Genomic DNA, 576,716 nt, shown 5'->3' with positions numbered 1-576,716 from the left:
AGGATAGTTGTTCTTCCTCCTCTAAGGTTGCATTTTTCATGGCAAGACACCGAGCAGGCATCCAGGAACAATGTGTGGCCGAACCTGGGCATTGTTTGTGTGCTGCTTTTATTTGATTTGTAATGCAGGTTTTGCAGGTGGTGTCAATTTACTACAGGTGTAGGTGATTACATTTCATCTGGCCCGAGCCAGAGATTTTGGTCCTAATATAGAGATTCCGGCCGGGATGCAGAAATTATGGCACTGGTGCGAAAATTCCGCCCCAACTGCAGAGATTCCGTCTCGAGTGTGGCGATTCTTGCCTGACAGCAGACATAAACATATGACTCGTTAAATGACCTCTGTGAATAGCAAAAGTCGTAAAGTTATACTTTTGTTCCAGATTACCTTTGTGAATTGGGCCTGAAATTTGTCCAAGTTTTGCAAAAATTGGTAAACAAAGATGAGACTGCATTTGCCAAAATGAAGGGAGAGGCACCGCCCCAAGGTACGCCAGGAAATATTGTCATGACAGACAAAGGATTACATCCATGTCTGTGGCTTGAGCTTTGGCACACACTTACTGAGAAAGATGAGGACTTACAGTTTCCTTATTATGGACATTTCATTTGATAGTTTTAGAAAATATAAGAAGGAGACTATATGAAATTAAAGATCCTGTTAGAGCCAATATAATTGAGGCTTTATATACTTGGGAGCATATTGCTCTTCAGAAGGACAAGGAGAAATACCAAGGGACATATAGGAGAACCATGGATCATTATGCAGAAACTAGATGGGACACATAACAGAAATTATGGAGAGCAGATGTAATACAATGGACAAGACTGTATCTGGTGTGAGATGCTGAGGAAGATGCTAGAGGCAAGTGAGGAGAGAAAAAGAAGCCTTTAGAAGCAGACATAAGACAAGTATGAAATGAGAGAGAAGAGAGTGACATAGATGATGAAATTTTAAATGACTTATTGTTAAATTGTCTACTACCCTATATTGAATTGACAAATAGAGACCCTATGAAAATAAATACAGAAGGGGAACCGAATGCTCCCATAATGACTACAGTACCAAAAGAATGAATAATTATTTCTGCTGTAGGTGGGAGAACGGAAATGTCAGCTCCTATAAATCTGATCAAGTCAAATACTCTAGGTGTCTTAACTGCTCACATTATTGTTGGACCCATTGTACCCTTTTACAAGTCTGGGTTAGAGGTGATTACGATTCACAACTTAACTGTACCTACTGGATTAAATATGGTACATGGAAGTTCTTCCAAGTTGATAGTAAAACCAACGATTCATACGCCCATGGTTTTGAATCTGACTAATGATCCTGCTGCAAATTTCATTCATAATCAGAGACAAGCTAAAACGATGCAGAAAATGGAGCAGAGATGTCCAACTTTTTATTGTCCCAATCCAAGTGGAATTCCTCTGCTGAATTTTGATGCTCCTGATGAAACTGTGCCTGTTAGAACTGGGGTCTCTAGTTGGCAGAGGTAGGTACCACTGTCCAAATAGGTACCCTTGCTTCTAGTCAGGGTAAGAAGGATACACTCTTTAAATAACCCCTGCTCACCCCCTTGATAGCCAGGCAATGTGCAAAGTATTTGTACCAACACTCACAGTAACAGAGTGAAAACACCACAAACTGACTCCACAACAGTTTAGAAAAATATAGGTATTTAATCTAAACTACACAAGACCAAAACGACAAAAATCCAACATACACAGTTCAAGAATATGGTTTCAAAAGAGTTCTTAAGGTTGTGTTAAAATAATCCACAGTTGCGTCACGTTTTAGCCAACAGCACCTTTAGATGTGACAAAAGTTCCAAGTGAAAGCTGTAGCGTTGAAAAGCAAGCGATGCGTCACTCCTGAGACCATGGGGAGGCAATGCGACAACCCCGCAGGACGTAGCGGGCGTGTTGCGGTGACTCCGGTCTGTATAGGGAGGGATGCGATACCTTGTGGGGATTCCATTGCACAGGTTTCGGTGGAAGCTACTTGCAAAAGGTACAAAGCGACATTCTTCGGGGCGGCGACGATTTCCGGTGCGGCGACGATGCGCGGCTCAGCGGCGATCTTCTCCTCTCGTGGCCAATTGATGTGATAGCTCTATGACAACTCTCGCAGCGACGTGCTGTGGTTCGCAAGCAAGCGGTGTGACGATCTCACCCAGTGACGACAGGCTCTTCGACGATACTCGCAGCAATGGTAATCTTCCTGCACCGGACCGGTGCGTCCCGCAAGAGAAGGATGCGATGACTCTGGCAGCGGCAATAGGCGCTGCGACGATCTCGGCCTTCGTGGCGGCGGAAATTTCCTCACACTGACGGGGATGCGCTCCGCAAGCGAGCGATGCGTTAAAACTTGCAGAAAGTCTTTAAAATCTTGGTTTCCAGCTTCCCAACACAGGAACAACTTCCAAAGGCACCCCAACTGGCCCCAGCACTCTAGGAAGGACAGAACTCTCTCAGTCCTTTTGTTCCTGGGACATCTTAACAGGGAGCCAGCTCTTCTTCAGGCCCTTGGAGATTCCTTCAAGCAAGGTGACACAGCACAAAGCAAAGTCCTTCCCCTCTCCTTGGCAGAAAAGCAACTGCAGGTCAGTCCAGCAAAGCAACAGCAGGACAGTCTTCCTTCTTCAGTCTTTCAGCTTTCTCCTTGGCAGAGTTTCTTCTTGATTCCAGGATGATATAATTTTCTGTAGTCTGGGTTCCTGTACTTATACCTTATACCAGACTTTTATGTCCTACCTGTCTCCTATGGAAAGATATGATGGTAGCCACTGTAGCCAGCATTCCCCATGATAGCCTATGGTCAAGGTAGCCTTACAATAGTGAAAAACGAAAATGGCTGTCATTCACTACCAGAGCATGTTACCTGAACTAGTACATGCTCTACCTCTCACATACACTGCACCTTGCCCAAGGGGGTACCTTGGGCCTTCCATAGGGGTGTCCAATGTGTACAGAAAGGGAAGGGTTAGGCCTGGTCAGTGGGGACACTGGCCAGGTCAGCATGGCAGTTGGCAACTGCACACAGGCACTGCGGTGGCAGGCCTGAGACACCATTTTAAGGGTACTCATGTGGGTGGCACAATCAGTGCTACAGGTCCACTAGTAGCATTTGAATCACCAGCCCTGGCACACTCAGTGCACTTTACTAGGGACTTGCTGGTAAAACAAATATGCCAATCGTGGATAACCAATCACAATAACAATTTACACAGAGAGCATATGCACTTTTGCACTGATCAGCAGTGGTCAAGTGCCCAGAGTCCTATTGCCAACAACCACGGGGTCAGGAAAAATAAAGGAGGAAGTAGCAAAAAGTTTGGGGATAACCCTGCAAAAAGGGCCATTTCCAACAGTGCCAATGGGTATTTCAGTTACAGATAATTCCATTACCGAATGTACAGTCTGAAACGAGTACAGATTTTACAAATGGAAGTTAAAATTGTATAATACTTGCGAGCAATCAGGGTTTACTCCTCAAGAATTACAAAATGGTATCTTGAGCAAATGTCCATTCCAAAGTAAATCCAGCAGTATATAGTTATGGTAATTTCTTTTATTTATTTCAAATGTCAGAATTACAAATAGGTAATATCACAGCCAGTCTGAATAGAAGGCAGCCAACACCTGTTTTATCTCGTGGATAATTTGCACCGGCATCATCAGGGCTAATAAGTCATAATCAAGTTCAGTCCTCAGTAGTAAAGCATAGATTTTTGCAAGCACCTATATCTCAGTACTTCATACCTTAATTCCTCATTATCTTGCAATCCAACAGTCTGCAATTCATGCAGACAATGAGGAGAGTACTCCTCATGGTATCTCGGTGTAGGACACACATAGAAGTTGCAACTCATCATTTTTTATGTGATTGTTTAAACTTGGATGCTAATGACAAGGGTAACTCGTCATGGAGTGCCCATTCATTTCAATGGAAATTACATGAGGAGCCTGCAAGTGCCTTAGCATCCAAGTGGTTAAGTGCGGGTATAGACACCTTCGTGTACATAAACAATCATGCATGGTATTTTGCTGTTTCTACGTGTGCTGCTCAATACAGCACACATAGAAACAGCAAAAACAAGGAGAAATAAATAATTTCTCCTCATTTCACCTGTTTAAGACCAGGTTTTCCTTGCTCTTAATTTTGGCGCTGCCCCATATTTACGCCACCCTTGTACATAGGGGGCAGATTCAAAATCAATGGGAGTTGCGATGGTACGCCCACCACAACACCCATTGCCCATCCCTTTGACGCTAAGTATAGGGTGAAAGGGTGACCTATTCACAAGGCAACGTTAAGCCATGTTAAGTGGCTTACCGCCGTTGTGTGAATGAGGCGAAGCCCCCTTCGCTGCAGGAACATCATAAAAAGTGACGCTCTTGTTGTGAAAGGGGCTTGTAAATATACCCCCTTGTGTCCCTGATGTGTGATATGTTTGCAACAAAACCCAGGAAGAAGAACACAGGTTGTCACAAGTCATATTGGTAAATCAGCAGGTACTTTTAACCGAATGCAAAGGGACTTCATAGAGATTCCTCCTTTTAATGGCTTGAGATATGTCTGTATTCCAATAATGAAGAAAAATTTGAAGATACAAATAGGTATAGTGCCAAGGCAATCGTCTTAGTATGCGTACGGATGCTGAGACTATTGCCCTTGGCCACCATGCCTTTCAATGTTAACGTCTGCACTATTATCATCGTACTGAGATGATTGCCTTGCACTATCCCTATTTGTGTCTTAGAATGTTTCTTTATTATTGGAATACGAACATATAACAATTATACAATTCAGAGCCCTGAAGAAGTCTCTCTTGAGATGAAACACGTTGGCTAAAGGAATTTCTGAATATTGGATTTTAACAACTGTACATATTTATCAATAAAGAAGATTTTTGAGATTATAAGAAAAATCTGGACCTGTCATTTTCTTCAAATCATCATGGACACCTGATGTTTTATGAACTTTAAATAAGATTTATGATTGATGTGTGCTGATTCCATTCCTTTTTGTGATTGTTTTTGGGGGATCACCCCAATAGGAAGTGGAGAAGGGTGCACTTCCTGGTTTTCTAGCACCATCACCATACTGCTGAGCCACTTCAAGTGACAAGTGTGGGATCATTGCCTCAACCCTCTGTTTGTGTTTTGTTCTCTGGCTTGAGGTATGTTTTGGCTATTTTGTGTATATTCTCCATGTGGGTTGAAGCATATCTGACTCATAGGAATAGCAGTTTGACCGTGGCTAAGTTATAGTTACAGGAACTGATTCTGGCTTCTCTTGAGTCAGACCACTGAACTAATTATAACAGTGAGGTCCTAAAGATGTTAGATGCATCACTACAGGTTGAGCAGAAGCTTCATTGCAGTTACCAACAGGAGGCTTCTGGGTTGGGAGAGCAGATTAATGGCACATTGAAATCCAGACTGGGGAAAGTTTGTGTGTCTACATATTTATAGTGGCCAGATGCATTGCTTGTGTTGATGAGTTTGATAAGTGCACCCAATAGGAGGGCAGTATTATCGCCTCACAAAGGGCTCATGGGACAAGTGATGATGCTGATAGCGGTTCCTGCTAGGGTATTATTCAATATAACAGATGATCTTAATTAGGACTACTGCAAGGGCCTCACTGATGTGGTACATTCTGGTTGGAGCAGCTCCCCTTGCGGTCCAACAGGAGCAATGCCATGAGCTCAGTCTGGATGATTGGGTAATGGTGAAGAAGCAGGTGCAAAGAACGTACTTGGAACCTCTCTGGAAGGGGTCTTTTCAGGTCATCTTAGACAACAACCCCACTGTGAACTGTGGGGGTGTCCCAAATTGGGTACATGCAGCGCATGCTCGCAGAGTCCCAAGTCCCCTGAATGATACAACAGCGCCCGTTCCTAATGTGCTGGTGGTAACAGTGAGGCAGAGGGATTAGCTCAGCCAAGTTATTGGGAACGAGCAAGTTACTGGGACTGCACTCATTTGGCCTGAGGGGGGTTTGAGAGAGTCAACTGTAAGTACTGAAGGGTCACAATCGAGAGAGTTGACGAGTGGTATATAGATCAATGAAGGGGATAGTGCACTAAGAAATAGGCCCAGGCTGTAAATTCCGCTCCGCTCATGGAGTTTGTGGAATTTGGACCCTCCACACTCTGTGGAGGAGTGTGGAGTTCTTGAATTACATGTTCCTGGGCAAGGAGCGGAATTTTTTTCCACTTGTGCATGAGATTTGTTTTGACAATCGCGCCACAATAATCTCTGCCCTCTAGCGAGCTCTTGTGATACTTCATGCTTGCTTGAACGGCTACCGGCAATGACGGCACCTGATCCCGAACGCATTGCTCAAGGAGTTTTTGTACTTGAGAAGCAGCTTAGAGGCTTTTTGTGTGGCTTTTCTTCTCCAACGGGACATCGGAGCTGTTTATGTGCGTGAGAAGCCTTTTTAATCCAGCTAGAAGGAAGTTCCCCTGATAAGCCAACTTCCTGCTACTGTCCAGCAGGGCCCTCCCAGTGCTTTGTCCAGCTCCTGGTCACTTTTCATTTGTATTTGGAGCTGGAAGGATCACTCTCTTTGTCTACTGCATATATACATTTGGATTTAAGGACTTTGTATTGAGATTTCACAAGTAAGTTTAAAAACTGTTGTATAAGGGTGTTGTTTGTTTGTTTGGGGGCCTGCACCAAGATTTTATTTATACTTTTTTTATTTTTTAAATGTATTATAGTGGAGTGGCCTGCAGTTTCAGTAGGGGCCTAGTTCTTTTTTTACAAGTCATTTTTCTTGTTTTGTGAGGGAAAAATGTTGCACAGTTAAGTCCATTTTCTCCATGCTTCTTACCAAATTTGCAATATTCTAATTTCTATATAGAATAGTATATTATTCTATATACTTCACTACGTGGCCTACTCTGCTAATGGGCCATCTAGCCAGAAGGCCCAATACTAGGCATATTTCCATGAAACAACAGTTACTGTGCTATCTGTTGAATTGAAACATCATTTAGGCCATGAATGGTATTGGATTAAATTACACAAAATGAGATTTTTGGGGGAATTTCACATTTTGTTTCTGAAAAACAGTGTATAGATGGCATAATATATTTGAAAGCAAACACAGCAAGATGATGGACGGAATGCTGAAACTTTTCAACCTCTCACCCCCAGTCACAGATCTGGGTTTATTCCATTGTTCTTTTACTCACTACGACACCCCAGGTTGGACCCAGTCATATGGAAATCAGTTTTGACCCTGCTCCTCATGGGAACAGTCCAGCCTAAACTGCCTAGCAAGGTCCGCCATGGAGTGGAAGCAAGCATCCTGGGACCATTTTTCGGTTTAACCCCTCATCAGCCAGGATAGCTTGAATCCAGTGGAATAGGGAGCAACAGACCCACGTCTGAGCATACCATTGGCCACATAGGGCGAGTGTAGCAAACACAACAAGATGCTTGGCCACTTAGGGCAAACATAGCAAACACAACAAGGTAATGGACAGAGTGCGGAAATTTTTCAACTAGTCACAGATCTGGGTTTAATACATTGTTCTTTTGCTCACTAGGCCACCCCAGGTTGGACTCAGACATATGCAAATCAGTCTTGACCCTGCTCCTCATGGGATCAGTGCAGCCTGTACTGCCCGGCCAGGTCTGCCCTGGACGGGAAACAAGCATCCTGGGACTGGTGCACTTTAGACACATCAGCATCATTTCTTTGTATAATTATGATTATTAAATTTTTCCCTGAATCACATTGCCTGCCATAGGCGCACACTAACCTCCATTTTTTAAAAGATTACTATTCCATTTACCCATGCTGTTTCTTGAGAGTCACAGATGTCACCTTCAGAATGTATAGAGTTAAAGGAAAGAGCTCTATCTTTCACCCTAATGTGAATTAAATTATATGGTATGATTTTTTGGTTTGACTTTAAAATGGTTATTATTACCTAAGTAAACAACCACACTAATATTGCATTTTTCTGTACAATTTCGAACTGCAAACAATACCACGTTTCACATTAAATGTTTTTCTTGCTTGTTTGCTTTCAGGTGCACAAGAGAAGAGACATCACCCGTACTGGCAATCAGTCTTCCAATCTCTTCCGCATGTGCACCTAAGTGAAACTGCCAACTGAGAGCTTTAAGGTGGCTCGAAAGAAAGGTGCTTTTAAGAAAGTGGTTAATGAGAAGAAGCAGTTTCCAACCAGTGGCATGTCACCCCAAACCTTTTTTGGGCTACCACATTATGTGCCTTCTGCAGCAGGCTTCGGGGAGCAAGCTGGAGCAGCACTCTCCCGCATCAACAGCAGCACCCCAACCTAAGCCCAAGACCATGTCTGTCAGTTAGGCGACCAGTGCAATCCTGGTGACGCTGACGTGCACTGGCACTGTCCTGGATGATCCAAAATTCCCTAAAGCTGAACGGCGATAAGACTGAGATCCTGGTCTTTGGCAAGGACCAGGACATTTGGTCTAGCGAGTGGTGGCCTTCATCTTTGGGAATGTGTCCATCTCCCTCCCAATCGGCCAGAAACCTCGGCGTGATATTTGACACTACTCTGTCCATGACGCTACAGGTCAATCGAACAGTGGCCACTTGCTGGGGGGTAATCAAGATTCTTAAAAAAATCTTGCACTATCACTCTCCCCAAGCACGTAAGCAGACGGTTGGGGCACTAGTGGGTTCCAGGTTGGATTACTGCAATGCTCTATATGCAGACTCCAACAAGGGACTCATTCAGCGCCTTCAGGTCGTCCAGAACGCGGCTGCGCGTTTTGTTCTAGCCCTACCTAATGCAACCTCCGCTACAACGGCCAGAAAGAGTCTGCATTGGCTTCCTATACAACAGAGGATTTCTTTTAAGATCTTGTGCCTGGCCTTCAGAGCTCTTGTGGCTGACCCTCCAAACCCCCTGGGATCTTTGCTTATTCGCCATGTGCCCCGTAGAACCCTCAGATCATCTGAGATTAATCTGTTGGTGGTTCCCCGGGTTAGGAAGGTCCGGTGGGGCAGCAGAGCTTTTTCCGTCGTTGCCCCCAGGCTATGGAATTCACTCCCATTGGAGATTAAAGCCCAACCGTCCTTGTCCCTTTTTAAAAAAGCGCTCAAAACCTGGTTTTTCATCAAGGCCTACCAGTAATAGAACATACTTGCTCCAGCTAGTTTTTGGTTAGGCGCCTTGATGCCCTTTTGGGCTTAGTAGCGCTATATAAATTTGTTTTCATTCATTCATTCACTGAATTTGATTTGTTCTTTTTGCAAATTAGTACCCAATTGTTTCAGAAAACAGAGCAAAATGGAAAGAAGCCGACGCAAGCAATAGTACATCTTCCTGATGTTGGAACAGAATAGGAAGTTGAGCTTCCTTCCAAGCAAGAGCCTCCTCTTTTAGAATCATTTGCTCTCAGATCTCCAGCAATGAAAAGGAAGAGTACTACTCCACCATCTTCTCCAAGCCCCACTACTGATGATGATTATAGGGACATGGAGAGGACCCTGGCAGAGTCCAGGAGACAAAAGGAGAAGCAAGGGAAAAGAAAATGTACTGCAAGCTCAAGGGCCTTATTATGACTTAGGTGGTCTCAGAGTGGGGCCGCCATACTGCTGCAGCACTCCAAGATGGCCAAAGCCATTAAAGACTGCCCTACAGAGTACAACTTATTTTTACTCTGGTGGGCGGTTCTTTGGCGGTCCTACTGCAGTGCTTTTGAAAAAGGCACTGCAATGGAAGCGTCAAAGGCAGTACCTGCAGGGCATGGGCTGTCAAGTCTATGACCTACAGGAGCAAGGGGTGCATGCACAAAAGGGTGCACAACATGTGCCCCCCTGCATGCACCCCATAGCCCAGAGGCAAAAAGGGACCCTTTGTTTCCTCACCACTACATTTTCATAGTTGTTGTACCGCCATGAAAAGTATGGTGGTGAGGAAACTCTGAATATGCCCGCTGCGCCACCGCCAAGGATTGTGGATCCCTGGTCACAGCAGCAGTGGTCCCGTAGTGGCTTGTCCTCGGAGCCCTAATGCAGTGAGCGGGCTGCCAGGCTGGTGGTCTGCGGACCACCACCATGGGTTTGGTGGTCCATTGGACCACCAAACTTATATTAAGGACCTTCGGCTTATGGAAGGGGAGGATGAACAGGATAACGATGATGACGCAATCATTGTTAAATGTGCTACAAAGGAGTCTGATATTGCTATTCAACCTGCTCCAAGGAATGTGGCATGTCACCGTGCCTTACACGTAATTTGTCAGGGGGTTCCTTAGAGTGTTTTTACTGAGAAAGAAGTGCTAATTTTTATCTAACGATTCAGAAAAGGGGGTGGTGATGAACAGAGTGTCTGAATTAAGCAGACCACTCTTACCCAGTCCAAAGATCAGGGCTTGATCCATCACCGTTATTTATCTCACTGCCCCATCCCAGCTCAGAACCTGGCTATATGCAAATTAGTCTTTCCCTGGCCCAGTGTATCATGGGAACCGGGCAGACCAAACTACCAAGCCAATTCTTCACCAGAAAGGAGACAAGCTACCGGGGACCGGTTTCTGGCATTTCAGCCTCTTCGGCCCGGCTTGCTTGAATCCTGATGGAGCAGTGAGAAAGGGACTCATGTCTGAGTATACCCTGCCACACCTATAGTGGCCAAAAACGATTCAGAAAAGGGGGTGGTGATGAACAGAGTGTCTGAATTAAGCAGACCACTCTTACCCAGTCCAAAGATCAGGGCTTGATCCATCACCGTTATTTATCTCACTGCCCCATCCCAGCTCAGAACCTGGCTATATGCAAATTAGTCTTTCCCTGGCCCAGTGCATCTTGGGAACCGGGCAGACCAAACTACCAAGCCAATTCTTCACCAGAAAGGAGACAAGCTACCGGGGACCGGTTTCTGGCATTTCAGCCTCTTCGGCCCGGCTTGCTTGAATCCTGATGGAGCAGTGAGAAAGGGACTCATGTCTGAGTATACCCTGCCACACCTATAGTGGCCAAAAACGATTCAGAAAAGGGGGTGGTGATGAACAGAGTGTCTGAATTAAGCAGACCACTCTTACCCAGTCCAAAGATCAGGGCTTGATCCATCACCGTTATTTATCTCACTGCCCCATCCCAGCTCAGAACCTGGCTATATGCAAATTAGTCTTTCCCTGGCCCAGTGCATCATGGGAACCGGGCAGACCAAACTACCAAGCCAATTCTTCACCAGAAAGGAGACAAGCTACCGGGGACCGGTTTCTGGCATTTCAGCCTCTTCGGCCCGGCTTGCTTGAATCCTGATGGAGCAGTGAGAAAGGGACTCATGTCTGAGTATACCCTGCCACACCTATAGTGGCCAAAAACGATTCAGAAAAGGGGGTGGTGATGAACAGAGTGTCTGAATTAAGCAGACCACTCTTACCCAGTCCAAAGATCAGGGCTTGATCCATCACCGTTATTTATCTCACTGCCCCATCCCAGCTCAGAACCTGGCTATATGCAAATTAGTCTTTCCCTGGCCCAGTGCATCATGGGAACCGGGCAGACCAAACTACCAAGCCAATTCTTCACCAGAAAGGAGACAAGCTACCGGGGACCGGTTTCTGGCATTTCAGCCTCTTCGGCCCGGCTTGCTTGAATCCTGATGGAGCAGTGAGAAAGGGACTCATGTCTGAGTATACCCTGCCACACCTATAGTGGCCAAAAACGATTCAGAAAAGGGGGTGGTGATGAACAGAGTGTCTGAATTAAGCAGACCACTCTTACCCAGTCCAAAGATCAGGGCTCGATCCATCACCGTTATTTATCTCACTGCCCCATCCCAGCTCAGAACCTGGCTATATGCAAATTAGTCTTTCCCTGGCCCAGTGCATCATGGGAACAGGGCAGACCAAACTACCAAGCCAATTCTTCACCAGAAAGGAGACAAGCTACCGGGGACCGGTTTCTGGCATTTCAGCCTCTTCGGCCCGGCTTGCTTGAATCCTGATGGAGCAGTGAGAAAGGGACTCATGTCTGAGTATACCCTGCCACACCTATAGTGGCCAAAAACGATTCAGAAAAGGGGGTGGTGATGAACAGAGTGTCTGAATTAAGCAGACCACTCTTACCCAGTCCAAAGATCAGGGCTTGATCCATCACCGTTATTTATCTCACTGCCCCATCCCAGCTCAGAACCTGGCTATATGCAAATTAGTCTTTCCCTGGCCCAGTGCATCATGGGAACCGGGCAGACCAAACTACCAAGCCAATTCTTCACCAGAAAGGAGACAAGCTACCGGGGACCGGTTTCTGGCATTTCAGCCTCTTCGGCCCGGCTTGCTTGAATCCTGATGGAGCAGTGAGAAAGGGACTCATGTCTGAGTATACCCTGCCACACCTATAGTGGCCAAAAACGATTCAGAAAAGGGGGTGGTGATGAACAGAGTGTCTGAATTAAGCAGACCACTCTTACCCAGTCCAAAGATCAGGGCTTGATCCATCACCGTTATTTATCTCACTGCCCCATCCCAGCTCAGAACCTGGCTATATGCAAATTAGTCTTTCCCTGGCCCAGTGCATCATGGGAACCGGGCAGACCAAACTACCAAGCCAATTCTTCACCAGAAAGGAGACAAGCTACCGGGGACCGGTTTCTGGCATTTCAGCCTCTTCGGCCCGGCTTGCTTGAATCCTGATGGAGCAGTGAGAAAGGGACTCAAGCAAGGATTCAAGCAAGCCGGGCCGAAGACGGCTGAAATGCCAGAAACCGGTCCCCGGAAATTTGTAAATTTTTATCTAACAGCGCCAAGGAAATTGGGGGTTCAGCTGGAGGTTTCAGTTGTACAGTATGAGGCGCTCACACAGTGCAAGCAATAGTGGTGATGATGGACAGATTAGGAAAAGTAACGACGGTGCAAACAGTATAGAGGGAAACCTTAAAGCCTCTCTAAGGTGAACAGGCACGAAGATGCCCGGACGCTTGAAACAAATTAAACAACAGGTACTGTGCACACGTATGATAAAAACCGTATCGGTAATATGGTAGTTTTTTAGACAAAGAGAAACGTGGACGTCGTTGATGAATTGAAGACAGTATGTAGTGTTAAGTATTAGTCTTTATTTCTTTTCCTTGTTTAGCAAACGCCAGCCGACACGCGTTTCATCACAGGGTGAATACTGTGACTCATCAGGGCTGTAGAAGGCACAATGAATATCGGGGTGACGTGAAGTACGATAACAATCAAATGGAGTAGAAGTCAGCAAGTGTAAATGCTGAGTGAGGGGCCGCCGTGCAGTCAGGTACGAATGCTACGGGCTGTCCTGGGAACGGTGAGAATGCTCCTGGCCGTGGTGTGGCGGTGGATGAAGGAAGCCCGGTGGTGAGGAAGCCCCTCACTCAGCGTTTACACTCAGCCCCCTGCCCAAAATGGAATGTTTCAATCCAAACCAAAGTTGCTGTTCCATTGCTGCATTATGAAGTGCTGCAGTTGGTTGGACAAGCTTTGCAGTAAAATGTTGTTCACACAATCAACCTGATGACAGACATGTGGACCATTTGTCAGGCGACTGATTACATGTGTATCGCTGCATACTGGATCTCTTTTGCGGGGGTAAAGCAAAATATATTTGCAGGCTTTGGCCCTAACAAATGTTTTAAGAGCTTTCAGCACCATGCAACAGTGGGCATGTTCACCATACAGAAACCACATACAGCTGTAAACATCTTAGACACATTTAAAAGCAAGGTGTATGAATGGCTGCGACCCAGAGATCTCTTAATTGGGGTTGTTTCCACACACAATAGCAGTAACATAGCTAAGGCCATGTCAGACAGTGGCTATTTCAGAGTCCTGTGTTTGGCCTATAGAATCAGTCTGGTGGTGCAAGACTTTCTAAAAAAATAAAGAAGAAATATTCAGCAACATACTGTCGACCTGCAGAAGAATCTGCACTCATTTCAGCCATTATTTTAAAGCCTGGAAGCAGTTGCGGATTTGTTCAGCCTACTAATAGATCACCAGTTAAAGACCAGATACAGGAGGTGCCAACACACTGGAACTCGACCTACTACTATAGGAAAGTAGGATCTGCTTACTATGGTTACCCCTACTTTTTGCTGGTGTTTCACAGTTTTTTTTACATTAGTCTGGCTGGGGTCCTGCAATTCAGGACCCCAGCCTAGCTGCTTCCTTTCTAAAATGATTGCATGTACTTAAGGTACACTCCAGATTGCTTACTGGGCTAACCTTATGAGTCCCTAGTATATTGTACCTTAGGTACTAAGGGCATAGGTACCCATGAGGTCTACCAGGGGCTGAACCATATATTATGCATCCCCTGGGAAGCCTTCCAAAATGGCACCACAGGTCTGCTACTGCAGTCTGGATAAGGTGGTGCATGCACCCCTTACTAAGATATAGGTTACCTATATCTACCTTTAATCACTGACACATATGTTTACATTGGCTCCCCGTCAGGGAGAGAATTAGTTTCAAATCCCTATGTATCGCTCACCAGGCCTCCTGGGCCACGGGTCCATCAATCAACCTCTCCTTGATCACCCCATACCACCCGGCCAGACAGCTGCGCTCAACCCATGCCACTCTGGCCACTGTACCCAAAATAAAGAGAACTAGAGCAGGAGGCCGCTCCTTCTCTTTTAATGTGGCCAAGATGTGGAATGCCCTCCCTCAATACCTAAGGTCCAACCCAGAACTTACTTCCTTTCGAAAGCAATTAAAAACGTTTTTGTTTAATAAATAGATTTCTCTCTGGTCACATCATTCCTGGCATCTGTACCCCCGCTCTCATTCTTAGCGCTTGGACGCCTCAGGGCAACTACGTGCGCTCTACAAAAATTATTTTCATTTCACCTATAAGTCACTCCTATTGCAGGTCTTATCAATACTGAAGGCAGAGTGCTTCGTTTCTACCCCCAGTCCTGGCAGCAGGGGTAGAATTCCACCCTCCTAGAGGAAGAAGACATATACACACTAACCTAACCAGTAATAGTTTAAAAGAACCTCAGCATCACAAAATGGATGCTGCAGCCATGGACATGAGTCTGACCTCCTGCTGCTGGACGAACCTCCGTCAGGGAAGGCCAGGACAATCGGTTTCCTGTCACAGGGAGGTGTAACCACCTCCCAGACAGGCTTTAGTGCATTGGGGCTGGGTGGGTGCATTCAGAGAATGCTTTTCAGACAGTGCTGGGGGCACACTTGGTGTCCCTGTGCATACCCCAGCTCAGACTGGTTGCAGGGGCACTCAGCCCCTGCTCTGGTGCAAAACTGGACAAAGAGAATGGGTGTAACCACGCCTCTTCCCAGACCCTCCCATAGGTGGGTCCCCAGAGTATGTCCAACCCCCTTTCTTAGTATAAGTATGGGACCTCAGTCCTTAGGACTTCAGATTGCACCTGGACGAAACTGTGCAACATATATCCTGAAACTGTGACATTCTACACAACTAGAAGACGAAAGAATCTCCCTTGGAGTCAAGGAGTGACTCCCCTGTTCAAACAGGCACCAAGGAAGCATCTTGCCGGTCTGCATTTCCAAGGCTCCCACCGGACCCCGAAGTATTTGCGACTCAGGACACGGACTTCCAGACTTCTCAGAGGCCGACACGAGATCCCAGCAAAGCTGAGACCCGCATCCCTCACGAGTGACGTGGGGCCGGAACTTCTGGACACCATGGACAAGTGCATCAACTTCCTGAGCTTTTCTGAAGTTGTGCATTGGGCTACTTGTAGTCCAAGCCCCGAGCACCATCTGCACCAAAGATTGTGGGCCTACACTCCACAAGAGTCCCTTGAGCCTGCTTCTAGTATTTCTGCTCAAGGCCCCTTTGCGATCCCTGATCTATCGACTGGTGGGTCCCCACAATGGTAACTCTTCTTTCCTTTGGGCTTCCCTGGTTGCTCCAGGCGTGCCCTGACTCCCCATCAATTGGTGAGTTCCACAGACCTTGCTGGTCTGCACCAAAGCCAATCTTTGCTTTCTGCATGGGTTGCTGTTGCCAAGGCTTGTTGGGTCTAATCCGGAAACCGACACTGCAGCACTCGACATCCTTTATCCTTTAAGCTTGAATCCAGCTCCTGGTCATCCTTGACACCTCCTGGTCCTCGTGGCTGAAGAGTCAAGCTTCACCTTCTTCACCTGAAATCACCCAACATCAGTGGGCATCTGCTCATCGCCTTCCTGGTCACTGGCAAGCGACCCAGACTCTGTCCCCTCTGCTTTCAGGTTCTTCTCTTCCTTGATCCAGCCTTGGATCCACCCGGACACTTACAACTTGGTCGCCAGCAGCACTTAGCAGCAGATCGCCATTGAAATCGAAGAGGAAACCCGACACCAAAAAACACCTATGCACCCGGCTTCCCTGGGTGAGGTAACTTGAGTACTCCGGTGCTCCCATGGGTATTGACTCTAGAACCTACTAGTTCTAAAGGGGTTTGCTCCAAGTCCTCCTCTAAGTGTCCTTAATCTTTAAAATTCCAACCGCGACTTTCCCCATAGAAGTTAATGGTGATTCGTGGCTGTGTTTAGACACTGCATGCGTCCCCCGTGGGTCCCTTGTGTCACTAACTTGGGTGATTCCTGGTGGCCCCAGCGGTTCTAAAGGCTATATGCCTTGTCTCTATGTCAGTTGTGGTTCTTATACCACTTTCTTAATATATGGTTTGGTATGCCCCTAAGGCTCAACGTATATTGTGCTAATTTACTGTGTGCTAAATAAGTTTACTGAATGTACTTTTGCCTTTAGCCTCATAAATAGACTAGAGAGATGTGTGTAGACTAAATACATATATTTTGTATATATACCTGGTGTGGTTCTCCTTTCATTTGGTCATTCATGAGATTATAGACTGGTAAAACAAGCTGCTTTACATACTTAAAGACTTAGCCTGAAGGCTGCTCTCCACAGCTACCACTAGGATAGCTTTCTATATAGGTTGTCTTTAAACCTACCATCAATAAGGGTCGTTTGGACTGATGCAAGGTGCCCACTAGAATAGTGGACAGCAAACTCCAGCCCAACTTCTCATAATTACATTTTGCAACGTCTGTTCGGGCAGTACAAACAGATCAATTACTATGTCATTCAAAACGGAAGGGATGCTATTGGGAAAGCCATGACCATGGATGCAGACAATTGGGGCCTAGTCAAATACCTTGCACAGATGCTACTCCTCCTTGAGGTTTTCTCATGGGAAGTTAGCAAGGAGGACAGTATGATGGGCCAAGCTATCCCATTGTTGCATCTGCTACAGGACCAGATAAAGGTGTGATAAAGGTTTGACCCTGCAGATGTGAATGAAAACACAGAAGCGCATGCCTTGGTTGAGAGCTTAATCCTTACCTTGGCTTGTAATACAAGGCTGCAAGAGAACATCATCTTGGCTAAACAATACATCTGTATCAGACTACTTAATCCATGTTTTTTTTATTTATTTTTATTTTTTTATTTATAAAGTCCTCATTTGTGCAACATTTAAGTAAGGAGATATCAGGGTCCCACTTTCCCTTCGGAGGATTCCGAGAGTTTTCCTTCTGGGAAATTATGTGGCCCCTTACTTCCAATTACTATTTTTGAAGGTTACTCTTCGGGGTTGGTTGAGCTAGCCATATTGGCTACTCTATTTGGCCTTCACCCAGTTGGATTGTTGCTTGCACTAATCATCGGCCTTAAGGAGAGAGAAAAAAAAAAGAAAAAAGCCACACACAACCGAATCAGAGAGGACAACCCCACTTCCCTTAGAGCTTTAGCTGCCAGAATGATGATTCTCCCATAACTCCCAGAATCTATATTTTTTAGGAAAGGGTTTCTTCTTTTTATCTAAACTATAGATTTTTAGAATTGTCGTTAGCCACTCGCCCCTATTCGGTGGAGATGGGGTGATCCACTTTAAGCAAATCTCTCTCCTAGCCACGAGAATCAAAATAAACACCAGATTTTCTACATGTTTTGTTAGCTTAACTACTGGGGGAGAGCCAAATACCCCAAATAAAACTAGATCAATACTCACAGTTAGCTGCTTTCCCAGTTCCTCTTCGATAGTCTTACCCACTTCCTTCCAGAAACCTTCGAGATGGGGGCACAGCCAGAACATATGCAGGTCATTGGCCTTCATTAAACCGCATTTTGGACAGGACTTCACCGTAGATCCGCTGAATTTGGATAATTTTTCCGGCGTCCAATAAGCTCTGTGAGTGGTATACAAATGGTTTCTTTTTAATGCCGCAGATGTTACTATTGACCAGCATTTGTTCATTGATACTTGCCATAGGTAGGTGGTATCCAGCGTTGGCAGATCTTTCCCCCAAATTCTCTCTGGTATCCGAAATTCCTCCTCCCCTGCAGTTATGAGAGCCCAGTACCAAAATGATATTTTCTTCTTGAAGGGTTTTTCCAGCATTTTCTTTTCCAAAAGTATATTACCAATCTTAGTTTCTTTCACAGACTTTGCCCAGCTTAAAAGTTGGTAATACTTGAATTTGGATAGTGAGAAGTTCATGGTCTGATTCAGAATCTCCCACTCCATGATTTTGTTCTGATATAGCAGTTGTCCCCATGTTGTTATTCCTGCTGTTTTTCAGGGAGTTGAAAGGGAGTCCTTGAGGCACTCAGGTGTAGAAGGTGAGTTCCAAATTGGGGCTTTGTCACTGTGGAGTGGGATATTCACTGTAGATCTAATACAGTACCACGATTTAGCGGCCGCCCTCAGAGTCTTCAATTTAATTTTTTTTGAAGAATTTCGGGTGACCGAATTTAAAAAGGAAGTGGCTGGTGTTCCTTGTTAGCTTCTGTAAGTATATTGGGTAGTCTTCATAAGGGCCTTGCATAATTCTTATGTTTTTAAATTGAAATGCTCTGCAATATTCCAGAATATCTGGGATAGCTAGCCCTCCCTGGTTTTTCCTTCTCCTTATTTTAGTCCAAGCAATTCTGGTTTTTTTAGATGACCATATAAAACTTGATAACTCTTCCTGGATTTTCTTTATGTGCTCCCTATTGAATTCTAGCGGAATTGCACCAAAAATAAAAGTAAACTTAGGCAAGATTGACATTTTTAAAATGTTCGATTTCCCCAAAATCGTCAAGGGTAGGGCTTTCCATACATTCAATAATCTCTTAACTTCCACCTGTATCTTCTGGAGATTAGCCTGTGCTACCTTATCTAGATCTTTAATCAAGTCGATACCCAAGTATCTTATTTTTTCCTTATTATAAGGACTTTGATAGTTCTCGTTCCAAGTCATGGTTTCAGTCTTAGACTTGTTTATTAGGTAGCCCGAGATTTTCCCAAACTTCGTTAATGTTTCCTCAGTAGCTTTGAGGGCCTCCTTAAGATCAGAAGTGAAAATCATGAGGTCATCGGCATAAAGAGACACTTTTTATGCCAATCTTGATATGAAAAGGGGACAATATCTCGATGGTTCCTAAGACATTCCGCTGCAGGCTCGATGTATAGGTTAAATAGTAATGGGGATAAAGGACACCCCTGGCGTGTTCCTCTCTTAATCGATATTTTGTCAGTCAAATCCCCTTTTATTAATATTCTGGCCTTAGGTGCATTATAAATATTTTCTACCATCTTTGAGAAATTAGTTCCTACATCGAACTTTTTCAACACCTCACTTAGATAGATCCAATTAACTCTGTCGAACGCTTTTGCTGCGTCGACAGTAATTATCGACAAAGGTATTTTCTCACTTGTGGCTATGTCCACTGCTCCAATGAGCTCATGAGTTAGTTCTTGTAAATTTCTTCCTGCCACAAACCCTTTTTGATTAGAGTTAATCAGAGTGCCCACTACTTGTCCAAGTCTCTTAGCCATTATTTAGGTAAAAATGTTGTAATCGCAATTTTAAATCGAGATAGGGCGATACGACTCGCATTTCTTGGGATTTTTGCCTGGTTTTAAGAGGACTGTAATATTTGCATCATTCCATGACTCTGGGAGGCAGCAGTTTTCAAGAAAGATTTTATTAAAGAGTGAAGTGAGAGGTGTCACTAAGGTGTTCTTTAGTTCTTCCGTTGTGATTTTAGTGTTTAATTCATCTTTCATCACTTGTGATAAGTTAGGAAGATTTTGTGTGTCTAAAAATGTTTTTATCTCTTCCACTGTTGGATTACAATCCTCAGAGTAGAGTTCCCCGAAGAAAGCTGTAAATTCTTGCCTTATTATTTCTTCTTCTGCTCCATTAAGCTCTGGGTTACTAGGGTCTATATAGGCGATTGTATTTCTGGACCTTTCTGTTCTTGTCTTCCACGCCAGTAGTTTTCCGCAGCCTTCCCCGTATTCATAATGGGCGCACGAGTGGGAGCACTCATGGAGCTTATGCGTGACCAGATAAAGATTCAGTCTCTAACACAAATTTGAATGTAGAGCAGTTAGTTACATCCGTAATCTAAAGAATAGTAGCATACTTCAAAAAATATGAATTAAGGTAAGGAGCTCAAAAGGGGTCAAAAATAGAGCCCAAAAGAGGAAAGGGAGGCTTCCCCAGGGAGGGTGGGTGTGTCTCCCCACTTTTGTTGTTTCTTTTCTTTCACTATTACTTACATTTTAACACCCACATGCTAAAAAAGAAGAAGGGGAGGGGGGAACAAAAGGGGGTGGAAACACACAGGGGTGGGGAGCAAGATAGGGTAAAAATAAAAATAAAAAGAAATGTCCTCATAAAATATTTAGAAAAAAAAAAGGAGAATTCCGGGGGGTGGCAATACAGAAGAGAAAAAAAAAATGATTCCGAAGGCGAAATAAATTAAGATAACCTCCTGGAACGTAAATGGGCTACGTACAAACGTAGACGGAGAAAGATCTTCGAATACTTAAAATCAATAGATAGCGAGATAATAATACTCCAGGAAACACACCTTTTGAAGGAAGAGTGGGAGGAGATTGCGAAAAACCTGAGGTGGGTGGACTCATATGTATGTACTAATCAAGATTGTGTCACAAAGGGAGTTGCTATTTTATTTAAGAATTCCTTGAAAGTTAGGTTAGAATCCGTAAAAACAGACCCTAAAGGAAGGTGGGCGATAGCCAACATCAGAATGCTCAATCATTCTCTGTCGGTTGTGGGTTACTATGGTCCGAACCTAGATGACCCTGATCCATTGCAGACTCTGTTTAACAATTTAATCTCTCTACCAGGTTCGCTTATTATGGGAGGGTATTTTAATATTATCCCAGACCCGAAAGCTGACAGGTATCCAAGGGGGAAACAAGCAAACCTGCCAAAAATGAGAGAATGGCTGAAAATTTATAAAAGGGATCTAAATCTGATCGACATTTGGAAAGAAAAGGGAGATAAGATAGAGAACTTTACGTTTAAGAACAAAAAGTTAGGGATACAATCTAGAATAGACTTTTTTCTAATAGACCAAGGCCTGATGGAAAAGACTAAACAAGTGGTCTATCTACCAGCACATCTCTCAGATCACTCTGCGGTCCAATTGACACTATCATTAAAAGATGTAAGGAAACCCCCAAGGTAGACATTGGATTGCACGACTCTCCTAAACCCTGATATTGTCACAAAACTTAGGCAAGAAACTAAAAGCTTCTTTGAGATAAACAATGAGAGTGCCCCACCCCACATAGTTTGGGACTCATATAAAGCAGTGATCAGAGGAGCGATTTTGGGTCTTGCGTCACATAAATCAAAAGAGCTTAAAAAAGAGATCCAAATGATAGAAGATAAGATTATCGCAATAGACCAACAGATCTTAAAAAGACTCTGGGGGGAAGGAATTAGAATTAGAAAGAAGTAAGCTAAAAGATAAACTTTCTGAGACCCTGGAAGACAAAATCAGAGAAAGATGGGATTGCAGTAAGTTGGCCCTACTTGATCCATGTTACAAAAAAAGTTTGCCCACTTTCATTCCTTTATCTGAAGGGGATGTTTCAAAATACAAGAGGTGGATTATTGGGCAAGCTGGAGACCTGAAAGAAGAACAGCTGAAAATGAGAGTCCCACACGCAGTTCTGGGGTACCACCTTCAACTTCTAAATAGGGCAGTCTTGTCTTACAGCAGCCAGCAATACCATCAACCAGAACACTACCAACAACAACAACTGAAGGACCGGACTCAACCTCTGCATTGCATTAGTTTCAATCAGCAGGGCTTAAATCAATGCAGAAGCGATGGCGAAAGAGGTTGAACAAGAGCCAGCACCAATGACCTACCACAGGATGTATAACAATGGGGGGGCACTGGATAGTGCCCCTAATCTCGGCACTGTAGCTGATGTGAACGCTGAAGTTAATATCCCATTTTTCAATATAACTCCTTGTGCATCATCTTTTCCACTGTTATTCCGCATTTAATCATATATTCAATCTTTCATCATTTTACATCCACTTGCAAGGAAATGCCAATTTCCTATGCTTCTCATACTCCAGATGGGCCATCCGTGCCTCTTCATTCAAGAATACGTAAAGATGCCAATTTCATTTGAAGCAGTTTATTTAAAAACCCAATGCATTTCGGGCCTCCGTGGGCCCTTCGTCAGGGGTAACTGGAAAGATTAATTAAACAAAATTAATATGATAATACGTCACTTTTTGTCAAGGTAAAACATGTGCGTTATCATCTTTTCCCATGTTCAACCAACAATGTAATCCTGCACGCTATTCCCAGAGAGCCCCATGGTCGTCAACTCATATGCTACGGTGATATAAAACACTCAGGTGATGTCAATCACTCAAATCTCATGAATGCACCTAAGCTCAAACAGCATTAACTTATAATCCCGTCAGTGAACCCGTCACACTACCTCACCCCTCCTGAACCGTTAGCTATTCACTACATCACTCCAGTTAAACATTCCTTCATAGTACCCAGCTGCAGTGCACATTTAAAACAACAGATTTCTAGACGCTAATTTCCAGTAATGCACCGTGAATTCCTCTCATTCATAAGATTTACTTTAGACGATGTGCCATGTTAAATAAGCTTGACCTTTAGCTGCGTTACAACCCTCTCTCAAACATCCCGTCCGTTTCAGTAATAAATACACATTTGAAACTCCCTGTTGCTTCCCAATCTGTTCTGTTTAACCGCCCGCTAACGCCCTTGCATACCTGCTCCACTGACACCGATTTATTCCCTTCGCATCCACGGTGGAAATCTTTCTTGCTGCTGTAACCGTCTGGTATTTAAACCCTCAGACCGCCCCTGGTTCCTAGTATGCGCCTCCCATTAACTCAACAGAAAACACACCTGACGTTAGGCACTTGTTGCTGTCTGCCACCTATACTACAACTCCCAGGGTGCTAAGTTCCGTAAATACAACTCACACGTTTTTTAGAAAATCCAGGCTTCTTTTAAGAAAACATATTCAATACAGTATAAAATGTCAAATGTGAACGAAGTCCCATGTTAAATAAATCATTTCCAGTGTGCTGCCGATGGAAATGATTTATTTAACATGGGACTTCGTTCACATTTGACATTTTATACTGTATTGAATATGTTTTCTTAAAAGAAGCCTGGATTTTCTAAAAAACGTGTGAGTTGTATTTACGCAACCGTGGATGCGAAGGGAATAAATCGGTGTCAGTGGAGCAGGTATGCAAGGGCGTTAGCGGGCGGTTAAACAGAACAGATTGGGAAGCAACAGGGAGTTTCAAATGTGTATTTATTACTGAAACGGACGGGATGTTTGAGAGAGGGTTGTAACGCAGCTAAAGGTCAAGCTTATTTAACATGGCACATCGTCTAAAGTAAATCTTATGAATGAGAGGAATTCACGGTGCATTACTGGAAATTAGCGTCTAGAAATCTGTTGTTTTAAATGTGCACTGCAGCTGGGTACTATGAAGGAATGTTTAACTGGAGTGATGTAGTGAATAGCTAACGGTTCAGGAGGGGTGAGGTAGTGTGACGGGTTCACTGACGGGATTATAAGTTAATGCTGTTTGAGCTTAGGTGCATTCATGAGATTTGAGTGATTGACATCACCTGAGTGTTTTATATCACCGTAGCATATGAGTTGACGACCATGGGGCTCTCTGGGAATAGCGTGCAGGATTACATTGTTGGTTGAACATGGGAAAAGATGATAACGCACATGTTTTACCTTGACAAAAAGTGACGTATTATCATATTAATTTTGTTTAATTAATCTTTCCAGTTACCCCTGACGAAGGGCCCACGGAGGCCCGAAATGCATTGGGTTTTTAAATAAACTGCTTCAAATGAAATTGGCATCTTTACGTATTCTTGAATGAAGAGGCACGGATGGCCCATCTGGAGTATGAGAAGCATAGGAAATTGGCATTTCCTTGCAAGTGGATGTAAAATGATGAAAGATTGAATATATGATTAAATGCGGAATAACAGTGGAAAAGATGATGCACAAGGAGTTATATTGAAAAATGGGATATTAACTTCAGCGTTCACATCAGCTACAGTGCCGAGATTAGGGGCACTATCCAGTGCCCCCCCATTGTTATACTTTACCCTTACGTGCCTGTAGGGCTGGGCACATCGATCTCGAGCACGCTTGGATTAACTAAAGAAATTTGACTATTTGCGTATAAAATAGGTGTGCAACCTACCCCCACATTAATTCTACCACAGGATGTGCCAGGAGTATCTGGAGGATCCAGAAGAGGTCTACATGGATCAAAACTCCTCGATGTATTTGTATGGGAAGATGCGTCAATGGCCAGAGCTCAGTAGGCTGGCAATAAAGTATCTGGCTTGTGTCTGTTGAAAGTGTGTATAGTGCAACTGGTGCGGTTGTTACAGTGAGAAGGACCAGTCTCTCACCTCTAAATGAAGAGAGATTGAGCATGATCAAAACAAACCAACATTTCATACCAGACAATTACACCATTCCTGAAACAACAGAGGAGGAGGAGGATTAGTCAGATTCAAGTGTGTTAGCAAATTAACTTCTGGATGAACTCTACTTCCCAGACTGAGTATGCCAGTGCCCCCATAGAACTTTTTTGTTATTTCTCATTGAACTTATATCTTTGAAAAAAAGTAGCTAGTGAAACATTATTATTTTTGTATAAGATTAATGCGGCCCCACCATTCTTTTGTCACATATGTTGCCGGATTGCAGTTCGACCAGTGTGCATTGAAGAAGCCTCCCCAATTCCTTCATGACATTGGAGGCAATGCCTCCCTCCCTCACATGCCTATCCATGTTTGCATCACTTAGCAGGGAAGCCCCAGAAGATCATTGATGTACAAGAGTGCCAATACCAAATTCCAATGTGTTGTCTGTATTAAAGATGAATTGTGTACCTACTACTTAATCTACCCATGCTTGGATTGGAAGACGTAACTACAACTATTGCAATGGTGAGTGAGTGACTGTGAGTGATGATTGAGTGGTGGCAGGCAGTAAGGGAGGGTGTTGATTTGTAATTTGGGAACTTGATTGAGATGATTTGCAATGTTTAGGGCCTGAATGATGGGTGATATTTTTCCTAGAGGTGATTGGCCCTTTCACACTCAGGCACATTTACCAACAGGTAAATCTATCCATTTTTCCTGGTTCGTCAGAGACCAGAACAGTCAGCTTAGTTAATAAACAAAAGCTATAAAAAATAATGTAATTATGTTTCTCTACTAGTTCTTCAACCAAAGTGCACTACACATCTTTTTTCTCAGGTGATGACTGGGACTGAGTTACTCGGAATCAGGAGGAGGATGGAAGGACTCAGGGTGGGACTACCTCATGAACAGCTAGATGCAAGATGTTATCAATTTCAAAGGAAACCATGACCCTGAGGCCTAGTACTCAGCTATGTGGAATGGAGAGAGATGTACTGATTTGTGAAATGCTTCCGCTGTGTGTGGAGCGTGTGTATGCGTGTATTGCACTGGTAGAAAAAGTGAATATCTTAGTCCCTCTCTTGTTTTTTTTTGCTGTGACTCTGAGCAATGTTCCCTCTAATTTTTTTCCTCTGTGTGCGGCAGTGGAGGGTCTCTGTACGCTGCAACCATGGCTATGTGCGCCAGGAACCAAACCGCGCGTGTCTGCCAAATGGCACTCAAAACGTTTACTTTAAAAAGTGAAAAGATGGTGCATTTTCACACATACAGCGCCACAATAAGGGCCTTAAGGGCAGTTTGCAAATGTATTGTATTGCCTGTATTTTCATTGTTGTGTCTGTGACTGCTGTTGTCTGTCTTCCCCGCTGCCTGTACGTGGTCCGTGTCCTCTGCCCGGTCTTTCCTTCTGTACCCCTCGCTGCCCGTGTCTCTGCCCAGTTTCCCTTCTGTTCCCCTCGCTGCCCCCGTGCCTCTCTGCCCGTTCTGCCTTCTGTTCTTAGCTGCCCCTATATTTCTGTATTCTGCCTCTGTGCCATTAGTTTTTTGTGCCAGTCTGCCCTCTGTGCCACTCGTTTTTGTGCCCCTTTTGCCTTCTATTCCACTCATTTTTTGTGCCTTTCTGCCCTCTGTACCACTAGTTTTTTGTGCCTTTCTACCCTCTGTTCCACTCGTTTTTCCCTCATTTTTTGTGCCTTTCTGCCCTCTGTTCCACTCGTTTTTCCCTCGTTTTTTGTGCCCTTCTGCCCTCTGTTCCACTCGTTTTTTGTGCCTTTCTGCCCTCTGTTCCACTCGTTTTCCCTCATTTTTGGTGCCTTTCTGCCCTCTGTTCCACTCGTTTTTCCCTCGTTTTTTGTGCCCGTCTGCCCTCTGTTCCACTTGTTTTTTGTGCCTTTCTGCCCTCTGTTCCACTGTTTTTTTGTGTCTTTCTGCCCTCTGTTCCACTCGTTTTTTGTGCCTTTCTGTCCTGTGTTCCACTTGTTTTCCCTCATTTTTTGTGCCCTTCTACCCTCTGTTCCACTTGTTTTTTGTGCTTTTCTGCCCTCTGTGCCACTTCGTTTTCACCTCGTCTCTTGTGCCCTTCTTCCCTCTGTTCCACTCGTTTTTTGTGCCTTTCTGCTCTCTGTTCCACTCGTCTTTTTGTGCCTTTCTGTCCTGTGTTCTACTCGTTTTCCCTCGTTTTTGTGCCCTTCTGCCCTCTGTTCCACTCCTTTTTTGTGCCTTTCTGCCCTCTGTGCAACTGTGCTTTCCCCTCGTTTTTTGTGCCTTTCTGCCCTCTGTTCCACTTGTTTTTTGTTCCTTTCTGCCCTCTGTTCCACTCGTTTTTTGTGCCCTTTTGCCCTCAGTTCCACTCGTTTTTTGTGCCTTTTAGCCCTCTGTTCCATTCATTTTCCCCTCGTTTTTTGTGCCCTTCTGCCCTCTGTTCCACTGGTTTTTTGTGCCTTTCTGCCCTCTGTTCCACTCGTTTTCCCCTCGTTTTTTTGTGCCCTTCTGCCCTCTGTTCCACTAGTTTTTTGTTCCTTTCTGCCCTCTGTTCCACTAGTTTTGTTCCTTATTTTTGTGCCCCTTTTGCCTTCTGTTCCGCTTGTTTCCCCAGCCGCTGTGCCCCCTGAGGCTCCGCCCCCCTGACTGCTAACAGTGGCCTTTTGTTTAAGTATTGCTGTTAATCAGAGCCCCTCATGGGCTCTGATTAACAACAATACTTAAACAAAAGGCCACAGTCTGCCCCGCGCTTTACTAATAAAAGCGTAGAGACAGTTTCCAAACACAGCGTGTGCTAAAGTACGCGCTGTGTTTGGAAACTGACTATGCTTTTGTTAGTAAAGCGTGGGGCAGACTGTTGCCTTTTGTTTCAGTATTGTTGTTAATCAGAGCCTGTGAAGGGGCTCTGATTAACAGCAATACTTAAACAAAAGGCCACAGTCTGCCCCGTGCTCCCACATAGCCACAAGCCTAACCAGCCTCCTTACCTGCACTCCTCACGACCGCTCCGCCGCCACCCCATGGAAAAGTGCCTGATGTTTGCGCCGCTCGCTTCTTTAAAGCGGCCGGCGGAGCGACTCTCTCCCGCGACGTCCTGTGTGCGCGCTCCACGGGAGGCGGTGCGCGCTGATGTCAGGGGAGGTGTGCGCGCGCCCTAGAGGAAGCGGTGCCTCTGAGTCTTCTTGGTATGCTCCTCATGAAGCTTACCTTCATTCTGTGCTTCTCCTTAACTCTAAAATACAGTTTCTGTGTAACAATCCGCAGGCCTTCTAGTTTTCTGCATGAAACAATGGCGAAACCTGATTCAACACACCTGCTTACCTACCTTACCAGTCCAGACAGGCACCCTAGAGTGATGGTCATGCCTCACAAGAGTGCAGATGCAGCTCCTAATTTTGCAAAACAGTATAATTATTTTTAACAATTATATTTGGAGAACTGGGTGGGTGGGTTCACTCTTCCAAAATTTTATTTTCCCAACCTAGGAGACAGAACTTTTAGATATCTGATAACTTGGGTCGCGGGGTCAGAAGGACTATTACCAATGCATTTAACTGTACTGTGGTATAATCATTTCCTTCTGTAACAGATTGAAGACAATGATGTGCTGCTCATTGCCCAGATGAATGTTGTCGTTGTGTAGTGTTTGATTTTGTCAAACCTTTCCCCAAATCCCCTTTTCCATCCATTCATCAAACTCTAACCCTCTTCCCCCAGGCTGCGTGATTTATTGAGGTGTGGCTTAATTTACACCATCAGTGATCACACACTTGGTGGGGCAAATGTGGTGAAAGCAATACCAACTTACTCCAGGATCTTCTAAGCAATAGCCTACACTGGCCCCATTTACCCACCTCCTCATAAAAGTGATCCATATTTTAGATATAGAACGAGGAACATTATTCGTCAGCATTTTAATTCAGGCCTTGTTTTGCGTAACTATAAACGCTAACCTATGCTTGTCCACTCCAGACTTGGAGTCCATTTTTTATGACTTGAGGCATTCTTCACATTAGTTTTAATTAAATTGTAGCTCCCCATTGCTCAAGTTATTTCTATTGCTATTTTTTTTTATTTTCTCACAATTGAGAAATTTTTGCTGTGTCATCATGTAGTAGTCTGGTCTAAATTCTTTGTAAAGATTTGTTAAAACACACTAACTGAGTGTTTTTATTTCAATTTAGTTGCCTATTGGAGCTCAGCTGGGTGGGGGTGGGACCTCGCTTGTGAATTTGTGATGCCTTCCCTGTTATTGCTTCATCTATATTCAGGTAAGACAACTATGGTGTGAAGTAAACTAGTTAAGTTAGTAAGCAACTAACTGCTACAGCAAGTAATCATTTATCTAGGTTGATGTGGACAATATAGGTCATGGCAGTATCCCCCCTAATGGTCAAGATAGTTAGAGAGGTATATTAACTCTATAACTAAGCGGTAAAATACACTGACAAGCAGATAAACAGGAAGTGTGAAAACTAAAGGCAGCAGTGCAAAGTAACAGTGAAACACAAAAAACTACTTCATGCATAGATTTTGATGAAATATAATAATTTCCCCCCTTATTTTATTTGCAAAACCGAAATTGACCCAACTTCCAATGTCCAAAAATATGAAATGTCCAATGAAGCCATCAACACTCATTATGTGAACTTTGCTGAGTTGCAGATAGAAGAGGCCATAATAACTCAACCCCCACTGTAGCTGGTAAAGCTGAGGGGGTTCACGGTCATGAGTTGATGACGCCCTGGTAATAGCTAGTGAATATAATAGTAATTATTAATAAGCAAGCAATTATGTGACTCCCCATTGCCCGACCCTGTGCCACTTCTCCCCCACCAACTTACTCTCTGTCTGAAGCGACACTTGAGCTGGTGTCACTGGTGGTCTGTGTGACTAGAATAAAATATTACACATTATTTAGATGCCAGATACAACTCCTCTTATTTTTGTTAAATAAAACAAATGCTGCTGCAATACATCACTACAGTTCAATTAGCACTGCAGTATCTTCTAACAAAAATATCACTCTAGGCATTTGATTGTGTCACAATGTTAGACGAGCCAGGTAGTGAGACCAACTGAAAACTTTTTGTAATAGAGGGGCAGCTCTATAACCTATGATCATCATAATGACTCAGTCATTGAAGCACAATCAAGGGGTGGAATATTAGGCAATAAAAAATACATATGGTATTGGTTGACAAACGCATCCCTTTTCTAGCCATGCTGCACTGCTGGTATACTGTATAAAGGAATTACACAGTACACAACATTAAGGAGGGGTTCATGACCATGGCCACTCTCTCATCAACTTAATTGTTAGAGCATGAGCAGGAAAAAGAAAGTCTCCTCAACAAACATTCATGTTGAGTATTATTTAAAATGCTAGGTTACTTGGGCCTGCAATCGTCACGGTAGACAGTAGAGTATCAGAAATGTTTTCATAGTCTTACAGTACCACAAGATATATAGGAGAGAGGGGAAGATTATTACCAACAAAGCAGAAGATAAGTGAACTGGAGACTTGCACAGGCCAGAAAAAGTAAGCTACCAAAAAACCCCAAAAAACATGTAATAAGGAAAAAAAGATAATCCAGGGATAACAGGAATGAAACAAAAATTTAATCTGGAGTTGGAAAAAAAAGAGACAGTATAAAAAAATAAACAAGGCAACATTTAAAAGTAGCATAGTGGGCAAAGGGAAAAGAGCTAATTGATTATGCTTTGCACAAGTGAGTTTGTATCTCATCCTCATTGCCACGTGAAAGGAAGATGCCAAGTAAGGGTGTCAGAGCAATTTTATTTCTTGCCAGCAACAACTGCCTCCAGGCAGCAGCCCCCGTCCTAGAACCCAGCACCAACATTACAATACCCCAAGATTCTATCCAAAGCCCACAACAATCCTAAAACCCAACATTAGCGAAAATATAATAATAAATGATAGGACTTACTTGGGTTAGCAAAGCCCTTGGCAGCGGCACTGGTGCTCAGCGCCTCCTGCTGACAGCTCCTCCTGGACCCGTCTCGGCAATGTCCCTCTTCTTGCCCTAAGGTGCTGATGTAAGAAATTAAGACGATAAAAATATATATATTATTGATTACGTTAATCTCCACAAAAGTATTATGATAGGCAAACACAGTCACATTGTACTTCTCCAAAACAGATCGACTATAGTACTAGTTTTGAGTTTATTTATTTTATTTTAGGAGTTTTCTATCGCGCTGGCCAGACCCGAGGGTATTGGAGCCCTTCACAACAGGATATGCATAAGTCAGATAATGTGTACAATACACACAAAGATAAGCGTTCAGCAAGTCCACAGATAAAATATGCATAAAAATAAGCACTCAGATAGACCAGAGACGATAATGGCAAAGTAATATCCTGAGAGCTTCACGTAGCAGTGCCGACCCCATGTGAAAGGTACGTAATTGGTTGCGGGAAGGCACGGTTGAGGTAAAGGTCTTTTAGGTGGCGTTTAAACTTTAGAAAGGAGGGAATAGTTCTGATGTACACAGGAATGGCGTTCCAGATTTTTGGAACATTCCCTGCAAAGGAGCGATTTGCCATTTTCTGTTTGCGTGTTTTTAGGGGGATGAGAAGGAGGGAGTTTGCACTTCTGAGACTTCTAGATTGACCGTCTTTCTTGAGTTTTGAGGCTAGGTATTCTAGTTTCCCTGTGTGCAAGGCTTTGTGTGTCAGGCAGGTCATTCTGAAGCTGGCCTGCATTTCCACTGGGAGCCATTTTAGATCTCTGAGTGCGGGAGAAATGTGGTCAAATTTTTTTACTCCTGAGACCATTCTGGCCGCTGCATTGAGGGTGGTTTTTAGGGGTACTAGGAGGGAGAGAGGGGTACCAGAGAGGATCGCGTTCCCGTAGTCCAGTCTCGATAACACAAGAGATTGGGTGGCTTGTTTGAGATCCGCAGGTGGTATGTAGGGTTTGACTTTGTGGAGTAGCTTCAGATTGAAGAAGGCGCTCTTAGCAGAGTTTTTGATGTGGTTCGTCATGGATAATTTGTGGTCCAGGGTGATTCCCTGGACCACAAGGGTGATTTTACAGAGTTAGTCAGAGTGGGATTCGCGTTGAGAGTATCAATGGCTTTCAGCCACTCCGTCAATTGCGGGTTTTCTTCCTTGTTGGAGATGAGGAGAATTTCTGTTTTACCTTGATTGAGTTTCAGGTGGTTCAATGATAACCACTCTTGGACTTCTTTGAGAGTATTATTGAGTCTTAGAATGTCGTTGAGGGAGGAGGATTCCAGGTATATCTGGGTGTCATCTGCGTATAGATGGAAGGGGATGTTGGCTTTATTCAGAATGGAAGCGAGGGGTAGCATGTAAATGTTGAACAGTTGCGGGGAGAGAACGGAACCTTGGGGGACGCCTTTGTTCATGGGGAGAAGGTCAGAAGTGAATGATTTGATTTTGAATCTCTGGGAGCGATTCTGGAAGAAGGATGAGAACCATTGCAGAACCTGTTCTTCTGCACCAACTCTCTCTTTGAGACCCTTGATGAGAAGACTATGATCAACCGTGTCGAATGCTGCTAACAGGTCAAGGAGGATGAGTAGACAGCAATGGTCTGAGTCAAGGGAGTGACGGATGTCATCGACAATGTTAAGGATTGCAGTTTCGGTGCTATAGCCTTTTCTAAAACCTGATTGATGCTGATCTAGCAGGTTGATAGTGTCAATATGTTTGTTCAGTTGGCGGAGCACGCATTTTTCCAGAATTTTGGCCTAGAAGGGAAGATTGGAGACCGGTCTGAAGTTATTCAGGTCGTTTGAGTCAAGGCCTGGTTTTTTTCAAGAGAGGAGTTACTTGTCCGACCTTGAGGCAGTCGGGTATGGAACCTGTTTTTAGGGAGCTGTTTATGATTTCGCACCAGAGTGGAACGAGGGCGAATTTCAGATCTTTGGCCAATTGGGATGGTAGAGGGTCCAAGTTATGGGATGAGGGTTTCGACTTGGTGATTAAGTTAAGAATCTCAGTTTCCGTGATGAGGTTGAAGGCGGACCAGGTAAGTGTGGGTCGCCTGCTCGAGGTGGATTCGATTATTGTGAGATTGTTGCCTGGAGGATGTGGGTTAATGTCATGGGAAAGTTCGATCTTGTCGATTTTGTCGTTAAAAAAGTTGACGAAGTTATCGCATAAGGCTTTAGAGGGATGGACGAGGGAATTCGATGGTTTGGAGGTTTGTTTTTTAATGATGTCAAATATTTCTCATGGTCTGTTTTTTGCCTTATCGAGCGCAGTACAGAAGAAGTTGTTTTTTTGTTTAATGATATGGTTTTTGTACTTTCTTCTTGCTGATTTGATCTTTTCGCAGTGGCTGGAGGAGGGGTTCTTTCTCCAGAGACGTTCTGAGGCTCTGAATTGCCTTCTTTCCTCGTTGATGTCCTTGTTAAACCATGTTCTTGAAGGGATGTTCCTGTTTTTTTTCTGTTTCACAGGGGCGAGTTGGTCTAAGATGGAGGACATCGTTGTGTTGTAGTGTGCTGTGAGTTCTGCAGTTGAGAGGTCGTCCGGGGAAATGGGAAGGAGGGAGGATATTTTTTCTTCTAGGTCAGCAGTGCTGATCTGCAATAGGTTCCTAGACCATTTAGGGGGGTCTCTGGTGGAGGGCTGATACATGATCGGTTGCGATAGGTGGAAAAGGATTAGGTGATGATCGGACCAGTCGACTGGAAGGATGTGGTCTATAGTGACTGCATCCTGTTGGGCGATAATGGCATACAGGATTGCACCTTTGTTGTGGGTTTCTTTTGAGCAGTGTTGGGTAAGCTTGTTGTAGTGTAATAGGTCATTCAGTGTTTGTACTGGAACACTATTCTCATCATTCCAGTGGAGATTGAGGTCGCCTAAAATTATGTTGTTAGTGCTTCGGAGGGAGCAGTGGGCTATCAGGTCTGACAGGTGCTCCGTGAACGAGGTGGTGTTGCCTGTTGGATGGTACAGGAGGTTACAGTGTAGTACAGTGTTTTTGGCGGTACTGATGTTGTTGGTTAGACATTCAAAGGAGTTGTGGTTAATGGACTCGATTTCAGAGATCGATATGTTATTGTTGTGGATAATCACCACGCCACCGCCTATTTGGTCCTTCCTATCCTTGTTGATGATAGAGTAGCCTGGGGGTATGAGCAAATCCAGAATGGGGTCGAACAGTCGTTTAGCCAGGTTTCGGTGATGAAGGCTATGTCTTTGTCATGGCTGAGAATGGTTTCTGCCAGCTCTGTGGCATGTTTTGTGGCGGATCTGCAATTGATGAGCAGTTCGTGTTGGGCCTTCTTATATTAGGTTCAATGGGGATGTTGATGAGGAAGGGTAGTGGTCTGGGGGGTTTCGGGAGGGTTTGGTCGTTTCTGAAGCCGGTGATTACCTGGATTGTAGAATGATCGTCGCTAGGGGTGGTGTATAAGGTGATTGTATGACTTAACAACTACTGCCTAAACCACGACTTCTGGAACAACGAAGGCTAAACCACGACCATTAATTAACCACTACATTTTAAACCACTACTACCTAAACCATGAAAAAATTAGATTTAATGACACTTTTTCAATTTATGCCATTTTTTTTCTAAAATACTAGTTAAGATCTGTTTAAGAAACGAGCACACTGATCATATTCTGTTCGTGAATCGAAAGCATTTACAATTGAGAAAATCAAAGCAACACTGCCATCTCCTGACATAAACTGGTGAATTAAATGTAAACCAATTTCTTCAACAACCTTATTTGAAACTTAACTATTACGAATTGAATCATCACGTTATATTACTAAATATATATATTTTTTAATCATATTTGTAGGGGGAGACCCCTCACACCCCCATCTACCCATTTAAACATTTTCCTAGCACGTGTATTTGTGGGGGGAAACCCCCACACCCTCGATCTACCCTCAATCTCCTTGTAAAAGCATGCGTCTTATTTCCTGTCGAGTTGGGGGGACGGAGATGAGTGATGTAAGTCGTTGTAAAGGAATTCGTTGTTAATGAAGCTCGTTGATAATGAACTCGTGGTAAAGTGTTTGGTCGTTGTTTGGGATTCGTGGTTCAGGCTATTCGTTATTCATACTTCGTTGTTAAGGATGTTTCCCGTATAAGGGAGGTGGTCTAGGGGTTTTTGTGAGGAGTTGATCGCTTCTGAAGCCGGTGATTACCTGGATTGTAGATTGTTCGGCGCTAGGTGTGGTGTATGAGGAGGCCAGCTCGAGCGCTTCCTCTGAGGACATGGCTTCAGCGGTTCTGCTTGGTCTAGTGGCCTGGTGAGGGGAGGGGTAGGGTGTCTGACTAGAGGGCGGGGGTTTTGTGTGGCTAGGGCGAGTGGGGTGAAAAACGGTGGGAAAGGGGTGGGAGTGGGACTATCGTTGAGTTGCCCATACTAATCCTAAAATCCCTATTCCAAATGTTCTTAACAAAAACTACATTTGGAACAAATGCATTGCAGTGAATTATCTTTGATTCTATTCTCATTTTTTAACCTCCTCGATGGACCAAATCAGTCTCTCTTTTTTGCAATGCATAGATGCATATTGTACATCGCTGTGAAATAGCTTTGAACTATACGAGCTACATAAACAAAGTCACATAGAACTCTAACTTACCTATATCACTGATTCACTATTATAATAGTAGGACAGACGAGTCAGCAATGGCTTCTTAATTAATCAGCCAAAGCGAGTGTCGATTATGAGTACGATTAGGTAGCACTGAGCACCTGCCTAGCAGAAGCTGATCACATAATAACAATATTCTTAACGTCTGTAAACATAACTTGCCTCTGAGTGTGAGCTGCTATTTGGAAAACAAAATTATAGCATTGTAGACACACAACAAATAATTAATACTCATGAGCACTGGAATCTCGACACTGAGCAGCTCCTGTCACAGACAAGACTATCTGCCCAGCGGTGTCAGCTGCTGGACGGTGTAACGAACATAGCTGGTGCACCGCACCTTCCCCAGCGCACCAACGCTCCTGTAAGGGGTATCCACTGCAGGACCTACTGCCTTGCTGCCAGCATGAAGGGTAGATGGCACAGAACCAACAAAAATAGTGCTGCCACCTCCTCCTCGCTGAAGATTGCCCAGGGCTGCGCACCTGGGTGGTGGTGCCGCCAGCAAGGTAGGCGACCTTGGTCTGCCATGGTGCTGTCTGGGATAAAGATTAGAAAGGAAGCAGGAACAGGAAGGAAAGAAGAAATAGGATGAAAGGGGGAAAATAAAATACAAAAAGTCACAATTTTATTTTTAAACGTAAAATATGAAGACACAAAAACACACACTAATACAATAAATAAATATGAGGGGTAGATTAATTATGAGGGTGGTGAATTATAAAGATATCAAAGGGATCGAAAATTAGGCCCAAAACCATCAACAAAGTAGAAAACAAGATGGCCGCCCCATGCAAACCGTGTGGTGCTATTTGCCCATGATTTGGAATGCAAGGACGTACTCTGCATTGTGTTACACAACACAAATAGGTGCACTGGCAAACTCTGCCCACCCGTGGAACTCTGCGTAGTGCAGGTGAGTTTTTTGGTCACTCTGCAGAGTTCCACGTACCGCGACTCCTCAAACTCCACCCAGGCCTACTAAGAGTCCGAGTTGTACCCGGAGACTTCTGCCCCAAAAGAGGTGACTTACTGAGAAGCTGCCTGATGGCAGAACGAGTACCACTAACGATTCCTGGAAGTTCTGTGCCCTCAGAACAAAATGACACAGAAGATGAACAAACAGCTGTAAGGAGATCCAAAAGAGCAAAGATAACAAGTCAAAGGTACGCATCTGCTGAATAGACTTACCTGGCACCCAATGAGTGGGAACAGGAATTTCACACATTTTGTGCTAACAATATGTGTCAACCTAAACTTCCCAGAAGCGAACTGTATTATTGATTTGAATTTTCATTTGGAGGTATCTACTAAAGGACTTTCAGTTCAATGAAGCTGATATGAGAGTTTCTCCATATATGATAAAATGTTTGCCTTTGCCATAATTTCTTTGTAGTAAAGACTCTTGATAAAATCACTCAAACCATTACTGTTATTTTTTACTTTTCTTTAGTTAAATGGTCTGAATCTTGGTTAAACATGCAGTCTGATTCTGGAATCACTTACAAAAGCAAACACATATATATTGCAATTCTTTCTATTAGTGTTTTGATATCGGTTACAGTGCTTATTTTAATAAATTTGCCACATTATGTTTCTCTGAAAGATTCAAAGCTTACTGTTTTTTCAGAGCTACAAAAAGAAATGTTTCTGATTTAATTGACATAAATGACCACTTTTTACATAATGGTCCTTTGAAAATCAACTGTTGGTCAAATGTTTATGCTATGTTACTGAATGAGTACACCAATACTATAAATGTTGGTGATTGCTACATTTGTCTGCAAATACCTTTCTCAGTTGCTGAGGATGTGACATACCACCACTTACAGCTGACATATGAAATCTCTGGCAGTGTGCTAAGTAGTTTATTTTACGGAGCTGATCAAATGTTGTATTATTATTGAAATAAAGATCAGATATTTTCTAAAATTACTGTGCTTAGAATGTGCTTAGACATTCAAATCCGCATCCTGAAGTCTCAATCATTGAGGCTATGGGTTGTATATTTAGACCAACACAATCTTTTGACACGGTTTATATACTTCGAAATAAGCTGACCGGTGAATTAATAAGAATGGAAAAGAATGTTATAGATTTAGTAGAAAATAGACGAAATCATGAGAAAAATAGCATTAGTGTTTTCCCTGAGCTGTCTTCCTGTAGTCTGCCAGAGGAAAACCAAATTATAGAGGGAATATCTTCAATAGCTTTAGATTGGCAATGCAAAGGTAAACTTTCTATATATCGAAAGAAATCAAACGTCAATGCTGTTTTTGTAGAAGTTAGTGAATGTGAGAATACATTTGAAATGCATAAGAACTGGGAAGATATTAAGAAGGAGTAAATCTTATTTTAACAGGACTATATTATGTCTATGTAAAGATAGCCTATTATAAATTACCGAAAAATCACAAATTTGCTAGCATTCGCGACAAGAATTTGGAATTCTATTAAGGACACGGAGGCAAGGATTATGCTTCTCTATCTTTATTGAAGCTCACAGCAGCCAATGAAAATGCTTGCTTTTCATTAATAAAACGTTAAACAACTACACATCCCATCATGACTAGCCCCAAGGCACGCCCCCCTAGTCCATAAGAGGCCCCTGCCTGCCGTCATCTTCCTCTTTCTTTAAGGTGAACAGCTCCAACAACAACTTGGATAACTTGGTAACTCCTCCAACGTGGAAAAAATAACTTTTCAGGCTTATTATCCTTGCAGTCGTCGACGTTCAGTCACCCTTCTTATCTGACCCTGCAATAAAGGATATGAGACCGTAACCAACATAACCACTGGGTGGGCAAGCATTTATACATAACATGCCGGGTGGGATAATCCTCGCCTCCGTGTCCTTAATAGAATTGCAAATTCTTGTCGCGAATGCTAGCAAATTTGTGATTCTATTGCAGGACCGGAGGCTTCAGATTATGCTTGTTTAACGCTTATTAAAAACAACAGAGGTAATATCCCCCACCGGCTTATAATAGTACGTTTTGAAGGTCGATTCTGATGACCAATCTGCACTACGCATGATATCTTGTATACTGGAACCTAACTTAAATGACTTTGACGCCATGACTCCTCTAACTGAATGAGCACCAAAAATGGTGATGTCCACACCGGCTTCTTTCATGACATAACAAAGCCATCTGGCAATGGTGGCAGCTGCCACCGCTTTAAAAGGTTTTTGTATGGCAATCAATAACTGAGAACAGCCGCTGTATATTCCTCATAGATTTTCAAACATTTTACAACACATAACTTATCATTCTCTTGAAAAGCATTATAAGAAATATGACGAGATAATGTCTTGGTGCGTCCTGAAATGGAAAATGAAACTCCTTCTGGAGTAAATACTCTACCTGTAATCTCCAGCGCTCGCACGTCCGATGACCTCCTGCATGCCGAGAGGCAGAGTAACATGGCTAGCTTAGCTGACAACTGCTTTCTGGTTAAAAGTGAGTTTACCGGCCATTTGTTAAATAGTTCTAAAACCAAAGACACATCCCACAACCCAGTGTATTTGGGTTTCGGTGGGTTAGCCACCCTAATTCCTTTAAGCAATTTGCACACCACTGGGTGCTTGCCTATTGGTTTTCCATCCAGCTGAGCATGGCCTGCTGAGATGGCTGACCTAAAATTATTGACCGACCTATCGGCCAAACCCTCGGAAGCCTTATCCGATAAGAAATTCAGCACGTGGGGTAAGCCTGCCCCCACGGGATCCAGATGTCGCTCCATGCACCAATCCATCCAGTTCTTCCAGGCCGAGGAGTATCGCTTCCGCGTGGATGGTGCCCAGGCCTGCTTGATGAAATCACAAGTCCTGCTCGAAACACCTGGCAGCTGCCACTGTTCCCTGAAAGCCTCCAAGCCATCAGCTGGAGCCTGCCTTCCATTATCAAGGGATGCTGTTCCTGATGAGGGCCCATCAATAGCGTCTCCGATTCCGGGAGGAGTCTGGGTCGGTCGCAACCCCACTGCATCAGTTTGGGGAACCATGACTGTGACGTCCACCATGGGGTCACCATGACTACTTCCGCCCGTTGCTTCATCGCTTGAGACATCGCCCTCGGGATCAGCATGAAGGGTGGGAAAGCATACTGCGTCCCCTCCGACCAATTCTGGAGAAATGCATCCGTTGCCTGCGCCACGGGATCCGGTCTCCAGCTGAAGAATCTGGGTACCTGATACGTTAGTCTGGATGCAAACAAGTCCGTCCTGAACGGACCCCAAATTTTCTGCAGCCATTGGAACACCTTCGGGAGCAACTTCCAGTCGCTGTAGTCCCTGAGGTATCTCGAGTTCCAGTCCGCCACCTGATTGGACTGACCCGGTAGATATTCTGCAATTATCGATATCTGATTTTCTAGACAGTAATGCCAAAAGTCCTTGGCTATTTGCACAAGCATTGACGACCTCGTGCCGCCCAACTTGTTGATTTATCTCACCGCTGACACGTTGTCCAAATGCAGGAGGATACAACAAGATGTCTGCCTCGGGGACAACGTCCGCACCGCGAACGATCCCGCGAGCAGTTCCAGACAATTTATGTGAAGCGAAAGCTCCTCCGGAGACCATCTGCCACCTGTAGAGATGTCTCCGCAACGAGCTCCCCAGCCCCAACGGCTGGCGTCCGACTCTATTGTTATCTCTGGAAGAGAGCCGAAGATAGCTCGACCGTTCCAGGTGTCTACATGACCTAGCCACCATTGCATTTCGGTTCTCACCTCTTCTGTGAGAGGTATGCTGTCCGAGTACAACAGACCCTTCCGTAGATGTCTGATCTTCAACTGTTGCAGAGCCCTGTAATGCAGAGGGCCCGGGAATATCGCTTGCACCGATGATGCCAATACTCCTACCACTCTTGCAATCGCCCTGAGTGAAACTGTCTGACTGTTCAACAGTCTCCTGATCTCCTTCTTCAGGTCCTTCAGCTTGTCCTTCGGGAGGCTCAGCTGCGCTGTCATGGAATTGATCGTGAAACCCAGGAAGTCTATCACTTGAGTGGGTACCATGACTGATTTCCTGGTGTTGACTACAAAGCCCAGGTTTTGAAGCAACGTTGTCGTCAGAGTGAGGTGTCGCAAGAGTGTCTGCCAACACTGATCTACTATCAGGATGTCGTCCAGATAGATTATGAGGTGAATACCTCGTTCTCTGAGGTATGCCACCACTGGTTTCATCACCTTGGTGAAGCACCAAGGTGCCGAGGAGAGCCCGAAAGGCAGAACCAAATATTCGTACCATCGGTCTTTCCACCGGAATTGGAGATATCTGCGATGCGAGGGAAATATCGGCACAGACAGATAAGCGTCTTTCAGGTCCAGCCGGACCATCCAGTCTCCCACCTGCAGTAGATCTGTCAAAAGATGGATGCCCTCCATCTTGAAATGATTGTACGTTATAAACTGGTTGGAATCCCTGAGGTTCAAAACCAATCTGTTTCCGCCTCCCTTCTTCTGTATAACAAAGATATTGCTGCAGAATCCGCGAGGACCTTGATGGACCGGTGCTATTGCGTGTTTCTGCAGCAACTCTGTGATCTCTTCGTCTATAAAACTGAGATCTTGTTGGGAAAAATGGAGATCTGCCGGAAGCCCCGATTGAACGGGACGAGAATAGAACTCCAAGTGGAAACCCTGAACTGTTTGTAGCACCCATGCGTCTTGTGTAAGCTCCCTCCACTGCGCTAGGCAGTGCTGGGTCCTTCCCCCCAAAGGAAGAAGAGAAACCTCTGTTACTCTCACCTGAGTTCTGCTGGTGCTTGAAGGTCCCCCTGTTGTTATTCGTTTGATAACGGCTCCTGTCGAACCTCCTGCGGGAGGGGTAGAAAGTTCCACCACGGGTGGAGTCGTACTCGTTCCTGCCCCTGCCGAAGTCACCTCTTTGGGAACCTTGTGGACCTCCACGGCCCGACGAGCGGCCCCCGCCTCGTCCGGCCCTGTTAAAAACTCTCTGGCTGAGAGCTCTCTTGATGCCTGACTGCGCCTTGTCCAGCGCCGTAAAGGTCCCCACATATTTGGAGACATCCTTGACAAATATGTCTCCAAATAATTGACCCGCTGCTAGGGGTCCCGGCTCAGCATCTGCTAGCTCGGTCAAATTACTATCCATTTTCATGAGTACCGATTTCCTTCTCTCTGATGAAATGGCACAATTCGCGTTGCCCAGCAAGCAGATGGCTCGCTGGGTCCAACCAGCCAGTACGTCCGGGTCCACAGGAGTGGAACTCTCCTTGGCCGCTAGAGCCATCTCCAAAATCTTTGCCAAGGGACCGATTGCGTCCAACATCTTGTCTTGGCAGCCTGACCATGCCCTATCCAAACCTCATTTGGGGTCCTTCGAGAATTTCCTAAGGAAGGTCAAGAGGCTTGCGTCGATCTCTGGAGTCTCCGCTACTTTGTCGGGGATGTCCGGGCGAGGGCATTCCGACTTAAGACGGTTCCTGACTTCCCTGGGGAAGCTCTTTCGTAGGTTGTCGTGTATATATGCTGCCACCGCCTGGGGTGGCACCCAGTCCTGCGACCTGGGGTGCATGATTTCTGACGGATTGAAGGTAAAAGGAGTATTCACCTGCGCAATCTCTACCTGCGCTTTCTTCGGAGGAGGCTGCTCCTCCGAGGTGTCCGTATCTGTGCCTGTGGTAGTATCCGTGTCGGTGTCAGTATCTGCATGGACCTTGCGTTTTGACTTGGCTTTGGGGCCAGAATAGGAATGCTCCGCCGTGTCTGGTAGGGTAGCTAGGGCCTGTGCATGAGGCCATGTGGCAGTGTCAACTGAAGGTTGACTGGAAGTGGACGCTTCCGCTTTCTTCTTTTGTGGCTTATTATAGCCATGCCTCTTGGCAAAGCCCTCCAATTGTTTTCTGATTGGGCGAAGGGCTGAAGCTAGGGCTTGCTGCACTGTCTGCGGGACTGTAGTTTCCATAGCCCTATTAACGGACGACTGTACAGATGCGTCCAGAGCGATGACTAGATTGTCCTCAAGGACAGCCTCCTGCCGTCCATCAAACACCTCCTCTTCAGCATACTCTTCGTTATACTGTCCCCACTCTGCCATTGCAGGGGTGGCTTATCTGAATGCCCTTCAGGGAAGTCTAGCACTCACAGTTCTTTGGAATATTGTCTGGTCACAAGGAGGGTCAAGGGGGGGATCAGCCCTGAAAGCACACTCTAAATCACACATTTTCAACCCCCTTAGCAAAGCTGTAGTCAACAGGGGCCAGGGACCCAGGCCACACAAGATACAATGAGCGTGTGCACACTCAACAATTGGCCAATATATTATTACAACCTTTTCAGGCGTCAGTAACGAGCAGAGGGGCCACCGACATGCAAGAATGTTGAAAACGCTATGCAAATCTGTAATGGAATCGCGCCGCAATGTGCAGCCCAAACGTGACTGAAATCCTACTAGAAAGCAGCCCAATTTCAGCGTGTTTAGGCGCACGCCGCGGCCGAGAGCCACCCGGACTCTACACGCGTCATCGGCCTACTAGGGATGCCGAATGCGCATGCACGAGACGCGCTATACGGGGAACAGCCGGGGAAACAATAGAAGGCTCACTGTGAATGCCTCGGTGCCCGTCTACCCCCGGTCAGCGACCGCTGCTACCACGCGCCACTAGGCGCTCCAAAGCCACAGAGGAATGAAAACGAAGACGCTAGGCGCCGCGACGCTAGCGTTCGCGCACAACTCCCCCTGAGATGCTGGTAATCTTTTCAACAGGTAATTACAGTGAACAAACCTTTGCCCATAACATCTCCTTGAGTAATAGTACGATTTTAGCTAAAATAACATATAGCAATCGCAATTAACAATAACATTTGCCAACAGCAGAGGGAGAAACAACGTGCACTTAACTCTTGCTGTGAGCAGCAAAGAAAAAGGAAGATGGCGGCAGGCAGAGCCCTCTTATGGACTAGGGGGGCGTGCCTTGGGGCTAGTCATGATGGGATGTGTAGTTGTTTAACGTTTTATTAATGAAAAGCAAGCATTTTCATTGGCTGCTGTGAGCTTCAATAAAGCTAGAGAAGCATAATCTGAAGCCTCCGGTCCTGCAATAGAATTGGTATGGTAGATGTAATATGGGAGGGCAAGATGGTGTTAGTGTGATTTCACGTCGTCCAGCCACGCATGCCGTGCATCTCGACAATCGGCTACGCGGTCTGATCAAAGATGTCGAAACTGAAAAGAAGCAGGATGCGAGTGCAGCCGTTCCGCTTTTTAGCCCAGGGAAGCATGGAAAGCTTCTCTGACTGTGGGAGAATCGTTGCGCTTGGAAGAGCGATACATTCGTACATCTGCCGCCTAATCCTCTGTTACACTGTTTCTCTGATAATCGCGCTCTTTCTGGGTCTCTGCTGTCTCAGACATGAGTCCCTTGCTCACTGCTCCATCAGGATTCAAGCAAGCCGGGCCGACGAGGCTGAAATGCCAGAAACCGGTCCCCGGTAGCTTGTCTCCTTTCTGGTGAAGAATTGGCTTGGTAGTTTGGTCTGCCCTGTTCCCATGATGCACTGGGCCAGGGACAGACTAATTTGCATATAGCCAGGTTCTGAGCTGGGATGGGGCAGTGAGCTAAATAACGGTGATGGATCAAGCCCTGATCTTTGGACTGGGTAAGAGTGGTCTGCTTAATTCAGACACTCTGTTCATCACCACCCCCTTTTCTGAATCGTTTTTGGCCACTATAGGTGTGGCAGGGTATACTCAGACATGAGTCCCTTGCTCACTGCTCCATCAGGATTCAAGCAAGCCGGGCCGACGAGGCTGAAATGCCAGAAACCGGTCCCCGGTAGCTTGTCTCCTTTCTGGTGAAGAATTGGCTTGGTAGTTTGGTCTGCCCTGTTCCCATGATGCACTGGGCCAGGGACAGACTAATTTGCATATAGCCAGGTTCTGAGCTGGGATGGGGCAGTGAGCTAAATAACGGTGATGGATCAAGCCCTGATCTTTGGACTGGGTAAGAGTGGTCTGCTTAATTCAGACACTCTGTTCATCACCACCCCCTTTTCTGAATCGTTTTTGGCCACTATAGGTGTGGGAGGGTATACTCAGACATGAGTCCCTTGCTCACTGCTCCATCAGGATTCAAGCAAGCCGGGCCGACGAGGCTGAAATGCCATAAACCGGTCCCCGGTAGCTTGTCTCCTTTCTGGTGAAGAATTGGCTTGGTAGTTTGGTCTGCCCTGTTCCCATGATGCACTGGGCCAGGGACAGACTAATTTGCATATAGCCAGGTTCTGAGCTGGGATGGGGCAGTGAGCTAAATAACGGTGATGGATCAAGCCCTGATCTTTGGACTGGGTAAGAGTGGTCTGCTTAATTCAGACACTCTGTTCATCACCACCCCCTTTTCTGAATCGTTTTTGGCCACTATAGGTGTGGCAGGGTATACTCAGACATGAGTCCCTTGCTCACTGCTCCATCAGGATTCAAACAAGCCGGGCCGACGAGGCTGAAATGCCAGAAACCGGTCCCCGGTAGCTTGTCTCCTTTCTGGTGAAGAATTGGCTTGGTAGTTTGGTCTGCCCTGTTCCCATGATGCACTGGGCCAGGGACAGACTAATTTGCATATAGCCAGGTTCTGAGCTGGGATGGGGCAGTGAGCTAAATAACGGTGATGGATCAAGCCCTGATCTTTGGACTGGGTAAAAGTGGTCTGCTTAATTCAGACACTCTGTTCATCACCACCCCCTTTTCTGAATCGTTTCAGGGAAGCATGGAAAGCTTCTCTGACTGTGGGAGAATCGTTGCGCTTGGAAGAGCGATACATTCGTACATTTGCCGCCTAATCCTCTGTTACACTGTTTCTCTGATAATCGCGCTCTTTCTGGGTCTCTTGCTATATGCCCAGAGAAAGAGCAGGACACGAGCACAGCGGCTCTGTTTTCAAGCCCGGGGATGCGTGTGGAGAAGCATCAGAATCTGCTATGGATATGAGAGATATGTCGCGCTAAGAAGAGCACTCTACTGTGTCACTTGGTCCCTTTGGGGCTCACTTCAGGATTCTTTCTTACAACAAGAAGGCAGCTACAGAGGCTGCAGATGTCGTCCAGGGGCTCTAAAACCGGGAGAAGTAACAAACTAAAGGCCCCCAGCCCACATCAAAAAACATCACCCTTGGGGAGGCTGCAGCATCGGACAACTCTGTAAGAGGTAAAAGGGAAGCTAACTACTTAAAATGAGCTACGGGGAAGATTGGGGGTGGAGCAGGCCCTGGGGGAGCTAAGGAGGGCTCTCAACCAACAATTGTAGAAATGTTCACTGGACCCAAGGCATTACCTACTAACCCTGATACTGCTTTGTGCGGCACCCCAGCTCCCACACCCCTTGCATTGCTTAAACCCTGAATTAAACCCGGCGGGGTCTCAAGAAAATGGCATGCTACTACAAAAGAAGGCATCTCCTGGCAAGCAATCTATAGATCAAAATAGTACAGAGAGGCTAGTGGTTTTGATAGACTTACCCGCTAACTCATTTACTATGGCACTACCTTCTGAAGTCGCTGCTAGCTCCCTACACTCAGATCCTACCAAGACAATGGCTGACAGCGTTACTGAGCTAAACCACCTAGCAAAAGGTATTATGGACTACATCCTCAGAGCTCCAGTTCTAGCGAAGACATTAGTTTTGACCTCTCTAAAAACTCAGGGATGGTACAACGTCTGATGAAAAATAGAAACCCACCGAAGAGACGTAGCCAACTCAAATGGCACTATTCAGACTTGCAAATGTCTTATTCCCCGTGCGAAGAAGCTGAACATTTATCTATCTGGGAAAATGCCAAATCTGCAACAGCGACAGTACCCATGGTAGAACCCTCCTTATCCTCAATTCTGGCCTCAATTAAGGACTTTCAGGAAGAGCTTCACTCCGACAATCGTGCCGCTGAGGGGGCAGCCAAAAAGCTACAGGGGGGGGGGCTGCGAAAACTAAACAAACTATGCACTGACATAAGCGACTGGGTCAGCATGGTTGAAGGTCGTACAGAGAGCCTAGAAACGAAGGTAACCACTGTGAAGAATCAGGGATCTGCTCATGAGGCATGTCTGGCAGATGTCAGGATGAAGATGGAGGAGCAAGAAAATTGACAGCGCAGGAATAATCTCCATCTGCTAGTTATTCCGGAAGGAGTCGAGGGAGATGACCCAAGACGCTACATTGTAAACCTGTTACGCAAAACCTTTCCGGCACAAGCAAATTGGAATTGGAACTATGAAGTCCAGCGTGCGCAGCGCTTCCCCTTCAATCTTAAGCAGAACCGAAATGTCAGCAGCTCTTCCGTGGAAAAGCCCAGAGCTTTCTTAGTGTTTTTTGGGAACTTCCTCCTCAGGCAATTTGTGTACGATCAGGCCTGTCGGAACTCATTAAAGGGGGCCAATGGTGTGATGTTCTTCGCCAAACCCAATTTCTGTCACACAACGGTAGAGCGCAGGTGGCATCTGCGCCAATTAATCACCCTATTTGAACAACTAGGTGCCCAAGTGTTTTGTAATGAATCTTGCCAGACTAAAAGTTATTCTGAATGGGTCCACGCAGGTCTTTATGTCCGATCTTAAGGCAGGGGAGTATTTGGGGGAAGTTAAGGCAAAAAAGGGGGGCAAATAAGGACCTGCAGGAACTCTACCAGCATAAGGGAAGTCTGATACACTAGAGAAGTAACTCTTGTTTAACAACATATTTGTTCCTTCTCATATTTGTTCAATGTGGAAGATCCGTTTAGATTATGTTCTTCGGGGCTCCTAGGTTGTGGGTGACCCCTTCTTTGGGGGATAAATTTAAACTGTACAAGAATCCAAAGCCGATAATTATTACACACTATTTTAAGTGCAGCTTTGCGGCATGGAAACCTAACTGACAATCATCATTCAGGGTGTCCCTTGTTGCCCTATTTTTGGGGGAGGGTGGGAAGGGTGGGAAGAGGGGGGTCATGCTATGGTGGTGGGGTGGGTCACGTTATTGGAAAATGTGGTGATGCTTGGTGAAACTAAATGTTGAAAAAGAAGGGGAAAAAACTAAGTAAAGTAAAAGAAATAGGAAAAGGAAAAAATGCACACAAAAAAATAAGTTTGTTTTTCCTCTGGATGCTGTAGGATGTTCAAAATATAAATGACTTAAGATGTGTTCTCAGGATAAGAGCAAATATGTTAAACAACATGTATAACCAATGCTCTTTACAAATTGTGTCTGTTAATGTTTGTGGGTTAAATGACGCCCTGTAAAGATAGAAGGTTGCTCAGGGTCTACGCTCATTGGGTGCGGAAATAATTACCCTTCAGGAAACGCATGTAGAGGGATCCCAGAAACACCTACTGAACTATCTGGGGTATAGGGTGATTGGTGGTACCTCACAGGGTGCAAAGACATGAGGGGCTGGAGTTTTGTCTCAAAATAGACACCCACTGACCTCTAGTAGGTTGAAAACCGATCCTCTTGGTAGGTGGGTCATTGCAGAATGCCATCTTTCCCCTAACTCGAGTTTCACACTCGGTTCTATATATGGGAGCAACTCTGACGACCCCGGGGTTATCGATTGGATCTCGGGAGAACTTGCCCATTGGCCGTAACCACTAGTAATTTCCGGGGATCTAAACATCAACCTACCTAGTAATTGGGAAGCAACTGATCAATGGTCCTATACAGGTAGGAAGCCTTAAGTCTATCAGGCCCTACTTAATTTTATACAAACTCATGGGCTCAGCGACGTCTGGGCCACTTTAAAACCGATTCATCCAGGTTACACTTACCTCTCAGCTCTGCACCTTTCCCTTGCTAGACTAGATTATTTTTTTGTCTCCTCGTCACTACTCCAAAACTGTTCTATCGTAATAGCCCCACGTTTTATGTCAGATCACAATCCCCTCATCCTCAACATTAGGGGGCTGGGAATTAGGGGAGAAACTCTAAGCTGGAGCTTTGAAAAAGCCTTACTGTATGAAGAAGGTTACCGACTACAGATGCAGGGGTGGATCAAAGAGTTTTGGGAAATTAATATAGGATCCGCAGCAGTCAGAACGGTATGGGACGCCATGAAGTCAGGTATCCGAGAGGAGATCCTGCGGTACTCAATCTGGAAGAACAAAAAAAAATAAAGAACTACTAGTGAGGGCACATGACAAGATGAAAAGGGCAGAGGAAAAACTAATTTTAGCAGTCCAATCAGGGGGTGAAATTGAGAATGCTCAACTTGAAGTAATAGCAAGCAAGGCAAAAATAGGATCAATCTATGCAGAGAAAACCCCCATGAAATGGGCTTTTACTAGGGAAAAATTATATGAACGTGGGGATAACATTGGCCACCAACTTGCCCTCAGAATTAGACAACAGGTTTCTGCCAGTGAAATTGTATCAATTCAACTCAGCTCCGGCGAGATTACAAAAGATGCAAATAAAATTTGCAAGGCATTTTGTGAGTTTTACCAAAATCTGTATTCTGAAGACAAGGTAGGGCCTTTAAAATCAAGAGAGAATGAAAGTCTGGAATATTTGGACCAAATCACTCTAGCGGCGCTTAGCTCAGAAGACCATGATCAGCTTGAGGAAACTCCCGGATGGAACGAGATGTCTAAAGCTCTGGCAATCCTTCCGGACAGGAAAGCGGCTGGTCCTGATCACATACCGGTTGAGTTTTATAAAATATTCTCTCCCCAGATAAATACCCACTTCACTTTATTGGTAGCTTCTATTTTTAGGTCTCGCCTGTCGATGCGCATGCGCATCGAGCAAGCGAGACTATAGGGGCTCATCCAGACTTTATCTAACTTTCAAGGAATCGTGGCGATTCCTTGCAGTGCCCGTGACTTTTAAGCTCAATGCGCATGTGCATTGAGCTTAAAAGCGCGTGCACAGCCGCCCGCATTCCTCCGACACCTTTGAAGTGAAACTTAGCTTCACTTCAAAGGCCCGGCTTGTTCACACCCACATGCCGCTCTGCCCCGCTCCGCCCCCTCCCCTGAGTCATCCTGCCTGCCCCTTCCCGCCGTGTCGCATTTCTCCTCCCCCCTCCCCTCTCCCCTCTCCCCTCTCTTCCCTCCGTCTTGTTTTCTTTGATGCTGGTATTGCTGGCAGCGGCATTGCGCTTGGAGGGACAGCAACAACATAAAACTGACCATGAAGTTAATCACAGGACCCTGCAGCCGAAGGCTTCGTGCACTGAGCCCTCCCAGCATACACATAATTTTATCGCTCTCTTTCTCTCGCGCTCTCCCTACATCTATAGCTCCCCCTCCCTCTCTCCTGTCTTCCTCTGTCTCACTCTAACTGTGTTCCTCCCTCTGTCTCACTCCCCCTCTCTTTTTCCTCCTCTCTCCCTCCCTCTCCGTCTCGCAGCTTAGATTCACGTTTCTGCCTGTTTCACTCTCTCTTCCAACTCTCACCCCCCTCTCCATTTACTTACACAAATCTCGCAGATACCCCAAGCAGCGGTGCACGCAGTACCAATCCTTCTGTTATGCCACATCTCGCAGCTTAGATTCTTTCGCTCTTTCTTTTAACTCTCCACGTTTCTGCCTGTTTCACTCTCTCTTTTAACTCTCACCCCCCTCTCCATTTACTTACACAAATCTCGCAGATACCCCAAGCAGCGGTGCACGCAGTACCAATCCTTCTGTTATGCCACATCTCGCAGCTTAGATTCATTCGCTCTTTCTTTTAACTCTCCACGTTTCTTCCTGTTTCACTCTCTCTTTTAACTCTCACCCCCCTCTCCATTTACTTACACATATCTCGCAGATACCCCAAGCAGCGGTGCACGCAGTACCAATCCTTCTGTTATGCCACATCTCGCAGCTTAGATTCATTCCCTCTTTCTTTTAACTCCCCACGTTTCTGCCTGTTTCACTCTCTCTTCCAACTCTCACCCCCCTCTCCATTTACTTACACAAATCTCGCAGATACCCCAAGCAGCGGTGCACGCAGTACCAATCCTTCTGTTATGCCACATCTCGCAGCTTAGATTCATTTGCTTTTTTTTTTAACTCTCCACGTTTCTGCCTGTTTCACTCTCTCTTTTAACTCTCACCCCCCTCTCCATTTACGTTTCTGCCTGTTTCACTCAGCCACGCAACGCCACTCAGGCACGCAACGCCACTCACGCACGCAACGCCACTCAGCCACGCAACGCCACTCAGCCACGCAACGCCACTCACCCACGCAACGCCACTCAGCCACGCAACGCCACTCACCCACGCAACGCCACTCACCCACGCAACGCCACTCATGCACGCCACTCACACACGCAACGCCACGCACACATGCAACGCCACTCAGCCACTCACTGCCACTCTGCCACGCAACGCCACTCAGCCACGCAACGCCACTCAGCCACGCAACGCCACTCACCCACGCAACGCCACTCAGCCACGCAACGCCACTCAGCCACGCAACGCCACTCACCCACGCAACGCCACTCACCCACGCAATGCCACTCACCCACGCAACGCCACTCACCCACGCAACGCCACTCACCCACGCAACGCCACTCAGCCACGCAACGCCACTCAGCCACGCAACGCCACTCAGCCACGCAACGCCACTCACCCATGCAACGCCACTCACCCACGCAACGCCACTCACCCACGCAACGCCACTCACCCACGCAACGCCACTCACCCACGCAACGCCACTCACCCACGCAACGCCACTCTGGCACGCAACGCCACTCTGGCACGCAACGCCACTCTGGCACGCAACGCCACTCAGCCACGCAACGCCACTCAGCCACGCAACGCCACTCACCCACGCAACGCCACTCAGCCACGCAACGCCACTCACCCACGCAACGCCACTCACCCACGCAATGCCACTCACCCACGCAACGCCACTCACCCACGCAACGCCACTCACCCACGCAACGCCACTCAGCCACGCAACGCCACTCAGCCACGCAACGCCACTCAGCCACGCAACGCCACTCACCCATGCAACGCCACTCACCCACGCAACGCCACTCACCCACGCAACGCCACTCACCCACGCAACGCCACTCACCCACGCAACGCCACTCTGGCACGCAACGCCACTCTGGCACGCAACGCCACTCTGGCACGCAACGCCACTCACCCACGCAACGCCACTCACCCACGCAACGCCACTCACCCACGCAACGCCACTCAGCCACGCAACGCCACTCAGCCACGCAACGCCACTCAGCCACGCAACGCCACTCACCCACGCAACGCCACTCACCCACGCAACGCCACTCACCCACGCAACGCCACTCACCCACGCAACGCCACTCACCCACGCAACGCCACTCTGGCACGCAACGCCACTCTGGCACGCAACGCCACTCTGGCACGCAACGCCACTCACCCACGCAACGCCACTCACCCACGCAACGCCACTCCCCCACGCAACGCCACTCCCCCACGCAACGCCACTCACCCACGCAACGCCACTCAGCCACGCAACGCCACTCAGCCACGCAACGCCACTCAGCCATGCAACGCCACTCAGCCACGCAACGCCACTCACCCACGCAACGCCACTCACCCACTCAACGCCACTCACCCACGCAACGCCACTCTGGCACGCAACGCCACTCTGGCACGCAACGCCACTCACCCACGCAACGCCACTCACCCACGCAACGCCACTCACCCACGCAACGCCACTCACCCACGCAACGCCACTCACCCACGCAACGCCACTCAGCCACGCAACGCCACTCAGCCACGCAACGCCACTCACCCACGCAACGCCACTCACACACGCAACGCCACTCACACGCAACGCCACTCACCCACGCAACGCCACTCAGCCACGCAACGCCACTCAGCCACGCAACGCCACTCAGCCACGCAACGCCACTCACCCACGCAACGCCACTCACCCACGCAACGCCACTCACCCACGCAACGCCACTCACCCACGCAACGCCACTCACCCACGCAACGCCACTCACCCACGCAACGCCACTCAGCCACGCAACGCCACTCAGCCACGCAACGCCACTCAGCCACGCAACGCCACTCACCCACGCAACGCCACTCACCCACGCAACGCCACTCACCCACGCAACGCCACTCACCCACGCAACGCCACTCAGCCACGCAACGCCACTCACACACGCCACTCACACACGCAACGCCACGCACACATGCAACGCCACTCAGCCACGCACTGCCACTCTGCCACGCAACGCCACTCAGCCACGCAACGCCACTCAGCCACGCAACGCCACTCAGCCACGCAACGCCACTCACACACGCAACGCCACTCACACGCAACGCCACTCACACACGCAACGCCACTCACCCACGCAACGCCACTCACCCACGCAACGCCACTCACCCACGCAATGCCACTCTGGCACGCAACGCCACTCTGGCACGCAACGCCATTCACCCACGCAACGCCACTCACCCACGCAACGCCACTCACCCACACAACGCCACTCACCCACGCAACGCCACTCACCCACGCAACGCCACTCAGCCACGCAACGCCACTCAGCCACGCAACGCCACTCAGCCACGCAACGCCACTCACCCACGCAACGCCACTCACACACGCAACGCCACTCACACGCAACGCCACTCACCCACGCAACGCCACTCAGCCACGCAACGCCACTCAGCCACGCAACGCCACTCAGCCACGCAACGCCACTCACCCACGCAACGCCACTCACCCACGCAACGCCACTCACCCACGCAACGCCACTCACCCACGCAACGCCACTCACCCACGCAACGCCACTCACCCACGCAACGCCACTCAGCCACGCAACGCCACTCAGCCACGCAACGCCACTCACCCACGCAACGCCACTCACCCACGCAACGCCACTCACCCACGCAACGCCACTCACCCACGCAATGCCACTCACCCACGCAACGCCACTCAGCCACGCAACGCCACTCACACACGCCACTCACACACGCAACGACGCAGCAACAAACACGGAGGAATAACACACCTTTACCGCACGAACATTCACATCAATTTGGAAAAAGCCCCGTTGACGCATGTCAAATGCAACGCTACGTCACACAACGTAGAGCTGCGATTGGCTAAAAATTACGTAACGCTCATAATTACATCACCATCAATTAAAAAATAGAACGCTAACATCCCTTACGTAACAAACGTAAAGGGAATACATTGCGTAATACCCTTTACTAGAACAGAAAAAAAAAAACTTTTAATTACATACACTAAATAATTTTAGAAACGTATACACAAGCCAAGTGCGACCAAAAAACACGTACGGCAAAACGGAACACAATCCATGGCAACAAATACACCGAAATAGCAGCCATTGATAAAATAAAAATCAAATGCAAGAAGCCAGGCAGAAAGTACATGCGAGCAGAGAGACCTAATAAAATAATTACATTAGCTTTACAATAAGCAAATCAATAAACAAAAGTATAAAAGTCACAAAGACACGCTTCAATATTATGCAAATTAATTTGTCATTACCTGTCCATCGTAGCAGCTCATTCCCTGAAATAAAGAAAATATAAAAAAGAAAACACACAAAGAGAACATACACAGTGCATACATAAAACTTTTCACTACAACAATAAACAAACAAAAAAAAAAACTGTGCACGCACTACCAATCCTTCCGTTATGCCAGATCTCACAATCTTCCATCACACACGGAGCTGCTCCAGCACAGGCAACGGCAATGCAAGCTTCACTCAAACACGGAGCAGGTACAGCACAGGCAACAGCATTCCCTTACACATGGAACAGGTACAGCACCGAGAGCTGCAGTGCAATCTTCCCTCACACATACATCAGGTACAGCACAGCCGGCAGCAGTGCAAGCTTCCCTCACACACAGAGCAGGTACAGCACAGGCAGCAGCAGTGCAAGCTTCCCTCACACATAGATCAGGTACAGCACAGGCGGCAGCAGTGCAAGCTTCTCTTACACATGCAACAGGTACAGCACCGACAGCAGCAGTGCAAGCTTCCATCACACACGGAGCAGGTATAGCACAGGCAACGGCAATGCAAGCTTCACTCAAACACGGAGCAGGTACAGCACAGCCAACAGCAGTGCAAGCTTCCCTTACACATGGAACAGGTACAGCACCGACAGCAGCAGTGCAAGCTTCCCTCACACATACATCAGGTACAGCACAGGCAGCTGCAGTGCAAGCTTCCATCACACACGGAGCAGGTATAGCACAGGCAACGGCAATGCAAGCTTCACTCAAACACGGAGCAGGTACAGCACAGGCAACAGCAGTGCAAGCTTCCCTTACACATGGAACAGGTACAGCACCGACAGCAGCAGTGCAAGCTTCCCTCACACATACATCAGGTACAGCACAGGCAGCTGCAGTGCAAGCTTCCATCACACACGGAGCAGGTACTGCACAGGCAACGGCAATGCAAGCTTCACTCAAACACGGAGCAGGTACAGCACAGCCAACAGCAGTGCAAGCTTCCCTTACACATGGAACAGGTACAGCACCGACAGCAGCAGTGCAAGCTTTCATCACACATACATCAGGTACAGCACAGGCGGCAACAGTGCAAGCTTCCCTCACACACGGAGCAGGTACAGCACAGCATACCCTCAGACCCTCACCCTCAACACCTCACCCTCACTAACTTCACCCTTATCACCTCACCCACAATTCCACACCCTCACTCACCCTCACCATCACTCACCCTCACTCACACTCAACACATCACCCTCATCTACACTCAACATCACCATCACTCACCCTCAACATCTCATCCTTAACACCTCACTCTTAACACCTCACTCACCCTCACTCATCCTCAACAAGTCACACTCACTCACCCTTAACACCTCACCCTCACCCTCAATACCATTCAACACCTCACCCTCACCTTCACTCAACATCACCCTCACTCACCCTCAACGACTCACCCTCAGTTACACACACTAACACTCAAAAACGCAACAGCACTCTGCCTCTCCATCATTCACACTCTATCCATCATTCACACACTATCCATCTTTCAGAAACTCTGCATCATTCACACACTCACCATCATTCACCCAATCTCCATCATTCACCCAATCTCCATCATTCACCCAATCTACAGCATTCACCCAATCTACAGCATTCACCCAATAGACAGCATTCACCCAATAGACAGCATTCACCCAATCTGCAGCATTCACCCAATCTGCAGCATTCACCCAATCTGCAGCATTCACCCAATCTGCAGCATTCACCCAATCTGCAGCATTCACCCAATCTGCAGCATTCACCCAATCTGCAGCATTCACCCACTCTGCAGCATTCACCCACTCTGCAGCATTCACCCACTCTGCAGCATTCACCCACTCTGCAGCATTCACCCACTCTGCAGCATTCACCCACTCTGCAGCATTCACCCACTCTGCAGCATTCACCCACTCTGCAGCATTCACCCACTCTGCAGCATTCACCCACTCTGCAGCATTCACCCACTCTGCAGCATACACCCACTCTGCAGCATTCACCCACTCTGCAGCATTCACCCACTCTGCAGCATTCACCCACTCTGCAATTTGAGGAATGTTAGGCCATTTTCTTACACATAAAGAAATTTCAGGACGGAAAACAAGGGGGTCGACGGAGTATAGCATCAGATACGTTAGACACAAAAAAAACTTAACATCATTGACCTAAAAGGATGCAAGGATGTTAATCAGTCTTCGGGCCAAAAAGTAAATTTAATTCGTACGATATTACAACAATATTACACAAAGGAAACAAATACAAATATGTGGCAGGAAGCGAGGACGAGGAGATACAAAGACACAAGTGAAACAGGCAACTTTTTCGCCGGGCAATAAACAAGCACTATTCATCCGGAGAATGGGACGGTTTAAAGACAGTAGTCAACAGTTACACAAAAAACCGGACGCATACAACAATAGCACTTCTTCTCACGGAATTCCGTCTAATATAAAGCAAATATGACGAAATAAACAAAAATTCAGAAACAATCAAATTTTTCAGAGGGAAATAAACAAGAACGATTCATCCGGAAAATGGGACGCATTGAATACAATAGTCGAGATTTACACAAAAAAAGAAACGCTTAACACAATAGCATTTATCCAGACGGAATTAGTTCAAATACAATAAAACATATTACGAACATAGAAAGAGTCAGTCACAAAAATCTAACGAAAAATACATTAGTTCACTGTACATGTCGTTCATACATTGCTAAAAATACTACAGTCAGCAAAGACACAAAGTTTCATTTCATACTTCAAGTACGTCAATAACAAATTATCCGACTACTTCAGCATCACACAAAAAAATAATAAAAAAACAACTTACATCAATATATTACAACACATTTACCACTTCGAAATGAAACAAACCCCTTTTGTATGTCAAATTACCAAAAAAAGGACATTAATACATTACATTACAGTTTAACAAAACATATGCATTACACATCGCCAATAAAAAACACTACTTTATGTTACATTACAAACATTTACAAATATTACGAGTGAATTAAATAAATTTAGCAAGTATTTAAATTTTACATAGTATATATACTACATTACATTACATTAAAATAAACTTAGGAATACATTCTTACCTGTCAAACGACGCAGCAACACCACCGGGACAAGAACACGCCTTCCGCGCACCAACATTCTCGATCAATGGGGAATTCAACGGTTGACGTATGCAAATCGGAACGCTACGTCAAAAACGTCGCGCTCCGATTGGCTAGAAAAATACGTAAACAAAAAACACACACAACTCAAAAATAAACTAGACCGCTAAACATAGCAGACGTCGACGTGACGCTATACGTCGGCCATTTAAAAAAAAAAATAAAAACGAGACTACACAAACATGTTACAAAACATACACATAGTTAGTACAATACATACACATTTAAAATTACATACTAATATACACATAAGACTGAAGTAATACAAAGGGGACACCTTTAGTTACAAACAACACATTACTTAATTATTATTAACATATACACACACTCTTAACATCACCCTCACACAACAAAACTATCACACTCTTTCACACACGCTCAGTAACGCTAAAACAACCACGCAACGCCACTCAGGCACGCAACGCCACTCACGCACGCAACGCCACTCAGCCACGCAACGCCACTCAGCCACGCAACGCCACTCACCCACGCAACGCCACTCAGCCACGCAACGCCACTCACCAACGCAACGCCACTCACCCACGCAACGCCACTCATGCACGCCACTCACACACGCAACGCCACGCACACATGCAACGCCACTCAGCCACTCACTGCCACTCTGCCACGCAACGCCACTCAGCCACGCAACGCCACTCAGCCACGCAACGCCACTCAGCCACGCAACGCCACTCACCCACGCAACGCCACTCAGCCACGCAACGCCACTCACCCACGCAACGCCACTCACCCACGCAATGCCACTCACCCACGCAACGCCACTCACCCACGCAACGCCACTCACCCACGCAACGCCACTCAGCCACGCAACGCCACTCAGCCACGCAACGCCACTCAGCCACGCAACGCCACTCACCCATGCAACGCCACTCACCCACGCAACGCCACTCACCCACGCAACGCCACTCAGCCACGCAACGCCACTCACCCACGCAACGCCACTCACCCACGCAACGCCACTCACCCACGCAACGCCACTCACCCACGCAACGCCACTCACCCACGCAACGCCACTCACCCACGCAACGCCACTCAGCCACGCAACGCCACTCAGCCACGCAACGCCACTCAGCCACGCAACGCCACTCACCCACGCAACGCCACTCACCCACGCAACGCCACTCACTCACGCAACACCACTCACCCACGCAACGCCACTCACCCACGCAACGCCACTCAGCCACGCAACGCCACTCACACACGCCACTCACACACGCAACGCCACGCACACATGCAACGCCACTCAGCCACGCACTGCCACTCTGCCACGCAACGCCACTCAGCCACGCAACGCCACTCAGCCACGCAACGCCACTCACACACGCAACGCCACTCACACGCAACGCCACTCACACACGCAACGCCACTCACCCACGCAACGCCACTCACCCACGCAACGCCACTCACCCACGCAATGCCACTCTGGCACGCAACGCCACTCTGGCACGCAACGCCACTCACCCACGCAACGCCACTCACCCACGCAACGCCACTCACCCACACAACGCCACTCACCCACGCAACGCCACTCACCCACGCAACGCCACTCAGCCACGCAACGCCACTCAGCCACGCAACGCCACTCAGCCACGCAACGCCACTCACCCACGCAACGCCACTCACACACGCAACGCCACTCACACGCAACGCCACTCACCCACGCAACGCCACTCAGCCACGCAACGCCACTCAGCCACGCAACGCCACTCAGCCACGCAACGCCACTCACCCACGCAACGCCACTCACCCACGCAACGCCACTCACCCACGCAACGCCACTCACCCACGCAACGCCACTCACCCACGCAACGCCACTCACCCACGCAACGCCACTCACCCACGCAACGCCACTCAGCCACGCAACGCCACTCAGCCACGCAACGCCACTCAGCCACGCAACGCCACTCACCCACGCAACGCCACTCACCCACGCAACGCCACTCACCCACGCAACGCCACTCACCCACGCAACGCCACTCAGCCACGCAACGCCACTCACACACGCCACTCACACACGCAACGACGCAGCAACAAACACGGAGGAATAACACACCTTTACCGCACGAACATTCACATCAATTTGGAAAAAGCCCCGTTGACGCATGTCAAATGCAACGCTACGTCACACAACGTAGAGCTGCGATTGGCTAAAAATTACGTAACGCTCATAATTACATCACCATCAATTAAAAAATAGAACGCTAACATCCCTTACGTAACAAACGTAAAGGGAATACATTGCGTAATACCCTTTACTAGAACAGAAAAAAAAAAACTTTTAATTACATACACTAAATAATTTTAGAAACGTATACACAAGCCAAGTGCGACCAAAAAACATGTACGGCAAAACGGAACACAATCCATGGCAACAAATACACCGAAATAGCAGCCATTGATAAAATAAAAATCAAATGCAAGAAGCCAGGCAGAAAGTACATGCGAGCAGAGAGACCTAATAAAATAATTACATTAGCTTTACAATAAGCAAATCAATAAACAAAAGTATAAAAGTCACAAAGACACGCTTCAATATTATGCAAATTAATTTGTCATTACCTGTCCATCGTAGCAGCTCATTCCCTGAAATAAAGAAAATATAAAAAAGAAAACACACAAAGAGAACATACACAGTGCATACATAAAACTTTTCACTACAACAATAAACAAACAAAAAAAAAAAGTGTGCACGCACTACCAATCCTTCCGTTATGCCAGATCTCACAATCTTCCATCACACACGGAGCTGCTCCAGCACAGGCAACGGCAATGCAAGCTTCACTCAAACACGGAGCAGGTACAGCACAGGCAACAGCATTCCCTTACACATGGAACAGGTACAGCACCGAGAGCTGCAGTGCAATCTTCCCTCACACATACATCAGGTACAGCACAGCCGGCAGCAGTGCAAGCTTCCCTCACACACAGAGCAGGTACAGCACAGGCAGCAGCAGTGCAAGCTTCCCTCACACATAGATCAGGTACAGCACAGGCGGCAGCAGTGCAAGCTTCTCTTACACATGCAACAGGTACAGCACCGACAGCAGCAGTGCAAGCTTCCATCACACACGGAGCAGGTATAGCACAGGCAACGGCAATGCAAGCTTCACTCAAACACGGAGCAGGTACAGCACAGCCAACAGCAGTGCAAGCTTCCCTTACACATGGAACAGGTACAGCACCGACAGCAGCAGTGCAAGCTTCCCTCACACATACATCAGGTACAGCACAGGCAGCTGCAGTGCAAGCTTCCATCACACACGGAGCAGGTATAGCACAGGCAACGGCAATGCAAGCTTCACTCAAACACGGAGCAGGTACAGCACAGGCAACAGCAGTGCAAGCTTCCCTTACACATGGAACAGGTACAGCACCGACAGCAGCAGTGCAAGCTTCCCTCACACATACATCAGGTACAGCACAGGCAGCTGCAGTGCAAGCTTCCATCACACACGGAGCAGGTACTGCACAGGCAACGGCAATGCAAGCTTCACTCAAACACGGAGCAGGTACAGCACAGCCAACAGCAGTGCAAGCTTCCCTTACACATGGAACAGGTACAGCACCGACAGCAGCAGTGCAAGCTTTCATCACACATACATCAGGTACAGCACAGGCGGCAACAGTGCAAGCTTCCCTCACACACGGAGCAGGTACAGCACAGCATACCCTCAGACCCTCACCCTCAACACCTCACCCTCACTAACTTCACCCTTATCACCTCACCCACAATTCCACACCCTCACTCACCCTCACCATCACTCACCCTCACTCACACTCAACACATCACCCTCATCTACACTCAACATCACCATCACTCACCCTCAACATCTCATCCTTAACACCTCACTCTTAACACCTCACTCACCCTCACTCATCCTCAACAAGTCACACTCACTCACCCTTAACACCTCACCCTCACCCTCAATACCATTCAACACCTCACCCTCACCTTCACTCAACATCACCCTCACTCACCCTCAACGACTCACCCTCAGTTACACACACTAACACTCAAAAACGCAACAGCACTCTGCCTCTCCATCATTCACACTCTATCCATCATTCACACACTATCCATCTTTCAGAAACTCTGCATCATTCACCCACTCACCATCATTCACCCAATCTCCATCATTCACCCAATCTCCATCATTCACCCAATCTACAGCATTCACCCAATCTACAGCATTCACCCAATAGACAGCATTCACCCAATAGACAGCATTCACCCAATCTGCAGCATTCACCCAATCTGCAGCATTCACCCAATCTGCAGCATTCACCCAATCTGCAGCATTCACCCAATCTGCAGCATTCACCCAATCTGCAGCATTCACCCAATCTGCAGCATTCACCCAATCTGCAGCATTCACCCACTCTGCAGCATTCACCCACTCTGCAGCATTCACCCACTCTGCAGCATTCACCCACTCTGCAGCATTCACCCACTCTGCAGCATTCACCCACTCTGCAGCATTCACCCACTCTGCAGCATTCACCCACTCTGCAGCATTCACCCACTCTGCAGCATACACCCACTCTGCAGCATTCACCCACTCTGCAGCATTCACCCACTCTGCAGCATTCACCCACTCTGCAGCATTCACCCACTCTGCAGCATTCACCCACTCTGCAATTTGAGGAATGTTAGGCCATTTTCTTACACATAAAGAAATTTCAGGACGGAAAACAAGGGGGTCGACGGAGTATAGCATCAGATACGTTAGACACAAAAAAAACTTAACATCATTGACCTAAAAGGATGCAAGGATGTTAATCAGTCTTCGGGCCAAAAAGTAAATTTAATTCGTACGATATTACAACAATATTACACAAAGGAAACAAATACAAATATGTGGCAGGAAGCGAGGACGAGGAGATACAAAGACACAAGTGAAACAGGCAACTTTTTCGCCGGGCAATAAACAAGCACTATTCATCCGGAGAATGGGACGGTTTAAAGACAGTAGTCAACAGTTACACAAAAAACCGGACGCATACAACAATAGCACTTCTTCTCACGGAATTCCGTCTAATATAAAGCAAATATGACGAAATAAACAAAAATTCAGAAACAATCAAATTTTTCAGAGGGAAATAAACAAGAACGATTCATCCGGAAAATGGGACGCATTGAATACAATAGTCGAGATTTACACAAAAAAAGAAACGCTTAACACAATAGCATTTATCCAGACGGAATTAGTTCAAATACAATAAAACATATTACGAACATAGAAAGAGTCAGTCACAAAAATCTAACGAAAAATACATTAGTTCACTGTACATGTCGTTCATACATTGCTAAAAATACTACAGTCAGCAAAGACACAAAGTTTCATTTCATACTTCAAGTACGTCAATAACAAATTATCCGACTACTTCAGCATCACACAAAAAAATAATAAAAAAACAACTTACATCAATATATTACAACACATTTACCACTTCGAAATGAAACAAACCCCTTTTGTATGTCAAATTACCAAAAAAAGGACATTAATACATTACATTACAGTTTAACAAAACATATGCATTACACATCGCCAATAAAAAACACTACTTTATGTTACATTACAAACATTTACAAATATTACGAGTGAATTAAATAAATTTAGCAAGTATTTAAATTTTACATAGTATATATACTACATTACATTACATTAAAATAAACTTAGGAATACATTCTTACCTGTCAAACGACGCAGCAACACCACCGGGACAAGAACACGCCTTCCGCGCACCAACATTCTCGATCAATGGGGAATTCAACGGTTGACGTATGCAAATCGGAACGCTACGTCAAAAACGTCGCGCTCCGATTGGCTAGAAAAATACGTAAACAAAAAACACACACAACTCAAAAATAAACTAGACCGCTAAACATAGCAGACGTCGACGTGACGCTATACGTCGGCCATTTTAAAAAAAAAATAAAAACGAGACTACACAAACATGTTACAAAACATACACATAGTTAGTACAATACATACACATTTAAAATTACATACTAATATACACATAAGACTGAAGTAATACAAAGGGGACACCTTTAGTTACAAACAACACATTACTTAATTATTATTAACATATACACACACTCTTAACATCACCCTCACACAACAAAACTATCACACTCTTTCACACACGCTCAGTAACGCTAAAACAACATCTCCCTCATACACCATCACACACCTTCAGCCTCACACACACTTACTCACCCTCACACTAACACACTCACACACTCTCTTACGCAAATAACTTCACTCATCCTCCCCCCCTCACACCCCCTAACACTCTACGCGATTGCAGCCTGGAATCCCTGATAAATTTTCTTGTATCCGTGGCTGGCATTCAGTCATCCCAACGTAAACTGGTGCATTTGTCTTTTCTTTGCTGAAAATAATTTTCTATACTTCTATTGCATGATTGATTGAAATACTTTATCGGACAATCGTTCACATTCTAGATAGGCAACTTGTACATCACACCCCTCGATGCATTTCGGGTTCGCGCCTTGTCCTTCCTCAAATGGTAAATACTTTTAGGGATGAAAAGGCGCCGGGTCCTGCTGCGTTGTTTTCATTTATATTTCAGACTCGTGCTGTCAATGTCTCAACTACGCTTAAACACACAGGACAAAAAATGACAGTTTATTAAATGTATAATTCTGTTTTTATCAGCTCTGAAGTAGCCTCCCTACCGAGCGAGTGCTATTTTATAACAATAAATACAACACATAAGCTCACAATTTTTTTTGTAAAATGTACCTATCGCATTTCATTCTTTTTCACATATAAGAAGATAATTGGGCTTTTCACGGGCAATCAGTAAGACGCTACCTCACCCTCACTGACACTCACTCACACTCAATCACTCTCACCCTCACTCACCAGCAACACCTCACCCTCAACGCCTCACCCTCAAATCCTCACTCACCCTCACTCTCACTCATCCTCAATCACCCTCAACATCACACACTCACTCACCCTCACTCACCCTCAACACCTCACCCTCACTCACCCTCAACTCCTCACTCACCCTCATTCTCACTCATCCTCACTCAACCACCCTCAACTTCAATGACCCTCAACGCCTCACCCAACACCTCACCTTCACTCACCATCAACATCTCACCCTCACTCACCCACAAAACATCAGCCTCAACACCTCACCCTCAATCACTCACCCTCAACAATTCACCCACACTCACCCTCCCTCACCCTCAATTCCTCACCCACACCCTCAACACTTCACCCTAAACACGTCACTCATCCTCAACGCCTCCCCCTCCCCCTCACTCACCCTCACCCTCACTCACCCTCAACACCTCACCATCACTAACACTCAACACCTCACCCTCACTAACTCACACTCAATCACCCTCAACACCTCACCCTCAACACCTCACCCTCAACACCTCACCCTCAACACCTCACCTTCAAAACCTCAACCTCAACAACTCACCCTCAACACCTCACCCTCACTCACTCTCACTCACCCTCACTCACCCTCACTCACACTCACTCACACTCAGTCACCCTCACTCACCCTCACTCACCCTCACTCACCCTCACTCACCCTCAACTCCTCATTCACCCTCACTCATCCTCACTCACCCTCAACACCTCACCCTCACCATCACCCACCCTCAACCCCTCATCCTAACTCGCAATAACCCTCCCTCACCCTCACCCTCACTCACTCTCACTCTCACTCACCCTCAACACCTCACTCACCCTCAACACCTCACTCACACTCAACTCCTCACTCATCCCCACCCTCACTCACCCTCAACACCTCACCCTCACACAGTGCAATAGGTCTCGTAGGATTTTTAGTTACAGCTTTTACAATTGTTTATTGCTTTTTTGATTTGTAATTCTTTAGCATTGGCAAAAAAAAATAAAAATGCAAAAGATTTACAACAAAAAACCCATAAACAATTCTAAATGCACTAACTCTAATGCTGCGAGACCTATTGCATTTCCAATGCTTGTTTTAACAGCGCTCCTCCACCAGATTCTTGGTCTAATGCCAAGATAGTAGTATTCCCAAAAAAGGATAAATCTCCTCTCGGGATGGGATCGTACCGGCCGATAACTTTAATTAATTGTGACTCTAAGATATATGCCAAAATATTTGCATCAAGATTATCTCTGAGAATAGAGTCCCTGGTTTCTCAGGGGCAACACGGGTTCGTCCCTAAAAAAAGCACGATGGAACATATTCACAGGGCCATTACCCTCTTTGATGCAGCCCAGGTAGCAGGAGACCCGATCTCATTAATCTTGCTCGACGCTGAGAAAGCGTTTGATCGGGTTTCCTGGTCATTTCTCTGGGCTGTCATGAGGAAAATGTGCTTTGGGCCTAAGGCAATATTAGCCATACAAGCTCTTTACAGCAATCCCACAGCTAACGTAACAATTAATGTGATTCTGACGGAGCAGATAAAAATTTCACGGTGGACTCGCCAAGGTTGTCCATGCTCATCCCTGCTCTTCGCTCTTTATATAGATCCTTTTATTAAAGCGATTGAGAAGAATCAATCTATTCGAGCGATGAGCAGGTTTGGGCTAGATACTAAAATTATGGCTTATGCCTATGACCCGGCGATAGTGACTCCTGATCCCTGAAGCGCCATCAATGCCCTGGAACAAGAGGCCAGGAAGTTTGGGAAAATCTCAGGCTATGCCCTCAATCAAGGCAAAACCCATATCATTATCAACAATCAAATTGACTGGTCAGACTGCCGGGTGGTTCAGACTGCAAAATATCTGGGGGTCACCATAACTGCCAATACTGACCTGATAGTAGAGGGAAATTTGATCCCTCTGACCATAGAGACCAAACGGGCGCTTAAACATATTAAAAACTTACATCTTACCCTAGTAGGGAGATGTAATGTTATTCAAATGTCCTATTTTCCAAAACTCCTATATTTCTTTAGGGCCCTCCCTTTAGAAATGGGTAAAACAATACTACAGAAATTCGATACAATTTTCTCCGAATTTATTTGGGCATATTTTCGACCACGGCGCTCGTTTAAACTTCTCTCCCTTCCTCTGGGCAGAGGCGGGTGGTCGTTACCAAATTTAAAATGTCATGCAATATAGCGCAGAGCTGCTCCAAGATTATTCACATATTCCCACGGAAGGCTTACCATCACCTTATCATTTGCTTTTAGGAGTAGAGACCCCCGGATGCCTCTGGAGGCAGCTCTCCTTTGGTTACTTCAAACGGGTTAGATTTAAGACCTTAATGAGCACCTATATAGTTTTTTTTAACATTCGTAAAACTCTTGGGCTAGTTAGTCTGAATTACTATTCCCCTCTCAATAATAACCCTAACCTACCAGCAATCTTCAGGACTTCTTACTTACGCGAATGGCATCAAGCAGGAATATTAAAAATGGGTGACCTAATAACTATTGAAGGCATAAACTCATACTGTGCACTTAAAACTGAATTTCATCTGAGCGATCTGGAGTCATTTGAATATATACCTATAAGAGACTCCCTGACCTGTAAGACCGGGGGGACTGCCGGTTTTTCCAAGGTAGCTCTTAACGAAAACTAAGAAGTCCCCCCTTACCCAGGATTGGATACTTATATGATATATTAGTCGGCTTAATGCCTGATGATATGCTCACCACCGCTAACAAATGGCAAAGGAAATTGAATACTTCTTTTAACACCTTTAACCAGGCTGTGCAATCCGCCAAGAGCGATTTACTTTCCGCTAAACTACAGGCACAATGTTATAAAACTGCATTCTTTTTATATATCACACCTAGCAGAGTTGCCAAATGGGAAACGGGGGCCGGAACGCTATGTCCCAGATGCTCAGATTATGGCGCAGTGTTGATACATATGTTTGCTACTTGTCCCCAACTTACGCCATTACTGGGTCAGATAAAAGACTTCTTCAATAAAGTTTTGTCTCTGGAATTCCAGCTAACTCCCATCAATATTCTACTAGGTATGCAAGATAAGATTATTAGAAAAAATGGAGGTGCACTTATTTTTGTTGCTATGACAATATTACGCTTACGTATAGCTTCTTCTTGGAAGGACCCTAACCCTCCATTATTTTCTCATTAGTTAGCACGACTGATTTCTACCTGTCATATGGAAAAGGCCATTTTTTCCAGAAAGGGAAACCAAGGAAAAAAGAAAGGTCTTGATATCTGGCAACCTTATTTACTTGGTTTAGCTAGATTGACACAATAGGGTTTTCAAAACAAAAAAACAATAACCCACGATCTGTACTCTAGGTAGGATATATAATTCCGATTAATCTAGAAATATAGATGATACTTAAGTCTAGGAACTATGAGTACAAATGTTGGTATAATGGTATTTTTATTGTCCCTTCTCTTTTCCCTTTAATCACTGTTTTATTAACCTTTGAAATATTAGACACTGTATAGAAGCATTAGATTACTCGCCACCATGAGCCTACTCTGGTTGGGGGGTTTTAGTCACGGGGTGGGGGGGAGGTGGGGGAGGTTGGGTGGGTCTTGTTCGAAACTGCTTTTTTTCCTCTGTATTGTGACAAATAAAAATAATAAACAATTTTAAAAAAGGATGATTAATATGGGAATAGTTTTTCAAAAAATGTATCATGTTATGAATTTAAAAGGAGAGTTAATAAATTACAATTAGAGTGCAAAGAGAAGTGTAAGTGTGAGTGAAATAGTAGGTTATACTTTTGGAGTCCTTATACCTGCAGTAGGAGTAATCATAAATTCTCAGAAAATTGGAAAACTGTCAACTATTACTGATAAACTTGCCACAAGTACAACTGCATTGATGTGTCTATATACCTGAGAGAAGTAAACACCTGGGAGAAGACATTAAAAATATTTCTGATTTAAACAAAGACACGAAATACTTAAAAGCAGATGGTGTTTGGGAAACCATTAGAAAGGGATTATCAAGTGCTACCAATTGGTTGGGAGACTTAGGAAATGGATTAGTGGTTTCAATTTTGAGACCCGAAGTGGTGATCTCTTTGTGCATACTGCTGATGATACTATCAATTTCTTTTTGCAAATACCAAAGGAGTAAGAACCATGGCATAAAAAGAACGAGTACTGATCTTGCATTGGAAAATGCAGAATGCCATTTTTATGATGAAGTACAAACTTTAGAGGCGAGAAGCAGAAAGGTTAAAGACAACACTACCCTAATCAGTGATAAGATCTGATGTGATAGATGAATGTGATGGCTTGATTTGCTTGATCCAGTGAGAGCTTGAAAATCATAATATACAACACATTTATCCATAGAGAAAACGAAAAGTTGAACGTATACATTCCACAAAACAGATACAGTGATACATGTAACGCAGACAAGTGTAGTAGAAGCACCATAAAAGTGTGCTTCAAAATGTGAGATGAAGAAAACATACATCGGGTAATAATATTAAATATAAACAGAGTTGCACTAAATATACTTATTAATGGAGTTTACACTAAATAAAGTGGGCTAGTGTTTGATGTCTTTACTAATATACACCAGTTAGGTAAGACAGTGCAACAATATACAAACAATAAAGTATAAACTTAATATTTTACAGAACAGTATTAGTGATATTACTGTTTATAAAAACCTTCAAACAATATTAGAAATATGTTTTTTAGATCCATGCACTTATATGAATAATGCAAAACGTTGTGGTAGTAGGATATTTCTAAATCACGAAAAATACTCCTTGAGTGCGTGGATGGAAACCATGTATTTTCAACAGTAGACCCTGATGAGGTACCAATGGGAAGTCCTATTGTGAAGTGACCCACTAGGGAGTGGGGAAGGAAACAATTCACAATAGGACTTCCCATCGGTACATCATCAGGGTCTACTGTTGAAAATAAGTGGATTCCATCCACGCACTCAAGGAGTACTTTTCGTGATTTAGTGTTTTGCACACGGGAGGGTGTACTCCCTCGTGAGAAAAACATCTGTTAAATTATGTACAACTGGTAACGACAATTGGCATATCCCATCAATCATATAACCTCCTCCCTTCGTCAACAATGCTGTACAATCATGTTATGGTACATTATGTAATTCAACTATGCCACACCTGTCAATCACATAAGTACAACTCTTATGGCTTCACTCCGCCATATCACATTAATCTGTTTATGCAGTCAAACAATTTTATGAAGAACACCTAACGAAAGAAAAAACCCCAATGAAAGGGCAACGCAGACGCACTCAGATTGGAACAGTGCACAGACGCTGAGACACAGCTCATTAGGCAGACATGCACATGCAATCTCGCACTCTTTGAGATTTTTTTAGAAGCACTACATTGCATTGTGGACTTGGATACTATTCTATTTTTGGAATTCTTTACTAACTTTGGACTGCCTGGTCTGTAGCATATGGACTCCTCTTTGCCGAACTTTACCTATTTCCTTGAATTATGACTATGCTCGCAATGAATGGACATTTATTGAATCTTTCTATCCCCTTGGAATTTGAGCTGTTAGTCAAAGAACTATCTTTCTGCCTATTTTGGTGGTAGGTCTCTGTAATTCTGTGTCTATTTCTGATTTGAATGTTCGCTTAAATGCTTGGCATTATGATTTAAACTGATGTTTCTAACTGAGCCTCTTAAGCAATTGCTGATTGTGATGAATTTGCATCGCTAATACAATACCCAATTTATTCAAATATGTCTGAGCCTATTATTGTCTCTTGTTGATTCGCCATTTGATTGTTATTAATTGTGATTAAAAAGCTCTGACAAAACATCTGGAGTTGTTTTTTGATTCTGTGTAGTGACTTCAGAGTTATTAGCTTGTGTAATCTTTACTCGTCTTCACTTTTTTCGGAGGTTAGGGCTTTCAGTTGCCATTCTTTATATTTACAATATGGTCTTGAGAGTGGTGTATCTAAATTTAATATCTAACCTGTGAGTTGGCTGTCAACTGATGACCTCACTGCCTACTTCAAAAGAGAAGTGAAAGCTATCCTCATGGCTAAATTCACTTGAACTATATATATATTCATTGTATTTGTTTTCTTTATTGTTGTTCTTTGTATACCCTCTCTTTCCTTCAAATTATGACCTGTAAAGCGCTCTGATACTCGCAATAGTCTTGTTTGCGCTATATAAAACCTTCAAAATAAATAAATCCTAATTTCGATCCCTACTATCTGTGGAGATAGATTCATCACAGGAGGATTGCCTCTGTGGTAAATATATTTGAATTGATTGGCTAAACATAAAGAGCCCTGTACGGTTAGAGGAGTAATATGAAAGTAGATTAAGTAAGCATAAAATATAAAAATAAAATATCGTAAACACGCTTAGGCTGCATCAGTAGCAAGCATGGGTCTGCTCTTTGCAACCTTGTCCCTCCTGCCCTCGGGTACCTTCCTGACGATGCTGGCCCTCTTCTTCACCGTCTTTGCTCTACTCTATGAATTCATGAAGTGAGGGAGAAGTTGCAGCCGCTACCCTCCCGGACTCACCTCCCCGCCGTTCCTTGGGACATTTTACAGGCAGATGTAAAAAAATCTCCCGAATACTGTGCTCAGATAGGACCGGTAAGCCTAGTTTCAGGAAACAACTTTCAGTAAATGTGTCATGTTTGAATGTTTAATGTAATAATGTAATGCCTCATTTATGAGAAATGACGCATCGCTGCGTGAAAGCAGCGATGCGTCACTTCTCAGTGTGCACTCCTTACGACATTCCTGATGCGTCATATTTAATGTATGATGCATCATGTCGCAAGGAGTTACAGATACGTCATTATTTCTGACGTATCTGCATGGCGCAAAAGTGACGCTTTGCAGGAGTGTGTCACAAAAGTGACGCAACTCCAGCAATGCGTCTTTTCACATGGGGCTTGCCCATGTGAAAGGGCCTGCGTCAGTCTTACGCCTGCTGTGAGGCAGGCGCAAGATTTTGACGCAACAGCATCCTAGAAGTGACGCAGTGAAATCTCATAGATTTCACTGCGTCACTTCTACGAGGCTTTTTGCAGAGGAACGCCCCCCCTGCATACATTATACCTGACGCAGGTATAATGTAGCGCAGGGGTTTACAAAGTGACGCATCTGCTTAGATGCGTCACTTTGTAAATAGTGCGCAACAGAAGGCATGTTTTACGCTTCCGATGCGTCACAAAAAGTGACGCACCAGCAGCGCAAAACTGACGCAAGGCCTCGTAAATGAGGCCCTGAGCGCAACGAATGCCCGAGAGCGTCTTGGCGCTGTAGTGAAATGTAGGCATCCTTTACAATAATATATGGCATAATAAGTGTGCTATGAATTGGTATTTCTCGAACAATTACTGTAATTTAGTTTGTATTAAAAAAGTGCCTTCTGACGTTGAATGCGCCTGTAATGAGAACATTACGCCACCATCACGTGTAATAATGCGTCACAAGCGAATCGTGACTTCACAATGCCCTATTCTGTAACCAGGCGCTGGAACGGCGTCTCTCTAAGGGAAGAAAGTATTCAGCTGCCGGAATACAGTGTCTGTGCGCCTTCAGCAGGAGCGGTGTGAGAAACATTCCACATGTTGCTGGAGCCGAGAATCATCACCTTGACTCACAAACTGCGAGGGGTGAAAGGACAGAGAATTTACTGGAATCATCCGTGAGACCTGACTCGGGGAAAATCAACTGCGTGGTGGCCTAATGCTGCCAAAAAAGGTATGTAAAGAGTGGACAAGCGACAGAGAGATAGTGGAGGAGAGTAATAAAAAAAAAGAAAAACTGCCAAGTGGCTTCAAGTATTTTGTATCTTTTTCGGCTAGTGCTGACTGCTGAGTGCTGACCTCTTTCTACCCAACAGTATTCTGGAGCATATCGTTAATTTTCATAAGTTAAAAATAAGAAGAGCAAGCACTATTTGAATATGCCACACGACTTGCTGACAATTGCACTATTGGAACAAGGTTATTAAGAAAAGAGGGAGATATAATAGAATAGCCGGGACAGAGGGGTGAAGTATTATAAATGTATTAAGGAAAGAAGGACTGGATTTTTTTTTAATAATGGAAAACTAACGTACTGGAGGAGGGAGCACTAACACTCTAAAGAAGGGAGACGAGAGGCTATGTATTGCGACCCTTAAATCATACATTACAGAGATAATGCAAGTCACATCAGAGTTTTGTGGCCTTCTGAAGGCACCCTGCCTGCAGCCTCGTCCCCTGACATGCAGTGTTTTCCTATACTGTGAAATCTGGTTACTTTATTCCATTTGTTATCAGAACTAAAAGTTCTTCTTAGAGTGTGGATGTTCTGTGGCATCCGCACACACGCACATAAACACACACCCTTACCAGTGGCGGCTGGTGACATTTGAAAGAGGTGGGGGCGTAAAGTAATAATCATACTACACCGTTGCGAGCGAGCGAGCGTAGCGAGCGAGGCCGAACCCCCTAAGGAGGGTTCGGGGTGAATTCCCCCCGAGAAAATTTTGAAAAAATAGTGGAAAAATGGTGCATTTCCAAGCAAATTTGAGAAACCAGGAAGGTTAATAAAGCAATTGTCAAAGTGTTTTTTAAGAATAAAAGATTCATGAATTTTAATTAATTGTTCTATGCCAAATTATTGGTGGTTGGGGTGGGTGCACATTCTGAACATTGTACCGTATCATGTAGAGTGAGTGACCATAAACATAGCCCTAACTCTAAGCTACAAAAAATATCATCAGTTTCCTTACCTTGAACACGGTTGTTTGCTGGGTCGTAGCCGGGATGAAAGAGCAGCAAGGAGGTTGGGGCCTCTTGTTCTTTGTCCAAAAATTGCCCAAAAATGTAGGTAAAGGTTGAGGTTGTGACTTGTCAGGCTTTACCAGGTGCTGGAAATAAAAATATCACAATTTCTTTTTCAGACATTGGGGTAATCAAACAAAGACTGGGGGGGAAACCTAACGGTACAATTTTTACCTTGCAGTTTTCAATAGCTCACAGTTGTATGTTAGCATTTGTGTACTTACGAACGGCAAGTGACAAAATGATTTCTCTGACAAATGCAGTGACCCACTGACCTATTTACAGAATTTTATGATCTGCATCAGGTACATGTTCTTTGAAGCAGGCCCATTAACCTTCTGTGCTACCTTTCCATGAGTCAAAACTTCCATTAGACAAAACTCTGATCTCTCTCTTGGAAAAACATTAACAATATCCTTGGTGCAACTGCAAGTGTTGCATGGCTAAACATTTATAAGGGCCCAAAGGCGCGACATGTAGGCTGGCTATGCCAATGCTTGTTCTGTTCATTAGACTCGCATTCCAGTGCAAAAGGAAGACTCACGACATTGGAACTTATTCCTATAGTAATCTGTTCTCAATCTCACAATGCCACGATTAAGGCGTTAAAGCTGGATAATTTTTAATGGGGCTGCCCTTTCTTTAATGGGGCTGTGAGCGTCCCACTGGGGTCCCACTGTAACTGTCTGCCTGTGTGTTGATTTGGTGATTGTGTGAGTGTTGTATGAGTGTGTGTGTACCTGTGACTGGAGTCCCTGAGGCTGGGCACTCATGGTTTTGCCACCTAACCACCACTGCAGGGGGTTTGAAGAGGAGAGTTTGCATTGGGAGGATGTACCTCACCCCGGACAACAGGGTGTAATATGACCTGCAGCTCCACAGACATTAAAGTATACAAAAGTAGTAGAGACACTAGTACCATCAAGTGTTTTGCAATGGCCACTGATACATGATATTATTCTGTAAAAATCATAATAAAGTTATTGAGCTCTCAAAAGCAATCATTACTCTTGACACGTCCACACTAAGCCTAGAAATGAAGGTACAGAATTGCAATGGAACTAAGGGGCATATTTAGCAAAAAGTAATGCAACGTAGCGCAGAGCAGCAAGTCACCAGAGGAAGAGCCACTCAACACCCCTGGGACACCTTCCCAGGGCACAGTAACGCAATGCAGCGATTTGAGAGATGCATAGCTTGACAGACCCCCTAAGATGGCGACACTAAGCCTTGCGAAATACTGGTCTGAAGTACCTTTAAGTTTTCTCATTCCTTCAATGCACTCCAATAATATCACGGCAAAAGCGCAGTCTTCAACTTCAGCCCTGGGCAGCAGCCTCCCTGGCGGTTCAGCCAGCTCATAAACTGTGCTGTGCCTATTCATGACAGGAGGATAACACTTGCACTTGTAAATTTCAATTCTTATTTTATGTCCCTCCAGTAAACTCTTACGGCTGCCACTTGCAAGTTGTGTCCTCTGTGTCTGATCTCACTGGTGCAGCCTTACTCATGGCAGGAGAAGCTAGGGTCCGGGACAGTGAAATCCCTTGTATTTCTGTAGCCTAATAATACAGTTGCTGAGTACCTGTGCTTTAAAAAAAACCAAAATGTGTAAAGAGGCACTGCTTTCACTTCTCTGCCGGGGCGCAATACTTTTAATGTGGGAGTCAGTGCACAGAACGAATCAGTAGCAAACAGTGGGGTGGTGGGGGTAAAAGACTCGGAGGGAGTGAGTACCTTCACTTTCACTTCTAGCACGGATTACAAAATGGTAAATAAAAGTGAGGAGTTAGACTTTTTGCGCCTATCACGGGACATTTCGAGTAACTTTATTCTTTTGGGCCTCGTTAGGAGATGGGAAGTAATTCGACCTGTAATCCGCTTCAGCTGGTAACCGCAGGTGACGGACAAGTTCAGTTTACAAATTCTATGAGAACAATGTGCCACACGCACGTTTAGCCAGGAAGTAACCTACACTGCGCAATGTTTTTCAGAAACAGGGACCAGGAATAGGTGGAAATGTATACCAATGGATGTGCTAATGCCCGTGGGCGTGCCAATGCTCCTCGACCGGTGACGGTGCCAGTGCCACTACCCCTAGGCCATAGCTGCCACCAAGGTTTCAGATTGCTATGTGTGACATTTTAAAAATTTGAGTGAAATTCTCACCAGGGGTCGGTAATACAGCGCCCAGCATCACACACTGTGTCCGGATTCGCAGGCGCTGCAGTCAGCAGCACTGGGTGCTAATAGTAATAGGCAAGTTTTTTTGCAAATTAATACGTATGAAAACATTACGGCGTACGTAGCTAGTTCTAATCACGGGCCTCGCCCTCACTATTTTTTTTTTCTTTTGCAGAGTTTTACATAGCGCTAGCTAGACCCGAACAGAATCAGGTATTAGAGCGCTTTACATAGCACCAGTTACGGGACGGACATACATTAATTTTAGGCACGGCGGGGAGATTAAGTGAATTGCCCAGAATCACAGGAAGTTACCGAGACTCGAACCCAGTTCGAGCGCCCTAGCCGTTAGACCAACTCCTCTGTTGTTTATGGCACTTGTTTTTTGTGCTTTTTAACATGAAATGCATCCTTGCATCACAAATTGATGAAAGGATGCATTTTTAAGTTAAATATGTGCTAAATTACAGATTTGCATTTTGCCTCATTACATAAGTACAAAAAAATTCATGCAATTACACGAAAGCAAATTTCAGAAATTGCTCACACCCTATGTGTGTCATTACCAAACGTTTTACAAGGAGTTGACTTTTACAATGCTTTGTATTTACTACTATCTGCTGCTGAACCCTAAAAATCCCTTACCTCCCTTTACCACTATCTGCCTCTAAACCCTAAACATGCCTTACTGCTCTTCGACACTACCCACCCTGGAACCCTATAAACCCATTACCGCCCTTTACCTCTACCCGCCCCTGGGCCCTGAACCCTAAAAGTGCCATACATTTTTACTACTACCTGCCCCTGAGCCCTAAAAATCCTTTTAAACCCCTTAATAACCTAAGCAGTACTCAACTCTGAACCATAAAAAACCCTTTAAACCCATTCCTATCCTGAACCCTTACCTATCCCCTAATACCCAAATCTCCTTAAACTTTATAAATGACATAGTAATTATATCTTTAAAAAAACAGGTTCTAAAGTATCACATGGCAAAATACCAGAAAAAGGGCAGTGTGGGAAAGGCATGCATGGTAACATTCTACCCGGTAATCGCCAAATGGAAAAGACTGTAAACCCCTTTGTGTGTTGAGGAAAACACAAAGACGTGTTGCTTTCAGAGAACGCTTTCCCCTTGGCAGTGCTGTCCCAGGCATAGGTTGTGTAGCTCCCTGTGCTGCCGCCTTATATGCCAATGGTACCGAATTAGTAAACATTGCACATCCCACAGGTTTCGCCCGAAGCCACAGAGCTAGAGATACAGAAGCTGGTAATTATCAATGCGCGCCGCTGTGTACACGGACAGCCATGATGTGTTTTTTTCTCATCACATATGCACTGAAAGGCAAGGCAAGCCATTCATCACACAGTAGTTATCACGGACCCCCCTCCAGCCCCACCTCCATCTCGGAAGGTGAAACTGCACCAATGGGTATGAGAGGGACAACGAAGAGTGACAGGATATGTTTGGGCTCATTTCAGAAAATCAAAATTGCTGATTACAAGAAGAAAACACAAAAAATGTGGAAGCAAAAGATAACAGCCCTCAAGAAAATGAGACTGCCTTTATCGCACACCGCTGAGTAGTACGTCAAACCCCTATTGCAGAAGCAGCATCAACAATTGTTAGCAAAATAACCGGTGCACAGCCCATTCCATTAAAGCATTCATTGCAGGAAATGGCGAGGGAGCTTTCAGAAAGCTGCTGAAGGGCCCAGGGTGACCCAATGACCATACCGTACGTGGCATCTTACAGAGACCCCGCAGGCGCGCCGGCATTGCATTTTGTGTGGACTCGGTCGGACACACTCAAAGGGGCTTTCAGGCGAACCCTCACAACCAGAGATTCTAAAACTTTGCAGTGAGGCTATTCTGGCACTACAGATGTGTATTTACACCAACTCTCAGCAACTGGATGGGCCAGAGTCAAACTCATGCTGATTTAAAACAGGTGACGACGTGACCCATAGGTCCACCCCTATTTGGGGGATGCAGAGGGTGGGGGATATATTAGTTATTCGTCCCAGTCCCGTCGTGCAATTATAAATTAAATCAATAGTACAGTATAGACACACACACACACACATAAAATCATCACTCAGCATGACTCATGACTCATCTATTAAGTTACCAGCTAAGGACATTTTTTGTGAAGTAGTCGGGGTACTAGTGTACATAAGTAGATCACTCCCAGAGTCCCAGTCCCACGTCATCATAGTCGCTTGGCTTTATATAAAGTATGTTTTCTCGCTATAAACCCCCGTCTCTCTTTTAAGCGTGAGCTGATTCGATGCTGGTGTGCTGGTGCGGCAGTGGAGAGCGCGTCGTTATATTAATGTAAAAACAAAAATGATATACACAGCAGCCATTGGCCAACCCTTTTATTTTTGTACAAAGATTTCGTTTCTGGCGGAGACTGACTGTAGGCTCGACAGGGGAACCGGCAGACATGTCATAGGCACACTACCCAGTACAGACACTACCTTGTGCGACCTCAGTGGCCGTCTCCGGCCCTTTTAAATTTAAAACCCCGCGCAAGTTACCGGAATGTGTACTGTACACTTTCTAGCCTTTTGATTTTAAAATGGACTTTAGGGCTGTCGGGGACGGGGCGGACTGTCCTCACACCTGTGCCCAGGCCACAGCGCAAGATAGAAATACCCCCGAAGGGGCGGGTCATCATAAACCTCAAGGTAGTAGTACATTATTGTGGTGGTGGTGGCATAACTTACGTGGGTGGGGGGGACGCGGTCGGTCTCGATGTCAGACAGTCGCACGGCACTAGGTAGGTGAGGTCCCTCCACAGTGGGCAGGCAGGCGGTCCAGTGGTAGACACCAGTCAGTCAGTGTGTGACATACACAACACACACGTCTGGTGGTCACGAGTCGACGAGTCCGACAACAACAACAGTCACGCGCCCACTGACTCTAATATGACTCATCACTAAAGTTTCAGTTTCGTTTTGACTTACTTGTTGTTGTCGGACTCGTGGGCCTCGTGGCATGATTCCAGCACGCGCAGTGTGGCCAATCACCAACGACAATGCCTTAAAGCATTCAACACCCACGGTCTGCACCATCCTGCTGGAGTAGCCAATCCTGGCGCGGCGTTAGCAGCGCCACTGTGCCAGGATTGGCTAACGAGCAAACTGATATCTGCCCATTTTAAGACCCGGGCCCCGGGTACATGCCTATGTCGGACACTACTGGTAGGGGGGGGGGGGGGGGTGGAGGTCTCAACTGTGCGCATGCGCAGGCCAGTCGAAATCTCGACTACTCCGGCCTTTTACATGCGCACCCCTTTGCCTGTGCTCTGCCTGCCTGCCTGGCTGTGTCACTCTGACGCAGCCCCGCCCCCCACGCCGCCGGCCCACTACCCTTTGCAGTCCCGACCCTGTCGGGCTTTTCCCGGGCCTTATTGCGCTCCGTTTTAAATTAATTTTAATACTGACAGTCAGTGATACTGCAAATACTTTTTATTCAGTGCAGTCGTCCAGGCTAGTGGGGCAACGCCCGAACGCCCCCAATGGACGCACCGCCACTGAAATGTAATAGTGCGCGCGTGAGCGTTGCTGAATGCGAGTCTTGCTCCCAGAGGGAACGAGGCGCATAGGGCATTGCTTTGCTCCAAGCCCTGCGAGCCGAGGATGAGTGCGTCATTTACACGTTCCCATGAGGTGTCACGTGCCATGACATTTGAAGCTGTAAGCAGCATTTATATAGTGAGATGAATTGAATGAAGCATTAAACGTTACACGCTAGGTAGAGGTGCTCGAACCGTTTTTGGCCTGGCTAGAGATAGGTCTAGCTATTTGTGCAGTTGTGCATTTTGAATTGTGCTTTTGCATTGGTGAAGGGGATACAAAGTAGTTCCTCTTCACGATCGTACTCCCTAACACAAATGCATGCCTCACTCCTCCTCGAGAACTATGTATTCTGATTATTATTTCCAAAGCTTGTTGTGCCAGCAGAAGGTTTCATATTAATACAGCAGAAGTCGTCTGCGTGGATTTGTGTCTGCCTGGTGGCATGCATTACTACATTAAAGCCAAACCTATAGGTTTTGCCAGTGTTTGTTCAAATTGGCATTTTGAAATGGACAACTTGCCCTGTCTTGTATGCGAGACCAAACTACGAGAGTAAATTACTTTTAAGGTCTGTTTGAATTGCTTACATTTCAAGAGGCAACCAATCTCCTAGAGCAATCACCTTGGAGCAATATATGCTACTATGATACTAACAAAGGGGCAGATTTATGATGACTGGCGCATCCCCAGGGATGCGCCAGTCATCCTGCGCCGCTGCTCCGCCACCACCATGGGGCAAAAACGGCACAGATACGTGACGCATCTGTGCCGTAAAGGTGGCACATTGCTGGAGCTGCGTCGCGCTTGCAAGGCTCGGGGGTGCCCCCTCTCCACAATGCTGCGTCAAGACCTACGCCTGCTTCAAGCAGGCGCAGGGTTTTGACGCAGCATTGTCCTGAAAGTGACTGAGTGAAATCTCATAGATTTCACTCAGCCACTTTTAGGAGGCGTTCCTGCGCAGGAACGCCCCCCCTGCGCAGGAACGTCTCCTTATGGCGCAGGGCTTTACAACGTGACGCTTCTCCTAGATGTGTCACGTTGTAAATAGGGCGCATTGTTTGCGCCGCCGTTGCGTCAAATAAAGTGACGCACCGGCGGTGTACGGCCTTCATAAATCTGCCCCTGAATGTCTAACTATTCATGCATCACTACTGTTCCCCAAAACCCTCTCGTTAATTAGTTCTGCAAAAGTGTTGCTGACCAAATTGCACAGACTTTCAGCTTGCCGGTACGGTGATGATTTCTAGGTCCAACTCCAATGGTCAAGAATGGCTTATTAAGTTACTTTGCAACGTTAACAATGTTCTGCTTTCTGCGTGTTCAGCGCATTGGCACAATCCAACTGAGGGGCCGATTGCGATGCCGGTCGGAAAGCCTCTGACTACTAGTCGGAAGCTTTCCGACCGCGGTTGGAGGCTTTCCGACCGGCTCGGTTTATTTGCAGTCTGACCGCCTGATTACGATGTCAGCTGTCGGAAAGTAAACTGGCTGGTCATTCTGACATGGTTCCAACTGGCTCTCGGACTCTTCCGGCCGGTCAGAACTGCACCGTAATCACCTATGGACGGCATTCCGCCGTGGGAATAGCAATGTCGGCTTCACACAGCCTTTCCGTGCTGGCCTTTCTGACACCTAAAGGTGGTCAGAAAGCGACTTTGGCTTGCCTCCGCGGCCTGTTTGGTGGTCAAAGGGGTACCTAGGATACCCGCCTCTAAGACAATGGGCTGTGTGGCAGGCAACATGGGGTGCCTGCCATAGGGTGCAGGGTTTGACACACACACACCCATTTCTCCATAGGAGCCTGTGTTATGACCGGTTTACGGCCGCAACACAAGCTCCCATAGAGTAAAGTCAGTGTGCGACCGAACACTGTTCGGTCGCATCGTAATCAGGCGGTCTGAACCCCCGACTGCAGACCGAGACAGTATTGATCGGAGGCAACTCTGACTGACTTTGTAATAAGCTGCTAGGCAGCGTTAACTTAACAACTGTTACCATCAGCTTCTAGACCGTGATGGGTCTTTGGGCACTTGTGGTTGTCACCAGCCAAGGTTGATGAGATTAATACTTTTCTCACCATAAGTAATTGTTTTTCCACAAAATATGCAAACGATTTTGTATCCACCAAACTTGGTTTGTATGTTTGGGACCATCTCCCTTGCCTCTGGACCCGATGGAGTGGGTTCTTTGCTTGTTGAGGTTCTGGAAGACGATTGGGGAAGGTTTCTGCACAGTTCTCTCACCTCTGCTGCAGAATAGTTATTGGGGTGCAATCGTTGCATGTGGCGAATCATTGTGTGATTCCCAAATTAATATTTTTTGGCAGGGTTCCCCCTGGATAGTACAACGCCACAGATGAGACAGGTCACCTTTGCAGTGTTTACCTTCTTTGCACCCCTTGGGATTTTAAAAAACTCCCATATAAAGTGCTCCTTAGGTTTATATGGGGAATTGTCTTCAGGCAGGAACTGCCTTCTCTCATCCTCCTCCTCCTCCTCCTCCTCTTCTTGTTCACCACCAATGTGATGTTGTGCTGGTCCTTGTGGTGGTGGTGGTGGTGGTGGTGCAGATGCTCCAGCTGCTGCTGCTACTGTAGCCATTTCTCTATCAATAGAAGCGGGTCTTCCTCACTCAAAGAACAAAGTGAGAATGAGGAAAAAAGGTGGGGACTTTCATCATTTGGAAAACAAAACTGTTCTGAACCAATGAAAAGTGTTATTTTCAGGTCATGTCATGAGTGATGTCACTGACCATGTCATGAGTGATGTAATATATGACGTCATCAGCAGTGCATTGCATGCGCAAGTTATAGTGAGTCCAACTAACTATAACGTGGGAATTTCAATGGTTTTATACGAGTAAAATTTCCAGCTAACTATAACTGGTGTGAAACCTATGGTTTTTTAAGTGAATTTAATAGGTTTTTTAAATGCTAATTCCTAACTATAACTGGTGTGAAACCTATGGTTTTTTCAGTGAATATATATATAAATCTATTACTTTCCATGAAGTACAATGAGGGAAAACTTTTCTCAAAGTCCTGTTGTTGAATAATAATCAAAGGAAATGAGACCCTCTGTGAACAGGTCTTGTAACGAGTCAATCTCTTACTGGAGAAAACGATAATGTTCCTATCCCAAAAACCACTGGGTTGTGGTTTGCCAGCGGTGAAAACTAAACTTAGTTTATGATGCCATCGAGTAAGGGAGACAATTAGCATTCTGTGTAAAGAAAGATCAATAACATCCCATCACAAGAGCAGACGGGAAGAAGCTCGCCAACGGTAGAGATGTCCGAGAATCTATATGTTTATGAGCCAGAGAAAGAGATGCAAGGGAATCCTCTTAACAACACTAAGGCTGAGACTGTAGTCTCCGAGCGGCAGAAAAGAAGTACTTCCCAACCTACAAGGACAAATCAATGAGCACACTGGAGCGGTGAAGCACTCCCTTATCGAACCGGTGAGAGATCAACAGCGTCCTTTTAGCAAGCGAACCAAGTAAGAATTCCTGACGCTGTTCCGCGGTCCATCTTCTGTTTAATTGGGCTTTCCTTCTACCCAATGCGTCGATTCGCTAAGTACCTTGGGAATTGTAGTCCCAAAATAGTTTCGGTATACGTTCCTTCCTGTTTTGACATGGATTCCCTGTGCGCTTGTTAATGGGTCATTCCAGAGTTACTATGAAGCGTGCTTGAGGTAATGATTTTATGACAATTTGATGCAGTAAAACAAAAATGTCAAACTGCAATCCCCTGAGTTTCATAGTTTCCCTGGCTTTCCCATCAGTTGATGTGTGACTGGATTTCCAGGAATTCTTCTGTTGCAATGTATGCAGTTATAAAATTTCTGTATGCCAGTTTCAGAGGAACTACATGCCAGTTTCGGATCGGTCAGCATTTCTTTGATATTCTGACTTCTTGTGTATGCAAACAATGGTTCTTCATCAAAAAGATTTTTAAAGTCTTGTTCATGCTGCAAGAGTTCCTAATGTTTTTTGATGATCCTTTTTATTGCTGCCGATTTAGTTGAATATGTAGATACGAAAACCATTTGATACTGGGGTGCTTTATCACAGGGGTGTATGAGATGTCGTGTTTTCACTTTTGTCTGCACCAAGATACACATCCTGCAATGGCAGCCTTACATGTGCTTAGTGAGGGGTCCCTTAGAGTGGCACAATTCATGCTACTGCCCTTAGGGACCCTCTTTAGTACATCCGGCCCTAGGTACCAGGGGTAGCATTTACAAGGAACTTACAAAGGGTGCTAAAGATTTTGCCAACTGGGGGAAAACATTGTACAGTTTTGGGAAAGAGCTCTGGCACTGGGGACCTTAGCAGGACCCAGTGAACTTCCAGTTCAAATCACATCAGTTACCAGGCAAAACGTGCGTGTGACCAAGTAAAAAAGGGCTACTTTCCTACAGTAACCTTAGCCTGACAGTATCCTCCTATCAATGTAACAACTCCTAGAACAACTCCTAAACCTTATGACTCTAACCTCCAGCAGCATATGAGTGTTGAATGTCACCATTAATTCTGCATATCTGTTTATTGCTTCAGAATGACTAATGGATATGGCGTAAATTAGCTTGTAGTCCAAACAGAGAAGATTAATATTTCCTTCTTTAGTAAGGAGTCTTTTCAATGGTGCAATAACCTTGCTGCACACCCGTTGAACAGATTTATATATAAAACGAATTAGGGCACTCTTGTAGTTTATCCTATTCTAGTTAAGTGAAAAACGTCTGAAAGGTCTGCCTCTGGTCTCACCACTGGCTAATTTTAGACATACATTTAGGAAGAATTATCATGTCTTCATCCTTTCAATCTTGTTGCAGGAGTCATTACATGCACAGGCATATGGGAGAAGAACCGGTGCACCCACATGATCAGTAGGCCATCTTTATGTTTGGGACAGGCTTCTAGGTAGGAAACCCCAGGATTTCCTTCCCATGCCTCAGAATATACTGCATTTCACACTCAACTCTATAGATCTAGGCGCTTGTCTTTGGATTCCTCATCCTCTAAGATTGATCTGGTAGCTGACTAATTGCTAGATCTTCAACATGTTTTCATATTTCTCTGTGATCAGGGCCGTCTTCTTTTCCATCTAAATTCTGGCTTTGAGTCCTTCCTCCATCAGTGGTATGTGAACCATCCCTCCTCCAGGAGCTCTGAAGTGTTTTGGGTGTCTTTGCCAAGACAAGTGTGCAGAGGATAGTGACCTCAGTGTCTAAGAGTGCAATCCCTCTTCTCAGCAATGTTTGTGCACTGCTTAGCTTAAATCTGTGTTGCAGACTCCTACAGTCTCCATGATGTGTGTGTTGCCAGGGTGCCATCCATTGCTCATGGGAACATTGTGTCTGTTGTCTGGGTGTACAGCAGTGGAGTAATGTAGCTGCCCAGTATACCCACCTCTGCTGGTTCCAGAACTATCAGGCTCTGCCAAGAGCTCCCAACCCACAATTGCACAGACGCCTCCTTTTCAGATGCCCCTTTCCTCATGGATATGTGAGATACCTCATTAACTTAGCAGAGATCCCAGTTGGCCACAACGAAACCCATGTTTGTAAGAAAGAACAGACAGAAGAACAGGTATAATGAAAAGTCCTTTCCCCTTATATGTCCTGCCGATAGGAGGGCTCACAGGAATGTCCAAGAAACAGGAAGACTAGCAATTTGTATGTCTTTTCGGTGTCTAGCAGCACCTCATCAGTAAGTACTGGAGCAAGGAAGAGGCAACTGTTGGGGTAGTGTGCACCCAAAATAGTTATCACCAAGTATAAGAAAGGAAAAGTGTAAAGCCTTCCCTAACTTCACTCATAAACTAATCAAGCAACATTCTGGACAGGCATAGTTACAGAGTGAGTCATGCCTCTGAAACAAAATAATACTGAACTGTGGGTACTAGTATCTTTATTTGATTTTCATAGTAAAAACCATAAAAGCACATCATTTACAAACATTTAGGCAATGCATTCATTTTCAGGCAGGTAGTGGGCAGAGAAGCAAGTTCCACAACAAGTGTTCCTTAGTTGATGTGGGGTTAGATTATGATTGACATCTTTTCATTGTACCTTGGTCATAAAACAATCCCTACTATCTGTTTCTTGGTATATAGCTGTAAACTACACTGTAGCTCTTTATGTTTGCTATAGAACTTGCAGTAAAGTGCCTGGCGCCTTTGAGATCACACAACTGTAAGCAATAATTTTGAAGGTTGAGTATGTACAGTAAAATCTTAAAGTTAATATTTCCTTCACAAATACATAAAACAAGTTTAAAATGAATATTCCCATCACCAATACATAAACATCAAAGTAGTCATCAAGAACAAAATAGCAGCATAATTATTTGAGCCGTCACATGCTAAAATCACATTGTGGCATGTCTGGTATGTATAGACTGGGTGGTAGGAGCCTAGTATATTTCACAATAGAATCACTACCCTGGCCCTAGTGGTTCAGTGATTTTTAAGGCTCTACTTCGGGCCGTCCATGCGTAGAGTACATATCTGGACAAGGCATTCTGTGCTGTCGCTTATCAAGATTCTGACAATCTCTTCTAAGCGGTTGGCTGCCAGAATTTGACAGATTGGGATTAGCCGGGTCCTTCTTGTTTGCTTATACATGGGGCAGAAAAACAAGAAGTGGATTTCCGATTCGAGAACACCTTTGCACCCAGGACAACTGGTTAAGACATCAACACTGTTTCAACAACCAACGAAACTGTTAACTGGAAGGATGCCAAATCTAAGTTTTAAACAAAGTGATCTTGCGAATGGTGGCTCTGTTCTGTCCAAGAATTCTTCTTGCTGCCTTTTGTCTTTTATATTTAAGAATGAGATTGTTGATGCCCCTGCGTTATTCCCTTTTAACCACGGGTCCTCTACTTGGCTCCAGTATTTGTTTTTTAGAAGATTTTTAGAGGTTTCTTTGAATATTTCAAGGGGATAGCCATAGGTCCCTCACGCCAAGTTTGTCCAACCATTGCTTAACCCCTTCCACGCCGATGACGAGCTCAGCGCGTCATGAGGTACACCTCTCGTACGCTCATGACGAGCTGAGCTCGTCATGTAACGCGGTATTTACAAAACTTCAGCGCACAGCGGGAAAACCGCTAGCGCTGATGCAGTTAATGTGGGTTAGCCATTGGAACACTACCTTTGGTGTCCAGCAGTAGCATTTCTTGTAGTGATTCTTTCATTGGCAGTGGGGACTTATTTAACCAAACGCACATCCAAAAGATTAAAGGCCATAAGTGTATTACATGAGCAAAGCTCTTCATGCCCAAATCTAAGCGCATTGGTGGGGTGTTTCGAGTAAGCTTCAAAACAGATCTAATAAAATTATTTTCAGTTTTTTCGATGGAAGTTACGTTGATATGTCCCCACAGTTCTGCGCCATAGAGTGCATCCCCTAATCCCTTAGCTTGATATACTTGAATTGTGGGGACCCGTGGTCTGTCGATTGCCTTCCTTAAATTTTTGATTAGAGCCATCCCCACATTTTTGCAATGACAACTGGCTTTTCACTAGTTGTGGTGACCAAGATAGTGTGTTTATGAACAGCAACCCAAGATAATCAAATTATTTCACCTTTTCTAGTCTGGTTGAGGTTACTCTTAAAAGACTTGGGATGGTTAAAAGCCATGAATTCAGTTTTTTTTGCTATTCATTTCCAGTCCATGGTCTGTGCAGGCCCTCCCAAAATATTCTACTAGGTTTTGGAGCCCCATCGGTGTTTGTGAGATAAGCAGTGTATCATCTGCAAAAAGTAATGCAGGCACCTCTTGGCCTGCAAGCTAGGGTGGATCAGCCTCACAATCTATTGGTGTAGAGATCATGCCGCTTATCTAAAGTGCAAAGAGTGTTGGTGTGACAACGCACCCTTGCCTCACTCCACGACTCACCCCTATCCGATTTGTGAGCCCACCTTCATTCCCGCATCTGATTTGGGCATAGTTGTTTGTATTCAATCTCTTGATGATTTGAAGGAGATGGTTTGGGATCCCAAGTTTATTCAAAGCTGCCCAAAGCTTTCCCCATGGCACTAGATCAAAGGCAGTGCAGAGATCTACAAATACCACATTTAGTGCGCCCTTCTCAATTGTTACATATTTCCATAGGATAAGGAGGAAGAGGAAAAGCTGATCTAGGGTGCTTGTCTTCACTATGAAGCCTGTCTGCAGAGGTGAACATAGATCCCCCTCCATTATCCAATAGTTTATTCTTCCTAACAATTGACAGCAGAATATTTTTTGGGTGATATCTATAAGGCGTATGGGCCTGTAGTTTGCTGGGTCACTTTTATCTCCTTTATGAAAATGGGTACGATCTCAGCACCTAACCATGAATCTGATATTTCTGCCCCTTTTAATATGGCATTATATGTGTATTTGAGAATAACACTCCTTTTTTGGGGTTCTGATAGATAGATGTCTCATGGGATCAGATTTAATCCTGGGGCTTTCCCCCTCTGCGTGGTTACGATTGCATCAAGGGTTTCATCTGTGGTAAAGATTAAGTAATCATTGTCTGTTCCCGGAAGTGAGTCCTCTATGGGCACTGTGAGAAGTTGGCCTGGTATATGATGTTCACTATTCTAGTGAGCACCTTGCACCAGTCCAAACAACCCTTATGGTGATGGTTGTAAGTCAACCTTATAGACCAGCTATCCTAGTGGTAGCGTGGAAAGAACAGCCTTAGGCTAAAAGTCTCTTGAGGGCGTGTAAAGCCAGCTGTTTTACCATATGTAACCCCTTGAATACCAAATGAAAGGACACCACACAGGATATATATAAAATATATATGTATTTATTCACTAACAAACTCCTCTGAACTCTTTATGAGGTCAGAGGCAAAAGCACATAACAAGTTACACTTAGAAATACTTTAAATAGCACAATTTACAGTTAGGCCCTAGGGACGCGTAAAACCATATACTAAGTAAGTGGTATAAGAACCACAACTCGGGAAAACGAAAGGCCTAGGGCCTAGAGAATCGCTGGGCCTACACTATCTGAACCTTAGGTTAGGAGTAGGAGGCCCACAGGCGGCGCGTGCAGTGTCAGAACACTCACGCGAGAGTCAATAGAAAGTCAATGGGAACTTTAAAGGTAAGTAATCGAAGATTTAGGACACTTCCGGTCTAACTAGGAATGTACAACTAACAAAACTAGACACTAGGATAGTCAATCCCTACAGGAGCACCGAAGTACTCGCGTTACCTCACCCACGGGCTGCGGTGTCAAAATGTGTCGGGTTTTCTCGTTGATTCCTATGGAGCCTTGGAAGAAGATGCTGCAGGCGACCAGGAGGAAGATGTCCGGGTGGATCCAAGGGTGGATCTAGGATGAAGAGGACCTGAAAGCAGAGGGGACAGAGTCTAGGTCACTAGCCAGTGACCGGGTGGAACCAGGGAGGAACCAGACGTCGTCGAGGAGCAATCAGGTGCGGATGTGAAGCTTGTCGTTGCAGCCACGCGGACCAGGAGGCGTCGAGGACAACCAGGTGCTGGAGAGGAGCTGTCCCACGAAGGTTCTTGCAGATGGAGGGGTCGACTTCAAGATTGGAGCCAACAAGCCTAAGCAAAGGCAACCCACACCGGATACACAAGGAGCTTCTGGTGCAGACCAGGAGGGTCTGAGGTTCTTCACCTTTTCAAGGAAGCAAGTGCCAATCTGGAGAAACCAGACCAGCAATGGATTTTTAAAGGAATCGTCGTCACAGGGCTACAAGCCAACTATTCAGCAACCGGGACAACGCGTCGAGCAGAACACCAGCAGAAGGGCCCCACACAGATCTCGTGAAGTGTGGAGGGCTGATCTTCGGTGCAGGTGGAGCTCGGTGTCGGGGTGTCTCAGTCCCCAGTGCACAGCTTCGAGGATGCCTCAGAAGCTGCGCTGTTAGCAATTTGAAGACTTTCCAAGTTGCCTGGTTCCACGGATTTCGACGCCTTCCACGGAGCTCAGTGGTGCTGGAGTCGTGCAGTGGGGTCAGAGGAGTCCTGGAGTCAAGGTCTTGTCAAGCTCTGCGCTCCAGTTCCAGCGGGAACGGGACAAAGCAAGCCGTCGAGTTGCTGGGTGGTGCCTGGTTTCCCAGGGTGGTCACTCCTTGGCCACCAGGGAGATTCTTCAGTCCTCAATTCGGTTGAATGTCGAAGGGTCAAGAGTTTTGTTTCAAAGTTTCATCAGGATTAATCTAAAGTCTCCTGGGTCAGCTCCTTACTTTATACAACTAAAGGGGGCTGGTTTACTCACTAGTTCCCTCCTATGGGTGGGACCAGGAAGGGGGGTGGTTACACCCTTTTCCTTTGTGCAGTTTCGCGCCAGAGCTGGGGCTGGAGTGCCCCAGCAACCGGTTTGAACTGGGGTATGCGTGGAGCACCTAGTGTGCCCCAGGCATGTCTCATTCTATTCAGCCCTCCCTGTCCCAATACACAAAATCCTGTCTGGGGTGGTGCTCGCACTTCTCCAGGCAGGAAACCTATTGTCCAGGCCTCCCTCGCTGGAAGGACTCCCAGCAGCAGGAGGTCAGACTTGTTTCTGTGGCAGCAGCATCCATTTTGTGACGCTGGGGCTCTGGGTAACTTTAACCGGGATAGTCAGCAACAACATGTCTTCTTCCTCTAGAAGGGTGGAATGCTACCCCCATCGCCAGAATTGGCGAGGGGCTAGTATTCCAAAGCGTATAACACCTTACACAACATGTTTAGATAAAGCCAAACCAAAGTTAGCATTTAACCGCGAGGTTCATAATGCACTTAAGAGTATATGGTATGGCAATATCATAGAACAGCTATAAGGACATGGTTCCGAAAGCTGCAGACAGGCTCAGCTCATGCTAGAGCACCATCTCACACATAACCAAGCACTCTGCCTCCAGGATTGTTAAGGCCTGCCATAGGAGTGACTTATAGTTTACTATGTGTCTACATATAGGGTAGGTATAGGGATACTATACCTAAGCAAGGGGTAACCATAGTCAGGTATCCACCTTCCTACAGGCACTACACTATTATCCACTGGCCCTACATATAGATTGGAAAAGTGATCTTCCCAGGTCTGTGGTAGAATATGGAAGTCTTCTTCCACTGTCTGAAATCTTGATCCTTTCGCAATTAGGTGCCAGAATTCTCCGCTATTATTAGTGCGTGCTGCAGCTCGTAGATCTTGTTATAGCCCTATATGCCAATTCCTGTGGGCCTCATTTTGTGTGTTTTTGTAGGCCTTCTTTTCCATGGCTATCCTATCTCCCAGGCCGGACTTAATTGCTCCCATCAATGCTTGGTGTGCTGATTTACAGTTTTCGTTGAACCACTCATTTGTTTTGTTCTTGGTCTTCCTCCTTCCACTGTGGACTTTATAAATGAATTTATTTATGTTGTTGAATAGGGTTTTGAATTTGTCTACCTTGGCTTGCTCTTCCACTTCATCAAACTCTAGAGTCTTCGGAAAGTCACTCACCATACTGTACATTTGTGCCAGGGTCTCTGCACTATTCTCTATTTGTGGCGATTTAATACTCTTCCTATTATTGCTGGTAATGATATAATTACGTTCTATTAGTGGCTCGGATGAGCGTGGTGCTTCTTCGAGTTCTAGAGAGAGAGCATTGTGGTCACTATTGTGTTTTTCTTTAACCCACATATCTACAAGAGTTGACCATAGATGGACAAAAATCAAAAAGTAATCTCTTCTGGTTTTTTTCTGTTCGCCCATGTCAAATAAGTTGACTATAAATGCATCAAGTGGTTAGCCAGCTTGAGAGGCAAGGGATAGGCAAACTATGTAAAAATCCTTGTGTTTATCAGGATAGTGGAGGGCCTGGCACCTGATGAACAGTTATAGGAGGAACTGGGGGTATGTGTAGTGTCACATCATGAATTTTAAGCCTATTAGATCAGGAATTAAAGTAACTCTTGTCAAAGCACTACGCTACGCTCGCGTAGTTTGCGAAGTTTGCAAAGTTTGCGCACTACGCGAGCTGCACGTAGCACAGTGCAAACATGCGTAGCGTAGTGCAGCGGTCATTTTTTGCTTGCTAGCGGTCCTCAAAGTCAAGTTGGCGACCGCGAGCAAGCAAAATGACATCCTCGCGAGACTTTTTCCTTGTCCACGATCGCGTGCATGAAAATAAACCTTCCGGCGAGATTCTCAACGTGGGGAGGTCAGGTTTCTCGTTGGGAGTGGTCGCGCATGTTTGCGACCGCTCGCGACGGCCCGCGAAGAGAAACTACCAGAACGCATTGAGAAAGCTGCAGCTCGAGTAAAAATCTACTCGAGCGGCAGAAAAGTACAGCTTGCACTGTGCAAGATGCCGTTTTCAATGATTGCACAGTGCCGGATGCTTGTCCGCACTGTGCAATCATTGAAAACGACATCTTGCACAGTGTGAACATGCTACTACGCAGTTCGCGAAGTTCTATGCGTAGCTCCCGTAGTGCAAAGTGCACTTCGCGTAGCTTCGCGTAGCGCTTCTTCGCGAACTACGCCCACCCCTAAATTAAAGACTATTTCCAGGCTGAGGAGATTTACTGGTGGAAAGTTTTGCATCTGTAAGTTCTGTGAGTTCGTATATTTGTAGAATTAAAAGAGCTATTTCCATGATGGGTGATTCTCTCACAGGAGGTGTCTCTGGGAATATTATTGACAAACGGTAAATATTTATGCATATCAGTCTATGTAATGTAAAAACCACTTTATATGAAGGCTAGGGAATTTTTCAGTTGAATATCAACAATATCAATTGAAATTGTGCATTATTGCCGCTCATTTTGTCACTTATTTTGTGAGAATACAGATAACCTCACTTTTTTCATAGTATGTTGACTATCTCTACAGCTGGGTACTTGATCATATTTCTATAATTGGGAATCTTTCAAATTTAACATTATTTTATTGCTGTTTCATCTAGATTACTTAAAGTACAAAGTGAAAGCATTTAAAATTACTTTTATAATTCTGATTAACCACCAGCTATGAGCTATGGCATAAGAATTCATATGATTTAATCTGACAAATTATATATGTATCTTATAATTCATCAATTAAATAACTGATAAAGAAATTAGAGCTAAATAATCTGAAAACAAAAATTCCTTATTTTCTTACTTAAATCAATTGATATCCCATTCCCAAAACCCAAACTAAGAGGCCGATTACGATGGCGGACAGAAACGGGTCCGACCGCCATGGTCGCGGCAAATATACTCCCGACCGCACCGCGGATAAACCGCCGGTGCGATTAGGATATTTCCGCCATCACACACCGACCGCGCGGATGGATCACACCAAAGACCGCCGCACGTGGACGGTACCACAGAAACACCTTCAGCCGCGGACGCAACGCCCGCGGAAACAGGCCCAACCGCCGCCAGACCTGCGGCGGGACCGCCCGCACGATTAGGATAACCCCGCAAACCCAACGGAACTCACCACCGTCCACGACCGCCGAGGAAAAAATCTATCGACAAACAGAACATAACTGCGGAAGAACCAAACGAACATCACCTCTGCCGTCAAACCGAAACAAAAATGGTGGACAGAAGTAAATAGTAAACAAAAAAAAGGACACACACCTACCTGGAAAACCCACCTCCACCAACTCCACGCCCCAATGACACACCCCCAGCACAAACAAGATCATCCAAGTCTCCACACCCACAGAACACCTGACTGCAAAAAAACATTGGGACACAACCACCACACAGATTATTAAAGGAATCCCTCCCATCACCACAATCCTTTGCATCACAGCACAGCTGCAAGAAAGAGGCACACATCACACACAACTGATACACACAAACACACATACAACCTGCACACCAACACACCCACCACACCAATCCCGACAACACAATCCCTACATACCACACACCTGCACACCCAACACCGCCAACACCTTGCACATCACACACCATGGCCCCCAAGAAAAACCCAAAGTTCACAGAGAGTGAGTTGAAGGTCATGGTGGATGAAATCATCCGTGTAGAACCACATCTGTTCGGTACCTTAGTCCAGCAGACCACCTTGGCAAACAAGACCACAATGTGGGACAGGATAGTGACCAGAGTGAATGCTTCAGGGACCGTGCCACGCACCAAAAATGATATCCAGAGACGGTGGCACGACCTCAAGGCAAAGGGTGAAAGGCATCAGGGCCAAGAACCACCTGCGGGCACACCAAACTGGCGGTGGCCCTCCCATGGATCCAATACCATACACCCAATGGGAGGAAAAGGTGCTAGCCACAATGCACCCTGAGAGCCTGGAAGGAATAGACGAGGGAGTGGAGGCTGGTAAGTACAAACCAATGACCACCATCACACTGTAATGTCCTGCCTCGCACAACTGCTAAGACACATCTCCCAGTCTCCAATCCATGCATGTGGACCACACAGTCACCCAATTGTGAACTCCCAGGGCTCAAATGCACTCACCATGATCAACCACAAATGTAGCCTCCTACGTTCCCAGGCATGCATGTGGTCAAGCAGCTAACACTACAACTCCCAACAGGCCCCATGTCCACAGGGAGGGTGGGTGGGTGGGTTTGAGAGGGCAGCACTACAACTCCCAACAGGCCCCCATGTCCACAGGGAGGGTGGGTGGGTGAGAGGCCAGCACTACAACTCCCAACAGGCCCCCATGTCCACAGGGAGGATGGGTGGGTGAGAGGCCAGCACTACAACTCCCACCAGGCCCCCATGTCCACAGGGAGGGTGGGTGGGTGAAAGGCCAGCACTACAACTCCCAACAGGCCCCAATGTCCACAGGGAGGGTGGGTGGGTTGGGTGAGAGGCCAGAACTACAACTTCCAACAGGCCCCCATGTCCACAGGGAGGGTGGGTGAGAGGCCATCACTACAACTCCCAACAGGCCCCCAGGTCCACAGGAAGGGTGGGTGGGTGAGGGGCCAGCACTACAACTCCCAACAGGCCCCCATGTCCACAGGGAGGGTGGGTGAGAGGCCAGCACTACAACTCCCAACAGGCCCCCATGTCCTACCCCAGAGCTAAATGGAGTCCCCCCACCATGTGCTGACCAGTGCATCTCCCTCTTCACACTTACTGGTAGGTTGCCATCTTCACAGGGAGGGGTGGGTGTGAGGGGGAAGTCTGTACTCCAAATACAAATGTGCACCCTCCACCATCATGATTGCAGCTAGGAGCAACACAACACATGGCTACATAGTAACTCCATGGTGAAAATGTGACATAAAACATGGGACAGGTGAGCACGCAGTGCCTGCATACTGCATTCGTCGAACAACAAACAAGTACCATATGTCCACATAAGGACCCACAAATAACAGACCCTTGGACACATGGAAGAGAAGCGTCACATCTGCACACATCAAAGAACTTGCAAGCGGAAACTCAGACATGGTGGCAGTCCACACAATTCATGTAGTAGGCAGTCTGTGTAAGATGTGAGACTTGACATAGCCACAACAGCAAGTACAATGTGTGTCCCGACACAAGGCACATGGATGCAATGTTGAAAGCTTGTCACTAACATAAGGTAGACCATCCACATGAAAGAGCAACACATGCCTCTTATGACAGTGACTAGACCAGGTACAGTAGCAAGGTGAACAACACCAACCATGTCAAAAGGACTCCAATGCTACACAGAGTCCAGGGGTACCAACCAATAGCAGAACAGCACTACACATATCCAAGTATTGTCTCCCCACCTCCACACCACCATAATGCCCAGTACTGTGTGCCACACCAATGTGATGACATCAACAGCCATGTTCTGAATCCTTAGGAAATTGTAATGTAACAACAACAAACCTGTCATGTCCACAGCATTGATTTTACAAGTTTTGTCCCTCAGGTGACTGAGAACTGGCAGGAGAAGCCAGCAACCGCCAGCACCAGACGCCCCCATCCCAGCATGGACACTCTGGTGATGATTCCCAGGACACCTCGGATGCGGAGGGTGATGCCGGTCTGCATACACTCCCTGGGCCATCATTCTCCACGGACATCCCTGCCCCCACCACCTTGGCCAGTGGAACCACATCAACTTCTGCCATTGTGACCTGTGCAGCTAAACTCACTGACCCATTGGATGATGCCAGACCATCAACATCACAGGCTAGCAGGGAGAGTGGACGGGTGAGGACACAGGTAAGGACACAGGTTCCGGACAGGAGGGCAGGTGCAAGGCCTGGTGGGGGACAAGACCCACCCAATCCTAGGACCGAGACCCTGGATCTCATTTCAAGAGTGCATGCATCGTACGAGCGGTCCCAGGCACAGGCGGATCGTGCGCGCCAAGACTCACTTGAGACCCCCCAGCTGTTGAGGTCCATGGACAACCGTATGGGACAAATAGTGGAACTCATGGGCCAGCAAACATCTGTTTGGAGGGAGTGGTTATCCCGCAACACACCACCTCCCCCTCACCCAAGTAGCCAGCGGGACAGGACACCACCACCACCGCCATCACCTGAGGCCACTGACAGGGAGGTGTCCCCCGAACAACCTGCCCCCACAGCTGGGTCCACTCCGGCTCGAAGACAGAGGGGCCGTCCAAGGCTAGATCCGGGACAGAACAGTGGCAATGCACCAGCCACCCGCCAAAAGAGGGGCCGGCACTGACTTCAACATACCTTCAACATACCTTGAGCCTGGCATTCACTCTGTGAACTATCTTGCCCCACAATGCCATGCATTAGCACACAACTGTTGGACTAGGTTAACACCACACAATGTGGTGTCTACACGGTGTGATCATCTGACATGACCTTCAACTCACTCTTCCCCTCCACCACCATTTTGTAAATAGGTACTGACACAAATCCCCCCCTGTAAATAACCACCACGGAAACACTCAAGGCTGTGTGACCTCCTTGTTTTAAACACACGTTTGTCTTAGTAGTTGTCATTACCAGGTGCAGGGGTCAATGTTCTTCAGAATCATGGCTCTGTGGGAGTGACCTAGGGATAATGAGAGAACAACAAGCACAGGTCAGGAAACTGAATCACGCCCATCACACCACACCGTACTGCAACATCCCACAAACCACACTCATCACAAATTAAGCGGATCACAAGACACACATCAGGGAGCATTGCATGTACACCATCTCCCACACCCATTTGCGAACAGAACATACCAGAACAGGCAGAATTCACACACCACATCCACACATCACCAGCAAACATACATCACGCATTGAACACCAGCACAAGACGTACTTACTCACATTCAAGGAAAGTAGCGGTCAATGAGCTGACGTCTCTGGTCTACACCTTATTCCTCCCCACTATCGTCATCACTGGACGTGGGTGGGATGGGAGGCGGAGCAACCTGTTGGTCTGCAGGGTCCATGATGATTTCAATGTTCTTGCGCAAGGCCAGGTTGTGAAGCCTGCAGCAGGCAACCACTATTTTGCATACTTTGCTGGGTGAGTATTGCAGGGCCCCTCTGGTTTTATTCAGGCAGCGAAACCTAGACTTCAGAAGACCAAATGTACGTTCCACCACCCGACGTGTCTTCCCATGGGCCTCATTATAGTGCATTTCCCCTGGGGTAGTTGGATTCCGTAGGGGGCTCAGCAGCCACGGCCGGTTTGGGTACGCAGAGTCACCTAGGTGGGGGGATGACAGACACATACATCAGTACCAGTACTGGTGGGAACAGCATGGCACACATACAACACAGTAGTTATCACAGCACACTCACCTACAAGCCACGCACGATCTTGACACAGATTAGCCATCAGTTGGGGGACAATGCTGCTCCGCAGGATGTGGGAGTCATGTGTGGATCCCGGAAATCTGGCACACACATGAGAGATGATGTTGTCAGCCAGGCACACCACTTGCACATTGATTGAATGGTAGTGCTTCCGATTGCGATAGATGGGTTCACGTGCCTGGGGTGGGACTAGACCAATATGTGTGCCATCAATGGCACCCACTACGTGTGGAATCTGGCCCAGGGCATAGAAGTCCCCTTTCACTGCTGCCAAATCTGCTGGACGTGGGAAATGGATGTAATCATCCTTGTAACGCATCATGGTTTCAAACACATCCCGCAGTACCATGCTAAACATGGATTGGGACATCCCCCTGGCATGACCAACTGTGTACTCAATGTGCCCGTGGTGAAGAAGTGAAGTGCCGTCATCACCTTTGCTGTGGGTGTAATTGCTCCAGGATATGCCCTGCGTGGCTGCAGGTGCGGTGCCAATTGTGCTACTAGGTCCAGCAATGTTGGTCAAGCTGGAATTTGCGGATCACCTCCTCTCCTACCATGTCCTCCAGCACAGTGTATGGTCGATGCACATTAGGAGCCCTCCTGTGTGGGAGTAGATGTGAGCAGATGTCAATTGTACAACACAGCACAGCTGAACCACACTTGCACATCTTGACCAACACACCACAGATAATCCATGTTGCAGACACTGATTGTATGTGTGACGTGACAGAAATATAAGGCACTAGAGACAACTACACACACAATGTTCACCCACAAACAACATCCTGTGAGCAACTGTGTACAATGGAACGTTCGCACATGTTTCGAGCACAGCCGACATCACATGACAAAGTGCCCATGTGTGGACAAGCAGTACCACAGACACACATGGATGTGCACTCACAAGACAAACATGGAACACACCCTCCTTGTCTTCATGCACCCATGAAACCACCAACAATGCTGTGCATGCTCACATGACAGGCAGTAACATTCAACATACGACACACAGACACATACACTGAATGCATGTATCCCCCATCATTACTCCTTGCACACATAAAACACACACTCACGACTGGATCAAACTGTGGGTGCACAGCCTTAATGGACTGTGTCGATGTGTACACTTACAAACGTGTGATCTCAAAACCAAGATGTCACCACATTGCTGTTGCACATCTGACGCAATTTGAGGTCACATCACTGTCCTTTGACGACCACTGGCGATGTGAATAGTATGATTACACATGCAACAAATGGACATCGATGAGACACATGGACACGGCCCATTTACATAACATGCTGAGTGTAGATGCATTCCGGACATCCCCTGTAACACATGGACAACTATTATCATTAGATGAGTGCGAAGACATGCAGTGTGTCTACACACCGCGTCACGGCATGCCAACCGACACCACAGAAAATGGTCCTTACTACTGCAATCGTGCGTATCTTTGTCTGCATGGGGAAGGTCCATCTCGGTCACAAACCGCCAACCGCCTGTGCGCGCTACTGCGATGGTGCATCATTTGAAAATCAACACTCACTGGCATCGAAATGGCTGAGCGCGCATTCCGCGGGGGCGGGGCAGGCTAACAGATAAATTTGACTGTGCAATTGGAAATGGCAGTTGGTATCCCCCCATTCAGTCACATAGCGGCACCCACTGCCGGGTCCGTGCGGTTACCTACCGCAGGGTCCGGGCGGTGGGTGCCAATATGTGTATTGATGTCACCGTGGCATGGATGGCCATGGCCGGTTACCTACGGCAGGTGGTCTGGGCGGTAGGTAAACGGCCATGGCCATCCAATTCACGGTGACATCAATACACATATTGGCACCCACCGCCCGGACCCGGCGGTAGGTAACCGGCCATGGCCATCCATGCCACGGTGACATCAATACACATATTGGCACCCACCGCCCGAACCCGGCGGTAGGTAACCGCCCGGACCCGGCGGTAGGTAACCGGTCATGGCCATCCAAGCCACGGTGACATCAATACACATTTTGGCACCCACCGCCCGGACTCGGCGGTAGGTAACCGCCCTGACCCGGCGGTAGGTAACCGGCCATGGCCATCCAAGCCACTGTGACATCAATACACATATTGGCACCCACCGCCCGGACCCGGCGGTAGGTAACCGGCCATGGCCATCCAAGCCACGGTGACATCAATACACATATTGGCACCCACCGCCCGGACCAGGCGGTAGACAACCGGCCATGGCCATCCATGCCACGGTGACATCAATACACATATTGGCACTAACCGCACGGACCCGGCGGTAGGTAACCGGCCATTGCCAACCAAGCCACGGTGACATCAATACATATATTGGCACCCTCCGCCCCGGAACCGGCGGTAGGTAACCGGCCATGGCCATCCATGCCACGGTGACATCAATACACATATTGGCACCCACCGCCCGGACCCGGCGGTAGGTGACCGCTCGGACCCAGCGGTAGGTAACCGGCCATGGCCATCCAAGCCACGGTGACATCAATACACATATTGGCACCCACCGCCCGGACCCGGCGGTAGGTAACCGCTCGGACCCAGCGGTAGGTAATCGGCCATGGCCATCCATGCCACGGTGACATCAATACACATATTGGCACACACCGCCCGGACCCGGCGGTAGGTAACCGGCCATGGCCATCCAAGCCACGGTGACATCAATACACATATTGGCACCCACCGCCCGGACCCGGCGGTAGGTAACCGGCCATGGCCATCTAAGCCACGGTGACATCAACCCACATATTGGCACCCACCGCCTGGAACCGGCGGTAGGTAACCGGCCATGGCCATCCATGCCACGGTGACATCAATACACCTATTGGCACCCACCGCCCGGACCCGGCGGTAGGTAACCACCCGGACCCGGCGGTAGGTAACCGGCCATGGCCATCCAAGCCACGGTGACATCAATACACATATTGGCACCCACTGCCCGGACCCGGTGGTAGGTAACCGGCCATGGCCATCCAAGCCACGGTGACATCAATACACATATTGGCACTCACCGCCCGGACCCGGTGGTAGGTAACCGGCCATGGCCATCCAAGCCACGGTGACATCAATACACATATTGGCACCCACCGCCCGGACCCGGCGGTAGGTAACCGGCCACGGCCATCCAAGCCACAGTGACATCAATACACATATAGGCACCCACCGCCCAGATCCGGCGGTAGGTAACCGCCCGGACCCGGCGGTAGGTAACCGGCCATGGCCATCCAAGCCACGGTGACATCAATACACACATTGGCACCCACCGCCCGGACCCGGCGGTAGGTAACCGCTCGGACTCGGCGGTAGGTAACCAGCCATGGCCATCCAAGCCACGGTGACATCAATACACATATTGGCACCCACCGCCCGGGCCTGGCGGTAGGTAACCGCCCGGACCCGGCGGTAGGTAACCGGCTATGGCCATCCAAGCCACGGTGACATCAATACACATATTGGCACCCACCGCCCGGACCCGGCGGTGGGTGCCGCTATGTGACTGAATGGGGGGATACCAACTGCCATTTCCACTTGCACATTCAAATGTATCTGATAGCCTGCCCCGCCCCCGAGGAATGCCGGCTCAGCCATTTCGATGCCAGTGAGTGTTGATTTTCAAATGATGCTCCATCGCAGTAGCGCGCACATGCGGTTGGCGGTGTGTGACCGTGATGGTCCTTGCACATGCAGCCAATGGGAAGAGGTACCGTGGGACGCGTAAGCGATTTCTAAAAAAGTGGAAGCCGTGCACCGCCACAGCGGGGCCAGTCATTGGCTCATTTTGAATGTGGCAACCCGGGAACACCAATTACTGCTGACGTGTGCCACTGAAATCAGCTCAGGGCCCCATAAATATGTGAGTTTGTGCACCACACATCCACTGCTCCAGCCACTGCTGCCTGCACCCATCACCCCGACCTGCTGCTGCTGCCCACTACACCAACTGCTGCCGGCACCCATCACCTCTACCTGCTGCTGCTGCCCACTCCACCAACTGCTGCTGTTGTGCCAGTGTCCTGGACCTTGCCATGCCGAGAGTCGGACAGATCCGGTCCCGTCCATTCAGTGCAGAGGAGCTGGAGGTCCTTGTGGACGGTGTGTTCCGCCACTATGAACGGCTCTACGGTGCCCCAGGTGGTGAGTGCTGTGGGGAACATGTTGGTGTGCAAGAGGTGGTCCCTGACTCCTGGCCTCTGCAATCTGGGAGGTGTTCTGTGGGAGGCAGTGTGGGTATGCCCCAGCACCCTAGGCACGTTGTGATGTGTTCCTGGTTCTATCACTGACTGATTGACTTCTATGCTGCAAATTGTTATCTTTGGGGAGTCACAAACATGACATGTGTAGTCTTGCGGCTGTGCTGGGTCACAACCGATCACATATATCTTGTGGGTGTGTACCTCACCTGCCTTGCATGATGGAATAATGCCATATCGACCTGACCGTCCCATACGTTGTACTGTGCTTGGCTGCAGACAGATACCTGTAACTTCTATCTGTGTGAACGGTCAACTGTTCACTGACTTGCCCCCTCTTGTCTCCCATTATGGTAGGTCAAGCTGCACCATCGCAAGGCCGTGTGGAGAGCCATAGCATGTGATGTACGGGCAGTGGGGGTGTGCAAAGGCGACACACACACTGCCACAAGCGGTGGGACGATATCTCCAGGCTCAGCAAGACTGTGGCGGAGATGACACTGGGGATGATTCCAAGATCAGGCCGTCTTGCACGACGTACCATGACCCCTCTGATGCTACGTATCATGGATGTGACCCATCCTGACATGTCTGCACGGTTGAGAGGGGAGCAGCAGCAAACTAGCGGTAAGCACACTGAATGGGTCTGTGACTTGGGACTGCATGCATGTATTGCTGGTCAGCCACAGTAGTGACATCCGTGGTGTATATGGTGTGCTGTTATTGCATGTTGGTGGCATTAGCAGAGTGAGAGCTAGCATACATGTCAGCCAGCAGCACATACCAGTTGCATTGTAGTGCAGGGGCCCAGGACATGCCATTCAGGTCTGTGGTCCCATGCCATCACATGTATGGTGGGCTGCATGCACTTGCCATTTTTCTTTCATGTACATGTGTCACAGGGCCCACTAATTCTCTGACATGAGGATGTCTGGTGGGGTGGTTCATAAGCAGGATGAGTGCTACATGTTAGTCATCAGGGAAGGAAGTTTGTATTTTTTAATTTGCTGTACATGTGTGTGGTAATTAGGTATACCTCTTTTCACTCTCTTTCAGCTTTGGACAAGGGCACTGACACACATACGACGGAGATTAGGGGTGGCAATGCATCTGGATCTGAGATCACACACACGCAAACTGAGACTGAAGAGAGTAGGCCCGGAGAGGGGGACAGAACTATCCCTGAGGACTCACATGTGGAGACCCCACCGTCCTCATCTTCAGACAGCGGTGGTGAGTCAGCACTGTTGTTAGATACAGGGAGTGGACAATCTACAACTTCAATAGGTACACAGCACACTGGGCCCACACTGCCACCAACTGCAACAAGTACTGCTCGTGCTCGCCAGAGTAGGGAGAGCAGAGTGGCCTTTGGTGCAGGCACCGCTGCTCCTGCCCCTGTGACACAAACTGCCCTTAGTGCTGAGGCGGTTGATCTGCTGCGCCAGCTGTGTGTAGGGCAGACAAACATGATTAATGCATTCCTGGACCACGATAGGAAGTTGGGGCAGGTGGTAGCATTCATGGAGGGGATGAATGGTGATGTTGCTGGTCTCCACAGAACAGTACAGTCCTTATCCAACACAGTGTCTGCAGCCATTCAACAGCCACATGGACAAGGTTCTACTACAGTTCCCCCATCCACACCACTTACTGTCTCAGGGGAGAGTGACATTTCTGATCAGGCCTCATTTTCTGGGTATTGCACTAGAAGCAGGCACAGGCAGCAAGGCAAGCAACGGAGGCCACAGACACCATCCCCTAGGAAAGGGAAATCTTTCACAGAACACAACATCAGCTACTCTGGAGTTGGCACACAGGATCCTCAAGGGATGTTGGGGGACACTGATTCACAGGGCACACAGGCATACCCCTCAAAACATACTCCCAAGGCAAAGTCACATCTCATGGACAAGGCACACACCAAGGACAGGACACCACCCACGGACATGGCTCCTCCCAAGGACAGGGACACTACAAAGGACAGGGCACCTCCCAAGGACAGGGCACCTCCCAAGGACAGGGACACCACAAGGACAGGGCTCCTCCCAAGGACAGGGCACCTCCCAAGGACAGGGATGCTGCAAAGGACAGGGCACCTCCCAAGGACAGGGACACTACTAAGGACAGGGCACCTCCCAAGGACAGGGACACTGCAAAGGACAGGGCACCTCCCAAGGACAGGGACACTGCAAAGGACAGGGCACCTCCCAAGGACAGGGACACTACTAAGGACAGGGCACCTCCCAAGGACAGGGACACTACTAAGGACAGGGCACCTCCCAAGGACAGAGCACCTCCCAAGGACATGGAGACTACTGAGGACAGGGTACCTCCCAAGGACAGGGCACCTCCCAAGGACAGGGACACTACTAAGGACAGGGCACCTCCCAAGGACAGGGCACCTCCCAAGGACAGGGACACTGCAAAGGACAGGGACACTGCAAAGTTCTGTGACACTGCAAAGGACAGGGCACCTCCCAAGGACAGGGACACTGCAAAGGACAGGGCACCTCCCAAGGACAGGGACACTCCCACGGACAAGGCACCTCCGAGGGAGCAGGCAGATCCCAGGGCCAAGGCTTCTCCCATGGACAGGACATCCACCAAGGACAGGCAGCTATCACCCCTGCGTCCCCTGAAGCTGGTGTTAGTGAAGAAACGTAAAGCGCATGTGTCAGAGGTGGAGTTACCCCATACCTCTACTCCCATCCACATCCGGGTGATGCAGAGGAAGGAGTACAATGTTGTTGCATCCCCCATTACACATGATGCAGAGGGCAGAAGGCAGGGCCAGAGCAAGCGTCAAGCAGGGTCCAGCTCATCCCCAGAGGGCAGACCCCACCCAGCACATGATCCACCTTTGATGTGTGATGTTCCAGATGAGCCCGCACCACTTACCAGTCCAGTCATGTCCAGGGTGCCCTTACATAGCCCAAAGAAATGGAAACACACACCGGTGACACCTGACCACCCCAATGTCACTCCAGTACAGCTGTCCCCAGCTCCCAGAGCCACCCTGCCTCCTGGCCCATACAGCCCTGTGGCTCATCATTTCAGTGGCCCTAGTGGGTCAGCTGCAGTTCACTCTCATGTGTCAGATAGAGGCACTGTGTCTGTTGTTCGCTGTCATGCCTCATGGAGTAGCACTGTGTCAGTTGTGCCCTCTCCTGTTTCAGGTACTGGCACTGTGTGTGTCTGCCACTCTCATGTCTCAGATGCTGGCATGGTATTTGTTGGTCACTGTCCAGGGACATATCCTGCCACTGTGTCTGGGTCTATGGCTCATGTGTCAGTCACTACAGCTGTGGCTGTGTCTCACACTCCTGTATCCGGTCCTGGCAGTGTGTCTGGGTCTATGGCTCATGGGTCAGTCACTAGAGCTGTGGCTGTTTCTCACACTCCTGTATGCGGTCCTGCCAGTGTGTCTGGGTCTATGGCTCATGTGTCAGTCACTAGAGCTGTGGCTGTGTCTCACACTCCTGTATCCGGTCCTGCCAGTGTGTCTGGGTCTATGGCTCATATGTCAGTCACTAGAGCTGTGGCTGTGACTCACACTCCTGTATCCGGTCCTGCCAGTGTGTCTGGGTCTATGGCTCATGTGTCCGTCACTAGTGCTTTGGCTGTGTCTCACACTCCTGTATCAGATCCTGCTACAGTGTCCGAAACTACGAGGTCCCACAGTCCACCTGATTCTGTGCTGTAAGGTGTAGTTACCATCACTAAAATCTCATTGTACTTGATGTCTGGAATGTCCATTGTAACCACCCTTGCATTATTATTGTCCAGGGGACTGTCCACAGGACACACGTTCATGTGATGCCTCAGATGTACCTGCTCTGTTGTGAACACTGCCCTAATGCTGTTAGGATGCTGCATTGTGCCCTCTCATGTGCTGCCTCAGATGTACCTGCTCTGTGCCATGGACTGCTGATTCACTTTGCCCCTCTCATGTGCTGCCTCAGATGTACCTGCTCTGTTATGAACACTGCCCTGTTGCTGTTAGGATGCTGCATTGTGCCCTCTCATGTGCTGCCTCAGATGGACCTGTTCTGTGCCATGGACTGTTGATGCTCTTTGCCCCTCTCACGTGCTGCCTCAGATGTACCTGCTCTGTGCCATGGAGTGTTGATGCTCTTTGCCCCTCTCATGTGCTGCCTCAGATGTACCTGCTCTGTGCTATGGACTGTTGATGCACTTTGCTCCTCTCATGTGCTGCCTCAGATGCACCTGTTCTGTTGTGAACACTGCCCTGTTGCTGTTAGGATGCTGCATTGTGCCCTCTCATTTGCTGACTCAAATGTACCTGCTCTGTGCTATGGACTGTTGATGCACTTTGCCCCTCTCATGTGCTGCCTCAGATGGACCTGCTCTGTTCTATTCAGTGTGCATGCTCCTGCCTACTCACAAAGTCAACCTCTGTGTTGTGCAATAAAGCAAGTTAATCCCGTGTTGTGGTTTATCTGTGTCATTCCTGGCTGTCTCCTTGCATTGTTGATATATTGCTGCTGTCGTACATGCTGTGTCTGTCACTTTAACATGACCATTGCCCAGCACTGTTTACTTTCGTTTGGCAGGGGTGACAGTCATTACAATATGGCTGTGGACTGTGTAAGGGTGGGGGTGGCTCTCTGAGGCTTATTTTGGAACAACAGTGGCTTCCCATACACTGCAGGTTATGTGGATGTTTTTCATATGGTGCATGTGTCACAGTCATGATTTGTGGCTACCCAAGAGGTTGTTCAGTCTCGAATTTTACAGTCAACATGTCAGGGCTCATCGTTTGTGTGTTGGTTCTTGATGTGTGTGCAGCAGGGTTGATTTTTGTGGTGTGTGGTGTATGGGCCCCTGTCTGTTAGTGGGGTAGGTGTGGTGTTGGCCTGAGGGTGGGCCCTCATGTCTCCTTGTGTGTGCTACACCTTTGTGTGTTGGTGTGTGTATGTGAGCCTGGGAGCTGTGTGGTGTAGCCATTCCTGCCTGCCTGCCTAGTTGATTGTGGGTATGATATCCGTCGTCTGATCCGCTACGTTGCATTGTCCGTGGTGTGGCTGTTTGTTCGCGGTGCGAGTTCAGGGTGCCTGGGGTCAGTTGTAGCCAGGACGTTTTGCTTGGGGTGCATGTATGTGTGTTCTTGTCCAGACCTGGAGTTCTGTTGTGGGCAGGGGCTAGGACACGTGCCTGCTGTGTGTGTTGTGTGTTTGGGTACCTGTGTCGTCGTCGGTCCATGACTTGCTGGTGGTGGAGCACGAAGAGAACCGGGAATGCGTGTAGGGCTGGGTCTATGATGGTGGTCTGCCTGTGGTGGGTCTCTCTGCAATGTTTTGCCTCTCAGCTGTGGTGGTTCCGCCGTGTTCGGGCTGGTGGTTTTTTCCGCAGCGATTTGCTGTGTGTTTTCCACCATGGTGATTGTGAGGACGGCAGAGACGTCACTCCGGTAGGTGGTGTCTCTGGATTGGTTATGTCCGCCGCGGGGTTGGGTGCGTTTCCGCGGCGGTACACGTATTTCCGCGGCATACGGAAATTTGGCAGTGCTTCCCATCATATTATGGCGGACGGACTATCCGCGGTTTGCGGACTGTTAAATGCATTTTCCGCATACTACAGGCCAGCGGTCGTCCTTCCGTCCGCCACCGTAATCGACCCCTAGATTTGAATACTGCTAGGTCAGAAGCACTGGTCTCACCTATGTCTGTACACCATTCTTCATATGGCAGCATCTCAGGTATGATCCTTTTCCTCATAAATGACCATTTAGCGATGCATATTATTATGAAGACTAACAATTTATTAATGTCATTGGGAAATAAATATCCAGAGGCACAAACATCGTTCACAAGAATATCGTTTTTTGGAGGCAATTGAAGTAATATTATAAATAATTTTGAAGTTTTTAATTTTGCTTTCACTAATATGGTGGTTAGAAATATCAGCTTTTAGTTATTTTAAATGTGTTTTAGTTGATATATTAGTTTAGGTGTTAGTATTGTTTATATAAATATCATTAGTTGTTTTTAAAACATAGCTTATAATTTTAAGTGATTTTGATTTTTTTCCACATTTTCAATAGTAATTTATAGCATTGGAGAGGGTTGTTGAGCTATAGGGGAATATGGTGGGAGGTTAATTAGGTAATAATTAATTAAGAATTATTTAATAAATTGTTTTTAATTATTTGATTTATATTCATTGTGTAAATTATGTAATACTGATTAATTGTTTTGCAATTTGTGGGTGGCTGTTAGATTTGTATCAATATAAGTTGGAAAATTGATTTGATTGATACATGTAATAACAATTAATTATTTAATTGATTTTTAATATTGTAATTTATGTCATACTTATTTATTTAACTTATATTTTAGTTTTGGGCTGCTATGTTTGTAGGGGTGTAGGGTGAGAAGTTAATTAAGTAATACATATTTAACAATTAATATGAATAGTTAATTATTTACTTGGTTTTTAATAAAGTAAAATTAGAATACTAATTTATTTTACTTACATATTACTTGCGGGATGCTAGGTTTGTAGGGGTATAGGGCGGGAAGATAATTAAGCAATAATGAATTAACTATTATTATTTGTTAATTTTTTTAAATGTATAAGGTATGGAATAGTTATTTTTTTGTTATATTTTAGGTGTGGGCTGCTAGATGTGTAGGGGTACAGGGTGAGAAGTTAATTCATTAATAATTGAATAGCAATTATTTACTAATTGATAAATATTTTTTTATTGCATAGTAATTATGTGAATTGATTGATTGTTTTTAGGTTTTTTAATACATATATATCTGTATGCTTTTGTTATCAATAGTTTAATATTTTTCTAAAGTCATGGGGTTACTCATATATGTAATGTGTTTGAAGAGAAGTATTATCTCTACTCATTCTTAGACTGCACTAGGAATAGTACAATTAACCTCTTCACAGTTTAACAATTTCCCTACTGTCGCGCTGTTTGGAGTGGCAATAGTAAATTTCACCCCTCCAAAATTCAATGATTTCCCTACAGTTGCTCAGACTTGAGTGGTAATAGTAAATGTAACCCCTTCGAAGTCCAACTCTTTCCTTACTGTTGAACAGACTGTAGTGGGAATAGTAAATTTAACACCTCCAAAGTCCAACACTTTCCCTACTTTTGCACTGTCTGGAGTGGAAATAGTAAATTTTTCCCCTCCAAAATTCAACACTTTCCCTACTGGTGCGCTGTTTGAGGTGGGAATAGTAAATGTAACCCCTTCAAAGTTCAACACTTTCCCTACTGTTGTGGAGACTGGAGTGGGAATAGTAAACTACACCCCTCTGACGTCCAACGCTTTCCTAATTAGACTTCAGTGGGAATAGTGAATTTCACCCCTCCAAAGTCCAACGCTTTCCCTTCTGTTTCATTGACTGGAGTAGGTGTAGTAAATCAAACTCTTCCAAAGTAAGCATTTTTCCTACAGTTGCATAAGCAAGAGTGGGAATAGTATATTTAATAATCTTGGACTCCAATAGCTTTCAAACTATTGATTAAATAGATTTAATAGCATTTTTTTGTATTATTTGCCTTTATTATTTAATTAATTTTAATGCTTATAGTACTTTTTGTGAAGGTGTTTCATTTGATTTTCCAATTTTTAATATTTTATTTATTGTTTACATTAATTAGTATATTTTTTCCTAATAAATATTTTATATGTTTTCTGATTTTATTGCGTACGAATCGTAGCGTTTGTTCAAGGAGGTGTAAAGAAAAAAGGGTGGTCCCAAAACCCGCTTGAAATCCAATGCATTTTATATAGACATTTATATTTCACCTGGCTGCAAAATGGCTGAACATATTGTAATGAAATTTCACAGAAATGTACATTAGACTATGTAGATGATACATCTTGCTATTGCAAATGATGTTATTAAATGCTTATGAAGTTATAAGAGACAACAACTTAGTGATATCTTGTAGCACAATCCTACTAATAGGAAGGAAGCCCAAAAAATAAACTAGACTGCATATGTAAAGTTTCAGATTTACTACAGGAACAACTGAAAGACTATTGGAAAGCAGGACCCTTTTGCATTGTCCCCCACTGTATGCCCCATTTGACACCCCTGGATGATGGTTTTCTGATTATGCAAGAGCCCTGAACTCTGCTCTGGGCAGGCCCAGAGCCAGTGCCATGTTGAAAACACTCACTGTTATGTTGAACTCACAATGAAAATAAATACATGCATAAGGATACACTATGTGTTAGGGTACACCTATGATTGGTATGACCTGCCCTTTCGGTCCCTAGTAGATAATAGGGCAGGGGGATTAACACTACCTTCAAGTCCCTAGTACATAATAGGGCATCGCAGTTTAGAGGCCAGCAGCCTTTGTTGCAATTGCATGTGTGAACTGCTCAGAACCTGAGGTCATTTTAAACGCAGCCGTGTGTTGCAACACTGCTTTTAAATGTAAATTGTTACCAAACTCGACTTTGGTGGGAGAGGTACATAACAAGTGATAAACTACAATATTGTGGCATTTAAGGTACCCCCTATGTGTCCCAGGGGTGGAGGGTCATGTAATTATTAGGCAGGCCTCTATAAAAGATGGTTTATATTCCCTGAGGATAGAGAAATTGTACATTTCACTTTCCAATTGTAGTAAGGTGCCTCCCAAAATTGACTCTGGTGCTAGGAGCACTGTGGAGTGAGGATCTACACTATATTTGCATATTCAGGATCTCTAAATTCTCCCCTAGGTGTCCCAGGGATGGGGTCATGTACCTGTAAGCAGGGCCCTTATAAAAGATATTTTATATGCCCTGATAATGGAGAAATTACACATTGCTATTTCACCATTGTAGATACCTAGCCCTATAGGATATCATGGCAATAGTTGAATGCGTAACTATTGCTAGGAAGTGAATAAATGTCATTCAAGGACTTTGGAGACTGGTATTGATAAATCCAACACTATGCCATTGTTGAATTTATTCTAAAGTATACAGAAAATATGTTATAAGACTTTCTTGTCTGTAAGCCAAATTTCAGCCTTCCTCAGCATTCCTGATTGGTCAGAGTTAACAGGATAAGCCAGGCTGCTTTGATGAAGTGATTCGTGTTTCACCCAGGGAAAGGCTATCTGGAGGAGAGAGCTCTGCTACACTGGAATGCCAGAGCAGGGGAGAGGGGTCATAAAGCATGAAACTTCAATGAGAGAGTAGGACAGGCAGTGAAGGCCAGGTCCATCTACAGACCAGCCCCTCTGTCCCAGCCAGACAGCAGGCTTAAGGCAGGAATTTGCAGATGGTAGGGGGAGGAGAGCTATGGAAATGAGCCATACTGGAGGTTGGTTTAACCAGTTCTTGCTCCTCTGCTGAGATTTTCAGCCATACTGAATTTTGGGGGAATAGTGCTTTTCTGGGAGAAGATTTGCCACACTTGGAGTAAGTGGTCATGCTCTGGGGTGTTTCCCTGTACCTCTTTGGACAGGATTGCTCTTCTGCTTGACCCCAGAGAACAATGAATAAATATGTGAGAGGAGCAGAGCCTCTAAGGTCTGCTGCTTAAAACTAAGAGAAGAAGCACTACCAAGTTGGAAACTTAACTTGATTTGCATCACAAGGCCATGCATTCTGACTGACTGGGCCTGCTGCATACTCTGGAACTAGAGTCCTTTGGATGTACCTTACTTCAAGAGGAATACAGAGTGGACTACTTGCAAGGTAACATAGCTCACCTGCATCACGTCCACCAAGAGCCTCCAGCCTGGAGGGCATTCAGTAGACCTTTAAGGGGTTCGACCAGGTGCATAGTTGAAATTGTGGTCCCAAACTTTCTGAGAAAATCTGGGAGCTTCCAAAACCTTGGATTGTGTTTTAGACCCTTTGGAACATCACGGAGAATTCAGTAAGAAGTTTCAGAAGTTTGATGACGTTTGGAGCAACTTTGGGAAAACAAGTCCATAAGGTGACTAAGTGCTAGAAAGAGTTTATTCTTTAAAAATTCATATCTCTGGTTCACTACATTAGATTTTTGTCTTATTTATGTCATTTTAAAGACGCAAATATTTCCTATCTTTATAAATGAGTGTGGTTTTTATTGTATGCTGTGTCTTAAATATTTACTGAATTGGTGTTTTACACTTTACATACCGATCTCCTAAGTTAAGCCTGCCTGCTCACAGCCAAGCTACCCAGGGTGGAGCATGGGAATAATTTATTGAGACGTATACTGAGCACTAGACTGTGTTAGTGGCCTTGTTGACAGTGGTTGATGTATATTTACCACTACTAATATTCCACTTTCCAACAAAGACCCATTTATTGTCACATGCTAATAGAAACCTATAAACAAATAAATACCAAATAGAATATATCGTAAACTACATATGTTTTCTTTGCATGCTCTCTGTCTCACAAAATAAAACTGGCCCAACAAGCCAAACAAAAACATCTTTCTTATGCATCCCCGTGCAATAATATAAAAATTCAACCTAGCAGTGAGCTACACAAACTGCTATTTGGTGGACATGATAATTGGTCACTAGGAAAAAATAATGCCGGTTATCATGCCGTTACTCTGTACCCTTTCCACGCTCAAATTGTAAAGTGGGGATCGGATTATCTTCCACCCTAACTGAGAGTGTTACTCCGGGGCAATACGTATGCTTTCGCTACCTAGCACATGGATGGTGCATGAACAATCCTCATACCAACAAGAATTCTAGCCGGGATCTGCTACTGCTTCCCTTCGACATGATTGAATACACGTATGTGCATTATTGGTTTCTATAGTTACAAATCTACTTTTGATATCAAGCCTTGATGAAGTTCCTTTTGAACAAAGGAACTAAACGTGTTGGCTGTTTGCCAGTTTTTAAACCATGTTCTAAAGAAAGAAGATTCACGGACTCAATTTATTCTCTTGGATATTTTCTTGGTGCACCTTCCTTTTCAAAGAAGGAAAAAATAATAATCTCAATTTTGATAACAATGACTGGGCATTTAAACGTAGTGATATCTGTCATAGCAGTACTTTCATGAAATTTCATAAAATTGTGTGAAACTACCGCAGTAAACATATTTAAAAATATATAAAAATATTTAAGTATATTTCCCTACCTATTACCACTTTGATAAAATGATATCGGATAGGGACCTATTAATTACACATATCTAAGGTCCTAAAACTGAATGCAGTCAAAGCGTAGTAAAAAAACACTAGAGCTGCCTTTTCATTCTCTAAAAGCATCCATTACCCAATTACATACTGGTTTCTAATCGCCATGTACCACGGTATACTGCAAAGTTATCACTGCATACCATGGCCCATAATATAACTAAGGCCTAGCTGTATTATTTGATTGTAGTACCCTTACATCACACATGGTGTAACATGGGCAAAACAATACTTAAGTCAGATTTACAAAACAATGCTAGACCACCAAGCATGGCCCTGCATTAATTGGTAAATCTGGTGACGCGCAAGGTAGCACAATTTGCTCTGTTGTGTTACTCTGCACATCATAATCTACATTTCTGCTAAATTTCACATACATCCGTATACCATGCTACTGTAGCCACTCCACTATATGCTATTCCACTCTACGCCACTCTACTCTATGCGTCTCCACTGTGCAAGACTCAACTCTATGCCACTCCACTCAAACCTAATACATTGTATGCAATGCTACTGTACGCCACTAGACTCTATGCTCTTATATTGGACGCACCTCTACTCTATGCCACTCCATTCTATGTCACTCCACTGTATGTCACTCCACTGTGCGCTGCTTCACTATACGCTATTCCACTCTACACCATTCTACTGTACGCCACTCCACTCTACTCTATTCCACTGTATGTGACTCCACTCTGCGCCACTTCATTCTAAACTATTCGATTAGATACCACTCCAATGTACGCCACTCCACTGTATGCTATTACACTCTACCCCATGCTTCTGTATGCACCTGCAGTCTACATCACTCCATTACACACCACTCCACTGTACGCTACTCCACTATACATTTTTACACTATATGTTGCTCCACTATGCAACACTCCACTCTATGCCTATCTGCTCAACGCTATTGCACTCTACACATCTCCACTCTACGCCAGTCCACTCTCCGCTATTACACTGTAACCATCTCCACTCTATACCTCTTCAGTGTACGCCACTCCACTGTATGCCACTCTGCTGTACACTACCCCAGTAAATGCTATTCCACTCTACGCCATTCCACTGTATGACACTCCACTCTATGCTATTCCATTGTATGCCACTCCACTGTATGCCTCTCCACCAATAGCGGCTCGTAGTGGGAGTGCTTCTGGGCAGTGGGGTGGCAGGTTAGTAAACCACGGAATGCGGCCAAACGGAGTTAAGTACATAAATAAATATACAAAACTAATGAAATTACGCACGCTGCATCGCCATTTGGCGTTGCAGCGTGCCCAATGTAATTCATTTTATTTATTTATTAATGTACTTTCCTCCGTTCTGCCGTATTCCGTGGTTTACTAATCCCCACCCTGCCCCCCGCCTCACCGCCCCACAGCACTCCCACTACGAGCCGCTACTACTTTGTTATGTTAAAGATATTTATCAAGCGCACGTTCACCTCATGGTTTCTTGGCACTGGAGTGGAAGTACAGTAGCAGCAGAAGGGAGAAGACTAGTTGTCATATGCCTGGGAAAACAATCAGGTCTTCAGCTGTTTTCTGAATAGTGCACAGGAAGTGACCGACCTCAACTCCACAGGGAGCGAGTTCCAGAACTGGGGGGCTAAGACTGCAAATCAGGAGCCGCCATATTTCTTGCCTTTAAAGGTGGGAGTGACTAACAGATTCAGATAGGAGGATCGTAGGTTACGAGTGGGGGCACAATGTAGAATCCTGGACGAGATGAAGGCTGGACTATTGCCGTGGATAGCTTTGTAAATAGTGAATCCTAACTTAAATACACAACTCATGGTGACTGGGAGCCAGTGGAGGCTTTTCATCAGTGGTCTGACGTGATGGCATTTAGGTTGGTGAAAGATCAGTCTAGCAGCCTGATTCTGGACTAGCTAAAGGTGTCTGAGTTGGTAAGCTGGGATGCCTACATAGAGTGAATTGGCATAGTCCAGTTGGGAGATGACCAAAGCCAAGATAACTAAGGCCAAGGCTTCCCTAGACAGAAATCTGCTGTTCTTCTTAATTCTACCCAGTTGAAAAAACCCAGCAGAGACCACCGAGCTGATCTGAGCCTTCAAGGACCGGTCATTCCTTATCACTATGCCTAAACATTTGGCTGAACTGACCAGAAGGGGAGGGTCACCCAGGATAGAAGGCCAAAAGTTGGAGTTCCATGGATTAGCAAGCTGCCAGTGAGGATAAGCTCAGTTTTATCAGGGTTGAGCTTCAATTGATTTTCGTTCATCCATCCACTTATGAAGATCATAGTGTCTTGAAAGTGAGACACAGAGAATGGAGAGAGATTGATGTCAAAGACCAATTGAAGATCATCAGCATAATTATATATCCCAACTTTCCTTTCTCGCAAGGAGGAGATTAAAGGAAGGAGGTACAAATTGAAAAGAAGCGGGAAAAGGGAGGAGCCCTGGGGAACCCCACAAGTAAAATTCCATTTTCTTAGAGGAGAACTTGGTAAGACGTACCGATTGAAACTGGTTGCTGAGGAAGGAGGAGAGCCACTTCAGAGCCAGACCCTGGATCCCGGTATTGCTGACGCGGTCAATCAGAATTTTATGATCGACCGTGCCAAAAGCTGCTGACAAATCCAGGAGAACCAGGGCCTAGGTAAGGCACCAATCCGCCCCCCCTCTAAGATCATCCATAACTGTCAAGATGACTGATTCTGTAGAATAGGCGGGTCGAAACCCAGCCTGGTGAGAGTCCAGAACATGGAACTGTTCGACAAAGGAACTGAGTTGAGTCTCAGCGCCAGCTTCTTAGTCTTTAGATCATCAGAGAACCACCGCTGTGCCTAATGGGGTTTCAGAATCTTAGTTGACTTAAGAGGGGTGACGCAGACGCATGCGGAATAAAGCCATAACTTTAGGTTTGTTGCCTGTGTTTGATCCGGTTCCGGTACAGACGGGGCCGTAGTGGTTAAAAGGGAGCAGAGGTAATCAATGTTAGCACTAATTTCTGGACTTGCAGTTCTTTGCCAGTTGGGTTTTAGTGGGGCGTACATCAGAAAGAGTAAAAGAAATAAAATGATGATCGACCAAGTACAAGGGGAAATCAGGGGGGTCGAGATCATCAGGTTAGCTGTCCAGACTTGGTCCAGCGTGTGCACCTTTATGTGAGTCGATTTGCGCCCCTGTTGGGTGCAATTCATTCGGGACTGAAGATCTGCCAGTTCTGTTGAGCTGGCACTCTCCTGTTCGTCGTAGGGCCAATAATTCAAATCACCAATAATGAGAAGTCGGGCGTAGTTAATGGCTAAGTGAGAAATCAGTTCGCTCAGTGCCTGGGGGAAAGTAGGCATATTACAAGGAGGTCTGTAAATAAGAGCGCAAGTGAAAGATGACTGAGGGGATTCAAGTTTGAGAACTAACCTGTCAACAGAGGGAAAACCGGTAACCCCTAATAACTTAAACTGGTGATCCTTATGGATGATAGCTGCAACCCCACCCCCCCTTTTCCCTGAAGGACGGTTAGTTTGCAGGATGTAGTAGTTATCTGGTACTGCCGCTAAGATGTCAGGGGCAGACTCTTCAGTAAGCCATGTTTCGGTAAGAAGAATTATATCTGGCTTTTAAGACTGTAGAAGTTGAAAAATTTCGAGTTGGTGTTTCACCATTGACCGAGTATTCAGATACAAGACTAAAAGACCCTTTATTTTCTTGCTCTGGGAAGTATCGAGGGCATGCAATATTATTGGGGGGGAGCAGAGTTGTGCAGAATTTCAGGGTGAGTGAGACTCTGCTAAAGAATACCCGACTCATTTAAGCTGATACGGATATTATCAGCTATTTCATACTTTCCATGCAGCTCTTTCAACTCCCTGGCCAGTAACTCACAAAATGGGCATAGGGGCTGGCCCCTGGGCCCGTCCAGCCACTGATGGGCACAGACAGCCTTGCCTTTGGCGCGCCGGCAGCACACCCGCTACTCTCCACTCTACTCTACTCCATTCATTGCTATTCCATTGAACGCCACTCCACTGTATGCCATTCCACTGTATGCCACTACACCCTCCCCATTCCAGTGTATGCCACTCCAGCCTACACCACTTTACTATAAGCCTCTGTACTGTATGCTACTCCCCTATACACTATTCTAGCCTATGACACTCTACTATACGCCACTCCACTCTATGCTATTCCAGTGTATGCCACTCTACTATGCACTTGCCACACCATTCTATGCTAGTCCATTGGATGCCAATCCACGCCATCCCACTATATGCTATTTCGCTCTATCCCACTCCCCTGTACACCACTCCACTCTATGCCACTCCACTCTAAGGCATTCTACTCTACGCTATTCCGCTCTATGCTATTCTATGCTATTCTACTCTATGCCAATTCACTGTACTCCACTCTACACTATTCCACTCTACTCCACTCTACTCCATGCTTTTACACTGTACGTAACTTCAAACTTAGCCTCTACTGTATGGTATCCCACTGTACACCACTCCACTGTATTACACTCTACCCCACCTCACAATACACTACTTCAGTCAATTCCGCTTCACTGTACACCACTCCACTGTACCCTACTACACTATACGTTCTTACACTTTATGCCACTCCAGTGTATGCTACTACACTTTATGCTATTACACACTATGCCACTACAGTCTACACTACTCCTCTCTACAATATTCCACTTTATGCCACTCCACTCTACGCCAGTCCAGTGTACTCTCTTCCACTCTATATAAGTCCACTCTACAAAACTCTAGTACACTCTATGCCACTCTACTAGACTCTACTCCACTTTATCCCTGCACACTCCACTGTACAAATTTGCACTAAACTCAATGCCCATACACTCTATTGTATAACACTCTAATCCACCCTACAACTGTTTCCAACACTGTACCACACAGCACTCCACTCTACTGTTACTATAACAGTTTTCTCAACTTTATGCTATACCACTTCAATGTATGCCACCCCACTCTATGCTAACCCACTGTACCTTACTCTACTCCAGTGTTTCCCAAACTGTGGTCTGCAGACCCCCAGGGGTCCTTGTGTCAGAACCAGCCCTTCTCCTCGGAACTGGCCAGTGACACAGGAGCAGAATGTCGCTAGCTCCCAACTCCCCTTCAGGACTCTCCAGCCACACACAGTTTATAAATGCGTAGCCAGAAGAGCCCCACGGGGGAAAGGGGAATTGGACAGAGAAGAGAATGCACACAAGTTGTCTTCTTCTTCTTATTTCTTTCATTTTATTTTTCTTTTCTCTTTTTCTGCTCAACTGGTCGTGTGATTGCTGAAAAATAAAAGCACATATAATTCTCTCACTGACCTATTCTTCCTTTAGTATCTTTTTGGTATCTGTCTGTATAACCACTACCTACCCAGGAGCTATGTGCCTTTGCTTCTCTTCTATTGGCTTCTAGTTCTTCTATTCTGTGTCTTTAATCACTGTAATGTAAAGTCAAATTATTATATGTTCCTTCTCTAATTCTACTCTGCTCTTCTTCCCAATTTTCACTCAGGTTCTCACCTACAGAAATGAGAACTGCCGCCTTGTAAGTATTTCCTATTCTTCTTAACTTCTTTCTTCTCTTCAATATCGTAATTGTCGAAATACGCCCCCTTTTGGTTTTACCATTGATTCCGTGTGCGGACCCTTGCACACTCCAATATTGAAAACAACCCGAACAGGAGCGGGTCGGAATTATCACCGCTCCCCCGATATTATGATATTCCACACTATTTCAGCCCTGAAGAGTCATTGGGTTAACACCCTTACTGACGAAACACGTGTCGGCTGGTTTCTTTCTGTATGGATCTCCTTTGACAGGAGAAACATTCACATACTTATTAAAACAGGAATGGAAAGAACATTTGTGTGCGATCTTATCCTTTGGAGACTTTAACTCGATTACTCATATCGTTTCAATTTGTTGTGTGCGCTTGACTGGTCATTTTATTTATCATAAGGGTTAGCCTTCTCACCCTTGGGTTCCAGAGTTTTAGGGTTCTCTCTGAGCAAGCAGCACCAAACAACATTACCCCATCGTGACTACTCAACCACTACATGTTGTGCGCCATTATTTCTGAACACTGATAACCCTTCGCGGAACTGTAGACTGCACCATTGTTTCCCAAAATCTTTTGGGAGAGAGTCTTACACAGCCCCCTCAGTAGTGGACAGGCTCACTCACTTCACTTGGTATGCACCGTATGGGTACTGGTCTGAAAACATTTTCTAGTGCTGCTTTTGGTTTCCAGTCTGGCTCTGGCAGGAGCACGAGCCTCGTACTGCAAAAAAAAAACCAGACATTTAAAAGTTAGTCACTGGGATGCAGCACCAATCTTCCAATTAAATTATTTTGTTTTTTGCAAATTCTTTCAATATAAAATATTAAGAGGGATATTTACAACTGAAGTGGAGGAGGGTGTCGTTAGCCTCCTTGGCTTAACGACATGCTCCGCCACTTCTGAAATGCAGGGCTGCACCATATTTACAAAAATATGGTGCAGCCCTGCGTTTCCTCCTGCGCTGGTGCTACATTTAGCAGGGTAGCGCCAATGCAGGCACCCTTTCACCATAGTGCAAGGGCATCTGTGTGGAGAGGAAGATAGTTTATGTACAGGAAGGTTCTCCTTCCTGCACATACACAATCTTGAAATGCTGTTTTGTCACTTCTGTGTGTTCTGCTTAATGCAGCACACATGGAAGTTATAAAATGTAATTTTTTTAAAGATTGTTTATGTGCAGGACGGGTCACCTTCCTGAACATAAACAATCCAAGGTGTTTTGCTTTTTTCATGTGTACTGCATAAGGCAGCACACATGGAAAAAGCAAAATCCAGGGCGAAATAAAGCATTTCTTCTCGTTTCGCCAAGTTAGGACCAGGTGTTTCCTGGTTTTAATTTTGGCGCAGTCTCCTATTTACGCTGCCCTTGTAAATAGGAGGCAGTGTAAAAATCAATGGGTGTTGCAGTGGAACGCCCTCTGCAACACCCACTGCCCACCTCTTTCATGCTAAGCATTGCATGAAAGGGGGCGTTATTTGCAAGGCAGCGTTAAGCCACGGTAAGTGCCTTGACGCTGCCTTGTAAATAAGGTGAAGCCCCTCTCGCCATGGGAACATCACAAAAGTGACATTACCTTGGGGATAGGGGCTTGTAAATATGTGTGCACATGTGTGTTTATTATGTTCGAATTAATGTTTGAAATTTAAATCCTACAAATTGCTTGGGGGTCCCCGGCTTCCAGTGGTGACTTAATGGGGGTCCACAGGAGTCAAAAGTTTGGGAACCACTGCTCTACTCTATATATTTAGAAACATACCTGGACAAGAAACAGTTAACATGAATCTATGGGTGCACACCCGATTTCTAACAAACATACAATAGAATCAAAGTGTACTGATGACCAGAGAAAAAATCTTATTCCTTTGTTCTAATAAACAAAATATATGTCTTAATTGTTTGATTTTGTTAACATACAATGTTTAAAAAGAGATAGATATTAGAGTAAAAAAGTCATAACAATATATTGGACAGCTATTAAAATAGCAAACTAATATATTGTTATGACTTTTTGCCCGTGCACTCCAAAGTACAGCAACCTATACCACTAACAACACTTTTCTATACAACACAGCACACCACTCCACTGTATGAGACCCCACTGCAGTTTATAACAGTTTACTACCTATGCTACACTAGTACATTCCACTCCACTCCATGCCACTCTAATGCGCAACACACCAATACACTCTATTGTATTTTACTCCACACTATGATGGCAGGTGGAGGCACAACCGCGATGCTGGCGGAAAATGCTTTTTCCGCACGCCAGCAGCAGTCCTCACGCCCACCATATTAGGATGGCCAAATATAGCCCATTTCCCATCCGCCACGGTGCGAAGCGAACCCCCATCAAAGTGCGCCCGCCACCACGGTGGTGGGAGCCAATGGAGATCCACCGCTATGCTGAATGATGTCCAGTCCGCCGTACAAATCAGGATGCCCCAAACATCCAGTCGCACCGCAGCGGAGAAACCGCCCAACCAGAGACGGCGGAAGCACGACAGCGGCACGCGAAACCAGAGGCCCGGACCCTACCACCCGGTCATGACCGCAGTGGATCCAGCTATACACGTCTTCCCGGTTCTGTACCTGATACATTACCAGCAACTCATGCACCATCGCGGACGATGCAGCAGGTAAGCAAACACACGATCCCGCACACAACCACAACACACATCTCCTGGGCTAATATGGTGTTCTTGGCCACACCAGACACCCTGGTGGGGACAGGAAAATATCCACAAGTGTGCCCACACATGTCCTACCTGACACAAAAGCACCCCTCGGCATCCGGGACACCCATCTACCGCGATCTTAAAGTATTATCCCGGTCTCGTCACCGCAGCAGTGAAGCCGTGTGAAAACATGCGCACAATGCAGAAGGCAGGGCTGCCGCCATGCATTGGCAGTGCACAAAGACCACAGGGCCACACCTCCACCCTCCACACACTAGCCCCCATCAACATGAAGGGACATGCCATGTGCCCCTCCTGTGCTACCCCATGCACAATAACTAGCCAGGTGAGCCCACACACCAAACAACTAGGGAAGCAGCCACAATAGGTGTGGCTGCAGAGGAACACACAGAACAGAAGCACAGGGTCCGTGCAACCCACACACCACAACAACACCACACTCATGGAAAGGAAACTGAGTCCAAGCACAAAATGAACACACACACAGATAATGAACAATCCCCCAACTGTACACACAACTGCCAAGTCACACAGACATACCCCACAGTGACACACAGCCACATACACAGACCACATGCCAGCAGCAATGGAGGACAACAAATAGGAAAGCCAAAGTGAGATGCAAACAAATGGAAGGCCAAGGAGCCAACCACCAAGCATGTGTACACCACATGCAAGACAAGGAACATATAACAACACTCTCAGCCCATCAAATCACACATGGCTGGCACAGTGAGTGAAATCAAACCACAGTCATCTCAGTGCAACAACTCAGGGAGACAGCAAGTCAACCCATGTATAGGCACAGGGATGAAAGGAAGGGAATGAAGTCAAACAGTGATCAGCCACACATCAGTATCCAACTACTGGACAGGAGTATGTCAGCAGCACAACACACAGGGCCCATTTAACACACCATGACTGTCAAACACAAGTATGAACCTTCACACATACCCCCTCACACCTGCAGCACACTACACCAGTGTCAAACACACAGAAAGGTGCCAATAATATCCAGTCAATGCACTGACAAACAATCACACACCCTGGGGGGATCCACAAACATCACACACACACAGGAAAGCCTGAACCACATAACTCAATAAAAACACACACCACACCACAATAAGACCAAACATGACCTGTGCAGCAAAACTGTGGAAAGGCAATGGGAGCACAGAACCAACAGAAATACAAAAACTCATCAGTCAGGAACAATGCACAGACAACATACCACAACACAGACAAGAAGTGCATCAACACAAAACAATCATGGACACAAACTGGGAGATATGGGCCTACAAAGACACACAGATATACATACCACACCACCCTTCAAGTCAACATGGTGTCATAGTGTACCAAATGCACGCACATGCACAAGAATGACAAGAGACAGCTCAAATATGAGACGAGGAAACACTAAGGACACACCAAACACAACCACAGGAACTAGAATGCACCTAAGTACATGTGACAGACACACAAGTAAGGCACAACACACTGGCAAACACATCTGAATGAAACACGCCAACCAAACACTCACACTGGCATGCAAATACAACACCACACACAGAGCACTTGTCAACTGCAAGAGACAACACAGCCCAAACACTGCACACAGCCACATCGTATACACAACAGATGCACATGCCAAGAAATCACATAGCAAACACAGCAGCACATCAGGAGCAAAGTGCAGTTGATGTACATGAGACCCTGCACAGGCAAGTGGCGAACAGCAGTGAACAACAAGGCCAGTGACTAGGGCAAAGTGCAGTTGAGGTACATGAGATCCTGCACAGGCAAGTGGCAAACAGCAGGGAACAACAAGGCCAATGTCCAGGGAAAAGTGCAGAGTATGTCCTTGAGAAGCTGCACAGGTAAGGGGCACACATCAAGGTGAGTGGTCAGTCCAATGCTCAGAGTAGTTGCATGAGATCCTGCACAGGCAAGGTGCAAACAGCAGGGAACAACACGGCCAGTGGCCAGGGCAAAGTGCAGATGAGGTACATGAGATCCTGCACAGGCAAGTGGCAAACAGCAGGGAACAACAAGCCCAGTGGCCAGGGCAAAGTGCAGTCGAGGTACATGAGATCCTGCACAGGCAAGTGGCAAACAGCAGGGAACAACAAGTCCAGTGTCCAGGGCAAAGTGCAGAGTATGTCCATTAGAAGCTGCACAGGTAAGGGGCACACATCAAGGCCAGTGGCCGGTCCAATGCTCAGAGTAGTTGCATGAGATCCTGTACAGGGAATGTGTGTGACTGTACCCTGCCATGGTCAGCAACACAGTTAGGTTGGTATCAATGGGCAGTACAGGCACCGCTGTGGGTGAGACAGGTGTGTGAGGGGGACTACCACTCAGACTTGGCTGTCGGTCAGACTGGGAGGTAGCTGTGTGTCAGGGAAAGTCGGAGGACTGGACCCGGGAGAGTCACAGCTGAGGCTGAGGCATCACTGGGTTGGAAAGCTGGAGAGCTGCTTGGACCAGGTGGTGTAGTGGCACATGGAGGTGGAGTCATGCTGCCGTGAGACAGTGTGGGTGGGAGATTTATGAGGGGTGCCTTTCCACTTCTTTGGGATTCGATATGGCCTCCCTGTCTTGGGATTAATGGAAAGTGGTGGGGACACAACAGGCACACACACCACCAAAGCTGCATCTGGTTCATACAGTGTCCCTCCCTCTGGGGACATGCTGGATCCATCATGGCCTGGCCTTGCCATGCTGGATCCAGCATGGCCTGGCCTTGCCTTGGCCCCTCCATCCCCTGTTTATCAGGTGTACCCCCTACAGTGCCCTCCTTTTCCTGCTTCACAGGGCTTTGGATGGGAGTAGCAGTTGTGGGTGAATCTGCTGTGGAGTTCTTCTTATGTGTACTCTTAGCAGGCACCATCTTCTCAGTAGGCAGGGAAGCTGTCTGCTTGTCACTGTGAGACACTTTTGGGACAGGAGAGTCCTGGGCTGGGGATGCCTCTGAGGCATGTGACCTTGAGGCCTGCTTCTTGCCTTTGTGGCCCTTGGTATTGCCTGATGAGCTTTTGTCTTTGCGCTCTGGGGTGTCTTTATTTTCTGTAGGGATGGTGTCTGTGCCCTGGACCTCTTGGGCTGCTGCTGCTGTGTGCTGGGTGTACAGTATCTAGCTCTTGATGTCTGTGGTGTGTGGTCATTATCATCAGATGTGGCCAGAAGCAGGGGGGTGGACAAAGGGACTGGAGCTGGACTCTGAGATTGTGCCAGTTGAAGGGCTGCCATCACAGTGGAGGACACAGACTGGACAGTCCAGTGTAGCCCACCCATGTGTGAATGAATGCCCTCTATGAAAGCAACCACCTGTGTCAACTTTTTGGTGTGGTCTAGAAAGGCATTGAGGAGAGCTGTCTGGCCCACACACAGCTGGCGCATAAAGGTCCACAGACTCAGCACTGATGGCAGCAGGGGGGACAGGGGCAGCGGTGCCAGAGGTGAAGGATACTATTCCCTTCTTACTGGTGCGAACATGGACAGCACTAATGGATGTAGGTGGAAGGGTAGGCACTGTACGCTGTGTGGTGGAAGAGGAGGCTAAGTCCCCGTTCCCTGTGCCCGCCAACATAGATGCATCACCGTTGGCGTCTGATGACGTTGATTCCAATCAGACCAGACACACTAATAGCTCTGAGCACACCTAGGGCCCTGAAGGGGGCAAAGATGTACCCTACCACATGTTGCCACTGCCATATCTGGGTGCAGCAAAAGGGGATGACACAAACACAGATGACAACATAACTGTCCACACTTGCCATGAGCTTATGCCTTACACCATGTTGTACTGTGGGGCACAACTACTGTTGCATTTTGGTGTCAGAGGTCTAAACATCAACATACTGAGGTCAGGCAATGCCCACATTGATGAAAAAGCACACTCAGATCTGCACACTGCCGTGCCCTTACATGGTATTTTCCACACTGACCCAATGCTAACAAGACCTGAAGCCCACGGCTATCAATGCAGTGTCAATGCCCCTTACTCAAAGAACATTAGGAAGTATAGGTAGTGCAAATGCATGACAGCTGCACCCAACACAGAGGCCACTTACAAGACCCTGCATCACACTACCAACATCACATTGCCCAGCACTGGCACAGGCTGTGAACACATGCAGACACACACAGCCAAAGTCACCCTTCCAAGAATACTCATGCCTAGCTTGCTGCTGATGCTCCTTCAAACGTGCATACAGCTCAGGCTGTGTCACAGCCAGGATGCAAGCCATTAGTGGTGTCATGCTCCGCCCCTCCAACCTGCCTGTCCGAAGGAGCAGCCCCAGCATCATCTCCGCCACGTTCTTGCTCAGCCGGCAGATGTCATCCGACCTCTTGTGATAGTGGGTGCGACATCAGTTGGAGACACCCAGATCCCGCACCTTGCATGCAATGGCTCTCCACACGGCCTTACGCTGGTGTAATTTGAGCTACAGGCATGAAAGACAAGAGGTGGAAAACAATGTTATGTACCAACATCTCTCTGTACAGTAGCATGATAGTGACTCATCCCACATCCACAGATATATCTTTCAGAAACAAGAATGCATCTCACATGGTACCTAATTATGGGAGAAGCACATGTAAATGCATGCAGATGTGAGGGGGGACGCAGTACCTGCCCATCTGATACACATGCAGGATGCCAGCACAGAAAGCCATGTGTAGTCTGCCCACATCTACTGTCCATTTTTAGGTAGAGCAAGACATACATTATATAGCAACATGTGTTTGAGACTAGACTCACTGTGTCCAATACCGCGCAGCCCTCAATGTCCTTGCTCTGTGAATGGCTCACTGTGTCATGGATGTCACATTGAGGGACATGATCTCACAAACCCACATCCTTCTCACAGGGCCTGTTGTGTGCAATCTACAGGGCTGAGATGGCTCATTGATGGAGAGTAATGACAAAAGACACATCTGACACTCTGTACATTCAGGGGTGTGTCCTTGTCATTTTGAATGTTGACAGTGCAGGCCAGGTGGGCTCACGTTGAGATGAACAACAGGGACCCACACAACCATTCATACGAGCAATCACTGTCCTGACTCCTGCATTACCAACTTGCTGCGTCACTGTATGGCTGACAAGATAATACATGTCCCTCCAATCTTGATGTGCAGGCATGGAAACGTGTGAAATAGGGTACACCCCTTACCCCTGGAGACAGCATGTTAGGCAGTTCTTGACACAGCCCCACACTCTCAGCCATAAACTGAATCAGATCAACTACATGTGTGCCCCCCCGCTGCACTGTCACTCACACTGTTGAAGATTTACTACGACATTTGGGGCACCATAAAGCCTTGGATACTGTGTGAGCACCTCGTCCACCAGGACCTCCAGCTCCTCGCTGGTGAAGGGACTGGCCCGGATCTTCCCAGTCCTCGACATCACTGTGGCCAGGTGACAGGAGCAGTGGCCTTGGGTGGTGAGGGGTCTCAGGCAGCAGTCCCTGGAGGCAGCAGCAGGTGAGGGGTCTCAGGCAGCAGTCCCTGGAGGGGTCTCAGGCAGCAGTCCCTGGAGGCAGCAGCAGGTGTGGGGCTCTTTCCACACATATATAGCCCACTGGGGTTGTTTCAGTGGTTCTAAGCTTCTGCAATTGGTGGTCTAGGTCAGCCTTTTTCAAATGCATCCAATGACCGGCTCCGCGGTGGCGGTCCACGCCTACCCTGATGTTCAGAATTGCATTAGTCTACCGAGATTGCGATTCGCATTGGCTGTAAGGGCATGCTCCATGGCGGTGACACACTGCAGGGGCCAGGCGGGCGCTACCGAGGTGGTGCATCTTTCAATTGCATCCAATGACTGGCCCACGGTGGTGGACCACGCCTACCTCGATTTTCAAAATTGCATTTGTCTACCGCGATTGCGGTTCCCATTGACTGTAGGGGCATGCTCTATGGTGGTGACACACAGCTGGTGCCAGGCGGTAGCTACCGCGATTTGTGTGCCATGCATTCACATGAGTGACTGCGATTTGGGTGGTGGAGCATGCCAACCACCATTTAGGCATGTGTATATGGCTATCACTACCGCTCTTACGTTTTGGGGATTGGTGGTGACACATCGCTGGTGCCAGGCAGTAGCTACCGCAATTTGGGTGCCATACATTCACATGAGTGACTGCGATTTGGGTAGCGGAGCACTGTGACAGCACCTATGGACACATCATGCTGTGTCAGTGGCCAATGGGTAGGTATCAACAGTGCACAGTGGCCACATGATTAATGTCACATCATTGTGCACACATTGGCTATGTAACATTTACCATACGGCTGACTACACATGCCATGTTTGTGTATGTGATTTGGGACATTGACATGTGCTCCTTCACATGTAACTTGTGATATTGATGGGCATGTACACAGAACAGTGTTGTGATGGACTCTCCAATGGGTACACATGTCAATGTGTGAAGGTGCTTGGAAAATCTGAGTGTGTATGTCTCAATGAACAATGTGCAGATTTGACGGTCTACCTTTCTTGGCTAATGCACACACTTGTAGTATACGCACAGCCTGTTGTCATTGTGTTGTTGATGTGTGCCATGTTCAACTTACGCATGAATGTGTGGCATGTACAGCAGCTAGGTATGAGACAGTGGTGCAGGAATTTCACACATATGCTGAATGAGATACTCCCAGGCCTGCTCATGCTAGATGTGGCCATATCCCTTTGTGCATTCTGATAGTCAGATGTTGTTTCAGAGGTACTTTCTGGGTGAAAGAGGACAAGTGTACGAGTTGTGTGACTGAAGGAGTCCCGACATATAAACTGGTCTGTCACTCAAATGTGATAACAGTCATTGTTGGCGTTGTGTCAGTCAACATGTAAGATGTTGTACACATCTCATGGTGTATAGCATTGACATGTGTCCACTTTGATCTCAACTAGGAGGAGACCAAATCTGCATTGTCCATTCACAGTGCTGGCAGTCATGGAGAACGAGGAGGTCATCCGTAAATTCAGCCTGGATAGAGCGAACCTACAAAACCTATGTGTTATGTTGGAGCCCCACCTGCAGCCTCGCAGGACATATCCAACTGCTTTCACCGCCATGTCTAAATTGATGGCGGCCCGGCATTTTTTGACACTGGATCATTGCAGCACACGGTGTCCAGCGCCCCTGGGACACATCCTCCATGTTGTTGGTGCCATTGATTGCACACATGTTGAGCTTGTTCCACCACAGGCATGTGAGCACATCTACAGAAATCGTAAACATTTCCACTCCATAAATGTACAAGCGGTGTGCCAGGCGGATATGATCATCTCGCATGTGTGTGCAAAATTTCCAGGCTCAGCCCATGACTCATACATCATGCGTAACAGCATTGTACCACAGCTGATGGCTAATCTGCTTCCTGAGCGTGCATGGTTTGTGAGGGAGTATGCATAGTGAAAAAGCGTGCTGTGTGTGATATGCTGTCCTCTGCCACATTAACATTACAAGGTTTCTCTGTGTTTCTCACACCTAGGTGACTCTGCATATCCCAACCGTCCTTGGTTGCTGAGCCCACTGTGGAATCCCTGGAGACCAGCTGAAATACTCTACAATGAAGCCCATGGGAGGACACGTTGTGTGGTGTAGCGTACTTTTGGTCTCCTAAAGTCGCGGTTTTGCTGCCTGGACAACACCGGAGATGCACTGATGTAAAGGTGTGTCAGATTGTGGTGGCATGCTGCCTGCTCCACAACTTGGCCATTCGCAAGGAGATCCCCCTGCTCCTGGATGCTGATGAGCAGGCAAGGTCCCCGCCTACCATCCAACCTGTGTCCAGTTAGGAGGGTAGTGGAGGGTAGGAACGTGTTGACCTGCATCTACAGCTCATCACCCGCTACTTCACTTGAAGGTGAGTGACGCTGTACAACGGACCCATTGTATGATGATGTTGCTGTTGTTGTCAGGGTGTATGTGAGCTTTGTGACTGCAGCCGGTTGTTGACCCAGTGGTGGCTGACAATGTTTCTTGGACAGGGTAGTTTGGTACATCTACAGGTTGTGTATGTTGGCACTGTTGCTCATTGTGATGTGTGCATGATGGATTGGATTGATGGTTAGCGTTGTGTGATGTCTGTGATGTCACACCCAGACTAGTGAGTATTTTTCTGTTGTGTTTTCCTAGGTCCCTTCAGCCTCTCCTTGCCTACATACATCCAATACTCCTGGTACATTGCAGCCATGGTGGAGATGCACATACTGGAATAAACACAGATCAGAAACAACGGCATGTGTGTAAGGAGTATTTATTTACTATGGTGACATGAGAGGGGGTGAACATTGCACACACCAAGAGGGGTAGAGAGGAAAAGGGAACCTGGACAAAACATATGGGGGCACACACAGTGTTAGTAAAACTGCCCTCACTCACACACAAGTCTGTGTGTGACATGCTTCATCATCGGGTCTGCTTACAAAACACCCTGGCGTAGCCACGCATATGATGGAGCATAGGGGAGGGGGATTAAACAAACAACAGAAACCAAAAAAACATATATGGGTGAGTATAAAGTGCTACCAACCCTGACTGGGAACAGTGATATGAAGAAGTGCAGTGGAATGTGAAACTAAAACTGCCTCGTGGGTACTCTATCAATTTCTTTATTCCAGAGTCCCATGGATAGGATTAGAAATAGAACGGATGGGTTTATTTGTGAGAATATTAGGAACTCACATCAACCCTCCCTAGACTGCCAAAGTCAACATGTTTCGAATGAATTGAATGTGCCCAAACCAGATGGGCTGACTTCGAGCTCCTTGTCCAAAGAATCCCTGCAGTCAACATCCGAGAGTCGATGTTCTGGGGGGGAGACTGGCTCTGCAGGTTGCTGGTGTTGTCCTCTGCAGTCAGTTCTTGGTCACCTGTGGGTCAGATGGGAAATGGTCATTGTAGTGCACCCTGCAAGCTTTGTGTTAGCTGTGTATTATTCACTGTTTGTACACCACACAGTTGACTAATCATCACATTGTTTGTATATGCACTACTCTGCCTACTGACATGATGTTGCAATACATTCATTACTTGTCCATGGTGTGAGGTATCAATACATACCATGCGCCACGTGCATATTTTGTGATTACAGGGACATGTTGTCATCTAACGACTAGCACAAAATATTATTCCGGTGAAGCCTCTTTGCTGATTACTCTGCCCTGGCAGACGTTACATCAGAGCATGAACTGCCATTGTCATGTCATGCACACCTTTGTCATGTCATGTGCATATCTGAATTTGTACCAGCAACCATGCTTTTTTGTCATTATGTAGTCCTTGCTGCTGTTGCCCCATGGCACTTTCTCATGGCATTCAGTGCTGTGCATGATTGAACACAGACTTTCTTCTACATGTGAATTGGTGTGTCACACTTTGATTGCTGTGACAGTTACATTTGCTTAGCTGTCTGCACACTGTGGGTGGCAATAGGATCTGTGTGTATGTTTATGCGATGAGAGGGCTGGTGTTGTCATATGGCACCATGCTTTTTTTTAAAAATCTTTTTATTGAGAAAAGCCAATAACAGGTATCTTACATCGCGGAATGAAAGGATAAAGAATATACATATACGACGTAATAGATGGAGGACTATCGATAAAACCTACTCAAAAGCTACATCGGGTATGCAGCCGTATGACATTCAGAATAATCGAAACAAGTGCCGACCACCAACCCCACAAACAGGATAAAAATTGAGCAGCAGTCCAGGGTAGAAGGGAGGGGGGGGGGGCGCAGCAGTAAGAAGGTTCAAGACTACAGCCGCCTCCCGAATACAATAACTAATGATGCTACAGTTGGCTAATCTATGCTAATAATACCTCCACCAGAACCCATCCACCCAAAACACTAATTTGCGCCTTAATAAGACCACCTATATCAGGATATTAAAGGAGTTCAAACATAGAAACTACGAACACTAACTAGACGAACATCCCTCCTCCCACCCTGCACCCCTGCATATGGCTTGCGCCTGTCCCCAACTAGCAGTGTGCCTGTTGCCCCATCTAACTAGGTACTAAAAGTAGAAAATGTGGAGGAGGACATCTCAGTACGGGCTCCCGGTCCCCCCCTCCCCCCGCCAGAACCAAGAATCCCCCGGATAAAACCTACAACTCTATTAAGCAGCGATATAAACGAAACAGGGGAAACAGTAAACACCACCCGACCTCCCATGAACACAATGGTAGAGAATCCCACTTCAAGCCCCAACAATCAGTCTCATCCTTGACCCTTCTGATCAGCCATGCAAGCCCCTTCCGGACAGACTGTCGCCTCCGCAGGGTAGACAAAATGCAGAAACAGTTCAGCAAAGTTCCTTCCGAGGTGAGGCAAAGTTTTAGAGTCACTGGGAACTGCATCGACATCGACGATGTCCCCCACTGCATTGAATTTCCGACATCGTTGTCTCTGCGATCGTGGAAGATGTGTCGGATAGGGGAAGAACGTTTTTTTGTCCCGTAGACAGTTCCCACCAAGAGTATCCGGAAAGGAAGCACCAATGAATCCACACACAGTGAGCAATGATGGTGGGCTCGGCAAACCATAGAGAGCACCGAATTCACGGTCGTCGGCCATCACACTGACATGAAGCTCCGACACCCCTCGTGGCACAAGGCCTGTTTCTGTTGCAAGGACCTCCGTGGGTGGAATAGGCCGATCAGGATATTTCAGTGGATCAGGGTCCGGTCTCTCATACCCATCTCCATATGTGACCGCTTTCATTTTGTGGACAATGGACTCCACATGGGAATGTAGTGCCCCGATAGCTGCCAGGACAGTCCGTATCGACGGTTCAGATTCAGTCCGTCCCAACGTATTTCGTTCCGAGTCGACCATATTCGCGTCCCCCATAGACCCGGTCATCCACGGGGGAACCGGCAAAATTGGGACAGACTGTCACGGAGGGAGACACAGGGCGTACCAAGGCCGCTATCCACACTCCGCAACCGCAAGCAAAGACCCCAACCCAGCGGACACCGGCGGCGGCAAACCAGGTCTCCGGGTCAGGGACCTCCGCCCACAGCCACAATCGTGCCTCGTCAACCCTCCATCGATTGTAGGCTAGATCGACAACCGCCGTCAAAATCGGGCTTAGAAAGTTCTCCACCTCTAAAGACCGGACACTGTCGATCACCCACAGCCGATGTTGCTCAACTGGAGCCCAGCTGGGCCAGTACTTGAGTCCCCGGCTCACAAGCAGGTGTAGGCCCCAAACTGAAACTCGACATAACTTCGTCCATCAAGCTGGTAGAAATCTCGGGATTGCGCCAAAGTACAGCGTAGCAGTTCACACGCCCGGAGGCAGGGTGTAAATTCAGGATTAGTAGCAGGATCATCCGGCGGGGGCCGGAGGTCGGCGGAGCCGGGAGCCTAAGCGGCCATCTTGGTTGCTAGCGTAGCTCCTCAGGCACCATGCTTTTTGAAAGTAATGACCCGGTGCATGTACTGTCTACTTACCTGTTCCGTTTTCACATTTGTGTTGGATTTGTGACACATCTGTGTGTGTGTGTATGGTGGAGGCTTCCATCCTGCTCAGGGGTGGGACAAGAGAGCATAAGATGTCTACCCACCTGTTATTTTGAAGTGAACAGTGCAATGTCTGGCATGTGCATCTGATTTGGAGGGAGTGCTCCATCTAGATGATTTGTAGTACAAGGGGGCATGTCGGCAGTAGTAGTCGAGGCCTCACATCCACAAATCCCCCTCCCTGTGAAGATGGCTACCTACCTGTGAGTTTGGTTGTTGTACTACAATTTGAAAACAACACACAGGTGCACTACAACCATCCTGGATGAGGGTCAAACCGCAGCCCTTATTTAACTCGATCTTAGTGCCGCGTTTGACACGGTCTCTCATCAGATCCTCCTGCACCGTCTAGAGGAGGCGGGGTGGTGGGCCTGGCCTTGGGGTGGTTTTTCTCTTTTCTATCTGAAAGATCATTCCAGGTTTCGCCCCCCCCCCCCTTCCTCTCACAAGCTCATTTCATCAAGCAGGGGGTTCCCCAGGGCTCGGCCTTAAGCCCTGTGTTGTTCTATCTCTATGTTCAGCCCCTGGCTGGGATAGCGAGGGATCTTTGCTTGACCATGGTCTCGTACGCCAATGATACGCAACTAGTGGTGGCCCTCTCGGATGACCATACTCTGGGTGCTGTACAATTCTGGGATGGCCTATCGGCAGTTGCGCACTGGATGACAGCAAACTCCCTGCAACTTAATGCCAACAAGTCAAACGTACTGTTGGTGGGGAGGTATAAGGGGCTCTGGAGCAAGCATTGGTGGCCGACATCTCTGGGGACTGCCCCTACCCCCAAGTCGGTAGTAAAAAATCTAGGGATCTGGTTTGATTCCACCCTTGGGTTCCAGGAACATACCAAGAAGATCGCTGGTACTTGCTTCCGACTCCTCCGGGGTTCGAGGCCCGTGCTGGGCTTCTTTGATCCTTCTAACTGACAGTTGATAGTGCAGGCGACCATCCTATCTAGATTAGATTATGTCAACTCACTTATATTAGGTGCCAAAAAGGCTGAAGTCACTCGCCTGCTGCGAGTACAGAACGTGGGTGCCCAAGTCCTGTTGAGGCTCCCCAGGACCAGCTCTGCGTAAGGTGCCTTACCGCGCCTTCACTGGCTACCCATGCCCCAAAGGATCCAATTTAAAGCTCTATGACTGACCTTTAAATCTTTAAAGCTGTCTTCCCCTGAGATCCTGTCTAATCTGCTAGTCACCTATGTCCCTACTCACCAGCTACGTTCAGCGGAGCAATCCCTTGCAACGGTCCCCAGCGTGAAGCCCGTTAGGCGGGGGGCCAGTCATTTCGATTTCTTGCCGCTAAATTATGGAACTCTGTCCCTGTTCAGATTCAGCGGTTGGACTGCCTGCTGTCCTTCCGTAAGGCCATCAAGACCTACCTATTCCATACGATCCAGCCCTTGCTCTCCATTGGCACTGCTGCAAGTGCCAGAACGCCCCTTCACTGAGGCAGCTGTGCGCTATATAAAAGTACCTAACAATAACAATACCAATAACAATAACAATAAAGAATACATCGAGAGTTTTTATAAAATCCACGTCCAAAGAGTATTCTTCCAAAAATGTTCTTCTTTATTTCAATATTTTTAAAAACGTGATTTAGATGATCAAGACACATCCGACATGTTTCGTCAAAAGGACTTCTTCAGGGCAAGAAGAGGCTTTTATACTGTCATCATTGGTAAATAGACCGCATGGTAACCCAAGAGTGGAGTAACCAGTTGCTTACGTCCTTAATATGTTGAATTATAGGTTTTGATTAACACCCTAATCTATTGGAGGAAGGAAGAGTAGGAGGATAATAACTCCCAATTGAACCAATCCAAAGTCCCAGGTCAGGGAGCTAGGTGAGTTATGACAATGGTTGCACAGTTGCAACAACCAACCAGAATCAGCCGAAATCCTCTTCTACAGATCTACAATGGCTGCCACATGCTTCGGGTGGGAGGGGAGTGCTCCATCTTGCACAGCTGGGGAACAAGGGAGCATGCTGGGAGTAGTATTGCAAAGTAGTATTGCAGGCCTCCCACCCCCAAACAGCAAAACCTGTGGAGATGGCTAACTACCTGTGAGGTTGGTTGTTGCACTACAATGGCTGCCACGTGCTTCTGGTGGGTGGGGAGTGCTCCTTATTGCTCAGCTGGGGGACAAGGGAGCATGCTGGGAGTTGTAGTGCTGGTCTCCCACCCCCAAACAGCCCTCCCAGGGAAGATGGCTACCTACCTGTTCGGTGTGGGTGAACCATACAATGTCTGCAAACTGCTTCTGGCTTGGTGTGGAGTGCTCCATCCTGCTATGCGGTGGGACAGGGGGCATGGTGGGAGTTGTAGTGTAGACCTCCAACCCCCAAACAGGCATACCAGGGAAGATGGCTACCTACCTGTAAGTTTTTTGTGGTGATACAATGGCTTCCAACTGCTCCTGGGTGGGGGAGTGCTTCATCCTGCTCAGGTGTGGGACAGGGGGCATGGTGGAGGTTGTAGTGTTATTTGCCGGATGACATACAACCCTGTAAATGTTGGCAACCTTTGGGGTGATTCAGATGTAGTGTATGTTACATCTGTGGGACATGTGTTGGATATTGTGGTGCATATGGATACACTTGTGCCTCTGATATGTAGCTTTATAGTTGTGCTGGACAGTACATAGCAGTGTAATAGTCTACATTTTGTTTATACTTACCAGCCTCCACTCCCCCGGCTATTGCTTTCAGACTCTCTAGATGCAGTATGACAAGCACTTTCTCCTCCCATGCAGTGTCCTTGGTGGAATGGGAGGGCCACCACCATTCCCCTGAGCCAGCTCACAGTTCTTGCTCCTCTTCTTTTTGACAACACTCTTCAGGTCATGCCACCGCTTCATGATTTCATGTCTGTCGCGCGGGGTGGTCCCTACTGCATTGACCTTGTCGACTTTCCTTACCCACATTTGATTTCTTGTGGCTAATGGTGTCTGTTGGACCAGGTTACCAAACAGTTGTGGTTCTACCCTGATTATCTCATCTACCATGACTGTCCACTCACTGTCTGTGAATTTGGGCATTTTCTGTGGTGCCATGGTGTGTGATGTGCAAAGGGGTTAGAGGTGCAGATGTGTAAGAGGGGTGATGTGTATGGTGTGTGAGGTGCTGAGGTGCTGAGGGGTTAGAGGTGCAGGTGTTGAGATGGTGGTGCATCTTTGTGTGGTGTGAATAGGTATGGTGCGTTGACTTGCCTCTCCTTCATGCTCCGGTGTTGGGCCCTTCAGTTTCAGAGTATTGCAAAGGATTGTAGTTAGGGAAGGGGCTGGTTTTATGCTCAGCTATGTGGCTGTGTCCAAATGGGGTATTGCTGTCAGGTGTGTTGTGTGGGTTGTCCTGGGATTTGTATTTTTGTAGTTGCTATGTGGTTGTGTCATTGGGGTGTGTTCTGTGTTTTTGGGGGCATGGCTAGTTTCCTGTGTGCACTTTGTGGCCTTGTTGTGAGTTTTTTCTGTCAACCACCATATTTGTCATGGAGCGTCCTCAGCGGTGGCTATGCTACAGCTCTTCCACCGGCTCTCTCATTCATCAATGTTTGGGACAACGGCGGTCGTAAACAGCACAACGTACCGCGGTCACATCGGGGATATTCTAATTTTCCATGCGGTGTCTCTGACGGTATGGCAGCGGTTTGGTGATTTTCCACCGCGAATCCGACCGCCGTGGATGAATTTTAGTCTTCTCCGCCCACTACAGCCGGTTTTTCGTTGCCTCGTACAGCCACGGTTGGAATTTTTGGGTGGTTGATCCTAATTGTACCGCCGTTTTTTCCGCGGTACAGGCGATCAGTTGATTTCTGCTACCATGGAGGTCGGGGTGGTTTTCCGACCGCCATCATAATGGGCCCTTAAGTTACATCACTCCACCAGAATCTACTCCACTTTACGAGACTTTGTCACCCTCTATGCTACTATACAACAATCCACTCTACGCAGCTCCGCTGTTTCACACAAGTCTGTATTATTATTATTATAGGGGACTTATAAAGCGCATGGCTACCCAAGGGCTTCCCAGCGCTAGTGGTCGAATGCTAAGTTCAGGCAGGCCAGGCCTTAAAGATATTGCTTGAACAGCCAGGTCTTGATCTCTTTGCGGAACTGAAGCTCCCTATCAATCCATCTATATTCCAATGGTAGCCCATTCCACAATTTAGGGGCCAGATGGGAAAAAGATTGTCCTCTCCATTTTTCTCTCCTAACCTTTGTCTGTTTTAAACGGTCTTCCGTGCTGAACTGCAGCTGTCTCTTCGGGATATAGGGCGAGACTAAGTTCCTAATTCTTTTTGGGCCTTTATTATGCTGTGCTCTGTGAGTAATTACCAGTGTCTTGAATTTTATTCTGGCCTCTATTGGGAGCCAGTGTAATTTAAGTAAATACTTTCCCACTGATTCCTGTACCCGAATGTTGCACAGCAGTCTTGCAGCTGCATTCTGGGCCACCTGAAGTTTAATGACATATTTGGGTGCTCCCAAGAACAATGAGTTCCCGTAATCCAATGGCGAAGTGACGAAAGAGTGCACCACTGTCCTCCTTAATTGTATGGGAATTCTATCTAGGATTTTGCGTAGGCTTTTAAGAAGTCCGAAACACATTGCTGCAATCTTCTTGGCTTGAGTCGCCATCGAAAGATCTGTTTCAAGCCAGAAACCTAGGTTCTTTACTGTTTCTGCGGGAATAGGTGGTTTGCCTAGACATTCAGGTCTTTGATAGGTCTTGGTATTGCTTTGTTCCCAAGAAGTAAAAGCTCAGTTTTATCGCCGTTTAACTTTAAACAACTTGCTGACATCCAGTCTTTCACTTTTACCAAACAAGAGGATAGTCTCTCCCCATCCTTACAATTATTTGGATCAAGGGAAATGATCAGCTGTGCATCATCAGCGTATGAAGTCATGGATATATCAAATTCCAATCCGATTTTAGCAAGTGGCTCCACATTGACATTAAAAAGTGTTGGGCTTAATGACGAGCCCTGCAGGACGCCACATTTCAGGGAAAAGGTTTTGGAGAAGATAGTATTTTCCTGTACCTGAAATGTTCGATCGCTGAGAAATGAAGTCACCCACTTCAGTGCCGTCCCCCTAATGCCAATGTCTGCGAGCCTTCTGCATAATATAAGATGATCCACTGTGTCAAAAGCCGCGCTCAGATCTAGTAAGAGCAATGCGGCTGGTTTCCCCTGAATCAAAGATTGTCTTAGCTCCTCTACCACCACTAACAGGGCAGTTTCTGTGCTATGCTGAGCCCTGAATCCCATCTGTGAGTGGTGTAGGCGATGATTACTCTCTAGAAATTCTGATAAGTGTCTGGTAACGTATTTCTCCAATAACTTACCAGCAAGTGGTAGTAGGGAGATGGGGCGGAAGTTCCCAAGTTGTGAACGATCCGCATTAGCTTTTTTCAATAGGGGTTTTATCACTGCATGTTTTCATGCTGTTGGGACTGTGCCTGTTTCCAGTGACAGATTCATAGCCTCCAGTAAGGTGGGTCCAATAATGTGCGCTACTATTTTAAGAATATGCGGAGGTGCTGGATCCAACGGCGATCCGGACTTCACTGTCTCTAATAGGGTGTCAAACTCCTTCTGTTCCATACACGGGAAGTCAGTGACTACCTGTTGCAAGGGGGCTAGAGCAAGGTCAATTTCCTGTTCTATTGCAAAGTCTCCGTCCGTTTTGAAACAGCTATAAATGTCTGTGACTTTCGAGAGAAAGTATGAGGCCAACTTATTGCATCTTTCCTGTGAAGTATCGGAGGGACCGTTCTTAATAAGTGAGTTGTTCAGGGTCTTAATAACTGTGTACAGTTCCCTTGCCAAATTCTGAGCACCATTAATCTTTTCCTCATAAAATTTTGCTCGACTTGATTTAATATTGTCATGATAATTTTTGATAGCTAATTTATACTTCAGTTTGAGTTGGGATCATAACTTTTCCTCCATTCCCTTTCAATTTTTTAAAAGTTTTTCTTTAGCCCTAATAGTTGAGGGTTGAACCATTCTTGTGCTCGTGTTCTGGTCTTGGGTTTATGGGCGACCTTAGGAGCCGCTATGTCTAGGGATTGCGTAATCCAAGATTCCCATTGTGAGTAACATTTATCCACCAAATCCACCTTCTCTGAATTTGAACCTGCGGATTTTATTAGGATATCTTCCCATTCTACCGGATTGATCTTATCCCAACACTTTTTCATTATTATAATTTTGGAGGTGGTGTCTCTATATCCATTCCCTGATTTTCGTATGTTGAAAGGGATAAAATGATGATCTGACCATGGTACCGGTATGGGGGTGCCTACTGCCAAGTCAGGGTCCTTGGAGATTACCACATCCAACGAGTGACCTTTAACATGTGTGGCTGATAGTACCAGCTGAGTCAGTTGTAGGCTTTCTTAGTCTGTTAGAAGTCTCTATGCAACTCCATTCTATAACACTCTACTACCCTGTATGCCACTCTGACATTTTACCCCTTCACTTCACTGTACAACACTGTGCAATACTATATGCCACTGTACAACACTCTACTCCACTCTATTCTACAATACTCTAAATCAGTATACAATATTGTACGGAACTCTTTGTTTGCCACTGCACCCCACTTTAAACCACTCTACTCTGATACAGTACTCCACTCTACTCCACTACTCCACTGTTTGCCACTCCACTCTACATCACTCTATGCCATTGTACTCTACAACACTGTATGTCAATCCACTCTACCACACTCTCCAACACTGTACTGTACTACACACCACTCCACTCTACATAAATCACCCAGACTGAATGCCACTCTACTCTAGTGTAGTGTATATCACTTTTCAATACTGTACAACACCCCACTACACTATTTATGACACTTTAATCAACTGTATGCCATTCCACTTCACCCTACTGCACTCACACCACTATAATCTTCGACATGCCACTATACTCTATGACACTTTACTCCACTCTACACTACCCTACATAAGTGTTCTCCACCCCACTATACTCTACTCTCCGACATTTAATCCTACTCTCCACCACTGTACTCTACTCCGCTCCACTGTCTGACACTGTACTACAGTGTATTCAACTCCACTTTATAACACTGTACCACACTGTATGCCACTCTACTCTCTTCTATGCCCATCCAACCCACACCACTGTACTGCACTGTATGACATTTGATGACACTCCACTCATCTTCTCTCTATATGACACAATACTTCACTCTACAACATTTTCCTCCACTCTACTTTACGACACTCCACTTGACGATACGCCACTCTGACACTTGACTTCATCCTACTCAACTCTAAAACACTCTACTCCACTCCATAGCAGCCTACGACATCCTACTCTACTTTTTGACACGCAATTCCACTGTGCAGTTTGCTGCTCCAATCTATGATACTTGACTCTGCTATATGAGACACCACACCACAACAATATATAACACTTTACTACAGTGTACAATACACTACTACACTCTACTCTACTCCACTCTATTCCAATCTACAATCCTCCACTCTATGACAATAGACTCACTCTCCTCTACTGTACTGTACTACACTCCACATAACAACTCTCCACTTGCAACACTGGATGATTGAAACATATTTTTATTAAAAATTGTAAAAGAATCTGAAATCCAATCAGAAAACGGTTAAAGTTTAGTTATAGTTAGGAAAAAGTATTTTTCCTATAAAAATCAAGTTTAAACTACACAAACTTTAAAAATTCTAATGTTATAATTATACCCTATATTTACAATCTACCCTCCATCTTTAAAGTATTATAAGTAGTGGACCTTGTTACACACTGTTTTCAGCTCGCTAACGATTACAATTAGCACAGTCATTGTGGGGGGCTAACGTTGCACTGCAATTCAAAATACCATGCTCGATCTCTATGCCATTAGTGTGCAATTTGGAGACTGTGATGGGTAATCAGAGTGTATCCTCCCCTTCATATTGTGTGCATGCTCTTTCACAAATCATCTTCCTTAATGAGATGTATATTTTCTTTTTTCTTTATTGAGAAAAAAAGACATGTTACATAGACACACATTTGCAATCAAGGCGGTTCATACAGTGGTCAGGCTCTAACCTCTCCCAGAGCACCTAGTACAGTAGCGAGATAGTGACCTTGTTATATAACATTTAGACCCACAATGACGTCCTCTCTGGTCCGAGGCAGTGCACAAATCTCCCCTCTGTAAGAGTTCCACTGACCCCAGACTTGAGTCCATTTATTAGGGCATCCCCTGGATTCGTAGATAGATTTCTCGGTCACCATGCACCAGTCCATATCGTTTGACCAATCCACAAGTTTTGGCGGGATTGGAGCCCTTCAGAGCCGTGCAATATTTTGTTTAGCGATCTTGAACCCATGTGTCACCCACAGTTGCTCTTTAGAGTTCAAGTCCGTAGGGTCCCAAATATTTAACAGTGCTAACTTTGTGTTACAGTGGATCTGTTGCCCCAGTGTTTCCTCCATCCGGCCCACTACCCGTTTCCAGTACTCCTGGTTTAACGCACACTCCCAAATACCATGTATGAAAGTACCTTCCTGTCCACATTGCCTCGCACAGCTGCCCTATGGGACATAACCCATGTGAACCAGCAGAGGTCTCGACAAGTAGGACCTGTGAAGCAGCCTAAGCTGGTCCAATCTGAGCCGGGAGGAAATGGCCAGCTCACATGGGGAGGTCACCGCCGCCCGCCACTCAATGTCATCCAGACATGCAACATCGTGATCCCACCTAGCCCGCAGGCTAGTTAGGAGGTCCGCCATATTGTTAATGGGTTTTTTATAAACAAGGGAGATGGCCTTCTCCGGTAGATCACCGTCGAGTATCCTATCCTCAAATGAATTGTATATTTTTTTTAAAAACACACATTTCACATTTGTTCCTCCTTTAGCTAATGTACACTGTTCCTTATTTTTCTCCATTCCTCAAATTAAAAGATTTTGTAGTTGAGAAATTTAAACTACAGAAGAATACTTTCAATATTTGCTTGCATTCCGACACCTTTCAGCGAGGTTGAGGACTAGTCCTCAATGAAAACGGACTGGCTTAAAAGAAACAAGCAAATGCTGCATTTTCTTCAGAAATGTTCTTCCTATAATTGTCCAAAGAACTAAAGAACTGCAATCAGAACCTTAGCTTAAATGTCCAATTCCATATTTATTTCTTCTCCTTTTTATTTAGTGGGAAACAAATAATTATCTGAGACTATCGCTCACGATTCAACTTTCCGGGTGAAATCTAGATCCTGATATCAGCAAAAGGACCATTATAGTTCACTGTTTCAAAAACTGCCAAACAAGGTGTAAAGTTTTGAAAACATGGCTTCTTCAGCAGACTCTTCACCTCCAAGGTTTTTCCCAAGGGATGTTAATAATGTTTTTGGTATCTTTAAAAGGTGTTTTATAAATCGCGCACATCATTGTAGAAGACAAATAGTGCACAACTGTAGAGTATCAGAAGTAGTACTAAAGGATTACTCTTTCCCGAGCTCAGAAATCCCTTTGTGAATCGGCCCCGAAGGATCCAACTTCCTATTAGTGAAATTGCAAAGAGGGCACAGTCCTTTCTGTTTGTACTAATTACATGTGAATGTTTCCTGAATATTCCCATTTTAGACATTTTGGGGGCAATTTACAAAGGCATGTAAGAGTATTAGGATTTTACAATAGTAGTAGTACTTCACATACTCCTAAATCCCTTTGCGAATCAGCCCCATTGTATTTTAAGTGTCTTGAACTGCAGAACTGATAAATTGATTGGAATTTTTTAGAAAATGTGTATTAACGGTTGTGCAGATATGCAGAATTAAGTGCCATTCACTCTCGAGCAGTACGTGTGCTTTGGATGTGTGAAATTAAAACACATCTACTTGATTTAGCTGTAATTTAGCAGAGCTGTAACTTGTGGCCGCAGCCATCTTTTTCTCCTCATGCTAACATCACCAACAGGAGGGGCCCGTCTCTGAGGCTGAGATTCTTTGCGCTCTGGCACCCACGATGTGAAGTTTGTAAGTTAGCGTTCTCAACCAAAACTATTTGCATTTATGCTAATGGTGAAGGTCATTTCCTTAGTCTCATAATTGCAGCTGAAGCACCTGCTTGTATTCTTGTTGAGAAGTAACTATAGTAATCCATACTCAAAACGTATAGATTGTAGTGTTGCAATCTCTCTGAGAGTTTGTCATCACTGCGGATTTGAGGGCATCCCTTTCTCAGATGGCTCTGTGATTCATTGACTATTGCATTATTGTTATAATGGACAAACATACATGCCAACATTTTAGAACAGGAAAGTGGGAGATGTTAAGACTAGCCACTCCCACAATCAGGAGGGCAGCGAAAAGGTAGAGCTCCCCTGATGGTTCTGCAACTGGGTCGCACTGAGCAAAGGAAGTGGTTTATTTATGTTTTCATTCATTTGATTTATTAAGCGCACAAATTATCCAGAGGGGATTTCTTGGTGCTTGAGCAGCCCACAAAGGCCGCATTTCAATGGAGGTATTAGAAATCAAATAGCCAGGTTTTTAGGGATTTCTTAAGAGAGGATAGGTCTGAACAGGAATGTAACTGAAGGGGTAGTTGATTCCAATATTTGAGGGGCTAAAAAAGAAAAAGAGTGTCCCCTACCTAACTGTGCGAATACGCTTAGAGCGTAAAAGTAGTAACTCTACATCTAAGAGTTTGACCCAGAATGTATGGCTGCAACTTATTTCTGAGATACCATGGACTATACCCGTGTAAAGATTTAAAAACTAAACAAAGAAGTTTAAAAAGAGCATGATTTTTTTCATGGGAAATCAGTGAAAAGTACGTAAGAGAGGTTCAGAAGGAGAGAGAGGAGGAAGGTTGCAGACAAGACAGGCTACCGTGTTTTGCACCACCTGTAGCCAGGTAAAAAGGCCTTTATTCATTGCAGCCAGCGAATAGTTTCCATAGTCCAGGTGACTCACTATTAGAGCATCAACTAGGGATTTTCTGGTTTGCATAGGTAACCCATTGAAAGGCTTTCCTACACATGTGCATAACACCAAAACATGTCCCAGAGATTGAATTGACATGCTCAGTCATGAAAAGGTTGTCATGTAGGAGAACACCCAGATTTTTTTAAAAAATGTCAGTGGTGGGGTACGGTCCATGACCACCAGTCCAATGACCACCAATCCGTTGACCAGACTGCATGTGCCTTTCAAAGAGCAAAATTTCAGTCTTACTGGAGTTAAACTGAAGAAAATTAGCTGTCATCCAGAAGTCGATTTTTAACATGCTGTCCCTAATTTTCAGTTTGATCGATTCCAGATTAGAGTCCATAGTGATGAGAAGTTGTGTGTCATCAGAATATGTAATGGTATCAAAGCCACACGACCTGATAACATAAACCAGGGGAGCCACATACTTGTTAAAAAGAATATGGCTTAAAATTAATCCCTGTGGGACCCCTTTAACCAGGACCAAGGGTCTCGAATTAAAGAGATTTACTTGCAGAATGTGGGTTCCTTCCGGCAAAATGTTTACCAGCCAACCCAAAGCTTTGCCACTGACACCCGTCTCCCCAGATCTCTGGATTAGGATAGAATGAGAGATGGTATTAGAAGCCGCCAATAGGTCAAGAAGAACCAGCATAGCAGAATTCCCCAGATCTAAGGCAAGCCTAATAGTGTCCGTGGCTTGCACCAAGGCAGACTCCGTGCTATGTGAGGCACGGAAACCTGTCTGGGAGGGATCTAATAAGGAATGGGCTTCTAAAAAAGAAACAAGTTGTTGGTTTACCAAAGACTCTGTCACTTTCCCAAAAAAAAGGAGCATTGACATTGGCTTGTAAATTGGCCAAATCTGTAGGGTTTACCATGGGTTTTTTACGAATAGGCCTAACTTGAGCCGCTTTCCATTTAATTGGAAGAGCTTCCGAATTGAAATAAAATTTACATAGGTCCGTAATGGGAGCAAGAAGTATTGTGAAAAAAATCACAATAATATGAGGGGGTTCTGTCACCCGGTGAGGCACAGCGTCGAGCTAAGGGGGGAGGGGGGGGGGGGGTAAGCGCTCAAACACAGCAGCTGAAGTCAGCTACTGCAGAGAGGTAAGCCCAGGTCCCCGCGGAAGTGGCACACCCAGGTCTGAGTGCAGCTTGTGGTGCAACCTGACTTTTCACTCTATTCCTCATATCCCCATGGTTCGCCAGTTGCAGCTGGCCTCCATTGCTCGCAGCTAGTGGCCAAAAATAATGAACACATGTTGTCCTGTAGGGGCAGGTGGCATGAGTGCAGCAGCGGAAGAGGTGGCTTATCCAGGGTTCAGCACGGCTTGCAGCCCCACAGCACCACACCTCCCTGGACCTGCTCCCTGCTCACTCATCCGCTACTCATCTGCTACTCCCTCCCTTCTTACTATCTCCTGTATCGAGGCCAGTGCACAAGCATCAGCACGCTATAGCGGAGCTGGAGAAAAAAACCAATGAAAAGCAAATCAGCATCTTAGCTTCTCTGCTCAAGCCCCTGTGCTCCTCCATCACCCTAATGGCAGGCTCTTCTCCTTCTTCTTGCTCCGTTCTATCGCAAACCTGCAACACAGCAACCAGTCAGCTGCCAGCCAGGCTAGTCAGGCAGGAGCTCCTGGCAAGCTTGCCATTATTTCACACCTGTCGGAAAGTGTCTGTCTCCTACCCGCTTGCAGGGGCCTGGAGCGACTAACCACTCTAACCACTTAAATTGGACCTTAAGTGTCAGTCAACCCAGCCAGAACACCCCTGAACTCCCTGTACATTAGCTGGTCATCTGATCAGCTGCCCCATCAACAGTGTAATTTTGCACCAAGATTTTAATGGTATGGTAGGCAAGACAAGCTTGAGGCCTAGGAGTATCAAGGCTTGCACTACGGATTCCGTAGATATCAAGCATCCGACAATTCAGAGTGAATGTGATTCGGAACCACATTTGGACTCCAGCCCTTTAATGTCCTCAGTATTTCCCTCAGTTAGAACAGGGGCTGATTACCTGCTAACTCCTGAATCTGATTACTGATTTTTTTCAGAGGACAATAAACACAGTGTCAGTGGTCGGTGCTGGCCTTTCAGAAGCTACAACACGAGGGGCAGCAACTTACACAGAAACTGTCGCAGGTACTGTTGCATCTCCTCATAGGTCCTCAGAAGCACCATAAGCCAGAGTACAGGGATAGGGTCAGAAACAGATGGCGAATTCCCCTGCCCGGCAACCTATTGATGAGAAGAAAACACCAGTTAGATCAGCCACAGCTGTGAGCAACCAGGTTCCAGCCTCAACCAGTTCATCTAGATCAACATCGCAAGTCCCCTGACCCGTTCGCCCTCGCCCCTGACATGGAAGTTCTATTGCCTGCGCTTAGCCTGAACCCTGCTCAACTCCATGATGAAACAGTAGTTAAAGCTCTATGCTTGCCCGGGCCCTGTTGAGAGAAGGCTAAACGAGGCACAAGGTGGGACCTATGTTCAAACCCCTGTCATCACCACCAACCTACCGTCTTCATTTGGGGGTCCCTTTTCTACATCAAGGGCCAGATGTAGGAAGGCAAATACCGGTCGGTAACGGCCGATTTCGGCCGTTACCGACCGGTATTTGAAGATGGAGATGTAGGCCCACATGCATCAAGCGACTTTGGAGTCGCAAACGGTGCGAATCGCAAAATTCGTCCGTTTGCGATTCCAAAATCACTTTTTGGGATGCATGAAACAATTTTTTAGAAATTGCAATTTTATGCGATTTCTAAAAATGCGATTGCATTTAAGGAATCGCATTTTTGCGATTCCTTAAATGCAATGCATGAATGTTTTAAAAAATGCGAATTCGCAAATAGGAGGAGCAAATTAACACGAGGTTGACCCTCGTGTTAATTTGCGAAATCTTTCAAAACTGCTCAAAAAAGCATTTTTGTAAGTGTCATGTTACACACACACATGTCCTTTGGACATGTGTTGTGAAACTTGCACTTAAAAAAACATTTCAGGGGGGGCTCCTTTGGACCCCCTCAGCACCCTTGAAATGCATTAACAAACTGCGATTCGCAAAACGAAAATCGCAAAATGTTAATGCCTTCCCATTGATTCCTATGGGCCTTTTGGCCCATAGGAATCAATGGGAAGGTTTTCCTTAATTGCGATTCGCAAAATGTGAATCGCAATTAAGGAAAATTAAGAAATCGCAAAAATATTTGCAAAATGTTAATGCATAGGTATTTGCGATTTCTAAATTGCGATTCCTTAATTTTCGCAATTTAGGAATCGCAAATTCCTACAATGATGCATGTGGGTGGTAGAATCGATGTTAGAATACAGAATCGGTAATTTTACCAAATCTGTAATTTTACCGATTCTGTAAAATACCGAATCGGTAAAATTACCGATTCTGTATTTTGACATGTAGGTAGCACTGCAATCAGTGCTACAGGGGTTTAAGAATTCGTTATTTACCACCAACTAGAAGTTGGTGGTAAATAATGAAAACCCTTTAAAAAGCATTTTTTTTGCTTTCAATCAGTGCCATGTTGCAGACATACATGCCCTAAGGGCATGTATGTTTGCAACATGTGCACCCATGCACAATTGAGGGGTGCAACAGGGTGTCAAAGTGACACCCTGCCACCCTTCAATGTTTCCACCAATTACCGAATCGGTATTTACCGATTCGGTAATTGACATTCATTCCTATGGGCCTAAAGGCCCATAGGAATGAATGGTAATTACCGAATCGGTAAATATCAATTCGGTAATTAACGAATCATACCGATTCGGTAATGAATTCGGTAAAATTACCTAAATCCCGATTGCCAGTTCTTAAATACCGAATCGGTATGATTCGGTATTTAAGAATCGGTAATCTGGGATTACCTACATCTGGCCCCATGCCTCATAATTGAAATAGCACCCGAGGAATTTGCTCAAAGCTTAATTACATCCTCTGCCCACGCAGGGTCCAGAACTCAAGGCAACTAGCCTTTAAACAGAAATAAATCTTTCATCTCAATGACGTAAACGATGGACAATTGGTCCTCTTTGCTGAGCACCATTCAATCCCTGGCAGCCACCCTGATTTACCTCTCCAACAAATTAGATGTACAAGTTGTCATCCTCGGCTCTCTTACAACTCTTATCATGGGCATTGATAGGAAATTAGACACCTTGAACGTTCTGGTCAAGTGTGGGCAATCAGCGGTAGACCCAGCTGACACGCCCTTAAGGCCTCCGAGTTCATACCCATGCTCTCCAATCTTGAACAAATTGTTCACTCTACCTCAAGTCATGGAAGAACTGTGGCAGAACTTCAGATCACAGCTTCTGACTGTCAACCTCCCAGTAATGGAGTGTGACCCAAAGCATACCATTCTGGGTCCTGGTAGGACACAAACTGCACCAAAGGGCCTCCCTAAAGCCCCAGCAATGGATGCAAGAACAACCACTGCTCCACCACCCAGGAATGGACCTGCAGCTTTACAGCAGTCTCCTCTGCAGCCCATTGTAATATCACCCCAGCCTAGCAAAACATCCTCTCCAAAACTAAGCAAACAATCTTGTGAACGGCTAAGGAAACAACAGAACAAGATCCACAATGTGTCTACTACAGTAAGACAAGGGCTGTGATACCCCATATTTATTAAAGACAAATGCAGTGAAACCACACATTCTTTGGACCCAGCAGCGCTGATTAACGAATCCTCCATGAACACCTTGGCGCCGGAAGCTGCACTGCTGGAACACAAAGTCCCTCAAGCTTCTTCCAAAGTAGAAGACAGCCTACATACCAATCGGTATTCAGCATCTGACAATAGGAAGGGACAAGTCCCATTAATCACCCAAGGCACCCAAGAAGAGCTATCTCAGGCATGACCAAGAGTCAAATTGCACTCAGAATGCCTAAACAATCGTAACAGCACCCTAACTAGGGGACAAGCACTCACAGAGAACTAAAACAATCCTGACATTTCTCAGAAATCCAGCTTTAAACTGTCCATAAGAGCACCCCTAAGTGAAGTTAGTCAGATCAATGTTTCACCCCACCACTCTCCTCCTATGAAACTGAGCATATGGGACCCCCCGCCCCCAATTTCCCATCTGACTCTCTCAGCTTAATTAGCTGGTTCGTATACCTTAATAGCAATCAAGAGGGGCCACAATATTCTAAACAGGGGTAAGATTATTCCCCTGCTTCAATTGATCCCTTATCTACACCACATAAAATCTGCTGTTATTTCTGAGATTGAGCTCTTAGAGCCATGAGGGAAGCAAGAATCAGAACCCACTTAGGTCATATTTGCTTCTCCAGTCATGAGTTAAATCAATTCTGGTGAAACCTGCAGCTTTGGAAAGCTGTGGTGTAGAGGTCGAAAGAGTGAAGGTTAAAGGATATCCAACTGTGCTCTCTCGCCAGTCCACTCCTCCCACTTACTCCATCCTAAAAAGCGCACAAGGAGCTCAAGGCCTTAAAAACCACATCCAATTAATACGTACGGCTTCCCAGATCGGCTGGCCGGGAGCAATAAGTGCATACTGAGCAAATGGACCCAGGCAAACTGAAATCCTCTGAACGGACTTGAACTGGCTGCCAAATGCCCTTCGGAAAAGAATTCCCTGTGACAAAGTACCATGCCAACCAATGCCCAGCCAGGGCTAGACTTAGCCTATGCTCATGGTATACTCACAGTCTCACGCAAAAATTGGAATACAATCAAGTTGTAACGTTTTGGAGTGACTTTGATCTTCTCTTACTACAAGAAACTTGGGATCAAATTACTGTCCTTCTAACTGGCTATGTTGAGTATCCGAAAGCTGGCATCAAAATCAATAGACATGGTCTGGCAATGGGAGGTCCAGCTATTTACATTTCAACATCGCTGCACTCTTCGGCGGAGGAGATCCCTCTGAAAGTACCCTGGGCTCAAGCAGTCCATCTCAGCATACTCCACACTAACAAAAGGTACTCTGATTATGAACCAGTTGCCACCTGTGCAGTAAAGAGCGGTGGGGCCAGGTTAGGGGGGATTCAACCGACGACCACGAGGGAAAATGAAATAAAAAATAATTTTCCCTTGTTGTCGTCTGTCGAACCCCCCCCACTCCCCCCCACCTCCACCCGGCCTCACCGCTCTTACCTGCACTGGCCGCTGCTGGTATTAACGTCTACATTAACCCCGCCAACTCAGGGAAGAAGAAGACATTTAGGGACTTTAGTGTCCACTCTAACAGAACTTAAGCTAACATTTTCAACTGTAAATATTTTGCAATCTGGCGACTTTAATAGCAACCTGTTCGGAGGGGTCGATATATCATGAGGTCATCATCTTGGACATTGTGTGTGACATCCCAGCTCAAAATCTATCTGTGGCAACTTGTAGGAGCAAGCTGACAGTTTTTCCTGACAGAGTGTGATCCCTTAGGCCTCAGGCTCCTCAATGGGCACTTCAGCTGCGATACACCACCCAGTGGACAAGAGCTGCGGAGAAATTCACCTCCTACATTGACATTACCCTAGGTACAGTCAGATTTTTTAAACACATCAACAACTTCTCTCTAGGGGCCCACTTTGACAGTGACCATAGACCGCAGAACAGCTATTTCTCTGACTGCCCATTTAAACTGGAAGCCACTCTTTCCACCAGAACTGTAGTGTGCACAGATAATCTAAAATGGCTAAAATGGGTCAAAGATACCAGCCAGGAATCTCTGTCATAGGTGAGAGCTCAATGCAATGCATCCATCGATGTAAGAAACTCTCCCATTAGACAGTTGACAGGCTTCACCAATCAAATCCTTCGGAAATCTCAAGCCAATTTTCCTTCACGTGCAAAGCCATGCTATTCTTCTTCTAAATCTACAGAATCCCAGAAGGTTTTGAAAGGTGAATTTAACCGCAATATGCACATTCTTGTCCAACGGCCCTCCTCTCGAACCGCAAAATCCCCAACCGCAACGACTTAGTTTAATCTTTCTAGATGTAGGTAAATCTAATTTACCGATTCATAAATACCGAATTCTACCGATTCGGTATTTATGAATCGGTAAATTAGATGTAGATAAAAAATCGGTAATTTTTACCGATTCGGTAAGATTCGGTATTTACCGATTCGGTAAATACCGAATCTGTATTTGCCATTGATTCATATGGGCATTGAAGCCCATAGGAATCAATAGCAAATACCGATTCGGTAATCACTGAATCAGTAAAATTACCGAATTGACAGGGGAACAGAATGTCACTTTGACACCCTGTTGCACCCCTGTTTCAGGCTTGTGTGCCATGTGACACACATACATGCCCTTAGGGCATGTCTGTGTGCCACATGGCACAGGTGTACATGCACAGATGTGCATGTACACAGGGATTCGTTATTTACCATGTAATAGTATTACATGGTAAATACCGAATCCTGAAAGCCCTGTAGCACTGTTAACAGTGCCACCTACATTTGAAAATAGATATTCGGTAATTTTGGTAAATTTACCGATTCTGTAATTTTACCGGTATGTTTTCAACACCCCTACATAACAATGCCCAAATACGGGTCGGAAACGGCCGAAAATCAGTATTTTCGGCCGTTTCTGACCGGTATTTGGGCACCTACATCTGGCCCTGGTGCCTTAAACGGGTTTGGTATTGTCTGAGTTGCTTCTGCAATTTTGTACATTGCCTTTTAGCAATCAAATAAGCAGCAAATCCTGTTCTTCCGTTTTAACAACAGCTAGGCTCAATCCCTTTGTATCGAACTCATACTTGCTTGTACTCATAGGAACATTTTAACTTTGCACGCTGAATGCTTTTAATCTACATGTCTGTTTGTTGAGGTTTTTATTAACCGTACAATAAATATTATCTCTCTCATAGGCTATTGATTCAATTCAATTCATAAAGCTTTATTCGGAACGTTAAAAAACATGTCCATAAAAGCACATACATTTACAGATACAAGCATTTCTTTAAGAAAAGAAAAGAAAAACACATGATACATATATTATCCAGAGGGGGATGGAATAAATATTTAAAAAAGCTTAAAAACACATACTTTTCCTTGCGCTAATTGATTTAAGCAAAAATGTAGCAGTAAAAAAGCAAATGTCCTGGCTGTGCAAATTAAAAAGCAGTTTCATAGAGTCCGTGATTGTTCTCACTCCAAATCTTTTCAACATTGGCTTTAAATAAAGTTTCCGTAATTCACTATACAATTTGCATGATAAAAGAAAGTGCTTAGTGCTCTGTTCCATTATCACAAGCACAGGGTCCTGTGGGACGCAATTTAATATCTGGGCACGCAACAAGATAATGTACTGTTCCCATCCTCATTCTGGTTAGTACAAACTGATGCGAAACTCTGGTTACCTGTGACAAGTACGGATGAAATCCAATAAAATCATTCATGCTATTGTACAGTATACATGTGGATAATTTAGAATCCTCAAGACAAAGCCTTTCATTGCAATGATTCAAGAAAGTTATTTTCATATTTAATTTGGAGATATCGGAGGCACTGTAAGGATCATTGATCACATTAAGTACATAGATCTTTAGGAAGCATTCAATAATGTATTTAATCCACGGGATTTTAAGATGCTGGTCCAAAGAAAGGCAATCCTCAATAATAGCTCTATTCAATGAGGTGCCATCGCTCAACCAAATAGAGCGCCACAATAGTAGTGGTCTCAATAATATCATGTCATTTAAAGGTTGAGACCCTGTTTCCTTGTGAACCAAGGAGTTGGAGGTAGATTTGGGTAAACACAGGAGTCTTTTCAGGAAGTTATTCTCTTCTACCTGAAGGCTCCCTGCTGATGACACACCCCATACACCTGCCCCATAAAGGGCTACAGAAAGACATCTAGATTGATAGATTTTTAACATGTCTTTGATGCGTCTACTCCCCAGCTTCTTGGCAAATACAAAAACCCCATTAGCGCTCCTGATCATCTTTGTTTTGACAGATTTATGTTCGATATCCCATCGACCATTATTCGAAAAATTAATTCCCAGGTAGCAGAAGTTTTCAACTTTTTGGACTGGTTCACCATCAATAAAATAATGGGATTTATTTTTCAGTTTAGCTCGTCCAAGCCCGCACTCCATCACATATGTTTTGGATTTATTAATCACCAGTTTCCTATCTTTGATGAACTGCACAAAGCTGTCCATCAAACGTTGAAGACCTAAGGGGGTCCTAGACAGTAACACGGCGTCATCCGCATAGAGTAACACGGGTATGTTAAGATTGTTAACTCTAGGGGTATCCGCCGTGACTGTCTGCAGGACAGAATCCATCTCATTTATGAAGAGGGTGAAAAGCAGGGGTGCTAGAACACACCCCTGTCTAATTCCCCTCCCGATCCTGAACTTAGTCGTACACTCCCCATTAGGTCCATATCGGACACTGGTACTAAGCTTTTCGTATAGGCGGGCTAGGAAATAAATAATACCTTTGGGAGCCCCCATTTCTATCAGTTTGGTCCATAGTATAGCGTGGTCTACCATATCAAAAGCGCTGCTTAGGTCAGCAAAACATAAGTAAAGCGACCCTTGTTTGGCCTGGGTATATTTCCCTACCAAAAGCTCTAAATTCAGACACTGCTCAATGGTGCCACGCCCTTTTCTGAACCCATACTGACAATTAGTTAAAATCTCATTTGTTTCTGCCCATTCCTCTAATCTTACTAAGAGGACCCGACTCATAATTTTGACAGATGAGTCCAGTAAAGATATTGGTCGGTAATTCTTGGCATCTGCCCGGTCACCTTTTTTATAAATAGGAACAATTATTGATTCCTCCCAAGTAGACGGTATTTTACAACAAATAGCTGCATTGAAGATTTTTGCCAACAATGGACCCCAAATCTCCGGTGCAGTCTTGTACACGTCTATGGGTACTCCATCGGGACCCTGGGCCTTTCCTCCCTTACTGGCTCTAATACTGACCATAACCTCATCAATGGTGATGTTTAAGGCTGTAATAGGCCAGCCTTCTCCATTGGGGACAGGTCTATTACTCGTATCAAAAATAATAGAAAAATGTTGGATCCAAGATTCCATACTCACGTTAGATGTGAGTTCTGGAACCTTTTCATCTTTTAGGAATTTGCTATTTACCGTAGACCAAAACAGAGTGCAATTCTTCAATTCTGCTGCTTGGTTCAAATTGTCCCACGCTTCCTGCTGTAATTCGGTTTTTCTACGTTTAAGGATCAAATTATAATCCTGCCTAAGATTAATCACCAAGCTCCTATCTCTTGGTTTAACTGCCAAGGCATTTTTAAGATTTCTTCGGGCAATAGTGCACGCATGATCAAACCACCCCCTTTTATATCTATCATTGTGACCAACCTTTTTGGTAAACTTCTTATTGATGGTTGAATTGATTCTATCAAAGTGGCCAATACTGTCGACCGAGGTGTCATCCTGTTCTAGAATTGCCGTAATATCTATTATACAACTTGTGATGATGGCCTCAGATGTTATATCCGCTTTGTCTCCCTTCCACCTCAGCCTATGACCATTCCGTCTATGAGGTACAATATTAACAATACTACCTTGTTCACATATAGGGACACGGTTCCATATTATTACATCAGTAGTTAAACAGTTATGATCACTTAGCATAACATCAACCACCTTGATCACAGAGCATAACGGGGTAAGGGTTGAGGACATGCATATAAAATCAATAATAGTGTTAGCGCCCCTTCCTTTAAAAGTCGGTATATTCTCGCCCTCATCATTTTTGGCATTATCCATAATTTCCATATCATGGTCTATCAAGAAGTTATTCAGGGTTTCTCCATAGGAGTGATGGGGAAAGTGGACTTCAGCATCCCCCAAACAATTATACAGCCCACATAACTTCTGAGATGATAATGGGCATACTGAGACATTAAAATCCCCCACAAAAATAAATTCAAAAACACCATTAAAATTGTTGACACAATTGGTCAATGCCCTATCTAGTTCATTAATAACAACATGTCTAGTGCCATCAAATATGTTATTGTAGAAATTAATTAAAAGTATATTTCTACCCGCTTCTTGCGCTAGCCATAAAATTTGTGAATGGTCCCCCACTTTAACATATTTTTTCACCAGAATAGGCAACTTTACTGAAATCAGCATCAGCAACCCTCCTTTAGCTCTACCGTGGGTTGAGGCCAAGGCAGGAAGTTCATAGGATACAAAGCCATCAATGCCCTTAAAGTTTTTACACCAGGTTTCCTGAAGGCAAATGATGTCAAATAAATTCACAAAATCTATCCATCCCAACATATCCTCCTTGGCCACTAGGCCTGCAATATTCCAACTGGCAATGTGGCAAGTTACTCTATCACTCTCATGGCTAATAATAAGCGGTTCATCACTGGGTATGGACATGTTATCCTCTGAATTAAAAAGCTCTATGTTATGCATTATATTTGAGACATCTCCCCCTACTAATGTACACTCTACAATCACGTTATCATCTGATTCATTCACGTGGGTAACTACTGTTCCGCAATTATTACTAGGTACATCACCCCGGGAGGGGTCAGTCTCATGTCAATCATTCTGATCCAGAAAGCTCAACGACTGATACCTGTTCTGAATAGGGACTTGGTAGACCATCCCATTGACAGGCGGAGGGATGATACCATAGTTGGTAAGAGGATTGGGGGAATAAGCTACAAATTTGTTCCCCAAATTGTTCCCACCTATCGCAGAACTCATCGCATGCATCAGCGGGATAAATGTGCCATCATGGAAACCGGAACGGGGATTAGGCAACACAGGTCTATTTACAAAGGGTGGACAGGCGAAGTTACTTGTTACCCCCTCCCCGCAATCAACAGAGGGTGGCCTGCTAAGATGGTTATAAAAGTAGCCCAGAGGTCTAGCAACTACATCTGTCTCTGACTGCGTGAGTGAGGCTGCTCTAAGGAGAACAGTCGCAACGTGTTGCGGATGTTTAAAATTAATAATCACGCAGTCCCCCCCACATGTTTTTCTTGTATTACCAATCCAATTGACTCTTCTGATCGAAACAATTTGATCAGAGTAGCCAACTGGAAAACCACAGTGGCGGTTTAACCAGGAAATTGTTTTATTCTTCAAAGATTCCGCTGACTCCTGGGTAATAGGGACCTGGGTTAAAATTGGAACATTAGTAAGTACCACTACATAAGGTACACATTCAGGTGGAAGGTCAACTGGGCGCCTACATATCCGCATGGGTACACCATTCGTTCCCCTTGTTGCAGCGGGCAAAGATAAACCAGCTGATACCGGAGCTGCCCTTACACTATTTGGGGCCGGTATAGGTCTAACATCATTCTGTAAAATACCCGACCCTGAGCTTGAGCTTGAGCTTGTCGACCCAACGCTTAATTGCTGTAAAGGTCGGCCTGCCTCCTGAGCTATCATATGGCTAGGTATAGGTGGCTCATTGGGCTGTTGTTTCCTAGTATTAGAGGACGGGGCACTATTAGTAGATCGTAATTGTGGTAGCGCCCTGTTAGTAGTAGATACAGTGGTTACACACGCCGGCATTTTGAAATTAGATATAGATTTTTCCAATTTGCCGGCATGCTGATCCACCGCAGCCCTTAATCTTACTACTTCTGCCTGCAGATCATCGATTTTAGTTAACAGGGGGTCTACTACCCTATTAAATTTATCGTAAATACTACTCAGTAACAGGTCAATTTGGTCAGGCATAATAGAAACAAAATTGTCATTAGATAATGCCCCCATTTCATCGGCACTCTCCTTATGTAAGGCATCTTTTCTATTCTTTCTGTTAGAGTTATTTCCCCGCTTAGGTGCCATTTTCTTACAGGCACGCATATATTTAGTAGCCCTAACAGATGGTTGTGGTGTACCTTCGGGATTCTCACTTGGATCAGTTTCCACCCTGATTGAATTATCTAATGCCGTGGTTAGATCAACATCAATATTATCATGCTCCGCTAATGCAACAGTCTCGCTGACAATGTCAGTATCTGCAATAACTGCATTATTTACATCTGTAGATGGAATCGATGAAAGGTCTGGAACAATACTTTTCCCCAATGATTTCCTTCTGTCACAATTGATTCTAGACACTACTTTCAGCAAATAGTTATCGGGTAAAGTAGTTTGGACAGACATTTTAGGGTTGATCAGGTGCCTCAAATAAATGTTATTCAATAAAAACAAAGTTTCATATGTAGTAATCACCTACGGGTTCTCAACGGTCAAGCCAAGGGGGATGGCCCGGCCCGTCCTCGTTCGTCCCCGGACGGCCACAGACGGCCCCGCCCTTGTCCCGGGCTTCTCCCGCGCGCGACTCGCGTGGCGAGAGGGGTGTCAGCACTTTTCAAGCGCCTCCTGTCGCTCCCGGCGCGTCACGGGCGCGCTTGCCCCAGAGGATGCTGGGCAATGAGGTCCGGTTCGCGGGTCCGCCTCCGGCGTCCCCCGCAGCAAAGCCGTTCACCTCACGGCACCGCCCGATGGCGTGGCGGTCAAATCAGTGGTCCGCTGGTGTTCCCCACTGGGCTCCCGGGAGTCAGCCCTTTTCAAGCGCCTCCTGTCGCTCCCGGCGCGTCACGGGCGCGCTTGCCCCAGAGGATGCTGGGCAATGAGGTCCGGTTCGCGGGTCCGCCTCCCGCGTCTCCCGCAGCAAAGCCGTTCACCTCACGGCACCGCCCGATGGCGTGGCGGTCAAATCAGTGGTCCGCTGGTGTTCCCCACTGGGCTCCCGGGGGTCAGCCCTTTTCAAGCGCCTCCTGTCGCTCCCGGCGCGTCACGGGCGCGCTTGCCCCAAAGGATGCTGGGCAATGAGGTCCGGTTCGCGGGTCCGCCTCCCGCGTCTCCCGCAGCAAAGCCGTTCACCTCACGGCACCGCCCGATGGCGTGGCGGTCAAATCAGTGGTCCGCTGGTGTTCCCCACTGGGCTCCCGGGGGTCAGCCCTTTTCAAGCGCCTCCTGTCGCTCCCGGCGCGTCACGGGCGCGCTTGCCCCAGAGGATGCTGGGCAATGAGGTCCGGTTCGCGGGTCCGCCTCCCGCGTCTCCCGCAGCAAAGCCGTTCACCTCACGGCACCGCCCGATGGCGTGGCGGTCAAATCAGTGGTCCGCTGGTGTTCCCCCTATTGATTCATTTTGTTTTGCAATACCTACTTTACAGACTCAGCTGAAACGTGAGCCAGAGACTTCTTTCCACATTCAAGGCAACCACTTTGGCGATTCAGGACTGGTTGAATATTTACTCTAGAGTCCATGCACTCTTTGGCTGGCATGCTGAACTATGAATTTGACTACATCTTAAAGTTTTGGTAGCAGCCTCCCATAAGGGTCTGATCACGTTTGTGATAGTAATCGCCGAGAGATAAAACCGCATTCCTCTTACACGTACTGTGCGGTGTGTCCCTGCCATTACCATGCCATTTCCAAACAGTGACTGCAATTGGGCACCATCATACAGGTGTGGACTTACCGCACCTGTCGACTTATGCACTCTGTGATTACCGTGTGTTCCGCCTACTTTTGACAAGTGTATACATCAGAGTGCCACACTATGGAGAAAATTCAGGGAACATACTACGCCCAAGTGAGGAGTGTCGCGTCATCAGTGTTTACTTAAATTCATATTCCAAGCACTGTCTTTCATAAACACTCCCCTTAATAAATTTACCATTTTTATGTTCTGTGAAATACAGCTTTTTTTGTCACACTCCACAAATTCCATCATTATAGGAATGTTAGATTTCTCTATTTAGCTAAGGTATACTGTTACTTATTCTTGCCCCATCTCCGTAACATGCATAAGGTGGCAAAGAAATGTAAACTGCCATCAAAGCATACTTTTAATATTTGCTTGCATTCCGAGACCTCGCCTTTTAGAGGAGTTAAGGATCAAACAAGCTTGATGGTGCACTAACAACAAGCAAATGCTACATTTGTTTTTAGGAATTGTTGTTTCTAAAATTGCCCACCGAGCTGAAAATCGCCACTCATACAATCAGCTTAAATGTCGATTTTAACGTTTTTAATAACATGGGAAGCAAAGAAATATCATAGATTTCTTGTCAGTATTCGACATTCTGGGTGCAACCTGATTTTGGCATCAACTAAAGTGGACTCTTGCAATGCCCTCTTTCGAAGGCTATCATACAAACAACAATGTTTGAAAGTATGACTTTTTAGGCAGCTCCTCATGTCCACAGTGTTCACCTTGGGATGCTAAAAAAGTTGTTGATGTCTTGAAAAATGGCTTGTAAAATATGTGCATCATTGTAGAAGACAAATAATGCACAATCGTAGATTATTTGTATATAGTGAATGGGATTCAGTATGAGAACCTGTAAAAAATGCCTTTATTACAGGTTACTTGTGACGCACCTGACGTAATGATGCAATCTCTTTCATATGAAAGAACGAAGCACCAAGGATTTAAGTGGTTTATGGGACAGGTGATGGCGTAAACACCAAAACCTTGCATGAGGAGGAGTCTAAGAAGGATAATTACATGAAAAGTGATCGTGCAGCGTATTACATAAGGATGAATATACGAAGTGAAAAAGGTTCAGATGAAAGAAAGGTTTCAGATGTACTGTTAAAAATGAGGCTGTCGCCACTGAAGTGGGGTTAAAGGAATGCCCCACGATTTTGGTGTTTATGTTCGACACGTGCAGTGTGGGCTTGGCACGTAAAACAGTGAGCACGCCACTTGGAAAAATTTGTGGTTTAAAAGGACACGTGAAATATGGTTGAAAAAACGGTGTGCAACCCGTTCTTATGTGAAACAGGTGATGGCGTACCCACGTATTATAGGGAATAAAGTACACTATAAGGAAATTGCCAGTCACCTGGGGCTTCTATGATGGTTATATATTGCTGCTAGAGTTCAATTTCAAATTAGCTCATTGAGTCTCAATAAAATCCATAAAAAATGGGCAACATGCAATATATATAAATTTCATTGGGCACACCAAGGATTACCAACAGTAGATAAACAACATATTGTATCAATGAAGGCACATCTAAACCACAAAAATAAGAATAAAGTGCACTGTGCAGACTAAAAAATATCTAGAATCTTTTGGATTGTTTTGGGTCATTCTGCAAACAGTTTGACCATGGAGATCAACCTCAGCAAGACAAAATGTATGCTTTGTAACCCCTGCCCAACTTCCATGCAAATTCGACACTCAATAGGGTGGCCCTGGAAAGAGCCCAGGTGTACAAGTAATCTTGGGGTTACGCTCACAGAGCGATTTGATTAGTCAGTCATCTCACATTTGAGTACATGAACTCAAGCTAGAGCTGCACTGTGGGGATATCTTGAGGGCCCACTGTGGTTCTCTTTTTCGACCGGTGAGCCCAGCCCTAGAAATCTATAAAAATTAGGCTTTAGGAGCTACCTTGCATGGTGTGGAACTTTGGAGCTTTCAAGACTCTAGGTCCATAGAAGTTACAGAAAATCATTTTGTGAGGAATCTTTGCAGTCTACAGTCAGTACCATGCTTCGCCCCCTTTGCCTAGATTATGGCCTTAGACGCATTAATAAAATAGTTGGGTTAATACCGCTTGTGTATTGGCAGAGACTTTGGATAACTCCAGAGCTCACACCATTTCGTATGGACTTAGAGGACGCACCAGGCACCCCGGGCCTGTAAGATTGCATGGCTTCGGACAATGAAAGATTGACTTGGTCAAGAATTTGTGTCTTTCCCCTGCAGATGCTGGTTTGGTTTCTATAACAGAGCTAAAAGGTGCCCATTAACAAGATTGACAATTTAACCTTGTCTTCCCTTAGGGCTGGTTCTCTCACTGAGTTTAAGGCGGATTGTGCCTCAAAAACATACCCGGATGAGATTGAACCTACCCATGCTAAGTCTTTATATATTAAATTCTGCTTGGGGATTTTGTCCATTTGCACCTTCACCAGTAAATGGAAGGGTTTAACTAGCGATAGCGATAGGTTCTGCCTATTCTGTCCATAGGTGGCTGAAACGGTTGAGAACTTTGGTGTTTTCTGCCCAAACTACCTAGTTATTAGAACGAAAAAACTAGGAATTTAAGCACAACATTTAGAAATCTAAGAAGTGATACCAGTCATTGCATTGTTATTCCAGTCTCTCGATTTTTAATGTGAATGTGGAAGCTTAGACAGAACAATATTTCAAGTTAAAGGTCTATGTTTTATCCAGAGCTGCTTCTTTCTAGCCAACTTTTTAGCTGATACTGTTTGTCATCTTATTAACATATTTTTGTATGCAATGTTCCATGTCTAATTTACTTGATCGTTTCTATGTATATAAGAATATAAAACTCTTCGTCAAGTTTTGCTCGACTGCCCTATGTTCTGGAGTTTTTGTACCAATGTTTTATTTATTTTTATATATATTTATGTATTGTGCTCTTAATTTGCTCTTTTATGGCCTTTGTGCCGAAATAAAAATTAATTCAGTGTGATTAAATATAAATGTTGACTCTTCTCTCTGATTGTAGAGAGTTCATTTCTTAATTTCAAAGATCACAGGGCTCAAAAGAATGAATATCATGTTCTCCTTTTACAAGCCATATCTCTCAATCTTTATGAGTGCAATGCAATTCTACGTTACACCTCAGCTGCATACCAGAAGGTCAAAATCGAGCAAGAAACTTTCTTGGCTCTCAGATTAGAGTTCACTCTAGTGCACTGGTTCGTCCCGTCCTTTTGATTGATGAGTCAACAGAGTGCACACAGTGACTCGTCACCTTTAAATGAAGGGTCAACGCAGTTCACACATCGAGTTATCGCCCACTGATGGTTCAGTGTGGTATGGGCGCTGGTTTCATCTTTCTGACTGAGGAGTCTGTATGGTGTGCAAACTCATTTCTCTGTGCTGGTTTGAACGTCCCTTGGTGGTAAGCTTGTGTCACCGTGTTCCTGATGTTGTCACTTCCCTATACTTGATGTGGATTCCTGCCAGTGTCATGTGTCTACTGAGATGTGCTCTACATGATTTGGTAAAAAGTATCCTTGTCAGTAGTGAATTCAGCTCTAGAGAGACAGATCTCACTCAATGTGAAACTCCTTCCAATATAACTGGATATTGGCTCTATTTTGAGGTTTGACTGTCTGTTGGTGACAAGTAATTGCCCTCCCAGGTAAATGTGTGTAGTATGTCATGACAAGAATCCATCACTATATTTACCCTCTGCGCTGCAGCAAGTTAAAATAGTTTAGTGTGTTGCCTGCAAGCCGCAGAGGCCAAGAGAGTGGCTATTACTCTTACATGGGACAAAGAAATTGGATCTGTGCCAGTCCCCATTTCGTATGGGCAGCTCATATTACTAGGCTATATGAATGAACCACAAAATTATGCACTTGAATTTGGTTGGCTTCCTCCATATCCTGAAGAGCTGAGGAGTATCAGTGATAGCCTGGTACCAGCTGCCACAAGCACTGAATATATTCCGGCCTTACCAACTAATAAACTGTGCATGATCTGACTTTTATAAAGTTATATACACCAACATGGCATAGGCGCTCGAAGTAGGGACTTGGGGGGTGCTTCAGACCCCCCCAAAATAACCATGCTAGAGTTGAGAAGGGGATTGAGCAATAAGGATGCCTTTAAATGCTGTTTTTATCTTGTCACATTTGCTGTGCTTTTAAAGACAGAGGTCAAATGTCAGGCTATGTCTTCTGTCAAATTGCTGTTTATTCTTTTAACATGGAGCTTGGTGATTACTTTTCTTTCTCTGAGTACAAAGTAAGAGTGTAGGAAGCTTGCTATATATGGTATATCACTAAGTGGCTATACCGTGCACAGAGTCCAAAGATTCCTCCAGACGTTTACAGGCCTCAATGCAAGCCCAATATGTTATATTTTTGGTAGTGTGGGCAAGCAGCCTCACACAGAGGAGTGTAAAACATTTGTTGTGCACACAATGACCAAAAAATGACACACAACTCAAAAAGGAGATCCACACCAATTTTATAAAAAATAAGCTTCTTATCCTCACAAAAAGGTAAGCACATTTTTAGCTAAACATACTTTTCAGTTTGAAAAGTAAACAGTGCAATTTTCAGTCTTTGCAATGATAACCTATGGAAGGAAAACAATAATGCAGTTTTGCGGCTAAGTACACAACTTACAATTCCAGTCTTCTGGGTTCGAGCCAGCAGAGGGCAAGGTTCAGGTAAGTACTACACCACAAGCAGCACAAGGGCGGTCGTGTGCAGGGTGCAAACACGGTGTTGGGCGTACAATGCAAGTCTATGGAGGAAGTCGATTTTGGAAACAGGATGCAGGTGTCAAACTGGAGGCTGCACAAAGAACACCAGCAACAGCAGAAGTAAGTTGGGATGCTGTGTGCTGCAGGGACACCATCAGTCAAGCTCTCCAAGGACCAGGGGCTTCGGGTGCAGGGGTGTCCTTTGACATTGGGTGTCTCTTACCAGAGCCGGTCATGGTTGCAGGATCCTTTGAATTTACACTGCGGGTGTCCTCGTGGAGTCCAGGAGGAGTCAGCCAGTGTGGATCTTTGCTAAACCGGTGGTCCACCTGGACTTAGGCTGGAGACATCGGGTGCAGAGTGGTCATGGATTGTGGTTCCGGAGGGCATCTGAGTCCTTTGTATTGGTTTCTTGGGGACAGGTCCACTGTCGTTGGGTGTTCTGGTCTTTTTCGAAGGCAAAATTAACAACAAGAGAGTAAGGGCCTGAGCAGACACTCCTATACCCCTATCAATGTATCATAAACAACTAAGGAGTGACTAAGTGAAGAAAAAGCAATAAAAAAATTGAAGAAAAAAGCTAATTTTTAATTATATTTTTGGTATTGTGCCCTACCAAATCAGTGAACCAGGAAAGAACAGATCTTTCTCTTTTGAAGAAGGACCCTCACTCACCACTAGTTGGTGACATGCTTCATCATTGGGTCCCCGCTGTGGTGGCCGAATGCCTCCCCAGTGTGCTACAACGCCTGAATTACAGCGGAGCTGGATGGTGGTGAATGCAACAGTGTACAAACTAAATATGTGAGATTAACTGTGAGTGCAAGATTAAAAATACAAGTTAGAGCCTATACAATTTTTTTTAATAAAGGCCAACCTGTAATAGGTTAAAAACAATGTGGGCGGACAGACTAGGTTCTATATCAGGAAACCTGTGTCCTGTAAATAAAACAAGTGGTCAACATGTTTCTGCTGTTCAGTTTGCAATTTTCGCTCAGCATTCGTCAGGACCTAAGAAAATAAAAGATGGTCCTCCGGTGGTGTGCGCGCGCTAAGGCGCACCCTCCCGTGAGGCTCTTAGTGTGAAAAATTCAACTGTTGTATGTTACTCACGGTTAGTACCCGTGGACGCTCACTGCAACTCACAGGAGCAAAAAAACCTGTAGAAAGGGAACAAAACACAGACAGAACACGAAATGACACAAGTTTTCATTTGTTAAAAATTATTCAGTAATAATGCAGGATACTCGTTGTCAGGTGTTCATTATACCTCTTTTTCTGTCATGTTTACAAATGAAAAACACATCTCTATTTGTATCAGGGTAGACAGAGATAGATGATTTTCCCTACCATTGATTAATAATTTATCAACCAGGGGTCACTAAAGTCGCTACATTCAAAGCACTTTATGAACGTGGGCAGGGTGTGGTGGAAATTCCCTACTTAGCACACCATTTATACAGCCAACTGTGTTAATTAAAATCAAAGTAGCAATAGTGATTCCTATCAAGATGTTCTCCTTATTGGTGCACTAGAAATCGGAAAGTCACAGGAAAATCCCTCTAAAGGATTCAGTGGCATTATGAATAACACAAGGGACTCACATTTCGAGAGAACAATACTCTCCCCTTGGGTCGAGACAACGCGGGATATCTTCACGCAGTCCCGATCTTAGAAAAATAAGAAGAAAATAGTGTTACCCCTCAAGCGGTAAATGTTCTTACCGATTAACCGTTTGTCTGGATCTGTGAATGAGTCGTCACTTACTTGAGTAACCGCGACTCCCCGCCTGGTACCTACAATCGAGGTCGTCGTCCGCCCGGAAGTGAAAAGTACCGGCCATGATCGCGTCTTTTAGTCCTTCCCTGAATGTCCCGATCACGTGCCCAACGTGATCGTACGTCGGTGAGGACAGGCTGTTCCTCTTAAGGGGGAAGTGTACAGATTATCGCTCCTACTGCAGGGTTCGAAGCTGCAGTCGGAAAATTCCGATATAAGTAATCGGGTGGTGTTAAAGACCCCAAACCCAATGAGAGTATAAAGAAATGTAAAAGAATTATTCGGTTTGTAAAGGACTGGCCACTAAACGCACCAAATGAATTCATGAATAAACATCGCCCCTCATGATATTAAAAACGTTCGATTTTGAGAGGGATGATTTTAGAGACCTTCAGGAATGTTCAATGTAGCAAGATCGGACACATCGGAATTGAACTATTTCGATTAGAAAGAGGACTGGGAAGAGTCAAGTTGTAAAACAGAATTCCCAACCTCTATTCAAAAAACCGAAATTCTGATGGACAAGTAATACAATTACTCCTTCATTAAAGGTGAACAAAAGATGAATAAAAATGCCATCAGTGAATACCGACCAAAGATATAAGCACTAATTGTTTTGGCTGTTACAAGTGATTAGTTTCATAACCCTTTTTCGAAGGCAGGCACTCCTCCCAGGGGTGTTGGAGGTCGCTGACTGTAGTACAGGTGTTGCTTTCTTTGCAGTATCCTTAAAGCTACAGACAGGCCGGTAGGACTGGGGCCAAGTCAGTGGGCATAGTCAATCTCTCTGCACAGTGCTTTCTTTGTCCTCTCTCTTCTTATGTCACCAGGAACTGATTATAGGGGTCTGAGGAAGCCACCTAAGTACCAAATTTAGGGGTGTTACAGTGGAGTAGCAGGTAGGGACCAATGAGTTCCTTACCTGGGCTGTCTACACCCACTATTATGCCACCCTACTGTGGGAGGGGGAATAGCCCTAGCACTGATTAGATAAGTCCCAAAATGGTGTTCTCTGAAAAGTGTGCATTACTTTGCCTCCTCCACCTGACGGGTGGAGCTGGTTAAGGAGGGCATACCTCCTATTCTTACTAGGTTTTCCCATCGGTTCTCCTGCCTAAAGTGGGGGTATGAACCAGGGGCTGGGGTCTGCATTACAAAGGCAGCAGGCCTTGAGCTTTCCTCTTGAGCACTGTGCACATCCTGGGGGAGGAGGTGTGACACATCTGCCCAGGATGTGCTTTGTTTCTAGCCCCAGAGAGCAGAGGTTCCCGACCCAGGGAAACATGGCTGGTGGTGGCAGGCTGCCTAAAGCCAGTCAGCGACCACACCAGGGCGGGTAGGTTTTCAGGGGGCACCTCTGAGGTGCCCTCTAGGTACATGCTTCAATAAATCCAACATTGGCATCAGTGTGGGTTTATTGAAAGGAGTTGTATGGTACCAAACACTTCTGTGTTCAGTGAAGCCATCATAGTGCTGTGGAAATTGAGTTGTCAAGTTTCCAGCACATGTACTCTCTATGGCTTCTCTGGCATTTACAATATGAAGGAATCGACTTAAATATTGTAGAGGCATATCTGCTCATCCACACCTGAGATATAGTGCACCCTGCCTTAGGGCTTGTAAGGCCTGCTATAGGGTTGATGTACGTATTTCTTAGGCAGTGCTGGTTGGCATGGCACACAAGCAGTGTGCCATGCCGTCTTTGTCGTTTTCACTGCACTCGGGCAGGCAGCTGCAGTGGCAAGACATTGGTGAGGGATTCCTAAGAGACCCACTTCATTCTCCATGCCCTAGGTATCGAGGTACCATTTACTAGGGACTTACACAGGGGTCTGAATTGTAAATTGTGGTACAGTTTTAGGGGAAGAACACTGGTCCTGGGAACCTGAACAGAAGGGTCCCAGTACACTTCAGTCAAAGTTGCATCAAAAGACAGGCAAAAAATGGGGGGTACTGCAACAAAACCCCATTTTCTCACAAGGGTACAGGGAATGTGAAATGAAACATTGTAGGATGTCAATGTTTTTCTAACACAATAAAATGTAAATACCTTAAAATGATTCTACAAATTATTCAAAATATGTCAGCAGTTAGGAAGGAATACATAAAGCACTTTTTTGTAACTCTAGAATGCACCACCAGCTACATACTACACCCTTACCACTCTCCTGCTGAACAGGAATGGTTCATTTACTACACTTGCTCTTAGTGTGACGCTTGGATTTTTCACAATTTCCATAACTTTAATCATGTAACATTGATGGCAGCAACCACTCTGAAAGCTGTTCCAGCACTACAGCAGCACAGAGAAAAAGGTTTGTCCATGGGCATTGCTGTATTGCTATCCTTCTATAATCATCAAGGGCAGACTCTAGGCGTGAGGAAAAAAGTTCCCAGTTGCATTGACTCGAGGAGAATGGCACCCACCCTGTGAGCTCAGAACCAGCCCTGCCTATTCATAACAATCATTACAGCTTAGCTGCTTTGAGTCCTCCTTCATGACCTGCTGTGTGTGTTGTGGAGTCGCTCTATGACTAGAGTTCTATTGCCACTGTGCAGAGTGACCGAGGCATTGCTTTAAGGCAGACATCATCACTCCCCGCCTCTCTCAATGTTTACTCTAGGAGAGAGATCAACTGCAGTGGCATCTCTGACCACAAAGAAAAAGGGAAGAGGTCAAGAGCCTCAATGATCAAGAGCTTGAAGGGTGAAACGCCAATGTTTGGTGTGTTTTCCAAGGCACACTTGCTCTGCCATTGTTCTTTTTGTGGGTGTGTTGCCTCAACACTTCTCCTTTTGCTGGACCTCACCAACAATCCTTCTGCATAGGTTGCATCACTACACTGTAACATGTGTTTGTAGTCCACACCTGAGGCTGACAAATCACATCAGAAGCAACCACGTTACCAGCTCTAATGTCTCATCATTTCATGAGACAAGACCTGGACTTTCCAGTTGAACCAACAGCATTTTCTTGTTCCCAATGAAGACCAAGCAAATCTGAACTGAAATGCACACAGAACATACTGCACTGCTCCTTCGGGTACTACACCAAACACCTAGATTGTGCATTAAGATATGTACACACAGATGCCTGCTGTGGCTGAGCTGCTATTGGGTAAGTAAAACCAGACAATCCCCGTTCTGGGCAGTAAGGTATTTAATGTGATCGCTGTTGCCTGTTTACTACACTGTTGAACCTAATAGTGAATACACGTTTTTAGGCTTGATTTTGAGTTAGGCATATGCAGAAAATCTGTCAAAAAACAACACATATGCTCCTTGCCTTTTTAGAGGGAATAATTATAAATAATAATAATAATAATAACTCTGCAGCACACACAGAACAAGGATGTTTATGTGCAGGAAGGTGTCCCTTTCTACAAATAAACAATCATTAAAACCTTCCTGCATATAAACAATCATTCCCCTCAACACAGGCACCGTTACACTATGGTGCTAGTGGTCCTGCGTCGGTGCATGGCAACTAATTATGCACCAGGAGAGAGCAAAGTGATCCGTCATATCGTTGAAGATATGACGCATCCTTGTTCTTCGAAATTAACACAGAGCAGTGCAACCAAATGGCTTGCTTCACCGCTCTGCATTATTTACTTGTAAATAAGGCCTTACATGCCTAAACGATCTTTCACACCATTGACATCTCCTAACTTTCTGCACTCTCATGTTTTTCTGTGAGAAACAACAGTAGAAAGGGGGGGAGAATGAATAAAGACCCAGTCAGTACTATATTTATATAACTTGTCCAGCCGGACAGAGGTCAGATATTTAATATTTTAAATTCAAATAGGAACAATACAGACAAAACAATTTGTAAATGGAAGACAAGCCTGCATCCAACTAAACCAAGAGGGACAAACAATGAAGCACACAAAAGGCTCAGGCAAAGCTGTAGGTTTGCTAAACACACAATTTTAAATGTAACACACAAATTGCAAGAGAACACCTTTACACATTAAATGACAATTTAGAGCAGTGTATAAGGTGTATCTGGTGTCGACTGCGTTTTTAGTCCATATATACAATAAATGGATCATCATCAGGACATTTAGAATAAACAGGCATGTGAGCAATTGCCTGTAATAACATGGAAATGCAATCAGAGGTGTAGAGGAACCAAACCGCTTAGAGCATCAAAGGTAATGGCGCAGTATTGGTGAGACCCATCCAGTGATGGAAAGGCATGATGGCTTGAGTATCCCAATGGGGAAGGGAGCCGCGTGCTCCTAATTCCAGATATAGTGTTGTGCTAGGTCCGTGTTCCTGGGTTGCAGCCAGTAAAAGCCGGCGCACACCCTCCAGCAAGGCCGCCAGCCTCACAGGGTGACGGGCAGGGGAGTCTCCCGGAAGACTGGTGGGGGAGGAGAGGGGAACGTGATCTGATTACCTGCCAACACAGTCTGCACCGGCCACGCATCCGGAAGAGTCAACCACTGATGCAGAAAAAAGCGAAGGCAACCCCCAACCGGAAAAGGCAGACAGTCAATGCGCAGGAGAAGGGGCTAGGACAGCACAACCGGCGGGGCCCGGGACTTGGCACCACCAGGGGCCCCCTGACCACGATCCCTGCCAAGAAAGGGCTGCGGAGCATCCCATGTAGAAGAAAAAACAAAGGCATGGCAGTAGCCAAACCCTTTCCCCTGAGAAGGCGGGTGAACAGGAGCCACAAGCTTGTGGTTCTCCGCTGACTGCTTGACCAAATCCTCCTGCTGGGGCCCAAACACCATGGACCTCATTAAGGCCAACTTAAGCAGGACCGACTTCTGAGAGGACTCAGCCTTCCAAGAACGCATCCAGATATGACGGCTAGCAGCAATCGAAGCCCCAGAAGCAGCCGCTGCGGCACCCAAATTGTCAAAAGAAATAGCGCACCTGTAGCTCCACAAGGGCCAAGAGAGAGGAGGCATCCTCCCCGTCCAGCAAAAGAAGAGCCAGGGCCTGGAAATCCTTCAGCAGGGAATGGACCGTGTAGTTGGAGGAGGTAATTGCTCTGACCGCAAAGTTGGAAGCAGTGTAGGAATGCTTCACCGCCCCCTCCACACCCGCTTATCCACAGCATCAGAAAGAATGGCATCATCAGACAGAGCCAAACCTTGTGTTGAAAGACCAGCCATCAAATTGTCTACCTTGACAGACTGAGGAAACTCAGTAGCAAACCCCTCCAATGGATTTCGCTTACTCAAAAAGCGAGAGAAGATGGACTTATCCACATCCTGCCACTCGTGTGCAAGCACCTTGCACACAGCACCATGCAAGGGCAAGGACTCAGGGTCCGGCTGATGATATTGAGTAAAAAAGTCATCCTCCAGGACATCCGGCACAGGAGGAGCGAAACCCAAATCGCCACGCAAATGGTCAAACAAGGCACAGAGCTCCGCACCCTGAACAAAGCGACCACGCACACAATCATCCTCCTCGGTCCCCACACCATCAGCTGAAGGGTCAGGCTGAACAAGAGACCCATGAGGCACCTTGTTAGGAGGGCCGGCCGCTTCCCGAGCCTGGAAATCAGCAGCAACCGCCTCATTAATCAGGAGGTGCAGGGCATGCAAAGTAGGAGCTGCAGCACCAGAAGCACCCTGGTCCATGGCATCACAGACAAAGGAAAAGGGGCACCAAAGACAACCAGCAGAGGCGGGAACCAACAGAAAACTGATGCATTTTCAAAGAAACGAAGTCCTGAGGCTCCCGACCTCTCGCTCTAACATGCAAGGGGGAAGATGCATAAATCCCAGGGGAGGCAGAAATGCCAAAGTACGCTCTGTGCGCAGGGAAAATACAGAGGACCCACGTCCACTAAAGCCAGGAAAAGAACAGGCACAAGCGGCCGCTAGAGCGGGCCGCGAGAAGGCACAAATTAGAAATGCACCGTAGCAACATTTACCCTGCATCCACACCAACACAAGAAAAAGAGCGGCCGTTAGAGCTGGCCGCCAAAACACATTACAAGAACACAGAAGGTACACTTACCCGACCAGCAGCTCCGCTAGGCATAAAGGCAACTGCTGAAGTCAGAAAAAAATGAACAAGATGTGGTATGTCGCACTTCCCCCTATATCCTCACCTAATATTTCAGACTATGACACTAGGTCTGTAACAATGAAACTGAAATTTCAAGCAAGAGGTTATCCCAAAAAGATTGTGTGAGATTCATATAAGCGGGCCCGTTTTTATGATCGCCAGCACCTCCTTGAATCCACTAAAGATAAAACGGATCCAGGACTAGTATTCATAACTAAACATTCAGTACTTAATGACAGAATTTTTTTTTATTTTTTTTAAGCGCACAATCACCCATAAGGGTCTCTAGGCGCTGGGGGCCGTCGGGAAGATTAAGCGAGCTATTGCCCAGAGTCACATGGTGCTGGGCTAACCTGCCGCCGGAGCCGGATTAGGCAGGCAGTGTGTGCCAGTTGGCATATACTGAATGTAAATACTCCAAAAGAAGAAAGAATACCCAAACCTATGTTTGCCTACAAACACAACAAGTCATTAAAAGACCACATTGTCAGGTCCCGCATGAATTAAAAAACAATCACTGCGCAAATGAGTATTAACACCATGCGACCAGTGCAAGGGACATATAAATGTTCGAACTGTAAGTCATGTAATTCAGTGATTCAAGGTCCAACCTTGCATTTTAATAATCAGGTCATCACCTCAGAAGACTTAAATAACTGTCGGAGTACTAATGTTGTGTACCTGGTTATTTGTCCATGCAAGAAAGGATACGTAGACCAGACAGGGCAGGCCATGACTGTTCGTTTGACTGAACATCGGTCAGCTATTAGAACACAAAAAACAGTGGCACCCATGGTTAGCCATTTTTTGGATAATAACCACGCGCCAGAAGACATGAAATGGTACATCCTGGAAAGGATTCACAAAAAAAAAAGGAGTAGACACCGATAAGATCAGAAAAATGCGCGAGGTATATTGGATCTTTATTTTAGAAACAGCAAGTAAAGGGTTGAATATGGAGATGCCATGGGAGCAGGCCATAAAATAGTAAACTGGTGCCACTATATACAATACTTCATGTCCATTAGCACACATATGAATGTGTTTAGTCAGTTAAGATGAGAACTAGGGGCCCTTGAGAGTTCTTTATCATCAGATAATTTTTCGTAGGGGCTTTATTGTTCCCCATAGGCAGACAGCGGCTGCTGTCTACTGGGTGTCCAACAGACAAATCCTCAAGCATTATGTAGTATGTACTTAACAGACAAGATTCCTGGGGTACAGCTATGATTTAATTGGATTTATTGAATTTGGTGGTATATTTGACATGTAGCCCGAGTATCCCAATCCATCATGGCGGCTAAATCCACAGGTACTCCAATGATTACTATCTATAAACAAAGTTAAGCCTAGATAGTACACGCTAGAGGATTCTCCGGTCGATACACCATTAACTATACCTTAGACCCGTATGCATTCATTTGCATAGAATTTATATATTAGCGAAATTACGGTAGTAAATCCATGCACTAATGGAGTAGTAGCGGTCACGTGTGTATTTCATAGATTCAGTACAACACAATTTTCAGAGAGTGAAAAAAGACGGTCAATATTTATTATTTTAACTGTATTGAGTTTGTTCCATATATAATATAGCCCTAATATACTAGTCCATCATGGCGCCTAACCTGCAGGCTTGAAGTACGGGCGAAAAAGAGGTTGGTTAAGAACGTCCCCATTTCATCACGTTATCGCGATATTTTCCATACATTGCCGCAGGGTAAATGGCTTTAAATGGCGCCGCTAAATCTGGCATTCGAGTCTATTCAAGCGTGATGACTCGGCGGGATGCATACACTTTATCCGGAATCCTAGTAAGTAGGTAGCAAATAGGAGGCTTTACCGGCAAACCGCAATGAGTCCATTGAACTTTTGCCGAGAATAGAGAGGGAAGCGGGAGGTATTTCGGATATCGGCCGCGTGCAAGTAACACGCCCATCTGTATTTAATGTGTCTATCACTTCAGCCGGTGTAATAGAAATATCCGTGGGATAGCTGTTAAGTGTATCTAACGTGCTCACCCCTTCCCGTATATGTAACGGGAAACGGGAGGTTTAGCACACATTGATTTTTTCAAGATGTGCATTTAGTAAGGAGTACTACTGGGGGATCTAGATGTCTGATATGCTCTAATACATATAAAGACACTAGACGATAAATCTTGTCTTTTAGAGCCAAATTCGATCCCCAGGAGGAGCGTAACTTCAATGAATATGGACCATCAGTCTCAAGTCGCCGTTTGAATTCTGATCGTGCTATCAATTCAGGTATTCATTGAGAATTGCTATCTGAACTTGCAAGCTGTTAGCAGGTTAATATTAATCCGTTGGTGAATTAGAGGAGATTCCTACTTGGTTTATTGTTTATTTCTCCGCTACCATTAGAACATATTAGACGCCATATCACGTGCCTTAAACAAGTTAAACCCAGAGGAGGGACTGGGCTCAGCACGTGCCATACTATGATGCGCGATATGCTAATGCATTAAACCAAGTTTATTAGGTATGTACAAACCTATTATCCATCTCACTCTTATTATGTTATATAACGGGGCAGCATAATAAACAACGGACTGTTCCTCTTTAACCCAGTCCTGCAGGATACCTCCATACCACTTGTACCCCAAACCAAAGAGAGAAGGTATCATCTATATCAGGACGTATAATATAGGAACCTAGACCTCGGCAGTGTAAGTAGGAATTAATCCCTATATCCATCCTTTTTGGCTTAGGTTAAATGAGAGTAGGGATGCATAAGTAATGATCTAATTCAAATCTATAAAACTACGACACCTCCGAATATAAGGAGGATGTCTGTATAGTTTAACCTGATGTTGGGGCATAAACAAGGTTATCTAGCTTAGGAGAGAACAACAAGCCACATATATAATCTTCTTTATTCCTAATTTCAGGTGGTTATACCATCAGCAAATCTCTAGATACCATGACAGTACAGTCCTTGCTCAATCAAGACTAATTCATAAAGGTGAATATATATAAAAAAAATTGTCTAAACTGTTAGGCCTGGAGAACTCTTAAAAAGATAGGATACAGAATTACCAGCTCAGTTTATCTTATCTATTCTGTTTTTTACAGACAAATAGGCATAGTTAGGGGACGTATTATCTATATGAAGGAGAATAACAATATGACTTTCAATAATTGTTAATAGATTGTGTATAATTTGTATAGTATTGAATGTTGTTAGAAATGTATATAAAATTTGTATAGCACTGTACATATTTAGGCATGTAAACATAAGTTTGATTTGTATAGCACTGTATGTTATTAGGCACATAACAAACATTATGTGGTTTAGACCCAGCATTGTTTCACGATTTATATTCATTATAGTACTTTGCCACCCGCACTCTTATTTATGTCCCATATGTATCTATAGCTTGTACATAAAATTATCCTTGCAATACGTTGTCACTTTAGAAAAATAATACACATCTCTTGTCTCATAGCTCTTTCTGGTTATACAGAATTCCTGAAGAAGGCATTGGCCGAAACGCGTTGATTGGTTCTGTATATTATTACCAGGGATCATCTTGATTATAACCATTTTTATGAAATGATTGGTTCTGTATATTATTACTAGGGATCATCTTGATTGTAACCACTTTTATGAAATATTGTCATCAATTTGTTTGATAAACCAACACATGTGTAATTGTGACTTACTGTCCTTTGCTGAAACAAGATGTAATGAGACTGGTTATCAAATGGTAGAGAGTGTCCGACATGATTTATGTGTATCAAGATAAGCATTACAAATATATATTTGATATGAGAAAGAATAAAAAAGTGATACATTTTTTAACATTTAAAAAAGAGAATTTATTAAATAAAAAGAATATTTTTCTAGACCTTTGTTCTACCTATTTTATACCTATAAGTGTTCAACGTATGCATTGTTTCATATATCCATGCACGAAACCCGGTGCCATTTGCTCATTTTTCTAAAGCTAGTTATTCCTTGCTAGGGTTTATCCTTAATTGCAGGGGCCCCGTAGCGTTTACTAAAATGCAGTATTAGTGAGACCCATCCAGTGATGGAAAGGCACGATGGTTTGAGTATCCCAATGGGGAAGGGAGCCGCGTGCTCCTAATTCCAGATATAAGGTTGTACTAGGTCCGTGTTCCTGGGTTGCAGCCAGTAAAAGCCGGCGCACACCCTCCAGCAAGGCCGCCAGCCTCACAGGGTGACGGGCAGGGGAGTCTCCCGGAAGACTGGTGGGGGAGGAGAGGGGAACATGATCTGATTACCTGCCAACACAGTCTGCACCGGCCAGGCATCCGGAAGAGTTAACCACTGATGCAGAAAAAAGCAAAGGCATCCCCAACCGGAAAAGGCAGAGAGTCAATGCACAGGAGAAGGGGCTAGGATAGCACAACCGGTGGGGCCCGGGACGTGGCACCACCAGGGGCCCCCTGACCACGATCCCTGCCACGAAAGGGCTGCGGAGCACCCCATGTAGAAGAAAAAACAAAGGCATGGCAGTAGCCAAACCCTTGCCCCTGAGAAGGCGGGCGAACAGGAGCCACAAGCTTGTGGTTCTCCGCCGACTGCTTGACCAAATCCTCCTGCTGGGGCCCAAACACCATGGACCTCATTAAGGCCAACTTAAGCAGGACCGACTTCTGAGAGGACTCAGCCTTCCAAGAACGCATCCAGATATGACGGCTAGCAGCAATCGAAGCCCCAGAAGCAGCCGCTGCGGCACCCAAATTGTCAAAAGAAATGTCTACCAAATAGCGCACCTGTAGCTCCACAAGGGCCAAGAGAGAGGAGGCATCCTCCCCGTCCAGCAAAAGAAGAGCCAGGGCCTGGAAATCCTTCAGCAGGGAATGGACCGTGTAGTTGGAGGAGGTCATTGCTCTGACCGCAAAGTTGGAAGCAGGATAGGAATGTTTCACCGCCCCCTCCACACCCGCTTATCCACAGCGTCAGAAGGAATGGCATCATCAGACAGAACCAAACCCTGCATTGAAAGACCAGGCATCAAATTGTCTACCTTGACAGACTGAGGAAACTCAGTAGCAAACCCCTCCAATGGATTTCGCTTACTCAAAAAGCGAGAGAAGATGGACTTATCCACATCCTGCAACTTGTGTGCAAGCACCTTGCACACAGCACCATGCAAGGGCAAGGACTCAGGATCCGGCTGGCGATATTGAGTAAAAAAGTCATCCTCCAGGACATCCGGCACAGGAGGAGCGAAACCCAAATCGCAACGCAAATGGTCAAACAAGGCACAGAGCTCCGCACCCTGAACAAAGCGACCACGCACACAATCATCCTCCTCGGTCCCCACACCATCAGCTGAAGGGTCAGGCTGAACAAGAGACCCATGAGGCACCTTGTTAGGAGGGCCGGCCGCTTCCCGAGCCTGGAAATCAGCAGCAACCGCCTCAATAATCAGGAGGTGCAGGGCATGCAAAGTAGGAGCTGCAGCACCAGAAGCACCCTGGTCCATGGCATCACAGACAAAGGAAAAGGGGCACCAAACACAACCAGCAGAGGCGGGAACCAACAGAAAACTGATGCATTTTCAAAGAAACGAAGTCCTGAGGCTCCCGACCTCTCGCGCTAACAGGCAAGGGGGCAAATGCATAATAAAGCAACCGGCCCCCCCAAAAAAAACCAGGGGAGGCAGAAATGCCAAAGGACGCTCTGTGCGCAGGCAAAATACAGAGGACCCACGCCCGCTAAAGCCAGGAAAAGAACAGGCACAAGCGGCCGCTAGAGTGGGCCGCGAGAAGGCACAAATCAGAAATGCACTGTAGCAACATTTGCCCTGCATCCACACCAACATAAGAAAAAGAGCGGCCGCTAGATCTGGCCGCCAAAACACATTACAAGAACACAGAAGGTACACTTACCCGACCAGCAGCTCCGCTAGGCATAAAGGCAACTGATAAAGTCAGAAAAAAATGAACAAGATGTGGTATGTCGCACTTCCCCCTATACCTGATTCGTGGCGACATGTTGGGGGAAGTGCTGAAAGCTCTGCTAGGTATTAGGTTTCTGGGGAGCAGACTAGCTGCTCACTGTTCAGGAATGGGACGGGAAGACAGGACGAGGAGGAAATAAGTCTTAGCGGCTATCATAGCCGACTACGTGCTGTGACACTTTTGAACCTAGATTCAATCTGATCTAATTAGCAATACAGGCAACCTTCTGTGTTGTTAGAATGTGAAATGCAAAGCTTCTAAATCATGTAGCTTGATTTCTCCTAGTGACCTTGCTATTTTTAAACAAACCCACTTTTAACTTACTTTTAAATTGCGCTGCCACTTTCCGGTCCGTCGCAGTCATCAGACTGTTTGTAGCGGAAAAAGTGGCATTTTAAATCTGACCCTCTTCTACTTCCTTGCACGACTTTACAGTTAGCATGCTAGTTCCCCCGGCTATAAAAGCCGATGACCGCCTGAACGCATGGATAAATACAGGCAAGCTTCTGTGTTGTTAGAATGTGTAATGCAAAGCTTCTAATTTAAGTAGCTTGATTTCTCCTGGTGACATTGCTATTTTTAAACAAACTCACTTTTAACTTGCTTTTAAATTGTGCTGCTGCTTTCCGGTCCAACACAGTCATTAGACTATTTGTAGTGGGGAAAGTATTAAATCAAACCCTATTCCTGTTCCTTGTACAACTTCATAGTTAGCCTGCTAGTTATCCCGGCTAAAAAAAGCCAATGGCGCACTGCTGGTGCGCCGATGGCGTGACTAAGGCAAGCCCATCCATGCTTGGACATCGCCCGAGCCAGAACCCCTGGTCCGCCAGGTGAAAAAGTAAATTTACTTAAACGAGTATGTTCCTCTCCTGCTAACCTCCGTCAGTCAAATGACCAAAGCCAATTGCTCTGCACTAACAGCTTTCCTAGAATCCTGGAGGGCCCGATAGCCTGCCTTCACTGTCATTTTCAACGTGATTACCAGTCATAGAGCGCTACACGTGGAAAACCCAGCTAAGCAAATTGAACAAGCTGGAAATGTCCCTAAAGTGCTCTTCAAAATTATTCGCGAATTCATGTGTTCGTAGGCCTCCTTAGTGTCACAGGATCTGTGTGACTCACTTGCCACTTTTTTTCAGGAGAAAATCTCTCAGATCTACTCAAATTTTAAGACTCAGCCCACTAGAGACACTAGTGATACTACCAGTGTGGGTGAAAAGGGAGCAGACGGGACACCCACACTAAATTGGTTTGAACCATTCTCTTTGGAGGAGGTCCAGAGGTCTCTGAGCTCTGTGAAATCGGGTTCCCCCCTTGAGATCTGCCCACCCTGAGTCTTGACCTTACTACCTAGGCAACTTGCTCCTGCCATTCAATCTATATTTAACCTTATGTTGGATACAGGTATTATTCCCTCTGAATGGAAAGCTGTGCATGTCCTACCTATCCAAAAAAAAGCTAACCCAGACCTAAACATCTTATCAGTGGCGAAGCTAGGGGGGGCGGTCTGCCCCGGGCGGCATGAGTTTTAGGGGCGGTAGCCTCCTCCTGCTCTTACCTGCCATCTCGGGCGGCAGTCGCTCCCCCCTCTCTGCATTGAGGCTGTGGCGGGGTGACAATTGCAGCTGAATCTTGCCAGCACCACCCCGCTCTTCAATGGGAACTCGGCGGGGTGTCAAAAGCTGGGCCCGCCTCTGTTGGCCATAGGGCTAGTTATGCCACTGAATCTTATCTTATTACTGGCTCATTTCCATGCTACACCTTCTGGCAAGAATGTTAGAAGGACTAATCAACAAGCAATTAAAAGCCTATCTTGAAGAGAGTAAAATCCTAGACTCTTCGCAGGCTGAATTTAGACCCAGCCATAGCACGGAAACGGCCCTCCTGGTGGTCACTGCAGCCCTGCCAAGTATCATGCATCAGGCGTGATGCTAGCGCATTTCAGTGTGGTGGTTTGCATCACTGCACTGAAATGCGAAGCCATGCATATAAGGGCCTGTGCCTATCAAGCGCTGTTATTATAAAACACTAGTGTCACTATCAGTGGCACAGGCAGGCCGCCCACGCTGCATGGGAGACTTCTTGGGGGCTGGGCGCTGAGTTGCCTGCTTGCTACAGTGTATCAACTGTATTGAATCGGGACACCGGCCGTGCAGTAGCGGGGCATACTTTCTCCTTTGTGAGTCTTTTGTCAGTTAGCCACAGACTTTGATAGGCCATGTGACGGGACGTCCTGATGCCTGCGGCGCATGCCCAGCATGCGTAAATTGAAGCTCCTTGACTGCTAGGCAGCACTACTAAATCCAAAATGGAAATTATCCCGTGACCGGACCACCCGACAGGTGGTCCCCCGGAGGAATTATTAATTGCTGCTGCTGAGGAGGACTCAGAACGGCAGCAGAGAGAGCCCTTTAAATCATCTGGCCCTCTCGCTGCCTGCAGAAACTAATTTCAGTGTTACAGTGAACTGTTGTATTGTTTTAGTTAGGGGAGTAGGTGCTGTGGACTCTCTGGCTGGCACGGATGGCAGCCGGGCTAACAGCACGCAATAATAAAAGTCAAGTGGCATTACCAACTAGAATACATCACTTCTCGGAGTGAAGACATGCTGCTTAGCTCCGGCAACGTCTGTGCTCAGGCACACTCTTCAACGCAGGCCTGCTGTTGAAACCCATGCCCCCTTGTTCCCTGTCCAGCCAACTGAAGAGCTCAGCCCTAAGATGAAACCAAGTCGAAGAGTGAAGCGCTCAGACTGGTACATACAGAAGCACTTGTTTACCGGCAGCCGACAGGTGAGTCGACAGGCTCTGTATGTCCCGTTCAGTTGATCTCTGCATCATTTCCTTATCAATACAAGGCAGCAATGCAAGTTAGTGCACACCATTCATTTCAGACTGAGCCTGCCCGGGAGTTTATTTGTTCATGCACAGGACGAATTGTATTCATGTTGTAAGTGCAATACATTATGTCTGGAAATTTCCAGCTCAGTGCAGCTGTAACCACAGAGGAATAGAAGTTTGCCCTTCTTGGCTTAGTAGTGCTAGTTACTTCTATATTATAGTGGTACGATGGGCCAGTCTGTGACATCTTAGCACATGAATATGCAAATTGTTTTAAAATTGTATTGCACACTGTTAGAAATGGGGGTCTCTAGTTGGCAGAAGTAGGTACCTTTGTCCAAATAGGGACCCTTGCTTCTAGTCAGGGTAAGGGGATACACACCTTAGATAACCCCTGCTCACTCCCATGGTAGCTTGTCACAAGCAGACAGGCATATCACAAAGGCAATGTGTAAAGTATTTGTACCAACACTCACAGTAACACACCACAAATGGACACCACACCAGTTTAGAAAAAAAAAATTCTTTATCTAAACAAACAAGACCAAAACAACAAAAATCCAACATACAAAAACTCAGTAGACTATCTTTAGAAAGGTTGTTGCAAAAATAAACTTGTAGATGATGAAATGCAACACTTTACTCACAGGGTACCTGGGATGTGTAACGCAAAACAAACAAAAGGATCGCAGAGAAGGTGATGCGTCGATTCTTCCTGCTCTCTGGTTCCGATGTGAAAAGATGGCACCTCGATGCGTTGCGACGATCCGGTGCGATGCGAGACAATGGCGTCTTTACTGCAATGCGACAACGTAGAGGAGATGCGTGCACGCCCAACGGCTGTGCGGCGAACTTGGTGCTTTTCTGAGCTGCGACAGGCCCTGTGACACGCTTCTCTGGTGATGCGATGACACCTTCGGGGACAGTGACACGCTTCTCCGGTGTTGCTGTGGCAATCAGCAGCAGCACGCTTCCTCAGCAATGCGACGGCCCTGCAACACGCTTCTCCGTTGATGCGACGGCACACTCTGTGCGGCAGCACGCTTCTCCGGTGATGAGACGGCGAACAGCGGCAACGGCGACATGCTTCCTCGATGATGCGACAGCGGCTGCTGCTGCAGCGTCACGCTTCTCTCGTTGCGTCGCGCTTTCAGCTCCCTTCAGCAAAAAGGCCTCAAACACAGTTACAGGCCCTCTTGGCAGACTGCAACTCCCAGCAATGAAGTTCAGGGAAGCTCGGGGTTAAGTCCATTTGTGCCTGGGACTTCAGGAACAGGATGGCAGCTCTTCTCAGACCCTCGGAGCCTTTTCTTCAGATGGACACAGCACACAGCAAAGTCCTCTTCAAGCAGGGGACACAGCACACAGCAAAGTCATTTAGTCCTCTTCTCAGTAGAAACAGCAAACTGCAGGCCAACCCCAGACACACAGCAAGGGCAGTACTTCTCCTCAGTCTCTTCAGCTGATCTTCTTTGGCAGGGATTCCTCTTGATCACAAAGTAATCTAACTTTCAGGGGTTTCAGCTCTGATATTTATACCCCAAAAGGCTTTGTTCTCTAGGTGTGAGAGGTTCTGGACCCAGTCCAAACCAGTTCTGGGTGCACTCTGCCAGTGCACAACTTATTCCTTTGTCAGTGTGGGCCAGGGTCATCAGGCGCACCACAGGAGGTGGAGCCAGCATTGTCGAAGGCACGCGCAGCCCTATTCAGGCCCAGGTGCTACTCCTCCCACCACTCCAAATTCGGATAGGTCTATTCAGCCTAGTGCTGACTCACGCAGACTCCTGGAGCTACCCCAGCCCTTGTCACTCTCAAACCAGACAGTCAATCCACAAACAGGTAGAGGCACACCGAAAGGTTGAACAAGAAGATAGCCACTTTCTAAAAGTGCTATTTTCAAACACCGAATTTAAAAACTATCCTTCCTAAAAGATGTGTTATTAAATTCTGAGTTCAGGGATACCAGATTCCATTTTTTTATGTCACTCCTATGGGAAGATATGCAGGTAAACATATTACATAGCATTCCCCATTCTGTCCTATGGGCAAGATAGCCTTTCAATTGTGAAAAACGATATTGGCAGTATTTCACTATCAGGACATGTTACCCACACTAGTACATGTGCTACCTTTCACATACACTTCACCCTGCCCAGGGGGGTACATTGGGCCTACCATAGTGGTGTTCAATGTGTAAGAAAAGGGAAGGGTAATGCCTTGCAAGAGGGTGCTCTGGCCAGGTCGACATGGCAGTTAACAAACTGCACACAGGCACTGCGGTGGCAGGCCTGAGACCTCTTTTCAGCGCTACTCATGTGGGTGGCACAATCAGTGCGGCAAGCCCACTAGTAACATTTGAATTACCAGCCCTGGCACACTCAGTTCACTTTACTAGGGACCTACTGGTAAAACAAATAAGCCAATCGTGGATAACCAATCACAATAACAATTTACACAGGGAGCACTTGCACTTTGGCACTGATCAGCAGTGGCAAAGCGCCCAAAGCATCTAAACCAGCAAAAACAAAATCCAGCACAGTGTCAAAAATACAGGAGGTAGAGGCAAAAAGTCAGGGGAAACCACATCAAGGATGCCAGTTCTAACACGTGTCCCCTCCAGTTGAAAAGTGGGGGAAACTACTTACCCTCTTGGGAATTCTCATCACTAAGGCGGAAGAACCTGGACAGACCTTCAGCATTTGGCGTGCTCTGTACTAGGGCCGTGTTCCACCGTAAAGTCCATTCCCTGTAGGGAGATAGACCACCCCAACTGTTTTGGGTTCTTACCCCTCATCTGCATTAACCATCTGAGAGGCCTGTGGTCTGTCTGAACCCGGAAGTGAGTCGCAAACAAGTAGGGCCTTAGCTTCTTCAGTGCCCAGACCACAGCAATAGCTTCCCTTTCAATTGCACTCCACCTCTGTTCCCTGGGAAGTAGCCTCCTGCTAATGAAAGCTATGGGTTGGTCCAAGCCCTCGTCATTCAATTGTGAGAGTACTGCTCCTAGTCCATGCTCTGAAACATCTGTCTGCACCACAAACTCTTTGGAGGAATCTGGCGCCTTGAGCATGGGTGCCGTGCACATGGCAGCTTTCAGGGCATCAAGCGAGGTTTGGCAGGCATAGGTCCAGATCACCTTCCTGGGCTGTTTCCTTGAAGTACGCTCTGTCAAGGGGGCAACAATAGTTCCATACCCCCTGATAAACTGTCTGTAATACCCGGTGAGACCTAAGAAGGCTCTTACCTCTGTCTGTGTCTTGGCGGTTCCCATGCCAGAAGGTATCAATCTTTGCTTGTAGGGGCCGCTCCCTACCTGGTGTCACAAGTACACCACAGATCCCTGCCCTATCTGGCACTTACTGGCCTTGATAGTGAGGCCTGCACTTTGCAGAGCCTTCAACAGTTCACAGAGGTGTTGCAAATCTTCTTCCCAACCGGAGCTGATCACAGCAATGTTATCCAGGTAGGCGGCGCTGAATTCCTCCAGCCCGGACAGTACCCGGTTGACCAGTCTTTGGAAGGTGACAGGGGCGTTCTTCAACCCAAAGGGCATGACATGGAACTGGAAGTGCCCCTCTGGTGATGAAAGTGATTAACTCTCTTTGGCTCCCTCAGTTAAGGCAATCTGCCAGTACCCAGATGTTAAATCAAACGTACTGAGGTACTGGGCAGTGCCCAACCGATCCACGAGCTCATCAGCTCTGGGGATGGGCTATGCGTCAGTCTTGGCGACCACATTGAGCCCACAATAGTCCACACAAAACCGGAGTTCTGGAGTGGCATCGGGTGCAGCAGCTTTTGATACTAAGACCACTGGGCTAGCCCACGGGCTGCTGGAGGGCTCAATTACCCCTAGCGCCAACATCCTGGAAATTCTTCCTTGATGCTGGACCTTACCTTGTCAGCTACCCTGTAAAATTTCTGTTTCACAGGTAGACTGTCCCCAGTGTCCACATAATGGACGCACCAATCAGTGACTCCTGGTGTCAGGAAGAACATGGAGGCAAACTGACTTGACACATGGCGACAGTCCCTCTGCTGTTCTGGGGTCAGGGTAGGCGAGAGGTTCACCCCATCCACTGACCCATTCTGCTCCTCTGCTGACAGAAGGTCAGGAAGAGGGTCACTTTCCTCCTCCATCCCATCATCTGTAGCAAGGAGCATTGTCACATCAGGCCTTTCAAAGTGTGGTTTTAGGGGGTTCACATGTAGGACCCTCAAAGGGTACCTGGTAGACTGCAAGTCAACCAGGTAGAAACACCACCAACTGATCCGCGCCACCAAGAAAAATGCATACAAGGACCGGCTGGACAACAACGCACACAACTGCAAGGAACTCTTCAACATCGTGAAAGAGCTATCCAACCCCAACGCCGGAAACAACGACATCACCCCGTCGCAAGAACTCTGCAACTCCCTCGCGTCCTACTTCCACAACAAGATCACGGACATACACAACAGCTTCAACAACCAACCAACGCAAGCCACAACCGCAACGACGCCACCCACCGCCACCCTCCGCACCTGGACCCCGATCAACACCGAAGACACCATCCGCACCATGAACTCCATCCATTCCGGATCTCCGACTGACCCCTGCCCTCACCACGTCTTCAACAAAGCCGACGCTGTCCTCGCACCCCACCTGCGGGACATCATCAACACCTCCTTCGACTCCGCCACCTTCCCTGAGAGCTGGAAGCACGCCGAACTCAGCGCTCTCCTCAAGAAACCCACAGCAGACCCCACCGACCTCAAGAACTACCGTCCCATCTCGCTCCTCCCGTTCCCGGCCAAAGTCATCGAGAAGACCGTCAACAAACAGCTGGCCGCCTTCCTCGAGACGAATGGATCCCTCGACCCCTCACAGTCCGGCTTCCGAGCAAACCACAGCACCGAGACCGCCCTCATCGCCGCCACCGACGACCTTCGAACTCTGATGGACAACGGAGAAACAGCGGCCCTCATCCTCCTGGACCTCTCCGCGGCTTTCGACACCGTCTGCCACCGCACCCTAATACAGCGCCTCAGCAACATCGGAATCCAGGAGAAGGCACTGGAATGGATCACCTCCTTCCTCGACGGAAGAACACAAAGAGTCCGCCTACCACCGTACAAGTCAGAGGCCACCGAAGTCATCTGCGGCGTCCCTCAAGGATCCTCACTGAGCCCCACCCTCTTCAACGTCTACATGAGCCCCCTCGCGGCCATCGCACGCCAACACAACCTCAACATAATCTCCTACGCCGACGACACCCAGCTTATCCTCTCCCTGACCAACGACCCCGCCACCGCCAGAGCCAACCTGCACGAAGGGATGAGAGACGTGGCCGAATGGATGACGACCAGCCGCCTGAAACTGAATTCAGACAAGACGGAGGTCCTCATCCTGGGCTCCACGCCCTCCGCCTGGGACGACTCCTGGTGGCCCCCCGCCCTGGGCACCGCACCCAAACCGACAGACCACGCACGCAACCTGGGCTTCATCCTGGACTCCTCCCTCTCCATGACCAGACAAGTCAACGCCGTCTCCTCGTCATGCTTCAACATCCTGCGCATGCTACGTAAGATCTTCCAGTGGATCCCCACCGAGACGAGGAAGACGGTCACCCAAGCCCTCGTCACCAGCCGTCTGGACTACGGCAACGCCCTCTACGCCGGAACCACTGCAAAACTCCAGAAGAGACTCCAGCGGATCCAGAACGCCTCGGCGAGACTCATCCTCGACATCCCCCGACGCAGCCACATCTCCGGACACCTGAGAGACCTGCACTGGCTCCCGGTCAACAAGAGAATCACCTTCCGACTCCTCACCCACGCACACAAAGCCCTACACGACCAAGGCCCGAGCTACCTCAACAACCGGATCAACTTCTACACTCCCAAGCGCCTCCTCAGATCAACCAACCACGCCCTCGCCGCCGTCCCCCGCATCCGAAGAGCGACAACAGGAGGAAGATCCTTCTCCTACCTGGCCGCCAAGACCTGGAACTCACTTCCGACCAACCTGCGCCTGACCCAAGACCACCTCTCCTTCAGGAAGAAGCTCAAGACCTGGCTGTTCGAGCAGTAGCGGCACCCCCCCCCCAGCGCCTTGAGACCCTACGGGTGAGTAGTGCGCTCTACAAATGACCTGATTGATTGATTGATTGACATCGCTCTTGTGCTCCACCACCTCATATGGCCCAGTCCACTTGTCTTGGAACACGCAAGGCTCAACTGACACCATCACCCACACCTTCTGTCCAGGTTGAAATTTTACCAGAGTAGCTTTCTGGTCGTACCATCTTTTCATTTCTTCCTGGCTAGCTTCCAGGTTCGCCTGAGCGAGTTTCCTGAAGCGTTGAGTCTGGTTGCAGAAGGCCAGCCTGTAGTTGAACACATCCTAGAGGGTCTTACCAGGGGATTTCTCCCAACCCTCCTTCACCAGACTCAGAGGTCCTCTCACAGGGTGACTGTACTGGAGGGTAAAGGGACTGAACCCTAAAGACTTCTGAGGTACCTCCCTGTAGGCAAACAACAGGCATGGCAAAAAGACGTCCCATTCTGCCTCATGAGCTCCGCAAGGCCCATTATCATGCCTTTCAGGGTCTGGTTGAATCTCTCAACCAACCCATTCCCTTGAGGATGATAAGGAGTGGTGAACTTGTAAGTTACCCCACACTCCTCTTACAAAGACTTCATGTACTTTGAAATCAAGTTGGTACCCCGGTCGGAGACCACCTCTTTGGGGAACCCAACATGGGAAAAGATCCCCATCAATGCATGGCCCACCATGGGGGCTCTGATTGTCTGGAGGGGGACAGCTTCCGGGTACCTGGTGGCATGGTCCACCAAGACCAAAATAAACTTGTTGCCTAAGGCTGTCTTTGGTTCCAGTGGCCCCACAATATCAATGCCCACTCGTTCAAAAGGGGTGTTCACTACGAGAATGGGTTGGAGGGGCGCCTTACACTTCCCTCCACTCTTGCCACTTGCCTGGCAAGTCTGGCAAATTCTGCAGTGAGTACTGACGTGCTTCCTCATTTGGGGCCAGTGAAACTGGGTGGCAAGCCTTTGAAAGGTCTTGTCGCACCCCAAATGTCCTGTCAGATGCACGTCATGAGCCAGATCCAGTAGGAGGGTCCTGAAGCGCTCGGATACCACCAGCACATTGGCTGCACCTGGCTCAGCGGCCTTAGGCTCACTATTGAGTAATCCATCTTCCCAGTAAATGAGATGAGTCTTGGACTCGCCACCTGCCGCCTTGTCTGCAACCCTGTTTCCACAGACCAATGAACGAAGGGCATTCCATCTAAACCTGCAGAACTCCGCCCTGGAGGGACCTCCTTCCTGCTGCCAATGGGTCAGCTCAGGCAGATCTCCATGTCCGGCTACCTGTTCGCCTGTAGGGTCCGGGGCACCCCCCTCAGGTTCTGCTTCCTCCTGGACTGAGGGAACAGCTGGGGCTGGTTTCCCACGCCCCCTGCTCCTTCTCTTCCTGGCAGGCACCTGGGCCACTGTTTCAGGCTCCAGGTCCACTTGATTACACGTACTGACTGACATTGACCGAGTGGTCACACAAACCCACTCAGGCAGACCCTACATCTCCAAATGAGCCACCTCCCTCCGTGGGAAACTCTCCAGGTAATTTCCTAGCAGACAGTCTAGAGGCATGGATGGACTAACAACGACCTTCAAAGAACCTGAGACCCCCCCCACTCAAAGCAACTAGTGTCACCTTGCAGAGGCACACTGAGTTGTCTGCTGCAACTGCACGGTGAAGTGCATCGGGAATTACCTGCTCCTCAGACACCCACTGACACCTAACAGATGTCACACTGGCTCCTGTGGCTCTCAGAGCCCCCACCCTCCTCCCATTGATGGTCACCCACTGCCTGTATTTGTTTGTTTTCTCAAGCAGGTAGGTGTCCTGGACCATCTCTCTGTCTCCTAAAGAGACAAGGGTCATACCTGCTTGATACTCACTCTCACCGGAAATAATTCCTCTCTCAAAGCTACACTCACTAAACCCGGTGTCTGAGCACCAGTGGGTGCTTGGGATTTCTTGGGGCACCTAGGGGCAATGTGACCCTTCTCACCACAGTGGTAACTCCTGGGGGGCCCTGGAAGTTATGCCCGCCCTTAGAGGCTGCAACTTCATAAGCTGAGGGGGCTGGGACTTCTTTCCCTCTGAACTGTTTTGGAGCCCGTTAGAGAACTCCTTTTGGTTACCTTTGTGCCCCCACTCCTCTGCTGGGGACCCTGCCCACCTTTGGCTGTGGTACCCACAATCCCCTTGTGGACCCTGGTGCTGGTCAAATGGTCCGCCTCCTTATCAAGCTCACTGGGATCAGTTAACTTACTGTCCAAAAGATGCAGGCGCAGCTCTGGAACAGATAGAATGCTCAAGTGCTCCCAACTAATTAGATGGCACAACCCCTCAAAATCAGTAACTTTGCTGTCCTTCGTCCAACCTTCTAGTGCACACGTGTACAACCTCACACATTCAAACCAAGTGTCTGAATCATACTTCTTGAAATTCCTGAACCTCACTCTGTACTGTTCTGGGGTAAGCCCATATGTGAGGCATAAGGCCTCCTTCATATTGGCATAGGTCAGGGTACCCGCCTTCTCCAAGGGCAGTAAGACATCTCTCCCAGAAGTCTCAAAGTGTTTCCATAGGCCCGCCCCCGTTCTTCTCAGGCACCCAATTCATCTTCAATGTAAGCTCAAACGATTCAAACCATGCATAAATATCCTCTCCCTCCTGGAAATTCTACACTAAATCCTTGGGTATGTACACCTTACCCCCTTGCACTGGCTGTGCCCTGCCACCATTTGAACTGGACTCCATTTGTTTGGCCTTAATGTCCAGTTCCCTCATGCTCAACTCATGAGCCAAAAGCAATTCATTTTCTTCCAGGGGAAGAGCGCTCTTGCTCTCCTCCGCCCTTGCCTGGTTCTTCAGTTTTAAAGCCTCCAACTTATGTTCTCTGATCCTCTGGTTCTCCTCCTATTCCTCTCTGGAGAGACTTCCTGCGGAATGGACACTGGCAGCCCTTGAAGCTGACCTTGGCACAGCCAAATCTTGTGATCTGAACCCATCCTCATCCACATTTGTATCATCTTCATCCATATTTGTATCATCTCCCTACTCAGCTCCTTTGGCCTCCCACCAGGCTTTTAAGGCCTTCTGTAGTTCATCCTTTTTAGTGCTACTCCTTGTGGGAAATCCCAAATCTTTGCAAAATTGTTTCAGTTTATCCACCTTGTAGGAATACAACTCCTCAGTGTTAAACTCCAATTCTGCTTCTCACTTGCTACTTTACCATTTTGGGACATGATGTGTGGATGACTCAAGGATCAAAAATAGAACCAAAAATCAAGCACAGTTTGTGGTTGCTTAGTGGTCTGCACTAATCTAGTGATGTACACTAATCACTGTGGGTGAAGTACAAATACAAGTTCAAAATCCCACCGCTGCCACCAATGTTAGAAATGGGGTCTCTAGTTGGCAGAGGTAGGTACCTTTACCTAAATAGGGACCCTTGTTTCAAGTCAGGGTAAGGGGGATACACACTTAAGATAACCCCTGCTCACACCCTTGGTAGCTTGGCACGAGCAGACAGGCTTATCCCAAAGGCAATGTTTCAAGTATTTGTACCAACACTCACAGTAGCACAGTAAAAAACACCACAAATGGACACCACACCAGTTTAGAAAAATAAAATCTCTTTATCTAAACTAAACAAGACCAAAATGACAAAAATCCAACATACAAAAACTCAGTAGAATGTCTTTAGAAAGGTTGTAGCAAAAAAAACTTGTAGATGATGAAATGCAACACTTTACTCACAAAGTACCTGGGATGCGTAAAGCAAAACAAACAAAAGGGTCTCAGAGAAGGTGATGGGTCAATTCTTCCTGCGCTCTGGTTCCGATGTGACAAGATGGCGCCTCAATGCGTTGCGACGATCCGTTGCAATACGAGAAAATGGCGTCTTTACTGCGATGCAACAATGTAGAGGCAATGCGTGCACGCCCGACGGCCGTGCGACAAACTCAGTAGTTTTCTGAGCCACAACAGGCCCTGCAACACGTTTCTCTGGTGATGCGACAACACCCTCCAGGACGGTAACAAGCTTCTCTGGTGTTGCGTTGGCGATCAGCAGCAGCGCGCTTCCGCAGCGATGCGACGACCCTGCCACACGCTTCTCTGGTGATGCGACGGCACCCTCTGTGCGGCAGCATGCTTCTCCGGTGATGCGACGGCAAACAGCTGCAGCGTTGACACGCTTCCTCGATGATGTGACAGCAACTGCTGTCGCCGCGTCAGGCTTCTCTCGTTGCGTTGCGCTTCCAGCTCCCTTCAGCAAAAAGTTCTCACACAGTTACAGGCCCTCCTGGCAGACTGGAACTTCCAGTAAGGAAGTTCAGGGAAGCTAGGGAGTGAAGTCCTTTTGTGCCTGGGACTTCAGGAACAGGAGGTCAGCTCTTCTCAGGCCCTTGGAGACTTTTCTTCAGATGGACACAGCACACAGCAAAGTCCTTCTTCAAGCAGGGGACACAGCACACAGCAAAGTCCTTTAGTCCTGTCCTCGGTAGAAACAGCAAATTGCAGGCCAACCCCAGACACACAGCAAGGGCAGTACTTCTCCTCAATCACTTCAGCTGATCTTCTTTGGCAGGGATTCTCTTGATTACGAAGTAGTCTAACTTTCAGGGGTTACAGCTCTCATATCTATACCCCAAAAGTCTTTGTTCTTTATGTGTGAGGGGTCCTGGACCCAGTCCAAACTAGTTATGGGTGCACTCTGCCAATGCACAACATCTTCCTTTGTCAGTGTGGGCCAGGGTCATCAGACGCACCACAGGAGGTGGAGCCAGCATTGTGGAAGGCAGGCACATCCCTATTCAGGCCCAAGTGCTACTCCTCCTACCACTACAAATGCAGATAGGTGTATTCAGCCTAGTGCTAACTCACCCAGACTCCTGGAGTCATCCCAGCCCCTGTCACTCTCAAACCAGATAGTCAATCCACAAACAGGCAGAGGCACACAGAAAGGTTGAACAAGAAAATAGCCACTTTCTAAAAGTGTGATTTACAAACACCAAATTTAAAAACCATCCTTCCTAAAAGATGTGCTATTAAATTCTGAGTTCAGGGATTCCAGATTTCAATTTTCTATCTCACTCCTATTGGAAGATATGCAGGTAAACATGTTACACAGCATTCCCTATTCTGTCCTATGGGCAAGATAGCCTTTCAATTGTAAAAAAAAGAAATTTGCAGTATTTCACAATCAGGACATGTTACCCACAATAGTACATGTACTACCTTTCACACACACTGCACCCTGCCCAGGGGTGTACCTTGGGCTTACCATAGGGGTGTCCAATATGTAAGAAAAGGGAAGGGTAAGGCCTGGCAAGTGGATGTAATGGCCAGGTCGATATGGCAGTTAACAAACTGTACACAGGCACTGCAGTGGCAGGCCTGAGAACTCTTTTCGGCACTACTCATGTGGGTGGCACAATCAGTGCTGCAAGCCACCAGTAACATTTAAATTACCAGCCCTGGCACACTCAGTGCACTTTACTAGGGACTTACTGGTAAAACAAATAAGCCAATCATGGATAACCAATCACAATAACAATTTAAACAGGAACACTTGCACTTTGGCACTGATCAGCAGTGGCAAAGTGCCTAAAGCATCTAAACCAGCAAAAACGAAATCCAGCACAGTGTAAAAAAAAAAGAAAAATACAGGAGGTAGAGGCAAAAATTCAGGGGAACCTACGCCAAGGATGCCAGGTCTAACACACACAGTATAAGCTAACCTGCCACAAAAACTGAAGACATTTAGAATGCATTATAAAGCAAGTGTAACCTTTAATTTCATGGGGTTTGCTCCAGTTGCAAGATATTATTAGAACTTCTCGTGTAAACTTTCTGATATTTCTCTTTCCATGCACCTCATTACCTGGTTTTACTCGTGAGAAAGTGTTACTTTAGGTGTCACACATTTGGTAGTTAAATGCCATTCATAAGTCCACTAATACCATGGACATGCCACACATAAGCAAAATACTTGGCTGCCTATTTTGCACTCACACAATCTGTCTCCGGTTAGTGCCCTTCAATTTCTGGTGGTTCGCAGCAGTTTTAAAATCCTAGAGTTTCTCTTTGCTCAGTTGGGTGTAATTTCTTATAGTTATATGTTTTACTTGTCTAAATTGCTTGATTTTGCTCGCAAGAAAGTGTCACTCATAGTTGTTGAAATGTGACTCATAATTACAGTGACATTATGAAGATGTCACACATAGCAATCTCAAACCTTGGCAGCTATGCACTGATACTTTGAGACTCTCATTGGATGCAAGAACCCGTTCCCTGCTAGTGCTGTTGGATCTTTCCACAGCCTTTGATACAGTATCTCACTCCAGGCTGTTAAAGAGTCTGTGCATGATAGGTGTTCAGGGGACAGCTCTTAGATGGCTACACAATTTTTTGGACAACAAATTTCAAACAATCACTCTTGGTGCTTCCACCTCATGTAAGACATGCCTGGACAAGGGTGTACCACAGGGCTCATGACTGAGCCCTACCTTGTTTAGCATTTATATGGCACCCCTTGATAAGATCATTGAGCTTTTTGGTTTTGGAATAATATACTATGCGGACGATACTCAGCTGACCGTCGCTTTTGATTCTGATTTGGCCAAATCCAAAACTGGCTTTCCTAAGGGACTTCTAGCCATTGCAAGTTGGATGACATACAACTATCTACAATTGAATGTAGACAAGACTGAGATCTTGTTGTTTGGCGAAGCCACCACACTGTAGTCAAATAAATGGTGGCCCCCCTCAACTCGGATCAGTCCCAATTCTCAAACAATCTGTGAAGAAACATGCCATAAAAAATGAGCAAGCCTTCTCTATGAAAGACCATATTCTGGTTACAACAGGTTTGTGCTACCACAATATGCATCTTCTACGTGGAATATTTCCCTACCTTCCGATCTCTGCTAAAAGAACATTAGTCCAAGCTCTGGTAGTGAGCTAATTAGATTACAGGAACACTGTACTGGCTGCAGCAAATGAGACGCTTGTAGCTAAACTTCAGGTAGTTCAAAATACGTCAGCCAGGCTTGTCCCCAACCTCACGCCTGGTTCCCCATCTGCTTCTTCGTTGAAGTCCCTGAATTGGTTGCCAGTAAGTAAAAAGAGCATTTCAAGACCTGTTGTCCCACATATATGGCCCTAAAAGGCAGAGGCCCCAGCTATCTCCAAAAGAACATTAAAGTGCATATACCCACGAGAAGTTTATGACCTAAGGATAAAGCCCTGTTGTGCGCTTCACATCCGTTTGGTGAGGTGTGGTGGGAGAGCCTTTTCCTACCTGGCACCTTCTTATTGGAACAGACTTTCTGTTCATATTTGCACCTGCATGAACTATTGCCAATTTAGGAAACTGCTAAAAACCTCCCTTTTACAAATCCTCTTTTGGTGTGGAGGCTTGGTGATACTGCTGGCAGCATCAAGATGCCCTCGGGTAATTTGAGCGCTACATTAAATTTCCCTAGCAACAATAAAAATAATGCATGCTTTTATATCACTACAGTTAATTCTGAGTTCAATGCCTTCTCTATAACCTTACCTGGAAAGGGTAAAAGAGAAACAGGGCAGTAGTTCTTTATCTCACTATGATTAGCGGATTGTTTTTTAATGAGCTGAATTATTTTAGTATTTTTCCAATTGCTAGAAAATGTGCCTGTTTCAATAATCAGGTTAAGTATAGGTGTTAATGATTTATAAATCATATCTGGAGCCAATTGAAGAATACGAGAAGGACAGGCATCTGATGCTGAGACTGATGTGATTGTGAGAATAAGATGCTAAGGGACTTATTTACAAGCCCCTTGAGCTGCCAGTGCATCACTTTTCCCCATATAAACATTGACACACCAGCGATTAAATGGCAGAGCAAAATGAATATTCAAAGCATAAATATAGAGAGAAGCTTAGTAATTGCCAAAAATGTTTTACTGAATGGGTTGCTTATAAGTCAACATTATATGTCTGTTTTTGGGTTGTACTATACACCAGAGAAGTTAGCAAAATGGAGTGTTGGGCGTGGGACAAACTGCAGCCGTTGTAATTTACATGGGGCTGATGCTGTACACATGTTCTTTGACTGCCTGAAATTGGCACAATTCATTGCGGGGATAGAGCATTTTTTGGCAGCAGAACTGTCTCTTCAAATCAAACTTACAGCATCAATGGTAATTTTTGGAAATGATGAAAATATGCTAAATGTGATCTCTGATACGGACATAGGATTTATGTTTGTCTGTATGTCTGCATACCGGTTCTGCATAACATCAGGCTGGCTTGATATTCTGCTCGTGTCATGTTCACACTTGCCTCAGAACGTGTGTACCCGCGTTACCATGACTACCTAACGCCTGATCGACCAATGAACTCTCACGGCCTATAGTGGAATAGCCTATGATAACACAGGCTCGCCAAACTTTGCATCAATCCTACAGGTCTGCTAGTCGCCCCACGTGACCTGGCGACCAATAGTAGCGCGGCTTATTAACAACCGCAACCTCGCCTCTCGTTACCTCCCCAGTCGGCCAGGACGCCGGCCCGGAGTACCGACGGAGAGGTAAGAGAAGCCTATCGCTCTTCTTCGCGCTATGCTGCGCTCTGTTAACATACGGTATCTCACTTTTAACAGAGTCCTGGCTCCGCGCCTAATGCTCTTCTTCGCGCCATGCGGCGCTCTCTTAACAAACGGTATCTCACTTTAAGTAGAGCCCCGGCTCCGCGATTGCTGGGTACTAAAACATTCATTTTGAAAGATACCGACACCATTGCTAGTCGGCTATTGATAGTAGGAAGTGCTCAGTTCTTGGTTGTGTGCATTGTGTTTTTCACATGTTTTCTAGAGCGGTGCTTCATTTTCCCCTGAGCTGCTGCCAGGTGGGGTGAGGTCAGTCCACCTTACAGATCGAGGTAAGGACTGTAAGATATTTGGCTTACGAAATTGTCTTTCCAAATAAATCATAAGTCGGGCCATATTAGTATTAAGTGCCTACATGTCAACACTTTGAGTGTGATGTAACGTTTGATCCTCATATAATGGACTTTCTGGTCAGCCCATTTGATCATGATAGCTATACCTAACCCTTCTCTCTTTCCTCAGTGATCAACACAGACTGTAAGGGCATCTGGAGCATTCAGGTGACTTTATGCACTTGTTTACGTTATCCTGGTGTCACCCTTCACTTTATTTCACTTGGTGCAGTAGTTTTAATTGTGTAATGGTCCTGACGAATGCAAGGGAACAATAGTCCCAGTATTGCAGAAACTAGTTGACCTTTCCCTACCTCAAGCAGTCTACATTATGAGACAGCCTTAGGTTGTATTGATTTTAAACTTTGGTATGTTAGGCACACACCGAATAAACTTGTTATCAAGTGCCTTTTCCAAACCAATTTTAAATACACTCTTTTTTGGTTTATTTCACTCCTTCACTCTTTCTAGCACTGCACACCCCAGTCCCATATTTGGGGCCACTCATAAACATCGAGTGGTATACCACACTGTCACTGCCTTTACCTTGTGAGGAACCCCCTTACCACCGGGTTGACCTCTAAGTGTGGCACCGAGCTTCTCAGACGGGTGGTACGGATAAAATCCCAAATGATGAAGGGCGGATCCGTATGGTGACTGATGGGTATTTTCCTCATCTTGTTGAGAATTTTCTGTGACGCATCACTTTGACTTGCAGGGATTGGTTGGCTCTCTATTCCTTGTGGGCACACCTTCTGAGACCCTCTGGTACCTTTTGTTGTTTATAGGCTTTCCTGGGGATCGTATCCAGAGCGTGGTCTGTAAACTTCCCCTAGGTCCCCCCCCACCGTAGTGTTTTTGTTGGCTTGATACAGAACCACCTAATTTTAATATGTGGTGAACTAAGCTATTATCAATGTACTATCTAGAAGCCGCATTATATAAAACTAAAGGTATCATCAAGAAAACATTTGGTCGCAAATTATGGTCTCCAATAGCAAAATGGATTGGAACGTGAGAAGTTTAAGTACTTAATTTTTGATATTGTATGTTATTTTATGTACTGCTGCCAAATGAAAACTCAATAAATAAAATAAATAAAAAAGACACACCAGCGGCACAAGGGGCTTGTAAATAAGCCCCTATGTTTGTTGCTTCATTAGAGGGAAATACTGTAATAGAATCTAGAGGCAGAGTTGTTTCCTGGTCTGATTCCATTGTCTTTTGATTAGAACAAGATAATTAACCATAGATATTGCACATTTTAGTTTCAAACAAATTAGCTAACTCATCACAGACCTCTTCTGCGTAAACCCATTATATGCGGAATTGACCTGGTTCATAAGAAGTATTACTACTGAGAAGAGTTCCTGTTGGACCCGGCCCTTTTGGCAGGTTCACCCCGAAACTTTTAGCTTTTTCCTAGCCTGTTTCTGTGACCTGGTGTTGGTGATTTTAGGCCTCTGCGCACTTTTTCACTGTGGTACAGTGTAAAGTGCTTGAGCTCTCTGTGTATGTGTGGTTAGTGACCTGCCCTCCCATAAGAATGAATGGGGAATATGTGTGCCCATGGTAGTTCCTGATGTGTGGGGAGTGCAGGGTCGAGTTTGGTAAGTGCGAACTTGTGAGATTGAATGCTGCGTAATGATGTATGCGGCATGATTGTGTCTGGTGTAGAAGTGCAACTTTTAGAAGTTGGCATATTTGGGTAATCTGTGCCTGGCGTGTGATTGGCTGGAGCCTGGCTCCAGGAGTGAGCCTGGACCTGCTTGTGGTTTGACTGTCTGGTTTGAGGGTGACAGGGGCTGGAGAGCCCCCAGGAGGTTGTCTGAGTCAGCCCGTGGATGAAAGGCTGCATCTGCTGCCAGGGAAGTGGGAGGAGATAGCCCCTGGGAGTGAATAGGGCTGTGCCTGCCTGACCACAATGCTGGCTCCACCTCCCGCTGGGCGACTGTCACCTCTGTCCCTGACACTGAAAGAAAGAAGGAAGCCAGGAAGCCCAAGGGCTCCAGCAACACCCAGAACTGGTTTAGACCGGGCTCAGGGCCCACTTGCACACAGACTTCAAAGACTTTTAGGGGTATAAGAGAAGGACCCCTGACAACAGAAAATTAGATTCTACAATCAAGAGGAACCTCTGCTGGAAGAAGGACCGCTGGAGAACTGAAGGAAGATTGCCTTGCTGTGTGCTCTAAGGGCTGACCTGTTCTGCTGACCAACTGAAGGTGAGGAGGAGAGGGACTTTGTTGTGTGCTTTGACCCTGCTTGCTTGATCTCCAGAGACTTTGCTGTGTGCTGTGTCTCCTAACTGAATCTTTAAGGGCCTGAGAAGAGCTGGCCTCCTGTTTTGGAACCCAGGGTTAAAAGGTTCCTAAGCATTTCCAAACTGCTGAGGAGTTTGTGTGGTGTTTTGCCCCAACGCGTGTTTCCGATTGCCAACTGTGGGAAAAGATCGCTGTGCTCATCGGCACAGATTCAGGGGTGAGAGGAGGCCCGTGGTGCTTCCCTGCGTCCAGAATCCCCCCTGACGATCTGCTGGCTGGAAACGGTCCAGCCGCGACCTGTGGCCCCGAAAATCTCTTGCCGCCAAATCACCGCCGCGGCCCGGGGCCAGAAACACCCTCCAAAGTTGCCGTCCTTGATCGGAGCTGCGGTAGCGAAGATCGAAGCCGCCGCGCTCCCATTGGCCCAGAAGAACGAGCTCCCTCAGTGATCGCCGCGCTAGGATTGGCCTAGCGCCGCCGCATCATCACTGAGGCTGCGTACCGATTGGCCGATTGTGCGTGTGTCAGGAAGGGCCTGTCCCGGGAGCCGCACTGCCATTGGCTGACTCCCGGGCGTCTGAGGAGGCTCGTCGCGAAGGCCGTGACAGGATTGGTCCGCGGGACCGGGACCCCAGAAGCAGCCGCCGAGAGCCATGTTGCGAGCGCCGAAGCCGGGGAAGACTGACCCTACCTCGCCGAGGGAGCAACGTGAGTGCTTTCTGCCCCTGGCCTGTTTGTCCCTGCTCGGAGCGCCGAGCTAGCTCCCCGCCGCTCCCCGAGGATCTGAGAGCGGGCGGAGGGCTGCTGGGACCGGCCGGGGCTGGGAGCGAGTCTGTTCTGCTCGGCACGGCAGTGCCTGGATAACCAACGGTGAGGCGCGCTATCATTGCTCGGGCCCATTAAATCGAAGGGCTCATCATTGAGGAGATAAACACGCTGGCATTGCATTGTTTAACCATTTAAAGAGCTGATCTTTAATAGACAGGTGTTATTATTTTTAACACTGATTCAAAGAGACTTGAGACCATTCTTTTTTATACCAAGAACTTGATAATACACGTGCAGACGAGCCAGAGAGGCTCCTGGGGGCATATTGGTTCAAGAGCCTGTGTGGCTCCTACCTTTTGGCGCAGTTCTGCGCAAGGGCTAATAAGAGCCCATGCCATAGTTTTATTGATGTCCCAGCTGCCCAGCAATTAGTGGGCAGCTGCACCGTTTAGGTCTTGTGATTGTTCCCAGGTGCCCAGCAAATAGTGGGCACCTGCAACGTTTAGGTTTTGCGCCAGTGGCGCACCCCTGACTGGCGCTGCATGGCAGCGCGCCCTGACATTCTGGACACATGGCTCTTTAGTCCCTTTATTAGATGGGGGCTGGTATGTGATTTTATTTAGGCGCAATGTGATTATCCATGTGATGGTAATTGCCTATTGTGAGTTTTGCGCAATGTGATGTGGTGCTAGGAAATGTAATGCATTTAATATGATTACGCACCTTGATCTTACACCTCTGAATGTTTTTATGCATCATGTGTTTTTGCGCTATTGAGTTGTGTTCTGGCACCTCTGAATGTTTTAGGCATCATGTGTCTTCCTTGATTTTACACCTCTGAATGTGTTGGTTGATGCATCATGTGTTTTTCCTTCCCTACACGTCTAAATGTTTGATGCATCATGTGTAATGTGTTCTTGCTGATACCCCTAAATGTATCTTATTCTTAGGTGGTTGTTCTTTCCAGTACAGGTGGTCCTAGTGAGGTCCTGGTCCCCTGCGTGACATTCTCCTAAGGTGGTTAGGGTTGCGTAGGTGGTACTTACCTGTTACCAGTAGTTACTGGTTGTGCGCTACACTTGCTAATTTGTGCTACAGTGATTTTATATCCTTTTATTCTAATTTCGGACAGTATTTCTATTTTTAAAAGTGTTGATTCTGACAGTGGCCCATGTGGCCCTGTCTTGTGAATAATCCCTTGTGAATATTGCCCGTGCCAGTTGGCACAATGTACATGTGTGATTTCTATCTGATGTGATTTTGACAATACAGAAGTTATTTTCATATAACCTTGTGTGGAGTTCCTTTTGTGGTGTGCCTAGGATGTTGTTGCTGTTGTGTGCTGGCGCAAATGCTTTACACAGTGCCTCCGAGTTTAGCCTTACTGCTCGTGCCAAGCTACCAAGGGGGTGAGCAGGGGTTATCTTGGCGTGTGACTCCCTTGCCCTGACTAGAATGGGGATTTCTGCCTGGCTTTGGCGTCAGCCTTAGCCTACCAGAAATAGCCAGTTCTAACATTGGTGGTCAGCGGTGCGGATTAGGACTTGTGTTTGCGCAGTGCCACAGCGACAGCTGGCTACATCACAAAACTCTGCATTTCCTTGATAGTCACATGTTTGGGATTATTGTTTGTGATTTTGTTTTTCCTCGAGTGTCATTTTCAGATGGTGTTCCTGCGCTTTATGTTTAGTGGCAGATGAGAGAAAATGACAGGGCGGGGCACCAGTAGAGGGGGAGGTTCCCATAGATTAGGAATCTCTTGCTAGGTCCAGTGCCCAATCCCTGTTCCTGTCCCTGTGTGGGTAGATGGAAGAGAGGGAGTGTGGAGGAGGAATGGCTTGCTCGGGAGGGTGGTTATCCCCTGAGTGTAGTGTGTGTGTCTGGATTCCCCAGTATGGTAGGATCCAGTGGTGGCAGCTAAAATGTGTCCAGTGCGTGAAGTCCCATTCCCAGTTCCCATAGTATGGTGCCTGGTGCTCAGTAAGAGGGGTACAGGTTGAGAGTCAGGGGCAGTGAGGAACTGTCTCACCAGTCTGGAGGGGGAGTGTGTGGATGAGTGGTGTGTTGAACTGGAGGAGTTGGTGTGAGTTTTTTTTAAAAGGAGCTTGCACGGGAGGTGTACCTCTGGTGGTGTGCAGGAGGTCCTGCAGAGGCACTGGACAAGAAGATGGACGTCTGGTGGTGTGCTAGATGTCTTGCAGAGGCATTAGGGAGTGATTCTAAAAGTAGTGGCTTGTGTATCTGATGATCCTGTGTAGGGGAAGAGGTTCATGTGCAGCTCAGCTAGGTCCCAGTAGGATGGTAGGGGTGTAAGGGCTCACGTCCTGTCTCAGTGGAGGCGGAGTGAGTGTGGGACGGTGTGTCTCACGTTGGCCCGAAACCCTGTCTCAGGGCCTGGAGGGTTCCCTAAGGGAGCGCCAGGTCAGGGGCCTAGGCTGTACTTACAGGTCATTTGAGGAGGATCTTCCTGTGTCTAGAGGATGGGGAGTGTCTGTAACCAGAACTCCGGCGGTCCTGGTGTTTGGCTTCCAGGGGTACCGCTCCAAGGTGGGAGGGTGCAGAACTCTGGAAGGGGGTGGAGAGGGACGGTGTCCTTACTTCTGACCCCGGTGCAACCTGAGGGTTTAGATCCTAGGTTGGGAGATTAGGAAACTTCCAGGTCAAGAAGGAATCTCTGCCAAAGTAGATCAGCTGAAGAGACTTAGGAGGCTGCCCTTGCTGTGTGTTCTGGGGCCCACCTGCAGTTTGTTGTTTCCACTAAGGTAGAGGAAAGGGGATTTTGCTGTGTGCTGTGTCCCCCCACCTGCTTGAAGAGGGACTGCAATGTGTGCTTTGTACCTCAGGAGTGAAATAGTTTCCAGGTGGTAGATCAGTGATGGAGTGAGGTCCTGATCTGGTAGGAGAATTGTGTTCTGGTGAGTGCTTCCCTGTGAGGGTGCGGAAACCCCGAAGTAGAGGTAGGGTGGGGCATGCTTGCCCGTGACCTCTGGTCAGCCTGAGGGTATGGTCCCTAGGTTGAAGGATCAGTGGTAGTTGTAGCTACACTGAGAGGGAGAGTGGAGAATGGCTATTGTGTGCCAGGGGTTACTGCCCCCCACTCTGTGAAGTGGACAGGACCTGTGACATTTGGATGGCCTAGGGCCTGGTCCTGGCTGTGGATGACTAGAGAGTACCAGTGGGGTATCCTAGTTGTGTCAGAGAGTTATTGTTTGGAGGAAACCATGTGGGTTCAGAGTGGCGAAAAACCGGAGGGTGTCCCTGCCGTGCGGGTCCGTGTCCGTGTTTTGTCGCCCAAAGCAAGGAAGCCCATCAGTGGAGTGATTGGTCTACCCTGCGTTTTGGCTGGAAGGGGGTTGTGTTGGACACGGCCCTTTTGGCAGGTTCACCCCGAGTGTTGGTGATTTTAGGTCTCTGCGCACTTTATCACTGTGGTACAGTGTAAAGTGCTTGAGCTCTCTGTGTATGTGTGGTGAGTGACCTGCCCTCTCATAGGAATGAATGGGGAATATGTGTGCCCATGGTAGTTCCTAATGTGCGGGGAGTGCAGGGTCTAGTTTGGTATATGCAAACTTGTGAGATTGAATGCTGCGTAATGATGTATGCGGCATGATTGTGTCTAGTGTAGCAGTGCCACTTTTAGAAGTTGGCATATTTGGGTAATCAGTGCCTGGCATGTGATTGGCTGGAGCCTGGCTCCAGGAGTGAGCCTGGACCTGCTTGTGGATTGACTGTCTGGTTTGAGGGTGACAGGGGCTGGAGAGCCCCCAGGAGGTTGTCTGAGTCAGCCCGTGGATGAAAGGCTGCATCTGCTGCCAGGGAAGTGGGAGGAGATAGCCCCTGGGAGTGAATAGGGCTGTGCCTGCCTGACCACAATGCTGGCTCCACCTACCGCTGGGCGACTGTCACCTCTGTCCCTGACACTGAAAGAAAGAGGGAAGCCAGGAAGCCCAAGGGCTCCAGCAACACCCAGAACTGGTTTAGACCGGGCTCAGGGCCCACTTGCACAAAGACTTCAAAGACTTTTAGGGGTATAAGAGAAGGACCCCTGACAACAGAAAATTAGATTCTACAATCAAGAGGAACCTCTGCTGGAAGAAGGACCGCTGGAGAACTGAAGGAAGATTGCCTTGCTGTGTGCTCTAAGGGCTGACCTGTTCTGCTGACCAACTGAAGCTGAGGAGGAGAGGGACTTTGCTGTGTGCTGTGACCTTGCTTGCTTGATCTCCAGAGACTTTGCTGTGTGCTGTGTCTCCTAACTGAATCTCCAAGGGCCTGAGAAGAGCTGGCCTCCGGTTTTGGAACCCAGGGTTAAAAGGTTCCTAAGCATTGCCAAACTGCTGAGGAGTTTGTGTGGTGTTTTGCCCCAACGCGTGTTTCCGATTGCCAAATGTGGGAAAAGATTGCTGTGCTCATCGGCACAGATTCAAGGGTGAGAGGAGGCCCGTGGTGCCTCCCTCCGTCCAGAATCCCCCCTGACGATCTGCTGGCTGGAAACGGTCCAGCCGCGACCTGTAGCCCCGAAAATCTCTTGCTGCCAAATCACCGCCGCGGCCCGGGGCCAGAAACACCCTCCAAAGTTGCCGTCCTTGATCGGAGCTGCGGTAGCGAAGATCGAAGCCGCCGCGCTCCCATTGGCCCAGAAGAACGAGCCCCCTCAGTGATCGCCGCGCTAGATTGGCCTAGTGCCGCCGCGTCATCACTGAGGCTGCGTCCCGATTGGCCGATTGTGCGTGTGTCAGGAAGGGCCTGTCCCGGGAGCCGCACTGCCATTGGCTGACTCCCGGGCGTCTGAGGAGGCTCGTCGCGAAGGCCGCGACAGGATTGGTCCGCGGGACCGGGACCCCAGAAGCAGCCGCCGAGAGCCGTGTTGCGATCGCCGAAGCCGGGGAAGACTGACCCGACCTCGCCGAGGGAGCAACGTGAGTGCTTTCTGCCCCAGGCCTGTTTGTCCCTGCTCGGAGCGCCGAGCTAGCTCCCCGAGGATCTGAGAGCGGGCGGAGGGCTGCTGGGACCGGCCGGGGCTGGGAGCGAGTCTGTTCTGCTCAGCACGGCGGTGCCTGGATAACCAACGGTGAGGCGCGCTATCATTGTTCGGGCCCATTAAATCGAAGGGCTCATCATTGAGGAGATAAACACGCTGGCATTGCTTTGTTTAACCATTTAAAGAGCTGATCTTTAATAGACCGATGTTATTATTTTTAACACTGATTCAAAGAGACTTGAGACTATTCTTTTTATACCAAGAACTTGATAATACATGTGCAGACGAGCCAGAGAGGCTCATGGGGGCATATTGGTTCAAGAGCCTGTGTGGCTCCTACCTTTTGGCGCAGTTCTGCGCAAGGGCTAATAAGAGCCCATGCCATAGTTTTATTGATGTCCCAGCTGCCCAGCAATTAGTGGGCAGCTGCACCGTTTAGGTCTTGTGATTGTTCCCAGGTGCCCAGCAAGTAGGGGGCACCTGCAACGTTTAGGTTTTGCGCCAGTGGCGCACCCCTGACTGGCGCTGCATGGCAGCGCACCCTGACATTCTGCACACAGGGCTCTTTAGTCCCTTTATTAGATGGGGGCTGGTATGTGATTTTATTTAGGCGCAATGTGATTATCCATGTGATGGTAATTGCCTATTGTGAGTTTTGCGCAGTGTGATGTGGTGCTAGGAAATGTAATGCATTTAATATGATTACGCACCTTGATCTTACACCTCTGAATGTTTTTATGCATCATGTGTTTTTGCGCTATTGAGTTGTGTTCTGGCACCTCTGAATGTTTTAGGTATCATGTGTCTTCCTTGATTTTACACCTCTGAATGTGCTGGTTGATGCATCATGTGTTTTTTCTTCCCTACACCTCTGAATGTTTGATGCATCATGTGTAATGTGTTCTTGCTGATACCCCTAAATGTATCTTATTCTTAGGTGGTTGTTCTTTCCAGTACAGGTGGTCCTAGTGAGGTCCTGGTCCCCTGCGTGACATTCTCCTAAGGTGGTTAGGGTTGCGTAGGTGGTACTTACCTGTTACCAGTAGTTATTGGTTGTGCGGTATACTTGCTAATTTGTGCTACAGTGATTTCATATCCTTTTATTGTAATTTCTGACAGTATTTCTATTTCTAAAAGTGTTGATTCTGACAGTGGCCCATGTGGCCCTGTCTTGTGAATAATCCCTTGTGAATATTGCCCGTGCCAGTAGGCACAATGTACATGTGTGATTTCTATCTGATGTGATTTTGACAATACAGAAGTTATTTTCATATAACCTTGTGTGGAGTTCCTTTTGTGGTGTGCCTAGGATGTTGTTGCTGTTGTGTGCTGGCGCAAATGCTTTACACATTGCCTCCGAGTTTAGCCTTACTGCTCGTGCCAAGCTACCAAGGGGGTGAGCAGGGGTTATCTTGGCGTGTGACTCCCTTGCCCTGACTAGACTGGAGGTTTCTGCCTGGCTTTGGCATCAGCCTTAGCCTACCAGAAATAGCCAGTTCTAACAGTTCCTTTGAGGGATTTTTTGCCCTATTTTTTGCGTCAAACAATTACTGTTTTCCTCTTTGATTGTGCATCTATAGTTCCAAATAAGCACCTTATATTTCTCTTTTCCTTCTGTCTATAATCTTTCCTCCAGATTTGTTCCTGTCTACAACAGTCTTGCTTTAAGGGCCTCGGTTTTTCAGAAAACTAAGGGGCAGATGGATCTGCCCACTTATTGTTCATCTTTTCCATTGCTGCAACCAAGTCTAATGCTGCATTAAGCCAGGCCTAGTACGTTGCTGCTGCTTCCTCTGCCTCATTAGGGTATATAGCCGGTAATTTCCCTAATGCTTCACTAAAATTATCTCTGTTAAACTTATTCCATATCCTTGAGTATTTCCCTTTCTCAGCTGTCCAAAAATTATTAGCGTCCTTCTGAAAGTTAAGATTAAAGCAACTGCCCTATGATCTAACCAGATCAGCCAGAACACTCCTCTGAGATCTACCTTGGGAGAGTTAGTTAAAATGTCATCTAATATTTGTCCCTCCGAAAGCGTGGGAGCAGTAACTAACTGATTAAAACAAAATCCTTTCCGTCTTTTGAAGATAGCAATCACGTCTTTATCCTATGCACTTTCGAAGTGGAGATTCAAGTCCCCTAACACAGAAAAATGGGTTTGCTTAAAAAAGGTTCTAGTAAGTGCCCTAAATTCAGAAGAAAATTTGTACATGGTCCAGGAGGGCGATACAATATTATTCTTGATCAATTAATATTAGAAATAATAGATATCTGAAAGAATAGGGATTCACAATATCCCGACCAGATAGGCTCACTAGAATAACAGAAAGTGTCCCTACACACGATTGTCCTTCCCAACTTTTGTTACGCAATCCAGTCTAACAATCCAATAACCCCTAGGAATAGCTATTGCAAGATCCAGTCCAATGCCTTGTGTAGCCATGTTTCAGTGACAAAAACAATATGTAAGGAGTGACTTCGAATATACTCCTCAAATTCCACCTTATTTTTCGAGAGGGACTTAGAATTGATTAATGCACAGAGTATGCTGTCCTTCCTGACACTGGTATTCATCCCTGGGAGCCATTCAAATGTATCACGCTATTGAAGTGCCCGGTAGTTTCATCGTAGGGCCCCATTAGGATCACGGGCGGATCGCCATCGCCGGGCCAGCAGTGGCCACGGCCGGCCCAGCAGTGGCGATCCACCCGCCAAATGTGCCTGTTTCACCCTCAGCCATATTAGTATGGCAAGGGGGACTGCAGCGGACAGAAAGACCATCCGCCACTTTTTCGCCAGTCGATTGCTGGCCGGGTGGAAAAGGCACATAATGGCACCGCCATCCGTATTATGATGGGTGCGTGGGGCATGCGTCTCTGCCATGGAAAGGCTTGAGGGGAATTACTTTGGGGGTCCGTGGGTGTGGGTGGCTGCACTTGGGGGGTACCCATGGTACCTCCCTTCATTGGCATGCACAAGGTGGTAGGCACCTCGCGGTGACTGTCACGTTGTGCATGCCAATGCACAACATGCATATTTTGCATTGAGGCGGGTGCTGCTTACAGCACCGCCCACCACAATGTAAAAAATGTGGAATGCGACCACCATGGTGGGGGTCGCATCATCATGGGCATAGCGGGACCGCCGCACCTCTGGCGGACGGTCCTGTTTCCCGTTACAGTGCCATCGTAATAGGCCCCGTAATGTTTTTCCCTTGGCAGTAAGACTAAAACCACACTTTGAAAAAGGTAGATTAAAAGCATCAGACTGTGCTGCAGGATACATGCTAAATAGGATGAACTGGACATCTGGTGAATTTTGACAGATACCCTGCACCTGCAAAACTCTAAATCCAACCGTTATTTTTTCCATGACACTGATTTGGACAATGCAGTTATCTAATGATACCCAACTTTTTGAGTGAAAAAGGCTCTTTAATAGAACAGGTCTGTAAAAAGAAAAACTCTTTGGCAGAAGCCTTCCTGCCTAATGAAACTTCACTAATGCAATAAGTGAATTACCTAACATTACTGCCCTTTAACTTCTATAAATTCAACCCACCCCCAAACATCCACTATCTTTACATAAATAGACCTGGTATTGTTAATGTTGCTCATATCACACATCAACCTCAATATCTGTCCAGAGCCTTCCTAGCTAGAAGAATCACCCACTCTGTAGTGTTCATGAACCTTGAAATGTACACTTGACATTGCTTTCCTTCCTGCAGCTACCTGCAGAATCTGTCCTACTAGTGGCGCAAAACAACAGAAGAACAATCCCCAGAACCTCCCTGTCAAAGACACTCTAATCAGCAGTTTCAATCTGCCTACATATGCCACACAAAAGGAACCACCTACAAAAAACGCACCTGTTACTATGGAGGGACATGGGAATAAAAACTGACACTGCTGCCATGTGTGTCAGTTGACAAAGACTTTGTTATGACTGCCACTTCTCCTGGGTAGCCATTGAGAGGTATTTAATTTAGGATGTTTGAGCTTGTAAACCTCCATCCCACTCAAAGGGTAAATCTTGACTGTTAAACACCACCACCCATTTAGGTCAATGCCTAAAAAATATCTATTTGATAATTTAGAGAGCTCTTAACGCTATCTAGTTTCAGGGGTTTAAAAGACAATATGAATATATGTTACGAGGATTGCATTTTTGCCTCTAAGTTCACAAGGCCCTGAAGAAGAAGCACTACTCAATATAAGTTACGAGGATTGCACTGTTGCCTATAAATTCTCTAGGCCCTGAAGAAGAGGTAATACCCAATATTTGTTACAAAGATTGCACTGTTGCCCCTAAATGCTGTAGTCCCCTGAGATACGGTCCAACACGGTTCAACAAAAAGGCCAGTGTATTGACAACACTGACTTCTCCTACCTTACTGATGGATGACTGTAGTGTACACTTATCTCTGGGGGTAGAGTAGTTCATGGATTTTCTTCTGTTTTCTGATTTCATTCTAATGTGAACAGTGATTTCTCTTCTTCCACTAAAGGCCTGATGTAGATCACATAATGAATCATCCTGTTTGACTAAAGGGTCAAGGTAGTGCACACAGTGACACCCCCTCTGTGACTGAAGGTTCAACATAGTGCAGAGAATCAGTGGTGTTACACATTCTGCTGACCCCCAACCCCACAGAATGTGCAGAGGGGACCCTGAGTATCCCAAACCTCACCGTTGTTCATTGGCTTTGGGCTCAAGGGGGGCCCCTCAATGGTTTGGGGACACTGAAGGGCTAGCCCCCCCCTCCCCCTTGCAGGGGATGCAAGGGCTTACTATACAATCCTGCATACAACGACTTTTACTTTCTGAATGCAGGATAAGTTGAGAGTGTACAGTAAATTCTCCTCTCTATCAAGGACTAATTTAAAACATATGTCAAATGAGACATTTTGGCTACGGGGACAATGCGGTGTCTGCTCCATGACTCTTCCTAAAAAGTCAGTACTCTCTGCACATGTTGGGTTTCTCCTCTTTCACTAGAAGGTCAATGTAGTGCAAGCTGTTGATTCAGCTTTCTGAACAGGGATAGGGCGAAACCGGTGCAGCACTGGCCAATTTGGCAACACTCACAGGAAGGTCAATAAAGAGTGAACATTGTGCTATATAGCCTGTGATCAACAGGTGTATTCCTTACAAAGTCCAACATCCTTTTGATAACCCTTTTGGTCTTTCACCAGTTAAAGTAACAGACCATTTCTGATTAATCACTCCTCTTATCTCCTCTTTGGAATAGGCAGTAGGATTGAAAACTTTCTGAATGGTCAGCAGACCATTATATCTGTGATAGCATTTAAAAAAAGTATTTTTTTTTAATGGAGAAAGTTTTCCTCAAAGGAAAGCGATGCTGCATGTAAAAAGAAATGTTTATTTTTTAAAGCTTGTTTGAGAGTGGACAGTGGCCCCATGGACCACTGCCTACTTCCCAAAAAACATTTTCTTAACATTCTTAAAGGGGAAGGAGCCCCAATTGGTTCCCTTCCCTCTTGGAAGTGTTGTTTATGTTGATAAATAAGATGTTGATACACACCATGATATATGTCGTGTAATAACAAATTCACATCTGTTGTTGAATTCACCCGATATGACCTCGCTCTCAAACTTGAATCTAAGTACGTGGTAAGGTATGCCCTGCGACCTAGGCCTGAAGCAACTGATTGACAGATCACAAGAGGGGCGACACATAACCCTTGGGTGAATAGGAAAACCCAGATCGATCCCGCAGATAGGCAGTGACACCACAATGGTCTCAGGAGATTTTCCCCAAATAAGACATGTTTGGCCAGAGGGGTGCGTGTTCCTAAAATACCATAAAGTCAGATGACACACTCAGTTAGGAACACTTAACCGATCAGAACATATCACACACATTACACGCTCCCCATGTCGAACATCTGGACATGTACCCACTAGCTCTGCATTGTGTCCACGCAGGGTCGAGACCCACCTGTGTTTCTTAATCAGATTTATTACTCTGTGACTAGGCCCAGATTACTGTTCTAAAAAGAACACACAAATTGCTTTGTTACACTTTGTGAAATGTATAAATATACAACCCAAACCAATGTGTTTTGAGACAGTCTTCAGACCCCGACTCTGATGCCTGCTCTCAATTAAACCAACTGTTCCTGTTTTGCAAACGCCTCTTATCTTTAATTTTTGCAAGGTAAATTCATATTCATGCAACATTTTGGTGAGCCAGCCAGGTGTGATTGGTTCTTCAAGCCTGACTACAGCTGAAGGAACAAGACCCCATACGCACAGATTCCCATCTGTGCAACAAGAACGGTGAGCACCGTCAGCAATTGATTGGAAGTTCTGCAGCATCCGCGGGCGGATGTCCACCCTGAAGCCACCATCAGTGTGAAAGAGACTACATCTGATCCTCAGTCCCAGCATTTGGCGTGTGGCAAAATATAGGACAGAGAATACCTTTCTTTTATAGTCAGCACGCTAGGTACAGTGAGAGTTGTATTAGTCACTTGGACCACTGGGCATGACACGGGGGGTGTACGGTTGTCTCTGGGCATGATACAGGGACCGATTGGACAGCTAGATGCGACACAGAGGGTATGCTTGTCTATAGGTGTGAGAAAGGGCCACTTGGACTACTGGGCATAACATAGAGGGTACGCATAGGCTCTGGGTGTAATATAGAGCCAGTATCTATTTTTTTTTTCAGGATCAGCTAGATAAGTCAGGTCAGCAGCCTTCGACAGAACAATTAATGGTCTCAACTGGTCCAGGGTCTCAAATCCTTCTAGAAAATTGTTCGAATACATTCATCGCCGGGACCAACTTAGAGGAAAGTGGACATCAAACAGAATTTAAAGAGCCGGTCTTTATAATCCAGGAAGGGAAGATAATCTCATGCCAGATGGATATCAAAACAATGTTAAATATGTTTCTGGAGGAAATCAGAGACATGAAGAAAACGCAGCAACTAGAGATTCAATCGATTCAGCAACGTTTGGGAAAGACAGAGGAGGGAGTTGCGAGCCTTCCGGGTCGCCTCCTTGAGGCTGAGTCAAGGATTTCCACCTTGTAGGACCAAATGATCGGTGTTCTCCAACAAGTAGACTCAGTGACACAGGAAAAATTAATCATGGAGACTAAGATCAAGGAACTTGAAAAATGTTCCCGTCGTTCTAACCTTCGGATAGTTGGTGTTCCAGAATGGCTTGAAGGGGGTGACATTCTTAAGTGGGTGGAAACATTCATAAAAAAGGCTGTGTTACCGGACTTTGCGGGAGACCTAACACTAACTGGGGCTCATCGGGTCCCTGCTCATCTTCCTCCAAACGATAAATTTCACCGCACGATTCTTGCCAACTTTGCGGATTATCAAGTAAAGGAAAAAGTCCTATCTTCAGCCATTCAGGCGAGGCAATTCGAAACTGAAAATGGAGGAAGGTGCAGAATTTTCTCTGATATGTCAGCAACGGCCGCTAAAAGACAGAAAGAGTTTGTTAAGTTACTATATTTGTTTAAGGCTCAAGGGGCACAAGCTTCGATTGCACAACAATCAAAACTCAAAGTTCTTGTCCATGGCAAGTTTCATTTATTTACCCGCTTAGAAGAAGCACAGGAGCAGCTCAAGACAAATTCTCCCGGAAATTAATAGACTAGTTTTTTTTTTAATTTGTTTTTCCTTAAGATAACATTATTCCTTTTTCTTCCTGCAGATCTGATTTAAAGACTTTAAGATTGATAGAGTCTTTCTGTCTTGAAGATTTGCTCTTTGGGATTTTCTTTTGCTGAAGGGGAGGGAGATCACTTTGAGGTGCAATATCAGGGCACCTGTATGTGCTGGGGGGTTGGGGTATGTGGACAGCGGGAATATCCACATTTCCTAAGGGATGGAGGTTTTTTTTTTTGAGGGAGGGTTAGGGTGGTTTGGGTCATCTGGAAAATGAGTAGGTGCTATACGGAATTCGTGACATGGTGGAGAAATCTATTGAAAATAGAATTGCAGTATGTGGTGCTTTTTGATCTTTTTATATTTTTATATTTTGCAAATAAGTTTATCCAGTAATTGCCAAATTCTTTCTGTTAATGTAAATGGTATTTTGAACAGACTTAAATACGGGGGATTGATTAGGTGATTAGTTACTTTAAAACCACAAATTCTTTTTTTACAGGAAACTCATTTGAAATCCAATGCTCCAAAATGCTGTATCTCAGGAATGTTCTCAAGGTTCTTTTTTGCTTCAGCAGGTGTCGCAATGCGGGGGTGGTGATCTATTTTTCTCGTGAATTTGATTGGGTCTTTCTTCAGGAACAAAGAGATGCCCCGGGGGAGGTGGATATGGGTACAAGTGTCATTAAATAGCCAGATTCCAAATGTTGTTAATTATTACGGATCAATATTTGAAGATGAATCAGCATTACGTTCACTTTATAAACTGTTGAAAGGGTCACGGGCCAAATTTTTTGGGGGCGATCTTAATTATGTTCAGGATTTGAAGATGGATACCTCAAACAGAGGGAAAAAACAATTGAAAACCTAAAATAAAGAAGCTCTTTGATGCTTTGATAGAGGATCTACAGCTAGTTGATGCATGGCGATTTTTAAATCGAGCTGGTCGCAAATATACTTGCTTTTCACGCCAACATCAAACTGCATCTCACATAGATTTTCTACTGTTATCACGCTCTCTGAGTTTTAGAAATGCAGATATTGGTGTTAATGCTTTTTCTGATCACTCTTATGTGCAAGTATGTATAGAACTGGGTCTTGCTAAAAACTGTAGGTCTAAGTGGCAGATGGACCGACTTCTTTTGCAAGATCCAGTATGGATTGACGAATTCAGAGACTGGATAAAAGAGTATTTTTCCATCAATGAAGGGACCGCCGATATGTTTTCTGTTTGCGGGGGTTTTAAGGCGGCAGCTCGTGGGAGGATTATTGCCACCTCCGCCAAAAAAACTAGAGAACGTCTTGATAAGATAGCACAACTTCAGCAGTCATTAACCAATGCTGCTAATCCGGTGGGCTCTTTAAATCAGACCATGTTGGAACAGGCTAGGAAGACTCTAAGAGATTTTTTTTTTAGAAGAAATAAACAGCTCCCAGACTTACTCTCAGAAAGTCTATGAAGAAAGTCAAATGGTGGGTAAGATGCTCGCTTGGTCAACTCAGGCTCGACAAGAATCGCTTGCATTGTTGAAATAATAGTTCATCAATCTAATAGAATAGTTACTGATAAAACTGATATTTCTCGAATATTTCTCAATCATTTTCAACAAATTTATACCACCAACTATTCGGTTAATAAAGAGTTGATTGAGGGGTATTTTGATACACTTCAACTCCCTAAATTATCTCACAATCTAGTGACAATGCTGCAGACGAAAATCACTGCAGTCGAGATGGAGGCAGTGATAAAACCTTTGGCGGTAGCAAAAAAAAAAGAAAATTGAGCCAGTATCTCAATTTTACTTTTTTATTCCAAAGGAGTTTTCTTAGTGCTATAGGGTTCTTAACACTGATAGTATCTGAAAGAAGTGGGAGTTTTTATTCGCATGTACCACTGGGCATGACATAGCCAGTAAGCATTATTCCTGGGTGGGAAAAAGTGTGTAATTCAGACGTTAGGGAAACATTTGGACCTCGGAAAGTATGGTGCATCTTGTACTTGGCCAAGTAGGGCCTGTGGTGTTTGGTCGCTCATTTGTCTCCATATAAATTGTGGCTATCTTTGTCCCCAAACCGACACTGACAGAATTTCAGGAACACTTAGTTTGTGTACCGCGCAGAGCCTCCCCTCGTCATTAAACGGCATGTGCTACTAGCGGGCTAAGGTTTTTTTGGACAAGGCCATCATTTTTTCCTCTGTAATTTTTTTATTCTGTTTTCATTTGATGCATTGTTTCTTGATATTATGGTGCTGATAAAATTATTGCAAACTGTGTTTTATGTTAAATGTTATGGCCAGTTAATGATTCTCTGTGCGTATGAAACAATTCTTCATTTGTTTACATCTTGTTATTCGGCTGTTAGAAGTACAGTTCTTAAAGTTTTTTAGTTAACCAATGCACTTTCTTACAGGTTGTTATTTTTCCTATGTGTTGTTTTATGTATTGTGAACGTTTGTTTTATGCATCATTGTCTAAGCTGAGCTCATAGTGGAAGTAGCTATTGCCGGTATAATGCCTTGTACATATTTTTCCCACAATCAGAGTAGTATTTACATTTGCTTTAAAGACTTGTTAAGTCAGAAGTATACTAGTTCTTAGAAAGTTCCCAACCCATCATGGAATCGCTGTTAAACCACATGCAAACGAGGTTCCACACGCAGACTTAGAAGCTAGATAAATATTGCCGTGAATGGCATTCACAAACTAAGATGCATGTGTTCCCCTGGCAAGAGGAGAGAACCTTTGACACCAACATAATTGAACACACATTCAGAACAAGTACATATTGCAGAAGAAGGCTAGAAGAGAGGCATTGTTAGAACTTTGGCCTACAATTCTCCCCCAGACACCGCAAGCAAGGCGTCCTTACCTCGCCCACCATACACAGGCACAGAGGTGTTCTCTCTCTAATGCCAGCCATCACTGCTGTTCCTGCACTGGGTTACACCAATCTGCCAGTCAAAGGGGCAGAAGTACCCCCCACCGGACAGCGAACCACTAGATCTAGGGCAGTTTGGTTGCCAGATCAACAAACACAGGCGATTCCTGCCTCATTACAGTTCAGCACTAGAATTCCCCAAAGGTCGAGACCCCATCCATCGCACACAACTCATCAAGCCCCAACGGCACTGGACCATACCCTCCAACTAGTCCAGTTGAGCGCTCATAGGTAACTGGGAGGTTCATTGCAGTACTGGATAGCGACACCACTAGTAGGCGGGAGGAAAAAGGTCCTAGCCCTCTGGGGTCTGACATTGAGGGGCAGACCGCAGGGTATACTCCCTAAGTGTATGCTCAAGCAGCAGAAGAAATGAGAGTAAGTGAGCTGGAGGACACGATTTTACCAAGAAGAATCGCACCCAGCACTGAGCGAAGAAGGCAGCCTAGGTGGGAGTTGGAAGAGAGGTGCGGGTTGAGGATGAGAGAGAAAGAGCCCTAGCCTGGGAAACAAAGAGGGAGAACAGAACGACACACCCTCCCCTGGAGGAGAGCCGAGCTAAACCCTGGGTCCCGGGAGATGAGGATCCGAAATAGAACCTGAAGGGAGGCCTCCATTAGAAACAGAAACGCCACCAGATTCTCAGCGTAGGAGGGGGGGATGATCAAGAAATAATGGAACAGGGTAGCCTAGCCCAAATTCACTTAAGATATAAGAAAAGCAGAGTGGTGCTTCTGTGCGCACACGAGTAGAGCAGCAATGAGGACGTCTGCCACTCCCCTGAAGGTGCTGGTTAAACAGGCTGACCCCTTTAGAGATAGTGTTGAGAGAAGATAAGAAGGCGAGGTCTACATGCAACCATTCTGTCAACTGCTAGCCCGCTGGACCCAAAGGGATGGCAAGTACGATAGACCTTGGCCAGAGGGGGGATCCTTTGAACCAGAGGACATGGCCTCTGCAGAAGACTGCATCCTGCATACAGGGGGAGATCCCAGATGGAGCTTCCCCTACATTTTGGAATTCCTGAAAAGATGAGAGCAGTACATTGCAGAAAAGCCAGCAGAGTGGCTCCAAACCATACTATGGCAGTTATTACAGAAAGGCACGTCTATGTGCCATGGGCTCAGATGGACAAAGAAGGGCTCAAGACCAAACTCCCCTCATTGATGGGCGGGGCAGAAAAATGGATCTCGTGTTTTGAGAAAAACACTGTGGGGATAAACTTAGCAACAGGCGATTTCAAGAATCTGCTCAGCAGCCTCACCGGGGACCAGACCAACACAGTGTTTTCCCGAACACGTATCCCAGCCGTCATGCTCACCAACACCGAGCATGACAGAGCTGCATTCAATTCATTTAGACACCAGATATGGATGGCCCTGAGGGAAGTTTTCCCTGACCACCCAGATATAGGAGGACTGATGGCAGAAAGCATGAAGCCTGGGAAAACCGTGACTGACTTCCCAGACAGAGTGAAGGAGTGACTGGGATAGGAGACAAGACAGCCATGGACTGACACGGGCCCCAGATGGATTCTTCTACAACATCCTCAAAAAGGGGCTGCCCACTGAAATATAGAGTGGGATGGATAGCGTACTAGGATTAGATACCAAACCTTGGCAGGAAATACAGGCCCACATATTACATTACTACACAAAGAAGCAGGAAAGGGACAGTGAAAAGCAGGAGCAAGTCAAAAGAGACACCACTATGCTTGTCCAACAGAAATTTTAAATGTCTGCCCTTCAGTTTGCTGCGTTGTCCACAAGCACACAAAAGGCTCCAGCCTTGAAGGGAGCTCTGCCATCCGACCCATGAGGGTTTTCAACCAGTCCTAATGGAAGAGGTCAGGGAGCTGCAGCAGCCAGACCTCGGAGAGTGCTATTACTTTCACCCAATGGGCTACATGGCTGACTGATGCCTCCTGAAGGCATACCATGAGCAAAGATTGTTAGATCTGGACCAGGCCCCGCAAAATCCCCATCCACAAAATCAAGCCCAGATCAACAATTGTGCAATACATTCAGCCAGAAGGAAATCAGTGAGCAAACATACTACTACAACAAGGACCAGGTGGTTGGCCAAACACATGGCAACTGCAGCAGGCAGGAAACCCAGCCCAGCAAGCACGGGGGTCACAGCCACGGCAGGGAGGGGTGACTGTCTGGCGAGACAATGCCTTTATGCAAGTGCCCAATCCACATATGCAGTAAACCCAAAACCCCATGATCCTTGCACTTCATTCCAACACCAGGAAACTCACCACAATAATAAAGACTAGTGGCACACCATTAGGAGAAAACTCAAGCCTTTACTTGCATTCAGAGAAAACTCTGACCTGTCATATGTTTGGTCAGTTCCTTGTATATCCAGCAGTTTTTAGGCAACAATAAAAGTGCCATCACTTATATTCAGGTGTGGTTCACCAGTGTCTAGTGACTAATGTACCTGCTGGAAAATTGAGTTTTGAGCTGTGTAATAAGCCTCTGTCATATAACCACACCCACTCACAAACCTGCAGTTTATAAACATACTTATTGTGTTGGACATTATTTGCACGATATGGCAGGGGATATGCGGGTGGCGGTTGATTATGTGGTGTACGAGATTCATGAAATTTCTGTCAGGTGGTGGAGGGGGCCGACATTTCAAAGAAATCAGCTGGGGGGACTCAGCCTACAAAAGTTTGAAGACCTCTGTTCGTTAGGCTTCCAACATCCAAAGTCTACTCATTGGATCACGTCCCTCAGAGAAATTAACTCATACAGTCTGGGTATCAGGCTGAGTGTCCCAACTCTCATATAGGGAAAGACCTCTTTTAGGACAAGAACCCACACTAACCCAAAGGTGACATGCTACATCATTGGGTTCTCTCCTCACACCAAGGCTGTTAGGTCATTAGTGTGGGCTACAACTCTCTGGACTTTGAAGAGGAGCTGTGGTGTTTTCAAGGGATGAAGTGGACAGTGGTGAGGGGCAGAGGGCAATGAAAAATAGGATGTGAGATAAAACTGTCTACATGAGGCCAAATGCTATTTATTCCGAGGTTCCCTTGGACAGGATTAAAAGGAGAGAAGACTAGGGGTTTCGGGGTACAGGACCATTCTTCAAGACCACATAATGTCTTTCTACATAGAAGAAAATAAATTATGTATATATATATATATATATATACACACACACACACACACACACACACACCGGTCACCAGAGTTCAGCAGCCAGTCAGATCAATATGATAGCCGACACCCAGACTGTAAAAGTTATTTTTTTCTTTTCACTCCATTGTTCTTGAGTAGGGCTCCCGGTTTTATGGTATTTATTTTTTTGCCATTTCCGTCTGTATGTATCCCTATTTATTTTTTGGGCATTTTATCTGTATTTATCCACATTTATTTTTCCCACAAGTAAAAGACGACGCTGCAGCTAGTATTTTTCCACATTTATGTAAATTGACAATGCACTCATGCACTTGTTTGTTATTGGTCAACACAATACATTCATCTGATAACTTTGCCATTAAAGAATGTCCCAAATATGCCTAAAAGTGCTTTCAAAAGCCATTTGTCTCAGAGCCTTGCAGTTTCTGCATCGGCACAGAGTGCCACATCCTCTCCCACACTGAACACCATACTGCCCCACTGAGAGAAACTCACACTGCTTTAATCTACAACCCAATTGTGCTGCGCTATAAACACCTGGAAGCAACTCAATTCAAATTATGCACTAGACAAGAGTAATATGCTGCCGGAAAAAGCATGTCTGTATGTGCCCAGCACTGCTTTCTAAATTGCACGTTATCATTTTTGAATTGGGAAAAACTAATATCATTGCAAGGCCCACAGTGAAGATATTGGAGCCGGAGGGGATTGGAGAAGGCCGAGTTCACGCGGTGACAGCTCTGTACTTCCTTCCAGAGCAGGAGCGTTGGGGGTGCACTGAAAACGTAAGCAAAAAACCTCCCCCCCTTGGACAGAGGGAAGCTAGCCTGTCACGAAAGTCTGTACAGATGTGTCAAGTTGAATTGTTAAAAGCGTGGGAGTAGACTTTCACCGAGTATGAAGACCCTGATCCCTGCAGAGGGCAGCAGACTTAAAGCATCCTGGATCCAAGGAAGAGAGAGGCGCTTGGAGGAAAAGGGGTCACTTTCGATGACCATCCCAGCCCACACACCAGGTGCACAGATACACACATCACTGCACAGAGTATCGCGAACATCCTCCAATGGAGCAATCGGCCCAATCCCATTCATTGCCACATCCGAACCACACGGGAACCGCAGAGCAGCTTCTGAACACCCACCAGTGTGCTTCAATACAACCAACACCACATGAGACTTTAGGAAGGCACCCAATGACCTGCAAGAATCAACCTCGATAATACTAGGGGAAATGAGTCTAAAAGGGAAGGGTTGAATGCAAGCTTAGGTACTCTATGTCAGAAATACTGGGACACTGAGATAGATAGGTATGCATCGGTAGAAGGGATGGGGCAATTCCTAATTGCACAGAAACTTACATTGCACTCCTTGTGTTTTCAGAGGCAAGGGAATGATACTGCTTGTCACCAACAAACATTGCGGAGCAAAACTGCACATATTATGGAATGGGGCACCTCTGTGTTGATGGATTAATGCTGGTAATGTGGATAGTTGGCCTACACCAGCTCATCTCTGGATGGTGGGGCCTCTGCACCCTCACAACCACACACACCCCGACCTCGGTCATCCCAGGAGAAGATCTGCCTGAGTTGTCCAATGTCTGCTACAGAAGAAAACAACTCTTTTGCTTCGGGCTTGAGAAAAAAGAACTGCTTTGGCTGGGTGCAGCACTTTGTCTGGGCGCAGCACAAGGAACACACATCACTGCACAGAGTCTCGCGAACATCCTCCAATGGAGCAATCGGCCCAATCCCATTCATTGCCACATCCGAACCACACGGGAACCGCAGAGCAGCTTCTGAACACCCACCAGTGTGCTTCAATACAACCAACACCACATGAGACTTTAGGAAGGCACCCAATGACCTGCAAGAATCACTCAAAAAGGAGCCCAAAACAGAAGCTTCCAGAAACAGGGCATAGTCAAGTCACCCAACTACATTAGGGAAAAACATGTTACATGTCACATGCAGAGACCAGAGGGGCATACACATGTCCTCAGGGCACGTTACAATTTCCCACAACCGCCAGAATTATGACATGCCCCCCTTCCTTTTACGGCACGTCACACATGCTCAGGTCAAAAGGTACCATCTGCATTGATAAAGCTGCACACACACATACATGTCATGGAAAGCATAATATTAGAGTGCTGACAAAGCCCATAATATGATAGGTGAAAAGAGGTATCCGCAACCACAACGACCATCCCACTAAAACCCTCACCTCTGTCGTGGCAGGGGGGGGAGGACCAAATGACCCACAAAATAAAATTCAAGAGCCCCATGTCCCAAACTCACCAACTTGTAAAAATAAAGCCCAAACTAGGGTCCCCCATTCAGTACCCTGCCAAAACGTGTGCAAAGTGGAGGCACAGAAAAGCCCTGAAAAGGGCAGGCACAAGTATTTCCGAAATCAAGTAACGATGCATGCCTCTCTCTAACAAGCTAACCCACAACTCTTATCCAACAGGTCTGAAATCAAACCGCAAGTGCACTACCTTTACTGGGGTCTGCAACTTATTCAACAGGCAACTTCCAAAGTCCCAATGAGGCCCAAGGGTTCAAGCCAACAAAGACCAGACTATTTTAGGGACATTTTTTACTAATAGACTCTTTACACTATGCCAAGCAAAGACACCCCCGGATGTTAGAAAGCAGGAGACAACCCCTTCAAATGCCATCCCAAGACCTATAAGATTAAAAAAATTATGTAATATTGCATCTTTGTGCATCACCTGCATGAGTGTGGCCACAGTCATCCGTAGCAAGATATCTACCTAGTCACATGGAGCCAACCTCAACATTTCTACAGTGCTTGCATAGGGACCTCTCTCACCTCACTTAAACTTACACTGAACCAAATGCTAGTACTCCACATTCACTACACAGAGCTCTCCTACTTAACACATAGCGCCAACACATGACCGCTGTGGGCGACCAGACATCGGCTAAGTCATGCTATGTCGGCTCGCTGATACTTCACGCTGTGGGCGCAGACAGACTTTACTTATCCCAAGAAATAGCCCCATAGTAAGCGAAATATCTCATCCACCTGTACCTATGTAGGATTAGGGCCAAGATACAACCCAGTAGAGTAGAACCCTCATTGAATAGTAGTAAAAATCACCCGGTATGAAACCAACCCCACAGCATTACACCTTTTCACTGAGCCTTGCAACATTCAAACTGAGCTAGACAGGATGCACAGGTGGTGCACCACAAGGGAGGACACTGTTTGGCCAGAGATTTCCCAGAAAAATGGTTCTTGGAGGTAGAAAATCCTTCGCATCGGTGCACAAACATATCTGCCCCCTCCTCTTTCTGTTGTCCCAGGATATCCCATAGCATATCTGGGTCAGTATTCTTTAATAACAAATGAACCCCGGCATGGTGTTCCAGTGCCACGCCATTTACCTCGATAGTACTAGGGGAAATTAGTCTAAAAGGGAAGGGTTGAATGCAAGCTTAGGTACTCAATGTCAGAAATACTGGGACACTGAGATAGATAGGTATGCATCGGTAGAAGGGAAGGGGCAATTCCTAATTGCACAGAAACTTACATTGCACTCCTTGTGTTTTCAGAGGCAAAGGAATGATACTGCTTGTCACCAACAAACATTGCGGAGCAAAACTGCACATATTATGGAATGGGGCACCTCTGTGTTGATGGATTAATGCTGGTAATGTGGGTAGTTGGCCTACACCAGCTCATCTCTGGATGGTGGGGCCTCTGCACCCTCACAACCACACACACCCCGACCTCGGTCATCCCAGGAGAAGATCTGCCTGAGTTGTCCAATGTCTGCTACAGAAGAAAACAACTCTTTTGCTTCGGGCTTGGGAAAAAAGAACTGCTTTGGCTGGGTGCAGCACTTTGTCTGGGCGCAGCACAAGGAAATTCCGGGAGAATTCACATTGTTTTCAGACACTCAAGTAAACGTAGGAGGATCCATACCCTTCTTCACCTTGCAAACGAAGGCGAATGCCCACTGATTGCAAAGAACCAGGGGGGAGCTACTTAAAATGCTAAACAATACTGAGCTTGGCCTAAATGCTATCAAGGAAGAACTAAGAGCCATTTGCCTCATGGTGATGCAACATCGGTATGTGTTGGACTTGATGACTGCGATGGAGGGTGGGGTGTATGCCAAAATCGGTGCATCTTGTTGTACTTTCATTTTTGAAAACTACCTAGAAAATGGAACACTGACCCATGCCATCTACCAACTGCATCGTCTACAAGCTGACATGAAAAAGGAGGGGGTTGCCCCTGAGCAGAAATGGTATATAGACATATTTTCCTGGATCCCCCGATGGGTGACCAGACAGTGCCTTTCATTGCTTTCCATTGCTCTTTTTGCACTATTTTTGTGTAGTACCCTACAAGTGGGGGAGGGGTGGTTCCTGTTGTAAAAACGCAGCCCTTAAGTTAAGTAAAATGCAAATAACTAGGGAGTTAGTAAAAGACACTACATAAACACAACAAGTGTTGAGTAATGTGACTGTCATCAAGTATGGTGTAAAGGATGTGGCTGAAAAATCAACTAGAGGGAGGAATGTTAATATTGATAAGTTCGATGTCAATATACACCATGATATATGTATGCAAAGTAACAAACTCACATCTTCGTTGTTGTATTCACCCAATATGACCTCCTCCCCAACTCTGAGTCAGAAATACATGGTCAGTCAAGCTCTGCGACCTAGGTCTGATGCAACTGAACGACAGATCACAGGTGGGGGACACATAACCCTTAGACCAGTGGTTCCCAAACTTTTTAGACCAGCGGCTCCCTAGACTCATTGGCCGTTGGCCGTGGCCCCCCATTACGTTACTTTTTTGGGTGGGTGGGGGGTGTAAGCCCGGCCTCAAGAGACTTCAATTTTTCTCCTTGAAAATTATTGAGATGAAGTGGATGAAGGTATTATATTCGGGGATGTCATCCTATTAGTCGTAGTGTCTGAAAGGGAGGGTAGGTTAGATAGAGTGATTGATGGATTTATGCTCAGTATGGGAATTACAAAGATTATGTTTGATCATTTACATGTGTTTTATGTTGGATTCGGCGTGTCTGACATTTGTATTTGTACATTTGAAAAGTCCTTCAAACAGCCTAAGATAGCTGATATGGTGCTATCCACAACTGTCTGATAGTGATTACCCCAACAGCACCAGCGCTATCCGTATGTTGGGTGAAGAGCACATCGAGTGTCTGGGTAGATGAGCGCTGGGTGATGTAGCAAGTAGTAGTTGGAAGGTAAAAGGTGGCTGCACACATACCTTGCCTCAGCCTGTGGCCCACCTGTAAGTGGTCTCGTATAAGTCCTCATTATGTCCTATTTGTAAGCCCGGGAATGTGGTCAGTTAAGGTACTGCGGCCCGCTCTATTGGTTATGAGGCATATTTGAATACTGCTCTGATTGGCTGTAGTTGTGCCATCACTACGTACTGACGGGAAGTGTAGTTATTGCATTATGTTTGAAGGAGGCACGGCAATACAAATCACTTAATATCCCCGTGCTTATCAAAAAATTAATGCATCCTTGTTTAGCGTAACTGGTGCTCTTCTAAAGCACTAAAATACGTTCAGGTCGAGTTCGCGCTATATAAAATAAAAAATTAAACTGCAAAAATGCACACAAAAAAAAAGGTTTCTTACTGTGCGCCAGACAGGCTAGTAGCGTTTGAGTAAAATATGGCCACTCTCTGCTTGGCCCCATTTCAAATGCATTTATACTCTGCCTTCCCCTGAACTCTACCACCTGTGCACACTTCAAAGAGCTCGCACTTCCTTATTTCTGTTATTAAAGCAAAGCTTCAGTGTCCTATGTTGCCCTGTTATCCTACAAACATTAGTTACCGGATTTAAATGACCTCATTAGACGAGTGACTCATGCCTTTTGACATAAAAATGACTCCTAAAGGCTTAAACTGAGCAGCTCTTCCCGCTAGCAGAGCCATCGAAGCAACTACTTTATAGCTGTGGGGAATACAGCTATGTTCACAGGCTGATTTAGTTTCTTACTTACTCAGAACTGTTGCTGCGCCATTTCATTTCAGTCATGCACGCGCCTCAAACACCCCTTCAAACTTCAAAGCACTGAATTCCTATTAGTGCTCGCGGCGCCCCAGGCTTGTTTTGATGGCACACCAGGGTGCTGCAGCGCACAGTTTGGGAACCAATGCCTTAGTCAAATGAGCGATCATGAAAATCCAGATGGATCCCACAGATAGGCAGTGGCACCACAATGGTCTCCGTAGATTGGCCCCCAATAAAACATGATTGGCTGGAGGGGCACCCATTCTCAAAACACCATAAAGTCAGATCTCACACGAAGTTAGTCACACTCAGCCAATCAGGACACAGCATACACACTACACACAGTGATCACGCACTTTCCATGTAGAACATCTGCACATGTACCCACTAGCGCCACATTGTGGCCACGCAGGGTCGAGACCCACCTGCATTTCTTATTAAGTAATCAGATTTATGACTCTGTGACTAGGTCCAGATTGCTTTTTTAAAAAGAATACACAAATTGCTTTAATTCACTATGTATAAAAATTTATAAAAAGATGGCCAAAACCAATGTACTTTGAGATAGTATTCAGACCTCAAATATGTTGCCTGCTCTCCTGGTCTCTGCATTTAATTAAATCAACTGTTGCTGTTTTCCCCAATGCCTCTTGTCTTAGAAAATATTAAAAGCCAGATTGTGATCAAAAATCCTGTGATTTTGCAAATTACAGGCTTTGTGACAATAAATGGCTTTGCACATTAGACCCTTAATTGTCTAGTGAACTGTGTTATTGGATAGGATGTAATGTTGTTAGAGACAATACAAGTCCATGTGTTTCAGAACATGTTTATTCGTGCTAGGTTGTTTACTGTAATAGGAAGATGTCAGTTTGATTTTGCCAGGAAAGTTAGAAATTATAGGCCATATGACCTATGGACAGACCTAGATTTAGGTTAATAGAAGTAACAACATTCCAGTGATGTAATTATTGTGGAATTTGGGAATGATTCACGTATAGTGGTACAAGTACTAGACGGGAATACTTGATGGCATTTATTTTTAATTATAAATCTGATGTATCCTTCAGATTTATGAGTTTATTAGAAGGTGTCAGAGTTCCTTTCCTGTGTTTCCTTGTATCCATAACTTGGATGTGATAGGCAAAGGCCTTCTCCATCCTATGTGTTCCAAAATTGTAACCTTGAATTCCATCATTGTCAATACTGCGGTAGATATTCTAACTTGGGGCACTGTCATTTTGTTGGGGTGCACCCTTCTTCTAGATTCTTGGGATTAGGATATGTCCCCTTTCCTTTTGATGGTAAAATGCTTATTCCTTTTAGACTCTAAGGAGGGGAAAAACTAAGATTTCACCATTTCCCTAAACTCTAGGTGATTTTTAGTGGCCCATTTGTTTGCTGGGAGGGAATTCCATAGTTTGGCAGTTTGAACTGGGAAGTATGTGCTCCTGACATTTTTCTTTTTATAAGGTGGGGTGCTGTTAGTTGTGTTGCCAAATTTGAACATAGCACTGTTTTCTTCGAGTATGTCTTGGGGTTCATCAATAGAGATAATGGTCCAAATTGGTTGATTCCATTGTGAGCTATGGAGAGTGGTATGGAAATATGTAGCCAATGAAAAACTTTCATTGCTGGTTGGATGTTTATTTGCTGACACATTTTGAATTCTTTGCGGTCAACTCATTGTTGATATTGGCATCCCATGGTAAAGGCTATTGGCCAAGTCTTACTGTGATAGAACAAGCGAGGTGATTATCTGGAACTTCTATGGGTAATCCAGGTAAGAAAGGAGGCATTGGAGTATCCTCATGGTGTGAAATTTGAATGTAACCAATTGGTTAATGTGCGAGAATATGCAGATGGCCAAAAAAACTATAATTTATATGTGTTGTGCCTTAATGGGGCCATTGACAGTGACTTTGGCCCTTCAGGCCACTTTATTAGCAGGTTGTAACATTCTTATTTGCTATGTTAGGATTTTTGAGTTTGAGGCAAGACTTTTTCATTCACTGGTCAATGTATTTGAGGCTGACATCTAATTTTGGGAGGTCAATTAAATAGATTTATCTAGTTTGAAGATTTTCTGGGTTTCAACAGTGCAGTTGTAGCAAGTGAGGTTTAAGAATTTGATTAATTACTGTAATGGTTTGGACCAGATATTGAAAAGAAGTGGTGAGATATTTGATCCTTGCTAAACTCCTGTCTTGATGATGTAAGTTTGGAAAGAAAGGATCTATAGAGATGATGCTCAACCTGTTATCAGGATGAGAGTTGATCCTGTAGAATGTATTTTCTAGTATACTGGCATCACATTGTGTGCTCACTGAGGTTTTGTGCTGTACAGTGTTAGATCTGCTGATAAGTCCAAGAGTCAGAGTGCTGCCACTTCATCTTTATCAACTGAAGTTTTCAAGATGTCCTAAGTGGAGAAAGTACAGGAACTGCTTCTGTCATACTTGACCTCAGGTACAAACATCTCAGGCATGAATTAGAAGAGAATGAAACATGACACTACCAAGGTTCGCACCCTCTTTTGTCACTGTAAGAATGAAGACACCTGTCTAGACTCTAAAAACGAGTATCAGGGCTAAAGATAGCTCGGGCTAGGTGAAGGACCAAATTACACTCCCACTCCTCTTGCAGAACAAACACCTTTGAGGGATAACATAGGACAAAGTTAACACTCAGGCTGATAAACTGCAGTATAGGCCCCTTCCTCCAAAGAACAAGGCCAAAGGGAAAACCATGACTGCCTCACACCTGGGAACAAGAGCTAGGGCAAACACAATAGAAATGAGGTACTATGTTGTTGGACTTGGCCCTTTTTGCAAGGTTATCCCCAAACGTTTTGCTTCTTCCTCCTATTTTTACCTGACCTGTTGTTGTTGGTGGTTTTAGGACTCTGGGTTCTTTACCACTACTAATCAGTGCTAAAGTGCATATGCTCTCTGTATAAATTATGAACATGATTTGTTATTCACAATTGGCATATTTGACTTACTGGTCAGTCCCTAGTAAAGTGCACTAAGTGTGCCCTTGCTGGTAAATCAAATGCTACCAGTGGGCCTGCAGCACTGATTGTGCCACCCACATGAGTAACTCTGAAAAGGTAACGAAGTGTCTGCACACAGTTGTTAACTGCCATGTCGACTTGGCAAGTGCACCCACTTGCCAGGCCCTAACCTTCCCTTTTCTTACATGTCAGTCCCCCCTAAGGTAGGCCCATGGTATCCCTGTGGGCAGGGTGTGGTGTATGTGAAAGGTAGGACATGCCCTGATGTGTGTGGCATGTCCTGATAGTGAAACACTGCCAATTTCGTTTTTCACTATTGTAAGGCTATCTGTCCCCATAGGAGAGCATGGGAGTTTGTTTGTAACATCTATACATATAACTTACATTGGGACCAGATAGGAAAATACATTTTAGTATGCCTGAACTCAGAATCTAAAGATTCATCTTTTTGGAAAGGTGATTTATACATTCTGTGTTTGAATACCACTTTTAGAAAGTAGGTATTTTATTGCTTAGCCATCCTGTGTGCCTCTGCTAGGATGTGCGATTTGGTCTTGTTAAAGTTTAGATAAAGATATTTTATTTTTCTAAACCGGTGTTGGTTCCATTAGTGGAGTTATCATTGTGTTACTGAGAGTGCTAGTACAAATACTTTCCACATTGCCTTTGGGATAAGCCTGTCTGCTCGTGCCAAGCTACCAAGGGGGTGAGCAGGGGTTAGCTAAAGTGTGTATCCCCCTTACCCTGACTAGAAGGAAGGGTCCCTCTTTGGACAAAAGTACCTATCTCTGCCAGCTAGAGACCCCCATTTCTAACATATGTCATGTTATGTAATGTTATGTGTATTTATAAAGTGCTACAAAAGGGGATGATGGACGGAGCGTTTGAAACAAATCAAACACTCACCCCCAGTCAACTGATCTGGGTTTAATCCATCACCATTCTTTAGTTCACTGAGCCACCCCAGTTCAGACATGGCTATATGCAAATCAGTCTGACCCTGTGCCTTGTGGGAACAGTCCAGCCCAAACTACCAAGCCATGTCTTCCCTGGACCGGAAACAAGCATCCTGGGACCGGTTTCGGATTCATAATCCTCATCAGCCAGGCTATCTTGAATGCAGTGGCCAAGTGAACAAGGGACTCACGTCTGAGCATACCCTCCCACACTTAGGGCGAACAAAGCGATACAAAAGGGGATGATGGACGGAGCGTTTGAAACAAATCAAACACTCACCCCCAGTCAACTGATCTGGGTTTAATCCATCACCATTCTTTAGCTCACTCAGGCACCCCAGTTCTGACATGGCTATATGCCAATCAGTCTGACCCTGTGCCTTGTGGGAACAGTCCAGCCCGAACTGCCAAGCCATGTCTTCCCTGGACCGGAAACAAGCATCCTGGGACCGGTTTCGGATTCATAATCCTCATCAGCCAGGCTATCTTGAATCCAGTGGCCAAGTGAACAAGGGACTCACTTCTGAGCATACCCTGCCACACTTAGGGCGAACAAAGCGATACAAAAGGGGATGATGGACGGAGCGTTTGAAACAAATCAAACACTCACCCCCAGTCAACTGATCTGGGTTTAATCCATCACCATTCTTTAGTTCACTCAGCCACCCCAGTTCAGACATGGCTATATGCAAATAATGGCTATCCAGTGGCCAAGTGAGCAAGGGACTCACGTCTGAGCATACCCTGCCACACTTTGTATCGCTTTGTTCGCCCTAAGTGTGGCAGGGTATGCGCAGACGTGAGTCCCTTGCTCACTTGGCCACTGGATTCAAGATAGCCTGGCTGATGAGGATTATGAATCCGAAACCGGTCCCAAGATGCTTGTTTCCGGTCCATGGAAGACATGGCTTGGCAGTTCGGGCTGGGCTGTTCCCATAAGGCACAGGGTCAGACTGATTTGCATATAGCCATTTCTGAAATGGGGTGGCTGAGTGGGCTAAAGAATAGTGATGGATTAAACCCAGATCAGTTGACTGGGGGTGAGTGTTTGATTTGCTCAAACGCTCCGTCCATCATCCCCTTTTGTATCGCTTTGTTCGCCCTAAGTGTGGCAGGGTATGCTCAGACGTGAGTCCCTTGCTCACTTGGCCACTGGATTCAAGATAGCCTGGCTGATGAGGATTATGAATTCGAAACCGATCCCAGGATGCTTGTTTCCGGTCCATGGAAGACATGGCTTGGCAGTTTGGGCTGGACTGTTCCCATAACGCACAGGGTCAGACTGATTTGCATATAACCATGTCTGAAATGGGGTGGCTGAGTGGGCTAAAGAATGGTGATGGATTAAACCCAGATCAGTTGACTGGGGGTGAGTGTTTGATTTTCTCAAACGCTCTGTCCATCATCCCCTTTTGTATCGCTTTGTTCGCCCTAAGTGTGGCAGGGTATGCTCAGACGTGAGTCCCTTGCTCACTTGGCCACTGGATTCAAGATAGCCTGGCTGATGAGGATTATGAATCCGAAACCGGTCCGGGCTGGACTGTTCGCACAAGGCACAGGGTCAGACTGATTTGCATATAGCCATGTCTGAAATGGGGTGGCTGAGTGGGCTAAAGAATGGTGATGGATTAAACCCAGATCAGTTGACTGGGGGTGAGTGTTTGATTTGCTCAAACGCTCCGTCCATCATCCCCTTTTGTATCGCTTTGTTCGCCCTAAGTGTGGCAGGTTATGCTCAGACGTGAGTTCCTTGCTCACTTGGCCACTGGATTCAAGATAGCCTGGCTGATGAGGATTATGAATCCGAAACCGGTCCCAGGATGCTTGTTTCCGGTCCATGGAAGACATGGCTTGGCAGTTCGGGCTGGACTGTTCCCATAAGGCACAGGGTCAGACTGATTTGCATATAGCCATGTCTGAAATGGGGTGGCGGAGTGGGCTAAAGAATGGTGATGGATTAAACCCAGATCAGTTGACTGGGGGTGAGTGTTTGATTTGCTCAAACGCTCCGTCCATCATCCCCTTTTGTATCTATTTATAAAGTGCACTATCATCCACTAGGGTATCCTGGCACTGAGCAGGTGTTTGTGCCTATTCCTGTTATGGGTAGGTAGGTTAATTGAAAAGATAGGTCTTCAACTTCTTGTGAAATTCAAGAAGAGAGGAAGAGGCTCTGATCAGTGGGCGTTTTTTCCACGCTTTAGGAACAATGTAAGAGAATGTTCACCCTCCTGTTCTGGTACAGTGTATGCACAGGATATATGCAATTAACAGTCATGTGGAGCGCAGGTGTCATTTATTTGCACGTAATGTATAGCGCCACTGTCTTCTCTCGGTTACTTCACAGTGTTAAAAGTCTGCACAGGAACCGTCTTTGTTCCGAGGGGTGCACATGAGACATTCGCATCTGTTCGTGAGGTGGGAGAGTTGTCTGATCTTCTCCATAACGACCCATTTTCTGCCAGGATTTTGAGAGCGAATGTACCACAGAGGCCAAAGATGGAGTGAACATGCAAAGACCACTTTATTTTTCCCCACATCTGATAATTCCAAAGAGGTCTAAGATTTGATGAACATGGAGACTGAAGCAAAAAAATACATATGCCAGTTTACTGATTTCTCCACATAGAGGCCACACATTGAATGGGCTTTGATACCCCATGCTTTTTTCCACTTCAGTTTGATTTTCTCGGCACGGGGACTAAATACTGAGTGAACAAGAAGTCTGTATCCTTCTGTTTACTCATATGTCTTTCCCTCTCACTGTCTGCCTCGAGTCGGTCCATGTGTGCCTGCTTGTGTAGCCTGACCACACGTGATTTAGGACCGTGCATGTCTGTATACTTCTACATGTGTGCGTGCTGTGCAAGTCTCTGGATATTGATCTGTTTGCATGGATTCCTGTTGAGCCATTAGTCAGTGTGATGATATATTCGGTGATCTGCATGGGTGCTTACATACCTGGTTGTCTGTGTGCATGGAAACCTGTAGGTATTTGACTCATGCCATCTGTTTGTGGTTGTCTGTTGGTGGGTTGTTCTGTGTACGAATTGATATTTGTGGGTGTGCTGCTCTATTTGCAGATATGCATTTTATGTGTGATAGATTTCGATGTGTTCAGACATTATGCAAGAGTCGAGCCTATTTGTATTTTTTTACTGCGTGGCTAGGTAACGTCAGGTGTGCCATAAAGTTGTACTGATTCACTACCCCGCCGCCTTCTTTTAGTGGCCAATGAGAAGGGACTGTCGTCTGTCCAACAGATCACATGCCTGCCGTCTGGAGAAACAAATGAGAGGGAGGGAGAGACAGAGAAGGCAGATCGGACTGGCGAGAGAGGGAGCTGATCGGTAGAAACGCAATGCAATTGGGCAGAGCTAGGAAAAGAGGCCAGGAATAGACAGAAATGTGGAAGTGGGGATATCAAATTTAATAAGTAAGCACTACAACAGAACGGGGAGGGTGGAACGAAGAAACAGAAAGTGACATTTTGGTAGCGACTCGGAGGTAGCAAGGATGGGTCTGCTCTCAGCGCCCTGGTCCCTCCTGCCCTCGGGTACCTTCCTGTCGATGCTGGCCCTCTTCTTCACCGTCTTTGCTCTGCTCTACGACTTCATGAAGCGCCGGAGGAGTTGGAGCCGCTTCCCACCCGGACCCACCTCCCTGCCCTTTCTTGGGAACATTCTGCAGACGAATTTCAAAAATCTCCCCAAATACGTTACTCAGGTAAGTCTGTCGGAAGAGAACCGCTTTTAGCCAATGAGTGTTGTCTGAATGTGTTTTGTAGTGAAGATTAGGCACCATACACAACAATATATATGAGCAGGGCAATATGAAGCACGTTCTCCCTAGCATTTGCGGTCATTTACAGGTATTTTATGTGGTTAGAACGCGCCCGTAATCAGAAAATGATGTCACCACACCTGTAACAATGCATCACAAGCGAGTCCCCTACACGTGTACGCCACCTACCACGCCTGTAATAGCGCGTCACAAGCGAGTCGTGACGTCACAATGCCTCTGCCCTGAGTGAAAGAACTCGACCATGGCTGGTTTCCCTTAAAAGCTGTGAGGGAAGAGAGCAAGCAGCAGCCGGAATACGATGCCTGTGCGCCCCAAACAGATTCTGTGCGTGATTAAAAAAAAATTAAGAATCCCCATCTGTTGGGGGGGGGGGGGGGGTACAGAGTTAGTAATTTATACCGGTCCGCTGCCCAAAAGTGACCTCGACTCACAAGCTCCGAAGGAAGGATGAAGGTTGTCCCGAAATCTGCTGTGTGGACTGACGATGAGCAAAACTGACGTTGCAAAAAAGGTATTTATTCATCCCAAGTAGTAGGTTTGGGTTTAATTCATCGTTATTTCGCTCGCCACGCCGATCCAGTTTGTCTCCGCCATATGCAAATCAGCCTTGACCCTGGTCCTCATGGGAACAGTCCAGCCCGAACTACCAGGTCCTCCCTGGACCGGAAAACAAGCATCCTGGGACAGGTTTCGGGGCATCACCCCTCATCACCCAGTCTAGGTTGAATCCGGTGGCCTAGCGAGCATGGGGCCAATGTCTGGGCATACCCTTCCCACTAAGGCTCTCTGTGCCACTGGATTCAAGCTAGTGCCACGCAAGGGGATGCAGAGCAACGCAAAACCTAAAATGAGATTTACCAAGCAATGCAAGGCCACCTTGTGTGGCCCTGCGTGGCTTGGTAAATCTTCAGTAATGCAAGGCAGCGCAAGTTTCTGCAGTACGTTACTCTGCATGATGTGGGTGTTACATGGGCGGAGTGTGGGTGTTCGCACACATCCACCCATGTGGGCATTTCCAGGTTTACCAAAACTGGTAGACCTGGCAATGTGTCAGAATTGAACGCCTTCCTAATACAGGCGCAAAACGGAGAAATAAAGTTATTTCTCCATGTTTCCTTTTTCTATGTGTGCTGCATTCTGCAGCGCACTTAGGAAGAGCAATATGCCTATGGGGAGTGTATTGGGCAGGAAAGTGCCCTTTTCTGCACAGAAACAATCCTGCCTGTAAGGCAGGCAACCTTGCTCCTTGGCACAAGGTTGCCTGCGTTAGCGTTAGGTTGCAGATTGTGTAGCAGCACAGGCGGAGTACAGGAATGAGCCATATCTTGTTAGATATAGTGCATTCCTGCCCTCTCCCTTTCGCACAACGCAGTAAGTTGTATGTTGGGTCACATTGCATGAAAAAATGTTAAATGTGGCCCTCGGGTACGTTCCTCTGTTTAAAAAGGATTGCCCTAAGTGGTTATTCAGACTGACAGTAAACCTCATGCATTGTCGGTCGGTTTACAAAAAAATGTATTTTTTTCATTGTGTACCTACATTTATTTTGGTGCAGCAGAAGTATATATTGAATGCAAAGTAATGGTCTGAATTGTAGTTTGGCAGACAGGGTACTCCACTACAAACCTGGTGGGTTACCCCTACCATCACACTGATGATCCACCCACTGTGTTTTGAAGCAGGTGGACTGTCAGGTTTCTGACGCCAGTCCCCTTACTGGCTCCACCATTTGCAAGCTTACACCAACACCCTAACAGAGTAGGAACTATCAGTGTAAGAATATCTGTCCGTTCCTTCTACTTGGAGAGGAAGGTCTGACATATTTTTTTGCATTCACGTCTCCAGTCCTGAACAGATCAGGTCTTCAGTCCTATGACTCCGCACACCCTGGGAGAAATCTCCCAGTGTTTCAGGGTTACTAGTAATTTGTTTTTCAAAAACAAACTCCCTCTTCATGAGTTTGTTGCTGAAAAACAAAAAAAGTTGATGGTGCAAGTGATGAGCAGCCAGCTGAAATATGGCACCCACTCTCTAAACCTTCTTTGGCAGAAGATTCTGTGAAGACACAGAGATCACAGCATGGCTGGCTCATGATATGGTGGGGGATTAGAGTGGCAGAAGTAATGGCCTTTGTGACCATGTAGGATGGCAGACCACCAGCCAAGCTAGAAATCAATCTCTAGGACATGATGCAAATAAAAAATAATATTTTCAAAATAGTAAAAATAATTAATACAACATTACAAGTATTTCAAATATTACCACTAGACTCTGTAGGAAGAATTGTGGAAAGGAGGGGTGCACATCGATGCACATTTCCTCATAGAAAATCTGCTGACAGCAAGTTTATCACTAAAAGCTATCAATCTGTAAAACCCTCCCTACACCATGACATGGTCTCTTTCTACAAATACCTTATAATTTTACAAAAGGGCACTTGACACACACAACCTCCAATTATATGTCTCCACTGCTATCAGCAATAACATTGTCCAGACCAATAAAGGTCAAGGTTATACATATAATGGTGCTATGCCTTTGTGCGGTGACCTTTGCAAGCGCCAAGAGTCAAGTAAAAAATTAACATTTTATTCCAGTCTGTAAGTACATGCGTCAGTCCATGACTGGAGCAAAATTCCTAAACCATATGCTTCCTCTAAAGTCCCGCCCTCTTGGGATTAAACCCCCCCACTCCCTTCTAGCCTACTTGTCATGACTGTAGGAAATCCACCTGTTCTGCATGGCCATCCTTGATTTTTCACCTTTATCTGGATGTTAGTTTTGATGTTTTTTTAACTGTGCACTTTACCCTTGCTAAGCAGGAGTAAAATACCGGAGCTTCCCTTTTAAATATGGTTAAATTGGCTTAACCTTTTTGACACATGTCTTGCTTGTAAGCCACTAGTATATGGCATAGAAAATGCACAAAGAGCCTGGAAATTGCATTCTACCTGTGGACTGCAGCACCTAGTGTTCCCTCCACAGAGTGGGTCTACAAGCCATGGTCTTAGGTCTACCATTGTAGCGTGGTCACTGCAGTTTAAAACATGCAGTGCCACCCGCAAAAAGAACCCTTTTAAATATTATTAAGTCACTCCTATGTATGCCTTGCTACCCACGAGGTAGGGTGCATGGTATTTAAAAGTAGGACATGTAGAAAATAAATGTCAGCATGTGCCTACAGTGACAAGGCCCCCAAAGCTATTTCCACCGTGGCAGGCCTGGCTCTTCCACAAAGAAAGCCAAAGTACAGATTAAAATATTAATATTGCTATCTTGGGGTTGAGGCAAACTAGAAAAATAATGAAAACACTACTTTTAATATTTATTAAAAACTCAAGATTTTTAATAAGTATTTAGGAAAAGTAACTTTTAGAATGTTTTTGTTACCCTGACTGAAGCTGCAGTGGCGACAAATTTGCATCAGCTCTCTGGAAGCTGCCCATTGTGTACTTAGCTATTAAAGAGCTGTGAAATTTCTATCATGAATCACACAATAAACCACTTTGATTGACAGGTTGACCTAAATGGGCAGGGGTTATTCTTCTGAGCTCACCTAGGCATTTAGGATGAGGGCTACAGTCCCTCCTGTTGGCACAACAGTCTCAAATCCTTCCTTAAAAGCCTGTATGAGGTACATGGAATTGTTATACCCTCCAAGGGGATCTACCTGGACCAGATCACAATTCTTATATATCCTCTCTGGTTGCCGGAGGACCCTGCTTTGCCTTATCAGACTTCTGCCTCATGTCCTCAGGTTTTTATGTGGGTCCCAGGGCCTGCTTCAAACTGAATATTAGAGTTAGATGTGGGAGGACACTAGTATTTTCTCAAGTAAATTTCCCTACACACAATCAGCTCTTAGAGCCCAAGTTTAGTCTGGCTAAAGATGTTGGTCACCTTGGAATTGCCTTAACACATTATGTTTTGGGCCTGTTGCAGTAAGGCACTGTCTGTGCTCACCTAGGTAATCTCTCAATGTCTACTAAGTCTCGGCAGTGAACTCCGCTCTGCTCACGTAGTTTGTGGATATTTCTGCACTTTGTGTTACGTGGAGCTTGCGGAGTTCCGAAAAGCTGCGCTCCGCGGAGCAGAGTTTTTTCCCCTCACTCGTGTTCAAGAATTTCAATTTGCAGAGCGCGAGTGAGGAAAATCCACCTCCCAGCAAGATTTTTCCTCATTCGTGACCGTCAACCTCAAGTTGGCGAACACAAGCGTGGAAAATCAACTTGAAGGTCAGATTTCTCATTGCTAGTGGTCGAGTATGCTCACAACTGCTAGTGTTGAGAAACTGTCCTCTCGCGTTGAGAAAGCTGCCACTCGTGTAAAAATCTACTTGAGCAGCAGAAAGGAAGCAATGCATGCTTACGCTGTGCATGGTGCCGTTCGCAATGATTGTACAGTGCAGACAAGCACCTGACACTGTAAATCAAAGGGAACAGCATTTATCCAAAGCACTCCATAGCTTGCGGAGCTCCGAATAGCGGGGCAGAATTTGTTTTGCAATTCGCTGAGTTCCAAGTAGTAGAACTCCACAAACTCCGCCCAGGCTTAATGTCTACCCAACCCTCAGACAGCTTTTGGAAGCTGCGTATCCACTTTTCAAGTTTGTCAGGTTAAATTTTTAGAACAATTGTCATTTTTTATGTATCAGCATCCTTAGTATTGTGCTGTGCGTAAGTCTCTGGGTTCAAGAAGCTTTGCTTGTTACTGAGGTTTGTGATTAACCAGACTGTACCTATAAACCAGTAAACATATCAGGCAATAGCTTCCTGCACAGGCTGTTGGCATTGTGCCCAGGAACATCAATGTTCAAGTTGAACGTGGAATTGAGAATAACTGCTGTTTGCGGAATCGATTGTTCCTAACTACTTATTTTACGGAGAGTACTATGCACCAGCATTAATGTGAGAACTTTCTTGTGACACATTCAACAGTTAATAACAATGGTTGCTGCACAAGGTCGGACTTGCCTGTACGGAAACCAGGCAGTGCCCTATGGGCTGGTCTGACAGATCAGTGTGTAGGCTGTGTTTTTAGGAGTTTGTCGGCCGTTTTTTTGGCCAGGTGGGAGGGTTTGTATTGTTGCTTTCTCTTATATTACAACAGGCATTGCCTTCAGCATACATCAATGCATGCAGTCTCCCATACTTGCAAAACACCTATACAGCCTCGTGTCTTTACAAGTTACAAAATGGCCTAATTTGCAAATGAGGCCCAATATTTTAGCTACCTTGTTCGATAATAGAGGCTACTTTTATTTTGGCGCCTGGGAATACTTTTTTCCCAATCCTTCCCTGTTCTTGCATGCAGTCTTCTTGGGTTGGCACTTGTCAAGCCATAGGAATTTAAGGTTAGTTGGAGTTGAAATATTGAGAGTAAGTGAAATGCAGACAATGCCTTCAGGGTGAGGCCACCACTTTGGGAAGACATTGTGCACCTTTCAAGTTTCAGTGGTCTTTGCAAACATAATTGGGTGAAATATATCTGTTGAAACTGAGAGGACTATTTGTGGCATGTAGGATTTCTAATAAGGCTGCCTCTGAAGCAATACATGAAAAGGCATAAGCTTCAATACAATGCTGCATTTTTCCGTCTTTTTTCCATTTCACAACTGTGATTTTTTTTCTTTTGCTTCTTTTTCTCAGCAAGGAGATTAGAACATATCATATGACGTGTATTGTATTACATCATTGTTGTGCCCAGTTTTATGTAGATCCTGCTCTGCAGGAAAAGGTCATGCGATATTTGAAGATTTGACATAATACTGCTGCTTATTTGAATAGGAACCTTTTTAACTTCTCCTTTTCAATCTGCATTCCTTTATATGTGATAATGAGCACTGGGGAATTAATGTTTGTCTTTCATTACTGATGTTTTTTAAACAACAGTTATTGCCAAAGACAAAAGATGTACACACAACTTGTAATTGTCCATAACTGCTAAAACACATGAATTAAGCAATGGTGGCTGGCGACAATTGAAAGTGGTGGGGGCGTAAAAGTTCATAATGAGTGAAATGCGACATTTGACAAGCTGGTAATTTGATTGGAGAGGGAGGGGGAATTGAACCCTGATCCTGGGAGGCTCTTGTACCGCCACGCCATCTTTTTTCAAGACGGTGCGGTCTAGTTGTTGTACGCTGGGCACTTTAAAACGGGACGCTGCGAGAACGCACCAGACCCCGTAACTGAGCAGACATACATGTCCCTCTGCTGAACTCGCTGCTAATTTTGCTTATTTTGCACTTTATCTGAAACTTCTTTTAACAGCTTTTTAAAACAGCATTGAGGTTGAATTTGGGTGTTTTTAAACTGGGAATTTGATTTAAGAGGAAGGGGGAATCGAACCCTGATTCTGGGAGGCTCTTGTACCGATACCGCCATCTTTTTTCAAGACGGTGCGGTCTAGTTGTTGCATGCAGGGCACGTTAAAACGGGATGCTGCATGAGCGCGCAGTGGGCTCGCTGCTGGCACGCCGAAGGCGCACCAAAGGCAAGCCCGTCTGCACCCGTCAGCAGCCGGTGCCGAAAATGCTGCCAGTTCACCATCAGAGCAGCTAAACATTATCAGGTATTGGAAGAGATAGCCTTCTTAACATCAGTAGACGTATGAGCTGCAGGCCTCACCTCCATATGCAGTTGAGCGATGATCATCCTGTGTGTAAATACTGCAACTGGGTAGCTTCCCCTAATCCAGGAGAACGCTATGTAAACTCTAACACCGGTATACATAGATCTCAGCAGGGTTGGTCAGGTAATCACCTGAAGGCTTTCCTACTAAATACTCGCTCAGTAAAAAAACATGAACTTCAACTCCACGACCTGTTAGCTGACTCAAATCCTGAACTGCTGTTTTTAACTAAAACTTGGCTAACAGATGCCTCTAACCCCACCTTCGCTAGCGGGATTCCCTCGGGTTACCAGATCCTAAGGAAGGATCGACCTAAGGGGAGAGGAGAGGGTGTGGCCTTAATCTTTAGAAGCTCCCTCAGCTGCATTTCTTTATCGATCATGGAGATAGGGGGGGCAGAGAGCATGGGTTTCCTCCTGACCGTTTTGGCCCATCAGTCCATCGCGGGGTAGTAATCTACCACCCAGCGGGGCCGGCGGGGAAATTTTGGAGTCTATCTGCCATGCTATCCCTCCCATAGCTGCCAAATATAGTCACTGCCTGGTCCTTGGAGACTTCAATATCCATATAGATATCCCCTCATAACCAGAACCTATGTGGTTGCTTGAATTCCTTGACACACTTAATCTAACCCCGTATGTCTGTTTTTCCACCCATGAAAAGGGGCACACATTGGACCAGATCTTTTCATCATATCGGATCAAAATGGATGTCCCCCTTGCCTTAACCTAGTCGGACCACTGTTTGATAGGTTTAGAGTAGAGGCAGCAATTGGTCTGCCTCCTGATGCTAGCCATAATACTGATTTCTCCCTTATGAAGTTTCCAGACATTACATTGGAGCAATCCCTGGCACTCATGAAAACTCTTAGGTCCGGCTCACCATCTGATCCCTGTCTAGCTAAGGTACTGTCATCTATTGCTGAATTGATTAACCCTGTTGTGAATGTGATTTTGAACACTGCCCTACGAGAGGGGCTAATGCCGCAAACCTGGGAACACGCAAAAATTCTCCCGCTTTTAAAGAAACCCACGGCAGATCCTGTGGTCGCTGGTAACTACTGGCCTATATCCTTGCTGCCTTTCTTCTCCAAGGTCTTGCAGAAATAAGTCAACATAGCCACCACGGATTACGTGGAGGCCAACCATCTTCTGCACCCGAGCCAGTCGGGCTTCAGAGCTAATTTCAGCACGGAAACGGCCCTGCTAGAAGTCACTGAAACTATTAAAGCAACACTGGATAGAGGAGGCAATGTGGTTTTGGTGCTGTTGGACCTCTCCACGGCCTTCAATACCGTGCCCCACAACAGATTATTGCAAAGACTTAAGGAGGGCGGTATCGGAGGCACGGTATTGAAATGGTTCACCTCCTTCTTAAATAACCATTTACAAACTATCTGGTCCCCTCCTTTCGCCGCGGCAATCCCTCCCATGAATGTGGGGGTTCCACAGGGCTCAATATTGAGCCCAACATTGTTCAGCTTGTATATGCCCCCCCTGGCACTCCTCGCTGAGAAATACGGTGCCAAAATAGTGTTGTTTGTGGATGACACACAATTGTTGTTCATGTGCGAGAAGGGTGCTGAGTTTAAAGGCAATGTGATCAACACCTGCCTCTCAGAAGTATTTTCTTGGCTTAGACAAAACCAACTGAAGTGAAACTCTGAAAAGTCAGAGATTCTTTCTTTTGGCTCATGTCCTTGTAAAACATGTCACAAATGCTGGTTGCAGGACATGTCTCCCCCCACATCCTCAGTTACCACTGGGAAATCTCTTGGGGACACATTGGATGCTGCTCTCTCTATGAAGGCTCAAGTCCGTTCGGTGGCTGGGACCTGCTTTGGGGTGTTGAGAATGCAGAGGAACGTTCTCCCCCTACTCCCAGTTTCTTACAGGGAAACAGTGGTCAAGGCCTTGGTGGTTTCGAGTCTGGACTATGTAAACTTCCTGTCCCTGGGCCTTCCTGATTTTTTACTTGGCCGATTGCAGGTGGTCCAGAATGTGGCGGCCAGGGCCATCTTTCTGACAGGACCTAGACACACCCAACCCATCTTCTGTCTTCCCTTCATTGGCTTCTGGCGCGGAAAATAATCCATTTCAAAGCGCAAGTGTTGGTCTTTAAAAGCCTTGCATAAGATTGGAGCCCCCTCCCTTAGTGAAAGATTTCAACACTATATACCTCAACGTAACCTGAGGTCCTCTGCTCAGCTTCTGACCATCACTCCGAAGGTCCTGCTCTCCCGGGTAGGGGGAAGATCCTTTCAAGTGGTGGCTTCTCGTTTGTGGAACAGCCTACCTCTCTCTCTTAGACAGATACAGGACATCCTCACCTTCAGGACGAAATTAAAAACATGGATCTTCCAACATTAGAATCTGGCCGATTTCTGCTGTGGGGTGCTGTTCTGTGTGCTGTTACATGTTTTTTCTCTTAGCGCTAGGAAACTCTTGGGAGTAGCCGTGCGCTTTATAAATACCAAATAACATAACATAACATGTGGCGAGTGAGAGAGTCTGACTTATAAGGAGGTCTAGCGGGTTCTCCCCCGAAAAATATTTTGAAAAAAGAGTGTGCAAATTGTACATTTTAAAGCAAATTTTATAAAGCAAGAAGGTTAATAAGACAATTATGAAAGTTTAGTTATGACATCAATAAAGACGTTTGATATAATAATGATATATGTAGCTGCTTTTTCAGTATAACCACAGACCTTCATAACAGACTTTGTGATATACTGAGTACCTCACAGATTTCTTTATTTATTGCTATAGCTTCACAAATGAAATCTACTGAGGAAATACAAGTTATTGTGATTTTTCAGACTGGCCACAATAAGACAGCAAGGAATAAACATTAAAGGGCAGTAGGGCACCCTGTAAGGTATTGTACGTCTCATTCAGGGGATGAAGAAATATGATCCCATCAATCCCATCTTCATGGAACTCCTTTAGCTCACCTTGCTGGTCCACTATATCATCAAAATAGCTGCATGATTACAACATTGCAAACGATGCAGCTCTTGTTCATGAAGTAGTGGTGGCCCAGCAAAGCCATAATTACCTGCTGCGGGCCCCCTCTTATCTTGACAGGCAGAACAGTAACACACTCACATAACGTGTAACTTTGTTTTTCTTGTAGGCAACTGCATTGCCCGTTTCAGAAGGTGCCTGGCTCCCGTAGGTTGGACGCCATATTAGAAGGGAGTAGGGGCCCGATGTAGGTCGGTCGGTAACAGCCGAAAATCGGTATTTTCGGCCGTTACCGACCGGTATTTAGTAAATGGTATGTAGGGCCACATATTTTACAGATTCGGTAAATTTACCGATCGGTAAATTTACCGAATCTGTAAAATACCGAATCGGTATTTTTACCTATTCGGTAATTTTGATATGTGGGTGGGACTCTTCTGAGTCCCACAACCCTTACCGATTCGGTATTTTACAATCAAATATATTTGATGGTAAAATACCGTTTCCGGTGTGCATGCACATGTGTGCATGCACACCTGTGCCATATGACAGGCAGACCTGCCCTAAGGGCAGGTATGCCTGCCACATGGCACACAAGCCTCTTTTGGGGGTGCCAGAGGGTGTCAAAGTGACACCCCCTGCACCCTTGTGTAAATCTGTATTTACCGATTCGGTAAATACCGAATCGGTAATGCCCATTCATTCCTATGGGCTGCAAAGCCCATAGGAATGAATGGGCATTACCGGTCGGTATTTACCGAATCGGTAAATACAGATTTTTACCGATTCGGTAAAAGGAACATCTGGATGTTCCTACATATCCACCCCTTAGATTTACCGATTTTTAATTACCGAATCGGTAAAATTCGGTAATTAAAAATCGGTAAATCTATTTTACCTACATCTGGGCCTAGGTCCCTGTTTTTATTCTTTTATGTGTTTCCTTACACTTTGATTTATTTAATTTTCCTTTACCAGTAGCGGCCCCTTCATAGTTGAGCCTGAGAGGGTCTGTCGGGTTCCTGGACCCCAGTTTTGCACGGCTAGTTTGCCCCCACTGCTTTTAATATTTTGCGCTCAAAGCACTAAATCAGACATGCCTCAGCATTTAATATTTTACGCTTACAGAGCTAAATCAGACACGCACCCTCTCATGGCGGAACATTTAAGGCCTCTAATCGCGCATCTGCGCAGCTCTCTTTAAGCACAACTGGAACGCCACTTTTGTTTTCCTTTTAGGCAACCATGTTGCCAGCTTTGGGGGGTGCGCGGATGCAGTCAGCGGGCGCACCGCTGGCGTGCCAAAGGCACACCAGAGGCAAGCCCGTCTACACCTGTCCACGGCCGGAGCCCCTGGTCCAGAGAGAATCAAACATAGATACTATTCAGGGAAGGAACTCTTATATTTAAATAGGAATATCTCTTGCACTAACTTCTGTCGGTATAATGCTAGCTATCCTGCTCGCAGTATCCCTATCGCTATAACTGTGGATTTCATCTGCCTGAAGCTCAGAGGCTAAGTCGGGCCGGGCCTTGATTTCGGGGCCAGCAGAGAGTAGGCCGGCAATTACAGCAACATTGGATATTCGCTGTGCTCTTATTAATGTCCGGTCTCTGGCCAAACTTAAATATGAAGTGGCAGATTTTATTGTGAATCATCAATTGGATTTTTTGTTTCTTACCGAGACCTGGGCAGATGCAGCCTCTGACCCCGACTTTGTGACCGCAGTCCCAGCTGTTTTTTGTCATTTAGGCTAGACAGACCCCTCAAACGAGGAGGTGGGCTGGCCATAATATATCAAGAAAAATATTCAGCCAAATTTTCGCCGGCTCCTAACTCGCACTATGAAGCACTTCACTTTTCATTAGAAATTATTCAGAAAAGTACTTTGAAGGGTATTCTCTTATATTGCCCTTCAGGGTCCAGGAGTACTTTCAATAGTAACATTCACTCACTCTTAGAATCCGAAGTTTTTTCAAACAATTTCACCATCTTGGGTGATTTTAATTTTTATCTAGAAGATAACATTAACTGCAAAATAATTTAGGGACCGGTAGTACATATTACTCTGCCCCTCACAAGGTCTTAGCAAGGCTAGACTATTTTCTGGTATCACCAGCAGTAGCATCCATCGCAAAGATTAGCATACTACCCCGGGTAATGTCCGACCATAACCCGCTTATCTTAGATATAACAACCGCTGCCCAACAAAAGAAGATGGCAAATTGGACTTTTGAGAGAGCCCTGTTACAGGATTCAGAATATACCGCCCTAATGAAAGAATGGATGAGAAATTTTTTGGAACTAAACAAAGGCTCTGCTCCCCCTGCAGTAGTATGGGATACCATGAAAGCAGGTATAAGGGGGGAGACAATCAGATACTCAATTAGGCGGAATAAGGCAGAGAGGGAGGAAGTAGAAACTAGAATAAGGACAGTTGCTAGACTGGAACACGAACTTAGTAGCGCAATTAGGGCGAATCAGGATATTGTTAGAATAACATACGAGCTTGCTATGGCTAAGGCAGCGGTTGGGGAACTATTTGCGTCTAAAGCAGCAGGGAAGTATTTGGCATGGAGGAAAGATCAATATGAGTATAGTGAGCAGATAGGCCGCATGCTAGCTGTTCGAACTAGGCAGGCTGCTACTAAGGGGGATATTTCTGAGATCAGGTCCGAGAACGGAAGTGTCGCAACAACACCCGAGAGTATATGTGCTAGCTTTCGGGACTACTATCAGAAGCTATATGAAGCTGACTATATGGCACCTAGTGAGGATATAGATAGTTATTTTGGGAGTGTCAGACTAGAGAAACTAACGACAGAGGACAGGGGGACATTGGAGACGGCATTTAATAAAATAGAAATACAGAGGGCAATTTATGACTTACCATCTGGTAAAGCAGTAGGCCCAGACTCTATACCCTTGGAGTTTTACAAAACATTTTTAGCTGAGATAGAAGAAGAACTATATGAGTTGGCTGTAAATATACAAGAGGGAGCGATACCTCCGGAGTCATGGGGAGAGGCAACTATGATAGTCTTTCTGAAAAAAGACAAGCCCGCAACCAATCCTGGGTCTTATAGGCCGATAAGCCTAATGAACAGCGATGTGAAAATCTACTCAAAGATGTTGGCAAATAGGCTAGGAGCAGTAATTGGCAAGATTGTCTCTCCATGGTAGCACGGGTTTATCCCTGGGAGAGGAACAGCGGAACATGTTAGAAGAGTGTTTACGTTATTTGATGGCACGGCATCCTCACGAGACCCTATGGCGCTGATCCTTTTAGATGCTGAGAAGGCATTTGATAGGGTCTCGTGGGGATTTCTCTGGGCCGCGTTGGAGAAGCTGAATCTGGGGGAGGGCTATGTGGGAGCTCTGAAAGCCTTATACCACAATCCAAGAATAAGGGTTAGAACCATGGGGGAGCTGAGTGGTATAATAGATATTGGACGAGGAACTAGGCAAGGGTGTCCCTGCTCCCCGCTACTCTTCGCTCTATACATAGACACATACATTAGGAGGATAGAGCAGAACAGAAATATTTTGCCCATAGCATTGAACAGGCATGAAACTAAAATACTAGGATATGCGGATGACTTGGCCATAACATCAAGCGAACCAAGGTCAGCCCTAACAGAAATAGAACAGGAAGCGGCTGCATTTGGAAGACTGTCTGGGTACAAATAAAATGTAAATAAGACCCAAGTAGTAATAAATCAGAAAGTATCTTTGGTCGATCCAAGAGTGGTAGAGACAGCAGTATATCTGGGGGTTCGCATAACCTCAGACCTTTCGAAAGTGGTATCGAAGAACTTAAGCCCCATTATAGATAAGGCCAAAATGTATTTTGACAAACTGAATAACCTACACCTAACAACAATTGGTCGCTGCAATGTTATCAAAATGGTGTTTATGCCAAAAGTGCTTTATTTATTTAGGACCATACCGCTAATTTTTACCAATAGCTGGTTCAGGGAGCTAGAAAAGGTAACAAACAGATTTATTTGGGCCAAGGGCAAAACACGCCGCTCCCAAAAATTTCTGTCTCTCCCAAGAGAGAGAGGTGGGCTGGCGCTACCAGACTTTAAGGCATATTATTGGGCAACAGTCCTGCAATACACCAGAGGTATACTGGGGGGGAGTGTTATAGACAGATGGAGAGGTAGAGATGGGGTCCCAGACGTATATGAACTCGTAGTAAAAAACTCTAATCAATGGTTACTCACATATGAGGAGAGGAGCTATCACAAAAAAGTAAGGCTTAAGACCTTGGTGGCCGCAAGATCAGTCTGGTCTGGGATAAGGAGAAAATTAAAACTAGGGAGAATGAATTATTATACCCCTCTGTATGGGAACCCATCACTGCCGGGGGTATTTCACGACCCAGTTATGAGGGGCTGGGATGCATTAGGGGTTAAAACTATCGGGGACCTTACAGGGGCAACCGGTCTGATCTCTTTTGAGCAGGCACAACGCTTATATAATCTAGGGCGCAGAGACTTTTTTAAGTACTTACAAGTGAGGTCAGTTCTGGTAAAGAAACAGGGAGGGGATATGAATTTTCAAAGAATCGAACTGCTGGAATGTGTAAGGGATGAAGGGGGATCCTCCATCTCGCAATTATACGAAGAAATTTGTAAATATAAAAAGGATGATTGTGATAGAATGTATGAGAAGTGGAGAGTCAAACTAGGTCTAACAGGAAATGAGGCAGAGCAGTCATTAAAACTGTCAAATTCGGTCTTAAGAGTGGCTAATCTACAATCTCAGCAATATAAGACTATGTTTGAACTTTATTACACTCCTCATAAAATAGCACAGTGGGGGGGAAATAACGGGGGCATCTGTCCGAGATGCCAATCCACGCAAGCAGATACAATCCATATGTTTGCATCATGCCCCTCTCTGGACATATATAAAAAATCTTTGGAACAATTTTTTTCCGATTCTCTGGGGATACATCTAACTTTGACAGATGAAGTTATGATTTTGGGTGTAGTGAGGGTGGGTGTAGATGTTCTTCACCATGAGTTTCTGTATTTAGCTATGACTCTTAGCAGACTATGCATAGCTACACTCTGGAAGGACCCTAACCCCCCAACATTACAGCAATGGATCTCTCGTGTACTGGCCATATACATATTAGAAATGGCCCTATATGAAAAAAGAGGGAGGGAAAAAAAAGAGGCTGGACGGAGGATATGGGCCCCAATAATTGAATGGAAAAGGAGGCTGGGAGAGATTTAAGATGAAATAGGGGGAAAGGCAGACGCAATTAAGAATATGTGATATTTTTTAATGATGGTTTTCTATTGTGTCTGAGATGAATTTTTCCCATTTTTTCTTTTTTTCTTTTCTTTTTTTTTTTTTTTTTTACTTACTCTTCCCAGTCTAAAACTCTTTGCGTATTTGGAAAAAATGCTTTATTTGTTTTAAATTTGGCGATAATGCTTTTTGAATTGTAAGATTATATATGTATATATATATATTTTTTTTTTTCTTTTTGTGTGTTTCTGTTCCTCTGGCAATGTATTATAAATATGTAATTCTGATGTTGATGGAAAAAAAAAAATAAAAATAAAAAAAAAATTAAAAAAAAAGAAGATAACATTAACAAAGAGACAGTAGCCCTACTAAAAATACTGGGGTCCGTAGGCTTAACACATCATGTAAATAATGCCACTCATAGGGCAGAAAAATTTACCCACACCTCCTACAGTTTGGATCTAATTTATGATCGAAGAAGATAAACAAAAAATTACTATGCTTATCTTGGCATCAACTTTTGCCACTTTATTTTTTAATTTTTTAGAAAGGGATACATTTTAGCCAACAAACGAACACATTATCTACTACACAAAAATGTCACATTGATATCAACAAATAAGCAATAACAGAATTATATTGTGCTATACACGACTCTAAACACATATTTACAATACATTTCACACATACAATGAGACCCAATACATTCATAAAATATATTACAGAACATTAAACATGTCAAGAAAAACAGTTCATATATACATATACTCAATATCATGAAGTTCCAAACAGTCAAAAGTCCCTGTTATCAAACTGAAATTGTGGATGGAATCAAAACAACTCTATAACACTTTGTACACCCAGAGAGAAATTAATTCAAGGGCTCTAGGTGTTTTGAAGAATTTACGAAGGATTTGATCCCACTTAGCCGACGCGTTTCGAGTTATGGCCCTATGGTTTGCCAAACTCTCCTCAGGGCTGGATTAATCTTTGAAAACTGTTTATGACAAAAAACAAAAATTGGAAAGTCTTTTTAATCAAATGCTCCCCGCAAGCCCTCACAGCTCAATTTTTCATTAAGTGAATGACAGATTTATTTTGTACCTGTGAACTATCAAGAACAGTTCGTGGCTTTGGAATTATATTTACACGCAGTGGCTGCCAATCTGTAATGAGATACCAAAAGAAATTCAGTCTATCGTCCGACCGGTATTGAATGCAAACGGCAGTTTCGGAAAAAGCTCCAAAGTTACCTTAACGGACGGCAAACACCGCACTCTCCTTGTAGAAAGGCACTACCAATTCTTCATTTCTGAAAAAACCAGTAGTCCCGTTATTATTTTGACAATCTATGAAAGTGCATGGCACACGAAAAAATGTCTGCAGGCATGAGGGTTACTTACTCGGTTTGCAGCACATATTTATGTTCTAGTGAAGAAGGTCTAAATCCAACACGATCAATGTTTTCTTTTCCAGCGGGAAGCTGAAAGAAAACGGCCTCTGTTTTAGCAACCCAACGCGATAATTGTACTGACGTGCTATCAATGTCGGCATTGCTCACATAAACTTACCCAATTACCGGATCAAAGAGTCACATGCTCAATTGTACCAATGGATGGGCTGGAACTCTTAGTGTCCTTCCTGTTGTTTTAGCAAAAAGCCCCAAATAGGGCTGTGGCATTTGGCAACTATTACCCCAGGTACAGGGAGCTTACGGTCAATGTGCGTGGGTTACTATATTAAAGACAGGATTTTATGTCCTATTCAGCTCGCTCATGCAATTTAGCCCGCTATTAATGCTGTCAAACTTCATTATAAGATAGGCTTCTTTTCGCAACAATGCACTTTCAATGTTGGGAGATTGATGTTTGGAATCTATCCCTGCCAAAACGGTCCACTGAAAATCATTTTCACTATGATTTGCTAAAACTCGTGTCACTTTGCCTAAATACAACTTCCACAATGCAACAGGATGGACACTAAGAGTTCCAGCCCATCCATTGGTACAATTGAGCATGTGACTCTTTGATCCGGTCACAATACTGTAGAACCGCGCGGAGGCGCTTGTTCTGCTTAACGGAGTACCAAACAGACCCGTCTACAATCCGGAATTGGGTAAGTTTATGTGAGCAATGCCGAGATTGATAGCACGTCAGCACAATTATCGCGTTGGGTTGCTAAAACAGAGGCCGTTTTCTTTCAGCTTCCCGCTGGAAAAGAAAACATTGATCGTGTTGGATTTAGACCTTCTTCACTAGAACATAAATATGTGCTGCAAACCGAGTAAGTAACCCTCATGCCTGCAGACATTTTTTCGTGTGCCATGCACTTTCATAGATTGTCAAAATAATACCGGGACTACTGGTTTTTTCAGAAATGAAGAATTGGTAGTGCCTTTCTACAAGGAGAGTGCGGTGTTTGCCGTCCGTTAAGGTAACTTTGGAGCTTTTTCCGAAACTGCCGTTTGCATTCAATACCGGTCGGACGATAGACTGAATTTCTTTTGGTATCTCATTACAGATTGGCAGCCACTGCGTTTAAATATAATTCCAAAGCCACGAACTGTTCTTGATAGTTCACAGGTACAAAATAAATCTGTCATTCACTTAATGAAAAATTGAGCTGTGAGGGCTTGCGGGGAGCATTTGATCAAAAAGACTTTCCAATTTTTGTTTTTTGTCATAAACAGTTTTCAAAGATTAATCCAGCCCTGAGGAGAGTTTGGCAAACCATAGAGCCATAACTCGAAACGCGTCGGCTAAGTGGGATCAAATCCTTCGTAAATTCTTCAAAACACCTAGAGCCCTTGAATTAATTTCTTTCTGGGTGTACAAAGTGTTATAGAGTTGTTTTGATTCCATCCACAATTTCAGTTTGATAACAGGGACTTTTGACTGTTTGGAACTTCATGATATTGAGTATATGTATATATGAACAGTTTTTATTGACATGTTTAATGTTCTGTAATATATTTTATGAATGTATTGGGTCTCATTGTATGTGTGAAATGTATTGTAAATATGTGTTTAGAGTCGTGTATAGCACAATATAATTCTGTTATTGCTTATTTGTTGATATCAATGTGACATTTTTGTGTAGTAGATAATGTGTTCGTTTGTTGGCTAAAAAGTATCCCTTTCTAAAAAATTAAAAAATAAAGAGGCAAAAGTTGATGCCAAGATAAGCATAGTAATTTTTTGTTTATCTTCTTCGATCATAAATTAGATCCAAACTGTAGGAGGTGTGGGTAAATGTTTCTTCTTGATATTAAGGCCCTACCCCCCTCCCTGTCTCCCTGTCCCCCTGGGCCAAACCCCCCCTTTCTTTCTACTTCTACTCATAGGGCAGGGCATACCTTAGATGGACTATTTCCTTCTAAGTTGGCTATCACAGTGAAAGCGGTATTACCATTACTTTGGACTGATCACTCACCTATCTTGTTTGAATTGAAATCTCCGGAGAGCTCATCGGTTAAACATACTAGCACGCATCCGATAGAATATAGAGCTTGGAATAAAATTTACCCCAACCGATAACTGCAACAGCTAAATAATTACCAACCAATTCTAAACTCCAATCCTGAGATCGCTGTTAAAGAATACACAGATTGGCTGAATTCAGCCTTTTATTGAGGCAACACTGACTATATGGTGATCAGGAAACAGGGAGACTCCCTCTGCTCCCTGGTTCTCAGAAGCACTGAGTTTAGAAAAACAAAATTGTAGGAGATTAGAAAGGTGATGGAGGTCACAGTATGATGACCTAGAAAAAGAAAATAATCATTGTCCAAAAACAATATCCTCTTACTAAACGAAAAAGGTGCTTTCTATACAAATCAAATTGAAAAGGCTAAAAATTCCTTATAAGAATTATTTCAGGTGGTAAACAAACTATACCTAGTGAAAAATGAAAATTAGCAGTCAGTCTTTTTGCGATTGTATTGCAAGTAGATTTAGGGATAAAGTCAATGATATTTATGCACAATTTGAGGCTGCAAATTCTAATAATTCCAATAAGGAAAGTCCTGGAATCATTTTAGCACACAATGTGTTCTCCAGCTTCTCTAAGGTCATCAGTAAACAGGCAGAAAAGTTGATTCTAGCAGCAAAATTGGGATCTCCACTAGACCTGTGTCCGCCCTCCATTCTTAAAACTATCACCAGTGAAATAAGCACAATCCTTGCTAACATCTTTAATGCCAAAAAGTCACAATTTTTCCTACACTTTGGAAAGATGCCTCCATTATTCCACTTAAAAAAAAAAAATCTAGATGTCACCAATACCAATAATTACCACCAGATTTCCCGATTGCCTCTGCCTGCAAAACTAGTGGAGAAATTGATGAATCAACAGCTGGCACAATGTATTCATGACAATTCTCTACTTGATCCCACGCAATTTGATTTCCGCTCAGAACACAGTACTGAGATTGCATTAATTAAAGCTACCAAGATTATTAGGGCAGTGATGGATAAGGGTGGGGACGCTGCCCTGATACTCCTCGATTTATCAGCAGCTTTTGTTACAGTAGATCATAGATTGTTGAAACTTCATCTGGAAACTTATGGCATTAAGGTCTCTGCACATTCACTGCGTTTCTCTTTTCTGGTGGATAGAACAGTCAGTAGCTTTCCAGCATTTTAAATCAGCTCCTTATGCGCTTCCATGCCCGGTCCCACAGATATTCCCTCAGACCAACATTATTTAGCATATATGAGACCGAACTGGCACCCCTGATCAAAAAATGTGGTTTTAATTTGACATCTTATGCAGACGACACACAAATAGTGGTTGTGGCGTCCAAAAATGAATCTTCCACTTCACTAAACTTTCAGCATTGGATGTGGGAAATAAGTACCTCGATGAGGAAGCACTGCCTAAAGCTCAATTGAGATAAAACGGAGGTAATGATATTTGGCAGCCTTTCGCAAATCTGGGATCTCATTTGGTGTCTTGCTGAGTTAGACGATCTCTCCAAACCAGTATCCAAAGCGAAAAATCTGGGGATTCTCTTGAACAATAATCTGATATACGTAAAGTGAAAGAGGTGTTGCGCCGCGGCCAGGGCGACAGATTCTGGAATCTGGGGATCTTGGTTCGATCCCCGGTGCCGGTGGCAGATTAGCCCAGCACCATGTGACTCTGGGCAATAGCTTGCTTAATCTTTCCGACGGCCCCCAGAACCTAGATACCCTTACAGGTGATTGTTCACGCTTTACAAATGTGGATTATTATTATTATCATTCTGGGAATCGATTCCACAATATTAGTGCCAATGTAACACACAAATACGGCAATAAACAACTGAAAGATGACCAGTCGACCTCTGCGAGGGCCATTCAGTGCACAGAAAAACATGTTGCAATGTTTTTAGTACATTTTCCTCTGTTTGAGCTAGAAACAAAAGATTTTTTGATAAAAATCTGCAGATTATGCAGAAGATGATGGATTATGTGGCAAATACAGCAAATTCATAATTATGAGAAAAAAGCTGAAGACGCAGAATCACATAATTCCAGTGGTCTTGAGTATATTCATTGGTTGGTCAATAATGGTTCTAGCATTGGGACCCCCTCTCTGTAAAGTATTTTCGCTCTTTGCTTAACAGTGCTTCAGGGATTGGACCAGTGATACTCTTGGGTAGTCCCGATGAGCCTTATCATGAATGCCTGCAAAGGTGTAGAGTATAGCTGTGCACCTCTTTTTAACATGTTGCATTGTCTAAACTCAGTTAATGAATGAGCTGTAGACAACACACCTCTGAAAAGAAAAAGGTAACAGCTCTAAAAAAGGAAAAGGTGACAACAGTGGCGTAGCTCAGGGAGAGGGGGTGGTCTACCCTGGGCGGCACTTGTTTTGGGGGTGGCGGCAAGCGCAAGGTAAGTTTTCATTTTAAAAACTTTTATTTTATTTATTAGTCGTCTGTCGGCCCCTGCCTCCGCTCTTACCTGCACCGGGCGTCACTGGGTGACAAACGCAGAGACCGCCCCGGGCAGCAAAAGCTTCAGCCATGCCACTGGGTACCACTACTGATCGAAATACCATCCACAGATACTGACCAAAATGACAGCCAGTTCTAGATGACATTGGGACGTTTTCATGCTTTTAATCATCTGGGTAGTCAGTTTAGTGTCACAGCCGTTATTTTTAATAAGCAGAGTAAAAACCTCTCATTTATGAAATAAAAAACAGGTAGGAGAAACGGATGTGAATTAACTAAAGAAAAAGCATTAAGGATTATTTACAGAGATTAGACAGCACAGCTTTGGCCAGAGTTAGCAAAGAAGAATCGGTCCCAGATTAAGCAAAGTGCACTTTTTCAGGTTCATTTACGGGGAGCTGCAGTTTTAACATCGAGATTTTGTAAAGGTGATCCCTACACGATGGTAATGGCTCATTTTAGCTAGTCTGTCTCCACTTAAGCCTGTAAACCAAGGATGTAGTGAGAGAGGCTTTATGTGGGAGAATGGCAAACATCGGGTTGAGCGGACTTCATCTGTCCTCACAGTCAAAGATTTTTAAATAACTTTATACTTTAAACAGTACGCAATGCACACTCACTAGGAATAATAAAGCAGTTAAAGATAGTTCTGGCTTTATAACCATTTCCCAATTGTCCACGTGAATCTATCGGCATTTCTAACATTTCCCTTGGTGTTGTCCAAATTCATTTTTGGAAGTAGCTGCAGAAGTTATGTTAATAACATTTCTATAGCGCACAGATGCCCCAGCCAAGGGGCGTCCCGGCGCTTCTGGTAAGATACTCAAACACAACACAGCAGAACAAATGGAGGAGGCACGCAGATGAGGATCCTAAGAGAGATGAGGGAACAAATGCGTTTTGATGGCTTTCCTGAATTTCAACAGCTCATCAATTTCTCGAATGTGGGAAGGTAGAGAATTCCACAGCTTTGCAGCCAGGACACGAAAGGAACGTCCTCCCGCTCTACTCAGTCTGAATCGTGGGACCACAGCCAGATTTTGGCCCAAGGATCTCAAAAGGCGCGAAGGAACATAAAGCTTCAGAAGATTGTCAAGAATCGGAGGGGAGGCCATCCTGAGGATCTTGAATGACAGACAGAGGGTCTTAAAATAGATCCTCTGTGTCACCGGTAGCCAGTGTAGCGAGCGGATGGTGCTCTCAGCAGAACAGAACCTCGGGAGCCCCACGAGGGCTCTGGCTGCTGCATTCTGGGTACGTTGCATCCGCATGATTTCAGCCTGGTTGGCCCCCAGGAGTAATGAGCTGGCATAATCAAGCCGTGATAATATAGATGCTTGAATAACCAGCTGCCTGGTTGAGGCATCAAAGAACCTCAAGATAGGCCTCAGCCCCCGAAGAATACAAAAACAAGTGGCCGCTACTTTCTCCGTATGGCCACGGAAGCTAAGGGCAGGGTCAAGCCAAACCCCCAGGTTATTCGCCTCTGTCACTGGAATAGGGGTTACACCCAACTCAGGGGGCCACCACTTATCACCCCAAAGATCCGCTCGCTTACCCACTATCATAACCTCCGTTTTTTTGGCATTGAGCTGGAGACAGTTGGTATTTATCCAGCTGGCCACTGCCAGGAGTCCTTCCCGAAATCTGGGGGCATCACGGTCTGAGTCCCCACTCAAGGTGACCGCCAACTGCTTGTCGTCAGCGTAGGAGGCCATAGTCAGACCCCAATGTTTGACGACAGCAGCCAGCGGCCTCACATAAAGATTGAATAATGTGGGGCTCAATGACGAACCCTGAGGCACACCCAGATCAAGGGGATGGAGTTTGGACTCAAACGGAGGAGTGGCAACCTTGAAGGTCCGATCAGATAGGAAGGAGCGGAACCAATCGAGTGCAGTGCCCTCAACACCTGCCTCTCGTAGACGTTGAAGTAAGATTCTGTGCGAAACCGTGTCAAACGCGGCACTGAGATTGAGAAGTATCAGTGCCGCAGTCTGACCGGAATCGAGCACAGAACGAAGATGTTCCGTCATAGAGAGTAGGGCGGTTTCCGTGCTGTGGCCCGCACGGAACCCATTCTGGGAAGAATCCAGAATAGACTCCCTCGCAAGATGTTCAGTCAACACCTCGTTCACATGGGCTTCCGCAATTTTCGCGGCCCATGGAAGGAGGGAAATGGGGCGATAGCTCTCAAGTTTAAAGGGGTCTAGGGTAGCCTTCTTGAGAATGGGTATCACAACAGCCTGTTTCCATTTTAGCGGGACAATGCCCGAAGTGAGAGAGAGATTAATGAGATGGCATACTGGAGGGAGGCAGACCGCAGCAGATTCCCTGAACTGGACAGGCTTCAAAGGGTCCTCTGGTGAGCCTGATTTAATTTTGGAGGGCAATTTGTAAAATACCTCCATCGGTAAACTAGGTAGTGAGGATAAGACCTCACCTATAGTAAAAACAGGACTAGAAGGCTCGTCTCCCTGATTAACAGTAGGAAAGGCAGATAAATAGCCAAAACCTTTTCCCTGAAAAAAGCAGCCAGATTTTCACAATGGTCCACAGAGCAGACTTCTGCTTCCATGGCTCTTTTGGCCATCAGGTCCTTAAGGACTTTAAAACCTAGCTTAGATGGATTAGGGCTATTTCTGATTTCCTGGGCATAGTAGGCCGCACGAGCTCTGCATACCGCTCTATGAAATTAATTTAATTTTAGCGAGATAGGCAGTTTTTTTCCCAGCCTCATAGGATTTTCGCCATTACCTTTCTGCCTGTTTACAGGTTTCTTTTAACAGAGCCAGGGAACTGTTGTACCATGGGCTGGGTGCTCTAGAACGGCATTTAGTCCAGGCAGCAGGGATCAGAGCATCTAAAGCACCGGAGACCCAGTCACAGAAGGCGTCATACCCCGCTTCAACACCAAGGTGAGAGTCTAACGGGTTGACCTCCAGAAGATGATGGAAATCCTCCAATTTGAGTTTCTTCCAGTGACGTTTCATCACTACTCTATCTTGGGGCTTAAACGGATGCTCATTAATCACAAAAGAGATTTTCACCAAAAAATGGTCAGTCCAGGCTACAGTACTGGGTCTGGTTACCATGATCCCGGTTAAGTTAGTAAAAAAAGGATCAAGAATGTGGCCCCCCAGATGAGTGGGGGAGATGACCAGTTGACTAAGCTGAAGGGCCTCCAAATCAGCCAAGATACTGCTGATAGTGGGCATGTGGGTGCAGTCCAAATGAAGATTAAGGTCTCCAAGAATGCAGAAGTTAGCACATCCCAATGCCAGAGAACTGACACAGTCAGGAAGAGCCTTTCGAAAAGCAGCATCACATCCAGGAGGGCGATAGATTAGGAGACCAGACAGAGTGAACTGATGGCTAATAGAAATCCTAAAAAAAGCACATTCACACCCCACTAGGTCCACTACCCTCCATTCACATGGATAACACGATTTTACTACTACAGCAATGCCACCACCCCGAGATAGCCGATTATGAGTAAAAATGGAGTAATCAGAGGGGAGTGCAAGATTAATAGCAGCCACGTCAGCATCTTGAAGCCATGTTTCCGTCATAAAAAATACATCTGGCAGTTCTTCACTAATAAGATCATTAAGTTCTGCATAATGCTTCGGAAGAGATCTAATGTTCAGATTCCAGACCATAATGTCTCGGGGACCCAGAGGCCTACTGGCGGGGGGCTTAGCCGGGACAAGCTCTCTAATGACACGAATCGGAGCGGGGGCGATAAGGGACCATGTCCCACAACTACAGGGATGCGGGCCACAAAGGGGACTGACCGGCTCATGATGGCAGCGAGGGATGGAATGGCTAATGCCGAGCAAGTCAGCACGGGAGTAAACATACCTTAGCAGCATTTACAGATGGAACCCTCAGGCAGAGTGCCGCCACGCCTAGCGCCGCCTTAACGCGGACGGGCGCAGACGGGCAGGACTCTGGCACGACTCAGGCGCAGCGAAGGCGCACCCGGTGCGCGATACCGCTGCGCGCAGAGAACTGGCTAAAGTAGGGCTGCCACGTGTAGGCAGCACCACTAGACCGCACCAGATGGCGCGCTAAAGCGTCACCACCCCTCCCAAGATGGCGGCCGATTTACAATAATTTACAAGCCCCCAGAACCGGACCCGCTAAAACAGCGGTGGAACATCAATTATGTGCAGGTAAGAGGGAAAAATACCCTACGTTAAAAACAGGGATTAATAGAAAAATAAAATAACAGAGATACAAAACGGGTATTAAAATGCGGAGCGCGTCTGCAACACAGCGCTAGAATGCGCGAACCCGTAATGCAGTAAAAGTAAGTGTACCTTTCCAGGCAGAGCCAAGAACGAACCGCCTTAAGTAGGGCTGCCACGTGTAGGCAGCACCACTAGACCGCACCAGATGGCGCGCTAAAGCGTCACCACCCCTCCCAAGATGGCGGCCGATTTACAATAATTTACAAGCCCCCAGAACCGGACCCGCTAAAACAGCGGTGGAACATCAATTATGTGCAGGTAAGAGGGAAAAATACCCTACGTTAAAAACATGGATTAATAGAAAAATAAAATAACAGAGATACAAAACGGGTATTAAAATGCGGAGCGCGTCTGCAACACAGCGCTAGCATGCGCGAATCCATAATGCAGTAAAAGTAAGTGTACCTTGTCCAGGATGCAAAAGAGAAATTCCGATTTCTGACATGCGTCTTGTATGTTAACCTTTCCAGCAGACTGAACAATCTATTTCTATAAATACAATGACTTGATTCGAGAAACCACCGAAATAATTAGATTTGCACTCACTAAGTGGTGTGTAAACGTGTTCTCATGGGCAGTCAATGGTTTTCATTTTCAGGCAATGTCAGGCCTTTTGACTCCTTTCCTTGAGAATGATAACAAAAGTGAGCTTTTAAAAAATGCTGATGTTCATAGACGGTCGCCCACATCTCGATTACAATGATTAAATATGTGTGTGAGAATATTACGCATTAATCTCTGAAAAAACTATGGGGCCGATTAGGATGCTGTCAGGAAAACATTCCCACCGAGTCGGGTAAGAAATGCTTTCCAAACTATTCGTATTCGGTGAGTCCTACCGACCAATTACAATGTGTCCGGATGCCTATTGAGTCTGTTCGGTCGGACTCCCATTGACTTCAATGGGAGCCTGTGTTGCGAACGAGGACACAGGCTCCCATTGAAAAAAGGAGTGTGTGGGGGAAACCTTGTACCCTGTGGCAGGCACCCCATGGTGCCTGCCACACTGGGCATGGTTGGGAAGGGGGGGTCTCTTGGGTCCCCCACAAGCTTCACCTGGAGTCCTACGGGTGATGGTTGGCCTGCTATGGGCCCCCGAAATCCGATTCTCACAGCTGTTTCATCCCGGCCAAACCGATTCGGACCGGCTGTCTGAATTGGTCAGCGTACTCGCTCAAAACCGTCTCCATTGGACTGTATGATTCGGCTCCGAACGACTAGGGCTGCCTGAATCCTGTTCTCAACCGATGTGGCCAGCCCGGACTGCTTCCTTACATTGTTTTTGCTCATCTACAAAGATGGCCGATTTGGTTGACAACATAGGTCTCGAATCAGATTTGCAGAATCCGAATCCCGTTGGTAGCCTTTTCTGCCATCATTGTAATCGGCCCCTATATTTCAAAGTGCATATTTATAGAGCCCAGCCTGCCATGAAGGTCCTGGACAGATTTGGACTGCTGTGCTGTCCGGACTTTTCAGTGTATCAGAACAAATCTGGGTCTTTCCCTGTGCATGCCCCTGACACCATTGTAGAGCCTTCTCATGCATTATGGGCTGTCTGAACCATCATCATCAGATACTTGAGGGTCCAATTCAATTGTATCGATCCAACGAGGGCAATAAGAGCATTTTACAGCAGTGCGCAGGGGTTGCTCCCCTTATCTGTCATGGGTAAAATGCTAGCAGTAAACAAGAGGAGGCATTGTTTCAGTTTTTGATAGCAAATGGGACCTAATTACTGGGTCTTAGAGTGTCCCCTTGACTTGGGAGTACACTTGGATCTTTGTGACAACGATTGATCACACAGAGCACACACAAGGCCGCTTGACTCTCCAAAGCCGCATGGGGTACAGGGTAGTGGAGAGATTAGGGGGAGACAGGCTAGACGAGCAGCCTGCGCCACTCAGCCAATCCAGAGCTGCTCCCTTGCTGTTACACAAATATTTACACCAAGGGGTGGTGAGGGACAGAGTCTCTGAATTAAGCAGAATACTCTCACCCAGTCAAGAGATCTGGGCTAGATCCAACACCGTTTTTTAGCTCATTGCACCATCCCAGTTTCAGAACCTGGCTGTATGCAAATTAGTCTGTCCCTGGCCCAGTGCATCATGGGAACAGGGCAGACCAGACTACAAAAGCCAATTCTTACACTGGGAAGGAAACAAGCTTCCGGGGACCGGTTTCTGGCATTACAGCCGTCTTCGGCCCGGCTTGCTTGAATCCAGTGGCAAAGTGAGCAAGGGACTCACGTCTGAGCATACCCTGCCACACTTATGGCGGCCAAAAGGGGGTGGTGATGAACGGAGCATCTGAATCAATCAAACACTCACACCCAGTCAAAAGATCTGGGTTTAATCCATCCCCGTTCTTTAGCCCACTCTGCCACCCCAGTTCAGACATGGCTATATGCAAATCAGTCTGACACTGTGCCTCATGGGAACAGTCCAGCCCGAACCGCAAAGCCATGTCTTCCCTGGACCGGAAACAAGCTTCCGAGGACCGGTTTCTGGCATTCCAGCCTTCTTCAGCGCGGCTTGCTTGAATCCAGTGGCAAAGTGAGCAAGGGACTCACGTCTGAGCATACCCTGCCACACTTATGGCGGCCAAAAGCGGTTCTGAAACTGGGATGGTGCAATGAGCTAAAAAACGGTGTTGGATCTAGCCCTGATCTCTTGACTGGGTGAGAGTACTCTGCTTAATTCAGAGACTCTGTCCATCACCACCCCTTTTTGTAAATTAATTTGTCCACCCTAAGCGTGGAAGGGTATACTCAGATGTGAGTCCCTTGCTCATTGCACCATCAGGATTCAAGCAAGCCGGGCCGAAGACGGCTGGAATGCCAGAAACTGGTCCCCGGAAGCTTGTTTCCTTCCCAGTGTAAGAATTGGCTTTTGTAGTCTGGTCTGCCCTGTTCCCATGATGCACTGGGCCAGGGACAGACTAATTTGCATACAGCCAGGTTCTGAAACTGGGATGGTGCAATGAGCTAAAAAACGGTGTTGGATCTAGCCCTGATCTCTTGACTGGGTGAGAGTACTCTGCTTAATTCAGAGACTCTGTCCATCACCACCCCTTTTTGTAAATTATTTTGTCCACCCTAAGCGTGGAAGGGTATACTCAGATGTGAGTCCCTTGCTCATTGCACCATCAGGATTCAAGCAAGCCGGGCCGAAGACGGCTGGAATGCCAGAAACCGGTCCCCGGAAGCTTGTTTCCTTCCCAGTGTAAGAATTGGCTTTTGTAGTCTGGTCTGCCCTGTTCCCATGATGCACTGGGCCAGGGACAGACTAATTTGCATACAGCCAGGTTCTGAAACTGGGATGGTGCAATGAGCTAAAAAACGGTGTTGGATCTAGCCCTGATCTCTTGACTGGGTGAGAGTACTCTGCTTAATTCAGAGACTCTGTCCATCACCACCCCTTTTTGTAAATTATTTTGTCCACCCTAAGCGTGGAAGGGTATACTCAGATGTGAGTCCCTTGCTCATTGCACCATCAGGATTCAAGCAAGCCGGGCCGAAGACGGCTGGAATGCCAGAAACCGGTCCCCGGAAGCTTGTTTCCTTCCCAGTGTAAGAATTGGCTTTTGTAGTCTGGTCTGCCCTGTTCCCATGATGCACTGGGCCAGGGACAGACTAATTTGCATACAGCCAGGTTCTGAAACTGGGATGGTGCAATGAGCTAAAACACGGTGTTGGATCTAGCCCTGATCTCTTGACTGGGTGAGAGTACTCTGCTTAATTCAGAGACTCTGTCCATCACCACCCCTTTTTGTAAATTATTTTGTCCACCCTAAGCGTGGAAGGGTATACTCAGATGTGAGTCCCTTGCTCATTGCACCATCAGGATTCAAGCAAGCCGGGCCGAAGACGGCTGGAATGCCAGAAACCGGTCCCCGGAAGCTTGTTTCCTTCCCAGTGTAAGAATTGGCTTTTGTAGTCTGGTCTGCCCTGTTCCCATGATGCACTGGGCCAGGGACAGACTAATTTGCATACAGCCAGGTTCTGAAACTGGGATGGTGCAATGAGCTAAAAAACGGTGTTGGATCTAGCCCTGATCTCTTGACTGGGTGAGAGTACTCTGCTTAATTCAGAGACTCTGTCCATCACCACCCCTTTTTGTAAATTATTTTGTCCACCCTAAGCGTGGAAGGGTATACTCAGATGTGAGTCCCTTGCTCATTGCACCATCAGGATTCAAGCAAGCCGGGCCGAAGACGGCTGGAATGCCAGAAACCGGTCCCCGGAAGCTTGTTTCCTTCCCAGTGTAAGAATTGGCTTTTGTAGTCTGGTCTGCCTTGTTCCCATGATGCACTGGGCCAGGGACAGACTAATTTGCATACAGCCAGGTTCTGAAACTGGGATGGTGCAATGAGCTAAAAAACGGTGTTGGATCTAGCCCTGATCTCTTGACTGGGTGAGAGTACTCTGCTTAATTCAGAGACTCTGTCCATCACCACCCCTTTTTGTAAATTATTTTGTCCACCCTAAGCGTGGAAGGGTATACTCAGATGTGAGTCCCTTGCTCATTGCACCATCAGGATTCAAGCAAGCCGGGCCGAAGACGGCTGGAATGCCAGAAACCGGTCCCCGGAAGCTTGTTTCCTTCCCAGTGTAAGAATTGGCTTTTGTAGTCTGGTCTGCCCTGTTCCCATGATGCACTGGGCCAGGGACAGACTAATTTGCATACAGCCAGGTTCTGAAACTGGGATGGTGCAATGAGCTAAAAAACGGTGCTGGATCTAGCCCTGATCTCTTGACTGGGTGAGAGTACTCTGCTTAATTCAGAGACTCTGTCCATCACCACCCCTTTTTGTAAATTATTTTGTCCACCCTAAGCGTGGAAGGGTATACTCAGATGTGAGTCCCTTGCTCATTGCACCATCAGGATTCAAGCAAGCCGGGCCGAAGACGGCTGGAATGCCAGAAACCGGTCCCCGGAAGCTTGTTTCCTTCCCAGTGTAAGAATTGGCTTTTGTAGTCTGGTCTGCCCTGTTCCCATGATGCACTGGGCCAGGGACAGACTAATTTGCATACAGCCAGGTTCTGAAACTGGGATGGTGCAATGAGCTAAAAAACGGTGTTGGATCTAGCCCTGATCTCTTGACTGGGTGAGAGTACTCTGCTTAATTCAGAGACTCTGTCCATCACCACCCCCTTTTTGTAAATTATTTTGTCCACCCTAAGCGTGGAAGGGTATACTCAGATGTGAGTCCCTTGCTCATTGCACCATCAGGATTCAAGCAAGCCGGGCCGAAGACGGCTGGAATGCCAGAAACCGGTCCCCGGAAGCTTGTTTCCTTCCCAGTGTAAGAATTGGCTTTTGTAGTCTGGTCTGCCCTGTTCCCATGATGCACTGGGCCAGGGACAGACTAATTTGCATACAGCCAGGTTCTGAAACTGGGATGGTGCAATGAGCTAAAAAACGGTGTTGGATCTAGCCCTGATCTCTTGACTGGGTGAGAGTACTCTGCTTAATTCAGAGACTCTGTCCATCACCACCCCTTTTTGTAAATTATTTTGTCCACCCTAAGCGTGGAAGGGTATACTCAGATGTGAGTCCCTTGCTCATTGCACCATCAGGATTCAAGCAAGCCGGGCCGAAGACGGCTGGAATGCCAGAAACCGGTCCCCGGAAGCTTGTTTCCTTCCCAGTGTAAGAATTGGCTTTTGTAGTCTGGTCTGCCCTGTTCCCATGATGCACTGGGCCAGGGACAGACTAATTTGCATACAGCCAGGTTCTGAAACTGGGATGGTGCAATGAGCTAAAAAATGGTGTTGGATCTAGCCCTGATCTCTTGACTGGGTGAGAGTACTCTGCTTAATTCAGAGACTCTGTCCATCACCACCCCTTTTTGTAAATTATTTTGTCCACCCTAAGCGTGGAAGGGTATACTCAGATGTGAGTCCCTTGCTCATTGCACCATCAAGATTCAAGCAAGCCGGGCCGAAGACGGCTGGAATGCCAGAAACCGGTCCCCGGAAGCTTGTTTCCTTCCCAGTGTAAGAATTGGCTTTTGTAGTCTGGTCTGCCCTGTTCCCATGATGCACTGGGCCAGGGACAGACTAATTTGCATACAGCCAGGTTCTGAAACTGGGATGGTGCAATGAGCTAAAAAACGGTGTTGGATCTAGCCCTGATCTCTTGACTGGGTGAGAGTACTCTGCTTAATTCAGAGACTCTGTCCATCACCACCCCTTTTTGTAAATTATTTTGTCCACCCTAAGCGTGGAAGGGTATACTCAGATGTGAGTCCCTTGCTCATTGCACCATCAGGATTCAAGCAAGCCGGGCCGAAGACGGCTGGAATGCCAGAAACCGGTCCCCGGAAGCTTGTTTCCTTCCCAGTGTAAGAATTGGCTTTTGTAGTCTGGTCTGCCCTGTTCCCATGATGCACTGGGCCAGGGACAGACTAATTTGCATACAGCCAGGTTCTGAAACTGGGATGGTGCAATGAGCTAAAAAACGGTGTTGGATCTAGCCCTGATCTCTTGACTGGGTGAGAGTACTCTGCTTAATTCAGAGACTCTGTCCATCACCACCCCTTTTTGTAAATTATTTTGTCCACCCTAAGCGTGGAAGGGTATACTCAAATGTGAGTCCCTTGCTCATTGCACCATCAGGATTCAAGCAAGCCGGGCCGAAGACGGCTGGAATGCCAGAAACCGGTCCCCGGAAGCTTGTTTCCGTCCCAGTGTAAGAATTGGCTTTTGTAGTCTGGTCTGCCCTGTTCCCATGATGCACTGGGCCAGGGACAGACTAATTTGCATACAGCCAGGTTCTGAAACTGGGATGGTGCAATGAGCTAAAAAACGGTGTTGGATCTAGCCCTGATCTCTTGACTGGGTGAGAGTACTCTGCTTAATTCAGAGACTCTGTCCATCACCACCCCTTTTTGTAAATTATTTTGTCCACCCTAAGCGTGGAAGGGTATACTCAGATGTGAGTCCCTTGCTCATTGCACCATCAGGATTCAAGCAAGCCGGGCCGAAGACGGCTGGAATGCCAGAAACCGGTCCCCGGAAGCTTGTTTCCTTCCCAGTGTAAGAATTGGCTTTTGTAGTCTGGTCTGCCCTGTTCCCATGATGCACTGGGCCAGGGACAGACTAATTTGCATACAGCCAGGTTCTGAAACTGGGATGGTGCAATGAGCTAAAAACGGTGTTGGATCTAGCCCTGATCTCTTGACTGGGTGAGAGTACTCTGCTTAATTCAGAGACTCTGTCCATCACCACCCCTTTTTGTAAATTATTTTGTCCACCCTAAGCGTGGAAGGGTATACTCAGATGTGAGTCCCTTGCTCATTGCACCATCAGGATTCAAGCAAGCCGGGCCGAAGACGGCTGGAATGCCAGAAACCGGTCCCCGGAAGCTTGTTTCCTTCCCAGTGTAAGAATTGGCTTTTGTAGTCTGGTCTGCCATGTTCCCATGATGCACTGGGCCAGGGACAGACTAATTTGCATACAGCCAGGTTCTGAAACTGGGATGGTGCAATGAGCTAAAAAACGGTGTTGGATCTAGCCCTGATCTCTTGACTGGGTGAGAGTACTCTGCTTAATTCAGAGACTCTGTCCATCACCACCCCTTTTTGTAAATTATTTTGTCCACCCTAAGCGTGGAAGGGTATACTCAGATGTGAGTCCCTTGCTCATTGCACCATCAGGATTCAAGCAAGCCGGGCCGAAGACGGCTGGAATGCCAGAAACCGGTCCCCGGAAGCTTGTTTCCTTCCCAGTGTAAGAATTGGCTTTTGTAGTCTGGTCTGCCCTGTTCCCATGATGCACTGGGCCAGGGACAGACTAATTTGCATACAGCCAGGTTCTGAAACTGGGATGGTGCAATGAGCTAAAAAACGGTGTTGGATCTAGCCCTGATCTCTTGACTGGGTGAGAGTACTCTGCTTAATTCAGAGACTCTGTCCATCACCACCCCTTTTTGTAAATTATTTTGTCCACCCTAAGCGTGGAAGGGTATACTCAGATGTGAGTCCCTTGCTCATTGCACCATCAGGATTCAAGCAAGCCGGGCCGAAGACGGCTGGAATGCCAGAAACCGGTCCCCGGAAGCTTGTTTCCTTCCCAGTGTAAGAATTGGCTTTTGTAGTCTGGTCTGCCCTGTTCCCATGATGCACTGGGCCAGGGACAGACTAATTTGCATACAGCCAGGTTCTGAAACTGGGATGGTGCAATGAGCTAAAAAACGGTGTTGGATCTAGCCCTGATCTCTTGACTGGGTGAGAGTACTCTGCTTAATTCAGAGACTCTGTCCATCACCACCCCTTTTTGTAAATTATTTTGTCCACCCTAAGCGTGGAAGGGTATACTCAGATGTGAGTCCCTTGCTCATTGCACCATCAGGATTCAAGCAAGCCGGGCCGAAGACGGCTGGAATGCCAGAAACCGGTCCCCGGAAGCTTGTTTCCTTCCCAGTGTAAGAATTGGCTTTTGTAGTCTGGTCTGCCCTGTTCCCATGATGCACTGGGCCAGGGACAGACTAATTTGCATACAGCCAGGTTCTGAAACTGGGATGGTGCAATGAGCTAAAAAACGGTGTTGGATCTAGCCCTGATCTCTTGACTGGGTGAGAGTACTCTGCTTAATTCAGAGACTCTGTCCATCACCACCCCTTTTTGTAAATTATTTTGTCCACCCTAAGCGTGGAAGGGTATACTCAGATGTGAGTCCCTTGCTCATTGCACCATCAGGATTCAAGCAAGCCGGGCCGAAGACGGCTGGAATGCCAGAAACCGGTCCCCGGAAGCTTGTTTCCTTCCCAGTGTAAGAATTGGCTTTTGTAGTCTGGTCTGCCCTGTTCCCATGATGCACTGGGCCAGGGACAGACTAATTTGCATACAGCCAGGTTCTGAAACTGGGATGGTGCAATGAGCTAAAAAACGGTGTTGGATCTAGCCCTGATCTCTTGACTGGGTGAGAGTACTCTGCTTAATTCAGAGACTCTGTCCATCACCACCCCTTTTTGTAAATTATTTTGTCCACCCTAAGCGTGGAAGGGTATACTCAGATGTGAGTCCCTTGCTCATTGCACCATCAGGATTCAAGCAAGCCGGGCCGAAGACGGCTGGAATGCCAGAAACCGGTCCCCGGAAGCTTGTTTCCTTCCCAGTGTAAGAATTGGCTTTTGTAGTCTGGTCTGCCCTGTTCCCATGATGCACTGGGCCAGGGACAGACTAATTTGCATACAGCCAGGTTCTGAAACTGGGATGGTGCAATGAGCTAAAAAACGGTGTTGGATCTAGCCCTGATCTCTTGACTGGGTGAGAGTACTCTGCTTAATTCAGAGACTCTGTCCATCACCACCCCTTTTTGTAAATTATTCCCTTGCTGTTACACAGCATGAGAGCAGTGCCAGGATTGGCTTGAGCGGGTAAACTCACAGCTCATTAGGAGACTGGGGGTCTGCGGCTTTGAGCAACCCCCACTCACTAATGAGCAGTAGAGAGACGCCTCTAGTGCGCATGTTGGGCTGGCTAGAGAAAGGTAGCCGTCTAACCCAACATGCACACTTTGTGCCCTAGGTGCCTTGCGCGCTACCCATGTGTGTTTATCAACTTGAAGCAGCCCCACCCCAACCCAATTCAGAACCTCCATCGTGCCCGCTGTTGAACTGGCAGACTCACAGTCACACTAATTAAATACCAGACTGTTGATTACAATAAAGTGTGTACTACTGACTGTCAATACTGTTTACGGTGTGGTGTATATTCACATTATAGGGCGGGGCAAAATGTCAGTGGGTCAACGCCCTAAGGCAGACACCGCCCCTGGAACACAGTCCAATTTGTAAGCCATACAGTGCTCATTTTAGTAAAATGTTCTAGAAGTAAACTATATACATTAAAATCACAATAATAAGTAGTGAGGGGGATTAGTAGAGGAGCACAATAGCTGGGGATTTGGGTCATTGTGTTGTGTATCGGAGCTATAGGCTTATAACAGTTTTGACAGGATGGTGAGAGTCTATGATCTAGCGTACCATTTCACTTGCCAGGTGCTAACACCAAGGAGCCCATCAGTCTGCCAACTTTGTGGGAGCCAGAAACTGTGGCCCATTACATAGAGAATGATGGGTGACTAATTGCCTGAAATGCTCCATACTTGCACATGACGGTTGAGCTTATGATTACTGTTTGTGCCAAATCTAATATTTTTGTCCACCACACTTCTCCAGAGCACTTCAAAGATGAGATCTACTAATGTATCAGGATAAATCTCATTGACAGTAGAAAGAGCATAATCAGTTGGCTTGAAAATAAATGTAAAATGTATCTATTGTCTCTTCAGGGAGCCAACAAGTGAGTGGTACACCAGAAAGCATTTTCCCTAGGCTAGCCCGGAGCTGGGTACTTTCTTTATGGTAATTTAAGAGTTCTTTAATTGTTTTGCTTGTATGTGGAGCAGGAGGTTGCTCTGGACTAAGCTACAACCCATATGCCACCGAAGTATCCCTACCCATGTCTAATTACCATTGGTGCACATACAATTGAGTATTCCTTTTGGGCAAGCTACAAAATATCCTGTAGAGATCTGAAAAATTCTCCTTTACTCCAGTACTTAAAAATCTGTTTGAAAAGGTATCATGCTCGAATCCCTTTGACCTTTCCTCTTTGTGTGACACCAATTCCTCAATTAAATGCAACTGAAATTATCTTACCTATCTATTGTTCCACAAGTCTGAATTGCAAATTTGAACTACATGTGCACGACATCTCAGGCAGGGTGTGAATTCTTAGTTACCGAAAACTGGTGTCATCAGTGATGGGTAATGCAACTACCTAGAGCTCCAGATTGTAGGCTCCAATGCCCACATGCATCAAAGGGAATTGCATTCGCAAACGGTGAGAATCGCAAAATTCGGCCGTTTGCGAATGCAATTTCCTTTTTTAGGATGCATCATTTTTTTTATTTTTTTCGCAATTTAAGGAATCGCAATTGTGTTGCGATTTCTTAAATTGCGATTGCATTTAAGAAATCGCAATTTTTGATTTCTTAAATGCAATGCATGATCATTGTTTTTTTGCGAATTCGCAAATAGGAAGAGGTAAATTACCATGAAGTTGAACTTCATGGTAATTTACGAAAACTTTCAAAAATACACAAAAGTGCATTTTTGAAAGTTTCATTTTACACACACACATGCCCTTGGGGCATGTGTGTGTGAAAAATGTTCTTAAAGTTACATTTCAGGGGTGCAGGGGGGGGTCCTTTGGACCCCCCTGCACCCTTGAAATAGCATTCTCATTTTGCGATTCCTTAATTGCGAATCGCAAAATGAGAATGGCTTTCCATTCATTCCTATGGGCCCATAGGAATCAATGGGAAGGGATTCCTTAATTGCGATTCGCAAATTGTGAATCGCAATGAAGGAAAATTAAGAAATCGCAAAAAAAAATGCGATTTCTTAATGCATAGCATTTTGCGATTTCTTAATTGTGATTCCTTAATTTTCGCAATTAAGAAATCGCAAAATGTTACAATGATGCATGTGGCCGCAAGTGAGCTAGTGTCTTTGAAAAAAGTTGGGAGTCTTATGTGTGCTAATTTATGGGATTCGGACTCGGGTGTCCGGATATATCCATAAATGTGATTGTTCTAATTGGAATCACTAATTGTCTGGGTTGTCGAGCACCTAGTGTAATATAGCGACTAAGTGACATATCTACTATTCTTTCACGCAATGCAACACAGCAAGGCAATTTGATGCGCTGTACTGTTTTGTGTGAACGGTAGAGAACAGAAATGCTCCATATATACAAAGATATGACACTCTTCAGCTCTCTCCTTGCTCTGGTGTACTGTGTGCAGCCTAGCACCAGCACAGGCTCCCTTTTCACCATTGTGGAGGGTTGTTTATGTTACGTGAAGGAATGATTTTGTGCAGGCAGGGACACCTTCCTGTACAAAAACAGTCATTAGAAGCACATGCCTCTTTCAACGTATACTGCAGACTGTAGAAATAGGAATAAATGAGGAAAAATAAAGTTATTCTTTCTCATTACACCTCTGTCGGGCAGGCTCTCAATTTTGGCACAAATCCAGGTTTACAGCATTTGTAAATTTGGGTTCTTGTCAAATAAATGGGTGGTTGATTGTGAATACCCATGCTCCACACGATGCAAAGTAATTCAAAGCAGCACTATACACTGTGTTGCATTACTTTGTCTTGAATACACCATGTAAAACGGCTTTGAAAGGCTTAGAAAGTCCCAGTTAAGGACTTGCATTGCCTTGTGATGATTTGCGACAAGGGTCCGGAAAGCACTCTATGGGAAATTCACCAGCATCTACTGACACTTTCAAGTTGTTTATGGAGATTTGTGCCCATCTACCCTCTTTATGTGTACTAAACAGTGAAAAAATATATTACATATAGATATTTTTACTCCATTTACCCTGCCTATCCAGGGTATTGCCTGTTTGCCCCAACCGTGGAGGCCTGTGAATAACTGCACAGGAATAGATAGTTCTCTAATGTTACATTTGTGTAGTGTTGTGGGTGACCTGACCAGATTTACTTTAATGTTGTGTTTCACTTCATATGATCACAGTGGTATTTGGACATAATATCAATTTAAAAGTATTGAGATACAGAAATATTGAGTTTTAAATATCATGACATAAATATCATGATGCAGGAATATCGTTGACAAGAAAATTGCTTTTATTTAGGGAAGTAATAGTGTTTTCAAGAATATCAGTGCATTTAATATTGTTTTCAATAATATTTTTGTAAGAAAGATTGCATTTAATTACAAATATGGTATTCTCAATGTATTCATTATTATATTGATAATTATGTAAATTGTGTAAATATATTTTTTAAGTTCTATTTTAGGTGCGGGTTTTTGGGTTTGTGTGGGTATAAGGTGGGAAGTAAAATAAGTAATTTTTGTATAATGATTATTTTATTAATTATTTAATTTACTATTAATTATGTATATTGCATGATCATTATATTTCTCAAGTTCTCTTTTATATGCAGATTGTTGGGTTTAAGGGGTATAGGATGGGAAGTTAAGTAATAATAAATAAACAATTAATTATTGATTTATCATTCATTATTTAATTGATTCTTAACTATAAAAATTATTTAATAATTATATTTTTAAGCTCTATATTAGGACCAGGCTGTTGTGTTTGTAGTGAAGCATAGGGTTGGAAGTTATTTTAGTAATATTTGATAAAACATTGTTAATTTATTCATACTTATTTAATTGATTATTACATTTGTTAATTTTGTTAAACATTTTTAGTTTAGTTATAGTGTGAGTTGCTGGGTTTATGGGAGTATAGTGTGGTAACATAATAAATAATAAATTAATTAAAAATGTAATAAAAAGCTATTTATTAACATAATAAATACGTACATTGTTTAATTGTTTTTAAGTTTTAGGATTAACATCTCTTTATTATTTTTAAAACATATAGCTTACATTATTAGCTGCCTACATCCATTTTTAGGGAGGCTTAAAAGAATATAAATTGGAAATTGGGGTATACCCGTTTGAAATATGATATTGATCAACGTAAGAACCTCCGACCAAAAGGTTGCCAATTTGGGGCAATGCCATAGTATATGTGCAAGTGTGCCCTGCTGCATTGGCGCCACCATCTCCCATCCCGGTTCCAAGCCGCTATTTTAGCGGACGTGTGATACCAATATTGGGCGATCTTGAGAAGCATCACCTTACTGGTAGTGCTGAGGGCAGATGTGCATGTTCTATGGAGGATGTCATCCACTCCTTGTTAGTGAAGGTGCGTTCACATTGCCTTTCCCATCAGGCCTGAGACGGTGAGTCTATCGGGTGGAGCGGCTTTACTAAAAAAGCATAACTATCTGAGAGGAGTTTGGTGTCCAAAGATCTAGTAAGGATCCATTTCTCCTATGCTGTCAGTGGCCTACAGGCATGTGAGCAAATCCAGGGCTGCAACACCCAGTGTGCTACCATGATATATTGCCATTTTGCAGAGTGTGGTAGGTTGAAATGGCCTTGCAGGGTGCATAAATCCATAAGTCTGTCTACGTCAAATAGATCCCCAATATGCTTACAGTTGGCCTCTTGCTAGGGCTTGAACGCTGGCCCTGTGAGTGCTGGTGGAAAATCTGGGTTACCAATTAGGGGAGTATGAGGTGATATGGGTTTTGAGAGCCCATGTCGCAGTTGTACTTTGTCCCACACCGCCACTGTGGCCCGTGTGACTGGGGAGACATATACCCCGTTAGGTCTATGCGGCTTCGGTAGCCAGGGAACCTTCTAGATGTGGGTTGCTGCAATGGATTGATTAATAAAACACCAGTGCTTCTCAGTAAGCATGTGGGACCACTCCACCATATAGAGGAGTTGTGCCGCATGGGAGTAGCACCTCAGGTTCGGGACAACGAGACCGCCATCCGCCAAAGGGAGGTAGGCTCGGGCCTTGGACATACATGCACGTTTGCCTTCCCAGATGAAATCCCAGAGCAGGGACTGTATTCTCTCTAAGACCCTAGGAGGGGCTGGAGGGGAAGTGTTTGCATTGTATGAAGAAGCTTAGGCGTTATTTTGTTTTATATTGATAATTTTCCTATTAATATTTCTGGTTTAGTAATAAGGTTATTAAAATATATTATGTGTTTGAATTGAGTTACTTTTCCTACTGCTGCACAGACTGGAGTCGGAATAGTAAATATTACCCCTCTGGAGTTCAACACTTTCCCAACTGTTACACATACAGGAGTTGGAATAGTTTATTTTAAGGGTCCGATTACGATGCCGGATGGACCCGAGTCCATCCAGCATCATTCTGGAACCGAGCGACCGCCAGTCGTCGGTTTCAGCCCAGGAAAGGAAGTGACATATCTACTATTCTTTCACGCAATGCCACACAGCGAGGCAATTTGATGCGCTGTGCTGTTTTGTGTGAACGGTAGAGAACAGAAATGCTCCATATATACAAAGATATGACACTCTTCAGCTCTCTCCTTGCTCTGGTGTACTGTGTGCAGCCTAGCACCAGCACTGGCACCCTTTTCATCATTGTGGAGGGTTGTTTATGTTACGTGAAGGAATGATTTTGTGCAGGCAGGGACACCTTTCTGTACAAAAACAGTCATTAGAAGCACATGCCTCTTTCAACGTATACTGCAGATTGTAGAAATAGGAATAAATGAGGAAAAATAAAGTTATTCTTTATCATTACATCTCTGTCGGGCAGGCTCTCAATTTTGGCACAAATCCAGGTTTACAGCATTTGTAAATTTGGGTTCTTGTCAAATAAATGGGTGGTTGATTGTGAATATCCATGCTCCACACGATGCAAAGTAACTCAAAGCAGCACTATACACTGTGTTGCATTACTTTGTCTTGAATACACCATGTAAAACGGCTTTGAAAGGCTTAGAAAGTCCCAGTTAAGGACTTGAATTGCCTTGTGATGATTTGCGACAAGGGTCCGGAAAGCACTCTATGGGAAATTCACCAGCATCTACTGACACTTTCAAGTTGTTTATGGAGATTTGTGCCCATCTACCCTCTTTATGTGTACTAAACAGTGAAAAAATATATTACATATAGATATTTTTACTCCATTTACCCTGCCTATCCAGGATATTGCCTGTTTGCCCCAACTGTGGAGGCCTGTGAATAACTGCACAGGAATAGATAGTTCTCTAATGTTACATTTGTGTAGTGTTGTGGGTGACCTGGCCAGATTTACTTTAATGTTGTGTTTCACTTCATATGATCACAGTGGTATTTGGACATAATATCAATTTAAAAGTATTGAGATACAGAAATATTGAGTTTTAAATATCATGACATAAATATCATGATGCAGGAATATCGTTGACAAGAAAATTGCTTTTATTTAGGGAAGTAATAGTGTTTTAAAGAATATCAGTGCATTTAATATTGTTTTCAATAATATTTTTGTAAAAAAGATTGCATTTAATTACAAATATGGTATTCTCAATGTATTCATTATTATATTGATAAGTATGTAAATTGTGTAAATATATTTTTTAAGTTCTATTTTAGGTGCGGGTTTTTGGGTTTGTGTGGGTATAAGGTGGGAAGTAAAATAAGTAATTTTTGTATAATGATTATTTTATTAATTATTTAATTTACTATTAATTATGTATATTGCATGATCATTATATTTCTCAAGTTCTCTTTTATATGCAGATTGTTGGGTTTAAGGGGTATAGGATGGGAAGTTAAGTAATAATAAATAAACAATTAATTATTGATTTATCATTCATTATTTAATTGATTCTTAACTATAAAAATTATTTAATAATTATATTTTTAAGCTCTATATTAGGACCAGGCTGTTGTGTTTGTAGTGAAGCATAGGGTTGGAAGTTATTTTAGTAATATTTGATAAAACATTGTTAATTTATTCATACTTATTTAATTGATTATTACATTTGTTAATTTTGTTAAACATTTTTAGTTTAGTTATAGTGTGAGTTGCTGGGTTTATGGGAGTATAGTGTGGTAACATAATAAATAATAAATTAATTAAAAATGTAATAAAAAGCTATTTATTAACATAATAAATACGTACATTGTTTAATTGTTTTTAAGTTTTAGGATTAACATCTCTTTATTATTTTTAAAACATATAGCTTACATTATTAGCTGCCTACATCCATTTTTAGGGAGGCTTAAAAGAATATAAATTGGAAATTGGGGTATACCCGTTTGAAATATGATATTGATCAACGTAAGAACCTCCGACCAAAAGGTTGCCAATTTGGGGCAATGCCATAGTATATGTGCAAGTGTGCCCTGCTGCATTGGCGCCACCATCTCCCATCCCGGTTCCAAGCCGCTATTTTAGCGGACGTGTGATACCAATATTGGGCGATCTTGAGAAGCATCACCTTACTGGTAGTGCTGAGGGCAGATGTGCATGTTCTATGGAGGATGTCATCCACTCCTTGTTAGTGAAGGTGCGTTCACATTGCCTTTCCCATCAGGCCTGAGACGGTGAGTCTATCGGGTGGAGCGGCTTTACTAAAAAAGCATAACTATCTGAGAGGAGTTTGGTGTCCAAAGATCTAGTAAGGATCCATTTCTCCTATGCTGTCAGTGGCCTACAGGCATGTGAGCAAATCCAGGGCTGCAACACCCAGTGTGCTACCATGATATATTGCCATTTTGCAGAGTGTGGTAGGTTGAAATGGCCTTGCAGGGTGCATAAATCCATAAGTCTGTCTACGTCAAATAGATCCCCAATATGCTTACAGTTGGCCTCTTGCTAGGGCTTGAACGCTGGCCCTGTGAGTGCTGGTGGAAAATCTGGGTTACCAATTAGGGGAGTATGAGGTGATATGGGTTTTGAGAGCCCATGTCGCAGTTGTACTTTGTCCCACACCGCCACTGTGGCCCGTGTGACTGGGGAGACATATACCCCGTTAGGTCTATGCGGCTTCGGTAGCCAGGGAACCTTCTAGATGTGGGTTGCTGCAATGGATTGATTAATAAAACACCAGTGCTTCTCAGTAAGCATGTGGGACCACTCCACCCTATAGAGGAGTTGTGCCGCATGGGAGTAGCACCTCAGGTTCGGGACAACGAGACCGCCATCCGCCAAAGGGAGGTAGGCTCGGGCCTTGGACATACATGCACGTTTGCCTTCCCAGATGAAATCCCAGAGCAGGGACTGTATTCTCTCTAAGACCCTAGGAGGGGCTGGAGGGGAAGTGTTTGCATTGTATGAAGAAGCTTAGGCGTTATTTTGTTTTATATTGATAATTTTCCTATTAATATTTCTGGTTAAGTAATAAGGTTATTAAAATATATTATGTGTTTGAATTGAGTTACTTTTCCTACTGCTGCACAGACTGGAGTCGGAATAGTAAATATTACCCCTCTGGAGTTCAACACTTTCCCAACTGTTACACATACAGGAGTTGGAATAGTTTATTTTAAGGGTCCGATTACGATGCCGGATGGACCCGAGTCCATCCAGCATCATTCTGGAACCGAGCGACCGCCAGTCGTCGGTTTCAGCCCAGGAAAGGAAGTGACATATCTACTATTCTTTCACGCAATGCCACACAGCGAGGCAATTTGATGCGCTGTGCTGTTTTGTGTGAACGGTAGAGAACAGAAATGCTCCATATATACAAAGATATGACACTCTTCAGCTCTCTCCTTGCTCTGGTGTACTGTGTGCAGCCTAGCACCAGCACTGGCACCCTTTTCATCATTGTGGAGGGTTGTTTATGTTACGTGAAGGAATGATTTTGTGCAGGCAGGGACACCTTTCTGTACAAGAACAGTCATTAGAAGCACATGCCTCTTTCAACGTATACTGCAGATTGTAGAAATAGGAATAAATGAGGAAAAATAAAGTTATTCTTTATCATTACATCTCTGTCGGGCAGGCTCTCAATTTTGGCACAAATCCAGGTTTACAGCATTTGTAAATTTGGGTTCTTGTCAAATAAATGGGTGGTTGATTGTGAATATCCATGCTCCACACGATGCAAAGTAACTCAAAGCAGCACTATACACTGTGTTGCATTACTTTGTCTTGAATACACCATGTAAAACGGCTTTGAAAGGCTTAGAAAGTCCCAGTTAAGGACTTGAATTGCCTTGTGATGATTTGCGACAAGGGTCCGGAAAGCACTCTATGGGAAATTCACCAGCATCTACTGACACTTTCAAGTTGTTTATGGAGATTTGTGCCCATCTACCCTCTTTATGTGTACTAAACAGTGAAAAAATATATTACATATAGATATTTTTACTCCATTTACCCTGCCTATCCAGGATATTGCCTGTTTGCCCCAACTGTGGAGGCCTGTGAATAACTGCACAGGAATAGATAGTTCTCTAATGTTACATTTGTGTAGTGTTGTGGGTGACCTGGCCAGATTTACTTTAATGTTGTGTTTCACTTCATATGATCACAGTGGTATTTGGACATAATATCAATTTAAAAGTATTGAGATACAGAAATATTGAGTTTTAAATATCATGACATAAATATCATGATGCAGGAATATCGTTGACAAGAAAATTGCTTTTATTTAGGGAAGTAATAGTGTTTTAAAGAATATCAGTGCATTTAATATTGTTTTCAATAATATTTTTGTAAAAAAGATTGCATTTAATTACAAATATGGTATTCTCAATGTATTCATTATTATATTGATAAGTATGTAAATTGTGTAAATATATTTTTTAAGTTCTATTTTAGGTGCGGGTTTTTGGGTTTGTGTGGGTATAAGGTGGGAAGTAAAATAAGTAATTTTTGTATAATGATTATTTTATTAATTATTTAATTTACTATTAATTATGTATATTGCATGATCATTATATTTCTCAAGTTCTCTTTTATATGCAGATTGTTGGGTTTAAGGGGTATAGGATGGGAAGTTAAGTAATAATAAATAAACAATTAATTATTGATTTATCATTCATTATTTAATTGATTCTTAACTATAAAAATTATTTAATAATTATATTTTTAAGCTCTATATTAGGACCAGGCTGTTGTGTTTGTAGGGAAGCATAGGGTGGGAAGTTATTTTAGTAATATTTGATAAAACATTGTTAATTTATTCATAATTATTTAATTGACTATTACATTTGTTAATTTTGTTAAACATTTTTAGTTTAGTTATAGTGTGAGTTGCTGGGTTTATGGGAGTATAGTGTGGTAACATAATAAATAATAAATTAATTAAAAATGTAATAAAAAGCTATTTATTAACATAATAAATACGTACATTGTTTAATTGTTTTTAAGTTTTAGGATTAACATCTCTTTATTATTTTTAAAACATATAGCTTACATTATTAGCTGCCTACATCCATTTTTAGGGAGGCTTAAAAGAATATAAATTGAAAATTGGGGTATACCCGTTTGAAATATGATATTGATCGACGTAAGAACCTCCGACCAAAAGGTTGCCAATTTGGGGCATTGCCATAGTATATGTGCAAGTGTGCCCTGCTGCATTGGCGCCACCATCTCCCATCCCCGGACTGGTTCCAAGCCGCTATTTTAGCGGACGTGTGATACCAATATTGGGCGATCTTGAGAAGCATCACCTTCATGGTAGTGCTGAGGGCAGATGTGCATGTTCTATGGAGGATGTCATCCACTCCTTGTTAGTGAAGGTGCGTTCACATTGCCTTTCCCATCAGGCCCGAGACGGTGAGTCTATCGGGTGGAGCGGCTTTACTAAAAAAGCATAACTATCTGAGAGGAGTTTGGTGTCCGAAGATCTAGTAAGGATCCATTTCTCCTATGCTGTCAGTGGCCTACAGGCTTGTGAGCAAATCCAGGGCTGCAACACCCAGTGTGCTACCATGATATATTGCCATTTTGCAGAGTGTGGTAGGTTGAAATGGCCTTGCAGGGTGCATAAATCCATAAGTCTGTCTACGTCAAATTGATCCCCAATACGCTTACAGTTGGCCTCTTGCCAGGGCTTGAACGCTGCCCCTGTGAGTGCTGGTGGAAAATCTGGGTTACCAATTAGGGGAGTATGAGGTGATATGGGTTTTGAGAGCCCATGTCGCAGTTGTACTTTGTCCCACACCGCCACTGTGGCCCGTGTGACTGGGGAGACATATACCCCGGCAGGTCTATGCGGCTTCGGTAGCCAGGGAACCTTCTAGATGTGGGTTGCTGCAATGGATTGATTAATAAAACACCAGTGCTTCTCAGTAAGCATGTGGGACCACTCCACCATATAGAGGAGTTGTGCCGCATGGGAGTAGCACCTCAGGTTCGGGACAACGAGACCGCCATCCGCCAAAGGGAGGTAGGCTCGGGCCTTGGACATACATGCACGTTTGCCTTCCCAGATGAAATCCCAGAGCAGGGACTGTATTCTCTCTAAGTCCCTAGGAGGGGCTGGAGGGGAAGTGTTTGCATTGTATGAAGAAGCTTAGGCGTTATTTTGTTTTATATTGATAATTTTCCTATTAATATTTCTGGTTAAGTAATAAGGTTATTAAAATATATTATGTGTTTGAATTGAGTTACTTTTCCTACTGCTGCACAGACTGGAGTCGGAGTAGTAAATATTACCCCTCTGGAGTCCAATGCTTTCCCTACTGTTGCACAGACTGGAGTGAAAATAGTCAATTTAACCCATCCAAAGTTCAACACTTTCCCAACTGTTACACATACAGGAGTTGGAATAGTTTATTTTAAGGGTCCGATTACGATGCCGGATGGACCCGAGTCCATCCAGCATCGTTCTGGAACCGAGCTACCGCCAGTCGTCGGTTTCAGCCCAGGAAAGGAAGTGCCGAACCCTGTTCGGTCGCAATCCTATACTTTGCTATGAGAGCATAGCAAAGAGCAGGGCTGCAGTTCATCCACGCACCCCATGGGCATCTCAAGGTGCCTACCACTGGGAGCAGGGATCAATAAGGGGGGCACTCCATGGTACACGCTAGGCCGCCATTCGGTGGCCTTGCACCCATGGGGCTCCAGACCCCTCTAAGATCTGTTGTCATCCGAAATTCCCTCCAGTGACATTAGCCAAGTTGGGGCGCCTCTAGTCTGGCGGCGCCCTCCCCTGCAGCATTCCGGTGAACAAGGGGTGCCTGTGGGGATCAGGGAGGCTCCCGATGGTGATCCGAGGAGCCCCTCCGAACTACACTAAGATGGCGGTGGAGCAGCCTATCTTCTAGTGGTGGACTGTGTTCCCGGTGGGTGACGCCTTTGTGCGGAGGGGTGCCCGGGAGATCCCGCTACTTGGCTGGTCCTGAGGTGAGGGCCGTCCTCTTCAATCCAATCCGGTATTGCCTCGGGACTTGCTGACACCGCTGCAGCCAAAATGGCGGTCCTCAATTGAGCAGAGCTCCTGAGGCCGTCGTGGGCACCCGAGGTGGAGGCGGGATCCTGACGGCGCACCGCCCCTGGCGGGGGGCTGCGACCCTTGGGGGCTGGATGCCAAGCAGAGAACAAGATACACCCGAAATTCGACCTGCGATCGGCGGGACATCATGGGAGTGTCGGTGACTGCTACTAGGCCGGGACTAGTGGCGACCTGCCGTCTGGAGGCTCGTGACTCTGATGTGGCCTTTGCCAGTGGTGATCTCTGCTCCGTCCTGCCCTGCCCGAAGCTGTACAAGAGCCTCTGGATGGGCGATCAGCCATGACTGGGTTCACACTGCAAGCGGCCCGAGGCCCTCCCGCCGCCATATCACCTGGGGAGTAGCCAGCTGCTGAGAGGGACCGGCGTGGCCTACAGTGCTCGTGAGGTGAGGAGGCGGCACCTGGGAAGGAGTAGACTGGGGCTCATCTGAGGCAGTTGACCCACCATCGGCAGGACTCGTCATGAAAATAGACATTTGGCGGTGCTCTGGGGCATTGAAAAGGGTGAGGTTCGAGAGCACTGAGACCCTGCAGCGAAGCCCCCCCCAGCATTGAACCCTGTTTCCTCTGGCCCCCAACGGTACTATTTGAGTGAGGCCTGGCATAAGATCGGCGACCCTGGGGTCCAGTCTGTGGACAACTGCAACAATCCTTGACAGTGCAAGAAATGGGGCCCTCTCCCTCCTGGTGCTGGCTTGACGCTCCAGGTCAGAGTTAGGGAGCCTGAGGGAGACTGCCGAATCGGACTGAATGGCAGGAACCGCTCCTGGCTATTGACCTGTGACTCTCAGGATGGGGTTGCATGACTCCTGTGTACAAAACATCTGAATTTCTAGAAAGGAAGCTCTTGAGATGGCGGGGCCCATGCTAAGCCCCTGGAGGGTGGTCTCCTCCAGTCCCGATGTGGGGGGCATCGTGCTGGGTGACCCCGGGGCTGTGCTGGTGGGCAGATGGCACTGGTGAGTGAATGACGTGCGGTGCTGGAGGTCCCCTGAGACACTTGATCGGGAGTGGGGCCCGAGATTGATCATGGCTGCGCGCTTGGCCCGTGATCAGCGGAAAACAGTACCAGCTTCCTTAAGGATCTTTGAACAGAACAGAAACACTTCCTAACTAGTAAAGCAGCTCTTGTCTTGCACAACTGAGCTTCATAGGCGGGCTGAGGATGGTGGGCTTTTCTAAGGGATGTGAACCCTCACAAATGATGCCTTCATTGAAGACTGGGTTAAATTCTGGATGCCCCCGAATGCCCTTTTGTCATGGTTCATCGCAGAGAGGGCCCACGGGGCACTCGAGCCTAAGCCACCGCCGGGAGCCCCCCCCCACCGGCCAGTTATCACAATACTAAATGTCAGAGCTCTTAATGCCATCCTGCAGGAAGCCCGCTCCCGACCAGAGTTGTCCCACAAAGACTCTAAAGTCACGATCTTCCCTGATTACATCAAAGAAGTAGAAGCCCAATGAAGATCATAAACCATGTGAAACGGAAACTACGGGCCCTCAACTTGCAATATAGACTCCGCCTCCCGGCCCGTCTCAAAGTGATATTCCAAAATAAGACTTTTTTCTTGGGCGACAAGGAATGCCCAGTCCACCCATCTAGAGGAGCCCCCCAGTCGGAGCCCCAAAAGGGACCAAGAGCAGGCACCACTGCAAGTTCTTGTGTGCGGCTCGCTGGATCCCGAAGAAGATGTAACGCTCATGGTGCGGCTTTGGCCTCGCCCACAGGCTCCTCCATCGAGAGGAATGGATGATCTAGGAATCCATGAGAATGCTGAGAGTCTGGACCCTGCACTGGAGGTGAACTCCATTGTCTCTCCTGGGTCTAGCTTTGAGGACACAGAACTCTCATGCAGCCCCCATATCTGACTAAGCATGCCCTCACTAGTAATGCCTTTGACTGGAGGAAACAACAATCATTAATTATAGAGGAAGCTTTTACATTGCCATACATGACGCTTTCATAGCTAGTACTCCCACATTCTAAATTATCGTTTACTTGGTGAAAGATGCTTCATTTGGGGAATTATGGGGAGGTGGGTTGGTTGTGACAGTGGGTAGGGATTGTTTTCCCTGCTTTTGTTGCTGTTAACCTGTTCTTCTGTGATGCTGTGTTACAAAGTTAATGATGCATCCCCGCATGGTCTGAGTGGTGAAGCTGCGCACCCTCAGCCACTCCTCGAGCCTGGTCTTCAAAGCTATCTGGGCACCACTGATCCTTGTCCCCGCCGCTGATACCCTGTCAGATGTCACAACCTTATAGTGGAACTGAGCACCTTAGAATCCTTTCATGGAACGTCTGTTAGATAAAATGAAGTGGACGGTGATTTTAAATTATGCACGATGGGCTCGCCCAGCTGTCGTCTTGCTGCAAGAAACCCACTTGATGGGAAATCAAGTCCCTTTTTAGCACACTAGTGCTTTGATAGATTGTTGCACTCTGGGTTCTCTAGAGGGGCTCGAGGAATATCGATCCTTTTGCAGGGCTCCCTCCCATTTACACCGTCTCAGACAGTTATCGATCCCCTAGGCCATTTTGTCACACTTACAGGCACCCTGGGGGGGGGGGTACAACTATCAATCTGATGGCAGTGTACTCCCTGCTGGTAAACTTACAATCCACACACAGGGCAGCGGTAGAGACGCTGTCCTCCCTCCCCAAGGCCTAACAGTGATTGGAGGAGATTTCAATGCATCCCTGACCCCACCAATGACGCCACAGGATCACAATCCTCCTATAGAAGGCGGGGGCTACATTTCTCAGAGACTGCTCCACTTAAATGGGCCTCTGCGATGTCTAGCATACCTGGCACCCCAGAACACTTCAACATATACATACATCTGCTGCTCATACACCCACTCCCGCATCGACCTCATCTACATGCCCACCCTGGACTGTAGATTAGTCACAGAAGTTCAGATCCTGAGGTTCCGTGACGATTTTACTCGTGTTTGTAACATTGTCATAAATACATAATTTTGGTATCAGTGAACCGCAAATGATCCATTTAGTATATCCTGGTGTTTTCGCTATGCTACAAGCAAGAGCACTCCTGTTACAAACACATTTCTGTTCTACCCATGGCATCCATCTTAGACACGGAAGCCATTTTGTATTCCTTGCCCTCACATAGTCAATGGACACGCAATGACCTCTTTTCATTTAAGGACACGTAGGCTTTAGCCGGCGATTCACCTTGCGAGTGACACGTGCACCTTAGGCCAGCAACGCTGTGGCAGCATGACTCGGCAAGAGCTGCCTCCCCAGCCTGAGGCCAGTCCTGCTATACTGGTTCTTGTGTCCGTTGGCCTGATCATGATTAGGCGGCCGAAGCTGGTAACCGTGCCCATTTACGACCCACAAACATCTCTTATCCTGTCTTTCTATCTTCCACACCTGGCTCTGCTCCTTTCCTTCTGGGCCTTTATTAGGGGGAGGTAACGAAATTTACGATGAGGCGGTCCGGGTCTTGAATGAAGAATTGACATGGGATTATGATGGACTAGTGGGAACCCCTCATTCGTAATGTTTTGACATCAGATACTGTTGACGATTCCTGTGCAACGCCAAATATTTATTGTTTAAGTCACGAATGTTTAGAACTGTGGTAACATGTAAAGAATTTGCCCCGAGCAGAATATTTAGTATATAAGGAACAACCCTCTTTGTACAAATTGAACAGGCTCCTAGACACTGCCCGTGTGCAGCTTCTGTGACTTCTGTGTCCCTGCAGTAATAAACCTTTGGTCTTTGACGCCACCATCGAGAAGCCCGTGTTTCTGTTTGTTTGTGCACCGAGACAGGTTGAACTCCGGGGTCTTCGGGTGTTTTCCCTGACACCTCTGGACGGAACCAAAAAGTCCAGAACTCCAATTGGCGCCCAACGTGGGGCGACGTCATTCGGTACCGGTCCAAAAGCCTGAAGAGTTCGAGGAGCTTCGTGTGAAGATTTCAGAGGGAGGCGCCCCACTTCATCGATCCCGGCATATCGCAAAAGTGGCCCCGACGTTCTCTTCCACGAGGGTTCCCGTTCAGACGGCTGCAGTGGTCCGTTGCCTTGACCGTCGCCCTGTCTTGGACCCGAGGTGCAGTCCTTAGTACGGCGAGACGTGACGGGTTTCTCCTTGGTGACGTCTTCAGTACCTCAGTTAAGTATTTTGTGAGGGTTGCTCCTGTTTGGATAATCCTTTTAGTTCTCAGTTCAGTTCAGTTCTGTAAGATTATCACTGGTTATTCTGGTTACGATAATCATTCTGTTCAGTTCAGGTATCGATACGTTTATCAGTTCTGGTAGGCCTAAGTTTTTGGTTCGAGTGCGCATTTTTTTCTGTTTGTGTCTCGTTTGTTTTGTGTTCCGGATTATAAAATGGTAAGTCGGAAAAATCGTATGTTGTCTTGTTTTTGTTGCAACAGTGATTCCCAGTTGGAGGACTCGTGTTTGGTTCCTCCGATTGGAACTCCCCTTTATGATCTATATTGCAAATTTGGTGTGGGCCCTATCTCTTATAACGAGGTATGGATCCGCTTCACAGAGAAAGATGGTGTCCTTAGTTGGCCACTACATGGTAGTTTTGAACCTGAAGTTCTCGATAATCTAGAAAGAAGGTTGTTTAAGAAGAAAGCCCGGCCGGCAATGTTTGATTCTTTCCGTTATTGGCGAAAAGAATCTAAACAGAGAGAAATTAAAAAGTTGAAGAAAGAACAGAAAGAGCAAGAGTTGACTTTAGAACAGTCTGCTAAGCAGCTACAACTCAACGAGTCTGAAAAAGCGATGGAGGTGGCCAATAGAGAGCGTAATTTAGCGATAGACAAGTGCTATCCTGCTTTACCATCGAGTACGGCTAAGATAGTAGAGGACCCTGAAAAGGATCCCCTGTTGTCTTACTTGTTACGATCACCCCCACCGTATGCACAGGGTGCTACGGCTCCACCTATACTGAATGTTCAATTACCGGTTGCTGGACAACCCGGTGTCCCTGTTCCCGCTCCCCTGAATCAAGTTCCTGTACCTCCTGTGGTCAATATTAATGTTCCTTCGACAACCCCTCTTCTAGGGTTGCCGGCTTCTTTACCTATGCCTGTGTCGCTCACACCTGCTAGTTCACAAGCTATTTTTCCTGCTACTCCTACTGTTCCTAATCTATCTGTTCCAACTGCTACTCTATTTACTGCTTCTGCTAATATTATGACTCCGCTTTCTGTTCGTCGGAGAATCACTGATTCTGTCTCCAATATTCTATCTCCCTTCTATAAAACTCTGATTAAAACTCCTACCTCTGACTCTGTGCAGAGGCGTAGTCAGCTTCCCAGTACTGAAGAAAGAGGAATATTAGATTCCACTGCTCTTAGATGGGTTTCGAAAGTTGGAAGATATAATGTACAAGATGTATTAGATACATTTATGCAATGGAATGAACCGACACAACGATATGTGTTCGATGAAATGTGTTTCCTTCTACGTGAGGAATTGGAAGAGGATGACCCTGAATCAAATCTAGGAGAATTAATTAATGTTCAGAAAGAGTTTGCTGCAGGTATGATAGTCGGTCAAAATATAAAAGAAGCGATGGAACTGGTTCTAAGTTATAGGACCGACTCATCCCTTCGTTCACCGAGAGAGTTAGAGAAACGCAGTACGAAACAAAATCGTCAATACCCAATGAGAGAGGTTCCACCAATTTGGCGTGAAGCTGTGCAAGCTAATGCAAACCTTGGTATTGCAGCCGCTCCGGCCCAATTCCAGAGAGTATGGATACATATTCCATGGAAGCGAGCTGAAGTATTAGCAGTGAAACAGGCCTTGCCAGATCCGCGTAAAAATCCTGCAGGGTACTACAAAGAGTTGGCTCAAACAGTTGACGCTTGTGTATTGAATCTTGCTGACATAGATCTGCTATTTGGTAATGTAGTACCGCAACCAATTTGGGCTAAAATTCGTAAAGAGAATCATCCAGTTGCCCTAGGTGGTGACTGGGCGGCTATAATTGCAGCAGATGGTCAGCAAATAGGTGGTTCCAAACCAGAACCCCTAATTGCTAATTTGCCTGGTAGGATAATCGATTTAATGAAAACCTTGATGCCAGCATTACGCGTTAACTGGGACAAATTGTCCGCGTGCAAACAGAAGAAAGACGAAAGCGTCTCCGACTTTTTCACAAGATTCGAGGACACTTTCGTGGATCATAGTGGTCAGGATATGAGCACAGAAGGAGGCCAGAGATTATTTGTTGATAAATTTGTGCACAATCTGTTGCCAGAACTTAGTGGTAAATTAAAGAATTCTGAAAGTGCGTGGGCTGTCTCTACGACTGCGCAAATACTTGCGACTGCCCAGTACTATGAAAATAGGGATAAAGAAGAGAAGGAAAAATCAGATAAAAAGACGAAAGATTTAAAAACTAAAGTACTTTTACAGCAAGCTTATCCGCCTCGCACGAATCAGACTAATATGCAGCAAGGGTCATATCAAAGAACGGATTATAATTTTCAAAGGCCACAATACCAGTGGAATCAATGCGCTTATTGCAAAGTGGAAGGTCATTACAAAAATGAGTGTCCAGTTCGGGCACAAAATAATGCTGCGGCAGCTCAGAGAGGTCGTGGTAGTTCCATGCAAAACTCTAGAGGTCGAGGACGAGGTGCTATGCCTCCGCAGACGAGTGATCGCCCTTCTAATTATTTCGACCAGCGAAATGGACAATCTGCCCAACAGAATAGGTCTCCACAATATCATGTTGAAGACTATTATGAAGCTAGTGAGGAAGTTCAGCAAAGTGAGTACTAGGACAGCCATGGACAAAGAGAGGGAGTAGTATCAGTTCCAGTAGATCAGAGTGGGCCTTATGTCGCAGTAGCAACATCAGGTATAGTCGAACCGTTTCTGTTGGATACTGGTGCAGCAAAAAGTTCTATCATACATGCGAAACTCCCTGGCGCACCTTTGTCTGGCTCAACAAACGTTTCAGTAGGTTTTTCGGGCGCCCCTGTTCATAACCCTGTTTCTGGTCCTTTGTCTATTTCTGTTGGACCCTGCCACGTGAAAGCACCCCTGATTTTGACGACAGGTTGTAATGAAAATCTGCTTGGTTTAGACTTGTTAAAACGCCTGTACGCGACATTGTACTGTTCTCCAGCAGGAGTACAGCTTACGTTGGGTAAAAGAATAATCTCTCCGATGTACTTGTCGATGGATGCGCTCCCACCAGAGCTGCGTTCACTCCCTGATACTCTTTGGGCGACTGGTCCTAATGATGTAGGTCTATTGGAAATTCCACCCTATGTAGTAACTTTGAAAGCAAATGTCAAACTTCCACGAATTCCACAATACAGAATCTCTAGTGAAGGTGAGCGTGCGCTCCTACTGATAGTGCATGATCTGATTGAGAAAGACGTTATAGAAGAAACTAGAGGTAATGTCTGTAATAGTCCTGTACTGCCTATTTTGAAACGAACTGACCCTACAAAACCTCCAATATATAGGTTTGTAATTGATCTTAGAGAGGTTAATAAAATTGTGATTCCACAGTTTCCTGTGGTTCCAGACATTACTGCATTGTTAACGTTGATTCCTGCTACAGCAGCATGGTTTTCGGTTGTCGACTTGAAAAATGCCTTTTTCAGCATTCCGATAGCCGAAGAAAGCAGAGATATCTTCGGGTTCTCTCTAGGAGGACGAAGCTTCAGGTTTAAACGCGCTCCACAAGGCTATTGTGAAAGCCCATCCATTTACAGTCAAGCATTAAAAAGCCAGTTAGATTCCTTCGTACTTCCTCTTGGTTCTGCTTTAGTACAATATGTCGATGATCTTCTAGTGGCTGCTGATGACAAGGAAACTTGCAAAACAGCTACGATTTCTTTATTGCATCACTTATCAGATTTGAATCACAAGGTGTCACCTTCAAAAATGCAATACTGCTGCCAAGAAGTGACCTACCTAGGTCATCTCTTGTCAAAGGAGGGAAGGAAGTTGACCCCAGAGAGAATAAAAGCAATTACACAGATGAATGTTCCTAGCACGCAGAGAGAAGTACGTGCCTTTTTAGGTATTACCTCATATTGTAGGCAATGGATCCCAAATTTTTCTCTTTTAGCAAAACCACTGGTAGCCTTGACTGGGAAAAATGTTCCGAGTCCGGTACCATGGTCTGCAGAATGTCAGCAGAGTTTTTCTGAGTTACGAAATGCACTGTGTTCAGCACCTGTATTGGGTACACCCGACTACAGTAAGCCATTCACGCTCTATGTCCACGAGAGAGAAGGTTGTGCATTGAGTGTTTTGACGCAGAAATTTGGTGATAAACAACGCCCTTGTGCGTATTTTTCATCAATATTAGATCCAGTAGCTAGAGCGTTGCCTAGTTGCTTGAGAGCTACAGCCGCAGCTGCAGCTTCCATTCGACAATCTGCTGGTTTAGTAATGAACAATATGCTAGTGGTTATGGTTCCTCATGCGGTGGATACACTCATGAACCGAACCAAGACGCAACACCTTACCAGTGCTAGATTATCAGGTTATGAACTGACACTGTTAGCTAGTCATATTCAGATCAAAAGATGCAATGTATTGAATCCAGCAACATTGTTGCCGACTAGCCAAGAGTCGAGTGATTCCGAACCACACGACTGTTATTTCAAAACTGAGGAAGAAACAAAAGGACGAATTGATCTAAAAGACACTCCGTTGTCAGATCCAGATGGCACGCTGTATGTTGATGGGTCTTGCTTCAAATTGGAGAATGGTGATGTGACTGCTGCTTATGCAGTAACGACCTTGAGTACGATTGTGGAGACTGCAAGAGTGAGTCAGAATTCTGCCCAGGCTGCAGAATTGATTGCGCTAACAAGAGCGTGCGTTTTAGCTAAGGGAAAGAGAGTGAATGTGTTCACAGATAGTCAGTACGCGTTCGGCGTGGCCCATAGTTTTGGCCGTTTGTGGAAAGAGAGAGGTTTCATTACGTCCCATGGGACTAAGATTCAACATGGTCAGCTAGTTAATGACTTGTTGGAATCTCTAACCTTGCCGACTGAAGTTGCGATTGTGAAATGCAGTGCTCATAAAGCAATCACGGATGATGTTGGTCGTGGGAATGCTTTTGCTGATGAGACTGCAAAACAGACAGCTAGAAATATGATGAGTAGAATGTATGTTGCAACGTCTGCAAGATGGATTTCTGAGTCTGGAATGTGTGAGGACACAGTGGAAAGCGTGAAGGAAATTCAGAAAGAGGCGACTGAGGAGGAAAAACTTGCATGGAGAGAGAGCACGGGTAAATTGGACTCGAGTGGGTGTTGGATTGACTGGTCGGAACAACAGCGTTGGATGTTGCCTGATGCGTATGTGCTTGCAGTAGTAACGATGGCACATGGAACAGCACACATCAGTTCAAAAGGGATTTGTAAGATGTTGGCTCCGGTCTGGAAGAATGATGGGATTAGTAAGTGTGCAGAGAGAGTGGTGAGAAATTGTATGGTATGCTTGGTGCATAATCCTGGCAAGGGAATCCCCACACCTGTAGGTCACTTCGCTCCTCCTTCCTGCCCCTTCGAAGTGATCCAGCTAGACTTCATTCACATGGATCGTTGTAATAATCTGAAATACGTCCTAGTGGTAGTTTGTGCTTTCTCCAGATGGATCGAAGCATACCCGCTAAAGGACAATACTGCCTTATCCACTGCCAAAATTCTTCTTAAAGAATACTTCCCCAGATACGGAATGCCACGGATTGTATGGTCAGATAACGGAAGTGAGTTCGTAGGGAAAGTTATGCAGAGTGTGTGTGCCGGTCTAGGGATTAGACAGAAGTTTCATAGTGCGAACCATCCCCAGTCCGCGGGTTTAGTCGAAGGTTACAATGGCACCCTTAAACTGAAACTTGCTAAGATACAAGCATCCACGGGTTTGTCCTGGCCAGACGCATTGCCTTTGGCTTTGCTATCAACAAGAGCAACTGTACATTCTAGAGTAGGGCTTAGTCCTTATGAAATAGTTTTTGGTCGTCCTGCAAATGTTTGGGGGGTACCTAGACCAAAAGAATTCAAGCAGCTGGAATACCCAATGTTAATTGATTACCTTTTCGACTTGACTGCTAAATTGAGTCTTATTCACCAACAGGTTTTCGATGCATTGCCAAAGCCACCGGAGAGTCCAGGCCATCAGCTGAAACCTGGTGATCAGGTGGTCATTAGAAATTTTGCAAGAACGAAAAATCTTCAGCCCAGATTCATTGGCCCTTTCCAAGTCCTACTAGCAACGAGAACTGCTATTCGTGTGGCCGGAAGGAAGAACTGGATCCATACGACACATGTCAAACGTGTGCCTTTGCCACTTCCTTACGACAACTGGGTAAAGAAAGGAATCGGTGCCTCTGAAACGGAACAAGTCCCCAGGTTCATACCTTTCAGCGATGCAGAACTGATCACGGATTCACCAAATTCTGACTCTCCTCCTGAAACTGCTCTTTTGAACCCTGAACATTTGTCATCCACACCCAACGAACATTTGCCATCTGCACCAAAAGAACATTTGTCATCTGAAAACGTGAACATTGCAACGTCGGCTGAAAATACATTGTTTCCAGACCAGACAGCTCCTGCAAAACTGAGATACAACTTACGTTCTCGCAATATGGACAAATAAAGCAGGAAACTGCCTATTTTCAGATTTGAATTTCCTATACATTGCCTCCAGCCAGGAAGTTTGCTAAAACTTTGTATTGTTTCTTTTTGTTTTAAAAAATTGCCTTGCCGTCTGGGTAGCCGTAGGGTCGTGGCTGTGTGCCTAGTTGAATCTGCGGGGGTCAGACACAAGGTCGATCTTTCTGTTAGTTCTGGGAACTCCCAGGGCTGATAGAGGCATTTTCATCTACGTACACATCATCAGTGGTCGCGAACGGTCGTAGAAGATGGAGCTTCCTGAGCTGCAACGAGAAAATGTAATTTATGTTCGCAGAAATAGACTGTACAGAATACTTCACAGCAAATGCTTTCTAATGCAATGTGCAGTTACATTTTTAATTGTTTTGATAACGTTGGTGGGTGGAATCGTCTTTGGTGTACATTTGATTTTTATGCCAGTAACTACAGTATCTCCCCTTGATCCTACTACTTCTACGGTTTCTTCTATGCATTCTTTTCACTCATTTCCTGAACACGAACAAGCTCGACGCTCAGAATTTATTAACAATACATTTGTACAGCTCTTGCATCAACACCAACTGGTAGTTAATACTACAGACTGCTGGGTGTGTGGCTTGATACCTCACACTATGGATAAAGGCATTCCCTATCTAGTCTTGCCTTTTAGCTACAATGGATCATTTCAGGCCTTTCAGACCATTTTTTCATATGCCCTTGAGACCTATCCTCCGCGTCCACCACGGTCCACTAAATACAACTCAGCCAACAAAGCTTTAGTCCAGGGAATTATTGACATGATTAAAGACGTCAATAATACTCCATCTTACCCTAGAGATGAATTACGGGTGTATTTGAGTTGGAACTCTACAGAGTATCGCCTTAGTTTGGGAGAAAGCAAGCGTAAAAGCTCCACTTCAGTTTGGGTCGTGCCTCACCGAGGTCAGGTCTGTTTGCAAGGAAATGGGAGAAATCTGAGAGCTCAGCTAGGGAGGAGTGAGTGCGTTGAGACTTACGTATTTCCGTCTAACTCCTCCCCTGCCTTCCTGACTGCTAGGGGTACCTACTTCATCTGTCAGGACAGAGCATATACATGGCTGCCTACTGACTTTTCAGGTTCATGTTATATTGCTCGATTGTTACCTCCGACATACACTGCTTCTTCAGATTATCACAAGACCAGAGTAGCAAGAGGTGTCTTCAGCAAGGAAGATACCGCTGGTCAAGAAGCTGGAGACTTTCTCAAAGGTTTCCTTCCGTTTTGGGGGCCTATGGCCAATAGTAGAAATCTACGTCAACTAACACGGGTAGTTGAATCTACTATTACAGAAACTGCTGGTGCCCTTAGTAACTTAACAGCTGAGCTTCAGGCGGATCGTCTCATGACGTTGCAGAACCGTATGGTTCTAGACGTAATACTTGCAGATCGAGGTGGGGTATGCAGAATGATCCAATCGAGCTGCTGTGTCTTTATTCCAAATAATGCTCCAACAGTCTATGAAGCGATCTCTAAGCTACACAAGATTTCCGACTCTATACACGTAGATAAGGGAAACTGGTCCTTCATGGAGTGGTTTTGGACTCTGGTATCAGCGTGGGGATGGAAAGTTCTGATGGTCATTGGTGTCATCCTAGTATTTCTGTTCTCGTGCTGTCTTATTATCCAATGTGGTCCCGCTCTGTGTAGTCTCTGTGTTGCAACCTGTTTCAGAAAACCACCTGCATTAGGAGAAAAGGCACGAGACAAGATGATGATACAACAACATGTCACTGACCTAATGAGCATAGAATTAGACTCTGACTCTGATATAGACTGAGTAATTGCCTATGTAAGGGCAAAAGGAGGGTCTGAGGTTCCGTGACGATTTTACTCGTGTTTGTAACATTGTCATAAATACATAATTTTGGTATCAGTGAACCGCAAATGATCCATTTAGTATATCCTGGTGTTTTCGCTATGCTACAAGCAAGAGCACTCCTGTTACAAACACATTTCTGTTCTACCCATGGCATCCATCTTAGACACGGAAGCCATTTTGTATTCCTTGCCCTCACATAGTCAATGGACACGCAATGACCTCTTTTCATTTAAGGACACGTAGGCTTTAGCCGGCGATTCACCTTGCGAGTGACACGTGCACCTTAGGCCAGCAACGCTGTGGCAGCATGACTCGGCAAGAGCTGCCTCCCCAGCCTGAGGCCAGTCCTGCTATACTGGTTCTTGTGTCCGTTGGCCTGATCATGATTAGGCGGCCGAAGCTGGTAACCGTGCCCATTTACGACCCACAAACATCTCTTATCCTGTCTTTCTATCTTCCACACCTGGCTCTGCTCCTTTCCTTCTGGGCCTTTATTAGGGGGAGGTAACGAAATTTACGATGAGGCGGTCCGGGTCTTGAATGAAGAATTGACATGGGATTATGATGGACTAGTGGGAACCCCTCATTCGTAATGTTTTGACATCAGATACTGTTGACGATTCCTGTGCAACGCCAAATATTTATTGTTTAAGTCACGAATGTTTAGAACTGTGGTAACATGTAAAGAATTTGCCCCGAGCAGAATATTTAGTATATAAGGAACAACCCTCTTTGTACAAATTGAACAGGCTCCTAGACACTGCCCGTGTGCAGCTTCTGTGACTTCTGTGTCCCTGCAGTAATAAACCTTTGGTCTTTGACGCCACCATCGAGAAGCCCGTGTTTCTGTTTGTTTGTGCACCGAGACAGGTTGAACTCCGGGGTCTTCGGGTGTTTTCCCTGACACCTCTGGACGGAACCAAAAAGTCCAGAACTCCAATCCTGGCACGAGGTGTTTCAGATCCCTCCTCACTCCCTGATGCAAGTGGGGGTCCCTTTGGCAGTGCTGCGTCCCATATGGAGGCTGAATGCATGGTTCTTTTAGGACCAAGAATATAAGCAAGGGATTGAGGGAGAACTGAAACACTACTGTAGTACAAATGAGGGTACTGTATAAGTTCAGGGAACATTGTGGGAGGCGGATAAGGCCACAATTTTAGGTTATGCTAAAGTGTTCCTTAAGCATAGGCGGCAGGTTCAAGACCGCCATCTTTCCCATCTCGAGGCCAAAGCCCTCTACCTGGCAAGGACTGTGGCCACAGGGAATGGGAAGGACGACCACCGGCTGCTCCAATTAGTGCAAGAGGACCATCTCTCCTGAATCCGCCAAAATTATCTGGAGGTCCTCTGTGGCCAGGCTGTATGGCTGGGGAGACAAAAATGGCAGGTTGCTTCACTGGCTCGCTACTCATCCCCTGGCCAACCGGATAGTCCCCGAAATTCGAGACTCCGGCAGGCAAATCTCCAAAACCCCCACGGAAATCTCCCAGGCCTTTGTGACTTACTATGCAGAGCTTTATTCAGCAGATCGTTCGTGCACGCCAGCCACCAGTTCCCTTTTTCTACGTTGTGTCCCTCTTCTGCAGCTCCCAGAGGGGGAAACTGAGGCATTAGACGAACCCATCACTACTGAGGAAATCAGTGAAGTGATCTCAGCACTGGCCACTCACAAGACACCCAGTCCAGACAGGTTCCTTGCGGAATATTATGCAGACATCTTGACCCCACAACTCCACACCCTGTATGACAAGGTCCTGGAGAAAGGCACCTTCTCTTCTGACATGGACACCGCCACCATAGTGGTCATACCCAAAATGGACCCTCCCCCAGCTTCCTGCTCTAGTTACCGCCCAATCTTGTTAATGAATACTGAGATTAAAATCTACACCACAATTCTCACCACCCACCTGAGATGTGAGATTCACACTCTCATACACCCTGATCAGTATGGCTTTATGCTGCTTCGCAGCACACTGCACTGCCTGAGGAGCCCTCATTTGGCCCTCACTCACCGTCATCTCCTCACTCCTTATTTGGCCTTGTTGCTCATTGACTTTGAAAAGGCCTTTGATACGGTCGACTGGCGCTACTTGGGAGTGTTCCGGAAAGGGGAGGTTTCGGTCCCCACTTCCAGAAGCTGGTGGCAGTCCTTTATTCCAACCTGTCTGCCCAGGTCCTGGTAAATGGGGCACTATCAAATAGCTTCCCTATCAGGAGGAGTACCCGGCGCGGTGCCCACTCTCTCCCCTCCTATTCACTTTTGCAATAGAGCCTTAGGAGATGTCTCATACGGGCTGATTAACGGATTCGGGGAAGACATTGGCACAACTCCCATGAGGAAAAAGTACAATGCTGTGCTCTTTCTAGGCGACACAGCCCAATCTGGACCGAGATGTCTCCAAATCCTCCAATCCTTTGAAGGAGCGTCAGGCCTGCATCTGAACCCAGCTAAATCTAATGTAGTGCCTCTGCATCCCTTGCGGGAGTGTGTGGACTGGCAAACCACCATTCCCCTGGGGAGACTCTCTTTTAGATACCTAGGTATTTGGGTGGCCTTTCTCCCAAAGATGGCCTGGTCCCTTAAAGTGAGCAAAAGATGACCTCAGGCATTGGCAAACCCTTGTGCCTAACCCCCTGTTCAAAATGATGGTTCTGCCCTGTCTCCTTTACTTACTTCAGAACCTCCTGCTCTATCTCGCCCGCAGTTGGTTCTGAAGGAGCAAGGACTCATAAAAAAGAGACTTGCTTGGAAGCAATCCTCTCATTTAACTCCCTAGCATGTTATTAATTACGTTTTGTGTAAAACTAATACGCACTACATAAAAACGAGGGATAGTGAAGCTTGCGTATGTTTTTGCTAACATGAATAATTCGAGCGACTTTCTAAAATGGCTGTAAACAGGAAATCTTTATTGCGCATGCGTCAATTCCATCTACGCAGTATGACCAGCTGTCGCTTGGAGGGAAATTCTTGCGCATGAGCAGAAGGTACTAATATGGAGTCTTGAAGACTCACATGCTTTGCATCTGCTTTTCTTGAAACTAAATGGAGTGAATTTACTAATGCCAATGTGGGGAATGTATTAATAAGTAAAAGGGATTAGAGTAGAGATGGGTGGTATACAGTAAAACCATTTATTCTTGAAAGTAACATCTGTCTTCCTGACTTTATTACTAGTGTGCATTTGGGCCTTTTGGGTATGTCTGGAGTGAGACGTGTCACATGGGTTTTGCGCATGACAAGTGGAAGTCAGCCCAGAAGGATGACGTGTGGTTCAAGAAGAGTACAAAGCCACAGCCTGCCTGAATCCTGAGAACCGGCAGTACAAGACCTGAATGAAAGAGACCACATCTTAAAAGTCAAACATTTGTAACAGATGTAATATGAATGTGGGTGGGAAAATAAAATATGAATAACAATTAAGGGGAAGGGTTTATTAACAAAGGGCTAACTGAAAAGAGTGATATGTAAGCATGGTGTGATGTTCTTCCCGCCTTGCCTGACCAACCAGAGTTAGTATTTTTACGATATTGAAACATTAATGGGTGGTACATTAGGAACGAAAAGGTATAATTGAGGTAGTTTTTAGTTAGTTAGAAAGACTTCGATGCTGAATGCTGCAGAGCTCGGTATGCCGTCGGTGTAGCAAGAGATGCTGATGAAGAATCGATTGTAGAGCTTACAATCCTAAATTATTAGGCTTAGAAAGAAGATTGCGGAAGAATTTCGAGGAGGAAGAAAGTGTCAGAGAGGGGTGTGACGCGACCGTCGGTGTTAGAGAGGTCATCTATCCTGTCCTGAATCCTGTCCTGAAGTCTTTGTCTCCTGAACTATCCCGGGGGACCCCTACCAGCCCTTTGGCTAGGGGATTGGTCTTCACACCATCCTAGGTAATCATAAATTTCGTGAATTTGCAGATATTCTTTTCTCCCTGTCCTCTCCTTTCTGAGCATAAGTCATTGCAAGTCTGGAGTATATGTTGATGATTTGATTCATTGAATCTTCTATTCTATGAGTGATGGTGACTGTATTGAATTTTGAAGTGGTTCACATGCAATTATTTTAGTTAAAGATTTCAAATTTACCAGAGTCTGTGGGTATTTACTTTAAGATTAAAGGTTAGAATTAAGTTATAATTTTCCCCATCCACTAGTTCAACTAATGGGCTATCGACCAGAGGAAATAACTTTTTGATCAGTGAAAGGTTGGTTAAGAATAAGGAATAATCAATCTTGAGGTATTAAAATGTAATAAACTTTGACTCCAGCGCTTTACTCAATTGTGTATGTTTATGGGCCCAGGTGAGTATATGGTATTGGAGTATCTGTTGTTGGTATGCCGCTGGATCCCTTTTCTGGTAGTAGAGCTATGGTTATTATTGACTAGTTTGGTGATAAGTATTGATTTTTGATTATTGATTTATGTTGAACAAAATGAGTTAGCGTCTTTTTTTATGTCGTCTGGAAAATTCTTGGGGAATGAATAGCGGGTGGTGATAGAAGCCACATTGCAGTGGGGTTACTCATCTGTTGGAATAGCACCAAGAAGCTACGCAGGGCTGGCAGTGTTAAAATTAGGGACTATTTCGTATAAGAGTCGAGTGTGAGTGATAGCGGAAGAATCGCGGGTTAAACTTTGGTATTATATCACCTAGTAAGGGTAACACTGAAGGAGTAACAGGTTCTCTCGAGCTTGAATGAAGAGTAAACTGAGGTTTTTACTCTCAGTAAGAGAAGGAACAATTCTGAGACTCCAGAATAAATTGAAGGTATATCCTTTGTTTTAGTGGAACAGGCAGAGTAGCGATGTTTTTATGTTTGTACTAGCAGATTTTATTTTAAGAAAAGTAAAGAAATAAGTTTTCCTGTTACCTTGTGAAGGGAGGGTCAGTCGCCGGAGTAGTACTGACGTCACAGGGAGCCGCGCTGGGATTGGTTGAAACAGTGGGCGTGAAACAGAAGCAGATTGTAAAGGAGGGGTCAGTAGTAAGGAGTGAAAATAACGTCACAAAAAGGCTGTGCTTGCATTGGTCAGACCACAAGTGTGAGCCTGAGACTGGTCGGTTGTTAGATAGAAGCCGCACTAGTATTGGTTAAAAGGAAAATTATATGTCAGATTCTGATTTGACTGCGGGTGTGAGTCACACTGACAGGAGACTTCAAGAGTTTGTGGAGTATTCTTTTAAACATCGTGTATCCAAAATGTATGGAGGAAAGAGAGAGATGTCATTAATAAAGAAAATTAAGAATTTCTTCAGGAAAGATAAACCTGTGTTGACTAGAGAGGGAATTCCTATTCCACCGTCGAAAATGCCTGCTTACCTTATGATGATGAGAGAGGATATCATACTTGGTGTGTGGTTGGGGAATTGGATAGAATATACCAACGGTGATGGAGTTCTAGCTTTCCCAAAGAATGGTACGTTTAATGGCAGAATTCTTCAGAATTTGAGAATAAAAATGAATGAGTTGGAACCAAAACCTAGGTTAACTCAGTATGAGGCTTTAGAAGAGTGGGAGATCGAATCATTTGAACGAGAGAGAAACAGGAGTGGGAGATATTTGGGAGCTTTTCCTCAATATTTACGTGAGTCACGTCAAGGTCAGATGAAGCAATGGGAGAGAGCTACGGCATAAGAAGGTTTATATCCAGTATTAATGACTGAGGAACAGTAAGGGAACCGGTGTAAGGAAAAAACAAAACACATGAATGTGACAGGATATGTTGAGGCATATGATGAATTATTGGAGGATATTTTAAGTAAAAACTCTCCACCGTATCAAGAAGGACCCAGTAGAGTCACACCGAATGCACCAGTAAGGGGAACACCCTTAATTCAGACCGTTAGTGTTAGAGCTGAGCCGCAGCCTGCGACGCCCTGGCGATAGTTTCCTGCACCGGTTTCTCCCATTCTCAGGAGAACACTCCCGGCTAATCCTGCGCTGGAACTATTCTGTTTATCGTCCCTCTCCTTACCTGTTATCACGTAATGATTTCGAACCCTTCTAAGTCTCTTATCATTTTGATCTAGAACGGTAATGCCGGTCTGTTAAAGCTTATGTTCCTTATCCACACTGAGCCGCGTCGCCCACGCCTATTCATAACCGTAGCGTTATGCAAGGTTGCACACATCCAATATGGTCAACTTTTACACAGTTCTGAAATCAATCCAGTGATATCCTTGAAGCCACAGTACATCCCTAACTACATCCAGTATAGGCTGCTTTGTGCAATAGACGGCTACCTGATGAAGGCATGTATGCCGAAACGCGCGTTGTAGACATCTGCCGCACTGCCTGAATCAACGTCTCGTCTATCAATTGGATTTGTATATATTCATGTTGATGATAAAATGTATTTCATGAAATGATTAATGCAAATTTAATATGTAATTTTATATCATCAAATGAAACATGAACCATAAACTTTACACTCGAAAATAATTCAATAAATATATCATCATATCTCTTTCTGGTGTGTATATTGTCGATACAGGGTGTCCTATTTAGAGACCTATATACATTTTACTAGCAAGAGAGGTATTTATGTCTAAAATTGTGTTTTATATCCTTTTCTAGCTATAATTTTCTTACATGAGTCACACCGAATGCACCAGTAATGGGAACACCCTTAATTCCACAAATCTTACATGATGCATCAGTTAACAGGGTGCTTCAAGACAGAGAAAAGGAAGCACTAAGTAAAAATAGGGAAGAATTAATGCAGAAAATAGGCCAATTGAGTGTTAGCCCTGAAGCATTGAAAGTACCAGTGACTATAGGTCCTGTTACTCCATTATATGGAGATAAAATAAACTGTCCAAAACCCCAAGTTTTAATAACTCCTTTGAATAATCCTAGAAAGGAGGTAGTAATATCTAATAATCAAGCCAGTGGGTGCGATTCAGTCATTTCATTAATGCATCTACCGATAAGAGAACCAGTAAGTAAAACCCCGAAAAGAGTTACACCTAGTAGTTTGAAAGAAAGAAAGTCTGTGGAACCCTCAGGAACTAGGAGCTCAGCAACACTAACCCCGGAAGATGTAGAGAGATGGGTACAGGGAATAGAAAAGCAAAGCACCCCCCCCAAAGATTTAGATATTTACAAATTGAATGTAGAATTGGAAGAGATGATAGCTGGAAACGTGGGAATAGAAATATTGAATCATTACAAGAAGAATTGTTGTTTGTGCGCTGGAGTATAACTAGAAATGCACAATTGTTTCATGAGAAATTGACAGAGATTGCTTCGAAGATGGGAATAGATATAGGGAGATCAAAAGTATTACAAAAACCATATTGAGTGGAGTTTACTGATAAGGATTAGGAGAATATGAATATGTCTGGTAAGAAATTACTGGTTAAGGAGTTAATGAATATTCTGCAAAAATGGGGAGACATTGACAAGTGGAGAACTAGGTGGACAAGAAAGAAGGAGAAAGCTCAGGTGAAGGAAGTGTTGTCTATATTTTTGTTAAAAGAATCAGAAAAGGCAGAAAGATTGTACCCCATGAGAGAGGTACATGGAGGTGGATATGTTCATGTCCCATAGAGCAGACAGGATATTTTGTCATTTACGAACGATTTTCCTAGATTAAAAGAGAAACCAGTTGAATGGTATAAACAAGTTGAATGAATTGTGAAAGTTTCGAAGGTTTTGTTAAAGGATTTGGATGTTTTTTTTTACATAGTCGTACCTACTGATTTGTGGACGGAATGTAAAACTACCAATGATTGACCAAGTGAGGAGTATCCAAGGGACTCGAAAACAGGAGCTCCCTCAGATGAGGTGATGAAGAAATATCATCAAGTAATAACTTTTCTGAAATGAAAAATCCCACCCAAAGAAACAGATTGGGTAAAGATAGATAGAACAACTCAAGAGCTAAATGAGTCTGTACAAGCATACTATGAGCGACTACTACAGGTGTTTAAGCAGTATAGTGGATTCGAAAACATTGGCGATAAGAATATGGGACATTTTGTGTATCGATTTGTGTATGGTCTGAAACTGGAGATTAGTCAGATGATTCAGCAGCACATGTTGTGCTGGCAGGGAAAGCCGATAGATGCTATTACAACGCAGGTTTTACAACGAAAACCATTACAACGCATTACGCTGGGGGGCGCTCTAGGATAGGGAATAGATTTAATTTACTATCCAACACCTTCCCTAGTGTCCATGGGGACTGGAGTTGGAATAGTAAATTAAACTATTCACTATCCAGCACCCCTAAGCGATATGCGTTGTAAAGGTTTGCGTTGTAATACTTGCGTTGTAAAAGCATGCGTTGTAAAAGTATGCGTTTTTATGTCATACATCCTATTTTGAAATACTCAAAATACAGTGGAGATGACATTGAGGCAAGGCATAGAAAATTAAAAGAGAAGATGAAGTGGGCACAAGTAAAATTGGCAGAACAGTAGGAAATTAAGTTGAATGGTCAAACTGATAGTCAGATGAAAGAACAGACTCAGAATGATCAGGCTGTGAATGGTGGTAAATTAAGAGGACGAATGAACAGAAAGGATGCAAAGAAGTTTCCTTGTAATGCGTGCGGAAAGCTTGGACATTGGAATAACAAGTGTAAAAGTATTCAGAATAATAATGGGCCAAATAAAAATTTGAATCTACAGACGCAGAATGAAGTGCTTATGAATCAGCCGCAGCAGGTAGTTAATCCACAGTGTCAAGTGCCACTAGCTCCTATGCCACATTTTGTGAACCAACTAAAATAAAGTGCGGACACTGGATTTCAAGAAGGAAGTGGTAAGAAAAATTCTGTGGTTTCACAATATCTTTTGCAGATTAATGATGATGAAATTAGTTACTTGCAATGACGGTGCCTGAGGGGGGAGGAAGAGGAATGCGTACTTAGCGCATTCTTGCTGGTAGATCAGTCAGGTCCATTTGTTGATGGGTAAGTGGAAGGTAATGATATCACTCTTCTATTGGATACTGGTACTACCCGTTCTACTGTGAGAACAGCAGACATCCCAAATCTAACCCTCTCGGGAGATTCTATCCAAGTTGTAGGCGTTTCGAATCAACAGATTAGAACCCCGATCATAGAACCAATGGAACTGCATATTGGAAATTTTAAAGACATGCATAGATTTGTAGTTTTTTACTCTAGTCCAGTAAATCTATTGGGAAGATATCTGTTGTGCAAAATGAATTGCACAATCTACTACACACCGGATGGTGTTGCATTCCAAACCACTGATGAAGATATTGTATATAAAATCATGCTAGCTAAACAAGGCATAGAAGTAAATAAAATGTACTCTTTGATGACAATAAATGATTTACCAGAAGATTTGAAAATTACAGTGAACCCAGAAGTATTGGATTTCACAGGAAAAGAAATTGGGTTAATGTTAAACGTAGATCCAGTGAAGGTGACAGTAAAAGAAGGTGCAGTTTAGCCCAACACCCGACAAGACAAAATGAGTTCAGAAGTGAAAGCAGGAGTTACTTCATAAATTTACCAAATGATTAGACAAGGCATTTTAAAGGAAATAATGAGTAGTCCTTGTAATTCGCCTATAATGGGACTTAAATAACCTAGCGGAAAATACAGAATAGTGCAGGATCTGTGAAACATCAATAAAATTGTGGTTCCTTGTTGTCCTGTAGTGCCAAATCTAGCGGTGATTCTTAATCAGATACCCTGGAATGCAGGCTGGTTTACAGTAATTGATTTATGCCAAGCCTTTTTCTCTATTCCTTTGCATCCAGATAGCCAGTATATTTTTGCCTTTAAGTTTGAAAAACGTATTTTGGCATGGTGCCAAGTTCCTCAAGGGTACACAGAGAGTCACTCAAGTTTCAACCGGATTCTGAAAAAGTGTCTGGAAACATTGGTCATGCCCAGAAATTCAGTTCTGGTACAATATATTGACGGACCTATTAGTGGCATCAAAATCGCGAGAAGATTGTGTCACTGATTCCATTGCATTACTGAACCATTTGGCGGAGGGAGGACACAAAGTGTCACCAAAAAAGTTACAATTTTGTCGAACAATAGTTAGACATTTAGGCCACAAGATTGAAAGAGGAGTGAGAAAAGTGACCCCTGAAAGAATTAAAATTATCAAGCAAATGCAGTAACCACAAACGCAAAGGGAGAGAAGAATGTTTTTCGGAGTAGTTGGATTTTATCGGCAGTTGATTGTTGGGTTTTCTCTGCTGGCAAAGTAAATGATTTAGATGACACGAAAAAGAGCAAAGGATCCACTTGTCTGGAACGATGAACGTGTGAAAGCATTTGTGAAATTGCGACATTGTCTGTGCGAGGCCCCTGCTTTGGGCATGCCTGATTATGCAAAAGAATGTGCACTATTCTGTTGTGAGAGAGAGAGAGTTGTGCACTTTCAGTCTTGACGCAAAGGCATGCATTAGGTCGACGTCCAGTGGCCTATTTTTCTGGTCCTTTGGATTCTGTGGCTTCAGCTTTGCCTGGCTGCTTAAAAGCAGTAGCTGCTATCTGTATGAGTCTGGAGCAGCCTGAGTCAATTGTGATGGGACATCCAGTTAAAGGCTATGTCCCACATTCAGTCGAGATGCTTTTAACAAGAACTCGTACACAGCACCTTACCCCTAGTTGGATGACTAAGAATGAAAGAGTGATTCTTGGAGCAGAAAATGTTACAGTGATTAGGTGTACAATGGTAAATCTAGCCACATTATTACCAGACCCACGTTGTGAAGAAGTGAAAGATGAAGTAGATCATGATTGCTTGGATGTGACTGAGATGTGCACTAAGTCCCGCCCTGATATAAAGGATGAAGCTCTGAAAGCCCCAGATCATGAATTATTTGTACATGGTTCATGCCTGAGAATCGAGGGAGGAGAACTCAGTGCAGCGTATGCTGTATGCAAAGTATCTGGGGTTGTTGAAGCATCCTGTTTACCAGGAGTCACGTCTGCACAAGTTGCCAAATTGGTGGCCTTAACAAAGGCATGCAAAATTGGGGAACAATGGAAAATAACCATATTTACGGATAGTCAATATGGTTTCGGGTTGTGCATGACTTTGGCCAGTTATGGATGCAGAGGGGATTTCTGACTTCTTCAGGATCCCCTATCAGAAACGGTAAAAATGTTAAAGAATTGTTGGAAGTGATAGAATTACCAAAATAAATAGCAGTGGTCAAGTGTGCTGCTCACCAGTCAGGAAATGACTATGTGACAGCAGGTAACAGATACGCTGACCAGATTGCTCAATATTGTGAGAGAAATAACATGGCGCTAAACAGAAACATTTAAACAAGTGAAATCAGGTGCCAACTTATGTTTTTCTCAGCCTTAGGCACATGGAATGAGGGGAGACAGTTGCAGGATGAAGTTGAGATAAACAATAAGAAAAACTGGATAGAATCAGGTTGCACAAGTAGAACAGAGGATGATGCTCGGGTGTACACTGATGGCAGACCAGTCATACCAGACTGCTTACTCTCTCAAATGGCAAGTACGTATCATGGAGACACACATGTTGGTAGGGATGCTATGTTCAGACTATTCAGACAAAATTGGTACAATCCAATGTTTAGGGCAGTTTCAGAGAGCCTTTGCCATAATAAAGCCTGTTTAGTACAAAAAAAAAAAAATCTTTATATTTGCAGGTTTTATATATTTATACATTAACTTGATAGATAATTCAAAAAGGCTTTCAGTGTCTTGGAGAAGGGGAGTAGAATTCCATACTGCTGACTGAGGGGGGAACCTCGTGATCTACTGCATTTAAGAGACTTGTATAACACAACAATACCTCTTTTTTCCTTGAGCCGGCATCTTGAAACAGCTGCTCAAGCTCCCAGTTCCCAACTGTATCTTGGGCCTCTGCCTCAAACCATGACCTTATCTGAAGGTTCTTAAATCTTGAAAATGCAGGGCAAATTTTATCTAGCAGTACCTCCCAAGGAAGGAATCCTTCTAAATCCAACAAGTCTGACCACTTCTCCAAACCCGCTCTTCTGACAGAAACTGCTAAGCTATCGTCCAGGGAGATGGGGGTCCCCGGTGATTCCCAAATTGGAGAGAAAGGGGAAAAATATCCAATGCCCCAGATGCGCCTTAATTTATACCATATTTGCAAGGCCGCTTTTAAAACCTTAAGGCGTACCCGCTTGAAAAATCTGGGTGCCCCAAACTTATATAAAAACCCATCCTGTCCATTACCACCCTCTGCTGTTACAAGTTCCCCCAAAAGTCTGCCCAAGAGGTTTCCGCCGGTGTAGTTAGTTGCATTCTTATGCCCTTCAATTGAAAGGCCAACACATTTATATCTGGGAGTGCCAGGCCCCCTTTCAAGAGCTTCCTTCTCAGTTTCTTCCAAGAGAGCCTGGCACTTTTCTGCCCCCAAATAAAAATAAATAATCCCATAATTTGTCTCTTCAGCTGTCGCAATACCTGTTTGCCCGAGGTGTTCTATCAATAGGGCGGATGATATCCATATGTTCTTTAAATGCGCAGAATTAGCGGTATTCTGGAAAGGGGTGGGGGACACTTTGACAGATATTTTTCAAACACATATAGAGGTTGATCTTTCTCTAGTGATATTTGGTATGAATAATCATGATCCCAGGTCACTTTCACCCCTTCAGATAGGTCTCTTTCTCTAGTTTGTGATCCTGGCTAGAAGGAGATATGTTTTAGATGGAAGGACTCTGCCCCCCCACTTGAGAAGGCTGAATTAAAGCCAGCCTAAGAATGACAAACTTAGACCAAGAAGAAGCCCCTGTAAACATCTGGTCTCCCTTGCTCTCCTGGGGATGTAGCCTGTGTATGGTAAATAACTAAGGGGCCTATTACGATTGCGGTTTTTCCGCATCCTCCGGGCCGGCGGAAGCCACCGCCGGCCCGGAGGATGCGGAAAAACCGCAGCGGACCCACCAAAGACCCACCGCCACATTAGGATGGCTGGTGGGTCCTGGTTTCCGTCCGCAGCTTTTCTGCCACGGTTGGCTTACAACCGCGGCGGAAAAGCTCCAATATGGTGGCGGTGTCTCTCAGACACTGCCAGCCATATTAGGATGGGCTTTAAAACATGCTTTTCCGCGGCGGGTTTTCCGCCGTGGAAAAGCATGTGGAACTTCACTGTGGGGGCCCGTTGCGGGCCCCCTGGGTGAAGGGGGGGTGGGGGTGCACATGGGGGGCTGCAGTTGTATGCAGAAATTGGCAAGCACCGCACGGTGCCTGCCGCTTTCTGCATACAAATGCAATGTATGCATTTTTACCATTGCGGCGGGTGCAGCTTGAAGCCGCACCCGCCGCAATGGTAAAAATAGAGGATGTGACCGCCAGGGTGGCGGTCACATCCTAATTGGACAGGAGGGAACTCCACAGGCCATGCGGAGGTTCCCTCCTGCTCTATGGTCGCGGACGGACACTCAAGTCCGTCCGCGATCATAATCGGCCCCTAAGTTTGAGCAACTGGTACTTTTTGTCTAATGATTACACCTGTCCTCGAGATAAAGAGGAAGGCCATGGTTGGCTAGGCAGAGGAAGTGAGTCGAGAGGCGCCCAGTTTGAAAACATATCGACTTGTTTAGATCTTCCGGAGTCTGAGGTGAGATGAGGACAAAAAAAAAAAAGACAAAAAAAAAAAGAGAGCCTTTGCCAAAGATGCTTAATTTGTCAGCAGCAAAAATCCAGGCAGGAAAACAGTGGTCAGTTGGGGAAAAATTGGAAAGGCAGAAGGACCATTCACAAGATTTCAACTAGATTGTATTGAGTTGCCTCCAAGCAACGGAATTAATTATTTCCTTGTCGTAGTGTTTTTGTTTTCAAGATGGGTGGAAGCATACCCCACAAGAAGAAATGACAGCCTCACAGTTGCCAAATTACCGTTGAGGTAGTTGATTCCTCGGTTTGGTTTTCCAATCACTTTGGAATCAGATAGAGGCCCTCATTTTAATAATGAAATAATTCATCTAATCTTTGAAGCATTTAAACTTGAGCAAAAACTGCACTGTGCATACAGCCCAGAGGCTTCTGGAGTGGTGGAGCAATTAAATGGCACAATCAAACCAAGGTTAAGTAAAGTGTGTGGATCCATATCACTGAAATAGCCAGATGCATTTCCTCTTGTGTTGATGGGACTCCAAAGTATTCCTGACAGAAAGACAGTATTGAGTCCCCATGAAATACTCATGGGAAGGGCAATGAGACAGGCATTTATTCCTGGTCACAAATTAATGATCTGGTGTTGGATTATTGCAAAGAATTGGCTGACCTAGTTCGTTCTGTCTCTCACCAGGTTGGAGAAGACACAGTTGCAAAGGCAGCCAACACAGGGGCATGTTTTGAACCCTGGAGACTGGGTGGTTATAAAGAAACATGCAAGAAAAATGTGCTTAGCACCCAGGTGGGATGAACCACATCAAGTCATACTGGTCACTAATACAGCAGTGAAGTGTGCAGGTTCACCCAATTGGATTCATGCCACTCACACCAAAAGGGTTCCAGGCCACACTGAAAAGGCACAACAACTGTGCGAACCAGTTGAAATAGCTGAAGGTTGCGAAGTCAAAGAATCTAGAGTGATAGATTTAGAACCAATAGACGAGGAACAACCGAGCACAAGTCAGGAGGGATGGATACCATTGGTTGACAAAGCAGTAGTTATTATTCAAACAAGAAGCAGAATAAGATTAGACAGACAGGAAAGTAGTGACGACCAGATAGTTATAGAAGGACACGCTCAGGAAGAAGTGAACAAGGTTACTTGAGACCCTGAGCAGGACCAGACAGGGAAAGGAGAGCATACTCAGGCGAAAAGACATTCCAAAGATGTCCTGAGCAGGGACAGACAGAAGAAGAACACGTTCAGGCAGCAGAAAAACCAATTGTAGTAAGACCTGAACTGGATCAGTTAGGATAAGAAGAACAGGTTCAGGTAGAAAAAGATCAATTTGACATAAAACCTGAACAGAACCAGATAGAGGAAGAAGAACAAGTTTAGGTGAACGCAACAACAAATCTAAGACCTGAACAGGAACAGGTAGATAGTGAATCTGAAGAAGAGGAAGAATGGATTGTGCCTAAATATATAGCTAAAACAAAAGAGCTCTAGAGAGAGACAAAGAGGGTGAAAGTGCAGTACATGTTAAAAGGGTCAGAAAAGGTGACAACTAGCCAGGTTGAGTCAAAAGATTAAAATACTATCTGAGAAAAACAAATGAAAGACCTGAGCAAGTAAATGAGGTTACTAGTCAAACTCAGTCTAAGCAGTCGATTGTGAACAACACTTGAAGAAGTCCAAGACTGAGAATTTTGAACAATACATTCAAGGGTCCTTAGTGGACCTATGTAATATTGGAAGAATTTGAAAATCTGGATTTGGGTGAAGAGACAGAAGAAGAAATAAATGCTGCACAGATTGATGAAGGGAAAGTGAGGCCTCCTTGAAACCCAGAATTTGAACTTGCAAGTAAAGAAAAGAAGAAGAATCTTCTTAGACAAAAAATGGCTAAAAACAGGGTTACTGAACGACCAAAACGAAGTTGCGCTAAAAGATGTTGTAGAGCTTGTATATGTAGCATTTTGTTAGTAAGAACAGTAGCGGTGCCTTATTTGATGATAGCTAATAGAAGGAATGAAACAGTTAATAGTGGAAAGATATCTACAATAAGAGGAGATAGGGTAGAATTAGAAGCAGCAGATGAGATAGATGTACATCACACAGTATCAGATAATGACACATCTTTAGATGTCTTCACAAAGTTGTTATTCCAATACTTAGATACAATGGAGGTTAGTGATTGTTATGTATGTATGAAATTACCAGCTTCAGTATTAGAAGGTGTTACATATCACCACTTACCTTTAACATATGGTATTTCATGTAATATATTAACAAGTTTGTTCTATAGAACAGGGAAACTTCAGTATTATTATTCAAACTTAGATGTAGTATTTTCAGATATTCTTATTCAAAAGAATATGAATCCAGTTCTTAGTAGTCAATTTGCACAGTTTATGGGAGAATTATTTCTAATGATGAAATCAAAAGATTTAGTCAAAGCTCACAAGAATAATTTAACATGTACATTATGTGCAGAAGAGAAAGTGTTTTTGCATTTAGTTAAGGAAAGGAGACAGGATTTCCAAAAGAAAGCTTTTGAGCAGAAAACCAATGTACCACCAAGGGCTGGCAAAGAAGAAATGTATGCAACTGGCAAGGCTTATGCTGCAATGTCTCTCGACTTTGAGAAGAAAGGGAAAACCTGCCTCTATAGATCAAAGACAGATTATAATAACGTATTTATTGGTTCCAGTGAATGTGAACAAAACTTCCTAATTCTCAGAGGTTGGGGACTAAAAGGGGGAGTCGATCTGGTATTTCCTGGGGTTTCCTACGTATGTGGGAATAATGTTTACTATAAGCTGCTTGCGTGGTGGTACGGAAGTAGCTACTTTGGGATAGTATTTCTGAAAATATACCATGTAAAAAGAGTTACTGGAAACAATGAAAGCACTAATGAACTAACATGAAGAAAAAGAGCTTGTTTTTCAGAAATAATAGGTGATATGTTTGGTGCATTGATACATTCATTGGGAGTCATTCTAAATTCACATAGAATTTGTCAATTGTCAACAGTAGTTGATCGTCTCTCGACTGATATTGCTGGGGGTTTCTTGATGATTAATACGGAAATGGTGGCGATTAGATCTATAGTTTTACAAAATCGACTTGCTCTTGATATTTTATTGGCAAAAGAGGGCGGAGTCTGTAGAATGTTGAAAGTTCAACATTGTTGCACTTACATACCTGATAAAAGCAGGGAAATTTGAGGGTATATTAAGAATATTACACCCCTTTTCCAAGAAGATTTGAAACCACTGGAGGTTGACAGTGTATGGGAAAGACTAACAAAAAGTATTTCTTCAATAGGGACTTGGTTTTCTAATTTAGGGAAAAGTATTTTAGGTCAAATATTTCTTCCATTAGTTGGTATAACAATAACAGTTTTAGCAATAATGATATTCTGTAAATGTTGTAAAAACAACATTGGATGGTCTTGGCATACTAATGTCAACACCACACTTAAAGACAATGGGGCCGATTCACAGAACTAACTTACGACAAAATCCTAAACTTACTACTTTTGGTATTCACAGAAGGCATTTAGTAGTCTTAAATTAGGATTTTGTCTTAAATTAGAATTATGTCGTAAGGTAGGATTTTGTCTTAAATTAGGATTTTGTTCTAAATTAGGATTTTGTCTCAAATTAGGAATTTGTCTTAAATTAGGATTTTGTCTTAATTTAGGATTTTGTCCTAAATTAGGATTTTGTCTTAAGTTAGGATTTTGTCTTAAATTAGGATTTTGTCCTAAATTAGGATTTTGTCTTAAATTAGGGGTTTGACAACTTAAACTTAAGACAAACTTAAACACAGTTGGTGCAGGAACTTGGATTTATCCACAATTAAAATCTTGGAATCATGTAAGTTAAACAAATAAAAACAATTAAGTTAATCATTATCACAGCTTCATCCGCTTCCTTCTGATATTCCACATGTGACCCAGAACAAGCAAACAAGGGTCTTAGGTCAGATCTAAGGATTCATAGAGCATCCCCATAGTTACGTGTCCCTAGCAGCTTGCATACTGGTGTAAGCCACTTAGCTCTTGGGTGTGTGGAGGCTGGGCAAGCAAATAATACATGAGCAGGTGATTCAAGTCCAGTAGGACAAATAGAGCAAAACTGTGGTAACGCTGGTGTGCTGTGCTAAGAGCTTATGAGTGAGCTCAGGGGAAGCGTGTCAAATCCTGAAGTGCATATATAGTTTCTTGTCGTTGGGAACCTATATGATATCTAGATAGCTTTCCAAAGAGGTGACTGACTTGGAGGCCCTAAACTCCAGAGTTAGCCGACCCTATGATGGATTGGTAATTTCAGACTTGGCTACCCAATCCCAATATTGCGCTTTGATTAGATGTTTGGTATGGAGCAAAGTCGACTCGTTGTTTTCCCAATAGCCCTCTAGCCCTATGTCTGCCAATAAACATTTCACATTTCTTAGCCAGATTATTTTATGAAACGCATCTAAAGAGCTGACTTCCTCAAGAACAGAAGCATAAGAGCACAGTTCAGGAGTGGCCCTGATTCTCCAACAGAAAAGCAACGGTTGCAGCTTAGTCTTCTCTACAATGGATTTCCTGCCCAGATCTAGCCTTAGGGGAAGAAGGGGTGTACTCCGGGGCAACAGTACTAGGCTCCTCAGGAACTTATTCACAGATCTAGAGAGGTCATCTATCTTATCAAAGCCCTACAATTGTGCCCCATATAGGGCTGAACTTACTGCTATAACACATAGATCTGCAGGGCTGATGCTACTGGTTTACTAAAGGAATTACTGTGTTTTTTACTCAAGGCTCCAGATATTTGCATGTGCCTCAGAGTCGACGTAGCCACATGAGCTTCCAGGTCATATCTTCCGATAATGTTATGCCCAAATAGTCAAAGGTATTTACTCTCTCTCAAGAGGGATGCCTCCCAGAGTTGGTCTTCCTCTATATGTTTTGTGGTGGTTGATCATCAAAAAGAGTCCCCCTTGTAACTACATGCAAAAAAAAATTCGAATCTTTACTGCCACATGCCTCCCTGATGAGCCCCTACCTTTTTCATCCCACTCCCTTTTTGCTCTTTCTTGGGCTTTTTCATATGACCTTCTCAAGTCTCTCACTAGGCCAGTGTTCTTACACCTAAGTGCAATCAACAGTTGACATTTTACCTGTCTGCATGCTGCGATCTTGCACTAGGTCTGGATTCTTCAAAAGACATGGGCTCAACAAAATGCGCAGCCAACTGCTTGAAGAAACGGGAGTGTCCATACGATATTGCATCTAGCCCACATGGTTGCTCGAGCAGGGCTGTGATCGCTGTTGTGCACTCTAACAGTTCTTATTTGATCAACTGTAGCTTTCCCTTGTCCTGGATAACCTTTCGCCACTTGAGTTGGCGGCTATCATTAGTTGGGTATAGCTCTGTTGTAATTAAATGTTCTCTAGATCTCTAAGGGGGCATGCCCTAAGGAGACACCAAGCTCAGCGGATTGTGGTCGCGGTCAACAGTCGTGCCCAGGATCATGTCTATTAGCAGGGGCCTTAGCCTTAGGTCTAGCAGAAATAAACCAATATGGCTTGTGCAGTTGGTCCAGGAGACGCATTACAGCAAGGGGAGTCGGGCAAGCCTGGAGTAACCAGAGGAGCTGAACAAAAGCAAAGTTGACCCTCAATTGGACCCACAGGCCGGAGGCACAGGAGTCGCAAGAGGACCTCAAGCAGCTTCACATAACAACAGGCCACAGAGCACTCGGTGCAAGGTGGCTGAAGATCTTTGTAGGGAAAGTAGCCAGAGGTGGGGCCTAATCGGAGCCCAATGCACTTGTCAAGGAATTTTCAACAAGCACATGCACTTGCACATATACTCGGTGCACAGGGGTTCGTGTATTGCAGCCCCCACAGGAATACTGTCCTCAAACTCGGTGAGAAGGCGGCTTGAGCCTCGAGGGATTTAGAAACTCACCTCCTGTGTAGCTGGACCCTTCACAGTCCGTAGGATCTTGGGATCAGCAGACCAGTCAGAAGTGTTGCGGTGCCTGCGAATGAAGGGGAGTGACTCCTTCTCACCAAGGGAGACTATCTTCAGGTGTCTTTGATGCTCCACAGGTCCTGCATGGACCCTGTATGGTGCACAGACAATGCAGCAGACTGAGAGGGAGACAAAGTCAGGCCCAAACGAAGTCCAGCGAAGTCCAGAGTGCCCAGATAGTCGAAGTGCAATGGTTTCAGTTCTGAATCTTGTCCACAACTGATCTAAGAGCCTACAGCCAGGTAAGCCCTTAAGTACCCGCAGGAGAGGGTTGGCAAGATTCAGGGGACCCTCCCAGGGGAGGGTCTGGACAGGGGGGAGGTTACTCCCATGTCCTTTGTCTAGTTTTGTGCCAGAGCAGGAGCCAACGGCTCCCAGAACCGATTTGAACTGGACTATGCACAGGGACACCAAATGTGCCTCTCATGAAGACTTTAAGGCGCTTTGCAAGCACCCTCATCCAACCCTAATACACTATATCCTGTCTGGGAGGTGGTCACACTTCCCTATGACAGGATGCCTATTGTTCTGCCTTCCCCTGATCGAGCTAGGCTCAGCAGCAGGAGGGTAGAAATGTGTCTATGGTCAGCAGCAATCATTTTGTGCTGTCCAGGTCAAAAAGGCTGGTACCGGAAATACAGAGGGCCCTACGAAGGGCCTACCTGGTGGGTGGAATCATACCTCCCACACCGGTTACCGGTTTGGGGGTATGATTCCAATTTTTTTAACACCAAATACGATAGGGTTGGTTGCAGCCGTTTTTGTCGCGTAATGACCCTCTATACATAGTATATGGCTACTTCACTGACAAACCAGGAGAATGGACTCTGTAGGCTGCAGGGGTGTCCTGCTCATGCAGGGGCACCCTCTCACTTAGAACCAAGCACCCTGCCCTCAGGATTGTAAAGACCTGCTATCGGGGTGATGTACAGGTTTTAAGTGCAGTGACCCTTAGATATAGTAAACCTATCTCTGAAGCAAGGGGTGCATGCACCGACTTACACAGGCTGCAATGGCTGACCTGTAGGTCCATTTTGAATGTTCTCTAATGGGTTGCATAATACAAGCTGCATGCCATGGGAGACCTCTGGGGTACCTATGCCCTGGGTACATGGGTACCATATACTAGGTACTGACAAGGGTACCCCCGTATCCAATCTAGGGTGTACCTAAGTACATAGCATAGCAACTTAGGGAGAAAGCAGATAGACTGGGGTCCTGATTAGCAGGATCACAGTCAGACTAGTCAAAAACAGTATTACATCCAGCAAAAAGTGGGGGTAACCGTAAGAAGCAGATCCTACTTTCCTACATCTGGTACATGGCACTTTTAGGAACATTAATCATAAAAATCTTGTTATAAGATGGGGGGGGGAGTGCTATGCACTCCCTAATCAGTGGATGTTGAATTTGAGTGCTCCTACACATAGTTTCTCTATTGTGAGTTTGAGCCTGATGTGCAGGATGTTCAAGAAGTCCCTTTGCTACTTGCAACGCCTCCAATCGCTTTGCCAGAAATTTACTAGATGTTGCTAACTCAGCAAAGTTCTGCCTGGGACCTATGGGGGCAACTCTTGGAGGTGAGTACCAACGCCCTGCGGGAACCGAACATGTATCATTATCGGGTGGGTTGCTAGTCTGTGGGGACAATTCTTTCCCTTGGGCATTAGCGCTTGCACCTCTTGCCAGGAGAAGATTTACCTGGCCTCTGAGGTCACCTATAATGAAGTTGAGAGCTTTGATTTCTGCTCTCAAGTCGCTTATGATCTTGAGGTCATCTACATCACTCTCAACTTGCCCCTTGGATGGTAAGGGGTCATCCCCCACCCTCGCTCACCAGTTCACCCATTGCTAGTGAGTCATCTACCAGATTTAAAAGTGGTGTAAATCTGTTACTACAGGTTAGATCTAGTGCAGGTGTACCTTCGGTCAGCAAGATGGTTGAATGAGATGTTTCAGTGACAGATAGCTTGGGTATGTCAGACCTATGACTTTGTGTAGTGTGTTTCCGAAATATGTGGGGAATGTGTTTTTGTGTTAATAATCTTGCCTGAGTTGTGGAGACCTTAGGGTTGTGGCTCGGGGAGCTCTTGGTGGGACAAAAGGTTCCTCACATTCCACCAAAAAAATATCGATTCGGTCAAGTACACAGTTCCCTCCAGCTTGCTTCATGGACTTTTTAGCCTTTTTAGATTTTGTAGGCGCCTCCCCTGACCCACCATCAGCAGCTTTCCTTTTCCCGATTCCCCCACTTAGTACAAGGACAAGGAAATCCTGGGAACGCAAAGCATTTGAGTGCAATGGCCGGAGTTCACTGTGAATGCTCACAGACACACAGGGCCAGATGTAGGTAATCTCAATTTACCTCTAATAGGTAAATGGGATGTAGATAATTTTTCGTTAAAAATTACAGAATCGGTAAGTTTCTGTAATTACCGAATCGGTATTTACTGATTCGGTAATTGCTATTCATTCCTATGGGCCTGGAAGCCCATAGGAATGAATGGCAATTACCGATTCGGTAAAAGGGGAAAAACATTGAAGGGTGGCAGGGTGTCACTTTGACACCCTTTTGCACCCCTCAATTGTGTATGGGTGCACACGTGGCACACATACATGCCCTAAGGGCATGTATGTCTGCCACATCGCACTGTTGGAAAAGCAAAAAAAATGCTTTTTCAAAGGTTTTCATTATTTACCACCAACTTGTAATTGGTGGAAAATAACGAATCCTTAACTGAGGAATGCACCAACTTGAGTGCTCCCTACATCCTGGATTCGGTAATTTACCGAATCGGTATATTAAGAATTCGGTATTTTACCGAATCCCTAAATTACCGATTCGGTAAAATACCGAATCCTAAAAAAATGCCACGTACATCTAAAAAGCCCAATACCGGTCGGTAAAGGCCGGAATTTGGTCATTTTGGCCGTTACCGACCGGTATTGGGCGACCTAATCTGTCCCACAGTCCCTTGCAGGGCCAGAAGTCAGTTCTTAGGGGGGTGGCCCAGCCCAGCCGGGCTAAGACGGGCCTTGCCCCAGGCCGGATGCGGGATCTGTTATGCTTAGTTGGTTGCAAAGTCTACATTTTAAAATATTAGATTGAGTTAAAGCATCTGCTGTGAAGGTGCCCAGTAAATCTCAGGGAATAATAATAATGGTGAGAAAACTCTGGTGGTTAATGCACTTGCTGGAGAGATCTGTGTTTTGTAAAGTCCCAGATTTGAATCAAAGTAGTAGAGAAGGTAAATGTGTTTCCTGCAAAGCACATCATGTAACATGCAGATGAAAGATTTTTATTTTATGTAGATAGTAAAGTTGGTTACTGCTTTTAACAGTGAGATCCTTTTGTTACCTGCAGTTCATAATCTGTAATCCTTCTAAAAGACCACAGTGAGGTATGAAGGACATGTGTCTCTTACACCTTGTAACCCCCACTGTCTCATGTAACTCATCTTGTGCATTGATTTACACATGTAGATGATTTATTGCCAATGTATAATGTGTATGTTACTTAAAGAGCTCTGACACCCTGCACTGGGTTGCATAGCGCTATAAAAGAACAAAAATAGTGCTATTGAAATTATTATTTTTGTATATACTGGGACAGACCAACACATCTGACATTCTTACAGTACATGCATCTCTTAGTAACAGAGACTGAACAAAGGCAAAAGCATGCCTCTCTTAAGTACCGGTGAAGAGATAAGCTGTGTGCCTTTGTTTCCCCTCCATGGCATTTACATTTAAGTGAATTTTCCAGACCGCATCCAGTCAGGATATTCAAACCAAAGGCGATCTGTTTGCCCCTTAACTTCAGACCAGCTGGAGGTGAAAAAAGTTCCCTCGCTGCCTGTACGTTGCTGCTGGGAATGGAAACAAGACTACGTGTAGGCGCTGCTGAACTTGTCCCGGTGTCTGAAAATTACACCGGGACAAGTTCAGCATATTTCAGGGGGCCCAACTTCTCGGCAGAGGGGACAACGTCCACCCTGTGAAAAGAGTGGGTGGACGCCATGTACCTGCGTGTACCCTTGACTTGTGCCCTGGACGTGTCACACAAGTAAGCACTGGAAGTGCAAATTTAAAACAAGACTCTGTCACTGGTTTGAGCAGCTGGAAATAGTTGTTCGTTGCTGGAACTTTAACCCCTTCCATGCTGATAACGGCCCCCAGCCGTCATGGCACACAGTGCTCGTGTGCTGATGACGGCTGGGGCCCGTCGTGACCACGCCCGCGATCGGAATGTCCAGCACAGGATCGGAATTCCGGCAGCGGGCAAGGGGCTAAAGTTATGTGATGCTTTTGGCTGGATAGAAGCACCATTTGTATCCAACTCTAATGTAATTACAATTTTTTTAAAAAAACTCAATAGCATAACTCAAACTGAAAGAACAACACAACAGAATCCTAATTGCACAGCACAACAAAAGACAAATACAACAACCCTATTATAGCACAACAAAAACACAAAATATCACCTCCACAGCAAAATGCAACACAACAGATATGCACAGGTATTCTAGACACACATCACCACCTCTGGGACCTTAAAACATGCCATAGAAACATTCAGTAGTTTTTGAGTTCTGACCCTAATGCCCTTCCCTCATTTTCCTCGCTTTCTTTATTGCAGCTCAGGAAAAAATATGGAGATGTCTTCAGCTTACAGTTCTGCTGGACAAACGTGGTGATCATGAGTGGGTTCGAGTCAGTGAAGGAGGGACTGATTACCAAATCCGACGACACGTCTGACCGTCCGCATTTCCTAACGTTACAAAAGCATGGCTTTAAGGAGAATAGTTCAGGTATGTGCCCACAATCCATAGCTGTAGGGAATTTTGGAACTGGTCAACAAACATGTTGCCGTCAGTATAACTACCACCATCTGTCACTTCTCTAAGCTGTCTGTGTCTGGATTCGCAACGCTATTTTTATGTTGATATATCGTCTTTGTAGTTAGTACCCTGTTTTGCCAGTATAATATAATTTTTTTAATTCAAAGAAGTTGGTTTTACACTATTAAAAGAAATCATTCATGCAAAGATTTTCATGTAAATAAAGACACATATCTATTACCATCGGCATTTAGTGGGCATTCCAGACATGGGTTGAGGTGGGTGTTTTTGCAATCTAAAAAAGTTCACATCTATAAATAATCACAAGGTCTTTTCTCATCCATTCCTAAACTAAACAAGCATTGGCAAAGCCAATAGTTTTCGCCCATGCGACCTCTATTGGGTTAGTCAATGTTTTTTTACATGTTGTCCAGCAACATATAACCAGTGGCAAGTGACAATGCAAATAAGTGATAACGAAGAAGGGCGTATTGGCTGAGCCACTCTTCTCCTACAAGCTATTCTTAAAGAAAGGCCATCTTTAATCATAAAAAATTATCAACGTTTTTTGTTTATTGAGCAGGAACCCAGAAGATACAAAAAAAGGAAGGAAACTGCAAAACGATTTGGACCATAAGTATCTTAGTATACATATGAATTTCCGACAATATCCAATGTAATGTATAAAGTGTAATCTTTATCCCGGGTATGTCGTTCCTGATAGGGTTAACGTTAGCAGCTCATTACTGATTACAGTGCAATTACAGTACAATATGCCATTGACGACGCTGGGATTCCCACTTAGATTTTCACCTTACCACTCCAAGGAATCCCCAGGTCGACGGGTCTCTTTCGTATGCATGGAAGTGTGAAGGGAGTTTTTTAAATTCAATACCCTATTGACCATTTCCAAATTTAATACAATTTATTCTGAAGGACCACTGACTCCAAAGGAAAGTTAAAAAATGTATTACAAAGCCAAAAATAACTGAACATACAAGCACCTCAGCAAGATGTTCAAGAAATAAACTGGTACTAATACAAACATAATCCTACACAGGAGTCTCAGACGACTCAAAATAAAGAGCAAAGTTAATTCAAGAAGCATCAGGCATGTAATCACAGTCCCCACTGGAAAACTTGACTGCATCTGTTCCAGTGGGAAAGAAAAAGATTAGTCTATCCCTACACTAACTCTAAAGCGGCATCCCTACTTAACATACCTCCCAGGCAAGAGAAAAAGTTGTCAGCTGTGAAGGCTCCTTAAGAAGCTCATTCACTTTTCCAGGTAAGTAGCCTACACTACTGAGCTCGTTCTAAGATGCTCCTTAGTTTCTCCTGCCTAGTCCAAACTAAGACCGATGTCTAACTGCAAATCCAATTGGACTGCCTTAGACAGGTCTCAGTCTAAACCAATCTAACCCTAACCCTAGCTTCATAAAGACCGAACTAACTCTCCACCCTCGGGGCACTTTCCCTTATACAAAATCCCAAAGACAATGGATACACCCATGACACCGAACTGCCAAGCCATGTCTTCTCAGGCATCCTAGAACGGGTTTCTGGCTATCAGCCGTCTTCAGCCAGGATAGCTTGACTCCAGTGGCGCAGTGAGCAAGGGACCCACATCTGGGCATACCCTTCCCACATAGGGTGAACAGCAAAACAAACAAGATGATGGACGGAATGCTGCACATTGGCAAAACATTCACCCACAGTCACAGATCTGGGTTTAATCTATCGTTATTTTGCTCACCAAGCCACCCCAGTTCAGACATGGCCATATGCAAATCAGTCTTGACCCTGTGCCTCATGGGAACAGTCTAGCCCGAACTGCCAAGCCTTGTCTTCCCTGGACCGGAATCAGGCATCCTAGGACCCGTTTCTGGCAATCAGCCATCTTCAGCCAGGATAGCTTGACTCCAGTGGCGTAGTGAGCAAAGGACCCACATCTGGGCATACCCTTCCCACATAGGGTGAACAGCAAAACAAACAAGATGATGGACGGAATGTTGCACAATGGCAAAACATTCACCCCCAGTCACAGATCTGGGTTTAATCCATTGTTATTTTGCTCACCAAGCCACCCCTGTTCAGACATGGCTATATGCAAACAAGTCTTGACCCAGTGCCTCATGGGAACAGTCCAGCCCGAACTGCCAAGCCATGTCTTCCCTGGACTGGAATCGTGCATCCTAGGACCGGTTTCTGGCTATCAGCTGTCTTCAGCCAGGTTGATTCTGATCTAGGCGTGCGGCGCCGATTCCGCCCCTGTGCTGGACATTCTATAACAGGGTGCGGTCGTGACGGAACCGTTCCGTCATCAGCACAGCTCAGCCGTGACTGATGACGGAACGGTTCCGTCACAAGCATCGAAGGGGTTAATCCAAAATAACATTTGCTCCAACAGCTTCTAGAACATGCTGCAAAAGTTCAAGATGAAGAACAATTGACTCATGAGATGGAATTTCAACTCCAAACGTAGTAAATATCAGTCTATTCAAGATCAAATTGCAAATTCTGCTCAGAATCGGAGGCTTTGGAACTGTGATGGTCAGCACCCCTTCAATTTCCTGTCCTGGTACTAACAACATCACATCCAACTTCACGTTAGGGCTATTACTAATCACTGTCACTGCCCTTACCCTTCCCGATCTCAGCACTCCTGGCATCAGTCACAATGTATGTCCACCGCAGAGCTGCATACTTTCGGCAAGGCACCCTCTTTCTTCTTGATCTTCTCAGACCTCCACAGGCTTGTTCTTCTTCACCGTCATCTGACTCTGACTCTTCAGACACTGGGGCAAGATCCCTCTCGAAGACCAGTCTCAAATTCAAGCGCCTCTGCCTCTCTGGCCACTGCTCTTTAGCTCTGCTTGTTGTCCGCCTTTCTTTTTGCTCACTCTGCTCACAACTTCTCTCAGCTATATCTGACTCTGGACCACTTTCACAGAAACTTCCCCTTTCAGCGGCAGTTTCAGTGTTGCTGTTGTCCTGACCCTCCTCAGCTTGGTCAAGTGAGCAACCAGCTTTTTCTGACACCCTCACAGCTTGGCTTGTCCCCTCCTGTGGCCCTGCCACTTTAGCTGGATTTTCATCAGGGAGAGGAGCTGTTTCTTCCAAGGGTGCTAAAACTCGACGTGTGTACAAAGCATGCACCCTGTTCGGCAGACCTCCACAGTTTACTGCAGTGTTCGTCACTAAGATGACTTGGTATGGGCCTCTCCAGCGAACATCCAAGCAGCTCTTTCTCACCTGCTTCCGAACCAGCACCCAATCCCCAGGACTCAGGTCGTGACAGAGACCACTTGCAGCCGGAACCACAGCAGCCTGCACCTGAGGGGACACAGAACAGAGGACGTCAGCTAGCCCCTTGCAATAATCAAGGATCAGATCATCGGTGATGCTAAGCAAGGCTGTTGATGGAACCGCTGGTAACCTTATAACCATCCCCATCAGTATCTCATGAGGTGAAAGACATGTTCCCCTATCTGGGGTACTGCGCATGCTCATCGACATCAACGGCAAAGCATCAGGCCACTTCAGATACGTTGATGAACACAACTTTCCCATTTGAGCTTTCAGAGTCCCATTGACTTGCTCCACTATCCCAGAAGCCTCGGGCGATAGCTACAATGGAGTCTTTGATCAACTTGCAATGCGGCACAAAGCATATTCATTATTTCGCTATGAAAATGCGTTCCTCTGTCCGATTCCAAAGAGGTCGGAATCCCAAACCAAGGAACAAGTTCCCTCAACAACAGCTTGGCTACTGTGAGTGTATCACACCTACGTGTAGGATAAGCCTCCACCCACCTTGAGAATACACACACCACAACCAAAATTTACCTCAGCCCTTTAAACCTAGGCATCTCGATGAAATCCAATTGTATCCTGTTGAAAGGCCCCCCAGACCCCCAATTTGACTCATTGTGACCACAGTTTTCTTTCCAGCATTCATTTGTTGACAGGTAACACATCTCTGACACACAGCTTCTGCCACAGCACGAAATTGCGGATTGTACCATATATGTCTGAACACTAGCACCATAGCATCTCTTCCCAGGTGTACTGCACCATGGATCTTGCCATTGGGATCAGCAACTCATCCGGCAAAACACTGCCCTTCCATCACTTGAGACCCAAATATCCACATCTCCTTTCACACAGCCTGCATTGATCCATACATTCTTTTCCTGATCAGAAACCTGTTCCTGCAGGCACTTGAGCTCATCCCAAGTATCTGCCATGGCCAACATCATGTGGAACTAATTTTTTTCTTGACTCCCATCTGCATGTTTCACCGTAAAGGAACAACCTTGTTTGTCACAGAATCGTGAAACTTTATCCACATAGCGGTTTCCAAGTGACACAAAATCTGTTCCCTTCCCATGAGCTGTGCACTTTACAATAGGGGTGGGCGGAAGTCGCGGAAGGGACTATCGAGGAGAGGCACGAAGATTGAAGCAATCTCCGTGCCTCTCGGCGACATTTCCGTTTCATGAGGCCACACGCCGCCCGCCCGCCTCCTGCTTCCTGCCTGCCTGCCTCCTGCCTGCCTCCCGCCCCAATTATTAAATTTAATTAAAAGGCTAAATAAAAGTTTAAAGCAAACTTACCTTATTACGCCCCATCTTCCCGATCCCGGCTTTATTTTTGTAAACTGCGCATGCTTTTATTTAGCCTTTTAATTTAATTTAATAATGCGGGCGGGAGGAGGGCGGCAGGCGGCAGGCGGGAGGCAGGTGGGCGGGAAGCGGGAGGCCAACTTCCGTTCTGCCGTGGAATGGGTGGAAATTTGCCCAGTTTTCCGCCTTCTTTGCGGAAGGCGAAAAGTGCAAATTTCTGCCCACCCCTTCTTTACAACTGCAATTTCTCTGGGACGCTGTAGGGCCTCTAGAAGCAACCTCACAAACTCCCCATTTCGGATGGGCGATCCAGACGATGTCATGTAACCTCTCTGGGACCAAAGCTGTCCGAAGTTGTGAACCACACCAAACCTGTACTGGCTGTCCGTGTAAATGGTAATTCGAATTTGGTCTGCTGCAATGCAAGTGTTGTGTTTCTATCTAGCCCCCCTAATTCGATATTCCCGATTTATGCCCTTGTATGGTTATAAAAATAATATCCTTATAAAGGCATAAGAATCATATCCATATTTAGTAATAGCCAATGCAGTCCAAATACGGCACGGCTACTCCCCTAGACTCCTAGAAAGTACAACGCGTTCTTTAAACAAACCAAGCCTCCAGCAGCCCGGGACTTCCCCTGCTTTTGTTTTGATTTGCACAAGAACTCCTGGAGTCCAGAAAGAACTTTTAGTTCTTAGTGACGTCTTATGTCCAACCTTCCGTCAAACCCAGCACCTTTCAGGTATAAATATACCAACGTTGCCTTAAGCAAACACACGGTGGTTTTGGAGCAGAGCGGCTATCTACTTACCCGAAGCCCAGCTGATGCGAGAGCCGAAGGAAGCCGCCCCTCCCTTTTGACGCACTGAGAAAGACGCTGTCTTTTTCTCCAGCCGAGAAAATCCAGCTCCGGTGTTTCCAGTCACCCTTGCGAGTTGCTGGGAGATCGAGTCCTGAGAGAGAGATACAAGACCTCCTACATTCTATTACCAAGGTACGGAGCTGACTAAATCCTTAAGAGAATTCTTGATTCAGATTCCTTGGCAAAAAACCAACTTAACTTAAACTGCAACGTACTTACTCCTTCCCACGTATTAGGCTTAGGTCAGGTACACCGGGGTAGGCGTATCTTAGAAGCACCAGTTGAGTACGTTATTCAATGTTTTTATGTATGTATATATTTTATCCGTTTTAAAGTATCATATGGCTAAGAAACCATATCAATGCTTTTACAGTATTATTTCATAGTACTCCTTTTACTGTACGCACTTTACTTCATGATAAGTATTGCAATTGTGGCAATTCACTTCTCTTGCATGAGAAAGAAGACTGCTCCATAAATAACACCTTTTATTGAAAACGCCCGTCTCTCTATTTCTCTGCACTCTGGTGAAACTAAGTACGCACGATTGACTGAGTGAAATAACCGTCTATTGTTTTCACACGACTCTAGCGATACACTCTTTATTCTGAGGGAGCAAAGTTGTCATGTTTATGCGGTTGTCAGAAAATAATCCCTTCTTGTCTAAACCAGGAAAGTAAACTCCTTCTTGAACATTCGAGAAAGTTTCTAGTGACCTCCGAGCTAGTCGGCAAAAACTAATGAAGTCTAATATAGTCAGTAAAAACCTAGTCGACCTCAGTCCTACATCTACACTGCTGTTTATATTATTCCAATGCGCAGAGCCTATTGGGAATATAGGAACTACACTGCATGGCGCCCAACGTTTGGTAAGGCGATAATCTAACGCAAGACATTAGAGTAACTCAGTCGTGCTTTTTCACCCAGAACCCTTTTTCCCGTAAAAACTTCAAAAGACGTCTGGAGTGGGTAAAAGGTTAATATCCGCCGGAACTTAGTAGGAAGAGATTCCTATGTATAGTTTTTGGTTTAGTCAAAGTTGAAGGATACAGTGTTCCAAAATATTGTGCACCTAATCTTTGTTTCCTTGGAAACCTGCTCTGCAAATTTTCATTAAAACTATGTCAACTAACGGCGACAGCAACGAAACTGGTGGAGCTGCAGTAGATGCGAATCAACCGAGTTTCGATGTTACAGGGTTTAATGAAAATGAACCGGGTGCAATTATCATCCCGGCAAATATAAGAAGAACTATAACTCTTAAACTTATAGCAAATGGACTATCACCAAGAGGTGGTTCAGTCATATTCGTGGTAGAGGCCCATGAATATCGGCAGACAGAGGTATTCTATTCATGGATACACTTTCCAGCAGCAAATAATGTAACACAAGACTTCCACTATTACAAAATAGAGGAATCTCCGGATGAATACACTCCTTTCGAGGACGTTGAAATCCCACTAACTTACCAAGAGCACCTGCTCTGGTTTAAAGGCACCCTAAAACATCAAAATCACATCACCAGGCTCGGTCCACTAGGTAGACCAGGAGCCACGTGGCCGGTTCTATCCAGCTACACACCACACCCAGACATTGAAACAATGTCAGACCGGGAACTTTTAGCTCAGCTAAAACTACTAATTAAAATACATAGACAATTGGTCCAATATGTAATGCGGACTTCAACAGTCCAACCAGCAATAAAAATTCCACAACAAACCCCTCACCAGGGGAACACAAATAAAATCACACCACAGAATATACAATCAGCCATTGGCAAAATACCCGCAAAACGGGAACAAATTCCATTCTGGTTAGCACAAAAAATCACTCAGATAGAGGCAGTATTTCCTGATACTACACCTCATGAGAAACACAGAATTCTGACTATCTGCCTTCCAATGGGGGTCGCACCACATGTGGAGGACTGGAACACTTGGGGCACAGTCTTTGCTTCGATATACACAAAAACACATGGTGTTCCGTCTATGGCGATAATGCCAGATGTGCTACGACAGATTCAAAATTAATACGGTCCAGAACCTGCTTTAACTCTAGGTATGAAATTACTGAAAGACTTCAAGCAGGTCTCGGCTATATTATTAGCCAACATAAAAGGAGAAGCAGCATCTGTGGCGAACCGCCAGAAATTGAAAGAAACAGATATAGCAGAACAACCATTTGAACTTGCCAGAATCATAGAAAAATCCCATGAAGAACTAGGTAGAGATAGTTTGGGTGGGAAACCAATAAAACCCCAACTAACTGAAAATCCTGAAAAAACCTTTATTAAAAATAATCTAAACACTCCAAAAAAAGAGTTGGAATGGTAATAAACAATCCACTCCCAGAGAAAAATGGTTTCAGTCCAGAGGAAGGTCTCCTCAACGGAGAAAAAGATCTCCGGACCGAGGAAACAAGTCTCCCCAGAGGGAGCCCTCTGAGAAAAGATACAACCTTAGAGATAGGGATAAATTGAGAAAACCTAATAGATATCAAGATATTGATACACGTCCTTCTCGATCTTTTCAGACTTCCTCACAGAAATTGGAAAGAAGAGGACGGTCAGAACACAAGGAAGAGCACGTCAAGTCCAAAGACAAGGAACCTGCTCATTAAAGTAAAAAATTACAATTTCCAAAAAAGAAGGTAGCAAGTATTAGAATAAAACATGCCGAGGATACTGAGGACACAACTGAAAAACGGAGAGTGGGCCCAGACAATGCTAGACAGCGCAGCAGAAGTGACCATAGCTCGCAAGATCCTGATGAATCTTCTGGAGACAGTGGACACGAATGAATACATTCAGGTGGAAACTGCAGACACCAGAGTTAGCAAACCCCATAAATTATACAAAATAACATTGCGTATAGAGGGGGACAAAACTAGGAAAGTAAGGGGTCTCTTTTGGGATAACCTTTCGAAGTGCTATGACATCCTGTTAGCTGAAAAAGACTGGCCACCAGAGTATGTCAGGGAGTGCCCTCATGGCGAAGAAATGATTATGCCTGCCTTCTCAAATCATATTCCAATTCATAAAAAATATACATTTGCAAGAAAATGGGCAGTAGCCCAAGCTCCTGCATTATATAAAAATCATGTAGGATGGGATGAGGATTCTCCTCCCCACAAAATCCAGTTAAAAAATCAACCCACTGCACAAAGGCAGTACCCAGTTAAACAAGAAGCTAAAAAGCAAGTCAGGGAGATCTTAGATCAACTTGAATATCAGGGGGTGATTGAAACATGCACCTCACAAATGAACAATCCTTTGTTTCCTGTCTCCAAGCCAGATGATTCATATCGTCTAGTTTTGGACTACAGACACCTAAACTCCTGTTGAAAAACATTTGCAGTACAAAACTCACACAGTGCAGCACTAATGAATAACATCGTGCGCAAAAAAATATAAAACATTCAACATCTCTAATGGATTCTTTTGTCAAAACATAGCACCTGAAAGCAGGTATTTGACCGCTTTCTCAATAATGGGGTCACAAAAACAATTCTGTTGACTCCCACAGGGATTCAAGAACAGCCCAGGATTATTCTCAGCAAGGGTAACAGAGTTACTACAAATATATGATGATGAGGCATTATCCTATGTCGATGACATCTATCTCACAGATGATGACCTGGAGACTCACTTAAAAAGAGTGAACACCATAATACTTTGGTTCGCAGCTGAAGGGTACAAATTCAACTTTAAAAAGTCACGAATTGCCCATCTAACTGTCCTGTTTTTAGGATATGAATGATCAAGTGAAGGCAAAAGCCTAGCAGACAACTTCTTAGAGAAGTGTGCTGTACTCCAAGCTCCAAAAACGCTGAAGAACTTACAATCAATACTAGGTTTCCTGAATTTCGGAAGAACATACATTCTAAATTATGCAGAGAGGATTAAACCTCTCTATGAATTAATAAAACCTGATTTCAAACCAATAAATTGGACTCAGAAACACACAGAAATTTTAAGATCATTGCAAACAGACATGTTAACTAAAACAAAATTGCAAACACGTGAAAACGTACGCAACCTTGTAATCCGAGTCATCCCAGGAAGATGCGGATTCACGTACCTGACCTCTAATGAGGGAGAAACGGAACCAATAGCTTACAAATCTCACTTGTACACACAAGCTGAAATGAAATTCAGTTCTACTGAAAAGATTCTAATAGCGGTTTAAACTGTTGTAGCAAAAGAAAGAGCCCTAGCCCAAGGCAAGAGGATATCTGTTTTAACAGCAGAATCAGCCCTTGAGGCATTAACAAGCCCACACAATCTGAATGCTGTGGCACTAGATCCAAAATGGATACAATGGGAAAATTATCTTGCTGCAGAAGACGTGAAGCACTATTTTGACCTAAAAATGAAAAAACTAGAAGATCTAGAATATGAAGAAGAATATCCTCTGCCAATAGAAATTCTGCCTCTCGAACAGTACACATGTGTAATCTATATGGACAAATTTGCACAACACTACGATGTAGATAAGAAAATCCTACAACGCAGCGTGCACGATTGTTAAAGGTCGCTGGCGCTTTTGGTAAATTCAGACCAATAATCACCAAAACTGATTCACTCAGAAACTGTACAGCTCAGCGAGCTGAAATAAGATCTTTAAAGATGGCGCTTGAAAATGCCGATCGTGAATTCCCGACACTAATAGTGTGCGATTCGCATTTCTGCGTCAAGTCTTACAATAATGACATGCAGACATGGATCAAAAACGATTACAAAGATGACACAGGTGCCACAATAAAGCATAAAAAGCTATGGGAACAAGTAGTTCTTTTGCACAAAGAACTACGAAAGACTCACGTGATACATACACTGAGTCATCAACGTGATGGCGTTCACGTTGCTGGGAATTCATTGGCTAACAGAGCCACAGCGGAAGCGATTCAACCGGCTTCCGTAGCCACAAAAAAAGCGTTCTAAAAAACACATAGACGGAGAAACCATGCTGGCGGTAAAAGCCTCACTAAAAGGCGACTATACAGCATTACCTCTCGACTATCCACTCAATAATACATACATAATTGATGCAAACTCCGTTCCTTTTGCTCAAATCCCTGGAGTGGGGGACAGAGTAATTCCAAACACGAACCGGAGAGTCTTCTTGATTGAAGACGCACACATGGGATTGGGTCTAAGGCACCAAGAGATCGTGAAATCTCTAAAAGAATTACAATCAGAATACTGGTGGCCGGGGTTGAGCCTGAAAAATTACAAATTTGCAAAGGATTGTCCAGACTGCAACAGAGATCGCAGTTGTGAACCGGACCAGACTACTGCCAGGACTCCTTTATTAGAAAGCATCAGGCTAGCTATACGCAGAAATCCAGCCGGAGAAATGCGTTCCCATAAATATTAAGACTAGATTCACTTAAAATGTAGACCCCAGCGCTCGGCTGACGCCAGAACTGTTATAAAAGATTTGCGAGTCTTTATCGGCACATACGCAATTGGCATGCTACATTCTGACCAGGGTCCTGCGTTTAGCTCTCGGGCTTACAAGGAGGCTATGGCCAGCATGGGCATTGCATTGCGGTACTCTTCTCCCTTCCATCCTGAGGGAAATGCGGTAGTGGAAAGAAAAAACCGGGACATAAAGCAATCTATACCGGCGAGGGTATTAGGTTCCGGGGATGGGTGGGTCAAACATTTAACAAGTGTCCAACGTAGTCTTAACAATCTGCCAAGAAATTCTCTAAAAGGTTTCACTCCCTACGAACTATTGTTCGGTACTAGGATGCACATTCAGGACTTAGATAGTCACACTTCAGTGGTAGAAGAAAAAGCCTTTGATATCAAAGACTGTTTGGCTGTTTTACAGGACTTAAACTAAACAGGAAGAAGTCTGTGTAACATAAAGATAAAGCCAACAGCCACTGAAGAAAAACCACCTGTCCCAGCAAGACCTGTCTGGATTCCAAAGATTGGGGATCTGGTCAGAGAAAAGATCGCGGTAAAGAAGGTATTTGGGCCTTCTTACAGAAAAGCAGTACCTGTCTTAGCTGTCAGCCGAACAAGATCAGTAGTACTACCGCCCCTTGCTGGTAAAAAGGAGAACAGAGTTGTATCCATCGACCTGGTAAAACCACAATCATGTGGCCAATAATAAGTAGTAGGCCCAGTGGACTCCCAAGAAATAGTAGAAGACCAAATCTCGCTACAATCCAAGAGGTTCAAACTGAGAGACTAATCACTTTTGATAAACCTGCAGTGAATAAAAAAGGACTATGCAACAAAGCCATGGAACTTGTGCCTCTTGAAACCCAAATTACAACAGTTTGTCAAGAAACACCAGTCTACAACGATGTAGCCTCAGACTATGTTAATGAAACAAAGAAAGATCCAAAGACTAGCGAAAATCAGGAAGCGATTCCAACAATTGACAGAACTGCATCTGGCTACTTCATCAATTTCGATGACTTTTCTGAAGATCCAAGCGAGCATGAAGCAACGCCAGCAACAAAAACTTTCAAAGAAAAAATTACTGAACTTTTTCACCAACTAAAAGAAACGTATCTGATTTCACCATGGATTGAATTTTGGATTGTGTTAGGTGTACTTCTCCTCCTGCTTTGACTCATCAAGGTGTTATGTTTGGGTAGATTTATTGATGGAAAATATAGTACAATGGACACAGCAAGCCAGAACATCAACTTGGTCCTAAAGCCTCACAAATCCTCTCACATCGAGAAAAGAGAACTGTCATCAGTGAACATCACAGCCAATCCAATACCCGGTGGGGTAGCATGGGACAAAACGGATTATGAAATCTATGGCCCGATTGAGCTCTTGAAATATCCACACCAGTTAAAGGTTTCCTTAAGTGACTTTGTGACACCAAGTACTTTCTCTGATGATTGGGACTTTGAAAACATTAATAATATGATGTCAGATTTAGTAATGTCAGCAAAATTCACAGAACATGATTATTTGCAGGGTTCATCAAATTATGAAGAGTTATATTGTTATAATCATTTTGGTGATCACTATTTGCATAAAGCTGCTCAGCCTAGAAATGTTTTTACTTATAACCAATGGGAACATTATCCAACTCCGCCAAAAGGCAGCTCGAAAACATTTTATGAGAAATTCCAATACTTCTCAGGGTTTAACGACAGTGATCCAGAAACGTTTTATTTCAAAATGTTCAATAAGACAGGAATGAAAACAATGTTGACAAATACTAAATTGATTTATTCTGAAAAGTTTTGTGACAAAAAGTCTACATTTGGTTTTGAATTTTGGAAAAACAACATTGAAACAAAAACCATCTGGGGTTCAAAAGATTGGCAGGTACAAGGCCTAGAAGCATTATTTAGAGCCTGCATGATCCCAGAACAGATAATATTCCTGAATGACACAATTCAGCAAACAACCTGTCTTGGTTTAGCCAAGATAAAAGACTTAAATAAACTGTCTATTCCGAAGCCAATACCTGATAGTAATAGCACTACAGATGTTGAGAGAGAGATATCCCATATTTTATACCAAAACAGAACAAATCCTGATTGGAAAAAATGGCTGATCTGGCCCACAGACACTAATAACTGTCACGATAGATTCCTGAACAAAACACAGGGGTTAAAACAGAACAGGCCAGACCCAAGATACTCCCAGAGACAACATCCAGGGATAGTTACAACATACAGTGTAGGGAAACTATGCCTTGAATGGCTACAGAAATCCACACTGGCTGAAATTAAGCAACACTTGACTTTACTTAAATAAGGTGCTGACTTGCGAGATTTCATACTGGACCTCACAAACAGCGCCAAAAACATTTCATAGCGGCCGGTATATACGCTGCATACAAAGAAGCTTGGAAAGAAACTCAAATTGAAACAGCTGAAAAAATACGAGAAATTGATCGTATTCATTTGGAAAAATCACTTTCTGTAGTGGACAATGGGTTAATGACTCTGTCCTCCAGAATATATTCACTGGACAGCATTGTATCATCTGCTATTGATATAATAGAGTAGGACTTGCTAATGTTACAACATGGTCAGTCCCAATTGCATTCTATTGTACAGCTAGGCTGGACGTTGCAAAATCTGCGTTCAGGCTACGTGCCATGGCGTCTAATCAACATAACGTCATTATTCTCTATCTTTAACCTTACTGATAAACAAATCAGTTTGGCACAAAAAGAGCAGACTATACGATTCTGAGCATTGAAAAACTTGAGAGATTACCATTGACAATGTCAGAAAGACCTGTCGTTGAATGGATAATACACGGAACAATCACAATTCCGATAACAACTTTCCAGTTTAAATATTGCCAAGAGTATATACCAGCAGGCCAGTATGAAAGGTTGGGTAAAGGATACATCAAATCAACCTGGGATTTACCTTACACACACAAATGTTATAGTGAAGGAAAAAAGGAAGTATTCCTTAGTGGTAACAATTGTAAAAAATCACTAAGTGGTACACTTCTGTGTCAAGGTATTAACTTGCATGGAGCCTGCGAAGGGTCTTCAAATAACCTTTCATGTCACCTGCATGGCACTCCTGCAAAACAGATAGAGCCATTTTTCAGACAGCTTTCCAACGGCAGTTATGTTCTAATATGTGACCACAGCTGTTGTGGCATGGTGCCAGGAAAAGCTGTCTTGTAACCGTCACTTCCAGGGTCATTTGCTGTATGCAAGTATTGTATCCACACAGCAATCCAGACATGGAGGATGCGTTATGGCCTTCTTTGAATATCTCTTCTATTCGAATTGATACTTTAAGTAGAATGAAGTCTATTCTTTTACAGACAACTGTGCCTTTAATCTCGTCCAAAGAGACGTATGATCTGCAAGTTGCAAGGACAGCGGCAGAGATACATTCACTATTATCAACAAATTGTCCCGTCCATTTCGTAGAAATGTTAAGTCAAATCTTAAACATGTCTGATACCAGTGGCATCGCACATGTATTTAAGACAGTTTTTTCGGGACTGTTAGCATCCTTTGAAACAGTTCTGGGCATTTTTCTGAATTTAGTCCATTCGTTATTTGGCGGCCTGCCTCTTATTTTGGGACTCGTAGCAGGAATTTTATTTTTGTTCCTTCTGCTTCGATATGGCAAGCCAAGCCACAGGCAAGACTCCAGCAACGATGGGAGAAATGATCCTAGCTATACCCTACCGAGACCGCATCACTAAAGTCCTCGGATTAGCCCTGCTAAGAGATCTGAGTACAACTTGGTTTCTTTCATTCAGACCAATCTGGCAAGATTGCATCTTACCTGTGCTTCGATGTCTGCTATGCGGAGAAGAATGCGTGTTGGACGTCTGTCTTACACTACCATCAGCAGTACCAATGGATATAGATACTTTGCTAGGTCCGGTAACGACTCATGCTTCGGGTTGTCCCCAGCAGCTACCTATTCTGATGACGGCATTCGTTGAGACTTCACCACTACGAGTAGGTGGCGGTGAAGTACGAGAGGAAAGCAGCACCACACAGGTACAACCTTCTGTGAGCATTGCTGATCCAAATATCGATGATAGCAATCATTCTCACATATGCACAATTTCGGCATTTTCGAACTTGGTCGAACTTTCACCTGATGTTGTAGACCAATTTTTTGCAAGCCTGTCTGATATGATGTTCTCTCCTGAACAACGAGAATAACTTTTAAAAGCAACAAGCACACAGCGTTCCCTGAACTCTGAATTCGGCCTTCAGTTTTTGATAAACACAGCTACTGAAAACATTTGGAACTATTTTTTCCCCTGAAAGCGAAATTATTTTTTTTCACTTCCTAAATATTTACCCTTTTTCTGGCACATGGTACTCTGCTTAAAGTAGGACTATTCTTAGAGAACAGAGCTTCTATTTTTAGGATAACTAGAGACAATATTTTACCTCAGCCTCTAGCACATGTACAGTATTGTATAAATATGTAATGAAATGGTCTCGACCTTCTTTTCTGTATTCAGAGCCATTTTATGTGTAGTTCTCGCAATTCATTCAGCTGATATATATATGCATTTAACTGAATGATACCACAGCTTGAAAAGAGTACAGTACCAATACTCATTTTCGTGTATTTACCATATACCATTTCAAATGCGAATTATGTATTTTGGGGTGGGTTGGAAAACACACATGCATCGTTATATGTTTAATATTGCTTAGTTTTAAGTAATGATGGACATTAATACGTGGAGTGGGTGTTGTGTTTCTATCTAGGACCCTAAATTCGATATTCCCGATTTATGCCCTTGTATGGTTATAATAAATAATATCCTTATAAAGGCATAAGAATCATATCCATATTTAGTAATAGCCAATGCAGTCCAAATACGGCAAGGCTACTCCCCTAGACTCCTGGAAAGTACAACGCGTTGTTTAAACAAACCAAGCCTCCAGCAGCCCGGGAATTCCCCCTGCTTTTGTTTTGATTTGCACAAGAACTCCTCGAGTTCAGAAAGAACTGTTAGTTCTTAGTGACGTCTTATGTCCAACCTTACGTCAAACCCGGCACCTTTCAGGTATAAATATACCAACGTTACCTTAAGCAAACACACAGTGGTTTTGGAGCAGAGCGGCTATCTACTTACCCGAAGCCCAGCTGATGCGAGAGCCGAAGGAAGCCGCCCCTCCCTTTTGCCGCACTTAGAAAGACGCTGTCTTTTTCTCCAGCCGAGAAAATCCAGCTCCGGTGTTTCCAGTCACCCTTGCGGGTTGCTAGGAGATCGAGTCCTGAGAGAGAGATACAAGACCTCCTACATTCTATTACCAAGGTACGGAGCTGACTAAATCCTTAAGAGAATTCTTGATTCAGATTCCTTGGAAAAAAAACCAACTTAACTTGAACTGCAACTTACTTACTCCTTCCCACGTATTACGCTTAGGTCAGGTACACCGGGGTAGGTGTTTCTTAGAAGCACCAGTTGAGTATGTTATTCAATGTTTTTATCTATGTATATATTTTATCCGTTTTAAAGTATCACATGGCTAAGAAACCATATCAATGCTTTTACAGTATTATTTCATAATACTCCTTTTACTGTACGCACTTTACTTCATGATAAGTATTGCAATTGTGGCAATTCACTTCTCTTGCATGAGAAAGAAGACTGCTCAATAAATAACACCTTTTATTGAAAACGCCTGTCTCTCTATTTCTCTGCACTTCTGGTGAAACTAAGTACGCACGATTGACTGAGTGAAATAACCGTCTATTGTTTTCACACGACTCTAGAGATACACTCTTTATTCTGAGGGAGCAAAGTTGTCATGTTTATGCGGATGTCAGAAACTAATCCCTTCTTGTCTAAATCAGGAAAGTTAACTCCTTCTTGAACATTCGAGAAAGTTTCTAGTGACCTCTGAGCTAGTTGGCAAAAAATAATTAAGTCTAATATAGTCAGTAGAGACCTAGTCAACCTCAGTCCTACGTCTACACTGCTGTTTATATTATTCCAATGCGCAGAGCCTATTGGGAATATAGGAACTACACTACACAAGCACGAGTCAAAGCAATGATTTCAGCCACCTGAGCAGAGTATACTCCTTCCAGGCATGCAGCTTCAACTACTCCTGTAATGGTACATACAGCAAAGGCTGCTCTCAAACGACCAACACTGTCTCTTAAGCATGAACCATCGACAAAGAAAATCTCATCAGGGTCAAGCAATGGTTTATCAATAATGTCAGGTCTCGACTTGGTGCAAAGCTCAGTCACATCAAGACAGTCATGGTCCGCACAATCTTCATCAAGTGTGTTTGGCAACGGCATTAATGTCGCAAGATTAAAAACAGAACACCGCTTGAGGGTCATATTCTCCGCCGCAAGTATAACCTGCTCGTAGCGTGTGAGCCTACTATTTTTCAGGTGCTGTGTCTTGGTCCTAGTCATCAACAATTCAACAGAATGTGGAACATGTACAATCAAAGGATGTCCCATGACAATACTCTCACATCTTTCAATGCTGACACCCGTTGCAGCAACGGATTTGAAACATCCGGGCAACTCTGAAGCTACTGGATCTAAAGTAGCTGAAAAGTAGGCAACTGGTCTACGGACACCGCCATGATCCTGGTCTAAAACTGTCAATGCACACCCTTCTAGCTCACCACAGAATAGTGAAAAAGGTTTGTTGTAGTCAGGCATCCCCAATGCCAGAGCACGACAAAGGTCCTCTCGCAACTCTAAGAATGCCTTCATACAGTCATCGTCCCATGGTACCGGATCACTTACATCCTTGTGCATCAGTTTCTGCAAAGGCTTCGCTTTCAGTGAAAAGTTTGCAATCCACTGGTGACAATAGCCAACCACCCCTAAGAACATCCTGACTTCTCTCTGAGTAGAAGGCGCCATCATTCCCATGATTGCCTCTATTCTGTCTGGTGACACCTTCCTTTTGCCTTTTTCTATCCAGTGACCTAAATACTACACCTCATTTAAGCAGTATTGTAGCTTATTTGGCGACACTTTATGTCCATTCTCTGCCAAATGATTCAGTAAGGCAATGGTATCAATCCTACACGCATCTTCAGTCGCTGACGCGACAAGGAGATCATCTATGTACTGGACGAGAACAGAGTTCTGCGGCAATACAAGACTTTCAAGATTCTTTTTCAAGATTTGACTAAAAATCAATGGACTCTCTGTATACCCCTGTGGGATACAACAGCATGTTAAAACATGGTTTTCCAGCTTTAATGCGAAAATAAATTGGCTCTCCTCATGCAATGGAATTGAGAAGAAAGCCTGACAAAGGTAAATCACAGTGAACCATTCCGCTTGACATGGAATCTGAAACAATATTACAGATGGATTTGGTACCACTGGACAGCAGGGAACAACTATGTTATTCACCCGGCGTAAATGGCGCACAATCCTAAACTTCCCACTCGGTTTCTGCAACCCCATAATAGGCGAATTACATGGACTGCCCATTATTTCCTTCAGGATTCCTTGCTTGATCATGGACTCAATCACAGGTTTTATCCTTGCAACCGTCTCTGGGGTCAAATTGTACTGAGGTGTTCTCGGCAAATCAACATTCTGCTTAACCTGAATCCTGACGGGCTCAACTCCTTTTATCAAACCTATGTCCTCACCACTGAAGTCCCACACTTTCTCTGAGACCGAGTCTCTCAAATCTAGTGGACGCTCTTCCACTGTCACACAGGCTACATTTCGATACACAAATGTTGATTTGTGACCTTAAAAGCAGCATCATCATCATTAGTTTGCAGTTCCACCCGTTTAGGGGTACAATAGATGGTACAATTAAGTTTACACGGGAGATCCCTCCCTAGTAAACATACAGGGCTCGAATCTCACACCACAAACTGGTGTCGATCCCGGAACGTTCCTATTTTCACAGGTATCGGCTCTGTCAAAGGGGTTGTTATTTTCTTATTTGCAACACCCACAACTAGGATACTCTGTCCTGAGAGGGGTAGGTTGGGGACTACTGCAGATCTTACAGTAGAACAGGTAGCACCAGTATCAACCAAAAAGGTGGTAGGGTGACCATCAACATCAGCCTCCACAAATGGTCCCCTCTGTTCTACCTCCAAGACTGCCCCACATGTGCAGTCTTCCTCCCCCCTCAGGCACCGTCATGCCAACAGGCCTAGGTAATAATCGTCACAGTCATCAAAAAGAGGCATCTGCTGGTAGGTCTGAGTCCCCGACGGGATCTTCGGGGCAGGGGAACCTGTACTCATGGAGCCGAAGTCCCCCCTTTGGCAAACTTTGGCCTTGCCACCGACTTTGTCACTTGGGGCTCGGGTACCTGCACTACCTCCTCCTCCTGCTGTATCTGATTTGCAGGGTTGGAGGGACACTCGCGTCTCCAGTGTCCAATCTGATGACACTGATGGCACTCAGTGGTCTTTTTCAGAGTTTTCAAATTCACTTTTGGACTAGAATCGTCTTTGCTTCCCTTTGGCTGGCCCTGACCATTCTGTTTCCTTCCCAGGGTACCTCTTCCCAACTGGACCTGGCCTCCCTTATCAGCAGCTTGCATCTGGACCAGCATCAGCTTATCCTTAAGTTTCTTATGCTTCGAATCAATCTCATCACTGCAATATTTGGCATACCTCAATATCTCATCCAGCGGCTTGTTCTGACAGCAAATTAAATGCTGCTGGATCATAAGACAAATGTCGGGTCTCAATCCCATGAAAAACGTCGAGACAAACTGTCCCATATCCCTAGGATCGATTACATCCAACCCACTGTACTGTTTGAAAACTTGCAACAACCTTTCGTAGTACTCATGCAGTGTCTCCATTGGCTCCTGAAGTGTTTGATCTATTTTCACCCAATCAATGTCCTGTTGAGGTACCTTAGCTTTCAACCATGTAATCACCTGCTCGTATTTCTTCATAACAAGAGGTGATGGGCCATTCGTGAGATCATCCCTCTCCGGTTCTGATGTGGGCCATTCGACTAAAACCTTACAAGCTACCCACAAATCACTTGGAACTACAATCTCAAACAGTGTAACCAGATCGGTCCACAACACTTTCGAAATCTTGACAAACCTCTCAACTTGCTTGTACCATTCAACTGGACTCTCTCTCAGTTTTGGGAAGTCATTTGTAAATGCCGCCAAATCTCCTCTGCTCCGAGGCACATGCACATATCCCCCACTAGCTACCTCTCGTAAAGGGTAGTTCCCAATTCCTGATACCCCCCTCCCGGAGGAGGTGGTTCTGCTGCATTCCTCTTAACACTCTTTTTCTTGGACCATCTTTCTTCCCACCTATCAAGCCTACTCCATGCTCGTATCCCTATGATCAATTCTCTAAAGTGGGTCTTCAGTCCAATCACCCTATTTTTGTCCAAATCCTGATCAGTATGCTGTAACCGGTGACCTCCCTGCAACATTTTTCATTTTGGACAAATCCACATTGTATCTGTTTGCCAACTCAGTTAATTTCTTATGTGCCGATCTTGCTTTACACGTCACATCCTTTGCTACAAACAACAACTCGTCTGGTTCATAGAGTTCCACTCTCTCTATAGGCAAGTTCCCTTCAACAATCTCATCCACCTCTGCTTTCAATCGCATCACATCTCACCTCTTTACCTTTATTGCTGTTCTAAGGATACCTCAATTAGATGCACCTCTCGACTCTCTACAGTCACTGTCCAGTACTCTGCATCTGTTCACTTCAAAGGTGTCCCTTAAAGCCACTCTATTCTCGGCACTCCCATGATCCCAGTCCTCTCTTGACTGATCACCTTGAGACCCTTCAACTGACTCCCATGTTCTCAGGTCCGACCTCAGCTCTCCCAGGGATTTTGGTCTTGGTCCCCTCAGATCCATCAGTCCTCTTGATGAATCTGCTGTAGCCGGCAACGGTGTGCTCGACTCTACAGGCTTCGGTGATGGAACCAGCTCATTCACTACTCTGCTCCCTCCAAAACCAGCACTTCCTTCCATTCCTGTCTATGAATGGCTTCCATTCCTCACTTGCTCTGGGTTGTACACTGACACTATGGGACCAATAGTAACTGGCACCCTAAGAGCATCCAGTAACCTCTGGGAAACAACACTTTCTACATTCTGCATTTCCCCATTGAGAGTTTTCCCACTACTTCAGAACTTGGTGGAGCTTGTGGTTCCCTAGTTCCTTCCAACGAAGCTGATCTGTCCCCCTCTGACTCTGGATTGTACGGGGGTGGTCTCTCAGATAACATATTTTCCAACAAGCTATCATTAGTATCACTGTCTTCATCCTCAACTTTCTTTTTCTGCACATCTCCTGACTTGACCAACAATGGATACAATGTATCCCCCTCAATCATCTGTACTCTCCATCTCTTTTCCAGTGCCTTCCATCTCGCATCTTGAAACGCCCTGACTGACCTCTTCACCCGCTCTTCTCTCCTGTCCCTGTTTCTCTCATGTGCCGCCCTAATCCACGCATTCAATGCCTCAAACTGTGTTGGTCTAGGCAAAGGTCGCGAATAAGCCATAATCAATTTCAATTGATATAGCACTTCTAATCTAAAAGTTCCATATCTGGGAAAAGTCAATCCTCATTTCCGTCAGTCATTTTGCACCAGTTCTCGATCCACAGTGTGGTATGTAAACCCACAATCGTAGCCATGTAATGAGCTGGGGTGTCCTCGGGTGGAGCCCTATTCATACTCGCTCTCCCAAGAACTGCTGCTTTTCGCCGCACCGTCACTTTCCATCAGTTTCCATTAAAACGCCGTCTTCCACCGATAATCCACTGAACGGTCATCACCTGAATTCTATGGGCCTTGGAGAAACTCTTATCCTAATCTAGGACTCCCTTACTTCCAGAGACTAACCGTCCTCTGGCTACCAACTGACGACACTGGGATTCCCACCTAGATTTTCACCTTACCACTCCAAGGAATCCCCAGGCCGACGGGCCTCTTTAGTCTGCATGGAAGTGTGAAGGGAGTTCTTTAAATTCAATACCCAATTGACCATTTCCAAATTTAATACAATTTAATCTGAAGGACCACTGACTCCAAAGGAAAGTTTATAAATGTATTACAATGCCCAAAAAACTGAACATACAAGCACCTCAGCAAGAGGTTCAAGAAATAAACTGGTACTAATACAAACATAAATCCAACGCAGGAGTCTCAGACGACTCAAAATAAAGAGCAAAGTTAATTCAAGAAGCATCAGGCATGCAATTACAGTGCCCACTGGAAAACTCGACTGCATCTGTTCCAGTGGGAAAGAAAAAGATTAGTCTATCCCTAGACTAACTCTAAAGTGGCATCCCTACTTAACATACCTCCCAGGCTAGATAAAAAGGTGTCAGCTGTGAAGGCTCCCTAAGAAGCTCATTCACTTTTCCAGGTAAGTAGCCTACACTACAGAGCTCGTTCTAAGATGCTCCTTAGTTTCTCCTGCCTAGTCCAAACTAAGACCCATGTCTAACTGCAAATCCAATTGGACTGCCTCAGACAGGACTCAGTCTAAACCAAACTACCCTAACCCTAGCTCCATAAAGACCGAACTAACTCTCCACCCTCGGGGCACTTTCCCTAATACAAAATCCCAAAGATAATGGATACGCCGATGACACTCCTCCTTCAGCAGGTACAGCCTCTCATACTTTTCCAGTATCTAACTTCTTCTTCTTCTAAAAACCATTGCTGTGTCCTTGGATCCCAGGCACCTTCTCCGCCAAATGTTGCAAGTGCACATGCCAGCGCACTCCCTTCGTCTTCACTCCTACCAGTCAAATTTCTAAACAATGGCTCATTCTACCTAACGAGCTACATGGCCTTGCACCTGCAAAAGAAATGCATGAGAACGAATCCCTCTGCACGCCCTAAGTTACAATTCAAATTCAACTGCAATATATGCTTCCTTCCCAAGGTATATTTCCAACTCGACATTTCTAGTTATGCTAAGAAATTCACAGTTAGGCCTCTGCTAGCGTTTCTAGGTCTCAGGCCTTTACTCTTTTAAATGCATTTCTAATACCACAACATAAGCGTTTCCTTAATCAAACCTAACATTACATCTCGTGTTAGCAAACATCATTCTCATGTTACAGCATTGCAATTCTCATTAAGCAGTCTACATGTGCTTCTTTAACCCCTTCGGGGCTGATGACGAGCTCAGCTCGTCATGGGCGTAACCTGCGCTACGCTGATGACGAGCTGAGCTCGTCACGTAACGCAGGTTTTTTAAAATCGCAGCGCGCAGCGGGACAACCGTTAGCGCGCATGCGGTTAATATGGCATGTTAATCTCAATGCAATTTTACACCCATAGCAATTAATTCCACTTTACTTAAAGCGTTATTCTCTCAACTAAGCACTACATTAATCTATAAATGATTTAAACACACTTCTACATATTGCACTGATACCCGGCCTAATATTATTTTATAAAACCATACTACAACATGGCCCTCTAAATATACGAGTGCTGACTACAGACAATTATGATGCACCCCTACAATTTTTCAACCAACATGGCGCTCTATCACCATTTAACATCCTTGCATAACAATCGCAATTTATCTTTATAAAAAAAGATAAACTGTACAAAGTGCAAGTGCAATACAATACTACCAGAGATATATAATGTGCAAGATGCGGTATTTCACAAGTTTATACTATTCCTACAAACTAAGACTGATTTATTATGGATACATGTCTAGCTAAAATGCAATGTGCAAGTTACCATCAAAAAGTGATATTAAAAAATATCTTCTTCCGGGCATAGTTCAGTCTAAAATACAATATGATAATTTGCCTTCTAAACAAACGCTAATAGGGAGAGAGAAAAAGAAACAAGGAAGAAAAAAAAACATTCCTCTTCGTCTTCCGTAAGTACATTGAAGTACTTTCTATCACAGTTTTTTCCAAACAAAAATTACAAAAAGTGCAGTGCATAAAGTGCTAAAGTGCTAAAAGAGAAATGTTAATTTTTTTCCCTTCCCATCCTCCCCTCCTTCTCCTCCCCTCCTTCTTTTCCTTCCCTCCCCTTCCCCCATTTTCCCCTCACTCCCCACTTTTTTTTTTATCTGACCCTACCTCTCCAAAAAGGTCTCCAGCCTCTCCATAAATCGCCGTACTGTACTGAATCTTTTATTGGCACCTATTCTCTTAGCATATGCTTCTTCAAATTTCCTAGTACTAATTAGTTTATTGAACCATTCCGCATAAGTAGGTCTTTTTTGGGACCTCCAATTCTGCAGGATCAGTGAACGTGCCACGAGGGAGGCATTTGCTACAAATGTCTTCCCCTCTTGACATGCCGAGGTTCCATCTCTGACTTGCACAACCAAAATGTGCAATCTCTGCATCAGGCGCCAAATATTTCTGTACTCCCCAGCTTATAGCCATGAGAACTTTTCCCCGAATTGTCCTAACTTCTGACAGGTAAAAAAGGTATGGAACCAGCTTCCCTCGCCTGGAATCTGAAAACTGAGACATTTGTTCTCTAATTCAGGATAAATCTTGTGAAGAGCATGGGAAGTATAATACGCCATCCAGCGTGATTGAAATGCCATTCTTTTAAAATTAGCTGCTCATACGGCCTTGCTGCCTAGCTGTGCGATGACTTGTCAATCCCGATTTGAGAATCTACATTGAGTCTCCAGTGCCACTTTTTTTTAATGATTGTTAACCATAGTAGGTTCCCCTTGAGACCGTATACAAAGATACCAGTGGCCCACACCTCTAAGTTTTGCTCTAAATAGAGTAGTCACAAGTGGAGTTGGGCCGGGGCCAGGTAAAAGACTGTACTTTTTTAGTAATTGTGAAATCTGAATATATTTAAAAAGGGAGGCTTATTTCGAGGTGCCGCACATCGCCTGGACTTCTAGCCAGGTAATGCTTCTGCCGGCTAATAAAAAGTGCCCTAACTCTTTGAATCCCCAATTAGTCCAGGAATTTATATGGCTGGACTGTATTTGCAGACCCAAACTCTTGCATTCGCTTAGTTCCAAAAAATAAGATCCTGTGGAGCAGGCTTGTTTTGAATAAAAAGTCTGGAGTCTGTAGGTAAACTCTTGCAAGGTCTTATATCTTGTTTTTTTAGGGAGTTCAACTGTTTTCAGAAATACTGGGACCTGTGAACCCGCCTCTTGCTCCATCTTGCCTAAAATGAAATTGTCAATAAAATCCTTGCGATCAAGTAAAAGGGCTGTTAAATCTTAAAAGGCTGCTTCATAGTATATACGGGCTTGAGGAAGCCCCTCCTGGCTGATGTCAAGTTGGAACACTGAAAGTTTTATTCTCTGAGCCTTCGGATTCCAAACAAATCTTCTAAACAACGTTTGTAGCTCCTTGAAATATATCACATTTCTTTTTATAGGAAGATTTATAAACAAAAAGACCAGTAAGGGTAAGATTGACATTTTCATAAGAGCCACCTGACCTATCAATGTAAGTGGTAGTAACGATCACTCTTCTGGCAGCTTTATAATTTTTTCTCTCATGGCTTCAGAATTTAATTCATACATTTCTGTGTAATGGGTAGTAACATAAATCCCTAGAGATCGGTTGGATTGGGACTAGGGGCTTGCTGTTTAAGATTATCGGGAAGAAAATCATATGAAGTATTCATTGTTAAATCCTCAGTCTAGTTACGATTAATTTTGTAGCCTCCGATCAATTCAAATTGTGTAAATTCACCTAATACTAAATAAATATTCTGTCTTTCCAGGCTAAGGTAAAGAATGATATCATCAGCAAGCAGCTTTAATTTAGCCCTACCTGGTATGTGCGGTTTAATCTCCATACTATTACGGATTTTAGTGGCTAAGGGTCAATAAAAAAGGCAAAAAGTACTGGGGAAAGTGGACACCCTTGCTTAGTCACCCGATTGACATTAACCATCCCAGCTAGATTTGAATTGATAATCAAATGTGCCTGAGCACCCTTGATAAATATTACGGAGCATTTTTGTAACCTGGGAGGGAATCCCCTACCTACACAGACCATGAAAACAAGGCATCTCAATTCACTAGGTCAAACGCTTTTTCGGATTCGACCATCATGATGAGAACTGGAGTTTGATTACAGTTAAAAAAAATCAAGTCCTTCTACTAAAAACCCTGTATCGGTAGACATCGACCTTCCTGCAATGAACCCTGCCTGGTCTCTCTGGATCACGTTTTGTGCAATAGGAGAGAAGCACTGCGCCCAGACTTTCTTTAAAATGTTAATGCTTGAATTAAGTAATCTTATTGGTCTATAGGAATTGACTTCTCTGGGGTTCTTCCCTTTCTTTACAAAGCTGATAATAATAGAATAATAGATTCCTTAAAAACTGTCGGGACCAGCCCCCCCCCCACCCCCCCATTTTTACATAGTTGGATATTATCCAACGCGTTGAAATTCGCTTTCTACGCTATCTCTGGCCATCCCAAAGAGTACTGCAACATATGTGGCCCACATGGAAGTAGCATTGCTATATATCACAGGCATTATTAAATCCTCCCCAGTCTTGTTATGGCATAACGTGTGGGCAAATCCAGAGACCTCCCTGAACAGAGAGGTAATAAAGGACTGTCTGGTATTAGATGGAGTTGGCAACATGAAATAGTTTAACTATGTTAACAACCTATTGAAGGAAATCGGGCATCCTGAATACTTTGCTAACCCAGACAGCATGGTGAATGTGTCTAGAAGCGCCCTTAAAAAAACTCCTCTTACAGCACTTGGCGAGAAAAAGATGGTGAGTAGAAAACCGCAAGAGGACGGTCATGGATTATCACCTGATTACTGTTACCGAGGGGGTTCAGTTGTATCTTTTGATTGAACAGCCCCCTTTTAACCGTATGCTCCTGAATCGCTTCCGCTTAGATTCTTTTTATAGATTAACAAGTTTTCCTCATTGCAATGACAAGTCGAGAGAGAAAAGAATCTGCCCTTGTGACGATGTTTCATACCAGTCTAACCTTCATTGTATATTCTTTTGCACTTTTTATAGTCATCCGAGGAAAAAACTGTTAAAACCCTTACTTGTACAATGGGGCCTGCGTACTTGTAGAGGAGCATATGACAGATTAAAATCCTTAGAAAATGAACGCAATTGTATCTTCCTTCTTGAAGGCAATTGTAAGATTTAGGAATACGATGTAACCAAATATGAATTGGAATATTCCTAGCTTGCGGAATGTGCAATAACCAAAAAAAATGTGCTTATTGTTTTGTTGCCTTATACTATGATATCCCTTGTGATCTTAATGTTTTTATCAGTTTTAAACATTTTTAACAATGTTTTGTAATTGCAGTCAATCAATATGCATTGGTATTAACTATCTTTTTGAATTTTGTAATTCTTTGTATGCTTTTATGAATCTGTTTTTACAATTCGAATAAAGCTTATTATTCATTCATTCATACATAGTTGGAGAGCTCTACCAAGAAAGGTATCAATTCTTTTGTAAAGCTTTATAAAGTTCAATTGGTAGCCCATCATTACCACACGCTTTTCCTCCCGACATAAAGGCTAGGGCACGCTGAACTTCAGCTGCAGAAATATCAGCTTGAACCGCCTCTACCTGGCTATTTGATAACTGCAGGAGATTGATGTCCTCAAAATATTGTTGGATAGCCTCTTGCCCCACCGTATACTGAGTTGCATACAGCTGCTCGTAATGCTGCAAGAAAACTTGAGAAATAATTTTGCCGGGGTTCTTGTATTAGTTTCTAAAACTTCGATAACTAGGGCCGCCTCCTGTTTAGTCTTGGTAGACCAAGCCAGCAGCTTGCCTACCATTTGGCTCTCTTCATAAGCTCACTGCTGGAATGTGCAGGAGCTATTATTTTCTTCAAGAATAAAGAACTCCTTTAGCTCCTGTTTAGCTCATGTTTTCCTAAAGAAGCATTTTTCTGGAGCAAGGCAGAATCAACCGCTGCTTGGAGTTGATCTATCCAAGTCCTACGCGTTTTAGACTGTGCAGCCATAAGGGCAATCAGCTCACCACGAATTGTGACCTTAAAAGCCCCCCAAACTGAAAAAAGATAGGCTGTACCCTTATTAACCTTAAAAATCTCCGATATTACGGGCCAACTCTTTCTTAGACCACTCACTGGTCAAAGTTGAAATAGAAATAGATGAGGTCAGGAGGACGAGATCCAGGTGGCAGATGGAATGACTCCTTCTTTCGAATCCACAATGGTTAGCTGAGACGTGAGAATGGATATTGGAGTTTTTTAAGGAAAAAATTATCAAAGTTCCCGATTTCTGTGCATGTGAGTTTTCGGGACCATGTTAGGATGCCTCGTCAGGGGTAGTACGCGCTATAAATGCATGGTGTGTTTATCAAATGAATGCCACGGCATGAATTCCCATGCGTGAAGGGGAAAAAGATAGTAATTTACATAAATGCAATGTTAACGACGCATGGTGTGTTTATTGAATGAATGCTAGGGTATGAATTTCTATGTGTGGGGGGAGGAAAGTAATTACAAGTAAAAGTACAACCAGTGTTGCATAGTAACAGGGAGCTGGAAAAGGCTGCCGGGGCTGTGTGAACTGTGCTCTGTTTCTCTGATTAATGGAGGGTAAGGTGTGTGAAAGCCAGCCATCATTCAGTACAAGCTGAATAGCAATACAGGAATACTGCTCAGCAGTGTCGCATCTCACACCCCACCCGACTATAACATCCCGTTCTCTTTTGCCTATCCCACCAGAGCTCTGTAGTGGCCACAAGTTGATATGTTGACGCTTTATAAAATCCCCAGAATATTTTGACTTGACATGAGTCAGGTGGTCTCAGTACGATTCCGGTGGGTGCGCTATGCCTGTTGAGTATGAGAGTGCTGCCCTTGATGTAAACCATTTAATCAGTTTGCGCTTATTGACCTCCAATAGAAAGGGCTGGCAGGGCTACTTCCTGTCTCTTCCATGTAAAAAGGCTGTTCCCTTCACTCCTCAGTTATGGAGCAAAGTAGAGAGGGCACTGAGCAGAACCGAAAATACCAGTAGCGCCTAGAATGAATGTGTGTAGTCCTCATGATGGGGGTAAATATTAATAAGCTGATTTGCGGCAGGCAAAGAGTTCAAAATGTTTCTCACTACTCTCGTTTTGGTAGCCAAGGGAAGCCAGAGGCAAGGAGATAAATGAAGTTACCAGTAAAGGATCACATAATGCATTCACACAGGAGAGCAGAGATCTCACGTTGCCCCATGTCAGGCCCAATTAGCTTGTTTATTTCTCTTTTGTTCTTTGTGCCCTACAATTGGCTGCTCTGCATGTACAAAGGTGAAGCAAAACTACAGGTAGCATAATGCAAAGGGGAAAACAGGACAGGTACTCTGAACCAACATGAGAAGTTAAGTGGACATCTGGGGAAAGGACCAGTAGATGCAAACTTAAAGCAGTTCATAGGTAGCAACAAGATGACGCCTATGTGCCATATAAAGAATTCCTTTGTTGCACCATTATGTAAATTATGACCAAGCATGGGTAGTAATACTAATACATAGTAAAAGTAATATGAAGCAACACACAGAGTAACACAGAGGCAGTGCCTAATGGACTCTTAAAGCATTTCAGAAGTTGTATCTTCAAAACTTCCCAAGCTAAATGTATGGGTATAGTGCTGAGATAAACATGACGTATAGGTCTCTGCGGTACAAAATGGGGTGGTGATGGACGAAGCATCTGAACCAACCAAACACTCACACCCAGTCAACAGATCTGGGTTTAATCCATCACCATTCTTTAGCCCACTCTGCCACCCCAGTTCAGACATGGCCATATGTAAATCAGTCTGACCCTGTGCCTCATGGGAATAGTCCAGCCCGAACTGCCAAGCCATGCCTTTCCTGGACCGGATTCAAGCTTCCTAGGACTGGTTTCTGGCACTACAGCAGTCTTTAGCCAGGCTTGCCTGAATCCAGTGGCAAAGTGAGCAAGGGACTCACGTCTGAGCATACCCTGCCAACTTATGGCGAACAAAAGCGGTACAAAAGGGGGTGGTGATGGACGGAGCATATGAACCAATCAAACACTCACACCCAGTCAACAGATCTGGGTTTAATCCATCACCGTTCTTTAGCCCACTCTGCCACCCCAGTCCAGACATGGCCATATGCAAATCAGTCTGACCCTGTGCCTCATGGGAACAGTCCAGCCCGAACTGCCAAGCCATGCCTTCCCTGGACCGGATTCAAGCTTCCTAGGACTGCTTTCTGGCATTACAGCCGTCTTCAGCCAGGCTTGCCTGAATCCAATGGCAAAGTGAGCAAGGGACTCACGTCTGAGCATACCCAGCCAACTTATGGCGAACAAAGCAGTACAAAAGGGGGTGGTGATGGACGGAGCATCTGAACCAATCAAACACTCACACCCAGTCAACAGATCTGGGTTTAATTGATCACCATTCTTTAGCCCACTCTGCCACCCCAGTTCAGACATGGCCATATGCAAATCAGTCTGATCCTGTGCCTCATGGAAACAGTCCAGCCCGAACTGCCAAGCCATGCCTTCCCTGGACCGGATTCAAGCTTCTGTTGTGAATGTATCTAGGACCCTATTTTAAATATTCCCGATTTATGCCCTTGTATGGTTATAAAAAATCATATCCTTATAAAGGCATAAGAATAATATCCATATTTAGTCATAGCCAATGCAGTCCAAATACGGCAAGGGTACTCCATATGACTCACACCCAGTCAACAGATCTGGGTTTAATCCATCACCATTCTTTAGCCCACTCTGCCACCCCAGTTCAGACATGGCCATATGTAAATCAGTCTGACCCTGTGCCTCATGGGAATAGTCCAGCCCGAACTGCCAAGCCATGCCTTTCCTGGACCGGATTCAAGCTTCCTAGGACTGGTTTCTGGCACTACAGCCGTCTTTAGCCAGGCTTGCCTGAATCCAGTGGCAAAGTGAGCAAGGGACTCACGTCTGAGCATACCCTGCCAACTTATGGCGAACAAAAGCGGTACAAAAGGGGGTGGTGATGGACGGAGCATATGAACCAATCAAACACTCACACCCAGTCAACAGATCTGGGTTTAATCCATCACCGTTCTTTAGCCCACTCTGCCACCCCAGTCCAGACATGGCCATATGCAAATCAGTCTGACCCTGTGCCTCATGGGAACAGTCCAGCCCGAACTGCCAAGCCATGCCTTCCCTGGACCGGATTCAAGCTTCCTAGGACTGCTTTCTGGCATTACAGCCGTCTTCAGCCAGGCTTGCCTGAATCCAGTGGCAAAGTGAGCAAGGGACTCACGTCTGAGCATACCCAGCCAACTTATGGCGAACAAAGCGGTACAAAAGGGGATGGTGATGGACGGAGCATCTGAACCAATCAAACACTCACACCCAGTCAACAGATCTGGGTTTAATTGATCACCATTCTTTAGCCCACTCTGCCACCCCAGTTCAGACATGGCCATATGCAAATCAGTCTGATCCTGTGCCTCATGGAAACAGTCCAGCCCGAACTGCCAAGCCATGCCTTCCCTGGACCGGATTCAAGCTTCTGTTGTGAATGTATCTAGGACCCTATTTTAAATATTCCCGATTTATGCCCTTGTATGGTTATAAAAAATCATATCCTTATAAAGGCATAAGAATCATATCCATATTTAGTCATAGCCAATGCAGTCCAAATACGGCAAGGGTACTCCCATAGACTCCTAGAAAGTACAACGCGTTCTTAAAACAAACCAAGCCTCCAGCAGCCCGGGAATTCCCCCTGCTTCTGTTTTGATTTGTCCAAGAACTCCTGGAGTCCTGAAAGAACTGCAAGTTCTTAGTGACGTCTTATGTCCAACCTTACGTCAAACTCAGCACCTTCCAAATATAAATATACCAGCATCTGCCTTAGCAAACACACGGTGGTTTGGAGCAGATCGGCTATCTACTTACCCGACGCCTTGCTGAAACAAGTGCCGAAGGAAACCGATCCTCCCATTGACGCACTGAGAGAGACGCTGTCTTTTCTCCTGCCGAGAAATCCAGCTCCAGTGTTTCCAGTCACCCTTACGGGTTGCTGGGAGATCGAGTCCTGAGAAAGAGATACAAGACCTCCTTAATTCTATAACCAAGGTACGGAGCTGATTAGACCCTTAGAGAATTCTTGATTCAGATTCTTGGCAAAACTATCTTAACTAAAACTATATCTCACTTACTCCTTCCCACGTACTAGGCTTAGGTTAGGTACACCGGGTTAGGCGTATTTTAGAAACACCAGTTGAGTCCGTTTAGTCAACTTTTATCATTGTATATATTTTATCCGTTTTAATTATCTTATGGCTCAGAAACCATATAAATTCTTTTACAGTATTATTTCATAATACTCCTTTTACTGTACGCACTTTACTTTATGACAAGTATTGCAATTGTGGCAATTCACTTCTCTTGCATGAGAAAGAAGACTGCTCAATAAATAACCACTTTTATTGAAAACGACCGTCTCTCTATTTCTCTGCACTCCTGGTGAAACTAAGCATGCACGATTGACTGAGTGAAATAACTGTCTATTGTTTCCGCGACTCTGGAGATATACTCCTTATTCTGGAGGGAGCAAAGTTGTCATGTTTATGCGGTTGTCAGAAACGAATCCCTTCTTGTCTATTCAGGAAAGTTAACACCTTCTTGTTTACTCGAGAAAGTTTCTAGTGACCTCTGAGCTAGCTGGCATTCATAATTAAGTCTAACATATTCAATAGAGACCTAGTCGACCTCAGTCCTACATCTAAACTATCGTTTATGTTATTCCAATGTGCAGAGCCTATTGGGAATATAGGAACAACACTACACTTCCTAGGACCGGTTTCTGGCATTACAGCCGTCTTCAGCCAGGCTTGCCTAAATCCAGTGGCAAAGTGAGCAAGGGACTCACGTCTGAGCATATCCTGCCAACGTATGGCGAACAAAGCGGTACAAAAGGGGGTGGTGATGGACGTATAGGTCTCTGCAGCACACTGCAAAATGTGCTAGAATACATGAATATCAAAGCTCTTTTTTTTCTAAAACTAACAAAAATGTCACTGTGTACAATTGAAAGCTCTAACAACTGCAAAACCATCAACCTGGCCTGACCAATAGCCTTAGATGGACAGATAAGTGAAATAAGTTGCTTGCTAACAGACCGAGGTTGTGGAATGATAAAAACAGATGAAGTAGAAGGGTATTGTGATATTGTAAGTTCCTGTTTAAGGTGGAAGACACCAACAAAGAAGAAATCCAAGAACAATAGAAAACTTTATTTCGCACTTATTGCCATGTCAATCAGAAAGTGTCCTCCCGACACCGTCTTGCATTTAGAACTGCTCGACTAGCAGTTCTGCCCGAAACCATCTTGCATTCGGAACCAACCGACTCACGGTTCCACCAGATCGATTGAGATGCGACCGAACACTGTTCGGTCAGAGTCAGATTGATCCCAATGGGAGCCCATGTTCCGCCCAACAACACAGGTGCCTAAGCGGAAATGGGTTGTTTTCAGAAAACCCTGCACCATGTCACAGGCACCCCACGGTGCCTGCCACACAGTGCATGTTTTTACAGGGGGGTCCCTTGGGGACCCACCCGGCCTCCAACTGGGGGCCATGCATCAAGGGGGCCCTGCCAGGGGCCCCCAAGGTCACTTTCAGACAGGCTGAATCAGAAAGGCTGTCGGAAACTGACATCTTAATCCCTGGGCGAGAAACGCTTCCCGTAGAGGTGTACGATGAGGTTCTGACCAACAGGACTTCTCTGAGAGCCTGTCAGAACGGATTCGGAATGAGACCGCTGGTTGCATTCCAACCGCGAACATCATAAACGGTCGGTCGGAATGCAACTCCGATGTGGTCTAGGAAAATCTGACTGGCGCCCGACGTTTTCCGGTTGTCATCGTAAGGAGGCGCTAGTCATGAATCTGCTTCTCCAAAAGAGAACAACCCACCTCCGGCCCTGCAAGGACCAGCTGTCACATCGTGCATGTGTAATGTATTTTGTCAATGACTACTGTGGCGCCAACTGAACAGGACCGCATACACTGCCATAAGACTATGCATTAAGTCTCTGAAGATGCGTAAGGCATCAGTGAAGGCATTTGTACCTGTGAAGGTAAAGGGCAGGTGAAACCTAAACAAGCACAGCGCAAGCACTGTGCAGGCAAAAACCTAATAAAGATACTGCATGGATCTGATTGTAGGAAGTGCAAGCACAGTCTGTAGGAGATCCACTGGTGAACATTTGTAAAAATATATCGGGTTATATTTATATTATAAAGCACAGCGCCTCTGTAGAATTTACTTACTACGAGATATGACCAAAAGTGGCTGTATAACCGGGCAGTGCACGTTGCCCAGGCTCGAATTAAGGCTATGTATTTGTTTGTCCTCAGGATCTCAGCTTGGTAAGAGGTGTGGAACAGATTTGGAGGAGAGAGCAGGGCGCTAGGAAAGGAAAACCACTGCAGGGTGTGAATGGGGAATGAAGGGGTGGGATTAAGGTAGTACCGAGTATCATGAGGGCTCGAGCTTGCAGTGACACAGAACTTGAGGTGACGGGTGTCTCTTGTGTTTTATATCATGGGTCTTGTAGAGCGCACCTGTAAACCCCCTCGTCTATATTATCACAAGCGGGTGATCCGGGACTGAATGGTGTAATCAGCTATAAGGTGCTGGGTCATGCCCCCCTCCCCCGCCAAAGCTTAATGCCTGTGCATAATTGAATTACGAGGCATTTTTAAATAGAGAAACTGATGTTATGCGCCTTTCTACCACCAACAAGATTAAATAAATCTTCTCTCTTAGCACATGTATTTATTACTGGATCGCAGGGACAGGGGATTTTGTTAGGGGTGGGGTGATATGGTAGCGGTATTACCCAAGCATAGATTGTGCTGCTTTATAGACCTGGCATGCATGGGTGGAGTAATAAACACCAGTACACTATATTATGAATGTTCGAAATAGTAAATCCTGTCTGCTTAAGGGTGTGATTTGAACTTTGTTATTTGGGGATGGTAGGGAACCTCTGGGGGGAGCACAGAGGAGGCACATACACTGTTGGATCAATATTAAATACTCATTTAATTGTATTAAGGGATCTTAGTATTACCGGACTGCCTAGCCCCACCTCTGCAATTGCTGTAGAAAAAGTACAGAACAGCACACTCCAGTTGAGTGGGGGGGCTTAAAAGAGTCACAAACTGACTAGATTTGGCAGCCACAAGGTTAGTCCTCAGCTGTACCCAGTGTGAATCCTTACAGGAATACAAGTACTGAAGTGCATGCCTGTTTGTGCTGTGGGGGTGGTAGGTCTGAAAGATGGTGTACACCATTTCAGTGATCTTCGGGTAGTCTGTGTTTCTAGGATTGAAATAGCAGGGGGCTGAAAGCAAGGCTTGGAAGCCGATGAGTTCTAAGCCTCATGTAGGGAATAACATTTACAGTGTGAGTTAAACAGAAATCCCTTAAAACAATTAAAGACAGCGGATCGGATGGCAAAACTTTTGAACAGAAATGCCATCACTTTAAAAATAAAAAAAGCACAGCGCAAGCACTCTACAGGCGAAACCGTACAAAAATAGTTCCACAAAAGTGAAAGGAAACAGTAGTCTCCGGGAAACTGATAAGAAAAGCACAGGAAGAATCATGCCACAGCTAATAGAAATGGAGGAAAAGTAAGTGGCAATCACTGTAACCAATAAAAAGCAAGGAAAGCAAAGAGGTCCCTTTTAGTATTTATTTGAAATAGAATAGGTTTAGCGCAAGCGCTGTGCAGACGAAACTTAAAAAAGGCTGGAGCTTTGCTTGGGCCCAGGGTAAAAAGCAGGTCACCTGCAGAAAACATATTGTTCCTTTAGGAGAAAAATGAAAAAAAGTAGTTTCTTGGCACAACAAGCCAAGTCAATAAGCACAGCTTTAGATGACACATGGTTGTCAATGGCAGTAATGCAGATGTCCCTCGATATCTTCTTAATAATTGATTTGAACCCTAAGCACAAGCATTGTTAAACAGCTGGAAACTGATCTTTGGAGAGCTAATTCGGGCCTAGCCCCTTCCTCGTTTAGGGACAAACTCACGGAATATAAAGAGACGGCTGACTCCGAGGCACGCTTCCGTGGTAAATACTACACTGCACGTAAATATGGCGAAGGCGAACGACTGGGCAAGCAGCTTGCGCAATCAATCCACCGCCCTAGATTCGCCAATCATGTCCTTGAGATTACAGACTCGGATGGTGTATGGCGCAGAGATAGCCAGGACATCCTGCGCGCCTTTACTGAATTCTATAGTGCGTTGTACGGCACCGGCAGAGAAGAATGCCCTGACTTTGCCCCTTTTTTGCAAGATATCACTCTTGGGTGGCTAGGTGACACACAGCGGGAGTTTCTGGCAGCTCCTTTTGAAAATTATGAAATACAGGACACGATCATGCAAATGCAGTCCGGGAAGGCCCCAGGTTCTGACGGCCTTCCTGTGAATTTTTGTAAAGCATACATCACTCTGCTGCTTCCCGTTCTTAAACTCGTCTTTAACCAAGCACAGGAGTCTGGCTGTCTACCGCCCTCCACGGGGCTAGCATTGATAATGTCCCTCCTTAAGCCTGGCAAGGAGCCGGCTTTATGCGACTCATACAGACCCCTATCCTTACTTAACACCGATACCAAAATCCTCGCAAAAATACTAGCTACTCGCCTCAGCCTTCTTATGGACAAATTGGTGCTCTCCGACCAAGCAGGCTTCATCCCTGGCCGGGCAACCGCACACAATCTCCACACGCTCTTCTCCACTCTTCACACGGTAGACCCACAGGTACCCCTAGAAGCTGTGTTCCTGCGTTCGACTCAGTGGAAAGGGACTACCTTTTTGTATTCTTGCAGAGCATGGGCTTTCCCCAGGGATTGATATCATGGGTTCGCCTGCTTTACACCGACCCTGTAGCTAAAGTCCTCATTAATAGTCACTCCTCCTCCCCAATCTCTATTTGTCGCGTAATCCGGCAGGGGTGTCCGTTATCACCGCTCCTGTTTGCCCTGGCGGTTGAACCCATTGCTGCCAAAATCAGACAGTATCATCAGGATAAGTCTCTTCGCTGCCCCCTCCGTCATATACTGATTTCTCTGTACGCCGACGATATCACGTTATATGTTAGAGAGCCCCAGGTAAACCTTAATCAGTTGCTACGTGAGTTTGTGAGATTCGGGCGGCTCTCTGGGATCCATATAAACTGGTCCAAATCTCAACTCTTTCCTCTTAACCCCTCGGTCCCAGACTTCGCCCCAGACTACCCGATTGAAAGGTGTCCCGATGAGGTTAAATACCTTGGCATATGGATCTCTGTGGACCATGATGAAATGATGCGTCTTAATTATGGTCGCGCTCTAGATCGAATAAGGGACAACATCACACGCTGGATTGCTCTTCCGCTATTCATTGCAGACTGCATATCCTTAATAAAAATGGTAATTCTTCCTAAGCTCCTTTATTTATTCACAAACATACCCTATTATCCAGGCAGAACCTTTTTTACGATGATCCAGACAGAACTCATCTGACTCACCTGGGGAGGCAAACAGCCCAGAATACAATGGGACACTCTCACCTGGCCCTACTCGCAAGGAGGGTTTGATATACCAAATTTCGAACTTTACTACACCTGCGCGCAAGCCCACTATGCACACTTCTGGTTCCACCCCCCCAGATATATGCCGCAAGTGGCCGCTGAGCATTGGCTCTCGGATCCCATATCATTAGATGGCGCTATATTCACGACCATTACTGCATGTACGGCTGCTCCATCCCCGATCATTAGTACTGTTAGGGCGTGGCAAAACATAGCTACAAGAACCCAGGCCCCAATGCTGTACTCTCCGCAGCTCCCATTATTATATCACCCGAAAATGCCGGTCCTGCAGGAGGGGGTGTTTAAAAAAAACTCAGGACAAATATGGTATTAAGAGCTGAGGAGACCTCTACCTCCAACGGAAATTCCGCACCCCGCAACAACTCTTCCCTACACAGCCCCCATCTCCCATGGACATTTTTTTATATATCCGGTTACGCCAGGGACTTAAGGAACATACTCCCTCCTTCCCCCGTGAACCTCCGGAAGTTCCTACGCTTCGCCTAATATTGGCCAGAGATGCAGCACCCCATTTAGTCTCCTCCATCTATCACTCGTTGTATACCACTCAGCATCCCTCACAGAACACTTCCAGGGATAAATGGTCTGCGGAGCTGGGGTTGGCTATTACTGAGGAGCAGTGGACCTATTGTTGCAAGCAAATGGAGCAAAGCACGTCTAGGAGCCGCCTCCGGATTCTTCACTCGAAATACTTACACAGCACATATTATACACCGGTAAAGCTCCATCGCTTAAACCTCGGGATGACAATAAATGTGGCCGATGTGGGACTCCCGGGGCTGACTTCCTCCATCTGGCTTGGGACTGCCCTGTGGTGCAGGAGTATTGGCTTCTGGTGCTTGAGGCTTTGGAACAAATGACATTATTATGTCTTCCACACACGCCCTCTTCGCTCTCCTTGGCTACACTGAAACCCTAGCTGTGACACACAGAAAATTTGTTTTATTCAGCCTTCTCCTCGCCAAATGTCGGGTGGCGAGTCGATGGGGACGGGGGCGGTCATCCAAATTTAAGGAGTGGATCCGGGACATGGTGTTTTGGCAGGACCAAATGTACGCTTACGCTGAGTTGCTCCCCCTAACTTCTCGCCCCCGGGACAACTGGGGGCCTTTTACAACATATCTGCTTACATACCCTATTGCTAACCCTGACAGTACACAAGCTGCTACAGTCCACCCACTTGAGCCCTCCATACCTCTTGCGAATTATTATGAGTTCTCGCTCCACTACCCCCATCCCCGTTTTCCAACTTAAATGCTGCTATTACGTGTATTAAGTGGCTTCCTTTAGTATATCGCCTACGGTGTCTCTAGGTATGGATTGTTTACTCTTCATGTCTTATTGGCCTCCAGGTCTACGTTGCTTATGCATTGTGCTTGTTTCGCCCGTACATTTGTAATGATAGCCTGTCTGCACTTATGTCTGCCCATTCTGGGTTTGGTTTTGTTGTGAAAATGTATAAATAAATACATAAAAAAAAAAAATTTAAACAAAAAGGACAAGCAGTGTTTCCCTTTACAGTTTTAGCTATAGTTATGTGACTTTCTACATGATGCATCCAATATATATTTATATCTATATCTTCATATATATCAAGTGGCACTCATCACAAGGCAACTGAGTACTTATACTTAGAATTGTGCTTCCAAAGGAAATGCCTTTTTTGTGTTGCTAATAGTATTTGCGCCGTTTGACAAATATGCACAAAACTTCCCAAACAGTGCTCTTTTTTTGGCTACTTCGTTCATGGAAGGTTTTGGGGTGATCCATCAAGCGGTGCTGCAAAAAAAGGGGCATCTGAACTATGTTTTCCCATGAATTTTTCTAAAAGAACTTTAGACACAGCCACAGCCCAAATGTCTGAACAGATTTACACCATATTTGGCAGACAGATAAATCTTGGTCCAGAAAGATTTCTTTTTGTGATTTGGTGTAAATCCGTTCAATAGTTTTTGAGGAATTAAGGCTAGAAAAAATGTCATGCTTAGGTGTGATTGACTACCACCATATCAACAAGGATTTCGCAGCATCCTTCTTAGGACCTCCTGACCCCCTTAGCCAGGTGGACCCCACCTTGGGCCAAAAATGTTTTTTGAAAACAATCTTGCCACAAATTTGTGGAAAATCAGTGAATCAGCAGCAAAATAAAAAAATTAAAAGTGCAGGAATGCAGGGCGGGAAAGCATGTGTGCTCCCACATGGTGGGAGCTTTAAAAATGCTCCTACTGTGTAGAAGTAGGCTTTTGTTTTTCTGCTCATGTTCTTGCAGGCTAGGAAACACATATTGCTCCCACCCGGTGAGAGCAAACGAAAACAGCTGCTCAAGCTGGTGCTCCGACCATGGCCCCCAAGTGCTACTTGTTCGGTGTCCCGGTGGACCCTGAGGCACCCACCCACAAAGAATACAGGACGCAGGGATGGGGTCCAAGAGGTAGCTGAGTCTCTGGGAGGGAGCAACCCTCCTCCCCTTAAAGTTAAGTTCAGCCCTGGGGTGGAGTTCCTGGGGCCTATTAAGGCTTGGGGGCCACACATGGCCCCCTCCCTCTAACATATATGTTTTGGACCCAAGGGATGGGGTTCCTGGGCTCCCTTGTGGAGGGGAGAGGGGGTGCAACCCCCACCCCTATACAAATATATTTTGGCCCTGGAGGATGCGGTCGCCAGGGTCACTATTGTTTCAGGGAGGTGAACTGTATGCCACCCTCCCCTTTAAAAGCAAAAACACCATAGGAATGGGGTCCTAAGAAACCAAAGGGACATTGGGAGGAGGCAATGCCAATGGGTTGGATGCAGGCCCTGATTCCAATCCCATGCTGCACACAACCAAAGGAAGTACATGGCATTGGGTTGCCTGAATATGGGCGTTGAATTTAGACCCTCACCACAGCCTAGGCACTGAGGCCAACCCTCACCATGCACGGCCCTAGGTCATGGGCAGCTGGAGGTTGGCTTTACAATTGGTAATAAAGATTTACATTTTGTTAAAAAAAACTATAAATTCACTGAAAACACCAAAGAATAAAATAACTTTATAGTTAGGTGAAAACTTCAGTGACAACATAAAGGTACAAGGAGGACCAGTGTAGAAATAGTGAGACAGGTCTGGGTAATAAGTGTATAAATTATGAAGTGGTAAAGAGATAGTTGTTGATAAGTGCCAGCAGGCCTTGCTCTGAAAAAGTCAGACTCCCAGCTCCCAAATTCCCAGATTTAAAATATCTGGAAGGTGTCTTTAAGGAAGAGCGTCGAGGCATCAGTCGGAGAGTATGATGGTTAGGTAACGGGACAACGAATTGCTATGTCAATAGACTTTACCCTGAGCACGGCCGGACCCTTTGTTGCGAAGATCTGCAGTGATTGCATTCTTCAGCTCCCGAAATGCTGTCTCTCTTTCATCAGTCCAGATTATTTTGTTTCCATTGATATGGGATTCTTTTAAAGCGATCAAAAGTGATGCAGTCAGGGTGGCATAATCAAATACCCACTGTTTCACATAATAGCAGTATCCTAGGAACTGCTGCATTTGTTTTGTGGTGGTGGGCTTGGGCATATTTTGGATGCTCTCTGTTCTGTCTGTTGTCACCCTCTCACCATTTTTGGAGACTATCTGTCCCAAATAATGAACTTCTGTCTGCACATATTGTAATTTGTGTTTGTCTACTTTGTATCCTTTTTCTGCAAGTGGGGCTACACACCGAAATTTCATCCACATACTGTACAAGGGTGCTTTTATATTTAGGTTTGCTTAATACTTTTTTACTGTCCTGTTAAAGATACTCAGGGATTCACAAAATGTCCTGGGGGAGCCTTCTGTAGCACACATTTGTACCAATGTTTACTATACTTTTGTATCTTCATCATGTCTGCAGGAAACATTTTTATCATGTGCTCCAAAGAGGTCTCCATGGTCCCCTAAGGGTGTGTGATTTCCTATGTGTACTAGAAGTGAAACTTTTAAACCCTTGCTTGTTTGCCCACTGTCTTGAGACCTGCCTCCTTTACTAATATATGTATGTTCTTTGAATATTGCTAACCTATTGTACTGGTGAACACACATTGATCATGTGCAAGGTTACTTGACTTCACGTATACCACCGTTAGGCCGAAGTGATGAACATGAAGCACACAAATCCGTATAACACTTCTTTCATGGTTATATCTGGGTTGGGTGCATTTATGGGGGGTCTAAGAGGATTTGTGCCTGCATTGCAAGTTATAATATTATCATGAATATAAATGAATATGTGCGGTACTCGAGGGTGGGGTGTGGTGTCCCATTCATGGTTTAATTCCTGAATCGTAAATATCTGTGAGGAATGCATCAAGAAGGGCCTCTAAGATAATGTGAGGCTGTTATTATATGAATTCCAGGGGTAGTACATGGACACAGTGGTTCTCCATGAGCCCATCAAAATATACATGTTAATCCAATCTCATCTGTTACCTGCCATAGCAAATCAGTCTCACTCACTATTTTGACTCCCTGGATATTTATCTGAAATAATGTATCCCGACTTCCAGGACACCCTAATGGTTTGTATTGAAATACCAAAAATATCGCAAAGATCTTGCTGCTTTTCTTCCTTACACCAGACTGTACAACAACCGTTGGGCAACCCTGCCACTTCTCTTTGAGTTGTCCTTTGTAATTATGCAATACTGTACTCTTTGTGTTGTCTACCTTATTCATGGAATGATATCTATTTGTTGCTAATGAGCTTTTTGGCTTCGGAAAATTCATGTTGAAATAAACTTTAAACAGATGTCTGGAATAACTCCATACCGTTTGTAACATGAGGTCTAATGTGATAAGATGGTTGCTGCAGGTAATTCTAAAAAAGTTGTCCTTCTTTTATAGTGGTGTAATTACAAGTATATACGTAATGACGAAGCAAACGCACCTGACCCGTGAGCAAGGAGTAGTTAGCTTTGAAACGCGTCGGGCATTTTTTTTATGCTTGGAAAATAAACACTCAAAAGGAATTGAGCGCCAGCCCATCTCATCTTGTATGACATCTACATATTGGAAGAGGGGATTATTGGTGATTTGAAGGGGTTCGCATCTCCGCTGCAGGGAGGGAGAATCAGTGATCGTGGTTGTGGAATATATTTACATATATCTAGTTAAAAAACTATTATTAAACTAATCATTTTAATTCCTATTATAATTTAATAACTTTTATAATTATTTAAAAATATAATATACACATATACACACACAAATACCCAATAACATATTTTTTGGAAAGCAAGCCATTTCAATCCCAAATAAAAAAGCCTAAAAACATTAAAACAATTACAATTTACTAAAATTATTTTAAACATTAAAAACATAAATAATGTCAAACCTCCCAGGACAGCTTCACGTGCTCATAAGTGTGACACGGGCCCGCAGCACAGAACATGTGTGTGGGCACGCTCGGGCCTAGGGTTGGCCCGTCCACACCCGGCGGAGATCAGAGGAGACTGGGCTGTGCCTCCCCAACATCACTGGTTCCACAGACGACGTTGGAGTTCTACCATGGGCAATAAAAAGAAAATGCAGTCAGAATCTTTTAAAGGCAACAAACACCCCAACAAAGGAAATAGAAATAACGGAATGGAGACTCTCACTGGGAGGGGGTGTTGAGGGAAACTCAATTGGTTCTATCCCCCCGAAAATTATGCCATTACTTCACCAGAGGAGTCCTTGCCAGACAGACTTAATATACACCTGCTTCCAAGTGACTATTTGGCACCACCTCCTAAGGAAACAATAGGGAAGAGGAAAAGAGGTGTGTTGAGAAAACTATCTTCTACTCAAGCTAAAAGACCTAAGAAAGGTCCCATAACGAGAACTTTGATGGACTCTCAATCCCAGTTGCAGGACTTATCCCTTCCTAAATTTGATCATCTCTGTGAAAGACTGAAAAGCCTTTCACAAACTATGTTACAGCCTCTTTTATCAAGCTTGGAAACTATTGATCAAAAGGTAATCCAATTAACAGAAAGTGGTGGGTATCTAGAAATAGGGGGCCCTCCCATGTTAACCCCTAGTTTTCGGAGTGCCCCGACCATATCTTCAAATTTGTGTAACCCCATCCCAGGGAGGAGAATGACTAGGCCGTGGCAGGGGAGAGGAGGACAGGTCCTTTCCTAATTCCTCCAGTGCCAGCCATGGTCGTGAGTCAGCCGGATTGGGCGCCCAATGAGTGGGGCCCTAGACAAGCACCTACAGGTGATCAAGTTGAGAGCCCATTTTTAAAGCAAGTTTGCTCTAGTAAAAAGTGATTAGGCCATCGACAAGAGTGAGGTGGACAAAGGAAATGCACACCTAGCAAACAGAGGAAACAAACCACAATTTTTTAGTCTCCCCTGGCATCATGATTATACGGTAGTACTGGTCAATGTTCCGGAATTAAGACCATCCCCACCCACGATAACGGAAGAACTAATGTCCAAAGTACGCCACTGGTTGATTAAGAACTCAAGATTAGGGCCACAATTTCAGGGAACACCTCCTTATAGTAGGAGAACAACATGGGTGGGTCCCACACCAAAGTATATCAAGGGGGACTGCACTGTAGTCAACATGGATAGCATTGTATTAGTTTGGGAGTTATAAAGCCAATTGCCTACAGTACCAACACCAAGGACTAAGATCTTTTCCTTACCATTGGGGTTTTTCTATAAGCAAAATGTTATTGTGAGGTACCAGTATGGTAGAGAAATTTTTATGGGCCCCCACCATAGCAATTTCTGCACTATCGCCCAGTGACCCCTACGACCTTAGAGGGATTCCCATCTCAAATCAATTCACACCATTAGATAGTTTAGAGGACTTTGATGGACTCTGCACATTAAGGGATCCGATTTACAGAAGGAGGGCAGGCTCCCAGCCATCCACCAGGGAGGAGAGTAAAACTCTAGAGGGAATCAATGAGTAGAAGTTGAAATCATGGAATATTGCAGGGCACAATGATAAGAAAAACAACATGGAATGGATAAGTGAGATTAGCAAATTTTATATCCTCTGCTTCCAGGAGACATGGGAGGAGGGGCCTATCTCCCTGAATGGTTATCGTTCATTCCAAACCCTGCCCTTACCATCCAGAATGGGCAGAACAAAAGGAGGCTAACTAACATTATTAGCTAATACTGTCAGAGTGAAAATTTCAAAACATTTTAATAAGTCAGTATTTTTTCATTATGTGGTTTGGGCGGGACAGGGGGATTGAGACCTGGTTATTATAAATTATTATAACAACTACTTCGGAAACTTAAATCATGTTGCGGAAGAAGTTGAAAGGGAACAAGATAAATATCCTTCACTGCAAACCCCTGAAAATAGTATTGATGGGAGACTTTAAAATAAAGAGTTGCCCAATAGTTGACAAATCTATCTGTGGAGTTGCAGATCCAGAGGGGGACCCAATTATTCATTTTATTTACACTATTTATGGGAATGTCCTAAATAGGCTCCTGATTACCTGGAATTTAGTGATAGGCAATGGGATAAATAAGGATACCAGATATATGGACAGAACCTTTAAAAGGGCAGTTAAAGCATCAAGGATAAATTATATAATTTTCTCAGATAATCTGAGAACTAGTATAAAGGCTGTCAAAGTGCTATCCATTGACTTTAGCGACCATGCCCCCTTAACCTGTGAATTTGGTTGGAGGGGTGATATTCCCGATACGACTAGGCAAGGCCCTAAACCAGCCCTTACCAGGAAAAATGGCTACACTTTAAAGTGGGCTAGAGTGGATGTGCAGAAACTAGTCACCTCACTTCTAATATACATGATGTGATGATCTGTCTGGATGACCAGGTAATGCCAAGTCGGGTGACCGGTGTATTCCAAGATATTCTAAGTGGCATTAATTAGTAATTAACCCACCCGGTACCATAAAAAAAGCACCCATTGTTGCGGTGGGTTGATATTAACTGTTCCAATGCACTTTCACACCTGCGCACTGCTCTAAAAGGGGTCCCTAAAAATGACCCATCTCTATAAGTATATGTTGAGGAAGAGGGGTGGATTAACCACTTTAAAAAGATTTTCCATTGGAGCAAAGGGCCAAGAATTCAAGTCGATTCTTATGCGATAGCTCATACCCCTTTCATGTTAATCGAAGTAGCGGAAGTAGATTTAGCCATGCAGCAGTCAAGTGCTTTGAAGGCCCTGGGTCCAGATGCGGTTCCCGTCTATATTTTTTTAACTAAGATCTTACTATGGAACCCAATTTTTAACAAATGTTTTCAATTCAATATCTAAAGTAGGGCCATCAATTTCCTGGAAACACTCAATAATTACACCAATTTATAAGAAGGGAGACACCTCTAACGGTAAACATTATAGGCCTATTTCTTTAATTGACATTGCGGCTAACATTATGGGCCGTCTCCTATTCAATAGGCTACAAGAAATGGCAGGAGAAAAGAATATTCTCCCTAAGACTCAATATGGCTTCAGGAAAGGTAAAGGCACTATAGACCAATGCCTGAATCTAATTCTGGTGGCAGTAAAATATACTTTAGCAAAGCAAGGGCAACCTTGTATGGCCTTTATCGACCTCTCAACTGCTTTTGCCTGCGTAGTCCACAGAAAACTGTGGGGAAATTATGGAGAGCATGGGTGTTGAAGCCTTGATGATCAGCTATGTGGGGGAGCCACAACCAGTATACGGTATGGGAAAAAAGGGGAGTGTACAAAAAATGTTAACATCGAAAAGGATGTAAGGCAAGGCTGCATCCTTGCCCTTTTCTTTTCACTCTCTATACCAATAATTTGGAAGCAGTTTTAGCATGGAGCAAAAACGATGCTCCCTATATTGAGGTGGCCCTGCTGCCAATATTCCTCTATGCTGACCACAAGGTGCTTAAGGCGAGAACCCCAGTGGCCCTACAAAGACTCAAAGAGGAGTCTACATGCTTTATGGACAGTCTGGACCTACATGTTAATGAGTCAAAAACATTTGTCCTCACTACGGCGACTGTCATGAAAAAACCTTCAAGTAACTTCATTGGGGAAAGTAGAATAGAAACGGAGGATAAGTTCAATTATCTGAGAGTCCTTTTCAATCGTAAATTAAATTGAAAGGACATGGTGACAAATAGAGCCAATCTCATAGAAAGAAGCTAATTTATTTAGCAAAGGCAAAAGCCATCGCGACATATGGGGCTGCAATTTGTGGTTTCGTGAACATAGAAGAGTTTCAAAGTAGAGAAGACGCTTTTTGCAAAAGTTTACTAGCTGCCCCCAGTGCCTGCTCAAACTTTATCTGCCATGCTGAATTAGGCTTACCTTTTATAACTGACGCAGTCAAATTAGCCCCATTATTAATGTGGCACTCAATATGGAAAAGGGATAGTGTTATATTGAACCAGTCAGTGGTAAGGTAAGGGGCATCTTAAAAATGTATCCCGCATCAAGAATTCTTTGGTTGGGCTATAGAGAGACCTCCTTGACATCACTAAGTTTGTTTGAACTCTATGATACGCCATCTCTTTGTGCCACCTTCCCGAAGGCTAAACTTAAAGAACAGATTTTTTTTTAAAGTGGAAAATAATAGAGCGGAAATTAATAGGGACAAAAGTACAATCATTTTATATCAGACGTTACCCACTGCAAATCATAGTACATTCTTATATTTGGGTAGTGTTCATTATTCACTACATTGGTTTATTTTGACACAGTTCTGTTTAAATCTCTTCCCACTTATGATAGGTTTTCGGAAAAATACCCATTCATTGAACCAGCTGTCATCTTGTATTTGTGATAGCATGTCTACACAATTTAACATGCACCTTTTATTCTTTTGTTCCCTATAGTCACGAAAGGAAAAAATACATTGTCCCACTTTTGTGCAGATATGGCCTTAGACAATGTCCTCCAGCACTTTATTTTATTCAGTAACTAGGTGTTGCCCATGTGTGCTTCACCCCGACATCCTTTTTGAGGACAGCTTTAATACGTTGGCGCTTTTTTAAATTATGATAATTTATTCACAGGACCTCCATTTTTTCCCTGTTTTTTTTTGTAGTGGTACTTTGAGGCACAGATATATGAATTATTTTATATTATTGTACTCATTAGATATAGAATTTGATGTATTCCAACTTTATTGATGAAGTTGGGCTGGATTCAGATTGCAATTCATATATTTTAAGTAGACTTTACAAGCTTTTTTCAGAATTTTATGGAATGTTTTAAATGTTGAATCGTATTTAATAGGGTTAGTTTATTGTATCTATTAACTTATGAATTATTTCTATAACTTATGTTATTTAATTAGTAAGAGACAGTGGTGAACCCGCCACCTGCAGGCTGCTGCAGGGCCCCCTCCTACCCCCCCCGCATTCCTAGAATTGTGGAGGTGATTAGGATGCAATATCCCCGTCAGTCTTTCCATGGCGGTTCAACCAAACTTTCAACATCATAATAAACAATTGAAAATATAAGTATGTAAAAAAGGTAATATAATTATATTTTTTATAGAAATTAAATACAATAAATATGTATTACATTGTGGAATACTTATAAATTACTACACATAACATTATACTATAAATAGAAAACTATATTCTTAAAATATTAAAAACTAATAAATACAATATTATTTACATTTAAAAAACTCAATTAGCACATACATTAATAAATACCATAATAAAAAAAATAATTACCTATTTTAAAATTTGTTATTACTGAATTACCTTTCTATCCTACACTTCAACTATCTAAAAATCTTCGTTAAAATAATATTATTTACAGATGTTACATAATTAAATATTAATTACGTAGTAATAAATATTTATTCCATAAATAGTTATGGATAATTACCGTCCCACCATTTAGCCATAAAAACAAAACAACCCACACCAATTATATACATTAACAAAATATTTTTTCATTATTTTCATAATCAAATATCCAGTAAACAAGTATTATTATTAATAATTAACTACTATTTAATCGGTAATAGTTAAATAATAATCCCACATCTCTTCCTACAAATTCAACAACTCACACCTAATCTATCATTTACATAATTATTTTTCACATATTTAACATAATTATTCATCATTTTTATAAATATTCTAAATAAAATGTATTAATTCATATAATTAATTTCCTACATACCCTTTACACATACAAAACAACAACATACTGGGGGCGATTCCGATTCGGGAAACGAATCCGAATTCGTATTCGTAGCCGTTTCCGTACGAATCGTACAAATCCGTCCGAATCGCGTAGTACGATCCGTTGCGAGAAAATACGTACGAATCATTGCGAACCGTACGAAAATGAAGGGTAAATCCATACAACATCGACCCGCACAGTGAACCGTACGATTCGTAAAAATGCTGTACGACCCGCCAAGTTCGGGCTGGGGAATGAGTACGCGATTCGTACGGTAAACGTCGCATATGAGCAATTCATACGGAGGGCAACACTATCACATACGTACCGTACACCTTCGACCTTGGGGTGTAAGAACCGTACCCCTACGGTCTGTACACCTACGATCATGGGGTGTACGCACGGGGACGTACGCACCGTACCCCTGAAATCCAGGGGTGTGCGCACCGTACCCCGATGCACTGTACCCCTGCAATCATGGGGTGTACGCACTGTACCCGGGGCGGGGGGCGTTTTGTACGCATTTTGAAGCAAAATCTGCTTTTACGGACGTTTTAAGCTCCCGTAGAAAAAGAGTTGTACGGCGTGTTGTAGATACGATTCGTACTTGCTGGGTTGGAAAATGCAGCTTCGATCCGTACGGACATCACGTACTGCGCGTTCCGAATGCGATTCATACGGATTAGTGAGTTGTACGGTCTTCGGTACGATTGATACGGAGAACTGCTTTGGGTACACATCGTACTACATCGTACGTACGGGTACGGTTCGGCATACGATTCGTACGGGAAAAAACCTCTGTACGCCTATTCGGAGGGCATTTTACCGAATCGGAATCAGCCCCACAATGATAATAAAAATATTTAAAATATTTCACAATTTACATAATTAATTATCATTTAAATAATTAACATAATTTAACATGTTATTATTAACACAAATACAATTATTAAATATACCTAATTTAGTTACTTTCCACCCAATATTCCTACAAAACACACTACTCACACCTAAAACTTAGTTTAAAAAACATTAATTATACAAGTACTATTAGTAATTATCTATTAAATAATTACTAATAATTAATTAATAAATTCAAATAATTTACCTCCCACACTATACCCCAACAAAACTGTCAATCTACACCTAAAACAATTTTTTTTTTCAATTGTACAAATAACATTATTAATTATCAAGTAAATAATAATTATTCATTAACAAATGATAATTAACAGAAAATAGTGCTTATTGTGAGAGACTCTCCATGCTGTCTTTAATGATTTCCTGGCAACAGCTGAGCAGATAGACAGCGAGAGTTAAAAAACATGATGCGATTTCCTTAAATATAAGCATATGTTAACATATTTTTGTAGTATAACACTAATATGTGCCTGTGAGTGTAGTGCTTTGTTATACGTGGTTGTTTAATTTGCAAAATCGTTATAGGCATCTATGTATGAGTGCACATTCAAAAGTTAAATAAATGTGGAAATATGCCATTTTATGGCTCAATTTATCCTCAATACACAAAATAATTATGGATAAATTGCAATAAGATGGCTAAAAAAGAAATATGGATAAATACAGACGGAAATGTTCAAAACATAAATACCATAAAACCGGGAGCCCTAATTATGATTAAATTATTTCTCACCCTGTACCCCTTTAAACCCACAACCCATTACTGTACTAAAAATAAAAATACAATTATAAACTTTATTTTCCAAACTACTAAAAACTAAGGGCCTGATTCTGATGCCATTAGGAGGGCCTCCTAACAGCATTTTCTCCTTCCAAATCGGATTGGGAATGTGTCATTCCGACCAGCTCGGAAAGGTTTCCGACCGACGGAGTATGATGCGAGTTAGGCGTTAGGAATATCCCAATCCTAACCCAACAGCATTTTGAATGACTGAGCCTTACAGAGCAGAATTGTACATCTCTATGGGCCACGTTTCCAAACGACCAAGCACGATGCTGGATTTGGACAGCCTTTCTGAATCATGACGTCTGACTCAAATCAGGATTTGGGGGCCCCTAGTGGGCCCCCCTGCACCCAGAGCATTCCCAATCAGGTCTGTGGGTGTACGCATGGGCACCCCTTACCAGTCATGCACAGTGTGGCAGGCACCAGTGGGTGCCCACCACAGGGTGCCCGATTTTCCCCAGCCACCCCTATCTTCAATGGGAGCCTATGCATTCGGTCGGAACAAAGGCTCCCATTGAAGTCAATGAGAGTCCAACCAAATCGTATCTGGAAGCATCCGGATGCATCGTACTCGGTCCGTTGGACTCTCCCGATCTGATTTGGCTAGAAACCATTCCCAAACCCATTCGGTCAGGAAGCTTTCCAAACCACATCAGAATCAGGGCCTAAGTGTCTCATTAGGATGTCGGTTGGAGTCGCCTCCGACCGACACCTTCTATGACCCGGCACCGAACAGCCTACTGTCGGCGGTTCTGACTGCCTGATTACAATGCGACTGCACACTGTTCGGGCGCATACTCACTTTTCTCGAGGGGAGCTTGTGTCACGGCTGGCTGTAATATAGGCTCATATAGCTAAACTGGGGTATTTGTAAAATCCTGCACCCTGTGGCAGGCACCCCATGGTGCCTGACATACAGTGCAGGATTTTACAAGGGGTACCCTAGGTACCCTCTCAACCACCAACCATAGACCGAGGAGGCAAGGGAGCCCCTAGGGCCCCCAAATTTACTTTCTGACAGCTTTTCCGTGTCGGAAAGGCTGACCCGGAATGGCTGTGGGAAAGCAACATCTTAATCTCGATGGACAAAACGCCATCCATAGTGGATTATGGAGTGGTTTCCGATTGGCTGGAGGACACAGAGAGTCGGTCGAAACTGAGTTGAAATGAACGGGCAGTTTACTTTATGACCACTGACATCGCAATGGGGCAGTTGGAACGCAAACCAACCATGTTAGTCGGAAAGCCTCCGACAGTGGTCAGAAAGCTTCCGACTAGCAGTCGGAGGCTTTCTGACCGACAAAGGAATCGGCCCCCTAATAACATTATTTAAAAATACATTAAACATATTTATACATATACTTCTAAACATATACAATTAAAATACATACTAAAATAATAAAAACATGTTATTAACAACTGTATTTTAGTAAACTATATTAATACTTTCAATATTTCTATAAACTATATTAATGACTTTGATATTTTTAACATTGATATTACTTGCCTAAAATTGATATTTTTGACAATGAAATTCTTGCACATGATTTTTCTATGTCACGATATTTAAGACTTGATATTTTTGTAGGACAATATTATTTTTTCGATATTCTGTCTGAATGCCGATAAAGACATATTCCCCTGTCGTGAGAGCCCAAGTATACTGTTGTCTGGAACCCAAAAACAGTTTTTGCCATAGGCGAACATGGATCATACTTTTGCACCATCACATAGGTCTCTCTTGCAGATTGCAGTCTTGTTCAACCGGGAGGGGTGTCCAAAGAACTGCCCTCTTAGTGGTTGAAGGCTACCGCCTTCACAGGAGTTAAGCAGCACAGTGGTGACAGGATACTGTGTAGTGATCTGTAGTAATGAAAAGCCTTTTAACCCTGTGTCACTGGAGTGAGGCCTACATGCTCATTCACCTGCTTCAATGTACCTCTGCCTTGTGCTCAACTTGTGCTTGGTCTACATCAAGTAAGATGTGGAGTGCTGCGCAGCACAGTAGTGGTGACTCTTCGTTGGTTGCATGTGTGCCTGAGAGGGCTACAGTACAAGGATGGAGCATTACTGTGCATTTGTGGTTAGTACATGTGCTGGCTATATGTATGCCTGAGAGGAAAACATCACATGAGAGATGTAGTGCTGTGCAGTGCGTTTGCACGGACAGCATGTGCTGGGTGTATGTGTGCATGTGTGAAGTACAGTATGTGACGAGTGATGCATTGTGCAGCGTGCACATAATGAGTGTAAATAACACACCCTAGTTTAAAGTAGAAAGGCTTCAGTGCTGAACAGTGAGCACAGATTGAGTGTGTGTTTTCTGAAGACATATGTACATGCAAGGGTACAATGCATAGAGGTAACAGTGCTGGGCCCAGCGTCTCCTATGAATGTACACTGACTGAGTGTGCCTACAATAGTACATTGTACGGAGCATCCTAGGCTTAATTTTGGGAAGCAAAACACACAAGATGATGGACGGAATGTTGCACAATGGCAAAACATTCACCCCCAGTCACAGATCTGGGTTTAATCCACCGTTATTTTGCTCACCAAGCCACACCAGTTCAGACATGGCCATATGCAAATCAGTCTTGACCCTGTGCCTCATGGGAACAGTCCAGACCGAACTGCCAAGCCATGCCTTCCCTGGACCGGAATGAAGCCTCCTAGGACCGGTTTCTGGCTATCAGCCGTCTTCAGCCAGGATAGCTTTACTCCAGTGGCATAGTGAGCACGGGACCCACGTCTGGGCATACCCTTCCCACATAGGGTGAACAGCAAAACACACAAGATGATGGACGGAATGTTGCACAAAGGCAAAACATTAACCCCAGTCACATATCTGGGTTTAATCCATTGTTATTTTGCTCACCAAGCCACCCCAGTTCAGACAAGGCCATATGCAAATCAGTCTTGACCATGTGCCTCATGGGAACAGTCCAGACAGAACTGCCAAGCCATGCCTTCCCTGGACCGGAATCTAGCTTCCTAGGACCGGTTTCTGGCTATCAGCCGTCTTCAGCCAGGATAGCTTTACTCCAGTGGCATAGTGAGCACGGGACCCACGTCTGGGCATACCCTTCCCACATAGGGTGAACAGCAAAACACACAAGATGATGGACGGAATGTTGCACAATGGCAAAACATTCACCCCCAGTCACAGACCTGGGTTTAATCCATCGTTATTTTGCTGGCCAAGCCACCCCAGTTCAGACATGGCCATATGCAAATCAGTCTTGACCCTGTGCCTCATGGGAACAGTCCAGACCGAACTGCCAAGCCATGCCTTCCCTGGACCGGAATCAAGCATCCTAGGACCGGTTTCTGGCTATCAGCCGTCTTCAGCCAGGATAGCTTTACTCCAGTGGCATAGTGAGCACGGGATCCACGTCTGGGCATACCCTTCCCACATAGGGTGAACAGCAAAACACACAAGATGATGGACGGAATGTTGCACAATGGCAAAGCATTCACCCCCAGTCACAGATCTGGGTTTAATCCATCGTTATTTTGCTCGCCAAGCCACCCCAGTTCAGACATGGCCATATGCAAATCAGTCTTGACCCTGTGCCTCATGGGAACAGTCCAGACCGAACTGCCAAGCCATGCCTTCCCTGGACAGGAATCAAGATTCCTAGGACCGATTTCTAGCTATCAGACATCTTCAGCCAGGATAGCTTTACTCCAGTGGCATAGTGAGCACGGGACCCACGTCTTGGCATACCCTTCCCACATAGGGTGAACAGCAAAACACACAAGATGATGGACGAAATGTTGCACAATGGCAAAACATTCACCCCCAGTCACAGATCTGGGTTTAATCCATCGGTATTTTACTCACCAAGCCACCCCAGTTCAGACATGGCCATATGCAAATCAGTCTTGAGCCTGTGCCTCAAGGGAACAGTCCAGACCGAACTGCCAAGCCATGCCTTCCCTGGACCGGAATCAAGCATCCTAGGACCAGTTTCTGGCTATCAGCCGTCTTCATTTTGGGAAGCCCAGGCCTGTCTGGTGAAGATGTGAGGAGAAGAGGAATCCCCCAGACAGATTTGTATGTTACTGCATTTCTGTGAGCCGGGTGGGGGTACACTGGCAGGAAAAGGAAAAGAATGCATTTACACTACAAAATACTGCTCTTTGATTGAGTGATAAATCACATGGAAGGGGCCTGGACACAACTCAGGAGCTAATAAGGGTATCACAGAGTAATATGTGGGTTCTGGTATTAATCTTTTGGTGCACATATCACTGTGGCTGATATCTAGATGTGAACACTGGTCACTCCCATGAATTGTATTGTGGACAATCAGCTTCAGTGCCCTGACTGCTGTGACAGAAATGTTTCATGAAGAAAGAAGAAAAGAAGAAGTGCACATTTTAAAGAAGGAGAACATCAATATAAAACTTTAAAGACCCAGACCCTAAATCAAATTTGGTGTCTGGAACAAGACTATGAGAAGGGGAGGTTTAGTCTCTAAAAATGTGTCATCTGCCAAGCAGTCAGACGGGCTGTGTGAGAAAGGGAAGCTCTGCAAGACTTCTGCATGTGACCGACTTCTGCATGTGACCAGGACTGGGGGGCAAGGCCTGCTACTCTCTTTTCTTGGTGAGAGGATATCATCCAGGGAAACCAAGACAACCTGGTTTGTAGCCTGGAGCACCAGTGCCTGCTTGTTTGCCAAAACCATTGTGCCATATGAGGAAAAGGAAAGTGTTGGAGGGAGTGGTTTCCAGTGGGGAGCCCTACTGTGAGGACTCCCAGTGTAAGGACTGCGGATTCGGCTGTGCACGGATCAGGCCTTAGCCTCTGTGACCATTGTTTTTGGAGATCCCCTATGCCAGGAGAGGCCCACCAGTGGCTAAGCCAAATATCAAGTGCTTTGCCCACACGGCCTCTTGGCAGTGACCCTAAATGCCAGCCTGAGCCACAGGTGAAGAAGTTGTATTACCAATGTGCCAGGACTAGAGAACGCCTAAGCGGCAACCCTGTATGCCAGGAAGGGCCGCCATGGTTTGGGTGATTGCACCTGAGGAGTCTACATTGGGTCCAGTAGGTACAGTGGTAATTCTGAGTGCCAGGAGGGGCTGCAGAGACCAAATCATCAAAAAAGTCAGGCCGTCGCCTGGGGCTGGAGTCAGTTTGTGATGAGCAGGTAAACCCATTCTGAAGGATCTGCTCTGACTGACCCCTGTGGACAAGGAGGATGCCAAGGACAATGACCCACCCTCGCAGGACTCTAGTCGGGAGATGAAGGACTAAATTCCCCCAGTACTTAATTTGTAAAAAACATTAGTGCCAGGACTCTTGTCAGGAGGCCATTGAAGGTTACACCACTCATTGACCCCACTAGTGCTGTTGATGCCAGTACCGGTACAAAAGGGGGTGGTGATGGACGGAGCATCTGAATCAATCAAACACTCAAACCCAGTCAATAGATCTGGGTTTAATCCATCACCGTTCTTAAGCCCACTCTGCCACCCCAGTTCAGACATGGCTATATGCAAATCAGTCTGACCCTGTGCCTCATGGGAACGTCCAGCCCGAACTGCCAAGCCATGTCTTCCCTGGACCGGAACAAGCTTCCGAGGACCGATTTCTGGCATTCCAGCCTTCTTCAGCCCGGCTTGCTTGAATCCAGTGGCAAAGTGAGCAAGGGACTCACGTCTGAGCATACCCTGCCACACTTATGGCGGCCAAAAGCGGTACAAAAAGGGGTGGTGTTGGACGGAGCATCTGAATCAATCAAACACTCACACCCAGTCAAAAGATCTGGGTTTAATCCATCACCGTTCTTTAGCCCACTCTGCCACCCCAGTTCAGACATGGCTTTATGCAAATCAGTCTGACCCTGTGCCTCATGGGAACAGTCCAGTCCGAACTGCCAAGCCATGTCTTCCCTGGACCGGAAACAAGCTTCCGAGGACCGGTTTCTGGCATTCCAGCCTTCTTCAGCCCGGCTTGCTTGAATCCAGTGGCAAAGTGAGCAAGGGACTCACGTCTGAGCATACCCTGCCACACTTATGGCGGCCAAAAGCGGTACAAAAGGGGGTGGTGATGGACGGAGCATCTGAATCAATCAAACACTCAACCCAGTCAAAAGATCTGGGTTTAATCCATCACCGTTCTTTAGCCCACTCTGCCACCCCAGTTCAGACATGGCTATATGCAAATCAGTCTGACCCTGTGCCTCATGGGAACAGTCCAGCCCGAACTGCCAAGCCATGTCTTCCCTGGACCGGAAACAAGCTTCCGAGGACCGGTTTCTGGCATTCCAGCCTTCTTCAGCCCGGCTTGCTTGAACCCAGTGGCAAAGTGAGCAAGGGACTCACGTCTGAGCATACCCTGCCACACTTATGGCGAACAAAAGCGGTACAAAAGGGGGTGGTGATGGATGGAGCATCTGAATCAATCAAACACTCACACCCAGTCAAAAGATCTGGGTTTAATCCATAACCGTTCTTTAGCCCACTCTGCCACCCCAGTTCAGACATGGCTATATGCAAATCAGTCTGACCCTGTGCCTCCTGGGAACAGTCCAGCCCGAACTGCCAAGCCATGTCTTCCCTGGACCGGAAACAAGCTTCAGAGGACTGGTTTCTGGCATTCCAGCCTTCTTCAGCCCGGCTTGCTTGAATCCAGTGGCAAAGTGAGCAAGGGACTCACGTCTGGGCATACCCTGCCACACTTATGGCAGCCAAAAGCGGTACAAAAGGGGGTGGTGATGGACGGAGCATCTGAATCAATCAAACACTCACACCCAGGCAAAAAGATCTGGGTTTAATCCATCACCGTTCTATAGCCCACTCTGCCAACCCAGTTCAGACATGGCTATATGCAAATCAGTCTGACCCTGTGCGTCATGGGAACGGTCCAGTCCGAACTGCCAAGCCATGTCTTCCCTGGACCGGAAACAAGCTTCTGAGGACCGGTTTCTGGCATTCCAGCCTTCTTCAGCCCGGCTTGCTTGAATCCAGTGGCAAAGTGAGCAAGGGACTCACGTCTGAGCATACCCTGCCACACTTATGGCGGCCAAAAGGGGGTGGTGATGAACGGAGCATCTGAATCAATCAAACACTCACACCCAGTCAAAAGTTCTGGGTTTAATCCATCACCGTTCTTTAGCCCACTCTGCCACCCCAGTTCAGACATGGCGATATGCAAATCAGTCTGACACTGTGCCTCATGGGAACAGTCCAGCCCGAACCGCAAAGCCATGTCTTCCCTGGACCGGAAACCAGCTTCCGAGGACCGGTTTCTGGCATTCCAGCCTTCTTCAGCGCGGCTTGCTTGAATCCAGTGGCAAAGTGAGCAAGGGACTCACGTCTGAGCATACCCTGCCACACTTATGGCGGCCAAAAGCGGTACAAAAGGGGGTGGTGATGGACGGAGCATCTGAATCAATCAAACACTCACACCCAGTCAAAAGATCTGGGTTTAATCCATCACCGTTCTTTAGCCCACTCTGTCACCCCAGTTCAGACATGGCTATATGCAAATCAGTCTGACCCTGTGCCTCATGGGAACAGTCCAGCCCGAACTGCAAAGCCATGTCTTCACTGGACCGGAAACAAGCTTCCGACGACCGGTTTCTGGCATTCCAGCCTTCTTCAGCCCGGCTTGCTTGAATCCATCACCTGTATGTTTTTGCTTTGTCACCCCAAGTGGGACGGGTATGCTCAGACGTGAGTCCCGTGCTCTCCATGCCACTGGAATCAAGCTATGCAGGCTGATGAGGGCTGAAAGCCCGAAACCGGTCCTTGGATGCTTGTTTCCAGTCCAGGGAGGACCTGGCTTGGCAGTTCGGGCTGGACTGTTCCCATGGGGCACAGGGTCAAGACTGATTTGCATATAGCTGGGTTCAAACTGGAAAGGCATGGTGAGCACAAAAACGATGGATTTTAGGCCCAGATCTCTGCACTGGGGTGAATGTATGACATTGTTCTGCATTCTGTCCATCACCTGTTGTTTTTGCTTTGTCACCCCGAGTGGGACGGGTATGCTCAGACGTGAGTCCCGTGCTCTCCATGCCACTGGAATCAAGCTATGCAGGCTGATGAGGGCTGAAAGCCCGAAACCGGTCCTTGGATGCTTGTTTCCAGTCCAGGGAGGACCTGGCATGGCAGTTCGGGCTGGACTGTTCCCATGGGGCACAGGGTCAAGACTGATTTGCATATAGCTGGGTTCAAACTGGAAAGGCTTGGTGAGCAAAAAAACGATGGATTTAGGCCCAGATCTCTGCACTGGGGTGAATGTATGACATTGTTCTGCATTCTGTCCATCACCTGTTGTTTTTGCTTTGTCACCCCGAGTGGGACGGGTATGCTCAGACGTGAGTCCCGTGCTCTCCATGCCACTGGAATCAAGCTATGCAGGCTGATGAGGGCTGAAATCCCGAAACCGGTCCTTGGATGCTTGTTTCCAGTCCAAGGAGGACCTGGCTTGGCAGTTCGGGCTGGACTGTTCCCATGGGGCACAGGGTCAAGACTGATTTGCATATAGCTGGGTTCAAACTAGAAAGGCATGGTGAGCAAAAAAACGATGGATTTAGGCCCAGATCTCTGCACTGGGGTGAATGTATGACATTTGTTCTGCATTCTGTCCATCACCTGTTGTTTTTGCTTTGTCACCCCGAGTGGGATGGGTATGCTCAGACGTGAGTCCCGTGCTCTCCATGCCACTGGAATCAAGCTATGCAGGCTGATGAGGGCTGAAAGCCCGAAACCGGTCCTTGGATGCTTGTTTCCAGTCCAGGGAGGACCTGGCTTGGCAGTTCGGGCTGGACTGTTCCCATGGGGCACAGGGTCAAGACTGATTTGCATATAGCTGGGTTCAAACTGGAAAGGCATGGTGAGCACAAAAACGATGGATTTTAGGCCCAGATCTCTGCACTGGGGTGAATGTATGACATTGTTCTGCATTCTGTCCATCACCTGTTGTTTTTACTTTGTCACCCCGAGTGGGACGGGTATGCTCAGACGTGAGTCCCGTGCTCTCCATGCCACTGGAATCAAGCTATGCAGGCTGATGAGGGCTGAAAGCCCGAAACCGGTCCTTGGATGCTTGTTTCCAGTCCAGGGAGGACCTGGCTTGGCAGTTCGGGCTGGACTGTTCCCATGGGGCACAGGGTCAAGACTGATTTGCATATAGCTGGGTTCAAACTGGAAAGGCTTGGTGAGCAAAAAAACGATGGATTTAGGCCCAGATCTCTGCACTGGGGTGAATGTATGACATTGTTCTGCATTCTGTCCATCACCTGTTGTTTTTGCTTTGTCACCCCGAGTGGGACGGGTATGCTCAGACGTGAGTCCCGTGCTCTCCATGCCACTGGAATCAAGCTATGCAGGCTGATGAGGGCTGAAATCCCGAAACCGGTCCTTGGATGCTTGTTTCCAGTCCAAGGAGGACCTGGCTTGGCAGTTCGGGCTGGACTGTTCCCATGGGGCACAGGGTCAAGACTGATTTGCATATAGCTGGGTTCAAACTAGAAAGGCATGGTGAGCAAAAAAACGAGGGATTTAGGCCCAGATCTCTGCACTGGGGTGAATGTATGACATTTGTTCTGCATTCTGTCCATCACCTGTTGTTTTTGCTTTGTCACCCCGAGTGGGATGGGTATGCTCAGATGTGAGTCCCGTGCTCTCCATGCCACTGGCATCAAGCTATGCAGGTTGATGAGGGCTGAAAGCCCGAAACCGGTCCTTGGATGCTTGTTTCCAGTCCAGGGAGGACCTGGCTTGGCAGTCCGGGCTGGACTGTTCCCATGGGGCACAGGGTCAAGACTGATTTGCATATAGCTGGGTTCAAACTGGAAAGGCATGGTGAGCAAAAAAACGATGGATTTAGGCCCAGATCTCCGCACTGAGGTGAATGTATGACATTGTTCTGCATTCTGTCCATCACCTGTTGTTTTTGCTTTGTCACCCCGAGTGGGATGGGTATGCTCAGACGCGAGTCCCGTGCTCTCCATGCCACTGGAATCAAGCTATGCAGGCTGATGAGGGCTGAAAGCCCGAAACCGGTCCTTGGATGCTTGTTTCCAGTCCAGGGAGGACCTGGCTTGGCAGTTCGGGTTGGACTATTTCCATGGGGCACAGGGTCAAGACTGATTTGCATATAGCTGGGTTCAAACTGGAAAGGCATGGTGAGCAAAAAAACGATGGATTTAGGCCCAGATCTCTGCACTGGGGTGAATGTATGACATTGTTCTGCATTCTGTCCATCGCCTGTTGTTTTTGCTTTGTCACCCCGAGTGGGACGGGTATGCTCAGACGTGAGTCCCGTGCTCTCCATGCCACTGGAATCAAGCTATGCAGGCTGATGAGGGCTGAAATCCCGAAACCGGTCCTTGGATGCTCGTTTCCAGTCCAGGGAGGACCTGGCTTGGCAGTTCGGGCTGGACTGTTCCCATGGGCCACAGGGTCAAGACTGATTTGCATATAGCTGGGTTCAAACTGGAAAGGCATGGTGAGCAAAAAAACGATGGATTTAGGCCCAGATCTCTGCACTGGGGTGAATGTATGACATTGTTCTGCATTCTGTCCATCACCTGTTGTTTTTGCTTTGTCATCCCGAGTGGGACGGGTATGCTCAGACGTGAGTCCCGTGCTCTCCATGCCACTGGAATCAAGCTTGCAGGCTGATGAGGGCTGAAAGCCCGAAACCGGTCCTTGGATGCTTGTTTCCAGTCCAGGGAGGACCTGGCTTGCCAGTTCAGGCTGGACTGTTCCCATGGGGCACAGGGTCAAGACAGATTTGCATATAGCTGGGTTCAAACTGGAAAGGCATGGTGAGCAAAAAAACGATGGATTTAGGCCCACAACTCTGCACTGGGGTGAATGTATGACATTGTTCTGCATTCTGTCCATCACCTGTTGTTTTTGCTTTGTCACCCCGAGTGGGACGGGTATGCTCAGACGTGAGTCCCGTGCTCTCCATGCCACTGGAATCAAGCTATGCAGGCTGATGAGGGCTGAAAGCCCGGAACCGGTCCTTGGATGCTTGTTTCCAGTCCAGGGAGGACCTGGCTTGGCAGTTCGGGCTGGACTGTTCCCATGGGGCACAGGGTCAAGACTGATTTGCATATAGCTGGGTTCAAACTGGAAAGGCATGGTGAGCAAAAAAACGATGGATTTAGGCCCAGATCTCTGCACTGGGGTGAATGTATGACATTGTTCTGCATTCTGTCCATCACCTGTTGTTTTTGCTTTCTCACCCCGAGTGGGACGGGTATGCTCAGACGTGAGTCCCGTGCTCTCCATGCCACTGGAATCAAGCTATGCAGGCTGATGAGGGCTGACAGCCCGAAACCGGTCCTTGGATGCTTGTTTGCTGTCCAGGGAGGCCCTGGCTTGGCAGTTCGGGCTGGACTGTTCCCATGGGGCACAGGGTCAAGACTGATTTGCATATAGCTGGGTTCAAACTGGAAAGGCATGGTGAGCAAAAAAACGATGGATTTAGGCCCAGATCTCTGCACTGGGGTGAATGTATGACATTGTTCTGCATTCTGTCCATCACCTGTTGTTTTTGCTTTGTCACCCCGAGTGGGACGGGTATGCTCAGACGTGAGTCCCGTGCTCTCCATGCCACTGGAATCAAGCTATGCAGGCTGATGAGGGCTGAAAGCCCGGAACCGGTCCTTGGATGCTTGTTTCCAGTCCAGGGAGGACCTGGCTTGGCAGTTCGGGCTGGACTGTTCCCATGGGGCACAGGGTCAAGACTGATTTGCATATAGCTGGGTTCAAACTGGAAAGGCATGGTGAGCAAAAAAACGATGGATTTAGGCCCAGATCTCTGCACTGGGGTGAATGTATGACATTGTTCTGCATTCTGTCCATCACCTGTTGTTTTTGCTTTCTCACCCCGAGTGGGACGGGTATGCTCAGACGTGAGTCCCGTGCTCTCCATGCCGCTGGAATCAAGCTATGCAGGCTGATGAGGGCTGAAATCCCGAAACCGGTCCTTGGATGCTCGTTTCCAGTCCAGGGAGGACCTGGCTTGGCAGTTCGGGCTGGACTGTTCCCATGGGCCACAGGGTCAAGACTGATTTGCATATAGCTGGGTTCAAACTGGAAAGGCATGGTGAGCAAAAAAACGATGGATTTAGGCCCAGATCTCTGCACTGGGGTGAATGTATGACATTGTTCTGCATTCTGTCCATCACCTGTTGTTTTTGCTTTGTCATCCCGAGTGGGACGGGTATGCTCAGACGTGAGTCCCGTGCTCTCCATGCCACTGGAATCAAGCTATGCAGGCTGATGAGGGCTGAAAGCCCGAAACCGGTCCTTGGATGCTTGTTTCCAGTCCAGGGAGGACCTGGCTTGTCAGTTCGGGCTGGACTGTTCCCATGGGGCACAGGGTCAAGACTGATTTGCATATAGCTGGGTTCAAACTGGAAAGGCATGGTGAGCAAAAAAACGATGGATTTAGGCCCAGATCTCTGCACTGGGGTGAATGTATGACATTGTTCTGCATTCTGTCCATCACCTGTAGTTTTTGCTTTGTCACCCCGAGTGGGACGGGTATGCTCAGACGTGAGTCCCGTGCTCTCCATGCCACTGGAATCAAGCTATGCAGGCTGATGAGGGCTGAAAGCCCGGAACCGGTCCTTGGATGCTTGTTTCCAGTCCAGGGAGGACCTGGCTTGGCAGTTCGGGCTGGACTGTTCCCATGGGGCACAGGGTCAAGACTGATTTGCATATAGCTGGGTTTAAACTGGAAAGGCATGGTGAGCAAAAAAACGATGGATTTAGGCCCAGATCTCTGCACTGGGGTGAATGTATGACATTGTTCTGCATTCTGTCCATCACCTGTTGTTTTTGCTATGTCACCCCGAGTGGGACGGGTATGCTCAGACGTGAGTCCTGTGCTCTCCATGCCACTGGAATCAAGCTATGCAGGCTGATGAGGGCTGAAAGCCCGAAACCGGTCCTTGGATGCTTGTTTCCAGTCCAGGGAGGACCTGGCTTGCCAGTTTGGGCTGGACTGTTCCCATGGGGCACAGGGTCAAGACTGATTTGCATATAGCTGCGTTCAAACTGGAAAGGCATGGTGAGCAAAAAAACGATGGATTTAGGCCCAGATCTCTGCACTGGGGTGAATGTATGACATTGTTCTGCATTCTGTCCATCACCTGTTGTTTTTGCTTTGTCATCCCGAGTGGGACGGGTATGCTCAGACGTGAGTCCCGTGCTCTCCATGCCACTGGAATCAAGCTATGCAGGCTGATGAGGGCTGACAGCCCGAAACCGGTCCTTGGATGCTTGTTTGCTGTCCAGGGAGGCCCTGGCTTGGCAGTTCGGGCTGGACTGTTCCCATGGGGCACAGGGTCAAGACTGATTTGCATATAGCTGGGTTCAAACTGGAAAGGCATGGTGAGCAAAAAAACGATGGATTTAGGCCCAGATCTCTGCACTGGGGTGAATGTATGACATTGTTCTGCATTCTGTCCATCACCTGTTGTTTTTGCTTTGTCACCCCGAGTGGGACGGGTATGCTCAGACGTGAGTCCCGTGCTCTCCATGTCACTGGAATCAAGCTATGCAGGCTGATGAGGGCTGAAAGCCCGGAACCGGTCCTTGGATGCTTGTTTCCAGTCCAGGGAGGACCTGGCTTGGCAGTTCGGGCTGGACTGTTCCCATGGGGCACAGGGTCAAGACTGATTTGCATATAGCTGGGTTCAAACTGGAAAGGCATGGTGAGCAAAAAAACGATGGATTTAGGCCCAGATCTCTGCACTGGGGTGAATGCATGACATTGTTCTGCATTCTGTCCATCACCTGTTGTTTTTGCTTTGTCACCCCGAGTGGTACGGGTATGCTCAGACGTGAGTCCCGTGCTCTCCATGCCACTGGAATCAAGCTATGCAGGCTGATGAGGGCTGAAAGCCCGAAACCGGTCCTTGGATGCTTGTTTGCAGTCCAGGGAGGCCCTGGCTTGGCAGTTTGGGCTGGACTGTTCCCATGGGGCACAGGGTCAAGACTGATTTGCATATTGCTGGGTTCAAACTGGAAAGGCATGGTAATGAAAAAAAATGATGGATTTAGGCCCAGATCTCTGCACTGGGGTGAATGCATGACATTGTTCTGCATTCTGTCCATCACCTGTTGTTTTTGCTTTGTCACCCCGAGTGGGACGGGTATGCTCAGACGTGAGTCTCGTGCACTCCATGCCACTGGAATCAAGCTATGCAGGCTGATGAGGGCTGAAAGCCCAAAACCGGTCCTTGGATGCTTGTTTCCAGTCCAGGGAGGACCTGGCTTGGCAGTTCGGGCTGGACTGTTCCCATGGGGCACAGGGTCAAGACTGATTTGCATATAGCTGGGTTCAAACTGGAAAGGCATGGTGAGCAAAAAAACGATGGATTTAGGCCCAGATCTCTGCACTCGGATGAATGTATGACATTGTTCTGCATTCTGTCCATCACCTGTTTTTGCTTTGTCACCCCGAGTGGAACGGGTATGCTCAGACGTGAGTCCCGTGCTCTCCATGCCACTGGAATCAAGCTATGCAGGCTGATGAGGGCTGAAAGCCCGAAACCGGTCCTTGGATGCTTGTTTCCAGTCCAGGGAGGACCTGGCTTGGCAGTTCGGGCTGGACTGTTCCCATGGGGCACAGGGTCAAGACTGATTTGCATATAGCTGGGTTCAAACTGGAAAGGCATGGTGAGCAAAAAAACGATGGATTTAGGCCCAGATCTCTGCACTGGGGTGAATGTATGACATTGTTCTGCATTCTGTCCATCACCTGTTGTTTTTGCTTTCTCACCCCGAGTGGGACGGGTATGCTCAGACGTGAGTCCCGTGCTCTCCATGCCACTGGAATCAAGCTATGCAGGCTGATGAGGGCTGAAATCCCGAAACCGGTCCTTGGATGCTTGTTTCCAGTCCAGGGAGGACCTGGCTTGGCAGTTCGGGCTGGACTGATCCCATGGGGCACAGGGTCAAGACTGATTTGCATATAGCTGGGTTCAAACTGGAAAGGCATGGTGAGCAAAAAAACGATGGATTTAGGCCCAGATCTCTGCACTGGGGTGGATGTATGACATTGTTCTGCATTCTGTCCATCACCTGTTGTTTTTGCTTTGTCACCCCAAGTGGGACGGGTATGCTCAGACGTGAGTCCCGTGCTCTCCATGCCACTGGAATCAAGCTATGCAGGCTGATGAGGGCTGAAAGCCCGAAACCGGTCCTTGGATGCTTGTTTCCAGTCCAGGGAGGACCTGGCTTGGCAGTTCGGGCTGGACTGTTCCCATGGGGCACAGGGTCAAGACTGATTTGCATATAGCTGGGTTCAAACTGGAAAGGCATGGTGAGCAAAAAAACGATGGATTTAGGCCCAGATCTCTGCACTGGGGTGAATGTATGACATTGTTCTGCATTCTATCCATCACCTGTTGTTTTTGTTGATGCCAGTACCATCACAACTAATCATCACACTCATACAAGTGTGACAATTCAGAATTTAAATATACATTAAAAATGAATAATATATGCAGCCCAAGCCATTGTGATGGCTTTGGGTGTTATGTATTACTGATTTCGATGTATATTGAATTATTAACCAACGGTTTTTGTGCTTCTCATAAAATTAAAAACACAGCACCAGAATGTGACAGCTGTTATAAGAGCTGGTATTGAAAATAAAGGACCAGTGCTGAGCAACCACAACCACTGGGTCAAATTAAGCACTGGATTTCCCCTGCCGGGAAGAACCCAACTTACAGCATCACTGTGAGCTGAAGCTGCTCCAATCGCTGAAGACAGTGTCTGCACTACATTGGCGAAACCCAACTTCTCCCAGCAGGATCTGATCTTGTGAGTGTCTGCTTTGAGGGAACCCACTGTAAGGCCAAATACTTCTGTAAGGAAATGCCTCTTTTTGCATATTCACCCCCACATTTATGTACTGATGCTACTGGTTTATTGACTATGAGAGGGCAGTGAAGTCTGCTAACCAGACCTCAGTGCCAGTGTACTAACCCATTACAAAGTATATGTCGAATTGGCTACCGCAATTGGCAAAGACTGACTTACTTATAAGTCCCTATTATATGGTACCCAAGGCAGGTAAGGCAGAGTGTCACTCCAGGGCTGCAGCACTAGTTGTCTCACACTGTGTGTGACAACATACAAAATGGGTTCCAGCCTACCACTGGAGACTGGAACGGCAGTGTTCATACGGTTAGTTCGACTATGCCAGTCAAACTAATGGGTAAGCCCACACTTCCCTTAACAATATATATTTAAGTTGCCCCTAAGGAAGGTCTATCGATCCCTAAGGCCAGGAGCTGTATATTAAACTATGACATGTAGTTTCATATATGACTTTACAGCAAAACTTTTAAGTTATTGCTTTGCTGTGGGAGAATTAGTAGCCCCAATGGCTAACACAGGGTTACCGGCTGACCCCTCAGCGCAGCTAACTCCTGAATGGGACTACACAGCCTCAGAGTAGGACTACTTACTATCAAATTAATCATGGCATTTAACCCAACTTGATGCTCAAGTTGAATTTAATACCACTATTAAAGAAATGCAAATTTTAGAAAGTTGCCACTCTGTGACCCAGTTTTTCCTTTGGCTTCACACGGTCACTGTTCACCAGACATCTTTCTTCCCTCCTGGGTGATATTATGAGTGACTCCCAGGATTAGGAACAATAGCAGTCTGCTGCAGGGTGAGGTGTCACCTCTCCTTCGCAGGAAGCCAATCAGGAGGTTATCCCAAAAGGCAGGCTTCAAAGGGGCTGTCGCTGTTGGTGGGCAAATGGTGCTCACACTCCTGATGGTAGGATCTTTGTTCAGGTAGAAGGGCTGGTGACAGGGTATCGAGAGGAGAGACCAGTGCTCAAAACAGCTTTCCTGTGGGCATGTAGCCCACAGGCAGTCACACTACATGAGTGTGCTACCAAGCTCCCAATATCTGAGAAAGGGTTCTGACATCTTGAGAGTAGGCAGAATAGTGCTTTCTGGGATTGCCCGATTAAACACATAGCTGGAAAATCATGACTAAGAGGGAGGGAACCTGGTATCCATTGGCTATTGGCCGCATCATCCCCCAGGGCAGTTTTTGGGAATAAATATGGCACCCCTTGAACCCTGAACGTCAGATCACTTTGGAGCTAGAATAAGGACCGATGAAGGACTGTCCTGCTGATCCCTGGACTGCACAAAGAGAGGCTGCCCCGTCTGTTGGACTGCACCTGCTGCACATTGGGTTAGCGAAGAGAGGAGTGAGTCTGTGCCTCCTGACTTGACGAAAAGTCATGCCCCAGACCAAAGAAAGAACTCCAAGGGTCAGTTTGCTAACCAACTGGAACTAGCACCAGGGTCATTAGCTATTTTGAAAGCATCTCCACTGATTGCTGCTGGATCTCCCTAGAGATTCATCCTCGATGGACAAGAGTTGCACCCGAGTCAGCTGGACCCAGGAGTGTCATCTGAGTCCAGAATGGTCGCCCAAGAGTTACACCCACCTCCACCAAAGGATATAATTGGGACCGCTGTGCATGGAGACTGGTAGTTCAGTGGCAACTGGCATTCCACTGTCTGAAAGAGGACTTCAAAGGATTCCAACCTCTGTGGCCAAAGTTGTCCCATGCGACCCGTGGATCAAGGAATAACCACAGAGGCACCCCCACAACTGCACACCACCCAAAGCATCCTTGAACATCTTTTCTCTACTGCATCTGCAGCATTAGGACCATTTCATTGAAGTCTATGGCAGTTGTGCTGTAAAGTTTAGAACTGGACTGGAACACACTTTGGTGGCCAAGTACCTAGCCTAATACTCCTGATTGCCCCCCCCCCCGACCTTCTCCCTGTTGAATTTGGTCACCCAAGACAGGCCAGAGTAGCCAAACTCAAGTCTTTGAAACTTCTCAAAAGTTTACAACATTTTCAGTTACCAGTGCTTGTTTGCAGTTAAATAATAAATTCGGTTGTCTTCAAAAATGTGTATCTCGTGAACCCTCCAGTTAATGTTGCTCATCTTGAATTCATTAAAATAGAATCTATTTTTAGAAGTTGGTGTTGGATTTCTTTCGTTTCGTGAGGCTTTATTGTTTCACTGTTTGGTACCGTTGAATGCTTTACACTAGTCCTTTGTTTAAGCTTTGCTACTCGAAGCCTTGGCTACCCATGGTTGAGCTTAGGGTTTTGCAAATAAGCCTGACTGGACCCAAGACAGTTCATGCGAGTGTATTACACGGTAAGGCCACACAGCTATACCATATCATGAACCCAAATCCTCACAGCTTCCGTGTTCTAGGAGCGGGTAAAACTTGAACAAGGGCCTTGGGGCCCTCGGAGATTCGCTGCTGGAGGTACTCCAGCACCATAGACACTTTTGACCAAAATCCTGAAGAGTCAAAGGAAACTTTTGTGTACGGCCTAAGAGTGTGCATTCCCTGGAGGCAGCCACCAGTAAATGGGAAATAACCCTAAACACGTTACAAGAAGGAGGGTGGGATAGGGGTTTGTCTGACAACTGCTAGAGCCCATTCCTTAAGGGTTACTGTGTTATTGCATTTGAATGTCGCATTTTTCTAAATGTGTAAAGCTAGAATTAAAATAGAACCTTTTCTTATAAAAGCAAGTATTTGACTAAACATTGATTTATTGTTCGTACTAGTTGCACTTTGGGTTAAGAGTCATGCTCACTGACCTGTATCTACATTCCCCCAAGGGAGTCGTGACTGCTCTACAACAACTATCCCTGAGAGTCAATTGCAGAAGAGGTACTTGGCCAAGTTGAGATTCCATAATAGGTCGGGTCCCAGGATATCAGGTGTAAAAGGCCTCAACCACCACAGTTTGGCCCAGAAACCCCTGCTTGCCCTGTGGCCCTCTGAACGGGGTTGTGACAGACATATTTTATTTTGCTAACATTTTTAGATTATGCAGCAAATAATAAATTATATGACAAATATGGCAAATGTATAGTTTTATGCAAAAAAAAGCAGTGCTGAAGAACGGCCTAATTGCGGTGGCCCTACTAATGAGTTGATGTCTATGTATATTATCATACGACATCCCACTGGTTCTAAGTATTGGAAGTAATCCACCTCCCTTTGGTGGGCTTTGGGGGAAATCTTTTGGGGAGTGCTCCTGAAAATTAAGCAGGTAAATGAAATTAAGACCTGGTTTTGGAGAAATTTGGACCTATGATACTACATATAGGCACAACTGATTATGAACTTACAAGCTGTTTTTTGTTTTCTTCTCTTGGGCTACATAGCTGATGCACTAGATGACATATGTTAATATGAACCTTTGAATTTTCTGATGCAATATTTATCTTTTTTATCTTTTTGCAAGTGTAACAATCCTTTTGTTCTCTAGATTTGTTGTATACTTTTCAAGCTACGACAAAAGTAAATGAACAAAATATTGATGTATTTCAATAATTTGTATCACCTTTTACCTGTTTATAACTTTGTGATCAAAGTTTTATTTTCTAGATGCAATGGTACATAGTTAAATTATTTATCACTCGTAAGAGTTCATAATGCCTGGCCCATTATTTTAAATTGATTTTCTTGCACCCCATTGGTTGTCTTCACACTGAATTAAAAAAGTATCCTTCGGTTAATTGTTCTACTAGAATAATTGCTGTGAACTTCCTTGTTGAGTTAGTTATCCTTTAGGAATAGCCAGGGGCATATTTGTCATGCGGTTGCATTGTCCTTGCGGCACACAACAAGGCATAAGGGCGACGCAAATACTAAGTAAGATTTATCAATCCACGCATGGCCACCTTCACTGCCTTGCATTACTGTGCCCCCAGGAGGCCTTCCATGGGTGGTGAGTGGGTGTTCCCAGACATCCACTCATGGATTTTCACACATTCCTAGATTTACTCTTACTGGTATACCTGGGAATGCGTCAAAATGCTATGACTCCCCAGGTGAGGGGTAACGAGGAAAAATATCTTTATTTCTCCTCGGTTTTTTTTTCTCTTTCTATGTGTGCTGAATTCTGCAGCAGTTTGTGTGCCAGCTCAAGGAAAGGACAGGAATGCACTGTATAATGTTAAATATGGCACATTCCTGCCCTTTCACACAATGCAGTATCAGACTACAGGAGGTAGACCCTACACCCTATAGAGACCAGGGCGAACATCTATGACATACCACAATGTCTCTAAGGGTATTAGTTAACTGCATTCTGCTCCAAAGGCAGTATTTCAAGCGAAGGAGCTAAAAGTAAACTGCAAGCAATATATCATTCAATATAATTCCGAAGTCCATTTTTATGAAAATAACTACAACTAACTTCTGTAAATTATCTGATGTAGGAGCACATGTTGAGAAGAATAAATCATGACCAGCAGCAACCCTAGACGGTGTAAAGAAAAGGGGGTAAATTCCAGGAAGTTAAATATTAACAAAAAAAAATTGTAGCCAAAATCATATTTACCTGTGGCAAGTAGATAACACCACTGAGGTTGTTATTGTGAAAGGCAACATGGGCTATGGCCCAGAGTAAAAATGATAAATACAGCTGAATGCATTGTATAACCAGTGGTTACTTTTAGCCTGTGGTTGTCGTGGGGGCACCAGCACTTATTTTTGTGATCTGGGACCTAATTTGTCCTCATCAGATACTGACTGCAAGCAAGAGAGGAAAAAACACACACAAGGGAAAGGAAGAACATGAGAAAGACGGAAATACCGTCACAAAGCAGGAGCGAGATAAAAGGGGCAGGGAGTGTTTGATAGTGGATTAAAAAGGCCTAAGGTGGATTCCACACTATGCAGCCTTGGTATTTGACTCAATGACATGTAATTGCGTCGGCCGTGGGCTTCTGAGCAGAGTTCTGAACACCAGCGCTCGTTCTTTTACAAATTAAGCACTGGGGGTCCTATTTATCAAACTTTCATGAAACTCAGCTCAGTGCAGCGAGCTACCATGCCACGCTGTGTTGTGTGAAAGGTCAATTTAAAGCAGCACAATTAATTGCTGGGAGCAGAAGGAGAAACCACGGAGACAAAAATACAATTGGACAATAAAAAATTGGGATTGCATATAATTATTACAAATAACTTCATATATTTCAACATCAGTAAGAACAGCACTGTGTTACATTAAATGGCATGTAACCTGTGGGATACTGTGCACAAGTGCTCTTGAAATGGTGACAACGCAAGTGACACGTGAGAAAGTATGTACAGCGACACAAAGGGACGCGGAAAAATAGACAGTTGGTGGTGACATTTTTACATAGTAAAGATACCCAAACAATGAATGTTAATATACAAATGAAGTCAAGATGGGTATCCTCGAGGAACTAGAGCCAAGATTTTTGCTGTAAGAGTCGACGGCGTTTCAGCCAGTTGAAGTGTTTAGGCCATCATCAGGACCAGGTTACTCTTATTTTTATAACAGTGGCGTAGTACGCGACAGGAATCCCAACCGTAGGTGTGCGAAGTCCGTCAAAAAAATCAGGCTAATTCAGGATGCATCTATTGGTCAGGTGGGGTCCGATGAAGTCACGTTGGGATGTCTCTGGAAGAGGGTACAGAGAAGGACTAAGGGTTACTGCACGGATCCACAGTAAGGGAACAGCTGCTGAATTCAGTCGTTTTAATGGAGCAGGCAGTCCAAATGGAATGAATCACGGGTGTTTGGAGCCGGCATCCACTTACGGCTCATTCCTGTTCTTTCCAAGTGCTGGTGCACAACATGCTGCCTACTGTCAAAGCAGGTACCCTTGCACCATGGTGAAAGGGTGCCTGCTTTCTGATCAGGATAGTTTTTATGCAATAACGGACTACTTCCTGCAGAAAAACACGCTACTGAGGCCAGGGCCGGACTGGGAACAGAAACCGGCCCTGGCACACTGCTAAGCTGCCCCCCCCTGAGATGAGGGGGAGTGCAGTCGAGCAGTTTGCAACGGCCAGTTTAGGCCGATTTTGTTACAGGGGGCCCATACTGCCGACCCCTGGTAACAAAAATGGGCTCCCCAGGGGCCCAAAACCGGCGCCCACCCTAGCGGCCTACCGGGGAAACGCCCGGTGCCCACTATGGTCAGTCCGGCCCTGACTGAGGCATTTTCCTCTATCTATGTGTGTTGCAGAATGCCTCCCAGGGGCATAGTATTGCAGCATAGCAATTTGTACTGCTTTGCGTTTCTGTAGATTTGTCAAGCCATGCAGGCCACGCAAGGTGGCCTTGCATGGCTTGATAAATCAATCGTAAGTGTTGTGTCACTCTTGAACCCTTGCATGGTGCAAGAGCGATGCAACTCTTAATAAATATGCCCAGACGTTCTAAAATCATAAGGCCCTTCCTAGCATGATTCAAGGTTATTAGTTGTCAGAAAAGATAGATGAAATGCATGTTGTTACACTGTGATCAAACCTGAATTTCAATATGCATATCCTGTTTTTGGGGGAAGTGGAATGATAACAGTACCTAGGATTTTCAGAATAATCCTCCTTGTTTAGTGCTTTATCTAACAATGAAATCAAATCTACAAAATAGTAATTTGTTAGGCTCCATTTGTTTTCTTTTTTTAATATAAGTACACTACTTCTGCTCTTGTTTAAACCTTTTAAATCTTCACCTATCTCCGCTGACAAAAATGACATGCAATTGCTTTGTCAATGCCTCATTTTGTCCATTATGACCCTAACTTGCATTTTACAGAATGAATACGATTTACAGATCTATGTTCCAATACATTTTTCATGAATGTTTTCTTTTATTTCATTATCATATTTTATTCTATATGACTGCTCATACGCTGAGTATTTTTTTCTGTTTTAATTCTACAGGAGTGGTGTTAGCAAGATATGGTCAGTCATGGAGGGATGTAAGAAGGTTCTCACTCTCCACTCTGAGAGACTTTGGGCTGGGAAAAAAGTCCCTGGCAGAGAGAGTGACAGAAGAGGCTGGATTTCTCTGCTCTGCATTTAAGTCCAAGGATGGTAAGTTTCTGCCACTGAAGAGTATCACACTCTCCAGCAAAGCAGTTGGCAGATTGTCTCCCTGTGGTAGAAGATTGTTGCAGGAATGCAATTTGGAGGTCTCCAGAGAATGCAACTCTTAACTCTAGCTTTACGACCTCAGATTTACAGATAACAAGGACAGTGGCAGGGAAGAACCCAAACAGGTCTCTCCTAGACCAGAGTTTACTTTCTGCATTTTCACGCTCTTGGCCTCCAGCCCATCAGCATTAAAATTGAGAGATAATCAAAACACATCTATTCCCTCTCTCTCACCTCACTACACAGTGGCAAAGGGAGTAAAAGTGAGGCAATGGTGGGACTGGCCCTGCCACTATTAGGATACCTTGAAGTTTGATAAGATGAAAGGCCGAAACAGTTTCAACTTCTTCTTTTCTACTTATGCTGCAATAAAACAAGAACAGCCCTATTACTGAGAGTTACTCTTTCCTTGACACTGTAGCGGTCCTACAGAACCTTCTACCTTTCCACCATGGGATACACAGGAGTGGCTCTCAGTCTCAGTACCGGTACACCAGTTAGAGTGGGGAAGGTGGACATTCTTGTGACAGAGCTATACTAAGCTCTCCTCTGCATGTCATTGCCGCAGGTATCTGCATGCCCTTCTGCTCAGAGTACATAGGCACTGCTTGGGAACAGAAGGAAAAACATGGGTGAATGAGGCTATACCTAGGTATCTGAACTTCCACTATTAATAGAAGACTGTGCTTAGGCATTTGAGGTAGTTCCTGGGCATGAATTGCATTATCTTTGTATAACCCTGTATAAGCTTTGCAGGAGACTATGTATGTGCAAAGGTACCTAGGTTTAAAGGCACTACAATAGACATAATACTCTTTTACAAATATTTGTGTCGATAATATGTGGCTATACTTATGCTAATGAGTGTGTACATGTACCTATATGATGGCCGTGTCTATATATGATTGTTGTGCCTGTGCATTTGAGACTGTGGCTGGGCATTGAAGGCTGTGTGTGAGGCTGAAATCGTCTATTTGCTATATGATGGGGTACTTGAGCACATGCCGCTCTTTTTGGTATTGTATGTTTGTGCCTGGTACATGATGGTTGTAGCTAGCCTAAGTTGTTGTATCCATAGCATGTTAAGTCTGCACCCCAAGAGCATCATGTTAGCAACTTCCTATAGGGCTGATAACTACAGTATCTTATTATTTGCTTTAAAAAATGTTGGTCTTCCTTTGATGTGTCATTTTTCCTTTAATGATTTCACTTCCCATGCTAATATTAGGCTCAAGCATTATGGGAATATGCATCCTGTAATGAGACTGGGGTAATGGGTATGTACATTTCCTGAGATGCCATTATAATGGGGCAAGGGCATAGGACTAGTGACATCACTTCAACTTCTGGATTATGGTGAATTAACATCCAGGGATTATTGTATCTATAATTATGGTGGTACAGTTTGCTTTATTTATTCGGGAATCCAGACTTGAGCATTACACGATCCATACTCTGATGGGTTTCTCCTTTGCCTATGTCTCTAGTAGCAGACCTTCCTGCTCTGTGCTTAAATATTGCCATGGCAGAACGCAATGGAGAGCTCACATATTCCATTACATCAAGCAGCCTAATTTGCTTCATTGGGCCTCATTAAGGGCTATCTTGATTTAGATGCAGAGATACTGGGTGAGAGGTAGGGTTGTGGTTGGTATCCCTGCACCTAAATCTGAAGATTACAAGCTATTTCCAACAGGACAGGGAGTATTGTGTGCTCTGGAAACCAAATCCATTTGATCTATAAGGTCAGATCAATTCATCAACAAACCTCCAACTGAGATGATTTGGGAAGGAAAACCACTAACACAGTCAAGCAACTGGTTGCCAACAGTAGGCACAAGTGCAAAGAATTCACTTATGGTGCCCATCAGCAATGCTTCATTGCAGATTCCCTGAAGGCACAGACATATCCGCCTGCCTATGGTAATCCTGAAGTATGTGAGCTCAGGCCATAGCAGTCACTGACCGAGTGGGCTGTCAAGCCACCCACTACTCTAAATCTGCCTCTAAGCCTCAACTCCCTTGGCTACATTAGTAGCAGCCTTAACGAGTAACTCAGCAGTGGAGAGCAGACCCCTAATTCACTTCTCCAGTCATGTGGTAATGACCATGTTAGACTTGGCATCCTTTGGCGTGTTTCCCCTGAATTTTTGCTTTCTGCCATCCCTGTTTTGACTCTGTTTTTGCTGGTGTAATGATTCTTCACACTTTTCTCACTGCTGACCAGTGGAAAAGTGCAAGCGCTCCTGTAGTAAAATGTGTTATGGATTGGTGTTTCCATGATTGGCCTATTTGATTTATGTGTCATTCCCTAGTAAAGTCCACTGTGCATGCCCAGGCCCATAAATCAAATGCTGTTGGTGGGCTGCAGCACTGGATTGTGCCACCCACTCAATCAGCCCATAAGGTGTAACTCTGGCCTGCCATTGCAGAGCCTGTGTGCAGTCTGTGACTGCCATGTTGTATTGGCAGGTGCCCCCACTTGCCAATCCCTAAAACTTCCCCTTTCTACATTTTAGTCACCCCTAAGGTAGGCCCATGGTACCTCTGTGGGCAGGGTGCATTGTATGTGAAAGGTAGGACAAGCCCTGGTGTGTGTGGCATGTCCTGAGAGTGAATTACAGCCAATTTCGTTTTTCACTATTGTAAGGCTATCTGTCCCCATAGGAGAGCATGGGAGTTTGTTTGTAACATCTATACATATAACTTACATTGGGACCAGATAGGAAAATACATTTTAGTATGCCTGAACTCAGAATGATAAAATACATCTTTTAGTGAAGTTGGTTTAACATTCTGTGTTTGAAAATACCACTTTTGGAAAGTAGGTATTGCCTTGCCTAACCATCCAGCCTGCCTCTGCTAGGTTGTGGGTTGCATGTCTGGTTTGTGAGGGACAGGGGCTGGGGTGGCTCCAGGAGACCGGGTGAGTCAGCACATGGCTGAATAGACCCATCTATATGTAGAGTGGTGGAAGGGGGAGCATCTGGGACCTGAATAGGGCTGTGCCTGCCTTCCACAATGCTGGCTCCACCTCCTGTAGTGCGTCTCATGTCCCTGGCCTACGCTGTCAAAAGAAAGTAGGAGTCTTGTAAACAAAGTGCTCCAAGACTGACCGGAACTGGTTTGGACTAGGTACAGGACCCTCTGCCTTCAAAGGACAAAAGATTTGGTGGTATAAATATTGGGGCCCAAACCCCAGAACATTAGAACTCTTTGGGATCAAGAAGATTGCCAAGAAGAAGAGCTGGAGAAGCTGTGAGGAGGAATTACCACTTTGCTGTGTGCTTTGCTGTGTTGGCCTGCAGTGGCTACTTCTGTCTTGGGCAGTGAAAGGACTGGACTGAACGTTCTGCAATCTACTTTTGTGAGTTTCTCCAAGGGCTTGAGGTAGAGCTTGCCCCATGTTAAAGAAGTCTCAGGAACAGCAAAGACTTCAAGCTCTTCTGCCCTCAGCACCGGGAACTGTGTGTTTTGTGCTGCAACAGAAGAAAAACAACTCAAAGGCGTTTACAAGGCCACTGCCGCACCTTGGTCTCACCGACGCCGCCTGCTGAGGCCACCACAGAGCCGCTGCTCGCACTGCGACCTGTGGGCACCACACTCCGCACCGCATCGCTTCATGACGATGCCGTGGTATCCCCAACGACGCCACTCCACGCCGGAATCGACGCCGCTGCTTGCACCGTGGTTCAAGGGCACCGCTCGTAAAGTTACACAACGCACCGCCCTCATCCCACATCCCGCATTGGCCTACCATTGACTCCAGTTCATCAGGCGATGACAGCGCTTCAGCAACTGCTTGCGCCATGACCTTCCAGCACTGTGACGAGCACCGCCTTCCACTCGCACCGCGACCCTTGTCTTACCGACGACACCATCTGACACCGCCACCGAGCCGCTGTTCGCACCGCGACCTGAGGGCACCGCACGCTGCACCACTGCACTTTGCACGGCAGCACTCGATGCCTGCCGACACCAGCGCTCCTGACTTCACGAGAGAGGAGTTTGATCGACAATGCGTGTGACTTCGAGGGCCCCCGACAACTCCTGCACTGACCTCCAGAACCGACGCCTGCGGACGCCGTGCTTTCAGAAGCTCCACGAGAGGTCGCCAATGCCCTGCATTTCTGATAGGTACAGTTTGCGGGTCTTCCCGAAACCGTAGCTGGCCCACAACACCGCGGTCAGCTAGAACTGTTTGGATTTGTTTGGTCACGACACCTTGATAACCCCGAACGGAGCTATCGACATCATGGAACTGTGTTTCAAGGTTATTTTGATAACTGAAGATTTCAAAGTATTGTATTGTGAATTTCTTTATCGATTTGGTCTTGTTTTAAGTATATAAAAATATTGGATATTTTTCTCAACTGGTGTGGTGTCCTTTTGTAGTGCTTACACTGTATTACTTTTGGTTATGTGCAAAGGCTTTACACACTGCCTCTAAGATAAGCCTGACTGCTCGTGCCAAGCTACCAAGGGGGTGAGCTGGGGTTATTTTAGGATTGTAACTCCCTTATCCTGACTAGGAAGAAGGGTCCCTATTTGGACAAAGGCGCAAGCCCTTGCCAACTAGAGACCCCATTTCTAACACAACAGTTAAAAGAACATTGGTAATTCTAATGTACGTGTAATAGCACTGAATTGTTAGCATGATTTGCTCTGCAGTGTGCCACTCTGGAAACTGAGCAACCAGTAATATGAGGCTAGCCCAGTCACTGCCGATTCTCTCTATCTCACCTCTGTTGGCTTCCTCCTCTAGCCTGGGTTGCTCTGGGTGGCTTTGATGAACACTTTTTAAGTAATGAATTAGAATCTAATTGTACAATTCCAGGGATCTATAGGCCCATCAGCCTATTAGATTGCATACAAAAGGTCCTGGCAAGAATGATTCTAAATAGACTTCAGTCGTGGCTGGAGGAATCCAACATCCTGTCCCACCTACATGCGGGCTTTCGGTCTTGTACAAGTAGCAAAGACCATGTGTTCAGATTTATACTTGTCTAGTGGCGCACTGTGGTAATAGGGGGAGGCACCTTATATGCTGCTTTTGTCGACTTGAAGTCGGCTATCGATCTCGTTCCCCGAACCAAGATGTGGTGCTGTTTTTTGCAGCTAGGCATGCTACCTAAGATCCTAGTTCTTTTGGTCAAGCTACATACTGCAAGCTATGTGCAGGGGAGATGGGGTGTACAGGGAAGCCTCACCCATAGGTTTCCAATAGAGAAGGGGGCCCGACGCTCTTCTCCCTATATATAAATGGGGTGGTGAGTTATTTCAGGGATTTCCCTACCAACGCACCTTCCCTAGCGGGGAGTAGGATCCCCCTACTCATGTTTGCCGACGACACCCTCATCCTTTCAAATACAAGAAAGGGCCTTCAAAGAGCCCTTTCTAGATTCGAGGAGTTTTGTGAGGACCATGAATTAATTGTCAATGTGGACAAACCAAAGTACATGGTCCTGCACAAACGTAAGTTGACTGTCGGCAGAGTTGAAATGAGGGACGGTGCATTGGAACAAACCGATATCTTTTCCTACCTGGGGGTTCATATTGATTACAATGGGAGTTGGAAACCTCAAGTAGAACTCCTCACAGTTAAGCACGCCCAATTGTCAGGTGTATTGATTAAAGAGCATAGATCCTCTTACACAAAACCGATAGCCCCGGTCCTCCAAATATATCATACCAAAATTGGTGCTTCAATCCTCTATGGGGCTGAGCTGTGGGGGTTACGCTAGCCTGGATTTTTTTGTTTTAGCGCAACACAAGTTTATGCAGTCTTTAATTGGGCTCCCACAGTCAACCCCGCTGTTACCACTGTTTTTGGATTTGGGCTGCCACTCCATTAGGGATGTGGCACAGTTTAGGCCAGTTGTTATTGGAGGAGGATTTGGGTGACTCCAGAGTTAAAACACTACGCACTGGCATTAAATGATGTCAAGAACTCGGATCTCTCAAACTAAATTTCATGGTTAAGGTGTGTGAGGAATACACTTAGTGAGATGGGTATGAGTAGGTTATGAACCAACCCAGGGGATATTGTTTTTCCGTCCAAGGCAGAGTTTAAGGCAGCATACTGGAACATGGTTGTAACCATGCGCTATGCGGCCCTTACTGTGCCTTCTCTGTCTAGAGCATTTCTTGATCTAAAACACGAAGCCAGGTATGAAGGCTATTGGGACCTAATTACCAGCCCCAAAAAAAGAAAATTATACCATCAGTTTAGGGTGGGTTCTCTCCCCACAAAGGTATTTTCATTTAAATGGAACAGCATGAATACTAGTGCCTGTCCCCATTGTCTAGATGTGGTAGAGGCAGTGATCCACATTCTAATTGCTTGTCCAGCCTATCACAAACCTAGACATAAATGGTTGAAACCTGTATGTCAGAACATGGGAACTAGGTCGAGCAATGAGGCTGTTAGGATTTTATCTACATCATTGGAAGAGCCGGTAGTGGTCGCTGTCGCTAGGTTCTTGTGATGGGTATGGGTTATTCGTTCGAAACCTATTAGCCCATGTTAGATGATAAAACCTTTCTTGTACCTGTTCCTTACACTATGCACTTTATATTATTATTTGTACTGTGCTTTTCAAATGTAGTATTGGTAGTTTTTCTGGATTGCTGCTTGATGAAACCAAATATTTTAAACGTTTTTTATATATTGGGGTTCTCCTTCGTTTTTATATGGTTTTAATGTGTTATCTGTATATTTATATCCATTTCGATTAATTGTCTAATTTGTAGAAATTGATGAATAATTGTTATGTATTGGATTTCTGGAGCTTTTTTAATCTCACCGCTCATGTGTCATGCATCAACTTTTGTGATTTTTAATCGAAATAAAGTTTTTGAACTGAACTAATTGTGAAAACAGGCAACAAGCCATTTTCCTATCAATAATCTTGCATATATCGCAAGTGTGACTACTTTACTGATATCCATGTAAAGCACACTTTGCATACTGAGACATCTCTTAGAGGTTCAACAATATAAGGGACGTGATATGTATAGGAACAAAGTGCCAGCATCATGCAATTTGATAATCTGGGAAATTTGGGATTAAAAATTGGCCTCCATATCTTGACTCTATAATTTAGCCACTGCTCCTAATTACATTATCGTTTCCACCCTCGTTTGATTACTTTACCAAGAAAAGTCACCACCATCTTACCAAACCATCCGGCATGAGTGTGGTAAACCTGAAGTGGCCAGATCTCTGACCATTATTGTTCGGGATACAGCCCCTTATAATTGTAATTTTTATTAAAATTCATTTTGCAAGAATAATATTTTTCATATAGTCACAGAAATGTCATTCATGAGCACATTGGAATAATGATCCAAGAGCACTATTCGAAGTACTGTAGCAAAAGGTAGACTTTGCTCGGTAATTAGAGCTCTCTCCCGCTTACCTTTTAATCACCAATTTAGTTGGCGGTGTACTTTTAAATGCACTAATATTTTGTCTTGTTAAGAAGAAAATCCCCTAAAGGCCCTTTCATGTGGCTTGCCTCTGACACCTCTTGTGACTCTTTCAATTCTGCACGGTCAATTTATTAAATGGATATTTTGAATTTTAGAATGTAGTTTTAAATCCTCAGGCTCTCTCAAGTTCTTCGCAGGTCTAAAGTCAAAATCACTCTGTTCATCCACGCACAGGTCTGGCGACTGGGCTGTCCATCCATGTTCCATATTTTGTAAAGCCAGGGATGTTTATAAATGGCCCTTAGTTCGTAAGCTGAGGGCTTCCTGCATATGTCCCTTCTGAGCTAGCCCTGAGCTGCTGGTTCATGTCTCTTTAGAAATGAAGCTAAGACAAGATTGACCAGATCTTTGGTTATCAGAAGCTATTTTGAACATTTAGGCCCATACCTGCATTTATTGTTGGTTCTCCTGTGCTTTCTCTTTGCAGGCCGTCCATTTAACCCACATCTCATGATAAACAATGCTGTGAGCAATGTGATCTGCTCCATCATTTTTGGGGACCGCTTCGAGTATGATGACAAAAGTTTCCGGAAAGTGCTGAAACTATTTGAGGATATAATAGGCTCTGGCACCGATGTACTTTTGCAGGTGAGTCAGGAATATTATCACAGCACAGATTACTAGGTAATATGCAGCAGTAAAGTAACTTTGGCTTTAATTAGTATTATTTTATGAATTCTGTAACAATAGTTTTGACAAACAGAACGATAATGGGTGTTATTTATGTAACTGCATACTAACAGAATGGCAAAGCAACTTAAAGAAACACATTTCCTTCCTTCAGCTGTTGTTCTAGTATTCTGTATGACCAAATAGGAATAGTCAAGAATCCCAAGGGGTCAGGATGTACACAACTCCAACTTGAATCTTTTGTGTCCTATTGAGTCACTCTTAAAAATGCAAGTATCCATACCAAACATGTATACATTCCCTGAACTAAAGATTTCCCTGGAATCCATCCCATTGTAAATAATTTTCCACAATATATATTAGTGTATCTGGCTTTCACCTCTAAAAATTATGTTTGCTAATATTTTGAATTACGACTCTCTCGGGTAATATGCAGGAGAAATCAAATACAACATTGTGCTTTTTACATAGTGGTTGGAAGTAAACAAGAATTAATAATTCCTGCATTTTTTTGCTTGGAGAAATGCATTAAAGTATGGATCCATATAATCTTTCAATTTCCTCTAGTAATTGATTTCTCTTTTATCTGTGACCCTAGAAGTATTTGGGGAAAAAGTGCAACACATGACCTTTAATTAATGAATATAAACTACTATCAGTATTGTGCCCTTTCCCATTCTTTTTGAAAAGAAAGGGTGCCTATGAAAGACAAGACATCTCTCAGATTCTGAAAATTGAGAAATTTTAGAGGAACCAAACCTACTGTCGATATTTTGGATATAAAAGATGCTTTTCCAAATCTTAGATGCTTTGTTCGACGTGCGCATCAGGCAGTAAGCGACCATTTGTTTTCAATTTCCCCTTGTATTTAATTTCTAAAAATGGGGATAATAGTACATGTAAGGAAAATTGTTCATTATATGGTGTGGTTATGTGACATTGCTGTGTAATAAACTTGCAAACCCATCTTGTGTCCCGTCAGTTTCGTTTGAAAAACCTTAGGCCAAACCTAAATAACTGTGGCTTTGAGCAGTCAGGCTTTGTCAAAGGAACTAGTGCAAAGCATTTAGAAGTACCAAAACAATTGAATAAGTAAGTAATACTCTGACAAAGAGGGGGGGACTGAGAGGGAAAAAAGATCCAGTGCCCTTGCTCCAATACAAAGTATAATCCTAAAAGGGCGGTCACTGTTCCTGAAGAAGAAAGGGGGAGGGGAGAGGTCTAGGGTATAGATAGGAGAGTCAGAGAGACTATTAATTGATACCCTCACACATCCCAAGGGATGCCATACTTCATCACAGGGCAGTTGCTCCTCATCTGGCCGGAGGTCTGGCAGACAACAGGACGAGTTTGTGTGCTCACACAATGTGACTGCCTAACCTCTGTGACGGTCCTGCACCCTTTCTCCTTGACCCAGGGGGCATTTCCCTCACGCAGATGAGGTTAGATTACTCAAGATAGGATCTAATAGGTGGCACCACCCCACTTTAGGGAGGGGCGTTGCACACTTCCATTCACAGATAGGGGCGCAAAACATGTTGACCGATTTAATATAAACTATTAATACTTATGTCCACATCTGACTACCTAGGGTCATTATAATCCTCTAGTAGGACCAACCATCTGTTTTTTTTAATTTTGGCAGAAGAATCCACCTATTAAATTGGCATAGCATCGATTTGCTCTAGTCAATTTTAGATTCACTCACTTCTTTATGAGCACTTCCTCACAAGCATCATATGGCGAGAAATTTAAAATATCTCTGCTAAAGTGACCCTTCCGGGGGCCAGTAGGGCATTACAGTGCCGGCCCGACGAGGAGCAACCGGCCTATGATTAAGCATGACATCCCTTGGGATGTGTGAGGGCATCAAGTAAGAGTCTAGCTGACTCTCCTATCTACACCTTTGACCTCTCCCCTCTCTTTCTTCCTCTGGAACAATGACCCCCTTTTTGGAGTATAAAAAAGAAATACGACACAAAGAAAATACAGCACTGATTTATGAAAGTAGCTGCATTATTATTAGACACCAAAATGAACAAAATCCACTGAATGGTCCCTGGGATATAAATTACAAAGCAAATAAAAAATCACTGTTTTTCAAACATTGGAAACTAACGCTGTTTGTGGTTGCTTGGAAAACGTTTGAAAACGTTTTTAAAGTTGTCTTTGGTTATTTTGGTCTTCTGTGGGTGACCAACTATGACAGGGAGCAAGAAACAGGGGCAAATAGGCTTGACAGGGCCAATATCTTGCAGTCAAAGCAGTCTCCAGGCTAGTTTGAGGCTCTATGTGCAAACCGCTATCAACATCAGTGGAGTGCTCCTGATGCTAAGGATAAAGGATGTTGAAAGATGCTGAGCAGGCTAATCCAGTGATGGGTGTCCTCCTGGGGCAACCCTTTGGTTTGCAAACATGATGGGCTGACTTTGGCCACAGGGGTCGATGTCCCTTGAAGTCCAGCTAAAAAACTGTTGGAACTGATCTACTGGTCTCTGGTTACAGCAAAACCAGTGGTTCCCTTTAACTGAGGCTAGTGTCTGAATTACCAAAATGCACTCTCCTAGATCCAGTAGGCTCTGGTGCAACTTTTAAGCATTGAGACTCCATCTCTCATTCTGCTTCTTGGTTGTCAATGGCGGTCAATCGATTGTGGGTACCAACTCGCCAAGGCAGGCTTCTACAGCTTTTGTGGCCCTGTATCTGAAAAATGACGTCAGCCGACTATTGAAGTCAGGTCTTCAGTCTGGGGCTCAGGGATGATGTTTCTTCTAGCAGGCTACCAGGGCCCAACATGCACAGGCCTCTCTTTGTTAGCCAAAGGGTCAGGAGCTGCAGTCCAGTCAATGTTGCAGCCTCTCTTTGCCGGATCCAGGGAACAGCAGGGCACTTCTTCTTCATTCCTCTGTCCAATGTAGATGCAATCTGAGGTCAGGGTGCCACTTTTATGGCCACAACTTGCCCTTGGGGGAGGTGGGGACTATTAGCTAATGGGTTACTGGGTCCCCTCCCACCTGATAACTTCCTGCAAAGTGTGGCATTTTGCTATCCCAGAATGCAATGTTCTGCACACTTACAGGATGGCAGAACCCCTCTTTTGATTTGTGGAGCTTGGTAGCCACACTAGAGATGTGGTTACCTGGTGATTACGTCCTCACAGGAAAACCGCTTTGGTAACTGTTTCTGCCTGTCTATCCCAGACGCCAATCTGTCTACGAGAACAAAACAGCAGCTTCTCTTGTGTGTGTCCACCATTGCCCTTCAAAGTCAGCCTTCCTTATGAAGCTCGTCTTTTGGGCACACACCAAGTTTGGGCTTCCTGTCTGGGAGTGGTAACACTTCTTCAAATGGCAGGCCCTTTGTGTTCCTCGTTCACACCTCCCCCCATGGGGGTAGCAGGCTGTCTCGGGCCATTGACCATAAACGGTCACTGGGAAACCTGCGGAACAGAGTGGCAAATTTCTAAAGTTGCCATTTACTTTTACAATAAGTTAGACTTGGGTATCAAACTGGCTTTAATATAAAGATTTTTTTGATATATTGAAATACCAACTTTCGTAGTCCCATTCAGAAGTTAGCACAGCTGAGTTGTCAGCATGTAACCTTGTACTAGCTAATGGGGCTACTAGCTTTTTTACATCAAAAATTAAAATTTACAGTTTTTACAATTAAGAGATATAAAAACACATGTCCTACTTTTAAATATGCAGCACCCTTCCTTAGGGCTTAATGCGTCTTCCCTAGGTGTGACTTAAATATATTAAAAAGGAAGGTCTGGACATTGTCATTAGTTTAAATATCAATGTCAAGTTAGCAGTTCGGAAACTACTCAGCCAGCCAACAATGGCAGGCTTGAAGTCTTGCTTTGCTTTTTCACACTTGTGGTGGCATAATAAGTATCTCCTTTCACATACCCAAGGGGAACCCCCGATCTGCCGACCTTGCCTTGCTAAATCCCCGCACAAATACAGAGCACGAACGGGTGGACGAACCTTCTCCTATATCGCGGCCAAGACCTGGAATGATCTCCTGATCAACATCAGACGTGCCCCCACCCTGCACATCTTTAGGAAGGCCCTCAAGACCTGGCTCTTCAACTGACCGGAGCTGTTGATTCCCCCCCGCCACTCCCCCCCAGGTGCCTTTAGATCCTCACAGGTGAGTAGCTTGCTAAAAATCCCCTGATTGATTGATTGATACGTGCTGTAGTCCACGTGGGGCTCTTTAACTTACAGGCCCTGGGTACCCCTGGTACTATATACTAAGGATGTAAAAGTAATTATACTTAAGCCAACTGTGGGTAAGCCAATCAGACATATACTTTTTAAGGGTCAGAGCATTGGCACTGAAATCTAGTTAGCATGCCTCAGTGCACTCTAAAAAAAACAGCAGCATCAGCACAAAACCTCGGGGGTTATCATGCGAAAATAGGCATTGCCTTACAGTTCAATATAGGAGAGTTTGGGAAATTCCAGGTATAATGTTCTGTGAGTGTATCTTACTCCTATAAATTCAGCAGTGCCTCACAACTAAGCTAGGAATGAGACACAGCTAGGAATGAGATACAGCTACTTAGAGAACAAGCTTTGTTATTGAAATCAACTATACTTGAAGAGAATTTGAAGAAACCCCTGTGAGATATTTCACGAAGGAAATGCTTAAGTTAGGAGGGATCGATTGTAGCCTCATACAATGATGAATTTTGGAAAAGTCAAGCAAGCAGTGTAAAAACTGGCCCAGATGCTTTAAAATGGCCATCCAAATGTACCATATTACCTTCCCTTTGCCATATCTTTCTTCAAGTATTCAGCGCTGTTTTGTTTCTCAGACATAATTATTTAAGAACAATTGTACTTTAAATGTATTCAGGACTGCCACAAGGGGTGCCAGAAATGCAATCAATTGAAACGCACAGCAGAATAGATTCATACACTTCCATCTTGAAAATAGAATTGCTCAGATTATGAGATATCCAGTTATCTGTACACCCTATGTATGTACCTTGAGAATTTTGTGTAGGACAACTGCTATATGTGCACATGGTAAATATATGCGCAGGCCTGTGGGTGGGTATGGGGTAAAAGTTGAGTTGGGGCGGAGAGTACAAGAGGAAAGGGGAAGGTGTTTTCTGGAAGGGGGAGCATTGTATGCACACCCCTGGCAGAAAAGATGACAAGGAATGTGGCTTAGCATATGCTATAGCCAAAACCTCACGCAATTGTACAGTGTAGAATACACTCACCCAGAATCATCGGGTGCAGTAACACCAACCCACTTGGTATAAGTTGGAACTGAATTCCATAAGGTAATTCCACTCTGCCTGTCTCCTAATGAGGGTGTATATTGGTTGTTGCAGATCTTTTACTGGTCCATTTGCGACTGTATTTATCCAGATGTACTGGTTTGCCCATTTTATCTCTATTTATCCATATTTATTTTGTGCTTAGTGTAAAAAATAAAGCTGCAATAGCTATATTTCCATATTTATTTAACGTACAAATGTTTACTCATGTTTGGATTTTAGCCATTTACAATACAGTACTGTCAGTTGAAACCATTTGCATTGTAGAACAGCTTAAACAGGTGCATTCTGCAGTTATTTAATCTTCATTGAACAATTGTTTCAATTTTTTTAACTCCCCTACCTGTCCACCTGCACAGCTATTGACCTAACACTAACGACTGACAGTAGTGAGAATCATCCAAAAGAAAACCTAATGCACGTATTTATCCTTATTTAAACGTGAATACAGATAGGAAAATATATGGTTTTCTGTCTGTATTTACCTGTAATAACGAAAACCTGGGAGCCTTACATAGAACCAATTACCATTTACTGTGTATGTATAAAGCTAAGTCAATTGATCATAAATAAACCCTGTTCTGTAGCAGTCTGCCTAACTACAGGTTATTGTATTCTAATGCATTTGTAACGAGAAGGACGGAGTATTCCTCAAATAAAGCCCTGAATCAATATATAAAAAAAATGTTGTTAGCCTTCAGAAAAAAATAAGTATTCATTTAAAAAAAAGCCTCAATTTTTAAAGTGGTGCATAAACCCATTTCCAATACTGACTCTCTGATAGAGGCTCAATGAAGAAGGCAAAAGTAGTGGTAAAGGAGACATCCTTTATTGAGGTCTTCTAGTACAACAAACTGTATAGGTGAGTGAATGTCTAATTACAATTCTGGCTTTAGGTGGCACAGAAAGCGCCTTTAATAAACCAGCAATTAATTTAGGGATACCTTTACATGGAGACAGGAGACCTCTATGTTAAAAGAAGTTCTGACTTGGGTAGACCACTCCACTGCAAAACAGTGTAGCACTCCGTTGGTTATCAACAACAAAACACATGTAGAATACTTGCTGGTACACTTGTGACACAAGAGTCATGTGCAGGAAAGCATACGGGCCCATAAGAATGCTGAAATAGAGTGCAATATGGCATAAGGCACTCACAATAAGGACATTGAACCGTACAAGTCCTTACTATTATTTTCTCCAAAAATAGGAAGCATTTCAGTGATACCAGGAGGTTCACAACCTCTTCCAACCGGTATTGTACTACATTGAGATGAGGGGCTTTTATATCACAAAAACAGATAACTTGAATAGTCTTTTATCTCACTGTTGATAGGAAAGGAGAAAACCTAAAGATTGTGAGTGTAAGAAATTGATACTTATGCTAACACAGTTGATATTCACAAATTTCTTGAAGTTAACATACACCATGTTTAGTGCCCCTCTTTAAACTAGGCCTGGGCAATAAACTCTGCTCCGCTAGCGGAGTTCACGGAGATTTGTTAACTACGCATTCCATTAAAAACACGGAAGTCAGACAAAAACTCCATTCCTCCTCCTAGCGGAGTTAGCTACTAACCTGCACCCACAAATGCTTTAATAAAGCAACTTTACATTCTAAAAAGCATATAACCAATTCATAAAAGTGAAGTTTTAAAAGGAAAAATATCAAGAATTGAGAGAGGTGATGATTTTGGGTTCCCCCTAACCTAGGGGGGAACCAAGCAGATGCCTTGAACACAAAGAGCATGTCACTTTGAACGATTCAGTGGCAGTCCCATCCTCTTAGGACCACCCCAAGCACAGTTATGGCAAAAATACAATCCCAACCAAAGGCCCTGCAAAGCATTATGGGACGAGATTAGCAGTGGCAGTGAATATTATAGTGTCCAATATCAAAATAATTCTACAAAGAGCTGCAGTTCAACTAGTCGTTACTAGATGTCTCTCACAAAGTTACTGTTTGTCAGTAATGACATTTGGATCCACTATCTGGCTCTAGTTCATGGGCAATGAAGTGGTGATAATTTTTTGTGATTCCAAATTGTAATCTCTTGAATAGGTCTGCAGTTAAAAGCTGCTGCATGTTTTTTATGAATGGTAGCATTTAGTGTTTTTGCATTTTTAGAGATTGCAGTTTAGGGAAGGCTATGTGGAGGGAGTTTCTTGAGTTCATAATTAAGTGAGTAGATTGTGACATGCTGATGGTGAGTGATCAGTTAATTGGTTGGTAATGTTTCAGACTGGTATTCTACTTAGGTTTCAAGGTTGGTTTAGTGTGGTAGTCTTGGTTTTTTGGAGTTTTTCATGATATCACCCTTAAGGTGTTGGGTGGCCTTTTAAGAGACACTTAGACCATTTGTGTTCATTTGCAGTGCCTCCCAGAGACATTAGTAACATCATCCACTCTAAAAAATGTCCTCATGCACCACATGTTTCCCAGTCCAAAATGTGGAAGAATCTTTTCTTGTGATGTTGGTTTCTTTTTGAAGTATTGATAAAGGAAGCAATCAAGAGCGGAAGATACATTTGTTCCCTGGTTTTACATGTATCTCTTTGCCTCTTATTTGAACTTGCACCTGAGTTTTGCTTCTAGGCGTTTGGATCATAGTCTGGATTTTACTTCTGGTTTTCACATGTCTACTTTCTTCTCCCTGATGTAAGGATAGGTTTGGTGCTTTGATGCTTCCTTCATCTCCTATCAAAAGCTACTGGATTGGCAATGAGATTGTTTACCCTTTGTGGTTTTTCCTCTCCTGAGACTCTCATAATCAGACATGTGACACCTTTCACATATACTGTTCTATGAAGAGCAGCCTGTAGGCTTCTAGAAGGCTTAACTCTTTCTTTGGATAATCAACAAGGGGATCTAACAGGTCATAACATCATCCAGTATTTGTCAGGCTATTATTCCCTTTTAAAATCCTCCTCGTATACTCTCCTTTGCAAAGTATGACTTTCTTTAAAAGTGATTTTTATCAGGGCTATCCTCTTGTCTTCTGTCATCTTGACAAATAGTGAACTTTTCTGAGAAACCTCTAAACTTTGCAGCACCTACAAATATTATTTTTGATAATATTAGTTGTATGCACGTTTAACACACTCTGAGTGGCAGATATTACTATATTGTCATCTAAACATGCCTTGCCTCCAATAGTATTTGTAATCAGAGCTCATGAGGGGACACAAATAAGTTATGAATTCCTATGATAATATCTGATTAGTTTGTTGTATATATTTCCATTCATTTTTCTGCCTCACAGAATACACTAATTCTGGCATTGGTTTGTGGTTACAGTGTTCTATTGACAAGGGGCTTTGGAAAATTACTAGGTGCTCCATGTGGATCAGACTTGCACATTGAAAGTCCTGCAACATGGCATTTTCCAAAATCAAACCTTAGAAGGACTGGACTTTCAAAAGAGCCTATGTGCTAGAAGATGACATAGGGATCTAGTATGGGGATTTGATAAAGACATTGAACATGATTGTATTCTCACCATCACTGCCTTTATTCACCATCTACCTAAACTGGTTTGTTGATTTTTCATAGTATTTTAACCTGAGTTCTCATGTAAACAAACCTCCAATAGTGAATGCACCAGCTAGGCACTACCAGTAGACCACTTCAATGCTTTAGAAATCCTTTTGGCCAGCTCCATGCAATTATTGGCTGTCACTTACATGCTGGTCACTTCGCCATATAAGAATCATTTTCTTTTTCAGAATTTAATTACATAACTTTCATCGTTCTAACCTCACTCAGTATAGCATGAGCAATTTTGATCAGCCAAATGTTGCTACTTAATTACTTTATGACTGTCCCAAGCCAGCCTGCCTGGTGTTGAAAAACAGCTAGGGATCATTCTGCTGAGAGTGCCTTACCTGAACGATGGTGATACATTTTGCTTTCTTTTTATTTATTCCGTGTTTTATATAGCGTAGTCATGACCCAATCAGAGCGCTTCACAATGCCATAATGAAGAACTTTCGATGGCCGGTTTGGCACAAACCTTTAAGCAAACATTAACAAACATAAAAAAATCAGATGCAAACATTAACAAATGAAGCAATTTGTGCTTACTATAACATGTATACATGTCCTAACGATTACTAGAGATCTATCTGTGTTAACATAGTCTGTGATCTAAAAGGTATAATAACAGTGTCTGGTCTTTTGTTACTTATGGTAGGCACTTGCTCATTAGAAAGGTCTTAGCTTCTTTTTTGAAAACTGTTGTGGACGAGATCTTTCTGATGCTCTGGGGGAGTGAGTTCCAGATTCTTGGAGCCACGCCAGAGAATGCTGTATAATAAGTTATCTGCTTACGGAAGAGGGCAGGTTTCAGTAATAGGTCTCTATTGCTCCGAGAGCATCTGCTGCCTCCTGTCAATGTGGTGTTTTGTAGTGTATTGCTTTGTGTGTGATACATGCCATCTTTAGCTAGATTCTTGCTTCATAAGCAAGCCAGTTAAGTGCTTTCAGGTGTGGGGTGATGTGGTCACACTTTCTGAAGCCTGTTATGAGTCTTGTGGCCACATTGAGACAGGTTTTTAGTGGAGCTTTTCAAATCTTGGGTAGTCCTGATAAAGTTGTGCATCTGTACTCAATCCTCGAGATTACCAGTGCCTGGACTGCCGTTTTGAGATCTGTTGTAGAAATTAATGGTTTTCTAAGATAGCTCAGATGGAAGCAGGCAGTTTTAATCATCGTGCTAATGTGAGATTGCATGTCCAGGTTCTTATCTAGCGTGATACCAAGAGACTTGGTTGAGTCAACTATCTTTGGAGTACAGTTTAGCACAGTGATCAAATTGGTTCATTCCATCATCCTAGCTCAGCTTTTCTGGGGTGAAATCAGAAGGAATTCTATTTTATGCCTGTTAAGCTTGAGATGATTATTAGTTAGCCATTGAACGGTCCTCTTCAATGCCAGGTTCATGATGGTAATCTCTTCCAATGAAGTCATCTTGATATATATCTGTGTGTCACCTGCATACATTTGAAAGGATATGTTTGCCTGCTGTCAAATGTCTGTTAGAGGTTCTACATAAAGATTGAATAGATATGGGGATAGTGTTGATCTGTGGAACTCCAATAAGATTAGGGGTTGATGCTGATAGTATTTGGTTCACCTTGAATCTTTGCGATCTGTTCTTTGGGAAGGATCTAAACCATTCTAGGACCGTGCCTGATAGTCCCATCCTTTCCTCCAGCCGGTCTAGAATTTTGACATGGTTTACTGTGTCAAATGCGGACGAGAGGTCGAGTAGTACTAGGAGACAAGTTTCATTGCGGTCTAAGGCAAGAAGAGCGTCATCCAGTATGTGAAGAACTGCTGTTTCCGTCCTGTGATTTGGTCTGAACCTTGATTGGCAATCGTTCCGAAGCTTCAATTCAGAAATGTGTTGGCTCAATATTTGTTGATTCATGAAAGGGGGTGGTGATGGACAGAGCATCTGAATAAAGCAGAACACTCATACCCCGTCAAAATATCAGGGCTTGATCCATCACCGTTTTTTAGCTCACTGCACCATCCCAGTTCAGAACCTGGCTATATGCAAATTAGTCTGTCCCTGGCCCAGTGCATCATGGGAACAGGGCAGACCAAACTACCAAGCCAATTCTTTACTGGAAAGGAAACAAGCTTCCGGGGACCGGTTTCTGGCATTGCAGCCGTCTTCGGCCCGGCTTGCTTGAATCCTGATGGTGCAGTGAGCAAGGGACTTATGTCTGAGCATACCCTGCCACTCCTATAGTGGCCAAAACGATTCATGAAAGGTGGTGGTGATGGACAGAGCATCTGAATTAAGCAGAACACTCATACCTCGTCAAAGGATCAGGGCTTGATCCATCACCGTTTTTTAGCTCACTGCACCATCCCAGTTCAGAACCTGGCTATATGCAAATTAGTCTGTCCCTGGCCCAGTGCATCATGGGAACAGGGCAGACCAAACTACCAAGCCAATTCTTTACTGGAAAGGAAACAAGCTTCCGGGGACCGGTTTCTGGCATTGCAGCCGTCTTCGGCCCGGCTTGCTTGAATCCTGATGGTGAGCAAATTGACCTGACTATCATTGTGGTCTTCCCAGTGAAGATTGAAGTCCCCTAAGAAAATGTCGCTGGAGTGAGGAGCAGAGTTTGCTGTGATGATTTCTATCAGCTGGCCTGTGAATATGGTGTTTTTGACTGAGGGATGGTAAAATGCTTATAGTGTGCAAAGTTGATTATCTGTGGATCTTAACCCCTTCGCCGCAGGGCTAATTCCCCCGCAGTGCTGGAGGGAGGAGGGCCGCGCGCGGCGCCGCGGTGCTCGTGACGAGCTCAACTTGTCATGCTGCACAGTGGCGCTGTGCTCATGACGAGCTGAGCTCGTCATGACCTTGCCTATTTCAATGGAACGCCCAGCACAGCAGGGGAATTATACCCGCGTGGGCGTTCCGCGGAGGGCATGACGAGCTCAGCTCGTCATGAGCACAGCGCCACTCTGCCTCATGACGAGATGAGCTCGTCATGAGCCCTCAAGAGGCTAAGGTTAGCCCGCGGTATTCACATGATTCAAGGGGGTCTGAGTGTACTTTCGTGATTGCGATGTCTATGTTAACAGGCGATGCCTCCTCCCATTTTCTTAATTCTGTCAAGTCTCACAAGGATTCCGTTGGCCATGATTCTGTTAGGATGGTTACGTTGATTTCCTGGTTTAAGATAAAGTCGGCTATATCTGTGGCTGTGGCATGTTTCCTTGCTGAGCGGCAGTTTATTAGTAGGCATGAGACAGGTTTCTGTGGGATGTCACTTACTGAATCTAGCTTCTCGGGGATTAAAGTCATTTTTTTCAGGTTATTGAGGTTTGGTTGCCTGTGGTTCATCCATGAGGTTCTATTTGCGTTTATTGGGACTGATTTCATTTTTTGTTCCTCTACTTTATGGGGAGGATTGGGCGATGACTCATAGGATGGCAATAGTATCTGTATCTCAATATCTGTGAGGTATTTAAGTTGATTGCAAGGTCGGAATAGTCTGTTTGTCAAGGATATTACTGTGGTGTTTAGTTTGCTGGGTGGTGCGTATAATTTCTGAAAAAGTCTTCATATCTTTGATAGCGAGTTGCAAAGCCCTGTATGTCTTGTTCAATTTGGAACTGAGGGTATCTAACTCCAGTCGTGAGGGAGGAGAGATGAGCGGTTGTTTATTTATTTATTTATTTTTAATATTTATAGAGCGCTACATTTACCCGTGGGCGTCTTGGCGCGAGGTTGGGGTGAGCCTGCAGGTGTGTGTAATTGAGTGCTGGGTAAGTCTAATTTCTGGTGATTGTTGCTACAATCTGACCTTACTGTAGATAGAATCCTATTCGTTAACGGTATGCCGAGATTGTTAGTTTCATCTTTAGAGACTTATGATAGAATATCCTCAAATGTTTAAGAGTTTCACAGTAGTCCTTAAGAATTGACTGTGCTATTTATTTTGCATAAGATATGGGTAGAGAAAATAGGTATATCTAGCGTGTCACAGGTACAAGCTGCAGCCTGCGACTCAAGTTCCACATTCATCAGAACATGACTCTAGCACTTGTTATATTCAAACTAGAAGATATTCTAAAGAATGGTACAGGAAGCTATATGACCTTTTTACTTTCTCACAATTAGAACCTCTCTTTGCTTTCAGAAATGTCCATCAAAATGTGGAAATTGCTAGCGGGAGCACTGACTCACCATTGATTACAACCTCAATCTTTGTAATTAAAATGCAGTGATAATACACCCTATCTTAAAGTGACTCTTCTTATTGTGTCCTTCAGTTGGCGAACGTGATCCCTGTCTTGGTCCATGTCCCTGGAGTGGGGCAGAAATTGTTCAGAGCTCAGGAAAATCTCTTTGACTTCTTGAGGGGCATCATCGCAGAGCATAAGGCGAGCTGGGACCCAAATTTGAAGAGGGACTTTATTGATGCCTTTTTGGAAGAAGTGGAGAAGGTAAGGGGGAACCCAGACATTATATGATACTGCAGTGGCGTAGTGCCATTTCACATATTTACAAGGTGGCACTAAGCCACTTAACGTGGCTTAACGTCACCTTGTAAATATGCCACTTTCCGCCGCAGTCTGATGAGGCAAACGGGTGGGCATTGGGTGTTGCAGTGGGTGTTTCACTGCAACACCTATTGCTTTTTGATGCTGCCCCAGATTTACAAGGCTGGGGCAGTGCAAAAACCTGGTCTTAGGATAGCGATACGAGGAGGAATAATGAATTTCTTGTTTTTGCTCTTTGCATGTGTTGCATTCTGCAGCACACATAGAAAGAGAAATTCACCATTATTGATTGTTTATGTGCAGGAAGGTGTCCGTTCCTGCATATAAACAATCACCCCTGCAGTGCAGGCACTCTTACAACATAGCACAAGAGTGCCTGTGCCTGGGGCTAGGCAGCTTTTTTAGTGCCAGAGCTAGGGGAAACACCCGGGTGCACCGTATTTTTGTAAATACGGCTCATCCCTGCATTTAAAAAATGTCAGAGCACGGCGTTGCCAAATTTTGCGTATTACCTCCACTGACATCTTTTTGTAAATATGCCCCTTTGTGTAATGTTGGTTGCTTGCAGCACCCTCCTTATTATGATAGCATTGGTTCCTAAGAGGCGAACCTGAGAGTAGAAGGCATGGATGGGAGGAGAATTCTGCAATCTGGTCAGTCTCTTTCCAAGATACATCCCAGATAACAACTTGAAGTAGTAAATTTAAATTAGGATGCGTAATATCTGTAGAAGAACATATACCCAAGCCTTTTTTTCATTAAGGACTACTGGCTTTGTAGCACAGATTCTTTTGAGTGTGTCGTGACTGTCACAGTTTTCTTAATGTCAGACCCCAGCAGCAACCTGGTTGTACCAAACTGCAAGGCTGTAAAAGTGTCTATGTTTGTTGTGTGGTCACCGGGGTACGAACCCAGTGGTCTTGACCCAACAAGGTCTTTGGACTTGCTTATTAATTTGTGAATTTTATGGAGTGGGCAGGGCAGACAGCTCTGTTTGCTTTCCATCAGGACCTCTGTTGTGCAATAAGTACCAGCAGTAGCCACATTTCCCAGCATTGATAAGATTGGCACTTCTTTTTCTGTCGCGCGTTACTGATTCTCTCCATCATGTAAGGTAAATCATTGTTTATAATAACAATACACTCTGATTGAACTCTGTCGTTATTAATGTCCTTCCAGGTCAAAGGTGACCCCCAAAGCAGTTTCAGTGAGCTCAATCTCCTCGTAACAGTGAGTGACATGTTTTCAGCAGGCACAGAGACCACTTCCACAACTCTACGCTATGGGCTGTTGTACATGATGCTCTACCCAGATATTCAAAGTAAGTGCCATATTTGCTTTTGGTTATTCATGGAACAAAAGGGCTAAATGATCTTAGCTCCCATCAGGGCTCTATCTCTCCTCTTACAAAATAACATTATTGATGAAAAAACTAATATCACAACTTACCAACAGTCTTCCTGAATTGACTTGTGACCATCTGACCCTCTTAATTTTCTCCCCCCAAATTTTATGATAGGCTGCTATGTACTTATCGCTCCTGGTTGTTGTTTTTTTGATGTGACTATATGTAACGACCAACTGGAACTCTCAACTGCAAAACGAATGTACCTGTATTTGTAGAAAAATAATAAAAATACAAAGGACATCACTCATCAAAAAACAAATGAGGCTTCTAACAGTCAAACTCAAGGAGCAATTACTCCATTTGCCCAATCATTTCATTTTATTACAAATATGTTTATTCACGTAGTTAAAATATGGCAAAACTTGTATTCATGAAATGTTAAAAGGCATATATTTATAGGCAGTGGCGTAACAAAAAGCAATGCCCCCGCCCCCTGCAGAATGTGATGAAGGACCCCGAGTTTCACATGCCTCGCAGATATTCTTTGGCCTTGGACTGAATCGGTCCCCCTTTGAAGGGTTGTTTTCTAAGAAAACGAAAAACTGTATTGTGTGCAATTCCATTTATATATAGCGCGTATTGCACATGAGGAGCGGTAGCAAGCACTATACAAATACAATGAAGGGGAGATCTGTTTTCTTTTTAAATGGGTTTGCAGCGGCTCAGTGTCCTCCAGGCACTCCAGACTTTTCTGTCAATTGCATTGCATCTAGCACTGTATTGGTGCGGAGGGGACTTGTGTTTTTTTTTGTAAATCAAATGCAAGTAGTGGCTAAAAAAAATACGAACCTGAAAGTGGTATTGGCCCCTAGGGTTATGGGCAGTACTGTTTCTGTGGTTGCTGGTGCATGGCACTTATTAACAGGGTAACTGGAATTATGCGACAGGGGGTTACCACATTATGTGGCAGGGTTGACTAAGTTGTGCAGCAAGAATAAGGATACTATGCAGTGTAATGACACCGCACATTTTGTGATAGTACTACTTCATTAGTTTGTCATTTTTACACATCTGAGCTAAGATTTGACTTCACTAATACTAGATTACCAGCCAAATACAGGAATAAACAGCTAATGATGGAAAGTCAATCTTTGCGTAAGATCTTCCACTGTGCAGCAACACATGTTGCTGCATTTTCAGTAACCTTTGATCCTTTCTAGCTGGAAACACATTTTACTACTAAAAGTATCAATATGTGGCTAATGCATACCCACAATGATGCAGAAAAAGGCTGGGGTCCCAGAACTGCATAATTGCAGTGATACTACTTATTAGTGGGAACAGGGCCTATTAAAAAATGGTCTCACAAGCAGCAGTCCACATCCTTGGAGTAAAATATACCTGGCTTTCTGATCTATCTCAGAAGCAAGGCCAGCTAAGACTCAAGCACTGCTTTTGCTTGGGAGACTGTCATGAAGTATTGGCTTCAGGGTGATGGCTTGACAATAACACCATATCATACAGTTACTAAAACAGTCAATACATAGGCAGCAGCTCAGAGCAGGCCGTCACTATGCTCCTCTTCCTCAAATATGCTATTTGGCTACGTTTGGTATGAGCAGGACACTGACACACACTACAGAAGGGACACAAATGAGGTGCACTATTCTATTATGTCTTGTTGAGGACTACTGGGTGCTAGCCTTTCATATTCCCCTTCACAGAAGGCACTTGTGTGCCTGTCACACTGTGGTTTTGGTGGACGGACACACTACAGACTGAAGAGGTGAATTAACTTGGCACTATGCATGGACAACAGCTGGCACTGCGCCTACTGACGCATTCAGACAGCTCTGCAATCGTTGGATCTACCTTTAGGTCATCTTTCCCATCTCTGCAAGTGACAGCTGGTGCTTGGAAAACCTTGAGATGAAAGAAGAAGGAAAATGCCATGCTCTAGATCTGAGGCACACATACATTTCAAAGACTCACTTGAAATTCATATTGGCTGTGCAGGTGCTGGGCCTTGCTGCTATCCCTCAGACTGATCCATATTTGCAGTCAGCTGGTGCCTGCTTAAACTTCTAAAACTCTATGCCAAGTGCATATCATTTAAGTCTACTTCTCTGTTTCTGTGGGAACACATTCATGTGCTCATTGGGACATCCGCCAACAAACATCTTCTTGTTCCTTGGAAACATTTATATATTTTGCGGCTTATGTTGCTTTTGCTAAAAAAAGACCTTCCAGTAGGACTAGAATGCCTCTAGGCGAGATTTCTCAACATGGGTGGTTGTGGCAGGTCATGACCGTTCGCATTGAGAAATCTACATCTTTACCACACATTCCTTTACCATGCATATTGTTGCAACAACATGCCTTAGGGAAGCACTGGACTTTGGAGTGGTATAATTTACTATTCCAACTACAGTCTGTGCAACAGTAGGGAAAGTGTTGGAGTTTAAAGTACAATGCCGCTTTACCTAAGATATTTTGTTTAATCTATATGCGTGATACAGGAGCGTGTGGAAAGACGCATTCGTTGTAATGCCTTCGTTGTAATGACTGTGCATGGTTCGCACCACGTTGTAAATGCTGTTTTCCCATTTTGACAATTTGATGAAGAGAGGAAAAACACTGTATGATCGAAATCATGAACGCGGTGCACAGTGCAACATTTAAGAACCACATTTTATGAAGCCAGAATTCAGCTTAAACTGGCATGTACTACCCACAAAGCGCTCCACTACAAAACACCAAGGTACTTAGCTCAAAAAATTGAGCTCTCAGGGGGAAGCAGACCAGCTAGGAGTGTCAGAGAGCTGTTTCTGAAACCACGCATCTTTCGGAAGAAGAAACTGCATGACAGAGCTTTCTCCGGAGCAGCCCCTAGAATCTGGAACTCACTCCCTCCTAACATTAGAAAAATTCCACAGACAGCAACCTTCAAGAAGGAAGCAAAGATCTTCCTAATGAACAATTTCCTACCTTAGGCTAGACTGTTCATTATCAGCATCGTGAATAATACACAAATGTCGACAGTGAATTGTTTCTGATGTAGAATTCACAGAAAGCACATCAGAACAATTTGTATAGAAATACTGTTACACCTTTTTCTTTAATCAGTTCCTAGAATTTATTTTTCTGCTTTTGCTGAAACTTCTAAGAAAGTCATGTACCGGAATATTATATATATTAATGCTGCTACCCCCACTGTATTCCAAATGTACCTCATGTAACTGTGAAGTGCTCTGATACCCAAGGGTCACGTCCGCACTATATAAAACTCTACAAATAAAAATAAATAAAATGTTATTTGCAATCAGACTAAGACCCAATATTAGAATTGTGGTCTACTTATATTAATATAAGCACATAATTGATTAAATACTGAAGGCCATTTTAACTCTCAGTGCACAGTGAAATTATATAGCTTGTTTAAAATGTGCAGTGTATGACTTTGTAAATAAATCTCACACCCTGCCTAGCCAACTTTAAAATGCTTCGTTATGGAAACACAGGAAATTAACATTACATGCATATTAATTTAACACAATTTTTATTAATTCTAAATTCACGCTCATGCACCCACACTTTCTTATTGTGTCAGGATCTTGGAAGAAAACTTATAGTCCCCAGTAAGCATAAGCTAAAGCAAACGTTCTTTAAAGTATAGCTAATGCCAAAAATATTCAGGGGCAAATGACTCAACAGATTAAATTTCACAGTTTGTATTAAAAATTGAATTCTCTGTTTACAGTCACTTTAGTCACTTACCAAATTTAATGCATATCAACTGAAGTTGTCGTCTATTTTACTTAGTGTCTCTCTCTGTCTAGGAAGAGTCCAGGAAGAAATTGATCGGGTGATCGGAAGTGAGAGGAAACCTACAATGGATGACCGAGCCAACATGCCTTATACCAATGCTGTCATCCATGAAATTCAGCGATATAGTGATATTCTTCCCCTCTCTGTACCGCACATGACATCAAGAGACACAGAGGTTAATGGCTTCTTTATACCAAAGGTAATTCTAGTTATAATTTCAATCCAGAAACCTACTTTTAAGAGAGTCCAGTTCTCTTCAGATATCTTTCCTCAAGGACAGGCATCTATTTTAATGGTAAATCAAAAGACATGGTTAGCCATTGATGGTCTTTGTTGCTCATTAGCAGTATACACATAAAAATCTCTGAATGCCTGTTAGAAATAGGGGTTTCTAGCTAGCAGTGGCTTGCACCTTGTCCAAGTAGGGACCCTTCCTTCTAGTCGGGGTAAAGAAGTTACTCACCCAGGAAAAGCCCCGCTCACCCCCTGAGTAGCTTGGCAGGACCAGTCAGGCGTATCCCAGATGCAATGTGTAAAGTATTTCTACATAAAAACACAGTAACACAGTGACAACACAACAAATAAACACCACACCAGTTTAGAAAAATAACCAATCTTAATCTAAACCAAACAAGACCGAAACAACAAAAATCCAACCTACACAAATCAAGATATTACTTTTAAAGGTTTAAAACAGTTCAATCAATATACTTTTTTGCATAAAGGACCTGGGATGCGTAAAAATAAAAGACGAAAACAGGTGCAGGAAAGGTGAAGTGCCGGAAAGCAAGGTGATGCGTTGGTTCCTTACATTCAGGGAAGGTAATGCGTCAGTTCCTTGCTCCCAGAGGCGGTGATGCGTTGGTTCCTTACTGTTATGCTGGGGAGGTGATGCATCAGTTCCTTACTGTGAGAGGAGGTGATGTGTCGATTTCTTATTGTGCTAGAGGTGATGCATAATTTTTCTACTGCGTGGGGAGGTGATGTGTAATTTTTCCAGACACCCATCCTCGGTTCCTTACTGACACGCAGCATCGATGTTGACTTGGCACACAGGTGCAAAAAGTAGAAAGTCGGAATGCTCTGGGGTTGATGCGGCGGAGGTGAAACAGGCACTGCACCTATTTTCCCACCCTTGAACAGGCACTGCATCGATCCTTCGGCCACAGCATGGTGATGCGTTGTTTTTTTTTACCACACAGCAAGCTTGTGGTGGGAAAAAACAGGCGCAGCAGGTCGCTGTGAGGATTTTCCTCGTTTTTCTGCCTCCAATGTCCCAGAATTGATTGGAATTGACACCTTCTGGCAGGTCAGAACTCCCAGCAGAGGACTTCAGGGGCTGCAGGTTAAGTGTTTGATGGCCCTAAGACTTCCAACAGGAGGCAAGCACGCACATGCCCTTGGAGAACCTTGATAAGCAGGATACAAAGCAAAGTCCAGTCTTTGTATTTTTCCAAGACAGAGGCAGCAAATAGTAGGCTAGCACAACACAGCAACAAGCAGAGTGGCGGTTCCCCTCATACGGCTTCTCCAACTCTTCTTCTTGGCAGAATATCCTCTTATTCCAGAAGTGTTCTAAAAATGTGTGGTTAGAGATCCAATTCTTATACCTCTTTTGGCCTTTAAAGTAGGAATACTTCAAAGGATAGTCTTTTTAGTGCACAGATCCTGCCTTGCCCTGTCTTGGCTCCAGACACACTACAGTGGGGGTGGAGACAGCATTGTGAGAGGACAACCACAGCCCTATTCAAGTGTCAGTGAGAACTCCTCTCACCACTCTAGCTCAGGAAGGCCCATCAGCCTGGTTATTGCCAATCAGGATATGCAGGGCCCACATCAGCTCCTTTTGTGTGATTGTCTAGAGTGAATACACAAACAGCCCAACTGTCAGTGTAAACGAGACGTTGATTCCACAGGCAGGCAGAGGCACAAAAATGTCCATTTTCTAAAAGTGCCATTTTAAAACACACAGTTTAAAAAACATCTTCACAGAAAGATGTGTTTTAAACCCTGAGTTCAGGAAACCCATACTCCAAATCTCTACCTCTTCCTCTTGCAAGGATTTCTGCTCATACACAGAACTGTGCTCAGAGACCTAGGAAATTAGTGAATTGTGGTGTACCAGAAACTCACCTCAGTACCTAGAAAACCCCAACCAGCTAGCATCAGTGCCTCATTAGCTCTTCGTCCTATAGCAAAGTAACCAATGATTAGACAACCTAGAACATGCGACTTAGGATCATCTCAGGAATGGTGGGAAGTGAGAACACTCTTTTTTTCATACTCTCATACCAGTCCACAACAGGAGTAAATAAGAGACACAGTAAGGTTAAAATATTTATTTTAACGACGTGTTCTCATGCGCAGAATTCTAGTCAACATAAGCAGACATATGATTAAGAATAATATGATCAGCATGGTTACAATTCCATAAAATACAAAAGTAGGAATCATATTACAATGATAGTGCAAACAGGTTATATAGCGCCTAGTTTTAACACCCTCCCTATATAGGAACTATGAATTATAAACTAAAGAAGGTCTCTTGGGCTTGTTTTGGGGGACCCCATTACCTTTCCGCTCAGTAAGAGTAAACTAAATCTGGATCAGCAAGGCTCTCTGCATCCCTGGAATCTTCCAAGTGTGTGAAATCATGGCAAGTGTGCTATGATAAAGGTGCCAGAATCTTACTTGGCTCGCAGCTGCCAAAATGTTGTGTCTAGAATGTGTTACATGGACATGCCGATAAACAGGTTCACAGGTTATGATAACCTTGACGGCTCAGCATTCACTGTTCAGACAAGGAGCATGATGTATGTCTAATGATGTCGACAAACAAACCTTTTCTCATGTATAGACCTTCGTGAAGGCTAACGTACAAAAACGGCTATGCAGTGTTGTGTGCAAAAGCAGCAAAAGGTAAAATGGCATTTAAACTTCTAATAAGCCATGCTAACACAACATGCACGCAAAAGTAGGCCCTAAACCATACTATATTCCCAATGTAAAGTTACGCCGGTAAGATGTTACAAGGCAGCTGCAATGATAACCTATGGGAGAGATAGCCCTTGCCATATTGAGAAACGAAAGTAGCAGTATTTTACTATCAGGACATGTAAAAGACACCAGTACATGTCCTACGTTTCACATACGCTGCATCCTGTCCATGCGGCTACCTTGGGCCTGAATTAGGGATGCCTTACATTCAGAAAAAGGTAAGGTTTGGGCCTGGCAAGTGGGTGCACTTGTCAGATTGACATGGCAGTTTAAAACTGCATTTGACACTGCAATTGGAGGTCTTAGACAGGTTTAGAGGGCTACGCATGTGGGTGGCATAAGCAGTGCTGTAGGCCCACCAGTAGAATTTGATTTATGAGCCCTGGGCACACACCGTGTACTTTACTAGGGACTTATGAGTAAGACAAACATTTCAATCATGAATAACCAATCATAATCACAATTTACATAAGGAGAACTTTCACTTTAGGAGTGATCAGCAGTGGTAAAGTACCCAGAGTAGAAATACCAGCATAATCGAAGTCCAGCACACAGTCAAAAATACCGGAGGTAGGGGGCAAAGAAACAGGGGAAACCACACCAAGGATGCCATGTCTAACTGTGCCGCAATAAAACCACATTGTGTGCTGTACATTGCAATCTTTTACTCAATGTCACTAGATATTTTAGCCCTTAAAAGCCAAACATGGATAAGAATTACCTACTTCTCACTTATCTCTTTTGCTACAATTGCTCATGTAATACCGTTTGTTTTAGACAATGCCAAGAAATGATCGCCTCCATGTATCAGATCATTGGCAAAAACATGAACCTAAAATGCCCTCTTTGGATTTGGTTGATAATTTCTAGATTGCGTGTCTCACTAAATACTTCAACTGTGAGGAGGCGTGTAGGCCTTCATCATAAAATTGTGTGGTCTCCTTCCATAACTCCATTTCCTCAGTCACCCTAGTCTGAGATGCTGGCATTGACAACTCTGGTGCTGCTATCCAGTTCATCTGAGTGTGCTGCTAACAGCACCAAAGATGGTGGTAGTTCAGCTGCCCCATCTGTAAGGACACATCTTATAGCATCAAATGAAAACCAATAAAGCACTGTAGAAATGATCACGAGCTTTCACAAACAGATGAGTATTTTATCTGAGAAACTGTTTGAGCTTGTACTACACAAGATATATGTGCATTTGTAATGAGCCTCACATTCGAGTTACATGTTTTGAATCCACAGTAAGTGGTGGACGTTTCCCTCTAAAACTAGATGTCCCATTAAAGGGACATATATTATTTTGATGGACAAAACATGTATTTGTGGCAAATTACTAAATGAATGCATCAATGATGCATATTACTGTCACACATGTATTCTTACACCTTTCCTCTCAAACATTATTATACAATTCCTGGACATGAGAGGCACAGGACCAACATAGGTCTGTAATTATGACATTCTTTCCAGTGCATTGGTTACAATGGAAATGGCCTGCACTTCTTTTATTGAAAACCTCACATAATAGCTGAAATGTTTACCTCTGTTATTTGCACTTTTGTTAAATATTAAATGGTTTCCTTATGTGCCCCCTTACATCATTTCATGTTCTTCTTCTTAATTTAAAACTTAATCTTAATAATTAATTAATAATTGGCATTGTAACATACATTAATAGTCCAGTGCTTTTCAGTGTCCAAGCACACCTTCCTTGGCAATAGATATTTTACGTTTTCCGCCAATCTCTCTCAAAATATAGCTTCGAGAATACTAGACCTCAAATTTTCATACACATTACAAAGCATACTTTTCTAGTTTTATTCTGAACCCCTGTTTCTTCATGTCAGACATGACGAAAAAACAGTACAAACCTATAGCTTCTTTTTCATTTCTTTAAAGGCCATGTGATATGTTATGTCTATAACAGCCCCTTTGTAGTTCTCAAAGACAGCACATAACTTTGTCTATTAAGCTGAGACGCTGAAGGCTCGATTATTCCAAGTGTTCTGTCGAAAGAGTTTCACAGTGTGCTAAATTCTTTCTACAGTCACTTTCTCTCGGTTAACATTATTTATTTCTTGAAATGTTCTCCACACACAAGAAAGAACCGCACCTATATTTATAAACCACATATATTCTGGCACTAAGAAACCACCATAGACCAACTATTTCTGCCCCTGATGTGGACAGGATGTGGTACTTGCTCAGCAGGTACAGATTTCCTTTTAACTCTCTGTATAGTTCACATTGGAAAAAATATTCCCAATGCCATTGCTGTGGAAGAGGGACTGTTTTCTGGTACATATTTACGTAGAAAGAGTTCCTTTAGCGTCAGATTTGTACCACCTTTGTCTCCACACAGGTTCAACAATTTCAGCTTAACTTGATTTTAGCATGTTTATGGTATACATTTTACAACAAAGGGTTGGTTAGTTCAAAATCACATTTGTATCAGTTTTATAACACCAAAGGAAGATAATTTCACAGGCATCCAGCATCTATGGAGGAAAATAATTTAACCTCATGAGCAACTTTTAAAATGTGATTAACACAGGTACTTTCAAAGCGAGTACATATTTGTAGAGGACAGCCTTTTTCTTTCTTTTTAATATACGTGCACAAAACAGTTTCTTCTGTCTGGTAAATCATTTAGGATGCAAGCTTTCACAATCAGTGGTGTAGAATGACTCCAGTATTCTGAACTTGGTCACGCTGTCAACTCCTATGACCATTTTCAGAACACTTTCTAAATCACACAAACATGTGTTGTCACAGGGGTATGTTGCTTTAAAGAATCTGGCCATAGGAAGCATCACAACCTGGTCTTTTATGACTGCGGATCAGTTGAGGAGCCAGGTCTTGAGGTCCTTCCTGAATGTGTGCAGGGCCAGGGAGCATCTGATGTTCTCAGGGAGATCGTTCCAGGTCTTGGCCGCGATGTAGGGGAAGGCTCTCCCGCCTGTTCTGTTTCTGCGGATGTGTGGACCTCTGTCAGGGCAAGATCGGAGGAGCGGAGGTTACTCTTGGGTGCGTGGAAGGATAATCAGCGTTGAGGTATTTGGGTCCGATGTTGTTGAGGGATTTGTAACCCTGGTTGAAGAGTTTGAAGGTGACCCGCTTCTCCACGGGGTGCCAGTGGAGGTCTCGTAGGTGTTGGATCATGTGTTTGCGACGTGCTGTCCCAAGGATGAGTATGGCTGCGGCGTTCTGGATGGTTTGGAGTTTGTGTAGAAGGGTTCTGTTGATTCCGGCGTATAGGGCGTTGCCGTAGTCGAGTCTGCTGGTTATGAGTGAGTGGGTGATGGTCCTTCTGCAGTTGGGGGGATCCATTTGAAAGTTTTGCAGAGGATACGTAGGCAGTTGAAACTTGTGGAGGTGACGGCATTGATCTGGTGGTTCATGGAGAGGGAGGAGTCGAGGATGATGCCGAGGTTTTGTGCGTGGTCTGTAGGGGTTGGTGGGTTCCCGGGGGCGGAGGGCCACCAGGTGTTGTCCCAGGCAGAGGTGCAGAGTCCGAGGATGAGGACCTCGGTCTTCTCTGAGTTGAGCTTCAAACAGCTGTCTTTCATCCAGTCTGCCATGTTCCTAATTCCTTCCTGGAAACGGAGTCTTGTGTTTTCGGGCTTCTTCCTGAATGAGAGGATGAGCTGGGTGTCGTTGGTGTAGGATACAATGCTGAGCCTGTGCTCTCCGACAATGGCAACAAGGAGGGCCCTATATCTATATGCTGTTTATATGCAGGAAGTATTTGCATACCTCTGTGCCATCACAGTGATATTTACTAGTGTATAAGTAGCAAATAATACTAGCATTCATTATGTGATCACATTCTCAGTTGACCTGTTGTATTTTGGTCATACAATCTGCACTGTCACTTCTCCCTCAACTGTGAAAGCTTTTGGTCCCTGGGAATAGCTGGTTTAACTCTTGGCACATGCACCACCAGATGCATATGCCAACCTTGAGGAAGCTGTAACCTCAATGCTGATGACCCACCATCTCTACATCACTTTGGAAGGACCAAGCTTGTGTTCCAGGGCTTGTCCTCTATGTCAATCTGCAAATCTTTTTTGATCTAATTTTGCCTTCACAAACTGCTCTACTATTGTTCTGTGAGTTTCTTGAATCTTTTATACATTACACTGAAGCAGGCCTAAACTGAGAGGCTAAATCCCGGGATGAATTCCAAGCATACAGAACAATCATATGCAATGCAATCAGTCTCACCTTTTGGACCTTATATGTATTTAGCTATGCAGCACATTAGCCTGGGTGAAACATCTACTGTTCTTTTACATGGAGGGAAAATAAGCACCAAACTGCGTGTCATGCCAGGTATGGGAACACATGGAGAGAAATATTGCCTTTCAAAGGAAATGGTATAGTCCAAAGCTCTGTTTTTAATATAAAAGCAGGGCCATCGGACGTCATATCACTGAAAATACAAGATTTGAAAAAAATATTATTGTCTACAGGTACTTCTGCAAGACAATTTCAATGGACTGGAATCTAGAGAATGCTAAAGTGATTCTCGTATTTTACTGACCTCTGCTTGTCGCTTTCTATCAAGAAAGTTAAATAGAGGCAGTTGCAGAAAAATAAAAAAAGAAAGTCCCTCAGCAGAAAGCAATTCTGATATTTTACTGACCTCTGCTGGTCGTTTTCTATCAAGACAGTTAAATACAGGCAGTTAAACAGGAAAAAAAAGTCCTTAAGCGGAAGCAGACAAGTCCTAGGGCTGATCTACAGAGCCCTCAAAGTACATACACATATAAGTGTATACTAAAGTATATACAAGATGTCTCGAATTCTTGACCTAAAAATGGGGATGCATCTGTGGATGTGTGTATTGAATTACAGAAAGCAAACTCACAAGTGGGAGCCACTTTCTCCATTCTCCAAAAACAACAGATTCATTGTTGTAATGTCTGATTTATTCTTTTAGTCTGACCAACCTGTTCAGCAGTTCATTTGAAAACCTAGAAACACATTGGATTCCCTTATCATTGACAATAACTTATGGCAATCTATCTAGCCTAACATTCTCTGTTAATCATTTCAGTTAACCTTGGAGCTGATTGCAGTTGCTCTAAAGGGATTAAATGGTCTTTCTTGGTGAACGGCTCCACCACCACCACAAGGTACTGTATTGACCAAGCTGGTTTTCCATGAAATGTTTATTTTATGTACTCGCAGTACATTTCAAAATATTAAACCACAATACACCCGAGCACACCTGATCATTATGTCTATAATCTAACAGAGGAGTCAAGAGGATAGAGTGGAGTTTCTTCCACTGAGTACGTTTCAATCACTGGTCGAGTGTCCTTTCAATTGAAAACTAAGCAGAGTCTTGAATCAGGTCTTTCCGTTAACTTTATTTTCATTTCTCAAAACACGAAGAACAACAGCAGCCGACGCACGTTTCGCTCCCTGGGCTTTTTTTAAGGCTCTAATTTGAAAATATTGTGTCCGAGTGTTCGTGATCCTGCTTTGTAAAAATTAACCTCCGTGCTATTTATTTCTGAACAATTAACGAATGAAATGTCACTCCAAATGGGCAGTAAAATGAACTTCTCTAAAAATAATGGATCCTCTCCATGCGCTGCTTTTCATATATAAGGACCGCTTCTTTCCTTTGTAGCTTGTGTAATCATTTGGACCTTGATACGTCCATTCTGTATTTTCTCGCATGTGACCGGCCGCTACTACATTTCAAAATATATTGTTCAAACGGTTTTTTCATATGTGGTCATCAAAACATGCATTCTACCAGATCTTTTGTCTTGGAAGGGCCGGGAAGCTGCGGCAGTGATATCATAATTCAGGCAAAGAAATTGCTATTTTAGATCTTTGGTTGTGTACTAAAAACTACGTTGACACTTTCTGTGTTGAGGTTCTTCTTGCAACCACTCTTTCCTATATCTTTTCCAATATTTTAGTGGCTTAGTATCCAGATTGAATTGCTAGTATTGTATGGTTAGCGATGCAAAATTCTTCTCCTTTTACATGTCAGGATAAAGCACCAACTTCCTCTTGTCTTTTTCCTGCTCAAAAGGTATTTTCATAAGAAAAGCAAGAGAGAAATAATACAATCTGGCATGTCTGGCATCCAACCATTTTATGGATGAAAAAAAATCCAAGGTTCTTGTGATCAGTCCTGACAATTATTTTGTTCACAATCCCCTCAGTCAGTGACTTAACCGAGTAAAACATTCTTTAATAGCCAAAGCACTTGATCATAGATTGTGCAAATTAGCTCTGTAGGTGCTACAGTTCTTGCACAGTAGTCTACTGTATATAATTTATCTGTGAGTTGGTGTCTCTGAGAAATTATGGCTCCAGTCACAAATGCTGACATATCAGTTTCCACAATGTATTGTCTAGTACAATCTGCATGTCTGAAAATGGGAACAAATGTAAACGTTTCTTTCGGAAATTGATGAAAACTCTTCTTGTTCTCTTCCCCCCAGAAAGTGTTCACTCTTCTTGGCCAGCTGTGTTTTTGAAAGGACAGTGATTGAATAATCTAAGCCACTGTAAAATATCTGTTGTGTTTTTGGTGTTCTGATAGAAAATTGGAAAAAAATCAAAATGTTGTTTAAATATATTACAACAAAGGTATCCAACATATCTTTGTTCACAGAATGTTGGAGCTTAGCTGGTACATTATAGGGATCAAACAGCATGCCCAAGTAATGAAATAACATATCTCATATCTCATGCTGAACTCCGTCTTCAACTCTCATCTCCCTCCTTAATTAAGACTACATTTATAGGTTTCTCTTAAGCTGAGCTGTGCAAAGGCTTTTGCTGTCTTCACTTGATCCAACACCACTGAGATTATTGGTAGTGGATAATGGTTCCTAATGGTAACCTGATTCATTTCTCTTTAATCAATGCAGACCCTAGAGGTTATGCCATGCTTGAGGATGAAAAACATACGAGCCCCACTGGGGAGGTTGAATGTAAAGGAACATTGGGGTTAAAGCAACTGCACTATCACAGAGGTAGTGTAGTGACTCGTTTTTATTTTTTTCAGTTTGAAAGCTTTATTAAAAGATAAACAAGTAGTACAATAAAGTGACATTAGCCAAGTATGATAAATGAAAAAGAATGTTCCAAAGGAAACAGAGATAGCCAATATCACAATGCAAGAACAAGCATTTTAAATTATTTTTGTACGGGGGAGGAGGGGGGGAGGGGAGGAGAGGAAGGGAAATAAAAAACGTGATAATAGCCTAGTGAATGAATAAAAGACAAAAATCAAATACTATGAGGATCAATCATGAATAACAATCAGAAAGTACAGTATAAAATATCATATTAGTAATGCAAAAAGGAGGAACGTTTATCAAATAGAAAACATGTTTAAAGTTAATAAAATGACAACAGTGCAATGAAAAAAGACCATAAACTACAGGCAAGAGTATTTGTATTCAAGGGGGTTTGAAATTATCCGAGGAGAGAGGAGAGTAAGCCTTTTTGGCGGATTGATCTAGGTATAAAGTCAGAGGTAACCAGTATAATTCAACATTACGGGAAGGTTTGCAAGAGGATGCAAAGGCGACATCAAGTCTGTGTGATTGACATACCAGATTCCACCAGCAATTTAGAGACAAATTGGTAAGGGATTTCCAATTAGAGACAATGTGTTGTAGTGCAAGGGCTAGCATAAGATCAAAAAGACCGTGGGAATGTGAAGGAAGATCCAAGTCCTCTGAAAGGCTGCCAAGAAATACAAAAGAGGCGGAGAAGTGAACAGAGACGCTGAAAATACGGGAAAGGCGAGAGCATAACTGGGACCAAAAGGTACGAGTTGAAGGACAGAAAAAGAAAAGGTGTAGAAGATCTGCATTAGGAGCATTACAGGTCCAGCAGTTAGGTACAGAAGTAGGTTGAAAACGAGAGATAGAGAGAGGAGAAAGGTACAGTCTGTGATAAAAGAAGAATAGGGATTGAGTAAGAGAAGCAGTACGGGAAATCCTCAAAGATCTGGCCCATATTTTGTTCCAAAGAGAGGTTGACCATGAGGAGCCTAAATCTGACTCCCAAGACAGTTCCAACTTTGACTTAACCCGGTCCGGGTCGGGGGCTGAGAAATAACGGTAAATAAGGGAAGCTTTAGGAATAAGTGAGAGGATGTTGAGTAAGGGAGAAGAGGAAGATGATATCGTTTCAGAAGGAAGAGAATAATAACACTCTAGAATTGTTTCCATAAGGATGACGAATTTCTTTGCAAAAGAAGGAGGGCAATGGAATTGAGAACTAAATTGAGGAAACGAGCAAGGGGATGAACCATCAAAAAGATGATGGACCCAGATGATACCTTTCGCTCTCCATGAAGGCCATGCGATAGGTCTGTTATTTATCAATATGAGTGAGTTATACCATATAGGTAGTAGTAGGAATGATTTCTGAGAGACCGAGGTAGAGGAGACTAAAGGCCGTAGAAGAGAAGAAGTATGTTTGAATAAAAGGGGGTTGAGGCACGGGGCTTTAGAAGTAAAGCGAATTGCCTCTTGGAAAGAGTATGGGAGTAATAATTCCTGTTCTACAGAAAGCCAGAGGGGAGAAAAAGGGGAAGATTCCTGAGATAGCCATCGGGAAGCTTGTCGAAGGGCAAAGGACTTGTGGTAGAGGCGAAAGTCTGGAAAGTTAGTTCCACCAATAAGTTTAGATTTACGAAGGTGTAATAAAGATATTCGAGCCTTTTTCTGTTTCCAGAGAAATTTGGACAGTATAGAATCAATACGACGGAAATATAAGCTCGGGATGCGGACTGGAAGCATGGATAATAGATAGATCAAAATCGGGGCAATCATCATTCTAATGGAGTCAAGACGGCCCCACCAGGAAAGAAATAAAGGATTCCAAGAAGATAGTAGAGAGTCTATTCTAGAAATAACTGCATTCATGTTTAGTTGAATAGACGAAGAAATAGAGCTAGAAAAAAGAACTCCAAGATATTTAATTTTCGTAGAATTCCAAGCAAATCCGGTGGCTGTAAAAAAGTGAGGAAGGCAAAACTTGGTTAAGGGAAGAATTTCTGTCTTGTCAGAATTTATTTTATAACCCGAAACCAGAGAAAATTTTCCAAATTCATTTAATAAAGATGGGACAGAGGTAACCGGGTCCGAGATAAATAAAAGAATATCGTCAGCATAAGCAGATAACTTAAGATGTTGTTTACCGTAAGGGAATCCAGAAATGGAAGGATTATTACGTATGGAAGCAAGGAAGGGTTCAAGCGCCAAAATAAATAAAAGAGGGGACAAAGGACAGCCCTGACGAACTCCACGTTGGAGCGTGAATGGGGAAGTGAGTTGACCATTGACGAGAACAGAGGCTTTGGGCATAGAATATAGCAAAGAAATATAAGAGATAAATTTGGGGTTGAAGCCATGCCATTTTAAGGAGGCCATGAGAAAGGACCAGTCAACCCGGTCAAAGGCTTTCTCAGCGTCTACCGAAATGGCTGCAAGGGGAATTGATAGTGAGGGGGCTTTACTTAAAACATTAAGGAAGAGTCTAGAGTTATCTGCTGTTAGACGGCCCTTAACAAAACCACATTGCTCTTTCCCTATAAGATGTGGTAGGAGCGGGTCAAGGCGAAGAGCAAGTAGTTTTGCAAAAATTTTATAATCTACATTAACTAAAGATATAGGCCTATAATTTTTACAAAACTTAGGATCTCTACCATCCTTAGGAATAAGGCATATGGTAGCATCTTGAAATGAGCCTTGGGCTGAACCAATAGAACAAAAAGATTGAAAAAGAGACAGAAGTTTAGGTAAGAGGAGATCCGAGAAATGTAGGTAAAATTCAACTGGAAAACCGTCGGGTCCTGGGGTTTTGCCTTTAGTGAGGGAGGAAAGAGCCGTGGATAACTCCGAGGTAGTGAAATCAGAATCCACGGTTGAAAAATCAAGGTGGGAGGTATCCGGATGAGATATGGTAGCAAAATACGATTGAAGAAGGTCTGGGGTGGGAGGGTTTTCAGGGGTATATAAAGTTTCATAAAAAGAATGAAATTGTTCTAAGATTTCCGCATCAGTATGTAAAAGAACATTGGAGGGAGAATAGATAGAGTCAATATGAGTTCGTTCCTTACGCGATTTCAAATAATTAGCCAATAATTTCCCTGACCTATTGCGACCTCCATAATATCGTGCGCTGCTCCGGAGGAGAAAAGAGGAAGCTGAGTCTGTAGTAAGTTTGTTAAAAGCAATCTTAGCCGTAAGCAGTTCCGGAGGTATAATCTTAGTAGAGGAAGTATAGAATCGATGTTCCAGTGACTTAATATGTGCAAGAGTAATTTTACGCTTTTGAAGGAATTTCCTCTTTTTCTGAGAGACAAAATCAATAATAAATCCGCGGGCTGTTGCTTTGAAGGAGTCCCAGAGAATATGAGGGGGGGTATCAGGTGAAGAGTTGAGGTGAAAGAATTCAGAAGCAAAGGAACGAAATGAGGAAGAAAAGAGAGGATCAGCAAGCAGAGAAGGGTTAAAACGCCAACGAGAAGACTTAGGAGTAGGAGGAAGAAGATCAAAAACAGTACTAATAGGAGCATGGTCAGAAATAACAATAGGCTCAATAGAGGAAGATATAAGGTGTTGAGATAGAGATGAAGATAGAAAAATGTAGTCTAAACGAGAGAAAGAAGCATGAGGAGGAGAGAAAAAAGAGAAATCCATAATATCTGGGTGAGTGAGTCTCCACGAGTCCACAAGATGAGTTTGAGCGATGGTATCAAGGAATTGTTTATGTGGTTTGTGAGGGGAGAAACGGACAGAAGATCTTCGGTCTAAAAAGGGGTCAACAATTTGGTTACAATCTCCACCTAATATGAAAGAATCATCTTTATATTGAATACATTTTGCTGTAACGGAAGGCCAAAAAGAGGAATCAAAACAAGTAGGGCCATAAACATTGAGTATCGTAATTGGGATATTATTAACAATTAGTTTAGCTAATACCCATCGCCCCTCATCATCCTTTTCCTCTACAACCACGTTACACTGGAGACGTTTATGAATTAAAATAGCCACCCCATTCTTTTTTTGGGAAGCAGGAGAAAATAAAACAGTGCCAACCCACAACCGCTTCAACTTTAAGGATTCAATATCTGAGAGGTGGGTTTCTTGAAGAAGAACAATATCTGGATTGTAAGAGGAAAGGTGTGAGAGTACTCTTTGCCTTTTGATGGGGTGATTAAATCCTTTCACATTCCATGAAACAACTTTGAAGGTGAAAAATTAATGAACTGATCAAAATCAAACATTGCGAAAAAATACTGTACAATTACTAATTCAAACTGTAGAGAGACAATAATCATAATGATTATCAAAAAGATAGAAAGAAGAATAGGAAGAGGATGAAGCTGAAAAAGGGAAAGGGAGAGGGGCAGGAACAGAAAAAGAAGAGAAGCGAGGGAGGAGGAGGGAAGAAAAAAGAGAAGGCATAGAAGACAGTACAAATCCAAAAGGATGACTGTATTGAACATACCTGGACGGGGTGTTACAGACAGGGGGGAGGTGGGGAAGTGGTGATGCTTACAAGACGAACGGACCAGGATCAGGAGCAGGGCCACACCGAGACCGCACAAAAAGGAACATAGATCGGGACAACATGGTGAAACATCCCCTATATATCCATCTGGGGAAAAAGGAAAAGTTATTAAGATATGGAACATGCAACGTAAAGTATAAATCCAAATTTGTGAAATATGAGAAAGACATACATAAGGTATACAAGAAGGAAGATATTGAAAAGGAGGAGAAACAAAATGAGAGAGTTACAAACTATGAGGAGGAATACGTAGGGAAAAATGCAATTAGAAACAGATTACTGGGAAATCAGGACATGCAGACAACAAAAGCCCAATTATTGGGAAGGCAAGACATGCAGACAACAAAAAATCAAATTTCAGCCACTCGGCGAAGCAGAGGAGGAGGCGTCCATCTCGTTCTCGCTATGTAGAAGGAGAAAGTTCCTTAGTTCACCAGGATCCTGAAATGACCAAGTCTTATTGCGATAAGTCACTCTGAGAGTACAGGGGTGGAACAGGCCATATCGCGCTCCCATGGAGCGTAGAGAAGGGCGCATAGCCAGAAATTCTTTACGTCTGGAGGCAGTGACATTAGAGACATCCTGGGATAAGTATACACGTTGACCTTGCCAAGTCACTTGCTTTTTATTCCTGGCTGCTGAAAGAATCATAAGGAGATCTGTGTATTTCAAAAATAGGATGATAACTCCACGAGGTTTGGAAGAGGAGTCAGATCTTGCACCTAATCTATGAGCTCTTTGTAGACTAATGGAGGTAGAAGGTGGTAAGTCCAGAAGTTTCGGCAGAAAGGTGGTAAAGAAAGATACTGGATTGTCTCCCTCAAGATTTTCCGGTAAATTGTAAAGACGGAGGTTGTTTCTTCTATTTCGATTTTCCAAATCTTCTGTGTGTTTTTGTAAGGAGAGGACAGTCTTTTCTAATGCAACTATACGTTGAGTGTTGGACTGAAGTTCAGGGATGTGCTGCTCCACAATAGAAATCCGGGCATCCATATCCTCCCATTTGTCTTTCAAGAGTTGCATATCTGTACTAGTTTTCTCAATAAAGGGACGCATTGCTCGTAGTTCCTCCAAAATTTGAGCAATAGGAGAGGTTGAAGAGTCGTCGTCTGGTGTAGGAGAATGCTGTTTAAAGCGTTTGCCTGTTGGAACAGGTGGAGAAGGCTTACCAGTAGTCGTATGAGCCAATGACGTTTTCTGTGAAGACATGTTTAGAGAGGTCTTGGATTTATTGGCACCAGGTGTAGAAGCCACCGAGGTGGTCAACGAGGGCGTGAAAAGAAATTGAGGTTGATGTATTTTGACCATATAATTAACTGGTAGTACCGCTATTCCCTGAGAGGTAAAGAAGGGTAAAGAAGGGTGCACTGTAAATTGCCAGAAGGAGCTCTGAAGAAAAGGTGGTGCACCTTGAAGTAGCAAACGTATCTGGATGTCAAAATGAGAACAAAGATATGCCTCAAAGAAACGTGTGGAGCTCACATGAGAGGGCGCCAGGGAAGCAGAGCTAGAAATACACTGGTGGCTCAGAGAAATAAAACAGCAACAGTGGAAACTCCTGGAAGTGTGTCACATAATAGCAGAGGTGAAGACAAATAGCCAGAAATCTTCAAATTATCAGCGGAGAGCCATGAGGAGGAGCATGTAGAAGGAAGAAAGCCGATAACATCAAGAAATGACAGCGCCAGTCGCAGAAGTAAAGCGCTGTGAAAAGCGCATGTGAGCCTGTCCTCTCAAGTCAGGAAATAAGGAAAACGTAATAAAGGCTTCACATAATGAATGTGCTCACCACTGGAAATCAGCGCTGAAGGATAGGTTGGTGTCTGGTGACACTTCGTGAGGCGGCAGAGCGTTGCAGTTAGAGCTCCGATGTTGAAGAGAGCCTCAAAATGGCGGCTCCGTGAGGGGATGCGAAACCATCGCGGAGAATGTTGAAAACGGCATAACAGGAGCCGCAAAGCCGCTCCGCCGACTCCAGCGATGTTCCGCCAGCCAAATCCGGCGGTAGAGATGAAAAGCGGTCCCGTTTACATCAGGGAAACACGCTGTGTGGTTCTCGATGCGGCGGAGCTCCGCAACTAGCCGGCCATCTTGCGCGGCATCCAAGCCACGCCCCCAGTGACTCGTTTTTAAATAAAAACATCAAAGAAGAATTACGGTTTGCCATCTGATTCCCTGAATCTTATTTTGACACAGAAAAAAAAAAAAAAAAAAAAAAACCTTCTGCACTATGGTTATCCCCCTAGAGGAAGAAAACAATGATGCAGGTTAAATTCGGATGCACAGAAAATTATGGTATTCTTTAGTCAATTTGCGGAGCTTGAAAATGCAGCCCTGTTGTTCCCAATATCACAACCAATGTAAAAGCATTATTCATTCCAAAAATTAGGAATTCTTTCTAACACATTTCAGTCGTCATAATTACTTTGAGTCTCTTTCAATACATCAACAGATTTTAATGATATCCTCTATGTGCGTTTAGTAGAGCCCAGTATTTCTTCTCTCTGTGCAGCGATGCTGGCATTTGAATCGTGCCTCTCATGCATTAAAACCAGGTAGCCATAGTTTGCAGTGTTCCAAAAAAGATCTCTTGTCACCAGCAAACTCTTGTCACTAAGTTGTACCCACCCTTTGTTTGCTGATGAGGATTGGGGTGTTACATCGCCCAAAAGCTACGAACATTTTGAACAAAATGACAAAATGAACTAATTAGCCACAGTATAAACAGAACATTTCTTTTTTACTTTGTCTCTCCTTTTCTTCCCAAATCAGTGGCCTTCGTTTGAACTAATTTGCATGGGTTTTATAGGTTGACTTTCTTTTGACATTTTCTCTGAATTGTTTTCTGATACTCTACGCTGAGCCATCCACCTTGTTTTCAGACTGGCTTTGTAGCTCAACATGTCTCTGTATTGTTAACTTGATCACCACATTGGTGTTTGCAGGGAGATCCACAAACAATGCCAGCATAACTTATAGATCAGGTTGCAAAACACTTTATTCGGTTTACTTGTGCAAAACCATAAAAGTTCATAAGCAAAATACGTTACAGACTTTCCGATAAAATACATAATACAAGGTACACCAGTAAAAATACATATTATTTTATAACATTAGGCTCCAGCTATTGCACATTAAGGATAGCATCAATCTAGGGGTTACTAATTCAGTTCTAGGTGCCCAAACATTTCCTATACTTCATTAAATTTTTTTTAAAACCGGCCACATGAGGTATACAATCAGGTTTTAACAGTTGTAAATAATATAATGCAGGAAGAATTTGTACAAAATTCAACCTTTTTAAAATAGGTTTAAGATGAAAAGCCCTTGGGAATTCATACTATTTACAAAAAGACATGAAGTGCAGCAATTCCTGTGGAGACAAATTGTTGCAGCCTCAGGATGCCAACACTTTCCCTTCATGGCACCCCCTTGGGATTGCTAATAATAAATTAAACAAATTAAACCTAAACCTGATTAATAAAAAACGCTCATAAGCTGGTATTGGCCATAGTAGGTAAGGTTCCACATCAGGCGAGGTTTTGAGCATCAAGTGTAGATGCACGTTGGGCTTCAACAGATCCTTTTCCTCCCTTTCCATTATCTTACGTGTGGTAAAGGAGTGTTTGATGTATGCTATGTCTTTACTAGTGATTCCTGCTGGTTTTAAAAACAGGTCCACGCGCCCCTCCCTACTAAAGCTAGTTTTAAGTTATTTCATCCAGGGGATTTTGGTCATACAATCTAGGCTTAAGATCTCTTTTAGGAGGCTATGAGTAAGACCAAGGTGTTTGTTAAGCCAACATTGTAACCAAAAAGTAAGGGGTCGCAAGGACAGGGTATCACTAATAAAAGGCGTGCCAGTTTCTTCATGCACAGACATGTTCGAGGTCCCCTGAGGTACACACAGAAGCTGCTTAAGGAATTTATTTTCGACCACCTGGAGACACTCTAAGTCGCAGTATCCCCATAGATCACTCCCAAAGCTGGCTATTGAGATACTCTTTGCATGGTAGACCTTTAACATAGCCGCCACTGGTCTGTTACCCATTCTTGCGGCAAAACCAAAAAGCGCTGCATTAGCCCTAGTAACTTCTCCCCTTTTCTTATTCAAGAGTGTGGCCCAGTTTAACTGATGATCTAGGAGAACACCCAAGTAGGATAAAGAAGTACTTAAAGGAGTACTGTTTTTTTTTTTTGCTCTTTGCCCCACCTGCATCACGTAGGATTTTGTATTGTTTATGGATAGGTCTCGCCTAGCCATAATCCCCTGAAAAGCATCGAGTAAGGTTTGTAGCCCTTTCGGAGTGCGGGCTAAAAGAACGGCATTGTCCGCATATAGCAGGACGGACAGTCCTCGTCGTCCCACATAGGGATAGTCAGCCCCTGTCTCAACCAATAGTTCTTCGGGGTCATTTATGTAAAGGTTAAAAAGAAAGGGGGCCAGTATGCACCCCTGCCTGACCCCCCGACTAGTTCTAAAATTTCTTGTTACCTTAAGATCTATAGTGTATCTTACATTTGCCTTTGTATCTCTATGTAGATCTTTTAGGAAGTTCACCAGATATTGCTCTACCCACATGGCCTCCATGGACTGCCACAACTTTCCCCGGTTGACGCAGTCAAATGCCGAGGAAAGGTCCATGAAGGCCATGTAGATGGTCCCCGGGCATGAAAGGGTGTACTTAGCCAAGATCAGATAGAGATTTAGGCATTGGGCCATAGTAGAATGCCCTGTACGGAACCCATACTGGATATCGGATATAATCTCTTTCTCCTCCGCCCATGTAGTTAGCCTCTTTAATATAACACCCCCTAGGACTTTAACAATAGAATCAATCATGGAGATGGCCCTGTAGTTTATAGTACAGTTTTGGTCTCCCTTCTTGAATACGGGTACTATAGTTGATACTCCCCAGGAGGGTGGGCAGCCCTTTTTCGCTGCAGCATTTCCCACCGCTGCCAGAATAGGGGCCCAAAATAGAGGGTTCAATTTAAATAGGTCGGGGGGAATACCATCAGGACCAGGGGCCTTCCTATTTGAAAGGTTGTTAATTCCCTCCATCAATTCAATTTCTGAGAACATCATAACATCTGCCCCCATCATCTCTTTTGACTGGGCTAGTTGAGTAACTGTGTCCTGAAAGATTGTGGAGAAGTGGAAAACCCATTCTTCCTCCGTGATGTTAGACCCTACTTCTTTCGCCCCTGATGTTAATAAAGGTGAGCGGTTAATTGTGGACCAAAATCTTGAGCTGCTTGCTAAGGACAAGGGGTCTAGGAGCTCCCTCCAAAGTGCATTTTTCAGCTCCTCTTTCCTTTTAGCCAACACTTTTTTAGGTCTCGCCTACGACGAACGCGCTGAAAGCGCGTTCTCACAGCGAGAACTATAGTCGGCGTCTCAGCAGTCTGAGAACAACGAAGGGAGACAAGACCTGGCCGCGCCCAGCGTTTCCCATAGGATAACGTTGTGCGCGCGGCCAGGTCTTGTCCCCACAGCATGGCATGGCAGACCGGATCGCGTCGCGCGCCTCTCTGGAATGCAGGGGGAGTCTGCATACCAGCGTGCGGCGCTGATAAACAGGCAAGAGGCGCATGTCGGAATCCGACTCTGCCAGGCTGCACGCGCTTTGCGGCACAGCATTTACTTTCGCTTTTCTTGTTTAGTACGGTCAACAATGCGAAACATTTGGCAAACTATTGATCTGTGCTCCACCTATTAGGCCCATGGACTGCTCGCCTCTTCATGGTACTTGAACTGGGCCATGAAAACTGGTTTGCTAAACCAAGTTGTTGCCACTTCTGCCGACGGCGGATTTCAGCACTGTTTGCAGAGACACACCGACTATCCCCAGTGCAAGATCCTATAGACGGAATCTACCCGTATCCAAAGCCCACATGAACATTTGCAGTTCCAGGCATGTGTTGTTCACCTGGTTCCCCAAATAGCTTTCTTAAAGCTGATGAGAAATTACTGAGCTGTGGGGCTGTAATCCTCGAGCACGTAGATGAAAAGAAATGTTCCTGTCTTTTTTACTGAGTAAAGAGTGCTAATCTCAAGTAAACAAATCACTGACCTACAAAATAGAATGTTAGCCCAGTGCTGCACTGTGCATGTAACCACAAGAATGTTGGTATTAGAAAGCCCGTTGTTTTGTTTGAACTGCTCCAAAACCAAACCTTCTTTCAGCTTCTGCTTTTACACAAACTATAGGTTGATGCACGTCAACTAAACCCATTACATACAATCAAAATAAGAAACAAAGAAAAAAATGTGGAAAGGCCTGAAAATTCACTGCACGTGCACTTGGCCAGTCTCACGAGGAAACACCTTACACAGCATTTTCATTAATTAACTGAGTTTCTTGCATTTTGAAATGAATTTAAGTTAATTTAATCTCTATGACATTGTAGCACTGAATTCCGTGGTATTTCAAGACCTGGGATAGACTTTAGTGCTCACTGTAATTTCCGTTCCTATTTTAGCAGTTCGGAAATTTATAGTTTATAGTTACATATTTTAAGAGGTTTTGAAGAGTGCTTTGCATTGCATTTTTGTTACTTCGCAAATATAACAAAGTCGGTACAAAGAAGAAATTGAGGTTAATTATAATCTAATTACAATACAAGCCAATAGGTGATGGTTGCCCCAGTCGCAAGCCCAGGGCCGCTTTAGGGCAGCGCAACCCGTGCTGCCGCACCTAGCATTCAGTTCAGGAGGGCACTGTGTTTAGAAATAACTTATTGGTTTATTGCTGCAGGGTTCCTTCTGTGTCAAGAACTTTTCAGGTTACAAAAACAAGCATTTGCAATTCAAAAGCTCTCGCATTTACGCAAGTTTGAGCTATTGGCATTGTAGATTAGATATGCCTTTTATATATGTGTTGGTTTTTTAAACAAATAAACAAAAGGCATTGTCATTTACAATGTCAATAGCATAAACTCTCGCCAATGCGAGACTTATGCATTTGTGAGAGTTTATGCTATTGGCATTGTAAATGACAATGGCTTTTATTAATTTTTTTTAAAACCAACTCATTAATAAAAGGCATTGTAATCTACAATGCCAATAGCTCAAACTCGCGTAAATGCGAGACCTATTGCATTGCAAATGCTTGTTATAATTTAGCCGAAGTGTGCTGATCAGGTGTCTATCCCGGGGAGTTATTTTAAGGGCCATCTTCAAGTCTCTGGCTGCTTTAGAGCAGTTATGGCAAAATCATTTAGGTTCTCCAGATGGAGATTCCCCCCCCCCCCCCGGGGCTTGCAACATCTCTCCTACCTTGGAGGCAATACAATCAAAGGCTTTAAGGACTCCTACATCCAAGGGTTCATCACTAAGGCGCACTCTTTCTTAAGTCTATCAAGGAAGAAGGATGGTATAACCTGGTTCCATTTAATGCGCCGCCCTCCATTTATAGGTTGCAACATATTACCTCCTAAGACTTTATCCTTTTTTTCAAAAGATTCCCTCCCAGTGACACACAGACCAGGTTGTGATCACTGTGTGCACTTGGTATTATACAAAAGCCCGTAACAAGGGTTATGATACTTCTAGAAACTAGAATAAATTCTATAAAGGTTCCGTGACTTCTACCTTTGAAAGTGGGTTCCATTTGTGTGATTAACGGTGGTGCAATACTCATAGTAAAATTAGGTTGTGCTCATGTAGCATAAGGTTCAACGCATTTCCCTGTTTTGTGTGCTCAAAGTGTAACCCCGCTATCGTGGGGCAACCCATGGTCGCCAAGGTATTTAACATGGGGTCGCCGCAAGGGTGCACATTAAAGTCGCCTGCAAGTAGCAGGTTCTTTTTAGTTGGACCACGGCACTGATTAATAAAATTGTGCAGTTCAGTGATCCTACATCCCTCGCCCTTGTTACTTGCGTTATAAAAATTTACCACACACAGGCTGCTGTCGTCTTTCCCCAGTGTAATGGCCTGGATATTTCTATTACCGGAGGAAAATACCCTTATGCTACTTCTTAAAGCCAGGGAGGTGAAGATGACCAATCCTCCTGATGCACGGCCACTATTTGAGCTTATTGCTGATACACAAAATGATCTATACCCCTCCAACGATATATTGCAGTTTGTCGCCCATGTCTCTTGGAGACAGATGATGGAATATTGGCATACAAACTGCACCCATAAGGGGTCAGAAACCTTTCCTGACAGTCCCGCAATATTCCATGAAAGAACGTTATATTCTGGATTCATCTCTTTTATTACGGGAGTGGACTTTCTGGGTGAATCAGGTTTTGTTATTCCAAGTAGATTTTCCTCACGGGATCCTTGTTCTACTACTAGAGCTATTGTATCTGGGATCACCTCTAGGTTGTCAGGAATTATCACAGAACTAACTGGTGGTGGGGGATGTACAAGCAAAGAATTAAGTCCTTTAGGGGGGGAATAGATAATAAGATTACCACACAGTCAGTCGCAGTCATTAAGGCCCGAGAGGACATTATATCTATTTGAGACCTCCATATGCGGGAAGTATCCTGATCCGCCCCTCAAGTGAGCTCCAATGGGCCTTGGGGTTAATTTATCCCACCCATCTGGTCCTCTGAAGTAAGGTAACTTATTAACATACCTCCTATTCCTATTGTTAAAGCCACCCTGCAGCCCTGACCTGTAGAAAAACCCGAGAGGTAGTATTTCTATGCCCTGTCCTCCCTGTGGTGTGCCTCCCTCTGCTTCCCTTAGTATCCTTTCCACTGGTGTCGGGCTATTGAAGTTTATCACTATACAATCTCCATCTCTGGACTTTCTAGAGCGTCCCAGCCACGCTACTCTCCGGGCCATGATTATATTATGCCCTACCGTTTGACCTTCTACTGTGTTACGGGATCGCCAGTGTGTAACCTTATTTTTGATCTGGGAAACATCCTCTCTCTCTCCCACAGGGAGGGGAGGAACATTTCCCAGAACAATTACTAATGGGGTACTTTGTGGGGGTAAATCTAGGATGGTTCGATTACCCTCATCTTGGGCTGACTTGTTATTCTGTGTAATTCCCTTAATCTGTGAAGATGGTTGTGTTCCCTATCCCTGATAAGTCACCGGGGCCCCCCGTAGGACTGCTAATTCCCTCCACACCCTGATCTCCATCCTTTGTGTCCACTGGTCTAAGATCCCCGTTAGTCAGAGGCCCTCTCTCAATTGACGTAACAGGTTGTCTGGCGTTGGGTATAGGTGGTTGGTTGGAATCAGTCCACTTGCTTGTGTATGTAGATTGTCCCCAGATCTCTTACTATCTATTAGCGAATGTAACAGTTGTGTATTATCTAGTGTGGCTTGTTGTAACTTGCCTAGATTTTCATAAATTATTTTTAATCTCTCAATTAGGGGGAGCATTAGGGACTTTACAATCTGTTCCACCTGCCCAATTAATCCTCCATCTCCCTGGTCATTGGCAATCTTTTCAGTGGCTGATGGGGGTCAGAATTAGATGGAAGGGGAGTACTCTTAAACATGGCAGAGGCAGGGGCTTGTATGGGATTGCAGGGGGCTGGTCGAATACCCGCTTTGTTCATGATTTTAGGAATCTTAGAGCGTTTACCTTTCTGTCCGCCCCACACCGCTTCCTTTTCCCTGTTTGTTTGGTACTTGTGGTGGCCTTTTCTACAGTGGGACGTGCGTGGGTCTTCGTGGGTATGTGTGTGGATGCCCGCTTTCCTCATTAGTGATATTACCGTCCTGTGAGCTATTCCCCAGGCTGATGATACTTTGTCTGTTAGACCCTATACTATTCTCTGGGCCAACAAGACACTGACTTACTCGATTTTCTGGGGTTATGCAGTTTTTAATTATGCCTAATGAGGATCGTTTAGAATTAAGGGATTCTATTGAAAGCCGTTTTTCGGTGATTGCTATCTCCCGATCGATGACAGCTGCTGCCCTAGTAATAAAGTTATCCAACGTTCCGGTAATACTTGCCCCGGTGGAATTTGATATTGGCTTTACCCCTTTACCTATTCGCGTGGACATGATTACAAAAAGATATGTGTCTGTAATAAAACAAATGAAAAAAGCTTAAAATGCACAAAAGTCTTGGTCACCTGATTGTTCAGAACCTTAAGGGGGTGTCCCAGCCCGGCCTCCTCCGGCCTATGACGGCCTTGGATGGTCCCGCCCTTGTCCGGGGCTTCTACCGGGACGCTCCCGCGCTGCGGGGAAGGAGGTCCGTTAATATCCCGCCTGAGGCTGTGGGTGTGTCGGTTAACCGGTCCAGGTGTGAGGCGGTAGAGAGTCTTGGGACTTGCAGTCCCCCAAGGTTGACGGAGGATGATTGCAGCAACCTGATGATGAGCGCCACTCCTGCTCAGCGCGGTGTGAAAGTAGTCAGCCGCCCAAAGGACCCACAAGAGCTTCCAAACCAGGTAGAGGAATCGCGCCACAAAGCGAACCTCAAGCGCTGCGGCACCTTATAGATCTTCTCAAAGACCCTGAAGAAGACACCAGCTGCTGCCTCACCCCCATCCAGACCACATTTATATAACACATTTTTCATTTTAGAAAATACAAAAATATCATGGCTAAAATATTGAGGACAAAAGTATCACCTTTAAATACTGACTATGTGAAGTACAATAATATTGACTACAAGAAGGCCCTCGCTTGTAGCTGCCTGGGAGGAGGACTACACTCCCCAGCAACCTTGGCCAGGGACGTGATGCAGCCATTAGGTGTCGGAGCGCCTTAAGTTGATCGGAGGTGTCCCGCAGTGCGAGACCCTCTTTTGTTTATCTGCAGCTGCCTAGGAGGAGGACTACACTCCCCAGCAAGCTCGGCGAGGGAAATGATGCAGCCCTCAGGTGCCGGAGTACCTTAAGCTGATCGGAGGTGTCCTTAAGTGCAGGACGCACCCGGGCGTAGCCCAGGCAAAGACAAGACCAAGAGCGGGCCCGTCTGTGACCGTTACCAACCGGAGGAGGCCGGGCTGGGCCACCCCGCTTGACTTCACCCTTCAACATCAAGGTAGCCTCTGGAATATAAATGGATTGATTCCCCATTGAATTATTTAGGCGAGACCAGGTAACCGAAGAGATCATGGGGAAGAGGAAACTCAATATAACTAAGGGTGTTACCACTGGCCCTCTAGAAACATTTCTAACAGGTGCAATAGGAGCTTTAATTAACTAGATAAAATGCACCATGGTAACCTTAAAAGCAGCCATTATAATTACAGAGTTTCCGGCATCAATGGTGCATGCAGCAACCACACAGTAGGGCACATCACTGGACAAACACCCTAGAGCAGCACAGTCACCAGGGCATCCCCTTTATCGTGCCACAAAAAAGTATAATCTCTGGGGATCTGTGCAGTATCACTCCTCCCAAAATGTTTGAAGCAAAAGGGCACACAAATTAGCCATTCCAAGATCCCTCCCATGCAAATGGGCATCAAGGTGGGAAAGCGTCAGTCTGGGGCTATGGAAAAAAAAGAATGTATCCAACGGGGATGTACAGGGAGGACATGTAACTATGACAACAACCCACAGAGACATTAGGGATATTTTGATGCTATGGAACAGAGGTTGTCCTCCATGATTTCACTGATGTCTAGTCGACTGCCCTCAGTTAAGAACTAATTACAAGCTTATAGTGGAGTTCTGGACCAGTTAACGAAGGGGCTCTATGTAATAATGCTGTCTCAAACCAAAGAGGCCCAGAGGCAAAAACAGGGGGCGAAATGGAAGAGGCTTCTAAGAGGGAGGTTATCAGATCATATGCTGGGTCTTGGAGTAATGGGTCGGGTATTAATTTTAACACAACTACCAAACATGTACCAGTGATGAAGCAACAGGAGAAAATGGTTAATAGATTATTTCCTAAGAGGACTATGGATTTGCCACTTGATTGTGTACCGTATTTGGTTGCCCTTGTAGGCGTCCCCCGATCTCCAGAGATAAGGAGGAAACACAGTGTGAGGAAAAAAAAAAATGTGTTCAATAGATAGGGACAAGGGATAGACTGTGTATAAAATGTCATGTCTTTTTGCAGACAAGCCTTGGCAATAGCTAGAAATTGTTTCAGTCTCATAAAAGCTCTGAAAAAATTCTTTGAATACCTCCTGCTGTCGGCCAGGAAAACTATAGCATCGTCCCTGATAACCTCTAGCTAGACTATTGTAATAGTCTATATTCAAGCTCCTCTAAACAAATCTTACAGAAGCCTTAGGTGGTGCAACACATGGTAGCCAGACTAGTATTAAAACTCCCTCATCGTTCCTCAGCATCAGCAGCTCTGAAAGTACTTTATTGGCTGCCAGTCCATAAAAGGGTACTTTTTAAAATCCTTATCTTTAGAGCCTTCAGAGGACTTGGACCAAAATACTTGGTATCCAGTACATCACCTCCCCCCCGATAGGACAACATGCACTCTCAGGACCTCACAAGATAACCTGCTCAAACCTTACAAGCAGAGACTAAAAAACCTAGGAGGAAAATCTTTCACAGACCTGGGCACTAGGGCCTCGAACCATCTTCCCAGGGAGTTAGGATTTATGAACTCAGAAAGGATCTTTAAATGGCAGCTTAAGACCGAGCTTTATAGCCTCCCTGTTGCCTTGTTCTAATCACTTACTCTCTGACTCATCGTTCTCCCCCAAAACTGATCAAGTTAGATTAGGGTCATACTGCCACATAAATTTTTCTGCTTAGTGCCAGAATGCTCCTCTGGGAGTGGCAGTCAGCACTTTAGAAATGCAATACTCATACTCATTCTCTAGACTGAAGGGCGTGAGTGAGTTGTTTAATTACATAATAATGGTCAGACACATGAGCTGGGTGGGTAGAGAAGAGAAATCTATCACAGGAGACTGCGTGATTGTGAACTTACGAACCCCTTCCCTAGTTGACAACATGACCGCTGTTCCCCTTGGCTTCTTTTATAGATCAAAAGATGCCCACTGGAGTCTCAGATGCCCTGGATGCTAACTAGGAAAAAGAGAGACACTCTGGGGGAGTTCAGCTAGAGGGTTTTAGGAGTCCAAGGGATCCATGGAAAGTGTTAATAGGTTTTAGTGCCTATCTGTGTTGAATAATCAGGATTGACTTGACCCTGAATTAGGTAATTCTATAGATATGAGATCAGGATAGTGGCAAAATGTCTGAGCCAATGAGCATTAAAGACTATCATATGACTGCTATAAAAGGGAGATCCCCAAGCAAGGATCCACCCACTAGGTACCAGGGAGGGGGGGAGGGCAGCCCCTTAGGCATGGGCTTTTGCTCCCCCGAAATGTTTTAGCACATTTTAGTTTTTCTGCTCCCCCCGCAGCAGAAAGCACACTAGGCGCCAGTGATTTATTTAATGAGGGCATACAGGGGTGAGGGCTGCCCAAAATGGGCATGCCAATGCCCTCCTCCCTCAAACAACCTCTACAGTGTTTCTGCCAACCGGGGGGGAAATGGGGGCTATTACCCTGATCTGCTCCCTGGGGAGGGCAGAAAGCCCACTAGACAACAGGGATTTTGTTTTATAAAAGAGGGGTGGGGGATGCCCGCAAAAGGCAAAACCATGCCCCCACCCAAATATATTTGAAAACAGTCTTACTGCCCCCATTGTGGGGCAGAAGGGGTCAATAGCCCCCAATCTTCCTCCCCAGGAGGGACAGGAAGCACACTAGGCACCAGGGAATTTTATTTTAATAAAATGGGCCCCACTCCCCTAAAAAAATTACCACAGTATTTCTGCCCCCTGGGAGGCAAATAGGGTCAATAGCCCTTGATCTGCCCCCGGGGGGCAGAAAGCCCACTAAACACCAGGGATTATGGGTTTTTTTATACGTAGGGGTGGGGGCACTAGCATGCCCATTTTTAATAGCTCCCACCCCTACTAATTGGATAATCTTTCGGCCCCCCTGGGGGCACATGGAGGCAATAGCCCCCGATCTGTCCCCGTATGGGAAGAAAGCCCACTAGGGAGCCAGTGACTATTTTTTGTAGTTGTGGGGTAGGGGGAGCCCAGAAGAGCATGCCAATACCCCACCCCCTAAAATAGTTGCCACAGTCTTTCTGCCACCCCACCCCTGGGAGGCAGGGGGGCATGGCCTTTTATCTGCTGCCCCTCCCACCGGGTGGCAGAAAGCCCACTAGGCACCAGGTATTTGGATTTTTTTTTATATGTAGGAGTGAGCTGCCCAAAATGGGAAGGCCAGTACCCCCACCCCTTCAAAACTAATTGGACAGTCTTTCTGCACATCCCTGGGGCAGATGGGGCAATACCTGCCGATCTGCCCCACCGGGGGGGGCAGAAAGCCCAATTGGAAGCCAGGGACTATTTTTTTTAGGGTCAGGGGTGGAGGCTTCCTAGAATGGCATGCCAATTCATCCACCCCCTAAAATATTTGCCACAGTCTTTCTGCTTCCCCTCACGAGGTCAGAAAGCCCACTAGGCACCATGAATTATTTTTTTTATATGTAGGGTGGGGGCTGCCTAGAATGGACATGACAGTGCCCGCAAACACAAACTAAACAGTCTTTCTGTCCCACTTGGGAGCCAGATGGGGTTAATACCCCAATCTGCCCCATGAGGGGCAGAAATCCAACTCAGTACAAGGGATGTGCATGTCAGAGAGTGGCCCCACAGACAAGGGCCACTCCCCATTTTTCTAGGGACACATTTTAGCTGTTTAGATCAGCAATATTTTTAGATTAATCTGACCCCAAAGGGGTCTGAAGACCACTAGATACCAGGGAAAGTTTCTGTGTGTGTGTGAACTACAGTCCTGCTGACAGTATGCGTTCAATGGGGTTTGACTGGCTGTGTGTATACTGGCAGTTTGCTGGCGGTGTGTGTGGACTTGCACTTGGCTGGTGGTGTGTGTGTGAACTAGCACTTGGTGGCAGTGCATACAGACTAGCACTTGCTTGTTAGTGGGCGCGGATTGGCGTTTGCTCGTCGTGTGCTTGGACTGACGTTTGGCTGGGGGTGTGCAAGAATGGTGTTTGGTAGGCAGAGTGTCTGGATGGTGTTTGGCTGGCGATGTGCGTGAATGGCTCCTGGCTTGTGGTGTGCACAGCGGCGGCTCCACCACTATAGCAGAGGAGCATCGTCCCCCAAAAAACGACAGAAAAGTAAAAATAAAACAATGATAAACACTTGTTTTACTTTTCCTTTCTTGCCTTTTCTTACACAAGTGAGGTACCATTTTTATCGGGAGACCTAGGGAAACGTTGGGTGGTAGGAAATCTGTGTCAGCCCAGTTATCCCACAAATTTCCCACACAGAAATGTGAGCAAAATGTGGGTTTTGAAGCTAAATTTGAGGTTTGCAGGGGATTATGGGTAGGAAAATGTTGGGAGATCCACGCAAGCCACACTTCCGTGGATTCCACTGGGTGTCTAGTGTTCAGAAATACTCAATACAAATTAGGGAGAAGGGGAGCATATAGATCCAGCATACATGTCTAATAAATACAATGTAGCACCGAAGAGGTATGCAGTTCCTGTAGGGTGGGGAAGAAGAGAAGGAGGCTAGGTTGGTCAACACCCTTGCTCAGTAGTGGAGTGTGGGTGTCTCCCAAATTGGAAAGTGGGGCCCTCACACACCCATTTGGTGTCATGCTTCATCAAAGGGTTTTCTCCTCATCAGGCCGTTGCTGCAATGCCTGAAAGGCACCCTAACAGGGGCTCTTAGTCGGAGATCTTTTTCGTAAGCCATATAGGTGAGGTGCGTGTGAGGGGTCTAGTGGTGTAAATGTGAGCTGACGTGAGGAGAAATAAAATGAGCTGAGGTGGTGGCCAAAATGAATTTTAATCTGCGAACCCACTTGTCTCAAATCCAGAATAAGGATACCACTGATTATAATGGTCGGAGGTGTCTATATGTGTGTAGTCATGGTCAACATGTTTCTTGCCCTATGTGTGTAAATCACTTTGCAATTCTTCAGGACCTAGCTTGATGCACAATCTACACGGGTGGTTGGTTATGGAAAATGAACCAATCACTTTCATGCCCTTTGAATGGGGTACCTTAATAATACAAATAATGGGACCAACCTAATGAGATTCAAAACAGAGAGAGAAAAACAACGGTACATGAATAAGGTATGCACATACAGTAATAATGCTTCCAGAATTAAATTCAAAACATTCGATAAACACATGCACAAGTGGTTAGTGCATCCCAAGAGGTGCATGGCCAGACAAACATAATAAACAGACTTGTGGCACACGTGACAGATACAAAACATACTGGTGACATTGGTGGTAACCCACCACCGTAGGAAATGGTGCAATGGGACTCACCCAATTTGGGTACAAGTCACGCCTCATCAATAGTTAGGCAGAGCAATGATCGTTACAAAAGTTAACGTCGTGCTGGTTTTGAGGAGAGAAAGAGGGGAAGATAAAAACACGATGGGTATAAGCAAAGATGGAAGGCTGCCCAAGGATGAGCATCCTGTCAAAGTGTCATAGGTCTCTGGTGCCAAATGGGGGTGTAAGTGGGCGGGGGAGAACAGCGAGGACCGCTTACTTACAGTTTTCCTGGAAAACAGGTGCCGGGAACCTACCCCTCGCTCTGCCTCATTGGGAGGAGGCAAGGTGTGTGAAGCCAGTGGGTTTAAATAGCAGGGAAACGACCTGGAAGTTGAAGGTCAAGGGACATGCGGCGGCCATCTTTGAAGGGGGTTGAAGCTACAAGCTCCCGGTTAAAACGGTGTCGGCCATCTTAGAATGTGGAATGAATGTGGTATCCACAGGTCGATAAATATACAGCAGCCATCTTTGGAGGGGGTAGAAGCTTAAAGCTGCTAATTAAAGCTATGGCGCCCAACTTATAACGTGGAATGCGCACAGCATCCAAAAGGCGGGTACTGTATTGGATGGGTCACACGTGCACGTGTATGCACTAAAGTGTGCCCACCCTCGTGGGACATCTTGAGGCCAACGCCATTGGCAATGTAAAAAGGGGTGAAGGAAGTACCCAATTGACCAACATTATCGGTCTGCAGGCCGAAGTCAGACAATCATAGTAGGACACACACGTCACGAGTGATTACAAGTGGTGAAGTCCTGGCATTTGGATGTAAACATTGACACCTCTACCTGTGAGTGATTACAAGTGGGTGAAGTCCTGGCATTGGGATGTAAACATTGACACCTCTACATGTGATAAATCCCGATGGGATGTCATGATAGTTATCACACGTAAGAGGTGAAGGAGGGAGTCCACATGGCAATGGCGACAGGGACTGTATGAAGCCAGGCTTGGTTAATGTGGCAAAGTAGATTATGTTTAAGGGATACTAAGTCCCCGCTGGTGATGGTTAGTATCTGCAGTTAGTGACATCAACTGCATGCAATGGGAATCAAGAGTGCAGATAGTAGGGGGAGGAGGCTCTAATTATTTACCTCCCCCAATGGAATAGCCTCATTGAGCCCATCTCTGTCGCAGGATAGTCTGAAAATCCAGCGTTGCTCGCTCCTGAAGAGGCCCTGTTTGCTAAGATTGGGGAGGGCCTCAATCACTGTCCACCTTAAGCTATCAGATACGTGTCTCTTCTCTGTGAAATGTTGACAGTTTGGTAGTTAGTCTGTTGCAGCGCATGTTGCTTCGGTGCTCCATAATCCTGACCTTTACTGCCCTGGTTGTCATGCCAATGTACCTCTGTTTACAAGGGCAAGTAATGGTGTAAATACAATTGTTGGTGTGGCAATTGGTGTGAGACTTTTGGACCCATCTAAAATTGGGCGAAAGCTGTAGTTCTTTGTTTCTCTCAGTAAGAGGGCACACAGAACACAAGCCACATGCTGCGTGACCTGTGACCGGAGGTAGACCCCATAAAGTTGGTTGGTTATTGTGGCGTGGACCACGGCGGGATGTGTGTGGATCAAAAGGTCCTTAAAGTTGCTGGTACGTTTGAACGCATACCTGGGAGGGGCCAGTGCCAGGTTCCCTGTCTGTAGGATACCCCAGTTCTTTCTAATGATTTGTTTAATCTTGTTTGAATGTGGGGTGAAAATGGTCACACGGGTCAGTATGTCCTCCCCAATTTTGTGTATTTTCTCGAGTAAGGCCTCCCTGATATTGTTCCTGACCCGCTTCCTGGCAGTGTTAATGCTATGTACCGGCTAATCCCTATATATTAGGTTGTGTGTGAGTTGTAATCTCACATCGTCATAATCCCTGGTGGTGCTGCAATTACGCCTATGTGATTTTCCAAAGTTGCGTATGGGCCATTTCCTGTCGTAGGCACTAGATCTACCACACAAGTGTGGTAGCATTTTTATCAGGAGACCAGGGTGATGCTGGGTGGGTGGAAGATTGTGGCTCCCTGCCGATTTCAAAACTTTCCATCACAGAAATGTGAGGAAAATGTGTTTTTTTAACAAAGTTTGAGTTTTGCCAGGTATTCTGGGAAACAGAACCTGGTGAGAGCCACACAAGTCACCCCATCCTGGATTCCCCTAGATATCTAGTTTTTAAAAGTTTACAGGTTTGCTAGTTTCCCTAGGTGTCAACTAAGCTAGGGTCTAAAATCCACAGGTAGGCACATTGCGAAAAACAGGTCAGTTTTTCCCTGGAAAAATTGATGTTCCCATGTTGCGTTCTGGGTGGTTTCCTGTTGTGGGCACTAGGCCTATCCACACAAGTAAGGTACCATTTTGATTAGGAGACTTAGGGGAACACAGAATTTTAAAACATGTGTTAATACCAGTTGACTTTCTATGCATATCTGCCTTTTCAATTGTAAGACAATGTGTAAAAAGAAGTAGTTATGAAAAATGTCCTCTAATTCACGTGCTTGTATGGGTACCCACATTGTGGGAGATGTGCAAATAACTACTGCATTTTGTTCCCATTCCAGAAATACATAGGCGTAATTGATACCTATTCTTGACTCTTTATAATTTACTATACCCGGTACTCCATTGCAAGGTGAAGCTCAGTTATTGGCTCTGGGTACCCCAGGTTCTTGGTGAACCTACAAGACCTATATATCACCACAACCAGAAGGGTCCAGCAGATGTAACAGCATATTGCTTTAAAATATCTGCCATACTTAGAAGAAGTTACAGGTTTTAATTCAACTCTTAGTTTCTATAGGGAAACCTTAAAGGATCTACACAAATGACCCCTTGCTGAATTTAAAATGTAGTCTAATTTTCAGAAATGTATAGCTTTCGGAGATCCATTAATGGTTTCATACCCATTTCTACCACTAACTAGGAGGAGGTTGAAAACATATAAAATAGGAAAAATAGGCTGTGTCCCAGTAAAATGCCAAAACTGTGTAGAAAATGTTGTTTTCTGACAAAAGTCTGCCTGTTCCTGAAAGCTGGAAGATTGTGATTTTAGCACCACAAACCCTTTGATGATACCATTTGCACGGAAAAAAACAGATTCTTTCTTCTGCAGCAATTATTCCCCATTATTACCAAAACAAACAAAAATTTAGCTGTATTTTGGCTAATTTCTTGGTCCCCCGCAAGGGAATTCACAAATCCTGAGAACATTTTGAATCCCCAGGATGTTTGAAGAAAAGGGCACAAATTTGACGAGAATACCTTATGTGGACAAAATGTTACAGGGGCCTATGTGCATACTACCCCAAATAGCCAAAAAAAGGATTAGCACAGGAGTGGGTGGGGGTAAGGTCTATCAGCGAAGGGGTTAAGTGGTAGAAAGTAGATCCCTTATGTTATATGGTTAGCAGTCTAGAAGTTGGGTGGGTGGAGCTAGTGGGGTGGAAGGGAAGAGGAGGAGCGTGGACAGGATGAGGGCAGATAGAGTAGGGACAGGGACAGGATAAGACCTAAGCAATAAAGCTCGTGAATAAGCATCCACGTGTCTGTGTTCCTTACCTGCCAGACACGACAACTGGCGACGAAGGTGGGATGAGGCATTCCCCTTGTTAACAGAACCACGCTGAAGTGCCCTGTCCCGAACAGCGCCTATGAAGAGGAACGCTGGTGCAAAAAAAAAACCGGAGCTGCCGCCTGAAGCGAGAGGCCAGCAGCAGGTGACCCTGCCCCCAGTTCGTTGACTGTGTGGGAGCCAAGAGGGACCAAAGCAGCGAGGGCTGACACGCTCGAGAGAAAGTAATCCATTTTCGCCAAAACCGCGCCTCACGCCGGATGCGTGAGGATTGGCCAGGTACCGCCGAGCGAGCGCGCGAAACTACAAAAAGCGAGGCGGGAGCCCACCCCGAACTCACCTGAGCCCAGCAGACGAGTCCTTGAGTGTGGAAGCCCAGAGAAGAGCTGATCCCCTCCAGAAATCGACGCCCGGTGAGTCCCAAGCGAAACGACTGAAATTGAATAGGCAGGAGAAAAGCCTCGTGTGCAGCCAGTAATGGCGGCCCATTTGGAGTCAGGCAGTCGTGAGGACAGACTCCATGGTCATTGTGGGGCGGCCATCTTAAAGTCAGGCGGAGTGAGAAATGACATGCATGAGCAGCAGAAAAGCATAGAAAGTGTGAGACAAGTCGACCAACCCAAATCAAACAAGCACAAGTCAAGCCAAATGAACATTGGAAAGGGGGACGACCGGGACTAAACTAGTCAGGCACCCGAGAACAAGCGGCGACACGCCAATAAGAGGCCGAATAGGTGGGAAGCCCGCGTCAACAAGATGGTGACCCCAGAGACATCCCCGCAGCGAAACGAAGTCAAGCCCGTCATCGCAGGAGGGTCGCATCTGCGGGCCCGGAACCGGTAACACTAACGACAGGAGGAAGCATGGGCCCCAAGTGGCAAGAGTGGCTCGAGGATTTTGAAGACTACATTGAGGGATCCAAAGTGACTGTCGATAAAGAGAAACTGATTGCGCTCCGCAACTTGGCAGGTCGAGAAATAAGTAAGATAATCAAAGACCTCCCACCTGCAGATGCTGGAACATATGACAAAGTACGTGAAGCGCTGAACAAAAAATTCCTCCATAAAAGAAACGTGGACCATGAGCGTCATGCGTTCCATCAAGCGCGCCAAGGAAAAGATGAGGCAATGAGTACATTCATCACCCGCCTGCGGCGACTGTGACACCTTTTCAACGGACGCTGCCATAAAGTCACAAATCATAGATGGGTGTCACTCAGAATCCCTCAGAAGGCGACTACTAAGAAAACCTCATGAACTAGATGACATCGAAGAAACGTCTCGTGTCTATGATCAGGCCGAGGAGCACGCTACCACCATTGAATCTGGGCGAAATGTGAGTCATGAGCAAGTGCATCGCGTCCAAGATCACGGCAGCAGTCGAAGAAGCTCGAGAGACAAACAATGGAGAACACGACCGTCGTCTCGTCAAAGACATTCTGAACACAGGAGGCGAGAGCCTGGACGGAGGGAAAGAAGACCAGAGAGGACGAAAAGATGCTACAGGTGTGGATATGACTATCCTCATGTAGACGCCTGCCCGGCCATGGGCCAGAGATGTAGGAAATGTGGTCGGACAAACCATTTTGAAGCAATGTGCGGGGACTATCACAAAGAGAGGCGAAGCGAAACCACGAGGTTGTCTCGTTCCGACACCAAAAAACATCACATAAGGGCTGTTCATGGAAAGACCACAGGATCCTCTGGCTCGTCACACTCCAGCAGAGAATCGCGCAGATCTCGATGGGAGCGCAGGTCCTAGTCCCGGGACTCCAGATCGTCATCCAGAGATTCTGGACATACAGTTCAATATGTGAACATGATCGCAGACCCTGATCAACTCAAGAAGTATCCTCGCTTGGATATAATAGTAGGAAACCATGACACTAAATTCGTAATGGACAGCGGGGCTTCGCTGAACTACATCCCTGTCACAGAATATGAGAGGATGCGTCCCAAGCCCTCGCTTACGTATTACGTCCGAATCTTCACTTGGATGTCCAAGAAGCCGCTTCAATGCCTGGGTAAATTCCCGACAACACTCAAACACGACAACGTCGCCATACAGGCCGTCATACATGTCATCAAGGGCCCAGAAGCTGACTGCCTGTTCAGCCTGCCAACCGCAGAACATCTCCGACTCGTTGAAATCCTTTTCAAAGTCTGTGATGACCAGGACATTGTCAACCGTTTTCCCCGCCTTTTTCAGGGTCTAGGGAAGATGAAGGGACGTCAGATACACCTGCACATCAACAAACAGATCAGACCTGTGGCACAGCATCCTCGACGTGTACCGTTCCACCTCCAAAAAGCCGTTGAAATTCACGACCTTCTGTCAGCTGACATCATTGAACGGACGGATGGTCCAACCCCGTGGGTGTCGCCAGTGGTTATCGTACCAAAGAAAGGCACCACTAGCAAAGTAAGACTGTGTGTGGACATGCGAGTACCCAACACTGCGATAGAACGGGAGCGCCATCCAGGGCCGCTTCTATGCGACATGATCTCTGCCTTGAACGGAGCAAGGGTGTTTTCTAAGCTGGATTTGAACAAAGGCTATCACCAGCTGGAGCTTGACGTCAAGTCCCGCTACATCACAACCTTTGCAACCCACCTAGGACTCTTCCGGTATAAGAGACTAAGTTTTGGTGTCTCATCAGCCGCGGAGATTTTTCAAGAGGCTATTCGGCAAATCATTCAACACATCCCCAACACTCTGAACTACAGCGGCGACATCCTTGTGTACTGCTCCGATACCCGTGAACATGACATTGCACTCAATCGCGTCTGCCATGCCCTGCTAGATGCGAATCTAACATTAAACAAAGACAAGTGTGAGTTTCACCAGTCCACTTTAAAATTCTTTGGCCACATTTTCTCGGGCGCGGGGATGAAACCCGATCCCGACAAGGTAGCAACCTTGAACAACACCAAGAGCCCTCAGGATGTCAGTGAACTGAGATCGTTCCTGGGGATGGCCAGTTACTGTGCCCGTTACATCCGGGACTACGCGACCATCAGCCATCCTCTCCGCACTTTAACCAAACAAGGCCACCCCTTTGACTGGACACCCCAGTGTGAACAAGCATTCACGGAGATCAAGCGGGCAGTGGAATCTGCCGACAACCTCTCCTACTTCAACCCCAGGCGAAAGACTGAAGTCACCGTGGATGCCAGCCCCGTGGGGTTGGGGGCTATTTTGGCACAATACGACAATGACTCTGACCAGAGACGCATAGTTGCTTATGCTAGCCGTAGTTTGTCCGATCCTGAAAGGGCATACTCGCAGCCTGAGAAAGAGAGTCTTGCGGTGGTCTGGGCATGTGAACATTTTCATGTTTTTCTCTACGGCAAGCACTTTACCTTGATCACCGATCATCAGGCGCTAGTCACCATCTACGGCAACCCCAGATCCAAAATGCCCCCTAGGATTGAGAGGTGGGCCCTGAGACTTCAGGAGTATACTTTCACAATCGTCCACAAGCCGGGGAAGGCAGAAAACCCGGCAGACTACATGTCTCGGCATCCTCATGCATCAACAGGCTCCATCCCTTCAATTGCTGAGGAATACATCCACTTTGTGGCGGATCAGGCGCTGCCACCTGCCATTCCCATGGATGTTCTCCGAGACGCCACTGCACAAGACGCCATCTTGCAGAAAGTACTCCGTAAGATCCAAACCAACCGGTGGAGACATGATCCTCAAGACGAAGACAATGATCTGGACACCAAGCAGGAGTTGCAAGCGTTCAGACATGTCTATGACGAACTGTCTGCGACCACTAATGGAATCATACTACGAGGGCAACGGATTGTGGTCCCTAGTCGATTACGGCAAGGCGTTATCGACCTTGCTCATGAAGGCCACAGGGGAGTAGTATCGATGAAGCGAGCCCTCAGGGAACGCGTGTGGTTCCCCTCCTCGACCAAATGGTAGAGTCCACCCTGAAAGACTGTCATCTGTGTCAACTGACGAGCAAAGGTGACCCACCGGCCCCATTGCAGATGACTACCCTACCAGACGGAGTATGGCAAGAAATTGCCATGGACTTCTACGGACCATTACCTTCCGGCAAATATGTACTAGCCATAATCGATGAATATTCCCGACTTCCCTTTGCCCAGTTTGTGCCATCCACAGGTGCCTCCAGTACTCTCAAAGTGCTGGATGAACTATTTGCAACATGGGGTGTCCCCAGAGAGGTGAAAACAGACAATGGACCTCCCTTCACTGGGCACGAGTTTGGTGCGTTTGCAAAGCACCTGGACTTTCATCACAGAAAAGTTACACCCCTCTGGCCACAGGCGAATGGCACCATCGAACGATTCATGGCCACGATCAAAAAGACGTTCCAGCAAGCCACTGCCGAAAAGAAGGACCTACAGATGGCTCTCAACGAGGTCCTCAGAGCCTATAGGACAACTCCTCATTCAACCACCGGAAAGTGCCCTGCCACACTGATGCTGGGGCGCCCCATGAGAAATCGCATCCCGACCAGGGAAGGGGCCCTGCGAGCTGTGTCACCCACTTACAGCCATCTAGAAATGGTGGAGACGGATAAGCACAACAAAGACAAGATGAAATCATATGCCGATGCCAAAAGAAGGGCGAGATCACCATCCTTGCATGAAGGGGACTATGTACTTGTCAAGCAAGACCAACAAAGGAAAACTGATTGTCGATTCCGTGACGAACCCCTGCTGGTTACCCAACAGAAGGGTACCATGCTGACTAGGGAGTCTGACCAACGGCGAATCACGAGAAATGTGTCACACTTCAAGAAATGTTCTAGGGACACGACAGGACTCGTGTTAGACCTGACTGAGACACTCCGTCCTGAAGCGTCAGACCACGGCGATCAGGAGACTCAGGGTCAGCTGAGTGGACCCCTGACTGATGTGGATACTGGAGCAATGGACATGAGACCTCGCCAAGACATCCGGCGACCAAAGAGACTCATTGACGAGATATGAGTTAACACATTGTTTTGTTTTATTAAAAAAGGGGGAGATGTTATATGGTTAGCAGTCTAGTAGTTGGGTGGGTGGAGCTAGTGGGGTGGAAGGGAAGAGGAGGAGCGTGGACAGGATGAGGGCAGATAGAGTAGGGACAGGGACAGGATAAGACCTAAGCAATAAAGCTCGTGAATAAGCATCCACGTGTCTGTGTTCCTTACCTGCCAGACACGACACCTTAGTTTTTTTCTCATCCATATTACATCACATTATGCCTGAGATAAATCTATGCCTAGATCCTGAGGCTGAACCATTACAAACAATTTCTTCGTTTTCAACCATCACTTGATGTGTTAAACAGGCATTGAAGTCATAGGTCACACCCATCACAAGCCCAAGAGAGGGGTTGGTTTGACTCAGAGTGTTCCCTAGCTATAAAGTAGTTGCTCATAGCTCTACAGCAGCAACCAAAGGATATGGCATCAATTAGGGTGGTGCGTATGCATTTTAAACAGACTATCGCTCGGAGAAAGAAACGCATAATGGAAGCAGTATGGGATGATTTGGTACAGGCCAGTGCCCTTAAGGATATCCGATTCTTTTGGAAGTTGATGAACAACTACTTTAGGGGGCCCCATAAACCCCCAATTGATGTGCACATTGCAGAAGAGGCGTGGGTTAACTACTTTACTGCAATTTATGATAACAGCCCTCTCACAACCATGGATCAAGTGACACAAAATAGTGCAGGAAACAATGAGACCCAAGGGACAGATCCCCTGCAGCACTTTCTTCAGCCTGTCAGTTTGCCTGAAGTTTAAAGGGACCCCTCTGGATATGTATCGGGAGCAGCAAAACCTGTGGGCCCCGTTGTTAGCAAATGTTTACAATGCCAGTGCAGAGATAGGCTCCCCATATCACTGTTAGATGTCACTGCAAACTTTATGGGGCATATACGACTCAACAGATTGGAAGATTGGGCTCCCGCAAATAACATACTAGCTGATACCCAATTTGGATTTAAAAAGCGCTGAGTACAGCCCACCAATTTTTGAATTGAAGTATCATCATTGGGAAGTATACTGTGGCTAAGAATGTATCGTTATATCTAGCCTTCATAGATTTTTCAGCAGCCTTCGACTGCATTTGGCACTCAAAGCTGTGGAAAATTATGGAGGATCTAGGGGTTGAGGCAGGAATTAAGTCCTTTATTAGGCAATTATATTTGGGTGCCAATGCCTGTGTGTGTTTTGAAAGGGATGATGAATGTTCAGGCAGTTTTAACTTCAGAAGATGGGTTAGGCAGGGATTTATCCTTATCCACTTCCTGTTCTCCCTATATACGAATCAGTTTAAATCAGCCCTAAGTGTATATGCTTGGGACACAGCGATGATAAGTTTGTGCTTGCTGACAATTTTGCTTTATGCAGATGATGCTGTAGTAATTGCCAGAACTGGGAGGGGGTTGCAGGGCCTAATTGATGCTTATATTGCCTTCATATCGGGTCTGGAACTGAAAGTGAATGGCACCAAGACGTACACTATGACCTACGGGGCGAAATCCAGGGTAAAGCCTTCCTTCTATGTGAAAGGGCGCAAATTGAGGGAATTACCTACTTTCTTCTACTTGGGATACTTCCTGACAGTAAAAATTCTTGGTCCCCCATGATAGCAAATAGGTGTATGCAAATGGAGAAACCCATTAATGGGAAATCTTCCTTTATACAGAAGTTGGGTTTTAAGGCTCTAAGGGAACTCTTCACCCTATATGTGAGTAAGATTGTTGCAGTGGCCTTATATGGTGGGGTTGTCTGGGGAATGGTTAACACTCAGAATATTCAAAAAGTTGAAAACGTATTTCTTAATCATATTTTAGCTCTTTAGCCAAGCTGCCAAACTACATAGCCCATTGTGAAATGGGAATCTCATAAGCATCTGATAAGATAAAGGTGGCCGATCATGCTTGGCATTCAGTTTGGTCACAAGAGGAAATGGGGCTGAATGCGTAAATCCTCAGGGACACCATGAACCTAGATCATGCGATGGAGATCATGTGGCTGAGGCACATAAAATCTCTATGTGAGGAGATTTGCTTGGTGGAATTGTTTAATAATCCAGACTCCTGCATAACGCTAGCCAAGGATAAGCTGAAGTCTTGTGTTCAGAACAAGGCCATGAGGGAAAGATGGATAGGGAAAAGAGTTAAACCAACAGTTTTTGCTTGTAGTATGATGGCCCACCGGGAGGGCCTGAAATTTTACCTGACAATGGTACAAAACGATCAGCAAAGGTTTATCCTGACCCGATTTAGGGTAAATATGTTGCCTCTGATGGTAGGGTTTCCGAGTGGATGCCATTCCCTGTCTGAGCTAGCACTATGTCCGTACGACAGTGAGTTGCCCATAACAAATTTGCACATTGTATTTATCTGTCCATATTATAAAATTCCCAGGAAAAGATCTTTATTTCCTACATTTTAGACATATACGTTTACACAGTGCAGACCAGCTCATCGATTCTTACAGCAATTTAATACTCCACTTATGTGTAGTGTAATGACCCCATGTTTATGGCAGGTATTGTTAATAAAGAAAACACTTGTGTGTGAAAGTTCCCCTACATAAAGCATTATGTATCCTATATAGAATTTTATGAAGATTTATTTTAGAAAATACTGTCTGTAATAACTGTAAAGTTTGGTGATTTAATTAATTTTATAAGTGAAATGTATGTATGTTAATTATTGTGTGTGATCTCTTTTCTTATCTTCGCTTGAGGTGAAAGTTTTTTATTATCCTTATCTTTGATATATCTGTACACTTTTATGTTACTGAAAAGTATTGAATAAAGTTATTACTGAATGACTGACTACAAGAATAGTGCGGAGAAAAAAATTGTAAAACCATAGATATGTATTTATATTTCAAAGGATTTAATTAACTTTCATTTACAGCTAACTATTTCTCTCTCTCTCTCTCTCTATATATATATATATATATATATATATATATATATATATATATATATATATATATATATAAAAATGCAAACAATTAAAGATGAATTGAATAATTAAAAAAAATCATGTGCAACTTCAAATGCAATGTAAAAAAAATACTAGCATTAATAGTCATCTAAGTTTAATAAATATACAACTGCAATATTGAAAACATATACTAATATTAACACACATTATATAAACAATGAGCAATAATAAACAACATTCAAATTGTATATTGTAATTAGTATGTTGTATAAATTAAATATAAACCTATTAAAGTAACGTTTCTCTAAAAAATAAGACACAAAACATTAAAGATCATGTAAAATATAAACAAAAATGAAATTGAATAGCTTCTTTAACATTAAATAACAAAACTATATCTGAAAATACTAAGGCAAAAAAATGTAAAACATCCACATATAAATAATCACTACTTGTATTAATGAAATCCTACAAATATAGGAAAAATACAAGTTGAGAACAAAGAAAAAATAATTTGAACAATTACAAAATTATCAAAATTATAGTTCCAAGCAAGAAATATTTATCAAAAAGTTATAAATCAGAAAAAATAAATGTACTCAAGTTCTGACCTAAGTAACAATAGAGAAAGTGTTGAACTTTGATGGGATCCTATTTACCTTTCATATTCCTTTACTATCTGTATCTTAATTCTATCCTTATATTCTTTATTTATCTACCATTATTCCCACTCCATCATAAGCAACAGCAGGTTTAAGTGTTGGAATTTGTAAGGCTCAGATTTACTATCTCCATTCTTTCCCCATTTCAACCTGAACAACAGGATTGAAAATGCTGATCTTTTGTAGGGTCAAATGTACTATTCCACACTCTATAATAAGCAAGCGTATGGAACATGTTCTATTTTGGATTGGTCAGATGCATTTTTCCCACTCCAACATAAGCAATGGTAGAGGCAATTTTGTGTTTTAGAGTGGTCAGATTTACTTATACCTCTCCAAAATAAGTAACAGTAGCAGCCGCGGGCCGTGGAGGGAGTTACAGTGGGGCAGGGAGGCGGGGAGGGGGAGGGGCAGGGTGGAGAGGGCTAAAAACCGGCACATGGATAATTACAGGTAAGTAAACAATTTAAATAATAAAACTAATTTCGTAGAGCGCACTGCATCGCAAAATGCGATGCAGTGCGTGCTACAAAATTTGTTTTATTAATTAAATTGTGTAATTATCCATATGCCAGTTTTTAGCCCTCTCCACTCTGCCCCTCCCCATCCCCGCCTCCCTGCCCCACCGTAACTCCCTCCACGGCCCGCGGCTGAACAGTAGAGAAAGTGTTGGATTTTGGAGATGTACTAATCCAAATCAAAACAGAGCAAAGTTGTTGAACTTTGACGTGCTAGATTTTCTATTTCCACTTCAAGCTAAGCAACGGTAGGAGAAGTATTTCACTTTGGAAAGATAAAACATTCTATTTCCAATCCATACTGATCAGCAGTAGAAAAAGTTTAAAGATCTATAAGAATCACATTTACTATTTCCAAACCTAAATAACACAAGTGTTACTTGGAATACAAGTAAAAAAATATTTTAAATATATGTAGTAAAATAAAATAGTACCATTGAAAACGTACACGACACAATACATTAAGTAGTTAAAAATATATATCAATGTAAATACAACTTAAAATCACAACATAACAAGTAATAACTACAATTTAAAATGAATAACAAATATGTTTAAAACACTTCCACCCTACTTCCCACAAACCAAGCAACCCATGGAAAATAAAAAATTACAAACAAATCATAATTTATGAAACACTATTAAACACAAACCAGATATAATTACACATAATAAATAACACAAATGTTTCTAAATATATTTACTAGTTTTAGAAAAAAATAAAATACTCACAAATCTTTCCGTATATTGTAAAAAAAATATATGTTTAAAATACTTCCTTCGCTAGTCCTCTACAAACCCAACTTCTTGCCCAAAAATATTCAAAATATTATGTGTTATATAAAGAAATAACAAGGATTTTACTTAAAATAATAAGGAAAAATATTACATTTTATAATTAAAAAACACATTTGCCTATAAAAAGAAATTAGCTCATTATTAACATGAATAGCCTGATCAATCAATGAAAAAAGTTAATTATCATTTTATAGAATACTATAAAATACCTATTATCCACATACAAAATAAACAAGTAGGGTTGTATTTAATTTCAGTAATTTGCTTTTGTGTAGTTAAATGAAATTTCAATATAATTTTATGAAGTTACAGGTAACTATGCACAATTATGAAAAATGTAAAATTGACATTTGGTATGCTATTTGAGTGTGAAATGCAGCCTCACATCCACTTTAGACATGAGGATGCATTTTGTGCTCCAAAAATAGTTTTTGTTTAGGATTTGGTCAGGTTTAAAAATATATATATTAAGGTTGCAAAGCAAATACTGAAGTAGAATTTATCATAAGTGTGAATTTGGGGATAGAAATAATTGTATAATGCAGAATAATGGGTCAAAAGTCAAAGGTAGAAGGTGCAACCTGCACATTTTTTTCCTTCAATCCTTGGATATGAGGTCATAAGACTGGACAGAACTGGGCAAATTGGGAAGGGCATTCTTCATTGCATAACACCTCCCTTTCCAATACAAAAATAGACATACAATTGCAAAACTGCACAGGGCTCTGAATTATAAATTGCCCTCCTGGTGAAAAAACAAAGGGGTATATTTACAAGGGGATAGCGCCACCAGAACATCACTTTTAGTGCCCTTCTCCATATTTACAAAGTGGCGTTAAGCCACCTTGTAAATATGCCCTTTACACGCAGCATTTGGCGTGAAAGAGGCATACCATGGCAATTGCTGTGAGCATTCCACTACAACACCCATTGCTATTTGATGCTGCCCCAGAATTACAATGATGTGTAAATCTGAGGCAGCGCCAAAACCTAAAGCAATGCAAGAGCAGGCGTTAGAATGGCAAAATGAGAAGAAATACTGTATTTCTTCTCCTTTTTGCTTTTCTATGCGTGCTGCACACACATAAAAAGAGCAAAACACCATTAATGATTGCTTATGTGCAGGAAGGTGTCCCTTCCTGCACATAAACAATCATTAAATAATGACGATTTGCTAATTCTATGTGTGCTGTATTCTGCAGCACACATAGAATTATGTATTGTGTATGTGCAGGAAAGGACGCCTTCCTGCACATAAACAATCATTTCCTGCAAAGCAGGCACCCTTGCACTATTGTTCAAGGGTGCCTTCTCAGACGTGAGTCCCAGGCTCTCCACACCACTGGAGTCAAGCTATCCAGGCTGAATGAAGGCTGATAGCCAGAAACCGGTCCTTGGATGCTTGATTCCGGTCTGGGAAAGACATGGCCCGGTAGTTCGGACTGGACTGTACCCAGGAGGCACAGGGTCAGAGCTGATTTGCATATAGCCAGTGTCTAACCCAGGGTGGTGTGGAGTGCAAAAAAACGATGGATTTAGGCCCAGATCCTTGTACTGGGGTGATTGTATGACATTGTTCTACATTCTGTCCATCAACTGTGTTTTTTGCAATTTTCACCCCGAGTGGGCTGGGTATGCTCAGAACGTGAGTCCCAGGCTCTCCACACCACTGGAGTCAAGCTATCCAGGCTGAATGAAGGCTGATAGCCAGAAACCGGTCCTTGGATGCTTGATTCCGGTCTGGGAAAGACATGGCTTGGTAGTTCGGACTGGACTGTACCCAGGAGGCACAGGGTCAGAGCTGATTTGCATATAGCCAGTGTCTAACCCAGGGTGGTGTGGAGTGCAAAAAAACGATGGATTTAGGCCCAGATCCTTGTACTGGGGTGAATGTATGACATTGTTCTACATTCTGTCCATCAACTGTGTTTTTTGCAATTTTCACCCCGAGTGGGCTGCGTATGCTCAGACGTGAGTCCCTGGCTCTCCACACCACTGGAGTCAAGCTATCCAGGCTGAATGAAGGCTGATAGCCAGAAACTGGTCCTTGGATGCTTGATTCCGGTCTGGGAAAGACATGGCTTGGTAGTTCGGACTGGACTGTACCCAGGAGGCACAGGGTCAGAGCTGATTTGCATATAGCCAGTGTCTAACCCAGGGTGGTGTGGAGTGCAAAAAACGATGGATTTAGGCCCAGATCCTTGTACTGGGGTGAATGTATGACATTGTTCTACATTCTGTCCATCAACTGTGTTTTTTGCAATTTTCACCCCGAGTGGGCTGGGTATGCTCAGACGTGAGTCCCAGGCACTCCACACCACTGGAGTCAAGCTATCCAGGCTGAATGAAGGCTGATAGCCAGAAACCGGTCCTTGGATGCTTGATTCCGGTCTGGGAAAGACATGGCTTGGTAGTTCGGACTGGACTGTACCCAGGAGGCCCAGGGTCAGAGCTGATTTGCATATAGCCAGTGTCTAACCCAGGGTGGTGTGGAGTGCAAAAAAACGATGGATTTAGGCCCAGATCCTTGTACTGGGGTGAATGTATGACATTGTTCTACATTCTGTCCATCAACTGTGTTTTTTGCAATTTTCACCCCGAGTGGGCTGGGTATGCTCAGACGTGAGTCCCAGGCTCTCCACACCACTGGAGTCAAGCTATCCAGGCTGAATGAAGGCTGATAGCCAGAAACCGGTCCTTGGATGCTTGATTCCGGTCTGGGAAAGACATGGCTTGGTAGTTCGGACTGGACTGTACCCAGGAGGCACAGGGTCAGAGCCGATTTGCATATAGCCAGTGTCTAACCCAGGGTGGTGTGGAGTGCAAAAAAACAATGGATTTAGGCCCAGATCCTTGTACTGGGGTGAATGTTTGACATTGTTCTACATTCTGTCCATCAACTGTGTTTTTTGCAATTTTCACCCCGAGTGGGCTGGGTATGCTCAGACGTGAGTCCCAGGCTCTCCACACCACTGGAGTCAAGCTATCCAGGCTAAATGAAGGCTGATAGCCAGAAACCGGTCCTTGAATGCTTGATTCCGGTCTGGGAAAGACATGGCTTGGTAGTTCGGACTGGACTGTACCCAGGAGGCACAGGGTCAGAGCTGATTTGCATATAGCCAGTGTCTAACCCAGGGTGGTGTGGAGTGCAAAAAAACGATGGATTTAGGCCCAGATCCTTGTACTGGGGTGAATGTATGACATTGTTCTACATTCTGTCCATCAACTGTGTTTTTTGCAATTTTCACCCCGAGTGGGCTGGGTATGCTCAGACATGAGTCCCAGGCTCTCCACACCACTGGAGTCAAGCTATCCAGGCTGAATGAAGGCTGATAGCCAGAAACCGGTCCTTGGATGCTTGATTCCGGTCTGGGAAAGACATGACTTGGTAGTTCGGACTGGACTGTACCCAGGAGGAACAGGGTCAGAGCTGATTTGCATATAGCCAGTGTCTAACCCAGGGTGGTGTGGAGTGCAAAAAAACGATGGATTTAGGCCCAGATCCTTGTACTGGGGTGAATGTATGACATTGTTCTACATTCTGTCCATCAACTGTGTTTTTTGCATTGGCACTAGGCAGCTACTTTTAGCCCCATAGCTAGGGAAAACACAGGGGTGAGCTGTGCTGTTATAAATACGACGCATCCCTGCATTTTAGAAATGTCGGTGCACAGTGCTGCCACAGTTTGCGCAGCTCATCGCTCCGACATTTTGTTGTGAATATGCCCCAAAATGTGTTAAAGGCTGCCTTTACTACATGACAAACAGCTACTAATGGAAAATGAAAATCACTTCCTCAGTGACTTTAATTGCTCCTGGGATATACAGGAAAACTCGTCCACAACAACTTTAACTCCTTCCTAAGCAATCAAGGCCTTCAACAATTTTATTTTTGATATTATTCCTTAGAGGTTGAGGTAGGTTATTATTGGGGAACTAGAGAATGTTCTGAGTCAGATTTCTTCAGATTACTGAATGCGGCCCACAGGTGTGTCAAGAATTTAAATAATAACTTGGAATGCCAATACATCTCATTTCAACATGTTAAAACATGAAAAAACAGGTACATCGAAATGCTGTTTGTATGCATTATTGCATTAAAGCTACTCTTCTTGGCTTTCCCACAGCTTGTTCGTGTTTGCTTGCCATTTGGATAGATATTACATTTGCAGGCAAAAATCCTTTTACACCTTTATCAAGAATAGGGTTCCCGGTTTTATGGTATTTATTTGTTTGACATTTCAATCTGTATTTATTCATATTTATTTATTGCTCATTCTGTCTGTTGTAATCCATATTTATTTGGTGTTTAGTGTTAAGTGAACCTCAAATTATATATTTCCATGTGTGTTTAACTGACAAATCTTTACTCATATTTGAATGTCCAATGAATTATAGCCATTTACAGTACAATACAGTCATCTGAATTCACAAGCATTGTAGAACACCTTAAACAGCTGTACTTCTGCAGTCTTCCCTCTTGTATTCAGTGGAAATATGTCCCTAGGCTGACAGAATACTTGTTCCTTTTACTTTTTGTTTGCTATATTATTTTGTGTTTGCACATTTGATGGATAGGTACTAAAAGCAAATATTTCAAAGGATTAACCTATTGCAATTCCTTTTGAAAGTTTGAGAAAAAAAAATTGCTTCATTCGCTCAACAAACCCACTATTATTTAGAAATTGGGTACAGAATAATTGGCAGAAACAAGATTTTAAAAGTATCCAACGTTTACATCTAAGAGGAGAACAATGTAGACAGCTTCTCAGCTAAATTAAAAACAAATCTTTTTTCTTGTCTTGGTGCTAGCATATTCGTTATAGTCTGTAAAAATAAGAGATGTAGGTCTATAATTGTTAAAAGTGGTGTTATCCCTGTCTTGTTTGGGATAAGGCAAATCATCACTCCTTTGACGTTTCCTCAAGCTTAATTTTAGAAATAAAAGTTAAGCTCACATAATTTGAAAAAGAGAACGTTTGTGAAAGAGAACAATGCATTTAGGAAGGCATCAGGGCCTACTTCTTTTATTCAGCTTAAAAGTGATATGGTCCTAATCACCCCATCAAAAGTGATATTTTTTCCACATGTGGCCAAATCAATACTAGGAGAAAGATCTATGGAAACTGAAGGGAACTAACTGTTAAACATGTCATCTTCTACTCTAGATTATTGAGGTTATATCTGTTTATAAAACTGAGGGAAACAATCACTATTTTCAGATATGGTAATTCTAGCTACACTGTTCTCTCCATTTATAAAAGAGATTAAGGGTATTTCTTTTTAACTTTCAAATAATTTCCTAATAATTTCCCATTTATAATTTTACCCCCAAGCCCCCCTTGGAATGAGGATTTCATTTTATGTATAATCCCAGACCCATATTCTGTTTTTGACTCATCCTATTCAAATGTAGCTATATTTAAATTATTCAGAGAGTCTTGTGATTTCAAGGTGTAATTGCTATGTTCCAAATTACTGATTTTCTTCAATACAACTATTGCAATGAGGCATTGTAAACATCTCATTGTTTTGAATGAATACATCTGATGGACTGCTTTAATTCAGAAATTAACTGAGAAAGCAAGGGAATTCATTCAGAAATTGTGAGCCAATTAATACATCTCTGTTGAATCTACATTGATTGGTACCTACTGTAGGCAGAATATCAAAATCAGAACAAAATCAAAGCATGGTCAACAAATAGTTTAAAGCCAATTTCTGAATGTAAGATATTATTTGTAAGTTATAAGCTAAAACAACTAAAACAATGCTAGATTGTGTGGCATGAACTGGAGCGAAAAATATACTTCTTTTTATCTGGATTACATGATCATCGTATAGCAGAGAAATCTTGCACTCCATTATTTTGTTAGACGTTTTCACATTTTATATTGAAAGCATCTACACAATGATCACCTACAGAGAAAGGGGCCTACCACCTAATGAAACTCAATTCACAAAACCAAATTATCCTTCAAAAAAGTTGTTGGAATATAATTATTGTTATTCCAAAATAAAATATTAGAATTATTAAAGCTATTGATATATCTACTACCATCTGTTTCATATTAGTGTGTAAGTACACGGATCAGTTGAGGTTCATAATTAGAATTATGACACCATTCTTTTTACCAAAAACAGTGGAACATAAAATATGACCCGCTAAAAATCCATTTAATGTATTTGCTTCCTCTTTAGTATCAAGAGTCTCCGATGTTAAATGGTTTACGTTTCACTAAGTGAGACAATATCCTCTACCGTTGATAGAATTATTAAGGCCCTTAAATTCCAAGAGGTACCACTAGTTAAAACATTACCCATACAGATGTGCTTTCTTTTTTTCTTCCTCTTCAGTAATATGAGTTTCCTGATTTAAAATAATTTGAGATGTCAGTGTTTCTAATTGAGACAACACTTTTTGTCTCTTAGTGGATTAGTAAGGTCTTTAACATACTCAGATGTTCCTCAAGTCGCTAAAGGTATTGCAAAGAAATAGACACTGAACAATGCTTTCAAATGTCTACATTTGCCACAATGTAAATAAAGGAAAACCAATGTAAAGTCAGTTGAAAGTGGCATTAAAAGAGCAGAAATGTTTAAGCAAAGTAAACCGCACATAATAAACAACACCTAGCATACAACAAAAGACAGTAAACAACTGCAGGAAGAGACTACATAACATAACTAGAGAAGAATTATTTGACGAAGGCCAGGAGGGAATGGTGATGGACCGATCCATGAGATAAAAACATTGAATTAAATTGTAAAAGCATGAAAACTTGCCACTATCTAAATGTGAAGATAAAACATGAATACATAACCATATTATTTAAAGCATGAATAATTAGTTACATTAACAAACAGACCATGATAGTGCAAATATATACCGTTTTCACAGTATTGTTGATACTGTGAAAAACAGTATAAAAAACCCCTGTCATCCTTTTCCCCATGATGGACTATCTTTCATCTATTCTGTCTGAATTCTTGTTAATTTCTTCCATGTATGGAAGTAAAGACCTGACTTCCTCAATTAACACTTCCAAGGTTTAACCTGTTGTACATTTAATTAGAGGTTGAGGCTGATTAACTGTCTTGACAGAAGTAGTACTGTTCACATGTTTTTTAGTTATTGATACCTGATGAATAAACAACAAGTTTTTGAATGTTTGAAAAGTGCCGATTGTTTTGACTGCTCAGAAAAGGAAGGATTAATATCTACTAAAATTAGAGTAAAATTGAATTCATTAAAATATTTACATTTTCTAGATAATGTGTTAGAGATGGAGTTATTTTTATTTTCCTTGTTCTGTCCATAGACTATATATCAGACAACAGAACATTAAAACCTAAATGAAAATCTAATAATAATAGAAAACCTATAGTCAGGACTACTAACTTGCCAGTGGCCTGTAAATAGTGCAAAAAGCACTATGGAGATTTCAGGTTAATTCATAGGTTTCTTTTGAAATCTAAATGTCAAGAAATAGTTATAAAATATTTTTAAAGGGAATAGTCTACTTGCAATACTTCACACACACATTATTGTAAAGCACAACAATATCAAGTATAAGAATCCATTTAAAAGGTCATTTGCTGTTTCTTTGGGAGTTAAAAGTGCAATAAATAACTCAGACATTTACACCAAAGACCAGAAAGGTTACCAACCTGCAGAGAAAATGAAGTCTGCCCTGCAGCAACAAAGATGATTAAGGAAAATTATTTAGCACTTTGACCTTTGAAGCTTTTATTGGTGTCTTGCTAAAGCCCTCCCTACTTGCTCTGCTGGCTGTGGCATGAAGCCAGGCCCCTGCGAGATCTACATTTGTTAAATGTCATTTTAGATCTATAATTAGACGAAGAACACGTGAGGCTACAAACTAACAAGCAGTGTGCGACCAATTGGACTTTAAATATAATTTAAAACTGCCATACCACTTTGGAATGTTTTAATGGATTAAATGTATCTCTGAATGGGATCTTCAAATTGAAGCCTAACCCTACAAACAGCTGCAAGTCAAAATATTGTGGCGCCCTGAGAGGGTGTGTTAGACCTGTGAGCCCCAGGGTGGTCTTACCCCAACATTTGTGCCTACTTACCTCCATTTCTGTTGCTGAAATTCGTTTTTATTTGCCTTCGGTCTCTGTGCACTTTACCACTGTTGACCAGTGCTAAATTACTTGTGCTCACTCTCCTAAACAGGGTTTGATTGACTTAACCCCTGATTGGCATATTTAATTTACTTATAAGTACCTTGTAGAGTGGTATACCATACACCCATGGCTTGATAATAGACGTTACCAGTGGGCCTTCAGCACTTACTGTGACACCTGTTTAAGTATTACTTTAAAACATGTCCAAAGCCTGCCATTGCAGGCAGCCTGAAAGAAGTTTTAAATTATTAATTTAACTTGGCAATATAACTGCCTTAACAAACTTGAAACTCTAATTTTAATGCATGTAAGTCACCTCCAAGTATGCCCTAGGTAGCCCATACGACAGGATGTATCGTAATTAAAAGTATGGACATGCACTTCTACCTTTTACATGTCCCGGAAATTAAAAAGTCCTACATTTGTTTTTCACTGCTGTGAGGCCTACCTGTCCCACAGTATAAAACTTGGTTGCTTATTACATTTAATACTTGGTCACTTTTGATTGGGACCAGGTAACCAGTAAATGTTCGGTATCCATGAAACTGTAATGAAAAATCCTCTTTAAAGGTAAAGTCAGATTTGTAATTGCAATTTTGAAAATACAGCTTTTAAAAAGTTGACATTTTCTTATCCTTAGCAGCCTGGGGCCTGCAGCCTTTCCTGTGTCACATGACTGGGTATAACCAACAGTTAGACTATGTGAATTCCTTCAATGCAGTCACACAATTGTTTTATTAGATGTGCCTGAATGGATCCTCTTCTGTCAGGATCCATCTATAACTGAATAGGCTGTGGTCTGCCTTCACACAATGGGCTTGTCATCACTGTATTGTTCCTGCAGCCAGTTTGCTGCCAGAACAGGGAAGTCAGAAAACTCTAGTCACTTCAAAGACTCTAGAAATGTCTTCCAAACTTCAAAAGAGACACTGGGTAGAAACATAGGACCCTCAGACCCCCTTTTCAGTTCACTTCTGGAACTGTGGAAAGGACACTCAGAGGACTGCCTGCTGCTGTGACTTGATGTGCACTCCGCAAGACTACTTTGCGGCCTGTAGCCTGCCTTGAACCTTCAGAGGCCAGGTCTGCTTTTTGAGCTTCACCTGCACCCAGGATTACCAGAGTAACTCCAAGGGCTATTTTGCTGGCTTCCTGATCAGAGCCACAGAAACATAACTGGCACCCACCGTATTGAACCCGTACTTGGACCCAGCCTGAGTGAGTCCTTAACTCCTCACTGGTGTCCCACCAATCCTGGACCCTGGGTTGGGGTGCTAAATTTACGCAGATAGTCAAAATCCAAATCTTGGGACTTAAGAAACATTTTGGGTAAAAACTGCTCAGAGAACCAGGAAGAGACCAGGACCAACCTGTTTGTCTATCCGCCCAAGGTCCATTGCCTGTTGGCATGACTTTTCAGCTACTTTTCCTACTTTCTTCTCTGAAGCAGCACATACTGTTCAGCGGTCTTTTGACAAAGAGGTGTCTGGCTTCGTGGAACTGTCTTCGACTGTAGAATACTGCATCGTCCCGCTGGAGATTTTTGCCTTCGATAAAAACAACTACATCCGAACGTAGAAATCTTCACCACAGCTTTGACCTCAGGCTCCCAGACAACGATGCCCCCTCCTCGGACACCAAAACAACAGTCTAGAAAGACCCGAGCTGCCTGATCACTGACACAAAAGTGCTAGCAAAGTCACTGATACTATAAGGCATCGCTATACAAATAGACAGAGTCCCCCAGGAGAATAAGGAAAAGTGGAAAAAGAAAAGTAGATGTATTTTTTTTATTGTTTATATTATTTTGATCAAAATTCATCAGAGAATCGTGAGACGTAATAACAGATCAACAAACATAGATATATATGAAGTCCCACATTTACACACCAACAACCACAAATACACACATACTTATACATTCTCCACACGCATTGAAAATTCACAGTTTGTAATATAATCAGAATTTAAATTTGTTCACATATGTGATACAATCTACAGAATAAGCATACAATAGTAATTGATATATTTTCTTGTTATCGAAGGTGGAAACAAACAGAGGCACGAGGTTCTCCAGCGCCAACGCACGTTTCTATGTCTAACTCAATATGGGTCAGACCTTCATCAGGGCGGTCAAATCAAAAGTCGGACCCGAGAATAGATGCATCTGGGTTGGGGGCATCTGAGTATACTGATAAAGGAGAGGGAGTTAGTCAGCAAAGGGTTTAGCATACAAGATCGGAAGCCTTAGATAAATAGAGCTGACATGGGGCATTCAAGATGGTCATCCGACTCAACTTGACTAGAGGTTCAAATGCTGTGGGGTAATTTATTAGATAGGTCCATTCTCCAAAAAGAAGGCGCTCAATGGCACGTATTCAGGATAATGCAGGATATATCTATAATGAGATGTTCGACACGGCGGCCAAAGTCCTCCTGCGGCGTGAAGGGAATATATTTCCAGCTCGAGGTCAGTGCAGCTGGGCCTCTTCGGACACCACCTGCAGCCTTGTGCAGCTGAACTTTACCTTCTCAGAACATTTTGCTCAAAAAGTTCAAAAGTGAGTGCTGAGGGGTCACACTCTAGTTCTTGTGGATGGGCCAGCTGTTTGTGACTCAGCAAGGCACTGAATCTATGGCACTCCACCTCTAACCCAGTGTACTCCACTTGAGCCCAGATCAGGCACTATAAGTAAAGTGCCATGAGCTGAAGGGAGAGTCTCTGAGAGAAAGTGCAGCAGTGTTCAACGCTGAAATGAACTGCAAAGATACATGGCTCATGTCTGCCAGTGCCAAGGAAAAGACACTCCTTCAGAGCCACTGAGAATTCCAGAGCAACCATATGAAATATAGTTAGATTTTGCAGTTGATTTCTCTGGACTCAGTGCCACAAGCCAACATCTTGTAATCATAAGCCACGAACTTTCAAATTTTCCAGAAGTCTTGGCCTTTCCAAAAAGCTTGGCTGACTTTGTTAACTCTAACCACAAACACATTTTCTCCACCTTTGGCACACCGTCCACATTGAAACATGTAACAGCACTCTTTTCAATGGTAGCAACTTTAAATACTTTACTGTACATTTAGCATTTCACTACAATAAAATCACTCCACTGTGGCCTCAACCCAATGACATCATGAAGCGAGTTATGGTCTCTTTAAAAGAAATCCAGAATTGGTGTGAAGGTCTCAGGAGCCGCCATTTCAGAGACATTATGTCAATATCTGAGGGATTGTAAGGATGTCTCACAACACCACCAGAACATTTCCTATTGAACTTTTATTTGGCAGAAAACTGGTGGCAAAATATGGCAGAGCACCACTGTGGCAGTGTGAGTGATGATTGATCTTCTCCACTCCTATGCGCTACCATTGGCTGAGTGAGACTCAGCAAATGAGCAGTAAGTGGACAATAAAGTTCCACTGAGCCATTCAGTAAGTCTAATTTTTTTCAAGGGTACTCATGGGCAAGTAGTATACTAGCTGAGGCAGCTCAACTAAACCTTTAAATTCCATTATTGAATCCACAGGTAGTAGTGCTCCCAGAGTCGACATGGTAAGGTGAGAAAATATCGAGACATCAGACTAAACATGTTATGTTTGTGTGATTTTCATAGACATTGCACCTTATGCATCGATGAAGGTTCACCCTTGAGTGCATGGTTCACAGGATTGGATGTAAGAGTAAATACCACAGACAGCAACCAGCTTTGTTCCACTGAATGAATTAGGTTCATCATCCATGAAAAGAGGTCGTTTTCGAGTAAGAAGAGCTTAGCACAGCCTGCAAACCAATACTTTTCTGTGTAGTCCCCTCTGCTATCATGTGTATCCATGAACATACAGATATGAACTTGAGCATATTCTCTGTTTAACATGTTGACTATTGCTTGCAGGGCACTACACTCATGTTCAACATGACGTCCGTCCTGAAAGACGAGTCCATCTGGGCAAGACCATACCAGTTTTATCCAGAACACTTCTTGGATGATGATGGCCAATTCATCAAGCGAGAAGCCTTCTTACCTTTCTCTGCAGGTAAATATATACTTGTTAGGCTAAGGGTGTGTAGATTAGCACTTTGAGCAGAGAGGTTAAACGTGTTTATTGGAGGCAGTGTCACTGTAACATACATTTATTTGCAGATGCTGACTGTATTGGTAATTTTATGTGTGCTTATAGTTCACTATTGATAGATGAGATAAACACATAGAGTGTACAGTTGAAGAGAAATGCAGAGTCATATTTATCATCATTTCACACAACGCAATGCAGCAAGCCAACTTGCTACTCTGCCTCTATGACCCATGTTTAATTCCATCGCGGCCGGCCCTTGTGGGTTGTAGGCGGCTTGCTGTGTGCATCCCATACCCTTATTGTGACTACTTGACCATCTTCTTACGGAACACTGTAAAAGCCGGCCTACGATTGTGGGTTGTAGGCACTGAGCTGTATTTCATGTGTTTATGACCAATAAAGGTTTTCAAAAAAAAATAAATAAAATAAAATAAATAACTTGCTACTCTGCATGGAAGGGAAAGGACAGGAATGTGCTTTATTTAATATTATATGGCGCATTCCTGTCCTTTCCTAGCACTGATGCACTTTTGGCGGCCTAGTGCCAATGCAGGCACCCTTGCGCCATGTTGAAAGGCTGCCTGCCTTGATGGCAGGATTGTTTTTGTTAGGAAAATCCTCAAACGCATTTTTCTCTTTCTATATGTCCTGCAGAATGCAATGCACATAAAAAGTGGAAAAAACACTGCGAAATAAAAATCTTTCTCCTTGGGGAGGTGTAGCATTTTGATGCATTCCCAGGTCTACCACTAATGGTAAACCTGGGATTGCGGCAAATTCCTTCGGTGAATGCGTGGAAACACCCACGCTCCAACTATGGAATGCCTCCCTGGGGCAAGGTGGCCTTGCGTGGCTTGATAAATCTCAGTTAGGTTTTGCATCACCCTAAAACCTTGATAAATATGCCTTGCAATTTCCATTGAGATCAATATTTAGTACAATCTTGCTTTTGTTAAATGTCTTATTGAACGCCAACGAACATCAGTGCAATGAGAAACCCTCTAAATGACCTCAGTGGCTCATGTTAAAAGAATACAGTACATGACTGAAACTCTATATAGTCAAATGAATCCCTGTATAGCCCCGAGTAAGATTTTCATGTGGCAGAGGTGGTTTTATGTCAATATATTGGTACCAAAAATATAGTCTGCCAGAAATATTGGGTGCTAAATATTATTTTTAAAATTGCTGTCCTTTGGTTGAAGACTTTCCATTATTAACTCCAATGATGCGATTTTTTGTAGCTGATATCTAGAGATCATATTTCTGTCAGAGAATATCATAGTTGCAATACTCTGGTGCTCAGTAGCGGCTGGTGTGTGGGCAGAGTGGCAGGATGGGGGAGGGAACTCAGCTACGAAGAAAATAGAAAAAAGTGAAAAGAGAAACTTATCTGAAGCCCGGGCTGCTGCTCTTTTGCTCTGAATTCTCGCTGCAGCACAGGCTCTCAAACTCCCCTGCTGCCCCATCCCTGAAAGCAGCATCAGGATTCGCCTGAGTGCCCTGAATTTGCGCTCGGAGAGAGACTGGGAGCCTGTGCTTGCTGTCTGCAACCTGGCAACACAGCTTGTGTTGGAGACAGCTAAGTGCACTTGTCCTGAGATGGCAGGCCAAACTGACATGTGCATTGATTTCAGTGCCCACCACTCCCCCGAATAACTGCGCCCGTGATGGCCCCAGGGCCCAGCCCCAAGACTCGGCCCGGCCCATAGAACCTTTAAAAATAAAATGATAATAAACCTCCTTTCTGCGAGACCTAATTTGGATGGTCACAATTTTACGCCGTCGTAATATTATGGGAATTCCAGCATTTCATTTTACAATTGTTACACGAAATGACTGAGAATAAGCTGTTATTCCATAGAGAGAAATTGAGACTTTATGTGAGTAACAATCCTAGCACAGAATGATAGGAATGATCTGAGCATGACAGGCTGTTGTTAATGGCACACGTAATTTTGTGCTTTTTTATAGTGAAACAAGTCCTTCCTGCAAAAATGTATGTGAGGACACGTCACGCCAAACAACAGTGCAACAGTTTAAAATGTCAAACCAGCATTTTGAGACTCTGCTGAAGAATGTTCATCAGTGTACTAGGTGCACATACATGGATAAATAATGAAGCTACACCAATTTAAATATGAAAAGCAAATTCATACATGGTTGTTTTAAACATATATGAATGTAATTATTACCGATCACTGTATGATCTTTTCAATAACAGTCTCAACTATCATAAACAGTGTGGATAATCAAATGTTAAACAAATGAAAATCAGTACATGAAAAAACATATGGTTAAGATCGTTCTACTAATGTGCAACAATCTAATGCAATTTTGGCGAAAATAACCAGCCCAGCCCAATGCATTTCGGGATCTGTTGCATCCCTTCTTCAGGGCCCACTGTAAAAATGATAAACAAGTACTCGTATTACAATGCTGTTGTTGCATAGGCAAAAATATTTACAAGAAGGAAAACGTTCAGGAGAGGCCCACTAAGCCCTGAATAGGATTTATAAACTTGCACATGGCAAGAAACTAGAATTGTGAAGACGCAATCAAGGTTCTCATGATAAAATCCAAAGAAGAAAGCCTCAAGTGCTCGTGAATAGAGAAATGAACGAACAGAATGGTGATAGTGTACTCAATAATACCTTAAGCCAGCCCCGTGTGTAAACGTCAAATGTGACTAAATGCCAAACAACATGATGGTGCACAAACCCCATATCCACAAACAAACACTCACTGGTTACAGAAAGCCGATGACCACCATGTACTGCTATGCTACTGCAGCTCGAGCTATGGATCTGTGAGAAAATTGGCATGCTAAGGACCCTATCTATATAAAATCAATACGGACTCTACACTATGTAGTAGACACATGAACAAAATCATCACTACCTCACAACTGAAGTACACTCAACCCCATGGGAAAGAATGTCACAGAAATCACCAGAATGTCTGCCTACAACAAATAATGATGATGTTGCAAGGCAATATCCACAATTGTGACCTAAATCCCTTCAACCCTACACATCCTCTTTCAGATAAAGTGGAAACTCTTATTTTACCTCTAATTCCTGGGATTGGGATGAAAATGCAGAAACTTCTATCCAATATGTGTGTGTACTCTCCCTTCTTCCAGCTTGTAGTTTGTAAAGAATTATATAAGAGCTCTGCATTACAAGGTAATCCCAAAACCAATGACGACCCTCTTAAAAAACGAACTCTTTACCACTGCCAAAACTAAACTGCATGCTTAGTGCAATGTCAACCATTTAAACAACAAGTCATGAAACAGAGCTGCTGGCCACCTACCGAATCACGAACTTTGGTACTCCGAACTGCTTGATCTTCTGTTGCAAGTTCCAACCCCGCGTCAGACCATTCCCAACTGAACCCTGTAGCGGTAATAATTAAAGCTCACGCGATATTCACCAACACGAATAACATTTACGGAAACAAACGAAGGACTCTGTGTCTACGCCATCATAGGCTAGTCAAAATGCTGCTGTCAACCAAACTCCTGATACAACATAAACGTGTGGCTAGATATCACTCGATGCCACATATACAGAACTTAAAACTCCAATTACGGCGATCCAATGATCACTGCTACACACTAAAAGACAAAGAATAAAAAAATGATACCCCAAAGTTGATGACGCCAACTGTGGCTGATATAAATGTAACTGGCGACAACTGAAGTGAATAAGACCTGGCCCTCACTGCCAATTACTCACTCAAAATCAGTAGATAAAACACGTAATCACAATAAATCACTCAACAAGGTGCCACTCGGACTGTACATCATTGTGTAAGACGCAAGTTGATATCAAGAATAGTCAGTGCGTAGCGATTCTATCGATTAAGTGATAAATCCTTAAGGCGGTCAGAACAAAATTACTAAAGCTGCTGCATGCAAAGAAGAACGTCAAGATGAGTAGCCTCTAAGTAATAATCTCAACAACAAAGGAAAACACCCTGTGAAACACACCTATATTATACAAGATGTGTGAACACATGTGAAGCAAATAAAATAAAATAAAAAATAAGAGAATTTGATTACAAAAAAGTTGGCATGTGTAAGTATTATATCACAATCTAGATATAGAAAAGCAATATAAAAATGACCAACATCAGAAGAACTTATGACACACATCAACATATCGTCTAAAAGAAAACACAACATTTCCAGTTTGTCATTGAGACCACCTAGCATCATTGTCTGCATTGTCTTGATCCACCACACTTTCCCTTGAGATAATACCCTGGCATAATCACAACCTACTTTATTAGGTAGCAATTCCAAAATTGTGAACCTTAATTGCGCAATAGAGTTTGTGTTCTTACCAGTGTGACTCCAAATTTGATTTGACGTTGCGTGTTCGAATGGTACTCTTATGCTCTGAAATGCGCACCTTAATTTTAAGTGTGGTTTTGCTAACATATAGAAGGCCACAAGGACATTTGATGCAATATATAACACCTGCGGAGTTGCAGTCTCCATTGTATCTCAACTTAATTATCATGCCTGAGTGGGGATGGATGGTTATGTCTCCTACGATTGCATTATTACAATTTACACAGTTATAGCAGTTGCGCGTACCGTTGTGTGTGGATTGAGTGGATTCAGTTGGATGCATCAACAATTCTATGAGGTTCCTACTTCTCGTATAGGCAAACAAAGGTTCTCAAGCAAATAATCCATTGAAATCTGGTTCACTTTTTAGTAAATCCCATCTCGATTTTATAATCTTTCTGATAGTAGAAGTTTTCGTTGAATATTTAGAAACAAATACTAGACGTTGTTCGGTTGTCTTGGGTTTTGTTACAAGTAGGTCCTTTCGTTTCAATTGTTGTATTTTGGCCACCCTTTGGGTCAATATAGTGATAGGATAACCTCGTTGTTTAAAGTCCTCACTCTGTTACTCGAGCATTGCTCCCAATGCTTCCTCATTTGACGTGATCCTCTTAATCCTCAACATTTGTGAGTATGGCAAGTTTTGCAACAAGGATGGTGGATGGAAACTGGAAAACAATAACAATTTATTCTTATCCATAGGTTTTCTGTATACCGATGTGTGCAATTGATCGTTCTCCTTCATAATCAGAACATCCAAGAAAGACAAACTCCTATCACTGATGTTGTGAGTGAATTTGGTACGAGAATTTTTTTAGTTTAATTTTTGAATTGGAAGTTCTAGTAGAGCTGCTGAATTGTTCCAAATTAAAAAAAATCGTCGATGAACCTGACATAGAAAATCAAGTTTGAACTCCATAGAGCATCTTTGAAAATATTGTCCTGTTCAAATTTCGCCATGAAAGTATTGGCGTACGCCAGAGCACCAGAAAAACCCGTAGAGGTACCACTTGTCTGAAGATAGAACGCATCCTTCCATTGTAGGTAACTGTGTTGTAAACAAAACATCAGCAATTCCATGGTGACGATTTCATTGGTACTTCATTCTGGCAACTGTAAAAAGGCCCATTCACACGCTTCCATGCCCTCCTTCAAGGGAATCGAAGTATACAACACAATAATGTCTATGGTGTACAGGAGCCAAGAAGATACACAGTTTTCACCCACCGTACGCAGTAATTGTAGAAGATGTGTAGTGTCTTTAATGTAACTTTTGCACTGTTGAACAAACTTCTGTAAAAAGTGATCAACATATTGTCCTGTCGGTGTGAAGATGGAATCGCATCCCGATACTATTGGTCTGAAATGAGGAGTCTCCAAGTTTTTGTGCACCTTCGGGAGCATGTAGAATTTAGGTCTCCGGGGATGGGTAACATGTAAAAAGTTCAGAGTGTTAATAGAATTTTATTCAGGGTATCCATAAACATTAATGTTGGATCTTGATCCAGTTTAATAAAAGTGTTGGAGTCTTGCAGATGTTGGTATACACTTTGTTCGTAAAAGAAAGTGTCTATGATGACCAAGGCACCACCCTTGTCATCCATTTGAAATGTTAATCTAGAATCCTTTGCCAATTGTTGAATAATATTCATCTCATGTTTTTTTTTAATTCATTTTCACGTTCAGCCATAAGTTTAGTTTAGCAAAGTCATTCTTAATTAACATCTCAAAGGTATCAAGCAGTTTATGTGACACTGGTGCCATGTATGTACTCTTGGGTTTCAAATCTTCAGACTCCGTATCTTGATCACTAGTATTGATGTTTGCTGGATCAAGTGCCGGTAAGACATTGGTGAAAAAATTTTTTAAACGCAAGTTCCTCATAAATTTGAATGTTGACACTTCGAGTTCCAAGGCATTGGTATGATACACGGGAACAAAAGATGTACCTTGTTCAAGACCTGTTTCTGCGCAGGTGACAACTCGACTGAAGAAATATTTATGACTAGGTCTTGGTTTTGCAACACAGTTACCTACAATGGAAGGATGAGTTCTATCTTCAGACAAGTGGTACCTCTATGGGTTTTTCTCGTGCTCCGGCGTACGCCAATACTTTCACGGCGAAATTTGAACAGGACAATATTTTCACAGATGCTCTCTGGAGTTCAAACTTGGTTTTCTGAGTCAGGTTCATCTACGACATTTTTTTAAATTTTGAACAATTCAGCCGCTCTAAGCAGCTCTACTGGAACTTTTAATTCAAGAATTAAACTAAAGAAATTCTTGGATCAAATTCACTCTCAACATCAATGATAGGAGTTTGTCTTTCTTGGATGTGCTGATTACGAAGGAGAATGATCAATTGCACACATCGGTATACAGAAAACCTACGGATAGGAATAATTTGTTATTGTTTTTCAGTTTCCATCCACCATCCTTGTTGCAAAACTTGCCATATTCACAAATGTTGAGGATTAAGAGAATCACGTCAAATGAGGAAGCATTGGGAGCAATGCTTGAGGAACAGAGTGAGAACTTTAAATAATGAGGTTATCCTATCACTTCATTGACTCAAACTGGGGCCAAAATACAACCATTGAAACAAGAGGACCTACTTGTAACAAAACCCAAGACAACCGAACAACGTCCAGTATTGGTTTCTAAATATTCAACAAAAACTTCTACTATCAGAAAGATTATAAAATCGTGATGGAATTTACTAAAAAGTTAACCAAATTTCAATGGATTTTTTGCTCGAGAACCTTTGTTTGCCTATACGAGTGGTAGGAACCTCAAAGAATTGTTTATGCATCCAACTGAATCCACTCAATCCACACACAACGGTATGCCAAGTGCTATAGTTGTGTAAATTGTAATAAGGGAATCGTAGGAGACACAATCAACCATCCACACTCAGGCAAGATAACTAAGTTGAGATACAACGTAGACTGCAACTTCGCAGGTGTTGTATATTGCATCAAATGTCCTTGTGGCCTTCTATATGTTGGCAAAACCACACGTAAAATTAAGGTGCGCATTTCAGAGCATAAGAGTACCATTCGAACACTCAACGAAAACTCCTCTTGACATTCTTCTTTGCATGCAGCAGCTTTAGTAATTTAGTTCTGACCGCCTTGAGGATTTATCACTTAATTGATAGAATCGCTATGCACTTACTATTGTTGATATCATCTTGCGTTTTACACAGCGATGTGCAGTCCGAGTTGCACCTTGTCGCGTGATTTATTGTGATTACGTGTTTTATATACTGATTTTGAGTTAGCAGTCTTTTTTTCGCGGCAGCGAGTAATTGGCAGTGAGGGGCAGGTCTTATTCACTTCAGTTGTCCTCAGTTACATTTATATCAGCCACAGTTGGCGTCGTCAACTTTGGGGTATTATTATTTTATTCTTCGTCTTTTAGTGCGTACTAGTGATCATTGGATCACTGTAGTTGGAGTTTTGAGTCTTGTATATGTTCAGTTTGGAATGGTCTGACTCGAGGTTGGAACTTGCAACAGAGGATCAAGCAGTTCGGAGTACCAAAGTTTGTGATTGGGTAGGTGGCCCGCAGCGCTGTTTCACAGCGTGTTGTTTAAACTGATGGTATTGCACTAAGCATGCAATTTAGTTTTGGTGGTGGTACAAAGTTCGTTTTTTAAGGGGGTCGTCATTGGTTTTGGGATTACCTTGTAATGCCGAGGTCTTATATAATTCTTTAGAACCTACAAGCTGGAAGAAGGAAGAGTACACGCACATATCAGATAGAAGTTTCTGCATGTTCATCACAATCCCAGGAATTCGAGGTAAAATAAGAGCTTCCACTTTATCGAAAAGAGAATGTGTAGGGTTGAAGGGATTTTGGTCACACGTGTGGACATTGCCTTGTAACATCATCATTATTTGTTGTAAGCAGACATTCTGGTGATTCCTGTGACATTCTTTCCCATTGGGTTGAGTGTACTTCAGTTGTGAGGTAATGACGATTTTGGTAATGTGTCTGCTACATAGTGTAGAGTCCGTATTGATTTTATATAGATAGGGTACTTAGTATGCCAATTTTCTCACGGATCCATAGCTCGAGCTGCAGTAGCATAGCAGTACATTGTGGTCATCAGCTTTCAGTAACCAGTGAGTGTCTGTTTGTGGACATGGTGTTTGTGCACCATCTTGGTTTTTTCATGTTGTGTGGCATTTAGTCACATCTGACTTTTACACATGGGCTGGCTTAAGGTATTATTGAGTACACTATCACCATTCTGTTTCTTGTCATGGGCAAGTTTATAAAGGCTATTCAGGGCTTAGTGGGCCTTTCCTGAACGTTTTCTTTTTTGTAAATAATTTTGTCTATGCAACAACAGCATTGTAATACGAGTACTTGTTTATCATTTTTTCAGTGGCCCCTGAAGAAGGGATGCAACAGATCCCAAAATGCATTGGGCTGGGCTGGTTATTTTCTCCAAAATTGCATTAGATTGTCGCACATTAGTTGCACGATCTTAACCATATGTTTTTTCATGTACTGATTTTCATTCGTTTAACATTTGATTATCCACATTGTATATGATAGTTGAGACTGTTATTGATCTGATCATACAGTGATCGGTAATAATTACATTTATATATGTTTAAAACAACTGTGTATGGGTTTGCTTTTCATATTTAAATTGGTGTAGCTTGATTCTTTATCCATGTCTGTGCACTTAGTACACTGATGAACATTCATCAGCAGAGTCTCAATGTTTTAGAGGTTGGCTGCCTCTCACTGGGTATCACCAACTTTGATTTAACATAGATGAGGTTTTTCCTTTTGATATAATAGGAGGGCGCTGATCAACTATCCTTAAAGCCAGCATTTTGCCAAATATCATCATTTCATGTAGTATTCTAGGCAATTGCTCAAACTTTTCTCAGGCCAGGTCTTGAAGTCAGTAATTATTGGACTCAGTGAGTTTGCACAATTTACCACAGGTGTCCTCGGCCACTGTTTCATTGGCCCCCACTTTAAATAACCACGTACTTTCCTTTAACACATTACTTTGGTAACAAAGCCGAGGACAGCCCAGCGCTTAGTTTAGGTTGCGATGAAAGTATAGACACTCAGGGGCATATTTATGAGTTTTGTGGCACTGGGCAGAGCAGCAAGTCCCCTTGCTCCACTGCCCTGCATCATAGGGAAAGGGCAGGAATGCTCTGTATTACCCAGTATGGTGCATTCCTGTCCTTTTCCCTTGTGCTGGTGCCATTTTGACAGCCTAGCGCTACTGCAGACACCATTGCACCATGGTGTAAGGGTGCCTCTCTTGTAGGCAGGATTGCTTTTGTGCAGGAGGGGCACCTTCCTGCACAAAAACAAACCTGAGAGGCATTTTCTTCTATGTTTGCTGTAGCATGCAGCACATATAGAAAGAGGAAAAAACAAGGAGAAATAAAGATCTTTCTCCTTGTTACGCCTCTCCTGGGGAGCAGTATCTCTTTGGTGCTTCCGATGTTTACCTGTTCTTGTAAATCTGGGAGTGCATCAAAATCCACGGATTTTGCGCTGGAACACCAACACACCACCCATGGAAATGACTACCTGGCGCAGAGTAATGCAAAGCAGTATTGTGCACTGTGTTACACCACTCGAGATTTAAGAAACTACGCAGGGCTATGCAAAATGGCCTTGAGTGGCTTCATAAAACTAATTTTACATTTGCGTCACTCTTGCACCTTGTTGCATGGTGCAAGATTATAGCAAAGGGGGCTCATAAGCATACCTCTCAGAGCACAAAGTATCTCCATCCCCTTTAATAACTGAATGGTTAGTGAGTGCATTACTTTTACAAAAAGAAAAGTATTTGAATACACATAAACTAAATCCTTACTAATATTATAAAGAGAGAGCCCAAACCTTTGAGGCGGGTAATCTCAGTAACCACAGCACCAATCACAACACCCAATACAGCGTTGGAAAGGGCAGTTGCAGCAGAAGGACATAGGCTATGCAGACGGATAAAAAAAATTGAAAAAAACTACATCATACAGAAGGCCGAGGGCCAAAATAACATCAAACAGGAAATGATGTAATAATGTGACTCACTATATAGACTGAGAGCCTGGAGCCAAATTGATCGTGAACAAGGGATATGCTATCCTGAAATGCATAGATTTGTGCCTGCCTGCTTGAGAAACTCCATGCTGTGAGGATTAAATAAAAAAGCACATAAGTGAAGAAAAACGCGAGTTCGTCCCGTTTTTCTCCCAGCTGGGGGAATTGGTTGTGGATTTGCAGCGTGGTTCTGCCGCGGGGATTTACGAACCGGCAAGAGAGCGCTGCAAATTCTGGCGAAAAGAAACCGAGGGGTATCAATATATATATCTATATCTATATATATATATATATATATATATATATATATATATATCCATACTAATATTATAAAGAGAGAGCCCAAACCTTTTAGGCGGGTAATCTCAGTAACCACAGCACCAATCACAACACCCAATACAGCGTTGGAAAGGGCAGTTGCAGCAGAAGGACATAGGCTATGCAGACGGCCACCATATACATTTAAAAGGTAAAAGAACCGTGCCAGCAAAGTAGTCCCTTGTGAGCGTGTCTGCGTTCTGCTGTGGACGTGTACTGGGGGCGTAACAAACGCTGGGGGCGTGTGGTATGTTCCGCCCTTCATGCCATGTGAGCCGTAATTGCGCAGCATCAAGGGGCACGCTGGGGGCGTGACACGCTGGGGCCGTGACAAACGCTGTGGGCATGTGTCCGCGCTGTGGGCGTGTGTCCGCCCTTCATGCCATGTGAAGCGCCAATTACGCAATTGCGCCGCATCAAGGGACACGCTGGGGACGTGACAAACGCTGGGGGCGGGTGCTACGTTCCGCACTTCATGCCATCTGGATCGTACATTAATCAGTTCGTCTGCTGTGGCCGTGTGCTGGGGGCATCACAAAGGCGTTCACCTCGAAGCGTGGTAAGTAACCATTCGCAAGACTCCCTTGGGGGACTGCCCATTGTCTCACACATACTGGGGGTGCCAAATGCAGTGTGTGCCTTGGCCTGGGTGTGTCTGAAAGGGCCAAACACAGTGTGTGCGTTGGCCTGGGTGCGTCTAAAAAGCACTCTGGCCGAAGAGCGTCGGTGTGGGTCATAAAAAAAATAAGAACAGCGGGAAACAATCATTCAAGACTCACACAATTCTAATTGTTAGACGGTCGCCGCTGGCCCTCAAGCGGGGGCGCACGCGACTGAGCCTGTCTGCGGGGACAATTACTGCAGCCTCTCATGCGCGCTGTTACTGAACTATCACATTAAACCAAATTACACGTGCCTGCTAACATCAGCCAGGGCTGTAGCCGGGCTCAGGCGGCGGATCACTACACTAATTACATGCGCCTGCTAACATGAACCAGGGCTGCAGCTGGGCCTCAAGCGGGGGGACACGTGCTTGCTAACATCAATCAGGGCCTCAAGCGGGGGAACACGCAAATGACCATATCTGAATACACACATTACACACATTCTATTTCATACCCGGACAACGTCGGGATGGGCTGCTAGTAGAATATATAAAATGAGAATCAGCAAATATAAATGAGACTCTCCAGCAACTTCTTTCTAGGAGCTTTGATCCCACACATTATTATAGTGCTAACAAACTAAGTGCTCATTTTTATTTTAACATTGAGATTTGTGCCCAAGATTAAGTCTATGGAAGTGTTCTTGATCAGGTCCCTAATTTGTAAGAATAAAATCAATACTCAGTTTGCAAACATGGAACGAGATTATGGATGTCTGCCCAATTACAGCAATAGAGACACTTCAGACAATGCGTTCTCAAGAAAGAGCACTGTGCATAATCGATTCCTTGATACAGTTCAGTGCGTTCACTAGCCTAACACCAGTCTGAGATTTATGCTGATGTTAAAGTTGCAATCATTTTACTAGGTTTCAATACAACTGCTACATAAACCGCTAGTTCAATGCAGTGCCCACAATCCTCCTAATAATTGCCAGAAGAGAACTCCCAAAGCCTGGCAAACACCAACAAAGTGGTTGAAAGGGGGAGTGCCCAATTCCCGTGCCTGTGGACAATACTACAGGTGTCTACAAGACCAACAGCTAGCGTGGTCGTGGTGGGGGGGCCTACAGCTGAGGTCTGTTCCCTATACCTGTAATAACTACTAGGGCACCAAATAATTCTCAGTGCTATATATTAAAATATGCCAGTAATGTTTCGATTTTTAAGGGGCCATGATGGCCGCTGACATTATGATTGGCCACATTAAAGCTGGTGCCAGGCCAATCCTTGGAGTATGGAACGGTGGTTCAAATTGTTAAATCTCTACAACCATATTGCAGATATTGATGTGGTCAACTGTTCTTTGATCAGTGTTTTTAACCCAGCTGCCTCTCTTCCATGTAGTCCTGGACAGAACGCACGGCGTTTTACTCCGTAGAATTCTACAAAGTTACAAAACAAAATTATGTGAGATTCGGGTGGAAATAGGCACATTGCACTACACGCATTGTGATTTAGCACTGAGAGCTCTTTTTGCACTGAAAAATCGGCACAAACAGCACCATGCTGTGTGCCAGAGCGTGCAACTTCTTGGCTTGATTTTGCTGCCACTCAAGTAGATTTTCTACTTGAGCAGCAGCTTTCTGACTGCGAACGGTCATAACTGCCTGCTTAGGAGAAATCTCTCAGGGGTCCTCCTAGCAACTGGCAATCATGTTATCGGGTGCTAAATTTACATTGTGCAGGCCAACTTACTGTTTTTGAGCTGCGCGTGAGATAAAACTCTGCATAACGCAGAGTGGTCGAAATTCCACCAATTCCACCAGCGCAGCAGAATCTATCTCTCACCCCTACTTCCACGCACCATTGAAGGAACTGGATAGGCACACAGGTTACCCTCAACACAGGTGGTTCTGGAAGAAAGCAGACTCACCGCAAATGTTGTAACTGGTGACTCTTTCCATGGGCCCTCAGATAAAACAGGAATATATGACAGTTGAGGCCGTAGCTAGAGCTTGTGGCGCCCGGGGCTATCCCTCAGATTGCTGCCCCTTGGGGGGGAAGGTGCTGGGGAAAAAGGACGGTGAGCATACTGGATACCACGCCCTCCTAGCTGTCCTGCCTGCAGATGCCTAGGACTCACACAGTTTGCGAGGGGGGGGCTCTTTGTGAACTTGCCTTGACACCTTCCACCAACCCCTGGCTAGACCTGCTCTTTATCTCTCACGGACAGAAGCACCAACATTAAATATGCCTGCTATGATCCCCCAGTGTGCAAAAGTAAGCAGTTCGAGGATACAAGCATGTTCTCTAGCAAAGCAGCAGACACTACTGCAGGTTTGTGCATAGGCGCTCCCTGGGAGTGCTCTAATGATGCCATTCTTCCCGGTATCACGGGTTACTGGCCCTGGCAGTGGCAGTTCGACATGTTTCTGGCAAATAGCGGGAATATCTTAAAATAAACAATTCTGTGCCATATATGTTTTTCAAACTAGACTTACAGCCTGCTGCATGACACACATTGGTACACTTGTAGGTCATAGCGTGGGTTAACTTACCAGACCAAAACCAATTTCCCAGGACACAGTCCCTTCCACTGCAAATAGCGTGCCAGCAGCCCAGATATTGCACTGCGACAAGAACCACTAGAAGAAAGTGGTGTAGAAAGGAGTACTAGGCAAGCTGGGTAGAGGCACTGGGGCACCTTTGCCATAAGCATGAGACAGACTCCTGGAGCCTGATGGTAATTGCAGCCATTCCTGGAGGGCAGCTCCACCAATTCGTGAGCAGCGTTCACAGCGTGCCATGCTTGGAATGCTGAGAAGGCTAGTCCGTGAGGGATGGTCATGCTACAGATTACTAATTTCCAGGCCTTGCACATAGTGCCAATATCGGCCCACTCACCAGCCCACTCGCAGTAACATGCATTTTGCAGAAATAAGCAGACAAGACAACTCTTTTGTTGGAGAAAAGTAGCTGCAGGTTTATTAGCATATACACAATGCCAACAAGGTGGGTTATCTTACAGGCGATCCAAAAGGCAAGCCGCCCCTCGCGACCTACCACCTGATGGGCCAATTTGCAACGTGGCCTTAGCCAATCGTTGCTTAGCGGTTATGGGAGGAGATAGCCCCTCCCAAATCCGGTGAACCATTGGTCCACCCTCTTGCTCACGCCCCCCCCTACGAGGGGCGGAGCGTTCAAGCGACCCCCGGTTGTACAGGTTTCCAACCGCCCGTAGGATAGCGGGGCGCCGTCGTACCCCCAGGGTCCACCGCACAGACTTCCTGGGGATATTAGGCCTCAGCATCCTCTGTGCTCCTGAAGAGGGTACCCCCGGGTACCTTTCCACCTCGGGATCGCCCTGTAACTCCTCCTGCAACACAAATGAGAAAAGATTAGAAACATTTCCCCCCCACCCTGAAGACGCCGGGTATGCGGAAGGGAGGGAAACGGCGTCAGGGTGAGGGGACAGCAGACAAAGAGGCCGCTCGGTGGGCGGGGGAGGAATATATACTCTCCCCCGCCCACCCCAGGCCGGAAGTGATGCTCGGGACCCTCCGGGGTCCCAAAGGGCTGGGCTGCCCCGTGTGCCATCTTGTGGCACTACGGTGGCCGCCCTCTTACTTGTGTCCCCTGCGGGCATGTGTCGGTCGGCCTGCATAGTGCCGATATCGGCCCACTCACCAGCCCACTCGCAGTAACATGCATTTTGCAGAAATAAGCAGACAAGACAACTCTTTTGTTGGAGAAAAGTAGCTGCAGGTTTATTAGCATATACACAATGCCAACAAGGTGGGTTATCTTACAGGCGATCCAAAAGGCAAGCCGCCCCTCGCGACCTACCACCTGATGGGCCAATTTGCAACGTGGCCTTAGCCAATCGTTGCTTAGCGGTTATGGGAGGAGATAGCCCCTCCCAAATCCGGTGAACCATTGGTCCACCCTCTTGCTCACGCCCCCCCTACGAGGGGCGGAGCGTTCAAGCGACCCCCGGTTGTACAGGTTTCCAACCGCCCGTAGGATAGCGGGGCGCCGTCGTACCCCCAGGGTCCACCGCACAGACTTCCTGGGGATGTTAGGCCTTAGCATCCTTTGTGCTCCTGAAGAGGGTACCCCCGGGTACCTTTCCGCCTCGGGATCGCCCTGTAACTCCTCCACAGCCCTGGGTGTGGCGACCGTCGCAGCCAGGGCCCCCCACCAAGGCCGACATTCCTCCTAGCTATGGTCTCTTCCCTATTCAGAAAAAACAGGTCCTTGCCAACGTGGACCGCTGACCCAAAAGTCCAGCAACACCAAGGGAGATTGACTTGTAGCCCACATGTAAAAGGCCAAATCTCTGCCCAAAATACTTACACATGGCGCAGCAAACCTCGTGCGAGCCAGCTGCCTCACTGTCCCAGACAGGGCAACATGTCACTGGAGCTCGGGATAAGAAATCAGACCACAGAGCTCATCTGCCACCAACGTGTGGCCAATTCCGCTCGTGTTCTTCCTCTAAAGTGCATGCTAGCCCCAGAGCCCAGACAAATTAACAATAATTCTCCAAAGCTCCCCGGCGACATAGCCTGGTGTCACAGCAAGGTGGAGGGAAAGAGAGTGTGTTGCCTGTGGAGGTACTGAAAACCTCCATGAAGGGCCAGCCAGTGCAGTCTACCCTGCTTGCTGACCCTATGACCGGACACGAATCCCGGTCCCTGCTAACCACCCGTATGAGCCTAGATACATCCACCAGGACGGTGTCGGGCTATCAGGTATTGAGTCACCTGCTTCGCTGAGATCCCTTTGGGGGATCCGCTGGGACCCATATGTGTCCCTGCAAATACTGCGTCATGCACTAGGCCCCTAATGCCCATCTCTGTCCCACGAGGACATTTGACAGCCCGATGCCCCCTCGCAGCTTATGTTAATGGCATAGGGCCCCGCACCCCCAGTCAGAGTGTGTGACCTGCATGCTTGAAGGTGACCAGAAAAGAGAGTGGCTGGTCCTGTCCTGTTATGGCCTGAAACTGACCGTTCCCACCTAGTAGTGACTGTCGTGCCATGGGAAGAGTGACATGAGCACGGGTATCCCAGAGTACCAGCCCGGTAGGAGGGGGTACTACCAGAATGCAACTTGACCCAACATCGGCAGTGGGAACGCCATCGAGTCAAAATGACTGACAAGGCAGATTTCGAGGATCAAATTTTTGTCCATGCCTGCCCCCATCACATAATACATTAGTTGAGCAGCCCACCACTGGTCGCAAGCCTCTCCAACAAGCGTATGAGGCCAGTGAGATGTTCGCGCAGGCAACATCACTATAGCACTGTGTAGGGATCCCTTCGTGGTAGACACATACCAAGACGTCCCCCTGTGCCTGGCCTAATTTGTACCCTATGAGGCTTAACAAGCGTCCTATATAACAGTAAATACATCCTGTGGAAATCAGGGAACTAATACTTCCTCCTCTTACTACCTGGTAAGTGAACACTGCCAAAGGAGTCCCGACTAACTTACCTGAATAACAACTAAATCGATGCTGTCTGGGTGAAAAGCTTACCCAAGCTCCTAGTCAAAGGCCCTCCCTGCGAGTCAACCCCTGAAGAGGGACTTAGGCTGAGGAAATTCCTGTCCATTGCGGATCCTATTCCAAAGACAGCTAAAGCAATCGCCTACATGGGCTACCCAGCTTGCACAGGCAAAAGTGCTAAGAAGAGCTTGGTAATTAGCCGCTAAGACAACGCCCCCCTATCCGGACGTAGAAAAGGAGCGCTAACATACAAGGCTGTCTCATAGGAGAACAAATGCTTCATGGTGCATAAGAGAACTAAGCCACCGTAATAGCTTTCTTGCATCCAAACAAGAAAAAGTCGCCCCCATCCATAGCCACCAAGGTGTATCTGCTAAGTGTAACATTTCCATCAGTCCAGTGCACTATGAGTGACATCGAAGGACCCGAATAACACTTTCGTGCCAGCAATCGACATGAAGCTGAGTAAGACCCAAATCAGCAAATAAACCAATGACTAACAAGAGACTCTAAAAGGTAAGGATAAGGCTGCATTATGTCAGAGATTCCCAAGCTAAACGTGTGCCTGTGTGTAACAATGACGTAAATACGCTACTATGGGAGTCAAAGTGCCAGTCAATGCTGCTTAGTTGCACAAGATAAAGGGCCACAATAAAGCTTCCTTGCATACTCAACCACGAACTAGCCACCCTTTATCAGAGGTACCCGGTATCAACCGCTATGTGTGACATTTCCATGGTACAGAGCACAAAGAGTGACATATGTTCTTCCCTTGCAGTTGTCCAAAGACTGTTATTACCTGCCCCCTCTGGTCCCTAAAGTAAAACCCATTCAAAACAATTGCAGGCCTACCTGTTAAGACACAACCCAAGCTGGGTGAAACGTGCCAATAAGTGTCCAACTTACTCTGTGCACGAGAAATAAAACAAACCGATCAAACAAACCGATAAATCCACAGGCAAAGTCACCACTAAACTTAACTTACTCCGTGGCGTAGAGCGGTCCTCACTGAAAGCCAGCAGTGCTGAGGAAAACAATAGAGGGACGTTGCCGCAGCCCAGAAACAACCACCCTGCTCAATTGAGCACTGATAACTTGTCTGCAATAACAGTTGCAGGCCATAGCCGCACCTCCGGGAGTCCAGGCTTGACTAACCTACAGGGTAAAAGGTTACCAGTGTGACAAGTGTGTGCCCCGCCGCAAATAAGCAGGGAAAATCGTGAGGGCCCCTCCGCCCTTGTGGGGCCCGGGTGGATGTCATGACATCAAAATATAATTAAATAGTGTGTCCAGGTACACTATTGCCCAGCTAGTTACAGGAATTCAATAATAGCTGAATTGAACAGAACCAAAATATACCACAATAATACTAGCTGCACTTAGAAACGTAAGCACTCCTACGATCCGTATCAAGAGGAGGCATGAGCGTTGCCTGCTAGACATGTGCGTGAGCAGATTGTCACAATATACATGTAACCACCTTTACTTCATGATAGTAAAGCGTGCCCCCATAACACTAACGGTGAAGGCTTTAACCCTGCCAACGTTGTGGGCATCCTGGTGCATCCTGTCGAAAGCAAAATGTATTTATATATGCAGGATATGCCCACACTCTGCCACTGCGTACCAAGAGAACACCCCAACTGGTGCCTAGTAAATAAACAAAGTGCCCAGACACTTAAGTCGTTATCGAAGAAGACATCCCCATATTGCCCAGGAACTACCTGCTCTGTTCACATACACCCGTTTACTGATCATGGTTACTTCTAAGGGGCATAACCTGCGCGCGCCGCGCCGACAACAGGGACAGAAAAGACTCCTTTGGAGAGACTAGGGGTCCCAGACCCTAGCTCACTGACCCCCCCCCCCCCCAAGTGTGCTATGACCAATATCCCTGCTGATAGTTCAAGTGTCCACCCATGTGAGTCGGGCAGTTCTCCAGAGTGGTTCCATACATAAAGCATCCGTAGAAGCCCTGCCCCCCCTAATACCAATACATAATCTCAGCCCGGGCAGAAGAGACCCCTCATAACTCGTCCCTTAGACATACTACCGAGTGAGACCTTCTCATCCCAGGCCTTCACACCGACCCCAAAGTGCTCCTTCTTTAAAGACACTATCAATACAAAACGTGCCCTCTAATATCGGACGGAAGACCTCTGATAAATAAAGTTCTCTACTCCATGACTGTGGAAATGGTCTTCCCAGTGTCTTGTGATATGACAGGTGCCTGTTATAGCAGAAAAAACCTTCTACCTATTTATGTACTCTTATAGTAACAAGCACATGGACTTCTATCAAGTAAAGCATTCTATACCTCCTACTTGTACCAGGTAAGCGTATGCAACTTGCCCTCATATCACTTATCCTCCTGTAATGCAAGGCTAGCTACTCCCTGTAACATGTGCCCACGATAGACACTTTGCTACATGTAACTAGTGGTTGCTTATAAGGTGTACACCTAAAGTGCTCCCACATACCAGTCCTGTCCCTACTGTGAAGCACCTAGACACATTCAGAGTCTCTGATGTACAAATAAATATGCAGAAACCTTGCAAGTGTAACAAACGCTTCCACTCGCCTCTTGCTCATAAGCAACATAAGCTGTTTGTACCATTTACCGAACTCATGTAGTCCAAATTTCCATGTCATGCAACAGATTCTTATGTAATGCTCTCTGACACCTACGGGAAAAGTTCGCGCTATACAAAAAGCGTTTGAATAAGCGTAGCACAGCTCCTCCCAGCCGCATGAAGGAAGCAGTAAACAAGGCTTGATAAATTGAAAGCTGGTACTTCTATGCAGCGCTCTGACACCAAGAATAATGTTAGCGCTGTATAAAACCTCTAGAGGACCAAAGGCGGGAAATGTTCTTCTGGCAGAAGCCGGCATTGCACAGACACTACGTACACCCGAACACGCAATACCGAAGTGTCGCACGCTGCACCAACGAGAAAAGACCACTGCACAGGGCGAACCATACCTGCAAAAAGGCAGCTGGTAGCGCTCTGACTAAACAATAAAGTTGCTAGCGTTTCTGCGCACCCGGAAGCTGCCAGTCTGGGTGCGGCCTCCTGCCAAGGGAGCCCCCCGCCTCCACTGAGCAGGGCATCTAGATGCGCTTGCGAACCCCTTCACTGACCAAACGTTCTCCTCCTGTGAGAACACTAGCAAATCGTATGAACTCTGGTAGCATCCGGAGGCCAAGAAATATAGAAAATATACTCCTATCTTAAAGGCGTGTCCTCCTAGTGCGTCCCAGTGCTTTGGGAGCAAGCCATTACGAAGAAAGCCTTTTCCCTGTGTTTGTCCATATAGAAGACATGCATACTTCACCTTTTCCTATAACACACGGCTATATACATTTGCCCAAAACGCTGCCATATCTGGTCCGGGTAGCCTACCAAACACCAAGCCCTGCAGTGGCCGCACAAAGGCTGCCCTAATCTTCTGTATCCACACGGATTACACACCCTGCCACACTGACTGCTTTGTTATGCCTACAGTAAATTATAACCATCTGAGCTAAAAGCCATACTAATCAGTGGTCCCTGCAAACATATGTAAACAGCAGGAAACACATGAAAATACTCTGCATCGAGAGGCCACGGAAGGGAACCGGGGACTTCCACCTGCGAAGCCCGTGCTCTAACCTGAGCTCCTTCCTTGGTCGACAACTTGCAACGTCCTCAGATTGTGGTGACAAACAATCTGCCTCTTTGGCTTAATAAGGGCTCTTACATCAAGGAGCCCGGAGTGTACTAAACTTGCGTGCCTTAGCGCAACACTCCAACGCTTGGCCACGAACCGCTCCCTGTCCGTCACTACCCCCATCGCCGCCCGCGAGTCAACCCGCGAAAACTCAAGCGAGTGAAAATGTGAAACAAAAGAGCTCCCACTAAATCACGAGAGCAAAAGCATCTTACCCCGCTCTTGGTGCTGACCGTGTAGCGCGGCCCGCAAGGCAAGGCCGGTCTGTGCACACCGAGATGGCTGAACAATGCCCCTGAGGGCGGCCAAAGGAAATACAGACATGCCTACCCATTCTATAATCCGAACCAAAGAGGCCACTCTGCACGTCTGCCCCTGAAACGCATGCACACAAATCTGCATAATGGACTGCCGACGTCCCTGTCCCACAAGTGAAACAAAACGAAGCATAATGGTCGTACCAAAGGGCACCAAGACCCCCATGCGCCGGACCTTTTGAAGGAAACTGCCACGAAAATGGCGGCACCAGGCGTCCTAAACCACAAGTGCCGTACATCAAAAGTGGTGCCCCTAAAATGGCCGCAAACAGGCGCCATTAACCACGTGCCTCAGACAGAGACACAGACTGCCCCTGAAAATGGCCGCACTGGGCGCCCTTACCCGTATGCGCTGGACATCATACAATGGTGCCCCTAAAAATGGCCGCACACGGGCGCCATTACGCACGTGTGCCGTAAATGGAAGGAACCTACTGCCCGAGACCCGAAACCGACAGTAGCCGGAAACCCAGTGAAGAGGCGCAGGGGCGTAGCACTGGGCGCCCTGTCCCACTGCTACCCACCGAGAAGAGCAGCTCCAGGTGGGAAGCGACACCCCAGGGTCGAGCATCAGAAACACGGCACTGGACGCACGCACTAAACTACCCTCTCAGACAGAGGACTTGCATCGCTGCACCCTTACCTCCCGGGGGAACTACGGCACTGAAAAACAGCACAAAGACATAACCCCCATAGCATCCGCCCAGTGCACTGCACCAAACCATCGCGCCTTCCATATATGCTAGAGCGGAGGCGAACTGGCTAGAACCATGGGGGGAGCGCACTCCTGCAGCAGCCTCCCCCCTTGCGCCTGCCAAACGGCGCGCCTGTAAACACCCGCGCGTGTTAATTTCTGGGGCGGGGGAAGCCAGGTTCATGGCGGGATGAGGAGGGACCCCCCCACCCCCACACACGATCTGGGACCACTGTCAGGCCCATGGCGACTCGCAACCAAGCCGCAGGCCCGGAGATACAGCTCACTTCCCCCCGTGAAAGAAACGAACACCCCTCCGTTGCATGCTGTGGCTCGTGACGCCATTGAGACAGACGGTGTATAACGAGTGTCCAATCCATGCCGACACCAGATATCCCCCCCCCCAAGGGGGGGTATTCATTTGCAAGTAAACACCTCAAAAGAGTCGGAAACCTACTAACAATGTCATGCACTCCACTAGTGCTCACACCAATCAAACGGCGGCATTCTAACATCGAGTCCAAAAGACATTGCTAATCTGTTCAAGGAATCAATTAAATTAAATTAAATTGCTAATCAAGGAAGCAATTAAAACAAGTGTGCCCTCCGCTCGAATGCAACCTAGCGCCTTGCAATAGTACAGCACAAAGGTAGCACGCAGTGTGCCACAGATAAAAGGAGACACATGTGCAGGACACAGTGTAGGGAAATACTGCCAAGCCCGGAGGGACACCCGGACAGTCCGTCAATACTCATAAGCCTCTGTGCATGCACCCGCCTGAAAGCCCCGCGTACAAAACGGCCGAGCCATAGGCGCAAAGACCAACACAATCCGGTATTAAAGCTGGGAAAAATCCAGAGGAGCAGGGCAGGAGCCTCACAAAGGCATCCGGGCCCCCGCTGCCCCTTGCCATGAACACGCCGACACACACCTAATCGTCCGACTCACCGCAAGAAAGCAAGGGGGGACTTCCCGAAGCCCCGCACCGGAGGACCTCCCGGGGTGCCCGCGGCCGGCCCCTGCACCCCCGCTGTCCCCTCATCTAAAGGCGGCGAAAGTCAATACCCTTTCAAACCTGACTCACCGCAAAAGACCAAGTCGGCAAACGGCGAGAAAACAGCACGTCGACACCGGACCTCTGGCCCTCTGAACGGCGCAAGCAGAGCGCACCCAAAACGGCGTCAGGGTGAGGGGACAGCGGACAAAGAGGCCGCTCGGTGGGCGGGGGAGGAATATATACTCTCCCCCGCCCACCCCAGGCCGGAAGTGACGCGCGGGACCCTCCGAGGTCCCAAAGGGCTGGGCAGCCCCGTGTGCCATCTTGTGGCACTACGGTGGCCGCCCTCTTACTTGTGTCCACTGCGGGGACATGTCGGTCGGCCTGCAATAGTTGAGGTTAGTTGTAAACAGCACACGCTGGGATCTGTTACCCTGCATATGTGTTACGTATTTCTAGTTGTGGTCCTTCCTGTAATGTTATACATCTTCGCTAAAGTGCCAAATTTTGAAAAGCAAATACAGAGCGAGAACAAACATAGAAGTAGGACTAGACGTAGACAATAATTTACATCTTTTATATAGGCTCAACTATAATCAGCTTTAAATTGGATGATAAAACGGCTTTAAATTGGATGATAAACATGGCCGCAAAAAGAAGAGGGGGATCTCTGTATGTGGCGTGGCCTAAGTAATTATGGGCGTGGCTTGAACACGTAAATTAGTGTTTATTCTTTCTGTGCCTACAAAGCTCTTAAAAGCATAGTGAGTAATACGAAATGAGAGATTTTCGTTTTAAGCAAATAAATGCAATTTGGATATAGACATTGGAATATCACACGTACCATTTCTGCGGGAGAGTGAACCAGGGTCAGATTGGTGCTGCGGGCACTCAGGAAATGGCCGAAGGGCGGGTAGCCAAGTTTAAGCTGTGGGCTGCTTTTTGGGGCAGCCTGGGGGCTGTCTGTGCTTTTAGAATGCTGCCAGCAGCCCAGTGGGTGCCCGAGTGGCCTTTCTGGAGGCAGATGGGTGGAGGTGTCACTCCCTTTCTCTCACTAGGCCGGCCCATTAATATATGCTGATTGAGCGGGGCACTGAGCAGAAGTGGTCTCACTTGCATCCATGTGTGACTCAGCAGTGTGAACTAATCTGTGCATTTTTTTTTACCTAAATGAAGTTAATAAAACATGCCCATCACCCCCTTTCTTTTTTATAAAACTTCTGGGAAGCAGTATTTTGCGGAAAGGCAATGCTCAATGTGGGCCACTTTTTTTTAGTGTGCCCGGGCCGAATTTTGATCCCAATCCAACCCTGGAGCGAGCCACAGTGGCAATTTGTGTGGGTCTCGAAACGGGAGCAGAAGTACTCATGTAGCAGACATCGGGTTCAAAATATACCAAAGAAGTAAAGAAAATAATCAAGCATCTGCTCTCTCACTTCTTCCACACTATATAACAAGTGCTTGGGCACCATTAAAGAATGCTGCCCTTTTAAAAATAGCATGCACTCATAGACATGCTTCTCGGTCTCAGAGAATCTCTCCGCACCACAAAGGCACACATATGTGGCCCAGGGGTACCAAAGAATGCACAAAAAACCGGGAGCCTGCTTATGCCCAAGGGGTAAGGTGGAATGTGCTCTCGATCAGAGTGTGAAACTGACTCAGGCACACCCAGTCTGAGCAGAAGCTGAGGCCTTAAGTAGTAGGGCGGTACAAAAGGGGGTGGTGATGGACGGAGCATCTGAACCAATCAAACACTCACACCCAGTCAACAGATCTGGGTTTAATCCATCACCTTTCTTTAGCCCACTCTGCCACCCCAGTTCAAGCAACCACCCCCTTTTGTACCGCTTAAGTAATAGGGCGGCACTGCAGAGGCAAAACGAGTAGTTAAAAAGCTTTCATGGAGAGGAGGTCTTTTTTAGCAGGGAAACAAGAGGTGCCAAAATAGTCCCCTAAAGAACAGTTAAACAAACAAGGCGTAAGGATATTGTAGTCAGTCCCTGCTCTGTGGGAGGAAACAAACACAAAAGAAGGAGGGACAAGAGGAAGGATTGACCACTAGCAAGCAAGTATTTTTGAAGGACACAGAAACAAACAAATGAAAGCAGTCAGCGGCCTGTAAGCCCACACACAAGTATATATATGTATAAGTATGTATAAGTATGCATATAAGTATATACTAAACTATATACACGTGTTCTCAAAAGCTTAACCGAAAGAAACAGGATTGTGTGCTTTGATAACTAATTACCGTTATTTTCCATTGCATGATAAATAAATTGGACCCAAAAAGAAGTATTTTTCAGCGGCGATTGTTTTAGAGTGCGTTCTCCTTGAAAGAACCTTTACGAATCTCCTAAGGTACCAGCCTATTAGATTCAGTATCAGTGGCCATCCGACTGCTTCTGCAGGAGTCTGCCACTTTTTTATTAGGAGTGCTCCAATTGGTGAACATATGGTGTGAAGAGTGCCATCCCTCAGATGTACTCTGAATGCATGAATGTTTAAAAAACACCCTTTATCAGGTAAGTATATTTCTTGGCCGTAGGACAATCAATTGGATTGGATCAAGAACTCAACACTGAAAACTAGCTAACTGCCAACTACACGTCACACTACGGGAATTTGGGGCTTTGGACCGGTTTGATACACATGTAACTGCCCATCCATGAGGCGCCCAGCCCTACTCCTTGGCTGTGTGCACAGCAGCATGTCTCGGGTGGTAAACATGCAGCACTCTGCAGGCCACACAGTGGTAGACAGTGTGCAGTGGTCTCCTTCACTCCATCCACAAGAGCACGATAACTTGAGTACATTTCACAGCACCACAGACATATATGACAGAACGTGACCGACATTCTTCGTTACAGTGTCCTGCACAAGTAAAACATTTCAAAATACCTTGCTAGCTGCAGTCGAAAAACCTTAGTGTGGCAATAAGTTTTAGGTGTCGTCTTCACCGACCTCCCCAACTCCCCCAGCCCCTTAACTTTAGCTACAATGCGCATGCTCGCGCCTTTTGGCAGGGTAGATTGATCAATGAAAGATGCAAGTCGCTCGCGTTCCACCGGCTTTGAACAAGTCACCGCGAGGCACCACTGGCTTCAAAAAGTATTTTGAGCAGTTATTTTGAAAGAAATGTGGTTGTGTTTCAGCAGCCAGGGATGATGGAGGTATCCGGAGGAAATATTCTGCTGTTTTTGAAACGCCAGTGAAATGGCGGCATTCCATGTTAAATATATCTGAATCACTGTTCCTCATTGTAAAGGTACAGCAGCCCCAGGGGCTGCAGAGGAAATGACATGTTGAGATCAGACAACCACAGTGGTTGAAAGAGGGAGGGAGGGAGGCAAATGTCTCAAATTCCTACTCTCTGTAAGTCTGTCTCTGATGGTGGAAAAGAGGTGGTCACCTTTAACCCCTTCGGTGCTGATGATGGCCCCCAGCCATCATGCACTACGGTGCTTGTGTGCTGATGACGGCTGGGGGCCGTCATGAACCCGCCCACTTGCGATTTTGCCACACTGGCGCAGAATCGCGGCCGTAGGCAAGGGGTTAAGTTCAGTGCCTTATTGTAAATAACAGGATCTTTTAGTACCCTTTCCCAAAGTATGCCAATTATATGAAGATACAGCAGCCACTCATTTCATTTCATCATACCTTATTTTGCTTCAGCTTGTATATTACCGAAGGGTCTTCATGGCTTTACGCAGCGTTTCACAGCAACTTTTTTTCGGTAAATGTTTAAATATTTGGTAACTTTACAGCCAGCCAAATGCTTCACTTTATACTGTAGTCCCACTTCTGTTACAAGCGCTTTCATTTGTAATAGTCCCAGTGCTAAATACTCATTTGTTTGTCCTCTTTGCAGTGCTGCAGCTGTGTCTGTTCCCTGTGGTAATTTCACATTCTTAATCTTCTAGCCACTGCTGCTAGCTGCTTCCCGTGTACCAGTGCTAATAACTATTAGTCCTCAAGGCAGTGCTGTAGATGCATCTGTGTACCTACTGGTAATTCCTCATTCTCAGTCCTCTAGCCAGTGCTGATAGCTGCTTCTCTGGTCCAGTAAATAATTCCTCATTCTAAGTCCTCTAGGCAGTGCTGCACCTGCATCTCTGTTCCCATTTTTAATTCCTCTTTCTAAGTCCTCTAGGCAATGCTGCAGCTGTGACTCTGTTCCCACTGGTAATTCCTCATTCTTAGTCCCCTAGGCAGGGCTGCTAGCTGCTTCTCTGGTCTCGTCGGTAATTTCCACATTTTAAGTCTAAGCAGTGCTGCAGCTGTTTCTTTGTTCCCAGTGGTAATTCCTCATTCTTAGTCCTCCAGGCAGTGCTGCAGCTGCTTCTCTGCTCCCAGTGGTAATTCCTCATTCTTAGTTCTCTAGGCAGTGCTGCAGCTTCTTCTCTGTTCCCAGTGGTAATTCCTCAGTCTAAATCCTCTACACAGTGCTGCAGCTGCTTCTTTGGTCCCGTCGGCAATTCCTCCATTCTCAGTCCGCCAGACAGTGCTGCTTGCTGCTTCTCTGGTCCTGTTAGTAAGTTCTCATTCGAAGTCCTCTAGTCAGTGCTGCTAACAGCATCTTTGGTCCCAGTGGTAATTCCTCATGCCTAAGTCTCTAGGCAGTGCTGCAGCTGCTTCTCTGGTCCCAGTAGTGATTCCTCTTTCTTAGTCTTCTAGCCACTGCTGCTGGCAGCCTCTCTGGTCCCAGTTGTAATTCCTCATTCTTAGTCCTCCAGGCAGTGCTGCAGCTGCTTCTCTGCTCCCAGTGGTAATTCCTCATTCTTAGTTCTCTAGGCAGTGCTGCAGCTGCTTCTCTGGTCCCAGTAGTGATTCCTCTTTCTTAGTCTTCTAGCCACTGCTGCTGGCAGCCTCTCTGGTCCCAGTTGTAATTCCTCATTCTTAGTCCTCCAGGCAGTGCTGCAGCTGCTTCTCTGCTCCCAGTGGTAATTCCTCATTCTTAGTCCTCCAGGCAGTGCTGCAGCTGCTTCTCTGCTCCCAGTGGTAATTCCTCATTCTTAGTTCTCTAGGCAGTGCTGCAGCTTCTTCTCTGTTCCCAGTGGTAATTCCTCAGTCTAAATCCTCTACACAGTGCTGCAGCTGCTTCTTTGGTCCCGTCGGCAATTCCTCCATTCTCAGTCCGCCAGACAGTGCTGCTTGCTGCTTCTCTGGTCCTGTTAGTAAGTTCTCATTCGAAGTCCTCTAGTCAGTGCTGCTAACAGCATCTTTGGTCCCAGTGGTAATTCCTCATGCCTAAGTCTCTAGGCAGTGCTGCAGCTGCTTCTCTGGTCCCAGTAGTGATTCCTCTTTCTTAGTCTTCTAGCCACTGCTGCTGGCAGCCTCTCTGGTCCCAGTTGTAATTCCTCATTCTTAGTCCTCCAGGCAGTGCTGCAGCTGCTTCTCTGCTCCCAGTGGTAATTCCTCATTCTTAGTTCTCTAGGCAGTGCTGCAGCTGCTTCTCTGGTCCCAGTAGTGATTCCTCTTTCTTAGTCTTCTAGCCACTGCTGCTGGCAGCCTCTCTGGTCCCAGTTGTAATTCCTCATTCTTAGTCCTCCAGGCAGTGCTGCAGCTGCTTCTCTGGTCCCAGTAGTGATTCCTCTTTCTTAGTCTTCTAGCCACTGCTGCTGGCAGCCTCTCTGGTCCCAGTTGTAATTCCTAATTCTTAGTCCTCTAGACAGGGCTGCAGCTGCTTCCCTGCTTCCAGTGGTAATTCCTTATTCTTAGTCGTATAGACAGTGTTGCAGGTGCATGAAGGGACCTCAATTAACCACATAAGGTAATGCACCCTTAATGTAATTATTTTTTTATTGCAGCTCAACATAGGTTTCCATTTGTTTTTTTAAGTGAGATGCACATTAAACAACAACAGTGCATTTTTACACCAAAGCTAACAAAAATCTCACTTTCGAAAAAAACAAATGGGAGCGTATGCTCAGTTGCAATCATTCACTTTATAATTGCATTAAGGGTGCAGCACCTAATATGGCTAATAGAGGTCCCCTTTCAACTCCACAGGGATACCTAGTAACAGCCTTTGGTACAGCACCCTTTCCTTGCGTTGTGGATTTTCTTTTATTCCTTTTGCTATTGCTGGGATATTTCTGGGAAGAAAAAAAAGAATCTAACAAACATTATAATTTACAACGCCAGTAGCTAAAAGTTTCACTAATGCAAGACCAATTGCATTGCAAATGCTTGTTTTTATTTTGTTTTCTTTCCAGTAAGTAGTGCTGTGCAGTCCTTCAATAAAACTCAAACTCACTTTTTATTTTATGTTTGGACTCCATGAAAGTCCTAAAATAGAATTGCAGATATCCTCCCTAAGGAAAATAAATCCAGGGATCCTGCAACTGCCACAATGTAATTATTAATTTTAAGCTTTCTGTTTACTGCAGCAATTAGGCCTTTCAATGAATGACCCCGCCCTGCTGAGGAGTTTATTTTGCCTCACTCCCCAGTCCTTTGCTGCAGATCATTATCCGCGACTCTTGGCTGTACCAAAACACGCCAGCATTGTGTGCGCTTGCTCAAAGATAAATTATAAACATTTAAATGAAGGGAGGTGCAAAAATCACATTGCCATATGTGGGATTCAGATTGTTCACTTGTTTTCCTTTTTTTGTCAAGCAATGTCTTTTGGTCATTTAACTTGAGAATATTTGGATTGTCTACTAAACAAAAGCATTACCTGAATTTGATAGCTAATAATGCTTTCCACATTCTACTGGCTGGTCTGCTTTATGCTCGTTTCATTTTACAATACTATGTTTACCTCATGTTACTAAAAAAACACATTTCTTTATTAGAACGGCCCCTTGTACCGGGAACCTCATTTTCTTGCGCTACTGTCAAACTATTGAATTTTATCCCAACACTAGTCAACGATACTTGTCCCAGGGCTAACAGGCAACAGCTAATAAGATCAATGAGTACATTTTCAGTAAAACACTCACCGGTGGATACTCTCTCGAGGTAAACTCGTGACTGCCTCCAGGCCTGCAGTATGCACTGTGTCCTCCAGCTCGGCCCTCGAGTCCCTTACTGGCCTTGGGGGCGGAGACAGCAATCCCCTGGGGTCCAACATTGGATAGCCTGGCGTGGGTTCATGTTGGGCTGGTCAGAGCAAGGCACCCGTCCAACCCGACATGCACACTTAACCCAAAGAGGCCCGGTGTTTATTGTCACTCATAAAAGCACGTCCTGCCCCCTGCCTCTACATGTCGGCCTAGCTACCTTTAGTCACTCTCCTGAAGACGTTGCCCGGGCCATGCCCCACAATACGTAAGCATTTGATATGAGACACTGGGGCAACAGGGCAACAAAGGAAACGGGGTCAATGCCCCCATGCTCATTAAAAATGTGCACTGTGTGTATGAACTGTACGAACTTTGGGGCAAATTAGGATTGGGGGCGCGCTTTGTCCGCCCGCCATCCTGTCGTAAAAAGGGACGGCCCGCCATAAGGGCGGGGGTCCCGTAGGTGCCATTAGGATGCGCCCGCCACAGTGGCGGGCGCATCCTGTATTCCTAACATTGTGGCGGACGGTGCACTCAGCACCGCCCGCTACAATGCCAGGGAGGCATGTTGTGCACTTCCATGCACAACATGGCAGGCACCATGAGGTGCCTGCCATGTTGTGCATGGAACTGTAGGGGGTACCATAGGTACCCCTCATGTGCACCCCCCACCCCGTGCAGTCACTGGGGGCCCGCAACGGGCCCCCCAAGCAGACTTTGGATGCCTTTCCATGGTGCCACGGAAAGGCATCTGTAAACCCACATACTAATATGGCTGGCGGTGTCTTTCAGACACCGCACCATATAGAACCCTTTTCCCCCCGGTCGACATGTCGACCGGGCGGAAAAGCGGCGGACGGTCTTTCCGTCTGCCACAGACCCCCCAGTTCAGTGAGCCTGGCAGAAATTAGCCTAGTATTTAACTTATACTGGTGCCTGGATATTTTTGTCTGAACAGTAACCTCTCTATTTATAATCGTGTTCTATTATTCAAGAATGAACTCACCAGATCTCGTCATATTACGTTTTTTTAAATAATCCATGTTATTAATAAGAAGGTATGAATGTAAAATGTAATTAACACCATCACCAAATAAATCTTCGACAATTCTTTTTTCATCAAAACTTCCCTAGGTAAATTTTGGAAAAATATTTGTTTGTAACACAAATTATTCAGAAAAACACATTCTAGTTAAAATGTAAATGACAAACAGAACTATAAACGAGAGCCTGTTTCCTTTTCAGCGAAAACTCTTGTGGTTAGTGTTTATTTCTACTGTGAAGTAGATCTCCAACTCCCAGGAACAGGACAAAATACGAAAATATCCACACAAGCCACCCATTTAATTTTGAAATCTGAAATTGGAAGATAGATATAACTGTTTGCTATGTATACTAAGTAATTTTGAAGTGTAGTATGACCAAATTGTTAGAAATGGGAGTCTCCATTTGGCAGTGGTATGCACCATGTCCAAGTAGAGACACTTCCTTCTACTCAGGGTAAGGGAGTTACACACCCAAGATAACCCCTGCTCACCCCTTTGGTAGCTTGGCAGGAGCAGTCAGGTCTATCTCAGAGGCAATGTGTAAAGCTTTTGTACATATCACACAAAGTAAAACAGTGAAAACACTACATATCGACACCACACCAGTTTAAAAAATAGAACATATTTATCTAAACCAAACAAGACCAAAATGGCAAAAATCCAAAATACACAACTCAAGATATGACTTTAAAAATGTTTTAGCAATTCTGTCTAACTATGGATGCGATGATTTTATGCAAAGTACTTTCAGATGCGTCAAAATTCACAAGGCAAAACCGCCACATAGGAGAGAAGCTTCAGAAAACACATTGATGCATCGGTTCCTGAGTCCGCAGGGAGGCAATTCATCAATTCTGCTGAGCCAGAAGTGTTGCATCAAATACAGAACTGTAGGGGTAAGTGGTGCGTTGAAATCCAAGGCACTTCTGGTCTGTAGGTGACTCATCTGAAAAACTGCAGCACAGGTGTGAGGCCTGGCAATCTGGACATTCTGGGGATCGGTGCAGTGCTGGCAAATAGGTGCTGCATCAGTTTCTTCAGCCGCAGTCCTTCAATGCGTCGCTTCTTTCAGCTGCACAGCAGACCCTGCATCAGAATCAGTGTTGGGGTCTCGTACTTCGGAGGTGTTAGAAGCGGCTGTCTCTAGTTGGCAGAGGTTTACACTTCTGACAAATAGGGACACACCTTTTCTAGTCAGGGCAAGGGGATCACACACTTAGATAACCCCTGCTCACCCCCTTGGTAGCTTGGCAAAGCAGACAGGCTTATCTCAGAGGCAGTGCATTAAGCATTTATGACCACATACAGTAATAAAGTGAATACACTACAAATAGACACGACACAGTAGTATTATAAAAATAAGGATGTTTATATAAGGCTTAGCACAAGACCAAATAAAGACAAAAATATACCACAGTCTTAATTAATACTCTTGGAAGGAAAAATAATAGTTCAAGCGTAGTTTCTTCTTAGCACAAAGTCTTTAGTATCAAAAGCAACTCTTCTTCTTTAAAACGCAGTTCTTGGCAACAATGTAACTCACACGAGAGTCACACGACGTCGAGGCAAAGTTAATCCAAAGGTTCGGCATCGACCGCGAGGAGCGCTACGTCGAGCCCGGAGTCGCACAGACCCCCACAACACAGTACCTTGGAAAAGTGAAGCAACCGATGATCAGCGGCGTCGAGATGTCTGGCGTCGCGTCTTCGGCGTCGATCGGGCCTCGGAGTCGGGGCGATCTGCAGCGACGTCGACAGATGTCAGGCAGGAGCAGCGCTCACGAGGCGAAGCAGGATACGGCGTCGTCGTTGATGTCGATGATGTTGCAAGAGTGAGCAGCGCTCACGGCGTCGAGAGGGCTCGGTGTCGAGGCGTCGGCAGCAACTTCGCTACTAGCGTCGATCGGGCCCGGCGGCCGGCGGCGAAGGTGCGGGACACGGGAGCTGCACTCATGATGTCGAGCTAGATTCAGCGGCGTCCGTCGGCGTCGAGATTGCTGGATTCTTCAGAGGTGCTGGATTTTCAGGTTCCAGCAACAAGCACTTTCAGCAAATAAATGAAGTCCTTTGGCCCTGTGACTTCAACAGGAGGCTGGCACTCTTCCAACCCTTGGAGATTTTCTTTAGCAAAGCTTGAGAATACCCACACAGTTCCTCTCTCCTGGTTCCTTGGCAAAAATAAAGAAGTAACTGCAGGATTCCCCCAACAAACAGCACACTGGCAGAAGGGGTAGGCAAGTCCTTGGATCAGCAGGCTTCTTGTCCTTGGTTCAGGTTTCCTTGTCAGAAGTGATCTAAATTCTTGGTTCAGGGGTCCTTCTCTTATACCCTTTTTTGGCTTTGATCCCTTTGTCCATGCAGGGGAATTTCCCCCCATCCTGGGTTTGTTGTGGGTGTTGCCAGGCCGAGGCACCTGGTCTATTCACTGTGCAGGGCAGAGTCTTCAGCCGCCCAGCAGGAAGTGGAGCCAGCATTGTCACTGGCAGGGGCAGGGCCATCAGTCGCCCGGTAGGAGGTGGGGCCAGGATCGTCCCTGGCAGGCACAGAGTCATCAGTCGCCTGGCAGGAGGTGGAGCCAGCATTGTGTCAGGCAGGGCAGGCTATCAGGAGCTACTCTTCCCCTACTCTCAATGCAAATGCCCCACTCACCCCACACTGACTCATTCAGACCTCTGGAGCCACCCAGCTCCTGTCACACGCACACCAAACCAGCAGAGACCAGTAGACAGTCAGACAAGAAAATAGCCACTTTCTAAAAGTGCTATTTCCAAACAGAGTCTAAAAGCCATCCACCCAAACGGATGCGTTATTAAACCCTGAGTTCAGGGATACCAAACTCAACATTGCACCATGCTCCCCGAGCCCGTAGGATTATAGCATTAATAATCCTGGCAGCCCATTCTAACTGATGGAGAGCAGGTACAATAGTGAAAAACGAAAATGGCTGTAATTCACTATTAGGACAGGCCAACTTTGTCAGGCTTGTCCTACCTTATGCTTACAATGCACCCTGCCCTTGGGCCTACCATAGGGGTGACTAACATGAAGTTAAGGGAAGGTTTAGGGACTGGCAAGTAGGTGTACTTGCGCAGTCTACGTGACAGTACCAGACTGCATGTAGGTCTAGCAATGGCAGACCTTTAGACATATTTTACCAGGCCGCTTCTGTGGGTGGCACAACACGTGCTGCAAGCCCACTAGCAGCATTTGTATTTACAAGCCCTGGCACTCCTGGTGCACTCTACTAGGGACTGACAGTAAACCAAATAATCCAAACATGGAATTTAATCAATACAGTCATTTCACATAGGGAGCACTTGCACTGTGGCACTGATCAGCAGTGGCACAGTGCCCAAAGCAATATACCAGCAAAAACATCGTAAACAGAGGAGGCAAACAGAAAAAATGGAGGAGAGACTCATGTCAATGATGCCAGGTCTAACACGTGTCCCCTCCAGCTGAAATGTGGGGAGAACTACCCTTACCCTAGGGAGTCCTCATCACTAAGGCGGAAAAATCTGGACAGACCATCAGCATTGGCGTGATCTGTGCCAGGGCAGTGTTCCATCGTGAAGTCCATCCCCTGCAGGGAAATGGACCACCTCAACAGCTTTGGATTCTCACCCCTCATCTTCATCAACCATCTGAGGGGCCTGTGGTCTGTCTGAACCCGGAAGTGAGTCCCAAACAGGTAGGGTCTTAGCTTCTTCAGCGCCCAGACCACAGCAAATGCTTCTCTCTCTATCGCACTCCACCTCTGTTCCCTGGGAAGTAACCTCCTGCTGATGAAGGCTCCAGGTAAGTCTCTGCCCTCTTCATTCACCTGAGCTAGAACAGCCCCCACGCCATGCTCTGAAGCGTCCGTCTGGACAACAAATTCTTTAGAAAAGTCGGGTGCCTGGAGTATGGGTGCTGTGCACATTGCAGTTTTAAGGGGGTCAAAGGCAGTCTGACAGGCGTCAGTCCAGATCACAAGTCGTGGCTGCTTCCTGGAAGTCAGCGAAGTCAAGGGGTGCACAATGTTACCATAATCCTTGACGAACCTCCTGTAGTAACCCGTGAGACCCAAGAAGGCTCTCACCTGAGTCTGGGTTTTGGGCGGTGCCCACGCCTGGATGGTATCAATCTTGGATTGCAGGGGGGCCACCTTGCCGCTCCCTACTTGGTGCCCCAAGTACACCACTGAACCCTGCCCAATCTGGCACTTACTGGCTTTGATTGTGAGGCCTGCTCTGTGCAGGGCCAACAACACTTCCTGGAGGTGGCGCAAGTGTTCCTCCCAGCTGGCGCTGAACACTGCGATGTCGTCCAGGTAGGCGGCACTGAAATCCTCCAGTCCAGCCAATACCTGGTTGACCAACCTCTGGAAGGTGGCAGGGGCATTCTTCATCCCAAAGGGCATAACCCGGAACTGGTAGTGGCCGTCTGGTGTGGAGAATGCTGACCTCTCTTTTGCCCCATCAGTCAAGGCGATCTGCCAGTACCCAGACGTTAAATCAAACGTACTAAGGTACCGGGCAGCCCCTAAAGGATCTATGAGCTCATCAGCTCTGGGGATGGGGTGCGCGTCAGTCTTGGTGACTGAATTGAGTCCTCGGTAATCCACACAGAACCGAAGTTCTGGTGAAGCACCAGGCGCTGCAGCCTTCGGGGCCAAGACCACTGGGCTGGCCCAGGGACTGCTAGAGGACTCAACCACCCCTAAGGCAAACATTTTGGAGACCTCCTCCTTGATGTATGCTCTGACCTTGTCAGTCACTCTGTAAGCCTTGTGCTTCACAAGAGTGCTGTCCCCAGTGTCCACATCATGGACACACCACTGAGTGACACCGGGAATCAAGGAGAACAGATCAGGGAATTGTCCCAACAGTTGGCGACAATCTTGCTGCTGCTCAAGGATCAGTGTGTCAGAGAGGCAACACCATCCACTGACCCATCTTGCTCTTTTGCATACAGGAGGTCAGGAAGAGACTCACTCTCCTCCTCCATTCCAGCATCTGTTGCTAGGAGCATGCCCACTTCGGACCTTTCTAAGTGGGGCTTTAAACGGTTGACATGCAGGACAAGCAAGGGGTTCCTGGGAGACTTCAAGTCCACCATGTAGGTGACATTGCTCTTTTTCTCCACAACCTCAAATGGTCCAGTCCACCTGTCCTTGAGCGCACAAGGTTCCACAGGGGACATGACCCAAACTTTCTGACCAGGCTGAAGCTCCACCAGAGTGGCATTCCGGTCGTACCACCGCTTCATCTCTTCCTGGCTGGCCTCCAGATTTGCCTGAGCAAGATCTCTGAAGCGCCTAGTCTGGTTCCTAAAGGCCAGCATGTAACTGTATACATCCTGGGGAGGTTTCCTGGGAGATTGCTCCCAGCCTTCTTTGACCAGACTCAAAGGTCCTCTGACCGGGTGTCCATACAAAAGCTCAAAGGGGCTGAACCCTAGAGACTTCTGTGGCACCTCACGGTAAGCAAACAGCAGGCATGGCAAGAGGACGTCCCATTTACGCCTCATTGGTTCTTCAAGACCCATAATCATGCCTTTAAGGGTACGGTTGAACCACTCAACCAACCCATTACCTTGAGGGTGGTAAGGAGTGGTGAACCTGTAGGTTACCCCACACTCCTTCCACAGAGACTTCATATAGTTGGAAATGAAGTTGGTACCCCGGTCTGACACACCTCTCTGGGGAACCCCATGCGGGAGAAAACACCCATCAGTGCCCGTCCCACCACGGGGGCCGTCACTGTTCTGAGAGGGATGGCTTCCGGGTACCGTGTGGCATGGTCCACCAAGACCAGGATGAACCTGTTGCCCATGGCTGTCTTGGGGTCCAGGGGCCCAACAATGTCAATCCCCACCCGGTCAAATGGGGTACTGACCACGGGAAAAGGTTGGAGGGGAGCCTTCTGCTTCCGCCTGCTTTTCCCACTTGCCTGGCAAGTTTGACAGGTCTTGCAATGGATATCTGTATCCCTTCTCATCTGAGGCCAATAAAAATGGGTGACAAGCCTGTCATAGGTCTTGTCCTGCCCCAGATGTCCAGCTAACGGAACGTCATGAGCCAAACCCAGTAGGAAGGCTCTGAAGCGCTGGGGTACCACCAGCACACGGGCTGACCCAGGCTCAGCAGCCTTAGGCTCGCTATACAGGAGATCGTTCTCCCAGTAGACCAAATGTGACCCTGACTGATCACCTGTTGTCTGGGCTGAGGCCTGCTGCCTCATACCCACAAGAGAAGGGCACACTTTTTGTTCAGCACAAAATTCTTCCCTGGAGGGACCACCATCCTGCTGCCAGTGGGTCAGCTCGGGCAGGTCTCCCAGTTCAGCTACTTGTTCCCCTGTGGGTTCCAGGGCATCCCCCTCAAGGTCTGCCTCCTCCTGGACCACGGGAACTATGGGGGACGGTTTCCCGCGCCCCCTGCCTCTTCTCTTCACAGCTGGGTCCTGGGCCATACTTTCAGGCTCCGGGACCCCATCAACACCCTTACTTGCTGTCATCGATCGAGTGGTTGCACACACCCACTCTGGCACACCCAACATTTTCAAATGTGTCTCCCTCTCCACCTTAGCCCAAGGGGAGTCTTCCAAATCATTGCCCAGGAGGCAATCAACAGGCATGGCGGGCCTTACAGCAACCTGAAGAGTACCTGAAACTCCCCCCCATTCAAAGGAAACCTGAGCTACCTCACACGCCCTCTGGGAGTTGTCAGCAGCTATCACAGGGTAGAATGCGTGGGGAACCACCTGCTCTCTGGACACCAAGTGACACTTGACAGCTGTCACACTCGCTCCGGTGTCTCTGAGAGCTTCCACTCTATGGCCATTAATGGTCACCCACTGCCTATATTTCTTAGTGTTACTAGGCAGAGGGGGTGGAGGGACCATTTCCATGTCTCCTAAAGAGACCAGGGACATCTATGCGGGACCCTCCCCACCAGGGGCAACCATCTCCTCCCCTCCCAGAGCTACACTCGCCAACTGATGGGGGTGCACATGGTGGTGCATTAGAGTTCTTCAAGGGACACTGGGGATCATAAAAACGGTGTCCCACCTGCTTACAAGCGTAGCAGGTCATTGGGCCCCTATGAACAGGTTTACCTGTCGGGCCTCTGACTTCTTCACTGGGGGAGGCTGGGAACCCTTCCCTTGGTTCCCTTGGGGATTACTTTGGGGCCCTTTCTGGAACTCCCTCTGTTTACCCTTGTCCCCCCCACTCTTCTGCTGGGGACCCTGCCCACCTTTGGCTGAGTCTCCCACTGGACCATTGTGGACCCTGGTACTGACCTAGCGGTCCGCCTCCTCAGCAAGTTTTGTAGGGTTAGATATCTTGCTATCAATAAGGTGCTGGCGCAGCTCTGGAAAACAGGTATTAGACAAGTGCTCCCAAGCAAACAAATCATAAAGAGCATCATAACTTTCCACTTTGCTGCCCTTTACCCAACCATCCATGGCTCTGCAAATAAATGACACATATTCAACCCACGTAGTACCAGGCAATTTCTTACATTCTCTAAAGGTTTGTCTGTACTTTTCTGGGGTTAGGCCATACCTCAACATTAAAGCATCTTTCATATGAGTATAAGACATCCTATCCTCCACAGGAATGTCCAACAGGGTATCTCTCCCCTCATTCACAAAGCGACCCCACAACCCCGCTCCCCAATCCTTCTCAGGGACCTGGTGGGCCAACAATGCTAACTCATATGCTTTAAACCATTGACCAATATCCTCATGCTTCTGAAAATATTTGATCACATCTTTGGGAAAATAAAACCTACTTTCTGCAGGCACAGATGGGATGCTGCCACCAGAGGGATTCAGTTCTAAATTCTTAGCTTTGAGCTCCATTTCCCTCACCATTTTCTCACGCTCAAAAGCCAACTTTTCTCTTTCAAACTCCAACCTTTTGATGTCCATATCAGCTTCTCTCCTGCTTCTTGCATTCTCTAACTCCAACTGCCCATTTATCTTAAGTTTTGCCATTTCCATGTTGTATGCTCGCTCCTTTGCCCTTTCTTCTCTTTCTTCAGGAGAAAGACCCTTGGAGGAAACACTGCTGCCGGGAGGGGATCCAGGCCCATTCACTGGCACCTCCTCCTCCCCTCCCTCTGGCGGTACCACCACCGCATCAGAGGGATCTCTGGCCTCTAACCAGGCTTCCAATGCTTTGAGATATTCTCCTTTCTTTGTGATGCCTGGGGTAGGAACTTTAAACTGCTTGCAAAAGTGTTTCAGCATCTTTACCGGGTATTCGTTGATCTTTTCCCTATCAAATTCCTCCTCAACAACAGGGGTAGTGACTCCAGCATCACTCATGGTCAAAACTGGCAATTTAAAAAATCAAGCTTCAGAAAAGCGGAGAACAAAAATAGAATCCTACCAAAACAGATTGTGGCTGCGCTATGGTCTGCTTTCAATATGTAGCGCACACTAATCACTGCACATGGGTCATAAATGCAAAGTTCAAATCCTCACCGCTGACCCACCAATGTTAGAAGCGGCTGTCTCTAGTTGGCAGAGGTATACACTTCTGACAAATAGGGACACACCTTTTCTAGTCAGGGCAAGGGGATCACACACTTAGATAACCCCTGCTCACCCCCTTGGTAGCTTGGCAAAGCAGACAGGCTTATCTCAGAGGCAGTGCGTTAAGCATTTGTGACCACATACAGAAATAAAGTGAATACACTACAAATGGACACGACACTGTAGTATTATAAAAATAAGGATATTTATATAAGGCTTAGCACAAGACCAAATAACGACAAAAATATACCACAGTCTTAATAAATACTCTTGGAAGGAAAAATAATAGTTCAAGCGTAGTTTCTTCTTAGCACAAAGTCTTTAGTATCAAAAGCAACTCTTCTTCTTTAAAACAGTTCTTGGCAACAATGTAACTCACACAGGAGTCACACGACGTTGAGGCAAAGTTAATCCAAAGGTTCGGCGTCGACCGCGAGGAGCGCTACGTCGAGCCCGGAGTCGCACAGACCCCCACAACACAGTACCTTGGAAAAGTGAAGCACTCGATGATCAGCGGCGTCGAGATGTCCGGCGTCGCGTCTTCGGCGTCGATCGGGCCTCGGAGTCGGGGCGATCTGCAGCGGCGTCGACAGATGTCAGGCAGGAGCAGCGCTCACGAGGCGAAGCAGGATACGGCGTCGTCGTCGATGTCGATGATGTTGCAAGAGTGAGCAGCGCTCACGGCGTCGAGAGGGCTCGGTGTCAAGGCGTCGGCAGCGGCTTCGCTACTAGCGTCGATCGGGCCCGGCGGCCGGCGTCGAAGGTGCGGGACACGGGAGCTGCACTCACGATGTCGAGCTGGATTCGGCGGCGTCCGTCGGCGTCGAGATTGCTGGATTCTTCAGAGGTGCTGGATTTTCAGGTTCCAGCAACAAGCGCTTTCAGCAAATAAATGAAGTCCTTTGGCCCTGTGACTTCAACAGGAGGCTGGCACTCTTCCAACCCTTGGAGATTTTCTTTAGCAAAGCTTGAGAGTACACACACAGTTCCTCTCTCCTGGTTCCTTGGCAAAAATAAAGAAGCAACTGCAGGATTCCCCCAACAAACAGCACACTGGCAGAAGGGGTAGGCAAGTCCTTGGATCAGCAGGCTTCTTGTCCTTGGTTCAGGTTTCCTTTGTCAGAAGTGATCTAAATTCTTGGTTCAGGGGTCCTTCTCTTATACCCCTTTTTGGCTTTGATCCCTTTGTCCATGCAGGGGAATTTCCCCCCATCCTGGGTTTGTTGTGGGTGTTGCCAGGCCGAGGCACCTGGCCTATTCACTGTGCAGGGCAGAGTCTTCAGCCGCCCAGCAGGAAGTGGAGCCAGCATTGTCACTGGCAGGGGCAGGGCCATCAGTCGCCCGGTAGGAGGTGGGGCCAGGATCGTCCCTGGCAGGCACAGAGTCATCAGTCGCCTGGCAGAAGGTGGAGCCAGCATTGTGTCAGGCAGGGCAGGCTATCAGGAGCTACTCTTCCCCTACTCTCAATGCAAATGCCCCACTCACCCCACACTGACTCATTCAGACCTCTGGAGCCACCCAGCTCCTGTCACACGCACACCAAAGCAGCAGAGACCAGTAGACAGTCAGACAAGAAAATAGCCACTTTCTAAAAGTGCTATTTCCAAATACAGAGTCTAGAAACCATCCACCCAAACGGATGCGTTATTAAACCCTGAGTTCAGGGATACCAAACTCGACATTGCACCATGCTCCCGAGCCCGCTAGGATTATAGCATTAATAATCCTGGCAGCCCATTCTAACTGATGGAGAGCAGGTAACCTTACAATAGTGAAAAACTAAAATGGCTGTAATTCACTATTAGGACAGGCCAACTTTGTCATGCTTGTCCTACCTTATGCTTACAATGCACCCTGCCCTTGGGCCTACCATAGGGGTGACTAACATGAAGTTAAGGGAAGGTTTAGGGACTGGCAAGTAGGTGTACTTGCGCAGTCTGCGTGACAGTACCAGACTGCACGTAGGTCTAGCAATGGCAGACCTTTAGACATATTTTACCAGGCCGCTTCTGTGGGTGGCACAACACGTGCTGCAAGCCCACTAGCAGCATTTGTATTTACAAGCCCTGGCACTCCTGGTGCACTCTACTAGGGACTGACAGTAAACCAAATAAGCCAAACATGGAATTCAATCAATACAGTCATTTCACATAGGGAGCACTTGCACTGTGGCACTGATCAGCAGTGACGCAGTGTCCAAAGCAATATACCAGCTAAAACATCGTAAACAGAGGAGGCAAACAGAAAAAATGGAGGAGAGACTCATGCCAATGATGCCAGGTCTAACAGGAGGTATGGTGCACTGAACTCAGGCTGTGGTTCTTTCTTTACCCGCTGACAGATGCTGCATCGATTTCTTTGGCTGCACAGCGGTGGTGCTTGGAAATTTCTCCTGCATTGTGGTGCTGCATCAGAAAAACAGGCACTGCAAGGGCGATGCATGGATTTTGATGGTTTCAAACAGCAGAATAATCTGCACCACAAAGCAGGTCAGAAGTCCAAGCAATTCAGAGATGGCAGAGATGAAATCTTTGATGGCCCTGAGACTTCCAACAGGTGGAGACACACAGGCCCTTGGAAAAACTTCATAAGCAGGATACACAACAAAAGTCCAGTCCTTTTCCTCTCCAAAGCAGAAGCAGCAACTGCAGGCCAACCGGGCAAAGCAACACACAGCAAAGGGGAAGTATTCTTCCTCTTAGCTCTTCAGCCTGGCAGAGGTTCCTCTTGATCCAGAAGTGTCCTAAAATTCTGGGGTTGCAGGTCCAATACTTATGCTGCTTTCGGCCTTTGAAGCCTTTGTAGTTTACAAGTTCCTGCCTTGCCTGCCCTTGGCTCCAGAAACACTCCGGGGGTTGGAGACACCATTGTGAAAGGATAGACACAGCCTTATTCAGGTGCAGGGAACAGCGCCACCCACCACTGTAGTTCGGTAAGGGTCATCAGAGGGGTGATGGCCCATCAGCATATGAAGGGCACACTTCAACTCTATTTTTGTGACTATCTAGAGTAAATGTACAAACAGGCCCCTGTCCGTCTAAACCAGACAGCATTGATTCCACAGGCAGGCAGAGGCACAGTATGATTAAATAAGAAAGTGCACACTTTCTAAAAGTAGCATTTCCAAACACACAATTAAAAAAAAGACTATACTAAAAGATGTGTTTTAAAATTCTAAGCTCAGAGAGCCCAGATTTCAAATCCTTAGCTGTTCCCAATTGAAAGTTACACTTTTAAAATATTACTAGGTGGCTCCAATGATAACCTATGGGAGAGCTAGCCCGTGCAATAGTGAAAAACGAAATTGGCAGAATTTCACTATCAGGACATGCAAAACACACCAGTACACGTCTCACCACATACACTGCACCCTGCCCATGGGGGTACCTTGGGCCTACCTTTGGAGTGCCTTACATATAGCAAAAGGGAAAGTTAGGGCGGAAAGTGGGTGCGTTTGCTAGGTCGACATGGCAGTTTAAAACTGCACTCACAGACACAGCAATGGCAGGCCTAAGACAGGTTTACAGGGCTACTCATATGGGCGACACAACTAGTGCTGCAGGCCCGCTAGTAGCATTTGATTTACAGACCCTGGACACATACAGCACACTTTACTAGGGACTTACCAGTAAATCAAATATGCCAATCCTGGATAACCAATCAGAATCCCAATTTACACAGGGAGCACTTGCACTTTAACACTGATCCGCAGTGGTAAAGTGCCCAGAGTATCTAAACCAGCAAAAACTAAGTCCAGCATACAGTCAAAAATACAAGATGCCAGGTCTAACATGTGTACCCTCCAGCTGAAAGCAGGGAGAACCATCCAACCTCCTGGGAGTTCTCATCACTAAGGCGGAAGAATCTGGACAGACCATCAGCATTGGCTTCTTTTGTACCAGGGTGGTGATCCACCATGAAATCCATCCGCTGTAGGGTAGTGGAATACCTCAACAGGTGAGGGGCCTGTGGTCTGTCTGAACCCGGAAGTGAGTCCCATACAAGTAGGGTCTTAGTTTCCTCAGTGTCCAGACTACAGCAAAACTTCTCTCTCAGTTGCACTCCACTTCTGTTCCCTGGGAAGTAACCTCCTACTAATGACGGCTAATGGTTGGTCTAGGCCCTCTTCTTTTAGCTGTGCTAGATTTGCTCTCACACCATGCTCTAAAGCATCTGTCTGCTCAACAAATTCCTTGGAGAAGTCGGGCATCTTCAGCACGGGAGTCGAGCACATGGCAGCCTTCAGGGCATCCAAAGCGATCTGACAAGCCTCAGTCCAGATCACTCTCCTTGGCTGCTTCCTAGAAACCAGCTCAGTCAAGGGAGCAACAATGGTGCCATACCCTTTGACAAATCTCCTATTTTAACTGATGAGACCTAAAAAGGCTCCCACCTCAGTCTGGGTCTTGTGGCGCTCCCAAGCCAGAATGGTGTCAAACTTGGGTTGTAGGGCCGCCACCTGGCCACTTCCTACCTGCTAAGTACATCACAGATCCCTGCCCTATCTGGCACTTACTGGCATTGATAGTAAGGCCTGCCTTCTGCAGAGCCTCCAACACTTCCCAGAGGTGATGCATGTGATCCTCCCAACTGGAACTGAACACTGCAATGTCATCCAGGTATGCAGCACTAAAGTCCTCCTACCCTGATAAAGCCTGGTTAACCAACCTCTGAAAGGTGGCAGGGAAACTTTTAAACCCAAAGAGCATCACACAGAACTGGAAGTGCCCCTCTGGCATTGAAAATGCAGACCCCCTTTGGCTCCTTTGCTCAGGCCAATCTGCCAGTGCCCACATGTTAAGTCAAACATATGAGGAACTTGGCAGATTTCAGCCAAACTATGAGCTCATCACCTCGTGGGATGGGATGCCTGTCAGTCTTAGTGACGGCGTTGAGCTCACAGTAGTCTACATAGAACTGCAGTTCAGGTGTGGCACCAGGTGCAGCAGTCTTTGGGACCAAGACCACGGGTTGGCCCAATGACTGTTGGAGGCCTCTATCACCCCTAACGCTAGCATCTTGGAAACCTCTTCCTTGATGCTGGTTTTGATCTTGTCAGTCAACGTGTAAATCTTGTGTTTTACAGGAGGTCTATCCCCAGTATCCACATCATGGGCACATCAGTGTGGGACTCCCGGGGTCAAGGAAAACAGGGAGGTAAACTGTCCTAACAACTGGCAACAGTCCTCCTGCTGTTCCAAGGTCAGTGTTGGGGAGAGGTTCACACCCTCCGCAGACCCATCATGCTCCTTGGCATGCAGGAGGTCAGGAAGAGGTTCACTTTCCTCCTCCATTCCATCATCTGTTGCCAGGAGCATAGTCACTTCAGACCTCTCAAAGTGAGATTTGAGGCAGTTTGCATGGAGGACCCTCAAAGGGCTCCTTGGAGACTGCAAGTCCACCAGACAGGTGATATCACTTTTGCGCTCGACCACCTCAAAAGTCCACTTGTCCTGGAGAACATGCGGCTCCACTGGGGATACGGCCACACTTTCGGGCCAGGTTGAAACTCAAACAGAGTGGCATTCTGACCATACCAACGTTTTATATACTCCTGGCTGGCTTCTAGGTTTGCCTCAGTGAGTTTCCTGACTCGGGCAGTCTGGCTTCTGAAGGCCAGCATGTAGCTCAATACATTACTGGGAGTCTCCTCCTAGCCCTCAGTCATCAGACGCAGAGCTCCTCTCACAGGGTGCCCATACAACAATTCAAAGGGGCTAAACCCAGTCCCTTCTGCTGTACCTCCTTTTAAACAAATATAAGGCATGGCAAGAGGACGTCCCACTTACACCTCATGGAGTATGTCAGACCCATAAGCATGCCCCAAGGGCTTGGTTGAATCTCTCAACCAACCCATTAAATTGGGGGTAGTATGGGGTGGTGAACCTATAGGTTACACCACACTGTTCATACAGAGACTTCATGAAGAAAAATATCAAGATGGCACCCGGGTTGAATGTCATCTATTTGGAGAAACCCATATGGGAAAAGATCCCCATCAATGCCTGTCCCACCACAGGCACCTTCATTGTTCTTAGAGGTATAGTCCCTGGGTACGGGTATCCTGGTCCACCAAGATCAGGATAAACCTGTTGTCCGTGCTGTCTCGGGGTCCAGAAGCCCCACAAAGTCAATGCCCACCCTCTCAAAAGAGGTGCTCATGACAGGAAAAGGCTGCAGCAGAGCCTTACATCGCTCTCCACTCTTGCCACTTGCCTTGCAAGTCAGGCAAGTCCTACAATAAGTAGAAGAATTTCTGTGCATGTGGGGCCAGCAGAAGTGGGTGATAAGCCACTCAAAGGACTTTCCTGTCCAAAATGTCCTGCCAAAGTCACATTGTGAGTCAGACCCAGTAGGAAGGCTCTGAAGCACTGGGGTACCACCAGCATTTGAGCTGACCCAGGCTCAGCAACCTTAGGCTCATTATACAGGAGACCATTCTTCCAGTAAATCCAGTGTGATCCAGACTCCTTGCCAGCTGCCTGGTCTATGGCCTGCAGCCACGGACAATCAAGAAAATGACACTCTTCTACTCCTGGCAGAATTCCTGCCTGGTAGGACGCCCTTCTTGCTGCCAATGGGTCAGCTCAGGCATGTCCCCCTGTTTGGCCACGTGCTCCCCTGTAGTTTCCAGGGCATCTCCCTCAGGTTGCTGGACCGTAGGAACTTCTGGGGCTTTTCTCCCATGCCCACTGCCCCTCCTCTTTTTGGCAGGGACCTGGGCCGCTCTTTCAGGTTCCAGGTCCCTCTGATCACCCTTCCTGGCTGCCATTGACCGAGTGCTCACACACACACACCCTGGCAACCCCAGCAATTTCAAATGTGACCAGCGTTCCACCTCACCCCAAATGGAATCCTCCAGGTAATTTCCCAGTAGACAATCAACAGGCATGGTTGGGTTCACAGCGACCCTCAAGGAACCTGAGACCCCCCCCCCATTCAAAGGAAACCAGTGCCACCTTGTACTGTCACTCAGATTTGTCCACTTCAACTACTTGGTGGAACACATTGGGGAATACCTGCTCTTCAGACACCAGTTGACACCTTACTGCAGTCATTCTGGCTCCAGTGTCTCTCAGAGCTTCCATCCTCTATCAATTGATGGTCACCCACTGCCTGTATTTCTTAGTGTTTCAGGCATAAGTGTCCTCTGAACAATTTCACTGTTCCCTAGTGAGACAGGGTTATCTCAGGGAATCTGGGTATGTTCAGCTCTGGAGCTAAATCCCTTAATAAGGGGGTTCCTCAGGGCTAATGTCTCAGCCTCACGTACTTTAACATATACATGGCCACCCTTACAAAGATCTTCAGAGAACACAGCGTTGACCCTTTTTCATATGCGGACAACACCCAACTCCTGTTTTCGTTTGACAATAACATGGACACAACTAAACAGCTCTTTGCAGAGGGTATGCGTGCTATCTCCAACTGGATGACAAATAACTTCCTGCAGTTGAATGCCAATGAAGCCAAAGTCCTCCTGTTTGGAAAAGCACAATTTATCTGGTCCCCCGATTGGTGGCTGGCAGAATTAGGCCCTGCTCCTACCCCCACTATCAAGGCAAAAAACGTAGGAGTGTACCTCAACGTTTCCTTATCTATGAAGGACCAGGGTGGGTGCAGTCTATTTCGGTATGCTAAAGCTTCTCCTAGGAGTGTTTTATCTTCCCTCCCTATCTGTGCGCAAGACCCTGCTCCAAGCTCTGGTAGTCAGTTGTTTGGACTATTGTAATGCACTACTGGGAGTGGCAAATGAGATGGTGCTAAACAGGTTACAAGTGGTCCAGAACACTGCAGCTCGGTTGGCTCTGAATCAACCATTCAGGGCTCCCTCCTGGCCATTACTGAAAGGCATTCACTGGCTTCCCATCCGTGACCGAATCAAGTTAAAAATATGCTATGTAATTCAAAAAACCATCAACGATAGCATGCCCAAGTATATGACTTAAAGCTTGTCCCCTATCGACCCAGTAGATCCCTGCTTTCAAGTGGGTAGGGTCTGTTAGTAGTGCCTCGGGTCAACAAACTCCAAATGGGGGGGGAAGAATCTTTTGCCTACATAGCACCGCGTCGCTGGAACTTATTCCCCAGTGCCTTACGTATGTACCCTAACTTGATTAGATTCAGAAAACTATTAAAAACAGAACTTTTTAAAGAATTATTGCCGTCACTACCTCCTTGATTCTATCCATTGCTAGTGCAGAGATATCCCTGCCGGGGTGAGTCCAGCGCTCTACAAATCCCTCATTCATTCATCTAAGCTGGGTCTCAACTCCATCCCAAGCGCTACACTGACCACCCCGTGACTGCGCACCACAGGGTGACCCTGTCCACTTGGGGCTCCCCCTCATTGTGACCCTCCTGACCACATGCATAACACTTGGGGGGGTCCCCTTCTGCAGGTTTCCTTGTGTATTTAACATGTATATTCGTAAAGCACACGTATCACCCAAGCTAGGGTCTCAAGGCGCTGAATAACAGATGTTTATTATTACCCAACTCAATGGTACTCATTTTATTGACCTCAGATGGATGAAAGGCTGAGTGGACCCGCCAAGATTTGAACCTGTGACCATGAGGTCAAACACAGGCCCCTACAGTGGGCGCATTAGTCCACTAAGCCACCAGACCCTGTAGAGATACATGTTTTTTTCTCATTGGGGGATGGGAACCTTTACTTTGGGAACTATATTGGGGCCCTTTAGAGAACTCCCTCTGTATACCCTTGTCCCCCCCACTTTTCTGCTGGGGACTCTGTCCATCTTTGGCGGAGCCACCCACTTACCCCATGTGGACCCTGGTACTTGTCCAGCAGTTCACCTCCTGAGCAAACTTTTGGGGTCAGTCAGCTGGCTACTAATCATATGCTGGTGCAGCTCTGGCAAACACAGACTATACAAGTGCTTCCAAACAACCAAATTGTAAAACCATGATAGTCATTTACCTGGCTGTCCTTTATCCAACCATCCAATGCTCTGCAAAAATGGTAAACACATTCCAACCAAGTGAATAAATTAGCACTACCAATGCCGGACTGTAGGCGCCGCACTTGGCTGTCCCGTTTCCTCCTTATTTTAATGGTTAGTGCACAACAATTCCTGCACCTGCCATCATTAGGTGCAACTGCAGATGCAGAGCAACAACAGAAGATTAATGGAATGGTGCACAAATGACAGTTTTTTGTTCACTATTATCAAGATAATGAGTCTGGAAAAATACCCAAATTGTCAATAGTTTTTTCAATAAGCTGAAAACAGCATCATCCAGCCAACTCATTTCTTTCAGATTGGTTGCTTGAACTTTACCACTGCTGTGGATAATACATACATAAAAACATAAACATACACATAGTGAACACATCTACACATAAAAAATACAATTTTACACAAGATTTAGAATGTCCAACCACAAAATTACATTTAAAAACAACAACTTTACGACAAAAATAGTTTTTAGACAAATCATTACTTCATATAAAAAGAGCTCTCATATGTAGACATGACTGACACATAAGAAAAATTACTCACTGGGACTGATGTGTTATAAAAGTGCATGCTGAAAAAGATGGAAAAATAGTAAGAAATACACTGAGAAGTTACAGACTAGGGTGTGTCATCAAGATACTAAACAGAAAACGCAGACCCACTTAAAGAAAACACAATATAGAAAAGAAAGACAGAAGATTATTTAAATGAACAGTATAGTGTTGCAAAAGAGAGGTGAGGAAAGACGAGGAAAGAGTCCAGCAGGTAAAGTACTCCACCATTCTAACCAAACAATGAACCAAAATACCGTGTATCCCACATGATGGTGTCACAGAGGTGAGAAGGGTAATCATGGATTGTAAGGACCACATACCTAATTATCAAAGATCCGTGGATACGATATCCAATGGAGTCGTAGACCACTTACAATAAAAAGTAATGCACCCGTAAAACAAACTAGAGCGTTAAAGAGGTCAATTCCAACCAAGTATGAGAATCAGTTTTCTTAAAAGATCTAAACTTTTCCTTATACTGCTCTGGGGTGAGACCATACTGGGTAATCAAAGCATCCTTCGTGTGGTGTAGATGAGAGCTGTATTTCTCCCTAGGGCTGTCAATGTGTCTCTCCTCTCTACCTCAAAGGGTTTGCCAGACCCCCTTTCCCATTGGGTGTTATGGACCTCAATCCTGTAGAATGATGCATCGTGAGCTGAAAACCAAGCATGTATGTCATCCAGCTTCCCGTACTCTTGCACCAGATCCTATGAAATGTGCACCAACTACCCAGACTGCACTGGCTGCACACTGCAACCACTTGAACTGGACTCTGTCTGCTTGGCCCTGATGTCCAGCTCCTTTAATCTCAATTTAGGGGCTACAAGCAATTTGTTTTCCTTCAGAGCAAGGGTCCTCTGCTCCAGGGAAAAGGCATTCTCCTTATCTTGTTACTTTTGCTCCCACTCAAACGTTTTACTTTCCATCCTGAGCTTCTCCAGCTCAAGCTTTTTCTCCCTGGCCCTCTCTCTGTCCTCCCGCTCCTCTAGGGACACACTCCTAGATGACACATTGCTGCCACCCCCAAAAGAGGCTCCCACAGGCAGATCCTGAGCTCTAAAATCCCCTTGCTGGCTCTGCACCCCCAAATCCATATTACCATTCTCAGCCTCCCCAGCTTCTCTTGTTGCCCACCAGGCCTGTGGCGCCTTTTGAAGCACCTCCATCCTAGCAGAGTTTCTAAGGGTGTTGCAGGGATTCTAACCTGGAACAGAACTATGCTTGGGACCATAGCACTTCGGTATGTAGGGAATGAGTCACCATTACCACCTCAGTATCTATGAGTCTAACTTCGACTAGCTAAGTGCCTCACTTGCCCTCCTAACCTTACCAGGGAAACAAGTGATTAGGCACCCAAGTTTACAAATCTCTCGACCTACACAGGGATCATAGTAACAGGACCCACACATTCTCTCTCTCACTTATACTTGTCAATAATAAGATAAACAGGAGACACAAAGGAAATTTAGAATATTTATTTAAATGATCATGCTCAGAAATGCAGCATTCGTGCCACAATTACAAAACAAATGCATACTAAAAATACTGTTAGCATGGTTAATAAACTGTACACCATGAAAAGCCCTATCATTTTATAGGACAGAGTACCCTAAATCACCCTCCCCTGCTACTGAAGTTAAATGATTATTTATTAAAGATATCTGGGATTAGTGGCGGACCCCGTACCTTTGCATACACAGATTAGCGTTCTACATCTCAGCAGATGCAGTGTTCTTGTCTCGGAACTCTCGTTCATTGTGTGTTTTTTGTCTCCTGTACTCATCTATATGACAAGACATGTGTGTATAAACATCAGCTGCATTTTTGTCTTATGTCTAGGTGATAGTGCCTGGCCAGAAAGAATGACAAGGGACATTGTTGTTTGACCTTTTCTGTGGTGTTGAGACAAATCCCAGAAAATGGACTGAACACGAAAACATATGTAGGTTAAGTGTGAAAGCGCAATGTGGCACAAAGCAAGTATGTTTATGTAGTATTGTCTGCAAAAACAAAATTAGGCCTACACCATGTGCAGTTAGGCTAACATACAGAAAACTACAATGGGCCATGCAGGAAACACTCAACAAGGGGGCATCCAAAATCTTTGCACAACTGTTTGAGCTGATCCACTTTGTAAGACTGCAACTTCTCAATCTCAAACACCAATTTTGCAACCTCACTTGCTGGCTCACCAGAGAGAGACATGGTATGTGGATACTTCAAGGGTTATCACAAAAATAGGAATAAGCAAAAAGCAGTATGTGGTCGCCTAATGGTCTGCACAAAGTAGTAGTGTACACCAACTACTGTGTGTCAACGTAAGAAATAAGTCATATACCACCGCTGACCACCAATGTTAGAATTGAAGGTCTCTAGTTAATTAATCACAATATTACCTTACTTTGGCATTCAAAGTCCATACCATGTTTACATGCTAATTAAACTGAAAATAATTTGGAAACCAGGGCCTGCATTATGTATAGGGTGCACTGTCCATGTTTGCGCCACAACATACCTTCAACAGGTGCACCAGGCACAAACATAAACAGTGCATATGATTGCAATGAATGCGCTGCCCTCAAGAGAGCTGTGAACTCAGGGCTGCCATGGGGCAATGCATTCAGTGAAATTCAGAGGAGCTGCTTTAATCAGCCACAGAGATCCCCCTGCAGACAGATTCAGTGAGTGACTGCATCTCCTTGCACGGGGATGTCTTGAGGGGTCCATGGGACCCCTTTTTTCCTCCAGAGGGTGACCCACAGGAGGCACATGATAAGTGAGCCACCGTTTTGTGGGACAGTCAGTGCGTCTCCTAACAGCTTCCTTGCCCTTGTGCCCACATCCATAATATGGTGCGAGCACAGAGGCATAGAGATTCCATCATTTGCATGAGACCATGCCCCCATGCAAATGAGACAACGCCCCTTCGAAATAGTGTTGGTGCTACATGTGCGCCAGTGCAATCTGTATTACATAAGGGGCCGCACAGCGTCTGCAGCCCCTTCTGGAATACCTAAGTGCCCTGGCGGTGTACACTCTTGTTGCGCCCCCAGGGAATTTTGGGCCAGATGTATGAAGGCCCTGTTTTGTGATTTCCTAATTGCAAATCTTTGCAATTCGCAATTAGGAACTCGCAAAAATAGAATGCATAGAAGTGTGTTTAACACTTTTAGTAATTACTAGGGGATCGCAAATGACCTACCTTATAATTATTAATGAGGTAGGTGGGACCACTGCCTGCTCTTGAAAAATGATTTTACTAACATTCACAAAGGGGAAGGGGTCACTTGGGGCCCCCTTCCCATTTGCGAATGGGTTACCACCTACTTGAACTAGGTGATAAAATGTGAATGTTTTGTGACCGCATTCACGGTCACAAAACATTGATGCATACAGTTAGGATTCGCTATTTGGAAGGGATGCCCTAAACATACCCATTCCAAATAGCGAATCACAAACCCATTTTGTGATTCAGTAACAGGTTACCGATTCGCAAAATTGGGTTTGCTGCATCAGAAACGCATTTTTCGTGATCGCAAATGGGCTGATTCTGTGAATCGGCCCGTTTGCGAGGAACAAAATGCATGATGCCTCTGGCCCTTTGTGTAATACAGCCCCAGGGAGGTTTTCTGATAAAGATAAGACATATCTTTTTGTTACCATTTCATAAAATGTTTTGATGCTTGTGTGGATATGGAAAGACATCATCTCATAAAAGATAAAAAATCTAAAGGTCAGTTGCACTTTTAAACATTTCTCTCCCTTTTGCCCTTTTGTCTCAGGACGCCGAGTCTGTTTGGGAGAGCAGCTGGCAAGGATGGAGCTTTTTCTCTTCTTCACCACTTTTCTTCAGCAGTTCACTTTCTTCATCCCAAGGGATCAGCCGAGACCTAAGGAAGAGAACTTGCCAGGTGCCATAATATCTCCCAAACCTTACCAATTATGTGCTGAAGTGAGATGAGGAAGATCATCCTACAAGGCAAAACATCTTAACATTATATCGAAAACAATAGAGCCACTGGTGTCCTTCAGGAAATGATGGCTGAAATTTTACTTAGAGCATTCAATTTTAACGTCCTGTACACTACGTTCTGTGATGAGGGGTGGGCTCTGAGGGAATTTTACAAATCTATAGTTAGAGCTCATTCTTTGCTGTTAATTCAGGACAGGTTTCAACCATATATTATTATGGTGGCTATCCCTCAGCATATGTTTATAGTGACCCATTTTGTCCTTAATATAGCTCACAATTCAAACTCCTCTCCCACACTTTCAAGGCACTACATAACACTGGCCCACCATACTTCAACAAACAGATCTTTTTACAAAAATCTTCCAGACACCTACATTCCTCCGGACTTCTACTTGCACACATCTCACGCATATGGAAAACAATATCCAGTGGTGGAACCTTCTCCTACAGCGCGCATGAAGCGTGGAATGGCCTGCCATTAAACATTGGAGCCTCCTCCTCACTTCTCGAATTCCACAAGAAACTGAAGACCTCCCTTTTCAAGTAGCCCACCTAGGGCCTAGATCTGGCTCAACTCATACCAGCTCAGTGCAAGGATACCCTACCAGGTGATAGTGCATTCTATAAATCTACATAACATAACATAGCATACCATAACATAACTTACTGGTTGTGTTTTCTAAAGTGGCAGGAGTTCATTACCTTTCCATGATGTCCCTGTAACAACAACTCTGTTCATTATACCCTCCATTTTATTGTTTTTTTTTGCAAATATTGTAAAGCCCCTAGAATATGATTTTTAAAGCCCTTGCTCAAAAAATGCAATTTTACTCAATGCACACTGGCATTATCGTTTTTACAGCAACTATGTGCAACAAACATCTGTTTAGCATTAATTGATTTGTTCAATGCCCTGTAAAGATAAAGTGATCGCTTTTGGTGTAGTATGAATTATATATGCAAACCTCATTTACTTTATAATTATTTGTCTTTGTTTATGAATTTGAGAACTATAACTCTGAATCATGGATTGTTTGTAACATTGTTATTGAACTTTGATTTCGCTATATTTTGAATAATGAAGATATATGTTATGTTTTTTCTTAAACTCATTAAAGACCAATTAAATTGAATTGTACAGAGGTCATTAAATCATCCTTGATTTGAGGGTGGCTTCTCAAACTAGTCTGTGATGTACTGTCTGCGAATTTGTGGGATATAAATTTGATGGTAAAGAACACAGCCTTTGTACGTCACAAAGGGGCTCATTACGATGGCGGACTGAAGTCCGTCCGTCATCGTCCCTGGGGTTTGGGACCGGCCGCCTATAAGGCGGCGGTCCTGCAAATGACATTACAAATCAACCGCCACCATGGTGGGTACAAATGGCACATTTAACATTGTGGCAGGTGCTGCTGGCTATTTGCATTTCCCTGCACTACATGGCAGGCACAATGCGGTGCCTGGCACATGGTGCAGGGAAATGTAGGGGGGCACCTAATGCCCCCCAAGTGCACAAACAACCAGCCCATACAGAAGGGGGGCCACAACAGGCCCCCAAAGTACCTTCCCGCCAGCCTTTCCATGGCGAGGTAACCCTTGAAATTGAGCCCATCAGTTATGGGAAAGTCAATATGACATGCATCAGATCCGGAATCGTAATTATCCTGTTACCGCATCGAAAAGATTTGCCCCGTTGACTCACCTAGATGAACAGGATTGATGGTAGAAGATCAAAGAGATGGGCACCTGTGATCAGGATTTAGAGCCACAGGACCCCAAATGTTATATAACGGGCAGGCTGGGGGATACTAATAATATCTATGATTATTTAGTAATCAAATCCTGGAATGTTGCAAGAGTGAAAAGTAAATTGGGGAACCCAAACTGACTTAATTTTAGAATGTCTGCCTTTTGATTTACCTACAGGAAACTTGGTTTAGAGAAGATTTCCACATAGATGGTCATGTCTCCATGATCATCCCTGCTTCACCCTCAATTAGTGGGCGAGCAAAAGGAGACTTGGTGATTCTAACCTCTGTTCTATACCCCATCGTTCTAAAAAAACATGCAAGAAATCTCCCTACTATCAGCTGGTACATCCGCTAATTGATCAGAAGTATGAGGTCATTTTAATTAAATTCTATAATAATGTATTCAACACACGTAACATGATTGTTATGGAATCGGGAAAGGAAATTGAGCTGTATACAAAGAAAGCAGGTATTGATTATATGTGTCTTGGGATTGGAGATCTTAACACAAGCAAATGTCAGTGCCTCACCAATGCAGTATGTGGCTACTCAGACTGCTATGGGAAAGAAGAGTCCAGTTTCCCTCATGACTCAAATGTTGATAGACAAGGTCCTATACAAATTAACCTTGGAATTGTTAGAACAGAATGTTGAGGAAAATGGACCCAGTTTGCCTATATTATACAGGAATGGCCACACTTCCATTATCAATCATATAATGTTCTCAGTAAAAGGTCTGAATCTGAATAAATCTTTTAAAATAGCATTCTCAGCTCTCAGTGACCATTCAGTACTTAAACTCACGCTCAATGTTACTTGTGAGAAATTGTAGGGACTAGGCCGAGTACCTCCAATTGAAATTGGGGGTAGAAACAGTGTTAGCCTAAAATGGGCAGGTATAAACAAGACATGTTTTGTAGAAACATAGTAAGGAGAACTGGGAAGCTTTTATTATATGCACTGAATGGGGCAAACTATAAAAGGTTGCTGGAGGCATTTTATACTATAGTAGCAGCATCCGTGACAATTTGGAAACCTGAGCAAAGGAACCAGGTAAAACAAGAAAGGATCACAGGTGGTTTAACTTTCACTGTACCAGAGGGAATCAGATCTTAAGAAAAGCACTACAGGTAATCCCGAGAAATAGGAAAAAGTTTAAAGAGCTAAGAAGGAATTACCAAGTCAGTGTTATTTACAAGGAAAAAGCAACTCCAGGACCAGGCATGGGCAAATGTCGAACACACAGCAGATACTGGTGACTGTATCTTGTTCTGGAAAATTGTACATTCCCCTGTCCTTAAAGATAACCTCATGCCAACCACGTAGGTGTCAGCTGCACACATTTTAAAGGGATTTTTAGGCGATAAAAACGTCGACATTGGTATAACGCAGGATCCCTCGTTGTTGCTGGCTTTCAACCCCTGATGCCAATAAGTATAGTAGAAGTAAGTGTAGCTCTAAAAAGTAGTATGCTTGAAAAATCCCCTGGACCAGATGGGGTCCCAGTCAATGCATTCAAAAATCACACACTGCTACGGGTGCCAATACTAACCCACATCTGTAATGCGGCAATAAAAGGTCACTTGCCCAAATACTGGAGTGATAGTATTACCCTACCTATATTTATAAAGGTAAATGGGGCAATACTATATGTTATTGCCCAATATCCCTTTTTAGATTCCTCTAATGAAAATTATGGGAACGGTGCTACTAGGTAGGCTAGAATCCTGTGCCAAGGAAAACCATATACTGACAGACTCTCAATATGGATGTAGAAAAGAATTTGGCAACGTGGAGCAGGGCATCAACTAGCACCTAATAATTAGTAAATTTACAATGGCACATGAGGGGCACATAGTAGGCATATACCATGCGATTCGTCCCACCATACTTTGCCCCCCTTTTGCCCACCACAAAATGGCACCATACAAAGTGTCTGGTCTTCACTGCGTAGTCTTTGCTAATTCTCAGATAACGCCCTCTTTATTTGTTGATGCATTGTCAACATTAGACGAACTTTATTAAACCAATCCAGCACACATTGCTAAACATTGGGTTTGCAGTATTCGTTTGGCACCACAGGTTAAAATTGTATGTACAATTCAGGATCTCTAGAGCCACCTTGGATGTGGGTTGTACCAGCAGGCCACAACCCATCTCCATTGCTTCCATTCCATGTAACTACCCGTCGTCTACCCCCTAGATGCGGCCATCTGGTACTGCTTTGCGCCTTTCCTTGCGCACCAGCTTTCACCAAGTTGCTTCTTCCAAGCACCGGCATCTCGGGTAGGGCCGGAGAGTCCAGGACCACCAGCAGGACGGCCCCCTCTCCCGCCAGCCCGGAGCCCCATTGACTGCCCTCCCTGTTCCAGGATGAGCCAGTCCCTGTCAAAAAAAAGAGTCCCCGCCATTTCTCTTGCTTAGGACCCCGCCAGTTTTACCTTTAACAACAGGGATGGGTGGGTGGGCAACTTGCTTCTAGCTGCGACCCGCGGCGCCCGGGGCAAGAGGACAAAGAGGGCTTCTCCCTCGTGTTCGGTGCTCTTATCCCTTTCCCTGGGAGGGGTCACCTGGGCACCTAGGTGACGCACTAAGAGCCTGCCCTACCTCCTCGTATTTCCTGTTGACCCCTCCCACTCCGCTTGACCATATGTGCACTGACCCAGCCTCTCTCTCGCTGCCTCTTGCACAAAATGCCACTAAAGGCCCCCTAGACACGGGGGGCCTCTCATAGTAGGCATAAACCGTGCAATTCGTCCCACCATAATTTGCCCCCCTTTTGCCCACCACAAAAAGGCACCATACAAAGCATCTGGTCTTCACTGCGTAGTCTTTATTAATTCTCAGATAACGCTCTCTTTATTTGTTGATGCATTGTCAACATTAGACCAACTTTATTAAACCAATCCAACACACATTGATAAACATTGGGTTGTGCAGTATTCGTTTGGCACCACAGGTTAAAATTGTATGTACAATTCAGGATCTCTAGAGCCACCTTGGATGTGGGTTGTACCAGCAGGCCACAACAGATCTCCATTGCTTCCATTCCATGTAACTACCCGTCGTCTACCCCCTAGATGCGGCCACCGGGTACTGCTTTGCGCCTTTCCTTGCGCACCAGCTTTCACCAAATTGCTTCTTCCAAGCACCGGCATCTCGGGTAGGGCCAGAGAGTCCAGGACCACCAGCAGGACCGCCCCCTCTCCCGCCAGTCCGGAGCCCCATTGACTGCCCTCCCTGTTCCAGGATGAGCCAGTCCCCGCCAAAAAAAGGAGTCCCCGACATTTTTCTTGCCCGGAACCCCACCACAGGGCGAGGAGCCAACTGGCGCTCTCGCCCTCCCCCAATAGCTGCTTCACCTTCCAGATCTGGTGCTAAGGCCCCCAATATGGAGAGTGTAAACCTGCTGCAACGTGATGTACTGAGATAACAATGCCTCCCAAGCAAGTGCCATCTACAATATGGAAGGCATATATTGTATATCCCTTGGTTGAGGCACCAGCTCCCAAACTGCCCCCTGTTGCTAATAGACGACCTTTTCGCCCATTAAACTAATCAGTGACATCACAATCACCCTAGAAAATTATTCAACCAGGTAACATGTGTGCCCTTGATCCGGACCATAACAGCCCCCTGTATAGCGCTTTCCACCCACTGTACCAATACCCTGGTACCTGCTCTATCCATGGTAATTCCCAACACTAAACACCAGGCTAACTGATCATGCTCCGCTCTCCGGGCCACAAGGCGGATTCCCCATACAGTATAGCCAGCACAGAACTGTTAGTGTGTGAGCGCCCAGGGGGAAGCTTCCGCTTCTTTACCGTAAACATCCAATTCTACATACATGTGGCTATGCCCCGAGTGATTACCTTGCAACATTCCTTACGCCCTCAATGGTAAGCGCTACCCTCTGTACTTTGGCTCCCTTAGGATGATGAGCCGCCCATATGGCATATTCCCTGACAGGACACATAGCCACTGTTAAAGTACTACCACACTGAACACAAACTCCTCCGTTCTTGTGTGCGGTACTGAATGTTGGCTAATCTGAGGGTTCTGCCAGTTGCCTTCCGGAGATCATGTTGCAGCCATGTCAGCGCAGTGCGCCTCCCACCAGCATATGGAGAAAAAAGAAAACAAGCAGTTAGTGTTTGGTGATCTACCCCCTTTGAAGGTGCACTTATAAATATATAGTAGCAAGCACATTTGTATAAACCCATGAGCAGCGCCCCGGCAAGAAAGCTGTAGTTCTCGTACCCTCTGAAGCTGCTCATTCCCAAACGTGAGCTCTGTAAGCACCCTCTGCATCACCCACACCTGTGCTTAAATCACACCTTTGAAGACATCACCCTGCATGTTTGGAATGCCTTAACCCCTGCAATAATTGTGCCTCCCGCATAGCAGCTATTAAGTTATTTGTTCCCTGAACTGCCAGCAGCCCTAAGTCTAACCTGCCGATGCCACCCGTATGGCTATCCACTTTTCCATCAGCCAGCCCCCGGTCTCCCAGTACCCTTACCTGCTGACATCAGCCATAGTCCCCTTAACAACCTGGCACACCCTTGTGAGTAGAAACGACTCAGCTATGCTGCATATTTTGTGTCCTTCAAAAGACCCTCTTGTGCAGGACTTTTACTGGCCTGTACTTCTGCACTCTGCCCACTGTATGTTAATTGTGTTGCACCCCATTAGTCCTCACTAAAACTGTTGCCACGTAAAAGGAAAGGAAAACTGTTGCCTTTGAGCAAAGCAACCCTAATGCTGGTTGATTTGGTAGCAATTCCCATTGCCCGGGGATTATGCCCCAAATAAATCGCCACCCATTAGTGGGATGCACTTTTAAAAGACCAAGGCCCACTCCATGATAATTATCCATGATAATTGTGTTGCACCCCACCAGTCCTCCCCAGGACTGTTGACGCTTAAAAGGAAATGAGAAACTTTGCATATAAATATTTGGCCACTTAGTATTCCCTTCCCCAAGTCCACTCCGTCAATTGTGCTGTATACCATAATTCCTCACTATGCTCTGCTGACACCATTCCCAACATTATCTGTGGAGTACATCACAAATAAATTGCCACCTGCTATTGGGATGACTTTTAAAATGCTTTTTATTCCCAAGGCCCACTCTTTGTGAATTGTATTGTACACCATAAGTCCCTTACGAAAGACTGCTATAGTTAAAAGGAAAAGAGAAGCGCTGCAGAGTTATTTGGCAATTAAGCAAGACCCAATGAGTCTCCACATTGTTTCGGGGTGAGCTATTAAAATGGTGTTCCTTGAAAGGAAAAGAGAAGTTTTGCATAGAAATATTTGGCAATTAAGCAAGAGCCAATAAATCTCCAACTTTATTGGGATGAGCTTTAAAACGGAGTTCCTTCCCAAGGCTCACTCCATGCAAATTGTGTTGCACACCCTCAGTCCTCACTAAGGACTACTGGCACAATTCGCCACATTGCCTGTGGATCATGTCGCAAATAAATCCTAGGGATTATGTCACCAATCTATTCGTACACGTTGTTGGGATGAGCTTTTAACCTGAAGTTGTAACCTACTTACTACCGTCCGAGCTAATGAAATGCAGAGGTATTTGGCAGTGTACCCTGGGGAGATGGCCTCGTCATTGGCTAGCTCCCTTAATGACGCACACCAATACGGGGATGCCCCTGTGCCAGCAACCGTTGGCTACCCCCGCACCACAGGTAACTGTAATTATAATGTAATTAAGCTTGCAGATTTTAAATGCAACAGAGAGCTAAGTACACAAACTTCCTAATGCCGCACTCTAGAGCAGGGACCCCCTATGCCACCAACCATTGGTTAACTCGAACCATAGGCAACCGTAATGAAGGCTAGGCCTGAGTTCTATCTTTGTATTCTGGGCATAAAGATATGTGACAAATGTTTATGTGATGAGTTAAAACCTACTGTACCCCCTACTATTTTAGTTGCTTAATATAGATTGCCCTACTAACCTCAGACGGTCTCCAATAGACTGTCAGTAATCTGACGGAAAATTACATATAATAATGCTATGAGGAGCAGTAGCGAAGGGTGAAGATCCCAGGCCCCCGTATATTGTAACCGGGAGACATTCGCTTTTATACAATATCACAAGTACTCTTATGGGTTTACTGCCCAACTTATTGGCAAATCTAAAAACTGTATCTGTAGCCCTGATGAATTTTAAATTGGTAGTTTTCAGATGTGGTACCCAATATCCTCTCTGTGAAAACAATATGTCCAGATATAGAAAAGTCTTCACTTGTTCTAGCTTTTGTCTTGCAGCATATTGTCTTTTTCTGCTTTTTCTTCCTCTGCCACAGACCATACTGTATGTTTTGGTTCAATTAAGTTCTATGTCTCTACCTTCCATGAAAGTTACAACATTATTTATAAATAACTGGAGGACATTTGCCATCCTAGACAGCAACACTGCATCATCTGTATATAGTAAAATAGGGGTAACACGGGTGCCTACACTAAGCACAGCTGCTTTTACTCTCTGTAGGAGGTCATCCACTCCGTTAATGTATAGTGAAAATAAAAACGGTTCGAAGACACATCCCTGTCTAATTCCTGGTGTGACCCAGGATTTGTCTGTGCACACACCATTCTTTCTTGAGCATATGCATTCTGTTAAAGATGCATACAGCTGTGAAAGGCGGCATTTAATATCTACTGGATCGCTTATATCGACTAATGTTTGCTGCCACCGTTTTGCGTAGTTCACTAGGTCAAATACGCTACTCTCGTCTGCAAAGCAGAGATGAATTAGATCCCCCCCCCCCCCCCCCCTGTGTCTAGGGGCGGGGGCCTTTAGTGGCATTTCGTGCGAGAGGCAGCGAGAGAGAGGCTGGGTCAGTGCACATGTGGTCAAGCGGATTGGGAGGGGTCAACAGGAAATATGAGGTGGTAGTGCGTCACATAGGTGCTCAGGCGACCCTCCCAGGGAAAGGGATAAGAGCACCGAACACGAGGGAGAAGCCCTCTTTGTCCTCTTGCCTCGGGCGCTGCGGGTCGCAGCTAGAAGCAAGTTGGAAGTTGCGGCAGGCACCGGGGGTGAGGGGGCCTCACAGCGTAGCAAAGCGGACAAGGTTGGTATTTAGGGCCGTTTGTCGTCGCTTTAGTGATATACTTTGATGATGAGGAATTGAGTGGGGGTCGGGGGGGATAAACATAGTTTTTGTTCTATAAGAAACCCCTCCTAGCACAAAACCTCTGCTTACCACAGCACAGACACTGGCAGACATCCTTACACTATAGAGCAAAGGGTGTCTGTGTTGGCGCATGACAGCCACAAGTGCACGAGCACAGGAAGAGAGCAGAGCAGCGCCACATAATAATAAATATGGAGTTGTTCTGCTCCCTTCTTTTTCACTTAACACAGCACAGCAAATGTACTTGCTGTGCTGCGTTAGTTCTCTGTAAATCTGGGCCTCTGTTAAGAAAAAAGTACAGCACATTGCAGGTCAGTACAAATACGCTCACAGACAGACATTCCTCTTGCTGGTTTACAATTGAATGGTCAATAGGTACAATAAAAACTTTTTTACCACATAGACATGAATATAAAAAATATTTCTAAAATAATGCCCAACTATTTGGTGAAAAAAAGTAATTTACTTACATAACTATATGTGTAACTAAATAGAATGAAAGTTAGCAGTAATCTACTGGCACAAAGCAAAACCGCAAGGTGAAATCAAAAGACAGTTTAACCTGTGCAAGATCTGCAACATATTCCCACTTTTACTCTGGAATTCCGAAATAAAAGCCTGCTCTTTACAACATGGCGAATTATCTTTGCTTTCAATGCCAGCACAGAAAAGGAAATGTTTTCCTCATAGATTGAATTTCAAAGTTTGAAAAAGTCTTGAAATACGCTTTTGACTGCTTCAACACATGATTTCAAAGTCACATTAAGGGGTGCAAGGTCAGTGTACTCATATAATATACCATACAACTGCACTTATCTTACGTCATCCGGATGAGGCTATATCATTTGTTATGGAAACAGATGCCTCTTGTACAGCTAAAGGAGCAGTACTCTGAAAATGACAAATTCCTTCAGCTGGTTTCTATTCTCAAGCTCTCATGCCTACTGAACAATATTAAACTGCATATGATTGGGTGTTACTAACCATCAAGGGCGCCTTTGCTCACTGGTAACATTACTTAGAAGGAACAAAACATGAAGCTGCAGTAATGATTGGTATTAAAGAGTTGGGTTTCTGAAAATTCATGAGTGAGAACCAGAGACACACACGATGCATGTGTTTCTTCTCCCGCTTTCACTATCAGATAAATTATTGAACAGAAAATAGACAGGGAAAAGTAGATGCTGTTTCAAGATGTAAGTAACAGGTCAATACTACAATTATACTACCTCTGGCTTCTACTGCAAACACTGATCCATTTATGACACAGGTTTTGAAAACTCAGCAGCAGCAACACTCCCCCTCAGCATCAAACAAACCCCACACTGCAAGCATTCAGGAAGAGCCTCAAGACCTTACTCTCGGAAGAGATGGGGGTGCTCGAATCCCCCCTGCCCCCAGCGCCTTGAGACCCTCACGGGTGAGTAGTGCGCTTCTCAAATCCCTGATTGATTGATGATTTTCAAGAACAATTACAGGCCGAAGACACAAAAGGACAAGATATACAAGGGCATTTATCTGAAAGAACAAATTGTATTATTTGGGTACTTCTGAGTTACTAAAGCAAGCATTATGTTAGTATTATGATGTACCTGCCATGGGCCATCGAGGAACTCAGCGTATAGAAGAGTTAGTGGACAGATCTTTTTGGTGTCCTTAACTTTGACAAGACTTTGTAAATCCTGCGAAATCATCTCACTCTAAATCAATAGATATATTACAAACCTTATCTGTTGCAAATTATCCTTCTTCTTTTTGGCCTGTCATTGACTCATTTATCACATTTTATACCCCTGATTTACCAAAAGTGATCCAACTTGCAGATGTCATAACGAAAGAGTTTGTCAGAATACATGATTTACTAACCAATGTCATCATGGATTGTGGGACACTGTTCACATCATATTTTTGGTCTGTAGTGATACAGTTCCTGGGCATTCGAGGTTACAAATCTGGCAGTTTCCATCTTTGAGTAGATGTGGTGTTTTATGTGGTGTGGCTGTGCAACCTCACTGTCGAACACTTTTAAGAAACCAACTAGGGTCTAGTCGGACTTGTTTGCTTAACTTTAGCTCAATACTGGATAGCGTTGGCTTCGAGCAGTCAGGTTTAAACAAAGGAACAAGTATAAGTATGTAGAAGTTCTAAAACGAAATAAGAAAGTCACCCAACACGAAAGGAAACCACCACCAATTTCTGAAAATAGAACTTATTTTCAGACACCAAAACAAAATCCACTGGAGGATTCTGCAGCTGTGAATTTTTAAGTGAATCCTAAATCACAGCTTTTCACTCAAAAATGCGAACAAGCATTGGTAACCACAAAGTTTGTAATATTGGTAAAAGTTTTAAAGAGTTGTGTCCAGCTTCTCCGGCCCGCTATGGGCGATCAACTCTCAAAGCGGGAAGCTCAGGTAGGCCAATGAAGCGTAGAAGGACAGTTATCTTGTCCCGAAAGCAGTTTCAAGTCCAGTTCCAGGCTCTAGGGGCGAACCACTAGAGACTTTAATCGAGTGATCATGAAGTAAGTGATACAGGATGCTAAAGATACTGTAAGTTGTTGAGGATGCGGTGCAGTCGACGGGGGTTTTCCTGGAGCTACTCCTCGGTCCACGGGCCAGGTGGGCGACTTTGGCCACAGGGATCCATGACCCTTGATGTCCTCTTGGGCAGAGCAAAAGTCAAATTGCCACTGGACTACTGGTCTCTAGTCACAACAAAACCAGCAGTTCTCTTGGGTGAAGCCTAGTGTCTGTCTTGGGCAGTCAAACTGCACTTCAATGAGTCTCCCAGCTCCAGCAGATTCGGGTGCAACTTTTGAGCTTTGGGACTTGGTCATCCAAGCTGCACCTGAGTGGCTGGGGCGCAACTAGACCCGAACATAGGCGGGGGGCTAAAACTCCCAGCCAGGTCGCGCGTGGTGCAACAGTTTTTTTTGGCACCCCTTTCCCATTTTCTCCATCTCCATGAATTCCCTCACTACCACTCACCAACAAGGCACCTCATCTCTATATAGTCCCTTTCTGACAAACATTTCATTTTTTTTATAGGTCTACTCGTAGTTTACTCACACTCAGTTCTGTGATCTGCATGGTACTCGTTCTTTGTAGAAGGCACATTAACCCTCTGCACTGTGCGGGTGACAGGAGTGCCCATGTGAGTGCACGGTGAGCGATGTAACAGTGTGAGAGTAGGGTGAGAGGAGTGACCGCATGGTGAGTGAGGTGACTATATGAATTTGGGTGCGGATGTAAGTGCAGAGTGAGACGAATGAATGTATGGTTAGTGATGGACTTGTTTGAGTGAGATTGCAGAGTGAGCAGTGAGGGGGACAAGTGAGTAAAGTGTCCCATGAATGCAGGGTGAGTAGTGTGTACGTGTGACTGCAGGGCGAGGTACAGGGTGAACAGCGCAAGTGCATTGTGAATGCAGAGTAAGCGGTGTGCTCATGTGACCACAGGGTAAGTGGAGGGAGAACAGAGTGAGTTCATGGCTTGTGGCATAAGTGCTGTGCAGCCATAGTGATTGCAGGGTGAATTGCGTGAGTGCAGGGTGAATGGCGTGAGTGCATGATGATCAGTGTGAGTGCATTGTGATCGCTGTGAGTGCAGGGTGAGTTTGAAAGTGAAGCGCGAGAATGAGGAGTGAGCTGTCTGAATGCAGGGTGCATTTCCAGACACTTGAAGTAACTCAGCATGTTATTGAGGGTTTCAGATATCAGTTAAACTATTGCTACTATGGCATTATTCAGGGATAGGGCTGGACTGGCCGTAGTGGGCACTGGGCGTATTCTCTGTGGGCTGGAAGGGTTAGGGTCGGTTTTGGACCGGTGGGTGCCGTTTTGGTACAGGGGGCTGGTTTTGCAGCAGTGCCTTAATATCGCCCCCCTATACCAAAAGTAGTTGTAGTGTTTTCCATGCGCACGCACACACCCCCAGCCCCCTCCCCTGCGGCCGGACCGACTCAATTGTCACCTAAGGCCTATTTTCAGGACTTATCTGTGCATACTTGGAACAACAAATATAAATAGAAAGCATTTTGAATTTTTAGGGCTGCCTGAATGATCCATGACTGATAATTAAAGGGAACAAAGACAGAAAAGTCTCATTACAAATGAATATATATGATTTTGTTTATAATCCTATTTAGTGTCAAGACGAGGCCGTTACAGACTCTTTAAATAACAAATGGCCGGTATTTTTCTTGTGGCAACCATACTTTATATTTCTTTTCATAAAATGCATTCTCACACTACGGCAGTAAAAGTAAAATCCATATTTAAGGAATAGGCTGAGTGGGGGCCCAGAGGGTAATGGAACGAGAAAAAATACAAAGCCTTGTTAGACAGTTTGCAAAGGTATGTAAATATGCAAATGGCCTTTCACAGACCTGAAAAAAACTCGGTCATGCCGGAGATAAGACTCCAGACACTGCCCAGCTGAGCCCACAGCAGCTCAAGCTGCAGCAGTGGGGCTGAGACACACGACACGAGGGGGAAACGGGGCTGAAGCCCTTTTAGTCCTATGGGCATTGCACTCCTGATGGGTGGTCAGTGGCGGTCAAGCAATTGTGGCTACTGACTGACCAAAACAGGCTACTTCAGCTTTTGTGGTCGTGGTGCTGCATTAGGAAGTCAGCGAACTGACTCTTGGAGTTCACAGAGTTCACCTTTCTTGTCTGGTGCTCTGGAGTGACTTTTCCATGAGCCAAGCATCCCAGGCACAGTATTCTCTTTGCTAGTCCAAGGATCAGCAGGTGTAGTCCAGCGGTTGGTGCAACATCTCTTGCCAGGTCCAGGGAATAGCAGGGCAGTCCTCCTTCGGTCCTTTCTCAAGTCCAGGGGCCGTATTATACAGGTTCCCCGGGGGCAAAGGGCATTTGCACCCACTTTGTGCGCCCCGGGGCACTTTGGTATTAAAGAAGGAGCCGTAGATGCTTGTGCGTCCCCTTCTGTAATACTGATAGTACTGGCAAAAATAAAGCGCCAGCACTATCTTCAGAGGGCCTTCCCTCAAGTGCACGGGGGTGTGGCCCCCACGCAAATGAGGGGTTTCCTTTCCCTCTGTGCACACACCATATTACAGATAAGGGGGCTGAGGCAAAGAAGCTGTCAGGTGGCGCACTGTCAGTGACCCCCTGATGGCAGCCCACTGGACCCCCAAGACAACCCCTTGCAGGTGGGTGCAGTCACTCACTGCACCGCCTGCAAGGAGATCTCTATTCCCCCTTCAAAGTGCAGGCATACATTCACAGCTGCCCTGGGAACAGCACATTCATGTTAATACAATACATTTTCATTGTTTGTGCTGGGCGCACCTTTTAAAAGGTGCACCCTGCGCAGACAATGAAAATGCGCTGTTTGCATAATATGGCCCCAGATGTGATCTGAGGTGTGGGGGCCAGGGGTGCTACATTTATGCCCAGAAGTGCCCTCAGGGATGTGGCAGTTACTAGCCAATGGGCTACTAGGAGATTTCCTGCCTGATGACAACTTCCTGCAAAGTGTGGCATCTAACTATCCCAGAGTGCACTATTGTGCCCACTCCCAAGATGGCAGAAACCCTCTCTGTGTGTGTGGAGCATGGTAACCCACCCTAGAGCTGTGGCTACCTGAGGGCCACACACCCACTGAAAAAACGGTTTGTCAACTGCTCTTCCCTCTCTGGCCTCAACCCCAACCCGTCAACCTCAACAAAAGAGCACCTTCTCTCATATGTGTCCACCATTTGCCCTTCAAAGCCAGTTTCCCCTTTGCAGCTCGCTTTTTGGACTTACACCTTGTGTGGCTTCAAGCCAGGGATAGGTGGCACATCTTTAAATGGCAGGTCTGTGTTATTCTTACTCCTAGGAGTCATTCACATTTATGCCCAGGAGGGAAGAAGGGTTTCTTGTGGCTAGCATCTTTCGAGTGCCCACTGGAAAACGTGGGCAACTGACTGGCACCTTTCTAAAAGTGGCATTTACTTAAAAGTTACATTGAATTCAACTTAGTCATCAAGTCTGGTTTAATGTGATGATTACTTGGATTCCTTAAATTACCAACTTTAGTAGTCCCATTCAGAAGTTAGCATACCTGAGTTGAGTTGTCGCTGTGTTACCCTGCACTCACCAATGGGGCTACTAGCCTTTTCACAGTAAAAATTACAACTTATGGATTTTACATAAATAAATATGTGTTTTGATTTTTAATATACAGCACCCTGCCTTAGGACTTGATAGGCCTGCTGTAGGGGTGGCTTAGATATATGAAAAAAGGTGGTTTGGAATTTGCTGTTTAGTCTAAATTACAAAGTTGAATTAACAGTTAAAACGTGGTCTGCCAGTCTGCAGCCAGAGGCTGAGAGACATGTTTTCACGTTGTCAAATCCAGGGTTGCCATAAATCAGTGCTGCAGCCCTTGTGGGACACTTTCAGTTACTAGCCATGGATATCTCAGGTTCCATATACTAGGGACTTATAAGTAAGTAAAGTTATGCCAATCAGGTTTGCAAATCTAACATCACCCTTTTACGGGTCAAAGCATTGGCATTGAAGTCTGGTTAGCAGGCCTTAGTGCACGCTCAGCGCCGAAAAACCAGCACCATCAGTACAACATTTTGGGGTGATCATGCAAAAGGAGGCATTTCATTACTTGGCTCCCCTCCAGATGAAAGGTGATAAGCAACTAATCTATACCTTGATAGTTCTCATCTTGTGGAAGAACCTGGAAAAGAAAGGCTACACGCATTCACCAACCTCTAGGCGGTGGAGGTTGCCTTTTTCAAACAAAATGGCATCACTTTAAACTGATTAAGGCCTTTAGGTGTAGAAAAGCAGACCACTTCTTGGCTCCTTGTGAGAGGGCTATTTGCTAATGATCTGATGTCAGGGTCAGGACCAAGGTGCTCAAACACTTTGCAGCTCCCAGCGTATAAGTGAGCTCATCAGCTTTGGGTATGGAGTGAGCATCAGTCTTGGTGACTACATTTATGACTCCGGAGTCCACTCAGAACCTCACCTAAGGTTTTGCTCCTTTAGGAATATGTTTGGGCACCAATTACACTGGACTGGCCCATGGATCACTAGAGGACTCTATCACTCTCAGCCATAGCATCTTGGCAAATTTAACTTTAATGCTTTAACCTGGTCTGACAGTCTGTAAATTTTACTTTTGACAAGCAAAGTGTCAGCTCTAACCACATCATGGGTACATAAAGTTGTCAGACCTAAGATCAATGAAAACAGACCAGCAAACAGCCTGTCTCTCTGCTGTTAGTCTGTCAGCCAGTCTCTCTGCTGTTAGTCTGTTAGAGTGGATGAAAGAACTACCCCTCCACTGATCCATCTTTGACATTTGATGAAAGCAACTCAGGGAGAAGCTCACTCTCCTCTTCTTCCCCCTCATCTGTCACTATGCGCATTGAATATTGTCTGCTCTCTCATGGTGGAATTCTAGCCTATTAACATGGATTACCCTGTGAGGGTTTCTTGAGGTACCCAGGTGCACCAGGTATGTGACTCTCCATTTCTTTCCCAGAATAGGTTAGGATCCAATCTACTTCTCTTGACGTGCCCTGGGTGCTACAGGCCCTCCAAAATCCACAACAACTGTCCTGGTTCTTATTCCAACATTGAGGACTTCTGGTCATACCAGTGATTAACACGCTCTTGCCTGGCCTCCAAATATTTGTTTACCTTCTTAATTTATTCTGCTACTCTGGAGCGATGGCCTAATACATACAATACGCTATCCTGTTTGTGCTCCTTGAAGGGTGATGGAGCAAGGACTCGTATAAAAGAGACTTGCTTGGACGCAATCCTCTCATATAAACTCGTAACGAAGTATTAACAATGTATTTTGATTCTAATATGCACCACATTTCATATATTTCTAGACAGAGGAAGCTTGCCAGTGTGTTTTACTAACAAGTAACCCAAGTGTGATTAAAGATGGGTGCTAACGCGGGAAAATGTAACGTGTGCATCAACTGCATCCACGCAGAATGATGTCTTTACGCTTGGAGGGAAATTTCTGCTTCTGCGCAATAGCACTTTAAACGGCCGCTTGTAAACTCACGTGCTAAGCATCTGCTGTGCTGAAATTAAAATGAGTTATATACTAAATGCTAATGCATGAAGAGTCTTTATAAGTAAATGGGATTAGAGTAGAGATGCGTGGTATACAGTTAAATCATTTTTATTTTTAAATGAATATTTTTCCTTTTGACCTCTCTATTAGTTAGTATTTGGGCCTCCGAGCGATGCTAACGTCTAACACCCGCGTGGTTACTCAAGCATGCGCAAAGATGGCAACTCAGAAACAGTGAGGTCAAGTCTTGAAACTCATCCAAGGACATTCTCCGTACATGTCCTGGGAACCAGCTGAACATCCTGAAGATTCAATAGACAACTGTAAAATGTATACATTGTTGTTAATAATGTTTGCAAATACATGTGGGAAATAAAGCTTGGGAGAACAAATTAATGGGCGGGAGCTTAAAACAATGAACTAAAGAAAATTATTAAAACTTAGCCTGGTGTGATGATCATCCCCTCAGCTCGTCCAATCAGAAATAGGAGTTTCATAAAATTGAAACATTTAGGAGTGGTACATGCCATTAGGAAAGTATAATTGGGGTAGTTAGTTAGATTGCTTACCAGCAGTTGCAGCCAGAACGCTGAGAAACCGAGATGCTGTCCGAATGCTGATCGAATAACCGAAGAAGCAGACTTTCAAAGCAAATTAGAATTAGAAGAAGATTGTGGAAGAATCAAGAAGGAAGTTAGTATCAGAGAGGGGTGAGACGCAGGTGTCGAATCCAGAAGAGGTCATCTATCCTGTCCTGAACCTGTCCTAAACCTCGTCATCTGAACTCTCAAAGGGGCCCATTAACTCTTGGTCAGAGGGGTCTCATTTTCACACCATCCAAGGTAAATATATCTCTGCGTATTGTGTCAATGTACTTTTCTCTCTCTATCCTCTTATTCCTGAGGTTCTGAAATCTCATTAAAAGAATACTGAATTGAAAATAATGATCGTACTTCCTCGGATATGGTGGAGTTATCACTGTAATTTGTTTTGCTCATATGATTATTTAGATAAACATTTTAAACTTTCCCGAGTCTGTTATTATTTAATAATTAATAGGGTAAACGAACGTAGGTCATATCATCAATCACTACTCAACTAAAATAGATCCATTGATTAAAGAGAAGGCTTCGGATCAGTAATAGATTAAAGAATTGATAAGCCCTAACCTTTTGGCATTTAATTTGGAGCTCCCCCGATTTATCAAGCTACAGGGTTGAGCTCACGGAGATCCTACGCCTACCAAATGCTACCCTGATACCCTGGCTGAGTTATATCAGACTAACATGTGAGTCTCTAAGAAGGCCGGAATTATGGCTTGACCCGGGTAACGCTTGTGGTAGGACCCCACGAAAACTTCTGTCGAGAGAGTTCTACGAGCAAAAGCTACTTGCCTCGATTGAGAGTACACGCGAGGGGTCCTTAACCAATCTGTTCACCTTGTCTAAGGACTCATACCTCCCTGAGCCGGTCCTTGATGGAATTAGTCCCATCCTGACAAGGAAACTTTTCATGCAGTGGCGTTACGGCACTCTCCCCCTTGGGGCCTTCATGGATCGATGGGGATTGTCCCAGCCCTCCACACAGTGCCCAGCCTGCCGACATCCCCATGAAAATGATTTGCACATTGCATTTTTCTGCAAAGCTTACCAAAGACCAAGGAAATACTGGCTTGTTCCACTCTTGAAAAACCTCGGATGTAGGCTTCATTTCCCAGCCTACAGAATATTAAAGACAGACTTATCCCCCCCTATTGTGTTTGCTGTGGCGAAATTTTTAACACCTATGTGGTACATTCGTAATCGTTGTATCAAGCTAAATACTGACAAAAGCATTGCTCGATGATTTTTAAATTGTTATGCATTGTAACTGTTTCTTTAGTAACATGCTTTTTTAATGTTTTAACTACTGCTTATTTTCATTGTTTTTATTTATCCCCTACATTTTTTCCAACCAGATTTCTTGTTAATCATTCAATAAATGCTGTAATCTTTTATGATCTATACTGATCAAAATAAAGATTGAAAACGATAAGCAAATGAGTCTAAAATTATACGCCCTTATAAAAATTGACCCCCAGTGTTGTTGACTAGCCTATATGAGTGAGTGTGTTTATGGGCCCAGATGAATATTTAGTGATAGATTTTTGCAAGTTGGTAGCCCGCTGGATCAGTTTGCTGGTAGCAGAGGGTGGTTTTTATTGATTAGTTTGGTGATTATTGGTTATCGATTTATGTTTTAACAAACCCTTTGTATATTGTTTCATGTTGTCTGGAAATTCCCGGAAAGTGTATAGCGGGTGGTGAATGGAAGCCACACTGCAGTGAGGTTACTCATCTGTTTGAAATAGTAAGTAAGTCTTGTGAGTAAGTGAGAGTGATTGTTAGCAAAGAGTTCGCTGGTGAAACTTTGGAGTTATACCACCTAGAAAGGGTAACACTAAAGGAGTAGCAGTTTCTTCTGAGCTTGGGCGAAGAGTAAGCAGAAGGTTTTACTCGCTGTGTATGAAGAGTAAGCGGAAGGTTTTACTCGTAGAAAAAGAAATCAACCATTCTGTAGTTCAATGAAACAGACAGAGTAGCGAATGTTTTTATGTTGTTATTTATGGACATTTTGGTGAAAGGTTAAAAGAAAATAAGTTTTTGTATTACCTTGTGAAGGGAGGGTCAACTGCCGGAGTTGCACTGACGTCACAGAGTGCCGCGCTGGGATTTTAAGACAGGGGTTGTGTGACAAGACAGGGAATTGTAAAGGAGGGGCCAGTTGTCGCACTGACATCACAGAGTGCCGCGCTGGGATTGGTCAAAACAGTGGGTGTGTGATTTTTGGAGGTTAAAGCTTACCAGACTTGGTAGCCCACTCACAAGGTGTCCAAAGAGTAGCTCAAAGTGACTGAAACCTGCTCATGTTTGTGGAATATCCCTATAGGCACATAACAGGCATGGCAGAATAACTTCCCATTGCCTTCTGAATATTTAAGGCAAACCCATTATCATGGCTTTATTTGTAGTGTAGTTCCTATTATCCCAATAGGCTCTGCGCATTGGAATAATACCTTCAATAGTATAGGCCTAGACCAGACGTTAACTAGGTCTACTACTGTCGATATTAGACTTAAAGTTTTGGGTTTGCCAGCTAGCTCAGAGTTCACTAGAAACTTTCTCGAATAGGCAAGGAGGAGTTGAACCTCCCTGGATAGACAAGAAGGGATTTAGTTTCTGACAACCATAGAACATGACAACTTTGCTCTCCCCTAATCAAGAGTGTATCTCTAGAGTCGTGTGAACAAAAGGCAATTTATTTTACTCAGTCAGTACGTGCATTCTTAGTCTCATCAGATTGTAGAGAAAAGGAAGAGACGGGCGTGTTCAATAAAAGATGTTATTTATTGATCAGTCTCTTTTCTCATACAAGAGAAATGGATCGATATTATTGCAATACTTATAGTTAAGTAAAGTGCATACATTAAAAGCAGAAGTATAAAATAATACTGTAAAAACATTGATATGGTTTCTAAGCCATATGAAGGTTTAAAATGAATAAAATAGATACATACATATATACATTTGACTAATCGTACTCAACTGGTGTTTCTAACTACGCCTACCCCGTGTACCTGACCTAAGCCTAATACGTGGGCGGGAATAGAAAGTTACAGTTTAAGTTAAGTTTGTTTTTGCCAAGTGACTGACTAAAGAATTCTCTGCGAGGGGTTATTCAGTTCTGTACCTGGAATCTAGGATGGATGAGGGATGGTATCTCTCGTCTCTGGTCTCGATATTCCAGGCTGCCTGCGAGGGCTGCTTGGAAGCGCCGGAGCTGGATTTCTCGGCAGGAGAAATAGGCAGCTGCTCGTTCTCAGCGCGTCAAGAAGGCGGGGCTGCGCCAGCGGGGTCTGCTCTGCTCTGGGCTTCGGCAAGTCTGGCTGCTCCGTTCTCGTCACCACCGCGTGTGTTTGCATAGGGCAATATCGGTAATATTTATACCTTTAAGGTGCCGAGATTGACGTAAGGATGGACATAGATACGTCAATAAGGATGTCATACGACTTGGTCGTTAGCACATTCTTTTGCTGAAGTTCTCGGTGAAATCAAAACAATGGCCGCAGGGTTTTTCCCAGGTTGACATAGGTTTGATTTGTTTTGAGAACTCCGTATGCCTTATCAGGGGCTGGAGGAATATCGCTTGTCTAATTAGATGGCAAGCGTTATGACCTAATCAGATAACACGTTCCTGTGCCGTAGTGTGGCTTTATCAGATAACGGTTCCTGCATCATGGGGGTTTTCTGCCTCATGGGCTGGCTGCTAGTTAACTTGTTAACCAGAATAGGGTCAGGAATAGGGGGATCGATACAGAACCTATAGGAATACATCACACCCACTCCACGCTAACTATGGACATATTTACTAATCTAGGCATAGTAAACATACTGTAGAGTATAGTGTATACCTTACCACCCCAAAATACATAAATGCACTTCGAAATTATCAAATATACGGAAAAATGCAGTCATATGTATAGTATGCACTCAAGCTGTAGAATATTGCTAAAGTAAGCACGCATTTGTATACATTATTGCTATTTGGTATATGAAAATTTACACATGAAATGGCTCTTAATACAGAAAAAAGGTTCGAGACCATTCCATCACAGCATAAAATAAGTATGAACATACCAGCGGGCAGCTAATGTCTATAAGCTATCTAAAATTAGAAATTTTTAGTTCTCTAAGAATAGTTCTTACATTAAGCAGAAGATAAGTGTCCCGAAAAATATGCAAAAATATTTTGGGGCTGCTGAAAAAATTGCTGTCCGTGAACTGGAGGGAAAATTGTTCATGTGACTGTATTATCAAAGTTGAAGGCCAAATTCAGGGAACGCCGTGTGCGAGCTTGCTCAAAAGTCTCTATTTCTGTTCTGGTGAGAACATCATATCATTTAGGCTTTCGTAAAAGCTGTCAACAGCTTCCTGGGAGAGTTCCACTAATTCGGAAAAAGGTGTAACCATGCATTCGTGCGCATGATTGTCTCCATTGACGTTCTGATTTGGATTGCTGACAGAAGGTCGTACCTGATCGATGCTGCTTTCATCTTGAACTTCACTACCCCTTAATCGTGATGGTGAAGCTTCCACGAATGCCGTCATCAGGATTGGTAGCCGTTGAGGGCAGGACAAAGCATGAGCCTTTATTGGACTCAACAATGTATCTGCATCCATTGGCGCATCTGATTGTAGCGTCAGACAGGTGTCTAACACGCATTCTTCTCCGCATAGCAGGCACCTTAATACAGGTAAAACACATCGTTGCCACATCGGTCGAAATGATAGAAACCAAGTCATGTTCAGGTCTCTAAGCCGGGATAGTCCCAGGATTTTTGATATCCGGTCCCGGTATCCAATGGCTAGGATTGTTTCTTCCCTTGTCGCAGGTGTTTTGTCTGTGACATGGTTTGCCATAACGAAAAATAAGGACTAGGAATAGGATTCCTGCAATCAGTCCCAAAATGAGGGGAAGTCCGCCAAAAATCGAATGGACGAAATCTGGAAAAATACCCAGTATGGCTTTGAATGGTGTTAATGCCATCGAAAATACTGTCTTAAATACTTTTGAGACTCCGCTGGTATCAGAAATATTTAAGATTTCATTCAGGATTTCTGCGAAATGTATGGGGGAATTAGTTGATAACAATGAATGTATCTCTGCAGTCGTCCTTGCGACTTGGAGATCATATGTTTCTTTTGATGACGTGAGCCTTGTCGGCGTCTGAAGAAGCACTGTTTTCATTCTGCTTAAAGTATCTATTCGAATAGAAGTAATTTTCAAGTTGGGCCATGCCCTTGCCTCCCTGTCTGGAAAGGAGCTGGGGAACAATGAGTGTCCACAGCACTTGACCTTCGCAGTCGTAGTTACGAGATAAGGAGTCCCGGGCATAAGACTACAACATCTGCGATCTACAATTAGAATGTAACTCCCATTATAGAGTCTTTGAAAGAATGGTTCTATCTCTGTTGCAGGTGCGCCTTGCTGGTGACATGAAAGGTTATTTGAGTTCCCTTCACAGGCTCCATGCAAACTAATTCCATTACACAGAAGTGTACCGCTTAGTGACATCGCACAATTATTGCCACTAAGAAACACTTTCTGTCCTTTATTACTGACACATGCATGTGAATAGGGCAAGTTCCATGTTGTTTTAATGTACCCTTTTCCTAATTTTTCGTACATGCCAGCCTGTATATATTTTTGGCAGTATTGAAACCTGAAGGTAGATATTGGAATATTAATCATTCCATGTATTATCCATTCACTGACAGGTCGCTCTGACATTGTCACTGGTAATCTTTCGAGTTTCTCAATGCTCAGGATTGTATAATCAGCTCCCTTTTGTGCCATACTGATTTGTTTATCAGTAAGGTTAAAGATATTGAATAGTGACGTTGTGTTGATTAAACGCCAAGGCACATAGCCTGAACGCAGATTTTGTAACGTCCAGCCAAGCTGTACAATAGAACGCAATTGTGACTGACCGTGTTGTAACAACAGCAAGTCTTGCGATAATATGTCGATTGCTGAAGACACAATGCTGTCCAAAGAAAAAAGTCTGGAGGACAGAGTCATTAACCCATTGTCCACTACAGAAAGTGATTTTTCCAAATGAATACGGTCAATTTCCCGTATTCTCTCTGCTGTTTCAATTTGAGTCACCTTCCAGGCCTCGTTGTATGCTGCATATACAGAGGCTGCTATGAAACGCTTTTGACGCTGTTTGCGCGGTCCCATAGTGAAATCACGCCAGTCAGCACCATCAGTAAGTAAAGTTAGGTGTTGCTTAATTTCTGCCAGTGTGGAAGTTTGTAGCCATTGGAGGCATAATTTGCCCACACTGTAGGTGGTTATTATCCCTGGGTGTTGTCTTTGAGGATATCTAGGGTCTGGCCTGGTCATTTTGAACCCCTGTGTTTTGTTCAGGAATCTGTCTTGACAGTTATTAGTATCTGTGGGCCAGATCAACCACTGTTTCCAATCAGGATGTGTTCTGTTTTTGTTTAATACATAGTTTACGTCTATCTCTTCATCTGTAGAGCTATTGCTGTTCATTGTTGGTTTTGGAATAGACGGTTTATTTAAGTCTTTGATTTTGGCTAGGCCAAGACAGGTGGTTTGTTGAACAGTGTCATTTAAAAATATAATTTGTTCTGGGATCATGCAGGCTCTAAACAAAGATTCTATACCCTGTACTTGCCATTCTTTTGTGCCCCAAACACTTTTCAATTCAACATTTTTGTCCCAATAATCAAAACCAAAAGTATTCATTTGTTCAAAGAATGAGTCTGAATATATCAATTTCGTGTTTGTTATCATGGTCTTTGTCCCTGTCTTATTTGACAATTTGAAATAAAATGTTTCAGCATTACTTATGTTAAAACCTGAAAAGTATGAATATTTGTCGTAAACGGTTCTTGAGCTTCCTTTTGGAGGGGTTGCACAATGTTCCCATTGATTATAATTTAAAACATTTCTAGGTTGTGCAGATCTATGTAAAAAATGGTTACCATAGTGGTTGTAGCAATACATACTATCATAATTTGTAGAACCCTGCAAATAATCATGTTTGGTAAATTTAGCAGACATTACTAAGTCAGACATCATATTATTAATGCTTTCGAAGTCCCAATCATCAGCAAATGAGCTTGTTTTTACAAAGTCACTCAATGAGATCTTAATTTGGTGTGGATATTTCAGGATTTCAACCGGACCATAGATTTCGTAGTCAGTGTTGTCCCATGCTACCCCACCCGGTATAGGATTGGCTGTGAAGTTGACTGAAGAAAGTTCTCTTTTCTCGACGTGTGAAGATGTGTGTGGTTTGAGGATCAAGTTGATTTTCTGACTTGCTGTGTCCATTTTAGCATATTTTCCCTCAATGAAGCGTCCCAAAGTTAGTATCATGATGAGCCAAAGTATGAGGATAAATGCACCAAAACCCACCCAAAATTCAATCCATGGAGAAATCAGATATGTTTCTTTCAGTTGTTTCAAAAGTTCTTTAGCTTTATCTTTAAAGGTTTTTGTTGATGGCTGTGTCTTTGATTCACTGAAGCCTTCAGAGGAATCATCGAAGTTTATGAAGTAGCCGGATGCAGTTCTGTCAATTGTTCCAATTGCTTCAGGATCACTGTTTCTTGCATATTCGTTTGTTACTTCATTGTAGGTTGGTGTGTCTCTGCTAAATGGTTTTATTTGCGTTTTCAGAGGTTTAAGTTCCATTGCATTGTTGCATAGTCCTTGTCGTTCTTGTGTAGGCGTTTCGAATGTGATTAGCCTCTTAGTTAGGACCTCTGTACTGGTAGCAAACCTTGGTGTTCTGCTACTTATTGGGAGTCCACTTGGCCTACTATTTGTTATCGGCCACATGATTGTGGTTTTACCAGGTCGATGGATACAAGGTTCTCCTTTTTACCAGCAAGCGGCGGTAGTACAACTGATCTTGTCCCGTTGACAGACAAGACAGGAACTGCTTTTCTGTAAGAAGGCCCAAATTCCTTCTTTACCGCGATCTTTTCTCTGACTAGATCCCCGACTTTTGGAATCCAGACAGGTCTTGCTGGGACAGGTGGTGGTTCTTCAGTGGTTGTTGGCTGTTGTTTCAACTTTATGTTGCTCAGGTCTTTTCTTGTTTCGTTTAATTCCTGCAAAATAGCCAAACGGTCTTTGATATCAAAGCTTTTTTCCTTCACCACTGAAGTTTGACTGTCAAGGTCAGAGATTAACATCCTAGTTCCAAATAATAATTCGTACGGACTGAATCCCTTCAGAGAATTTCTTGGCAAGTTATTTAGACTACGTTTGACCCACCCAGCTCCCGAACCTAATATCCTTTCCGTTATAGATTGCTTTATGCCTTGGTTTTTTCTTTACACCATCCCGTATCCCTCAGGAAGGAAGTGAGAAGATTCCCGCTGTGCTATGCTCATTTGGTCATGTTTCCCCTCAGGCTGGAGGGCTAGAGTGAAAACAATGGTCAAACGTAGCATGCTCTTAGCGTATATGCCATTTTAGACTCGCAAATCTTTGTATAACAGTCCAGACGTCAGCCGAGTGCTGGTGATCTACATTATAAGTGGAAACTAGCCTGTATATGTTAATCGCAAGCCTTGCTTTTTACTGTTGAATTTTTCTGGAGTGAAACGACACGGTATTACACCGTTTCTCTCACCACTGCGATTCCTGTTGCAGTTTGGGCAGTTTTTTACAAACAGGGTATGATGCAGGCTCATGCCTGGCCACCAGTACCTTGATTGTAGTTCTTCCAGAGAATCTTTTAGTTTGAGGTGTCTGAGACCCTCGCCCATATGTGCGTCTGCGATTAACAAGTTTCTCCTGTCCATGTTTGGAATCACTCTATCCCCCACTCCAGGGATTCGAGCAAAAGGGACGGAGTTTGCATCGATTATGTATGTATAATTGAGTGGATAGTTGATCGGTAGCGCTGAGCAGTCGCCTTTTGATGACGTTTTCACTGCCAGCACTGTTTCACCGTCAATATACTTCGCTGTACGCTTTTTTTGAACTACGGAAGCCGATATAGTTGCTACCGCTGTGGCTGTCTCAGCCAATGAATTCCCTGCAACGTGAACGCCATCACGCTGATGACTCAGTGAGTGTATCACGTGAGTCTTTGGTAGTTCTCTTTGTAACAGAACTATTTGTTCCCAAAGCAGTTTTTGCTTTATTGTTGCACCTGTGTCATCTTTGTAACCGTTTTGAATCCATGTCTGCAAATCCTTGTTATATGATTTGACGCAGTAATATGAATCGGACACTATGAGTGTCGGGAATTCGCGATCCGCATTATCTAGCGCCATTTTTAATGCTAATATTTCAGTTTGTTGTTCTGAATTAGTTTCTACTGAGTGTGTTTTTGTTAATAGAGGTCTTAGTTTGCCTCCGCGCCACACTTCTTTTGTAATCTCACATGTGGGGTTGTATGCTTGTTCTCCCCAAACGGAGGGTTGAGCATGTCCGTCTGTATAGATTACACAGGCGTACTGTCGTAATGGCAGAATGTCGGCTGGCAGAGGGAATGTTCTTTCATATTCTAGATTTTTTAATTCCTTTAGTTCTGGATCAAAGTAGTAGTATACTTTGTCCGTTGTGATTGAATTCACCCATTGTATCCACTTTGGATTCAATGCTGTGGTTGGTAAATTACATGGTGTTGTTAATGCCTCAAAGGCTGATTCTGCTGTTCCGACTCTGATATGTCTACCGTCAGCTTTATCTTTTTCTTTCGCTAATGCGGTTTGAACTGCATGAACAATGTTTTCTGTAATGCTGAACTTCTTTTCAGCTTCTGTGTACAAGTGTGATTTGAATGCAATTGGTACCTTTTCTCCCTCATTAGAGGTCAGGTATGTGAATCCGCATCTTCCTGGGATGACTCGAATCACAAGATTGCGTGTGTTATCACGTGTTTCTAATTTTGTTTTAATTAACATGTCTGTTTGTAAAGATTTCAGAATTTCTGTGTGTATTTGAGTCCAATTGGTTCTTTTAAAATCTGGTTATATTAGATCATAAAGGCGTTTGACCCTTTCTGCGTAATTTGCAATGTATGTTCTTCCGAAATTTAGGAAGCCTAGAATTGACTGTAGGTTTTTTAGTGTTCTAGGTGCTTGGAGTACGGCACATTTCTCTAAGAAATTGTCAGCCAGGCTTTTGCCTTCACTTGATAATTCATATCCTAAGAACAGGACTGTTAGATGGGCAATTCTGGATTTTTTAAAGTTGAATTTGTAACCCTCTGCTGCGAACCCAAGTATTATGGTGTTCACTCTTTTCAAGTGAGTATCCAAGTCATCATCTGTTAAATAAATGTCATCGACATAAGATAATGCTTCGTCATCATATGTCTGTAGTAATTCTGTTACTCTCGCTGAGAATACTCCCGGGCTGTTCTTGTACCCCTGGGCTAACCGACAGAATTGTTTTTGAGTGCCATTTATTGAGAACGCAGACAAATATCTGCTCTCTGGTGCTATGTTTTGACAAAAGAATCCATTAGAGATGTCTAATGTTGTTTTGTATTTTTTGCGCACTATGTTATTCATTAGTGCAGCACTATGCGAGTTTTGCACTGCAAAAGTTTTGCAACATGAGTTAAGGTGTCGGTAATCCAAAACTAGACGGTATGAATTGTCTGGTTTGGAGACCGGAAACAAAGGGTTGTTCATTTGTGAGGTGCAAGTTTCAATCACCCCCTGGTATTCTAGCTGATCTAGGATTTCTTTTACCTGTTTTTTAGCTTCTTGCTTAATTGGGTACTGCCTTTGTGCAGTAGGTTGTGATTTTAACTGTATTTTGTGAGGAGGAGAGTCCTCATCCCATCCTACATGATTTTTATATAAAGCAGGAGCTTGAGCTACTGCCCACTTTCTAGCAAGTGTGTATTTTTTATGAATTGGGATGTGATTTGAGAAGGCAGGCATAATTATTTCTTCGCCATGAGGGCAATCCCTGACAAACTCTGGTGGCCAGTCTTTTTCAGCTAGAAGGATGTCATAGCCCTTGGAGAGATTATCCCAAAATAGTCCCCTTATTTTTCTAGTCTTATCCCCTTCTATACGTAATGTTATTTCATATATTTTGTGAGGTTTGCTAACTCTGGTGTCTGCAGTTTCCACTTGAAGATATTCATTTGTGTCCACTGTCTCCAGATGATTCATAAGGACTTTGCGAGCTATGCTCACTTCTGCTGCGCTGTCTAGCATTGTCTGAGCCCATTCTCCGTTTTTCAGTTGTGTCCTCAGTATTCTCGGCATTGTTAACTACCTTGATACTGGCTACCTTCTTTTTTGGAAATTGTAATTTCTTTTTTAGATGAGCAGGTTCCTTGTCTTTGGACTTGGCGTGCTCTTCTCTTTGTTCTGATCGTCCTCTTCTTTCCGATTTCTGCGAGGAGGTCTGAAAAGATTGAGAGGGAGGTGTATCAATGTCTTGATATCTATCAGGCTTCTTTATATTATCCCTATTTCTAGGGTTATATCTTTTCCCAGAGGGGTCACTTTGGGGTGACCTGTGTCTTTGGTTCGGAGATTTTTCTCTCCGCCGAGGAGACCTTCCTCTGGACTGGAATTTCTTTTCTTTAGGATTGGATTGTTTGTTTCCATTCCAGCTCTTTTTTTGTGATGTTGAATTATTATTAAAAAATATTTTTTCAGGACTTTCAATCAGTTGTGGTTTTACTGGTATTCCACCTAAACTATCTCTACCTAGTTCCTCATAGGATTTTTCTATGATTCTGGCAATTTCAGCTGGTTGGTCTGCTATATCTGTCTCTTTTAACCTCTGGCGGATCGCCACGTTTGCTGCTTCTCCCTTTATGTTGGCTAATAATATAGCCGAGACCTGCTTGAAGTCTTTTAGTAATTTCATACCAAGAGTTAAAGCGGGTTCTGGACCGTATTCGTCTTGAATTTGTTTTAGCACATCTGGTATTACCGAAATGGATGGAACACCGTGCGTTTTTGTGTAAATGGAAGCAAAGACTGTACCCCAAGTGTCACAGTCCTCAATGTGTGGTGCGATTCCCATTGGAAGACAGATAGTCAGAATCCTGTGTTTTTCTAATGGGGTGGTGTCTGGAAACACAGCCTCTATTTGGGTGATTTTTTGTGCTAACCAGAATGGTATTTGTTCCCGTTTAGCCGGTACTTTACCTAGGCAGGACTGTATGTTCTGTGGTGTAATTTTATTTGTGTTCCCCTGGTGAGGGGTCAGCTGTGGAATTTTAATTGCTGGTTGAATTGTTGAAGTCCGCATCACATATTGGACTAATTGTCTGTGTATTAATTGTTTTAGCTGTGTTAAAAGCTCTGGTCCAGGCATTCTTTCGATGTCTGGATGTGGTGTGTATCCGGCTAGGACCGGCCACGTTGCTCCTGGTCTACCTAAGGGACCGAGCCTGGTGATGTGATTGTTATGTTTTAGGGCGCCATTAAATAAGAGCAGGTGCTCTTGAAATTTAAGTGGTACTTCCACCTCCTCGAAAGGAGTGTACGTTTCAGGAGGTTCCTCTGTTTTGTAATAGTGGAAGTACTTTGTTACAGCATTTGCTGCTGGAAAATGTATCCATGAATAGTATACCTCTGTCTGCCGATATTCGTGTGCCTCAATTACGAATATGACTGTGCCACCTCTAGGTGTCAGTCCATTTTCTATAAGTTTTAAGGTTATAGATTTCCTTTTGATGACCGGGATGAATATTATATCCGGGTCTGTTTCTTGCAGCGCAGTATCAGCTGCTGCTATTTCAGCTGCTAATCTAACTGCCTCTCTTTCTCCTTCACTGTCTGACATTGTACCGACAGGAAGCTTATTTCTTTTGTTTGCAGATCAGGTTTCTTATGGAAACAAAGATTAGATGCACAATATTTTGGAACAGTGTATCCTTCAACGTTGACTAAACCAAGAACCATACGTAGGAGTTCCCTCCTGCGAGGTCTGGCGGATATGACCTTTCACCCACTCCAGACGTCTTTGGAGTATTATGGGAAAAAGGGGTCTGAGTGAGAAAGCACGACTGAGTTACTCTAAATGACTTACGTTAGTTTTATCGCCCTTCCAAACGCGTTGGGCGCCATGTAGTGTAGTTCCTATTATCCCAATAGGCTCTGCGCATTGGAATAATACCTTCAATAGTATAGGCCTAGACCAGACGTTAACTAGGTCTACTACTGTCGATATTAGACTTAAAGTTTTGGGTTTGCCAGCTAGCTCAGAGTTCACTAGAAACTTTCTCGAATAGGCAAGGAGGAGTTGAACCTCCCTGGATAGACAAGAAGGGATTTAGTTTCTGACAACCATAGAACATGACAACTTTGCTCTCCCCTAATCAAGAGTGTATCTCTAGAGTCGTGTGAACAAAAGGCAATTTATTTTACTCAGTCAGTACGTGCATTCTTAGTCTCATCAGATTGTAGAGAAAAGGAAGAGACGGGTGTGTTCAATAAAAGATGTTATTTATTGATCAGTCTCTTTTCTCATACAAGAGAAATGGATCGATATTATTGCAATACTTATAGTTAAGTAAAGTGCATACATTAAAAGCAGAAGTATAAAATAATACTGTAAAAACATTGATATGGTTTCTAAGCCATATGAAGGTTTAAAATGAATAAAATAGATACATACATATATACATTTGACTAATCGTACTCAACTGGTGTTTCTAACTACGCCTACCCCGTGTACCTGACCTAAGCCTAATACGTGGGCGGGAATAGAAAGTTACAGTTTAAGTTAAGTTTGTTTTTGCCAAGTGACTGACTAAAGAATTCTCTGCGAGGGGTTATTCAGTTCTGTACCTGGAATCTAGGATGGATGAGGGATGGTATCTCTCGTCTCTGGTCTCGATATTCCAGGCTGCCTGCGAGGGCTGCTTGGAAGCGCCGGAGCTGGATTTCTCGGCAGGAGAAATAGGCAGCTGCTCATTCTCAGCGCGTCAAGAAGGCGGGGCTGCGCCAGCGGGGTCTGCTCTGCTCTGGGCTTTGGCAAGTCTGGCTGCTCCGTTCTCGTCACCACCGCGTGTGTTTGCATAGGGCAATATCGGTAATATTTATACCTTTAAGGTGCCGAGATTGACGTAAGGATGGACATAGATACGTCAATAAGGATGTCATACGACTTGGTCGTTAGCACATTCTTTTGCTGAAGTTCTCGGTGAAATCAAAACAATGGCCGCAGGGTTTTTCCCAGGTTGACATAGGTTTGATTTGTTTTGAGAACTCCGTATGCCTTATCAGGGGCTGGAGGAATATCGCTTGTCTAATTAGATGGCAAGCGTTATGACCTAATCAGATAACACGTTCCTGTGCCGTAGTGTGGCTTTATCAGATAACGGTTCCTGCATCATGGGGGTTTTCTGCCTCATGGGCTGGCTGCTAGTTAACTTGTTAACCAGAATAGGGTCAGGAATAGGGGGATCGATACAGCACCTATAGGAATACATCACATATTGGTCTTGTTGAATCGTTCCACACCAAGATAAATCTGTTTTCAGAGGCTGTCTGTGGGTCTACGGGACCAACAATGTCAATTCCCACCCTCTCAAAGGGGATCCTCCCCACAGGTAGCAGTATTAGGGGAGCCTTTGACTTGCCCCCATCTTGTCACTGGATTGACAGGTGACACAGAAGTGACATAACTTCCTCACTTTTTCAGACATTTCAGGCCAATATAAAAGGTTGACCGACCTTTCCCATGGTTTGGTCTGCCCTGAAACTCCAGCTAAGTGGATGTCATTGGCCAGGTTAACAAGGAATTCTCTGTAGTGTTGGGGACCACCACTCTCCTAGTTGCCCCTCATTTGGGGTCCCTTGCCTTGTTATACAGGATTCCCTTCTCCGGTATACTTTATGGATACCACTAATATCACCTTGTTCTTGCCTGATAGGCAATTGTCTCAGGCCTTCAAGAGTGGGACAAGTCTTCAATCCCTGGCTTAAATCCCCTCTGTAGGAACCTCCTGCCCCTTGAGTTCTGCAAACTCTGGCACTTTTCCTAAGCAAGGAGCCTCCTCTTCAGACACCAGTCCTTTCCCCACAGGGTTAGGCTACTTCTGGGCCCAAGGGCGTTTGGAAGTTGGTTCCTCAGCCTTCCTGCCATTGCTCTTGATGAGAGTGTCGTAGGCCATTCTCCCAGGTTCCAGGGTACCTTGACCTCAACTCAAGGCTGTTTGTGCTCTAGTGGAGAAACACATTCCCATTCAAGAAGACCCAGCATCTCTTTTTGGGTCCTTCTCTTCACCTCTGCCCAGGCAGAGGTCTCAATATAATTTCACAGTAGACCCACTACTGGGATGGGAGGGGGCACAGCTACCTTCTTGGAGCAAATAACCCCTCCCCATTCAAAGTCTACCACAGCTAAGGGATGTAACATCATCAGAGTTGACAATCTGGTGCACCTCATCAGGGAGTATTTGGTCTGGTGAAATCAGCTTGGCCATCAATGTGGTTATGCTGGTACCTATTTCCCTCAGAGCCTGTACTTTAACCCCATTGATTTTTACCTCTCCCTGTATTGTTCCATATGTGGACGCCAGTGGGCCAAGGGTTCAACGTCCTCCGCACCCAGGGAAACTAAGGTGGCCTCTGTGTACCCATTGAACTTCCCAGGGATAACTTTCTTACCCCTATCCCTACACTAGCAAGGCCTTTGGGATGGCAACCAGTGATTGACTTTTTGGTGAACACAGCAACTCCTATCCTGTGCCCTGGCAGCTTACAGTCATAGCACACCCCAGTCTTTGAAGGGTAAAAAGTCTTTCCCAGGTATCCCCTCTCCTTGGAATGGTATGTGGAGCGGGCTGCCCCCTTGGGACTCTTATGTAGACTCTGGCAGATTCTTTCTTTTTATATTTGCCCCCTGTTATCCCCTGAAGGGGGGCCTGTTCTCATTTTTTATGAACTCTTCCTGGGGACTTTTTGGTCACTTCAGTATGTACCCCTCCCCCCCCCCCCCCCCCCCCCCATCAGTCATCTTGCCAAGCTCTCTGGGACTAGATAGCTTGGAATCCACCATATGCTGGTGTAACTTCTCTGAGGGACAGTTACTATGTGTTCCTTGACACTAGAATATAGAGACCTTCATAAGTGTTCAATCTGTTACCCTTTATCCAGCCCTACAGTGACCTTGCAAAAGCATTCACAAAGTCCACCCATGTTTTTGTTGCCCCCTTGTGAGTGTTTCTGAACTTTTGCCTGTATTCTTCAGGAGCAAGACCAAACAGCAAAACAAGACCCTCCTTCATGTGTGGATGAGACTCAACCTCAACAGTCAAAAGCCATCCCTCCGCCCTGGTGGGGGGCCAGTTCCTACAAGAAGGATTTCCTGTGTTGGCCGCCCCTCTTTCTCATCCTTAGAGCCGTATCATGGGATGCTAGATATTTGCTGATGTTGTCTCCTCAACATATCTAGGAACAATGTATTTGGGCAACCTGGCATCATACGCACCCCTTGCAATTACTTGGAGTTCATTGTTGCCACCATCTTCTTTAGGCTTGATGTCCAGCTGGGCCCCTCTTTCCTCTAGGGCCAACTATCTCTCTTCTAAAATCAGTTTCCTCTCTTCAAGCTCTAGGAGATGTATCTGAGCCACATGGGTTTTGGGCCCCATCTGTGAAGTGGAGCTCATTTCACTGCCAGATGTGGAGGGCCCTTTAGAGGGATAGTGGGGGTCAGGCTGTGGTTGTCCCTCTCATCCACTTCTTCAATGACTTCTCTACGATCATCTTTATCCCTACTGTCAGGGGTGATCTCACTTTGCAGTAGTGCTTGGGCTCACTTAGCATATTCCTAAGCCCCGAGGGCTTTCTCCTGGTCCTCCTTCTGGGCAGAGATGCCCAAGCTGATATTTATTTCCTTGCACATAGCCCTCAGTTTGGTGATCCTCAGGATGAGCAAAGTGGTTAAGTTGAATTCTATGTTCTCCACACTTTTTGTAACTTCACAAATGTTACCAAACTTTTCTCAAACTTTTTTCTAAAAATTGGTAAAAACTCCAGGAAAACTTTGCCTTTGATAATCAGAAATTGGCAAACTGTTTTGACTTCTTCTTAGGTATCGACTGAGCGGGTTTTTCAATGGGTACTAACTTATTAATTGTTTGCTACTGCCAAACACAACTTCTGGATCCCACTACTAGGCACCAATGTGAGGAAATGTGGTGTATTATATGGTGAGGTTGTTCGACGTCACCGTGGAATACACTCACAAAACCAACTTGGGTCTAATTAGGCGTGCTTGCTAAACCCTAGCTCAAATCTGGGTAGCTGTAAGGTTTAAACAAATGAGCAAGTGTAAGGTATTTAGAAGTACCAAAACAACGAAATAAGAACATTATGAAATATGAAAGAAATTTGACACCAATTGATAAAAATATATCTTACTTTTAAGAACTTTGAAACACCAAAACAAACAAAATCCACCAGAGGGTTCTGGAAATGTGAATTTGTAAGTGAATTGTAAATCACAACTTTTCACTTGAAAACACGAACAAGCATTGGTAACCACAAAGTTTAATAACTGAAACTTTTAAAGAGTTGTGTTTGGCTACACCGGCATGCTTTGGGTGGCCAACTCCCACAGGGGGGGTCTATAAAGAGCAGTAGGTATGTTCATTTGTCATCAAAGCAGTCTCAAGTCCAGTCCTAGGTTCTATCGCGAACCGCCATAGACTTTAATGGAGTGGTCCTGATTCAAGGGATACAGACTACTGAAGATCCAGTAAAATGCTTGAGGATGCTGTACAGTAGACAAGGGTCTTCCTGGGGCTACTTTCTCAGTCCACGGTCCAGGTCGGGTGACATTGGCACCAGGCGTGTGTGTCCCCGAAGTTCTCTTTGGTCCAGCGAAAGTGCAGTTGCCAATGGACTGCAAGTCCACGGTCACAGTGAAATCAGCAGTTCTCTTTGGTGAAGGCTAGTGTCCATCTTGGGTGACCAAACTGCACTCCGACAACTCTCGAAAGTCAAGCAGACTTGGTTGGAACTTTGGAGCATCCAGACTTTGCCGTCTGGGCTTCACACCAGCGGTCAAACTACTGACTAGCCAGAACAGGCTACTTTAGCTTTTGTGGCCCTGGTGCTGTAACAGTAAGTCAGACCCTTTTTCTGTTGCAGCTCTGAAGTGACTTTTGACGAAACAGGCTCCACAGGCACAGTCCTTTCTATGATAGCCCAATAATCAGCAGATGCAGTCCATCGGTTGGTGCAGCCTCTCTTGCCAGGTCCTGGGAGCAGCAGAACAGACCTTCTTCAGACCTCTCTCCAGTCCAGATGTGATCTGAGGTCTGGGGCCACATTAATGCCCAGAAGTGCCCTCGGGAGATATGGGGGTTACTAGCCAAAAGGCTACAAAGTCCTCCCATGTGATGACAAAATCCTGTGGGACATCTAGCTGCCCCCGAGTGCACTATTGTGTCCACTTCCAAGATGGCAGAACCCCTCTCTCATTGTGTGCAGCTTGGCAGTCCACCCTAGGGTTGTGGCTACCTGAGGCCTACATGCACAAGGAAAAAAACAATTTAGTAACTGGTCTCCCCCGGGCCCCCGCCAACCCGTTTACCTCACAAAAGAGCAGCCCCTTCCACTATTTGCCCTTCAAAGGGAGCTTCCCCTTTGAAACTTGCCTTCTGGGCTCTACCTCTGTGTGGCTTCCTGCCCATAGAAGGGTGACATCTCTTCCAATGGCAGGCATCAATTGTTCTTGATCCTGGGAGTTGTTTACACTTCTCCCCTGGAGGGTAAAGGGTTGTCTTGTGTTCAGGATCTTCAAGTGGCTACTGAAAATCTTGGGCAACATAGTGGCAACTTTCCTAAAGTTGCATTTACTTTAAAGTTACATTAAAGTCGACTTGGGCATCAAGTCGGGTTTCATGAGATGATTAATTTGATACCTTCAAGTACCAACCTTAGTAGTTCAATTCAGAAGTTAGCACAGCTGATATATCAGCATGTAACCCTGTACTTGTCAATGAGGCGACTAGCTTTTCTACAATAAAAAGAACCATTTGGGATTTTTACTGTTAGGACATAGACAAATACATGTCCTGTTTTTTAATATACAGCACCCTGCCTTTCGACTTAATCTGCTTGCGGTAGGGGTGACATATATATTAAAAAGGGAGGTTTAGGCTTCACCATTAGTTTAAAAAACAATGTTGAGTTAGCAGTTTAAACCTGCTCTGCCAGTCTGCAGTGGCAAGCTGAGAGGCATGTTTTCACGTTATCACATCCAAAGTGGCACAATCAGTGCTGCAGCCCTTGTGGGACATTTTAACTCACACGCCCTGGGTACCTCTGATACCACATACTAGGGACTTATAAGTAAGTAAAGTTAAGCCAATTGGGTATAGTCAATATAACATTACAATTTTAAGGGTCAAAGTACTGGCACTGAGGTCTGGTAAGCAGGCCTCAGTGCACTCTCAAAGTTGAAAAAACAGTAACATCAGTACTTACATCATCCTCAGAGAGATGTGCAAAATAAGAGACTAGAGCAAGTTCTTTAACAATATGTACGATGATTCCTAACTCAACATCCTGAGGGACAGGTGCCCTGGCTACCTATTGCTAAGTTTGTGTATAATAATTCCTTGAACAGCTCCCGTAGATCTTCACCCTTCCAAGTTCATATGGTTTTCATCCATGTATGCTTCCAATTACTGTTCCTCACAGTCAGGTTTCTCCTGTCTCTACACTTGTTAAGACATTACTGTTGGAATGGCTACAGCTTCCTCTGCATCGTCTCTGGGAAGTAAGCCACCCAATCCGGACTTCACCTTAGCAGATGTTGTGTTTTGTAGTGTGTTGTTCCCCACATCAGTGCACACGATAATCATGCATGTATGCTGTTTTGGGATCACTGAAACAATATCGAGGTCAATAATATCGAGTTACAAAAATATCGAGGTAAAAATATAGAATACCAAAATCTCGACCTCCTATCTCCAAACAGGTAAGTACAAAAATATCGAATCAAAAATATCGATGTAAAAAATATAGTTAGTCAAAATATCGAATTTTTTAAAATGCTTTAAATTAATTAAAAATTAATTAAATAATAAATATAATTACCTTAAACATACTTAAAATACTTACATAACCTTAAAATTAATAAATAATTAATGTAAGTAAAAAAAATAATACTAATTGATTTGTTAATACACATATATATATATAAACGCAATATTAATTAAAAAATTACAATATTTTTACCGTAGGATAGCGGTCAGGGTAAAATTTACTATAACCACTCCAGTGCAACAGTAGGGAAAGTGTTGCATAGCGTAGGGGTAAAAATTTAGTATTCCCACTCCAGAGAGTGCAACAGTAGAGAAAGCTTTGGATAGCGTAGGGGTAAAAATTACTATTCCCACTCCAGAGAGTGCAACAGTAGAGAAAGTGTTGGATAGCGTAGGGGTAAAAATTACTATTCCCACTCCAGTGAGTGCAACAGTAGGGAAAGCGTTGGATAGCGTAGGGGTAAAAATTACTATTCCCACTCCAGAGAGTGCAACAGTAGGGAAAGCGTTGGATAGCGGCAGGGTAAAATTTACTATTCCCACTCCAAAGAGTGCAACAGTAGGGAAAGCGTTGAATAGCATAGGGGTACAAATTACTATTCCCACTCCAGAGAATGCAACAGTAGGGAAAGTGTTGGATAGCGTAGAGGTAAAAATTACTATTCCCACTCCAGTGAGTGCAACAGTAGGGAAAGCGTTGGATAGCGTAGGGGTAAAAATTACTATTCCCACTCCAGAGAGTGCAACAGTAGGGAAAGCGTTGGATAGCGGGAGAGTTAAAATTACTATTCCCACTCCAAAGAGTGCAACAGTAGGGAAAGCATTGGATAACGTAGGGGTAAAAATGACTATTCCCAATCCAGAAAGTGCAACAGTAGGGAAAGCGTTGGATAGCGGGAGGGTTAAAATTACTATTCCTACTCCAGGGAGTGCAACAGTAGGGAAAGTGTTGGATAGCGTAGGGGTAAAAATTACTATTCCCACTCCAAAGAGTGCAACAGTAGAGAAAGTGTTGGATAGCGTAGGAGTAAAAATTACTGTTCCCACTCCAGAGAGTGCAACTGTAGGAAAAGCATTAGATAGCAGGAGAGTTAAAACTACTATTCCCACTCCAAAGAGTGCAACAGTAGAGAAAGCGTTGGATAGCGTAGGGGTAAAAATTACTATACCCACTCCAGAGAGTGGAACAGTAGGGAAAGTGTTGGATAGCGTAGGGGTAAAAATTACTAATCCCACTCCAAAGAGTGCAACAGTAGGGAAAGCATTGGATAGCGTAGGTGTAAAAATTACTATTCCCAATCCAGAAAGTGGAACAGTGGGGAAAGCATTGGATAGCGGGAGGGTTAAAATTACTATTCCCACTCCAGAGAGTGCAACAGTAGGGAAAGCGTTGGATAGCGTAGGGGTAAAAATTACTATTCCCACTCCAAAGAGTGCAACAGTAGGGAAAGCATTGGATAGCGTAGGGGTAAAAATTACTATTCACACTCCAGAGAGTGCAACAATAGGGAAAGTAAATACTTCATATATGAATAAAAATAAATTAAATAATAATACCAAATTAATTAAAAGTAATTCACAATTTTATATATTATAATATTTAATACATTAAAAATACAAAAAAATATTACAAATAATTACCTATTAATACAAATTATTTACCAATTACCAATTAATTAATTAACAATAAAAGAATTATTAAAAATTACAACAAAACAAAACCAATAAATAAATAACAATATTTAATTACTTACAATTAAATTACTTCCCACCCTATTCCCCTATAAACCCACAACCCACTACAGAAATACATTAATTAAATTTACATAATTATCAATTAATCAATTAATTAAAATTAATTACCAATTATATTTAATTAATTACCAATTAAAAATGTAAATATCAATGAATTCAAAATAAATACCAATACATTTAAAAATGTCAATAATTATATTTAAATTACTTCCCACCCTATTCCCCTATAAACCCACAACCGCTACAGAAAATACATTAATAAAGTTAACATAATTATCAATTAATCAATTAATTAAAATAATTACCTATTAAATTTTAATTAATTACCAATTAATTATTAATTAACAATTATTTCAAAATAAATACTAAACAAATTAACATATTTAATTAATTATAATTAAATTACTTCGCACCCTATTCCCCTATAAACCCACAACCCGCTACAGAAAATACATTAATAAAATTAACATAATTATAAATTAATCAATTAATTAAAATAATTACAATTATATTTTATTTAATTACCAATTAACAATTATTTCAAAATAAATACCAATAAATAAATTAACATATTTAATTAATTCTAATTAAATTACTTCCCACACTATTCCCCTATAAACCCACAACCCGCTACAGAATTATATTACGCAAAAATTAAATACCATAAAATTAATTAATTAAAATAAATTATAAAATAAATATACACTTTTCACACATATACTAACATAAAAAATACTTTAAAAAATTAATATTAACTTACTTACCTCAAATTCGATATTTTTGTTGTCTATATTCTGTCCATTCTATATTTTTGTTGTCTGTATTCTGTCATTCTATATTTTTGTTGTCTATATTCTGTCATTCTATATTTTTGTTGTCTATATTCTGTCCATTCGATATTGTGTCCATTCTATATTTTTAACTCGATATTAATGTAACTCGATTTTAAAAACTCTATATTTAGAGTGTATACCGCTGTTTTGACAGAAATGAGACCCTGGGCAGTACTCTGAGGTCAGACGGCCACGCCAAGTGCATCCTCCTTTTTCATCTGTAACTACTGTTACCTTGCTTGGCTGTAGAAGACTGACAGTGGTGGCAGCAATATTGATTTTTGTATGCATTGCAGGCCTTTCTGCAAGTCGTCTGCTAGGTAGAGGGCCTACTGTCATCTCCCACCTTTTTCAATTTCCTTTCAGTCCCTACACCCAGGTCCTTTGCCCATTCATGTGTAAGACAAGTGCCACATGAGTGCTTGTATATGTGTAGGAATGTGGCCATCAACACACTGTCTTTTCATTTTGAATGTGGCCAAAGACTGAAGGAGGGAGAAAGCCCAGATAGCCGAGGGTTCTATCAGACATTCCAAGGATATTTGTAATGGGTTGGACTGGAGAGTCTGGGAGATGAGGCAATGGGTACTTTTGAAGTCAGGGAGTTCTCCCTTCCTGTTCCAGGCCATTTGCTCTCGGGGAGTGCAACCCCACGCGGGTTAACAGGTATCTGAGTAGGATAGCCTGCATATCTTTACTACCCTTTCAGCTCCAGCCCACCTCCCTGCTCACACTTTTGACAAAGACCATGACTGGATCAGCCTGTGTGGAAGTCACAAGAACTAAATACTGAAATACACAAAATCTGTCTACAACTAGTGTAACAAGACAGAAAGTTTCAGTCAGTGTGCTACGGCTTTCTTGCCAGAAGGCTAGGGTCCTACACCAGTGGCAACCAGAATTCTCTTAGCTCCAGGTACTGGCATTCAACTCTACTTGCAAGGTTCAAGACCGGAACCTGGGGAATATTACACCAGCCTGCCATGAGGGGCTGCCTGCATCCAACTCCAAGGGAGAGAGATGTCTACTCAGGAGGGGCTTTGGAGGTGCCCTTGCACAAAGAAGATGCTACTCATAATGAGAGAGGAATATGAGGGGCTCAAGAACGGTGAGCCAGCAACACTGCCGCAACCCACAACAAGATGCAGAGAGCAAGGTCTGTAGCCTGGATATGTCTCTCCAGCAGCAGCCAGAGTGACACCTTGTTATCGAGGGTATCCTGCAACATAAGGTGAGATTCATTAGGAGGAGTAGAACTAAAAAGTGCTAAAAATTATATGACAAGCTGGAACATGGTCTAGCTCTCAAGAATCTACAGTGCCAAGAAAAAGTCAAGTTCAGCATGGAGCGAGACACAGCTATTACTAGTAGAGTGCATGCATTTGTTTGGGTGTTTTTTTAAATTGGGCCTGAAGCAGCAAAATCCCTGGCCATACACCCCAATGCAACTTGCACACCCTCAAAGAATTGGTTCTTGTGCTGCAACCACTTACTAGAATGTTGCAGGTACTTATACTCCTTGCACTTTTCATCTACTGGGCCTAGATCTGAGACTCACCGCATGATGGGTGTACGTCGCACACCATCAATATTAGGTTTGCCTCCACTAAGTGTGACATTCCAGGCACTATCTGCAGAACAAACAAACTTACCCAGACAGTAGGTACTGTGAACTTGAACCATGAACAAGCTGATAGTGTTTGAAAGAGACTAACCAGCGACTATGTAAGCAAAACAGCAAGTTTGGTTCCCCCAACTGCTATCACTGAAATCCCCCTCACATGGATATATACCAAGATACTTTAAGAAACTTTACCTTCAGAGACAGTCCCTGTAATCCTTGTTGGTAAATGTGCTTAGGAAAATAGAGCACTTGCCCCAACCTATATGATTGGAGATATTGTATGGTTGTCTATTCATTACTTACCTAGGACCCATGTTAAATTTCAATCTTACTTTTTGGGTCCTTTGCCAATTGAAGCCGTAGTAAATCCTGTCAACAGTGGTCCCTTACAGGAGAGAATTAGGAACAATGAATATGGACTCAGTTGTTACTATATTTATTTAACATGTCCAGCCGGACAGAGGTCTGATATTTACTTGTAAGTAATAGGGAAAAGGTATTAGACTGCAATACACAAGGTGGGGCACAAGCCTGTGCCCTACTTAGTACATGAACAACATACAGTAAAGGACAAAACAGGGAACAAAGGGCTTTTAGGCAAAAGCTTAAGGTTTGTTGCACCGGTAATTGCACAGTGTCAAAGTACAACAAAACACAACCTACACCTTTACACTTTAAGTACACATAAGGTTTGAAATGTATAAGGTGTTTACAAATTGTCTACGGCGTTTCGATCCGTTAAAGCGTTGCGCGGATCATCACCAGGACATAGATATTATGCCTAACAATAGGAAGCCTCAATTGCCGATATAGTGAAGGCGGGACATGGTGAACTGCGATGCGAATAGGATCCGGTGGGAATTGAGAACCGGGTCAGTCAACTCAGACGTGCGGAGAGTTCAGGAGGTTCGCTAATGGGTTCCGGGAGTGAGCGTCAGCATCAGCAAGTTAGCTAGGTATGGATAGCCAATTCTGCACAATCGCAGGTTCTGTTAGTTGATCGCTCAGGAAGTGGTCGGCGGCATGATAGCCTGGCAAGTAATTGCACAATCGCGGGTTCTGTGGGGTCAAGTCGCAATTACCGGTGCAACGAACCTTAAGCTTTTGCCTAAAAGCCCTTTTGTTCCCTGTTTTGTCCTTTACTGTATGTTGTTCATGTGCTAAGTAGGGCACAGGCTTGTGCCCCACCTTGTGTATTGCTGGGTAATACCTTTTCTCTATTACTTACAAGTAAATATCAGACCTCTGTCTGGCTGGACATGTTAAATCAATATAGTAACGACTGAGTCTATATTCATTGTTCCTAATTGTCTCCTGTAAGGGACCACTGTTGGCTGAAAGAATTTACTCCCAAGGTCCCTTTCTTACTTTATTGGGTCCCCTTGTTGTCTCAAATATATGTAGTAAATCCTGTGGCAAGTCCTCAGTGAACCAGAACACAAGCAACCCAAGACCGGTTTCATCCTGATTGAGGCTTGTCCGTTGGGGATAGGTTGATTTTAGTGGTGCAGTGAGCACGAGACACACATCGGACCATACGCTTGCCACTTTGGGTGGTACATTACACATACAAAAGGTGATGGGAGGAATGCTTGTAATAAGTGTAACAATTGGAAATAACGTGTGGTAGCATTTCAACCCATTGTTCTATTAGCCATCACCAAAATGGCATCACGATGTTCAGAGAGCTACTGAATGATGTGCAAAGGCTGGTCAGTCAGTCGCAGAGGTATGGTTACTGCTGTTCATAGCTATTCTTCATAGTGCTGCAGGGAACACATTTTCCATCTGTCAGAAAAATAAAGTATGCACAACATGCATAACTCTAAAGCTCCGTCGCACATTACTGGTGGCACTCTCTGGTCAATCAAAATTATGAGTCCATGAGGCTGCGTCCCTAGTTGGCTCTTACAGGTCGTATATGATCATACACAAACCTGGCTTACCAGGTCATGAATTAGCAATCTAACAGGACTTTACACAAGAAATACTCCAAAATGAGAGGTTCGGCATTAAAAGCAGCCCTGGAGCCCCGAAGATGGTGACAATCTCCCATGGGACCACAGTGCTCCGGTGATATCCAAATTTGAAGACAAGATTTGAGACATTTGCTGGCACTTAAGTACCGTATTTTATCAACTCTTATTCTATAAGAAAATGTTTTTTTTCTTTTCCTTTTTAATCTGTATTGCAATGGTTTTAGTTAACTTATGCAAATAAACGTATTCCTTCATTCATTCAACATGCATAACTCTGGCCAAGCGCAATAAACTTCTTGGACTTCCTACTACACTGCTCCTGCTGTTCACAGTCCTTCTCCTCCTTCTTATGGTTTTTCCCTACTATTCCTAGTCTTCATTTTTCTGCCCCATATCTTTCTAGCCCTGGATGGAATCCATGGGGCCGATTCCGATCCGGTAAAATTCTCGTCCGTACGATTCGCATCCGGAGCCGTTTCCGTACGACTCGTACACACACCGTACGACTCGACGAGTACGATCCGGACCGGGGTATCAGGACGCGATTCGTACGGTCCTCGTCAGGTAAGGGCGATTAGTACAGAAAACCGCATATTCACATACACACCGTACGGTGCGTATCCCTCCATGATTGCAGGGGTACGCACAGTACCCCTGCGATCATGGGGGGTATGAACCGTACACCCAGCGGACATGGGGTACGCACCGTACACCCAGCATACATGGGGTACGGTGCATACACCCCATGATCGCGGGGTACGGTGCGTACACCCCGTGATCGCAGGGGTACGCACCGTACCCCTGCGATCATGGGGGGTATGCACCGTACCCGGGGGGGTCGTTCTGTACCTGTTTCGGGGTGAACTCTGCTTTTACGGCTGTTTTCAGCTCCCGTAGAAAAAGGGTCGTACAGTGCGTACCCAACACGAATCGTACTTGCCGGTTCGGAAAAAGCAGCCGCGAACCGTACAGATGTCGCGTACAGCGGGTTCCGAGGGAGATTCGTACGGGGATTTGATTTGTACGGTCCCTGTACGATTCGTATGGAGTCCAGCTCCTGATACGGATCGTACTTCGTCGTACGTACGGGGGACGTTGCACGGTAAGATTCGTATGGGAAAAACGCTCCGAACGGCAATTCGGAGCGCTTTTTACCGGATCGGAATCAACCCCTATATGTATGAAAGAAAGGAGAATACCCCAAAGGGCTAAACAGAGAGCTGTTATAAGCAAATTTAGCTAAAGGAACCCATAAAGCCCAATTCTCCAGATGTTCTACTATAAACCACCTCAAGTACTATTCTAAGGACTGGTTGGGTCTCTCTGTTTGGCTATCAATTTGATGCTGGATTTTTAGGGGCATGATTCCTAAAGATTGTGGCAAGGTAAATGTTGTAATGAACTGGGATCCTTTATCAATAATATAACCTCTTGGAGTGAAAGCAATTACAATATTGAGTTAGAGGAAATGCTGAGACGATTCCTGAGCAGTTGGATAATTTAGTCAAAGGGATGGAATTACTATGTTTAGTGAAATAATCCATTACGACTAACACTGTAATGTAACCATGAGGTACTAGCGGGTCCACAATGAAATCCAAATGTTGCGATTCCTACATTTTTGGGTGTGGGATTTTGTGTGCTACATAGCACACTGCCCAAATTACGATTGCAAACTCTAAAATTCTGCGAATTTTCGCAATTTGGCTTCCTACATGTGGCCCTTTATGCTTTGCCCCTATGACACTGTTGACCAAATACATCTGTTATAGCTAGTAATTCTCTACCATAGTTAATGTAGTGTCAGTCTGTGGCTGAAAATATTCCAGAGGAGAGGGGGCGTGGCTAGCAACATGGCCGAGTGAGTCGCACTCTGCGCTAGCTCCGGCTAGCCGACTGAATCCGGCATTCTTAATTAACCCCACTGACTGCAAATTAGGCACATGAGGTGGCGAAACACGCGCTGACCACAACGACCGCATCCGCCACCTCTTTTGGGCAGATAGAACGCGGAAAATCACCGTAAACAGCGGCCGCGCTCGGGAACGCGGCAGGATCCAAGATGGCGGCGGCCGTGATGGTTTCCCGAACGATCCGAGGCGCACATTCGGAGACCGCCTGAGAGGCTATTGAGGAGAGGTGTCGCGGCGCTGCTCGCCTTGGAGGCGGAGACCTACCCCAGTATCCTGCCCTGAGATGCTGAGACCCGCGCAGGCCCTGCGGAGCGGCGGTCAAAGAGGACGCGAGTGAGGCCCCCCCACCCCCTCTCCTCGTACGGCACTGGAGCCGGGAAGGTACGGCGCTCTAGAGCTGAGCCCCAGGAACGCCCGAGGCGGGCGGGCTGTGATAGAGAGAGTCCCCCAACGAGAACCAGTGGTATGCCCCCAATTGCCAACTCGGGGTGAGGGGGCGACACAGCCTGTGGACAATTAGAGGCGAGGCACATCTGCGGCGGGAGGCGGCTGATCCTGGTGACGCCTGGGGACCGGGGGAAGGTGGCGGGACCGGGGAGTCCCGAGATCGAGCACCGCTACGACACTGAGGTACCAGGCGCTAACATCGGCGCTGAAGGCGGCAGTTGAACAGGGACTGCTTGGGGAGGGCGCGCAGCGCCACCGGAACCCCTGGGAATAATTATTTCCGCGGCTGCAAATCCTCTCATGGCCAAGGATTACTCCCCACGACCCGGCCTACTTGATCACTGTGACCGCGTCACGCCCGTTACCTGGCCCCCGGGGGAGGAATTGTCATCACGGCCTGGGGTCATTGCCTGCTGGACCAACACCTCACGACCGGGGTTGCTTACCCCCGTGCTCACGGCCAGGCTGCAAGTGCGACGACAGTGGAGGGATGAAGTGGTCTTCGGGCTGCTGCACGATCCTCGGTCCCTGCCCCACCTGCGGCAGAGAAGTCAGCCCGCCATGGGGAAGAAGGAGGTGGCCGCGAAGACCCAGAAACAAGGCCTCATAGACAAGTTCGCGGTGGCTCAGCAGCCTGGTGGCGGAAAGGCGGCGGGATCGAACACAGACACAGCTCTCCTGATGAGTGCAATACAGGCCTCTAGGACAGACATCCAGGCGTCCAGAGCGGCCCTTGAGGCGAAGACAGGCGAAGTGGGAGTGGAGGTCAACCTGCTGAGGCAGGCCTTCAGAAACCTTACGGAAAGGGTCACCATGGCGGAGACAAGGCTGGGAGAGGCGGAGGATGTCATACATGGCCTCCGGAAAGATGTCAAGGACCTACAGGACGCAGACAAGCAACTCCTCTGGAAGGTGGACGATGCAGAAAATAGGGCTTGGCGGAACGACCTCCGTTTTGTGGGATTTAGGGAGGTAATCGAAGGAGCCAACATGGCGGCATTCCTACGCACATGGCTGATCAAGACTCTACCCCAGGCGCCCTTCTCCGACTGCTTCATAATTGAAAGGGCACATAGAGCGCTGGGGGGACGACCGAGACCGATCATTGCGAGGTTCTTGAACTTTGCCGACAGAGATCTGATCCTAAGAGAAGACAGGAAAGTGGGTGAGATTAGACTTGAGAACTCACAAATAATGATTTTCCCTGACTACAGCCAGGAAGTACAGAGGGCGAGACGTTCCTTTGACACGGTTAAAGCGAAACTCAGAGACTTGAAGATACAATACATGCTCCTCTTCCCAGCGAAACTAAAGGCCATATATAAGGACAAAACTTACTTCTTCTTGCACCCAGATGATGCATGGCAGTGGTTGGAGGAGGGTCCGCCCCTTCGGAGGCGAGAGGGGATCGAGAGGACTGTGGAGAGGACAGACCTGGCACCTAGAAACTCATGGGAGCGAGTGCCACCAAGGCGGAGGCATAGACCACGAGGACTGCGGAAGACGCAAGCGACACCATATCCGTCTCAGAATGGACCCCCCGGGAGACAACGAGACTCTGTCTCATCGCGGTCCGCCGGCCCAGTGGGATCTAGATTTGGCGCTCTGGCCGTGGAGGAACATACCGAAATGGAAAGTGCAACGGGAGGCGAAACATCCGGAGCGGAGGAAGGAGAGGACCAATCGCCCCACCCGCTGGCGCTGGCCATTCAAGAACTGGAAGGCGGACCTACCACAGACAGACCCTCGACGCCGGGAGAGACCGTTTCCCGCGTCACTTGAACAGTCAGGAAGGCGGATGGACATGATATCGGCTAGACCACACGGGAGCACGCAAGTGACCCACACGACCCCTTCTTTGTTTACCTCTGTATTCTTTTTGATTGTTTTTTCTTTCCATATCTTCTTCCTACAGAGAACTTGTACACAACATTGTGGACCTTGGAGTACGTTGCCATCCGGGCTGTGGTGTGACTAACCAGTTCTACAGGGGAGGGAGATACCAGGGAGGGAGACAGACCTTTTCCTGCCAATAAGGCCTATCGTACCCGGAGGTAGATGGTGGGAGGAAGGTAGGGCGGGGGGAGCGGGGAAGAGTTGGGGTACGTTACTGAGTTGGATTCAGCGGGCTGGGGGCGGCACAAGGGGGGAGGGGGAGGGTGCTGGGGGGAGTTGGGGGGGAGGGGGGAGAGAGACACTTAACATGGACGATGCTTTCACTTGTCAGGCGGACATGCGCGAGACACAGCACATTCCAACACACACAGTCAGAGACTACCAAGTGTTACATAGCACACCCTGTCGGGCGACACCTTACTGCCCACGCCGAACGCCTTCACATGAGGCCCAGGGTCTTACACTCACACATCACCAATATGACTATGGGGGACACTGAGAGAAAATCAGACCATAGAGAGGGCGTTAAGGTGATGACCTGGAATGTAAACGGCCTACGCTCCAAGATCAAACGAGGCTTAGTAAACAACTACATCAAAAGGTCTGGGGCAGACGTGGTACTCCTTCAGGAAACGCACCTACAGGGTACTAAATGTGCCTTTCTGGCAAGAGGACAATACACAGTTCTGGCACACGCAGGGTTTACCTCAGGCTCCAGAGGGGTTGCAATATTGATGAAAAAACATTCACCAATGAGAGTGACACGGGTCTGGACTGACAGACAGGGCACCTATGTGGGAGTGCGTGGGACATGGAGAAGGAAGGAATACACACTTATATCGGCCTATGCCCCCGCCTAAATTGCAGGCGGATACTATGAAGGGGGTGTCGGAAATCATTCTCGACACGTCGGACACGATTCAAATCCTTGGGGGGGATTTCAACGATGTAATGAGTAATACCGCGGATAGGACAGGTGAGCGGGATAGACCCCAAACCATGACCCCACTACCTAAATCCATGGAGACACTAGGTCTTTTTGATGTGTGGCGCTGGCTGCATCCGGACGCCCAGGCGTTCTCCTTCTTCTCCGGAGCACACAAAGTCTACTCCCGCCTGGACTATGTCTTCATGGCGCGCCAGGCACTGCAGGTGTCGGATACGGCGGAGTACTATGCGCGGGGGGTGTCTGACCACTCGCCCCTGGCGATACAGATTGGTAGGCGGAGAAGGGATGGTCCAGCGATCCTTAGACTCTCAGCCTGGGACCTGCAAAACCCGGATATCATGAAAGGGCTCAGAGCCGACGTAAAGGTATACCTGGCAGAAAACGTGGGTTCCGTGGACTCGCAGGTAGTTCTGTGGGAAGCGCTTAAGGTAGTTCTCCGTGACAGGGCCCACTGAGGCTGGCAGAGGTTAGAAAAAGGAATCAGGCTGAGATCCAGACCCTAGAATCGCAAATACTACAATTAGAGAACGAGCATCTACTCACGAAAGCTTTAGAGACACAACGACGCCTGGCAGACACCCAGGCCCAGTATAGACAGTTGGTGACGGGGGAGGCTAGGACGCAAGCACTGGCTACTCTACACCGCATATATGATGTAGGCGATAAATCCAGGAAACTCTTGGCCTGGCTCAGCAGGAAAGAGAGAGATGCTCGCTGGGTTGAAAGAATAAGTGTGGGCCCTGCCGCTTGGGCCTGCAACGATGATAACATAGCTGACGCATTTGCCGACTGCTATGAAACTCTCTACAAGGCCCGCGACTTAGGTTCCAAAACGTAGGCGCTGCAATATATGGCATCCATCAACCTCCCGACACTCGAGGAGGCTGACCGTACCGAACTAGAGTCCGATGTCACCGAGGAGGAAGTTAGGGTGGCTCTGACCAAACTCCACGCAGGGAAGACCGCGGGCCCGAATGGCTTCCCGGCGGAGCTCTTCAAAAAAATGGCTGACCTCCTGACTCGACACCTGCAGGGCCTATTCCGGGAGGCTGAGGAGGAGGGACAGTTCCCTCCGGATATCAGACAGGCCACGATTGTCCCGATTCACAAGTCAGGGAAGCCGGCGGTGGACTGTGCATCCTACCGTCCCATCTCCTTGCTAAACGTGGAAGCAAAGATCAATGCCACAATACTGGCTCTACGCATGAGAAGGGTCATCCCAGGCTTGATTCATATGGACCAGACAGGGTTCATTCCGGAAAGGGCAACCAGATACAATTTACGAAGGACACACAATTGGCTCCACGTGGTGGAAGGCAGAACAGAGCCGCACTGGTTCCTGTCGTTGGACGCAGAAAAGGCTTTCGATGTCGTCCATTGGCCCTTCTTGGAGGGAGTGTTAGAACACATGGGCTTTGAACCCAAATACAGACGTAAAATTAGTCTGCTATATGCGGGACCCAGTGCTCGGGTGAGAGTTAACGGGGCAATGTCAAGGACTTTTCCCAGACAGCGAGGAACCCCTGCTGTTTGCCTTGACAATCGAGGTGATGGCCTGCGCGGTTAGACAGAACGAGGGGATCACGGGGTTCCGAATGGGACAGGCGGACGTACAAGAGGAGAAATTGTCCTTGTACGCAGACGACGTTTTGCTTTATGTCACGCAACCGGAAAGCACAATAGCGGCGCTATTTGACGAATTGGCAAGGTACGGCGCGAGATCAGGATACCAGATTAACTGGCACAAATCGACGCTATATGACCCCCGAGGGCGCAAAGACTGGCCTCAATTACCGCAGAACCTACAGACGACCGAAGAAGGTTTTCAGTACCTAGGGATATTTGTCACAACTGACAGAGTCGCCTCATATGAACTAAATGTTTCCCGTGTTATTCGTGATTTCAAATCCGACGCGAGTAGATGGCAATCACTCCCCCTGACAATACTCGGTAGGGCAGCCATGTTCAAAATGATCTCACTCCCAAAATTCCTCTACGCCTTTCAAAATGAATACTTCCCAATGCCACCCAAGACCTTTCGGGATGTACACGCGGAGCTCCGGACCTACCTATGGCTGGGAAAGCACCCCAGAGTGGCACTGGCAACTCTGCAGAGACACCAATATGACGGGGGGTCTCACTCCCTGACCTGGAAGCCTATTACTGGGCAGAGCACCTGGCCCCCATCAACGATTGGTTACATGCACCTGCCTCTCACCCCACATATGCCCTAGAAAGGCACACCATGGGCACACACTCGAGCCTCCACTACATATATGGTGGGAAGGGTCAGGCCAGACTACTGCCAGCTACTAAAATTACACTGGGGGCGTGGAGGAGGGACACGAACGTCACTGGGTGGATTCACATACCTACGAAGCAGACACCATTATGGGAGTGCTCCTGGCTCAAAGAACCTAACAAACTGAGAGGGTTCCAGGGATGGGACGCCATCAGCATCCCTACCCTAGGGGATGTAGTCAAAAATGGAGCTTTAAAACCCTTCACCTCCTTACAGGCTGAATATGGATTATACCACTCCCAGTTCTTTAAATACATACAACTGAGACATGCTTGGTGGGCAGAAGGGGCTCTACAAGAGCCACTCCCCGAATATGCGGCACTGGAGGGCCGACTACTACAAGAAAAGATCCCCTGAAAGGTGGCCTCCCTGACATACAAAACTATTATGAATAATAGACCGAACACACTAGAGGGCCTTCGAACCACATGGGAGCAGGAAGTAGGGGAGATGGATGAAGTGGATGAAGTGGACTGGGGGGGGGGGGTACTGATGCACCCTAGAGAAGTAGCAATTAAGTCACGCTTACGCCTGATACAGTTCAAGATCCTGCACAGGGTGTATTATGATAGAGTAAGGCTATATAAAATGGGGAGAGCGTCAGACCCTAGCTGCCTGCGCTGCGGACATGAGAGCGGGAGCTTCCTACACATACTATGGTTATGCCCTAATATTCAGGCTTATCGGGCTGAGATCATCGCAGAATTAACTGAGGTATAAGAGATAGACATACCGTTAGACCCAAAGCTCGTCCTGTTGGGAATGACCAACGACATAGATTTGGCCCACCCACTGTTAATCTTCCTAGTGTTGGCCTTGGTAGTGGCCAAGAGAGATATAGCTAGGAAATGGGGGGCGCCTGACACACTCCAGGTTGGGGAATGGAGGAGGGGTCTGGACATTTACATGGCGGCCGAAAGGGTCACGTACAAAGCGAGAGGCTGTCCGAAGAAGTTCCGTAAAGTTTGGAGTAAATGGAGACGCTATCATGGCCTGGACAGAGGACTCTGAAGTGGCCAAAACATACACTGGCTGGATTGTTAGGGGAAGGGAAAACACTATACGGAAATCAAGGAAGTGGGTGGGAAATACATGGTGAACTGCTATGGATGGACATTTGAATTATGATATTGGGACTTGGCATCTTGACGGAAGTGGAGGGGATGTGGGGTGGGGGGTGCGGGGTTACTGCTTGACACTGACATGCTTGTTCTATGCTTTTCCATGTGATAAAACAATAAAAATGTTTAAAAAAAAAAATCCAGAGGAAAAGATCATAGGATGTCATCTTTCCATCACTGAGTTTTTCTTGGATATTCCTTAAATACTTGGTCTTCCTTGATGGTTAAAGGATAAATCCTTCCATGAGGAATCACTCCCCCACACACCAGATCAATGTGGCAATCATATTCCCTGTGGGTGGCAGGAAGTCAGCTTGAGCTACAATATAGGCATTAGCAGGGTCTTAATACACTTTTAGAATGGTAGATACCAATAAGCCTTTCTATTGCAACCCCACACATGACATTTTGCTGTTTCTGTAGCCCTTCCCTTGGAAAGCACTCTTCCTGGAAGTGTTGAGAAGAGAATTCAATGATATGAGACTTTTAATTAACTTTAGATTTATGGATTTGCAGCCATGATGTTTCCTGCACAATGGAAAAAGATGGGGCATCAATCAATTGAAGTCAGGGATTCTACATGTACTTCAAATATGACCATTAAAATTGGTAAAGTGGTTTGTGAGATTTCTCCAGAGATGAATGGTTTTCTTATTGATCCCTTAAATCGTTTCTGCGTATTGATGTTCTGTACAAGCATATCTTCCATCTTCTGGAAGGTAAATTCCATTAAATTCCATTAAACAACCACATGCTGCACAGTCAATTAGAGTATAAAAGGTGCACAGCCCATTAAGTGTTGTATCTTCATCAATAAATGAAATGACTGTCTAGGTTTGAGAGTCAAGGACAGGCCTGGTAGCTTTCATAAAACTAGGGACAACTTCTTATAAAATGCTCTAATTTACCACAATAGAGGTATAGCCCCTCTTTGCGACCATAATTTTTCTCTTCTCTGTCTTTTCAAATTTTCAACCTGTATAGGTTCTTCTAGTTTTCATTCTGATAACGAAGAAACTAACTTCTTTGCGCAGTGGTGGACAGACTCACACTCTTCTTTCATTCTTCTGATTTTGTTGCTGAGCTTCAATCTGAAGCATTATTTCTGTAAAGGCTGCAGTCATGGTGGGTCAAATTGCCACTAGTGCCAAAGTGTCTTTCAATTCTACCCCGGAAGCCATGGCAGAATGCAGCTGCGAAGATTACATCAGTCTTCAAATGATAGAGCTTACTTAACATGGACAAATTAACATGAGTGAAAAAGATACTGGAGAATTGTTGGAGAAAGTCTGAATAGTGCCTTAATAAGGGGCTATTTTAATTGATTACAGTTGTGGCCCAAGCTAGTGCATCTTGAGATAATGGAAAGAGAATGAACGTAACCTTAGCCTCGCCCGAATGAAGCAGCGGAGGCCAGTTTAGAAAATGCAGTGTGTACCGAGCGAAGAAAGATAGAAATTATCAAGGATCCCCTGAAAATTGCTCTAGTAAAGCCAAGATAGTGACATCTACTAACTGGGGTTCATCGTGCCTGGGATTTGAATCTGTGGCATTTTCTCCAGAAGCCATGACAGTGCTTTTAACTGTCTCCACAGATGGGCTTGGTACTCATAGATCAATATTACTTTAAAAAGGAGGGGCGTGGCCAACAACATGCCGAGGTAGACGTGTCTCTCGGGAGCTCCCGGCCGCCGACAATCAATCCGTCGAAATATGAAAACCCACATCACGAAAGACAGCACAAAGGGTGCAGCACTACTCCAGGAGGCGGCGGAGCAAGGGTACGAGAGACATTGAAGCCCCGGAGCAGCCTAAAACCGAAGTTTAGGCTGGCAATCCGAAACCGTGGTGAAGAGGCAAGATGGCGGCGCCGTAATCATATCGGTGGTCGGACGGCTGCAGAGAGCGGAGAGAGGCACACAGAGGTGATACCCAGTGTAGTAGGCAAGCGGAGGTGCAGTCCCGAATAAAGGACACCCAGAAGCGGGACCGAAGGCATTAGGTAACACCGGAGCCCGGGAACACCTTAAGCAACATGGCGGCCTGACTCCGGTAAAGGCACGGTGAGGAAGAGCATATCGGAGGACGGGCGTTTTGTCTCACAGACCGAGTCGGCAGCCGGCAGAAGTTACCTGACCCAACCGCCGGTGAACAGCAGGTGAGAGGGTGCGAGGCCCCGGGGCCGGGAAACCTTACCAAGATGGCGGC

The 576,716-nt window shown here is 45.0% G+C and overlaps 1 protein-coding gene across 2 annotated transcripts; it reads left to right on the top strand.

Annotated features, from left to right (window-relative positions):
- The first annotated feature begins 228,270 nt into the window (after positions 1-228,270).
- Positions 228,271-523,244, top strand: LOC144753555 (cytochrome P450 2D6-like). 2 transcript variants are annotated; one of them, XM_078641207.1, is made up of 9 exons: positions 228,271-228,877; positions 312,617-312,788; positions 385,992-386,144; positions 394,126-394,286; positions 407,432-407,605; positions 408,842-408,983; positions 412,850-413,037; positions 469,219-469,360; positions 521,921-523,244. In XM_078641207.1, exons 1-9 carry the CDS (start codon positions 228,668-228,670, stop codon positions 522,097-522,099), a joined length of 1,521 nt encoding a protein of 506 aa, XP_078497333.1. In that variant the 5' UTR covers positions 228,271-228,667; the 3' UTR covers positions 522,100-523,244. The 2 variants fall into 2 exon arrangements, with proteins under 2 accessions (XP_078497333.1, XP_078497340.1); XM_078641214.1 differs by having other exon boundaries at positions 228,379-228,877; positions 469,219-469,422; positions 521,877-523,244.
- The last annotated feature ends 53,472 nt before the right edge of the window (positions 523,245-576,716 follow it).

This window comes from Lissotriton helveticus, chromosome 1_1, assembly GCF_964261635.1.
Source record: "Lissotriton helveticus chromosome 1_1, aLisHel1.1, whole genome shotgun sequence".
Taxonomy (NCBI): Eukaryota; Metazoa; Chordata; class Amphibia; order Caudata; family Salamandridae; genus Lissotriton; species Lissotriton helveticus.
Note: the sequence above shows the minus strand (reverse complement) of the source record. Positions and strands in the feature narration are given on the sequence as shown.

What these genes read in the sequence shown, in the direction of transcription:
- LOC144753555 (XM_078641207.1), top strand. Translation starts at nt 228,668, where the DNA reads ATGGGTCTGCTCTCAGCGCCCTGGTCCCTCCTGCCCTCGGGTACCTTC. An exon ending in TGCATTTAAGTCCAAGGATG is followed by an intron (nt 386,145 to 394,125) that starts GTAAGTTTCTGC and finishes TTCTCTTTGCAG; the next exon opens with GCCGTCCATTTAACCCACAT. An exon ending in ATGGCTTCTTTATACCAAAG is followed by an intron (nt 413,038 to 469,218) that starts GTAATTCTAGTT and finishes TATTGCTTGCAG; the next exon opens with GGCACTACACTCATGTTCAA.